General features: G+C 42.0%; 3 protein-coding genes and 1 pseudogene across 13 annotated transcripts in view; 2 read left to right on the forward strand and 2 right to left on the reverse strand.

The window, feature by feature from the left end:
* The window catches only part of sbm (L-type amino acid transporter sobremesa), a 207,370-nt gene extending 86,220 nt beyond the window's left edge, over nucleotides 1-121,150 (reverse strand). For 6 of the 10 annotated variants that reach the window (XM_071667115.1, XM_071667114.1, XM_071667117.1 and 3 more), the window contains exons 1-2: nucleotides 121,085-121,150; nucleotides 109,886-110,223 (exon numbers count right to left, since the gene is read on the reverse strand). In XM_071667115.1, the coding sequence (XP_071523216.1) occupies nucleotides 109,886-109,940 (55 nt within the window). In that variant the 5' untranslated portion in view covers nucleotides 109,941-110,223; nucleotides 121,085-121,150. Of the gene's footprint in view, nucleotides 1-37,282; nucleotides 37,450-109,885; nucleotides 110,224-120,820; nucleotides 121,063-121,084 lie in introns of those variants that run through there. The other 4 variants (XM_071667119.1, XM_071667118.1, XM_071667113.1 and 1 more) reach the window with 2 other exon arrangements.
* A 6,895-nt stretch (nucleotides 121,151-128,045) lies between these two features.
* On the forward strand, nucleotides 128,046-129,503 carry LOC139751152 (tRNA-dihydrouridine(20) synthase [NAD(P)+]-like pseudogene; annotated as a pseudogene).
* Nucleotides 129,504-171,393: 41,890 nt separating this feature from the next.
* Als2 (Amyotrophic lateral sclerosis 2) lies at nucleotides 171,394-402,886 on the reverse strand. Its single transcript, XM_071666251.1, has 24 exons — nucleotides 402,869-402,886; nucleotides 389,097-389,273; nucleotides 386,637-386,907; nucleotides 384,995-386,184; nucleotides 369,933-370,088; nucleotides 363,394-363,638; nucleotides 314,569-314,686; nucleotides 308,111-308,285; nucleotides 293,158-293,300; nucleotides 270,098-270,436; nucleotides 265,956-266,210; nucleotides 257,575-257,797; nucleotides 249,981-250,170; nucleotides 235,606-235,772; nucleotides 229,358-229,467; nucleotides 225,859-226,064; nucleotides 220,568-220,676; nucleotides 216,771-216,929; nucleotides 214,656-214,812; nucleotides 213,989-214,163; nucleotides 203,452-203,625; nucleotides 196,594-196,765; nucleotides 187,082-187,264; nucleotides 171,394-172,642 (listed from the first exon to the last, which is right to left on the reverse strand). Exons 2-24 carry the CDS (start codon nucleotides 389,265-389,267, stop codon nucleotides 172,595-172,597), a joined length of 5,136 nt encoding a protein of 1,711 aa, XP_071522352.1. The 5' UTR covers nucleotides 389,268-389,273; nucleotides 402,869-402,886; the 3' UTR covers nucleotides 171,394-172,594.
* A 26,178-nt stretch (nucleotides 402,887-429,064) lies between these two features.
* Mtl (Rac family small GTPase Mtl) overlaps nucleotides 429,065-435,000 on the forward strand; it is a 74,726-nt gene continuing 68,790 nt past the window's right edge. The window contains exon 1 of one of the 2 annotated variants that reach the window (XM_071667134.1): nucleotides 429,065-429,197. The gene's annotated coding sequence lies outside the window, so the exon portion shown is untranslated. The remainder of the gene's footprint in view (nucleotides 429,198-435,000) is intronic. The other variant, XM_071667135.1, reaches the window with a different exon arrangement.

Genomic DNA, 435,000 nt, shown 5'->3' on the forward strand with positions numbered 1-435,000 from the left:
CTCCTGCTATATATAGTGGCTCGTCTGAGGCAAGATTCACTTCTAGCCAGCCTACCTTCATGTACTCTCCATGTTACTCCCCTCTCTCTTATCCTCTTCCTTCCTCAACTGCAACTTTACATGTCTTAATATAAAAAAAACTCCTCCTTGACTACCTTGCCCCCTGCTCCACTAACCCACCCAAGCGCCTCCACCATCACTGGCAGTGCTCGCACATCCCACACGCAGGAGTAAATTTGTTTCTACACCTGACGTGATCTTGACGACGTGCGTCGCTTTCATGGACCATGTATCGTGTCTCGTTACTCCCGGGTCCCATGTGCCGTGCCTCGTTACTCTCCGGGTCCCATGCAACGTGCCTGGTTGTCCCCAGGTGCCAAGCACCACGTCTGGTTACCCCCGGGTCCCATGTACCACCATACCTAGCTACCCGCGCTGGCGTCCGGTCATGCTGAGTGTGTCTGGAGGATCCTAGTACACACAGCAGCCCTACATGTTTGGAAAGCTTCTGACTCGGTCAGGCTTCGGGGTCTGATCTCCAGACTGCTCTCGCTCAGCTCTTGCCGTGTCACTCTGGTTGGTTCGTTACCTTAATGATAACTAAACCGCTCCTCATTAACAGCAGCTTCCCCTGGTACCTCCTCCTGTTTAAAACCCTTACCCATTTACCATTACCCGACTTCCCTCAACATCTCAGCCCATGTCTCTTACCTTGACAACCAAGTCCTGTATTCCTTCATTATCTTCCAAAGCTGGTCATCTCTTATCTACTTATGTACATACGTCTCGTCTTGTTCATCTACTAAACATTTGGATTTGGATGAGGTTTTCCGGTGGGGGAGACGTTACCTCGGGTAACCTAACGCCTGGGAAGTTCCGTTCTTACTCTATTCCTCTCAAAAGCTCATCATGAATCCCCCACTTGCTCCGGTGCCTCTGCGCTCTCACCATTCCGTGTGCTAAAGGTTCTACGTAAAGTGTAACATATCTGTCTGGGAAACACAGGAATAGCTACGTCCACTTCTGGAACACTGGAAGTCTTGTTTGTGTAGATTCCTCTCTTCTGAGAAATACTTCCTGTTATTGTGGGAATGAAGAGCAGCTGTCATGGTACTGACTATACCACTCTCGCTATACCACTAACACACCAAAAGGACACGTCCCTCTGAGAACTGAGAGTTAGTTGTGATTACACATAGATGTAACTTGTTTGAAATAACAGAACATCTTGAAGCAGTGATGACGTGGACAGTATATGGCAAGAGTGTCTGTGGCAGAGGCAAGACGTTAGAGTAGTGCCCCATGGGCACGGGTCAATGCTTGAAACCACACGCTTGAGGCGTGGGAACTGTGCCTTCCCGCCAACCTGTCCACCACACAACCGTGCTTCCTGGGAGGGAGGAGGAGGGGGGGGTGCGTCATGTCACCCATGGGTCCCTCTTTCATAACCTATTACGAGGCTCTAAACACACTCGTCTTCCCAACTCTCTCCAACCATCACCTGAACCTCATCCAACAGTTCGTGAGGAACCTGCTGCATCATTCTCGCCACCGTTACTTCCTGCCATCAGATATCCCTGGCCAACAAGGTAGACGCTGGGCCGCCGCTACAAGAGAAGTGCAGATCAAAGTAGTGCTAACAACTCGAAGTAGCCCATAATATTTGTTAAAACTATGCTCACACCTAGCGCTTCCACCACACAACACTCTTTTTTGTGATGGCAGTTAGCAAGGAATGGATGGGTCGTTGCCATGTCTGTTTCTTTCCTCTCACCTCTAAGCTTTTGGAACTTTATATCTTCTCGCATATTTCTTAAGTACGAACCGACCTTCTGAACGTCCCGCCTCCCTCCTTGGTCTCAACTTGTCAGTCCACTAAACGTACTCCACACAACCGTAACGTGTACCGTCTTGGACATCCCACGTCACAAATGAAACAGTTGAAGTCTACCTCTAAAACACTGCATGGAAGCACTAGAACACTGCATGGAAGCACTAGAACTCTACATCGAAGCACTAAAACTCTACAGAACCTCGTATACGGATTTCCGTTCACTGCTTCGGCCGCCACAGGTTGCGTCAGGGTGTGGTAAGGGGCTGCCAGGTGGACACGGGTCGACCCAGCTTATCTCTTACACCATCAGCAGTTGAAGCCAAGCAAGTAGCACTGTAAGTAACACTGTCTCCCTCTCAGCCATCCCGTCATGTTCCACCCACACTCACGTCAACATTTACTGTGCTGGAGTAACCACACTTGAGCCTCGTCTGTCTCAGTAAGTCCCTCCCGCCGCCTCCACAACCAAAAGAAAAAATACAAAATATCTCGAGAATTTAGCTGTCGGTATACACTGATGAGCCAGACTGCTGGCAACATTCACTGACCAACTACACCAAAGGTTCACACTCCTGCGTGACCTCTACAATAACAGGTCAACACACACTAATACTGTTATACGAGTGGCTTCAGCTAAAATCATTTTACAACTGGTAGTTGACATAATTCTTATACAGGTGGTTGTTGGGTCAATTATTCTAGAGGTAGCTGGTTAACTCACACTACTGGCAACTGAATACTTCTTTATATTAGAAGTACCTGACTAATTTACTATACTAGTGGTAGCTGGTTAATTATACTACACCAGTGGTAGCTGGTTAATTATTATGCTAGTGGTAGCTGGTTGATTATTTTACTAGTGGCAGCTGGTAAATCATTATACTAATGGTAGCTGGTTAATCATCATGATAGTGGTAGCTGATTAACTATTATACTAGTGGTAGCTGGTAAATCATTATACTAATGGTAGCTGGTTAATTATCATACTAGAGGTAGCTGGCAAATCATTATACTAGTGGTAGCTGGTTAATCATCATGATAGTGGTAGCTGGTTAATTATCATACTAGAGGCAGCTGGTAAATCATTATACTAGTGGTAGCTGGTTAATCATTATACTAGTGGTAGCTGGTAAATCATTATACTAGTGGTAGCTGGTTAATCATCATGATAGTGGTAGCTGGTTAATTATCATACTAGAGGTAGCTGGTAAATCATTATACTAGTGGTAGCTGGTTAATTATCATACTAGAGGCAGCTGGTAAATCATTATACTAGTGGTAGCTGGTTAATTATCATACTAGAGGCAGCTGGTAAATCATTATACTAGTGGTAGCTGGTTAATTATCATACTAGAGGCAGCTGGTAAATCATTATACTAGTGGTAGCTGGTTAATTATCATACTAGAGGCAGCTGGTAAATCATTATACTAGTGGTAGCTGGTTAATTATCATACTAGAGGCAGCTGGTTAATCATTATACTAGTGGTAGCTGGTAAATCATTATACTAGAGGCAGCTGGTAAATCATTATACTAGTGGTAGCTGGTTAATTATCATACTAGAGGCAGCTGGTAAATCATTATACTAGTGGTAGCTGGTTAATCATTATACTAGTGGTAGCTGGTAAATCATTATACTAGTGGTAGCTGGTTAATTATCATACTAGAGGCAGCTGGTAAATCATTATACTAGTGGTAGCTGGTTAATTATTATACTAGTGGTAGCTGGTAAATCATTATACTAGTGGTAGCTGGTTAATCATCATGATAGTGGTAGCTGGTTAATTATCATACTAGAGGCAGCTGGTAAATCATTATACTAGTGGTAGCTGGTTAATCATTATACTAGTGGTAGCTGGTAAATCATTATACTAGTGGTAGCTGGTTAATCATCATGATAGTGGTAGCTGGTTAATTATCATACTAGAGGTAGCTGGTAAATCATTATACTAGTGGTAGCTGGTTAATTATCATACTAGAGGCAGCTGGTAAATCATTATACTAGTGGTAGCTGGTTAATTATCATACTAGAGGCAGCTGGTAAATCATTATACTAGTGGTAGCTGGTTATCATACTAGAGGCAGCTGGTAAATCATTATACTAGTGGTAGCTGGTTAATTATCATACTAGAGGCAGCTGGTAAATCATTATACTAGTGGTAGCTGGTTAATTATCATACTAGAGGCAGCTGGTTAATCATTATACTAGTGGTAGCTGGTAAATCATTATACTAGAGGCAGCTGGTAAATCATTATACTAGTGGTAGCTGGTTAATTATCATACTAGAGGCAGCTGGTAAATCATTATACTAGTGGTAGCTGGTTAATCATTATACTAGTGGTAGCTGGTAAATCATTATACTAGTGGTAGCTGGTTAATTATCATACTAGAGGCAGCTGGTAAATCATTATACTAGTGGTAGCTGGTTAATTATTATACTAGTGGTAGCTGGTAAATCATTATACTAGTGGTAGCTGGTTAATCATCATGATAGTGGTAGCTGGTTAATTATCATACTAGAGGCAGCTGGTAAATCATTATACTAGTGGTAGCTGGTTAATCATTATACTAGTGGTAGCTGGTAAATCATTATACTAGTGGTAGCTGGTTAATCATCATGATAGTGGTAGCTGATTAACTATTATACTAGTGGTAGCTGGTTAATCATTATACTAGTGGTAGCTGGTAAATCATTATACTAGTGGTAGCTGGTTAATCATCATGATAGTGGTAGCTGGTTAATTATTATACTAGTGGTAGCTGGTAAATCATTATACTAGTGGTAGCTGGTTAATCATCATGATAGTGGTAGCTGGTTAATTATCATACTAGAGGCAGCTGGTAAATCATTATACTAGTGGTAGCTGGTTAATCATTATACTAGTGGTAGCTGGTAAATCATTATACTAGTGGTAGCTGGTTAATCATCATACTAGAGGCAGATGGTTGATTAGCATGACAGTGGTAGCTGGTTAATTATCATACTAGTGCAAGTTGGTTATGATATTATGAATCATCTCTCACACCACACTCATCTGTCAGACATTCCATTTGACGTCATCAGTATAAATCCGTTCACACCTCACGTTCACCAGCCAGCATGGGTCCGTTCACACCTCACGTTTACCAGCCTGCATGGGACCGTTCACACCTCACGTTCACCAGCCAGCATGGGTCCGTTCACACCTCACGTTCACCAGCCAACATGGGACCGTTCACACCTCACGTTCACCAGCCAGCATGGGACCGTTCACACCTCACGTTCACCAGCCAACATGGGACCGTTCACACCTCACGTTCACCAGCCAGCATGGGACCGTTCACACCTCACGTTCACTAGCCAGCATGGGACCGTTCACACCTCACGTTCACCAGCCAACATGGGTCCGTTCACACCTCACGTTCACCAGCCAACATGGGACCGTTCACACCTCACGTTCGCCAGCCAACATGGGACCGTTCACACCTCACGTTCACTAGCCAGCATGGGACCGTTCACACCTCACGTTCACCAGCCAACATGGGACCGTTCACACCTCACGTTCACTAGCCAGCATGGGACCGTTCACACCTCACGTTCACCAGCCAGCATGGGTCCGTTCACACCTCACGTTCACCAGCCAGCATGGGACCGTTCACACCTCACGTTCACTAGCCAGCATGGGACCGTTCACACCTCACGTTCACCAGCCAACATGGGACCGTTCACACCTCACGTTCACCAGCCAACATGGGACCGTTCACACCTCACGTTCACTAGCCAGCATGGGACCGTTCACACCTCACGTTCACCAGCCAGCATGGGTCCGTTCACACCTCACGTTCACCAGCCAGCATGGGACCGTTCACACCTCACGTTCACTAGCCAGCATGGGACCGTTCACACCTCACGTTCACCAGCCAACATGGGACCGTTCACACCTCACGTTCACCAGCCAACATGGGACCGTTCACACCTCACGTTCACCAGCCAGCATGGGACCGTTCACACCTCACCGGCTAAGACGGTCGTCTTCCCGCTGTGCTGACGTCACTCACCTGAAATAAACACAAATTGTTAAACTCGGGCCAGGTCGACCAAGCTCACCTCCCACCACACATCACTGGTTACAATATCATATATGATCATTAATAATTAGGGTAACTGGCAAATACTCTGTACACTCTTAAATTACTTTATCAAACACGAGTTACTCTACTCGTTTAAATCTACAAGTGAATACTTAATAAGACTTATTTTTGTCTATTATATATATATATATATATATATATATATATATATATATATATATATATATATATATATATATATATATATATATATATATATATACATATATACTCTGCCTTCAGGTGGTTGCACCACAAGTAAAAGACGTCACCTTCAGCAAGGCTGCAGCATCAAGACACACACACACTACACCAGCCCTGGTCCCTTGACACACCTCTCATTACCCTAGTTCCTATCTATATAATCTTTGTTCGTACAGTCCACAATATATTTATCTCCCTCTGGACCAGCTAGGTGTACGGACCACATTACCCTTCGTATTTTGGCGGGATGTGCTTCCGAGCTTGTGCCTCTGCTTCTTCGTCTGTTCCGCTTCATAGAGGCAAGTTTTCCTTCATCTTGGAAGCAAGCACTGGGCAGCCTATCCCATCATGGCAAGCACTGGTCCAGCCTTCCCTCTACCTCCTGGTCATCAGCGATTCCCTCGCTCTATCAGACCACCAAGTGTACTGTCATACACTGACCGCTCGACACTGCATTCCTTCACTTCATTGAATTCTGCGTCATCTTCTGTTCGATGTCCCTCTCGTCTGGTCACAATCACCTTCAGTAAATCAAAATATGGACAGGATATACCACTAATGTGGCAGACGCAACCAAACACGTAAAATGTTGTGCTTCAGGCCAGTATCTTCCCATATGTCTTCCTAATACCGCAAAAGAAAAAATTTTCCCACCACTTGAGTCGGCTCTGTGATGCCACCTCACACCACAACAAACATGCTTGGTGTCATCATAATATGTGATCCATCTTGAAAACTCACATGACACAAACCTAGGAAAGTAGCACTCCTGTTCCTATGCCGAAAATCATTCTCTTCTGAAGAGTTGCTCCGACTGAACAGAAGACTGACATTCTTGCATGAAGTACAGCTCTCATATTTGCAGAGGTTCTGGCCCTCATACCTGCCTCATATATTCGAGTCCAAAGCAATCTAAAGTTATCATCTCTCATAATTTGACCCACTCCACAATGCTGGTTCTTATTCTTCTGTGGAGTCCCGCTCCCGAGAGACGTCATCTTTTGTGCCCACACTATTCGTTCGACTACGTATGACTCGACAAGCCATTGCGTCACATGATGACTGTGTGACACTTGGCATTTCGAGGGTTTGTTGTTGTCAGAGACGAGAGCAGCTTCTAAAAACAACGGGCAACTCACTGGAGCAAAAGCCAGTGATCTGAAGGCGATGATGCAGCATACTGCAATTCTATCTAAACAAAATAGGGGGGCTGAGCCCCACCAGCTTTTGAAAGCGGCTGGCTTCAGATGAAAAGTGGCCTCATTCGCTCACGTCCACATCTCAAGCTGTCGAAATTTAATGCACCGAAACCAAAGACCCCTTGTCCACAACCCCCGAGAGTTTCACTGACCCTGGTTCAGCCCCCTGACAGAACATCGCCCCTTGTACTCCTCCTAGCTCCAATTCCCTTTATCCCACGCACGCCTCACAACCTCCTGCATTTTCAGGCCCCGATGTCTCAAAGCATGTTTCACTCCATCCGTCTACCTCATGTTAAGTTTCCCCTTCTTGTTCCCCCTCACTTCGGACCTGTATACCCTCTACGTTAGCCTCACCTCAATCATTCTCTGACGTTGTCCACAACATTGCAACACGCCCTCTTCAGCTCTCCTCTACATACTTTTCTGATTTCCACCTCTCTCTCTCTCTCTCTCTCTCTCTCTCTCTCTCTCTCTCTCTCTCTCTCTCTCTCTCTCTCTCTCTCCTTCTGAACCTGATAACCTTTATTTAATTTGCGTTAACTTTCAACTTTCTCCTTTCACCCACTGTGACAAACTCAGAAACCAGCTTCTGCAGTTTCTCGCTCGAAACTGCCGCATGAACCGTATTATCAGCATACAGCCACTCAGCAACTGACTCATCTCCGAGGAGCCCAAACCCCAACAAACTGCAGGTCTGCCCTCGCTCTCATTGCCAAAGAACATTACATTCACCTTCCAAACCATACAATCCAAAGAAAAATAAAAATCAAACGGCCATGGCAACATTATATATCCCTGCCGCAGACCTACCTTCACCTGAAACCACTTACCCTCCTCTCATCTTACTCGAACACACACCTTGCTTTCTTGATAAAACCTTGTCACTGCTTCAAGTCACATTCCTCCTATACCATATGTGCGTAACATCTTCCATAAAGCATATCTATCAAACCTATCACACGTTTTCTCCAGATTCATATATGCCACACACAAAACCTACTGTATTTCTAAGTATTTCTCACACAGATTCTTCAGAGAAAACACCTAATCCACACATCTATACTACTCCTGAAGCCACACTTTTTCCCCGTCTGGTGCTCTGTATATCACCACCTTCCCAATTACCACTTCATTACACAACTTATCAGCTTGACTCAAAAAATCTTTACCTCTGTAATACGAACATTTGCTCTACAAAGGCATTCCTTCAGGCCTCAGGTAATTCACCATGAGCCATAAATACATTGAAAATCCTAAATAACTAATCAAAACACCAAAACATCATCTCCTTTCTTGAGAAATTTAAGTGCAAACCCATCCACTCCAGCCGCCGTGCCACACTTCATCTTATGCAAGGCTTTCACTCCCTCTTCTCTTCTCACCAAACCACTAGCCATGACACATTCACTTCGCCTACCTCCATGACTCAAACATCCAACATTTGCCATCATATTACTGTATCTAACACACTTAGCAGTCCCTCTCTATATATCCTCCACTTCTTGCCTGTTACCATTCCCCATTTCCTCCACTCACTAATGTTCCCATTTGTGCTTTTGTTCTCCTTACACTATTCATCTCCTTCCAAACCATTTTCTTATTCTCTCTGAAGGTTACCGATAATCTCTCGTTCCAACTCTCCTTTGCCCCTCCTTTTCAGCCCTACTACCTTTCTCTTTACCTCTTTTTCTTTCCTCCTGTATATCTCCCAGTCACTCTCCTTCTCTGGAAGTAACGCACATACAACTCTATTTTCTCTTTCACTAACAGCATTACTTCATCACACCACTCACTACCCTTTCTCATACGCCCACATCCCACTTCCCGTGTACCACATATTTCTCGAGCACATGCAAGCAATACTTTCCCAAACACCTCCAGTTCCTCACCCATACCTTAGTTTTGTTTACTTTCACCTTTTTCCATCTTCACCTAATCTCTCCTCTTTTCCATACTCAATCATTTACACTGCTCTCTTCCTGTCCATACAATTTCCTCTTCTAAAGCCTCAACAAACTTTGAACTTCACCTCAACCTCCCAACAGCTCCCCTCACAAGGCATTTAAACTCAAAGAGTTCCTTTCATAGATACAAAATTCAATACAGACCGACTATCATTAACCCCACTCACATATTTTCAAATCATGTATTCCCAAGCACCAGTCCTTTTTAAGCACACAACTCAACAAGCTGTTAACCATTTTCGTTCACAACCCTAGGTGCCTCATGCCCCCTTTACCTACCATATTACCCACTCATGCACTCACACCATCTCTAATACTCGGTCTTTCACATCAACATTGCTGATACACTCACTCAACTTCTATAAAACTCCCCTCTCTTCCTCACTTCTCTCGCTACCAGGTGCATAGGCACTGATAATCACTCATCTCTCGTAATCCATTTTCATTTCCACCCACATCAGTCTTAGGCTCACTACTTTTACACTCTCACACACTCCCACAACTCCCTCAGCAGATGTGCTATCCTTTCATTTGCCCTCGACCTTACATCAACCCCGACTTTACGACTGGTGCATTTCCAAACCATTCTTCCCCGCTCCCCTTGAGCTTTCTTTCACTCAGAGCCAGAACATCCAGGTTCCTCTCTCCACATATACTACCCATCTTGGTCACAGCCCCTCCTGTTCAGACACCCGAGCCTGAGCCTCCAAGGAGGATGAACACTTCTCGCTTGGCTCCACCTTCTGTTCCAAAACCATCAGACATTCAAAAGTGAGGAGGTGAGGTTGCAGCAGCTGCGGAACTCACGCCAGCGGTTGTCAACAATGATACCGATCACATTCCTTGAAGCTGAGCGAGTGGTGACGTCACACCAATATCTCATGCATGCCACTACTATTGATGGAGCGGGCAGGAGGCCGGCCTGGCTGCCCCGCCCCTCATGCTGCATCACGCACCGCTAATCATGGCACCTGTTGCCCTCACACCACAACACTTGGTTACCTGTGTGACGCCCGGCGTCAACAGACAACAATGCAGCCGGCCGGGATACAGGCCAGACGGTGTGACGTCACGGCACAGAGCCAACCACCAGAGGTCGCTGGTGCTGGGGCAAGACGTTGTGACGTCACGGTACGGAGCCAACCACCAGAGGTCGCTGGTGCTGGGGCAAGACGGTGTGACGTCACGGCACAGAGCCTACCACCAGAGGTCGCTGGTGCTGGGGCAAGACGGTGTGACGTCACGGCACAGAGCCAACCACCAGAGGTCGCTGGTGCTGGGGCAAAACGGTGTGACGTCACGGCACAAAGCCAACCACCAGAGGTCGCTGGTGCTGGGGCAAGAAGGTGTGACGTCACGGCACAGAGCCAATCACCAGAGGTCGCTGGAGCCGCCAGACAGTGTGACGTCACGAGATACAGTCTCCGCTGGTATAAGGTTACTACACAGTGAACTTTAGCAGTGTCTGCTTCCGTCATGGTAAAGTCCAGCGCTGAGTTCTAACATGCAAAACTCCAGCAGTGTCAGCATGTTTGGTTGTGATGTCAGCATACTACACTACAGGATCATTTCTTGTGGTGTCAGCTTACTTCAGTAAAGTATAATCTGTTACGGGGTCAGCTTACTACAAGACAGCATAATCTGTTGTGGCGTCAGCTTACTTCACCACAGCATAATCTGTAGGGAAGTCAGCTTGCCATACTACAGCATAAAGTGTACTGGTGTCAGTTTGTCAAAGTACAGCATAATCTGTAGTGGTGTCAGCTTGCCATACTACAGCATAATCTGTAGTGGTGTCAGCTTGCCATGCTACAGCATAATCTGTAGTGGTGTCAGCTTGCCATACTACAGCATAATCTGTAGTGGTGTCAGCTTGCCATGCTACAGCATAATCTGTAGTGGTGTCAGCTTGCCATACTACAGCATAATCTATAGTGGTGTCAGCTTGCCATGCTACAGCATAATCTGTAGTGGTGTCAGCTTGCCATGCTACAGCATAATCTGTAGTGGTGTCAGCTTGCCATGCTACAGCATAATCTGTAGTGGTGTCAGCTTGCCATGCTACAGCATAATCTGTAGTGGTGTCAGCTTGCCATACTACAGCATAATCTGTAGTGGTGTCAGCTTGCCATGCTACAGCATAATCTGTAGTGGTGTCAGCTTGCCATGCTACAGGATAATCTGTAGTGGTGTCAGCTTGCCATGCTACAGGATAATCTGTAGTGGTGTCAGCTTGCCATGCTACAGCATAATCTGTAGTGGTGTCAGCTACCCATATATCAAATCTCTGAAGTGTTGTAAGATTCCTGCAGAATAAACCCGTCGTCAGCATAAGCTTTCGACATAAGTCAACCACAGTAGTGGGTTAAGCTTACCAGTCATTAAGCTCCCCACGGTAAATCTTTCCTGTGGTGTGACCTTAAAACATAATAAACTTGTGGCGGTAACTAAAGTCATGGTCAAGTTCAGTGATGTGAGCTTACAACATGGCCAAGTTCAGTGATGTGAGCTTTAGCCATAGTCAGTTTCAGTGGTGTAAGCTTACTTGGTAAGCTTCCAATTGAATGAGCTTACAACATGGTATACTTCAGTGTTGTGAGCTTCAGCCATAGTCAGTTTCAGTGGTGTAAGCTTACTTGCTAAGCTTCTATTGAATAAGCTTACAACGTGGTATACTTCAGTGTTGTGAGCTTTAGACATACTTAACCTTAGCGGTGTGAGCTTACGATAACGTAAAAAAGTTCAGTGGTGTGATCTTATGACATGGTTAAACTTCAGTATGGAGAGCTTACGACATGAGAAACTTCCAATGTGTCAGCTTTAGACGTGAGAAACTTCCAATATGTCAGCTTTAGACATGATAAGCGTCACTCGTGTGAGCTATCAACATGGTAAACATGAATGAGCTGAGCTTACGACATGGTAAAACGTAAGAGGGGTGAGCTTACGACATGGTAAAACGTAAGAGGGGTGAGCTTGCGACATGGTAAAACGTAAGAGGGGTGAGCTTACGACATGGTAAAACGTAAGAGGGGTGAGCTTACGACATGGTAAAACGTAAGAGGGGTGAGCTTGCGACATGGTAAAACGTAAGAGGGGTGAGCTTACGACATGGTAAAACGTAAGAGGGGTGAGCTTACGACATGGTAAAACGTAAGAGGGGTGAGCTTGCGACATGGTAAAACGTAAGAGGGGTGAGCTTACGACATGGTAAAACGTAAGAGGGGTGAGCTTACTACATGGTAAAACGTAAGAGGGGTGAGCTTACGACATGGTAAAACGTAAGAGGGGTGAGCTTGCGACATGACAAACTTCATTAATCATACATGATTAACTTCAGTAGGCTAAACTTACGACCTTCTAAAAACTTCAGCTGAGTCAGGTTACCAGAGGGTAATGTAGGCATGTGAGATTTAAGACATGGACAACTTCATCAGTGGCGTGAACTTGATAAATCTCAGTGGTGTAAGCTTTACAAGGTAAGCTTCTGCAGTGGTGAGAGCTTAAGACACTTAAGTTTCTTGTGTTGTAAAGTCTCACGACAGGATTTTTCCCGTCGGGCCACCACCTGTACGATGCATGGCCCAGGAGGCTATGGCCCACCACCTGCACCATGCATGGCCCAAGAGGCTATGGCCCACTGTACCATGCATGACCCCAAGAGGCTATGGCCCACTGTACCATGCATGGCACGGGAGGCTATGGCCCACTGTACCATGCATCACCCACGAGGCTATGGCCCACCACCTGCACCATGCATGGCCCAAGAGGCTATGGCCCACTGTACCATGCATGACCCACGAGGCTATGGCCCACTGTACCATGCATGACCCCAAGAGGCTATGGCCCACTATACCATGCATGGCCCGGGAGGCTATGGCCCACTGTACCATGCATGACCCAAGAGGCTATGGCCCACTGTACCATGCATGGCCCGGGAGGCTGTGGCCCAGGCCAGGGGTGTCTGATGGCCATAATTTCACGTGAGCTGTGAGGGTTGCTGCGTCCTCAGGTCAGAACAGTGACGCCCGTGGCTCCTGCCTCAGCCTACACCACCAGGTTGCGAGGGAGGAGCACGGGCAGACATTCCACCTCCCACCCCACACCAGCTCGATATACAGGCTGGAGCAGCGCACGTGAGTCAGGACACGAGCCAAGCATGCCAAGAGAAAACGTTGGCCCACTTGACAGGTATTTCCTGGCTTAGATTAGCAGGTTTGAAACATACGGTGCCGTATGGCCGGGCGCAAGGCTCTCTCAAGTCACACCTAGGTACACAACCACCACCAAGTCACTTCTCAGCGCCAGTACCAACAGAGAGAGAGAGGAACAACACTGACTCAGGGAAGGTGGGGTAATTGGCGATAAATGACTTAGTCTAATGATATGCAATACATATAAAGAGAGGCTGATGGTGACAGACCTGTGTAGGGTTCAGTCTAGACCAGGAGACAGAGGCAGGGTTCAATATAGACCAGCATAGGAGCAGGGTTCAATACAGACCAGGAGAGGGGCAGGGGGTCAGTGAAGAGTACTAAGAAGCATGACCTCAGAGACGTACGACGTCGGCGATAACGTAGCCAGCCACCAGGAGAAAGATATCACAAGGTAAAAAAAACGAGTTGTGCAAGATAAGGAAGGTGGAGCAGCAGGGAAAGTGGAAAATAGTGTGGATAAGATAAGGGAGATAGAAAATACTGTGGACAAGATAAGGGAGATGGAAGAGATTGGGGATACGATAAGGAAAGTGGAGCGAGCACATTGAGGAGAAGGCAACAGATAATGCAAGACTCTTTCATGTGTACATAAGGAAGAACTTATCACTTAAGAACAGGTAATCACCATTGGGAGGGTTAGAATGACTGGCGAGGGCCAGGGAATGTGTACGGTGCTGACTAACAAGTACATAGATATATTTTTTTTTTGCTTTGTCGCTGTCTCCCGCGTTTGCGAGGTAGCGCAAGGAAACAGACGAAAGAAATGGCCCAACCCACCCCCATACACATGTATATACATACGTCCTCACACGCAAATACACATACCTACACAGCCTTCCATGGTTTACCCCAGACGCTTCACATGCCTTGATTCAATCCACCGACAGCACGTCAACCCCGGTATACCACATCGCTCCAATTCACTCTATTCCTTGCCCTCCTTTCACCCTCCTGCATGTTCAGGCCCCGATCACACAAAATCTTTTTCACTCCATCTTTCCACCTCCAATTTGGTCTCCCTCTTCTCCTCGTTCCCTCCAAATCCGACACAAATATTCTCTTGGTCAATCTTTCCTCACTCATTCTCTCCATGTGCCCGAACCATTTCATATATATATATATATATATATATATATATATATATATATATATATATATATATATATATATATATATATATATATATAGTGCATATGAACGCTCACTTCTATATAACATACAAACTTACAACAGCCAGGATCGAACCCGGGACCCCTGCGTGGCAGGTTAAAGCGCTACTGCTAGGCTATATCCCAGCCTAATGTAACCAATTTCTTGATCAATCCAGAAGAAAGGATGAACAGCTGGGTGTACTGTGGGCTGACTGCCCCAACCTAAGATTTGGCTCCCCTGCAGCCAGATCCCGGGTGGACCCACGCATGCGACTTAACCATAATAAAGCTATCATAATGACGTCCCATATATGGCTCATGGTCCTGATGACGTCTACTCATCCATACTGGCTGTATGTGTGGATCACCTGCTGGGCCACTCGTGTGGATCACCTGCTGGGACACTCGTGTGGATCACCTGCTGGGACACTCGTGTGGATCAACTGCTGGGCCACTCGTGTGGATCACCTGCTGGGCCACTCGTGTGGATCACCTGCTAGGCCACTCGTGTGGATCACCTGCTGGGCCACTCGTGTGGATCACCTGCTGGGCCACTCGTGTGGATCACCTGCTGGGCCACTCGTGTGGATCACCTGCTGGGCCACTCGTGTGGATCACCTGCTGGGCCACTCGTGTGGATTACCTGCTGGACCACTCGTGTGGATCACCTGCTGGGCCACTCGTGTGGATTACCTGCTGGGCCACTCGTGTGGATCACCTGCTGGGCCACTCGTGCCGATCACCTGCTGGGCCACTCGTGTGGATCACCTGCTGGGCCACTCGTGTGGATCACCTGCTGGGCCACTCGTGTGGATCACCTGCTGGGCCACTCGTGTGGATCACCTGCTGGGCCACTCGTGTGGATCACCTGCTGGGCCACTCGTGTGGATCACCTGCTGGGCCACTCGTGTGGATTACCTGCTGGACCACTCGTGTGGATCACCTGCTGGGCCACTCGTGTGGATTACCTGCTGGGCCACTCGTGTGGATCACCTGCTGGGCCACTCGTGTGGATCACCTGCTGGGCCACTCGTGTGGATTACCTGCTGGGCCACTCGTGTGGATCACCTGCTGGGCCACTCGTGTGGATCACCTGCTGGGCCACTCGTGTGGATTACCTGCTGGGCCACTCGTGTGGATCACCTGCTGGACCACTCGTGTGGATCACCTGCTGGGCCACTCGTGTGGATTACCTGCTGGGCCACTCGTGTGGATCACCTGCTGGGCCACTCGTGTGGATCACCTGCTGGGCCACTCGTGTGGATTACCTGCTGGGCCACTCGTGTGGATCACCTGCTGGGCCACTCGAAACATCAATTAACTGGTCACAGCTTTCGGTTTCCAAGATGTGCAGGAGGAAATGGTCATCCTCGCTGAGAAGTGTCGTAAAGAATAGATATGTAGACTGCAAAACTGGATGACCAGCTGCTAATGAGAAACAACCTAATTAAGAGACAATGACGTCGTGCGTTACAATGACACAGTGCGTTACAATGACGTGGTGCGTTACACTGACGCACTGCGTTACAATGACGTCGTGCGCTACAGTAACGAGGCGCCCTACAAAGACGTCGTGCGTGCGTTACAATGACAATGACGTCGTGCCTTACGATGACGCCGTGCGTTACAATGACGCCGTGCGTTACAATGACGCCGTGCGTAACAATGACGCCATGCGTTACAATGACGCCGTGCGTTACACCTCTCCTATGACGGGAGGAGCTCCAGCCTACACCAGAGGTGGCTGGGTAAGCTGGACAGGTGGAAAGGTTCTGACAGTGTCCCAGGGCGGGTTGATGATGACACCACAGACGAAAGCAGGAACAGGGGCTTCACGCCTTGGCTGACCACATCACCTTTGTGGAGAAGATCAGAGAACACACGGAAGCAGACCATGCACGAGGCAGGCCACCTGTGGTGTACCTCATGGCTCGCTCATGACAGGACGTCTAGTCCTTGTGTATGCAAATGACTGGACTGTGTGAATCCAAATATAGTTGTGCCTGATGCCACCAAAGGTCATGAGAAAAGAAAAAATATACATGAGGATGATAGGGTCAACTTCCATGGGGAAGCTGGGCGATCACCGGAGCTGGTGTGATGGAGGGTTGATGAAAAGAGTCAAGAGGAGGAGGAAGGGAGTCAAGAGGAGGAGGAAGGGAGTCAAGAGGAGGAGGAAGGGAGTCAAGAGGAGGAGGAAGGGAGTCAAGAGGAGGAAGAAGGTGACCGGTCAGACAAGACGATGATGAACGGGAGGACGAAGTACGATCATCACCTGGCGAAGAAAACGCTACAGAAATCCTGTACATATGAAGCACAGCCATGGGTCGAGGGTCTGCCTGCCTACCCTGTCTCCAGGGCCACGCATGGAGAGAACTGGGAGATCCCCTAAACTGTCTGTTGGTAAATAGGAACATCGCATTCAAAAGTGCTCGGGTGTTCCAGGAAGCTCTGGCTGAGCTGGTCACACGAATGTCTCCGACCAAGAGCGACTCACGCGCGTCAGGTGTGGTCAGCGCGCGTCAAGAAGCACACAGATCTGGGTGAAGGTCCACAATAGAGCAACTAAGATGATGCTTCAAGGAGGAGAGCCGAGCTACAGTGAGAGGCTGGGAGGACGTGAATTCGTCAGCCATGGAGGAGAGAAGAGAGAGACTGGTGATCTAATCTAGCTGGCTAAAAGTTTGTAGGTCAGGTGGCCATGCAGAACCCGAGCAACGAAAGGCCAAGAGAAGGAACCAGGGCAAGCATCATGTTACAGGCAAGATAATGACGTCCCGCTGTAACGTGAGGCTGGTACATGGCTGGTACAGATGGATACAGTCACGGGTCCTGATGTTTATATGGTACTACAGAAAGTGTCAGGGATGACCACACCGGTCGTCACTCCTACCACACTGTGTGAATACATAAAATGAAAAAGAGAAAAGGAGAAATTTACAATACACCATCACCACTACTCTCCCAGCGCCACTAACTGTACATTATACACCACCACTACTCTCCCAGCGCCACTAACTGTACACTATACACCACCACTACTCTCCCAGCGCCACTAACTGTACATTATACACCACCACTACTCTCCCAGTGCCACTAACTTTACACTATACACCACCACTACTCTCCCAGCGCCACTAACTGTACACTATACACCACCACTACTCTCCCAGCGCCACTAACTGTACATTATACACCACCACTACTCTCCCAGTGCCACTAACTGTACACTATACACCACCACTACTCTCCTAGCGCCACTAACTGTACATTATACACCACCACTACTCTCCCAGCACCACTAACTGTACACTATACACCACCACTACTCTCCCAGCGCCACTAACTGTACATTATACACCACAACTACTCTCCCAGCACCACTAACTGTACACTATACACCACCACTACTCTCCCAGCACCACTAACTGTACACTATACACCACCACTACTCTCCCAGCACCACTAACTGTACACTATACACCACCACTACTCTCCCAGCGCCACTAACTGTACATTATACACCACCACTACTCTCCCAGTGCCACTAACTGTACATTATACACCACAACTACTCTCCCAGCACCACTAACTGTACACTATACACCACCACTACTCTCCCAGCACCACTAACTGTACACTATACACCACCACTACTCTCCCAGCACCACTAACTGTACACTATACACCACCACTACTCTCCCAGCACCACTAACTGTACACTATACACCACCACTACTCTCCCAGCACCACTAACTGTACACTATACACCACCACTACTCTCCCAGCACCACTAACTGTACACTATACACCACCACTACTCTCCCAGCGCCACTAACTGTACATTATACACCACCACTACTCTCCCAGTGCCACTAACTGTATATTATACACCACAACTACTCTCCCAGCACCACTAACTGTACACTATACACCACCACTACTCTCCCAGCACCACTAACTGTACACTATACACCACCACTACTCTCCCAGCACCACTAACTGTACACTATACACCACCACTACTCTCCCAGCGCCACTAACTGTACACTATACACCACCACTACTCTCCCAGCACCACTAACTGTACATTATACACCACCACTACTCTCCCAGTGCCACTAACTGTACACTATACACCACCACTACTCTCCCAGCACCACTAACTGTACACTATACACCACCACTACTCTCCCAGCACCACTAACTGTACACTATACACCACCATCACCACAAAACACTCACTGGCGGTTTATCCTGTCATCAGTAACACCATAGTGACTGTTGACAACGATGATGTCACGATAACTAGTGACAACAGTATCATGGTGACTACTGACACCAGTAACACCATGTGACGACTGACAACGGGGATTGCTGACAACAGGAACACCATGTGACGACTGACAACGGGGACAACTGACAACAGGAACATCATGTGACTACGACTACTGACAACGGGGACTAACTGACAACAGGAACACCATGTGACTACTGACAACGGGGACTAACTGACAACAGGAACATCATGTGACTACTGACAACGGGGACTAACTGACAACAGGAACATCATGTGACTACTGACAACGGGGACTAACTGACAACAGGAACATCATGTGACTACTGACAACGGGGACTAACTGACAACAGGAACACCATGTGACTACTGACAACGGGGACTAACTGACAACAGGAACACCATGTGACTACTGACAACGGGGACTAACTGACAACAAACGCTCGTCATCTTCCGTAAACAATAACTTCATCACCATGACCAACATGCTAATGAGGGGAGAGGAGGGGGCGTGGGGGTGGGGGAAAAGTGGGGAGGGGAGGGAAGGCGGGGATGGAAGGGATTGGGGGGAGGGGGGATAACTGGGTACATGGGAGGGAGGCCTGGATGGAAAGGAGGGAGATGGGACGGGCTGGGCCACCACACAATGGCTGTGACCCCTACCCCTTTGTGGGGGCGGGGCGGGGGGTCCAGTAGGGGAAGATTGCAGGTCACGGCGAGAGAGAGAGAGAGAGAGAGAGAGAGAGAGAGAGAGAGAGAGAGAGAGAGAGAGAGAGAGAGAGAGAGAGAGAGAGAGGTTAATACATGACCTGGTGGAGGCAGGTCATGTGGGTAGGTGTGTGGGGCACGTCAAACGTCCGTGCCCCGGGGGGCCCCCTTAGGTCATGACCCACACCCAGGACGGAAGGTGACCCAGGCCACTGGCCCGCCCACCTGCGTGGTGGCCAGGCCAGCCACTGGGACAAGGTCAGGCAGGGGACACGTGGTAGGTGCGTCCCGGCAGCGGCGCTGGGTGGGCCACCATTGACTGGCGGGCTCACGGGCCGCTGATGGCCACACGGGGGAAGGTTATCACTGGCGAATACTGCCGTCTCATGTGCCTGGTTCACTGATCACCTCCTGTACTCCGGGCTGAGGCCTGGCCACCCCCTGCACTCCGGGCTGAGGCCTGGCCACCCTCTGCACTCCAGCCTGAGGCCTGGCCACCCCCTGCACTCAAGGATGAGGCATGGACACCCCCTGCACTCCAGGATGAGGCCTGGCCACCCTCTGCACTCCAGGCTGAGGCCTGGCCACCCCCTGCACTCCAGGCTGAGGCCTGGCCACCCCCTGCACTCCAGGCTGAGGCCTGGCCACCCCCTGCACTCCAGACTGATGCATGGACACCCCCTGCACTCTAGAATGAGACATGGCTACCCCTTGTATTCCAGGCTGAGGCATGGCCACCCCTTGCACTCCAGGATGAGGCCTGGCTACCCCCTGGAATCCAAGGTGAGACTTGGCTACCCCCTGAACTCCAGGTTGAGACATAACCACCCCCTGTACTCCAGCTTGAGGCATGGCCACCACCTACACTCTAGGCTGAGGCATGGCCATCCACCCGCCGTACCCCAGGCTGAGGCATGGCTACCCACTGCACTCCAGGCTGAGGCATGGCCTACCCCTGCACTCTAGAATGATGCATGGCCACCCCCTGCACTCTAGAATGAGGCATGGCCACCCCCTGTACTCCTGGCTGGGGCATGGCCATCCCCTGCACTCTAGAATGAGACATGGCCACCCCCTGCAATCCAGGCTGAGGCATGGCCACCCCCTGCACTCCAGGCTCTGCCCCCTCCCCCCGTACTCCAGGCTCTGCCCCCCTGTACTCCAGGCTCTGCCCCACTGCACTCCAGGCTCTGCCCCCCTGTACTCCAGGCTCTGCCCCCCTGACTCCAGGCTCTGCCCCCTCTGTGCTCCAGGCTCTGCCCCCTCTGTGCTCCAGGCTCTGCCCCCCTGTACTCCAGGCTCTGCCCCCCTGTACTCCAGGCTCTGCCCCCTCTGTGCTCCAGGCTCTGTCATTCCCCTGCTACGTTCCGCCGCTTCATTCACGTCAGCAGCTGGTGGCAGGCTGGGGGAGGCGGCGGCCAGGCTCACCACACTCACCATCGATCTGCTGCCCCGCCAGAGGATTGGGGCGGGGGGGATGATGGGGCAGGGGATGGGGGCGGGGGGCGGGCGAGCAGCTTAGGAATGAGAGTGCAGTCTGGGATGACGCAACACACCGCTCGGACATAGAATCAAACTTGTGTTCCTAGAGTGTTGGAAACACAGTACTGTAGTGAGCCTGGGTGTTAACGTTACTGGCTCTAGCCCGGCCTGGGGCCTGCTGGTCGGGTGAGGGGCCGCCCGCCCGCCCGCCCGCCCGCCCTACGCTCTCCTCACGCCATGTTTCAGTTAGGCTGCTCTCCTGCCAACCTCGCAGGCCACATTTGGCCACCACCAACTCCTAGTAACATACTAACGGAGGAATTTATAATTTTCCCGGATAATATTGTTGTTCTGGGTTGGGTGTGAGTGTGAGTGTGTGTGTGTGAGTGAGTGTGTGTGTGCGTCGGGTGGGGAGGTGGGTTGCTGCCCGAGCCAGCCTCATCACCTTACAACCAGCTATATATGGTCACACCCGCAACTCACTCACACTCACTCTCCTCATTGTCCCTCATGTGAGCACGTTTTCGTTGCACGAGCCTCTTGACCCCCTGGTGCACTTTGAGCCCACTTGGTGACCCCCCCCTGGTGTGTGTGTGTGTGACCCCCTTTTATATGTTCGCTGAGACGATTCGGGCAACTGAACGCCCGACTCAAGGTCACCTTATGAACGCTATACACACACACACACACACACACACACACATACATATATATATATATATATATATATATATATATATATATATATATATATATATATATATATAGCCTATACCAGACACCCATTATCTTGACCAAGGGGGTGGGGGGATGAACCGCAGAGTTGACCGCTCATGGACCGCCGCCACCAGGATTCGAACTCGGAGCGGCCCGCGCCTGCAACTCGGTCACCAACGTTAACCGTTATACAACGGAGGTCCTGTTGTGTGATCCCTGTTGGCGTTGCAGATTTCCCGCACCCAACACGTACCATGAGTGTGGCAGCTTCCCCCTCTCCAACACGTACCATGAGTGTGGCAGCCTCCCCCTCTCCAACACGTACCATGAGTGTGGCAGCCTCCCCCTCTCCAACACGTACCATGAGTGTGGCAGCCTCCCCCTCTCCAACATGTACCGTGAGCGTTGCAGCCTCCCCCTCTCCAAGACGTACCATGAGTGTGGCAGCCTCCCCCTCTCCAAGACGTACCGTGAGTGTTGCAGCCTCCCCCTCTCCAACACATACCGTGAGTGTTGCAGCCTCCCCGTCTCCAACACATACCGTGAGTGTTGCAGCCTCCCCGTCTCCAACACATACCGTGAGTGTTGCAGCCCCCTCTCCAACACATACCGTGAGTGTTGCAGCCTCCCCGTCTCCAACACATACCGTGAGTGTTGCAGCCTCCCCCTCTCCAACACATACCATGAGTGTTGCAGCCTCCCCGTCTCCAACACATACCGTGAGTGTTGCAGCCCCCTCTCCAACATGTACCATGAGTGTTGCAGCCTCCTTCTCCAACACGTACCATGAGTGTTGAGGAGGGGTAGGGCTGCGAAACACACACATAACACGTCCGATGCTTCTAAGGTCACACACGTAATTCTTTATACCCGACAAATTTCAAATGTTATAGTCATCGTACCACTGGTAACGTATAACAGGTAGTTCCATCCACCTGTAACAACGTATAACAGGTAGTTCCATCCACCTGTAACAACGTACAACAGGTAGTTTCATCCACCTGTGGGCAGGTAAGCCCCCTCACCTTACAGCATGTATCACCTGGCAGGAACAGTCAGCAGGATCACTTGACGTATGCTGATGACGCAGAGGCTGTGGCCACCTCACTGTTACTGCCCGCCCGCACGTTCTCGGTGCTTGGTACCACTGTCACCACACACTACAGGCTGGTGGTGCTAGTTGGTACCACTGTCACCACACACTACAGGCTGGTGGTGGTAGTTGGTACCACTGTCACCACACACTACAGGCTGGTGGTGCTAGTTGGTACCACTGTCACCACACACTACAGGCTGGTGGTGCTAGTTGGTACCACTGTCACCACACACTACAGGATGGTGGTGGTAGTTGGTACCACTGTCACCACACACTACAGGCTGGTGGTGGTTGGTACCAGTGTCACCACACACTACAGGCTGGTGGTGGTAGTTGGTACCAGTGTCACCACACACTACAGGCTGGTGGTGGTTGGTACCATCCTGGTCACACTATCATCACGACCAGTGTTTACGTCACCACAAATGAGCCTCACCACCACCACAGGGGCATGACGTACAGTGTTCACAACCTCACCACCACCACAGGGGCATGACGTACAGTGTTCACAACCTCACCACCACCACAGGGGCATGACGTACAGTGTTCACAACCTCACCACCACCACAGGGGCATGACGTACAGTGTTCACAACCTCACCACCACCACAGGGGCATGACGTACAGTGTTCACAACCTCACCACCACCACAGGGGCATGACGTACAGTGTTCACAACCTCACCACCACCACAGGGGCATGACGTACAGTGTTCACAACCTCACCACCACCACAGGGGCATGACGTACAGTGTTCACAACCTCACCACCACCACAGGGGCATGACGTACAGTGTTCACAACCTCACCACCACCACAGGGGCATGACGTACAGTGTTCACAACCTCAACACCACCACAGGGGCATGACGTATACTGCTCAGTTCCTCAGAACAGAGTTGGGGTAACCACCCACGGGACGCCAGCCTCCCTAGCTCTGCTGCGGGTCACATGATCAGGTGCAGTTTACCATGGACTTTACTGGGCCCGGTCCTGCCACCTCCGGCAACACACAGTGAACGTGGCAGGAACTTCCCTCACCAAGAATACCAGTGAGGCAGGACAACTATGAGAGTGGGAGCGACCTGCGGGATAGCACGCCTCATCTCGTCAGTGTTGGAGAATGTGTGAGGAACATCCAAACTTGGCAAAAAGACTTAAGTTGGAGCAATCACAGAACAGCTCCAAACCCACGAGCTAAGTGGTGAACCTTCACGTATTATACAACACAAGACGGGAGGAGACCATGATACTGCAGACGAGCCAGACCTGGTGACCGCTGGTGGCTCCATAAGACGTGGACAGGACGAGCAAATGTGTCAGAACGGAGAGATAACAGGATCAGAAGACACATACTACTGGATCTTAATAAGAAAAACAAAAGATAATCACGATGAGGGCCTTGTGCAGGTGTCGTAATCATCTTACTTGCGAGCAGTCATTTCATGTATTCTACCGGGGCTGTATTCGCACAACTAATGAATAATAATTATATATTTTAGGATGTTTCTGTCCCCACCTATTACAGAGAATGGAATCAAACTCGTTGCGATTCATGAACTCCCCATATATCACCTTCACTCAACCATCCCATATTTTTTTTTTCTTAGTCAGGGACGTTGCTTCTCTCTCACTGTACTACAGGCATCAGTTTGGCCATTGCTGTCTGTGTATGTCCTAACCACCAAGGATTGGACCAAAGGCTTCTGCAGTGTGTCTGTGTGTGGAGACCGGCCACTTGAGAACTGATCGTTATGATACCACTATCTATCTTCCCTCGAACATTTAAACTGTGGAATCTCGCACCTCCTCTCGTCTTCCCAACACCCTGTGACCTTCCTACTTGCACCCAGCTGGTCTACACACACCTGAGGAGCCGAGGTAATGTCTACAATCTTTCTTCTTTCAGTTTACCTCTGACACGCGACGGCCTTTGACTGAGGCATGTTTGCCCGTACTATGTCGGTCACTACATTCTAACTATAACTATCTATCAATACATTTATCTATCTATCTATCTCCCTATCTATCTACTTCTAGTATCATGAAAATATACTCCTTGAGAGTGAGATCTTTGACGTAACTGTACTCCTAATGATACAGCCTTGCCAAAAGCAACTTTTCACTTGCAGTGCAACCTCGAGCAGGAAGAGTCCGGCAACACCTATATAGTATATACTTAGTAGTCCCATACAAATGTTATATGGTTGCGAGGCATGGGTTGTAGATAGGGTTGTACGGAGGAGGGTCGATGTGTTGGAAATGAAATATATGAGGACGATATGTGGTGTAAGGTGGTTTGCTCGAGGTAGTAAAGAAAGGGTGAGAGAGATGTGTGGTTATAAGAATAGTGTGACTGAGAGAGCAAAAGAGGGTGTGCTGAAGAGGTTTGGACATATGGAGAGAATGAGTGAGGATATGTTGATAGATGTTATATGTGTCAGAAATGGAGAGGACAAGGAGAAAGGGGAGACCAAACTGGAGATAGAATGTTGGAGTGAAAAATATTCTGAGTGGTTGGGTCTTGAATATAAAGGAGGGTGAAAGGCGTGCACAGGATAAAAGTGAATTGGAGGGACGTGGTATCAAAGGGGCAAGCTGCTGTTAATGGACTGAACCAGGGCATGTAAAACGTCTGGGGTAAACCATGGAAAGGTCTGTGGGGCCTGGACGTGGATAGTGAGCTGTGGTTTCGGTGCATTACACATGACAGCAAGAGAATGGATGTAAGCAGATGCGTCCTTTCTTCGTCTGTTCGTGGCGCTCACTTGCTAATACGGGAAGCAGCGAACATGTAAAGAAAACACACACACACGCACACACACAAACACGCATATATATATATATATATATATATATATATATATATATATATATATATATATGTGTGTGTGTGTGTGTGTGTGTGTATACATGGAAGTAGTGCAGTCCAAGGCTGCACTGCACCCAGTAGCCGGAAATGTACACTGCTTTGGAGAGAAGTTCTTTGAAGGGGCTATGTTACCACTGTTAAACCTGGCAAAGGTGACTTCACGCACTGTGTAACCTCGATCAGGCGTAGTCCGGTAACACTTATATATATATATATATATATATATATATATATATATATATACAGGAAATAAATTGCAAAAGTAGTCAATGGGCAAGATAAAGGAACTTTTTAAGTCCAGGGAGAAAGGGACTTTACTGGGAAATGAAGCAGATAATGAACACGTTCATCATCATCATCATCATCATCGTATGGTGAGGAAAAGTGGATGAACAGTGAAGACAAGAGTGGCGGGAAGCGGGGCAGTGGAGAGCCCACCACTCTCACATGAACAAAGGTAAGACGCTACAGACAAATGGTCCTGCAGGATAGAACTGATGGAGATGTGGCCAACATTTCAAACAAGTCCATCACATCAGTTATTATTACGACGCAATTCTTGAAAAACTTCCTAATCTTAACCAGCTCTATAAAGTGGAATATATATATATACATACATACATATATATATATATATATATATATATATATATATATATATATATATATATATATATATATATATATACACATCAAAAGTCACAGGTATTTACCAGGAACGATGTCGGTATGCATAGTGATGCACTGAGCGTGTGGGCCGGACCCGATGAACCACTTGCAGGAATACTGAAGGAATGTACAGCTTCGTCACTCTCTTGGCAATGCTGTTCAATAAATAGCTCTGTCCGGCGCTGGAGCAGGACCATGCAGGACCGCTGGACCAGAGCCATGTATGACCGCTGGACCACAGCCATGTATGACCGCTGGACCAGAGCCATGCAGGACCGCTGCACCACAACAATGCGGGACCGCTGGATCAGAACCATGCAAGATTGCTGGACCAGAACCATGCAGGGCAGGTAATGTAGTACCGATTTCCGAAAAAATTGATAGATCTGAGGCCGTAAATTATTGTCGATTTAACTTCATATCTACCGAAGGTGAATCGTTTACATCAATACTAACTCAGAATATCAATCTAATTAGGCGTTAAAAACACGGTTGTACACGGACGGGTCCAGGTTATGCACACCTGCACTGTCACTTTCCTGGCACTTCCGAGTCAGCTGACACTGGACAAGACTGTGATGTTACTTTCCTCAGCTGTAGGAAAGCTTTGGCCTTCACCCCACACAGGCCGATTTTACGGAAGCGGGGGCGTGACTAGGCTGGAGGAGGAGGTGGAGGAGGCTTAGCCCCACACAGGGTAATATGTGAGGAGCCTCTAGTGATTAGCGGGGTACCTGGGGACCATCTACTGGCGCCACTCTTGTTTATGAACAGTCATGAGGCAGAGGTACACGTTAATGTAACTGTGCCGACAACACAGGTTAGGTTAGTGACGACCGATGACGCTACGAGACTCCAGGGTGATCATAACAAGGTATGGCTCTGGGTGGAGTGATGAATTAGTATATCGGAGTTCACGAGTGGAAAGGAAAAGTTTTGAGTCTCTGTCCACATAACATAAGTATGTGTCATAATATGAAGAAAGAGAATGATACAGAGCAACAACTTGGCTCCTTCCACTTTTCCCAAAATTCTTAAAAAATGTTTCCTTTTTCCTGCACATTTATCTCAAAATTCTTAAAATGTTTCCTTTTTTCCTGCACATTTATCTACCTTTAAGGTTTTTTTTCAACATTTCATTAAAGCCCTGGCCTCGAGATGTCCGTGACTAGAGCCCTGTCCAGGATTCGAATCCTGGCCGACCGGTGTAATTCAAATAGAGCGACGCTAACCACTACACCACGGAAGCTCATTATTACATACAGGGATCTACATACGAGACAACAATGTATTAAAGTCTCATATTAAACTAATAAGAGTTTTGAATTCACCTGTGGTCACATCAGCAGAGAGTGTTATACCTGACTTAGGTCATGTTGCAAGTTGTGGCCACTATTTACAGCATATACAAAGGAGACAGCAAAACCTATGCCATGCATTAGAAGCCTTTATATATGGACAGATTATGAAACCGCTTTGTGTTGTCTACTGAGCAGGAGTGAGGGGGGGGGGGGGTTGGAGACGGGAGGGAAGGTATACCAGTCGAAGGATCAGACAACTGGGAAATATAAAGCAATAACAACATACACTTACAACAAGAACAAGACAAAACCTGACGTTTAGTAAAAGCAGAGATAAGCAATATCTCGAACACATCACTTGGCGAATAAAGCAGGTCATCATGTGTGGTCACAAACACTAACACGCTGGGAAATTATTGTACGTGACAGAGAAAAGAATAATGCTGGTTGGGGGGGTCAGCACCTGGCATGGGCCGGCGGGCTCCACCTGACACACGTTTGTGGGGTAAAGGGGATCACTGTGGGGTGTTAGGGGGTGTGAAGTGGCCCCAGGGGGGTGCGGAAGGAGGGCCTGACACAAACTTTCCTTCAGCAACAACACGTCAAGCTGGTGTGCAGACAAGAGATAATACCGTAACACTATTAAATATACGAATAAGAAGAAGAAAACTAAGATTATTATTCTATCCAGATCCGGAAAGTATGAAATTTAATATTGATGATCTCATTAAAGATGCCGGCGGAGACGACCCGCATATGATTAGAATATTAGTCAAGGATCAATGCAGAAAAAGATATCGACACTGGCTGAAACACAGTACTGGAGATGAGAACAGACTGACCATGGCAGTTATGACGCGATCAAAGAAAAATTAATATGAACCAACCAAAGGTAGCACAGTAATGTCCCAGACTATTATAGAGAATTATATAGAAATACAATAAAAAAAAACGTTCCTGTTGGGCTTGTAAGAGGCTGGAAAGTAATGACCATAACAGTAGGTTTAAAGTGAACCACAAACTGTACATCACGGGATGTAACATAATGCTATTAACAATCTGTAAAAAAATATGCTGTTTGATGCGTGCGTCATTATCTTGGGGACATAAACAGATTACACGTCATGACTTTGGACACAGATGATAACATGTTTGAAACTCAAAGGGGAAATTCCAAGACGTGGGGACAGTAAATGTCTAAAGAAAAAAAGGAAGGCAACACTGAGGGGCAGCCATACTGACCGACAGCGGGAAATATAACAAAATACGAAACACTTTGAATATTAAGGAAAACCGTCAAAATTAATATAATCGTAGCTGCATAATGTAATTTGTAGCCTGGTGATCATAGCCGCATAATATGATTTACAGAATGGTGACTATAGCTGCACAATGTAGTTTGTAGCTTGATCATAGCTGCAAAATATGCTGCATAGCATGGTGACCATAGCTGCATAATATAATTTGTAGTCTGGTGATCATAGCTACATAATATAATTCATAGTATGGTGACCATAGCTGCATAATATAATTTGAAGCCTGGTGATCATAGCTGCATAATATAATTTATATCATGGTGACCATAGCTGCATGATACAATTTGTAGTCTGATGATCACAGCTACATAATATAATTCATAGCATGGTGACCATAGCTGCATAATATAATTTGTAGTCTGGTGATCATAGCTACATAATATAATTTATATCATGGTGACCATAGCTGCATGATACAATTTGTAGTCTGATGATCACAGCTACATAATATAATTCATAGCATGGTGACCATAGCTGCATAATATAATTTGAAGCCTGGTGATCATAGCTGCATAATATAATCTGCAGCCTGGTGACCATAGCTGCATAATATAATCTACAGCCTGGTGACCATAGCTGCATAATGTAATCTAGGATACGTCTCTCTTAATGTTGGGGAATATTGAAGATTGATTTTCTTGCACTTGTTTGGTCCTGTGTGATCGGGAGAACAGTGTTCTCTTGATTAACTGTTGGTCACTGTCATGTTCACTGTCATGTTCCACGGACGGAGGGACAATATCCGACACGGTCATTTTCTTATCATTATTATTTCTCTTCTTCGTAACAATCGAGGTTTTGCGCTAGTCTTTCATTCCGGGTCGACTGACCTGAGACTTGGCATACGCATCCTAGTTCGATACGCCCAGAGAGGTTTTCAAAGATCTTATAAAAATTCAATAGTCCAACCCTCGGAAAATATAGAGGCCCCGCACAATACACAGAATATATATATATATATATATATATATATATATATATATATATATATATATATATATATATATATATATATATATATATATATATATATATATTTTGGCTTTGTCGCTGTCTCCCGCGTTAGCAAGGTAGCGCAAGGAAACACACGAAAGAATGGCCCAACCCACCCACCCACATGCAAATGTATATACACACACGTCCACACACGCAAATATACATACCTATACATCTCAACGTATACATATATATACACAGAGACATATACATATATACACATGTACATAATTCATACTGTACGCCTTTATTCATTCCCATCGCCACCTCGCCACACATGAAATAACAATCCCTCCCCCCCCTCATGTGTCCGAGGTAGAGCTAGGAAAAGACAACAAAGGCCACATTCGTTCACACTCGTCTCTAGTTGTCATGTAATAATGCATAGAAACCACAGCTCCCTTTCCACATCCAGGCCCCACACAACTTTCCATGGTTTACCCCAGACGCTTCACATGCCCTGGTTCAATCCATTGACAGCACGTCGACCCCGGTATACCATATCGTTCTAATTCATTATTCCTTGCACGCCTTTCACCCTCCTGCATGTTCAGGCCCCGATCACACAAAATCTTTTTCACTCCATCTTTCCACCTCCAATTTAGTCTCCCACTTCTCGTTCCATCCACCTCTGACACATGTATCCTCTTGGTCAATCTTTCCTCACTCATTCCCTCCAAGTGACCAAACCATTTCAAAACACCCTCTTCTGCTCTCTCAACCACACTCTTTTTATTACCACACAACTCTCTTACCCAATTGTTACTTACTCGATCAAACCACCTCACACCACATATTGTCCTCAAACATCTCATTTCCAGCACATCCACCCTCCTGCGCACAACTCTATCCATAGCCCACGCCTCGCAACCATACAACATTGTTGGAACCACTATTCCTTCAAACATACCCATTTTTGCTTTCCTAGATAATATTCTCGACTTCCATACATTCTTCAAGGTTCTCAGAATTTTCGCCCCCTCCCCCACCCTATGATTCACTTCCGCTTCCATGGTTCCATCCGCTGCCAAAAACACTCCCAGATATCTAAAACACTTCACTTCCTCCAGTTTTTCTCCATTTAAACTTACCTCCCAATTGACTTGACCCTCAACCCTACTGTATCTAATAACCTTGCTCTATTCACATTTACTCTCAACTTTCTTCTTTCACACACTTAACCAAACTCAGTCATCAGCTTCTGCAGTTTCTCACATGAATCAGCCACCAGCGGTGTATCATCAGCGAACAACAACTGACTCACTTCCCAAGCTCTCTCATCCACGACAGACTGCATACTTGCCCCTCTTTCCAAAACTCTTGCATTCACCTCCCTAACAACCCCATCCACAAACATATCAAACAACCATGGAGACATCACACACCCCTGCCGCAAACCAACATTCACTGAGAACCAATCACTTTCCTCTCTTCCTACATGTACACATGCCTTACATCCTCGATAAAAACTTTTCACTGCTTCTAACAACTTGCCTCCCACACCATATATTCTTAATACCTTCCACAGAGCATCTATATCAACTCTATCATATGCCTTCTCCAGATCCATAAATGCTACATACAAATCCATTTGCTTTTCTAAGTATTTCTCATATATTCTTCAAAGCAAACACCTGATCCACACATCCTCTACCACTTTTGAAACCTCACTGCTCTTCCCCAATCTGATGCTCTGTACATGCCTTCACCCTCTCAATCAATACCCTCTCATATAATTTACCAGGAATACTCAACAAACTTATACCTCTGTAATTTGAGCACTCACCTTTGTCCCCTTTGCCTTTGTACAATGGCACTGTGCAAGCATTCCGCCAATCCTCAGGCACCTCACCATGAATCATACATACATTAAATAACCTTACCAACCAGTCAACGGTACAGTCACCCCTTTTTTAATAAATTCCACTGCAATACCACCCAAACCTGCTGCCTTGCCGGCTTTCATCTTCCGCAAAGCTTTTACCACCTCATCTCTGTTTACCAAATCATTTTCCCTAACCCTCTCACTTTGCATACCAACTCGACCAAAACACCCTATTTCTGCCACTCTATCATCAAACACATTCAACAAACCTTCAAAATACTCACTCCATCTCTTTCTCACATCACCACTACTCGTTGTCACCTCCCCATTAGCCCCTTCACTGAAGGTCCCATTTGTTCCCTTGTCTTACGCATTTTATTTACCTCCTTCCAAAACATCTTTTTATTCTCCCTAAAATTCAATGATACTCTCTCACCCCAACTCTCATTTGCCCTTTTCCACCTCTTGCACCTTTCTCTTGACCTCCTGCCTCTTTCTTTTATATATCTCCCACTCATTTGCATTATTTCCCTGCAAAAATCATCCAATTGCCCCTCTCTTCTCTTTTACTAATAACCTTACTTCTTCATCCCACCACTCACTACCCTTTCTAATCTGCCCACCTATATATATATAAATATATATATATATATATATATATATATATATATATATATATATATATATATATATATATATATATATATATTCCATACTCGAAGTTCAACAGATCTGTGAACTATACATCTTTGGCGACTCTTTTGACGTCCAGGTGACACCATAGAGGACCATTTTGTTATATTTGGCCACTGTTGGCCATATTTCCCCCAACGATGACGAGATCTGTGGCCAAGATGTGTCCATACATCCTTCATAATGATGACCAGGACATGTTTGTGACTCACTCATCTTAAACCTTCCACAGAGACGTCAAACTTTATATATCAGGAAATTTATTTCACATCTTCATCTAACTGGTCCACTTCATGATAATGAGACGAAACGTATAACACGCGCCGTACAATGAATATGACGGGAGGACGATAGTGACAATGATGGTGACCAGCGGTGGACATTACAAACACTGACATGATACCGAGGTAATGATGCTGATGGTGAACATGGTGAATGAGTGAACATGAACAAGATCATGAGTGAAGATAGTGGTTTGATAAAGAAGTAGGTAGCCAGTGACGGTGAACACGCTCGTAAAGGACAGTGAATACAATGTTGACACAATGAACATTATGGTTACTGATATGAACACGGAGGCACAGTGACTACAATGCGCAGGTATACAGCAAGTGATGATGATAAACATGACAGTGAGCGATAGTGAACAAGACGCTGAATAGTAAAATATAATGGTGACATGGTGAACATGCTGAGTAACAATGAACACTCGGTGAGTATAATGAACATGAGGGAAAGAGACACAGGATATGAAGGTGACTGATGGAGGTGAGCGAACATAACGGAGGGTCACAACGAACATGATGGAAAGTGACACAAAACATAACAGCAAGTCAAAGCTAACATGATAGTAAGTGATAGTGAAAGCACGATGGTGAGTTAACCCGATGGTTAGAGAGTTTAGATATGAAGTAATAGTGAATGTGATAATAAATGATAGTGAAGCCTCTGGCGGTGATAATGAGTGATGAAGAATACGCTGGTGGTTGATAATAAACACGGTGATAGTGATGGTGAACATGACTGGGTGTGGTGGTGAATGATAATAACACGGTGATAGTGATGGTAAACATGACTGGGTGTGGTGGTGTGATAATAAACACGGTGATAGTGATGGTGAACATGACTGGGTGTGGTGGTGGGTGATGAGGAAAGTGATGGTGATAGTGACCATGACAGAGAGCCAGGGTGTGTGTATCAAGTCAACGTGACCAGTGCTGGTCAGTCTCCAGGTCAGACCCAGCGTGTGGGGCGAGCGATTACTGCGTCGTACCTCAGCCGATGTTCATGTGTAACACAACGACGTATGTAATGAAGATATATGTAGCGTCCATATATATATGTGTGTGTGTGTGTGTGTGTGTGTGTGTGTGTGTGTGTGTGTGTGTGTGTAGCAGAGAGAGAGAGAGAGAGAGAGAGAGAGAGAGAGAGAGAGAGAGAGAGAGAGAGAGAGAGAGAGAGAGAATGTTATACATATCTGACATAATGTTCAATACATACTATGCCCATCATCTTTACCGCTCTTAAGATCTCAAATGTTACTTTTTTTCATTTCGCCACAAATGCATTTCCTCCAGTGTTAACGAACGGCTCTGAACGATACTTAACATGCCTGATACAGTGGTTGAACGATACTTTTTAACAAGCCTCATACAGTGGCTGAATGTTACTTTCTAAAAAGCCTCATACAGTGGCTGCAATATGGAGGCAAACATGTACAGCTCACTGGCAAATGTTGGCCTTTCTGGTATTATCAATTTCCTTTCGCTCCCCATCATACTTGAAGCCTCGGTACTCGACCTTCTCCTTCCAATCAAAACTGCATCTGACACTTTTTTTCTTCATTCTAGTCACGCATTTAAGTTCTCCTGCTTAGATTTTTAACGACCTTGTGAAGGCTGTAGGGGTTTCATCTCTGTGCTGTTTGGCAGACTTACCTCAGCTGTTGCTCGTTCCTATATCCAGGTCAGGAAGGGGAACTGCAAAATACCGCACCACCAAGGACTGGCCCTTGAGGAACGCCGACTGACACTCGGTCCTGCTCAGGCTTTACCCTACGACTGCTGACACTACTTGCCATCCGTCAGCCATATCTTTACCCTACGACTGCTGACACTGCCTGCCATCCGTCAGCCATATCTTTACCCTACGACTGCTGACACTGCCTGCCATCCGTCAGCCATATCTTATTCACTGAGACTTCCTCCTGCAGATCCACACGCCTCAACCTTACCCCATTACCTCTCAGAGGATGGCTGGCTACGGTAGCTACACACGCAGAATTCTGGAGCAAATGGTCACCTGTCCTATAGACTGTGTTTACCAGATACCTACGAACTGTGCTCCCTGGTTTTGCTTCCATCACTATCCACACAAATGACGTCATCACTTCATGATCATTAATGAATGACAAGTGACGTATCCCACAACAGGTAGGCTTTCTGAACGTAAGTAACAACATTAGCGATGTTACACGGCTCTGGCGCAACACCTGATCACATGTGAAGCAAGTTAAAAATGTTATCCAAACAAGAGTTGTTTGACAGACCTCCTGAGGCGGTTTTGGTAACAACCTCCCCATTTTTATTTTCTTCCACAAACCTTTGTGTGAATGATATCATGAAACCAAAGATTGAAGTACAGATTCTCTTACATCTAATCTAACGACATTTAGACTACCCACAATCCTCCTGCAGCAGTCGACTCACTCAACCCGTCCCTCACATAGTTAACTTGGTCTCATCATCTACAGACCATATCCCTCTGATCAATATTATATTCTAATATTGTATTTACCACTTATTATTATCTGGTTTGACTTGACTGCAGGAATTATCATGTTCCTGAGCCCCGTACACCAGGGGAGGAACATTATCTACATCTAGCATCAACCGTAGGGGTCACCTGACTAGGTCAGGTCACCTGAGGAGGTCGTGTCAGCCTCCCTGAGTGGTGTGGTCATGTGTTGTCTCAGTGGTTCTAATCACCAGAGCCAGTCTGGCACCAGCAACATACTTTACATCTAATGTCATCACCACTGCCATGTGTGTCACCACCGCCATGCGTGTCACCACTGCTATGAGTGTCACCACTGCCATACGTGTCATCACTACCATACGTGTCACCACTCATGCGTGTCACCACTACCAAACGTGTCACCACTACCATACGTGTCACCACTGCTATGAGTGTCACCACTGCCATACGTGTCATCACTACCATACGTGTCACCACTCATGCGTGTCACCACTACCAAACGTGTCACCACTACCATACGTGTCACCACTGCTATGAGTGTCACCACTGCCATACGTGTCATCACTACCATACGTGTCACCACTCATGCGTGTCACCACTACCAAACGTGTCACCACTACCATACGTGTCACCACTGCTATGAGTGTCACCACTGCCATACGTGTCATCACTACCATACGTGTCACCACTCATGCGCGTCACCACTACCAAACGTGTCACCATTACCATATGTGTCACCACTCATACGTGTCACCTCTACCATCCGTGTCACCATCGCCATACGTGTCACCACTACCATCCGTGTCACCATTATCCTCGCCAAGTGTCTTTGCTTTCCTCACCATCAAGCAGTCACCAGTATCCTCACCATGCGTCACTACTATCACCGCCACTATCCTCATCATCAGTCGTCATTACCCTTAATACCATCCTGAGTCACCATTATCCTCACCATGTGTTGCCACTACCCTCACCAACACGTGTCAACACTACCCTAACCATGTATTTTCACTATTCTCATCACCACGTGTCACCACTATCCTCACCACCATGGCACCACTTTCCTCCCCACCACGTGTCATCACTATCCTCACCACTACGTGTCACCACTATCCTCACCGCCATGTCACCACTTTCCTCACCACCACGTGTCATCACTATCCTCACCATGTGTTGCCACTATCCTCACCGCTATACTCACCATCAGGTGTCACCACTCACCACCACGTCATCACTATCCTCACCATCACGTTCCATCACCATCATCACCATGTCATCACTTTCCTCACCACCACGTGTCACCACTACCATGTGTCGTCATTATCCCCAACACTACTTCTTACCACTACGTGTTCAATATCCTCACCACGTCTCCGCTTTCCTCACCATCACGTTTCATTGCTGTCGTCACCACTATTCTCACTATACATAACCAGTATCCTCACCACAACTCTCCCCAAGTCACCACTATTCTCAACGCCTCTTGGGCCGCTTTAAGACAACCTCACCACAACGACCTCCGTAAGTTCACGAAATTCATAATTTTGGGCATTCAGATTTTTACCCCAAAACCCAAATACTTGGAAGATTTTATTTTTGGGGAAACACCATTATATATCAACAGGGTCTCTTACGTCACCATGTAGCTCCATTAGCAAGTGACATTGCGCATCGTCAGGAAGCACCACGATAATCTTAATAATCCGTGATATATACACCAGAGATAATTTTCCTGTGGTCAGAGAATATTATTATATAGTGCGGCTTTTGGTGTGGCGGCGGCGGCGGTGTGAGGTGCGCGCGGGCAGGGGTCGGCATGCCGTGCGTGAGGAGGACGGTGCTGCAGAGGAGCGGAAGGATAAAGAGGTACACTTACCTTGCAGTGTGCAGCCATTTTTATATTGCATTTCTTATGCAGGTCTCGCATGAAATAGGCGCTCACTCTCGGAGCCTGCTGGCCACTGCTCAAGACAGGGTTGGAGGCGGGCTTTATACTGGCGCCCCACCGGCTTCCCCAAGACTAGTGAGGCTCGTGAGCCGCCGCGCCCCCTCCCGCCCGCCCACCCCATCTTTCACGCAAGCGCACACCCCAGCCTCTCTCTCCCTCTCTCTCTTTCTCACGCTGGCACTTACTCTCTCACACCCACGCCTTCTAACCCCCCCCCCCCCGTGAATGCACCCAAACATTTACAAATACACCCAACAGATGAACCCCCCCTCCCTCCAGCCTCCACCTCCCTTCCTCCCCCGCAAGCCCGCCAGCAAGCCTCCTGGGTCACGTCCGCAAGGCTCCGGCACCAGGACGTGACCCGCAAGGTGTCCTGCCACACAGTTACGGTCATCACGGCTGAGGAAGATAAGGCTAGCGTGGGGGCGGGGGACTGTGACCGGCACACGCTTCACACTACCACTGTCAACAATATATCTAACAGGGATTTACTGATAACGTACGGGGGAAATTCTACTCACGTCTCATGATATCACATGAGAATACTCACACTTCGTCACTACACACGACAAATTCACCAAAGTCATCCATATTCACTCACATACCGTGACAATGTCTGTATAATCCTCCTCGAGTATTTACGTTATACAGTAATTTGTTAATCAGCTCCACAGCTGGACGTGTGGCCACAGCAATACCTTCCCGGATATTTATATCTACAGAACGTCTAGTGTGAACTCATTCTGTTCTGCCTTGAGCAGCGGTGTCCACTCCGGAGATCCCGCCATTCAGAGCCATGTCGGAATCACGTCACCCCTCATTCTCCGTCTTACGAGTGCGAGTTACATTCATTTGTCATAATTCAACAAATTTCTAATATTCGCTATCAATTTTGTCTGATATATTCCTATCGAGACCATGTCCCTCATACAACCAGACGACCAAAACTGGACGGCATGGTAGGCAGGTAGTGCGTCGTAGTGCAGACCTGCGTCTCACACTTGTACTACATAACTAACGCACTTGTAATGGCTCGACTGCTCTGTGGTGCACTCTCACACTGGTGACGTCACCGCTCCTACACTCGTCTCGGGGGTCAGTCAATCGAGTGACTGTCATCAACCTAGCCAGTAAAGTTAAGCAACGATGGCTCTTGGTTAGTCCTTGGATGTATGACCGCCTTGGAACCCCACTTGCTGCCGGTGTAGGCGGTGAGCGCTACGCTAACACCGCATAATGGCAAAATCCTCATCAAAAGCACTCCTCCCCAAATTCAGTATTGTAAACTTATCTGCGTTAAGCTACGTCTGCCAGTTCCCTGTCCACTCCCATGATATATTTAGTCCTCCTTCAGCGGTATCTGATCCTCCTGGGGTCATTACCAGCGAGGCTCTTTCATCCTCTACAGACTTAACTGTATTATAACTGTATTATTTTATTATTTTCATAAGTGATGCTCACGATAAATGATGATAATGATAACAATCAACCGAGACAGCAATCTATAAACCTCTGACATAGAGCGAATACTTGAATTGATTTCTAAGTGTCAATAATACTACAGCTGTATCCTTAGGTTCGACTACAGCTGTATCCTTAAGTTCTACATCAGCTGTATCTTTAGTTCTACTACAGCTATATCTTAAGTTCTACTACAGCTGTATCTTTAGTTCTACTACAGCTATATCTTTAGTTCTAGTACAGCTGTATCTTTAGTTCTACTACAGCTGTATCTTTAGTTCTACTACAGCTGTATCCTTAAGTTCTACTACAGCTATATCTTTTGTTCTACTACAGCTGTATCTTTAGTTCTACTACAGCTATATCTTTAGTTCTACTACAGCTGTATCTTCAGCTCTACTACAGCTATATCTTAAGTTCTACTACAGCTGTATCTTTAGTTCTACTACAGCTGTATCTTTACTTCTACTACAGCTATATTTTTAGTTCTACTACAGCTGTGTCTTTAGTTCTACTACAGCTATATCTTTACTTCTACTACAGCTATATCTTTAGATTCTACTTCAGATGTATCTCTCGAGCAAGGCCAGTTCTGACCATCGTATTACAGGACGGATGACAAAATTTATCACTGGCTTTAGAAACGTTTCTTATGAAATCCTGGAGAGGTTAAATCCGCATTTCTGATGACGTCGAGTCGGGCGTCCCTTGATGATGGCAGTGCACGTACATGTGGATGACAGGGCCACATAAGTACACACCTCAACACTTACACACACACAAAGACCTCGTAACAGAGGCTTTATCAACCTGGGTAAATATAGACTTACGATGGATACAGGAAAGCATAAGGTCGGGAATGCAGTTGTTGTGGGTGCAGTAACCTGCCAAACAGGACACCAAGTTTAACTATTGTGCAGAGTCCTGTGCACACTGCGTGGCAGTATGGGTGAGGATGGCTGGGTATATTGAGGAGCTGCTTCACATGCATGAGGATGGGTGGGAGTTATGAGGAGCTGCCTCACATGCACGAGGATGAGTGGGAGTTATGAGGAGCTGCCTCACATGCATGAGGATGAGTGGGTGTTATGAGGAGCTGCCTCACATGGGTCAACAGGCCGAGTGTTGTCTCCTTCCTTTCTCATGTTGTCTGTCAACAGACGTCCGTTGGCAGAGCCCCGCTCGTGGAACACCACTCAAGACGTTGCCCCAACAGGTTATGTCCCGTCTATGTTCACACTGCTCTCCACACAGTAACAAAACCTACGTACATCCACTTCACGATTCCTTCCTAACACCACAGTCCTCTATTTTCACCAGTCGTGCGTGCCATGCCTTATCAAATATCGTAATATGACAGAGACGAATATAATCCTTACTCCACGTTTGTTTTACTGCGTCCGAGAAAAACAATAGCAATTATGTGAGACCTGAATGTCCACTAGCGAAGTCATGTTATCAAACCTTTATGAAAAGTGCGTTTCTGAAGGTGACTCCCAACTGAATAAGCTATTCTTGCTTGTGGCAGCTGTCCCACTGCACACCAGCTTGTGCTACTGTGGGGCAAGAGGTCTCTCCTCCTGTGCCACACTGCCAGGACATGAGCGAGTCTCTGCCACCCAACCTCTACTAAGACATTCTACTGAACAGATCAGAAAACGGAGGACAAGTTGTTCCCCACAGTTTCATGTACCTCGGTCAGGAGCTGGGTATTCTGTTGCTCCGTCTCAATTTATCGAGTGGTCAAAGGTCGTCTCATGTGATGAGTGTTAATCTACATGACCTGCTTCCTGTACTGCCTCTATACACGTCTGCCTGACACGTATTTTCGCGTGTCTTCCCTCGTAAATACAGAAGAGGAATGATTACTCAGAATATCTATCACATCTACATGGCTCTCTGACGCTGTACCGACCTCAGCTGTTGGTACCGAAATCAGCTGACTGTACGAGCCACAGCTCAACGCACCGACCATAGCTCAAAGCACCGACCACAGCTCAAAGCACCGACCACAGCTCAAAGCACCGACCACAGCTCAAAGCACCGACCACAGCTTAAGGTACAGACCACAACAACTCAAGGTACAAAGCAGAGCTTAAAGTACTGATCACAGCTGACGGTAACGACCGCAGCTAAGACACCGACCACAGCTGACAGTGATGACCGTAGCCGACGGCACCGATCGAACTGACGGTCACGACCTGAGTAGACGGGACGGATCGCAGATGTCAGTACCATCTACTCAAGGTACCGACCACTGCTGACTGTATCAACCGCAGAACGCCACTCAGACAGCCAGGGGCGTGCAGAACGCCGGCCAGCCAGGGGCGTGCAGAACACCGGCCAGCCATGGGCGTGCAGAACGCCGGCCAGCCAGGGGCGTGCAGAACACCGGCCAGCCATGGGCGTGCAGAACACCGGCCAGCCAGGGGCGTGCAGAACGCCGGCCAGCCAGGGGCGTGCAGAACGCCGGCCAGCCAGGGGCGTGCAGAACACCGGCCAGCCATGGGCGTGCAGAACGCCGGCCAGCCAGGGGCGTGCAGAACACCGGCCAGCCATGGGCGTGCAGAACACCGGCCAGCCAGGGGCGTGCAGAACGCCGGCCAGCCAGGGGCGTGCAGAACACCGGCCAGCCATGGGCGTGCAGAACACCGGCCAGCCAGGGGCGTGCAGAACGCCGGCCAGCCAGGGGCGTGCAGAACGCCGGCCAGCCAGGGGCGTGCAGAACACCGGCCAGCCATGGGCGTGCAGAACACCGGCCAGCCAGGGGCGTGCAGAACGCCGGCCAGCCAGGGGCGTGCAGAACACCGGCCAGCCAGGGGCGTGCAGAACACCGGCCAGCCAGGGGCGTGCAGAACACCGGCCAGCCAGGGGCGTGCAGAACGCCGGCCAGCCATGGGCGTGCAGAACACCGGCCAGCCAGGGGCGTGCAGAACGCCGGCCAGCCAGGGGCGTGCAGAACGCCGGCCAGCCAGGGGCGTGCAGAACGCCGGCCAGCCAGGGGCGTGCAGAACGCCGGCCAGCCAGGGGCGTGCAGAACGCCGGCCAGCCAGGGGCGTGCAGAACACCAGCCAGCCAGCCAGGCAGCGGAGGCCAGAACACTATCAGCCAGGGGTAGAAACAAGAGCCTAAAGCTGCACTACTTCCAGTGGCAGGAAAACGTGGATTCTTTTACTGTGAGATGTTCTTTAACGATACTTTACATCCACTGGCTCAGCCTCACCAAGGGTGACTTTTCCCTCGCATTGAAATCTTGCCATTTCCCGCGTTAGCGAGGACGCGCTATAAACAAACGAGATTTGGCCACATCCCCTCACGTCCATTCTCTAGCAGTCATGTGTAATGTACAAAAACCACAGATCCCTATCCAAAACCATGCTCCACATACCTTTCCATGGTTTACCCCAGATGCTTCACATGCCTTGGTTCAGTCCACTGATAACACATCGACCCTTGTATACCACATCGCTCCAATTCACTCAATCCCGTGCCGGCCTTTCACCCTCCTGCATGTTCAGTCCCCGATCGCTCAAAATCTTTTTCAATCCATCTACAATTTGGTCTCCATGTTCTCTCCACCTCTGAAACATATATCCTCTTTGTCGACCTTTCTTCACTCATTCCCTCCATATGTCCAAACCATTTCACCACATCCTCTTCAGCTCTCTCAACCACACTCTTTTTATTACTACACATCTCTCTTACCCTTTTATTACTTGATCGAACAAATCACCTCACACCACATAATGTCTTTAAATATTTCATTTTCAGCACTTCCACCCTTGATCGCACATCATGTATACCACACGCCTCGCATCCATATGACATTGTCGGGACTACTATACCTTCAAACATACCCTTTTTTGCCTCCAAGAAAACGATCTCTCTTTCCATACATTCTTCAGCGCTCCCAGAACCTTCGCCCCTCACCCATTCTATGACTCGCTTCCGTTTCCATGGTCCACTCTCAAGTATCTAACATACTAAACTTCCTCCAGTTTTTCACCATTCAGACTCCTAACCCAGCTAACCTGACCCTCAACCTTGCTTAGTCGTATCCCGCGTTAGCGAGCTAGAGCCAGGAAGAGACGAAGAAAGGCCGCAATCACTCACATCCAAGGCTCAGTCATCTGTTTTGGACGCTACCTCGCTCACGCGGAAAATTGCGAACATGTATGATTATATATATATATATATATATATATATATATATATATATATATATATATATATATATATATATATATATATATAATCCCTGGGGATGGGGGAGAAAGAATACTTCCCACGTATTCCCTGCGTGTCGTAGATGGCGACTAAAAGGGAAGGGAGCGGGGGGCTGGAAATCCTCCCCTCTCATTTTTTTTTTTTAATTTTCCAAAAGAGGGAACAGAGAAGGGGGCCAGGTGAGGATATTCCCTCAAAGTCCCAGTCCTCTGTTCTTAACGCTACCTCGCTAATGCGGAAAATGGCGAATAGTATGAAAAAAGAAATATATATATATATATATATATATATATATATATATATATATATATATATATATATATATATATATATATATACATATGTGTGTGTGTGTGTGTGTGTGTGTATGTGTGTAGCCTGCGCCAGGAACTCATTTATCGAATAACCCCGAGGAAAGGATGATCAGCTGGGTTGGCTGTGAGCCGACCGTCCTATCTAAATTCGAAACCTGGCGGACCCGCCCGTGACTCATAGTCAGCAACACTGACCAATGCCGGCAGCAATACAGTGTAGGACGAGGCTACAGTGCACAACACTACGGTATATGGCAACACTACAGTATAGGACGAGGCTACAGTGCACAACACTACGGTATATGGCAACACTACAGTATAGGACGAGGCTACAGTGCACAACACTACGGTATATGGCAACACTAGAGTATAGGACGAGACTACAGTGCACAACACTACGGTATATGGCAACACTAGAGTATAGGACGAGGCTACAGTGCACAACACTACGGTATATGGCAACACTAGAGTATAGGACGAGGCTACAGTGCACAACACTACGGTATATGGCAACACTAGAGTATAGGACGAGGCTACAGTGCACAACACTACGGTATATGGCAACACTCTCCTCAGCAGTGTAGTATAGGACAAAAATCATGGTTCACACACTCTTATACGACGTTACTGTTCGCCTCAACATAATAAAACCTTCATTAAACAACAACACTAGAGCAACTTCGTCCATCGTACTAGGTGAAATTACTTAACATCCATCTTCTACACACACACACACAGACACACACACACACACACACATACATATATAATGTCCCGTTAGATCCAAAGCCAAACATCTTGGTGACGTCATAGAGCCAGAAATATTTTCTTGGCTCATCACAGCCGGAGATGTTCAGTTACATATAATATTTATGTGTAGTGGCCAGAAGTGTGTTTAATGCCCAAGACGCCACACGAAACAGGGAAACCAGGGTCACTTGAAGAACGAAACGATTAGGTGTTGGTCTCGTCTTATAATTACCTTTACTGTTTGGCAAAGGCAACTTCGTTGCACACTTGATTTCCTCTAGTGTGGACACGTACCTCTCAGGCAACCAGATCACCTGAATACTGTGTCACGTTTCCGCTTGTCTCGCACCTAAATACCCTGCACGCCAAGTGAATGAAAGCACTCAGGCTCCTGTACTCAACAGTACATACGTACATATGTATATATATATATATATATATATATATATATATATATATATATATATATATATATATATATATACATATATATATAAATATATATATATATATATATATATATATATATATATATATATATATATATATATATATATATATATATCGAGGATGTAAGGCATGTGTACGTGTAGGAAGAGAGGAAAGTGACTGGTTCTCAGTGAATGTAGGTTTGCGGCAGGGGTGTGTGATGTCTCCATGGTTGTTTAATTTGTTTATGGATGGGGTTGTTAGGGAGGTGAATGCAAGGGTTTTGGAAAGAGGGGCAAGAATGAAGTCTGTTGTGGATGAGAGAGCTTGGGAAGTGAGTCAGTTGTTGTTCGCTGATGATACAGCGCTGGTGGCGGATTCATGTGAGAAACTGCAGAAGCTGGTGACTGAGTTTGGTAAAGTGTGTGAAAGAAGAAAGTTAAGAGTAAATGTAAATAAGATCAAGGTTATTAGGTACAGTAGGGTTGAGGGTTAAGTCAATTGGGAGGTAAGTTTGAATGGAGAAAAACTGGAGGAAGTAAAGTGGTTTAGATATCTGGGAGTGGATCTGGCAGCGGATGGAACCATGGAAGCGGAAGTGAATCATAGGGTGGGGGAGGGGGCGAAAATCCTGGGGGCCTTGAAGAATGTGTGGAAGTCGAGAACATTATCTCGGAAAGCAAAAATGGGTATGTTTGAAGGAATAGTGGTTCCAACAATGTTGTATGGTTGCGAGGCGTGGGCTATGTATAGAGTTGTGCGCAGGAGGGTGGATGTGCTGGATATGAGATGTTTGAGGACAATGTATGGTGTGAGGTGGTTTGATCGAGTAAGTAATGTAAGGGTAAGAGAGATGTGTGGAAATAAAAAGAGCGTGGTTGAGAGAGCAGAAGAGGGTGTTTTGAAATGGTTTGGGCACATGGAGAGAATGAGTGAGGAAAGATTGACCAAGAGGATATATGTGTCGGAGGTGGAGGGAACGAGAAGTGGGAGACCAAATTGGAGGTGGAAAGATGGAGTGAAAAAGATTTTGTGTGATCGGGGCCTGAACATGCAGGAGGGTGAAACGAGGGCAAGGAATAGAGTGAATTGGATCGATGTGGTATACCGGGGTTGACGTGCTGTCAGTGGATTGAATCAGGGCATGTGAAGCGTCTGGGGTAAACCATGGAAATCTGTGTAGGTATGCATATTTGCGTGTGTGGACGTATGTATATACATGTGTATGGGGGTGGGTTGGGCCATTTCTTTCGTCTGTTTCCTTGCGATACCTCGCAAACGCGGGAGACAGCGACGACAAAAAAAAAAAAAAAAAAAAAAAAAAAAATTTATATATATATATATATATATATATATATATATATATATATATATATATATATATATATATATATATATTATCCCTGGGGATAGGGGAGAAAGAATACTTCCCACGTATTCCCTGCATGTCGTAGGAGACTAAAAGGGAAGGGAGCGGGGGGCTGGAAATCCTCCCCTCGGTTTTTTTTAATTTTCCAAAAGAAGGGACAGAGAGGGGGGCCAGGTGAGGATATTCCCTCAAAGGTCCAGTCCTCTGTTCTTAACGCAACCTCGCTAATGCGGAAGATGGTGAATAGTATGAAAGAAAAGAAAGATATATATATATATATATATATATATATATATATATATATATATATATATATATATATATATATATATATATATATGTTTATGGATGGGGTTGTTAAGGAGGTGAATGCAAGAGTTTTGGAAAGAGGGGCAAGTATGAAGTCTGCTGGGGATGAGAGAGCTTGGGAAGTGAGTCACTTGTTGTTCGCTGATGATACAGCGCTGGTGGCTGATTCATGTGAGAAACTGCAGAAGCTGGTGACTGAGTTTGGTAAAGTGTGTGAAAGAAGAAAGTTAAGAGTAAATGTGAATAAGGGCAAGGTTATTAGGTACAGTAGGGTTGAGGGTCAAGTCAATTGGGAGGTAAGTTTGAATGGAGAAAAACTGGAGGAAGTAAAGTGTTTTAGATATCTGGCAGTGGATCTGGCAGCGGATGGAACCATGGAAGCGGAAGTTAATCATAGGGTGGGGGAGGGGGCGAAAATCCTGGGAGCCTTGAAGAATGTGTGGAAGTCGAGAACATTATCTCGGAAAGCAAAAATGGCTATGTTTGAAGGAATAGTGGTTCCAACAATGTTGTATGGTTGCGAGGCGTGGGCTATGGATAGAGTTGTGCGCAGGAGGATGGGTGTGCTGGAAATGAGATGTTTGAGGACAATGTGTGGTGTGAGGTGGTTTGATCGAGTAAGTAACGTAAGGGTAAGAGAGATGTGTGGAAATAAAAAGAGCGTGGTTGGGAGAGCAGAAGAGGGTGTTTTGAAATGGTTTGGGCACATGGAGAGAATGAGTGAGGAAAGATTGATCAAGAGGATATATATGTCGGAGGTGGAGGGAACGAGGAGAAGAGGGAGACCAAATTGGAGGTGGAAAGATGGAGTGAAAAAGATTTTGTGTGATCGGGGCCTGAACATGCAGGAGGGTGAAAGGTGGGCAAGGAATAGAGTGAACTGGATCGATGTGGTATACCGGGGTTGACGTGCTGTCAGTGGATTGAATCAGGGCATGTGAAGCGTCTGGGGTAAATCATGGAAAGCTGTGTAGGTATGTATATTTGCGTGTGTGGACGTATGTATATGCATGTTGTATGGGGGTGGAATGGGCCATTTCTTTCGTCTGTTTCCTTGCGCTACCTCGCAAAGGCGGGAGACAGCAAAAAAAAAAAAATATATATATATATATATATATATATATATATATTAGGTACAGTAGGGTTGAGGGTTAAGTCAATTCGGAGGTAAGTTTGAATGGAGAAAAACTGGAGGAACTAAAGTGTTTTAGATATCTGGGAGTGGATCTGGCAGCGGATGGAACCATGGAAGCGGAAGTGAATCATAGGGTGGGGGAGGGGGCGAAAATCCTGGGAGCCTTGAAGAATGTGTGGAAGTCGAGAACATTATCTCGGAAAGCAAAAATGGCTATGTTTGAAGGAATAGTGGTTCCAACAATTTTGTATGGTTGCGAGGCGTGGGCTATGGATAGAGTTGTGCGCAGGAGGGTGGATGTGCAGGAAATGAGATGTTTGAGGACAATGTGTGGTGTGAGGTGGTTTGATCGAGTAAGTAATGTAAGGGTAAGAGAGATGTGTGGAAATAAAAAGAGCGTGGTTGAGAGAGCAGAAGAGGGTGTTTTGAAATGGTTTGGGCACATGGAGAGAATGAGTGAGGAAAGACTGACCAGGAGGATATATGTGTCGGAGGTGGAGGGAACGAGGAGAAGTGGGAAACCAAATTGGAGGTGGAAAGATGGAGTGAAAAAGATTTTGAGTGATCGGTGCCTGAACATGCAGGAGGGTGAAAGGCGGGCAAGGAATAGAGTGAATTGGATCGATGTGGTATACCGGGGTTGACGTGCTGTCAGTGGATTGAATCAGGGCATGTGAAGCGTCTGGGGTAAACCATGGAAAGTTGTGTGGGGCCTGGATGTGGAAAGGGAGCTGTGGTTTCGGGCATTATTGCATGACAGCTAGAGACTGAGTGTGAACGAATGGGGCCTTTGTTGTCTTTTCCTAGCGCTACCTCGCACACAGGAGGGGGGAGGGGGATGGTATTCCATGTGTGGCGAGGTGGCGATGAGAATAAATAAAGGCAGACAGTATGAATTGTGTGTATGGGTATATATGTGTGTCTGCGTGTGTATATATATGTGTACATTGAGATGAACAGGTATGTATATTTGCGTGTGTGGACGCGTATGTATATACATGTGTATGGGGGTGGGTTGGGCCATTTCTTTCGTCTGTTTCCTTGCGCAACCTCGCAAACGCGGGAGACAGCGACAAAGCAAAATAATAATAATAAAAAAAAAAAAAAATATATATATATATATATATATATATATATATATATATATATATATATATATATATATATATATATATATATCCCTGGGGATAGGGGAGAAAGAATACGTCCCACGTATTCCCTGCGTGTCGTAGAAGGCGACTAAAAGGGAAGGGAGCGGGGGGCTGGAAATCCTCCCCTCTCGTTTTTTTTTTTTAATTTTCCAAAAGAAGGAACAGAGAAGGGGGCCAGGTGAAGATATTCCCTCAAAGGCCTAGTCCTCTGTTCTTAACGCTACCTCGCTATTGCGGGAAATGGTGAATAGTATGAAAAAAAAAAAAAAAAAAAAAAAAAAAAATATATATATATATATATATATATATATATATATATATATATATATATATATATATATATATATTCACGATTTCCCACGTTAGCGAGACAGCGTTAAGAACAGAGGACTGAGCCTTAGAGAGAATATCCTCAATTAGCCCCCTTCTCTGTCTCTTCTTTTGGAAAATTAAAAAACGGGAGGGGAGGATTTCCAGCCCCCCGCTCCCTTCCCTTTTCAGTCGCCTTCTACGACACGCAGGGAATACGTGGGAAGTATTCTTTCTCCCCTATCCCCAGGGATATATATATATATATATATATATATATATATATATATATATATATATATATATATATATATTGTATTTTGTCGCTGCCTCTTTCTTTTATACATCTCCTAGTAATTTGCACTACTTCCCTGCAAAAATCGTCCAAACGCCTCTCTCTTTCACTAACAACCTTGCTTCATCCCACCACTCACTACCCTTTCTAATCTGCCCACCTCCCACGCTTCTCATGCCACAGGCATCTTTTGCGCAAGCCATCACTACTTTCCTAAATAAATCCCACTCCTTCCCCACTCCCCTTATGTCATTTGCTCTCACCTTTTCCCATTCTACACTCAATCTCTCCTGGTACTTCATCACAATTTTCCTTTTCAAACTCGATTACTCTCACCACTCTCTTCACCCCAATGTTCTCTCTTCTTTTCTGAAAACCTTTACAAATCTTCACCTTGGCCTCCACAAGATAATGATCAGACATCCCTCCAGTTGCACCTCTCAGCACATTAACATCCAAAAGTCTCTCTTTCGCGTGCCTGTCAATTAACACGTAATCCAATAACGCTCTCTAGCCATCTCTCCTACTTACATATGTATACTTATGTATATTTCTCTTTTTAAACCAGGTATTCCCAATCACCTGTCCTTTTTCTGCACACAAATCTACAAGCTCTTCAACATTTCCATATACAACACTAAACACCCCATGTACACCAATTTTACCCTCAACTGCCACATTACTCACCTTTGCATTCAAATCGCCCATCAGTATAACCCGGTCTCGTGCATCTAAGCTACTAACACACTCACTCAGCTATATATATATATATATATATATATATATATATATATATATATATATATATATATACAATCACCGAATGTCTTGCAGGGAGCGTCTATAGCTGTATCTACTCGCTTTTGGCTTACATCTGAGGCTGTCTGGCTTATTTTTCTATAGGTTATGTTTACGATTGTGTCGTGTATGGCTTATGGATGCAAGTCTTCTAAGAAATAATGGTCCTCTGACCTTACGTTCAGTACACGTCACAAAGGAAAAATTGCCTCTTCGAAATAGCAGACCACATCCTCTAGCCAGCAGGCTGGATCACCAAGATCTTCAAGACAAGAGAGATAACACTACTGATGACGCTGCTCGAGGCACTTATGTTTACCGGAAGAGATTACATCACCACCCACGACTGGCTGAACCACCAGGCTACAGAACGTGCATACCAATGAAGCTGTATTCTCTGGAGCACACAAGTGTGAGGTGTTATACAACTTACATTCAGAAAAACCTGGACGGCATGGTTCCCACTTCACACCCACAATATCCCCATAATGACACGTCAGGCGTGAAAGACTGTACAAAATCAACAAGAAGTTCAGTGGTAGAAAACGGTGTAATCCATCGAGGCGCTAATGTGTTTAGTACATTATCTGAGGCCATTACAGATACGACGGACTGTACAGTACAGTGGTCTATGAAGAGGCAGGACAAGCTTACCACACAACCCATGCTGTGGTGGTTACGTGAGCCTCAGGGTCGCGGCCTCAAACAGCCTGACGAAGCAGAGAAGCAAACGAGCGAGCGTACTGGGTACATATAGCTGTGGGTTAGAAGACCTGGAAATCTCCGGACGGTACACGCGAGGAAGATGGCTTTGTACGGACGTGTCTCTGGTTTATCAGCGAGGTCTAAGGAAGTGTGCCAAGATTATAACTTACATCCCCGGATGATGGGTTATGTCTACATGTGAGTGCCTGGCATATGGGTGATGTCTACATGTGCGTCTAGCTCGGGTCTAAACTCTGCAAATGATTAAGGTGTCCTAAAATATCGCGTCCAGATGGTGCAGTGACTGCAGACTGTCACATGATCAGTGATGCATGATCACCAGCCTCTCTGTGAAAGGCAACTGGAGTGAACACTGGCCTTCCTCTGTATGAGACCAGTCACATACAGCATCTTCTGCCAGGCAACAGCTAACGTTACGGTGATACATAACCCAGGGCTACACAAGGTCACCACATCACACAAGGAAGTAAATAGCCAGTTTGACCTCGTGGCTGTTGATCGACCTATCCCCATCCTTCAGCACCACTACCCATCAGCTCCAGGTTTCCTTCTGACACACGTCCTCCTGATGTACATAGGTCCTGGCTACGTTTTTGATGTACACAGGTCCTGGCCACGTTCTGATGTACAAAGGTCCTAACACACGTCCTCCATGTGTAAACAAGCCTTGATATATGTGCTCCATGTTGCACTTGACACTGACCATAGCTCCACTTATGCCCTAAACCTTCTGCACTGAGGTACTCATGCCACTCCCGTGGTGCATCAAATCGTTGGTTCGCCACAATGCGTCTTGGTGAAGCTCACCACGATGAAGGTAAACCGCTCCCATCATGGTAACCATCCCGTCCCTCGGAACTGCCAGGAACTTATCATAACTGTGAGAAATACTTCCCTTCCTGACCTGTGAATGAAGTCTTACATAAGACCTATGGCTGACGTCGAACATAACGTCCTATGGCTGACATCTTACATAAGACCTGTGACTAAATTCTTTTCATCCACTCTGTGACTGATGTCTTATATATGACCCATAATTGACGTCTTACATATGACCATTGACGTCGCACGATCGGTGACTGACCAACTTCTTACATAAAGCCTCTTATCACCATCTTACACAAGGCCTTCAGTTTAACATCACAATCATCCAGATTTAGAGAGCAAGGTCTTGCTGTGTGGGAGGAGGAGTGCCACGCTACTTTTGTCTCCACCAGTAACACTGACACTGTGGGAGGAGTGCCAAGCTACTGTGGCACTCCTCCCACAGTGTCAGTGTTACTGGTGGAGACAAAAGTAGCGTGGCACTCCTCCTACAGTGTCTCCACCAGTAACACTGACACTGTGGGAGGAGTGCCAAGCTACTCTCGTCTCCACCAGTAACACTGACACTGTGGGAGGAAGAGTGCCAAGCTACTCTTGCCTCCACCAGTAACACTGACACTGTGAAGGGAAGAGTGCCAAGCTACTCTTGCCTCCACCAGTAACACTGACACTGTGGGAGGAAGAGTGCCAAGCTACTCTTGCCTCCACCAGTAACACTGACACTGTGATCATGATCATTAATCATAATGATAACAACGTACTATCATCATCATTATTATGGAGTCGAGTTTCGTAGGTGTGTGAGCGAATCCCAGGCCTTTACGGGCGGGGAGCGGGGGCTAAATGTGTGTGTGTCATGTGGGCCGCGCGTGGCTCCTCCTCCCGCCTGCTAATAAAAGAATCTTGAGGCGATCTGAGCAATATATGTGTGACTACCCCACGAGCTACCCGGGGCCACACTGGCTCGCTGACACCACTACCTGGTCATTAACCTCCCGTGTCTGTGGCAGGACAGAACACTGTTGTGTCGACCACTCTGGCTACACCCGTCGCCACGTAACTGGCCTCCTCCCCCCGTCTGGGGTACATTGCTTACAGCACTTCCCATCCCTTGGGGTACAGCTAACTGCCGTCCCGGGGTACGGTACAACACACTGCCGCCGCTCCCTCACCGTCTAAGGCAACACCGTCTCCTCGCATTTCTAACTACTGCTGGAGACGCCACAATCCTAACACACTTTCGTGAGTGAGGCCAGACGTTTTGCCCGTTGTAGGGAGGACTCGTTGTATTGCTGCCACATGCAAGACAAGGGGAGGAAAGCGCGGGAACACTGGCGTTCAACTACCCACCCGAGAGATGTTACCAAGTCTTCTCCAGTTACCGCTGTTCCAGAAACCTTACAAAAAAATTTATCCAATTTTCTTATCGAGATGAATAACCATCATTGTGGGAGATGGTCTTCCCTGGTCTGCGGGGGAGGCCGCGGGCACCCTCACTCTGGCAATAACTGTTGGCTGAGGAAGGTGGGGTTGTGACCCTGGTGCAGGGAGGCCCGTCCCCCGTACTGAGGAAGGTGGGGTTGTGACATTGGTGCAGGGAGGCCCGTCCCCCGTGCTGAGGAAGGTGGGGTTGTGACATTGGTGCAGGCAGCCCCGTCCCCCGTGCTGAGGAAGGTGGAGTTGTGACATTGGTGCAGGCAGCCCCGTCCCCCGTGCTGAGGAAGGTGGGGTTGTGACATTGGTGCAGGCAGCCCCGTCCCCCGTGCTGAGGAAGGTGGGGTTGTGACCCTGGTGCAGGCAGCCCCGTCCCCCGTGCTGAGGAAGGTGGGGTTGTGACCCTGGTGCAGGGGCCCCGTCCCCCGTTCTGAGGAAGGTGGGGTTGTGACCCTGGTGCAGGCTCCTACCATACACCATACATGGTGAGGCAGGCTCCTACCATACACCATAAATACACCATAAATATTGGTTCTCGACGAAGCTGACGGAAATAATTTACAAAAATTCTTTTCTGACTTTCCATGGGTAAATTACTGTCTCTTATGTAGCGATGCTTCTGTCTCCACCAAATATCTAGCAGAGGTTATTGTTGCAGGGAATGAAAGCATTTATCCCCTCTTCCTCCAAGACGACCTTTTCCTCCAGTCCTTGGTTCAACCGTTCCTGTTCTGATGCCATTCAGGTATGGGATCAGGCTTGGAAAAACTCTCCTTCTTCTGACACCCATTACACATCGTTATCCGTCAGGCAAAGCGTTTCTTTATTCAAGGGAAGTGCGAGAACCTCTTCGTCATCCACTGATGGGTCTTTCTGGTCTTGAGCTAAGGGCATTACAAACAACTTTTGTCCCTCTACCTTTCCTTCATTTTTCCGTCCTGACGACGCTATAGCTGTCTCTCCCGAAGACAAAGCAACTCTAGCTCCCAGTTTTCCTCCAACTCTACTTTGTTTGACTTTAACATTCCTTCACCCCCTGATGCTCCTCTTACTAATCCTATGCCTCTTCTCGTATTCTCTATTCGATCTGTCCGAAAAGCGCTTCTCTCTCTGGACACAAGCAAGGATTTTGGACCTGATGGCATTTATGTCAGTGTACTTAAAGAGTGTTCCTCTAAACTTGCTCCTGTGCTTGCTCGTCTTCTCCATTTATGTTTAAAAACCAAAACTTTTCCATCTCCTTGGAAGCATGCGTTGGTACATCCCATCCTTAAGAAGGGTGACTGTTCTAACTCCTCTATCTATCGTCCTGTTGCTTTGACATCTACTATTTCCAAAGTCTTTTGAATCCCTCTCCTCTCCCATATCCTCGGACATCTTGAATCTCATAGTCTTATCTCTGATCACCGTAAGGCGATATCTACTGGTGATATTCTTTCCTATCCTACTAATGTCTGGTCATTAATTCTGCAAGATAATCCTATGTAGTTGCCTTTGATATATTCAAAGCTTTTCACAGGGTACAGCACCAAGATCTCATCTCTAAGCTCCCTTCTTTTGGCTTCCCTCCCTTACTCTGCTCCCTCATATCTAGCTTCCTCTCTGGCCGATCTAACTCCATGGTTGTTGATGGATCAGCCTCTTCTCCTTTGTCCATCAGTAGTGACCCTCAAGGTTTTGTCCTGTCTCCTGTACCTTTTCTTCTTTTTATCAACGATCTCTTTTCGTCTAAAAGTAACTAAATGCACTCATACGCTGACGACTCAACACTATTTCTCCACGCCCTTCAATACTGCTCCTTCTTCTCTCACTAAACTGGCATCTTGTCTCGACAGAACTTCCTTAGTAAAGTCAGACTTGGACAGGATATCTCATTTAGGAAGACGAAATCTAGTTAAGTTTAATGGCTCCAAAACCCAGATTCTACCAAATTTCTCTACCGATAATTCCTTATAACTCTTCTCTCTCCTTCGACGGTCCTGGAATTCCACCTCTCGACTCAATGCACATACCGTCCTTGTATGGTGTACTGCTCTCACATCTGGGGTGGTTCTAGCTCTACATCCTTACATGACACAGTTGAGAGGAAAGCTGTGACCCACCCTCGCTCGACGCCACAATATTAGTTCACTTTCCCTCTTCTTTAAGGGTCACTTTGATTTTTGCTCCCGAGAGGTGGCTGCTTGTGTGCCCCCACCACTAGCTAGACCACGCAGTACTCGGCAAGCTTGATAACTATTACTGGCTTTCTATGTCGCTGTTGGTAACTCAATGGCGGGCCTACACTTGGAAGCTTAGGAACTCTCTACCTTCTCATGTCATTCCCAAAAACTATGACCTGGCACATTTTAAAAGACAGGTTTTTCACTTCCTTCAAAATTCGTACTTTCCCCGTGTCTTCTTTTTTCCCTTTCATAAATATATTTCAATATAGGCCCGACCTTGATGTGGACTTTGTCCGCATCTGTACAAGAATGACATTCTTAAACATCTGCACAGGACTGGTATTCGTGTGAGACTGGGTAATTATCCCCACATTCACATCTCCCTCCACCTCCCACTGTATAATGATGTAGTTATCAATAATTATCACACAACCCATTTCTAAAAGCCTTCTGATGTTACCTAACTACATTGTTCCAGAAGTTTCTCCAGCCCAAGTCTGCGTTACACTCAGTAGCAGGGACAGGATGACTCCTCTGAGGCGAGAAGTTCGTTCATAAGACCGTTACATAAAGAGTTGATGATGATACAGCGTGGACGAAGGTGACATTTCATTCGCGGTGTAACCTCCAGCAGGCAGAGTCCGGTAACGCCAGTCCTGACTCACTGGTCCATCACCATCCTCGTGTCCTCTTCATGCAGTCCTCCTGCTTTATAAGACTCAGTCTTACATTGTGTTGGTCTTCGCTTTGTTCACAACGGAGACTAACATTTGTGGCTTCTCTTCCACTATTCTAATCATTTTTTTCAATCAATCTTCAATCTCTCTCCCTCTCTCTCTCTCTCTCTCTCTCTCTCTGTGTGTGTGTGTGTGTGTGTGTTTCTATCATTACTCCTGAAGGTGCACTATCCCCTTCTTCCTTATTGATGACATGTATGTATCTCCTGCTCAGCAGGTCGTCCACTGCCGCCCATCATAAGGTTTCCTTATCTCCGTCGACGATTATCATCACTGGTGGTATACAGATGGTGTTTCTCAGGTACATCTTCCAGTCCGCCAGGGATAGGTGATGAGATGGTAATTTCGCTCGATCATTTGACAACATTCCTCTTCATATCTATAATCAATTTATCATATCTTTCCACTTTATCAGAATGAAGGTTCCTTTGTCTGTCTACAGATATCATTTACACTCATCCTCGTCTGTTTTCATATCAAAATTTATAATTACTTCCATAGTGTAACAGTCTAAGATAATATGGCGTCATCTATCATGAAATGGGTACTGTTCCATTTCCCTTGTAACACAGCGTAACGTTGTTGTCCTGTGTGTTACCTGCGCTGCTTTGAACACCTCACTGGCGTTCACTACTGTCTGATTATATATATATATATATTGGAAAGGATCAAAATTTTGCGCGTAATCAAGATATTCCTATGAGTCCTATGTTTCATTTTCCCCGTGGACTCACAGGAATATATATATATATATATATATATATATATATATATATATATATATATATATATATATATATATATATTATCCCTGGGGATAGGGGAGAAAGAATACTTCCCACGTATTCCCGGCGTGTCGTAGAAGGCGACTAAAAGGGGAGGGAGCGGGGGGCTGGAAATCCTCCCCTCTCACTTTTTTTTTTAATTTTCCAAAAGAGGGAACAGAGAAGGGGCCCAGGTGAGGATATTCCCTCAAGGGCCCAGTCCTCTGTTCTCAACGCTACCTCGCTAATGCGGGAAATGGCGAATAGTATGAAAGAAAAGAAAGATATATATATATATATATATATATATATATATATATATATATATATATATATATATATATATATATATATATATATATATAATGGTAGCAGCTCTTATTTCAAACATTCCTAAAATGACCCCATGAAAAAAAAAAAATCTTTATCAGATTACTTTAATTTTTCCAAGTTCTTTAATATGTTTCTACATGGCTGAGGTTGTGTGAGATACCCCCAAGGTTTGTCTCGACGTTTTGATCAGAATTCGTCACAGCATCTTCATGAGCACGTAGAGAGGGGCACGTGAGCAGGAGGGAATGATTGTGGGTAGTAGGGTGAGGCTATGAAATACCGTGTAATGTGCATCCAGGGCCGCGTCCTCATTGGCTTTTACGTGGTGTTGGTGTACGACGTAGTTGTACCATTCTATCTTGAGTCATGTTCTATTTGAATGACTTTTGGTTTTGTCATCAAGGAACAACAACCAAAAATTTACAACCAAGAGTGACCTCTAAAGAATCTGCTATATATATATATATATATATATATATATATATATATATATATATAGGTGTCATCACTTGTGAGATGAGCAGCTGTATTTGCTGCTGCGATAACTTTGTTAACTTTACTCTTCAAATTTCCCGTCAGATTCCACGTAATCGCTTTGAATTCTACAACGTCCAGTTCAGATATTTCCTGTGAACCCACCTGTATATCCTCAAGAACATAGATGTTGGACTCGTCAGCATTTCCAGGAGTCGTCGTGAGTTGGTATGAAGCACTTGTGTGTGTTGTGGCGTGAGAAGATTACTGGTTGAGACACTACGATGTTTCGCAACAAGTTGTTCATGTAGATCTAGACTATATGTGACTCCTACGAGATAATGTGTCATAATATAAATCCAGTTCAGCTTTTTTTTCTCACTCAGTTGTCATGTAGACGGCAGTAAAGTCCCAAATGCAGTAGTTGTTGTTAGTCAAGTAGTGTGTGTCTAGACAAGACTATGTACAGCCTTCACTGTGTTCAAGATGGGGGGTCATCGTTTCTTTCTACAGACTGTAATGTTTCTCGATGGTGCTGGATCTCACTATGTCTCTTTGAGTGTCCCTTGTATCATCAAGGAACTGTCTGTATACCCGGGTGCAGATCGAAGTCAAGGTCCATAACATGACTTCTAGACAAATCATTAAGTTCAGGGTCCAGTTGTAACTGTGGCTCCTCTTTACTTTTATCTCTCGTTCAACTCTTTCCGATTATCAACTGTAAGTACTACATTTCTTGCAACACACACACACACACACACACACACACACACACACACACACAGGGAGCAGCGCGTGATTCGCCAGCAAGGCTGAACACTGCTGTCATTGCCCTGTACTTAAATACTCTTACTCCTCGTTCGTTCTCTGCTAAATTATCAAAGTCAAGGTCTCCAAACCACACTACCATCAGTCTGATTTACCTACATATTTCAGCATCTCTTACTTAAAATGTCATTGAATCCTTCAAGGTTAGTGTATGTTGTGAATAATACTACGATCATTAGGTTGAGGGCTGGGATATTCTAGGGAATTAGCTCACATTGGTTTGCAGGGCTTGAACTTTTACTAACATAGCTCTAGGTTATTCTGTGTTATGTAATATCTCTAATGATTGAGTGCAAACTATACAACCGTCTACCGGCGTTAATATAACATGGCAACAAATCTCGAAAACTGTTAATCACACTGTACGTGTCGGAGAAAAACAACCTCCATATTCGGTTGTCAGTTCAGGATACGAGGGAGGAGCTGGTGACGAGGGATCATTAGGGAGACGCACTAGTACCAGTACCTTGTCCTCGTTATGGGTGGTGACGACAGCCACAAGGTTAGCCAGGAGCCGTGGCTATTGCAACTCGCTCTCTAACCCACTCACACACCGTTCTCGCCATATTGTAACTGTCCATCTTCAGTACTGCCTCTCCCTGCCTGCGCGCGCGCGCGCGCGCGTGTGTGTGTGTGTGTGTGTGTGTGTGTGTGTGTGTGTGTGTGTGTGTGTGTGTGTGTGATTACCTCTCTGTGCAACACGGGGAGGGAGTTCTATACTCGTGGTGCCCCATGTCGTAAGCTTTCATCTGTATGATATAGTCTTTTACTACTGTCTGCTTTCACAATTACCTAACCTGGTTCGTTCCCTGTATTCACAACTCTATTGTCATAAGAGTGATTATCTCTTCATACCTACCTTAACTTAAAGTCATGTTATACCCCCTCACTGCCTCCTTGTTATCAAGATTTACCTCATCATATCTAATCAGAAACTTTTCCCTTCCTTCTACATTAGCCCTTCCTTCTCTTTTCCATCATGGGTAATTCCACAAGTGGTAGCCCCTCCCTGTAGCCTAGTTCCTATATATATATCAAGTGGTAGCCTCTCCCTGTAGCCTAGTTCCTATATATATCAAGTGGTAGCCCCTCCTCGTAGCCTATTAACAATATGTCTGTGGGTCAGTTCTTGTTCCTCGCCTCCAGACCTCCTGCTGATGTATGTTCCCTCCCTCAATGTGTTGACCTTAATGGTATTGTAGTCTGCCTGTAACAAATACATCAATATTCTCCTGGAGACCTTCGTATCCTGATACTTGATGACAATAATGATGTCATCCCCAAGTCCCTTCCACATGTTCTTTCCTGCAAATTGTCTCCAGCAAAGTCTTAGTTATCTTCATGTTTCCCTTAGCGTCGTCCTTTCCCTATCATCTCATATTCGTAGACCGTGAACGTCTTCAGTCATGTATATGACCACAGATGGAGTCTCTCGAGGTATATGTGGCCCTTTTCTCTGTGTGTTTTCTTACCCATCAGTGTATACGAAGACAGAGCTTTACACTCACGAAGCCCTAACTCTATCTTTCCGTTTCTATCTTGCTGGTTTTCTCACTTTCCAGCGCTTTTCGCGCGTTTACTTTTTTCTTTGATCAAGCTGACAACTTCCCCGTGTGTGTGTGTGTGTGTGTGTGTGTGTGTGTGTGTGTGTGTGTGTGTGTGTGTGTGTGTGTGTGTGCATCAGGAAGGAGTTTCGTTCTCCTCGAGTTACGCAGATACACACACCACAAAGACCCAAGGTCCAAGCGAGGTGGTCTGGCCTTAACACAACTAGGGAAGACACAGCCGCCGCAAGAACATAAAAGAAAAGGATACGAAAGCAAAAGCTTCACCCACCCACCCACCCTCACGCGCTCTGGCAACACTGTTGCCAGACGAAGACAGGTTAAAAAAAATCCTTCCAGGACTAATACTTGAAGGAATTTTTTTTTTTTTTTTTTTAGTTAAGTCAAAAGGTGGAATGAACTGGATTGTTATTCATCCCAGCACAAAAAAAGAAAAAAAATAGTCATTCCTTTTCCATCCCGTCCCTCCACACACTCTTCTTGCCTGTCCCCTGATCATGTCGTCTTGTTCTGGATTCTACTCTTATTTCAAGGAACTGTTCTCTTGGCGTCGTTATGGCCTCTTACGAGCTGGAATGCGGCTGCAGTTTCTTCCCTTCCCCTTCTTTGAGGTCTTCCCTCCTCTCTTCTTAACTCGCGCCACACAAGTCTTGTATCATTCTCATTGCGTTCATCAGGACCCTTTAGAACGGGTTCATGTGGTTCCTCAAGTGAAGAGACCAGACTGCTACGGCATATTCCAGCTCGTCTCCAATGTAGGAGGTCATGTGGAGCTTCCCAAGCATCTTTCCTGCTTAGCAGCAGTAGTGATAGTGACCACAATACACTTGGTTTCCCTCGCGATCCTTCTTACATTGATGTTCTGGTGACAGGTTCGTCGAGTTGTTAGCTCCTAAATATCTGTCACGCTGCGACACAATACGATTCTTCATCTTGATTCTCCCAATATGATATTTGCTGGCTGATCTGTTTAACCAGTATCTTATCATGTCTATATTTTCAAGGTTTAAGTTTCAATAGCTATTCGCCTGGTTACTGCTGCATTTAGCCTGAACTTGCAGTGTGTGACAGTCCCAGCTAGTCTGCACGACCTTCATGTCTTACAATCAGTGTTACTAGTTTCATCTTTGTCTTGGAGAGACTTGAGGAAGCTCCCGAACATGATTCTGCCTCGTGTAGCTACTAGTCATCTGCCAGCAATGAATTCCAAGGGACTCCCTTGGTCACTGTTGCCCAGCATGAAGAGGCTTCCCTGGCATCTGCTCTGTTCCTACCCGTTGTTAACCTGCTATCACTCCATCTACGCCGCTCTTCTCTGTCGCCAGCATGGACCTCCAGCTGCTGTCATCAGCCTGAATCTCCTGCTGTTTTATCCATTAACTGTTGGGATGGGAGAGAGAGAGAGAGAGAGAGAGAGAGAGAGAGAGAGAGAGAGAGAGAGAGAGAGAGAGAGAGATGAAGGGCTTCCAGCGGTCCAAAAATACACAGGTTATCTGTTCATCCCTAGTTCTTCTCAGAAGTTCCTCACTCTTTCATAGGATGAACACAAATTCGTTCAGCACGATCTTTTCTTCCTAATACGACGTTTTCTTCCACTGGAGTAGCTTGTGTCAGCCAAACACTCCTGTGTCTGCTTCCTGAGTATTTTTCCCCCAGTATCGTCCTGGCCGTATTCACCAGCAATACTGGTATGTTAGCTCAGGGCTGCAGTGCTTCTCTGTCACCTTCCTCATATACCGGCTCTAAACTGCCTCTCATCCATCCTGCCGGAACAGTGTTCTCGTTGCGGTAGATGTAACACAACATAACCAAGGATCTGCCACACGTGTCATATTGTCTCAACACAAATGGTGAGATGCCATCTGGTCCAGTGGCCTTATACATATTCATGAGCCGCTCCACTACTACCATTGGAGTTCCCTCAAAACCTTTCTTGGTATGGTCCTCCTCCCTGGCTGGTAATCTTCGAGAGTAAATGCACTATATATCCTCAGCTGTCAATACAATCCTTCACCTTTCCTTCGTCGCTCTTCAATCTCATCATTTGTTCCTCTGCTGTTCAACTGTCCCTTAACAATCTACACAAGTTTCGGGTCATTCTTTGACTTATTACTTCCGTCTCAGAAGCTTCGAACTGTCACAGACAAACTGACGGACTGGATTCAAAGATGGCAAATGAATTTTGATACTGTTATGTGCAAAGTTTGACATATTGGCAACAAAAAGGAAAAGGCAAAATATAATAGGATTTCTCATGAGCTATAAAAGGTAAATGGAGAAAAAGAACTTGGGTGTAAAAGTCTCTGGTGGCCTAAAGCCAAATAAGCAGTTCACAGAATTCTTGGATTCAAAGGAAGGAATTTCGAATACAAGTCTAAGGAAATTACCCTCACACTTTCCAGCTCACTGGTGCGTCACCAGCTGGAATACTGTGTTCAGTTTTGGTCACCCTACCTGAGGCAAGACAGACAGAGAATGGAGGACAGAGACGAGCTACCAGGATGGTTCCTAGCCTCAGAGACAAATCCTAAGTAAACCGACCATACGAATTCATTTAGCTTCGGAAGGTGGTTGAGGTAATCTAATACGAATATTTAGAATCATCAAAGACTTTGATAATCTCGATCTAACGAATTTCTTAACGACAGACTCGTCTGATTTCGCTCGTAGTAATGGATATATACTTGTGGTCAAACGTCTCGCACAGAATGAGGCGAAATACATTCGCTTCAACAGGATTGTTAACATATGGAATAATCTATAAATCAGAGTATTTGAAAGCGGCGCCATAGATGCGTTTAAAGTACAGAATTTACAAACATTTCGCATCAAATCCCCGGCTGACAATATATGCACCATAACCATACCACAAGTTTAAAGGTCGTCCTATTTTCTCTGTTTCTCCTTCCACTAACATTAACCCTCAAGTACCTGTTGTCTTCCACTATTACCAACAGCCTCGTTGAGAGCCCACTGGTCTCATGCTTTGTTTACATTCATCAGTAAGGTATTAACCTGTGAGAGGGTCATGGGTACAACCCTGGTCCCTGCAACCCCCTCTCTCTCTCTCTCCTGAAGTTGATATTCCTGGCGTAGCGTGACTCCTGGGGTGCCCTGTAAACCCCCCCCCCCCACGCGCGTCTCTGTCTTCCCTTACTTTTATGCGTCGGCTGAACCAGATCCCTTTCCCTGTACCCCAGTGCTGGTAGTATACACTTCTATGTACCCTACTGTTGGTAGTATACGCTTCTCTGTACCCTACTGCTGCTGGTATACCCCCACTGTCTCCTGCATGACCACTTCTGCTGCAACATGACTCAGAATCGCGCCTATTTTCCTCCATGGCATCACACATACCATTAATATTTCCTGGAACATTAAGTTATTTCCTGCATTGTGTGTGTGTGTGTGTGTGTGGGTGTGTGTGTGTGTGTGTGTGTGTGTGTGTGTGTGTGTGTGTGTGTGTGTTATTGCCTACCCGTGCACACAAAGGTACCCGCCTCTTATCTCCGTTTGTGTCATATAAAGTTTACACATTTCTCAATGGTTGTCGCATTAACTGGTCTTATCGTGTACCACGAGACCCCTCACAACTGCGTCACTGACGGTATACTAGTTCCTCACGTCCCTCTTGCCTAACTCCCACTCTCGCTACCTCTTACCTTCTCTCAGCATTCAAGAACTGTTATCGTCATCATGGACTCTAAGATAGATATAGGCAGTTAACATGTCTCTCCTTATTCTTATTTCTTCTAGTGTAGATAATCTGTCCTGAGGCGGCACATACATACATATATATATATATATATATATATATATATATATATATATATATATATATATATATATATATATATTCTTTTTTTTATACTATTCGCCATTTCCCGCGTTAGCGAGGTAGCGTTAAGAACAGAGGACTGGGCCTTTTTTGGAATATCCTCACCTGGCCCCCTCTGTTCCTTCTTTTGGAAAATTAAAAAAAAAAAAAAACGAGAGGGGAGGATTTCCAGCCCCCCGCTCCCTCCCCTTTTGGTCGCCTTCTACGACACGCAGGGAATACGTGGGAAGTATTCTTAATCCCCTATCCCCAGGGATAATATATATATATATATATATATATATATATATATATATATATATATATATATATATATATAAAGCAGTGGATTATTTTCTCTAATGATCTGATAATGATGTTACGAATGAACTATAAGTACCATTATGAGCTGGTTAACTAGGAACGATACTACAACTTCGTATATTTACAAGCGATATTTCATAAGTTTATGTTCAATATTTACGAAAGAAAATGTTCCAAGTAAAAGAAAACGAACTTCACTTCATGTGACACCTTAATATTTCGCAATACCAGTGAACTTAAACGAGTTTAGAGGGATCATATAACAAACCTCAGTTGGGGACTAAGGACCCACAATGCGCTCCTCATTATCCTCAATATATCATTTCCCTCCGAGATCAAATTTCAAGACACTGACCAATACATTACGACAAGCTTCTGGTATTTCTTTATCCTTCCTCATATTCGGACAGGGATTACTTCTTTTTGACCATCACTATGGCAAAGGTGGATTCACGGGGGCCCATGGTCCACTTGCGGAAGTGTTAACCTCCCCGTACCCCAACCCCCTCTTTGACCATGTCCTTGATTCACTAATGGTTAGGATTCATGCGATGTCTGTTGCCTGATTTACACCTCAGGTCTTTCCGGCCGACCTGCTGACACCCTTGTACCTTTCACAATAACCGGGTAAATGCTGGAGTTACATACGCCACCGATGAACTTACGCGTATCGGCGTATATATACTAAATGGCGTTACTATCGCTAACAAAATGCGATCACTACTGCGGAAAACGACTGCTACAAGCTTGACAATTATGATGCTAAGCTCCCCGAAAGTGTGGAGGACTATGAAGATCATGGGGGAAGGATAAGCTGCGTAACCCAAAACAATAGATACACAGCACAATCAACGGAACCATTGAAACCTGACCTAGCTCCTTCTAGGGACCGAGATTTACCTTACTCGTCAGTTGGTTAGTTGGTTGTTCGGGCTTTAGGCCAGCGTCATTAAGGTCGTCAACATACGTTACATCCACCAACCGAAATATCTCTTAACACCTTCTGCCGGTGTTATTGGAGAAGATATCACTGATATTGTTGTCTGCGTTGTCCATATGTGAAATGTGAAAATAGGTATGCGTTCAAAGGGAAGTATTTGAAAGCATTCTCATCAACAAATAGAATATATATATATATATATATATATATATATATATATATATATATTCGCATTTTCCGCCTTAGAGAGAAAATCTTCACTCGGCCCCCTTCTCTGTTCCATCTTTTGGAAAAGTAAAGTATATATATATATATATATATATATATATATATATATTCCTATGAAACACGATAATGAAACACTTGTTTACCAAATGGTGTCCTAGCTATGTCTCTTCGTTTTACATTAACTGTTATAATTTTTCTTGTATCTCCCCTGATGATGTGGTTATTACACGAAAGTGCACTTGGGAACTTATCGTGTTTCATCTCCCCATGGACTCATAGGAAAATACTTGGTCACACGCTCAATTGTGATCCTTTCCTATATATATATATATATATATATATATATATATATATATATATATATATATATATATATATATATATATATATATATATATAATTCTTAGACTTATAATGAAACAATGTAAAAGAATATGTTCATGAGCTGCAGTCGACTGTCAAGCAAATAACGAGATCCAACAGAAAGGAATCAAGTGTGTGGCCTCCTGACCTCCTGACCAGACCGTCGCCTGACACACACACACACACCCAAACTTTTGAACTCAAGACCCCCCCAAGGTCGCCCTCCCTACTCCAGCCACAGTCGAACATTTCCGACACATTGATTTGCAAAATGATCAAGTACTAACGTATATAATCTGACAACAGAGTTCGGTTGTGAAAAGGGAGAGATGGTAACAACATGAATGGCCCCTCCCAAGCTAAGGCATGGCGGACTCTTTCATAACAAACAACCCCAGGCGGCGAACGTCGTCAAAACAAGTCTATGATGAAACTGTACACTTGATCACCTTCCAGCATTACCCACCCAGGCAGAAGCAGATAAATGTCCACAACCAACACCTACACACAACCAACCAACTGGTAAAGAAAATGGGATTACAATCCAAACCGTTAACGTAGGTTCTTATCTGATCATAAACCACTAACTGAGATCCCATTAAAATCACCCTTGACAAAACCTCTTCTATCCTTATGAGGTTTTTGCAGCACTCAGGAAGCTGGCCACGTCCACGGTTGGGACTATAGGTCTTAAATAGTTGAAAGTTCTTTGTGGTTTTATGAGACGAGATGGCAGTACAATTTAGTTGTCAAGTGCTCGGTATCTTCTGTATGGTGGTTGCATCGTGGGCATGAATGGGCCTGGGATATGTTAAAACGGTGTTCATTGCGTTGTACTGATGGGTGATGTCAAGAGCGAAGACGTGAATGCGACTCGTGTTTGTCTAGGGACTGGTTTCTGGTGTGTTTAGGTCTGATGAGGTGGAGTTTATATATATATATATATATATATATATATATATATATATATATATATATATATATATATATATATATATATACTTGTTTTCCGTTCTGCATTTGCGAGGTAACGCCAAGAACAAAGACCAAACCTCATTCGCTCACATCCACTCTTTAGCTATCGTGTGTAATGCACTGAAACCACAGCTCACTATCCACATGTAGGCCCCTTTCCATGGTTTACCCCAAACGTTTCACATGCCCTAGTTCAGCCCAATGAGAGCACGTCCACCCCAGTATACCACATCGTTCCAATTCGCTCTGTTCCTTCCACTCTTATCACCCTCCTGTATGTTAAGGCCCCGATCCCTGAAAATCTTTTTCACTCCATCCTTCCACCTCCAATTTGGTCTTCCACTTCTTGTTCCCTCCACCTCTGACACATATATCCTGCCTTGTCAACCTTTCCTCACTCATACTCTCCATATGTCTAAACCATTATACACACCCTCTTCTGCTCTCTCAACCACACTCTTTTTATTTCCAAATATCTCTTTTACCCTTTCACTGCTCACTCGATCAAACCATCTCACGCCACATATTGTCCTCAAACATTTCATTTCCAAAACATCCACCCTCCTCCATACAACCCTATCTATAGCCCATGCCTCGCAACCATATAATATTGTTGGAATTACTATTCCTTCAAACATACCCCCTTTTGCTCTCCGAGATAACGCTCTCTCCTTCAAAGATTCTTCATCGCTCCCAGAACCTTCGCCCCCTCGCCCACCGTGTGACTCACTTCTGCTTCCATGGATCCATTCGCTGCTAAGTCCACTCCCACATATCTAAAACACTTCACTTCGTCCATTTCTTTCTCCATTCAAATTTACATCCCAATCAACTTGTTCCTCCATCCTACTGCCTTGCTCTTATTCACGTTCACTCTCAACTTTTTCCTTTCGCACACTTTTCCAACTTCTGCAGTTTCTCACCCGAATCAGCCACCAGTGCTATACCTTCGGCGAACAGCAACTGGCTTACTTCCTAGGCCCTCTCATCCCAAACAGACTGCATACTCGCCCCCTCTCTCCAAAACCCTTGCATTAACCTCCCTAACCACCCTATTCATAAACAAATCAAACAACTAAGGAGACATCACTCATCCCTGCCGCAGACCGAACTTCACTGGGAACCAATCACTCTCCTCTCCTCCTCCTCATACACATGCCTCACATCCTTGATAAAAACTTTTCACTGCTTCTAGCAACTTACCTTCCACAACGTATAATTTTAAAACCTTCCACAAAGCATCTCTATCAACCCTATCATATGCCATCTCTAGATCCATAAATGCAACATATAATTCCGTCTGTTTTTCTAAATATTTCTCACACACGTTCTTCAAAGCAAACACCTGATCCACACATCCCCTACCACTTCTGAAACCACACTGCTCTTCCCCAATCTGATGCTCTGTACATGCCTTCACCCTCTCAATCAATACCCTCCCATATAATTTCCCAGGAATACTCAACAAACTTATGCCTCTGTAGTTTGAACACTCACCTTTATCCCTTTTGCCTTTGTACAATGGCACTGTACATGCATTCCGCCAATCCTCAGGCGCTTCACCATGAGCTAGAGCAGCATAGGTGAGATGCGCACATTGAGAAGCAATGTTTCGTGGTGTGCGTGTGTTTGTGTGTGGTATCCAGATCTCTGCTGTACTGCTCATGGCTAAGATGGAATATCATTTACATATATAAAGTCAGAATCGGACTCTGAAATGGAGCATTTATTGCTACTCTGTGACAACATCAGCCAAGGGACAGAGTCGGTCTAGAGAAGTGATGACATGAAGACACGATTTACGTGCGCGTCATGGGGAACTTTGCCCTAACGGCCGAGTGGTCGGAATACAGAATTTGGGAATTACTTTCGATGAAACAGACAACAGTTTGATGACGTGTGTTGTATGACAGAGCGTGACATTAGTTCAGTAGGATTTAGTGCCATCGAATGGACCGATAGGTGGCGTGAGTGAAGCAGAAATCTGCGTTTCAACCACTGCGCGGCACAGAGCAACGCAGGCCTGCCTGCACAGCGCGTTTCTCTGATTCGATCGAACGACCTACAGATTTCTGCCCTGCCCTGTGCTACGTCGCAGTGTGCACCTGGCCTACATTACAAGTAGTAATGATAAACACCATCTTCCTCAATTCTGGCTGGCTTGTCACGTTCTTGCTCCACCTGGCCCCAGCCACTTGACGGAAATTACGCATCGCTCATAAATGAGAACACCCCGCCAGGTCACCTCCCTATATCTCTTATCACTTATCTTGCTGAGGAAATAGTATGCATAACACGGCCCAAATTAAACGCTTCCTGTTGCAAGGTTCACGAGACAACGGCAAATAAAGCTACGTAATTGACGCCACCCGACAGACCGCGGACATACTTGTGGTGCTAACCTCATTACATGCTTCCCATGGCATCCATGAATACCTCCCACTCATGAATGGAATAACCAAGTAGTAATCTTACACTTAGAGAATATGAACAAACTTGAGGAGGTGAAGAGCAATCCTTCTCACCCGGTGCCCTCTCATCTAGACATCCGTGAGGCGGTGATGTCTGATGACACATTGGTCAAGTGCACACCAACCAGCCAACAAGTCAGGTATACACCTACACAGATGTACAGAGAGCGCCCTAGCTGGCCAGCATCTGTACACCATCATCATACAAGGAGCTTTAGCCGAAATGGCCAGGTGTGTGGGCAGTGCTCACCCTGTGGCTTGAATTCCACTGCTTCTCTTCGCCGCAACTCCTCTTGTGGATCTGTCTACCCCAGGTTCACCAGGAATTAACTTCAACCATGTTTTCTTCTAAAAGCCTCAGCGGAAACATACTACGCTATGTATGTTTCTCATCCTCATACCATCACATAAAAGGATCTCCTAATGTGTCTTGCAGGTCCCTTGTGTATTCTCGTCTCATAACTTACTTAAGTTTGTTTCCAGAAATTACTGCTTACGTGATATGACTACACCTTGCTTGTTGTGATACATGTATGACATGTTATTCTTTATATCTTCTACCGTCATGCTATATATCATCATGTTTCATTCCTTTCTACAGTGAAGAGTTTATCTTAACCTCTAGTAGCGGTTCGTGCGCTGCAAAACATTAATCTAGCTTGTGAAGTGTGTCTGTATTCTTTCCATCTTGTTTACATGTAAGGCAGTCGTATTCTATCGCGTTCTTCGTACAGACGTTGAACATTTTCATCACTGGCTTTCTGTTTCTTGTTGCGAGACTTCTCATTGTCTTACCAGGGCTTACATAGCTTGACACTACTGCTTTACCAATGTGCTCCTTCGGTACAAGATGTTCGTTATGAATACTAAATATCTGATATTTTCTTTTAGATAATAAGGGACGATTACGGCAGGATGAGGCAAAGGAGGAATAAAGACATTCCGAAGCAAAATATTGTGTGAGAAGGCAGCAGACAAGCCCAATATTGTCCTATAATCGTCAGAAGTAAATTGTCAGCCATGTAAGGATATGCAAGGAAATGAATAAAAACAAGTTCAAAAGTGTTTTCACAGTGGAAGGCATTGTAGCCGCAACACCAAATTGATGAGACAGACCGGGAGGAAGTTTTGCAAAACACTGGAGAAAGAAAAAAAAAATATTAATCTCATGACCTAGACATGTGTGTTGAAGATGTGAACTGACTTAGTCAACCATGTGTAACCTTGTTCCAGATGTTACTGGCCGATGGTAATGTGTCAAGGTTGTGACACTAGAGGGCAAACGTCAGACATGTCTTCACGAGAGGAGACCGAGAGGATGTGCTGTGTACTGGAATAGATGATCATCTGAGCAAAAAAGATGAAGTACGTGAGAAACAACAACGGTTTTGAGGAAGAGGCGTTTCTGAAAGCGTTAGCTTCGCTATAGAAAAAGGAAAATAAAGGACCTGAGTGGACTCTGTATCTGGACATCCAGAAACATTAGTTGATGAAAAAAAAAAAAAAAAGATTGCCAGGCAGAAATCTTGGGGGAGACAACTGAGAGGAGGAGATTATTTTATTGGACGGGACTTGGAAGACGCACGTCAGAGGTGCCTACCTGAAATGAGGCGTCACCAGTGACGTGCCGCTGGGCTACGTCCTAAGACCATTGTTTCTCTTGATGTGAAGAACTTGCCAGCAAGGTTGGGTCTCTCTACCTGAGTATGTTTACAGATGATGCCAAAGTCATGAGGGAAGTAAAAAAAAAAAAAAAAAAAAAAAAATTAATCACTGTATAAATGCGACCTTGACAAACCCTTAGTTCGTTTAATACTTGGTTGATGAAATTCAATCCCAGTTGACGCAAGATAATGAGGATGAGACATTATGAAAGTCGACCCCAAAATGAATAATGCACAGCAGGAAACTGTGTGTGTGAGAGAAGGACGTGGGAGTCGAGAGATCATCCCCAACACGTCGCCAGACGAGACTAATGAAAGAGACAAACTGCTGGCAAATACTTAAACTGCATCTAGAGTCATGGGTGAGGAGAGAGATACTCAGCAATGTGTTAACATCCAAATTAAGGCCAAAACCACAATATGTTCCTCAGGTTTGCTCACTGCACTTACAAGAAGCACAGAGAGCTAAGAGAGAAGGTCCAGAAGAGGACAACAACGATCGTGATAGAATTAAGACAACCGAGTTGCAGGGAAAGGTTGGAGGCTTTCACAGTCTCCACCAAGGAAGGGAAAAGAGTAAGGGGTGACGCGATCACAGCCTTTTAAGTTTTTCCACCAGTTTGATAACGTCAACAGGGAACAGTCCTGCATGCAAAGACAGAGCCACCAGCAGATGCAACATGACATTAAACAAGAAACTTGTTAGAAAAGATACCATGATGTTACAGTATAGACTAGGACAGTCATGATGTAGTTGTAGTACAGACTAGGACAGTCATGATGTAGTTGTAGTACAGACTAGGACAGTCATGATGTAGTTGTAGTATAGACTAGGACAGTCATGATGTAGTTGTAGTACAGACTAGGACAGTTTTTAGGGGAAAAAAAAACAAGATAAATGCATGTCTCAGTAGAATTTGCATTGTATTTGATTTTGCATAACCTGAGGGTCATGTATCCAAATCTGGCGCGTAACATTTTCTATTTTCTGTTTTACCGATCAAAAGAGCAAAAATCAAAATGGCCGCCATAAGAGCTGAATTTCTCAATAACTTATTGGTTATAATTGGCTATAACTGGGAGAGAGAGAGATAATCTTGCTAACTCTTCTGTTTACATATATCATGAGGAAACCAATAATAGTAATCTCCATGAAACAGAAGCAATCATAGTGCAAATAACTTATGATTATTATTGTGACACATCAGAGCTTTATACACATATTTCCATACCATATTCATATATTTTTCTGGACAATGATAAACCTTTTCTTCATTCTTCCCAGCCGCCATTTGGATCTAGTTAATCTTTAATCACAGTCACTACAGACCGATCCATACATCTGTAAATCTTGTTTCATTTATAGATGTCTTCTTTCCAGGTGGAGGAGTGTAAACAAACGCGGAACGATTACAATTCTCGAAGTAAATGACAGTGACTCAGTGAGCAGGATTTTTACTGCTCCTTGCAGACCCAGACGGGTGCATGACTGACGCTGGGGTTGCATGATGTGGTGGTGGTGGTGTTGGGAAGGTGAAGCCTCCAGTCGTGTTGTTTTTACGCAGAGGATGGGACCGCTTGCCACACTGACAAGAAAATGTATAATACGTCAGACCAAGAAATGCGAGGAATCAAGAAAGTAGCTCACCAGCAGCAGCTGCCACAAAAGAATGAGCGCGAGAAAGACTGAAGTACACAGGCGACTCAAGCAGCGACCCCATTCAGAGGAACTGCAAGATATCAGTTCAAACTCCGATACGGTGGATAAAGACGACACACTGGAGGAAGTGTCTTTTCTTGTCAAGAGATAAGGGGAGATAAGGTGAGTACACATGGTCCATTCCGTGAACACAAGTGCAAAAATTATCGACGTTTATCAGACAGGCGTCAGCAATCGTCCTGCAGCCTAAGAGGGAAATAGACCCCTCAAATGTTATGCTAAACTTCGCCGGAAAGCTTCATATGTGACAGATACAGCATAGATGATTCGGCCATGGCTTTGTAATGTGCTGAACTGACACAAAGTAGTCCTAAGGCTCATGTCTGACAGTTGGTAGACGTTTGGGAGGCACTACCTACCACAGCCTTGAGGGTGGAGGAGAGACTAATGTAGAAATGTCTGCCTCACTGGTCAGACGACGGTCACGATTGAGGATGAAAAGTATTGTGGCTACGGGGTACGAGTTCCATGTCCTTCAGAAATCACACGACTTTGAAAAGGGCAACGTACGTACTGGTTTCCATAGAATTTCCCCGCACATTCTCATTCCGACCCCTCACATCTGACGAAGACAAGGGATGCATGATTCCCATCTAATGAAGACAAGGAATGCATGATTCCCATCTAACGAAGACAAGGAATGCATGATCTTTAAGGCAGGGGATCTTATCTCGCCGTCGTTGATACATGTTGCTCTGAGGCAGAGATCAGACAGGTTCTCACACCCACCGTGTGGAGAGAGTCAGCGTTATCATGCCTACCCGATAGCATTTCCATATTTTTATAACATACTTTACCGAGAGCGAAGTGTTCTCGACGCTAATCAATAATATCTCAATGAATAGGAAGCCTCTCAGGCTGCTGATAACTGCATAATGTGGTTCGAGATACTGAATATGGAACAACCAATGTAAAATGTGGACAACAAAACACGGGAAATGACAAAGATAGTGCATTTTGCCTGTGCTACAGATAATCTTGAGGTCAATGAACGTTCCCCATGACTGCACGAGTTTTGTGACACATACAATGTCCCTCGATTTACACAGATCAATGTCTTTCGAATATTTTTCTTTCTGGTATAAAGCAAATCCATTGTTTTTACGGTAAGATGAAATGTACATGAAATTAAATTTTGTCTTGGTTTAATGATGTGATTTACTCTGTTACACTGAGCCCGAAGGAATGCTTTCCGAGAAATGTATTGATGCCAGACATCCAATTCAACTTTGTAACCCCCCCTCCCCCCCATCCCACCCCAAGAGGAATTTTCATAATCTTGCTTAAGTACACAAGGCCATAACTCCGTCAAAATTTTTAAAAAAAACTCCATCAAACTTGATCATGATCTGTAACTCTACATAATTAACCTAAATACGAAATATGAGCTCAATCTCTTGTAGCACAGCAAAACAAAGGAAAACAAATTGGAAATATCTTCTAAGTTTAAACGGCCATAAATCACTCAAAAGGAAATAAAAAAACAAAAAAACATCAAACTCGAACCTGCTACGTAACTTTGCATGACAAAGGAATCTACCAAATTTCAGCTCAATATGTTGAAACACAGCAAAACAAAATGGAAAATTGTAAGACTAACAGAACGACGGAATCAACAAACACTTAAAGCCTTACCCACAACTTGGTAGTAATCAGTACTGTGCATACACAAGTGTAGACACCTGTACCGCCTCTTTGGACAAGTGTAGACACCTGTATCACCTCTTTGGACAAGTGTAGACATCTGTACCGCCTGTATGGACAAGTGTAGACCCCTGTACCCCTTCCGTGGATCTCAAGCTTTCACGGAATTTTGGTAATTAGGACATATAAAAAATTACATCCACACAGCAACAGACTAGTGGGTGCCTTCGAGGCTGTTTGCGAGAGTGGAAGATATCAGAAAGTCGCAGATTAGTGTGTAAAAGAAGGGAGGCGTACACATAGTTCAAAGAAAGCGTCTCCAAATTGTCACTGTGACGAAGGAGGCGCAAATAGCGGTAGTCTTGGACTTCACGCGAAATATCAGGTCTCTTCGTAAACGTAGCTATAATATTGTTTGGTAAATCATTCCGTATGTTAACAATGCTGTTAAAGAAAGTATTTCGTTTTATTGGAAGTAAAACGTTTGCCCACGAGTTTGTATCCGTGACTAGGTGTAAAATCGGATGAATCAAGTCTTAAATAGCATATATCAAGGTCATCAAAGCCTCTGATCATTGTAAATACTTGTATTACATTATCTCTTAACCTTCTCTTTTCTAAACTAAATAAATTCAAGTTGTTTAGCGGACTCTCAAAGGACTTGCTTTTCATTCTTGGTAACATATTGGTAGCTCAACGCTGCTTTACTTTCTCCATTATGTCTTTTTTTCTTCTTCTTCAAGTAAGGTGGCTAAAACTGAACACAGTATTTAAGACGTGGACAAACTTGTGAACTGTAACGAGTAAGGAAGATTTATTTCTCTGGGCTTTAATTACATTCGAATGCCCTGCCTATGAATCCAAGAATTTTGTTTGTTCTTTTCACAGCTTCTGCGCACTGCTTACTTGATGCTAGGTCACCAGAGATTATCATACACCCAAGTCTGTTTCCTCATTTACCTTTCGTAGTTCAACTTAATTCATACTGCTATGTTGGAGGCTCCATTCATGGAGAAAAGTCCACACCAAGGCCGGGCCTTAATTGAAATATAAAGAGGTTAGCGACGGGAAAAAAAAAGAGACAAGGAAAAGCATTTACGAATTTTCGAAGTAAAAAAAACCACTTAAAATGTGCCAGGTCACAGTTATCGGGAAAGAAATGAGAGGGTAGACTTCTAAAGCTTCCAGGTGTAGGGAAGGAAGCAGTTATTGAAACGGCCCATTTTTGAGTTGCCAACAAAAGCCACATAGTAATCATGTGCGCAGCAGCTAGCTGAGTATTGCGTGGTCTAGCTAGTGGTGGGGCACACGACAGCTAGTTCTCAGAAGCAAAGACCAAAATAATACCTACAGAAGAGGAAAAGTGGACCAACACTGCGGCGTAGGGCAAGGGGGTCGGAGTTTTAAAGTTATCTTGGGAAAGTTTTGCTCCAGACGTGTATAACTTTCCACTTGATATCAAAATTCATTTGCCACCTATGATGCCCAGTCCATCACTTTGTCTATGTCAGTTTGAAGCTGCAAACGTTCAGATTCATTTATAGATTTAGTAACCAGCTTATCATCATTTGCGAATTTTTGATATCTTGCAATGCAACCCATTATCAAAATCAGCATATATGAGAAACAGACACGGCCACAAGACTGATCAGTGTGGCACACCACTTATTACGTATAACCATTCTGAAACATGATCATTAAGCACTAATATGATTACGGTCAGTCACCCCGGATGTGAGAGCAGTGGTCTGTACAAGGACTGATCAAGCCTTTGTATAAACATAGTACATGTCCAGAAGAAAAGACATTTCGACATTTACACAGGACTCGCAGTTTCTTAGAGGCAGACTTAGCTATTTCTCTGATGTGGGGTTTCCAAGATAGAGTGGATGTTACAGTAATGCCAAGTTTGTTTACCGAGTCGAAGTAGAATAACAAAATCGTCAACGGAGAGAAGAAAGATATGAGGAGGTTTTTATAGATAGATGTGTAGAAACTGGGTCTTGAAGGCATCAAACTGAACCAGACTTCGTCTACCTCACCGAGATACCCCGTCCAAGTTCTGAGTCTACTGAGGAAGTGTCGAGATGAGATGCACATCGAGTGAGAGAAGGAGCAAAAATGAAGGCTGTAGTGGAATGCTGTGCTGAGTCGTCGGCGTATGAGTGCATTTGGTTATTTGTAAAAGAAGGGAAATCGTTGCTCAAAAGGAGATAAAATGTAGAAGACAGGATAAACGTTTGAGGGACACCGCTGCTGAGGAAGAGAGGTTATCATACTTCCATTGAATAAGAAACGCTCTGCCTGGGATAACATGCGTGTAATGATTACAGGCAGAGACAAGTGCTGAACGAAAGCCAGAGGAAGGAGAGTTTTAAAGCCTGATATGCCTGATCCCTTGCCTGAGTGACCTCAGAACAGGCAACGTTGAACCAAAGATATCATCTACATCAACGATATCTGTATTAGAACCAAGTCGCCACAACAGCTTCGAGACTTCCTCACTCAGTTTATAGAGTCCTCACTCTGGTGTGGGGTAGCAATGTTATCTGATAAGACTAAGGTGCCCATCCACTGAAGGGTGTCTGTAACACCTTCCATATACATAACAATACAACGGAACAATGTTACAGTTGGAACTTATGGTAATAACCTTAAGCCGAAGAGCATCTCAGACATCGTCTTAATCCTCTCAAAGACATTACAGGTAAAAAGGCTACGACTACAGCAGTATGAACTCAGCTTAAACCATATATATATATATATATATATATATATATATATATATATATATATATATATATATATATATATATATATATATTTTATTTATATATTATTCATTTATTTTGCTTTGTCGCTGTCTCCCGCGTTAGCGAGGTAGCGCAAGGAAACAGACGAAAGAATGGCCCAACACGCCCACATACACATGTATGTATATACACGTCCACACACGCAAATATACATACCTATACATCTCAATGTACACATATATATATACACACACAGACATATACATATATACACATGTACATTATTCATACTGTCTGCCTTTATTTGTTCCCATCGCCACCTCGCCACACATGGAATAACGTCCCCTTCCCCCCTCATGTGTGCGAGGTAGCGCTAGGAAAAGACAACAAAGGCCCCATTCGTTCACACTCAGTCTTTAGCTGTCATGTAATAATGCACCGAAACCACAGCTCCCTTTCCACATCCAGGCTCCACACAACTTTCCATGGTTTACCCCAGACGCTTCACATGCCCTGGTTCAATCCATTGACAGCACGTCGACCCCGATATACCACATCGTTCCAATTCACTCTATTCCTTGCACGCCTTTCACCCTCCTGCATGTTCAGGCCCCGATTCACTCCATCTTTCTACCTCCAATTTGGTCTCCCACTTCTCCTCGTTCCCTACACCTCTGACACATATATCCTCTTGGTCAATCTTTCCTCACTCATTCTCTGCATGTGACCAAACCATTTCAAAACACCCTCTTCTGCTCTCTCAACCACACTCTTTTTATTTCCACACATCTCTCTTACCCTTACATTACTTACTCGATCAAACCACCTCACACCACATATTGTCCTCAAACATCTCATTTCCAGCACATCCACCCTCCTGCGCACAACTCTATACATAGCCCACGCCTCGCAACCATACATTGTTGGAACCACTATTCCTTCAAACATACCCATTATTGCTTTCCGAGATAATGTTCTCGACTTCCAAACATTCTTCAAGCCTCCCAGAATTTTCGCCCCCTCCCCAACCCTATGATTCACTTCCGCTTCCATGGTTCCATCCGCTGCCAGATCCACTCCCACATATCTAAAACACTTTACTTCCTCCAGTTTTTCTCCATTCAAACTTACCTCACAATTGACTTGACCCTCAACTCTACTGTACCTAATGACCTTGCTCTTATTCACATTTACTCTTAACTTTCTTCTTTCACACACTTTACCAAACTCAGTCACCAGCTTCTGCAGTTTCTCACATGAATCAGCCACCAGCGCTGTATCATCAGCGAACAACAACTGACTCACTTCCCAAGCTCTCTCATCCACAACAGACTGCATACTTGCCCCTCTTTCCAAAACTCTTGCATTCACCTCCCTAACAACCCCATCCATAAACAAATCAAACAACAATGGAGACATCACACACCCCTGCCGCAAACCCACATTCACTGAGAACCAATCACTTTCCTCTCTTCCTACACCTACACATGCCTTACATCCTCGATAAAAACTTTTCACTGCTTCTAACAACCTGCCTCCCACACCATATATTCTTAAAACCTTCCACAGAGCATCTCTATCAACTCTATCATATGCCTTCTCCAGATCCATAAATGCTACATACAAATCCATTTGTTTTTCTAAGTATTTCTCACATACATTCTTCAAAGCAAACACCTGATCCACACATCCTCTACCACTTCTGAAACCAAACAGCTCTTCCCCAATCTGATGCTCTGTACATGCCTTCACCCTCTCAATCAATACCCTCCCATATAATTTACCAGGAATACTCAACAAACTTATACCTCTGTAATTTGAGCACTCACTCTTATCCCCTTTGCCTCTGTACAATGGCACTATGCAAGCATTCCGCCAATCCTTAGGCACCTCACCATGAATCATACATACATTAAATAACCTTAACAACCAGTCAACAATACAGCCACCCTCTTTTGTAATAAATTCCACTGCAATACCATCCAAACCTGCTGCCTTGCCGGCTTTCATCTTCCGTAAAGCTTTTACTACCTCTTCTCTATTTACCAAATCATTTTCCCTAACCCTCTCACTTTGCACACCACCACCTAGACCAAAACACCCTATATCTGCCACTCTATCATCAAACACATTCAACAAACCTTCAAAATACTCACTCCATCTCCTTCTCACATCACCACTACTTGTTATCACCTCCCCATTAGCCCCCTTCACTGAAGTTCCCATTTGCTCCCTTGTCTTACGCACTTTATTTACCTCCTTCCACTACATCTTTTTATTCTCCCTAAAATCTAATGATACTCTCTCACCCCAACTCTCATTTGCCCTCTTTTTCACCTCTTGCACCTTTCTCTTGACCTCCAGCCTCTTTCTTTTATACCTCTCCCACTCATTTGCATTTTTTCCCTGCAAAAATCGTCCAAATGCCTCTCTCTTCTCTTTCACTAATAATCTTACTTCTTCATCCCACCACTCACTACCTTTTCTAATCAACCCACCTCCACGCTTCTCATGCCACAAGCATCTTTTGCTCAAGCCATCACTGCTTCCCTAAACACATCCCATTCCTCCCCCACTACCCTTACCTCCTTTGTTCTCACCTTTTCCATTCTGTACTCAGTCTCTCCTGGTACTTCCTCACACAAGTCTCCTTCCCAAGCTCACTTACTCTCACCACTCTCTTCACCCCAACGTTCTCTCGTCTTTTCTGAAAACCCCCACAAATCTTCACCTTCGCCTCCACAAGATAATGATCAGACATCCCTCCAGTTGCACCTCTCAGCACATTAACATCCAAAAGTCTCTCTTTCGTTCGTCTATCAATTAACACGTAATCCAATAACGCTCTCTGGCCATCTCTCCTACTTACATACGTATACTTATGTATATCTCGCTTTTGAAACCAGGTATTCCCAATCACCAGTCCTTTTTCAGCACATAAATCTACAAGCTCTTCACCATTTCCATTTACAACACTGAACACTCCATGTATACCAATTATTCCCTCAACTGCCACATTACTCACCTTTGCATTCAAATCACCCATCACTTTAACCCGGTCTTGTGCATCAAAACCACTAACACACTCATTCAGTTGCTCCCAAAACACTTGCCTCTCATGATCTTTCTTCTCATGCCCAGGTGCATATGCACCAATAATCACCCATCTCTCTCCATCAACTTTCAGTTTTACCCATATCAATCTAGAATTTACTTTCTTACACTCTATCACATACTCCCACAACTCCTGATTCAGGAGTAGTGCTACTCCTTCCCTTGCTCTTGTCCTCTCACTAACCCCTGACTTTACTCCCAAGACATTCCCAAACCACTCTTCCCCTTTACCCTTGAGCTTCGTTTCACTCAGAGCCAAAACATCCAGGTTCCTTTCCTCAAACATACTACCTATCTCTCCTTTTTTCTCATCTTGGTTACATCCACACACATTTCGACACCCCAATCTGAGCCTTCGAGGAGGATGAGCACTCCTCGCGTGACTCCTTCTTCTGTTTCCCCTTTTAGAAAGTTAAAATACAAGGAGGGGAGGGTTTCTGCCCCCCCCCCCCACCCGCTCCCGTCCCCTTTAGTCGCCTTCTACGACACGTGAGGAGTGCGTGGGAAGTATTCTTTCTCCCCTATGGTCCCCTGCATCATCCCACACACACACACACACACACCTCCACGTCAGAGATTGTTTATGAACTCAGGATCAACATCAGTGACACGGACGTACCAGAAGACCTCTCACCCTGCAGCTGAGCTGTATGTGACCGGCATCCTCACTATGGTGTGACCAATGAATCACATCACCTCTAACCCTCACTATGTAACCACTGAATCACATCACCTCTTACCATCACTATGTAACCACTGAATCACATCACCTCTAACCCTCACTATGGTGTGACCACTGAATCACATCACCTCTAACCCTCACTATGTATCCACTGAATCACATCACCTCTTACCCTCACTATGTAACCACTGAATCACATCACCTCTTACCATCACTATGTAACCACTGAATCACATCACCTCTTACCATCACTATGTAACCACTGAATCACATCACCTCTAACCCTCACTATGGTGTGACCACTGAATCACATCACCTCTAACCCTCACTATGTAACCACTGAATCACATCACCTCTTACCCTCACTACGTGACCACTGAACCACATCACCTCTAACCCTCACTATGTGACCACTGAATCACATCACCTCTTGCCATCACTATGTAACCACTGAATCACATCACCTCTTACTATCACTATGTAGCCACTGAACCACATCACCTCTTACCCTCACTATGTAACCACTGAATCACATCACCTCTTACTATCACTATGTAGCCACTGTTGCCACATCACCTGCATCTTTATTAACACTACACACTCGTGTGTGGAATAATTATGATGCGTTGGCCAGGCCCAGAAAGTCGGGTGTTGGCGAGGCCCAGGGAGTGGGGAGTTGGCCAGGCCCAGGGAGTGGGGTGTTGGCCAGGCCCAGGAAGTCGGGTGTTGGCCAGGCCCAGGGAGTGGGGTGTTGGCCAGGCCCAGGGAGTGGGAAGTTGGCCAAGCCCAGGAAGTCGGATGTTGGCCAAGCCCAGGGAGTGGGGTGTTGGCCAGGCCCAGAAAGTCGGGTGTTGGCGAGGCCCTGGGAGTGGGGTGTTGGCCAAGCCCAGGGAGTGGGGTGTTGGCCAGGCCCAGGGAGTGGGGTGTTGGCCAAGCCCAGGAAGTCTGGTGCTGGCCAAGCCCAGGGAGTGGGGTGTTGGCCAAGCCCAGGGAGTGGGGTGTTGTTGGCCAAGCCCAGGGAGTGGGGTGTTGGCCAGGCCCAGAAAGTCGGGTGTTGGCCAAGCCCAGGGAGTGGGTGTAGGCCAAGCCCAGGGAGTGGGGTGTAGGCCAAGCCCAGGGAGTGGGGTGTTGTTGGCCAAGCCCAGGGAGTGGGGGGTGTAGGCCAAGCCCAGGGAGTGGGGGGTGTAGGCCAAGCCCAGGGAGTGGGGGGTGTTGGCCAAGCCCAGGGAGTGGGGTGGTAATCAGGGGAAAAAAAAAAAAATGGGTGTCATCTGGCTCAAGGTCTGTCTCCCGAATGCCGGGTTTTTTTTTCCCCCCCTCGCTTTCTCCCACCACAGCTCTTTGCTGATCTGCTAATTGTAGAAACTGCGTAACTTTCTTCGACTTATCCTGCCATGAGACCGTGGCCTCCTCCTCCTCCTCCTCCTCCACAAGCCGAGGCCCTCAACCTGGGCGGAGACACTTGTGCAACTCCTCCCATCCTAATGCACGTTCTCCATTCTCTATTAATTACAGGAAATCATCACCCACCCCCACCCATATTATCACCCACCCCCACCCATATTATCACCCACCCCCACCCATATTATCACCCACCCCTCACCCATATTATCACCCACCCCCACCCATATTATCACCCACCTCCACCCATATTATCACCCACCCCCACCCATATTATCACCCACCCCCACCCATATTATCACCCACCCCACCCATACTATCACCCACCCCCACCCATATTATCACCCACCCCCACCCATATTATCACCCACCCCCACCCATATTATCACCCACCCCCACCCATATTATCACCCACCCCCACCCATATTATCACCCACCCCCACCCATATCATCTCCCACCCCCACCCATATTATCACCCATCCCACCCATATTATCACCCACCCCCACCCATATCATCTCCCACCTCACCCATATCATTGATCGCTGTTCTCCTAATGTTCTGGATCTGTTCTGATCAGATGAGTTTGCAGAATGTTACGAAGATGACAGACGACAGCAAAGAAAAAATTAGATGAAGATATTGGAGGCAGGTTGAGTGGAAAGTTGAGGGAAAGAATACTAAATTATACCTGGATCAGGTGAGAAAAAGAGAGAAGTGGATGTAAGAGTGGAAATGCCAATGTGAGAAGTAAGGAAGGGGGAGTTGTTTGAACCTAAAGTACACTGGGAAAAGTATTTCTGAGGCTCACAAGGGGAGCAAGACTAACTTTGGTGCACGGACGTGTGTGTAACTCATCCGACAGAAAATGCAAATGAATAAGGAGGAGGCAATTACAGAAGGTCTCATCCCATCATCATGCGGGGGTATGAGCCCACTTATGTGTGTGTCAGGAACTTGGCAGCTGACTTCCTCCACAGCCTAACGCTGGCGTCCCAGCATCCTGGGAGAATAGTAGACGAACTGTCTTCTGGCAAATATTACAGTAGCATTCAACTGGTGTTGGTTGAATCAAGAAATATTCGGCAAGGTGTTCATATCCTGTATTAGGCTAAAACTATAAAAAGCTTCTGAGGTCTGGTCAAAGGAACTTGAAAGTTTCAGAGGAAAGCGACAAAGATGATACCAGAATTGAACAGAGTGACAAAGAAACGCTAAAGATCTGACATTTGTCAACCATGATGGAAGAGAGATGAGCATAGCGTGACCAGATCACAACCTTTAAGTTCTTAAACCAGTTTCTTGATGTCAACACTGCAGACAGGTGTAAACAATTCCGTAGTGACATGTAACGCTGTAAACGAAAACGTAAACATCCCGTGTAAACGAAGCAGCAGAAGATCTGTGTAAAAGAATATGAAAACAGCAGCAGATGGACTGAAAGCTGTAAATAACCCTAAACTAATAACTCACCTGTCTGGGCAATGTGGAGGACAGGATTCAGTCATTACAAGTCTTTGGAAACAATTAGACTCAGAGGAATCATTCGCAATAAGCCTTTGAAATCAGTCATGAGGGCAGTATGAATTCATATTACCACCCTACCCAATCATGGTGCAAGTGATCAAAGATGCACGACTTACACGAATGCAAATTAAGCTAGAGAGGTCGGCTCTGGACCTGTTTAACAAATTACTATCAGGATCAGAAGAAGGAGGGCAGCAGCAGCAGCAGCAGCAGCAGCAGATGTGAGACGGGCAACAGACGCATGACCCACTCACGACCATGTGTGCAGCAGCAGCAGCAGCAGCGTACCAGATACGACCCTCACACACATATGATGAGGCTATGACCCACACACACACACACACGAGACTGACGCCCTGATCTATGACGACCCTTCTACATCATCTGGGACACCAGACTCACCCTACCGCTATGGGACACCAGACTCACCCTACCACCCCTCTGGGACACCAGCCTCACCCTACTATCCCTTTGGCACACCAGCCTCACTCTACTGTCCCTTTGGGACACCAGACTCATCATACTACCTCTTTGGGACACCAGCCTCACCCTACCCTCTGGGACACCAGCCTCACTCTACTAACCCTCTGGGACACCAGCCACACCCTACCACTCTGGGACACCAGCCTCACCCTACTAACCCTCTGGGACACCAGCCACACCCTACCACTCTGGGACACCAGCCTCACCCTACTAACCCTCTGGGACACCAGCCACACCCTACCACTCTGGGACACCAGCCTCACCCTACCACTCTGGGACACCAGCCTCACCCTACTAACCCTCTGGGACACCAGCCTCACCCTACTAACCCTCTGGGACACCAGCCTCACCCTACCACTCTGGGACACCAGCCACACCCTACCACTCTGGGACACCAGCCTCACCCTACTAACCCTCTGGGACACCAGCCTCACCCTACTAACCCTCTGGGACACCAGCCACACCCTACCAATCTGGGACACCAGCCTCACCCTACCACTCTGGGACACCAGCCTCACCCTACTAACCCTCTGGGACACCAGCCTCACCCTACCACTCTGGGACACCAGCCTCACCCTACTAACCCTCTGGGACACCAGCCACACCCTACCAATCTGGGACACCAGCCTCACCCTACCACTCTGGGACACCAGCCTCACCCTAACCCCTTTTCGTCTCTTTCATTGTCCTGAGATATAACTTATCCGGACCTGCTTTTTTATTTATTTTCCTTTCATATCGTCCTGATACTGTGTCATCAACTCTTACATCCAAGTGTGGGAATATCCTTTCCTCTCTCATCACTGGATCTGGAGGAGGTGACGTGAGCTGCATCTTCAAAAGTATAAGCACACATAAGAAAACAGACTGTAAAACCTGTGCCATGTCTTCGTTGACGTGAACCACTTCACCATTTCCAGTTACCAGTGGATCACCAGGTACTGATTCCTTTCGTTTCTAACGCAAAACTCCTTTGTATCTTTTTCTTTTTCTTTTGTCATTTTCAGCAATATACGCTTCATACCAACAATGACGTATACTTTTCTAAGTTTCACGACGCAGACTTACATCATCTGTTCCATCCACTTTCACCTTCTTATACTAACATGTTGACCAGCATTACTGACGATGGTGACAGTTAACTCAAAAACAAAATTCCGTTGTGCCAAAAACTTTGCTCTGACGTTCGACATTACTCTCGAGATCTTCATTTGTATCTAGAACTAAATCTAATATTTCCCCGTAGCGCGTATGTTAACTGTAGTAGGCTACTATTAAGCAGATTTCGGTAAAGCTGACGACCCGAGCTATCAGAAAAGGATTCTCCTCAATAAATAATGGTATGTTCACATCTCCTGCTATGATCGAATTGCTAATTTCACTGTTCATTTCTGCTGTCTGATCACAAAGTCCTTCGTGTACCTCTGGTGTCTGCGCTGGGGAACAGAAACTAATCCTACTGTTATTTCTTTTCGAAACTTATCTTTGATTTCTGCAAAAATAAAGTCGATTTCATCCAGGGCAACATTCTCCAGGACAGGATTTAGATAAAACTTAAACAAAAAGCAAAACATGAACGTCTACATTATTTCCACAAGCAATGTTGAATACAGACTTTCCCAGAAATGATGTATTCGTCGAGGACATCTCTATTTCCAGTTTCTTGCCAAGATCAAGAAATAACAATTATATCATAACTTTCTTTCAAAAGAGTTGTCTCAAACTCCAAAAAACTTGTCACGAGAATAAAGTAGTCGATTTATAGTACAAGTTGCCAAGTACAGTAGTGGAAGCTACGTGGGGCTTCAGGTAGGTTTATACGACGATTGGATGATGTGTTTATGGGTTCAGTCGGTCGGTTGTAGAGTGGACAGACTCAGGACCTGCCTAGCATGGGCCAGTAGGCCTCTTGCAGTGTCCTCACTTCTTATGTTCTTACGACTTTTTTTTTTTTTGTAGATGTGAGTATGTGTAGCAGTGGCAGTGTGGAGCCCGCCCATGTGACTACAACTGTGCCATCCTGGTTGCTACCTGCCGTGTTCCCCTGCTCCCACCTGGGAACTGATCTCACGCTGCTGTATTCTACACCCTCACCCACCCACCAGCCTCGTGCCCAGATGACTGACACCTCCCGTCATACCCATATATCCACCCCTCCTCCTCCCTACATGTGAAATGACCTTGTACTGCCTGAGCACTGACTGAAGGCAGTGTTGCCTTCCATCCATCCATCCTTCGTTGTTCCTATCCTGCCTCAGGTGTCTGGCCTCTAAGGTTATCTATACTACCCATGTTCCATCTTATCCTGCATCCCTCTTTCTATTTCCCCATGGTCTCAGTACCGAACTAGTTTGTATCTATCAATAAAAAGCCAAATATTCTCATGTAACACTCGGCCAAGAAGGGCTTTCCTTATTCTCTTCATGTGAAGACTGTCCTTGGTAAATAGGCCAACCAAGCTCCCACCTGCTGCGACACCTCACCATAAAACGTTCCACAGTAAAGATAACGGACCATAATGCCGAGAACAAGATTACCTTCACCTTGTTATCATTTGTGACAACTTTTATGGATATGTGTAGAGCGGGAGGTAGGATCGAGCACCTCCGATATGCGACCTGCTACATTGTTATCCACCACAGGACAAGACACCGTTCAACAATACAGTGACATCACAATACTAAGTTGGAACATTGTTTCTATAAAAAAAAAAAAAAAATATTCTTCTGACCTCCATCACATGGTTGTTACCGGGGTAAAATAGAGCTTTTTTTAGGGATAGATCTAAACAAACCCTGCAAGAAATGTCACAACACCTTATTGTTAATAACAAGATACCTGAAACTTTAAGTTTGTCTCCACTATTTGCATCTAGTCGATAAAACTTACCATCTGAAACTATGTAATGTATTTACGTACTGGAATACGAACTGTAACATCTTCCGTAATATCGATTGTGACCCCTGTAATCCTTTTGCGCTACCGCTCACAGGATGCTCATGGGGTGCACGATAAATTTGCCGGGGACACCGGCACAAATCAATCCAATTAGGGTAGTGAGGGAGACGAGACGAAGCGACGGTGCGTCACCGAGTAATACCCTTTACACTCGAAACGTTGTCGAACAGCATGAACGAGTGAGAGATCAAACCAAGTCGGTTACCTACCTAAGAGAAGGAGACCAGAACGTGTGGCAGAGACAGAACAACGGTGATATAAACGCTAGGCAAATCCGTAGCCCCAGCCTGAGCCACACTGACCCACCAGCCCTACCCCACCGTCCACGACCAAACACTTGGGAAGGAGACTACAATGTACAGAGGCTCTCCAACCAGGACAAGACTCGGCCCCCTGGTGGTCGTCACCACAGGCCTCCACCGTCACTGGCCCTCACCACACCGTCACCACAGGCCTCCACCGTCACCGGCCCTCACCACACCGTCACCACAGGCCTCCACCGTCACCGGCCCTCACCACACCGTCACCCCAGGCCTCCACCAGTCACGGCCCTCACCACACCGTCACCACAGGCCTCCACCAGTCACGGCCCTCACCACACCGTCACCACAGGCCTCCACCAGTCACGGCCCTCACCACACCGTCACCACAGGCCTTCACCGTCACCGGCCCTCACCACACCGTCACCACAGGCCTCCACCGTCACCGGCCCTCACCACACCGTCACCACAGGCCTCCACCGTCACAACAATTACGCTCTGGGTATTATATCAAGTTCAACTTTAATGCTAGTTAACAGAGGACGAAAGGAGGGAGGGAGGGAGGGCCGCTGCACCACACCGTTCCAGTCTCCAGGTCTGTGGTAGGACAAGTAACAGACAGACAGTCAACAGTAAGCAGAGGGATGACCCAAGTCAAGATGCCACTGTCACGTGACCCAGCTCAACAGGTGAGCAACACCAGTCACGTCCAATCCTGGCCATTCATGGTGACAGCGTGATGAAGGAAATCCTCTCTAATTCTTAGTAGTGTTTGTAGCCATATGGCTTGTCTGTCCTGGTGAGACGTAACAGCTGACCTTAGCTGGCCACCCACTTGTTGTTGTTCAGGAGGTGTGAGTGGGGCCCTATGCCCAACAAACGAGCGAAGACTTCAAGTAAACAGGATGTTTACAGACAAGATCTTTTCATCATCAGAGATGGCGCTCTCAATATTCTAGGCCATGAACTCCCCCGGGTTGGGTAGGATTGTGGTGGCCGTCACTATGTGCGCCTGCCTTCCGTCCCAGTCATTTACGAACGTCGCGTCCCGTCACGCTCAGCTGAGCCATTGTCTTCATGACCTTGCTATTATGGCCGGCTCTGGTTGCCTGTCCCTCGCATACTGACCTCAGCCAGACCTGCCACCACTACCGTCAGTGCCACTACCGCCAGGTGGGTGTGTATACACATCGTGGCCCACGAGCCGTAGACAGGACAGGAAGTTTGGGTCTGGTAAACCCAGGACCCACTGGTTTCCCGGCCTCTTTGACGCCTGTCTGGGAGTGAGGCAATAACAGGGCACCTGGAGGAACGAGACGCCGCTCTTCACATGTAGGGAACGGCACATCACTCTGAACATAGAGAACGAAGGAAATCGTTCACATAGAGGGAAGGTGACGCCACTGAATACACATATAAGGAACGTGACGCCATTGCGAACAATTAAGGACCGAGAAGCCACTGTTCACAAATGGGGAAAGAGACACCACTTTTCATCTATGGGAACGAAAAACTACTATTCCTAAATAGGGAACGAAACGCCGCTGTTCCCAGATAGGGAACGAGGAGCCACTGTTCACAAATAGGGAACGAGAGGCCACTGTTCACATATAGGGAACGGGACACCACTGGACACATACAATGAATAAGGCACCACTGTGCACATACAGGAAATGTACAGGGAATGAGGTACCACTAGACACTTACAGGGAATGAGACACCACTGGACACATACAGGGAATGAGGCACCACTGGACAAATACAGGGAATGAGGCACCACTGGACAAATACAGGGAATGAGGTACCACCAGACACTTACAGGGAATGAGGTACCACTAGACACTTACAGGGAATGAGACACCACTGGACACATACAGGGGATAAGGCACCACTGGACACATACAGGGAATGAGGTACCACTGGACACATACAGGGAATGAGGCACCACTGGACACATACAGGGAATGAGACACCATTGGACACATACAGGGAATGAGGCACCACTGGACACATACAGGGAATAAGGCACCACTGGACACATACAGGGAATGAGGTACCACTGGACACATACAGGGAATGAGGCACCACTGGACACATACAAAGAATGCGGCACCACTGGACACATACAGGGAATGAGGCAACACTGGACACATACAGGGAATGAGGCACCACTGGACACATACAGGGAATGAGGCAACACTGGACACATACAGGGAATGAGGCAACACTGGACACATACAGGGAATGAGGCACCACTGGACACATACAGGAAATGAGGCAACACTGGACACATACAGGGAATGAGGCACCACTGGACACATACAGGGAATGAGGCACCACTGGACACATACAGGGAATAAGGCAACACTGGACACATACAGGGAATGAAGGCACCACTAGGACACATACAGGGAATGAGGCACCACTAGGACACATACAGGGAATGAGGCACCACTGGACACATACAGGGAATGAGGCACCACTGGACACATACAGGGAATGAGGCACCACTGGACACATACAGGGAATGAGGCACCACTGGACACATACAGGGAATGAGGCACCACTGGACACATACAGGGAATGAGGCACCACTGGACACATACAGGGAATGAGGCATCACTGGACACATACAAGGAATGAGGCACCACTGGACACATACAGGGAATAAGGCAACACTGGACACATACAGGGAATGAGACACCACTAGACACATACAGGGAATGAGGCACCACTGGACACATACGGTGAATGAGGCACCACTGGACACATACAGGGAATGAGGCACCACTGGACACATACAGGGAATAAGGCAACACTGGACACATACAGGGAATGAGACACCACTAGATACATACAAAGAATGCGGCGCCACTGGACACATACAGGGAATGAGGCACCACTGGACACATACAGGGAATGAGACACCACTGGACACATACAGGGAATGAGGCACCACTGGACACATACAGGGAATGAGGCACCACTGGACACAGAAGAAAGCCAGTGGACACTTGTAGGGAGGGCAGCATACACCTGAGGGAGAGCAGCTGGGAGCATGGGGTAGGCCCCGGATGTTGTCATATCCTGCTGCTAACATCACGCACTATAGGCCACAAGTGTTTCCTTCCGTCCCCTTGGGTGACACAACAGAGTTACTGGTTACGTCATCATCAGGTATATACAGAGTACTGGGGTTACGTCCTCACCATGTACTTGTGATCTGGGTCACGTCATCACCAGGTATATAGTACTGGGGGTTATGTCATCACCAGGGACTTGTGACCTGCGTTATGTCATCATCAAATAGTGTTGTCTCTAAGGAACTGTCAAACCATGTGTGTCATGGCACAAGTGAATCTAAATGGATCTAAACAACAGCCAAACACATGACAATGTCTGGTGCACATAATTTGTATAAATTTAAGAAGCAGCAGCATTTCCTGCCTCCCTGGCAGATAACTCCCTTTGACGTCACTACACCTTCTCATCCACCCAAGAATCTAATTACTTATAATCTTCACCTTCAACACGTAGCCAAGACACAGCGCTCTTGAACATATACACACAAACTCCAGACTGACAATAACATGGCCCAGTGTATCATCTATACTGACGGGTCTCGCGACTCTGCCACTGGGAGGGCTGGCGGTGCTACCATTGTGATCCAACCCATAATGGTAAGAGATTAGAATAAACAACTGAGCATCTACTTTACACACTGAAGTGTTCGCCATACTTATCTCCCTTGAGCAGGTAGAAATCACTGCTACAGAGTGTAATTATCTCTGATTCTTTATCTTCACTACTTGCCCATAACATCCTGAGATCAAAATGTAACATGCTGGTCTCTAAGGCCAGACACAAATACTCAAGTCATTGTTGTTCAAGGGAATCGGATCAAATTGTTATGGACTCCCTCTCATATAGGCCTCAGTGAGCATGATAAAGCTGATACTTTAACCAAACTTGCACTTAGCAAAGGTGATGTGGAAAACATTTTGTTGTCAATCAAAATCCTCATATATATATATATATATATATATATATATATATATATATATATATATATATATATATATATATATATATATATTTTTTTTTTTTTTTTTTTTTTTTTATACTTTGTCGCTGTCTCCCGCGTTTGCGAGGTAGCGCAAGGAAACAGACGAAAGAAATGGCCCAACCCCCCCCATATTGATTCAACCCACTGACAGCACGTCAACCCCTGTATACCACATCGCTCCAATTCACTCTATTCCTTGCCCTCCTTTCATATCTATTTATTATCATACTTTGTCGCTGTCTCCTGCGTTAGCGAGGTAGCGCAAGGAAACAGACGAAAGAATGGCCCAACCCACCCATATACACAGGTATATACATATACGTCCACACACGCACATATACATACCTATACATCTCAACGTATACATATATATACATACACAGACATATACATATATACACATGTTAATAATTCATACTGTCTGCCCTTATTCATTCCCGTCGCCACTCCGCCACACATGAAATGAAAACCCCCTCCCCCAATGTGCACGAAGTAGCGCTAGGAAAAGACAACAAAGGCCACATTCGCTCACACTCAGTCTCTAGCTGTCATGTACAATGCACCGAAACCAAAGCTCCCTTTCCACATCCAGGCCCCACAAAACTTTCCATGGTTTACCCCAGACGCTTCACATGCCCTGGTTCAATCCATTGACAGCACGTCGACTGCGGTATCCCACATCGTTCCAGTTCACTCTATTCCTTGCACGCCTCTCACCCTCCTGCATGATCAGGCCCCGATCACTAAGAATCATTTTCACTCCATCTTTCCACCTCCAATTTGGTCTCCCACTTCTCATTCCCTCCACCTCTGACACATATATCCTCTTTGTCAATCTTTCCTCACTCATTCTCTCCATGAGACCAAACCATTTCAAAACACCCTCTTCTGCTCTCTCAACCACACTCTTTTCATTACCACACATTGCTCTTACCCTTTCATTACTTACTCGATCAAGCCAAATCACACCACATATTGTCCTCAAACATCTCATTTCCAGCACATCCACCTTCCTCCGCACAACTCTATCTATGGCCCACGCCTCCCAAGCATATAACATTGTTCGAACCATTATTCCTTCAAACATACCCATTTTTGCTTTCCAAGATAATGTTCTCGACTTCCACACATTTTTCAACGCTCCCAGAACTTTCGCCCCACACCCCCATCCCATGATTCACTTCCGCTTCCATGATTCCATCCGCTGCCAAATCCACTCCCACATATCTAAAACACTTCACTTCCTCCAGTTTTTCTCCATTCAAACTTACCCCCCAATTGACTTGTCCCTCAACCCTACTGTACCTAATAACCTTGCTCTTATTCACATTTACTCTCAGCTTTCTTCTTTCACACACTTTACCAAACTCAGTCACCAGCTTCTGCAGTTTCTCACATGAATCAACCACCAGCGCTGTATCATTAGCGAACAACTGACTCACTTCCCAAGCTCTCTCATCTACGACAGACTGCATACTTGCCCCTCTTTCCAAAACTCTTGCATTCACCTCCCTAACAACCCCATCCATAAACAAATCAAACAATCATGGAGACATCAAGCACCCCTGCCGCAAACCAACATTCACTGAGAGCCAATCACTTTCCTCTCTTCCTACACGTACATATGCCTTACATCCTCGATAGGAACTTTTCACTGCTTCTAGGAACTTACCTCGCACACCATATATTCTTAATACCTTCCACAGAGCATCTCTATCAACTCTATCATATGCCTTCTCCAGATCCATAAATGCTACATACAAATCCATTTGCTTTTCTAAGTATTTCTCACATACATTCTTCAAAGCAAACACCTGATCCACACATCCTCTACCACTTCTGAAACCACACAGCTCTTCCCCAATCTGATGCTCTGTACATGCCTTCACCCTCTCAATCAACACCCTCCCATATAATTTCCCAGGAATACTCAACAAACTTATACCTCTGTAATTTGAGCACTCACCCTTATCCCCTTTGCCTTTGTATAATGGCACTATGCAAGCATTCCGCCAGTCCTCAGGCACCTCACCATGAGTCATACATACTTTAAATAACCTTACCAACCAGTCAACAATACAGTCACCCCCTTTTGTAATAAATTTCACTGCAATACCATCCAAACCCGCAGCCTTGCCGGCTTTCATCTTCAGCAAAGCTTTCACTACCTCTTCTCTGTTTACCAAATCATTCTCCCTAACCCTCTCACTTTGCACACCACCTCGACCAAAACACCCTATATCTGCCACTCTATCATCAAATACATTCAACAAACTTTCAAAATACTCACTCCATCTTCTCACATCACCACTACTTGTTATCACCTCCCCATTAGCCCCCTTCACTGATGTTCCCATTGTTCCCTTGTCTTACACACTTTATTTACCTCCTTCCAAAACATTTCTTTATTCTCCCTAAAATCTACTGATAATCTCTCACCCAAACTCTCATTTGCCCTCTTTTTCGCCTCTTGCACCTTTCTCTTGACCTCCTGCCTCTTTCTTTTATACATTTCCCACTCATTTGCATTATTTCCCTGCAAAAATCGTCCAAATGCCTCTCTCTTCTCTTTCACTAATAATCTTATTTCTCCATCCCACCACTCACTACCCTTTCTAATCTGCCCACCTCCCACGCTTCTCATGCCACAAGCATCTTTTGCACAAGCCATCACTGCTTCCCTAAATACATCCCATTCCTCCCCCACTCTCCTTACCTCCTTTGTTCTCACCTTTTTCTATTCTGTACTCAGTCTCTCCTGGTACTTCCTCACACAAGTCTCCTTCCCAAGCTCACTTACTCTCACCACTCTCTTCACTCCAACATTCTCTCTTCTTTTCTGAAAAACTCTACAAATCTTCACTTTCCTTCAACTCAACAAGATAATGATCAAACATCGTTCCAGTAGCACCTCTCTGCACATTAACATCCAAAAGTCTCTCTCGCGCACCTATCAATTAACACGTAATCCAATAACGCTCTCTGGCCATCTCTCCTACTTACATACGTATACTTATGTATATCTCTCTTTTTAAACCAGGTATTTCCAATCACCAGTCCTTTCTCAGCACATAAATCTACAAGCTCTTCACCATTACCATTTACAACACTGAAAACCCCATGTACACCAATTATTCCCTCAACCGCCACATTACTCACCTTTGCATTCAAATCACCCATCACTATAACCCGGTCTCGTGCATCAAAACTACTAACACACTCACTCAGCTGCTCCCAAAACACTTGCCTCTCATGATCTTTCTTCTCATGCCCAGGTGCATATGCACCAATAATCACCCATCTCTCTCCATCCATTTTCAGTTTTACCCATATCAATCTAAAGTTTACTTTCGTACACTCTATTTCTTACACTCTATTACATACTCCCACCACTCCTGTTTCAGGAGTAGTGCTGCTACTCCTTCCCTTGCTCTTGTCCTCTCACTAACCCCTGACTTTACTCCCAAGACATTTCCAAACCACTCTTCCCCTTTACCCTTGAGCTTCGTTTCACTCAGTGCCAAAACATCCAGGTTCCTTTCCTCAAACATACTACCTATCTCTCCTTTTTCTCATCTTGGTTATATCCACACACATTTCGACACCCCAATCTGAGCCTTCGAGGAGGATGAGCACTCCCCTCGTGACTCCTTCTTCTGTTTCCCCGTTTAGAAAGTTAAAATACAAGGAGGGGAGGATTTCTGGCCCCCCGCTCCCGTCCCCTTTAGTCGCCTTGTACGACACGTGAGGAATATATATCCCCTATGCCCAGGTATATATATATATATATATATATATATATATATATATATATATATATATATATATATATATTTATTTTTATTTATTATACTTTGTCGCTGTCTCCCGCGTTTGCGAGGTAGCGCAAGGAAACAGACGAAAGAATATATATATATATATATATATATATATATATATATATATATATATATATATATATATATATATTCCCTGGGGATAGAGGAGACAGAATACTTCCCACGTATTCCCTGCGTGTCGTAGAAGGCGACTGAAAGGGAAGGGGGCAGGGGGCTGGAAATCCTCCCCTCCCTTTTTTAATCTTCCGAAAGAAGGAACAGAGAAGGGGGCCAAGTGAGGATATTCCCTCAAAGGCTCAGTCCGCTCTTCTCGCTAACACGGGAAATGGCAATTAGTATGAAAAAAAAATATATATATATTAATTATATATATATATATATATATATATATATATATATATATATATATATATATATATATATATATATATATATATATGACTATTAGAGATAACAGGTTTATACTACCCTCATAGTGTAACATATTACGTTGTCAGCACTGTATTATGTCTATCGCTGTCATAATACGAAGCACAGTGGAAGCTGAAACTCCTCAGTTATCATAATGTAACAGGATTATGTTTATTTCTCTCAGTAAGATTCGTATTTTCTTTCATTTTGTTGTGCTACACTAATTGATAATTCTACATCATCCATCTTTAGTAAACATCAGGTGGTGGTAGTAGTAGTTTATCCAAGCATATATTGCCTGCTATTTCATCATATGTCATCCGACGTTTGTTCTCAGATGGAATACCGTTACCCACTGTTTTATAACTTTACATCATCAGATTCGAGACCCATCATATTGTGGGTGGTGGGAGGAGTGGACGTATGACTGACTGCCAGGGTGTGTGATCACGCGCGGCAGGTGTGAGGAGTGGCAGGTGTGGGGCCCGAGGTCGTTTCACGAAGGAAAAAGCGTCTAAAAGTGTTGGAGGAGATCATGCTACCCTCTTTCAGAGCAGCGCTTTAACCTAAAATCGGGGGCCCTTTTTATTTCCTCATGGCAAAAGCCCTGTTCGTTACCTGTCGCGCCCTTGAGGTGTGCTCTGAGCAACACAAGCGCGGGGGAGGGGATCACCTGAATCCTTCTGAACATATATGAGGCTGTCTGGAATTAAGACGTCTCACTCAATTGCCACCATCAGCATTGCCTTGCAGGCACGAGAAACCCTTTCGTAACCCTGAGGGACAACACCAGACCCCAGACCAGAGTTGGTGAGAAGCATCCGTGCCTGAAGGCTTGAACACCGTATGTTTGTTATACCAAATATGAACGTTAATAAACGCGAGGAGCCATAACTCTTTACCGAACACGATACGAATAACTTGAAATCTAATAACTGTACGAGGACTATCCTACCAAACTATGATGTGGCGTCAGGGAACACTTCAAGCACCGAGCAAATGTTGCTGACTGTGTGTGTCTTTCAAGGGTAATGTTCTTCACCAGGTCATGCGCAGTTCTGGGAACCATATATAAATTACAGTCACGTCGAAGATTTGAACAACAACACAACAGGATAAAGATATGTCGTCTATGCCACAAGGAAAACAGGGCTACAACCTTCACGCCATTTCTCGGTATCGTACGTCCGACATTTCTTACCGTCTTAAACTTAATTCTTCCGAGTGACGGTACACACGGTACCTGGGGTTTCATCACCACTAGTTATGTACGTACATGTGACCTGGGTGGTGTCATCACCAGGTACGTGGTATCTGGGCTATATCATCACCCACCACAACGTAACCTGGATTATGTCATCACCAGGTATAAACAATGGTACAGCAAGGCCACTGTAAACAACGGTACAGAGGAACCACACCACAAACAACGGTACAGAGGAACCCCACCACAAACAACGGTACAGAGGAACCCCACAACAAACAACGGTACAGAGGAACCCCACCACAAACAACAGTAGAGGAACCCCACCACAAACAACAGTAGAGGAACCCCACAACAAACAACGGTACAGAGGAACCCCACCACAAACAACGGTACAGAGGAACCCCACCATAAACAACGGTACAGAGGAACCCCACCACAAACAACGGTACAGAGGAACCCCACCACAAACAACGGTACAGAGGAACCCCACCACAAACAACGGTACAGAGGAACCCCACCACAAACAACGGTACAGAGGAATCCCACCACAAACAACGGTACAGAGGAACCCCACAACAAACAACAGTAGAGGAACCCCACAACAAACAACGGTACAGAGGAACCCACCACAAACAACGGTACAGAGGAACCCCACAACAAACAACAGTAGAGGAACCCCACAACAAACAACGGTACAGAGGAACCCCACCACAAACAACGGTACAGAGGAACCCCACCATAAACAACGGTACAGAGGAACCCCACCACAAACAACGGTACAGAGGAACCCCACAACAAACAACGGTACAGAGGAACCCCACCACAAACAACGGTACAGAGGAACCCCACCACAAACAACGGTACAGAGGAACCCCACCACAAACAACGGTACAGAGGAACTCCACCATAAACAACGGTACAGAGGAACCCCACCACAAACAACGGTACAGAGGAACTCCACCATAAACAACGGTACAGAGGAACCCCACCACAAACAACGGTACAGAGGAACTCCACCATAAACAACGGTACAGAGGAACCCCACCACAAACAACGGTACAGAGGAACTCCACCATAAACAACGGTACAGAGGAACCCCACTACAAACAACGGTACAGAGGAACCCCACTACAAACAACGGTACAGAGGAACCCCACCACAAACAACGGTACAGAGGGACCCCACTACAAACAACGGTACAGAGGCACCCCATCAAATACAACGGTACAAAGGAACTCAAAACATCCTATTCATTTACTGACTGGAAGTACTGGACCCGACATAGGCAATTGGTAGTGAGGCCAGAGAAACACCACTGCTAAACATACTAAGGAAAGCTAGAGTTGTTGAACTTGACAGTGGTAACAACAGCAGCAGCAGTGAGTGGTCACAACAACAACAGAGGTCACAACACATACAAAAGTAATAGCAACAGCGGCAGCAGTGGTCACATCAACATCTGTGGCAGCAGCAGCAGTGGTCACATCAACATCTGTGGCAGCAGCAGCAGTGGTCACATCAACATCAGTGGCAGCAGTGGTCACATCAACATCTGTGGCAGCAGCAGCAGTGGTCACATTAACATCTGTGGCAGCAGCAGCAGTGGTCACATCAACATCTGTGGCAGCAGCAGCAGTGGTAGCTAGGGCAGCAGAAATGATAACAGCAACAGCAGGAACATTGGTTGCAACAGCAGAGGTAACAGTAAATGCAGGAGCAGCAGTGGTAACAATGGTGGCAGAAGCAGAAACAGCAGCAGCAGCAGTGATGGAGAGGGTGGGGTATGAGTGCACATTTCCGCTGCCCACCGACAACATCACATCAACAGCTGTACATCCCAGGGTGATCCTCCCTACACCCAGCCAGGGTGATCCTCCCTACACCCAGCCAGGGTGATCCTCCCTACACCCAACCAGGGTGATCCTCCCTACACCCAGCCAGGGTGATCCTCCCTACACCCAGCCAGGGTGATCCTCCCTACACCCAGCCAGGGTGATCCTCCCTACACCCAGCCAGGGTGATCCTCCCTACACCCAGCCAGGGTGATCCTCCCTACACCCAGCCAGGGTGATCCTCCCTACACCCAGCCAGGGTGATCCTCCCTACACCCAGCCAGGGTGATCCTCCCTACACCCAACCAGGGTGATCCTCCCTACACCCAGCCAGGGTGATCCTCCCTACACCCAGCCAGGGTGATCCTCCCTACACCCAGCTAGGGTGATCCTCCCTACACCCAGCCAGGGTGATCCTCCCTACACCCAGCCAGGATGACACCCCTATCTCCCTGGCTACACCCCACAACACCAGTATGATACACAGGACGCAGCACACACTAACCTCCTTCCTCCGGTAACGTCTCCTCGTCAGTACTCGTAGTTCATCCACTAACCCCCCATAACCACAACCCCAACCCCCCCACCACCGCCACATACCCACAACTTCCACTTTCCCTCAAGTCCCACACCTAGATATCCCCCCACACCCCACAGCCTCACCCATACGTGAAGTGTCCTCAAGTGTCCCGGGCGGCCCAGTGGAGGCTGTTGTCTGTTGGGTTTTATGGCCACCGACCTATGAGGAAGGTCATTAGGAGCTATCAACACTAAATACCTATTCAAACTGTATATATATATATATATATATATATATATATATATATATATATATATATATATATATATATATATATATATATATATCCCTGGGGATAAGGGAGAAAGAATACTTCCCAAGCATTTCCCGCGTGTCGTGGAAGGCAACTAAAGGGGACGGGAGCGAGGGTCTAGAAACCCTCCCTTCCTTGTATTTTAACTTTCTAAAAGGGGAAACAGTAGTAGTCATGCAGGAAGTGCTCATCCTCCTCGAAGGCTCAGACTGGGGTGTCGAAATGTGTGTATGGATGTAACCAAAATGAGAAAAAAGAAGAGATAGGTAGCATGTTTGAGGAAACGAACCTGGATGTTTTGGCTCACAGTGAAACGAAGCTCAAGAGTAAAGGGAAAGAATTGTTTGGGAATGTTTTGGCAGTAAAGTCAGGGTATGGTGAGAGGACAAAAACAAAGGAAGGAGTAGCACTACTCTTGAAGCAGGAGTTCTGGGAATATGTGATAGAGTGTAAGAAAGTAAACTCTAGATTGATATGGGTAAAACTGAAAGTGGATGGAGAGAGATGGGTGATTATTGGTGCCAATGCACTTGGTCATAAGAAGAAAGATCATGAGAGGCAAGTGTTTTGGGAACAGCTGAGTGAGTGTGTTAGCAGCTTTGATGCACAAGACCGGGTTATAGTGATGGGTAATTTGAATGCAAAGGTGAGTAATGTGGTAGTTAAGGTTATAATTGGTGCACATGGGGTGTTCAGTGTTGTAAATGGAAATGGTGAAGAGCTTGTAGAATTGTGTGCTGAAAAAGGACTGGTGATTGTGAATGCCTGGTTTGAAAAGAGAGATATACATAAGTATACGTATGTGAGTAGAAGAGATGGACAGAGAGCGTTATTGGACTACATATCAATAGATAGGCGCGTGAAACAGACTTTTGGATGTTAATGTGCTGAGAGGGGCAACTGGAGGGATGTCTGATCATTATCTTGTGGAGGCGAAGGTGAAAATTTGTAGACGTTTTCAAAAAAGATGAGAGAATGTTGGGGTGAAGAGAGTGGTGAGAGTAAGTGAGGTTGGAAAGGAGACCTGTGTGAGGAAGTATCAGGAGAGATTGAGTCCAGAATGGAAAAAGGTGAAAGCAAATGATGTAAGGGGAAAGGGGAAGGTATCTAGGCTTGCGCAAAAGGTGGCAGGTGGGCAGATTAGTAAGGGTAGTGAGTGGTAGGATGATGAAGTAAGATTGTTAGAGAAAGAGAAAAGAGAGGCATTTGGACGGTTTTTGGAGAGAAATAAAGCGAATGACTGCGAGATGCATAAAAAAAGAGGCAGGAGGTCAAGAGAAAGGTGCAAGAGGTGAAAAAGAGGGCAAATGAGAGTTGGGGTGAGAGAGTATCATTAAATTTTATGGAGCATATAAAAATGTTTTGGAAGGAAGTAAATAAAGTTCGTAAGACAAGAGAACAAATGGGAACATCGGTGAGGGGGGCTAATGGGGAGGTAATAACAAATAGTGATGAAGTGAGAAGATGGAGTGAGTATTTTGAAGGTTTGCTGAATGTTTGATGATTGAGTGGCAGATATAGGGTGTTTTGGTCGAGGTGGTGTGCGAAGCGAGAGGGTCAGTGAGAACGGTTTGGTTAACAGAGAAGAGGTAGTGAAAGCTTTGCGGAAGATGAAAGCCGGCAAGGCGGCGGGTTTGGATGGCATTGCAGTGGATTTTATTTAAAAAAAAAAAAAAAAGGGGGTGACTGTGTTGCTGACTGGTTGGTAATGACATTCAATGTGTGTATGGTTCATGGTGAAGTGCCTGGGGATTAGCGGAATGCATGCTTAGTGCCATGTATAAAGGCAAAGGAGATAAAGGTGAGTGTTCAAATTACAGAGATATAAGTCTGTTGAATATTCCTGGGAAATTATATGAAAGGGTATTGATTGAGAGGGTAAAGGTATGTATAAAGCATCAGATTGAGGAAGAGCAGTGTGGTTTCAGAAGTGGTAGAGGATGTGTGGATCAGGTGTTTGCTTTGAAGAATGTATGCCAATAATACTAAGAAAAAAAATGGATTTGTATGTAGCATTTATGGATCTGGAGAAGGAATATGATAGAGTTGATAGAGATGCTCTGTGGAAGATATTACGAGTATATGGTGCGGGAGGCAAGTTGCTATAAGCAGTGAAAAGTTCTTATCAAGGATGTAAGGCATGTGGACGAGTAGGAAGAGAGGAAATTGATTGGTTCCCAGTGAATGTCGGTTTGAGGCAGGAGTGCGTGATTTCTCCATGGTTGTTTAATTTGTTTATGGATGGGGTTGTTAGGGAGGTGAATGCAAGAGTTTTGGAAAGAGGGGCAAGTATGCAGTCTGTTGTGGATGACAGGGGCAAGTATGCCGTCCGTTGTGGATGAGAGGGCTTGGAAAGTGAGTCAGTTGTTTGCTGATGATACAGCGCTGGTGGCTGATTCGGGTGAGAAACTGCAGAAGCTGGTGACTGAGTTTGGTAAAGTGTGTGAAAGAAGAAAGCTGAGAGTAAATGTGAGTAAGAGCAAGGTTATTCGGTTCAGAAAAGTTGACGGACAAGTAAATTGGGAGGTGAGTTTGAATGGACAAAAACTGGAGGAGGTGAAATGTCTTAGATATCTGGAAGTGGATTTAGTAGCGGATGGAACCAAAGAAGCGGAACTGAGTCACAGGGTGGGGGAGGGGGCGAAGGTTCTGGGAGCGTTGAAAAATGTGTGGAAGGCGAGAACGTTGTCCCGAAGACCAAAAATGGGTATGTTTGAAGGAATAGTGGTTCCAACAATGGTATATAGTTGCGAGGCATGAGCTATAAATAGGGTTGTGTGGAGGAAGGTGGATGTGTTGGAAATGATATGTTTGAGGTGGTTTGATCGAGTAAGTTGTGAAAGGGTAAGAGAGATGTGTGGTAATAAAGAGTGTGATTGTGAAAGCAGAAGAGTGTGTATTGAAATGGTTTGGTCACATGGAGAGAATGAGTGAGGAAAGAAAAGAGGATATATGTGGCAGAGGTGAAGGGAACGAGAAGTGGGGAGACCAAATTGGAGGTGGAAGGATGGAGTTAAAAAGATTTTGAGCGATCGGGGCTTGAACATACAGGAGGGTGAAAGGCGTGCAAGGAATAGAGTGAATTGGAACGATGTAGTTTACCGGGATCGAGGTGCTGTCAATGGATTGAACCAGGGCATGTGATGTGTCTGGGGTAAACCATGGAAAGTTTTGTGGGGTCTGGATGTGGAAAGGGAGCTGTGGTTTCGGTGCTTCACACATGACAGCAAGAGACTGAGTGTGAACGAATGTGGCCTTTGTTGTCTTTTCCCAGCGCTACCTCGCTCGCGCGGGGGGAGAGGGGGGGGGGGTGCTATTTCATGTGTGGCGGGGTGGCGACAAGAATGGATGAAGGCAGTAATTATGAACATGTACATGTGTATATATGTATATGTCTGTGTATGTATGCGTTGAAATTTATAGGTATGTATAAGCGCGTGTGGGCGTATGTACATGTGTATGTGGGTAGCTTGGGCAATTCTTTCGTCTGTTTCCTTGCGGTACCTCGCTAACGCGGGAGACAGCGACTAAGTACAATTGACCAAGAGAATATATGTGTCGGAGGTGGAGGGAACGAGGAGAAGAGGGAGACCAAATTGGAGGTGGAAAGATGGAGTGAAAAAGATTTTGTGTGATCGGGGCCTGAACATGCAGGAGGGTAAAAGGACGGCAAGGAATAGAGTAAATTGGAGCGATGTGGTATACCGGGGTTGACGTGCTGTCAGTGGATTGAATCAAGGCATGTGAAGCGTCTGGGGTAAACCATGGAAAGCTGTGTAGGTATGTATATTTGCGTGTGTGGACGTATGTATATACATGTGTATGGGGGTGGGTTGGGCCATTTCTTTCGTCTGTTTCCTTGCGCTACCTCGCAGACGCGGGAGACAGCGACAAAGCAAAAAAAAAAAAAAAAAAAATATATATATATATATATATATATATATATATATATATATATATATATATATATATATATATATATATATAATAAAGATAATGATAAGAAATAAATAGTGGAAAGAAAAGATTTCGTGGGTACTGAGCCAACGTGGCGGCAAACACCGCCCAGTCGGCACAGTAGCCACAGTTGCAATTTAGCCAAGAGTGCGAGAAGATGGGAGAGATCAGAGATAGTCTTCCACCACGTCATGCACATAGAATAACCAGTTCTATTACCGTGTCCGCAGGCTCAACTCCATGGCGCAGTTGCCCAGGAAAATAACCGCCTCCCCCCCAAGGCCAACCGCCTAATCAGTGAACAAGTCCACCTACCATGCAACCAGCCCATGGAGGAGGAGCCCCACACCATAGCCCATCCCGCCACACAGAACCCACGAACCACCTTACATCATCGTTTAATTCTGTTTCTCTGAGGCAGACCATCAATTTGTCAATGGTACTCGAGTTATCTCCAACTATACTAATGAAGTTATATGTTTTTGTTATGATAATCGATTAATATTTTTTTTTTCTGTTGGTGAAATCTATTCCATTGGAAGAGTAAACATTCTATATATAGCTTCGCATAGTTGTATTTTCGTAGAAAACCTTTGTTGATGTGTTGCTGCATGTTGATGATAAACGAACACTTAATTCTGAGGCGGGACAGCACGATCTCCTCTTTTTTTTTTGTGGTACGAGGTCGATCAGTCCGCCACTTCTTGCTTGAATTTTCCACTGAATGTCAGGGCTGACTTCCACAGAAGATGGACTCATCTTGTTCCCAAGGGAAGGCAGGATCCCAGCTCCCGAGGGATCGGAACGTCCTTCTCGAGTTCTGAGGTCGACTTGACCAGCTTTGTCTGCCTGTTCACTGCCGTATATGTTGCAATGATCAAGAAGCCGAATCAAGACGATGTCTCCATTACATGCACTGAGGTTTAATAACAAAACTGTCCTGAATTTCATTAGACTCTGTGTTTGGCCAGAATTTATTGCCTTTAGGGCCGAAAGTGAATCCGAAAAAAAAAAATATGACTGCTTTAACAAGATTGATTGTGTAATCTACGGCTCGATCAGGAGCAAAAATAATTCCGCGCAAAAAACAGATGTGTGGTGTCGAAGAAGGCGACTAAAAGGGAAGGGAGCAGGGGGCTGGAAATCCTCCCCTCTCTTTTTTTTTTTTTTTAATTTTCCAAAAGAGGGAACAGAGAATGGGGCCAGGTGAGGATATTCCCTCAAAGGCCCAGTCCTCTGTTCTTAACGCTACCTCGCTAACGCGGGAAATGGCGCATGGTATAAAACATGTATATATATATATATATATATATATATATATATATATATATATATTCATACTTGCTTGCCTTCATCCAATCACGGCGCTACCCCGCTCCACGGGAAACAGCATCGCTACTCCCTGCTTCAGCGAGGTAGCGCCAGGAAAACAGACAAAAAAGGCCACATTCGTTTACACTCAGTCTCTAGCTGTCATGTGTAATGCACCGAAACCACAGCTCCTTATCCTCATCCAGGCCCCACAGACCTTTCTATGGTTTACCCAAGACGTTTCACATGCCCTGGTTCAGTCCATTGACAGCATGTCGATCCCGGTATACTACATCGTTCTAATTCACTGTATGGTATGGATTGGAAATGTGTTACTATTAAAGTCAGGGGTTGATGAGAGGACAAGAGCTAAGGATGGAGTAGCACTACTCCTAAAGCAGGAGTTGCAGGAGTGTGTGAAAGAGTTAAAGGAAGTAAATTCTAGATTAATGAGTAAAACTGAAAGTGGATGGCGAGAGGTGGATGGTTATTGGTACTTATGCAGCTGGTCATGAGAATGAAGATCATGAGAGGCAAGTGTTTTGGGAGCAGTTGAGTGAGTGTTTCAATAGTTTTGGCGCACTAGTGATGGGTGATTTAAATGCGAAGTTAAGTAACATGCCAGTTGAGGATATAACTGGGACGCATGGGGTATTCGTTGCTACGGACGGAAATGGTGAACAACTTGTGAAATGTGTGCTGAAAAACGACTGATGATTGTGAATACGTGGTTCAAAAAGAGGGATGCACAAAACTATATGCGTGCGAGTAGATGGTCAGCAGGCATAATTGGATCACGTATCAATTGAAAGGCGTGTAAAAGACAGACTTTTAAATATAAATATGCTGAGAGAGGCAGTTGGTGGGATATCTCATCACTGTCTTGTGGAGGCGAGGGTGAGCATTTATAGAGGTTCTCGAAAAAATAAAATGGATACACCGCCAAGGGAAAAAGAGTGGCGAGAGAAAGTGAGCTTGGAAAAGAGACATGCGAAGAAATTCCAGCAAAGACTGAGTGAAAGGCAAAAGGTGAGAGTAAATGATGTGAGGGGAGTGGGTGAGGAATGGCAGGGATTTAGGGAAGCAGTCATGACATGTGCAAGAGATGTATGAGCCATGAGAAAGGTGGGAGGTGGGCAGAGTAATAGGGTGCTGAGTAGTGGGACATTTGTACCTCTGGGGACGTGGGACACTTGTACCTCTGGGGATGTGAGGCACTTGTACCTCTGGAGACGTGGGACATTTGTAACTCTGGGGACGTGGGACATTTGTACCTCTGGGGACGTGGGACACTTGTACCTCTGGGGATGTGAGGCACTTGTACCTCTGGAGACGTGGGACATTTGTAACTCTGGGGACGTGGGACATTTGTACCTCTGGGGACGTGGGACACTTGTACCTCTGGGGATGTGAGGCACTTGTACCTCTGGAGACGTGGGACACTTGTACCTCTGGGGACGTGGGACACTTGTACCTCTGGGGACGTGGGACACTTGCACCTCTGGGGACGTGGGACACTTGTACCTCTGGGGACGTGGGACACTTGTACCTCTGGGGACGTGGGACACTTGTACCTCTGGGGATGTGAGCCACTTGTACCTCTGGAGACGTGGGACACTTGTACCTCTGGGGACGTGGGACACTTGTACCTCTAGAGACGTGGGACACTTGTACCTCTAGAGACGTGGGACACTTGTACCTCTGGGGACGTGGGACACTTGCACCTCTGGGGACGTGGGACACTTGTACCTCTGGGGACGTGGGACACTTGTACCTCTGGGGATGTGAGCCACTTGTACCTCTGGAGACGTGGGACACTTGTACCTCTAGAGACGTGGGACACTTGTACCTCTAGAGACGTGGGACACTTGTACCTCTAGAGACGTGGGACACTTGTACCTCTGGGGACGTGGGACACTTGTACCTCTGGGGACGTGGGACACTTGTACCTCTAGGGACGTGGGACACTTGCACCTCTGGGGTCATGGGACACTTGCACCTGTAGGGACGTGGGACACTCGTCTAAGATATAAGGAGAAGACAAGTGATGTGGCGGGCGAGGTAGCACCAACCATCCAGTCAAGTGACAACAAAATACTTTTACCTAGTGATCGGTCTGCCCGGGGCCCCCATCCTCTTACCCAACGGTCTGCCACGACCCTTCCCCCACCACACAACTTTCTCCACTTGCCCTGTCATATGCTGCCCTATGCATGAGCCGCCCTAGTCCTTTGATGCCCTATACAAAAAAGATACCCTCGTCCCTAGCTGCCCTAGTCCCCAACCGCCCTATACAAATCGTATCCTCGTCCCTAGCCGCCCTAGTCCCCCAGCTGCCCTATATATCAGCTACCCCAACCCAGTCGGGGGGATATGGGGTGGGGCGGCCAACTGGAGGTGCCCTTTCACTGACTCGCAAGTTCAGGTAGCAGGATCGTTGGCGTCCAGTGGCGTGCAGTGCCGTTATGGTACGTGTTACAAGACTGATAACAATACTAACATGCACCACAACCTGCATTCTGCTCTCCCCTCTGGATTCTTGACAAGGTTTACCGTCAATTATGTGACATTTCGTTCATACAATTGAGGTCAACATTACGGCAAGGTGTCAAGAGACAAGGGATGTAGATCCCGTGTCACACAGCACCCACAAGGACATTCATGTGACCGAACACCAGTAACGAGGACGTTACAGTCACGGAAGGGTCACACATGCACCATCCTGAGCAGTGACGTTACAGTTACGGAAGCGTCACACATGCACCATCCTGAGCAGTGACGTTACAGTCACGGAAGCGTCACACATGCATCATCCTGAGCAGTGACGTTACAGTCACGGAAGCGTCACACATGCACCATCCTGAGCAGTGACGTTACAGTTACGGAAGCGTCACACATGCACCATCCTGAGCAGTGACGTTACAGTCACGGAAGCGTCACACATGCACCATCCTGAGCAGTGACGTTACAGTCACGGAAGCGTCACACATGCACCATCCTGAGCAGCGACGTTACAGCCACGGAAGCGTCACACTTGCACCATCCTGAGCAGTGACGTGCGACTGAACAAGAACGAGGACACAGTAGCGTGTTCAACGGCGACGTCCCAAGTGCACGGACAGGCAGGAGAGACCCGGCGGAGGTGGACAGCGCGTTACACGCTCTCACACTCGCAAGCCAGCGTGACGATCATACAGAGGAACATGAGGGACAGATAACATGAGGAACAGATAACATGAGGAAAAGATGACATGAGGAACAGATAACATGAGGAACAGATAACATGAGGAACAGATAACATGAGGAAAAGATAACATGAGGAACAGATAACACGAGAAAAAGATAATATGAGGAACAGATAACATGAGGGACAGATAACATGTGGAACAGATAACACGAGGAAAAGATGACATGAGGAACAGATAACATGAGGAACAGATAACATGAGGAACAGATAACATGAGGAACAGATAACACGAGGAAAAGAAGACATGCAGAACAGATAACATGAGGAAAAGTCACGAGGAAAAGATACTCTGTCCAGATGGAGATGGGGTACCGAATCAAAAGTTTCCTCCCCCCCCCCTCCAGCACTCCTTGCAGCTTATCAACACACAGGAGGACGTCACAAAACTCCACATACGTACAGCGGCCAGAGCAGTCAGCAGCTGTCTTGCAGAGACGGTGACCTGCGCACGCATCATGCTGTCATTCCTGGACGAGAGTGTTCATGGCGACAGGCGTGAGGCACGTCACTACCTGTGTTTCCCGCGCAATACCAGGTCTCAATCTCTACCAGTCTCTGACGAGGGTTTATTCCACGGTTCTGAAAGATGCACTTGTGCACATTGGCAGTGTAGCATCACACCCCTTCCTCTTACGTCCAACGTTACCTTTCGTCGCTTTCTATATAACGTGATATTATGGTGCGGTACACAGGGAAATCACGAAGCTTTGTGAAAAATCACACCTCGGAGTGCACACACACACACACACACACACACACACACACATCTCGGATCTGTGCGTCATTCTCACGACAACCGTTACTGACAAAAGTAGTTAAATTGCTCTTCTTTGTATCATTTCAAGTTTCTTTTTCTAAAACTTTCATAAAATTTGATGACCAGAAATGAACTGTATTCTGAATGTGACCTGACCCTGGGGTGGAGGGTGGGGGGTGGGGGGGGGCGCTCCTTCGTAATAAAAACCATTTCTCACGTGTTATGGTTTACATTTCTCACATGTTATGGTTTACATTTCTCACGTGTTATGGTTTACATTTCTCCCGTGTTATGGTTTACATTTCTCACGTGTTATGGTTTACATTTCCTTATGTTATGAAACCTTCAGTCATGTTCACCTTCTTGTATGCGACTGCACAAATCTTTGCAAATTATTCATCTAAGAACTTAACACTTCCTCTCCTGCCTCTAGTAAAGCTTTGATAAACTGCTGCCATATAACACATGGCGGCTTGGCCAACACCAACATCGACTGCTAGCATAAGACATGTCTATCTTAACCTTTCAGTTGGTGTGTTAGCTGACCCAGTAACTCCCATCCCATCCCTCAATAGACGTCCAACTGGCTGCTTTCACCTGCTGGCCACAATCATCACCCACACCATTATCATCACTACGTCGTCCATCATCACCCACACTATTATCATCACTACGTCGTCCATCATCACCCCACACCATTATCATCACTACGTCGTCCATCATCACCCACACCATTATCATCACTACGTCGTCCATCATCACCCACACCATTATCATCACTACGTCGTCCATCATCACCCACACCATTATCATCACTATGTCGTCCATCATCACCCACACCATTATCATCACTATGTCGTCCATCATCACCCACACCATTATCATCACTATGTCGTCCATCATCACCCCCACACCATTATCATCACTACGTCGTCCATCATCACCCACACCATTATCATCACTACGTCGTCCATCATCACCCACACCATTATCATCACTACGTCGTCCATCATCAACAGAAGTTGAGATTGAGGACCGCCAGAGTCAGGGGTCACCAGATAACCTGAACTGGAGACTGGTGTCTTGAGACCCACAACTAACAGAGCCAGGGTCATCAGGTAACCTGACCTGGGGGGCTGGTCTTTTATAACCCACAACACCTAGAGCCAGGGTCATGAGGGATTGGTGCAGGTGTAAGTCGGGGTCCAAACCTGTTCTCGCCTACTTTCCAAGGTTCCCCACACTGCACTCGCACTTGCCAAGGTTATTCAGGTGTACCTCACACCTTCCTCACTAAAATGCCATCCCTTACAACAACAACAACAACAACAACAAGGTAACAGTACTCACCTCCCCTTTGCGTCACCTGTGCGTCACCGTCACTGACGAAGGCTGGGTTCTCCATGAGAGCAGTGATGTTGCTAGCGTCACTTGCCTCTTCTCACAGTCACCAACTCAACACAGTTTAACAAGTCTTTTCCCTTCACTCCCTTCACCTTATCATTCTTGGAATTTATTACACATTTGTCCAGATTATATACTGATATATATATCTTCACTTTTCTATTATAATCTCACTTGTCCAGATTATATACTGATATATATCTTCACTTTTCTATTATAATCTCACTTCACTGTCTTTAAGTATATTTGAATTATCAATAGTTCTTCACGTTTTCACAAGGCATCTGAAAAAGAACAGTAAGAAAAATTAGTCATTAACTACATTCTGCATACTATGATAACACAGACAATAACAAGACGTTTAGTGGCATGAAACCTTCGGCCGTTGAGACAATCATGACTATACTTTTGTATGGGTTCTTGTGGCATTACTTTTTGTGTATTAGATGCAGGAAGATTCTAATAGTGTGTGTGTGTGTGTGTGTGTGTGTGTGTGTGTGTGTGTGTGTGTTGCAGGATGTACAGAAATACCTGACTGACGACCACCTGACAGAAGTATTTCCTGGCAAAGGCATCGGAACCAAGGTAGTGGAGAACGTATGCCTGAACGTTTACCAGAAAGGCAGTGGAAACAACATACCAACTCCCAGGGCCAGCACGACTCACCAAGACACCGGGTAACTGGTAACGTGACAGTGGTGAACTTGTGTGGCAGAGGGTAGATGTAACGGAGATAAAGATTAAAAAACATAACAAGATGGATGGATGGACGTCGTTTCATGGCCTCCCCAGTCGTACGTCACACTTTCAAGGAGGGGAGTGGGATCGACTAGGCATCGGTCTCCCGCAGCAAACCGTAAACAATCCACACGTAAGGACAGACACGTCAGAGGAGCCCATCCAATACACGGAAAAAAACTTATCTAAAAAAATGTCTGAAAATTCAAATGGTTGTTTTTACCAGATACTATTCAAAGAATGCAACCGAGTTCGCTTGGGACAAAGTGGAAAAGAGTTAAATATCAGAACACAGCGGCATCATTACGATCATCCTGTTGGAAAAAATAGTCATGTGGTCTGTTCTTGCATCTGTGAGACTTCATCTACAACCTAATGACTTGCACAACTACCCGCCACCATCACCAGCAGCCAACCTCGCCACACATCAGACTCTACCTCTGAGCTCTACACACAGGGACAAAACTGGAGCACGTTACCCGATCTATCCTCCGACCATTCGCCCATCCTGAAAACGCTCCATCTAGCCCACCCAATCAACATAGCTATCAAAAAGAGTTACATAAACTACAGGAAAGCTAACTGGTCAGCCTTCACACAGTACCTGGAAACAAAGCCCCAAAACTTCAGTTGAGAAGATTTCTCATCCCTGCATCATGCTACCTCCCACATACCACAGGGAAACAGAAAGAAATGTAAGCCAAACTTCTTCTACGAGTGGTACACTTCATAAAGCAAAGAAACCAGCTCAGGCACAACCACTAACAGATACCACAGAACATATTCAAACTGTAAATACCGCTATCACAAACCAGATTACTGAAGAACAAACTGAAAACGGCCACTCCTTCGTCAACACAGCGAGCAACAAGAGCCACAGCAACGAAATCTGACACACATTAAAGAAAATCCACTCTTACCGCACCAGTCCGGCCACTACGCATGAAGCAATCCTGACCCATTACAACTAAGTCCCTCCTCCCCCCAAAAAAACAAAAAAAAACACAAACGTTCTCATGAGAAAGAGACTCAAAAATCAGCAACAAACTGACCACATCCCAAGACGGAGAGGTGATGAAGAACCTGCACAAAATCCATCCAGGAACAACAGTTCAGCCACCCTTCACTCCCTCTGATACAAACTGCGTAATCAAAACCATAAGGAACTCTCCTGCTACAGGCCCTGACAACATACTGAATGCTCATATGAAGCACTATGGACCATATGCAATCCAAGCACTTACAGATATCTTCAACTACTCCTGACTACACAACAAAAGCCCTAATCACCTGTTAACTTGCCAACATAATATCAATCCTAAAAGCCTTCAAACCACACAATTGCCCCCTTCCTCCTACTCTCCTACATCATTTCTTTCCTCAGTATCCTAAACTGCTAAAATAACGATCCATATCAGAATCAAACAAAGCATCCAACATAGCATGGCTTCAGACCATATATATATATATATATATATATATATATATTCACACATAAAATGTCTTGTACACCTTCATACAATCCTGGAAGAATTGTTTAGTCCCTGGAATGATAACTGCAAGATGTTAGGAGAAATCCCTTCTGATTAATTTGATGTATGTTAACGTTAATAATATTTAGTACTACACAAATTTAGACAGAAACTATGGATGATAGGCATTTTTTATTTGTGACATTTGCAACTTTCAGAATCATTTGAAACTATGACGGTATGCGTTTACCGTGCATAAAAATATCATGTAACTAAGAGAGCCATAAACAAGATATGGTAGTGAGTCTAGTTGTGAGGAGAAGTAACAAGATTAAATGCATGTAAACAATGTACTGGCGTGCCACTTAGACTACAGGTATTCTCCAATTCCAAGAATATATTTTTTCATTAATGAAAAGGCTTTCAGTAAATTGTGTAATGTATTTTTACATATTGAATTTAATATTGTATACTGTGTGTGTGTATATATATATATATATATATATATATATATATATATATATATATATATATATATATATATATATATATTCTTTTTTCTTTCATACTATTCACCATTTCCCGCGTTAGCGAGGTAGCGTCAAGAACAGAGGACTGGACCTTTGAGGGAATATCCTCACCTGGCCCCCTTCTCTGTTCCTTCTTTTGAAAAATTAAAAAAAACTAAGAGTGGAGGATTTCCAGCCCCCCCGCTCCCTTTCCTTTTAGTCGCCTTCTACGACACGCAGGGAATACGTGGGAAGTATTCTTTCTACCCTATCCCCAGGGATAATATATATATATATATATATATATATATATATATATATATATATATATATATATATATATATATATATATATATATAGCGAGGTAACGCAAGGAAACAGACGAAAGATTGGCCTAACCCACCAACATACAAATGTATATACATACACGTCCACACACGAAAATATACATACCTATACACCCCCACCCCCTCCACCCAAATGTGCGCGAGGTAGCGCTAGGAAAAGACAACAAAGGACTCTTTCGTTCACATTCAGTCTCTAGCTGTCATGTAATAATGCACCTAAACCAAAGCTCCCTTTCCACATCCAGGCCCCACAGAACTTTCCATGGTTTACCCCAGACGCTTCACATGCCCTGGTTCAATCCATTGACAGCACGTCGACCCCAGTATACCACATCGTTCCAATTCATTCTCTTCCCTGGGGATAGGGGAGAAATAATACTTCCCACGCATTGCCCGCGTGTCGTACAAGGCTACTAAAGGGGATGGGAGAGGGGGCTAGAAACCCTCCCCTCCTTGTATTTCAACTTTCAAAAAGGGGAAACAGAAGAAGCGGGGAGTGCTCATCCCCCTTGAAGGCTGAGACTGGGGTGTATAAATGTGTGTGGATGTAACCAAGATCAGAAAAAAGGACAGATAGGTAGTATGTTTGAGGAAAGGAACCTGGATGTTTTGGCTCTGAGTGAAACGAAGCTCAAGGGTAAAGGGGAAGAGTGGTTTGGGAATGTCTTGGGAGTAAAGTCAGGGGTTAGTGAGAGGACAAGAGCAAGGGAAGGAGTAGCACTGCTCCTGAAACACGAGTGGTGAGAGTATGTGATAGAGTGTAAGAAAGTAAACTCTAGATTGATATGGGTAAAACTGAAAGTGGATGGAGAGAGATGGGTGATTATTGGTGCCTATGCACCTGGGAATGAGAAGAAAGATCATGAGAGGCAAGTGTTTTGGGAGCAGCTGAATGAGTGTGTTAGCAGATTTGACGCACGAGACCGGGTTATAATGATGGGTGATTTGAATGCAAAGGTGAGTAATGTGGCAGTTGAGGGTATTACTGGTGTACATGGGGTGTTCAGTGTTGTAAATGGAAATGATGAAGAGTTTGTAGATTTGCGTACTGAAAAAGGACTGGTGATAGGGAATACCTGGTTTAAAAAGAGATATACATAAGTATATGTATGAAAGTAGGAGAGATGGTCAGAGAACGTTATTGGAATACGTGTTGATTGATAGGCGCGTGAAAGAGACTTTTGGATGTTAATGTGCTGAGAGGGTCAACTGGAGGGATGTCTGATCATTATCTTGTGGAGGCGAAGGTAAAGATTTGTAGAGGTTTTTCACAAAAACGAGAATGTTGGGGTGAAGAGAATGGTGAGAGTAAGTGAGCTTTGAAATGAGAAGTGTATGAGGAAATACCAGGAGATTGATTGCAGAATGGAAAAAGGTGAGAGCATATGACGTAAGGGGAGTGGGGGAGGAATGGAATGTATTTAGGGAAGCAGCGATGGCTTTTGCAAAAAATACCTGTGGCATGAGGAAGGTGGGAGATGAGCAGATTAGAAAGGGTAGTGAATGGTGTGATGAAGTAAGATTGTTAGTGAAAGAGAAGAGAGAGGCATTTGGACGATTTTTGCAGGGAAATAATGCAAATGAATGGAAGTTGTATAAAAGAAAAAGGCAGGAAGCCAAGAGAAGGGCGCATGAGGTGAAAAAGAGGGCAAATGAGAGTTAGGGTGAGAAAGTTTCATTAGATTTTAGGGAGAATAGAAAGATGTTTTGGAAGGAGGTAAAGTGCTTAAGACAAGGGAACAAATGGGAACATCAGTGAAGAGGGATAATGGTGAGGTGATAACAAGTAAAGGTGACGTGAGAAGGAGATGGAGTGAGTATTTTGAAGGTTTGTTGAATGTGTTTGATGAAAGAGTGGCAGATATAGGGTGTTTTGGTCGAGGTGGTGTGCAAAGTCAGAGGGTTAGGGAGAATGATTTGGTAAACAGAGAAGAGGTAGTAAAAACTTTGCGGAAGATGAAAGCCGTTAAGGCAGCAGGTTTGGATGGTATTGCAGTGGAATTTATCAAAAAAGGGGGCGACTGTATTGTTGACTGGTTGGTAAGGTTATTCAATGTATGTATGACTCATGGTGAGGTGCCTGAGGATTGGCGGAATGCGTGCATAGTGCCATTGTACAGAGGCAAAGGGGATAAAAGTGAGTGCTCAAATTACAGAGGTATAAGTTTCTTGAGTATTCCTGGGAAATTATATGGGAGGGTATTGATTGAGAGGGTGAAGGCAGTGTGATTTCAGAATTGGTAGAGGATGTGTGGATCAGGCGTTTGCTTTGAAGAATGTATGTGAGAAATACTTAGAAAAGCAAATGGATTTGTATGTAGCATTTATGGATCTGGAGAAGGTATATGATAGAGTTGATAGAGATGCTCTGTGGAAGGTATTAAGAATATATGTTGTGGCAGGCAAGTTGTTAGAAGCAGTGAAAAGTTTTTATCGAGGATGTAAAGCATGAGTATGTGTAGGAAGAGAGGAAAGTGATTGTTTTTCAGTGAATGCTGGTTTGCGGCAGGGGTGCGTGGTGTCTCCATGGTTTTTGATTTGTTTATGGATGGGGTTGTTTGGGAGGTGAATGCAAGGGTTTCGGAGAGAGGGGCAAGCATGCAGTCTGTTTTGGATGAGAGAGCTTGGGAAGTGAGTCAGTTGTTGTTCGCTGATGATACAGCGCTGGTGGCTGAGTCATGTGAGAAACTGCAGAAGCTGGTGACTAAGTTTGGTAAAGTGTGTGAAAGAAAAAAGGTGAGAGTAAATGTGAATAAGAGCAAGGTTATTAGGTACAGTAGGGTTGAGGGTCAAGTCAATTGGGAGGTAAGTTTGAATGGAGAAAAACTGGAGGAAGTGAAGGGTTTTAGATATCTGGGAGTGGATCTGACAGCGGATGGAACCATGGAAGCGGAAGTGAATCATAGGGTGGGGGAGGGGGTGAAAATTCTGGGAGCCTTGAAGAATGTTTGGAAGTCGAGAACATTATCTCGGAAAGCAAAAATGGGTATGTTTGAAGGAATGGTGGTTCCAACAATGTTGTGTGGTTGCGAGGCGTGGGCTATGGATAGAGTCGTGCGCAGGAGGGGGGATGCGCTGGAAATGAGATGTTTGAGGACAATATGTGGTGTGAGGTGGTTTGATCGAGTAAGTAATGTAAGGGTAAGAGAGATGTGAGGAAATAAAAAGAGTGTTGTTGAGAGAGCAGAAGAGGGTGTTTTGAAATGGTTTGGTCACATGCAGAGAATGAGTGAGGAAAGATTGACCAAGAGGATATATGTGTCAGGGGTGGAGGGAACGAGAAGTGGGAGACCAATTGGAGGTGGAAAGATGGAGTGAAAAAGATTTTGAGTGATCGGGGCCTGAACATGCAGAAGGGTGAAAGGCGTGCAAGGAATAGAGTGAATTGGAACGATGTGGTATACCGGGGTCGACGTGCTGTCAATGGATTGAACCAGGGCATGTGAAGCGTCTGGGGTAAACCATGGAAAGTTCTGTGGGGCCTGGATGTGGAAAGGGAGCTGTGGTTTCGGTGCATTATTACATGACAGCTAGAGACTAAGTGTGAACGAATGTGGCCTTTGATGTCTTTTCCTAGCGCTACCTCGCACACATGAGGGGGGAGGGGGTTGTTATTCCATGTGTGGCGGGGTGGCGATGGGAATAAATAAAGGCAGACAGTATGAATTATGTACATGTGTATATATGCACATGTCTGTGTGTATGCATACATTGAGATGTATAGGTATGTATATTTGCGTGTGTGGACGTGTATGTAAATACATGTGTATGTGGGTGGGTTGAGCCATTCTTTCGTCTGTTTCCTTGCGCTACCTCGCTAACGCGGGAGACAGGGACAAAGCAAAATAATAATAATAATAATGATAATATATATATATATATATATATATATATATATATATATATATATATACATATATATATATATATATATATATATATATATATATATATATATATATATATATATATATATATATATATATAAGTGCCGTGGGTATTACCGGGCTTTGCCTGCTCGAGGTTCCACCGCGGGTGAAAGCTGGGGCCTAACACCGGGAGAACAGTCTCCCTAAAGAACTTCCACATCAGAGAAGTTCACATTTTCCTGCAGCTGGGCGTCTCAGGTCTGAGATCCTAGATAACGCCAGGCCCCTTTCCTTGAAGCTGGTCCTAGTGTGATCATCAATGAATATATAATCGCTTCCGGGTGCCACACGTTCGCTGTGGCACCCGGCGCTGGAGCACGAAGACAGGGGAGGTCGGAGGGGCGTGCTGGAGAAGGCTTGCAGCCTCGCTGCACCGGGAGCGACATCACACAAAGGAGTCATCCACGCATGGATCCCCTCCAAGCAGTCGTCTCTGCCTTTGGGAACCCTCTTTACCCCCCTCCCCCCCACCCCCCCCCACACACACACCTGCAGCGCGCGGACGTAGCCTGGGGCTGCCCTCGTATGCAGTAAAACAAACTACTAATCAAACCCAAACATTTCAGTGCACATCGACGTTAAACCTGCATGACCGTAAATCACTAATCCGTAGCATGCAACAACTGTTGTGAATGGCATCTCCCTCACGACACATCCCTATCTACAAAGGACTACTGAGAGCTCCTGGCGCAAAAAAAAAGCCACTCGGACACAAACATCCACCCACATACCCACACTCCTAGTACAAGCAGTCAAAAATACAAAACAAAAGCACAAACTCACAACCTCTCCACAGAAGCCCAGTCATACGATCCACATCGCACAATCTGGCACCAAATGGCACCGGAAACAAACTTACAGAACTACTCAAAGTATTCCAAAACAAAACATACACACAGCCCTCATTCAAGACACCAGAGGCACACCAAAATTCCATCGACACAATCATTCCAAAACTACATATCCTGAAGACAAGATAAACAACGAGGTCAAGAGGCATGATTGAAGACACGCACCACAATGCACCACTCACAGCCTATCACAAACCATGACATTTAAATATAAGACCACAAAAATTACGGTAAAGTTAGCAGCACCTATTCCCTCCCATCCCGGGGCCAGCTACCAAAAACACATCCCCAAGCTAAAGAACCATCATCCTGCATAGCTACACACACACTCAGGATCCTACATGTGAAATGCTTATAAACCTACGGCATCCTTCACGATCCTCAACTTCTGCAACCAACAACTCCAACAGTCAACTTCACTAGGCATTACTTCCAGCACTCCAACAGTCATCCTCACTAGGCATTACCTCCAGCACTCCAACAGTCATCCTCACAAGGCATTATTACCTCCTGCACTCCAACAGTCATCCTAATTAGGCATTACTAACAGTACTCCAAGTCATCCTCACCAGGTATTATTACCTCCTGCACTCCAACAGTTATCCTCACTAGGCATTACCTCCAGCATACCAATACCAACAGTCAACTTCATTAGGCATTACCTCCAGCACTCCAACAGTCATCCTCATTAGGCATTATTACCTCCTGCACTCCAACAGTCATCCTCACTAGGCATTACCTCCAGCACACCAACAGTCATCCTCACTAGGCATTAGCTCCAGCACTCCAAGTCATCCTCACTAGGCATTACCTCCAGCTCTCTAACAGTCATCCTCACTAGACATTACCTCCAGCACACCAACAGTCAACCTCATTAGGCATTACCTACAGCACTCCAATAGTCATCCTCACTAGGCATCACCTCCACCACTCCAACACTCAACCTCACTAGGCATTATCTATAGCACTCCAACAGTCATCTTCATTAGGCGTTACCACCAGCACTCCACCAGTCATCTTCACTAGGCATTATTACCTCCTGCACTCCAACAGTCATCCTCACTAGGCATTAACTCCAGCATTCCAACAGTCATCCTCACTAGGCATTACCTCCAGCACTCCAACAGTCATACTAACTAGGCAATAACTCCAGCACTCCAACAGTCATCCTCACTAGGCATTACTCCAACAGTCATTCTCACTAGGCATTCCCTCCAACACTCCAACAATCATCCTAAATAGGCATTACCACAGCACTCCAAGTCATCCTTACTTGGCATTACCTCTAACACTCCAAGTCATCCTCACTAGGCATTACCTTCAATAATGCATCAGTAAACCTCACTAGGCATTATTTCCTGCAATGCAACAATCAACCTCACTGGGAATTCCCTCCAACACTCCAACGCTCAACCTTATCAGTCATTACCTCCTGCACTGCAACAGTCAACCTCACTAGGCATTAGTTCCTGTACTGCAACAGTCAACCTTATCAGTCATTGCCTTCTGCACCCCAGTGAACTATATGAAGTCTTCCCCGACCCTACCCATCATGATACCACTTCTGCTGACCTACTCACCCACAGACCCATCTGAAATGCAAACTAATAGAAAGCGGATACATCAACACTTCACACAGTACATAATATGAATACAAGATGTAAAGCTTCATGTCTGATCTCTTCCCTTGCCACATTGTCATCACACGCCTCATATCAACACCACTAACTAAGCCAGTAACAAGCAAATACCACAGGGACGTACTCCACAAATGATAAGATTTATGTCGAAAAAAAGGAAAAAAGGATAATGTTCTTACAAAACCCCTCACCATCAAAAGAACCCATTTCAAGCGCATTCAACTCTTCTCCGCGTATGATCATCTACCACAACCCACAACCCCTTATCATCCACACAAGAGTAACAACTTTACCCCCAGACAAACCCATTCTGCCCATCCCTTGATAACGACGACCTCTCTCTTTCCACGTATTCCTCAACGTTCCCAGAACCTTCACCACCTCCTCTCCCATCATCTGAATGACTCACTTCCATCCTCTGCCACTTGGACCACGTGTACGATGATGAGTCAAGAATTTACGGGCACTAACTTCATTCTTGTAGCTTTCGTGCAGAAATCTCAACAGTTTCAAATGCGAATAGTGGGAACCGGGATTTTGGCTGAGGGTGGGGGTGGAAATCAGAAAAAGTAGAGATTGGCGATAGAAATAAAGGTTAGAATCGTGTGAAAGGCGCCAAAAGAAATACATCGGGTAAACAATTTTCAAACCATCCAAACCTCACCTAACCTGAAAAACATTAACTAAAGCATAACCGACCGTAAAATATATGCACAGGTGTGCCTGTGTTAAACTTATTTGACTCAAGAGTACTGCAGCCTGGCCACGAACACACACGAGCTCTGTCGACAGGATGCTACAAAATCACCGACGTAATTTCATCATCGTTATCATTTGCAGGAAAAATGGTATACAGGAAGAGGGTGTTAAAAGTGCCTAAAGTACCTTTTCCCATACTTAAAATCCCAAAATTCACTGAATAACCAAAACAGTAGCAACACCTAGAAATGAAAGTCAGAATCGTGCAAAACACATGAAAAAACCATCGAAAAAAAAGGAAAAACGTAATCTCAACTTTCAAGCATGTAGATGTCCAAATTGGTAACTTAACCCCACAACATACCTCACTTAATATAGAATACATGAATGATTAATCGTATAGCTAGCATCCTAGAGTGACAAGTTGTACAGTGAAATTTGTATACTCACTAGCTGAAATGCCACACGTCTTCACAAGATCCTGTTGTGCTATGTTCAGTCAAAATATGAGCAGAGGGAGGTGGGAATACAGACAAGAGGCAGTAATACACAGCGAACTGGTGACGACGTAAATAATGTCTACCGATGAGTAAATACACAAGACAGAAACCTACCTCAATACTTAAAAGAGAGTTCACATGCAACCAACCATTACTCGTCACAAGTCTACTCTGTTGCGTTTGATATATAATCACCTTTTCCACGCGGATAGATTAGTGCCAAGGGTACAAGCTGCTGTCATTACCCTTTCATTTCCAAAAAAACAAGTTAAAACCATAACTATGAAACAATTTTGTTTGCATCAACTACCAGTTCACTCCCCGTAAAGTACGAGACTCGCTGTGATTCGATTTAGTTCTAGGTTGAATGTCCCAAAATAATATTAGATATATCCTAGGTTAATAACCTGACGAAGGACAAGATGCCAAGGCCACACAGACACACCACTGGACACCCACCTACAGCGGGACTTGCCCCAGTACTGAATGACGATCGCTGAGTGAGGGATACTTCATGGTTCGTGGAACCCACCTGACTGCTGGGAGGCCGTCAAACCGATCACACTCAATTAAGTTGCCTTAATGTCGTCTAATTATATAATCTTAACACGCGTTTCGTGCATCTGACGATAATCTTGACAGAACTTAACCACTATCATAGTATCTCAACGTTGTTACTTTGTGAACAAGTTGTCATCATACGTCCGACAGCGAAGTGTCCCTGAATTTCCAGGAGGCTTTGCTGGAACTCCTTACATTACCTAATTACTCTGATAACACAGTGATCAAGCAAAAACATTACTTCAACGAACACTTGATCATTAGACTAACAACTGAGTATGGTATATCAGTCGGGATCATTTCTCAAGATGACAAGATGAGGGTAAAATAAAAATATGGTCTAAATTATTCTAGCCGCAAACCGTACGATAATCGTCTTGCGCGTATGTTCCCAACCCTCATTTGTATATTTCAGTCTGTCTGTCACAGTGTTTATCACAATTATTTAAATGGCTTTAGCCCTTGGTCTGTCTCAAGTATGCATATGAATACGTCGTGTGGGACGTGTGAACAGAATAGATATCATGATAATATTCCTTGTAAACATTTGATTCTGTCATTGTACGATATATCTGAAATCCATGTATATGCTTCTCTTGCACTACTTCCCTCCTCTCCATTCTACATGAAGACTTGTTATTGTTCTTCACCGCAACTCCCTCCCCACCCCCACCCCCACCCGATTTCGTCTCACTCCCCACCTCACTCACACCCGACCCTGTCTTACGCCCGACCCATATCACTCCCCACTCACACACAACCCCGTCTCACTCCCGACCTCACACCCAACCCCGTGTCACTCCCCACCTCACACAGGAGGGCCCCAGCTCGTGTAAGCACTTCTTTGTCTCCTCCATATTTCAACATATTTTTTAACGCGAGTTTTCTCCTTAGTATCTTACCTTACCCGCATCCTCTGGTCACACCTGGCCACTTTCCCAGCCCGTGGCCATCAGCTGGTCACACTTGGCCACTTCTCCCAGCCCTTGGCCATCAGCTCCCACCTACGCACCGTAGAACCTGCTCCCCCGTCCTCCCTCGCCCCAGGCAAGGCCAGGGGAGCACACCCTCCCTGCCCTGGATACTGCCCCCGCCCGAGGCCGCTGTGGCCACCTAACGCCTGGGATTCCCCGTGTAAAGGGATTCTTATCAGGAACTTTCGCCACGAACCTGCCACCCAGCTTTCGCCCCTGTGTCATCCGGTCTTTCCACGCAGGATGATTGTCAGTCGGTGTTTATCACGAGGGAGTCCTACACTCGCGCGGACCCACTTCATCACCTTACATCTTGATGATACACACGGGTGGATGTCGCTGTGTTATCCGCACTCACTTCATGTGTACTGTTGCAAACTCTGTGGCCTGTGGGAATGTCTCCAGCCGTCGCCCTTGACACATTTCTTTCCCCCGACATCTCGCTAGGTTCCCTGCTTTCCTCTTTCTTATGAATTTCATAAATTGGATTCATTAGTAACATGTTAGTAGCCACGATACTCCTGCACCACCCTAGTCAAGTACCCCGTGCACCTTCTCCAACAGTTTCATGTCTCATGAAATTTCGAAGCTAAGTCCCTGATGCATAACAGAGCCTCTAATGTACTATACTGGCCATAAGCAAGACCAATGTAGATTACCAGTTCCCAGTGACAGGTTCTCTCGCGTGATTCATCTGCTCTTATCTAACATGTTCATTACACTGGCTGCCCTGGGTCACGTCACATCACGTTACACTCCTGGGTCACATTACACTCTTAGGTCACGTCACACTCCTGGGTCACGTCACACTAGAGTGTCTTGTCCAACATTCATGAGTGTCGTGCCACGGGCAGTGCTCACAAGTCTTGCTACCATGTCACTGAAGAGAATCTTTACTGACCTCAACACAGCTATGAGGAACGGTATTCCTAATGCCTTCATTAGGGTTGCAGACGTAATGACCTCCTTCATAGGTCACTGGCCGTAAAACCCAACCAACTACCTGACAGTGGGTGGCGCAAGGTGTGGTCGCACACCTGACAGTGGGTGGCCCGAGCTGTAGTCAAAGAACTGAGTAGGTGGACCGAGGTGCAGTCAAAGACCTGAGTGGGTGGACAAAGGTGCGGTCAAAGACCTGATTGGGTGGCCTGTGTTGTAGTCACAGTGTTGACACTGGGTAAGGACAGATGGAGACATCCATGGCCCGCGACACCAGGAAATACGAAGGTAACCTTAGATGAGTTTTAGTGGACCAAAACTCCAACCTGTACTCTGTCTGCACATAAAAATTTGCCTACTTCTTCAACCATTCAGACATATGTTGTCTTGTGTGTCATCACCGCTTTGCACTGTAGATGGGAGTAGAGTTTTTCCCTCGTGGGGCCTCATACCTTGAACATTCTCTGTTGTAATAGAATCTTTGAATTTATGTATGGTGTCTGCATTAACCATGTCCTCAGTAATTCTACTGCATTCATCCACCCCTCCTATACGATAAAAGTTATTCTCTACATCTTTTAAAATATATTCTTACTTAATTTAATATTGTGTGTGTGTGTGTGTGTAGAGACAGAGAGAGAGAGAAAGAGAGAGAGAGAGAGAGAGAGAGAGAGAGAGAGAGAGAGAGAGAGAGAGAGAGAGAGAGAGAGAGAGAGAGAGAGAGAGAGAGAGAGAGAGAGAGAGAGAGAGAGAGAGAATTTGTCAAGATTATGTCAATGACCGACCATTCTGCTTCCCATTATTGGCACAGATCAGGGTGTGCGTATTCGGGATGCCATTACTGGCATTGGTCGGCTTCATAAAAAAAAAATATATGATCTATTGCGCTGTATGATAATAAGTGTGCGTACTCTCATACTGAACTGTAGAACGACTATTTACGTCGTCGATGGAGGAAACTGTACGCCAGCAATGAAATATATCTATCTTTTCACTATGACATTCGTAACAGGAAAATTGATTTCTAAATTCGTATATGAATAAGTACAGATTGGGAAATGTTGTATTGTCACACATCAGCAGTGACATTTCCATATCACCCATTACTGGCATACAGCTTCCTCCTACATGTAATGACAGGGAGAGGGTTTTAAGGGAAATTTCTTCGCACCAAAGTTCACCAAGAGACGTAGAAGTGAAGGTTATTATGGACCCTGGGATGATAGGTTCAACGAAGGATTCTCACAACATTGATCATGAGTTCACAACCATCAATTTTCAAACCACAAAGAGCTGCTTCGTATCAATGAACACTCTAGGGCCTGAGTACTCTGGTGATTCTTAAGACTCATAGGTTCAATCAGATGGATTCAAACATTTTGTTACACCTATTGAAAATCACATTCAATCATTGTAGGACATGACATCCAAGAGGAATTCCCTCATACAGGTGCATCAGTGTACCGGTGGCCCTGTGGGTGAGCGAAGACTCCGTCCACAAGGGTGTGACAGTTTACTGGAGGTACGAAGGAATTTTGAATGTGACGCCCTGACGGTGAGCGAGAGGAATCCCTCCATAATGGTACATCAGTTCATGGGGGTATGAACATATCATCACATGTTTATGGGGTGCAAGTGAACAAGGGGGGAATGTTATGAGATGAGGCTTTATGCCATAAGTTTACTGAGGAAGGTATTCCTATCATAAGTTTCTCTCTCTCTCAGCTCAGACTGTGTTCCTGCTGAAGTGGCAATCATGTATTCCAACGAAACAAAACATCCTCATAGTAATCCGGACCTTTAATCTCAATAACGTAGTTAAGGTATGTACAGACATGCCTTACTCAACAGGGAAATCACCGTATTTTTTTTTTTTTTTTTTGTAACTGTTACACTGGTAAGTACTAACACTGGTAGGTGCTATAACAGTTTCTTTCTTTTTTTTTTCAGCAAGTCATTATCTACAGTACTGTTTATGGCATTGCAACCACAAAGGCGCTTTCATTTGAACACTGACAGTTTGGTGTGCAGAATGCAGCTCTAGTTGTAACACTGATGACCAGAGGTACTCACCTAAAACAGACCAATCCACAAGTAGCCAAAAACATGGTGGAATACTTCTGTTCGACCGACTTAAGCGAGCAAAGATGTTGAGTCCCTCCAGACAGAGTGTCAGGCCCACAAAACAGGGATGTCAGGGCCAGCCAGACTGGGTGGGTGTCAGGGCCCGCCAGACTAGGTGTCAGGACCTGCCAGACCTACTTGTATTTTCTAAAGGAGACCAGTCAGTCGACACTTAATACTTCAGTTGAATACAAGAGTCACATATTCCTGGTTCATTTTGTCCAACGGATCTCTGTGTTTATGTGCTAAAGCAATGTTCTTCAACTGTGCTTGTCCCATCCTCAAATGTAGGCATGTCCTGAGGCATGGAGGGCATTAAACAGTTATATGTTCTGACGTCGCAGTCATCACCAGAATGATGTTAGATGACTTGATCAGGAATGGTACATACCTCGCTAAACATTCTTTACGTCAGCTAGAATTTCCAGCTGGTACTCTTAACCTCCACGGCCTGATATCAACCTCTTATAAATCATGAAGCTCGTCCAATACCTGTTTCTTTTCCATTGACTCACCCCTACAGAAATGATTCTGTGATTTACCTGAAAAACAAAAACAAAATTGGCACTAAAATATGTCCTGAGATAACACAGAAAGCAGTCTAACACCTCAAAACTGACGAGAGTGGCAGATAGTGAGCAACACACCAGTGGCTGATCTTAGGAGTGTAATCCAGTTTCTTTGGTGGTCTTCGGCGATGGGATAGCCATGGTTCACCGATAAAGTAATGTTCTGCATCAGCCAGAATATTGTTATATATGAAACGAGGTCTTACACTCTTATAAAAGAGCTTTTTACTTTTCCATTTTACACAGCAAGTCGACTCCTCAAGTGAAACCAACTTCAACATTCACACCAACCTGATGCACAAAATGTCTTCATTGCATCCAGTCCCTAATCACTCCTCTAGTATCTTTAACTAGAATATCCAAGGCCATAATTTATAATTTTGCTATTTACACATGTCCTTTGCAGTCAGTGTTTCATCCTTGTATCTTCTACTTTACTATTATAAATATCTTCTTTACCAGTCTGTCATCTGCCACATATTCTACATGACCATATTATCCAAAGACTTTCATACACCCATCTTTCTAATGGCTTTATCACACCATAAAACCTTATCACAGTTTCATTCTTTCCATCCTCTTAATTCCAAAGATACTACAGATTATCAATGTAAGTTGCTATTATTTCTGACTTATCCTGAGCCACATACATTTGCATTTTACATCAAACATCATCGCTCTACTCTAATATTATTCATATAGCTAAAAACAGTGGTAGACAAATGAAAAATAATTACCATCAGAGTACAATTAGATGTAGAAAACGTCTTTCTCAAAAGTGAGTTAGTATATCAATACATGTGCATAAATCAATATAAGCCCACAAACTTATTCCAATGAAAATTTGACACCACTTTACACAGAAAATGATGAAGCATTTGACAAGATGTGGCATCAGGCTTGGTTACCTCAACTCCTTTCCTTTGGTTTCATTGATTCTCAGTGTTCTCTAGGGCAAAGTTTCCTCTCTGGTCGTTCCACTGCAGTAGTCGTCGATCGAAGACTTCCCCCTCCTATCCTATCAAAAGTCGTGTTCCTCAGGGTTCTGTTCCATCATCTACTTTCTTTTTTCTCTCTGTAAATGATCTCTCCTTTACCTCTAAACCTATTCACTTATGCTGATGATTCCACTTTATATATTACAACTCACTTTTCCTTCCCTTTCACTCTCTTGTACCGATCATGTTTGCTCTCCCTATATCTCTCTATGAATCATTAGTTTCCCTCTGCTCATTCAAAACACCACAGTTCAACCCTGTAATAATATAAACATGTTGGTCATAACCATATCCTTCACTCTATCCTGGAAACCCAACATAATTAACATTACAAAGTCTGCTTCCCAAAAGCTAGGAGTGTTGTATAGGTGCCACAATCATTGTTCTTGTGAGCAGCTGTTTCATATCTACAGGGGTTTTATTTGTCCAAGTATGAAGTACTGTTCACACATCTGGAGTCGCTCATCCTCCACATCTCTATCAACTAGGGTGGAATCGAAAGCTTTCTGTCTCAGTAATTCTTCCGGCATCAACTCTCTTCACCCTTGCTTTTCTGTACGCTGCAATGTTGCTGGTCTCTGTTTCTTTATTCTATAGGTATTACTTTGGTCATTGTTCTTGAGAACTGTCTGCATGTGTCCCTACCCCCAAGTTTTGACCCTTGGCATGCATTTGCCTACTGCTTCCTTCAACTGTGTGAAGATTGGTCACTCAAGGAATGGCTGTTATGTTACCTCCTCCCTCCCTGGAACGTTAAGCTGTGGATACCTCTTCCTTCTTTTGTCTCTCCCTCCTCATATAACTTTTCTTCCGTTAAGAGTTAGGTCCACAAATACTTGCGGAACCCAGCTCAATTACTTTCTTCCTCTTTGACTCTTTTCTTTCTCCCAAGATGTCCTTGATTAGGGGCATAAAGTTTGCCCATACCATGGAGGTCACCATGAATTTAATATATACGGGAACAGGGCGTGTTAATGTTTTGCTAAGATGTGTAAATACGTAAGTTATTGCTGAGAAAAGATATAGCAAAAAAGAAAAAAACGTGTTTAAGGAACTGAGCTTCAAAGATATGAACAGGATTCTAGCACTGTGACTGTAGCAGGTATTTGGAGAATGTGACATTGCTGGTCCTGATCTGCATATGGAAAGGAATACCATTTGCTACTGACTCAGCAGCTGAATAACACAGCCTTTATTTTGAACAGTTCTAAAATGCTCGAGGTCTTCTAGAGTACGATTCAGCATAAACGATAAAATGGCAAGAATGAGTAATCAATACCCTGGTAAGATTATAGTGGCACCAATGGTGAGGGTTTGTACCCTGCCATTCAGGATATTAGCAGTTGATTATGGCACAGGCCTAGTATACACAGAGGAGACTATTGACTTTAAGATGATACGATCTATCAAAAGGAATAATGAAATATTAGGAACAACGGATTTCATTGAAAAGTCAGATGGAACAGTGTTCTTTCATACATGTGAAAAAGAGCGAACAAAAGAGATATTCCAAGTTGGAGCCAGTGATGCACAGAGAGCTCTCAAAGTTGGAAAGATGGTAGAATGACATGTAGCTGGCCTGGATATTAACATGGGATGCCACAGAGTTCAGCATCAAGGGAGCTGCTCTTCTGACTCAGCCAGAAAAGGTTGAGTCAATACTGAACACTATTTCAAGGCCTTAGCATCCCAGTGACATGCAAGATCGGACTTCTAAACTCTTTAGAAGATACAATGGAATTTTGTAAGATGGTTGAGAAATGTGGAGTTGCAGCCAATGCATGGTCGCACCAAGGAGGAAAAACCTAACCATCCCAACCATAATGACATGATTAATGCCATATCTAGTGTTCTTACCATCCCAGTTATTGCAAATGGTGGTTCACAGGAAATAATGTGCTATGAAGACACTGAGAAGTTTCGACAAGGGACTGGAGCATCAAATGTGATAATTGCACGAACTACAATGTGGATTTGTTCAATCGTAAGACCTGAAGGTGTACTCCCTCTTGATACTGTGACAGAGGCATACTTGTAGTACAGCATAGCTTATGATAATCCTTTCACATACACTAAATACGCAGTTCAGAACATGCTTCGAGACCTTCAGGATACTCCCAGAGGCAAGGCATTCGTAGAAACAGACTCTACAGGAAATAAGTACTATTTGGGGTTTGGACGAGTACTTCAAAACACAATTATAAAAGCAGATTGAAGCTCGTGGATGTCTGAAATTTGAGGAAAAGAATGGGAAAACAGCAATGCCACCAAGTGCTAACCACGTAAAGACCTTCAAGCTAGAAGAAAATGGCCAGAAAATCGTTTAGATGCCTATACAATTTATACGTGGAAATTTCAATAACGCGGATCTTCCCCAAATGCTTTTAAATACATACATATTCCGCAACCAAGTGTCAGGTCCTCACTATAGTCATGTTGTTCTGGACAAGTTCATCTCAGCTTCAGCAGTTGTGGATGGTGTAAAATATGCTTCAACACTTAGGGAAAAAAGCAAAGGATACTCAGAGCAGGGAGCAGCATCTGTCTTCATGCTTTTTAGTAGTTGTCCATAAAACTTATGGCTTTGTACCTGCTGATGGTGCAAGAAAATACCTACAAGTAATAAATAAGATTAATAATGAAAGTGAAAAGTCTTCCAAGAGAGAGAGTTTAGAGAATGAAGAATCCTGAACCAAAGTGTGAGAAGGTTAAACACAGCAAGAAGAGAAAATTAAAATCCAGCATCTTTCAGCGAACGCATGGAGTAAAGCATAAAGAAATTGAAAAAGGTATTGATTCTTCAAAAGCAATAGGAAATGGTCTTGACAGCGGATTATCTTGATGAAAGTTTGAATTGATTTATAAGTATTAAGTAAGGAAATATCATATGGTTGACATTATTCAGGGAATATCTTATACGTATATATACATGTGTATGTGGGTGGGTTGAACTATTCTTTCGTCTGTTTCCTTGCGACAAAGTATAATAAAAACATACAATATATATATATATATATATATATATATATATATATATATATATATATATATATTTTTTTTTTTTTTTTTTTTTTTTTTCTTATACTTTATGCTGTCTCCCGCGTTAGCGAGGCAGAGCAAGGAAACATAAGAAAGAATGGCCCAACCCACCCACATACACATACATACACATATACATACACGTCCACACACGCACATATACATACCTATACATTTCATCGTATACATATATATACATACACAGACACATACATATATACACATGTACATAATACACGCGCACGAGATAGCGCTAGGAAAAGAGAACAAAGGACACGTTCGTTCACACTCGTCTCTAGCTGTCATGTATAATGCAACGAAACCGCAGCTCCCTTTTCACATCCAGGCCCCACACAACTTTCCATGGTTTACCCCAAACGCTTCACATGCTCTGGTTCAAACCATTGACAATACATCGACCCCGGTATACCACATCGTTCCAATTCACTCTATTCCTTGCAATCCTTTCACCCTCCTGCATGTTCAGGCCTCGATTGCTCAAAATCTTTTTCACTCCATCTTCCCACCTCCAATTTGGTCTCCCACTTCTCGTTCCCTCCACCTCTGGCACATATTACCTCTTTGTCAATCTTTCCTCACTCATCCTCTCCATGTGACCAAACCTTTTCAACACACACTCTTCTCTCTCAACCACACTTTTTTTTTTACCACACATCTCTCTTACCCTTTCATTATTTACTCGATCAAACCACATCACACAACATATTGTCCTAAAACATCTCATTTCCAACACATCCATACTCTTCCACACAACCCTATCTATAGCCCACGCCTCGCATCCATATAACATTGTTGGAACCACTGTTCCTTCAAACATACCCATTTTTGCTTTCTGAGATAATGTTCTCGCCTTCCACACATTCTTCAACGCTCCTAGAACTTTCACCCCCTCCCCAGCCCTGTGACTCACTTCCGCTTCCATGGTTCCACCAACTGCCAAATCCACTCCCAGATATCTAAAACACTTCACTTCCTCCAGTTTTTCTTTATTCAAACTTAACTCCCAATTGACTTGTCCCTCAACCCTACTGTACCTAATAACCTTGCTCTTATTCACATTTACGCATGTGTATGAGTAGGAAGAGAGGAAAGTGACTGGTTCCCAGTGAATGTAGGTTTGCGGCAGGGATGCTTGATGTCTCCATGGTTGTTTGATTTATTTATGGATGGAGTAATTAGGAAAGGAATGCAAGAGTTTTAGAGATAGGGGCAAGTATGCAGTCTGTTGGAGATGAGAGGACTTGGGAAGTGAGTCAATTATTGTTCACTGATGATACAGCACTGGTGGCTGATTCGGTTAAGAAACTGTAGAGGTTGGTGGCTGAGTTTGGTAGTGTGGAGGGAGAAAGTTGAGAGTAAATGTGAATAATAGCAGGGTTATTAGGTTCAGTAGGGTTGAGGGGCAAGTAAATTGGGAGGTAAGTTTGAATGGAGAAAAACTGGAGGAAGTAAAGACTTTTAGATATCTGGGAGTGGACTTAGTAGCAGATGGAACCATGGAAGCAGAAGTGAGTCACAGGGTGGAGGAGGGGATGAAGGTTCTGGGAGCATAGAAGAATGTGTGGAAGGCGAGAACATTATCTGAGAGAGCAAAAATGGGCATGTTTGAAGATAGAATAATGGTTCGAACAATGTTATATGGTTGCGAGGCATGGGATATAGATAGGGTTGCGCAGAAGAGGGTGGATGTGCTGGAAATTAAATGTTTGAGGACAACATGTTGTGTGAGGTGGTTTGATCGAATAAGTAATAAAAAGGTAATAAAAAGAGTGTGGTTGAGAGGGCAGAAGAGGGTGTGTTGAAATAGTTTGGAGACATGGAAAGAATGAATGAGGAAAGATTGACAAAGAGGACATATGTGTCAGAGGTTGAGGGAACAAGAAGCGGGAGACCAAATTGGAGTTGGAAGGATGGAGTGAAAAAGATTTTGAGCGATTGGAGCCTGAACATACAAGTATATATATATATATATATATATATATATATATATATATATATATATATATATATATATATATATTTTCTTTCTTTCTTTCAAACTATTCGCCATTTCCCGCATTAGCGAGGTAGCGTTAAGAACAGAGGACTGGGCCTTGAGGGAATATATATATATATATATATATATATATATATATATATATATATATATATATATATATATATGTGTGTGTGTGGAAATAAAATGAGTATGGTTGAGAGAGCAGAAGAGGGTGTTTTGAAATGGTTTGGTCACATGGAGAGAGTGAATGAGGAAAGATTGACCAAGAGGATATATGTGTCAGGGGTGGAGGGAACGAGAAGTGGGAGACCAAATTGGAGGTGGAAAGGTGGAGTGAAAAAGATTTTGAGTGATCGGGGCCTGAACATGCAGGAGAGTGAAAGGCGTGCAAGGAATAGAGTGAATTGGAACAATGTGGTATATCGGGGTAGGCATGCTGTCAATGGATTGAACCAGGGCATGTGAAGCGTCTGGGGTAAACCATGGAAAGTTGTGTGGGGCCTGGATGTGGAAAGGGAGCTGTGGTTTCGGTGTATTATTACATGACAGCTAGAGACTGAGTGTGAACGAATGGGGCATTTGTTGTCTTTTCCTAGCACTACCCTGCACACATGAGGGGGAGGGGGTTGTTATTCCATGTGTGGCGAGGTGGCAATGGGAACAAATAAAGGCAAACAGTATGAATCATGTACATGTGTATATATGCATATGTCTGTGTGTGTATATATATGTGTACATTGAGATGTATAGGTATGTATATTTGCGTGTGTGGATGTGTATGTATATACATGTGTATGTGGGCGGGTTGGGCCATTCTTTCTTCTGTTTCCTTGCGCTACCTCACTAATGCGGGAGACAGCAACAAAGCAAAATAAATAAAAATAAATATATATATATTTATATATATACTTCCCACGTATTCCCTGCGTGTCGTAGAAGGCGACTAAAAGGGGAGGGAGCGGGTGGCTGGAAATCCTCCCCCTCTCTTTTTTTTTTTTTTCCCCAAAAGAAGGAACAGAGAAGGGGGCCAGGTGAGGATATTCCCTCTAAGGCCCGGTCCTCTGTTCTTAACGCTACCTCGCTAATGCGGGAAATGGCGAATAGTATGAAAGAAAGGAAAGAAAGATATATGTATATATATAATTGGAGGTGGAAAGATGAAGTGAAAAAGATTTTGAGTGATCGGGGCCTGAACATGCAGGAGGGTGAAAGGCGTGCAAGGAATAGAGTGAATTGGAACGATGTGGTATACTGGGGTCGACGTGCTGTCAATGGATTGAACCAGGCATGTGAAGCGTTTGGGGTAAACCAAAGAAAGTTTTGTGGGGCCTGGATGTAGAAAGGGAGCTGTGGTTTCAGTCCATTATACATGACAGCTAGAGACTGAGTGTGAACAAATGTGGCCTTTGTTGTCTTTTCTTAGTGCTACCTAGCGCACATGCGGGGGGAGAGCGGTTGTCATTTCATGTGTGGCGAGGTGGTGACGGGAATGAATAAGGGCAGACAGTATGAATTATGTAAATGTGTATATATGTATATGATTGTGTGTGTATATATATGTATACGTTGAGATGTATAGGTAAGTATGTGTGCGTGTGTGGTCGTATATCTATATACATGTGTATGTGGGTGGGTTGAGCCATGTTTCCTTGCGCTACCTAACTAATGCGGGAGACAGCGACAATGTATAATAAAAAAAAATATATATATATATATATATATTTATATTTATTTATTTTGCTTTGTCGCTGTCTCCCGCGTTTGCGAGGTAGCGCAAGGAAACAGACGAAAGAAATGGCCCAACCCACCCCCATACACATGTATATACATACATGTCCACACACACAAATATACATACCTACACATCTCAATGTACACATATATATACACACACAGACACATACATATATACCCATGCACACAATTCACACTGTCTGCCTTTATTCATTCCCATCGCCACCTCGCCACACATGGGATACCATCCCCCTCCCCCCCTCATGTGTGCGAGGTAGCGCTAGGAAAAGACAACAAAGGCCCCATTCGTTCACACTCAGTCTCTAGCTGTCATGCAATAATGCCCAAAACCACAGCTCACTTTCCACATCCAGGCCCCACACAACTTTCCATGGTTTACCCCAGATGCTTCACATGCCCTGATTCAATCCACTGACAGCACGTCGACCCCAGTATACCACATCGATCCAATTCACTCTATTCCTTGCCCGCCTTTCACCCTCCTGCATGTTCAGGCCCCGATCACTCAAAATCTTTTTCACTCCATCTTTCCACCTCCAATTTGGTCTCCCACTTCTCCTTGTTCCCTCCACCTCTGACACATATATCCTCTTGGTCAATCTTTCCTCACTCATTCTCTCCATGTGCCCAAACCATTTCAAAACAACCTCTTCTGCTCTCTCAACCATGCTCTTCTTATTTCCACACATCTCTCTTACCCTTACATTACTTACTCGATCAAACCACCTCACACCACACATTGTCCTCAAACATCTCATTTCCAGCACATCCACCCTCCTGCGCACAACTCTATCCATAGCCCACACCTCGCAACCATACAACATTGTTGGAACCACTATTCCTTCAAACATACCCATTTTTGCTTTCTGAGATAATGTTCTCGACTTCCACACATTCTTCAAGGCTCCCAGGATTTTTGCCCCCTCCCCCACCCTATGATTCACTTCCGCTTCCATGGTTCCATCTGCTGCCAGATCCACTCCCAGATATCTAAAACACTTTCCTTCCTCCAGTTTTTCTCCATTCAAACTTACCTCCCAATTGACTTGACCCTCAACCCTACTGTACCTAATAACCTTGCTCTTATTCACATTTACTCTTAACTTTCTTCTTTCACACACTTTACAAAACTCAGTGACCAGCTTCTGCAGTTTCTCACATGAATCAGCCACCAGCGCTGTATCATCAGCGAACAACAACTGACTCACTTCCAAAGCTCTCTCATCCACAACAGACTTCATACTTGCCTCTCTTTCCAAAACTCTTGCATTCACCTCCCTAACAATCCCATCCATAAACAAATTAAACAACCATGGAGACATCACACACCCCTGCCACAAACCTACATATATATATATATATATATATATATATATATATATATATATATATATATATATATATATATATATATATATATATATATTTTTTTTTTTGCTTTGTCGCTGTCTCCCGCGTTTGCGAGGTAGCGCAAGGAAACAGACGAAAGAAATGGCCCAACCCACCCCCATACACATGTATATACATACGTCCACACACGCAAATATACATACCTACACAGCTTTCCATGGTTTACCCCAGACGCTTCACATGCCTTGATTCAATCCACTGACAGCACGTCAACCCCGGTATACCACATCGCTCCAATTCACTCTATTCCTTGCCCTCCTTTCACCCTCCTGCATGTTCAGGCCCCGATCACACAAAATCTTTTTCACTCCATCTTTCCACCTCCAATTTGGTCTCCCTCTTCTCCTCGTTCCCTCCACCTCCAACACATATATCCTCTTGGTCATTCTTTCCTCACTCATTCTCTCCATGTGACCAAAACATTTCAAAACACCCTCTTCTGCTCTCTCAACCACGCTCTTTTTATTTCCACACATCTCTCTTACCCTTACGTTACTTACTCGATCAAACCACCTCACACCACACATTGTCCTCAAACATCTCATTTCCAGCACATCCATCCTCCTGCGCACAACTCTATCCATAGTCCACGCCTCGCAACCATACAACATTGTTGGAACCACTATTCCTTCAAACATACCCTTTTGCTTTCCGAGATAATGATCTCGACTTCCACACATTCTTCAAGGCTCCCAGAATTTTCGCCCCCTCCCCCACCCTATGATCCACTTCCGCTTCCATGTTTCCATCCGCTGCCAGATCCACTCCCAGACATCTAAAACACTTCACTTCCTCCAGTTTTTCTCCATTCAAACTCACCTCCCAATTGACTTGACCCTCAACCCTACTGTACCTAATAACCTTGCTCTTATTCACATTTACTCTTAACTTTCTTCTTTCACACACTTTACCAAACTCAGTCACCAGCTTCTGCAGTTTCTCACATGAATCAGCCACCAGCGCTGTATCATCAGCGAACAACAACTGATTCACTTCCCAAGCTCTCTCATCCCCAACAGACTTTGCTTTGAAGAATGTATGTGAGAAATACTTAGAAAAGCAAATGGATTTGTATGTAGCATTTATGGATCTGGAGAAAGCATATGATAGAGTTGATATTGATGCTCTGTGGAAGGTATTAAGAATATATGGTGAGGGAGGCAAGTTGTTAGAAGCAGTGAAAAGTTTTTATCGAGGATGTAAGGCATGTGTACGTGTAGGAAGAGAGGAAAGTGATTGGTTCTCAGTGAATGTAGGTTTGCGGCAGGGGTGTGTGATGTCTCCATGGTTGTTTAATTTGTTTATGGATGGGGTTGTTAGGGAGGTGAATGCAAGAGTTTTGGATATATATATATATATATATATATATATATATATATATATATATGGATAGAGTTGTGCGCAGGAGGGTGGATGTGCTGGAAATGAGATGTTTGAGGACAATGTGTGGTGTGAGGTGGTCTGATCGAGTAAGTAATGTAAGGGTAAGAGGGATGTGTGGAAATAAAAAGAGCGTGGTTGAGAGAGCAGAAGAGGGTGTTTTGAAATGGTTTGGGCACATGGAGAGAATGAGTGAGGAAAGATTGACAAAGAGGATATATGTGTCAGAGGTGGAGGGAACGAGGAGAAGTGGGAGACCAAATTGGAGGTGGAAAGATGGAGTGAAAAAGATTTTGAGTGATCAGGGCCTGAACATGCAGGAGGGTGAAAGGCGTGCAAGGAATAGAGTGAATTGGATCAATGTGGTATACCGGGGTTGACGTGTTGTCAGTGGATTGAATCAGGGCATGTGAAGCGTCTGGGGTAAACCATGGAAAGTTGTGTGGGGCCTGGATGTGGAAAGGGAGCTGTGGTTTCGGGCATTATTGCATGACAGCTAGAGACTGAGTGTGAACGAATGGGGCCTTTGTTGTCTTTTCCTTGCGCTACCTCGCACACATGAAGGGGGACGGGGATGGTATTCCATGTGTGGCGAGGTGGCGATGGGAATGAATAAAGGCAGACAGTGTGAATTGTGTGCATGGGTATATATGTATGTGTCTGTGTGTGTATATATATGTGTACATTGAGATGTATAGGTATGTATATTTGCGTGTGTGGATGTGTATGTATATACATGTGTATGGGGGTGGGTTGGGCCATTCTTTCGTCTGTTTCCTTGCGCTACCTCGCAAACGCGGGAGACAGCGACAAAGCAAAATAAATAAATATAAATAAATAAATATATATATATATCCCCAGGGTAGGAAAGAAAGAATTCTACCTCTGTGTTCCCTTCATATCACAGAAGGAGACTAAAGGGGAATAGAGAAGGGGGCTGGAAACCCTCCCCTTCTTGTATTTAAGTTCTTAAAAGATGGAACAGAAGAGTGCTCATCCTCCTCAAAGGCTCAGGCAAGGGTTTCCAAATGTGTAAGGATGAAACAAAGATGAGAAGAGAAGAGAGAAAGGTAGTATGTTTGAGGAAAGAAACCTGGATGTTCTTGCTCTTAATGATATAAAGCTAAATGGTAAATGGGGAGATTAGTTTGGATATGTCTTTGGTGTAAAGACAGGGGTTGGTGAGAGGACAAGAGCTAAAGAAGCAATAGCATTACTTCTGAAGCAGGAGTTGTTGGAATGCATAAAAGAGTGTAAGGAAGTGAATTCTAGACTGATATGGGTAAAAATGAAAGTAAATGATGAGGTGAGTGATCATTGGTGCTTATGCACCAGGCCATCCACATACATAAAGATATATAAAGTATCTTCCACATACAGAAAGATTGCTGAGTAAATATGGTCAGGTAAGTCACTGATATAAATTACAAAGGAAAAACAAGCATGAACCCTAGGATATTCTACCAATTACACCTTTTCAGGATGATTCTGCACTATTTAGTCACAATCTGTCCTCTACTTTCCAAAAATGAAGCTATCCATTGAAGAATTGGGTCACAAATATGATAATCCCATTGTGGCTGTTACAACAAGGTCATGTTGGGTCTTCAAATGTGTTGAATAGATGTTTGCAGTTTTGTCAGATTGGTTTATATCCAGAGCATACACAGAAAAGTTTTGATGATGTCTTAAGACTGTGGTTTCAGATGTGTGTAGGTCTAGGGAGACAGTGTTTCAGAGTGAGTTGGGAAAGCAGATGCTTATTGTCTGTCAGGTCATTTCAGTATGAATGTGTTTTGTAAGTGAAAAATTTGCTGGGAGTTGGGGATTTGTGAATATGGGTTGCAAAAGTGTGAAGCAGGGGTAAGCTTTTTTTTATTTCAGATGGTGGTTAGTCATGAAGAGGGGTTTGCATGTGAGGGGTCTAGTGGTGTCATAAAGAACTGAGTGATAAACATGTCGAACTGGGATTATATCAAGAGACTCTTAATGTCATTGTGTAAGTGTTAAGTGATTGTAGTTGCTAGGCAGTCAGTGATTGTTCTGAGTGTTGTTTTGGGTGGTTTTTAGCTTGTAATATCTGCTTTAGAGAGGGTAGATGACTACAAAGGTCAGGTTTCATTCAGGGTGAGCAAATGAATTCTGTGTAGAGAATGCTATGGGCTTCCTTTTCTTATCCAAATCTGGTACACGCTAAAGATCTGAGGGCATCGAGTTTTCTGTTGTTTTTGTGTTCACATTTGTGACATGGGAAGTGAATGTCATGTGGATGTCCACTGTCATACCTGGAATAGTTGGTATTTAGTTCAATGGTAGTTCTTATATATTCAGGGTGATTGGAGGGTGTAGGTTATATTCATGTATACCTGAGGCTAAAAACTTTTGTGGAGATAATGACATTCTGTACTGGATGAGTCATCATTTTAGTTGTGTAATGTAGTACTTTGTTATTGATACTGTTGTGTCAGGGTGTTGTAATGTGATTGGAAGTTGTTTGCATATGAAAGAGCCTCTGTACTTCATGCTGAAGGTAACAGGATATCATGCAGGAAAAGACCGAAGAGGGTTGGAGAAAAAACTACACTTTGGGGAACTCTATTGTGTAGTTTAGGGCTTTTAGAGGTGAAGCTGTTGTGAGCGAGTGGCATGGCAGCTTACCATGAAGCTGGGCTTTGAAGATGTTCATCCACTTCATGTCATTATTGTTGCCAACTACCTTTTGTGTGAGGATACATTGGAGACAATGTTATATGCAGTATTGATGTCTGTTGCCAATAATATTATGCAAGAGTGAATTTGTGGTACATTGAATCCATCTAGGTTTGTGAGTAATGTTTGATGGATTGATTGGGTCTACAGCCATGATGTGTGGGTGTGGGATATCTTCTTTGACTCTGTTCTGGATCAGTTTTTCAAAGACTTTGGATAATGAAGACAGAAGTGATGCAGGGCAGTAAGAAGATGGGGAGTTTGGAGGGTTTGTGATTGGCATTATCTAAGTAAGTTTCCAGATGCTGGGACTGCAACTGGGCCAAAGTGTTTTTTGTGAAGGTTTGATATGTTGTCAGGGATTGTCTTGTAAATGATGTCATACCTAAAAGTCATGCTCATGAGGGAAGAACACACCTGAGTTTCTAGCAGGCATATTATTCAACCTCTTTATTTCATTCCAGATTTGAACCTCAGAATTAAATCAGGGTACTCTTCCCATTAACACTTTTCTGTAAAATTTCCATGGCAGCATACTTTCTAGGAGCTGTAAGTTGTTTCTTCTCTGCTATTTTCCTACTGGCTGTTGTGTCAGAGAAGGTGGTAGGTAGGGAGGCACTTTTTGCTGTACTATCCTGTCTCTTTAGATTGGGAACTTTGTATACTTCTACTGTTCTCCAGTTGATAATCTCATCATGGTCCATCAGATCCTATGTTATCTTTCCCTCTCACATACAATGCACATTTACAGTTGCAATAACATTATCTTTATCTTAAACATTGTGCCTGACTCTCTACAATTCAGTGGTTTGAATTACTACTGAAAATATACTCAGAAATAAACACCTACAAGGTTAAACAAAGACAAGATCATTTATTTCTTTATACAAAACAAACAAATACAATGTACACAAAATATACAGCTAATATCTCCTCTACCATATGATCTATAAATTAGATCAGTAAGCCAAAATCTGATAACAGGCCATGATGGACAGAATTGTTAATATGCATCAGGCATAATTCCTGATAAATATTCTGTAAACAATTCCTTCTCATTTAAGCTACACTCATAAAGACTGAATGGTTTATGAAACTAATCTTGAGCAGTGACATAATGTTCTGTGAAATATCATGGTTTATCATTTCAGTTTGGAAGGCATTCTGTGCAGCAACTAATTTCTTTTTTTCTGGAGGGGGTAGGGAGCGAGGGTCATGGCTGCAACATAGGTCAATGAGGGGCAGACAGTTACCATTACCAATATGAGTACATACATACTTAGAAGTAAGCAATCCATAAATTTACTCAAACTAAATTCTATAATTCATATATATCAGTAGTGCAACTTATTTCAATAATAATCAAAACAAAGTAGTGTATCATTAACCAAGAGAAAATATTTGTGAGTGGTGGTGCCATGACCTCCCTGTCACCCATCCCCTGATCATGCCAAATGGTGGTGCCATGACCTCCCTGTCACCCATCCCCTGATCATGCCAATGGTAACAGATAGAGATGAGGAATAATTCTTTTTATAAGTTTCTTGAGCAAGACTAAAGGATACTTCATCTCCAATAGCTTTACACTTGAGCCCACATATCAAGCCCACATTCCTAATATATTAACCAAGGCCACATGCCAAAGTCCTTCACCACTTCATAATTCTAACATTCAAAATGTTGCAAATACAATACTCTGCTTAAATTTATGGACATGATTTACAGAAATAATGACTCATCAGTCTACACAACAACTCTGAACGACCATACTTTTGAAACAATCAAATCAATAATCAAAGTCTAATAGATGCTGCTGCACATACAACTAACTGTTATGCTTTGGATAACTAAAATTATGACACGTTTATGAGGCATAGTGTATCTTGCCAAATAAATCAAAATGAAGAGACTTGTTTGATCCATTTCTTGGATGGCTGTGTGGACATCATGCGTGGAAAATGAACTAGTTCACGAGAAACAACAAAAAACTAAAATACCTTTTTTTAACCCCAAACACGATAAACAATTCATTCAAAAAACATCTCCACATAATAAGGTATTTCACCTCTCAAGGACTATAACACATATGAGAAATAAATGTAACAATGCTTGCATGCCCAGTTATTGCAACATAAATTCCCTATTTAAGAATGACAAGCTTAAAATGATAATTCAAAATATGAACAACTGAATTTAATAGATTCCATTCTCTATACTGTGCAATCATATTTCCCATAAAATAGAGAATCTTACATCGATGATAAATGCTGCACAAATTGTTATCTTGAGACATAACTGTCCTCAGTTCTGATGTCTAATACCAAAATTTAGTTTAATATATTCTTATAATTTTCAACGTCAAATTTACTTCATACAAAAAAAATTTGGGATGACTTATCTAATCTGATCCAGTAACATAACTTCAGTTTATATCTAAGTTATTGTAAAGTTACATTTTAGTCTACTTTAAAATTCAGGTATTTTAAAGAAAAAACATTATAAGGTAATAAACTATACAAAATACTTTGCTAGAATGATTCTCCAATTAAATGCCAATCATTTACTGCTTCAGAACATTGCAAGTTATAGGGTTGCAGTGACCAAAACCTGCAGTAGTCATATTCATAAATGAATGATAAGACATTACAGTGAAAAGTACCTGTCATTATAATTACTGAGTGAAACTATTTATCTTTTTCAAAAACTATATTCAGTTAATACTAACTATATGCAAAGGAAGCTAAGATTTCAACTTTAGTGTATCCTATTGATAATGCATGACAATTAATATTATAGAGGTGCCATTTCTAAATCAATTCCTGCAAAATGGAACTAGCTATTATATGCAGCTTTTCTGTCAAAAACAAAAGTTTCAGACGTAATTTTCTCCACAACAAAGTAAAATGGTAACCCTAATCACGATTTTACCCTAATTCCCCTAATAATTTTACCTTGCTACTGTTCTTTATCTACACACAACTAATTAGTGTACATACATGAATATGAAAAATAAACAACAGATGCACTATGAAAACTTTTCTGAGTATGGTTCAACACAAACAGAAGTCTCTTACAATATTGTCTCACTCAAACTGATAATAATTTCAAAAGTTTTAGTTCCTGTTTCTCTTTATAAAGGTTTGGTTTTCATTTCCATTCATAACATTACTACTGACAAAATATTTCATTGCAAAATTACAGCAATAAACTAATCTTACTTAACTCACTGATAAAGCATTACAGAGAACTTCAAAAGAATCTACTTAAAGTTGTAATTCATAATTTCACCTCCCTTATATTTTTGCTCACTCACACAGAACCAACTCCCTACTCAAGTCATTAACGCATCCAGTAACATGCATTTCATTCAAATGAGAAAAAATCCACTTTTGACCTTATACGCTGGTATAGCCGATAGAATGAAGATGAAAATCACATCAGTTTCAAGCAATGTACTCAAATACATGAGACTATGTGCATTACAAGTGTCTCTTGAAAGGTTATTAATGTGTTAACCTGGCATACTCACAGTCTCATTTAAATCAAGTGTTTAGCTTGAATACTTTACACAGAAGGTAAAAAAGGGCAATAATAGTCTGTATCCACGTTCCTCAACTGGTTTTACATATATTACTGCCACCAATACCATCAACATGGTACATAGTTTTAGAAGCTCCAATCATACGTAAAAAAAATATGAATACATCTTATGTATGACCAATATATCATTCAAATATTTCTCTAAGTTCAGTAATTCCATAAATATAAGGATTATTCAGGTTCAGTATATATTACTCTGTTAAAGTGAGATTTTACTCGTAAGGCAGTATAGTACATGAAACAGAAGAAAGACATTAGCTGGACATGGCTCTATAAGGTTGGGAAGCATTGTTCCATTTAACAGCCAATAATTCAGAACTTCCTGTAAGAACCATGCATTCAGAAATTTTTAGATAAAAACTATGTAGCAAAATAAGCCACTTGTTTGTGTATTTAAGAGAAAATTAAACACATGAACTTATAAAATGTGTTCAAAATATCTACCGAAGGTAAGCAATGCAAATTGTTCTGGAAAAAATCTTTTTCCATGTAGTTTGTGGTTGAAGCAATTACTTACTTCAGAAAGTAAAAAAAATCTCTGGTTAAGATGGTTTATTCTGGTTTACTCAGAAAAAAACTATGGGAAGTATATAAAACAGCTGAATGATTTCAGCAAGTTTATTCACCTTTCAAACATCATCAGTTTACCTAACATGACAGTAGTCCAGTGTCTTGCATGTGTAACAGGAATAACTGCTGCTCAAAGTTGGAACCTGAATCATGTCAAAATTTCATATATGGTGTATTATGTAGAACTACAGTTAAAATTTACCCACATGACTGGAATATAATTCTTCCTTGTACACTGATAAACCATACATGCAACTTTTCCCTTCTTAATTGCTGTGGATAATTTTAGCCATCCAATGATTTGCCCATCCAGTTTCAAAACTGGCTCTCCTCAATAATACCTGAAAACTCATTGGATAACACTATGCATAGGCAGAAACTCCTCTGAACAATGTCTTCACAAATACCTACACATATCTTGAGCATAAAAACCCTTTAACATACTTTCTCCAACTCTGTTCTTCTTTTTCTTTCACTTTTCCCTGAAAACCATTTCCATTCATCACACTTTTCAAATGCACCACACATTCTGCATGTGGGAACACAGGAGAATCCCATCCTTTATGTTGCTTGGTTTTTTGCTTTGTCGCTGTCTCCCACATTAGCGAGGTAGCTTGGTAATTCCCTTAATCTTCCAGCTGTGAATTACAACTTAAGTCATAATACACAGTTTTCCTTCTTACTGCAAAATAAAACTAGAATCCACAGCAATGAAAAAAAAATCATATGTAATTCAACCCTTCCCCAAGTAGGAAATGGCAACAGGTCCCATAAGGTACTGTCCCTACATGGTGGCTGACTTAAACTTCATGCTAAAACAACAACTCAGCTGACCACTGTCAACCGCAGAGTGATTCCTTCATCTCCCTTCTCTGTCTTTGTTATGATATACTGTGTGTCTGTCATGCATTATAAATAAAAATATGTAACGATAATATACATCATTTTGATAAGTGCTCATGAGGTGACAATATGGGGCTGTTCAGCATTCTTTTAAATCTGGCACTTAAATTCTTTTGTACCCTTTACAATTTGTTCATCATTATGAGCAAGATATCTAATAAAGAAGAATATGCAATCCTGCAGATGTCACCCCATCAATACTTCATTTTCATTTTTCTTCATTTAATTTTTCTTTGTTATCAGATATTGTTTTAGAGAAATATTAATGCCAGATGCAGGAACTTTTTGGTTTGACAAAAAAAAAAGGACCAATACCGTTTTCATATTCTTTGAAGAAATCATTCCATGGGATTTCAGCTAGAAATCAATTCCGAGACAAAAGGGTTTATAGTATGACATTTTGAGTTCCTTCCTTTCTTCTGTATATACATCTACATACTTCTATCAGTTATCATTAACCCTGTTCCCATTTGCATAAGGCAGTTCAAGCACATATAAGCATGTATTTTTTTATGGGAATAGCAAGTTGGTAAAGAGCATGGGTGCCGCATTCCCCAAAGTAGACCTGCTACCCTTAATATCAATTCTCTTGAACTCCATATCCATTCCTGAAAAACTCACTGGAGGTACATACTCTCTACAAATCAATCTACTCTTTTATACTCACATCTCATAATCATACAGACGCTAAGTTTTGCCAATTCTACCAGCAACCCTTAACATGGTTGGTGATACTTTTGATCCATTCATATCACTCCTTAGAGCTCTGTACAGCTGCCAGCCTTTCAGGGCCTTCTCTCCTTGATGAGCTTCTATTTCATCATCATTTCTAAATGCAACCCATATATATCCATTTACCTTCTATAAAAACTATTTACTCAAACATATTTCATTATTAGATGCTTATTACCAAAATTCACTAATTTACTTATATTCTATTCATTCTAGTTTTATTTTCCATTAAAATCTCATCAAAATTCCTTCAAAAATTATCAATACTTTATCAAAGACTTATCTATCATTACTGTACAATAAGCAAACAAAAATATCCATCATTTCATGTTTAACCCACATCATCTTATTCTACATGATACACCGGTAACAGTGTGACTTTTCTCACCTCTCCATTAATGATTAAATAGCAATGACAGTTTAATATCCTAATATCATAACAACTTGGCCTAAAAACAGTCATTTAGTTTAATGCAAATCTCAATACACTTTGCTCTCTCACATAACTTTCCTTTTTTACTATTAACTCATAGCTCTTTCCACAATCTTTTACTTTATGCTCTACATCAAGAAAATTATGATGTAATTACCACAAAACAAAGAACAATGAAAAATATATCATGTTGAAAGTGATTCGTCACCTATTAAGCCAGAAAACTATAAACCACATTAGCTAATAAATATGCTGGTGTTAGTACATAAAAACAATTGCCCATGAAATTCAATGCATTTTCAAGAAAGAACTATAAAATATAGAACTACTAGAGTAACACTAAAAGAAGAAAATAGACAATATTTTGAAGACCATTTCTTCAAGGACATATACTTTTATTTGCAGCATATCCACATCAGGCACTCTTCCTTCAGATGCCTGTTTAATGCACGGATCAATCCTCAAAGGTCACATATACATGTGAAAATTCATGCAAAGGAAGCTCTCATCTCTGAGAATTAAAAAAATTGCATACAGAATTCTGCAGAGGCTGCCTAAATATTTTCTAGCCTAACTATTTTTCATGATTCACTGATATCCCTTACTAATGGTATCAGTTATTTCCTTTATTCTTACAAACACAGTCTATTTTGCAAACTTCTACATAACATCATTGCAAATGTGCCAAAAAAAGTATAGGGATTACTGCACAAAATTCAAATAATGATACCTGCAATTGACAAATTATCTAAAATGCATCTGTTTAAGTTGATATGTATTACACCACTTCCTATAGGACATACTGACAATCTCCTGTGTTAAGAAAGTGCTAGGAAAGCTGAAGCCATTAGTCTCCAGATTGAACGACTATCAGCACATCAAAGAAATTATATACATGACTGCTTAGCCTTAGGAGTATAAACACCTCCTATAGCCAAGTAAGTTAGCTTTACTCCTCCAACATGATATTTCTTATTCTTTTAAAACACAAATCACTTTTCAGCATTTCTGGGAACAGTTCCTTTGGACTCTGTTCAAACTTAGAGTGTCACTGTCACAAAGACATGCACATTAGCATCTGACAACAAATATAAATATCAAATAAGCTCTTCTCGTATGCATTTTTGTCAGACATCTATATAAAAGATTTTCTAAGCTCTTATGCACTGCAGAGCTGTTTCTATTATGAGAGTTTACATCATCTACCAAGTGATTATGCAAATGGAAAGAACTGTTCTTTAAAGATTCCTTGATATGTGAATACCCGAGCATTTTATCTATAAGGGCTATGCAGAAATGTCATATGAAGCATTAAGTTACATAAAAAGGCACTGCAACACTTGTAAAGTCTGTCTTGTTCACAGCATAATAACAAGTTACTTGCATCATCATAACCATCATGAATTTCACCATTACAAAAAAAATCTGCTCTCAGTCTTCAACTTTCATTGTTGATTTTCCCCACAACATGAATAACAGCAACACATATAAGCATAAACAAATGATATAAAATCCCCATATCATATTCATAAATTTCAATTTTTTTTTAGATCTATCAATACACAATACAAATATACTTTAACATTCAAATGCTCTTAAGAGTATATCATTCTTGTTTCATGGTTAACAATATGTAAGAACAATGTAAATTAAAAGGAAGGATTTCATAAATATTAGTTTACATAAAAACTGGGTAAAGGTTTCAGCAGATATGAGAGTTTGAAAAAAGGAAAAAAAAAGGCTACTTTACTGTCAGAATTGTGGGATGTACATCTTACACCTTTTCGTAACCCATCCACTGTTTTTGCTAGCTGAATGTCATAATAAGTTTTTCTTCCCCCACATTCGTGTTGGCTATGCATGGCACTGGATTCCTTTTTTTTTTTAATCTACCACACAAGGCTGTTACTTATTGTCCTCCCTAGAGGTGCTGCCATCACTGGTGGAAAATTTGCATGACTCCCAGGTTGGGTATGTCATCAGAATACCTCAGCTTATAACACTGCACCATGGAGTGAGGAGGCATGGTTTGATAAAGATGAAGATATTCACAAAATATTGAAAGAATATATCTCTGATGATTATAAAAACAACTTTGATATCATACACACAAGTAGTGACGATGATTCAGATGTCTACCTACCCTCATCATCAAGCGATAGACAATTATGGTGAATGATGATGAAAAAGTGTTTGGATTCTTGTACTGGTTGCAACGTCATCTATTTTTTTTGGACTCTCTAGGCTCACAATCTGATAAGAGCTGAAAAGTGAAAGAAAACAATGCTGAAGATGGTAATAAGCAAAACAAAAGTTGTGACTGTCAAACTACAAAGAAATTATTGAACAGAGTGAATTATTACACCAGGCAGACCCTAGGGTAATTCTACACTTCACAGTTTCGTCAGTGATCACTTGGGACATAAACAGCTCTAGCACCATGGTTAGTCAGTTGTATAATGTTGTCCATCTACATCTCCTTCTTCAAGAATCGTGCTCACTAAGCAGCACAGTTATAAAGCAGAAAGGCATGACACAACTACAATATTGTGCTAAGGGGCAAAAAATTTCATTATTGTATAATGATGTTATTACACATGACAGCTAGAGACTGTGTGAATGAATGTGGCCTTTTTTGTCCTTTCCCGATGCTACCTCACTGAAGGGGGAGGGATGCTGTGTTATGTGTGGCGGGGTGGCGACGAGAATGGATGAAGGCGGCAAGTGTGGGTGTGTACATGTGTATATATGTATATGTCTGTGTATCTATATGTTAAATGTGTATGTATACATTGAAATGTGTATGTATATATATATGCATGTGTGGGCATTTATGTATATACATGTGTATGTGGGTGGGTTGGGCCATTCCTCGTCTGTTTCCTTGTGCTACCTTGCTGACATAGAAGACGGCTATTAAGTATAATAAATAAATGAATAATAATGCTATTTCATAAGTATAATAAATAAATGAATAATAATGCTATTTCATTTACTTTATTGTATATCACAAAATTTACTGTTTCATAGAGGTGATATTGGTGATGTTAGTGATACTGGTGGTATTAGTGTACATAATACTATAAAGTAATCATTTACAGATACATGCATGTAGTAAAAAACAAAGCAATATCAGAAATAGGGAACCAAACTGAAAATCAATGTAAATATTCATGTGCTAGCAGTAACATGCACCTCAGGAAATAATGCAAATAATGGCAATGTTGTTATAATATTTACCATTTGATGAATATAATCAATATTAAATTCATTAAATTTTAGGGAGAATAAAAAGATGTTCTGGAAGGAGGTAAATAAAGTGCGTAAGACAAGGGAGCAAATGGGAACTTCAGTGAAGGGCGCAAATGGGGAGGTGATAACAAGTAGTGGTGATGTGAGAAGGAGATGGAGTGAGTATTTTGAAGGTTTGTTGAATGTGTTTGATGATAGAGTGGCAGATATAGGGTGTTTTGGTCGAGGTGGTGTGCAAAGTGCGAGGGTTAGGGAAAATGATTTGGTAAACAGAGAAGAGGTAGTAAAAGCTTTGCGGAAGATGAAAGCCGGCAAGGCAGCAGGTTTGGATGGTATTGCAGTGGAATTTATTAAAAAAGGGGGTGACTGTATTGTTGACTGGTTGGTAAGGTTATTTAATGTATGTATGACTCATGGTGAGGTGCCTGAGGATTGGCGGAATGCGTGCATAGTGCCATTGTACAAAGGCAAAGGGGATAAGAGTGAGTGCTCAAATTACAGAGGTATAAGTTTGTTGAGTATTCCTGGCAAATTGTATGGGAGGGTATTGATTGAGAGGGTGAAGGCATGTACAGAGCATCAGATTGGGGAAGAGCAGTGTGGTTTCAGAAGTGGTAGAGGATGTGTGGATCAGGTGTTTGCTTTGAAGAATGTATGTGAGAAATACTTAGAAAAGCAAATGGATTTGTACGTAGCATTTATGGATCTGGAGAAGGCATATGATAGAGTTGATAGAGATGCTCTGTGGAAGGTATTAAGAATATATGGTGTGGGAGGCAAGTTGTTAGAAGCAGTGAAAAGTTTTTATCAAGGATGTAAGGCATGTGTACGTGTAGGAAGAGAGGAAAGTGATTGGTTCTCAGTGAATGTAGGTTTGCGGCAGGGGTGTGTGATGTCTCCATGGTTGTTTAATTTGTTTATGGATGGGGTTGTTAGGGAGGTGAATGCAAGAGTTTTGGAAAGAGGGGCAAGGATGAAGTCTGTTGGGGATGAGAGAGCTTGGGAAGTGAGTCAGTTGTTGTTCGCTGATGATACAGCGCTGGTGGCTGATTCATGTGAGAAACTGCAGAAGCTGGTGACTGAGTTTGGTAAAGTGTGTGGAAGAAGAAAGTTAAGAGTAAATGTGAATAAGAGCAAGGTTATTAGGTACAGTAGGGTTGAGGGTCAAGTCAATTGGGAGGTGAGTTTGAATGGAGAAAAACTGGAGGAAGTGAAGTGTTTTAGATATCTGGGGGTGGATCTGGCAGCGGATGGAACCATGGAAGCGGAAGTGGATCATAGGGTGGGGGAGGGGGCGAAAATTCTGGGAGCCTTGAAGAATGTGTGGAAGTCGAGAACATTATCTCGGAAAGCAAAAATGGGTATGTTTGAAGGAATAGTGGTTCCAACAATGTTGTATGGTTGCGAGGCGTGGACTATGGATAGAGTTGTGCGCAGGAGGATGGATGTGCTAGAAATGAGATGTTTGAGGACAATGTGTGGTGTGAGGTGGTTTGATCAAGTAAGTAACGTAAGGGTAAGAGAGATGTGTGGAAATAAAAAGAGTGTGGTTGAGAGAGCAGAAGAGGGTGTTTTGAAATGGTTTGGTCACATGGAGAGAATGAGTGAGGAAAGATTGACCAAGAGGATATATGTGTCGGAGGTGGAGGGAACGAGGAGAAGAGGGAGACCAAATTGGAGGTGGAAAGATGGAGTGAAAAAGATTTTGTGTGATCGGGGCCTGAACATGCAGGAGGGTGAAAGGAGGGCAAGGAATAGAGTGAATTGGAGCGATGTGGTATACCGGGGTTGACGTGCTGTCAGTGGATTGAATCAAGGCATGTGAAGCATCTGGGGTAAACCATGGAAAGCTGTGTAGGTATGTATATTTGCGTGTGTGGACGTATGTATATACATGTGTATGGGGGTGGGTTGGGCCATTTCTTTCGTCTGTTTCCTTGCGCTACCTCGCAAACGCGGGAGACAGCAACAAAGCAAAAAAAAAAAAAAAAAAAAAAAAAATCAATATTGAGCAGTACTATTTCATTTACTTTATGATATATCAAAAATTTATTGCTTTATAGAGGTGATGTTGGTGTACATAATACTATAGTAATAGCACAGAGCAATCATTTATGGGTAGGTGCATGTTAAAAAGATACAAGACCAGAAATGGCATCACAGATTGATAATTATTGCAAATATTTTTTATGCAAGCAGCATCACACATTTCAACAAATTCACTTAACAATGGTGATGTTATTATGATATCAAAATACAGATCAATAAAAAATGCACGTAAAGATAATTAGACCAAAATAAGCATCACAAATTGAAAATCACAGTATGAATTTATGCACCAACATGACATGCATCTCAACAAACTTGCTGTGTAATGGTGAGTTAATCATAATAATTATAATTTTCTTTATACATTATTATAGATTGAATCATCTATGAAAATACATGTATAAAAAGACAACGTAAGACCAAAAAAGGGCAAAAAAAAAATCATAAATTGATAATCATTGTAAACATTTATGTGCTAGCAGTTGCATGCATCTCAAAAAATAATGGCAATATTGTTATAATATTTGATGTATATAACATTATGGAAAAATTATTTATGTATAGGAAACCTTGCTAATCCTCTGTTCAAAATTTTTAAAATTTCAGTATTTCTCTATTTTTGCTTGAGTCAAAACACCAACCAAAATTTTCTCGAGTGAACTGTTGAATATGGTGGTGAGTCAGTGAACTAAAACTCTCTGAGACTAAGGAAAACTTCTCCACTGTGATCTGAATTTTCCTATGCAGTACACCATTTGGTGACACACTCCTGTGGTAAGATGTCAAGCATATAAATTCCCCTACTCGACTGACCCCAAGGTGTACTGGCACCTACAGCATTAGTTGTTGCCTGCACTTTTCTGTGTATGCATCCCTTGTTTCTTGAGTCTTTCACACACCTTTGTCAAGGTACATTTTGTTTCTATGAATCCTCATGGGCCCCAAAAGCAAGAGGCCTGCAGTGAAGCCTTGCTGAAAATATAAAAGCCTAACACTGCAAAAAAGTTAAAAGTGTTGGATTGCCTTAATGCTAATACGAAGCTCCACAAGATCATGGTGGAAGTTGATATCAATCCAGCATTGTTTATGATGTGGGGAGAGACAGGGAGAAGCTAGAAGCCCACCAGAAGAAGCAAATGAACTCAGAGAAAGCAGGTTACTGGTGAACCAAGAATATTCAATGTGAGGAAGCAGTGAAGAGATGGTATCAACAGGAGAGGTCTGTGGTTGTCTCAGTTAGAGGCATCAAGATCCAAAATACAACAGGCTGCCTTGCCAAGAGCCTGGATATTAGTTGAATCTACACCATGGTATTCATAGAGTACTGTATTTTGTTTTTATCATGGATTGTGTAGCCACTTTGTGAGGTTTGTAATGATAACAAATTTCTCATGAATTAATTAAAATAAAATACAAAAAAAATTGAAATACACTCACAATATTCAATGATTCAGAAATTTCAGCAATTCAACTAGGGTAGAGCCCCTAAAAATAGTAATTTGTTGAGGCTGTCCCAGACAAATGCATATAAAACTAAAGACCTAAAACAGCATCACAAACTAATAATCAGTGTATATATATTTACATACCAGCAATGGCAAGCTTCTCAAAAACCTCATTTTGTGATGCTGATATTGTTATAGTATTTACTATATGATGTATAAACTGTCATAAAACAATCATTTTTGAACATATGCACTCAGAAAAAGATAATGTACGAACAAAAACATCATCATAAGCAGATAATTATCATACACATTTATACTCTAGCTAAGGGACTGGGTGTGAGGGTGTCTTCCTGTACAGGGGCTCACATCACCTTGAATGACATGATTCAAGTGTCACACACACTGCTGACTTTATCTCACCCATACTCATTTACTGCTTGTCATAAATTTTCTAATAATTCCTTCAAACTAAATCATTCATATTCACCATGTATCCAATATATCTGAAATGCATCTTTTATCCCGACAGTGAATGGGTTAACTCCTGTCACTCAGTGCAATTATCAATTCCTCCCTGTTGTAATTTGTGACCAAAGATTGAAGTCTGAGTACTGTATTTTCATTTTTTTTTATCATACTTAGTCACTGTCTCCCGGGTTAGCAAGGTAGCACAAGGAAACAAACAAAAGAATGGCCCAGCCCACCCACATACACATGTATATACATAAACGCCCGCACATGCACATATACATACCTATACATTTCAAGGTACACATACATGTACATACACAGACATATACATATATACACATGTACACATTCATACTTGCTGCCTTCATCCATTCCACATCACTACCCCGCCACACATGAAATGGCAACCCCCCCAATGCTTGGGGAGGGGGTGCCATATATATATATATATATATATATATATATATTTTTTTTTTTTTTTTTTTTTTTGCTTTGTCGCTGTCTCCCGGGTTTGCGAGGTAGCGCAAGGAAACAGACGAAAGGAATGGCCCAACCCACCCCCATACACATGTATATACATACGTCCACACACGCAAATATACATACCTACACAGCTTTCCATGGTTTACCCCAGACGCTTCACATGCTTTGATTCAATCCACTGACAGCACGTCAACCCCGGTATACCACATCGCTCCAATTCACTCTATTCCTTGCCCTCCTTTCACCCTCCTGCATGTTCAGGCCCCGATCACACAAAATCTTTTTCACTCCATCTTTCCACCTCCAATTTGGTCTCCCTCTTCTCCTCGTTCCCTCCACCTCCGACACATATATCCTCTTGGTCAACCTTTCCTCACTCATTCTCTCCATGTGACCAAACCATTTCAAAACACCCTCTTCTGCTCTCTCAACCACGCTCTTTTTATTTCCACACATCTCTCTTACCCTTACGTTACTTACTCGATCAAACCACCTCACACCACACATTGTCCTCAAACATCTCATTTCTAGCACATCCATCCTCCTGCGCACAACTCTATCCATAGTCCACGCCTCGCAACCATACAACATTGTTGGAACCACTATTCCTTCAAACATACCCATTTTTGCTTTCCGAGATAATGTTCTCGACTTCCACACATTCTTCAAGGCTCCCAGAATTTTTGCCCCCTCCCCCACCCTATGATCCACTTCCGCTTCCATGTTTCCATCCGCTGCCAGATCCACTCCCAGATATCTAAAACACTTCACTTCCTCCAGTTTTTCTCCATTCAAACTCACCTCCCAATTGACTTGACCCTCAACCCTACAGTACCTAATAACCTTGCTCTTATTCACATTTACTCTTAACTTTCTTCTTTCACACACTTTACCAAACTCAGTCACCAGCTTCTGCAGTTTCTCACATGAATAAGCCACCAGCACTGTATCATCAGCGAACAACAACTGACTCACTTCCAAAGCTCTCTCATCCACAACAGACTTCATCCTTGCCCCTCTTTCCAAAACTCTTGCATTCACCTCCCTAACAATCCCATCCCATCCATAAACAAACCCCATCCATAAACAAATTAAACAAATATATGTATATATATATATATATATATATATATATATATATATATATATATATATATATATATATATATATATATATATATATATATTCCATCTCCTTCTCACATCACCGCTACTTGTTATCACCTCCCCATTTACGCCCTTCACTGAAGTTCCCATTTGCTCCCTTGTCTTACGCACCCTATTTACCTCCTTCCAGAACATCTTTTTATTCTCCCTAAAATTTACTGATAGTCTCTCACCCCAACTCTCATTTGCCCTTTTTTTCACCTCTTGCACCTTTCTCTTGACCTCCTGTCTCTTTCTTTTATACTTCTCCCACTCAATTGCATTTTTTCCCTGCAAAAATCGTCCAAATGCCTCTCTCTTCTCTTTCACTAATACTCTTACTTCTTCATCCCACCACTCACTACCCTTTCTAAACAGCCCACCTCCCACTCTTCTCATGCCACAAGCATCTTTTGCGCAATCCATCACTGATTCCCTAAATACATCCCATTCCTCCCCCACTCCCCTTACTTCCATTGTTCTCACCTTTTTCCATTCTGTACACAGTCTCTCCTGGTACTTCCCCACACAGGTCTCCTTCCCAAGCTCACTTACTCTCACTACCTTCTTCACCCCAACATTCACTCCTCTTTTCTGAAAACCCATACTAATCTTCACCTTAGCCTCCACAAGATAATGATCAGACATCCCTCCAGTTGCACCTCTCAGCACATTAACATCCAAAAGTCTCTCTTTCGCACGCCTGTCAATTAACACGTAATCCAATAACGCTCTCTGGCCATCTCTCCTACTTACATAAGTATACTTATGTATATCTCGCTTTTTAAACCAGGTATTCCCAATCATCAGTCCTTTTCAGCACATAAATCTACAAGCTCTTCACCATTTCCATTTGAACAACACTAACAACCCATGCATCCAATTATGTCCTCGACTGCCACATTACTCCATTGCATCAAATTCACCCATCACTATAACCACTCCGTCTCTGTCATCAACGCTCCATCACTCCATATACTCTCAAAACACTTCCTCTCCATGATCTTTCTCATTCAACCAGTGCATGCACCAATAATGCACCCACCCTACTTCCAATCAACTTCATTTATTCACATTTATCTGAATTTCTTTCTTTCACCATTCTATCACAAACTCCACAACCTGTTTCAGAGTATTGCTACTCTTCCCCTGCACTGTACCTCATCACTAACACACTGACTTCACTCCCAAACATTTCCAAACCACTCTCTTGCCCCTTTAACCTTGAGCTTCTTACACATCATACCATAAACAATCCATACTTCCTTTCTCAAACATACTACTTATTTTAAGGTTTGTTGAATGTTCTGATACAGATAGATATATTTTTTTTTGCATGTGTGCTAGTTGGTGGAGGTAGGAAAGTGAAACAGACGAAAGAAGGGCAAAAACATATATCGATACGTCCAAAGCCGTACAAGCACACAGTTTCGATGGTTTCAGAGCTACATTGTATTAAGTCACTGACGACGTAACCGGTGATAAATCGATCATTTCAATTATTCTGCCTCCTTGTCACTCCTGATGTTGGCGATACTGCAAATCTTTACCATTTCAAGCTAAAGGGTTACATTATGTTCCTCAATCCGACAATATCTCTTGTCATCTTTTCATATTCCATGTGAAACCATTTCAAAACACCTCTTTGAGCTAAAGTCATTTATCACACATCATTTACCATTGCGTATTACATCAAACTGACACAAGACTGTCTCAATCATTTCTTTCAAGAATCATTGCGAAATACCTTTAGGCAACATACAAATTGTGAATTCTTCAACATACCCATTTTTGCATTCGAGAAATGTCGATCCACAATTCTAAGGCTCCAGAGATTGCCCTCCCAACCCTATGATCATTCGCATATCATGGTTGGGAGCTGCCAAGTACTCAGAATCATGAAAAGTTTTTTTAACTCCAGGATGTAAGGCATGTGTACGTGTAGGAAGAGAGGAAAGTGATTGGTTCTCAGTGAATGTAGGTTTGCGGCAGGGGTGTGTGATGTCTCCATGGTTGTTTAATTGTTTATGGATGGGGTCGTTAGGGAGGTAAATGCAAGAGTCTTTGGAAAGAGGGGCAAGTATGAAGTCTGTTGGGGATGAGAGAGCTTGGGAAGTGAGTCAGTTGTTGTTCGCTGATGATACAGCGCTGGTGGCTGATTCATGTGAGAAACTGCAGAAGCTGGTGACTGAGTTTGGTAAAGTGTGTGAAAGAAGAAAGTTAAGAGTAAATGTGAATAAGAGCAAGGTTATTAGGTACAGTAGGGGTGAGGGTCAAGTCAATTGGGAGGTGAGTTTGAATGGAGAAAAACTGGAGGAAGTGAAGTGTTTTAGATATCTGGGAGTGGATCTGTCAGCGGATGGAACCATGGAAGCGGAAGTGGATCATAGGGTGGGGGAGGGGGCGAAAATTTTGGGAGCCTTGAAAAATGTGTGGAAGTCGAGAACATTATCTCGGAAAGCAAAAATGGGTATGTTTGAGGGAATAGTGGTTCCAACAATGTTGTATGGTTGCGAGGCGTGGGCTATGGATAGAGATGTGCGCAGGAGGATGGATGTGCTGGAAATGAGATGTTTGAGGACAATGTGTGGTGTAAGGTGGTTTGATCGAGTAAGTAACGTAAGGGTGAGAGAGATGTGTGGAAATAAAAAGAGCGTGGTTGAGAGAGCAGAAGAGGGTGTTTTGAAATGGTTTGGGCACATGGAGAGAATGAGTGAGGAGAGATTGACCAAGAGGATATATGTGTCGGAGGTGGAGGGAACGAGGAGAAGAGGGAGACCAAATTGGAGGTGGAAAGATGGAGTGAAAAAGATTTTGTGTGATCGGGGCCTGAACATGCAGGAGGGTGAAAGGAGGGCAAGAAATAGAGTGAATTGGAGTCATGTGGTATACAGGGGTTGACGTGCTGTCAGTGGATTGAAGCAAGGCATGTGAAGCGTCTGGGGTAAACCATGGAAAGCTGTGTAGGTATGTATATTTGCGTGTGTGGACGTGTATATGTACATGTGTATGGGAGGGGGGGGGTTGGGCCATTTCTTTCGTCTGTTTCCTTGCGCTACCTCGCAAACGTGGGAGACAGCGACAAAGTATAAAAAAAAAAAAAAAAAAAAAAATATATATATTTTTTTTTTTGCTTTGTTGCTGTCTCCCGCGTTTGCGAGGTAGCGCAAGGAAACAGACGAAAGAAATGGCCCAACCCACCCCCATACACATGTATATACATACACGTCCACACACGCAAATATACATACCTACACAGCTTTCCATGGTTTACCCCAGACGCTTCACATGCCCTGATTCAATCCACTGACAGCACGTCAACCCCGGTATACCACATCGATCCAATTCACTCTATTCCTTGCCCTCCTTTCACCCTCCTGCATGTTCAGGCCCCGATCACTCAAAATCTTTTTCACTCCATCTTTCCACCTAAAATTTGGTCTCCCACTTCTCCTCGTTCCCTCCACCTCCGACACATATATCCTCTTGGTCAATCTTTCCTCACTCATTCTCTCCATGTGCCCAAACCATTTCAAAACACCCTCTTCTGCTCTCTCAACCACGCTCTTTTTATTTCCACACATCTCTCTTACCCTTACGTTACTTACTCGATCAAACCACCTCACACCACACACTGTCCTCAATCATCTCATTTCCAGCACATCCACCCTCCTGCGCACAACTCTATCCATAGCCCACACCTCGCAACCATACAACATTGTTGGAACCACCATTCCTTCAAACATACCCATTTTTGCTTTCCGAGATAATGTTCTCGACCTCCACACATTCTTCAAGGCTCCCAGGATTTTCGCCCCCTCCCCCACCCTATGATCCACTTCCGCTTCCATGGTTCCATCCGCTGCCAGATCCACTCCCAGATATCTAGAACACTTTACTTCCTCCAGTTTTTCTCCGTTCAAACTTACCTCCCAAGGATGTAAGGCATGTGTACGTGTAGGAAGAGAGGAAAGTGATTGGTTCTCAGTGAATGTAGGTTTGCGGCAGGGGTGTGTGATGTCTCCATGGTTGTTTAACTTGTTTATGGATGGGGTCGTTAGGGAGGTAAATGCAAGAGTTTTGGAAAGAGGGGCAAGGATGCAGTCTGTTGTGGATGAGAGAGCTTGGGAAGTGAGTCAGTTGTTGTTCGCTGATGATACAGCGCTGGTGGCTGATTCATGTGAGAAACTGCAGAAGCTGGTGACTGAGTTTGGTAAAGTGTGTGAAAGAAGAAAGTTAAGAGTAAACGTGAATAAGAGCAAGGTTATTAGGTACAGTAGGGTTGAGTGTCAAGTCAATTGGGAGGTAAGTTTGAATGGAGAAAAACTGGAGGAAGTAAAGTGTTTTAGATATCTGGGAGTGGATCTGGCAGTGGATGGAACCATGGAAACGGAAGTGAATCATAGGGTGGGGGAGGGGGCGAAAATTCTGGGAGCCTTGAAGACTGTTTGGAAGTCGAGAACATTATCTCGGAAAGTAAAAATGGGTATGTTTGAAGGAATAGTGGTTCCAACAATGAGGTATGGTTGAAAGGCGTGGGCTATGGATAGAGTTGTGAACAGGAGGGTGGATGTGCTGGAAATGAGATGTTTGAGGACAATATGTGGTGTGAGGTGGTTTGATCGAGTAAGTAATGTAAGGGTAAGAGAGATGTGTGGAAGTAAAAAGAGTATGGTTGAGAGAGCAGAAGAGGGTGTTTTGAAATGGTTTGGTCACATGGAGAGAATGAGTGAGGAAAGGTTGACCAAGAGGATATATGTGTCAGGGGTGGAGGGAACGAGGAGAAGTGGGAGACCAAAGTGGAGGTGGAAAGATGAAGTGAAAAAGATTTTGAGTGATCGGGGCCTGAACATGCAGGAGGGTGAAAGGCATGCAAGGAATAGAGTAAATTGGAACGATGTGGTATACCAGGGTCGACGTGCTGTCAATGGATTAAACCAGGGCATGTGAAGCGTCTGGGGTAAACCATGAAAAGTTCTGTGGGGCCTGGATGTGGAAAGGGAGCTGTGGATTTTTTTTTATATAGGAATGACATCTGCCAGTCTCTAGTGCTGTTTGACTATTCCATTCCAGAGAGATTTATTGAAAATAGGGATTAATGATCCAGCAATTTCCTTTAACTTTTATATTACTCGAGGATAGAAACAATCAGGTTCTGGGCTTTATTAGTCTTCAACTTATCTATCTGTTTCTTCTCGGACTGTGATGATAAATTTGTGTCTTTGCTTTCTAGTGTAAAAACAGAGCTGAAAAAACTTGTTCAAGATTGTTCCTATGCTTTCATCATCCACAATGAGTTCCCCATCCTCATTTACTAAGGGTCCTATTCCACTCATATGTTTTTTATTATTGATGTATCTATAAGATCTTTTAGGATCTCTATCACTATCTCTTGCAATACTCACTTCATATTCTCTCTTGGTTTCTTTGGTAAGACCTTTCGCTTGCCTTCTGACTATGTTATGTTGCATTGCAATATTTGAGTCATTGTCTGATTTCTTAAGCTTATTAGTTTATTTCTTTGCCATATAGCTCTTTCATTATCTTGGAAGTATCATTAAGGCTTGTTGTTGGTTTTATTGTTTTTGTTGTGAATGGGAATGAGTGTGATTTAGTGCAAAAACAGACACTTAAAACTGGCCTATGCTTCCTCTGCGCATGAACCAACAAGGGTAAGACTCTTTAATGTATTGCACAGCCCATTAAAATCTGCCCTTTTAAAGTTAGGGGTAATAACACTGGTTTTAGGGGAGTCGGTTTTGACATTTATGTTGAACCTGATCATGTTATGGTCACAAGTACCTAGATGTTCTCCTGAGATGCATGAACTAACTCAAGTATATTGGCTTCCCTTGTTGGTTCAGAAACAGTTTGGTAGAAAAAAATTGTCTTCAACAAAGTTGATAAGACAAGCAGGTTCACTTTTACATCTGAAATAGTTTGCCAGTTGACTTCTTGATGATCAAAATTCCCAGGAATCCCCAAGAATGATCATGTCTTTATCCTGCATTGTTTGATGTAAACTGTTGTATATGACAGTGTCAATATCTGCTGGCTGACTAGAGTGTCTATAGATGGCACTTATGTAAAGTTTGGAAGGTTCTGTGCTAATCTGAAAACACAAGTGTTCAATGACAGCAGATGTTGTAGTCTGAATTTTGATGGGTTTACATAAGATTTTACGTACAGTGAGTTCCTCCTCCTTGACTGTCTCTGTCCCTTACAAATATTATACAATAATTCATTCTTGTTCTCTTAAAGCAAGTTGCAACATGACCAAGGCGAGATCATCGGCTGAGAACATAGTGTAGCTACATTATGATAATAGGTTAGAAAAATTATTCAATACCAGAGAGTGACAGGTGATGATCATGCCTAATTTTGAACATACTAATTGCGTTGTGCTGAACAATATGACCTGGGAGTTCTTTCTATGCATTAATAATGTTGCAAAAGAAATATTCTGTGCAATCCAGATTAACTGTGACTTCTGAGTTTCAGTTCATTTCCATTTGTTTGTAGCACTGGTGCAACAATAAAGAGGTTTTCAACATCAACATTAATTTATCCTTTAATTAAAGTGACTCAAAATATTCTGTCAGCTTGCCTCAAAGCTGCCTCTTCTTAGGTAGAACAAATCCAATTTTTGCAGTCTCTCCTCATGTGATTTGTTATAAAAGGAAGGAATCAATTCAACTGCTCTTCATTGCACTGATTCCAATCTAAGAATATCCTTACTTATGTGGGAGGCCCAAAATTGCACTGTATATCCAAGGTGGGGTCTAACTAGACATAAGCACAGTGGCAATATTATATTGTTGCTTTTGTATGTGTAATGAGGTGAAGCTGCCCTCAAATAAAGATAATACCAACAGCAGAGTACACATAGCTCACCTCATCTCACTTACAGAGAAAATCTAAAACACAAATGAATTCCTACATAGGTCACTGAAACTCAACAAAAAGATTTAATTAGCTATCTACAAAAAAAAAATCCTCTGCAAAATACAAAATGGTAAACACACAGGTAAATTTCCTTTTAAACTAAACTTATTCACAAAATCTAATAAAAGATTTTCAAAAGTTTACATATAGTTCACGTCCAGGTTGTTCACTGTTAACACAATGCCTGGTAACTTTCATAATTCGTTACAATACACTTAGATCAATGTGGCCAAACATATATTATGCCAGTCAATTTAATAGTTCACACATTTTTACTCTATTTGCATCTGTCCATAAACTTCTTTATGCATTAACCCTTAACACCAGCACCACTTTGTCATCTTCTTAGTCATACTCAAATACTAGCTCCACACACTGATCTGTCTCACATCCCTAATGTAATTCACTTCTGGGACCCCACCTGAGTACTTAGGTCAAACCAACCGTTCCTTGTACTTGTGTGATTCTCCTAGCTTAGCACCAAATTTTGTGAAGTGTAGCTACAGCTTAGAAGATTCTATGCCAATGCACAGAACCAGGTAAATTTAACCTGGCACATTTCTTCTTCCTTCCTTGGCCACTGGTGACACAACATAGCATGCAAGAACCTGCTGTAAAATTCTGGGCATTGTACCGTCCTCTTACAACCAGCATCCCTCATATGAAACTGAGTCACCAACACTCTGATTCCTTTTATGAGGCAAAATATGCAGTGATGGTTCATCACTTTACTAAGGAGTGTTGTAAGCCCCAGCATGGCACTACATTGTTTTTATTACTAAGGAGAAGGGTGTTGTAGGCTTCAGCATCAAAATGTTGTTACTACGAAGTGTTATAGGATCAGCACCAAATGTTGTTGCTACTATGGAGGAGAGTGCTTGTGCCTTAGCATGGCACCACACAGTTAATGCTACAGCTGATGAAGAAGAAAGTCAGCTGTAATGAGGTATGACGAGCCCTGTGTACTCTACTATTTGGTTATTTTTGTCTGAGGGCAGCTTAGCCTCATTACAGAACTGGTAGCAAGGCATGGGAAAACATGTCATTTTCGGTTAATTAACACTCTGACTCCTGCTTAGATAATAGCAAAATTTTCAAATGTAATGGACATGTTGATTTTACAAATGCCATGTACATGCCCCAGGCTACCAACCCACTGGACAGGCTCCCCTCCACCGTGAAGTAGGCCTCAACCTCAACCAGCTAACTTCTCTTATTGCATATGTAAAGTGTCTGTTAATAGATCCTAACATCCTATTTGCTTTCCTGGCAGGTTCATTACTATGCTGAGAGAATTTGAAAATGTTAGTGACAGTGACCCATAGACGTCTTACGCAATGGGTGTCCTTTACCATGTGGCCCATCAGGTCATAATCTGATCTCTTGTTGAGGTCTTCATGCAACAATGACATTATCTATTTTCTAGATCATTCAGCTAATTCAGCTAGACCCTATTGTAACCTTAACCTACCTTTATCAGTTAATATAGCAATGCCAATCACTGTGTCATCTACAAATTTAGACTCAAGTTATTCAGCCCTTAATCAGTGTCATAAAAATAAATGATGAAAAGTATGGGTCCCAGGATAGACCCTACTAGTATCAGGTGACTTTGATATGGATTCAACATTCATTACATAACTAAGCTTGTAACCTGTTTCCTATGCAACCAAGACCCTGGATTTAAGCATCAATTTATAATGGGGAACTTTGTTGAATGCCTTTTGGAAGTCTAAAATATAACGTTCATTTCTTTAGTCTTCTTATGATTTTTGAATAATTTATGATAAAATTCAAGGTTTGTAAGGCATGATCTGTGCCTTCTTAATCCATGTTGTGCATCATTTATCAGATTGCGTTGTTCAAGCAGTAACTGAAGCTAGGTTAATATGACAGTAATTGCCAGGCATTCCACAGGCTTCCCTTTTTGAATATGTAATAACGCCTGTCAGTCTCCAGTCTTGCAGGATTAATCTATCCTAAAGAATTTTATTGGAAATATTGGTAAATGGTCAGGCCATTTCATGTCAAATGTTCTTAATTACTCATGGATGAAAACAATCAGGACCTGGAGTTTTATTAGTCTTCAACTTATCACTATGTGCTAGTAACTATGACATTACATTGTGGTATTGCATATGTGCTATTTGTTGCTCTCTCAAAATTCGTCACTGATTGCTGTGATAAATACAGAGCTGGAAATATATTTCAAATTAGTTGCTATTCTTTTTATCATCCATAGTGAGATCCCCATTTTTGTTTACTATCCCATTCCTTATATGTTCCTCGTTATACCTATAAAATCTTTTCAGATCTCTCATGCTATCTCTAGCAATACCAATTTCATACTCTCTCTTGGCTTGCTTACTTCTCTTATAACAGTGTTATTGCACTGAAAGTGTTGGTTCATCACCTGATTTCTCAATCTCACAGAGTTTATTTTCATACTTGATAGCTCATGATATGCGAAGAATGCTACTCTAGCCTACTGTCGATTTTATGGTTTCTGTTGTGTGTAGGAACAAATTTGGAACAAACGTATCTTCTTGGAGCATGAATTATTGCTCATAACATTCATAATTCCATTGGGCATGAAACAACAATTGTGAAACCCTTTAATGCTTCATATGACCTATTAAAATCCATCATTTCAAATTTAGGGGAAATAATTGTTTTTAGGGGAATGAATTTTGAGATTTACACCAAACCTAACCACATATACCTGGATGTTTGCCAACATGGGTATCAGTTACTAAAAACTCCTGAGATTCAATAGCTAGATCAAGTATTTCAGCTTCCTTCTTCAATTCTGTGATGGTTGGTAGAGAAATTCATCTATGACAAGGTTGATAAGTCTAGCAGTTTACTTTCTACACCTGAAATAGTTTGCCAGTTGACTTCTGGAAGAGTGAAGTCCCAAGGAATGATCAAAGTTCTATCCTTTATTGCTTGTTGTAAACTGTCATACATAACAGTCTCAAGGTGCTGACTGACTAGGGCATCTATATACGACAATGTAAAGTATGGTAAATTGGATGCAAATTTGAACACACAAGAATTCAACAGTAGCAGATGTTATAAACTGAATTTTAATGGGTTTTAGGCACACCTTTACACATAATGCAATTCTGTCTTCTCGACCATCTCTATCCCTTACAAATAATTTAATATCAGGCAAGTTGTACTCTGATCAAATCATTGTTTTTCATGTATAGAAATGATCATGTTCATCTAATGATATCAGTGCATTCAGTGTTGACAAAGCAATTCAACTCAGCTCTTTTGCTTTGGATTGATCCTATATTCATATAGTCCATTTAATTTCAAGTAATTTTTGTATGAAATTGGAGTTGATGATTTCTTGACTGGCTATTCCTAGACCATGCTCTGATGAACCCATCACACCCACTCCCCAAGTTATCAGTGACTGGTGCTGTTGGGAACGAACTCAATGTGACCTCACCCACACGACACTAATATGGCAACCTGATCCCACTTGCCTCTACCATGTGGTCGACTAACTGACTTCTATCTGGTCTCAACAAAACATTCTTCCCCGAGAAATGTAAGGTAAGTTGATGTTCGATTCATGCAGGTAAGAGATCAGACCCTTTATTGCTAAGGTTAATGCCATCTCTGTTGCACAATTAACTCCCATAAAGACAAGCCATGGGTCTACAGAACTTATGTTAGCATCTCTGCACAGTCTCTCACTAGTCTCTCATTTACTCCTAATGTTCTGCTTAGGGTGTAATTACCTACCTCTTGCAGGTAAGTACATTATTGTGCTGACAATTACAATATTATCTGATCAGTCTTTCAAAGTGCAAATTAGCTCTTTATATTCTTCTTCAATTCCCTTCAAATGAGTATGCTTTTGGTAAATATTACTGCTCCCATCATTCACGATTAAACACATCTTTTTTTGTTCATACTTTAACCTCCTTTACTTTTTGCCGAATGTGGAAAATTTAGCATGAGAACTATTCTCTTAGCTCTTGAGTTTCCTGCTTTATGTTTCCCCAAGATTCTGACCAATGAATCTCCTAGAATCATGAAATTGTCATCATAACTCTCTTCTAATAAGTTGCAGAGTACAACAAATTGTTTTTTTATGAATGAGGCCAATGGGGCAGGAGGTGGGAAAAGTGTTCCCAAGAGGAAGGGGAAGTGGAACAGCAGGACAGGTGTCATTGAAATGTGACATGAACCTGGAGGAGGTTAGGGGATTGAGGGAAGGAAGGCCTTCGCTACTGGAACCTTGTTGGAGGTTAAGGGACTATGGGTTTAGGTGGGCGTGAGAGGAGGTAGCAGGATGGGGGGCTGAGAGGGAGGGTGAACATGATGAGGTTTAGCGGGGCTGAGGGGCAGGCAGAGGGTGCTCTATGGGTGTGGGACCACAGAATGGGGGCAAAGCTACGAGTGGGGGAGGGGTAGACCAGGATGTCAAGGGAGTGGGTGACAGATACAAGTGCTGAGGGGAGGTAGTGAGGATGAGGTTATGATGCCACATTTTTAATCTGTATTTCATCCTTAAGTAATAAACTTTCTGCAGTTAAGCCTTAATTTCACTCATATCACAATCTTTGTTATCTCCTTCTGGTTCCATTATCATGAAGTCCTTTACATAACTGTGACCACAGGTAGAGGCTGGTGGCATTGTAATGATACATTATGTGGCTGGTGGCACTGTAATGATATATTACTAGATATGAACTGAGTTAGTAAGTAAAAGTGAAGGAACACTCACCCGTAAGACAAACTCTTATCTAAAACTTTTGACAGGGTGTGGCATTGGGGTCTTACCTCTAAGCTCCCCTCCCTCACTTTGCTCTCTCATTATCTAGCTTTCTCTCAGGCATATCTGTTTCTGCAGTTGTTGATGGATCAGCCTCTACCCCTTACTCTACCAATAGTGATGTCCCACAAGGTTCTGTCCAAGCTCCTACACCTGGGAATTTCTCCTTTTTATCAAAAAATTTTTCTTCTACAAATAACCAAATGCACTCATATGCTGATGACTGAACACACTGCATTCCCCAGTGTCCCCCTCAAATCTGCTCCTTCTTTTCTCACTTGATATGCATACTATCTTGACACAACTTCCTGTCTATGGAAGATACAGCTATAGTACCATCAGAACAGAAAGGTAGAGAAAAACCAGTTGTTATCGATGTCCTCAGCTAAAGACCAGAAATACCTATCAGTGGATGAAGAGACGTTATTGCACTTCCTTTGAACAAAGAAATGCTTTGCCTCACTGATCACATACTTGCAATGATTATGGGCAGTGATAAATGCTGAATGGGAGTTGAAGTAAAGAATTTTATCAATCCCAATAAGCCTGATCACTTGCTAAGATGGCCTTAGAACAGGAATGGTTGAACCTTGGACCAAAAAAGGAGGTCATTTTGGAGAAGGAGGGGATGAATGCTTCCATTCCCACAAAAAATAACCTCTGCTATGTGCTTGATGGAGACAGAAGCATCACCACATAAGAGACAGTAATTTACCCAAGGAAAGTCAAAGAATTTTCAAGTCTTATTACAGTCATCTTTGTTGAGGAACCAATATCAATGTTTAGAAAGGATTGCTAGAAGGTGAGTTGCCATTAGAATAAATATATTTGTGAGAATGTGGTAAGATGAACCAATTGGGGAACGATTAGAGGTGAAAAACAGTCCCACAATGTTAGGAAAGTGGTTACAGCAGTCATGAACATAAGATGGGTGGGAGATAATTTGCTTAATCATTGAGAATGAAGAACATGAGGGCATCAGTCCCCTAACAATCTGTATGAGAGGAAGTTAATAATTCCCTATGGTGAATGTTGAAATCCCCTTAGTTGAGGATCTCAGCTTGCCGATGACAGGATGGCAGGCCTTATGGAAGGAGTTTAGGGTGTTGAAAAAAGATGTAAAATTTTATCTTGAAAGGCTTTTCTATAAATTCTTTATAATTCTATATCATTCTGTGTATATATTCTATATATTTAAATAATGCCTGCTTACCATCTTTCCTACTCACCCATGTATACTTGTGAATGTACCTCTTTCTAAACCAGGTATTCCCATTCACCAATTCTTTTTCAGCACACATCATCACAAGCTGTTTAACATTTCCATTCACTTTACTGAATACCCCATGCCCCCCAATCATACCCCCAACTGCCACATTACTCATCTTCACATTTACATCATCTATCACTCATACCCAGTATCTTGCATGAAAACTGCTGATAAACTCACTCAGCTACTCCCAAAACCCTTGCGTTTCATGATCTTTCTTCTCAAGGCCAGGTGCATAAGTACTAATAACCACCTATCTCTCACAGTGCACTTTTATTTTTACCCACATCAGTCTGGAACTCACTTCCTTACACTTTCAAAAACTCCCACATCAACCCCTAAATTTAGTCCTAATGCCCTCACACCAACCCCTAACTTTACTCCTAAGACATTCTGAAAACATTCTTCCCCTTTATCCATGAGCTTTGCTTCACTCAGGGCCAAAACATTCAAATACAAATAAAAGTCACACTTTTTCTTCCATGCTCTGGACATCACACATCCCTTCAACACAACAAACACCATTTCAACATATCCCAAGACTCTTCATGCATGATGCAACTACCATAATGAAGTCCAAGCTCCTACAGCTCAGTTGCCCTGCACAGAAAATTCTACTTAACTGAAATCAATCAATTAGGTTAACAAGCATTTTTTTAGAGGTTAACCCTGATGCAGAATGTAGTCTGGAGTTCACTGACAACCTTAGATGGAGAGAAAAAGCTGTATTATCTGGCATCTGCCAGATATAGTTGTGGATATGAAAATATGCTACTAACACGAAGGATATGCCTAGATAAGGCCCTACGAAGGCATAAAACAAGCCAACCAACCATCAGAGAATGTGCATTTATCTGTCATTAAAAAATCTTCAGCTCTTTTACTTGACATTAAACCCAAAGTGGTACACATACAAATCATCTCAGTATGACCCTTTCATACAGTGTGGTGCTCAGCTGCTCTAACTCATGTTTTGCTAGAGTACTTCACTTTGCAACTACTTTTGCTGATTCTAATTCAGTAAAACCTTTGAACAGCTGTTTCTTTTGTGCCTCAATATCATACAGTTGATGAACTAAAACTATCTGCTTATCAAGTCAGTCTGCTTCTCATAATTCTCCAGCATTTTTTTTTATTATCATATTTGATTGCAATTTTCTGCATCAGCAAGGTAACACCAGGAAACAGACAAAGAATGGCCCATCCACTCATATACACATATATGTACATAAACGTCCATACACGCACATATACATACATATACATATCAATATATATACATATATATACATATATATATATGCATACAGAGACATACACATATATATAACATGCATACATACATACTTGCTTGCCTTCATCCATTCCTGGTGCTATCCCACCCCACAGAAAACTGCATTGTTACCCCCTGCTTCAGCGAGGAAGTGCCAGGAAAAGACAAAAAAGGCCACGTTTGTTCACACTCAGTCTCTACCTATCATGTGTAATGCACCGAAACACAGCTCCCTTTCCACATCCAGGCCCCACAGACCTTTCCATGGTTTACCCAAGACGTTTCACATGCCCTAGTTCAGTCCATTGACAGCAGGTCGACCAGGGTATACCACATCGTTCCAATTCACTCTATTCCTTGCATGCCTCTCACCCTCCTGTACGTTAAGGCCCTGATCCCTCAAAATCTTTTTCACTCCATCCTTCCACCTCTAATTTGGTCTCCTGTTTTTCCATGTTCCCTCCACCTCTGACATATATTATATATCCTCTTTGTCAATCTTTCCTTATTCATTCTCTCCATATATCTAAACCATTTCAACACATTCTCTTCTGCTCTCTCAACCACATTCTTCATATTTCCACACATCTCTCTTACCCTTTCATTGCTTACTCCTCAAACCACCTCATACCAAATATGGTCCAAAAACACTTCACTTCCAACAAATCCACCCTCCTTCATACAACTCAATCTATAGCCTATGCCTTGCAACCATATAATATTGTTGGAACTACTTTTCCTTCAAACATACCCATTTTTGCTCTCCAAGATAATGTTCTTTCCTTCCACACATTCTTCATTGCTCCCAGAACCTTCGCACCATCCCCCACGCTGTGACTTACTTCCACTTCTATAGTTCCATTTGCTGCTGAGTCCACTCGCAGGTATCTAATATACTTCACTTCCTCAAATTTTTCCCCATTCAAACTTACATCCAAATTAACCATTCTTCCCCTTTACCCTTGAGCTTCATTTCACTCAAAGCCTAAGGAGCTGACAAGAGTTCTTTTTAGTAACCATGCTCTGTTCAATGAAACCACAATGAAATCATATTTCTATTAAAATGTATGACTAAAAATTATAAAAGAATATTCATTTAAAGACTTTAAAATGTAGGTAATGATTCCACAGACTAGTTAATGTCTTCTGGATTATCACTTTTCCCTTGAAATACCTCCAAGTGGAATAACCTAAATAAACATACTACCTATCTCTCTAACTGTCTAACCTTCGTAGTTATATCCACACATATTCAGACACCCCAATCTGAGCCTTCGAGGAGGGTGAGCACTCCCCGCTTGACTCTGTCTTCTGTTTCCCATTTTAGAAACTGAAATACATGGAGGGGAGAGTTTCCAGCCTCCTGCTCCTGTCCCCTTTAGTCATCTTCTATGACATGCAGGAAATACAAGGAAAGATTTTCTATTTTCTAATGCGGTGCTAATCCAAATCCCTTATGCTTCACTCCTTTGCTAGAGGGACTGTTCATTGTTTTCTGGGTATAATTAGATGCAATAACTGTAGGTTACAGAAAAAATTTAAACACAAAGTGAGCACACATGATGAGTCTTGATGGGAAAACTACAAACCACCACTAAGTGACTGTGTTAGGAAATACTATAATGGCATCAACCTTTTAGAAGCTTTGAGAACTTGCAAAAATATACCAGATAAGACTGCATGGATATCAGTTATCAAAATATGCATTTGTATAAACAGACACTGGAAATTCTGGATACATGAGCTTCCTGTTGAGTTAAATGTCAGATCATAAGCTTCTTCCTGTATGAGAAACTGCACCATATATTCAATCAAAGGAGGCACAGCAAATAAATGGCAAAGTCAGCCAAGGGTATAATCACCACCATCTTTGCCTTATCAACAACTTCCATAATTGTTGCTGCCACTGTCACGACTTTGCTCAACCATTGCTCCCACCTTCACCACTGCCTCAACTACTAATCCTGCCTAAATTAAAACCACTACCATCACCACTGATGCTGCCTCAATTCAAACCACCACCATCAATGCCATTCATACAGTGAAGACAAACTGCATGTGGATGAGACACAATCTGCAGTATGCACATCTTGTACTTGTCAAAACTCTCCAATGTCATCATCTGAGGATGATGGAACACCATCTTAGCACATGTTGATGTTCAACCTTACAAACAACCACACGCAATACCAATACTGACCCCAGCACTATCATCAACTCATACTACAAGGGATCTGTGAGACATGTCAGTAAAATGCCTTTTTCTTTTATACTTTTATTTCTTTCTTATCAAACATTATTTTCTTTTTCAGAAATATTCAGTTAACATATAAGGTCATCAATTTTTTTCAGGGGGGGGGATTCAAGAAAATATTTGGTGATCTTTTGGACCCTGGTATGTAACCACATTTTTTACATTAAACAATGTTACAGTTTTCAAATCTGTGGTACCACTAGTACATAACCCTGTAGATTTTACAATATATGATATGGTGGCTGGCTTAACCACATATGTTAGATCCCTGAGATTTAGAAACAGTTCCCAAGATGTAAAAATATATTCATAACAAAATGTTACACAATTTGCACAGATTCATGCTGGTCTCAGGCAGAGTGAATCTTATAATAGGTCAAAATAATGCAAAAAGCATTTTGATGCATTGCCTATAAGGTGGAATGGGGCCTAGTACTTCGGCACACAGGCTAGCATGTTTTTCAGGTAATAGGCAAGTAACATCCCCCCAAAAGAAAATGAAAGCTGGGGAGGAAGTCAAAAATGATGTTCAGTTTTGATCCTCAAGGGCATTCCTGAGAATAAGTTTTCTCCAACTACAGAGATAAAATTCTGTTTACCTGAAGTTGCTAATACGAAAACAAATATAGAAAAATCCATACAGAATATACTAGGTCATCTGTGAAAAAACATATGAGGTACCTGTCATGCTCATCAACACAATATCTATAAGGGTGTTCCAGGGAACACCTGTGTTGTCTGCTTTTAGGATAGTTATTGGGAGTGAAATGAAAACATATGAAATATTGTTTGGAAAATACCAAAACCATCTGTATCAAGTTTTGTGGCCAATGGCAAAATTTTAATCAAGTTGCGAGCCAGATTAAATTCCTATTAATATTTTCAAAAGTAGCATAAGTCAGGCAACATCTGAATTACAGTTATGAGTCTTATGGCAATCGATTCTTTGGATGGTGGGGAAAGAATTTGTAAAGTTATGAGTCTTATGGCATTCGATTCTTTAGATGGTGGGGAAAGAATTTATAAAGTAAGGAGTGTCACTATACCAGAGTGTGCCTCCCAATAATGAAAGATGAGGGATGAAAATGAAAATGGAAAAGTAATCCTTAATTGTCTGTCATTCTGTGCAGGCAACACAAAATGGGCTGACCCTGTGTTCTAATTCCCAAACAAAGCACATCATATTATGTTGAATCTGGTATAAAGACCAAGTTGTGGAACAAAGAAGATAGTTCAATCATAAGTTTGATAAAAAAAAAAAGTTATACATCAGTAGGTTTGTAACAAGATGGGTGTGCTATGACAGAAAATGGTTAGGTGTGTGTGTTATACCAGAAAATAGGTTTGTACTGAGGTGTAGGTGTTATGACAAAAAATTTAATCAATGTTGAAGCATTTTCAGTTTTTGCACAGTTTTGATTTCATGCTAAGTACACTGTACACACCCAAATATGTAACTCTATAAGATAGTTTAGGTATTCCAAAAATCATAGACACATACACAAAGAAAATATCAATAAAATCATAATCAGTAAACATATGGATGTTATTCTATGACTATCAATGAATACTAAAACTGTTTAACTTAATACTAACCAAAGAAATACCTTTGACAGTCTTCATATAGCAAATATGGCAGACCCACACAAGAGATGGAGATCAACTTTATCCTGAGTAAAAAAGTCAACCTTCTTGCACTCTTCTTTATTCAAGGACTGGAGCAGTATGTAAGAACACAAAATACTGGAGGGCACTGTGTGGTGAAGATACTTTGTAACTGTTTTCAACATCTTGTACAAATACACTCTTTTCATATAAAATGTCTTTTTATTATATATTCTGGCTACGAAGAACGGCTGCTTCATCAAACCATGTGATTCAGTTTCTCATTCTGTATCTGGTAGTAGCATGCCTAAAAGAGAGAAAAGACAAATTTTTATATATATTTTTTTTTTTTTTGCTTTGTCGCTGTCTCCCGCGTTTGCGAGGTAGCGCAAGGAAACAGACGAAAGAAATGGCCCAACCCACCCCCATACACATGTATATACATACGTCCACACACGCAAATATACATACCTACACAGCTTTCCATGGTTTACCCCAGACGCTTCACATGCCCTGATTCAATCCATTGACAGCACGTCAACCCCAGTATACCACATCGATCCAATTCACTCTATTCCTTGCCCTCCTTTCACCCTCCTGCATGTTCAGGCCCCGATCACACAAAATCTTTTTCACTCCATCTTTCCACCTAAAATTTGGTCTCCCACTTCTCCTCGTTCCCTCCACATCCGACACATATATCCTCTTGGTCAATCTTTCCTCACTCATTCTCTCCATGTGCCCAAACCATTTCAAAACACCCTCTTCTGCTCTCTCAACCACGCTCTTTTTATTTCCACACATCTCTCCTACCCTTACGTTACTTACTCGATCAAACCAACTCACACCACACACTGTCCTCAAACATCTCATTTCCAGCACATCCATCCTCCTGCACACAACTCTATCCATAGCCCACGCCTTGCAACCATACAACATTGTTGGAACCACTATTCCTTCAAACATACCCATTTTTGCTTTCCGAGATAATGTTCTTGACTTCCACACATTGAAGAATGTGTGGAATTTTATATATATATATATATATATATATATATATATATATATATATATATATATATATATATATATATATATATATTTTTTTTTTTTTCATACTATTCGCCATTTCCCGCATTAGCGAGGTAGCGTTAAGAACAGAGGACTGGGCCTTAGAGGGAATATCCTCACCTGGCCCCCTTCTCTGTTCCTTCTTTTGGAAAATTAAAAAAAAAAAACGAGAGGGGAGGATTTCCAGCCACCCGCTCCCTCCCCTTTTAGTCGCCTTCTACGACACGCAGGGAATACGTGGGAAGTATTCTTTCTCCCCTATATATATATATATATATATATATATATATATATATATATATATATATATATATATATGGTGAGTGTAAGTGAGCTTGGGAAGGAGACTTGTGTGAGGAAGTACCAGGAGAGACTGTGTACAGAATGAAAAAGGTGAGAACAAAGGAGGTTAGGGGAGTGGAGGAGGAATGGAATGTATTTAGGGAAGCAGTGATGGCTTGCGCAAAAGATGGTTGTGGCATGAGAAGCGTGGGAGGTGGGTTGATTAGAAAGGGTAGTGAGTGGTGGGATGAAGAAGTAAGATTATTACTGAAACAGAAGAGAGAGGCATTTGGACGATTTTTGCAGGGAAAAAATGCAAATAAGTGGGAGATGTATAAAAGAAAGAGGCAGGAGGTCAAGAGAAAGGTGCAAGAGGTGAAAAAGAGGGCAAATGAGAGTTTGGGTGAGAGAGTATCATTAAATTTTAGGGAGAATAAAAAGATGTTTTGAAAGAAGGTAAATAAAGTGCATAAGACAAGGGAGCAAATGGGAACTTCAGTGAAGGGGCTAATGGGGAGGTGATAACAAGTAGTGGTGATGTGAGAAGGAGATGGAGTGAGTATTTTGAAGGTTTGTTGAATGTGTTTGATGATAGAGTGGCAGATATAGGGTGTTTTGGTTGAGGTGGTGTGCAAATTGAGAGGGTTAGGGAAAATGATTTGGTAAACAGAGAAGAGGTAGTGGGAGCTTTGCGGAAGATGAAAGCCGGCAAGGCAGCAGGTTTGGACGGTATTGCAGTGAAATTTATTAAAAAAGGGTGACTGTATTGTTGACTGGTTGGTAAGGTTATTTAATGTATGTATAATTGAGTATTCCTGGTAAATTATATGGGAGGGTATTTATTGAGAGGGTGAAGGCATGTACAGAGCATCAGATTGGGGAGGAGCAGTGTGGTTTCAGAAGTGGTAGAGGATGTGTGGATCAGGTGTTTGGTTTGAAGAATGTATGTGAGAAATACTTAGAAAAGCAAATGGATTTGTATGTAGCATTTATGGATCTGGAGAAGGCATATGATAGAGTTGAAAGAGATGCTCTGTGGAAGGTATTAAGAATATATTGTGTGGGAGGCAAGTTGTTAGAAGTAGTGAAAAGATTTTTATCGAGGATGTAAGGCATGTGTACGTGTAGGAGGAGGGGAGGGTGATTGTTTCTCGGTGGGTGTATGTTTGTGGCGGGGGTGTGTGATGTCTCCGTGGTTGTTAGGTTTGTTTGTGGATGGGGTTGTTGGGGAGGTGAATGCAAGAGTTTTGGAGGGGGGGGCGGGTATGCAGTCTGTTGTGGATGAGAGAGCTTGGGAGGTGGGTCGGTTGTTGTTCGCTGATGATGCAGTGCTGGTGGCTGGTCCGTGTGGGGGGCTGCGGGGGCTGGTGGCTGGGTTTGGTGGGGTGTGTGGGGGAGGAAAGTTGGGAGTGGGTGTGAATAGGAGCGGGGTTGTTGGGTACAGTGGGGTTAGGGGTCGGGTCTGTTGGGAGGTGGGTTTGAGTGGAGAGGGGCTGGAGGAGGTGGAGTGTTTTGGATGTCTGGGGGTGGATCTGGCAGCGGGTGGAACCGTGGAGGCAGGGGTGGATCGGGGGGTGGGGGGAGTGAAGATTCTGGGAGCATTGAGGAGTGTTTGTGGGTCGAGAGCATTATCTCGGAGAGCGGGGATGGGTGTGTTTGGGGGGGTGGTGGTTCCAACAATGTTGTGTGGTTGCGGGGCATGGGCTGTGGATGGAGTTGTGCGCGGGAGGGTGGATGTGCTGGGGATGGGATGTTTGGGGACGGTGTGTGGTGTGGGGTGGTTTGATCGAGTGGGTGATGTGAGGGTGGGAGAGATGTGTGGAAGTGGAAAGAGCCTGGTTGGGGGAGCAGGGGAGGGTGTTTTGAAGTGGTTTGGGCGCATGGAGAGGGTGAGTGGGGGGGGGGGGGGGGGGGGGGGGGGGGGGTTGGCCGGGGATGTGTCAGAGGGGGGGGGGGGGGTTGGCCGGGGATGTGTCAGAGGGGGGGGGGGGGCCGGGTTGGGGGTGGAGGGATGGAGTGGGGGGGTTTTGTGTGGTCGGGGCCTGGGCATGCGGGGGGAGTGAATTGGATCGATGTGGTGTGCCGGGGTTGGCGTGCTGTCGTTGGATTGAGTCGGGGCATGTGAAGCGTCTGGGGTGGGCCGTGGGGGGCTGTGTGGGTGTGTATGTTTGCGTGTGTGGGCGTGTGTGTGTGCATGTGTGTGGGGGTTGGTAGGGCCGTTTCTTTCGTCTGTTTCCTTGCGCTGCCTCGCAAACGCGGGAGACGGCGGCAAAAGGGAAAGGAAACAATATATATATATATATATATATATATATATATATATATATATATATATATATATATATATATATATATATATATATTTTTTTTTTTTTTTTTTTTTTTTTTTTATACTTTGTCGCTGTCTCCCGCGTTTGCGAGGTAGCGCAAGGAAACAGACGAAAGAAATGGCCCAACCCCCCCCCATACACATGTACATACACACGTCCACACACGCAAATATACATACCTACACAGCTTTCCATGGTTTACCCCAGACGCTTCACATGCCTTGCTTCAATCCACTGACAGCACGTCAACCCCTGTATACCACATGACTCCAATTCACTCTATTTCTTGCCCTCCTTTCACCCTCCTGCATGTTCAGGCCCCGATCACACAAAATCTTTTTCACTCCATCTTTCCACCTCCAATTTGGTCTCCCTCTTCTCCTCGTTCCCTCCACCTCCGACACATATATCCTCTTGGTCAATCTCTCCTCACTCATTCTCTCCATGTGCCCAAACCATTTCAAAACACCCTCTTCTGCTCTCTCAACCACGCTCATTTTATTTCCACACATCTCTCTTACCCTTACGTTACTTACTCGATCAAACCACCTCACACCACACATTGTCCTCAAACATCTCATTTCCAGCACATCCATCCTCCTGCGCACATCTCTATCCATAGCCCACGCCTCGCAACCATACAACATTGTTGGAACCACTATTCCCTCAAACATACCCATTTTTGCTTTCCGAGATAATGTTCTCGACTTCCACACATTTTTCAAGGCTCCCAAAATTTTCGCCCCCTCCCCCACCCTATGATCCACTTCCGCTTCCATGGTTCCATCCGCTGACAGATCCACTCCCAGATATCTAAAACACTTCACTTCCTCCAGTTTTTCTCCATTCAAACTCACCTCCCAATTGACTTGACCCTCACCCCTACTGTACCTAATAACCTTGCTCTTATTCACATTTACTCTCAACTTTCTTCTTCCACACACTTTACCAAACTCAGTCACCAGCTTCTGCAGTTTCTCACATGAATCAGCCACCAGCGCTGTATCATCAGCGAACAACAACTGACTCACTTCCCAAGCTCTCTCATCCCCAACAGACTTCATACTTGCCCCTCTTTCCAGGACTCTTGCATTTACCTCCCTTACAACCCCATCCATAAACAAATTAAACAACCATGGAGACATCACACACCCCTGCCGCAAACCTATATATATATATATATATATATATATATATATTTTTTTTTTTTTTCAAATTATTCGCCATTTCCTGCAATAGCGAGGTAGCGTTAAGAACAGAGGACTGGGCCTTTGAGGGAATATCCTCACCTGGCCCTCTTCTCTGTTCCCTCTTTTGGAAAAAAAAAAAAAAAAAAAAAAAAAAAAAAAAAAGAATACTTCCCACGTATTCCTTGCATGTCGTAGAAGGCGACTAAAAGGGGAGGGAGCGGGTGGCTGGAAATCCTCCCCTCTCATATTTTTTTAATTTTCCAAAAGAAGGAACAGAGAAGGGGGCCAGGTGAGGATATTCCCTTAAAGGTCCAGTCCTCTGTTCTTAATGCTACCTTGCTAATGCGGGAAATGGCGAATAGTTTGAAAGAAAGAAAGATATATATATATAATATATATATATATATATATATATATATATATATATATATATATATATATATATATAATTGATATATTCATGTAATTTATATAACTGATATATTTATATAATTGATAGGCACATGAATGAGAGACTTTTGGATGTTAATGTGCTGAGAGGTGCAACTGGAGGGATGTCTGATTATTAGCTCATGGAGGTGAAGGTGAAGATTTGTAGAGGTTTTCAGAAAAGAAGAGAGAATGTTGGGGTGAAGAGAGTGGTGAGAGAAAGTGAGCTTGGGAAGGAGACTTGTGTGAGGAAGTACCAGGAGACACTGAGTACAAAATGGAAAAAGGTGAGAACTAAGGACGTAAGGGGAGTGGGGGAGGAATGGAATGCATTTAGGGAAGCAGTGATGGCTTGCCCAAAAGATGCTTGTGGCATGAGAAGCGCGGGAGGTGGGCAGATTAGAAAGGGTTGTGAGTGGTGGGATGTAGAAGTAAGATTATTAGTGAAAGAGAAGAGAGAGGCATTTGGATGATTTTTGCAGAGAAATAATGCAAATGACTGGGGATGTATAAAAGAAAGAGGCAGGAGGTCAAGACAAAGGTGCAAGAGGTGAAAAAGAAGGCAAATGAGAGTTGGGGTGAGACAGTATCATTAAATTTTAGGGAAAATAAAAAGATGTTTTTATCCCTGGGAATAGGGGAGAAAGAATACTTCCCACGTATTCCCTGCGTGTCATAGAAGGCGACTAAAAGGGGAGGGAGCAGGGGGCTGGAAATTCTCCCTTCTCGTTTTCTTTTTTTTTTATTTTCCAAAAGAAGGAACAGAGAAGGAGGCCAAGTGAGGATATTCCCTCAAAGGCCCAGTCCTCTGTTCTTAACACTACCTCGCTAATGCGGGAAATGGCGAATAATTTGAAAGAAGAAAGAGAAAGAAAAAAGATGTTTTGGAGGGAGGTAAATAAAGTGCGTAAGATAAGGGAACAAATGGGAACATCGGTGAAGGGGGCTAATGGGGAGGTGATAACAAGTAGTGGTGATGTGAGGAGATGGAGTGAGTATTTTGAAGGTTTGTTGAATGTGTTTGATGATAGAATGGCAGATATAGGGTGTTTCAGTCGAGGTGGTGTGCAAAGTGAGAGGGTTAGGGAGAATGATTTAGTAAACAGAGAAGAGGTAGTAAAAGCTTTGCGGAAGATGAAAGCCGGCAAGGCAGCGGGTTTGGATGGTATTGCACTGAAATTTATCAAAAAAGGGGGTGACTGTGTTGTTGACTGGTTGGTAAGGTTATCTAATGTATGTATAACTCATGGTGAGGTGCCTGAGGATTGGAGGAATGCTTTCATAGTGCCATTATACAAAGGCAAAGGGGATAAGAGTGAATGCTCAAATTACAGAGCTATAAGTTTGTTGAGTATTCCTGGGAGATTATATGGGAGGCTATTGATTGAGAGGGTGAAGGAATGTACAGAGCAGCAGATTGGGGAAGAGCAGTGTGGTTTCAGAAGTGGTAGAGGATGTGTGGATCAGGTGTTTGCTTTGAAGAATGTATGTGAGAAATACTTAGAAAAGTAAATGGATTTGTATGTAGCATTTATGGATCTGGAGAAGGCATATGATAGAGTTGATAGAGATGCTCTGTGGAAGGTATTAAGAATATATGGTGTGGGAGGCAAGTTGTTAGAAGCAGTGAAAAGTTTTTATCAAGGATGTAAGGCATGTGAACGTGTAGGAAGAGAGGAAAGTGATCGGTTCTCAGTGAATGTTGGTTTGCGGCAGGGATGCGTGATGTCTCTATTGTTGTTAATTTGTTTATGGATGGGGTTGTTAGGGAGGTGAATGCAAGAGTCTTGGAAAGATGGGCAAGTATGCAGTCTGTTGTGGATGAGAGAGCTTGGGAAGTGAGTCAATTGTTGTTCACTGATGATATGGCGCTGGTGGCTGATTCAGGTGAGAAACTGCTGAAGCCGGTGACTAAGTTTGGTATAGTGTGTGAAAAAAGAAAGCTGAGAGTCAATGTGAATAAAAGCAAGGTTATTAAATACAGTAGGGTTGAGAGACAAGTCAGTTGGGAGGTAAGTCTGAATGAAGAAAAACTTGAGGAAGTGAAGTGTTTTAGATATCTGGGAGTGGATTTGGCAGTGGATGGAACCATGGAAGTGGAAGTGAATCATAGGGTGGGGGAGGGGGCGAAAGTTCTGGGAGCGTTGAAGAATGTGTGGAAGTCGAGAACGTTATCTTGGAAAGCAAAAATGGGTATGTTTGAAGGATTAGTGGTTCCAACAATGTTATATGGTTGCAATATGTGGGCTATAGATAGGGTTGTGCGGAGGAGGGTGAATGTGTTGGAAATGAGATGTTTGAGGACAATGTGTGGTGTGAGGTAAGTAATGAAAGGGTAAGAGAGACCTGTGGTAATAAAAAGAGTGTAGTTGAGAGAGCAGAAGAGGGTGTTTTGAAATCGTTTGGTCACATGGAGAGAATGAGTGAGGAAAGATTGACAAAGAGGATATATATGTCAGAGGTGGAGGAACAAGAAGTGGGAGGCCAAATTGGAGGTGGAAAGATGGAGTGAAAAAGATTTTGAGTGATCGGGGCCTGAACATGCAGGAGGGTGAAAGGTGTGCAAGGAATAGAGTGAATTGGAACGATGTGGTATACTGGGGTCTAAGTGCTGTCAATGGATTGAACCAGGGCATGTGAAGCGTCTGGGGTAGACCATGGAAAGTTTTGTGGGGCCTGGATGTGGAAAGGGAGCTGTGGTTTCAGTGCATTATACATGACAGCTAGAGACTGAGTGTGAACGAATGTGGCCTTTGTTGTGTTTTCCTAGCGCTACCTCGCGCACGTGCAGGGGGAGGGGGTTGTCATTTCATGTGTGGCGGGGTGTTGACGGGAATGAATAAGGGCAGACAGTATGGATTATGTACAAGTGTATATATGTATATGTCTGTGTGTGTGTATATATATGTATACGTTGAGATGTATAGGTATGTATATGTGCGTGTGTGGACGTGTATGTATATATATGTGTATGTGGGTGGATTGGGCCATTCTTTTGTCTGTTTCCTTGCGCTACCTCGCTAACGTGGGAGACAGTGACAAAGTATAATAAATAAAATAAAGATATTCACTCATATCATTTATCATTTTCCCTGGGGATAGGGGAGAAAGAATACTTCCCACGTATTCCCTGCGTGTCGTAGAAGGCGACTAAAAGGGAAGGGAGCGGGGGGCTGGAAATCCTCCCCTCTCGTTTTTTTTTTTTTTTTAATTTTTCCAAAAGAAGGAACAGAGAAGAGGGCCAGGTGAGGATATTCCCTCAAAGGCCCAGTCCTCTGTTCTTAACGCTACCTGGCTATCGCGGGAAATGGCGAATAGTATGAAAAAAAAAAAAAATTATTTATCATACTTTGTTGTTGTCTCCTGCATCAGGGAGGTCGTACAAGGAAACAAATGAAAGATTGGCCCAACCCACCCACATACACATGCATATACATACACGTCCACACACGCACATATACATACCTATACATTTCAACATATACATATATATATACATACACAGACATATACACATATACACATGTACATAATTCATACTTGCTGCCTTTATTCATTCCCATTGCCACCCCGCCACACATGAAATGACAACACCCTTCCCCCGCACACACGCGAGGTAGCACTAGGTAAAAGAAAACAAAAGCCACATTTGTTCACACTCAGTCTCTAGCTGTTATATATAGTGCACCGAAACCACAGCTCCCTTTCCACATCCACGCACCACACAAATTTCCATGGTTTACTCCAGACGCTTCACATACCCTGGTTCAATCTATTGACAGCATGTTGACCCTGGTATACCAAATCGTTCCAATTCACTCTATTCCTTGCCCTCCTTTCACCCCCCCTGCATGTTCAGGTCCCAATCACTCAAAATCTTTTTCACTCCATCCTCCCACCTCCAATTTGGTCTCCCACTTCGCCTCATTCCCTCCACCTCAGACACATACATCCTCTTTGTCAATCTTTCCACACTCATTCTCTCCATGTGACCCAAGCATTTCAATACACCCTCTTGTACTCTCTCAACCACACTCTTTTTATTACCACACATCTCTCTTACCCTTTCATTACTTACTTGATCAAACCACCTCACACCATATACTGTCCTCAAACATCTCATTTCCAACACATCCATCCTCCTCCACACAACTCTATCTATAGCACACGCCTCGCAACCATATAACATTGTTGGAACCCCTATTCCTTCAAACATACCCATTTTTGCTCTCCGAGATAATGTTCTCACCTTCCACACATTCTTCAATGCTCCCAGAACTTTTGCTCCCTCCCCCACCCTGTGACTCACCTCTGCTTCCATATGCTGCTAAATCCACTCCCAGATAACTAAAACACTTCACTTCTCCAGTATTTCTCCATTCAAACTTACCTCCCAATTAACTTGTCCTTCAACCCTACTGAACCTAATAACTTTGCTCTTATTCACATTTACTCTCAGCTTTCTTCTTTCACACACTTTAACAAACCCAGTCACCAGCTTCTGCAGTTTCTCACCTGAATCAGCCACCAGCACTATATCAGTGAACAACAACTGACTCACTTCCCAAGCCCTCTCATCCACAACAGACTGCATACTGGCCCCTCTCTCCAAAACTATTGGATTCACCTCTAACCACCCCATCCATAAACAAATTAAACAACCATGGAGACATCTCCCATCCCTACCGCAAACCGACATTCACTGGGAACCAATCACTCTCCTCTCTTCCAACTTGTACACATGCCTTACATCCTTGGTAAAAACTTTTCACTGCTTCTAACAACTTGTCTCCCACACCATACACTCTTACAACCTTCCACAAAGCATCTCTCTCCACCCTATCATATGCCCTCTCCAGATACATAAATGCTACATCCATCTGTTTTTTCTACATACAAATCCATCTGTTTTTCTAAGTACTTCTCACATACATTCTTTAAAGCAAACACCTGATCCGCACATCCTCTACCACTTCTGAAACCACACTGCTCTATCCCAATCTAATGCTCTGTACATGCCTTTACCCTTTCAATCAATACCCTCTCATTTAATTTCCCTGGGATACTCAACAAACTTATGCCTCTGTAATTTGAATAGTTACCTTTATCCCCTTTGCCTTTGTACGATGGCACTATGCATGCATTCCGCCAATCCTCAGGCACTTCATCATGATCTATACATACACTGAATATCCTTACCAACAAATCAACTAAACCATTACCTCCTTTTTTGATAAATTCCACTGAAATACCATCCAGGCCTGTTGCCTTGCAAGCTTTCATCTTCCACAAAGCTTTCACTACCTCTTCTCTGTTCACCAAACCATTCTCCCTGACCCTCTGACTTTGCACACCACCCTGACCAAAACACCCTATATCTGCCACTCTATCATCAAACACATTCAACAAACCTTCAAAATATTCACTCCATCTCCTTCTCACTTCATCACTACTTGTTATTACCTCCCCATTTGCCCCTTCACCGATGTTCCCATTTGTTCTCTTGTCTTACACACTATATTTACCTCCTTCCAAAACATCTTTTTATTCTCCCTAAAATCTAATAACACTCTCATTTGCCCTCTTTTTCACCTCTTGCACCTTTCTCTTGACCTCCTGCCACTTTCTTTTATACATCTACCAATTATCTGCACTACTTCCCTGCAAAAAATTGTCCATATGCCTCTCTCTTCTCTTTCACTAACAATCTTACTTCATCTCACCATTCACTACCCTTTTTAATCTGCCCACCTCCCACCTTTCTCTTGCTACATGCATCTTTTGCGCAAGCCACCACTGCTTCCCTAAATACATCCCATTCCTCCCCCACTCCCTTTACGTCATTTGTTTTCACCTTTTGCCATTCTGCACTCAATCTCTCCAGGTACTTCCTCACACAAGTCTCCTTTCCAAGCTCACTTATTCTCACCACTCTCTTCTCCCCAACATTCTCTCTTCTTTACTGAAAACCTTTACAAATCTTCACCTTCGCCTCCACAAGACAGCAATCAGACATCCCTCCAGCCCCACTCAACACATTAACATCTAAAAGTCTCTCCTTTACATGCTTATCAATTAACATGTAATCCAATAATGCCCTCTGGCCATCTCCTACTCACATACATATACATATGTATATCTCTCTTTTTAAACCAGATATTCCCAATCACCAGTCCTTTTTCAGCACACAAATCCACAAGCTCTTCACCATTTCCATTTACAACAATGAAAACCCCATGTACACCAATTATACCCTCAACTGCCACATTACTCACATTGCATTCAAATCATCCAACACTATAACCCGGTCTTGTGCATCAAAGCTGTTAACACACTCACTCAGCTGCTCCTAAAACACTTGCCTCTCATGATCTTTCTTCTCATGAGCAGGTGCATAGGCACCAATAATCATCCATCTCTCTCCAACCACTTTCAGTTCTTACACTCTATCACATATTCCCACAACTCCTGCTTCAGGAGTGCTACTCCTTTTTTTGCTCTCGTCCTCTCACTAACCCCTGACTTTACTACCAAGACATTCCCAAACTACTCTTCCTCTTTATCCTTGAGCTTCATTTTACTCAGAGCCAAAACATCCAGGTTCCTTTCCTCAAACATACTATATATCTCTCCTTTTTTCTCATCTTGGTTACATCCACACACATTTAAACACCCCAAACTGAGCCTTCAAAGAGGATGAGCGCTCCTCGCATGACTCCTTCTTCTGTTTCCCCTTTCAGAAATTCAAATACAAGGAGGGGGTTTCCAGCCCACCCGCTCCCGCCCCCTTTAGTCACCTTCTATGACATGTGGGGAATAAGTGGGAAGTATTCTTTTTCCCCTATCCCCAGGATATTCTATATATATGAATATGTACATGTGTATATATGTATTTGTCTGTGTATGTATATGTATATATACGTTGAAATGTTTATATTCATTTATTATACTTTGTCGCTGTCTCCCGTGTTAGTGAGGTAGCGCAAAGAAACAGATGAAAAAATGGCCCAACCCACCAACATACACATGTATATACATAAACACCCACACACGCACATATACATACCTATACATTCCGATGTATACATAAATATACATACACAGACATACATATATACACATGTACATATTCATACATGTTGCCTTTATCAATTCCTGCTACCAACCCGCCACACATGAAATGGCACCCCCCTTCCCCGTGTGCACACAAGGTAGCGCTAGGAAAAGACAACAAAACCCACTTTCATTCACACTCAGTCTCTAGCTGTCATGTGCAATGCACCAAAACCACAGCTCCCTTTCTACATACAGATCCCACAAAACTTTCCATGGTTTACCCCAGATGCTTCACATGCCCAGGGTCAATCTATCAACAGCATGTCAACCCCAGTATACCACATCGTTCCAATTCACTCTATTCCTTGCACGCCTTTCACCCTCCTGTATGTTCGGGCCTCAATCACTCAAAATCTTTTTCACTCCATTCTTCCAATTTGGTCTCCCACTTCTCGTTCCCTCCACCTCTGACACATATATCCTCTTTGTCAATCTTTCCTCACTCATTCTCTAAATGTGACCAAACCATTTCAATACACACCCTTCTGCTCTCTCAACCACACTTTTTATTACCTCCTATCTCTCTTACCCTTTCATTACTTACTCGATCAAACCACCTCACAACACATATTGTCCTCAAACATCTCATCTCCAACACATCCACCCTCCTCCACACAACCCTATCTATAGCCCATGCTTCACAACCACATAACATTGTTGGAACCCCTATTCCTTCAAACATACCCACTTTTGTTCTCCGAGACAATGTTCTTGCCTTCCTCACATTCTTCAAGGCTCCCACAATCTTCACATCCTCCCCCACCCTGTGACTCACTGCTGCTTCCATGGTTCCATCTGCTGCCAAACCCACTCCCAGATATCTAAAACACTTCACTTCCTCCATTATGTATATATGCGTGTATGGGCGTTTATGTATATACATGTGTATGTGGGTGGGTTGGGCCATTCCTCATCTGTTTCCTTGTGCTACCTTGTTGACATGGGAAATGGCAATTAAGTATAATAAATAGATGAATAAAATAATTCTATATTTCTTTTTATGACATCTACTGCACAACTGAATGGTTCATACAGTTTATCCTCTACATACTATAACATCAGCACACTTCCACAGATTCCTTTACTGAAACACCCCTTCTCGTATACAGATTTCCTCTTGCATCTAGCATTAAGTCTTCCTTTAAATCTACATCCTGTCTCATAAATCAAACTTATAAGTTTAGTTAGTCTCTTGGCATCCACTCTCTCCATATGTATACAAGAATCCAACATTCCAACTTTTACTCAACAAGCAACTTCTAAAATATATCAAATGTCTTGCTCTCCTTATTTGCCAGTTTATTTTCTGCTCTAACTTTGTATGAATGTTTTATAAAATCCACTTCTAGTTCTTGCACTCTACAATTATAGAACAGGATGCAACATACCTACCAAATCTCATCATTAATTTAATGATGAGTCACAATTTTTCATTTTACTGACCTCCATGAAGTTCTGACATTGTTTGCAAGAATCTACTTTCCATTCCACAATCATTGCTGAATGTACTACCCAACTATTCAAGCTTGTAACCTCACCACATGTCCATCAAAGCATTCTTCAGTCTCTCACCCCTCATTCATATTCAAGTTCAATTTACATTAATCATAAATTCTCCCAGATGGTTTCATTTATGCTTGTACCTCAAGCTAACTTCACTGTTTTTTAGGATATCATCATCAAACATGCAGCATTACACCACACAGTTGGAACAATTACTCACCTAGAACAGCATGTCTGTATCTCAACAGAAGTCTTCAATCACTCTTTTATCCCCAGACAGACATGAATTCATCTCCAAATCACCAGTTACCTTTAATGGACAGTGTTTCCTATTGAACAAAGCACCAAACCATTCTGGGATCACATACAACACACATAAAATCCATTCCCCGTACTAATAACATAAAATACAAAAGCAACACACTAAATGCCCTCAAAAGTCTAACTGGAAAAAGATTTAGACGAGAAAAAGAACCCCTGAACATTTAGGAGTGCAAGAGGGATGTGAAGGACAGAAAGAATTGGAGCAATGTGGTACATGCAAAGAGATAGAAAGAACTGGAGTTTGTGATATGTGTGGGTTGACTTGCTGATAATGAGATGAATCAGAGCATGTGGGGCAATCAAGGCAAACCATGTAGTCTGTGGAGCATGACCCTATGGTATACTCCACTTCAGTGCATTATATATGCTGCTACAAGACAGATGTGTGCAAATGAGACTGCTGTTCATCATTTCTTGATGCTGCCTCACAAAAGTAGTTAACGTATTAAGTGTACAAGAAAAGAAGAAAAAATAAATACATATATATCACAAATGACTTACTCTTAAAGTAGTAAACATGATACCCAACTCTCCATGCTGCATATGGGGGTCCAACAGGTCATCCACTAATTGAATTTCAGCCCCTAAATGTTGTATGCGTGACCGCACAACCACATATTGGAAGACTGGGAAGAGGTCATCCATACTCCACAGATAGTTACTACCCAGTTTAGTCATTACAGCCTGAAAAAACAAAAGCCTAAAGTCAGCAAGAATAATGCAGACTTTCCCTACAGCAAATGGCAGCTGTAAATGTTAAAAATAAATGTTTTTAAACAATCATTAGGTGAGTTCATATCAAATTATATTAGATTATATCATATATTAGATCATATCATTTTCCACTTTGGCTAAAACTAGCAATCAACTAGTCTGGCATGGCCAATGTATTCTTTTTAAAACATAAATATTTCCAACGAAAATTAAATGGTTGATTTCCAATAACAGGCATATAATAAACCAATATTTTCCAGGGGTAAGCAGGATAATTTTGAAGCTACAACACACCAAGCTTCACCCACTTATACCCAGCACTATAAACGAAGAATGGATTTCATTCTTATTTTTTGTGTTGAAGGCTCCAGTCACGGACAAAAGTCTACATCAAGGCTGGGCCTTAATTGAAATACAGAGAGAATTATAAAATGAAAAAAGAAAAGACAAGGAAAAGTATTTACAAATTTTGGAGGAAGTGAAAACCTGTTTTTTGAAATGTGTCAGGTTATAGTTATTAGGAAAAACATGAGAAGGTAGAGAGTTCCAAAGCTTCAACATGGAGGGAAAGAAGCAGGCATCAAAACAGCCCACCCTTGAAGGCTCTAGTCATGGACAAAAGTCTACATCAAGGCTGGGCCTTAATTGAAATACAGAGAAAATTATGAAATGAAAAAAGAAAAGACAAGGAAAAGTATTTACAAATTTTGGGGGAATTGAAGACCTATTTTTTGAAATGTGTCAGGTAATAGTTATTAGGAAAACATGAGAAGGTAGAGAGTTCCAAAGCTTCAACATGGAGGGAAAGAAGCAGGTATCAAAACAGCCCAATCTTGAGTTGCCGAAGGCCACACAATAATCATGTGACACAGCAACTTGCTGAGTATTACGTAGTCTAGCTACTGGTGGGGACACACAAGCAGCCAGCTCTCAGGTGCAAAAATCAAAGTAATACCTATAGAAGAGGGAAAGTGAACCAACATTGTGGTGTAGCACAAGTGGGTAAAGTTTGGAGGTTAGCCTGGGACAACTTACAAGTCATATTGCTTTTGACTCAACTCTGTCAAGTAAGCATACAAAGCTAGAACCACCCCAAATGTGAGAGCAGTACTTCATACAAGGTTGAGTCAGTCCTTTGTATAAACTGAGCAACTGCTCAGATGAGAAGTTTTGGCATTTAAACAGGACACCCAGTTCCTTAGAGGCAGACTTAACTATTCCTGCAATGTGAGGTTTCCCAGGAAGTGGACATTACAATAATACCAAGTATGTTCATATGATAGAGTTGATAGAGATGCTCTGTGGAAGGTCTTAAGAATATATGGTGTGGGAGGAAAGTTGTTAGAAGCAGTGAAAAGTTTTTATCGAGGATGTAAGGCATGTGTACGTGTAGGAAGAGAGGAAAGTGATTGGTTCTCAGTGAATGTAGGTTTGCGGCAGGGGTGTGTGATGTCTCCATGGTTGTTTAATTTGTTTATGGATGGGGTTGTTAGGGAGGTAAATGCAAGAGTTTTGGAAAGAGGGGCAAGTATGAAGTCTGTTGGGGATGAGAGAGCTTGGGAAGTGAGTCAGTTGTTGTTCGCTGATGATACAGCGCTGGTGGCTGATTCATGTGAGAAACTGCAGAAGCTGGTGACTGAGTTTGGTAAAGTGTGTGGAAGAAGAAAGTTAAGAGTAAATGTGAATAAGAGCAAGGTTATTAGGTACAGTAGGGTTGAGGGTCAAGTCAATTGGGAGGTGAGTTTGAATGGAGAAAAACTGGAGGAAGTGAAGTGTTTTAGATATCTGGGAGTGGATCTGGCAGCGGATGGAACCATGGAAGCGGAAGTGGATCATAGGGTGGGGGAGGGGGCGAAAATTCTGGGGGCCTTGAAGAATGTGTGGAAGTCGAGAACATTATCTCGGAAAGCAAAAATGGGTATGTTTGAAGGAATAGTGGTTCCAACAATGTTGTATGGTTGCGAGGCGTGGGCTATGGATAGAGTTGTGCGCAGGAGGATGGATGTGCTGGAAATGAGATGTTTGAGGACAATGTGTGGTGTGAGGTGGTTTGATCGAGTGAGTAACATAAGGGTAAGAGAGATGTGTGGAAATAAAAAGAGCGTGGTTGAGAGAGCAGAAGAGGGTGTTTTGAAGTGGTTTGGGCACATGGAGAGAATGAGTGAGGAAAGATTGACCAAGAGGATATATGTGTCGGAGGTGGAGGGAACGAGGAGAAGAGGGAGACCAAATTGGAGGTGGAAAGATGGAGTGAAAAAGATTTTGTGTGATCCGGGCCTGAACATGCAGGAGGGTGAAAGGAGGGCAAGGAATAGAGTGAATTGGAGCGATGTGGTATACCGGGGTTGACGTGCTGTCAGTGGATTGAATCAAGGCATGTGAAGCGTCTGGGGTAAACCATGGAAAGCTGTGTAGGTATGTATATTTGCGTGTGTGGACGTATGTATATACATGTGTATGGGGGGGGTTGGGCCATTTCTTTCGTCTGTTTCCTTGCGCTACCTCGCAAACGCGGGAGACAGCGACAAAGTATAAAAAAAAAAAAAAAAAAAAAAATGTTCATTGAGTCAAGAGGTTGAATTTCAGAACTGTCAAAGAAGAGATGAGAGTTGTAAGGAGTCTTCAACAGAGAGATGGGTAGAAATAGAGTCTTGGAGGCATTAAACTTAACAAGATTTTATCTACCCCACTGAGATATCCTGTCCGTCTCAGTTAATTGAGGAAGCTGTGTCAGGACGTGATGCAGATCGAGTGAGAGAAGAGGGAGCAAAACTGAAAGATGTGGATGAATGCAGTGTTATCAGCATGTGAGTGCACTGGATTATTTTCATCCTCATCATATAATGCAGAACATGCTTTCTTTGCATTGTATCTAAATTTCTTTAAGTGCAAATATCACCATTAGTACTATATTAATAACACAGAATGTCAACGAGGCTTGTCTGATTCAGTTCATTCTTTTTGGTAACATTTAGAGTAAACAGCGCAAAACACAAGGCACACTGACAAATCATTCCTTCAATGACTCAATTACCTCATCTAATATCACAGGGGTACAATCCTACCTAATCTGACAAACCATTACCCAAAACTGTGCTCTTTCCAGTAACAGGGATATGTTGACTACTTTGGAGGGGAAAGTTCTTTGACAAGGCTGTACTTCCAATGATACAGCCTTGCCAAATATAACTTTTCACACATGGGATACCCTCTTTCAGTCACAGCCTGATAAAACCAATATATATGTTAATGTGCTTAGAGGGGCAACTGGAGTGATGTCTGATCATTATCTTGTGGAGGCAAAGGTGAAGATCTCTAGAGGGTTTCAGAGAAGAAGAGAGAATGTTGGGGTGAAGAGAGTGGTGAGAGTAAGTGAGCTTGGAAAGGAGACTTGTGTGAGGAAGTACCAGGAGAGACTGAGGGCAGAATGGAAGAAGGTGAGAGCAAATAACATAAGGGGAGTGGGGGAGGAATGGGATGTATTTAGGGAAGCAGTGATGGCTTGCACAAAAGATGCTTGTGGCATGAGAAAGGTTGGAGATGGGCAGATTAGAAAGGGTTGTGAATGGTGGGATGAAGAAGTAAGAGTGTTGGTGAAAGAAAAGAGAGAGGCGTTTGGACGAATTTTGCAGGGAGGTCAATAGAAAGGGGCAAGATGTGAAAAAGAGGGCAATCTGATGCTCTGTACATGCCTTTGCCCTCTCAATCAATACCCTTCCATATAACTTCCCAGGAATACTCAACAAACTTATATCTCTGTAATTTAAACACTCACCTTTGCCTTATCACAATGGCACTATGCATCCATTCTGCCAATCCTCAGGCACTTCACCATGAATCATACATATATTGAATATCCTTTCCAACCAGTCAACAACAAAGTCACATCCTTTTTTTATAAATTCCAGTGCAATACCATTCAAACCTGCTGCCTTGCTGGCTTTCATCTTCCACAAAGCTTTCACTACTTTTTCTCTGTTTACCAAACCATTCTCCCTGACCCTCTAACTTCGCACACCACCTCAACCAAAACACCCTATACCTGCCACTCTATCATCAAACACATTCAACAAACCTTCAAAATAAAAAATATATATATATATATATATATATATATATATATATATATATATTTTTTTTTATTATACTTTGTCGCTGTCTCCCACGTTTGCGAGGTAGCGCAAGGAAACAGACGAAAGAAATGGCCCAACCCCCCCCCCATACACATGTATATACATACGTCCACACACGCAAATATACATACCTACACAGCTTTCCATGGTTTACCCCAGACACTTCACATGCCTTGATTTAATCCACTGACAGCACGTCAACCCCGGTATACCACATCGCTCCAATTCACTCTATTCCTTGCCCTCCTTTCACCCTCCTGCATGTTCAGGCCCGGATCACACAAAATCTTTTTCACTCCATCTTTCCACCTCCAATTTGGTCTCCCTCTTCTCCTCGTTCCCTCCACCTCCGACACATATATCCTCTTGGTCAATCTTTCCTCACTCATTCTCTCCATGTGCCCAAACCACTTCAAAACACCCTCTTCTGCTCTCTCAACCACGCTCTTTTTATTTCCACACATCTCTCTTACCCTTACGTTACTCACTCGATCAAACCACCTCACACCACACATTGTCCTCAAACATCTCATTTCCAGCACATCCATCCTCCTGCGCACAACTCTATCCATAGCCCACGCCTCGCAACCATACAACATTGTTGGAACCACTATTCCTTCAAACATACCCATTTTTGCTTTCCGAGATAATGTTCTCGACTTCCACACATTCTTCAAGGCCCCCAGAATTTTCGCCCCCTCCCCCACCCTATGATCCACTTCCGCTTCCATGGTTCCATCCGCTGCCAGATCCACTCCAAGATATCTAAAACACTTCACTTCCTCCAGTTTTTCTCCATTCAAACTCACCTCCCAATTGAGTTGACCCTATATATATATATATATATATATATATATATATATATATATATATATATATATATATATATATATATATATGTGTGTGTGTCTAAATGTGCGTGGATGTAGCCAAGATGAGAAAAAAGGAGAGATGGGTAGTATGTTTGAGGAAAGGAACCTGGATGTTTTGCCTCTGAGTGAAACGAAGCTCAAGGGTAAAGGGGAAGAGTGGTTTCGGAATGTTTTGGGAGTAAAGTCAGGGGTTGGTGAGAAGATAAGAGCAAGGGGAGGAGTAGCACTACTCCTGAAACAGGAGTGGTGGGAGTATGTGATAGAGTGTAAGAAAGTAAACTCTAGATTGATATGGGTGAAACTGAAAGTGGATGGAGAGAGATGGGTGATTATTGGTGCATATGCACCTGGACATGAGAAGAAAGATCATGAGAGGCAAGTGTTTTGAGAGCAGCTGAGTGAGTGTGTTAGTAGTTTTGATGCATGAGACTGGGTTATGGTGATGGGTGCTTTGAATGCAAAGGTGAGTAATGTGGCACTTGAGGGAATAATTGGTGTACATGGGGTGTTCAGTGCTGTAAATGGAAATGGTGAAGAGCTTGTAGATTTATGTGCTGAAAAAGGACTGGTGACTGGGAATACACGGTTTAAAAAAAGAGATATACATAAGTATACATATGTAAGTAGGAGAGATGGCCAGAGAGCGTTACTGAATTACGTGTTAATTCATAGGCGCGTGAAAGAGAGAATTTAGGATGTTGATGTGCTGAGAGGTGTAACTGGAGGGATGTCTGATCATTATCTTGTGGAGGCGAAGGTGAAGATTTGTAGAGATTTTCAGAAAAGAAGAGAGAATGTTGGGGTGAAGAGAGTGGTGAGAGTGATTGAGTTTGGGAAGAAGACTTGAGTAAGGAAGTACCAGGAGAGACTGAGTACAGAATGGAAAAAGGTGAGAACAAAGGATGCAAAGGGAGTGTGGGAGGAATGGGATGTGTTTAGGGAAGCAATGATGGCTTGTGCAAAAGATGGTTGTGGCATGAGAAGCGTGGGAGGTGGGCAGATTAGAAAGGGTAGTGAGTGGTGGGACGAAGAAGAAAGATTATTGGTGAAAGAGAAATGAGAAGCATTTGGACGATTTTTGCAGCGAAATAATGCAAATGAGTGGGAGACGTATAAAAGAAAGAGGCAGGAGGTCAAGAGAAAGGTGCAAGAGGCGAAAAAGAGGGCAAATGAGAGTTGGGATGAGAGAGTATCATTAAATTTTGGGGAGAATAAAAAGATGGAGAGAATGAGTGAGGAAAGATTGACCAAGAGGATATATGTGTCGGAGGTGGAGGGAACGAGGAGAAGAGGGAGACCAAATTGGAGGTGGAAAGATGGAGTGAAAAGGATTTTGTGTGATCGGGGCCTGAACATGCAGGAGGGTGAAAGGAGGGCAAGGAATAGAGTGAATTGGAGCGATGTGGTATACAGGGGTTGACGTGCTGTCAGTGGATTGAATCAAGGCATGTGAAGCGTCCGGGGTAAACCATGGAAAGCTGTGTAGGTATGTATATTTGCGTGTGTGGACGTGTGTATGTACATGTGTATGGGGGGGGTTGGGCCATTTCTTTCGTCTGTTTCCTTGCGCTACCTCGCAAACGCGGGAGACAGCGACGAGGTAAAAAAAAAAAAAAAAAAAAAAAAAAAGATGTTTTGGAAGGAGGCAAATAAAGTGCATAAGACTAGGGAACAAATGGAAACTTCAGTGAAGGGGGCTAATGGGGAGGTGATAACAAGTAGTGGTGATGTGAGAAGGAGATGAAGTGAGTATTTTGAAGGTTTGTTGAATGCGTTTGATGATAGAGTGGCAGATATAGGGTGTCTTGGTCGAGATAGTGTGCAAAGTGAGAGGGTTATGGAAGAATGATTTGGCAAACAGAGAAGAAGTAGTAAAAGCTTTGTGGAAGATGAAAGCCAGCAAGGCAGCAGGTTTGGATGGTATTGCACAGAAATTTATTACAATAGGGGGTGACTGTATTGTTGACTGGTTGGTAAGGTTATCTAATGTATGTATGACTCATGGTGAGGTGCCTGAGGACTGGAGGAATGCTTGCATAGTGCCATTGTACAAAGGCAAAGGGGATAAGAGTGAGTGCTCAAATTACCGAGGTATAAGTAAGGGTAACTGGAGGAAGTGAAGTGTTTTAGATATCTGGGAGTGGATCTGGCAGCGGATGGAACCATGGAAGCGGAAGTGGATCATAGGGTGGGGGAGGGGGCAAAAATCCTGGGGGCCTTGAAGAATGTGTGGAAGTCGAGAACATTATCTCGGAAAGCAAAAATGGGTATGTTTGAAGGAATAGTGCTTCCAACAATGTTGTATGGTTGTGAGGCGTGGGCTATGGATAGAGTTGTGCGCAGGAGGATGGATGTGCTGGAAATGAGATGTTTGAGGACAATGTGTGGTGTGAGGTGGTTTGATCGAGTGAGTAACGTAAGGGTAAGAGAGATGTGTGGAAATAAAAAGAGCGTGGTTGAGAGAGCAGAAGAGGGTGTTTTGAAGTGGTTTGGGCACATGGAGAGGATGAGTGAGGAAAGATTGACCAAGAGGATATATGTGTCGGAGGTGGAGGGAACAAGGAGAAGAGGGAGACCAAATTGGAGGTGGAAAGATGGAGTGAAAAAGATTTTGTGTGATCGGGGCCTGAACATGCAGGAGGGTGAAAGGAGGGCAAGGAATAGAGTGAATTGGAGCGATGTGGTATACCGGGGTTGACGTGCTGTCAGTGGATTGAATCAAGGCATGTGAAGCGTCTGGGGTAAACCATGGAAAGCTGTGTAGGTATGTATATTTGCGTGTGTGGACGTATGTATATACATGTGTATGGGGGGGGGTTGGGCCATTTCTTTCATCTGTTTCCTTGCGCTACCTCGCAAACGCGGGAGACAGCGACAAAGTATAATAATAATAAAAAAAAAAGTTTGTTGAGTATTCCTGGGAGATTATGTGGGAGGGTATTGATTGAGAGGGTGAAGGCATGTACAGAGCAGCAGATTGAGGAAGAGCAGTGTGGTTTCAAAAGAGTGTGGTTGAGGGAGCAGAAGAGGGTGTTTTGAAATGGTTTGGTCACATGGAGAGAATGAGTGAGGAAAAATTGACAAAGAACACATATGTGTCAGAGGTGGAGTGAACGAGGAGAAGCGGGAGACCTAATTGGAGGTAGAAAGATGGAGTGAAAAAGATTTTGAGTGATCGGGGCCTCAACATGCAGGAGGGTGAAAGGTGTGCAAGGAATAGAGTGAATTGGAACAATGTGGTATACCAGGGTCTACGTGCTGTCAATGGATTGAACCAGGGCATGTGAAGCATCTGGGGTAACCATGGAAAGTTTTGTGGGGCCTGGATGTGGAAAGGGAGCTGTGGTTTCGGTGCATTATACATGACAGCTAAAGACTGAGTGTGAACGAATGTGGCCTTTGTTGTCTTTTCCTAAGGCTACCTCGCGCAAATGCAGGGGGAGGGGGTTTCATTTCATGTGTGGCGGGATGGCAATGGGAATGAACAAGGGCAGACAGTATGAATTATGTACATGTGTATATATGTATATGTATATATGTTTGGCATGACCTTCACTCCTGACTCTGAATTCATATGTAACTGATAAGCAATCATTTTCATACACTTATTCACATATAAGTACTTAACAGTATAAAATATATGTTTAGGGTAACTAAGCAGCACAGTGGCATCAGCAGAATACCTATATGAGCTGTGAAACAATAACAACAAACAACAGCAGGTTTTCACTTCCCACCTATGATGCTGTGGTATAGAAATTTCCACTCATAACGTTAGGTCACCGCTCAAAATGTTTCGGATTTTGGAGCATTTTGAATTCTAAATTTTCAGATTAGGGATGCTCAACCTGTAATTACCTTTGACTATGACAAAAACACCTATAAAAAATCAAACAAATCACTACATATAAGTGAAAATACTCATGGAATAACTCATATTCTTGGCAGCAATGTGCCATATTATTATAGTACACCAGAATGCACACACAATGACTCATCAGGTTAAGCTGTATATAGCTTTAATCAGATAATCACACTTTAGTGTGCAAGAAAAACCACTGCAGTTATGTCATTGAAGGGTTAAAGAACAAGCCAAATAATATATAATGTTTCATCATGAGTTATGCATCAATCTATTTCCAAATTACAGTTCACTTAATTGTTAAAATAAATGTAAAGGAATACTCTTTTCCAATATTTGAGAATATATTGCGCACAAATTGTCACTGAATATTACAAGTACCACATTGAAAGGGTTAAGAAATCTGCTTTTACACTGTTCCATGCTTCCTACCTTGCTCACTTGCTGGAAGGTACGATGAATGAGGGCTAATTTATCTCTTGGGCTAAATGATGTTGACAGCATCTGAAGTGTCTCAATAGCTTCTGTAAAATGCTGATCTTTCAGTATACCCAAGGTACGACTGCACTCCACAAGACTGGCTCCTTCAGGCAACCAGAACTTACTGAAACAAACCAAGTCAATGTCAAATACCTTATAAGTCAAGATGTATATTTATCTTATTCATTATATTTGATCACTACTACATGAAGACCCTCCTTCACATATCAACCATCATATCACCATAAGCAGGATGAGACTTAAAATTCTGTAACTAAGCAATGTTCCAACTTTGAAGCTTTATGAATCTTAAAAGCTACTCTGTGAGTGGTTCTGTGGAGAGTGGTGTCAAGTACTCTTTGTGTGAGAATGTGTTGGGGACAGTGTCAAATGCTTTGTTAATGTCTATGCCACTAGCATTGTGCAGGAGGGCATTGTGGGAGACTGAATCTATCTTGGATGTGTTGTAGGAGGTCAGTGTGTAGTGTGTTGATAGAATGTTTGGATATGAAGCCATGCTGTGTAGGTGAGAGTGGGATGCTTCATTTCATTCTGTTGTTGATAATAATTTTTCAGAAAGTCTGGGTATTGAGCAAAGAGGTGGTATATGTCAACTGGTGAAAGGGGAGTTAGGTGGTTTGGAGGGTTTTAGGAATGATATTATTTTGCTAAGTTTCTAAATGTTACAAATCTTGTTTAGCCAGGAGTAGTTGATGATATCAGTAAGTGATTGGTTTGCAAGTGAGCAACTGTGTTTCATGCAAAAGTTTGAAATGTAGTCAGGGTCTGTAGCAGGAGAGTTTTTTAAAGTTTTACTTACATGCTGGTATCAGTGAGAATGAAAGGCGAGTGAGCAATTAACTCTAAACCAATTTTCTGTACGTTTTTCATTAATTTCCTATTTAGGGGTGAGGTTGGTTTGAGGATGATTTTGAGGAGTGTCTTACAAGTATCCTTGTGTGTTCTTTGGAAGGGATTTCATAGGAATGGGTTGGGAATGCTTCATAAGTGGGGGCTGGACTGGTGCAATAAGAGTGGATTTTCTTCAGTGTGTGTCAGACTTGGTTGCCATGGGTCTTGTAATTCACTTTGTTGAGGACAGAATGCCAACTTTCAGTTTGTCTTTTGGTGGGTTAGTTTCATCTAAAGTTTGGATTTATTCTGATTTCTAGAGACTGCTAGTGTCTGAATTGATTTCTGTGCTTTATGACGTGTGTATCCTGTGGAGAGAAATTTAGTAGGTATTTCATTCTGTACCCTTGTGGTAAGTGCTCTTTTGCTGGATTGATTGCAGATGTTGATAAAGTGTGAGCCTACGTGATCTAGCGATGAAAAATCTTCTACATTAAAGTTTAATAGCTTTGTTTTTATGTACTTAGTGAAGACTAGCCAGTTTCAATTCCTGTAGTTTGTGTAAGTTTCTTGGTGGTTGTGTAGATTTTGCAAACTATTTACCTCATTCCAAAATATCTTTTTATTCTCCCGAAAGTTTAATGATAGTCTCTCACCTCAACTCTTATTGGCCCTCTTTTTCAACTCCTGCACCTTCCTCTTGACTTCCTGTCACCTTTTCTTATACATCTCCCCATCATTTGCACTCCTTTGTAAGTACCAACAAAATGCCTCTCTTTTCTCTTTCACAAGCAACTTTACTTCTTCACTCCACCACTCACTACCCTTTTCAATCTGCACATCTCCCACCTTTTGCATGCCACATGCATCTCTTGCACAAGCCAACACTATTTCTCTTTATACCTCCCATTCCTCACCCACTCGAATCACTTCATCTGCTCTCACCTTTTGCAATTCTACACTCAATCTCGTCTGGTATTTCTTCGCACCAGTCTCCTTTCCAGGCTCACTTACTTTCACCACTCTCTTCTCACCGACACTGTCTCCTCTTTTTTGAAAACCTTTAAAATCTTCACTATAGTCTCTACAAGATAGTGATCAGACATTCCACCAGCTGATGCTCTCACCATATTTACATCTAAAAGTCTCTCTTTTACATACCTACCAATGAATATGTAATCTAATAATGCCTAATGACCATCTCTCCTACTCACATATGTATACTTGTGCATATCTCTCCTTTTAAAAAAGGTATTCCTAATGACCAACTCACATATGTATACCTGTGCATATCTCTCCTTTTAAAAAAGGTATTCCTAATGACCAATCATAATTTAGCACACAACTCCACAAGTTCTTCATCATTTCCATTCATAACACTGAATACCCCATGTGCACCAATTAATATCCTCAACTGCCACATTATTTACCTTAGCATGTAAATCACCCACCACTAACACCCGGTCTCATGCATCAAAACTGCTAAAACACTCACACAACTTCTCCCAAACCACATGCCTCCCTACCTAAGGGACAAATATATGTATAGGTATGTGTTATATGTATATATGTGTATGAGAGTGGATGGGTCTCTCTTCTTCTGTTTCCTTGTGTTACCTGACTAATGCAGGAAATGGCAATCAAATACAATACATATATAAATGACAGCTAGAGACTGAGGGTGAACAAATGAGGCTTTTTTTTTTGCCTATTCCTACCACTACCTTGCTGGAGAGAGAGAGAGAGAGAGAGAGAGAGAGAGAGAGAGAGAGAGAGAGAGAGAGAGAGAGAGAGAGAGAGACAGACAGACAGACAGAAAGAGAGAGAGAGAGACAGACAGACAGAAAGAGAGAGAGAGAGACAGAAAGAGAGAAAGAGAGACAGAAGAGAGAGAGAGAGAGAGAGAGAGAGAGAGAGAGAGAGAGAGAGAGAGAGAGAGAGAGAGAGAGAGAGAGAGAGAGAGAGAGAGAGAGAGAGAGTGGCGGGATGCTATTTCATGTGTGGCGGGGTGGTGATGGGAATGGATGAAAGCAGCAAGTATGGATATGTACATGTGCATATATGTGTATGTCTGTGTATGTATATGTATGTATACGTTGAAATGTATATGTATGTATATGTGCATGTGTGGGCATTTATGTATACACATGTGTATGTGGGTGGGTTGGGCCATTCCTCGTCTGTTTCCTAGCACTACCTCGCTAACGCGGGAGAAGGTGATTAAGTATAATAATAAATAAATAATATAAATATATTACCACTACACCACCAATTTTCCGGCACTCTTGGTTCCCAAGCATTGTCAGATTAACAATTTTGCTGGACCAACCGTGGTCACGTAATAATAATTCATCAGCACACTTTTAACCCAATAATTATTCATCTCCCATGTATCTAAAGTACACCATGGACTGCCAGAAATTTAAATCAAACAAATATTAAATCTTTGAGCACCCTAAGATGGTAAGTCTGTCCTTAGATTGTTTGAATCCTGTGGGGTCTTCTGTTGTTAGCATTTTCCTAAGTGTGCATCGCCAGAATAATGCAGTTTCATCTGTATCATACACCTGCTCAGGACTAAGGTACTCATCGGCTATGAGTTTCGCAAATTCATCCACATACTCGGTAGCTCCTTCATGGTTTGCAGACAGCTTTTCTCTGCACACTTTATTCATGGAAAATCCATGACATTTTTTGAATCTTTGAAGCCATCCTTCACTATAGTCATGCTCATGTTGTAATCTAAGTTCTTTATGGAACAACTTAGCCTGGTCCATTATCATGCTACCTGATAAGTCCACTCCATCACTCCGACGCTGTTGAAACCATTCCATTATCACTCGATCGTCCTCAGTACTCTTACCATCTTTCATAGTTTTTCTAATCATCATTTCTTTCTTGAATCGCTGTCTGCATAGAATTTCAATATTTTCTCCCTCTGCTTCTTTATATCATAAACAGTTGATGAACCAATACTGTAGATGTCACACAGCTTACACACCGAAACACCACAGTCCATTTTTTTCAACAGTTCTACTTTATCTTGTATCGATATGGACTGGTATTAACGTTTGACACCATGACTGACACTCTCATATGTCTTAGAAGCCATAGTTAGGGTTAAATTTAAACAAAATAAGCTAAGAATATCACAGAATTGCGGTATCACCATCAACAAGTACAGTGTAAAGAATGTAACTAAGCGCACCCTACACACAACGCCATCTGTCACCATCTAGTAAACTAGTCTGGTGGCCGCAGTAATTTCAAGTCCCCTCACATAATTTTGTCTGGACTAAAGGAGGTGTCAAACCATCAAATTGCCTGAAATTCAGTGGTGTACATGTATGCATTTTCATTCTATTATATCTTATCACTGTTTCCCATGTCAGTGAGGAAGTACCAGGAAACTGACAAAGAGTTGGCCAATCCACTCATACACACACACACACACACACACACACACACACACACATATTCTTTTTTCTTTCAAACTATTCGCCATTTCCCGCGTTAGCGAGGTAGCGTTAAGAACAGAGAACTGGGCCTTTGAGGGAATATCCTCACCTGGCCCTCTTCTCTGTTCCTTCTTTTGGAAAAAAAAAAATAATGAGAGGGGAGGATTTCCAGCCCCCCGCTCCCTCCCCTTTTAGTCGCCTTCTACGACACGCAGGGAATACGTGGGAAGTATTCTTTCTCCCCTATCCCCAGGGATAAAATATATATATATATATATATATATATATATATATATATATATATATATATATATATATAATAAATAAAAATAAATAAATATATATATTTTTTTTTTTTTGCTTTGTCGCTGTCTCCCGCGTTTGCGAGGTAGCGCAAGGAAACAGACGAAAGAAATGGCCCAACCCACCCCCATACACATGTATATACATACGTCCACACACGCAAATATACATACCTACACAGCTTTCCATGGTTTACCCCAGACGCTTCACATGCCTTGATTCAATCCACTGACAGCCCGTCAGCCCCGGTATACCACATCGCTCCAATTCACTCTATTCCTTGCCCTCCTTTCACCCTCCTGTATGTTCAGGCCCCGATCACACAAAATCTTTTTCACTCCATCTTTCCACCTCCAATTTGGTCTCCCTCTTCTCCTTATTCCCTCCACCTCCGACACATATATCCTCTTGGTCAATCTTTCCTCACTCATTCTCTCCATGTGCCCAAACCATTTCAAAACACCCTCTTCTGCTCTCTCAACCACGCTCTTTTTATTTCCACACATCTCTCTTACCCTTACGTTACTTACTCGATCAAACCACCTCACACCACACATTGTCCTCAAACATCTCAATTCCAGCACATCCATCCTCCTGCGCACAACTCTATCCATAGTCCACGCCTCGCAACCATACAACATTGTTGGAACCACTATTCCTTCAAACATACCCATTTTTGCTTTCCAAGATAATGTTCTCGACTTCCACACATTCTTCAAGGCTCCCAGAATTTTCGCCCCCTCCCCCACCCTATGATCCACTTCCGCTTCCATGGTTCCATCCGCTGCCAGATCCACTCCCAGATATCTAAAACACTTCACTTCCTCCAGTTTTTCTCCATTCAAACTCACCTTCCAATTGACTTGACCCTCAACCCTACTGTACCTAATAACCTTGCTCTTATTCACATTTACTCTTAACTTTCTTCTTTCACACACTTTACCAAACTCAGTCACCAGCTTCTGCAGTTTCTCACATGAATCAGCCACCAGCGCTGTATCATCAGCGAACAACAACTGACTCACTTCCCAAGCTCTCTCATCCCCAACAGACTTCATATATATATATATATATATATATATATATATATATATATATATATATATATAAGGCATGTGTACGTGTAGGAAGAGAGGAAAGTGATTGGTTCTCAGTGAATGTAGGTTTGCGGCAGGGGTGTGTGATGTCTCCATGGTTGTTTAATTTGTTTATGGATGGGGTTGTTAGGGAGGTGAATGCAAGAGTTTTGGAAAGAGGGGCAAGTATGAAGTCTGTTGGGGATGAGAGAGCTTGGGAAGTGAGTCAGTTGTTGTTCGCTGATGATACAGCACTGGTGGCTGATTCATGTGAGAAACTGCAGAAGCTGGTGACTGAATTTGGATCGATGTGGTATACCGAGGTTGACGTGCTGTCATTGGATTGAATCAGGGCATGTGAAGCGTCTGGGGTAAACCATGGAAAGCTGTGTAGGTATGTATATTTGCGTGTGTGGACGTATGTATATACATGTGTATGGGGGTGGGTTGGGCCATTTCTTTCATCTGTTTCCTTTCGCTACCTCGCAAACGCGGGAGACAGCGACAAAGCAAAAAAAAAAAAAAAAAAAAAAAAAAATGATCTTTTGAAATAAAAGAAAAACTCTGTTGGTGTAAGCAAGCTGGCTGACTTCAATAGAAAAACATATATGGGTCCATGATGCAATCCAAGAAATTGTGCTCTTTGAGTAAATTTGAGCATGTGGATCGATGATGTCAACCTCATAGCAGTCACTGAAGAGCCGAGTGAACAATATAAGTGTGCAAAAGGCTTCAGTGATAGGGGGACAGATCAAAAAGAGTGAACAAACAAGAGCTTCCCAACCAATCCCCAAGTAATATGTAATTTCTCATAGGACAGGACACATAACAAAGATAACATTTTCATCTGACATAGGTCTGTCTGCTACTACTTTGAGTCTCATATTTAGTAGAAATTCTAATCCATCTTCCTATTTTACCTTTTATCTTTTGATTGAGTAACTCTCTTTACAGATAAAGAAAATGTTTTCACTACAACTTATATGCTAAAGAGCCACAGAAAAAATCATCATAGGCATAATGACTCATTTCTGCTTTCAAAACTTTTGCTGTGACAAAGATAAGACTATTAATATCAAACAAGATGCTGAATATCTAGTCTACAAGCACATGTTACTTACATATCTACTCCTAAGAAAGTCATCAGAGCAGTGTCTGGCTGTTTGTTCCACTTGAGCAATCTTCTCCAGTACTCCTCATCTTTTGCCTGATTGTGTAATACGTACAGTGTGGATAATGGAGAATAAACATGTGGTAAAAGCCATGGATGAATCACAAAAGCTGGGGTCACCACTCTGAAAGGTGTAGAAGACAAAATAATATATTTCATTTTCCCTTCACAATATGTTTCTACATTTGCATAACAATGATTATCATTCTTCTCACATACTTCTCCAAAGTGAGAGTCATGGAGAGTGGTTTGGTGAAGACAGAAGAGGTGGAGAAAGCCTTGTGGAAGATAAAAAGTGGCAAGACAGCTGGATTGGATGGTACTGCAGTTGGATTCATCCAGAAAGGGGGTGGGGGTGACTGTGTTGGTTGATAAGGATTTACAATGCATGTTTGAATCATGGTGAAGTGCTTGAGGATTGGTGGAATGTATGCATAGTGCCACTGTATAAAGGCACAGGGGATAAATGTGAGTGTTCAAACTATAAAGGTATAAGTTTGTACAGTATACCAATTAAGTTGTATGGAAGGGTATTGATTGAGAGGGTGAAGGCATGTACAGAGCATCAGATTAGGGAGTAACAGTGTGGTTCAACAAGTGGTATAGGATGTGAAAATCAGGTATTTGCTTAAAGAATGAGAGTGAGAAATACTTACAAAAACAGATGGATTTGTATGTGACATTTATGGATCTGGAGAAGTTAAATGATATGGTTGATAGAGAAGCTTTGCTGAAGGTCTTAAGAATATACTGTGGGAGAGGAAAGCTGCTAGAAGCAGAGAAGTTTTTATCAAGGGTGTAAGGCTTGTGTATGAATATGGAGAGAGAAGAGTGAATGGTGGCAAGTGAAGGTTGGTCTGCTGCAGGGGTGTGTGATGTCACCATGCTTGTCCAATATGTTTATGGATGGGGTGGTGAAGGAGGTAAATGCAAGAGTCTCAGAGAGAGAAGAAAGTATGCAGTCTGAGGGAGATGAGAGACCCTGGGAAATGAGTTAGTTGTTCTTTACTGATGATATAGCACTAGTGACAGATTCGAGGGAGAAACAGCAGAAGCTGGTGACTGAGTTTGGAAGAGTGTGTGAAAGGAAAAAGTTGAATGTGAATAAAAGCAAGGTTATTAGGTTCAGCATGTTAAGGGTCAGGTTAGTTGGGGTGAGAGTATGAATGGAGAAAAATTGTAGGAAGTAAAGTGTTTTACATATCTGGGAGTGGACATGACAGTGGAAGTGAGTCATAGGATGGGAGAGAGGGTGAAGGTTCTAGAAGCACTGTAGAATGTGTGGAAAGAGACAACATTATCTGGAAGGGCAAAAAATGGGTATGCTTGAAGGAATAGTAATCCCAACAATAAGGTTGTGTAGAGGAGGGTTGATGTGTTGGATATTAAATGTTTGAGTACAATACATGGTGTGAGGTAGTTTGATCGAGTAAGTAATGATAGAGTATGAGATATGCATGGTAAGAGAAACAATGCAGTGGAGAGAGCAGAAGAGGGTGTACTGAAATGGTTTGAACATATGGAGAGAATGTGTGAGGAAAGGTTGGCAAAGAGGATATATGTGTAAGAATTACAGGGAACAAGAATAGTGAGGAGACCACACTGGAAATGGAACGATGAAGTGAAAAAGATTTTGAGCTATCATGGTCAGAACATGCAGGAGGGTGAAAGGCGCACACAGGATAGAGTGAATTGGAACGATGTGGTATACTGGGGTCACCATACTGTCAGTGGACTGAACCAGGGCTTGCAAATCATCCAAGGTAAGCCATAGAAAGGTCTGTGGGGCCTGGTTATGGATAAGGAGCTACAGAATTAATGTAAACAGATGTGTCCTTTCTTCGTCTGTTCCTGGTGCTATGTCACTAACGTGGAAAATGGAGACCAAGAATGAAAAAGAAAATATGGATGGAGTGATAAGAAAGAGGATGGCAAAACTCAGGAAAGGGATATGAAGATGGAGTGTGGCAGTGAGGTGTAGTGGCTAATGATAAGCCTGTTTGCAGATAATACTGTGTATTTGCTGAGAGTGAAGAGAAGTTGTAGAACGTTGTAAATGTCTTTTATGTTATGTGAAAGCATACGAGATTGAAGGTAAATGCAAGTAAAAGTAAAGTAATGGTGTATGACAAGAAACAGAGTGAAAGTATGGATTTTGCAAAACACTATAGAATAAAAGAAGAAAGTGTACTAAACCATGTTATATATATGGGGGAGAAAGACTAGAAGAAGTAGGGGAATTTAAGAATTTAGGAGTCATGTTGGTGATAGGGAAGGAGAGATAAGGGAGAGAGCAGATCAGAGTAGAAGAGTTACTGGGTCCCTTAATGAATGAAGGGTACAGGTGCACCATGTAATCATGGAAGTGAAGAAAGGATTAAGAAACAGCATAGCCATCCCAACCCCAACATATGAAGCCAAAACATGGAAATGGAACAAGTCATAGAGGTAAAGAATCCAGGCTGTGGAAATAAGCTATATGAAAGGAGCAAGTGGTAAGACTAGATGGAATGAAGAAAGAAATTAGGAGTGTATGAGAGATGTGGGATAGCAGAGAATGCAAAGGGAAAGAATTGTGGAGTGGTTTGGGCATTTGGAAAGCATGCAAAACATGGAGTTTACAAGGAGAGTATATGATAGTACAATTAAAGAGGCTGGTGTGAGGACAACCACACGTGACATGGGAAAACAGTGGAAAAGTAATGGAAGGAGAGAAAAGGTGGAAGAATGCATGGAATGGTAAATGCAAGGGAGGCATTCAAAGACCCCCTTGATAGGAGTTCTAAAGGGAATGGACATTAGAGATATAGAGACTAGGAGTCTAGTTTAGATGTCAAAATTTCTTTTCTTCAACTGAAAAGATAATCCATCTATACAAAAGACTGACTGGTGCTCTCACATCTGGAGTGGTTTTAGATTTCTATCTTTACTTAACAGAGTTGAGTTAAAAGCAGTCCAACTTATAAATTCTCACAGGCTAACTTCAAAACTTGACCCTGTTGTTCTAAGCAATAATATTGCTTCATTTTCCCTCTTCTATAGGTAATGCTTGGGTTTTGCTCCCGAGAGCTGGCTGCTAATGTGCCCCTAATACTAGCTAAACCACACAATACTTGGGAAGCTGCTGCATCCTATGATTACTGTGTGATTGTTGACAAATTCATACTTTTTTTTTTTTTTTTTTTTTTTTGCTTTGTCGCTGTCTCCGCGTTTGCGAGGTAGCGCAAGGAAACAGACGAATGAAATGGCCCAACCCACCCACATACACATGTATATACATACACGTCCACACACGCAAAATATACATACCTATACATCTCAATGGTATACATATATATACACACACAGACATTATACATTATTCACATTGTACATAATTCATACTTTTTTTTTTTTTTTGCTTTGTCGCTGTCTCCCGCGTTTGCGAGGTAGCGCAAGGAAACAGACGAATGAAATGGCCCAACCCACCCACATACACATGTATATACATACACGTCCACACACGCAAAATATACATACCTATACATCTCAATGGTATACATATATATACACACACAGACATTATACATTATTCACATTGTACATAATTCATACTTTTTTTTTTTTTTTTTTTTTTTTTTTTTGCTTTGTCGCTGTCTCCGCGTTTGCGAGGTAGCGCAAGGAAACAGACGAATGAAATGGCCCAACCCACCCACATACACATGTATATACATACACGTCCACACACGCAAAATATACATACCTATACATCTCAATGGTATACATATATATACACACACAGACATTATACATTATTCACATTGTACATAATTCATACTTTTTTTTTTTTTTTTTTTTTTGCTTTGTCGCTGTCTCCCGCGTTTGCGAGGTAGCGCAAGGAAACAGACGAATGAAATGGCCCAACCCACCCACATACACATGTATATACATACACGTCCACACACGCAAAATATACATACCTATACATCTCATGTATACATATATATACACACACAGACATTATACATTATTCACATTGTACATAATTCATACTTTTTTTTTTTTTTTTTTTTGCTTTGTCGCTGTCTCCCGCGTTTGCGAGGTAGCGCAAGGAAACAGACGAATGAAATGGCCCAACCCACCCACATACACATGTATATACATACACGTCCACACACGCAAAATATACATACCTATACATCTCAATGGTATACATATATATACACACACAGACATTATACATTATTCACATTGTACATAATTCATACTTTTTTTTTTTTTTTTTGCTTTGTCGCTGTCTCCGCGTTTGCGAGGTAGCGCAAGGAAACAGACGAATGAAATGGCCCAACCCACCCACATACACATGTATATACATACACGTCCACACACGCAAAATATACATACCTATACATCTCAATGGTATACATATATATACACACACAGACATTATACATTATTCACATTGTACATAATTCATACTTTTTTTTTTTTTTTTTTTTTTTTTTTTTTTTTTTTTTTTGCTTTGTCGCTGTCTCCGCGTTTGCGAGGTAGCGCAAGGAAACAGACGAATGAAATGGCCCAACCCACCCACATACACATGTATATACATACACGTCCACACACGCAAAATATACATACCTATACATCTCATGTATACATATATATACACACACAGACATTATACATTATTCACATTGTACATAATTCATACTTTTTTTTTTTTTTTTTTGCTTTGTCGCTGTCTCCGCGTTTGCGAGGTAGCGCAAGGAAACAGACGAATGAAATGGCCCAACCCACCCACATACACATGTATATACATACACGTCCACACACGCAAAATATACATACCTATACATCTCATGTATACATATATATACACACACAGACATATACATATATACACATGATACATAAATTCATACTTTTTTTTTTTTTTTGCTTTGTCGCTGTCTCCGCGTTTGCGAGGTAGCGCAAGGAAACAGACGAATGAAATGGCCCAACCCACCCACATACACATGTATATACATACACGTCCACACACGCAAAATATACATACCTATACATCTCAATGGTATACATATATATACACACACAGACATTATACATTATTCACATTGTACATAATTCATACTTTTTTTTTTTTTTTGCTTTGTCGCTGTCTCCCGCGTTTGCGAGGTAGCGCAAGGAAACAGACGAATGAAATGGCCCAACCCACCCACATACACATGTATATACATACACGTCCACACACGCAAAATATACATACCTATACATCTCAATGGTATACATATATATACACACACAGACATTATACATTATTCACATTGTACATAATTCATACTTTTTTTTTTTTTTTTTTTTTTTTTTTTTTTTTTTTTTTTTTTTTTTGCTTTGTCGCTGTCTCCGCGTTTGCGAGGTAGCGCAAGGAAACAGACGAATGAAATGGCCCAACCCACCCACATACACATGTATATACATACACGTCCACACACGCAAAATATACATACCTATACATCTCAATGTATACATATTATATACTTACACAGACATTTACATATATACAAATTGTACATAATTCATACTTTTTTTTTTTTTTTTTGCTTTGTCGCTGTCTCCCGCGTTTGCGAGGTAGCGCAAGGAAACAGACGAATGAAATGGCCCAACCCACCCACATACACATGTATATACATACACGTCCACACACGCAAAATATACATACCTATACATCTCAATGGTATACATATATATACACACACAGACATTATACATTATTCACATTGTACATAATTCATACTTTTTTTTTTTTTTTTTTGCTTTGTCGCTGTCTCCCGCGTTTGCGAGGTAGCGCAAGGAAACAGACGAAAGAATGGCCCAACCCACCCACATACACATGTATATACATACACGTCCACACACGCAAATATACATACCTATACATCTCAATGTATACATATATATACATACACAGACATATACATATATACACATGTACATAATTCATACTTTTTTTTTTTTTTTTTGCTTTGTCGCTGTCTCCCGCGTTTGCGAGGTAGCGCAAGGAAACAGACGAATGAAATGGCCCAACCCACCCCCATACACATGTATATACATACGTCCACACACGCAAAATATACATACCTACACAGCTTTCCATGGTTTACCCCAGACGCTTCACATGCCCCGATTCAATCCACTGACAGCACGTCAACCCCGGTATACCACATCGCTCCAATTCACTCTATTCCTTGCACGCCTTTCACCCTCCTGCATGTTCAGGCCCCGATCACACAAAATCTTTTTCACTCCATCTTTCCACCTCCAATTTGGTCTCCCTCTTCTCCTCGTTCCCTCCACCTCCGACACATATATCCTCTTGGTCAATCTTTCCTCACTCATTCTCTCCATGTGCCCAAACCATTTCAAAACACCCTCTTCTGCTCTCTCAACCACGCTCTTTTTATTTCCACACATCTCTCTTACCCTTACGTTACTTACTCGATCAAACCACCTCACACCACACATTGTCCTCAAACATCTCATTTCCAGCACATCCATCCTCCTACACACAACTCTATCCATAGCCCACGCCTCGCAACCATACAACACTGTTGGAACCACTATTCCTTCAAACATACTCATTTTTGCTTTCCGAGATAATGTTCTCGACTTCCACACATTCTTCAAGGCTCCCAGAATTTTCGCCCCCTCCCCCACCCTATGATCCACTTCCGCTTCCATGGTTCCATCCGCTGCCAGATCCACTCCCAGATATCTAAAACACTTCACTTCCTCCAGTTTTTCTCCATTCAAACTCACCTCCCAATTGACTTGACCCTCAACCCTACTGTACCTAATAACCTTGCTCTTATTCACATTTACTCTTAACTTTCTTCTTTCACACACTTTACCAAATTCAGTCACCAGCTTCTGCAGTTTCTCACATGAATCAGCCTTTATTCATTCCCATCACCACCTCGCCACACATGAAATAACAACCCCCTCCCCCCTCATGTGTGCGAGATAGCGCTAGGAAAAGACAACAAAGGCCACATTCGTTCACACTCAGTCTCTAGCTGTCATGTGATAATGCACCGAAACCACAGCTCCCTTTCCACATCCAGGCCCCACACAACTTTCCATGGTTTACATCAGACGCTTCACATGCCCTGGTTCAATCCATTGACACCATGTCAACCCCAGTATATCACATCGTTCCAATTCACTTTATTCCTTGCACACCTTTCACCCTCCTGCATGTTCAAGCCCCAATCACTCAAAATCTTTTTCACGCCATCTTTCCACCTCCAATTAGGTCTCCTACTTCTCCTCGTTCCCTCCACCTCCGACACATATACCCTCTTGGTCAAGCTTTCCTCACTCATTCTCTCCATGCGACCAAACCATTTCAAAACACACTCTTCTGCTCTCTCAACCACACTCTTTCTATTACCATACATCTCTCTTACCCTATTATTACTTACTTGATCAAACCACCTCACACCACATATTGTCCTAAAACATCTTATTTCCAGCACATCCACCCTCCTCTGCACAACTCTATCTATCGCCCACGCCTCGCAACCATATAACATTGTTTGAACCACTATTCCTTCAAACATACCCATTTTCGTTTTCCAAGATAATGTTCTCGACTTCCACACATTTTTCAACACTCCCAGAAGTTTCGCCCCCTCCCCCACCCTATGATTCACTTCTGCTTCCATGGTTCCATCCGCTGCCAAATCCACTCCCAGATATCTAAAACACTTCACTTCCTCCAGTTTTTCTCCATTCAAACTTACCTCCCGATTGACTTGTCCCTCAACCCTACTGTACCTAATAACATTGCTCTTATTCACATTTACTCTCAGCTTTCTTCTTTCACACACTTTACCAAACTCAGTCACCAACTTCTGCAGTTTCTCACAAAAATCAGCCACCAGCGCTGTTTCATCAGCGAACAACAACTGACTCACTTCCCAAGCTCTCTCATCCACAACAGACTCCATACTTGCCCCTCTTTCCAAAACTCTTGCATTTACCTCCCTAACAACCCCATCCATAAACAAATTAAACAACCATGGAGACATCACACACCCCTGCCGCAAACCTACATTCACCGAGAACCAATCACTTTCCTCTCTTCCTACATGTACACATGCCTTACATCCTTGATAAAAACTTATCACTGCTTCTAACAACTTGCCTCCCACACCATATACTCTTAATACCTTCCACAGAGCATCTCTATCAACTCTATCATATGCCTTCTCCAGATCCATAAATGCTACATACAAATCCATTTGCTTTTCTAAGTATTTCTCACATACATTCTTCAAAGCAAACACCTGATCCACACATCCTCTACCACTTCTGAAACCACACTGCTCTTCCCCAATCTGATGCTCTGTACATGCCTTCACCCTCTCAATCAATACCCTCCCATATAATTTACCAGGAATACTCAACAAACTTATACCTCTGTAATTTGAGCACTCACTTTTATCCCCTTTGCCTTTGTACAATGGCACTATGCAAGCATTCTGCCAATCCTCAGGCACCTCACCATGAGCCATACATACATTAAATAACCTTACCAACCAGTCAACAATACAGTCACCCCCTTTTTTAACAAATTCCATTGCAATACCGTCCAAACCCGCCGCCTTGCCGGCTTTCATCTTCCACAAAGCTTTTACTACCTCTTCTCTGTTTACCAAATCATTCTCCCTAGCCCTCTCACTTTGCACACCACCTCGACCAAAATACCCTATATCTGCCACTCTATCATCAAACACATTCAACCAACGAACCTTCAAAATACTCATTCCATCTCCTTCTCACATCACCACTACTTTTTATCACCTCCCCATTAGCCCCCTTCACTGACATTCCCATTTGTTCCCTTGTCTTACGCACTTTATCTACTTCCTTCCTAAACATCTTTTTATTCTCCCTAAAATTTAATGACACTCTCTCACCCCAACTCTCATTTGCCCTCTTTTTCACCTCTTGCTCCTTTCTCTTGACCTCCTGCCTCTTTCTTTTATACATCTCCCACTCATTTTGCATTGCACTGTTTTCTTAAATTCATATATTATTTACATTATACTTAATTGCCTTCTCCCGCATCAGCAAGGTAGCACAATGAAAAGCGACGAGGAATGACCCAACCCATCCACATACACATTTATATACAAAAATGCCCATACACGCACATACACATACATATACATTTCAACGTATACATACATATACACAGATATACAAATATATACACATGTACATATTCATACTTGCTGCCTCTATCCATTCCTGTCACACACACACACACACACACCCAGTGAGGTAGCACCAAGTAAAGATAAAAAAGGCCACATTTGTTCACACAGTCTCTAGCTGTCATGTGTAATGCACCGAAACCACAGCTCCCTTTCCACATCCAGACCCCACACACCTTTCCATGGTTTACCCCAGATGCTTCACATGTCCTAGTTCAATCCATTGACAGTACGTTGAACCCCATATACCACATTGTTCCAATTCATTCTATTCCTTGCACACCTTTCACCCTCCTGTATGTTCAGGTCCCGATCACTCAAAATCTATTTCACTCCATCCTTCCACCTCCAATTTGGGCTCCCATTTCTTCTTCTTCCCTCCACCTCTGACACATATATCCTCTTTGTTAATCTTTCCTCACTCATTCTTTCCATGTGTCCAAACCATTTCAACACATCCTCTTCTGCTCTCTTAATCACACTCTTATTATTACCACACATCTCTCTTACCCTTTCATTACTCACACAATCAAACCACCTCACATCACATATTGTTCTCAAACATTTCATTTCCAACATATCCACCTTCCTCCACACAACCCTATCTATTGCCCATGCCTCGCAATCATACAACATTGTTGGAACCACTATTTCTTCAAACATACCCATTTTTGCTCTCCAAGATAATATTCTCACCTTCCACACATCATTCAATGCTCCCAGAACCTTTGCCTCCTCCCCACCCTTTGACTCACTTCCGCTTCCATGGTTCCATCTACTGATAAGTCTACTCCCAGATATCTAAAACACTTCACTTCCTCCAGTTTTCTCCATTCAAACTTATCTCCCAAACCTACCAACCTCAGTCACCAGCTTCTGCAGTTTCTCACCCAAATCAGCCACCAGCCCTGTATCATCAGCAAATGACAACTGACTCACTTCCAAGCCCTCTCATCCACAACAGACTGCTTATTTGCCCCTCTCTCCAAAACTCTTGCATTCACCTCCGTAAAAACCCCATCCATAAACAAATCAAACAACCATGGAGACATCACACACCCCTGCCACAAACCAGTATTCACAGGGAACCAATCACTCTCCTCTCTTCCTACTCGTACACATGCCTTACATCCTTTGTAAAAACTTTTCCTTCTTCGAGCAATTTACCTCCCACACCATATACTCTTAAAACCTTCCACAAAGCATCTCTATCAACCCACCATATGCCTTCTCCAGATCCATAAATTCCTACAGGCACCAGTAATGTGTTCGAAAACTGGACTCTGACTGTTCAAAGAATCCAAAGATGCCATGCTATCTGCGCAGAAATATGCATCATTAAACATCTTCACAACCTTCTTCAATCCTGTTAATACTACATTGATAACATAGGGCTGCTCTGCTGAAGTCCAATTTTGGTGTCTTTAGAACCTTGATCTAAGTACTATTTTATAAGGATCCCACACCCTACCCACATAACAACCATGGCCTCCAAGTCATCCTTGGATGGTATAAAAAAGACTAAATGATGTCAAAGGAATGCTTTGCAGCTTATGAAATCCGCCACAGTTGCTGTGGATCTAGCCTTAAAGGAGTTTCCCCTTCCAATAAAAACTGGCCAAGATGACCGCAACTCTACCTTACTCACTTATCTGGGATAAAAGATTGCAATTTGCAAGAGCACTGACAAAACAAATAATCAAAATAAATGAAAGATAAAATAACAAATGATGGGTATGAAGAGTAAACATTTTGGAAGAGGGTAGGTAATTCCTAAGATGGATCACTTTATATTAAATGATGTTTAAGAGGTTTAACAAAGATATGGCATTCATACTTTTATAATGAAGCTTTCTATTTAAGTTATAGTTCTAATATGTGATCAAATGTAATCAAATCTGCAGGAAGTCAATAAACATAAACAAACTAACCTCCTGCACAGCATATGGCAGAAGGCGTGAGTGGGCCACAACACCCCCATAGGTAGCCCTAAAGGCATCTACCAAAGACTGCAGCAGCTGACCTAAAGGGTGCAGTCGACTTCCAAATGCCTAGAACAGAAATTGTTGACAAACATCTAAGTTCTATACATTCATCTATTCTGTTCACAGATTTAGAGTTCAGTACTACTGCATGATGCTACAAACTCATACACAATGAGGCACAGCAAACAAAAAAGTATCTATTGTTCATAAAAAGTTACTGGGATATTTAAAAGAATAAAGACAGTAAGACAGATTGGGGAAGAGCAGTGCGGTTTCAGAAGTGGTAGAGGATGTGTGGATCAGGTGTTTGCTTTGAAGAATGTATGTGAGAAATACTTAGAAAAGCAAATGGATTTGTATGTAGCATTTATGGATCTGGAGAAGGCATATGATAGAGTTGATAGAGATGCTCTGTGGAAGGTATTAAGAATATATGGTGTGGGAGGCAAGTTGTTAGAAGCAGTGAAAAGTTTTTATCGAGGATGTAAGGCATGTGTACGTGTAGGAAGAGAGGAAAGTGATTGGTTCTCAGTGAATGTAGGTTTGCGGCAGGGGTGTGTGATGTCTCCATGGTTGTTTAATTTGTTTATGGATGGGGTTGTAAGGGAGGTAAATGCAAGAGTCCTGGAAAGAGGGGCAAGTATGAAGTCTGTTGGGGATGAGAGAGCTTGGGAAGTGAGTCAGTTGTTGTTCGCTGATGATACAGCGCTGGTGGCTGATTCATGTGAGAAACTGCAGAAGCTGGTGACTGAGTTTGGTAAAGTGTGTGGAAGAAGAAAGTTGAGAGTAAATGTGAATAAGAGCAAGGTTATTAGGTACAGTAGGGGTGAGGGTCAAGTCAATTGGGAGGTGAGTTTGAATGGAGAAAAACTGGAGGAAGTGAAGTGTTTTAGATATCTGGGAGTGGATCTGTCAGCGGATGGAACCATGGAAGCGGAAGTGGATCATAGGGTGGGGGAGGGGGCGAAAATTTTGGGAGCCTTGAAAAATGTGTGGAAGTCGAGAACATTATCTCGGAAAGCAAAAATGGGTATGTTTGAGGGAATAGTGGTTCCAACAATGTTGTATGGTTGCGAGGCGTGGGCTATGGATAGAGATGTGCGCAGGAGGATGGATGTGCTGGAAATGAGATGTTTGAGGACAATGTGTGGTGTGAGGTGGTTTGATCGAGTAAGTAACGTAAGGGTAAGAGAGATGTGTGGAAATAAAAAGAGCGTGGTTGAGAGAGCAGAAGAGGGTGTTTTGAAATGGTTTGGGCACATGGAGAGAATGAGTGAGGAGAGATTGACCAAGAGGATATATGTGTCGGAGGTGGAGGGAACGAGGAGAAGAGGGAGACCAAATTGGAGGTGGAAAGATGGAGTGAAAAAGATTTTGTGTGATCAGGGCCTGAACATGCAGGAGGGTGAAAGGAGGGCAAGAAATAGAGTGAATTGGAGTCATGTGGTATACAGGGGTTGACGTGCTGTCAGTGGATTGAAGCAAGGCATGTGAAGCGTCTGGGGTAAACCATGGAAAGCTGTGTAGGTATGTATATTTGCGTGTGTGGACGTGTGTATGTACATGTGTATGGGGGGGGGGGGTTGGGCCATTTCTTTCGTCTGTTTCCTTGCGCTACCTCGCAAACGCGGGAGACAGCGACAAAGTATAAAAAAAAAAAAAAAAAAAAAAAAAAAAAAAAAAAAAAAGACAGTAAATAAAAGTATCAATAAGCACAATATTCATAGCTACATATGAAAAAAATTTTGATCAATAATGATGACATGCCCATACTGAGTTTCTAAGGATGAGCTGGGAGAGGCTTGGAGATATCTTTGCATAGATATTTCATCTACTTTACATAGCCATTATGTGCAGTAATTTCTAAAACAATTTTCTTCAAAGTTAAAGCAGTGTTAATGACAAGTATGTTACACGGATGACTCATCAATCATTCCTACTCAGTTACAATACATTGCACACTTAGATTTCAATAACAAAAACAATCATACCATTATATATTCCAAAATTACTCCAAACCTCACCTTGCCTAGGTAAGAGTGAATCTCCATAAAATATTGATAGGTTAGCTCTCCTCTCATCTCAGGTATACGATCAATGCCGTCCAAGACATCCACTGGCCCACCATGACGAAGAGATGCCTGTTTCTCTGCTTCTAACTTAGTAGCTAGGGTCTCCCAAACCTGTAAAAATAAAGGACTGAATCTACACAACATCAAAACTATACATAAAATGTCTTCTTTTACTGTCATAAAAAGGATTACCATATCAGTAAGATCTTACATTGTACTTTCTTTAAGTACACCAGTACAGTTACTGAACCAGCCAGGAACAGCATCATTTGTGGCCAAGATTTAAGGGAACTACAACTCCTCAAGAAAGAGTATAAAAGTAAATGAAGGAAGTAGTGCATGGAGGGACCCCAAAATAAAATCTCTCAAATTTAACAGTTCATTCTGGAGAAAAAGCAGTATAAACAGTAGTGAGGGTGGAAAGAATTGGGATTTCAAAATGGATTTGAAGGATATCGTTAAAAAAATTAAGAAACTAAAATTCTGTTTAATGTTTAATCTAAGTATATCTACCCAGAAGACACTAGGAGTAGCTGACATAATGTAAGTAAAGAAATTTATGAAATGAATCCTACAGAGGAGTAACAATAAACAAGAAAATGAAAAGTAATCAAGTGGTAACTCTGTCAGGTGATGTGACCAACCATTTTCTGATAATGTTTTTGTCTGGACAGATTCTGATTCAAGCCAAGAAGAAAACAAAATATGTTTTTCAGAAATATCTCTAAAATATAACATTTCACTGGAAACAGTTTAGCAGTAAAATAGCACTTAGAATGTCAAGCCCAAAAAGTTTAAAGTAAATGTGAAGAATATTTTCAAGTTCATTTAACTATAAAATGTCAAATAATTGTTCTTGGGCTACTAGACAAACAACTGTTATTCTTAGATTACTAGAATAAAAATCTAGGACCTTTAGCATCATACAAACCTAGCAAACAGCAGACCACATACCAATGCCAATCAGTCCATACTAGATGCTAGACTATGCTTATCACACATATGAAAAATGCAAGTATTTTCTTTTTTATTTATTCATTTGATTTCTTAATCAGAAATAGATCCAGAAAGGGTAAGGTAACAAGAAAAAAATTTTGTGACTAAATGCAAAGAATGAAGGATAAAAGAAGAAATAAATGATGAGTCAACAAAGACCATAAGGCTGGAAAAATCTATCTGTAATATCTATCTATATCACCGATGTCCTTTCCCTCCATGAACCCATATAACAGGAATGACCAAAGCAAAAGTTGCAGGAAGAGCTATAGAGTTTGAGAATCAAATCAAAGAACATGAGAAGTATTATCAAATAAGTATGAAATAGGGATTTTACAAATTCAATCAAATTGCCTTACAATTGCAGGGCTGATCCAAGTGTTTGACAAGGTAGAATCTTTTGTTATAAGATTATAATTTCATTATTTAACATAAAAGAGGACAGGATAATGTAGCTGATGCCTTAACTCATATTCCAGTTAGTCATGAGTCAACCTGCAGTCATGCCTCTTTTGGAAGAGGGATGTTACATTTATCTTCCCTCATTCCCAATGACTGTGTCAGTTATCCATTATATGTTCAGTTTCCTAAGGTACATTATATTCTTTTAAAATGTCTTATTGTCATATGTTACAACATGAAACTGTATAACTAAGATTGTAAGTAGATGTTTTTACTATCGTTACAATTCATGTAAGTCCAAGGAATATGTAAGAGATAAAATAAGATAACAGGAAGATCTTGTATACAAAAACAGAAAAAATATTGGAATGTTTATGTTCTGTTCCTTCTCTCCCTCTGAAGAGGTTTTGGAAGGATGTTGTACAATACTGTCGAGTAAATGTAACATATCATCTAAACACATCTAAGATTTGCCTAAGATTTGCTAAATAAAATAAGTAGAAGGAGATCATTGTATTACGAGCAAATTGTTATATTTCATGTTCAGAGAGAATATGTTTATCTTAAAGTAAATATATTTTTATAGTTTTTATACCCCTGTGTTTGGTATTTAACTACTGTTGGATGCAAAAAGAATTGTATACATATTGCCATGCTGCCAGGTGCCCACCACCCAACTATCATACCATACACTAAATCCTACAGTGATAGAGTTAAAAGAAAGTGTGAACTTAAATATAGCACAGAAATAGGTTATACTCAATTTAACGGACTTTTGGCATTAATGGACACCCCTTTCCCCCTATCAGTCCATTAAGTTGAGGGTTTACTGTATATCACTTTGCTTAAACTTCTCTTCCAAGTTAATACAGGTTAAGCAGAGCTTCTCTTCCAGGTAACTATAGGTTACACAGGACAATCTGTGTTGACTCTGTCTGGTCCTGCTGTCATTAAATCCTAAATAAAACCTCAACCACAGGATGTATATGGGTAGCAAGTAGCTAGTGTCATTGTAATATAAAAATATTAATATCAAAGTGAATGAATACTTAATAAGGGAGAAACACTCATCGATGGTAATGCACTATGATTATGACTGCTCGTTAGCTAGTGGTGACCTCAAACTGACAACTTGGCACAGAGCAACACATCTTGCCAATACAGAGAGAGAGAGAGAGAGAGAGAGAGAGAGAGAGAGAGAGAGAGAGAGAGAGAGAGAGAGAGAGAGAGAGAGAGAGAGAGAGAGAGAGAGAGAGAGAGAGAGAGAGAGAGAGAGAGAGAGAGAGAGAGAGAGAGAGAGAGAGAGAGAGAGAGAGAGAGAGAGAGAGAGAGAGAGAGAGAGAGAGAGAGAGAGAGAGAGAGAGGGGGGGGGGGGGGGGTCAACTTACAAAGCATTCTTTTCTTCTCCACTCTTGTCACTACCTGGAGTATAAACACTAACATCACCCAACAGTCATACTCTGTCCTCATTCTGACCCATACTGATCTTAAAGGCACTTCCTTGTACCATTTAACATAATCCCACAACACAATCCTCATCAGAACTGCCTTCCTTTCTTTTGTTTTTGTTCTTTCACTTGCACTAGACTTTACCTGAACTTAACTTACTCCATCCCATTATCCTTGAACTCTTTTTGCTCAGAGTCACTTACTCCATCCCATTATCCTTGAACTCTTTTTGCTCAGAGTCAGAACATCCAGGTTTCTTTCATCAAACTTAGGACATACCTCTCCCTTCTTTTTTATTCTGATTACAATTACACTCATTCGAACACCCACAGCTTGAGCCTTGGGGACAATATCCCCATTTTGCTTCTTCCACCATTCCTGAATTTATAAAAGATAACATATGAGGAAAGGGTTTTAACCTCCCTTCTCCCATCCCTTTCAATCACCAAATGTAACATGCAGGAGAGACATGGGTTGTACGCTTTCTTCCCTCTCATCAAGGATACATAAGCATATACTAAACCTAGATTACAGTATCCATTTCATCTTCATTCATCTGATTTGCAGGTACAACGAAGAGCAACAAAGATGGAGTATGAAACAAGGTAATTGATGAGCTGATTTAAATATGAAAAGCTAAAAAGGTGAGAAATGCCTGTGATAAAACAGTGGATGAATGGAATAAGCTGTAAATGCATACAAAATATAGAAATTCAAGAGATAGTGTGAAAGTAAAGAAAGTTTAAGCAATGGGCACTCTAATAGAATCACCTCCCTGCTCTGTACAATACAGAAAATGGACACTTTAAGTGGAAAAATTATCTTTCAGTACTGAACAATCAGCAATTTCAATAATCATACATACCAACAAATTGAAAAAACCATAAGATACTTTGACTTACTTTTGCTGTTGCTATCTCTGAGCCAACAGTAATACCCAGCTGTTCCTTGCACTGATGCATGATTGCTGTCCATTTCTGATCAGCACTTACACTTAGCTTTCCAAATAACCTGGGAATGAAATCATATGATAAAAATGGCATATATGAGAATATATTACCTATTCTGCACATCAAAAAACAGTATACAAAAGAAAACAGACAGTCACATGCAACTGGGTGAATGCAGGTTAAGCAATGAAGTATATACACACAAGACAACAGACCACATGAAGCAAAGTATATGCAGGCTTACATGGACTTTTCCAAGGAAAACTTTACATATTTCATTTTGCTTTAAAAGTTAGGTACACAGCACATCAAAATCCCTGTATAACCACATTGTTCCAATTCACTCTGCCTCATGAATACCTTTCACCCACCTGCATGTTCAAGCCCCAATCACTCAAAATTTATTTCACTCCATGCTTCCATCTCTAATTTGGTATCCCCGTTCTCTTTGATCCTTCACTTCTGACACACATCCTCTTCATCAACCTTTCCTCACTTGTTCTTTCCATATGTCTAAGCCATTTCAGCACATCCCCCTTTAGCTCTCAACCACACTCTTTCTCTTACCAAATCTCTCTCTTACCCTTTCATTACTCATTCAAGTAAACCACCTCACACTACACATTGTCATCGAACATTTCATTTCCATCGCATCCACCCTCCCCTGCACAGCCTTATCTAAAGGCCTTGCCTTGTATCTGGGAATACTACATCTTCAAAAATACACATCTTTGCCTTCCCAGATAATGTTTTCTCCTTCCACACATTCTTCAGCACTACCAGAACATTCACCCTCACACTCACCTTATAACTCACTTCTGCTTTCAAAGGTTCCGTATGCTGCCCTGTCCACTCCCAGGTACCTAAAACAGTTTGCTTCCTCCATGTTTTCTCCATTCAAACTCACACCTCAACTAACCTGTCCCTAAACTCTGCTAAAACTTTCTTTTCTTCACATCTATTCTCAACTTACTCCTTTCACACACTCTTCCAAACTCAGTCACTAACTTCTACATTTCATCACTTGAATCCACCAACACTGCTGTACATTAGCAGACAACAACAGATTCACTTCCCATGCCCTTTCATCCCCCTTGTACTGCATATTCACCCCTCCACAAGTCTTGCATTTACCTTCCTCACCATCCCAACCATAAACAAACTGAACCACAGTGATATCAAACACCCCTGCCACAGACCAATGTTCACTTACAACTAATCGCTCTCCTCTCTTCCTACTCATACACATACCTCACTCCCTTGATAAAAACTTCTTATTGTTACTAGTGGCTTTCCTCTCATACTGTTGATATACAATGAAGAAATTTAGCTAGGACACCATTTGGTAAACAAGTGACTACCCGAATTGAGGCCAGGTTCATTCGAGTCTGGCAACAAGTGTATCATAAACTTATTATGTGGACATATAATAAGTTTATATATTTCATTTCATTATATTACTCTTAATTGCTGTTTCCTGCATCAGCAAGGTAGTGCCAGGAATGGCCTATCCACTCATATACACATTTATCTATTTATTATACTTTGTCATTGTCTCTCATGTTAGCAAGGAAGCACAAGGAAACAGATGAAAGGATGGCTCAACCCACCCACACACACATGTATATACATACACGTCCACACACACACATATACATACCTATACATTTCAATGTATACATACATATACATACACAGACATATATATATATAAACATGTACATATTCATACTTACTGCCCTCAGCCATTCCCATCGCCACCCTGCCACACATGAAATGGCATCCCCTCTCCCAGCACACGTGCGAGGTAATGCCAGGAAAAGACAACAAAGGCCACATTTGTTCACAGTAGTGCCAGAAAAAGACAACAAAGGCCACATTCGTTCACACTCAGTCTCTAGCTGTCATGTGTAATGCACTGAAACCACAGCTCCCTTTCCACATCTAGGCCCCACAAAACTTTCCATGGTTCAATCCAGTGACAGTACATCGACCCCAGTACACCATATCATTCGAATTCACTCTATTCCTTGCACGCCTTTCAACCCCTGCGTGTTCAGGCCCCGATCACTCAAAATCTTTTTCACTCCATCTTTCCACCTCCAATTTGGTCTCCCACTTCTCCTCGTTCCCTCCACCTCTAACACATATATCCTCATTGTCATTCTTTCCTCACTCATTCTCTCCATGCGACCAAACCATTTCAATACACCCTCTTCTGCTCTCTCAACCACACTTTTTTTATTACTACACATCTCTCTTACCCTTTCATTACTTACTTGATCAAACCACCTCACACCACATACCATCCTCAAACATCTCATTTCCAACACATCCACCCTCCTTCGCACAACCCTATCTATAGCCCACGCCTCACAACCATATAACATTGTTGGAATCACTATTCCTTCAAACAAACCCATTTTTGCTTTCCGAGATAATGTTCTCGCCTTCCACACATTCTTCAACGCTCCTAGACCCTTTGCCCCCTCCCCCACCCTGTGACTCACTTACGCTTCCATAGTTCTATCCACTGTTAAATCCACTCCAAGATATCTAAAACACTTCACTTCCTCCAGTTTTTCTCCATTCAAACTTACCTCCCAATTGACTTGTCCCTCAACCCTACTGTACCTAATAACCTTGCACTTATTCACATCCACTCTCAGCTCTCTTCTCTCACACACTTTACCAAACTCAGTCACCAGTTTCTGCAGTTTCTCACCAAATCAGCAACCAGCGCTGTATCATCAGTGAACTGACTCACTTCACAAGTCCTCTCATCCACAACAGACAACATACTTGCCCCTCTCTCCAAAACACTTGCATTCACCTCCCTAAAAACCCCATCCATAAACCGACATTCACTGGGAACCAATCACTCTCTTCTCTTCCTACTCATACACATTCCTTACATCCTTGATAAAAACCTTTCACTGCTTCTAGCAACTTGTCTCCCACACCATATACTCTTAATACCCTCCACTTAGCATCTCTATCAACTCTATCATATGCCTTCTCCAGATCCATAAATGCTACATACAAATCCATTTGTTTTTCTAAGTATTTCTCACATACATTCTTCAAAGCAAACAACTGATCCACATATCTTCTACCACTTCTGAAACCACACTGCTCTTCCCCAATCTGATGCTCTGTACATGCCTTCACCCTCTCAATCAATACCCTCCCACATAATTTCCCAGGAATGCTCAAGAAACTTATACCTCTGTAATTTGAACACTCACCTTTATCCCCTTTGCCTTTGTATAATGGCACTATGCATGCATTCTGCCAATCCTCAGGTACTTCTGAGCCATATATACATTGAATATCCTCAACAACCAGTCAACAACACAGTCACCCCCCTTTTTAATAAATTCCACTGCAATGCCATCCAAACCCGCTGCCTTGCTGGCTTTCATCTTCCTGCAAAGCTTTCATTACCTCTTCTCTGTTTACCAAACTATTCTCCCTGGCCCCTCTCACTTCGCACACCACCTCAACCAAAACACCCTATATCTGCCACTCATATACACAGATATATACATAAACACCCATACATGCTCATATACATACATATATATACATATACATATTAATATCAACATATACACATATACATACATACACATACACAGACAAATACATATATACACATGTACATATTCAAACTTGCTGGCCTTCATCCATTCCTGTCGCTACCCCGCCCCACTGGAAACAGCATTACTATCCCCTGCTTCAGTGATATAGTGCCAGGAAAACAGACAAAAAAAAAGGCCACATTTGTTCACACTGTCTCTACCTGTTATGTGTAATGCACCAAAACCACAGCTCCCTATCCACATCCAGGCCTCACAGACCTTTCCAGGGTTTACCCCAGATGTTTCACACACCCCGGTTCAGTGCATTGACAGAACATCAACCCTGGTGTACTACATCGTTCCAATTCACTCTATTCCTTGCATGTCTCACTCTCCTGTATGTTCAGGCCCAGATCACTCAAAATCTTTTTCACTCCATCCTCCACCTCCAATTCGGTCTCTTAATTCTCCTTGTTCCCTCCACCTCTGACACATATATCTTCTTTGTCAATCTTTCCTCACTCATTCTCTCCATATGTCCAAACCATTTCAACACACCCCCTTCTGCTCCCTCAACCGCACTCTTTTCATTTCCACACATCTCTCTTACCCTTTCATTACATACTTGATTAAACCACCTCACATCACATATTGTCCCCAAATATTTCATTTCCAACACATCCATCCTCCTCTGTACAACCCTGTCTATTGCCCATACCTCACAACCACATAATATTGTTGGAACTACTATTCCTTCAAACATACCAATTTTTGCTCTCCGAGATAACGTTCTCTCATTCCACACATTCTTCATCGCTCCCAAAACTTTTGCCCCCTCCACCATCCTGTGACTCACTTCCGCTTCTATGGTTCCATTCGCTGCTAAGTCCACTCCCAATATCTAAAACACTGTCTATAAGTCATATAGTGTAGTGATGTTCTGTGAGGGTCTATCACTGTATTATCTTTATTACTTATAATTCACTCATAATCAATACATTCATAACACTAATTCTGAATTTTGGTGCTGGTGTTTTCAGAGCATGTACTACATCATTATTATTCACTAAACTTTGCATTTCACTGCTGGTAAGCCACAAGGAATACAATTCCACTGGTAGTTTACAGTGTTGCACATTACACTACAGGCAAGTCAGGAGGAATACAATTCCACAGGTAATCTGCAAAGTTGTATATCATCATTATTATTCTATATTGCGTTACTTTCATAACTATTTACACAAGTGGATGTGGTGAAGAGTGACTAGTTTTATAGGAATTAGCTGTTGTCAAAAAAATCTAATACAAAGGGAAGAAACAGAGCACCAACACAATTGTGGTGAAGAGCATCACCCCATGAAAGGATTATTTGAGGGGTACGGAGGAAGGGCTTTATAGCTGAGAAGCTCAAGCAAAGAAACCTTAACTAGTACAGCAATATCTGAAATTTTCAAATTCAAAATGACTTTACATTACTAATATCATGACATGAAGAACTGTGTATCATGCCATCAATAATTTGTACGGATCTTGCTCATGTCAATGAGTCGACAGTAAACTATGCTTATTCTTCCTAATCTGTTGCACTCTTCTGTACTAAAATATTTACACTGACATAACAAAATATCTATTTACAATAAAATCATTTCAAGGACTTACTTAGGTATGTTCTCATCATCAGTTGAGCCAACACCTTTTTGCAGCATTCCATTTATCTTAATGCCATCTTCCCAATTCCCTGTGAAGTTTCCATCAATAGTGTCTCCACTTGGATAATGAAGACTTCCCTTACCAGCAAAAGTTCCACCAACACCAAGTTCTCCCTCATAGTAAGTTTTATCTTCAAACATCATTAGGCCATAACCCTATAAAAAGTAATTATATACTGTCATAAACCTTTCAGTTTCAAAGTTATAAAATCAATGTCACAACATATCACTCCAAATCTTGTTAATATTGTCATCATAATACATCCAGGGCAGAGTACATATAATCAGCATTACTAATTTTTGTCATCAGGAAACAAATTAACAAATGTTGTGCTACATCAACAACTTACATTACATGGCAAATATCTTTCAGTTAACTTACTTAACAGCCTGGAAAAACAAAGGCAAACCTCTATGCATTTCATGGCATATATCAACCTGCAAAACCTCCTCTGCCTTGTTCATGGCCCAGACCCTAATCTCATGAGTTCCAAATGCAGAATATCCTCATATTACGATGTCCCTTAAAACAAAACAAAAATAATGTAACAACTTTCTTTTCACTGTTGAGAGTGACGCAAATTATGAAGAATGATAAACCTTTCTCTCAGGGGTGGAGTCTTATTAGCCTTTGAGAGAATCTCAGGATCCTTGAGGATTAAAATCCATTAACATCCTGCTTTCTGGTGGTGGTGAATATCTCTCATCCCTTTATGACCATGTATTTGGTGCTTTACACCTGCTGGCTTGGCCCATGTCCACTCAATGAACAATCAATCACCAACCCCCACATGGTAACACAATCATTGTCCCACTGGCCATAAGGTTGGTACAACTCTATCAGAAAATTCTTAGCGCACAGGCAATAACCCAATGGTGGTCCCTATCAATTAAGAGAAAGTTTTTGAATGATAGAAAGGCAGGGTAGGAAACAATTGCCCTAAAAAACTGCTCTAACACCACCCAACAGAGAAGCTTTTCTTTCTTCTAAACTTACGTTTCTCTCCTGAGTCAGATCATCCTAAAGGCCTTTTAAAGCATGACACTATGTAAAAGGAAAGCTACTTAAAAATCTTCTTAACTTTCTCAAAAAGAAAAAAAGGAAGGCAAAAACAGTTACATTAGAAGTAATCTTGAAGAATTCTATGATCTTTCTGCCTGAAGGTGGCAACTTGAGTAGGCTACATAAGGTCAATTCTTGACATATAAAGTAAGATCTAGTCTAAAAAAATGTTAGATAGTTACAGAAATGACAGAAGCCTCTTTTGTTTATCTCCTACAGAGAAAGGTTCCTCAGAAAGGCCATGCTGAAGGTTATCTTGCAAACAGAATAGGTTCTACAATACGTTCTGAGTTGGGATAACCAAATAAAGAGATGTTCCCTGCTAACAGGTTTCAAGCTTCCCAAATAAACAAATAGACATTCCCCTTGATAGTCCCTGATGGTCTCTACAAAGGATCTCACAGATTCAACAGGACAAGAGCAACAATATTCTCAAGCTATATAATTCCAAGAATAAATCATGATGGGTATTTCTAAATTCTTACTTTAGAAAAACACAATAGGTTTGGATTTACCTTAACCCAAGTCAAGTCACCATTAAAATCAAAAGATTCTTACATCTGGACACTGAACTTAACTTAGTACTGAAGGTTATCAAGAAGAGTTTTCATAAAGAAGAACCAAGATACCATATTACCAGAAAAATCCTTTGGTTATAACAGTCTAGAACTTTCAATATTTAACACCTAGGCTGAACCAGGGAGATAATCTATCCTTAAACTGAGAGATTGGAGAAATTCGTCCCATGTATGCCTAAAAAGGTTTATATAAAATCCCACTAACAGTGGTTCCTGAATAATGTGCAAAAAAGAGAGGACTTCAAACAGCTAATTAGATGAATGCCACCACTTTCCATCCACTTAAGCCCGCTCTGGAGGAAGTCATTGTACTGTGGTTTAAATAAGGGAAAGTCTATCATTTCTTTCTCTACCCCATTCTGAAGAAAGTCCAAAACAGATTGAGCATTCTCTCTACGCATAACACTCAGAACTTGTGACAGAATGGTCTAATCTTTTGATCAGAGAGGACTCACAAATTTTTGGGACATCAAGGTTATCATGGAAACCAACCTTGATAAAGCATAGGCCCATACACTGCATGCTCCCTGAAGGTAGGAAGCCTGAATAATGTGTCTTACTCAATGAAAAGGCCAGAACTTTTTCTTTGCATTAGTTCTGACAAAGGAAGAGTTCTGAAAGAGCCTGTGTTCATAAAGGAACAAACTACTACTGTGTTGCCCATAAAAAAACAAAATCCTTTATCATGGCTTTAGGATACTCAAGGATATGAAGTAATATGAAGGACCAAGGAATGGAAAATTCCTTTATGATGGCTTGTAGGAACTCTTGTTAGCCTTTTGAAGAGCCTACACTTACATGAACCTCTGTAGAATGGGCTCTAACCTTGGCTTGATGTGTCCATCCACATCATCAAAGAAGTCAGTGATATTCTCCAAGGAACTGGCCTTTGGAGGTAACTTAATCTGTTCACCAAATGAATGAGTTAATATGGTCTTGAGGTAAAACATTTTCCAATCCCTGCTTAAGGATGGAAAGTCTCAGTTTCCCCAGGTTTACCTTCTTGGCCTCTCACCTCATCATGTAGTTGAACTTAGCAGCAAAACTGAAATTACCCAAGAAGTGCTCCAGGTGAAGTAAAGACACTAACTTGATTTTGGACTGCTCAAGCAACTTTTGCACTGTACAAAACCTTTCAGTTTAGGAGACACAAAGAACCCAACTGAGTGCATCACTCTTTCTTGAGCCATGTAAACTTCAGACTGGGAATCACACAAGGCTTTCTTTGACTGATGATAAAATCTGCTTTTACCTATGAATAACTACAATTAGATTTTAGCCATGAAGGAAATAGTATAACTGTTTCACCATATCTCTTGCCTGATGAATAAGACTATCCTTCTCAGGTGGCTTCTACATTCATTTCCCTTGTCTGGCACATTCTGTTTCTGAATCTGCAATTATTAGGAAACTATTCCTCAGGTCCCTAGGCTGCTCATAAGTCAGCCAATGCTATGATGACATCACTGCTGAGGAGTGGTGTTTGACTGGCAGAGGGTGGACCCACTAGTGAGCTAAGCTGCAAGCAACAAATGGGTGGGTAGCGAAGGGTGAAAGGCCATAACCTCATCAGGAGGAAGGGGGATAGAAGAATCTAATTCCTGGGGATCAGATTCTCTCAAGCTCACAGAACAGACTGACCTGAAGAAAAATGGGCAGTCCTATACAGTATATATCACATCCTATGCACTTACTTTAAAGCTAAAGCCTGCAGGACATCAAATAGGAAGAGAGTACACAGGTAAAATTAATTCATTTCACTAAGTGGAAAGCTGCTATCTATCATACAAAGGAAATAATATAGTTACCGTTAATTTGTTCTGATGAAAGTTTCCCTCGTAATACACTCCATTCATGGTAACAACCATGCCTGGTCCATGACGACTGTTATTCTGCCACATTCCCAAGTATTTCTCACCTAGAATAATCATTAGCACAATGAAATATAATGAATGTTAAACCTTAAACATTGTGAAAGTTGCCAAAATCAACAAAACTAATCTTAAACTAATAACAAATAATTTTCTAAGCAAGAAGTCCAGTGAGCTAAAGAAATAAGAGTCCTGCTCTCCCTCATAATACACTCCACTCATGGTAATAACCATGCCTAGTCCATGACAACTGTTATTCTGCTGTATTCCCAAGTATTTCTCACCTAGAATAATCATTAGCACAATAAGATATGATGAACGGTAAGGATTAAACATCGTGAAAATTGCTATAATCAACAAAATTAATCTTACACTCACAAATTTTCCAAGAAATAAGAATCCTGTTCTTATTGGATAAAATATACCACATCCCAATAAAAACCTTCAGGTAATCCCATAATCTATTTCTGTCACAAATTCAAATACAGATCTGGCAAACATACCCAATCTCCTCTTTCCTACAAAACCTGAACCTATACTGGGTAAAGACAGAAAGGTAGGAGAAAAAAGAAAAAACTACTACCAAGTGGCCTCGTCTGCAAGAATAAATAGCTTTTCACCTATTCAAAACTCATTTTCTTGCAATCAGAAATCAGCCATTAAATATGAGATATGAAAGCAGAATGAAAGGAGGTCAGTGGAAGACTCAAACTTAATGTGAAAAAATGTAGTAAGCACTGGGTTAGCATGAAGTTCTAAACAGACCTCCAGGTACCACAAAAGGGAGTATCATACAGAACTAGACTCAAGTGAATAAATGAAGGTGCTTGGAAAAGCTGCACAGTCCCCTACGAACAATGTTTTCCAATGAAAGATTCCTCTGATAGCCTAAAGTAGTTCATTTCTGACATCAATGATCTAAGCACCTGAGACAGGCTGAGATTTCAGAGTGAGGTGTTTGTTAAATGTGGCAATGTTTCTTGCTGACACGATAAGTCTGGAGGTAGCAGAGATAAAAATGTGGGTTTCACAGATTAAAAAACTTTTCTCTCTTAAGCAAGCATGAGATATACATCAAAAATTGATTAGGAAGCACTGTTTCATTCACCCTTTCCAGTCAATCCACTGACCACAGGAGTCTATGCTAAACTGTTTTGGTTTATTTTAATCAATTAAAGACTGTCTCCCAGTTGATGTCACCTCCCTACCAGCTCACAGAAAGTAGGGCCCTAACAGTTTCACAGATGGCACCAAAAGCCATAGTGAAAAGGTTTATCATAGAAAATAAGGGTGGATAAGGTGAGAAAAACCAAACAACTGCTCACAAGGAACTGCCTCAGACAGAAAAGATTTTTCTTTCTTCAAAACCCACATTTCTGTTCTCATGCTTTGTGCCTAACGGGCAGAGACCATACACTAAAAATGGCAAATGAAACTCAGGAAAGAGAACGAAATGTCATTAATGGAGTAAGAAAGAACCCAAAATACTTTTCTCACATGCAAAATACAAATTCAAGATCATAAACTCCATCAGAGATTCTAAAAAGGCAGTAAGAACTGGAATTCAGTGAGCCAAAAATTACATTAAAGATATCCATATTTATTATTATACTTTGTTGCTGTCTCCCACGTTAGCGAGGTAGCACAAGGAAACAGACAAAAGAATGGCCCAACCCACCCACATACACATGTATATACACACATGTATATACATACACATCCACAAACGCACATATACATACCTATACATCTCAACATATACATATATATACACAATGAGACACATAAATATATACACATGTACATAATTCACACTGTCTGCCCTCATTCATTCCCATCGCCACCCCGCCACACATGAAATGACAGCCCCCCCCCATGTGTGCAAAGTAGTGCTAGGAAAAGACAACAAAGGCCACATTCATTCACACTCAGTCTCTAGCTGTCGTGTACAATGCACCAAAACCAAAGCTCCCTTTCCACATCTAGGCCCAACAAAACTTTCCATGGTTTACCCCAGACGTTTCACATGCCCTGGTTCAATCCAGTGACAGCACGTCGACCCCGGTATACCACATCGTTCCAATTCACTCTATTCCTTGCACGCCTTTCACCCTCCTGCATGCTCATGCTCCGATCACTCAAAATCTTTTTCACTCCATCTTTCCACCTCCAATTTGGTCTCCCACTTCTCCTTGTTCCCTCCACCTCTGACACATATATCCTCTTGGTCAATCTTTCCTCACTCATTCTCTCCATGTGACCAAACCATTTCAACACACCCTCTTCTGCTCTCTCAACCACACTCATTTTATTACCACACATCTCTCTTACCCTTTCATTACTTATTCGATCAAACCACCTCACACCACATATTGCCCTCAAACATCTCATTTCCAGCACATCCACCCTCCTCCGCACAACTCTATCTATAGCCCACGCCTCGCAACCATATATCATTGTTGGAACCAGTATTCCTTCAAACATACCCATTTTTGCTTTCCGAGATAATGTTCTCGACTTCCACACATTTTTCAATGCTCCCAGAACTTTCGCCCCCTTCCCCACCCTATGATTCACTTCTGCTTCCATGGTTCCATCCGCTGCCAAATCCACTCCCAGATATCTAAAACACTTCACTTCCTCCAGTTTTTCTCCATTCAAACTTACCTCCCAATTAACTTGTCCCTCAACACTACTGTACCTAATAACCTTGCTCTTATTCACATTTACTCTAAGCTTTCTTCTTTCACACACTTTACCAAACTCAGTCACCAGCTTCTGCAATTTCTCACACGAATCAGCCACCAGCACTGTATCATCAGCGAACAACAACTGACTCACTTCCCAAGGACTCTCATCCACAACAGATTGCATACTTGCCCCTCTTTCCAAAACAACCATGGAGACATCACACACCCCTGCCGCAAACCAACATTCACTGGGAACCAATCACTTTCCTTTCATCCTACACATACACATGCCTTACATCCTCGATAAAAACTTTTCACTGCCTCTAACAACTTCCCTCCCACACCATATATTCTTAATACCTTCCACAGAGCATCTCTATCAACTCTTATCATATGCCTTCTCCAGATCCATAAATGCTACATACATATCAATTTGCTTTTCTAAGTATTTCTCACATACATTCTTCAAAGCAAACACCTGATCCACACATCCTCTACCACTTCTGAAACCACACTGCTCTTCCCCAATCTGATGCTCTGTACATGCCTTCACCCTCTCAAACAATAACCTTCCATATAATTTACCAGGAATACTCAACAGACTTATACCTCTGTAATTTGAGCACTCACTTTTATCCCCTTTGCCTCTGTACAATGGCACTATGCAAGCATTCCTCCAATCCTCAGGCACCTCACCATGAGTCATACATACATTAAATAACCTTACCAACCGGTCAACAATACAGTCACCCCTTTTTTAATGAATTCCACTGCAATGCCATCCAAACCCGCTGCCTTGCCAGCTTTCATCTTCCGCAAAGCTTTTACTACTTCTTCTCTGTTTGCCAAATCATTTTCCCTAACCCTCTCACCTCGCACACCACCTCGACCAAAACACCCTATATCTGCCACTCTATCATCAAACACATTCAACAATCCTTCAGAATAATCACTCCATCTCCTTCTCACATCACCACTACTCGTTATCACCTTCCCATTAGCCCCCTTCACTGATGTTCCCATTTGTTCCCTTGTCTTATGCACTTTATTTACCTCCTTCCAAAACATCTTTTTATTCTCCCTAAAATTCAATGATACTCTCTCACCCGAACTCTCATTTGCCCTCTTTTTCACCTCTTGCACCTTTCTCTTGACCTCCTGCCTCTTTCTTTTATACATCTCCCACTCATTTGCATTATTTGCCTGTAAAAATCATCCAAATCCCTCTCTTCTCTTTCACTAATAATCATACTTCATCCCACAACTCACTACCCTTTCTAATCTGCCCACCTCCAACACTTCTCATGCCTCAAGCATCTTTTGTGCAAGCCATCACTGCTTCCCTAAATACATCCCATTCCTCCCCTACACCCCCTTACATCCTTTGTTCTCACCTTTTTCCATTTTGTACTCAAGTCTCTCCTGGCACTTCCTCACACAAGTCTCCTTCCCTAGCTCACTTACTCTCACCACTCTCTTCACTCCAACATTCTCTCTTCTTTTCTGAAAACCTCTACAAATCTTCACCTTCGCCTCTACAAGATAGTGATAAGACATCCCTCCAGTTGCACCTCTTAGCACATTAACATCCAAAAGTCTCTCTTTCCTGCACCTATCAATTAGCATGTAATCCAATAATGCTCTCTGGCCACCTCTCCTACTTACATATGTATACTTATGTATATCTCTCTTTTTAAACCAGGTATTCCAAATCACAAGTCCTTTTTCAGCACAAAAATCTACAAGCTCTTCACCATTTCCATTCACAACACTGAACACCCCATGTACACCAATTATTCCCTTAACTGCCACACCCAGGGCAAAAGATGGGAATAACTGGAAAAATAAGGAGATGGATATACAACTTTTTAACTATCCGATCATAACATGTAGTTGTAAACCATGTCATCCCCACTACCCCAACAGTAAAAAGCTCAGTCTGGGGTTCTGTACTGGCACCCCCATTCCTCATTCTTTTATCCGACACTGATGCAAACATGAGCCACAATTTCATATCACCTTTCGCATTTGATGCAAGTGCAAATATCACAACAAAACAAGATGTTGAAAGGCTACAATGAGACAAAACACAGTATTTAGCTGAGCACTCAAGAGCCACATGATTTTCCACGGAAATAAGTTTCAACTCCTCCAGTATGAGAAAAATGAAGATATCAAAAACAACACAGAATATCAGAAAGATAAAGGCACTATCATAAACCAGATGAATAAAGTGAAAGACCTCACACTAATGTCTAAAACCTTACCTACGGTAAACATAACAAAACAATGGTTGCCTCATGCAGAAGGAGGGCAGGCTGGATTCTGCTGACCTTCAAGACAAGAGAAGAAAGACATGAGGACTATCATAAACCAGATGAATAACCTGAAAAACCTTAAAGGAATAATGTCGAATAACCTAACCTTCAGTAAACATAACAAAACAATGAGTGTCTCATGCAGAAGGATGGCAGGCTGGATCCTGCTGAACTTCAAGACAAGTGAAGAAACACCAATGATGATATCATTCAAAGTGCTAATTCTTTCACTAATCGAATATTGTTGCATCCTAGCAACATCCTTCAAGGCAGGCAAAACTGCAGAATTCGAAAATGTTCAGAGATCTTTCACAGTTTAAAAAAGTGTGTGAAAGGAAAAAGTTGAGAGTAAATGGGAATAAGAGCAAGGTAGTTAGGTTCAGTAGGGTTGAGGGACAAGTTAATTGGGAAACAGCGATCAAGTATAATAAATAAATAAAAAAATCTTTCACAGCCCAAATTAATGTGGTAAAGTACCTCAATTACAAGAAACGGCTGAAATCTCTACGGCTATACTCTGCAGATGAACATGGGAGAGCATTATCATCATCTATACCTAGAAAATACTAGAAGGTATGGTTCCTAACTTACATTTGGAAATAATATCCTAACAGCAGAAGTCATGGAAACTGTAATATACTACCTCTAAAATCCAAAAGTGCTATATGCACAAAAAGAGAGAACACCTTAAACATCTAGGACCTAAGACTCTCCAAGAAGTTCCCTATTACCATCAAAAACAGGATGTGATGTAATGTGAGTAAAAGTGCTATGGACAAGTACCTACAAAGTGTAACAGACTAGCCAGACTGTGGGGGTTATGCAGACCTGAGGGCTTGTGCTTCCAACAGCCTGGTCGACCAATGACCAAATCCAACAACTTGGGCACACCCTGGGCTTTGGTGGTGAAGAACCCCAAAGACTTCACCAGGTACGGGATGGCTTGATAGCCAACAGAATAATGTTCACATCACCAAATAATGGAAGCCAATTGGAGGACAGTTCAAAGACAAGTTAATGACAAAACAGCTCTTTGAGTAGTTTTTAAGATGGGAAGCATAAATCTCATCAGAAAAAGGAGGGTTTGAAGCACGTAACTCCTAAAGACATCTGGAGAATCTCTCATAGCTCATGGGATGAACCGACTATGGAGAGAATCAATGAAGAAAAAACTAACCTTTTGCAATTTCATCCAGCACTCCATAGCCATGTTTAACGCCATTACTCCACTCCCCAGTGTATATAGAAGCTGCTTGAGAACTGATGTGTCCTTTTTTGAGTTCTCCATGTCCATGTGGTTGACTTTCATGAAGATATCCAATATAAACATCCTTGTTGGCATATCTGAGCAAATACAAAGTTATATCTTAATACAATCTTTTTAACTTCTTATTTATGCACAGGATAATTCCATGGAATTTTGAATAATCAAATGTTAAATCTGACTATCTTCCTTGAAGACCTTGATAGCTGTTGCACTGAGAATGAATTAGAAAAAATTCCAATTCTGCAATTTCAGAAAAAATACTTTTCATGAAAAGTATTTTTTTTTTTTTTTTTTTTCCCAAAAGAAGGAACAGAGAAGGGGGCCAGGTGAGGATATTCCCTCAGAGGCCCAGTCCTCTGTTCTTGGTGCTACCTTGCTAATGCGGGAAATGGCGAATAGTTTGAAAGAAAGAAAAGAAGGTTCTTTCTGTGTTATGATAGCTGCTAGCCAAGAATACTACTGTCTCGAATGGTCATGGTGAAGCCTGACTGATGTTAATATCAAATGAAGTTTTGAAAATATCAGAAAAAATGAACTACTAAACAGTCTGTGATAAGTTCAAACATATGCAACAGCAACCATCTGATCATGTGGTGCGGTGGTTAGGTGGTTAAAGACCTGTAACATTAAAATTCAATTCTTGCATACTACTACTACTCTAGAAGGCATGCCCCCCATGCATCAATACTCTGGATGGCATGCCCCCATTGCGCTAAGCTGTAAATAAGTTCTAGGACCATATTCATTACATATTCATACTGTATAGGTGGAGAGTCTTACACATGTGGAATATCAATGCAATCTAACATAACAGTAAACTTTCCCAGTAAAATGGCAAGTTTTAACATGGTGAACCCTAACCACAAGAGCCCAACATGAAACTAGTGGAATATAGACAATATAATAATAATATCCCTGGGGTTAGGGGAGAAAGAATACTTCCCACGTATTCCCTGCATGTCGTAGAAGGTGTCTAAAAGGGGAGGGAGAAGGGGGCTGGAAATCCTCCCCTGAAATTTTACTTTTTCCAAAAAAGGAACAGAGAATATTGGTATGTATATGTGCGTGTGTGGAAGTGTATGTATATACATGTGTACGTGGGTGGGCTGGGCCATTCTTTCATCTGTTTTCTTGCGCCACCTCGCTAAAGCAGGAGACAGCAACAAAGTATAATAAGATAATATAAAAATCATTATTATTACTATCATTATTATCACCATTATTAGCATTATCAATCAATCTATTATACTTCATTGCCATTTGCCGCGTCAGAGAGGTAGCACCTGGAAACAGATGAAAAATGGGCTATACACTCATATACACACACACACACACACACATATATATATATAGGCACATGAAAGAGAGACTTTTGGATGTTAATATGTTGAAAGGGGCAACTGGACAGATGTCTGATCATTATCTTGTGGAGGCGAAGGTGAAGTTTTGTAGAGGTTTTCAGAAAAGAAGAGAGAATGTTGGAGTGAAGAGAGTGGTGAGAGTAAGTGAGCCTGGAAAGCAGACTTCTGTGAGGATGTGCCACGAAAGATTGAGTGCAGAATGGGAAAAGGTGAGAGCAAATGATGTAAGGGGAATGGGGGAGGAATGGGATGTATCTAGGGAAGCAGTGATGGCTTGCGCAAAAGATGCTTGTGGCATGAGAAAAGTGGGAGGTGGGCTGATTAGAAAGGGTAGTGAGTGGTGGGATGAAGTAAGGATTGTTAGTGAAAGAGAAGAGATTGGCGTTCAGATGATTTCTGCAGGGAAGTAGTGTGAATGACTGGAAGAAGTATAAAAGAAAGAGGCATTAGGTCAAGAGAAAGGTGCAAGAGGTGAAAAAGAGGGCAATTGAGAGTTGGGGCGAGAGAGTATCATTCAATTCTAGGGAGAATAAAAAGATGTTTTGGAAGAAAGTAAATAAAGTGCATAAGACAAGAGAACAAATGGGAACATCAGTGAAGGGGGCAAATGGGAGGTAATAATAAGTAGTGGTGAAGTGAGGAGATCGAGAGAGTATTCTGAAAGTTTGTTGAACGTGTTTGATGATAAGAGTGGTAGATATAGGTTGTTTTGGTTGGGGTAGTGTGCAAAATGAGGGGGTCAGAGAGAATGGTTTGGTGAACAGAGAAGAGGTAGTGAAAGTTTTGCAGAAGATGAAAGCCGGCAAGGCGGCGGGTTTGGATGGTATTGCAGTGGAATTTATTAAAACAAAAATTGGGTGACGATGTTGTTGACTGTTTGGTAGGGATATTCAATGTATGTATGGTTCATGGTGAAATGCATGAGGATTGGCGGAATGCATGCATAGTGCTACTGTACAAAGGCAAAGGGGATAAAGGTGAGTGTTCAAATTACAAAGGTATAAATTGGCATGAAGGTGAATGGCGTGCAAGGAATAGAGTGCATTGGAACAATGTGGTATACTGGGGTGGACGTGCTGTCAATGGATTGAACCAGGGCATGTGAAGCGTCTGGGGTAAACCATGGAAAGTTTTATGGGGCCTGGATGTGGAAAGGGAGCAGTGGTTTTGGTGCATTATACATGACAGCTAGAGACTGAGTGTGAACGAATGTGGCCTTTGTTGTCTTTTTCCTGGCGCTACCTCGCACACGTGTGGGGGGAGGGGGTTGTCATTTCACGTGTGGCGGGGTGGCGATGGGAATGAATAAAGGCAGCAAGTATGAATTATGTACAAGTGTATATATGTATATGTCTATGTATGTATATATGTAGGGTAAGAGAGATGTGTGGTAACAAAAAGAGTGTGGTTGAGAGAGCAGAAGAGGGTGTTTTGAAATGGTTTGGTCACATGGAGAGAATGAGTGAGGAAAGATTGACCAAGAGGATATATGTGTCAGAGGTGGAGAGAACGTGGAGAAGTGGGAGACCAAATTGGAGGTGGAAAGATGGAGTGAAAAAGATTTTGAGTGATCGGGGCCTGAACATGCAGGAGGGTGAAAGGCATGCAAGGAATAAAGTGAATTGGAACAATGTGGTATACTGGGGTCGACGTGCTGTCAATGGATTGAACCAGGGCATGTGAAGCGTCTGGGGTAAACCATGGAAAGTTTTGTGGGGCCTGGATGTGGAAAGGGAGCTGTGGTTTCGGTGCATTTTTACATGACAGCTAGAGACTGAGTGTGAATGAATGTGGCCTTTGTTGTCTTTCCTAGCGCTACCTCGCACTCATGAGGGGGGAAGGGGGTTGCTATTCTATGTGTGGCAAGGTGGCGATGGGAATGAATAAAGGCAGACAGTATGAATTATGTACATGTGTATATATGCATATGTCTGTGTGTGGATATATATGTATACACTGAGATGTATAGGTATGTATATTTGCGTGTGTGGACGTGTATGTATATACGTGTGTATGTGGGTGGGTTGGGCCATTCTTTCATCTGTTTCCTTGTGCTACCTCACTAATGTGGGAGACAGCGACAAAGCAAAGCAAATAAATAAAATAATGTATATATGTATACGTTGAAATATTTAGGTATGTATATGTGCGTGTGTGGACATGTATGTATATACATGTGTATGTGGGTGGGTTTGGCCATTCTTTCATCTATTTCCTTGCGCTACCTCGTTAACGCGGGAGACAGCGACAAAGTATAATAATAAGAAAAAAAGTTTGTTGAGTATTCCTGGGAAATTATATGGGAGGTTATTGATTGGGAGGGTAAAGGCAGGTACAAAGCATCAGATTGGGGAAAAGCAGTGTGGTTTCAGAAGTGGTAGAAGATGTGTGGATCAGGTGTTTGCCTTGAAGAATGTATGTGAGAAATACTTAAAAAGACAGATGGATTTGTATGTAGCATTTATGGATCTGGAGAAGGCATATGATATGGTTGATTGAGATGCTTTGTGTAGGGTATTAAGAGTACATGGTGTGGGAGGTGAGTTGCTAGAAGCAGTGAAAAGTTTTTTCGAGGATGTAAGGCATGTTTATGAGTAGGAAGAGAGGAAAGTGGTTGGTTCTCAGTGATTGTAGGTTTGTGGCAAGGGTGCATGTTGTCTCCATTGTTGTTTAATTTGTTTATGGATGGGGTGGTTAGGGAAGTGAATGCAAGAGTTTTGGAGAGAGGGGCAAGTATGCAGTCTGTTGTGGATGAGAGGGTTTGGAAAGTGAGTCAGTTGTTGTTCGCTGATGATACAGCGCGGAAGCTGATGTGGGTGAGAAACTGCAGAAGTTGGTGACTGAGTTTGGAAAAGTGTACAAAAGAAGAAAGATGAGAGTAAAAGTGAATAAGAGCAAGGTTATTAGGTTCAGTAGGGTTGAGGGACAAGTTAACTGGGAGGGAAGTTTGAATGGAGAAAAACTGGAGGAAGAGAAGTGTTTTAGATATCTGGGAGTGGATTTAGCGGTGGATGGAACCACGGAAGCTGTGAGTCACAGGGTGAGGGAATGGGCAAAGGTTCTGAGAGCGTTGAAGAATGTGTGGAAGGCAAGAACATTATTTCAGAGAGTAAAAATGGGTATGTCTAAAGTAACAGTAGTTCCAACAATGTTATATGGTTGCGACTGCACGGGCTATAGAGAAAGGTTGTGTGGAGGAGGGAGGATGTGTTGGAAATGAAATGTTTGAGGACAATATGTGGTGTGAGGTGGTTTGATCGAGTAAGTATTGCAAGGGTAAGAGAGATGTGTGATAATAAAAAGAGTGTGGTTGAGAGAGCAGAAGAGGGTGTGTTGAAATGGTTTGGTCACATGGAGAGGATGAGTCAGGAAAGATTGACAAAGAGGATATATGTATCAGAGGTATAGGGAACGAGAGAAGTGGGACACCAAACTGGAGGTGGAAGGATGGAGTGAAAAAGATTTTGAGTGATCAGGGCCTGAACCACCCTGGCAGCAAGTGTGAATATGTACATGTGTATATATGGATATGTCTGTGTATGTATATTTATGTATACATTGAAATGTATAGGTATGTATATGTGCGTGTGTGGGTGTTTATGTATATAAATGTGTATTTTGAGTGGGTTGGGCCATTCTTTCCTCTGTTTCCTTGCACTACCTTGCTAACGTGGAAGACAGTGACTAAGTATAATAACTAAAAAAATAAATATATATATATATATATATATATATATATATATATATATTTATTTCTATTTATTATACTTTGTCGCTGTCTCCCACGTTTGCGAGGTAGCGCAAGGAAACAGACGAAAGAAATGGCCCAACCCCCCCCCATACACATGTATATACATACGTCCACACACGCAAATATACATACCTACACAGCTTTCCATGGTTCACCCCAGACGCCTCACATGCCTTGATTCAATCCACTGACAGCACGTCAACCCCGGTATACCACATCGCTCCAATTCACTCTATTCCTTGCCCTCGTTTCACCCTCCTGCATGTTCAGGCCCCGATCACACAAAATCTTTTTCACTCCATCTTTCCACCTCCAATTTGGTCTCCCTCTTCTCCTCGTTCCCTCCACCTCCGACACATATATCCTCTTGGTCAATCTTTCCTCACTCATCCTCTCCATGTGCCCAAACCACTTCAAAACACCCTCTTCTGCTCTCTCAACCACGCTCTTTTTATTTCCACACATCTCTCTTACCCTCACGTTACTCACTCGATCAAACCACCTCACACCACACACTGTCCTCAAACATCTCATTTCCAGCACATCCATCCTCCTGCGCACAACTCTATCCATAGCCCACGCCTCGCAACCATACAACATTGTTGGAACCACTATTCCTTCAAACATACCCATTTTTGCTTTCCGAGATAATGTTCTCGACTTCCACACATTCTTCAAGGCCCCCAGAATTTTCGCCCCCTCCCCCACCCTATGATCCACTTCCGCTTCCATGGTTCCATCCGCTGCCAGAGCCACTCCCAGATATCTAAAACACTTCACTTCCTCCAGTTTTTCTCCATTCAAACTCACCTCCCAATTGACTTGACCCTCAACCCTACTGTACCTGATAACCTTGCTCTTATTCACATTTACTCTTAACTTTCTTCTTCCACACACTTTACCAAACTCAGTCACCAGCTTCTGCAGTTTCTCACATGAATCAGCCACCAGCGCTGTATCATCAGCGAACAACAACTGACTCACTTCCCAAGCTCTCTCATCCCCAACAGACTTCATACTTGCCCCTCTTTCCAAAACTCTTGCATTTACCTCCCTAACAACCCCATCCATAAACAAATTAAACAACCATGGAGACATCACACACCCCTGCCGCAAACCTGGTAAATTATATGGGAGGGTATTGATTGAGAGGGTGAAGGCATGTACAGAGCATCAGATTGGGGAAGAGCAGTGTGGTTTCAGAAGTGGTAGAGGATGTGTGGATCAGGTGTTTGCTTTGAAGAATGTATATGAGAAATACTTAGAAAAGCAAATGGATTTGTATGTAGCATTTATGGATCTGGAGAAGGCATATGATATAGAGATGCTCTGTGGAAGGTATTAAGAATATATGGTGTGGGAGGAAAGTTGTTAGAAGCAGTGAAAAGTTTTTATCGAGGATGTAAGGCATGTGTACGTTTAGGAAGAGAGGAAAGTGAGTGGTTCTCAGTGAATATATATATATATATATATATATATATATATATATATATATATATATATATATATATATATATATATATAAAATAAACATAATATATATATATATATATATATATATATATATATATATATATATATATATATAGATTTATGTGCTGAAAAAGGACTGATGATTGGGAATACCTGGTTTAAAAAGCGAGATATACATAAGTATACTTATGTAAGTAGGAGAGATGGCCAGAGAGCGTTATTGGATTACGTGTTAATTGACAGGCGTGCGAAAGAGAGACTTTTGGATGTCAATGTGCTGAGAGGTGCAACTGGAGGGATGTCTGATCATTATCTTGTGGAGGCTAAGGTGAAGATTAGTATGGGTTTTCAGAAAAGAAGAGTGAATGTTGGGGTGAAGAAGGTGGTGAGAGTAAGTGAGCTTGGGAAGGAGACCTGTGTGAGGAAGTATCAGGAGAGACTGTGTACAGAATGGAAAAAGGTGAGAACAATGGAAGTAAGGGGAGTGGGGGAGGAATGGGATGTATTTAGGGAATCAGTGATGGATTGCGCAAAAGATGCTTGTGGCATGAGAAGAGTGGGAGGTGGGCTGTTTAGAAAGGGTAGTGAGTGGTGGGATGAAGAAGTAAGAGTATTAGTGAAAGAGAAGAGGGAGGCATTTGGACGATTTTTGCAGGGAAAAAATGCAATTGAGTGGGAGAAGTATAAAAGAAAGAGACAAGAGGTCAAGAGAAAGGTGCAAGAGGTGAAAAAAAGGGCAAATGAGAGTTGGGGTGAGAGACTATCAGTAAATTTTAGGGAGAATAAAAAGATGTTCTGGAAGGAGGTAAATAGGGTGCGTAAGACAAGGGAGCAAATGGGAACTTCAGTGAAGGGCGTAAATGGGGAGGTGATAACAAGTAGTGGTGATGTGAGAAGGAGATGGAATGAGTATTTTGAAGGTTTGTTGAATGTGTCTGATGACAGAGTGGCAGATATAGGGTGTTTGGGTCGAGGTGGTGTGCAAAGTGAGAGGGTTAGGGAAAATGATTTGGTAAACAGAGAAGAGGTAGTAAAAGCTTTGCGGAAGATGAAAGCCGGCAAGGCAGCAGGTTTGGATGGTATTGCAGTGGAATTTATAAAAAAAAGGGGGTGACTGTATTGTTGACTGGTTGGTAAGGTTATTTAATGTATGTATGACTCATGGTGAGGTGCCTGAGGATTGGCGGAATGCGTGCATAGTGCCATTGTACAAAGGCAAAGGGGATAAGAGTGAGTGCTCAAATTACAGAGGTATAAGTTTGTTGAGTATTCCTGGTAAATTATATGGGAGGATATTGATTGAGAGGGTGAAGGCATGTACAGAGCATCAGATTGGGGAAGAGCAGTGTGGTTTCAGAAGTGGTAGAGGATGTGTGGATCAGGTGTTTGCTTTGAAGAATGTATGTGAGAAATACTTAGAAAAGCAAATGGATTTGTATGTAGCATTTATGGATCTGGAGAAGGCATATGATAGAGTTGATAGAGATGCTCTGTGGAAGGTATTAAGAATATATGGTGTGGGAGGCAAGTTGTCAGAAGCAGTGAAAAGTTTTTATCGAGGATGTAAGGCATGTGTACGTGTAGGAAGAGAGGAAAGTGATTGGTTCTCAGTGAATGTAGGTTTGTGGCAGGGGTGTGTGATGTCTCCATGGTTGTTTAATTTGTTTATGGATGGGGTTGTTAGGGAGGTAAATGCAAGAGTCTTGGAAAGAGGGGCAAGTATGAAGTCTGTTGGGGATGAGAGAGCTTGGGAAGTGAGTCAGTTGTTGTTCGCTGATGATACAGCGCTGGTGGCGGATTCATGTGAGAAACTGCAGAAGCTGGTGACGGAGTTTGGTAAAGTGTGTGGAAGAAGAAAGTTAAGAGTAAATGTGAATAAGAGCAAGGTTATTAGGTACAGTAGGGTTGAGGGTCAAGTCAATTGGGAGGTGAGTTTGAATGGAGAAAAACTGGAGGAAGTGAAGTGTTTTAGATATCTGGGAGTGGATCTGTCAGCGGATGGAACCATGGAAGCGGAAGTGGATCATAGGGTGGGGGAGGGGGCGAAAATCCTGGGAGCCTTGAAAAATGTGTGGAAGTCGAGAACATTATCCCGGAAAGCAAAAATGGGTATGTTTGAAGGAATAGTGGTTCCAACAATGTTGTATGGTTGCGAGGCGTGGGCTATGGATAGTGTTGTGCGCAGGAGGATGGATGTGCTGGAAATGAGATGTTTGAGGACAATGTGTGGTGTGAGGTGGTTTGATCGAGTAAGTAACGTAAGGGTAAGAGAGATGTGTGGAAATAAAAAGAGCGTGGTTGAGAGAGCAGAAGAGGGTGTTTTGAAGTGGTTTGGGCACATGGAGAGAATGAGTGAGGAAAGATTGACCAAGAGGATATATGTGTCGGAGGTGGAGGGAACGAGGAGAAGAGGGAGACCAAATTGGAGGTGGAAAGATGGAGTGAAAAGGATTTTGTGTGATCGGGGCCTGAACATGCAGGAGGGTGAAAGGAGGGCAAGGAATAGAGTGAATTGGAGCGATGTGGTATACAGGGGTTGACGTGCTGTCAGCGGATTGAATCAAGGCATGTGAAGCGTCCGGGGTAAACCATGGAAAGCTGTGTAGGTATGTATATTTGCGTGTGTGGACGTGTGTATGTACATGTGTATGGGGGGGTTGGGCCATTTCTTTCGTCTGTTTCCTTGCGCTACCTCGCAAACGCGGGAGACAGCGACGAGGTATAAAAAAAAAAAAAATATATATTTTTGGTTTGTCACTGTCTCCCGCGTTTGCGAGGTAGCGCAAGGAAACAGACGTAAGAAATGGCCCAACCCACCCCCAATACACATGTATATACATACACGTCCACACACGCAAATATACATACCCATACATCTCAATGTACACATATATATACACACACAGACACATACGTATATACACATGCACACAATTCACACTATCTGCTTTTATTCATTCCCATCGCCACCTTGCCACACATGGAATAACATCCCCCTCCCCCTTCATGTGTGCGAGATAGCGCTAGGAAAAGATAACAAAGGCCCCATTCATTCACACTCAGTCTCTAGCTGTCATGCAATAATGCCCGAAACCACAGCTCCCTTTCCACATCCAGGCCCCACAAAACTTTCCATGGTTTACCTCAGACGCTTCACATGCCCTGGTTCAATCCATTGACAGCACGTAGACACCAGTATACCACACTGTTCCAATTCACTCTATTCCTTGCAGGCCTTTCACCCTCCTGTATGTTCAGGCTCCAATCACTCAAAATTATTTTCACTCCATCTTTCCATCTCCAATTTGGTCTCTCACTTCTCCTCATTTCCTCCACCTCTGACACATATATCCTCTTTGTCAATCTTTCCTCACTCATTCTCTCCATGTGACCAAACCATTTCAAAACACCCTCTTCTGCTCTCTCAACCACACTCTTTTTATTACCACAAATCACTCTTACCCTTTAATTATATACTTGATCAAGCCACCTCACACCACATATTATCCTCAAACATCTCATTTCCAGCACATCCACCCTCCTGCGCACAACTCTATCTATAGCCCACACCTCGCAACCATATAACATTGTTGGCACCACTATTCCTTCAAACATTCCCATTTTTGCTTTCCAAGATAACGTTCTTGACTTTCACACATTTTTCAATGCTCCCAGAACTTTCGCCCCCTCCCCCACCCTATGATTTACTTCCGCTTCCATGGTTCCATCCGCTGCCAAATCCACTCCCAGATATCTAAAACACTTCACTTCCTCCAGTTTTTCTCCTTTCAAACTTACCTCCCAATTGACTTGTCCCTCAACCCTACTGTACCTAATAACCTTGCTCATATTCACATTTACTCTCAACTTTCTTCTTTCACACACTACCAAACTCAGTTACCAGCTTCTGTAGTTTCTCACATGAATCAGCTACCAGCGCTGTATCATCAGCGAACAACAACTAACTCACTTCCCAAGCTCTCTCATCCACAACAGACTGTATACTTGACCCTCTTTCCAAAACTCTTGCATTCACCTCCCTAACAACCACATCCATAAACAAATCAAACAACCATGGAGACATCACACACCCCTGCCACAAACCTACATTCACTGAGAACCAACCACTTTCCTCTCTTCCTACTCGTACACATGCCTTACATCCTCGATAAAAACTTTTCACTGCTTCTAACAACTTGCCTCCCACACCATATATTCTTAATACCTTCCACAGAGCATTTCTATCAACTCTATCATATGCCTTCTCTAGATCCATAAATGCTACATACAAATCCATTTGCTTTTCTAAGTATTTCTCACATACATTCTTCAAAGCAAACACCTGATCCACACATCCTCTACCACTTCTGAAACCACACTGCTCTTCCCCAATCTGATGCTCTGTACATGCCTTCACCCTCTCAATCAATATCCTCCCATATAATTTACCAGGAATACTCAAAAAACTTTATTTTTTTTTTATTTTGCTTTGTCACTGTCTCCCGCGTTTGCGAGGTAGCGCAAGGAAACAGAAGAAAGAAATGGCCAAACCCACCCCCATACACATGTATATACACACACATCCACACATGCAAATATACATACCTATACATCTCAATGTACACATATATATACACACACAGACACATACATATATACCATGCACACAATTTACACTGTCTGCCTTTATTCATTCCCATCGCCACCTCGCCACACATGGAATACCATCCCCCTCCCCCCTCATGTGTGCGGGGTAGCGCTAGGAAAAGACAACAAAGGCCTCATTCATTTACACTCAGACTCTAGCTGTCATGCAATAATGCCCAAAACCACAGCTCCCTTTCCACATCCAGGCCCCACACAGCTTTCCATGGTTTACCCCAGACGCTTCACATGCCCTGATTCAATCCACAGCACGTCAACCCCGGTATACCACATCGATCCAATTCACTCTATTCCTTGCCCGCCTTTCACCCTCCTGCATGTTCAGGCCCCAATCACACAAAATCTTTTTCACTCCATCTTTCCACCTCCAATTTGGTCTCCCACTTCTCCTCGTTCCCTCCACCTCCGACACATATATCCTCTTGGTCAATCTTTCCTCACTCATTCTCTCCATGTGACCAAACCATTTCAAAACATCCTCTTCTGCTCTCTCAACCACGCTCTTTTTATTTCCACACATCTCTCTTACCCTTACATTACTTACTCGATCAAACCACCTCACACCACACATTGTCCTCAAACATCTCATTTCCAGCACATCCACCCTCCTGCGCACAACTCTATCCATAGCCCACGCCTCGCAACCATACAACATTGTTGGAACCACTATTCCTTCAAACATACCCATTTTTGCTTTCCGAGATAATGTTCTCGACTTCCACACATTCTTCAAGGCTCCCAGGATTTTCGCCCCCTCCCCCACCCTATGATTCACTTCCGCTTCCATGGTTCCATCCACTGCCAGATCCACTCCCAGATATCTAAAACACTTTACTTCCTCCAGTTTTTCTCCATTCAAACTTACCTCCCAATTGACTTGACCCTCAACCCTACTGTACCTAATAACCTTGCTCTTATTCACATTTACTCTTAACTTTCTCAACAAACTTATACCTCTGTAATTTGAGCACTCACTTTTATCCCCTTTGTCTCTGTACACTGGCACTATACAAGCATTCTTCCAATCCTCAGGCACCTCAACATGAGTCATACATAGATAACTTCACCAACCAGTCAACAATACAGTCACCCCTTTTTTGATAAATTCCACTGCAATACCGTCCAAACCCACTGCCTTGACGGCTTTCATCTTCCGCAAAGCTTTTACTACCTCTTCTCTGTTTACCAAATCATTTTCCCTAACCCTCTCACTTTGCACACCACCTCGACCAAAACACCCTATATCTGCCACTCTATCATCAAACACATTCTACAAACCTTCAAAATACTCACTCCATCTCCTTCTCACATCACCACTACTTGTTATCACCTCCCCATTAGCCCCCTTCACTGATGTTCTCCTTTGTTCCCTTGTCATATGCACTTTATTTACCTCCTTCCAAAACATCTTTTTATTCTCCCTAAAATTTAATGATACTTTCTCACCCCAACTCTCATTTACCCTCTTTTTCACCTCTTGCACCTTTCTCTTGGCCTCCTGCCTCTTTCTTTTATACATCTCCCACTCATTTGCATTATTTCCCTGCAAAAATCATCCAAATGCCTCTCTCTTATCTTTCACTAATAATCTTACTTCTTCATCCCATCACTCACTACCCTTTTTAATCTGCCCACCTCCCACGCTTCTCATGCCACAAGCATCTTTTGCGCAATCCATCACTGCTTCCCTGAATACATCCCATTCCTCCCCCACTCCCCCTACCTCCTTTGTTCTCACCTTTTTCCATTCTGTACTCAAGTCTCTCTTGTTACTTCCTCACACAAGCCTCCTTCCCAAGATCACTTACTCTCACCACTCTTTTCACCCCAACATTCTCTCTTCTTTTCTGAAAACCTCTACATATCTTCACCTTCGCCTCCACAAGATAACGATCAGACATCCCTCCAGTTGCACCTCTCAGCACATTAACATCCAAAAAGTCTCTCTTTCGTGTGCCTATCAGTTAACACGTAATGCAATAACGCTCTCTGGCCATCTCTCCTACTTACATAGTATACTTATGTATATCTCTCTTTTTAAACCAGGTATTCCCAATCACCAGTCCTTTTTCAGCACAGAAATCTACAAGCTCTTCACCATTTCCATTTACAACACTGAACACCCCATGTACACAAATTATTCCCTCAACTGCCACATTACCCACCTTTGCATTCAAATCACCCATCACTATAACCCAGTCTCATGCATCAAAACTACTAACACACTCACTCAGCTGCTCCCAAAACACTTGCCTCTCATGATCTTTCTTCTCATGCCCAGGTGCACATGCACCAATAATCACCCATCTCTCTCCATCAACTTTCAGTTTTACCCATATCAATCTAGAGTGTATTTTCTTACACTCTATCACATACTCCCACCACTCCTGTTCCAGAAGTAGTGCCACTCATTCCCTTGCTCTTGTCCTCTCACTTACCCCTGACTTTACTCCCAAGACATTCGAAAACCACTCTTCCCCTTTACCCTTGAGCTTTGTTTCACTCAGAGCCAGAACATCCAGGTTCCTTTCCTCAAACATACAACCTATCTCTCCTTTTTTCTCATCTTGGTTACATCCACACACATTTAGACACCCTAATCTGAGCCTTCGAGGAGGATGAGCACTCCCCGCATAACTCCTTCTTCTGTTTCCCCTTTTAGAAAGTTAAAATACAACGAGGGGAGGGTTTCCAGCCCCCCGCTCCGGTCCCCTTTAGTCGTGTTCTACGACACGTGAGGAATGCGTGGGAAGTATTCTTTCTCCCCTATGCCAAGGGATAATATATAATATATAATATATGAATAACAATTAAAAACTACAGTTAAAGTTATAAAATGATTAGATCTACATGTGGGCCCATTAAAAAGTTCTGTATCCATAATCTGCATAAGTCCAAAACTCATGGTTAAAACCTGACCATTTCAGACTTAAGAAATTCTATTTTGATATAGCAAAAACCACCAGCAAGAGAACAAAGGAGCTGCAGTCTCAATCTATCTTTTCTTTCAAATTACTTAACAACAGATATCTTACCTGATAATACCTTTTCCTTCAAGTTTCCCATTCTTCCAAGTTCCCTCATAAATAGTCACCCCAGCAGATGAGGGAACCTCTAATCTCCCAGGTCCATGATACACACTCTGGCGGAACTGTCCTTCATACCGCCTACCGTCAGGCCATGTCATGATACCTTCACCATGAAGTTTACCACAAAACCATTGACCTGGAAAGACCACAATAAAAAAGGACATTATCAAATGTATTCTTTATGATAATGAGTTCCATCTGTAACCATCTAACTAACTCCTCACAATCAAACAGACAGGCTCATGTAAGAATTCCTTTAATCCTTGAAGTGCTCCACAGTACATATGGAAGTCACAACAAAATTGGCATTCACAACACACTGCACATCAAGTTTCAATTCAGAATTGGCTGCTTCTGCCTTGAGGTGAAATTTACAGTCATTAACCTACTGACTTCTGATGTGTCCAACACAGCACAGGACTCCTCAGGCAGTTGATATCGAGCGTGACATAAACTGGGTCAATTCAAATTCCATGCACAGTAAATAGTATAGCTATGATTCTTGCAACAATCAAAAGCAATATTATTTCCTCTGAGCTTGTTAAAATCAATCAAACCAGTGTGGAGGATAGTGTATCATTTTTGCATTGTCCAGACGGCAAGGAAAATGTATATAAGTACAGTAAACCCTCATTCCCTGGGGATATGGGAGAAAGAATATTTCCCACGTATTCCCTGTGTGTCGTAGAAGGCGACTAAAAGGGGAGGGAGTGGGGGGGTTGGAAATCCTCCCCTCCTGCTTTTAATTTTCTAAAAGAAGGAAAAGAGAACGGGGCCAAACAAGGATATTCCCTCTAAGGCTCAGTCCTATGTTCTTAACGCTACCTCACTAATGCGGAAAATGGCGAATATTTATGAAAAAAGGGGGAGGGGGTGCCATTTCATGTGTGGCGGGGTGGCAATGGAAATGGATGAAGGCAGCAAGTATGAATATGTACATGTGCATATTATGTCTGTGTACGTATATATATGCATACATTGAAATGTATAGGTATGTATATGTGTGTGTGTGTGGGCATTTATGTATATATATGTGGGATAGGGGAGAAAGAATACTTCCCACGTATTCCCTGCGTGTCGTAGAAGGCGACTAAAAGGGAAGGGAGCGGGGGGCTGGAAATCCTCCCCTCTCATTTTTTTTTAATTTTCCAAAAGAAGGAACAGAGAAGGGGGCCAGGTGAGGATATTCCCTCAAAGGCCCAGTCCTCTGTTCTTAACGCTACCTCGCTAATGCGGGAAATGGCGAATAGTATGAAAGAAAGAAAGATGTGTATATGGGTGGGTTGGGCCATTCTTTCACCTGTTTCCTTGCACTACCTCGCTAATGTGGGAGACAGCAACTAAGTATAGTAAACAATATAGAATATATACATATATTCATTCACCATACATAATCGCTGTTTCCCGCGTCAGTGAGGTAGTGCCAGGAAACAGACAAAGAATGGCCCATCCACTCATGTACATAAATATATATATATATATATATATATATATATATATATATATATATATATATATATATATATATATATATATATGTAGGAAGAGAGGAAAGTGATTGGTTCTCAGTGAATGTAGGTTTGCGGCAGGGGTGTGTGATGTCTCCATGGTTGTTTAATTTGTTTATGGATGGGGTTGTTAGGGAGGTAAATGCAAGAGTTTTGGAAAGAGGGGCAAGTATGAAGTCTGTTGGGGATGAGAGAGCTTGGGAAGTGAGTCAGTTGTTGTTCGCTGATGATACAGCGCTGGTGGCTGATTCATGTGAGAAACTGCAGAAGCTGGTGACTGAGTTTGGTAAAGTGTGTGGAAGAAGAAAGTTAAGAGTAAATGTGAATAAGAGCAAGGTTATTAGGTACAGTAGGGTTGAGGGTCAAGTCAATTGGGAGGTGAGTTTGAATGGAGAAAAACTGGAGGAAGTGAAGTGTTTTAGATATCTGGGAGTGGATCTGGCAGCGGATGGAACCATGGAAGCGGAAGTGGATCATAGGGTGGGGGAGGGGGCGAAAATTCTGGGGGCCTTGAAGAATGTGTGGAAGTCGAGAACATTATCTCGGAAAGCAAAAATGGGTATGTTTGAAGGAATAGTGGTTCCAACAATGTTGTATGGTTGCGAGGCGTGGGCTATGGATAGAGTTGTGCGCAGGACGACAGATGTGCTGGAAATGAGATGTTTGAGGACAATGTGTGGTGTGAGGTGGTTTGATTGAGTGAGTAACGTAAGGGTAAGAGAGATGTGTGGAAATAAAAAGAGCGTGGTTGAGAGAGCAGAAGAGGGTGTTTTGAAGTGGTTTGGGCACATGGAGAGAATGAGTGAGGAAAGACTGACCAAGAGGATATATGTGTCGGAGGTGGAGGGAACGAGGAGAAGAGGGAGACCAAATTGGAGGTGGAAAGATGGAGTGAAAAAGATTTTGTGTGATCGGGGCCTGAACATGCAGGAGGGTGAAAGGAGGGCAAGGAATAGAGTGAATTGGAGCGATGTGGTATACTGGGGTTGACGTGCTGTCAGTGGATTGAATCAAGGCATGTGAAGCGTCTGGGGTAAACCATGGAAGCTGTGTAGGTATGTATATTTGCGTGTGTGGACGTATGTATATATATGTGTATGGGGGGGTTGGGCCATTTCTTTCGTCTGTTTCCTTGCGCTACCTCGCAAACGCGGGAGACAGCGACAAAGCAAAAAAAAAAAAAAAAAAAAATCACTGCATCATGAATGAGTTTGTGTAATGTTTTCTATATGATATGGAATCATCAGTACCTAAATTTTATAGAAATGATAATCTATTTTACCAGCCATTATTAGATAAGCTTTCAAGTATATGGATAAGAAAATATTCAGCAAGCATTTTATATCTCAAATAAGGCAAAACTGAGAATATACCAATCAAGCTTGAGGAAGGTAACAAAGATGGTAAAAAATCAAAAATCAAAAGATGAGTTACCTTTAAGTTTACCAGAAAAATCAATGATGTACACAGAGAACATTTCCACAAGAGATGTAGGGACAAAGCACCCTAAGAACATAACATGAAATTAAGCAAGAAACTTCTTATAAAAGACATAAAGAAGTACTTTCATTGCATGAGAGTGGTGGATAAATGGAAAAGAATGACTATGGACACTGTTAGTGCTGACAGCATACATATATGTACATTGTATGATAGCTGGGGATGTTTGAGAGATGGTGTCAACCCCATGAATGAGATTCAAAGGAAAAACCTTATGTGGTGATAGCAGAGGAGAAGGGCAATGAGGAAATAAGATCTATAATTGGGCCATTTTCCCTCTTATGGTGAAGTTCTTTACATTAATATAAAGTACAAACTAAGACTTGTTTTAGTACAAACATGTGAGAAAAGAAATATTTTTTTCTGGAAAAATCCACATTTTGTCATAAATGAACTTCTGCATGATGTTTCTTACTGATTATGAATTCCACTACAAAAGTAGTTACAAAAAATAATAATCTATTTTACCGGAGGTTATCACCCAACCCCATGAGTGAGGTTATAAAAGAACCTTTAGATGGCACTGAGCTGGTGGTAGGGAAGCAGATGAAGGACTACACATCACAACTCATTCCCCTCCATTTATCTTCCTCCATCACAACAGATCCTCTCAGCAGGCTACTTTGGTTACCATTGAGTAAACCTTTTCCCTTCTTTAATACACATCATATGGACCTCTGTACTGTAGAGACCAGCACTACCAATCATGATGCATACATAGGCTACTAAGGGTCAAAATCTGCATAGGTTCAAATCCTGGCTACAAGTTGGTCTCTAGTAAACCAAGCTGTTCATCCTCACCTAAAGGCTGGTCTATGAAATGGGTACCTGGCTTTAGCTAATGTGTTTACATATACATTCTTTTTTTCATTCTTTTTTTCATACTTGATCCCCATTTCCCTCATTAGCAAGATACAACCAGGAGCAGATGAAGAAAGGCTGCATCTGCTCACATCTATTCTCTTGGTATCATGTGTAATTCATCAAACCCAAAGCTCCCCATCCACAAACCAGGCCCCCACAGACCATTCCATGCCTTACCCCACCACTTCCAATGACCTGGCTCAGTCCACTGATAGTGTCAACGCCAGTGTACCACATCATTCCAGTTCACTCTATCCCGTGCACACCTTTCACCCTTCTGCATATTCAGGCCCCGATTGCTCAATCATTTTTACTCCATCCTTTCATCTCCTATTTGATCACCCCATTCTCCTTGTTCCCTTCACTTCTGACATGTATATCCTCTTTGTCAACCTTTCCTCATTTATTCTCTCCAAATGTCCAACCCATTTCAGCATAACCTCCAGCTCTTTTAACCACACTCTTTTCATTATCACATCTCAGTCTTACCCTTTCATTAATTACTCAATAAAACCACCTCATACCACATATTTTCCTCAACTATACCTTTAAGCATACCCATTTCTGCCCTCATTCCATACATTCTTTAGTGCTCCCAGAACCTTTACTTCTGCTTCCATGGTTCCAACCTCTGCCATGTTCACTCCAAGGTATCTAAAACACTTATCTTGCTCCAAGTTTTCTCCATTCACATTTACATCCCAACAAATCGGTCCCTCAACCCTGCTAAACTTAATAACCTTGCTTTTATTCATATTCATTCTCAACCCCTCCTTTCATACACTCTTCCAAACTTCTGCAGTTGATTATTCTCATCTGCCACCATTGCTGTACCACCAGCAAACAACTAATTTTCCAAGCCCTTGCATCCCTCACAGACTGCATACTCACCCCTTTCTCCAAGATTCTCACATTTACCTTCCACACCACCCCATCCATGAATAAAGCGAACAATCATAATGACATCACACACCCCTGCTTCAGATCAACCTTCCATTGGAACAATTCACTCTCCTCTCTTTTCACTTGTACACAAGCCTTACATCCTTGAAAAAACTTTACATCTAGCAGCTTACTTCCCACACCATATATTTCTACGACTTTCCACAAAGCATCTCTACCAACTCTATCATATGATTTCTACAGATCTGTAAATGCCAAATACAAATCTATCTGTTTCTCTAAGTATTTCTCACACATTTTTCAAAGCAAACACCTGACCCACACATCCTCTACCACTTCTGAAACCACACTGCTCCTCCCTTTTCTGATGCTCTGTACATGCCTGCATTCTCTCAGCAAACACCCTCACATACAACTTATCAGGTACACTAAACAAACTTACAACTCTGTAGTTTGTACACAAACCTTTATGCCTCTTGCCTTAAACAATGGCACTATACAGGTATTACACCTATCCTCAAGCACCTCATCATGATCCAAACACACAATGAAAATCCTTATCAACCAATTAACAACAGTCCTTTCTTAATAAATTCAATGGCAATACCACCCACTCAAGCTGCCTTGCTACATTCTATCTTACATATTGCTTTCACCAACTCTTCTCTCTTGACCAAACCACACTCCATGACTCTCTCACTTTGCATACCATCCCGACCCAAACACCCTAAACGTGCTTCCCTATTACTAAACACAATCAAATCCTTCAAAATACTCACTCTATCTCTTCTTCACTTTATCACTACCTGTTACCACTTTCCCTTTTGCCTCTTCACCAATGATCCTATTTGTTCTATTGTTTTTTGCACATTATGAACTTCCTTCCAAAACATCTTATTCTCCCTAAAGTTTACGGATATTCACTCAACCCAACTCTCATTTGCCCTTTTTTTTTTTTTTCAACCCCTGCACCTTCCTCTTGACCCCTTACCACTTTCACTTATACATCCCTCAATCATCTCCACTCCTTCCCAGTAAGTACTGCACAAATGCCTCTCTTTTTTCATTCATAAGCAACTTTACTTCATCCCACAACTCACTACCCTTTTTAACCTGCCCACCCCCACCTTTCGCATGCTACATGCATCTCTCACACATTCCAGCACCGCTTCCCTAAATACCTACCATTCCTCACCCACTTCCCTTGCTTCATTTACTTTCACCTTTTGCCATCCTACACTTTATTTCTCGTGGTATATATTCACATAAATCTTCTAAGCTCACTTACTCTCACAATTCTCTTCTCACTGACACTGTTTCCACTTTACTGAAAAACCTCTTCATCCTTGCCTCCACAAGGTGGTGATCAGACATCCCACTAGCTGCCCCCTCTCAGCCATTTACATCCAAAGGTTTAACTTTTACAAACCAATCAATAAATATATAATCCAGTATTGCCTGTTGACCATCTTTCCTCTTCTCATATGTATACTTGTGGATGTCCTTTTTAAGTGCACAACTCCACAAGCTGGTGTCTCTTCCATTCACAATTCTAATTACCCAATGTTGCCCAATCACACCCTCAACTACCACAATACTCACCTTTACATTTAAATCACCTATTACTAATACTTGGTCTCTTACATGAAAACTGCAGACACACTCACTGAGCTGCTCCCAAAATACTTGCCACTCATGATCGTTCTTCTCATGACCAGGTGCATAAGCACTAATAATTACCCATTTCTTGCCTTTCACTTTCATTTTTATCTACTTCAGTCTACAACTTACTTACACTCTTTCACATACTCCTGCAACTCTTGCTCAGGAGTAGTGCTACTCCTTCCCTAGCAACTGTCCTCTCACCAACCCTTGACTTTACTCCTTTTGTATTTCCAAACCATTCTTCCTCTTCAGCCATGGCATGGGGAAGATATCAGAGGAGACTACTGAGCATTGATGACACTGAGTAACATTGCTCTATGGCAATGACAAGTCTAGTGACTCTTATGATAATCTATATAGAGATGAAAATCTATTGATTACAATAAAAAGAACTAAGTACATCAAATAAATACATAAAAAAGCAAGTGACAGCTGAGATGTAACAACACCAGGACATGAAGGTTTAGTGCAACTTCAGCAATAAGCTCCTCACAGATTTTATTTCCTCCAGGGAAAGTTAGGGCTTAGTTTACTTGTTTCCCTATTGTTTTCTCATTTTATATGATGTTCTTTAATTTCATTAGAGACTCTGTTTTACCTTTTACTGGAAAACCATCCATTTTTCAGAGGTATCAGGAATTTATGTGCCTGCTTAAGGAGTTGAAGACTGCCTACTGGAACATTTCAAAATATCACAAGTGTGGCAAACAAAAAAGAAAGGAACCTAGGCTAAGGAGGGGAATATGATAACCACAGTAATGTGTACCATCTGCACTACCTATACTATTACTTTTTTAATGTTAGAAAAAAGTCCACATCAAGGCTGAGCATCATTTAGCACTTTCATCCATTTACATTCATCACCTAGTCTTCAACATTCCATTTTGAATGGAAAATCTGCACAGATTTTCAAAAGATGTTACAGGAAAGTTGCTTACATTAATCTCAAAGAATCAGAGCCACTAGCCCCAACCCAGCTGGATGGTACAGGGAAAGGATGCCCAATTCCTTGAGGATGACTGGCTATCGTGCACTTACTGGGACTTGGGTAAAAAATAATAGATTTATAGAAAAAAGGGAAGATAAAAAGGTTAACTTACCACAGTATGTGGCATCCTTATATTGAGCATTTTTAGTGAAAGTGTGTGAGGCATTTCTCACAAGAGGGGGTGCCCTTGGAACACCCATCAACTCAGCCTCTCCAGTGTTATGAACAGATCTCTTGATGCCTTCCTGGAGGGCATACATCCACTGACTCTTGTCTGAAGTAGTAGGACATGCAAGGGTCAGCATGTCCTCAGGTAAGATGATATGAATGCCATTCTGAAATCAATGTATAACTGTTATATATAACATCAGCGCATGGTACTCTGACTTGTCAACTAATTAACTCTACACTGTCTATATTTTGCATTTCAAGGCAGAACCTTTCTCAAACATTTATGCAACTAACCACATCTAAACCAATATCAAAGACCCAAAATTTACTTGAATCATTTATTGAAGAGTTTTTGATTATGAACTGACACAAATAAGTAAAGCAGCTGGTATCTGCTGGACGTAACCAAAAGAGAAGTATGAAAGAATTACGAGTTGCTTCAATAAAGCACATTCTAGAAAAAATGGAAAAACAGGGATGTGATAAGACAGAAAAAGGCTGAAAGCAAAATGAATATCACATATTGTTATAAGAATAACCTCTGAAAGACAATGAAGTGTCCACTAACGAAAGTCAAACCACTTTATGTCATGTTGACAGAGCCATAAGAAAGATCAATACAAAATTATTCTCTCTAAGTAATGATACCAAAGTCTACAGAGGCCAGCTTAAAATATCATTCAACAAATGTATTTTCAGTATTTAAACTGGTTGATGTATCATTTAATAATCATAAACTGTGTAGGCTTTGAAGAATGAAAAACCATTTCTTTTAGTGAGGGGTTAAGAGATCATTTCAAACTCCAAGAGAATTCATAAACATATGAAGCTGGATTTGTATGTAGCATTTATGGATCTGGAGAAGGCATATGATAGAGTTGATAGAGATGCTCTGTGGAAGGTATTAAGAATATATGGTGTGGGAGGAAAGTTGTTAGAAGCAGTGAAAAGTTTTTATCGAGGATGTAAGGCATGTGTACGTGTAGGAAGAGAGGAAAGTGATTGGTTCTCAGTGAATGTAGGTTTGCGGCAGGGGTGTGTGATGTCTCCATGGTTGTTTAATTTGTTTATGGATGGGGTTGTTAGGGAGGTAAATGCAAGAGTTTTGGAAAGAGGGGCAAGTATGAAGTCTGTTGGGGATGAGAGAGCTTGGGAAGTGAGTCAGTTGTTGTTCGCTGATGATACAGCGCTGGTGGCTGATTCATGTGAGAAACTGCAGAAGCTGGTGACTGAGTTTGGTAAAGTGTGTGGAAGAAGAAAGTTAAGAGTAAATGTGAATAAGAGCAAGGTTATTAGGTACAGTAGGGTTGAGGGTCAAGTCAATTGAGAGGTGAGTTTGAATGGAGAAAAACTGGAGGAAGTGAAGTGTTTTAGATATCTGGGAGTGGATCTGGCAGCGGATGGAACCATGGAAGCGGAAGTGGATCATAGGGTGGGGGAGGGGGCGAAAATTCTGGGGGCCTTGAAGAATGTGTGGAAGTCGAGAACATTATCTCGGAAAGCAAAAATGGGTATGTTTGAAGGAATAGTGGTTCCAACAATGTTGTATGGTTGCGAGGCGTGGGCTATGGATAGAGTTGTGCGCAGGAGGATGGATGTGCTGGAAATGAGATGTTTGAGGACAATGTGTGGTGTGAGGTGGTTTGATCGAGTGAGTAACGTAAGGGTAAGAGAGATGTGTGGAAATAAAAAGAGCGTGGTTGAGAGAGCAGAAGAGGGTGTTTTGAAGTGGTTTGGGCACATGGAGAGAATGAGTGAGGAAAGATTGACCAAGAGGATATATGTGTCGGAGGTGGAGGGAACGAGGAGAAGAGGGAGACCAAATTGGAGGTGGAAAGATGGAGTGAAAAAGATTTTGTGTGATCGGGGCCTGAACATACAGGAGGGTGAAAGGAGGGCAAGGAATAGAGTGAATTGGAGCGATGTGGTATACCGGGGTTGACGTGCTGTCAGTGGATTGAATCAAGGCATGTGAAGCGTCTGGGGTAAACCATGGAAAGCTGTGTAGGTATGTATATTTGCGTGTGTGGACGTATGTATATACATGTGTATGGGGGAGGGGTTGGGCCATTTCTTTCGTCTGTTTCCTTGCGCTACCTCGCAAACGCGGGAGACAGCGACAAAGTATAATAAAAAATAATAAAAAAAAAAATGAAGCTGGTAGAAGTCAGTCACAGGACTCAAAGGCCACATGGCAACTCATCTAAGATGATAACATTACAACATTAAGGTGAAGGAGAACCAACTGACTATCTACTTCCATTTACAGGTAACTCTCGATTCATGTATCTGAATTACACCATTTCATAATAGTAAGCACAGTCCACTTAAAACATTCTTTTTTTTCTAACTTACAAGGGCTTAAGTTTGGAATAACACAATTGTCATTGGGTTGGCAGCACTGTACTGTGGCATTGCCAGAACTGTGCAAGGAGAAAGTACAAGCATGGCGTGGATAGTCTATAGTCAAGAGTGCTACAGTATGTTGTGCTGCAGCATACTGTATTTTACATGTGTTTTAAACCCTGCACCACGTCATCAAAGAATCTTTTAGCTTCTCCTGGTACCAGTGGTTCTGAGAAGCATAAAGCCATCACCAGTGAGGTTAAGATGGCAGTGTTCAAAAATTATGAGAGGTGAATGAACAGCTGATATTAAGCATGATTTTGGACTAAGTAAGTCTATCTTACAGACTGTTTGTGACAGTGCAGAGTAGATCTGAGAGAATGCCAAAAGTGTAACACTGATCCATGCATCTGAAAAATTGTATTCCTAAGTTTGAACATGGAGAGAATCGAATGAATGCTGAGCACATGAATCGAACACCAAAACTCACAAAAATGTTCCCACAGCATGCTAGTGATACAAGTAAAGGCTCAGAGTATATATGATGACTTGGCTGTGGAAGAAGGAACTGCAAAGACATTTCAAGCAAGTCCTGGTTGGTTCAAAAAATTTTGGGAAATGCTCCAAGCATCAAATCAAGATCACTGGTTAGGCTGCTTCTGGTAATGTTGTTGCTACCAAATATTTCCCAGGAACCCTTAAGACCATTATCAAGGAAGGTGGTTATTATACTAAACAGATCTTTCACGTAGATGAGACCAGATTATTCTGGAAGAAAATGCCTTCGATAAGATACACTTCCTGTGAAGATAAGGTTATACCAGGATTCAAAGTTTACTATTTTCTGTTATATCTAATAGACATCATTGTACAGAATGTATACTGTAGTATTTTATATTTCCTGGCACAAGAATATTAGTTTTTCACTAGTATAATAGTAAGTAAGGTCTTACTAATAACAAAATCCCCTAATCTCCAGTAATTACATTATTTGATAAACTTGTTTCTAATGTACATGACCGTTTTCAAGAACATAACTAACACTTAAATTGAAAGGTCCTTATACTCAATAACTGAAATGATGGTGTCTGTACCCTAGGTTCATTAATGCCAGGAATCAAAAAATGTATATGTTGAAAACTGAAAATCTTTTGTTTCCCATAGTGCTGTGCCACAGCCATGAGAGATTGTCTACGATATTTCCTACAAAAATCAGTATTAGGACCTTTCAACCCTCAGTGTTTCAGGTGATGAAGTGCTGGCCTTCCCCATCTTTCACTATCCATTAAACCATGATAGCAGCAGCTCGGTCATTTTGAAGCCACATCCAGCCAACCAAGGTTGCCAAAGATGACATTAATGACTTTCTTGCCACTAAACAGCTTTGCTCGGAATTTTCAGATTGAAAACATCAACCTAAAAACAGAACCAGTTGGCAAAGAGAAATTTTTTTCAAAAATGAAGGGAGGAGGCAAGGCAGGATAAGAAAATAAAGAATAAATGCTTACAAAACTGCTTTGAAAATGGAATGTTTTACACATTTCAAAACCTACATTTTTCATCTATGTGGTCTGTCCCACAAGCATGAAAGCAGACTCATATGAAGGAAGAAGGTTAAGAGGAAAACTTTCTGAAAGAAGACTAAACTCAAAAGTGATAATAAATTCCTTCACTGGTGATTCGGAGGCACACTGAAATTTGTCTCTCCTGAAGAAGGAATCTCTGAACCAAAGAGGGTAGATCTACAGAGTTTAAACTATGATAGCAGTTGACATTGATGCTAGGTGAGTGCTAAAGACCTCTTTTCTTGATTTCCTCTCAATAAAGGTTTCTAAGGAAGGCTAAGGTAAAGACCTCTTTCCTCTAATGCAAATTCCAGAATAAGCTGAAAAACAAGTTTTTAATCCACAGAGAAATTCCTCACTCAAAGGGGTTTTAAATGAGCATGGGGCATGATGTTCTCCAGATGAAAACTTCATGAGTGATAACAACAGGGCTATTTCTAAATTTGAAATTTTTATTCCCATCTAAAAACTTGGAGTTGGGGGTTACCTTAACCAAACAAGACTGCCCCAAAAAAGAAGATTCTTGTGTCTATACACTGCATGCTATTTACTAACTCTCCTCTCAGAGGCCATGGCTATAAAGTAAAGAGTTTTCATAAGTTGTTGAGAAGTTAAACTTAAATTTTTCATTATCATACTTAATCATCATTTCCTGTGTCAGTGAGGTAGCACCAGGAACCAGATGAAGAAAGACCCATCAAATCGTAGACATACATGTATACATACACGTCCATACAAGCACATATATATTGTTAGTGAAAGAGAAGAGAGAGGCATTTGGATGATTTTCGCAGGGAAATAATGCAAATGACTGGGAGATGCATTAAAGAAAGAGACAGGAGGTCAAGAGAAAGGTGCAAGAGGTGAAAAAGAGGGCAAATGAGAGTTCGGGTGAGAGAGTATCATTAAATTTTAGGGAGAATAAAAAGATGTTTTGGAAAGAGGTAAATAATATACGTAAGATAAGGGACTCAATGGGAACTTCAGTGAAGGGGGCTAATGGGGAAGTGTTAACAAGTAGTGGTGATGTGAGAAGGAGATGGAGTGAGTATTTTGAAGGTTTGTTGAATATGTTTGATGATAGAGTGGCAGATATAGGGTGTCTTGGTCGAGGTGGTGCGCAAAGTGAGAGGGTTAGGGAGAATGATTTAGTAAACAGAAAAGAGGTAGTAAAAGCTTTGCGGAAGATGAAAGCCGGCAAGGCAGCGGGATGGTATTAGGATGGTATTTGGATGGTATTGCAGTGGAATTTATTAAAAAAGGGGGTGACTGTATTGTTGACTGGTTGGTAAGGTTATTTAACGTATGTATGACTCATGGTGAGGTGCCTGAGGATTGGCAGAATGCTTGTATAGTGCCATTGTACAAAGGCAAAGAGGATAAAAGTGAGTGCTCAAATTACAGAGGTATAAGTTTGTTGAGTATTCCTGGTAAATTATATGGGAGGGTATTGATTGAGAGGGTGAAGGCATGTACAGAGCATCAGATTGGGGAAGAGCAGTGTGGTTTCAGAAGTGGTAGAGGATGTGTGGATCAGGTGTTTGCTTTGAAGAATGTATGTGAGAAATACTTAGAAAAGCAAATGGATTTGTATGTAGCATTTATGGATCTGGAGAAGGCATATGATAGAGTTGATAGAGATGCTCTGTGGAAGGTATTAAGAATATATGGTGTGGGAGGCAAGTTGTTAGAAACAGTGAAAAGTTTTTATCGAGGATGTAAGGCATGTGTACGTGTAAGAAGAGAGGAAAGTGATTGGTTCTCAGTGAATGTAGGTTTGTGGCAGGGGTGTGTGATGTCTCTATGGTTGTTTAATTTGTCTATGGATGGGGTTGTTAGGGAGGTGAATGCAAGAGTTTTGGAAAGAGGGGCAAGTATGCAGTCTGTTGTAGATGAGAGAGCTTGGGAAGTGAGTCAGTTGTTGTTCGCTGATGATACAGCGCTGGTGGCTGATTCATGTGAGAAACTGCAGAAGCTGGTGACTGAGTTTGGTAAAGTGTGTGAAAGAAGAAAGTTAAGAGTAAATGTGAATAAGAGCAAGGTTATTAGGTACAGTAGGGTTGAGGGTCAAGTCAATTGGGAGGTAAGTTTGAATGGAGAAAAACTGGAGGAAGAAACGTGTTTTAGATATCTGGGAGTGGATCTGGCAGTGGATGATACCATGGAAGCGGAAGTGAATCATAGGGTGGGGAAGGGGTCGAAAATTCTGGGAGCCTTGAAGAATGTTTGGAAGTCGAGAACATTATCTCGGAAAGCAAAAATGGGTATGTTTGAAGGAATAGTGGTTCCAACAATGTTGTATGGCTGCGAAGCGTGGGCTATGGATAGAGTTGTGCGCAGGAGGGTGGATGTGCTGGAAATGAGATGCTTGAGGACAATGTGTGGTGTGAGGTGGATTGATCGAGTAAGTAATGTAAGGGTAAGAGAGATGTGTGGAAATAAAAAGAGTGTGGTTGAGAGAGCAGAAGAGGGTGTTTTGAAATGGTTTGGTCACATGGAGAGAATGAGTGAGGAAAGACTGACCAGGAGGATACATGTGTCGGAGGTGGAGGGAATGAGGAGAAGTGGGAGACCAAATTGGAGGTGGAAAGATGGAGTGAAAAAGATTTTGAGTGATCGGGGCCTGAACATGCAGGAAGGTGAAAGGCGTGCAAGGAACAGAGTGAATTGGAACGATGTGGTATACCGGGGTCGATGTGCTGTCAATGGATTGAACCAGGGCATGTGAAGCGTCTGGGGTACACCATGGAAAGTTCTGTGGGGCCTGGCTGTGGAAAGGGAGCTGTGGTTTCAGTGCATTATTACATGACAGCTAGAGACTGAGTGTGAACGAATGGGGCCTTTGTTGTCTTTTCCTAGCGCTACCTCACGCACTTGAGGGGGAAGGGTGTTGTTATTCCATATGTGGCGAAGTGGCGATAGGAATAAATAAAGGCAGACAGTGTGAATTATGTACATGTGTATATATGTATATGTCTGTGTGTGTATATATATGTGTACGTTAAGATGTATAGAAATGTATATTTGCGTGTGTGGACGTGTATGTATATACATGTGTGTGTGGGTGGGTTTGGCCATTCTTTCATCTGTTTCCTTGCGCTACCTCGCTAACGCGGGAGACAGCAACAAAGCAAAATAAATAAATATGAATAAAAATAAATATACTTTATGGATTTCAGAGTATCATAGCACCCACAAAGATACCAAAGGTAATGTTGACATTCAAGATGTATCTGAATCACAAAATGGCCTTGTGGTGAGCTGCTGCCTCCCTAAATCTAGCAAATAAGAATGCAGAGAAAATAAAAAATGCTGTAACTCAAGTCACACTTACCAAATGTTAGAAAACAGGACAAAAGGGAGGACATCCCTTGATTAATAAAATGGAGCAAATGTTCGCAATCTGGGTAGATCTAAATATAAAAACAACCAACTATAAGCTTAAGCATGAATACTGCAAAGGCTCCTTACATAAACTGTTTCTACAAAAATTAGTGAATACACTTTATTTTTGATGGCAGGAGTACTTTGGGATGTGAATCATATTTTTCCTATATACAACACCTTTTGGTTCACTATGCATAAACCCATTGTACCTGAACATGCATTTTTCCAGGAATGCACCCCTGCATATAGGGGGAAAAGTACTGAAAATATGGCATATGTCATACCCAGGGGAAAGTTGGGTTAGCTTTTTTTAAATTCTGATCATTATGTACTGATGGTTTTCTCTATCATATAACCACTGTTTCTCGTATCTCCAAAGCTCTGCCCACTTTCCTAATACCTACGGTTACAGGATAAGAGAGGCACTCCATATTACAACCAAACTGTATTGTAAGCTATCACTTCACTTTGAGAAAGAAGCATGGATGAAAGTCTTTTAGGATAGTATGGTTAAACAGATTAAATGGCAGGAGATAATTAGGTCAAGATATCTGTTAATACAGTTGAAGGCATAAGGAGAGGTAGATCATAGAAGAGATGGATGAATACATACACAGAAATTGTTAGAGCTAGGGACATTTTCAAATAAGAGTCAACTGGAATCAGATGAAATGAAAGTGTTTCATGTGGAGAGGCAGTGTGAATGGAGACATTGGTTCCACTTGATAAATCAACACAGTGTGCAAACTGAAAAAGTAAGAAGCATGTATTTAGCACCGAAAGTTTATGTTTCACTTTAACAGTCATTATGCAATGAGGATGTGTATGAGTGATTTGCCACAGAAGATGAAACTAATCCATCCCAAGGAACTGTAAGAGGAGTTAAAGACGATATACCTAATTCATCCCAAGGAACTGTAAGAGGAGTTAAAGATGATATACAAGTATGTAGAAATGAAAAATAAAAGTCTGAACTAAAAAAGGCAGAAGCTCTTAAAACTAAATATATATCAATACTACATACCTGAATACTTGAGCTGTTGGGCACTGCCTCAACCCACATGGTGCTGAGATTGTATGTAGTAAAATTTGAATATTGTAAGTGCACTAAAACATCAGTCAGTAGTACAAATGAATGAGATGAAAAGCGTCCAGCATTGTGTACATTAATTGGGTCAGATCGAGAGTCTCTGAGGAGACGTCTAGAAGGATTTGCTAGAGCTTCAACCATTTTGGGACTGCAGGTTTCCCAATAAGCTTTGGTTGTTTCAGCATCAGACTGAAAAAACAAACATAATATGGTCACAAAAAGGTGTATAACACATTAATTCGACAAGCTGCTCTCCAAAACATTTTGAAGAATGGAAAAAGTTTGTCACTAAGGCAGTGTACCACAAACTAAGAGAGAATCTCCATGATCTACAGCAGTTACAAGTCCCTAGCTCCCTATCTACTAGCAATCCTTTTTATAAAGCTTGGATGACACAGGCAAGGAATGCCCTAATCATGGCCATCTCATTATTTTTCATACTTGATCACCATTTCCTGTGTAAGTGAGGTAGTGTCAGGAACAGATGATAAAAGGCTGCATTTGTTCAAATCCGTTCTCTAGCTGTCATATGTACAGCACCAAAATCATAGCTCCCTATCCACAACCTGACCCCACAGACCTTTCCATGGTTTAAGCAGGAAATTTCACATGTCCCTCCCTGTTCAGTCCACACACAGCACATTGACCCCAGTATACCACATTGTTCCAATTCACTCTATCCTGTGAATGCCTTTCACACTCTTACATGTTCAGGCCCCAATCGTTCAAAATCATTTTCACTCCTTCCTTACATCTCCAATTTGATCTCCCCGTTATCCTTGTTCCCCCACTTCTGACAAGTGGATCTTCTCTGTCAACCTTTCCCCACTCATTCTCTCCAAATGCTGAAATAATTTCAGCACATCCTCTTCAGCTCTCTAAACCACACTATTTCTAATAACACAGCTCTTCAATATTTAGGCAATCAAACCACCTTATGCCATATACTGTCCTCAAACATTTAATTTCCAACTCATCCACCCTTCACCACACAACCTTATCTATTGTCAATGCCTTACACCCATTTAATAGTATTGGGACTACTATACCATCAAACATACACGTTTTACCTTCCCAGATGATGTTCTCTTTCTACAAATTCCTCAGTGCTCCCAGGACCTTCATCCCCACCCACACTTCGGCTCACTTCCACTTCCATGGTTCCACTTGCTACCATGTCCACTCCCAGATATCTAAAACACATCACTTCCTCTAATTTTTCTCCATTCAAACTCACATCCTGACTAACTTGTCCTTCAACTCTGCTGAACCTAAAAACCTTGCTTTATTCACATTCCCTCTCAACTTTCTTGTTTCACACACTCTTTCAGACTCAGTCACCAACTTCTGCAGTTTCTCACATAAATCTGCCACCAGTGCAGTATCATGAGCACACAACAACTGACTCACTTCCCAGGCCCTCTCATCCCTCACCAACTGCATACTTACCCCTTTCCAGGACTCTCGCATTTACCTCCTTCAACACCCGATCCATTAACAAACTGAACATCCATGGTGACATCAAACACCCCTGCTTTAGACTAACCTTCACATGGAACCATTCACTCTCCTCTCTTCCCACTCATGCATACGGCTTACACCCTTGATAAAAACTTCTCACTACATCTAGCATCTTTCCTCCCACAGTGCATATTCTTAAGACCTTCCACAAAGCATCTCTATCAATCATGTCACATGCCATCTCCAGATCCATAAATATATACAAATCCATCTGATCTAAGTATTTCTCACACATGTTCCTTGAAGCAAACACCTGATCCACACATCCTCTACCACTTCTAAAACCACACTCCTCTTACCCAGTCTGAAGTTCTATACATGTCTTTGCACTCTCAATCAATTTCCTTCCATACAACTTACTGGAAAAACTCAACAAACTTATACCTTGCAGTTTGAATATTCACCTCTCTCCCCATTGCCTTTATACAATGGCACTGTACATACATTCTGCCAATCTTTAGGTACCTTTCCATGATCCATACATACACTGAAAATCCTTGCCAACCAAACAGCAACATAGTCAACCCCTTTCTTAATAAATTCAACTACAGTACCATCCACTCCAGTTGCCTTGATACATTTTATTTCCTACAAGGCTTTCATCACCTTTTCTCTCTTCACAAAACCACTCTCTATGATGCCCTTACTTTGCAAACCACCCTAACCCAAATACTTACATCTGCTACTCTATCATCAAACACATCTACCAGCCCTTAAAATACTCACTCCATCTTACTTCATCACAACCTACAATCACTTCCCCTTTTGCCCTCTTTCCTGATGTTTCTATTTGTTCTCGTCTTTTGCACTTCTTTACCTCCTTCCAAAACAACTTATTCTTTCTAAAATCTACTGATACATGCTCATCCCAACTTTCATTTGCTCTTTTTTTAATCCCTGCACGTTCCCCTTGACCTAAAGCTGCTTTCTCTTATACATCCCCCAATCATTTGCACTCCTTCCTAATAAGCATCATCCAAACACCTCTCTTTTCTCTTTCTCAAGCAGCTTTACTTTCCCATTCCACCACTCACCATCCTTTCTAATCTGACCACCTCCCACCTTTTGCATGCCAAACACATCTCTAGCACATGACAGCTCTCCTTCCTTTAATACCTTCCATTCCTCCCCCACTCCCCTTGCTCCATTTACCCTCACCTGTTGCCATTCCACACTCAATCTCTCCTGCATTTCTTCACACAATTCTCTTTTCCAAACTCACTCACTCTCACCACTCTCTTCTTCCTGACATTGTTTCCTCTTTTTCATAAACCTCTTCAAATTGAATATCCCCCTCTCAGCACATTTACATCCAAAAGTCTTTCAATTAATATGTAATCCAGTAATCACCAATGACCATCAAACCTACTCACACATGTATACTTGCAAAGATCCTTCTTTTTATACCAAGCACTCCTATTCATCAGTCCTTTTTAAGTTGTTCACCATTTTAATTCATAACCCCGAGCACCCAATGCACCCCAATTATACCCTCCACTGCCACATTACTTAGCTTTGCATTTAAATCACCCCTCACTAATACCTGGTCTTCTACATCAAAACTTCTGACACACTCACTCAGTTCCTCCCAAAACACTTGCCATTTGTGATCTTTCTTCTCATGGCCAGATGCATAAGCACAAATCTCTATCACACTCTCTGACAACTTCAGCTTTAGGAGTAATGCTATCCCTTCCTCGGCTCTTGTCCTCTCACCAACCCCTGACTTTACTCCTAAGACATTTCCAAAACATTCGTCCCCTTTACCCTTGAGCTTTGTTCCCTTCACAGCCAGATCATCCAGGTTTCTTTCCTCAATCATACTACCAATCTCTCCTCTCTTTTCATATTGCTTACATCCACACACATTCAGACACCCCAGGCTGAGCCTTTGAATCGGGTGAGCACTCCCTGCTTGGCTCCTTCTCTTCCCTATTTAAGAAATTGGAATACAAGGGGGGTTTAAGCTCCCTGCTCCCCCTCACTTTAGTCGCCTTCTACAACTTGTAGGAAATACGGAGGTAGAATTCTTTCTTTCTTCCCCCTACAAGTATCATTTTGGATACTATGCTCTTGAACTGTCTGCATTTCCCACCCAGAAAGCTTAGATGCGAGGCACGTGTGCCTGTTGTTTCCCATAGTTTCTGTGCATAGATTGGCCACCCCAGACTTAACTATTAAGATATCACCTTCTTTCCTTGAACATCTAAGCTCTGGAACTTTCATCCTCCTTTTGTCTTTCCTTCTTCATATGACCTTTCTTCCTTTAAAAGTCAAATCTACAAATGGCTGCAGAGCCCTGACCAACTTCTACTTTCTTTTTCCCTTATTTTACCTCTTTTACCCAAGCTGGTCTTTGACTACAGCATGTTTTCCCTGAATCATGTCAGTCACTGTAAAAGAAATGTAATACCTTAATCAGATCATTACACTTGAGCATAATTGGAATGATATTTCTATACACATTTTAGTCTAATCAAAGTTTTCAGGATATCATATATCTCTAAGGTTATTAATAATGGGAGTAAGCTTAACAATATATACCACATTCTTACCTGATTTTTTTGTGCTGCATTAGACAACTGCCTCCAGTGAGCATGAGCGATCTTGATCTTGTCTAACATGAAAGGAGAGTAATAAGTCTCACAGTCATTTTTCATGGCTATGAGAAACTCAACATATTCCTGTATGTGGTGTAATGGTCGCAGGATAAGGTGAGCAAAGAGATCGCTATTGGTTTTCCTCTTATCTTCAGGAACAAGTGGGGATAAAATGGACTGGCACTTATCCATGACTACATTGGCCTCTCTACTGGACAATGTGAGTCCACTAATGGCCACTGCATCACACACTAAGTTTGCATATTTTTGAAAAATTGACTTGTGTTCTTCTACCTGTCAAAGTAATTATCAAAGAAGCAAAATTCATTAGTTTCTTTTAATTATGCTATACAATTAATAAGGCTAAAGTACCAAAACATTTGAGATATGTAGTGATTCTTCAATATTACTAAGAGTCTTACAAATGATACAGAAAACAACCATTTGGATTTCTAATATCATTTTCAAATATAGATATATGAAAAAATCCAAAAAATAACTCTGCATTTGGAAAGAAGGAAAAAAAACATTTCACAACAGTATAAATTCTTAGAGTGTAATCACTGTGAAAATTGAGAGTATTTGAAATTCAAATATCTTTGAAACTGAAGAAAGTAAGAGCATGAAACTCTTGATTATGCTAGAAACTGTATCATAAAAATTTGGTCTAGTGCAGACATATGAGGGAGGAGTTATACAAAGGATGTAACTATCTGAGGAAAAGGAGTGGTTGCATTTTCTGGAAAAAGATGAAATAATTAATTCTGCACTGTTATGATTGGTATGGTAAATCTGATTTCTTTTTATTTGTGGAATACACATTCATAATGCTGATTATACTAGGATATAGTGGTAAGAGCACACACAAAAAAGGTATCATTTCTGTCCCAGTCAATAAAAATCCATGAAAATTTTACATTCTCTGCATGTAAGGTAAATAGTGGTAGGAATAACAAGAAACAGTATGGTGCTGGGTAGAATGGTGCTGAGAGAAACAGAAACTGTCTGAACCCATCTAAAGAGTGAACTAAATATTATTCATTTATCTATTTATTTTGCTTTGTCGCTGTCTCCCGCGTTAGCGAGGTAGCGCAAGGAAACAGACGAAAGATTGGCCCAACCCACCCACATACACATGTATATACATACACGTCCACACATGCAAATATACATACCTATACATCTCAATGTACACATATATATACACACACAGACATATACATATATACACATGTACATAATTCATATTGTCTGCCTTTATTTATTCCCATCGCCACCTCGCCACACATGGATAACAACCCCCTTCCCCCTCATATGTGCGAGGTAGCGCTAGGAAAAGACAACAAAGGCCCCATTCGTTCACACTCAGTCTCTAGCTGTCATGTAATAATGCAATTATCATTAAATATCATAATCATCTTTTGCTGATATAAATCTACTCACAAGTACATATGATAAAATGAATGTACAAATTTCATAATGTAGCTATAGTCAAGATACTTTCAGAAATATGTACTGACATCAATGCATCCAAAGGTGCAAATGAAGGAATGTCTGATTATCATGTGGTACACAGTAGAATTAGACTACCTTTAACATCTTTAATATGCTATGGGGTTGTACATCACGACAGAACGGTAAAAATAAGAAACCGCAAGCTAAGAAACATTGAAAATAACACACACAAGGAAATGGTATGGGTGAAGTTTTGACTTCTTAAATCTCAGTCTTCTTTTAATCATAATTATTGTGTCCGTGCTACTAATGTCTGGTCATCATCCTTGAAAGATTTTAGGGAATCTATTTAGTTGCCCTTGAAATATCCAAAATTTTGACATTGTGTGGTATTGGTGTCTCACCTCTAAGCTACCCTCTTTTAGCTTCCCTTCCTAATACCTAGCTTCATCTTTGGCTGATAATTTTCCATGGCAGCTGATGGATAAGTCTCTCTCTCTTTTTCCATCAACAGCAGTGTCCCTCAAGGTTCCTTCCTATTTCCTTCACTTTCTCTCATTTGTATCAATGATCAGCTTTCTTCTACAAATGACTAAATGCATTCATATGCTGACAACTCAACACTGCATTCCTCTATATACTTCAAATATGTTTCCTCCCTCCCTTGATGTGCATCTCGACACAACTCCCTCAATAAACTCAAACCTACCTATAATGCACAAGGTTACTTAAAGTGAAATATGAATAGGAGAATAATGTTTGGAAAGTAAAAAAAAAAGAGAAAAAAAAATCAAATTGCAGTAAAATCTCTGGTATCTGTAATTCGAGACAACAAAATATTCAAAATAAAGTATGTTTTTCAATTTTGGTTTGCAAGGATCAATCAACAAGAAAAAAATTGAAAATAAAGAAGATTAAGAATATGAACCTACGCAAAAAAAATTTATTATATTATCAAAGAAGAGACCACTTCACAACAAGGTCAGCCATGGTTGGCCATTGTAACACTGAGTTCATTCCCCTAACTTTATGCTTATGGTTCAAGTAATTTCCTGCTAATTGTAACAGAACATTATATAAAACAATTATCAAGACTAGGAATCTAAGAAAAATAGAGAATATTATTGTGCAAACTGAAGCAGCAATTGTTTACTCACGAAATTTTGTTCAACCGTGGTTAGCAGTTGCAATAGTGTGGGCACTCAGCTAATATAATGACTCACTTTTATATATTCATTTATGTACACCTTACAGTTATGGTTCATGTAATTTACAGCAAAGCCTAATAAAGAAATATTTTAGATGAAGAAACTAGGCAATAAAAGGACTCTTACTGAATGATTGACTTTAGTTCTGTATCTTTCAGCTAGCCATGGAGTCTCTATCAGGCACATTATATTTGCAGGGTCAACATCCTTGTTCAGTTGAACACACTAATTATGCCTGCGATCTTCCTTATTTTGACAATTTATGACATTCTGAGCCCTCATTATGGATTCCAAGAGATCTCTCCCTCATAACAAGTCCTAGCAAATGCAAGCATGATCCACTAACCATCCTCTAGAAAGTATCAATTATAGAGAAGCTTGATAAAGGGGCTTCAGTGACAAAAATGTCCTGAATATGGTGATGGTAAATACACCATCTATGACTTAAAGAAGAATCTGAAGAAACTGTTAAAATTCTAAGCTGAAAGTGATTCCAATCTAGCAATTAAGTTATTGTACCACATCAGTATCTCAACAGAAAATTGATACTGTACTATACTGTAGTAGAGAGGAAAACTGTCCTAAACTCACCATATGCAGATACCATACTATGCTTCTCAGTGTCTCAGGATCACTAACTATAAAGCTCTCATTCCTGCATCTACCATCTGCCTATCAATGCACTCCACCTAGCTAAATTATCAGTGTATGGATTAACAATCTAATGGTTAATGTTTTATTTTATGGTTGTATATTATCTCTAATGTTATATGGTTGTGAGGCATGGGCTATAGATAGGGTTGTACAAAGGAGGGTGGATGTGTTGGAAATGAGATGTTTGGGGACAATATGTGGTGTGAGGTGGTTTCATCAAGTAAGTAATGAAAGGGTAAGAGAGATGTGTGGAAATAAAAAGAGTGTGGTTGAAAGAGCGGAAGGAGGTGTGTCGAAATGGTTTGGATATATGGAGAGAATGAGGAAAGATTGACAAGCAGATATATGTGTCAGAGGTGGAGGAAACAAAGCGAAGCATAAGACCAAACTGGCAGTGGAAGGATGGAGTGAAAAAGATTTTGAGCAATCGGGGCCTGAACATACAGGAGGGTGAGAGGCATGCAAGGGATAGAGTGAACTGGAACAATGTGGTATACCAGGATCAACGTGCTGTCAATGGACTGAGCTAGGGCATGTGAAGCATCTGGGGTAAACCTTGGAAAGGTCTGTGGGGCCTGGATGTGGATAGGGAGCTGTGATTTTGGTGCATTACACATGACAGCTAAAGACTAAATGTGAACGAATGTGGCCTTTTTTCTGTTTTCCTGGTGCTGCCTCAATGAAGCTGGGGGCAGCGATGCTGTTTCCTGTGGGGCGGGGTAGCGACAAGAATGGATGAAGGCAAGCAAGTATGAATATGTACATGTCTATATATTGGAAAGGATCACAATTTTGCACGTGATCAAGATATTCCTATGAGTCCACGGGGAAAATGAAACACGAAAAGTTTCTAAGTGCACTTTCGTGTAATAATCACATCATCAGGGGAGACACAAGAGAGAAATATAACAGTCAGTTGATATACATCAAAGAGACGAAGCTAGGATGCCATTTACCAACTGACTGTTATATTTCTCTCTTGTGTTTCCCCTGATGATGTGATTATTACACAAAAGTGCACTTGGGAAAAATTCGAGTTTCATTTTCCCCGTGGACTCATAGGAATGTCTATATATGTATATGTCTGTGTATGTGTATGTATATGTATGTTTATGTTGATGTGTATATGTGCATATATGGGCATTTATGTATGTGTATATATATATATATATATATATATATATATATATATATATATATATATATATATATATATATATATATATATATATATATATTTTTTTTTTACCTGTCATACTTGCTTTAGCATGTCATATCAGGAACAAAGGAATATGGCCTCATACACCCAGTCTACATTTGTCCTGAAATTAGTAACTAAAACCAGAGACTCCTATCCAAAGACAAACTCCACAGACTAAGCTATGGTTTATCTTAGCCGCTTCATATGCCCCAGTTCAGCTCATTGTTAATATGTTGACCCATGTATACCAAATGGCTCCAACTTATTCTGTTTGATGCATGCTTCTTATCCTTCTGAAAGTGTGGGACCCTGTTTCCCCAAAACCTCTTTCACTCCAATCTTGCATCTTATATGCAGTGTTCCCCTACATCTAGCACCTTCTACTTCTGACATAAAGATTAAGTACTCTTTTTCAGTCTTTCCATGCGGCTGAACCATTCTAGCATGCCCTTTTCAACTCTCTTGATCATAGTACATTTACTGCCACACCTTTCTCTGACAGTTTCATTTTGAATATGATCAACCCAGCTTGTCACATATTGTCCTGAAGCATTTCATTACCAGCATCCCAACTCTTTTCCTTTCTTTTATATTCAAGGCCCAAGACTCACGTCCATACAACACCGTCGGGACTTTGGACTTTACTATCATGCATAACCATCTTTTCCCCAACTGATGTGGATCTTCCATACACTCCTTAACTCACCCAAGACCATAGCTCCTCTCTTATTTTGTGACTAAATTCAGTCACTATGTTTCTGTTCACTACCATATCCACTGTAAGGTATCAAGAGCACCCTTACTCCTCTCCATTTAAACTTACGCTTGATTCATCCTCGTATCTCTCTCTCTCTGCTGGAAATCATGACCATACTTTTATTTACATTAACTTAAAATTTTTCATTTCTAAACTCCCCCAAACTTAGTCATGAGCTTCTTAAGTTTCTCTTTAGAGTTTGCCATCAGAGACCTTGTTGTCTGCAAACAGAAAATGATTCACCTATGTCCCATCCCTACTACCCCATCCATGAACAGATTACACAGCATTGGTGATTTCACAAATCCATGACAAAGACTCCACCAGGAACTACCCACCATCCCATTTGATGCACATGCATGTCCTACTCTCATGGTAAAATCCCTCTGCATTTTGTAAATTTACATTTACTCTGTGTATCTGAAGCAGCTTCCATAATGTATCGCGATCATCCCTATCGTGTTTTTCCAGATCCGTAATGCCATGTGCAAGTCACTCTTTCTTCAAGTATTTGTCACATACACACACCTACCTCTCCTTAAACCATATTGCTCCTCCTTAATCAGCTGCACTGTTCAGAACATCACCCCTTCCACTACCACTCTCCTGTATGCTTTGCCAGGTATATTCAACAAACTTGTGCTTCTGTAATTTGGACTTTCATTGTTTTCTCCCATGACTTTGTACAAGGCATTGTACATGCACTCTGTCAGTTCTTAAAGCACCTCACCTTTTGCCATATATATATATATATATATATATATATATATATATATATATATATATATATATATATATATATTTTTTTTTTTTTTTTTTATACTTTGTCGCTGTCTCCCGCGTTTGCGAGGTAGCGCAAGGAAACAGACGAAAGAAATGGCCCAACCCCCCCCCCCATACACATGTACATACACACGTCCACACACGCAAATATACATACCTACACAGCTTTCCATGGTTTACCCCAGACGCTTCACATGCCTTGATTCAATCCACTGACAGCACGTCAACCCCTGTACACCACATCGCTCCAATTCACTCTACTCCTTGCCCTCCTTTCACCCTCCTGCATGTTCAGGCCCCGATCACACAAAATCTTTTTCACTCCATCTTTCCACCTCCAATTTGGTCTCCCTCTTCTCCTCGTTCCCTCCACCTCCGACACATATATCCTCTTGGTCAATCTTTCCTCACTCATTCTCTCCATGTGCCCAAACCATTTCAAAACACCCTCTTCTGCTCTCTCAACCAAGCTCTTTTTATTTCCACACATCTCTCTTACCCTTACGTTACTTACTCGATCAAACCACCTCACACCACACATTGTCCTCAAACATCTCATTTCCAGCACATCCATCCTCCTGCGCACAACTCTATCCATAGCCCACGCCTCGCAACCATACAACATTGTTGGAACCACTATTCCTTCAAACATACCCATTTTTGCTTTCCGAGATAATGTTCTCGACTTCCACACATTTTTCAAGGCTCCCAAAATTTTCGCCCCCTCCCCCACCCTATGATCCACTTCCGCTTCCATGGTTCCATCCGCTGACAGATCCACTCCCAGATATCTAAAACACTTCACTTCCTCCAGTTTTTCTCCATTCAAACTCACCTCCCAATTGACTTGACCCTCAACCCTACTGTACCTAATAACCTTGCTCTTATTCACATTTACTCTTAACTTTCTTCTTCCACACACTTTACCAAACTCAGTCACCAGCTTCTGCAGTTTCTCACATGAATCAGCCACCAGCGCTGTATCATCAGCGAACAACAACTGACTCACTTCCCAAGCTCTCTCATCTCTCTTTGTCGCTGTCTCCCGCGTTTGCGAGGTAGCACAAGGAAACAGACGAAAGAAATGGCCCAACCCCCCCCATGCACATGTATATACACACGTCCACACACGCAAATATACATACCTACACAGCTTTCCATGGTTTACCCCAGACGCTTCACATGCCTTGATTCAATCCACTGACAGCACGTCAACCCCGGTATACCACATCGCTCCAATTCACTCTATTCCTTGCCCTCCTTTCACCCTCCTGCATGTTCAGGCCCCGATCACACAAAATCTTTTTCACTCCATCTTTCCACCTCCAATTTGGTCTCCCTCTTCTCCTCGTTCCCTCCACCTCCGACACATATATCCTCTTGGTCAATCTTTCCTCACTCATTCTCTCCATGTGACCAAACCATTTCAAAACACCATCTTCTGCTCTCTCAACCACGCTCTTTTTATTTCCACACATCTCTCTTACCCTTACGTTACTTACTCGATCAAACCACCTCACACCACACATTGTCCTCAAACATCTCATTTCCAGCACATCCATCCTCCTGCGCACAACTCTATCCATAGCCCACGCCTCGCAACCATACAACATTGTTGGAACCACTATTCCTTCAAACATACCCATTTTTGCTTTCCGAGATAATGTTCTCGACTTCCACACATTCTTCAAGGCTCCCAGGATTTTCGCCCCCTCCCCCACCCTATGATCCAATTCCACTTCCATGGTTCCATCCGCTGCCAGATCCACTCCCAGATATCTAAAACACTTCACTTCCTCCAGTTTTTCTCCATTCAAACTCACCTCCCAATTGAATTGACCCTCAACCCTACTGTACCTAATAACCTTGCTCCTATTCACATTTACTCTTAACTTTCTTCTTTCACACACTTTACCAAACTCAGTCACCAGCTTCTGCAGTTTCTCACATGAATCAGCCACCAGCGCTGTATCATCAGCGAACAACAACTGACTCACTTCCCAAGCTCTCTCATCCCCAACAGACTTCATGCTTGCCCCTCTTTCCAAAACTCTTGCATTCACCTCCCTAACAACCCCATCCATAAACAAATTAAACAACCATGGAGACATCACACACCCCTGCTGCAAACCTACATTCCCTGAGAACCAATCACTTTCCACTCTTCCTACACGTACACATGCCTTACATCCTCGATAAAAACTTTTCACTGCTTCTAACAACTTGTCTCCCACACCATATATTCTTAATACCTTCCACAGAGCATCTCTATCAACTCCATCATATGCCTTCTCCAGATCCATAAATGCTACATACAAATCCATTTGCTTTTCTAAGGGTTAGGGAAAGATTTGGTAAACAGAGAAGAGGTACTAAAAGCTTTGCGGAAGATGAAAGCCGGCAAGGCAGCAGGTTTGCATGGTATTGCAGTGGAATCTATTAAAAAATGGGGTGACTGTATTATTGACTGGTTGGTAAGGTTATTTAATGTATGTATGACTCATCGTGAGGTGCCTGAGGATTGGCGGAATGCGTGCATAGTGCCACTGTACAAAGGCAAAGGGGATAAGAGTGAGTGCTCAAATTACAGAGGTATAAGTTTGTTGAGTATTCCTGGTAAATTATATGGGAGGGTATTGATTGAGAGGGTGAAGGCATGTACAGAGTATCAGATTGGGGAAGAGCAGTGTGGTTTCAGAAGTGGTAGAGGATGTGTGGATCAGGTGTTTGCTTTGAAGAATGTTTGTGAGAAATACTTAGAAAAGCAAATGGATTTGTATGTAGCATTTATGGATCTGGAGAAGGCATATGATAGAGTTGATAGAGATGCTCTGTGGAAGGTATTAAGAATATATGGTTTGGGAGGAAAGTTGTTAGAAGCAGTGAAAAGTTTTTATCGAGGATGTAAGGCATGTGTACGTGTAGGAAGAGAGGAAAGTGATTGGTTCTCAGTGAATGTAGGTTTGCGGCAGGGGTGTGTGATGTCTCCATGGTTGTTTAATTTGTTTATGGATGGGGTTGTTAGGGAGGTAAATGCAAGAGTTTTGGAAAGAGGGGCAAGTATGAAGTCTGTTGGGGATGAGAGAGCTTGGGAAGTGAGTCAGTTGTTGTTTGCTGATGATACAGCGCTGGTGGCTGATTCATGTGAGAAACTGTAGAAGCTGGTGACTGAGTTTGGTAAAGTGTGTGAAAGAAGAAAGTTAAGAGTAAATGTGAATAGGAGCAAGGTTATTAGGTACAGTAGGGTTGAGGGTCAAGTCAATTGGGAGGTGAGTTTGAATGGAGAAAAACTGGAGGAAGTAAAGTGTTTTAGATATCTGGGAGTGGATCTGGCAGCGGATGGAACCATGGAAGCGGAAGTGGATCATAGGGTGGGGGAGGGGGCGAAAATCCTGGGAGCCTTGAAGAATGTGTGGAAGTCGAGAATATTATCTCAGAAAGCAAAAATGGGTATGTTTGAAGGAATAGTGGTTCCAACAATGTTGTATGGTTGCGAGGCGTGGACTATGGATAGAGTTGTGCGCAGGAGGATGGATGTGCTGGAAATGAGATGTTTGAGGACAATGTGTGGTGTGAGGTGGTTTGATCGAGTAAGTAACGTAAGGGTAAGAGAGATGTGTGGAAATAAAAAGAGCGTGGTTGAGAGAGCAGAAGAGGGTGTTTTGAAATGGTTTGGTCACATGGAGAGAATGAGTGAGGAAAGATTGACCAAGAGGATATATGTGTCGGAGGTGGAGGGAACGAAGAGAAGAGGGAGACCAAATTGGAGGTGGAAAGATGGAGTGAAAAAGATTTTGTGTGATCGGGGCCTGAACATGCAGGAGGGTGAAAGGAGGGCAAAGAATAGAGTGATGTGGTATACCCGGGTTGACGTGCTGTCAGTGGGTTGAATCAAGGCATGTGTATGGGGGTGGGTTGGGCCATTTCTTTCGTCTGTTTCCTTGCGCTACCTCGCAAACGCGGGAGACAGCGACAAAGCAAAAAAAAAAAAAAATATATATATATATATATATATATATATTTTTTTTTTTCTTTTTTTTTTAATACTTTGTCGCTGTCTCCCGCGTCTGCGAGGTAGCGCAAGGAAACAGACGAAAGAAATGGCCCAACCCCCCCCATACACATGTATATACATACGTCCACACACGCAAACATACATACCCACACAGCTTTCCATTCCTTGACTCAATCCACCGACAGCACGTCAACCCCGGCACACCACATCGCTCCAATTCACTCTATTCCCCGCCCTCCCCCCACCCTCCTGCATGGTCAGGCCCCGATCACACAAAATCCCCCTCACTCCATCTTTCCACCTCCAATTTGGTCTCCCCCCTCTCCTTGTTCCCTCCACCTCCGACACACACATCCTCTTGGTCAATCTTTCCCCACTCATCCTCTCCATGTGCCCAAACCACTTCAAAACACCCTCCTCTGCTCTCTCAACCACGCTCTTTCCACTTCCACACATCTCTCCCACCCTCACGCCACTCACTCGATCAAACCACCTCACACCACACATTGTCCTCAAACATCTCACCTCCAGCACATCCATCCTCCTGCGCACAACTCTATCCACAGCCCACGCCTCGCAACCACACAACATTGCTGGAACCACCATTCCCCCAAACACACCCATTCCTGCTCTCCGAGATAATGTTCTCGACCTCCACACACTCCCCAAGGCCCCCAGAACTTTCGCCCCCTCCCCCACCACACGACCCACCCCCGCTTCCATGGTTCCATCCGCCGCCAGATCCACTCCCAGACATCCAAAACACTTCACCTCCTCCAGCCTTTCTCCACTCAAACTCACCTCCCAATTGACTTGACCCTCAACCCTACTGCACCTAATAACCTTGCTCTTATTCACACCCACTCTCAACCCTCTTCTTCCACACACCCCACCAAACTCAGTCACCAGCCTCTGCAGCCTCACACATGAATCAGCCACCAGCGCTGTATCATCAGCGAACAACAACTGACCCACCTCCCAAGCTCTCTCATCCCCAACAGACTTCATACTTGCCCCTCTTTCCAAAACTCTTGCATTTACCTCCCTAACAACCCCATCCATAAACAAATCAAACAACCATGGAGACATCACACACCCCTGCCGCAAACCTACATTCACCGAGAACCAATCACTCACCCCTCCCCCCACACGCACACATGCCCCACATCCTCGATAAAAACTTCTCACTGCTCCCAACAACTTGCCTCCCACACCATATATTCTTAATACCTTCCACAGAGCACCTCTATCAACTCCATCACATGCCCTCTCCAGATCCATAAATGCTACATACAAATCCATTTGCTTTTCTAAGTATTTCTCACATACATTCTTCAAAGCAAACACCTGATCCACACATCCTCTACCACTTCTGAAACCACACTGCTCTTCCCCAATCTGATGCTCTGTACATGCCTTCACCCTCTCAATCAATACCCTCCCATATAATTTACCAGGAATACTCAACAAACTTATACCTCTGTAATTTGAGCACTCACTCTTATCCCCTTTGCCTTTGTACAATGGCACTATGCACGCATTCCGCCAATCCTCAGGCACCTCACCATGAGTCATACATACATTAAATAACCTTACCAACCAGTCAACAATACAGTCACCCCCTTTTTTAATAAATTCCACTGCAATACCATGCAAACCTGCTGCCTTGCCGGCTTTCATCTTCCACAAAGCTTTCACTACCTCTTCTCTGTTTACCAAATCATTTTCCCTAACCCTCTCACTTTGCACACCACCTCGACCAAAACACCCTATATCTGCCACTCTATCATCAAACACATTAAACAAACCTTCAAAATACTCACTCCATCTCCTTCTCACATCACCACTACTTGTTATCACCTCCCCATTTGCGCCCCTCACCGAAGTTCCCATATATATATATACGTATGTAAGTAGGAGAGATGGCCAGAGAGCGTTATTGGATTACGTGTTAATTGACAGGCGCGCGAAAGAGAGATTTTTGGATGTTAATGTGCTGAGAGGTGCAACTGGAGGGATGTCTGATCATTATCTTGTGGAGGCTAAGGTGAGGATTTGTATGGGTTTTCAGAAAAGAAGAGTGAATGTTGGGGTGAAGAGGGTGGTGAGAGTAAGTGAGCTTGGGAAGGAGACTTGTGTGAGGAAGTACCAGGAGAGACTGAGTACAGAATGGAAAAAGGTGAGAACAATGGAAGTAAGGGGAGTGGGGGAGTAATGGGATGTATTTAGGGAATCAGTGATGGATTGCGCAAAAGATGCTTGTGGCATGAGAAGAGTGGGAGGTGGGTTGATTAGAAAGGGTAGTGAGTGGTGGGATGAAGAAGTAAGAGCATTAGTGAAAGAGAAGAGAGAGGCATTTGGACAATTTTTGCAGGGAAAAAATGAAATTGAGTGGGAGATGTATAAAAGAAAGAAACAGGAGGTCAAGAGAAAGGTGCTAGAGGTGAAAAAAAGGGCAAATGAGAGTTGGGGTGAGAGAGTATCATTAAATTTTAGGGAGAATAAAAAGATGTTCTGGAAGGAGGTAAATAAAGTGCGTAAGACAAGGGAGCAAATGGGAACTTCAGTGAAGGGCGCAAATGGGGAGGTGATAACAAGTAGTGGTGATGTGAGAAGGAGATGGAGTGAGTATTTTGAAGGTTTGTTGAATGTGTTTGATGATAGAGTGGCAGATATAGGGTGTTTTGGTCGAGGTGGTGTGCAAAGTGAGAGGGTTAGGGAAAATGATTTGGTAAACAGAGAAGAGGTAGTAAAAGCTTTGCGGAAGATGAAAGCCAGCAAGGCAGCAGGTTTGGATGGTATTGCAGTGGAATTTATCAAAAAAGGGGGTGACTGTATTGTTGACTGGTTGGTAAGGTTATTTAATGTATGTATGACTCATGGTGAGGTGCCTGAGGATTGGCGGAATGCGTGCATAGTGCCATTGTACAAAGGCAAAGGGGATAAGAGTGAGTGCTCCAATTACAGAGGTATAAGTCTGTTGAGTATTCCTGGTAAATTATATGGGAGGATATTGATTGAGAGGGTGAAGGCATGTACAGAGCATCAGATTGGGGAAGAGCAGTGTGGTTTCAGAAGTGGTAGAGGATGTGTGGATCATGTGTTTGCTTTGAAGAATGTATGTGAGAAATACTTAGAAAAGCAAATGGATTTGTATGTAGCATTTATGGATCTGGAGAAGGCATATGATAGAGTTGATAGAGATGCTCTGTGGAAGGTATTAAGAATATATGGTGTGGGAGGAAAGTTGTTAGAAGCAGTGAAAAGTTTTTATCGAGGATGTAAGGCATGTGTACGTGTAGGAAGAGAGGAAAGTGATTGGTTCTCAGTGAATGTAGGTTTGCGGCAGGGGTGTGTGATGTCTCCATGGCTGTTTAATTTGTTTATGGATGGGGTTGTTAGGGAGGTGAATGCAAGAGTTTTGGAAAGAGGGGCAAGTATGAAGTCTGTTGGGGATGAGAGAGCTTGGGAAGTGAGTCAGTTGTTGTTCGCTGATGATACAGCGCTGGTGGCTGATTCATGTGAGAAACTGCAGAAGCTGGTGACTGAGTTTGGTAAAGTGTGTGAAGAAGAAAGTTAAGAGTAAATGTGAATAAGAGCAAGGTTATTAGGTACAGTAGGGTTGAGGGTCAAGTCAATTGGGAGGTGAGTTTGAATGGAGAAAAACTGGAGGAAGTGAAGTGTTTTAGATATCTGGGAGTGGATCTGGCAGCGGATGGAACCATGGAAGCGAAGTGGATCATAGGGTGGGGGAGGGGGAGAAAATTCTGGGAGCCTTGAAGAATGTGTGGAAGTCGAGAACATTATCTCGGAAAGCAAAAATGGGTATGTTTGAAGGAATAGTGGTTCCAACAATGTTGTATGGTTGCGAGGCGTGGGCTATGGATAGAGTTGTGCGCAGGAGGATGGATGTGCTGGAAATGAGATGTTTGAGGACAATGTGTGGTGTGAGGTGGTTTGATCGAGTAAGTAACGTAAGGGTAAGAGAGATGTGTGGAAATAAAAAGAGCGTGGTTGAGAGAGCAGAAGAGGGTGTTTTGAAGTGGTTCGGGCACATGGAGAGAATGAGTGAGGAAAGATTGACCAAGAGAATATATGTGTCAGAGGTGGAGGGAACGAGGAGAAGAGGGAGACCAAATTGGAGGTGGAGAGATGGAGTGAAAAAGATTTTGTGTGATCGGGGCCTGAACATGCAGGAGGGTGAAAGGAGGGCAAGGAATAGAGTGAATTGGAGCGATGTGGTATACCGGGGTTGACGTGCTGTCAGTGGATTGAAGCAAGGCATGTGAAGCGTCTGGGGTAAACCATGGAAAGCTGTGTAGGTATGTATATTTGCGTGTGTGGACGTATGTATATACATGTGTATGGGGGGGGGTTGGGCCATTTCTTTCGTCTGTTTCCTTGCGCTACCTCGCAAACGCGGGAGACAGCGACAAAGTATAATAAAAAAAAAAAAAAAAATGACTCATGGTGAGGTGCCTGAGGATTGGCGGAATGCGTGCATAGTGCCATTGTACAAAGGCAAAGGGGATAAGAGTGAGTGCTCAAATTACAGAGGTATAAGTTTGTTGAGTATTCCTGGTAAATTATATGGGAGGGTATTGATTGAGAGGGTGAAGGCATGTACACAGCATCAGATTGGGGAAGAGCAGTGTGGTTTCAGAAGTGGTAGAGGATGTGTGGATCAGGTGTTTGCTTTGAAGAATGTATGTGAGAAATACTTAGAAAAGCAAATGGATTTGTATGTAGCATTTATGGATCTGGAGAAGGCATATGATAAAGTTGATAGAGATGCTCTGTGGAAGGTATTAAGAATATATGGTGTGGGAGGAAAGTTGTTAGAAGCAGTGAAAAGTTTTTATCGAGGATGTAAGGCATGTGTACGTGTAGGAAGAGAGGAAAGTGATTGGTTCTCAGTGAATGTAGGTTTGCAGCAGGGGTGTGTGATGTCTCCATGGTTGTTTAATTTGTTTATGGATGGGGTTGTTAGGGAGGTAAATGCAAGAGTTTTGGAAAGAGGGGCAAGTATGAAGTCTGTTGGGGATGAGAGAGCTTGGGAAGTGAGTCAGTTGTTGTTCGCTGATGATACAGCAGTGGTGGCTGATTCATGTGAGAAACTGCAGAAGCTGGTGACTGAGTTTGGTAAAGTGTGTGGAAGAAGAAAGTTAAGAGTAAATGTGAATAGGAGCAAGGTTATTAGGTACAGTAGGGTTGAGGGTCAAGTCAATTGGGAGGTGAGTTTGAATGGAGAAAAACTGGAGGAAGTGAAGTGTTTTAGATATCTGGGAGTGGATCTGGCAGCGGTAGTGGATCATAGGGTGGGGGAGGGGGCGAAAATTCTGGGGGCCTTGAAGAATGTGTGGAAGTCGAGAACATTATCTCGGAAAGCAAAAATGGGTATGTTTGAAGGAATAGTGGTTCCAACAATGTTGTATGGTTGCGAGGCGTGGGCTATGGATAGAGTTGTGCGCAGGAGGATGGATGTGCTGGAAATGAGATGTTTGAGGACAATGTGTGGTGTGAGGTGGTTTGATCGAGTGAGTAACGTAAGGGTAAGAGAGATGTGTGGAAATAAAAAGAGCGTGGTTGAGAGAGCAGAAGAGGGTGTTTTGAAGTGGTTTGGGCACATGGAGAGAATGAGTGAGGAAAGATTGACCAAGAGGATATATGTGTCGGAGGTGGAGGGAACGAGGAGAAGAGGGAGACCAAATTGGAGGTGGAAAGATGGAGTGAAAAAGATTTTGTGTGATCGGGGCCTGAACATGCAGGAGGGTGAAAGGAGGGCAAGGAATAGAGTGAATTGGAGCGATGTGGTATACCGGGGTTGACGTGCTGTCAGTGGATTGAATCAAGGCATGTGAAGCGTCTGGGGTAAACCATGGAAAGCTGTGTAGGTATGTATATTTGCGTGTGTGGACGTATGTATATACATGTGTATGGGGGGGGTTGGGCCATTTCTTTCGTCTGTTTCCTTGCGCTACCTCGCAAACGCGGGAGACAGCGACAAAGTATAAAAAAAAAAAATATATATATTATATATTATATTATCATATATTATATTATTATATTATCATATATTATATATTATATATATATATATATATATATATATATATATATATATATATATATATATATATATATATATATTTGGAATATCCTCTCCTGCCCCCTTCTCTGTTCCTTCTTTTTGGAAAATTAGAAAAAAAGAAAAGAAGGGGAGGATTTCCAGCCTCCCGCTCCCTCCCCTTTTAGTCGCCTTCCATATATATATATATATATATATATATATATATATATATATATATATTATCCATGGGGATAGGGGAGAAAGAATACTTCCCACGTATTCCCTGCGTGTCGTAGAAGGCGACTAAAAGGGAGGGGAGCGGGGGGCTGGAAATCCTCCCCTCTCATTTTTTTATTTTAATTTTCCAAAAGAAGGAACAGAGAAGGGGGCCAGGTGAGGGTATTCCCTCAAAGGCCCAGTCCTCTGTTCTTAACGCTACCTCGTTATCGCGGGAAATGGCGAATAGTATGAAAAAAAAAAAAATATATATATATATATATATATATATATATATATATATATATATATATATATATATATATATATATATATACCTCTGTATAAAGAACCATTGCAACACAAACCTCGCCAGGTGGTAGAGTGTCCCGCAGTGTATCGAGACAGACTTCCCCAGAACGTTTTTAAAGGGGAAGTAAATGTTTATAGTTGTGTTACTGGAGTGATAGTTTTCATACATGGTGCTTTGACAAGAAAATAGTGAAATTGGAAAAAATGTAGCTTAGACATTGAAGCTTATTGATACAGTGGTCAAATTGATGAGAACTACTACTGACGTTTGTGTAAATAAATTATACATTTCCTTTTTCCATAGCCAGAGGTTGAACCATTATGTGACATCCATTTTTTCATTTCATTTCAAGCTAGAAGTTTCAGTTTTCTAAATTGTTTCTTACATTTTTCATATGTATATATATGTATGTGTGTGTGTGTGTGTATATGTGCGTATGTATGTGTGTGTGTATGTGTATATATATATATATATATATATATTTTTTTTTTTTTTTTTTATACTTTGTCGCTGTCTCCCGCGTTTGCGAGGTAGCGCAAGGAAACAGACGAAAGAAATGGCCCAACCCCCCCCATACACATGTACATACACACGTCCACACACGGAAATATACATACCTACACAGCTTTCCATGGTTTACCCCAGACGCTTCACATGCCTTGATTCAATCCACTGACAGCACGTCAACCCCTGTATACCACATCGCTCCAATTCACTCTATTCCTTGCCCTCCTTTCACCCTCCTGCATGTTCAGGCCCCGATCACACAAAATCTTTTTCACTCCATCTTTCCACCTCCAATTTGGTCTCCCTCTTCTCCTCGTTCCCTCCACCTCCGACACATATATCCTCTTGGTCAATCTTTCCTCACTCATTCTCTCCATGTGCCCAAACCATTTCAAAACACCCTCTTCTGCTCTCTCAACCACGCTCTTTTTATTTCCACACATCTCTCTTACCCTTACGTTACTTACTCGATCAAACCACCTCACACCACACATTGTCCTCAAACATCTCATTTCCAGCACATCCATCCTCCTGCGCACAACTCTATCCATAGCCCACGCCTCGCAACCATACAACATTGTTGGAACTACTATTCCTTCAAACATACCCATTTTTGCTTTCCGGGATAATGTTCTCGACTTCCACACATTTTTCAAGGCTCCCAAAATTTTCGCCCCCTCCCCCACCCTATGATCCACTTCCGCTTCCATGGTTCCATCCGCTGACAGATCCACTCCCAGATATCTAAAACACTTCACTTCCTCCAGTTTTTCACCATTCAAACTCACCTCCCAATTGACTTGACCCTCAACCCTACTGTACCTAATAACCTTGCTCTTATATATATATATATATATATATATATATATATATATATATATATATATATATATATATATATATATATATATATATATTATCCCTGGGGATAGGGATGAAAGAATACTTCCCACGCATTCCTCGCGTGTCGTAGAAAGCGACTAGAGGGGACGGGAGCGGGGGGCCAGAAATCCTCCCCTCCTTGTATTTTTAACTTTCTAAAATGGGAAACAGAAGAAGGAGTCACGCGGGGAGCGCTCATCCTCCTCGAAGGCTCAGATTGGGGTGCCTAAATGTGTGTGGATGTAACCAAGATGTGAAAAAAGGAGAGATAGGTAGTATGTTTGAGGAAAGGAACCTGGATGTTTTGGCTCTGAGTGAAACGAAGCTCAAGGGTAAAGGGGAAGAGTGGTTTGGGAATGTCTTGGGAGTAAAGTCAGGGGTTAGTGAGAAGACAAGAGCAAGGGAAGGAGTAGCAATACTCCTGAAACAGGAGTTGTGGGAGTATGTGATAGAATGTAAGAAAGTAAATTCTCGATTAATATGGGTAAAACTGAAAGTTGATGGAGAGAGATGGGTGATTATTGGTGCATATGCACCTGGGCATGAGAAGAAAGATCATGAGAGGACAAGTGTTTTGGGAGCAGCTGAATGAGTGTGTTAGTGGTTTTGATGCACGAGACCGGGTTATAGTGATGGGTGATTTGAATGCAAAGGTGAGTAATGTGGCAGTTGAGGGAATAATTGGTATACATGGGGTGTTCAGTGTTGTAAATGAAATGGTGAAGAGCTTGTAGATTTATGTGCTGAAAAAGGACTGATGATTGGGAATACCTGGTTTAAAAAGCGAGATATACATAAGTATCCTTATGTAAGTAGGAGAGATGGCCAGAGAGCGTTATTGGATTACGTGTTAATTGACAGGCGTGCGAAAGAGAGACTTTTGGATGTTAATGTGCTGAGAGGTGCAACTGGAGGGTTGTCTGATCATTATCTTGTGGAGGCTAAGGTGAAGATTAGTATGGGTTTTCAGAAAAGAGGAGTGAATGTTGGGGTGAAGAAGGTGGTGAGAGTAAGTGAGCTTGGGAAGGAGACCTGTGTGGGGAAGTACCAGGAGAGACTGTGTACAGAATGGAAAAAGGTGAGAACAATGGAAGTAAGGGGAGTGGGGGAGGAATGGGATGTATTTAGGGAATCAGTGATGGATTGCGCAAAAGATGCTTGTGGCATGAGAAGAGTGGGAGGTGGGCTGTTTAGAAAGGGTAGTGAGTGGTGGGATGAAGAAGTAAGAGTATTAGTGAAAGAGAAGAGAGAGGCATTTGGACGATTTTTGCAGGGAAAAAATGCAATTGAGTGGGAGAAGTATAAAAGAAAGAGACAGGAGGTCAAGAGAAAGGTGCAAGAGGTGAAAAAAAGGGCAAATGAGAGTTGGGGTGAGAGAGTATCAGTAAATTTTAGGGAGAATAAAAAGATGTTCTGGAAGGAGGTAAATAAGGTGCGTAAGACAAGGGAGCAAATGGGAACTTCAGTGAAGGGCGCAAATGGGGAGGTGATAACAAGTAGTGGTGATGTGAGAAGGAGATGGAGTGAGTATTTTGAAGGTTTGCTGAATGTGTCTGATGACAGAGTGGCAGATATAGGGTGTTTTGGTCGAGGTGGTGTGCAAAGTGAGAGGGTTAGGGAAAATGATTTGGTAAACAGAGAAGAGGTAGTAAAAGCTTTGCGGAAGATGAAAGCCAGCAAGGCAGCAGGTTTGGATGGTATTGCAGTGGAATTTATTAAAAAAGGGGGTGACTGTATTGTTGACTGGTTGGTAAGGTTATTTAATGTATGTATGACTCATGGTGAGGTGCCTGAGGATTGGCGGAATGCGTGCATAGTGCCATTGTACAAAGGCAAAGGGGATAAGAGTGAGTGCTCCAATTACAGAGGTATAAGTTTGTTGAGTATTCCTGGTAAATTATATGGGAGGGTATTGATTGAGAGGGTGAAGGCATGTACAGAGCATCAGATTGGGGAAGAGCAGTGCGGTTTCAGAAGTGGTAGAGGATGTGTGGATCAGGTGTTTGCTTTGAAGAATGTATGTGAGAAATACTTAGAAAAGCAAATGGATTTGTATGTAGCATTTATGGATCTGGAGAAGGCATATGATAGAGTTGATAGAGATGCTCTGTGGAAGGTATTAAGAATATATGGTGTGGGAGGCAAGTTGTTAGAAGCAGTGAAAAGTTTTTATCGAGGATGTAAGGCATGTGTACGTGTAGGAAGAGAGGAAAGTGATTGGTTCTCAGTGAATGTAGGTTTGCGGCAGGGGTGTGTGATGTCTCCATGGTTGTTTAATTTGTTTATGGATGGGGTTGTTAGGGAGGTGAATGCAAGAGTCCTGGAAAGAGGGGCAAGTATGAAGTCTGTTGGGGATGAGAGAGCTTGGGAAGTGAGTCAGTTGTTGTTCGCTGATGATACAGCGCTGGTGGCTGATTCATGTGGGAAACTGCAGAAGCTGGTGACTGAGTTTGGTAAAGTGTGTGAAAGAAGAGAGTTAAGAGTAAATGTGAATAAGAGCAAGGTTATTAGGTACAGTAGGGTTGAGGGTCAAGTCAATTGGGAGGTGAGTTTGAATGGAGAAAAACTGGAGGAAGTGAAGTGTTTTAGATATCTGGGAGTGGATCTGGCAGCGGATGGAACCATGGAAGCGGAAGTGGATCATAGGGTGGGGGAGGGGGCGAAAATCTGGGAGCCTTGAAGAATGTGTGGAAGTCGAGAACATTATCTCGGAAAGCAAAAATGGGTATGTTTGAAGGAATAGTGGTTCCAACAATGTTGTATGGTTGCGAGGCGTGGGCTATGGATAGAGTTGTGCGCAGGAGGATGGATGTGCTGGAAATGAGATGTTTGAGGACAATGTGTGGTGTGAGGTGGTTTGATCGAGTAAGTAACGTAAGGGTAAGAGAGATGTGTGGAAATAAAAAGAGCGTGGTTGAGAGAGCAGAAGAGGGTGTTTTGAAATGGTTTGGGCACATGGAGAGAATGAGTGAGGAAAGATTGACCAAGAGGATATATGTGTCGGAGGTGGAGGGAACGAGGAGAAGAGGGAGACCAAATTGGAGGTGGAAAGATGGAGTGAAAAAGATTTTGTGTGATCGGGGCCTGAACATGCAGGAGGGTGTAAGGAGGGCAAGGAATAGAGTGAATTGGAGCGATGTGGTATACAGGGGTTGACGTGCTGTCAGTGGAGTGAATCAAGGCATGTGAGGCGTCTGGGGTGGACCATGGAAAGCTGTGTAGGTATGTATACACGTGTGTGGACATGTGTATGTACATGTGTATGGGGGGGGGGGGGGTTGGGCCATTTCTTTCGTCTGTTTCCTTGCGCTACCTCGCAGACGCGGGAGACAGCGACAAAGTATAAAAAAAAAAAAAAAAAAAAAAAAATATATATATATATATATATATATATATATATATATATATATGTATATATATATATATATATACATATATATATATATATATATATATATATATATATATATATATATATATATATATATATATATGTGTGTTTGTTTGTGTGTATATGAGTAGATGGGCCATTCTTCATCTGTTTCCTGGTGCTACCTCTCTGATGCGGGTAACAGCAATTATGCACAATATAAAAGATGGAAAGATGGAGTAAAAAAGATTCTTAGTGATCAGGGCCTGAACATGCAGGAGGGTGAAAGGTGTGCAAGGGATACAATGAATTGGAACGATGTGGTATACCATGGTCGACGTGCTGTCAATGGATTGAACCAGGGCATGTGAAGTGTCTGGGGTAAACCATGGAAAGTTTTGTGGGGCCTGGATGTGGAAAGGGAGCTGTGGTTTCGGTGCATTATACATGACAGCTAGAGACTGAGTGTGAACGAATGTGGCCTTTGTTGTCTTTTCCTAGCGCCACCTCGCGCACATGCTGGGGGAGGGGGTTGTTATTACATGTGTGGCGGGGTGGTGACAGGAATGAATAAGGGTAGACAGTATGAATTATGTGCATGTGTATATATGTATACGTCTGTGTGTGTGTATATATGTATTCGTTGAGATGTATGGGTGTGTATATGTGCGTGTGTGGACGTGTATGTATAAACATGTGTATGTGGGTGGGTTGGGCCATTCTTTTGTCTGTTTCCTTGCGCTACCTTGCTGACGTGGGAGACAGCGACAAAGTATAATATATATAAATAAATATTTTGGTATGGTAAATACTGACTCCTTTCCTTAAGTACTTTTTACTGAAGTGCTTCAAAAGGCCTATCAATTCATTTTAATATCTTTAGATATACATACAGGGAAATCAAAATATATTTTGTTACAAATTTAATAATTTTTGAAAATACAGTACTGTTAAACAAACAATAAGAAAGAATATATTCAGTATCATAAAGGAAGGAGTCAGATGATTCAATCTATTTAGCATTTTCACTTAAAAATGGATAAGATAGTATAAAGTGCTGCGATTCAGATGACTATGATTGAATTCATTTAGCATTTTCTCTTCAAAATGAGTTAGATAGTATAAAGTGCTGTGATTTTAATGTCTATATTTCATTAATAAATAAGTTTACATCTCCTGGCTTTACTGTTTGCTAAGCCTTCAAAATCTTTTTGAAATGCTCACTATCTACACTACAAAATCTTTTTTTAGTCCAGCAACTGCTTCGTCCCAACCATTCTGAACTAAAGGAACTTCACTGTATTCCACTGTTTGAGCAAAGCAATTTCTTATTAGGGTGCTGTCCCAAAAAAAAATAATAATGAAGTAATACATATCACATTAATGCCTTGTGACCAGGGACTGTTCTCTAATAATTCAGCTATATATGCTAGTATGTTGCCTTACTGCCTACAGTGCACACTGAAGTTTATTAAAGAATGATCTGCTATGCAACATGAAAGAAATCTCTATTATGCACATGACAGATGGACTGCAATGTTAGACATGTTACTTTAATAGTTTATTATCATATGTCTTTCTCACCTGCCGTATTATAGGAATGACAGCAGTGACATCAGCAGCTTGGTCATCCAACATATCACTTAAGCTACTGGCCACTGCATGAGTCATGTCTAAGTATGCTTGTAAGAGCTCCTGCTTTGTCTGCTGCACCTGGCTGTTGTCCACTGTTGGTACACACATTTACATGCAAAAGTTCTAATATCAAATTTCTAGAAGAATCATATGATTATAAACAAATATAACAAAAAAATACAGTATTGTCTAAGGCAACTCCAAATATGTCTAAACTACCTCCTCAGAATGCCTTCACATTAACTTTAAAAGTAAACAGATACATCATAAACAACATTACACAATTTCCCTTTATACATTCTATTCAGTTACTAAAAGCATCCTAACACTCGCCAATTATTTTCTAATATGCATATTATTTTCTTTTATTCTACAGTAGCTGGCATGGTATAGAAAACACAATTCCAATCATGGCCATCTCTAATGAAGGGAAAAATAAAAAGTAGAAGAAAAATACGTAAAGTCATTCATCTTACATCTTAGGTTCTCAAAAAGTTTTTGGGAGAAAAAAAGAAAAAGAAAGAAGAGTATTCCACAGCATCAGGTTTTAAGGAAACAAGGTACAACAATATAAATGTCAGCCTGTGCGTGACTAGTCTACACACAGAAACTATATGAAGCAGTAGCTAGTCACATGTCATTGGTCGCGGAACTCAGTGGCTGGAACATATACAAACAGCCCATGAATGAAAGCAAGGAACAAAATATCAACAGTATTCCAAAGAGCGCAACAACTTCAAGATGGCCAAAAAGGGGACAGTTGAAGACTGGTAATGACTGGGACTTGATTAGTCAAAACACTTTTGATTCCACTTTAAGACAGAGGTGGAAAAGAAGCTATTACAGATATGTAATCAGTACTTCATACTGGGGTTAATGAGATCCATACAGATATGGATTATCTGCTTAAAAGAAAAATAATTTTGGCACCTATAAAGAAATATTATCCCTGGGGATAGGGGAGAAAGAATACTTCCCACATATTCCCTGCGTGTCGTAGAAGGCGACTTAAAAGGGAGGGAGCGGGGGGCTGGAAATCCTCCCCTCTCCTTTTTTTTTAATTTTCCAAAAGGGACAGAGAAGGGGGCCGGGAGAAGACATTCCCTCAAAGGTCCAGTCCTCTGTTCTTAACGCTACCTTGCTAATGCGGGAAATGGCGAATAGTTTGAAGAAAAAAAAAAATAGATATATTTATTTATTTTGCTCTGTTGCTGTCTCCCGCGTTTTCGAGGTAGCGCAAGGAAACAGACGAAAGAAATGGCCCAACCCACCCCCATACACATTTATATACATACACGTCCACACACGCAAATATACATACCCATACATCTCAATGTACACATATACACACACACACACACACACACACACAAACATATATACACATGCACACAATTCACACTTTTTTCTTTTCTTTTAAACTATTCGCCATTTCCCGCGTTAGCGAGGTAGCGTTAAGAACAGAGGACTGGCCCTTTGTGGAATATCCTCACCTGGCCCCCACTCTGTTCCTTCTTTTGGAAAATTAAAAAAAAAAACGAGAGGGGAGGATTTCCAGCCCCCCACTTCCTCCCCTTTTAGTCGCCTTCTACGACACGCAGGGAATACGTGGGAAGTATTCTTAATCCTCTATCCCCAGGGATAACAATTCACACTGTCTGCCTTTATTCATTCCCATCGCCACCTCGCCACACGTGGAGTAACATCCCCCTCCCCCCTCAAGTGTGCGAGGTAGCGCTAGGAAAAGACAACAAAGGCCCCATTCGTTCACACTCAGTCTCTAGCTGTCATGCAATAATGCCTGAAACCACAGCTCCCTTTCCACATCCAGGCCTCACACAACTTTCCATGGTTTACCCCAGATGCTTCACATGCCCTGATTCAATCCAATGACAGCACGTCGACTCCAGTATACCACATCATTCCAATTCACTCTATTCGTTGCCCGCCTTTCACCCTCCTGAATGTTCAGGCCCCGATCACTCAAAATCTTTTTCACTCCATCTTTCCACCTCCAATTTGGTCTCCCACTTCTCCTCGTTCCCTCCACCTCTGACACATATATCCTCTTGGTCAATCTTTCCTCACTCATTCTCTCCATGTGCCCGAACCATTTCAAAACACCCTCTTCTGCTCTCTCAACCAAGCTCTTTTTATTTCCACACATCTCTCTTACCCTTACATTACTTACTCGATCAAACCACCTCACACCACATATTGTCCTCAAACATCTCATTTCCAGCACATCCACCCTCCTCCGCACAACTCTATCCATAGCCCACACCTCGCAACCATACAACATTGTTGGAACCACTATTCCTTCAAACATACCCATTTTTGCTTTCCGAGATAATGTTCTCGACTTACACACATTCTCCAAGGATCCCAGGATTTTCGCCCCCTCCCCCACCTGATGATTCACTTCCGCTTCCATGGTTCCATCTGCTGCCAGATCCACTCCCAGATATCTAAAATACTTTACTTCCTCCAGTTTTTCTCCATTCAAACTTACCTCCCAATTGACTTGACCCTCAACCCTACTGTACCTAATAACCTTGCTCTTATTCACATTTACTCTTAACTTTCTTCTTTCACACACTTTACCAAATTCAGTCACCAGCTTCTGCAGTTTCTCACATGAATCAGCCACCAGCGCTGTATCATCAGCGAACAACAACTGACTCACTTCCCAAGCTCTCTCATCCACAACAGACTTCATGCTTGCCCCTCTTTCCAAAACTCTTGCATTCACCTCCCTAACAACCCCATCCATAAACAAATTAAACAACCATGGAGACATCACACACCCCTGCCGCAAACCTACATTCACTGAGAACCAATCACTTTCCTCTCTTCCTACACGTACACATGCCTTACATCCTCGATAAAAACTTTTCAATGCTTCTAACAACTTGCCTCCCACACCATATATTCTTAATACCTTCCACAGAGCATCTCTATCAACTCTATCATATGCCTTCTCCAGATCCATAAATGCTACATACAAATCCATTTGCTTTTCTAAGTATTTCTCACATACATTCTTCAAAGCAAACACCTGATCCACACATCCTCTACCACTTCTGAAACCACACTGCTCTTCCCCAATCTGATGCTCTGTACATGCCTTCACCCTCTCAATCAATACCCTCCCATATAATTTACCAAGAATACTCAACAAACTTATACCTCTGTAATTGGAGCACTCACTCTTATCCCCTTTGCCTTTGTACAATGGCACTATGCACGCATTCCGCCAATCCTCAGGCACCTCACCATGAATCATACATACATTAAATAACCTTATCAACCAGTCAACAATACAGTCACCCCCTTTTATTAAAAAATTCCACTGCAATACCATCCAAACCTGCTGCCTTGCCGGCTTTCATCTTCCGTAAAGCTTTTACTACCTCTTCTCTGTTTACCAAATCATTTTCCCTAACCCTCTCACTTTGCACACCACCTTGACCAAAACACCCTAAATCTGCCACTCTATCATCAAACACATTCAACAAACCTTCAAAATACTCACTCCATCTCCTTCTCACATCACCACTACTTGTTATCACCTCCCCATTAGCCCCCTTCACCGAAGTTCCCATTTGCTCCCTTGTCTTACGCACTTTATTTACCTCCTTCCAGAACATCTTTTTATTCTCCCTAAAATTTAATGATACTCTCTCACCCCAACCCTCATATAAAAACATATATATTTCATGTTAATGCTTGGATTATATGAAACAAATTTCAGTTACAGGTGACAGCATAATAGAGAAATTACGATGAGATTGCTATTCATAATTCTTGGTTTCACATCATAAATACATATTTCCTCACCATACATTTAATTCCAGTGACAAAATAATTAAAGTAGGCAGTGGTGTCTTTCTCTTTTCTAAAGTTCATCTTAATCCTGTGATGAAAAATGTTGAAGCCATTGATAATGTTGACTTCATTTTTGTAGAAGTCAAAGATAAGCTTCATAGGAAAATGAGTAGGACTAGCTTATAGGCCACTTGCACAGACATCAGAGGAAGTTAGTCAGCTTTTTTTATGTTTTCATGTGAAACAAAGCTCAAGGAAAAATTGGAAGAGTGGTTTGGGAAAGTCTTGGGAGTAAATTCAGGGGCTGGTAGAAAGACAAAGTTGTTCATGACACACCCAGCTACCAAAGTCAACCCCCACCACCTGACCCTCCTTAATCACAATCCCTTACAAGGTTACGACCAGACACAACTGACAGTGCTAGGCCTAGATAGAATGGTGTTGTACAGCAGGAACCAAGTGTGATATTGGGATTTAAATAACTTTGTTAAGTCCTGGCACCCGAAGAGGTGGATTGTCTCCATGAAACATGTCGTGCCACATGCATAGAAAAATTACATGTTAAGTAAAATTGTATGAACCTACTGAAGTGTAATTTCACCCTCAAACTATCATCAAAGACAAGTGTGACCATCATTTCTTATTCATTTATATATCATACTTAATTGCCGCCTCCTGTGTCAGCGAGATAGCACAAGGAAACAAATGAGGAATGGCCCAACCAACCCACATCCATATGTATACACATAAACGCTAATACACGCGCATACACATTTCAACATATACATACATATACATACACACAACATATACATATATATATTTTTTTTTTTATACTTTGTCGCTGTCTCCCACGTTTGCGAGGTAGCGCAAGGAAACAGACGAAAGAAATGGCCCAACCCCCCCCCCATACACATGTATATACATACGTCCACACACGCAAATATACATACCTACACAGCTTTCCATGGTTTACCCCAGACGCTTCACATGCCTTGATTCAATCCACTGACAGCACGTCAACCCCGGTATACCACATCGCTCCAATTCACTCTATTCCTTGCCCTCCTTTCACCCACCTGCATGTTCAGGCCCCGATCACACAAAATCTTTTTCACTCCATCTTTCCACCTCCAATTTGGTCTCCCTCTTCTCCTTGCTCCCTCCACCTCCGACACATATATCCTCTTGGTCAATCTTTCCTCACTCATCCTCTCCATGTGCCCAAACCACTTCAAAACACCCTCTTCTGCTCTCTCAACCACGCTCTTTTTATTTCCACACATCTCTCTTACCCTTACGTTACTCACTCAATCAAACCACCTCACACCACACATTGTCCTCAAACATCTCATTTCCAGCACATCCATCCTCCTGCGCACAACTCTATCCATAGCCGACGCCTCGCAACCATACAACATTGTTGGAACCACTATTCCTTCAAACATACCCATTTTGCTTTCCGAGATAATGTTCTCGACTTCCACACATTCTTCAAGGCCCCCAGAATTTTCGCCCCCTCCCCCACCCTATGATCCACTTCCGCTTCCATGGTTCCATCCGCTGCCAGATCCACTCCCAGATATCTAAAACACTTCACTTCCTCCAGTTTTTCTCCATTCAAACTCACCTCCCAATTGACTTGACCCTCAACCCTACTGTACCTAATAACCTTGCTCTTATTCACATTTACTCTTAACTTTCTTCTTCCACACACTTTACCAAACTCAGTCACCAGCTTCTGCAGTTTCTCACATGAATCAGCCACCAGCGCTGTATCATCAGCGAACAACAACTGACTCACTTCCCAAGCTCTCTCATCCCCAACAGACTTCATACTTGCCCCTCTTTCCAAAACTCTTGCATTTACCTCCCTAACAACCCCATCCATAAACAAATTAAACAACCATGGAGACATCACACACCCCTGCCGCAAACCTACATTCACTGAGAACCAATCACTTTCCTCTCTTCCTACACGTACACATGCCTTACATCCTCGATAAAAACTTTTCACTGCTTCTAACAACTTTCCTTTACATGTACATATTCATACTTGCTGCCTTCATCCATTTCTATCGCCATTGTGTCACACATGAAATAGCATCCCCCTTTCCAGTGAGGTAGCGCCAGGAAGACAAAAAGGGCCACATTCGTTCACACTCAGTCTCTGGCTGTCATGTGTAATTTACCGAAACCACAGCTCCCTTTCCACATCCAGGCCCTACAAAGCTTTCCATGATTTACCCCAGACGCTTCTCATGCCCTGGTTCAATCCATTGACAGCATATCCACCCCAGTACACCACGTTGTTCTAATTCACTCTATTTCTTGCACGTCTTTCACACTCCTGTTTGTTCAGGCCCCGATCACTCAAAATCCTTTCACTCCAACCTTCCACCTCCAATTTGGTCTCCCACATCTCCTTGTTCCCTCCACCTCTGACACATATATCCTCTTTGTCAATCTTTCCCTCACTCATCCTCTCAGTGTGTCAAAACCATTTCAACACACCCTCTTCTGCTCTCTCAACCACACTCTTTTTATTACTACACATCTCTCTTACCCTTTCATTACTTACTCTATCAAACCACCTCACACCACATACTGTCCTCAAACATTTCATTTCTGACACATCCACCCTCCTGTGCACAACCCTATCTATAGCCCATACCTCTCAACCATATAATATCATTGTTGGAACCATTATTCCTTCAAACATACCCATTTTTGCTTTCCAAGATAATGTTCTTGCCTTCCACACATTCTTCATCTCTCCCAGAACCTTCGCCCCCTCCCCCACCCTGTGACTCACTTCCACTTCCATGGTTCCATCTGCTGCTAAGTCCACTCCCAGATATCTAAAACACTTCACTTCATCCAGTTTTTCTCTATTCAAACTTACCTTCCAATCAACTTGCCCCTCAACCCTACTGAACCTAATAACCTTCCTCTTATTCACATCTACTCTCAACTTTCACACATTTTACCATGCTCAGTCACCAACTTCTTCAGTTTCTCACCCGAATCAGCCATCAGCGCTGTATCATCAGCGAACAACTGACTCAGAGCCCAAGCCGTCTCATCCACAACAGACTGCATACTTGTCCCTCTCTCCAAAACTCTTGCATTTACTTCCCTAAGCATCCCATCCATAAACAACTTAAACAAACATGGAGACATCACACACCACTGCCACAAACCGACATTCACTGGGAACCAATCACTTTCCTTCCTTCCTACCATGAACTTTAGCCTGCAGGGTACACCAACTATTGATATGAACTTAAGTTCCTGAAATATACCTTTATTGTCAGTTAAACATTATATACTATAGGGTGAAATTAGACTGAGGTAATGTGCAGCACATATAAGGTTTAATCGTAAACATGCTTTATATTCTTGGTAGAAACTTCTCACTGCTTCTAGCAACTTACCTCTTACACCATATACTCTTAAAACCTTCCACAAAGCATCCCTATCAACCCTGTCACATGCCTTCTCTAGATCCATAAATGCTACATACAAATCTATACAAATCTATCTGTTTTTCTAAGTATTTCTTACATACACTCTTCAAAGCAAACACCTGATCCACACATCATCTACCACTTCCGAAACCACACTGCTCTTCCCCAAGCTGATGCTCTGTACATGCCTTTACCTTCTCAGTCAACAACCTCCCATATAATTTCCCAGGAATACTCAACAAACTTATGCCTCTGTAATTTGAACACTCACCAAAATCCCCTTGCCTTTGTACAATGGCACTATGCAGGCATTCCGCCAATCTTCAGGCATTTCACCATGATCCATACATACATCAAATATGCCCACCAACCAATCAAAAACATAGTCACCCCCTTTCCTAATAAATTCCACTGCAATACCATCCAAACCTGCCACCCTACCAGAAATCATCTTTTGCAAAGCTTTCACCACCTCTTCTTTGTTTACCAAACCATTCTTCCTGACCCTCTCACTTGCTACATCACCCCGACCGAAACACCCCATATCTGTCACTCTATCATCAAACACATTCAACAACCCTTCAAAATACTCACTCCATCTTCTTCTCACTTCACCACTACATCTCCCAGTCATTTGCACTACTTCCCTGCAAAAATCGTCCAAATGCCTCTCTCTCTTCTCTTTCACTAACAACCTTACTTCTTCATCCCACCACTCACTATCCTTTCTAATCTGCCCACCTCCCAGCTATCTCGTGCCACATATATCTTTTGTGCAAGCCATCACCGTTTCCCTAAATACATCCCATTCCTCCCCCACTCCCCTCACGTCATTTGCTCTCACCTTTTGCCATTCTACACTCAATCTCTCCTGGTACTTCCACACACAAGTCTCCCTTCCAAGTTCACTTACTCTCACCACTTTCTTCTCCCCAACATTCTCTCCTCTTCTCTGACAACCTCTACAAATCTTCACCTTTGCCTCCAAAAGATAGTGATCAGACATCCCTCCAGCTGCCCCTCTCAGAACATTTACATCCAAATGTCTCCCTTTTACATGCCTATCAATTAAAACATAATCCAATAACACCCTTTGACCATCTCTCCTCCTCACATATGTATACTTAAGCATATCTCTCTTTTTAAACCAGTTATTCCCAATCACCAGTCCTTTTTCAGCACACAAATCCACAAGCTCTTCATCATTTCTATATACAACAATGAACACTCCATGTACACCAATTATGCCCTAAACTGCCCTGCCACATAACTCACAGTTGCATTCAAATCACCCATCACTATAACCCAGTCTAGTGCATCAAAGCTGCTAACTCACTCACTCAGTTGCTTCCAAAGCACTTGCCTCTTATGATCTTCCTTCTCATAACCAGATGCATAGGCACCAATCATCACCCATCTCTATCCATCCACTTTCAGTTTTACCCATATCAATCAAGAATTTACTTTCTTACACTCTATCATATACTCGCACAACTCCTGCTTCAGAAGTGCTACTCCTTCCTTTGCTCTTGTTCTCTCACCAACCCTTGCCTTTACCCAGGGCATGTGAAACATCTGGGGTAAACCATGGAAAGGTCTATGGGGCCTGGATGTGGAAAGGGAGCTGTGGTTTTGGTGCATTACACATGACAGACAGAGACTAAGTGTGAATGAATGTGGCTTTTTTTGTCTTTTCCTGTTGCAACCTTGCTAGGGGGGCGGTGCTATTTCATGTGTGGTGAGGTGGCAACAGGAATGGATGAAGGCAGCAAGTATGAATATGTACATGTGTATATATGTACATGTCTGTGTATGTATATGTAAGTATATGTGTGTGTGTGTGGGCATTTATGTACATACATGTGTATATACATAAAGAGAGATATACATAAGTATATGTATGTAAGTAGGAGAGATGGCTGGAGAGCGTTATGGGGATTAAGTGTTAATTGACAGACGTGTGAAAGAAAGACTTTTGGATGTTAATGTGCTGATCATTATCTTGAGGAGGCGAAGGTGAAGAATTGTAGAGGTTTTCAGAAAAGAAGAGAGAATGTTGGGGTGAAGAGAGTGGTGAGAGTAAGTGAGCTTGGAAAGGAGACTTGTGTGAAGAAATACCAGGAGAGATTGAGTGCAGAATGGAAAAAGGTGAGAGCAAAGGACATAAGGGGAGAAGGGGAGGAATGGGATGTATTTAGGGAAGCAGTGATGGCTTGCACAAGAGATGTATGTGGCATGAGAAAGGTGGGAGGTGCGCAGATTAGAGAGGGTAGAGAGTGGTAGGATGAAGAAGTAAGATTATTAGTGAAAGAGAAGAGAGAGGCATTTGGATGATTTTTGCAGGGAAGTAGAGCAAATGATTGGTATAAAAGAAAGGGGCAGGAGGTCAAGAGAAAGGTGCAGGAGGCGAAAAAGAGGGCAAATGATAGTTGGGGTGAGAGAGTATCATTAAATTTTAGGGAGAATAAAAAGATACTTTGGAAGGAGATAAATAAAGTGTGTAAGACAAGAGAACAAATGGGAACATCGGTGAAGGGGCTAATAAGGAGGTAATAACAAGTAGTGGTGAAGTGAGAAGGAGATGGAGTGAGTATTTTGAAGGTTTTTGAATGTCTTTGATGATAGAGTAGCATATATAGGGTGCTTTGGTCGAGGTGGTGTGCAAAGTGAGAGCGTTAGGGAGAATGGTATGGTAAACAGAGAAGAGGTAGTGAAAGCTCTGTGGAAGATGAAAGCCCGCAAGGCGGTGGGTTTGGATGGTATTGCAGTGAAATTCATCAAAAAAGTGGGTGAGTGTTGTTGACTGGTTAGTAAGGATATTCAATGTATGTATGGTTCATCGTGAAGAGCCTGAGGATTGGTGGAATGCATGCATAGTGCCTTTGTATAAAGGCAAAGGGGATAAAGGTGAGTGTTCAAGTTACAGAGGTATAAGTTTGTTGAGAATTCCTGGCAAATTATATGGGAGGGTATTGATTGAGAGGGTGAAGGCATGTACAGAGCATCAGATTGGGGAAGAGCAGTGTGGTTTCAGAAGTGACAGAGGATGTGTGGATCAGGTGTTTGCTTTGAAAAATGTATGTAAGAAATACTTTGATAGATTTGTATGTAGCATTTATGGATCTGGAGAAGGCATTGATAGGGCTGACAGAGATGCTTTGTGGAAGGTATCAAGAGTATATGATGTGGGAGGTATATGGTGTGGGAAGTAGGTTGCTAGAAGCAATGAAAAGTTTGTATCATGGATGTAAGGCATGTATACAAGTAGGAAGAGAGGAAAACGATTGGTTCCCAATGAACATCGGTTTGCAGCAGGGGTGCATGATGTCTCCATGGTTGTTTAATCTGTTTATGGATGGGGTGGTTAGGAAGGTGAATACAGGAGTTTTGGAGAGAGGGGTAACTATGTAGTCTGTTGTGGATGACAGGGCTCGGGAAGTGAGTCAGTTGTTGTTCACTGATGATACAGCACTGGTGGCTGATTCGGGTGAGAAACTGCAAAAGTTGGTGACTGAGCTTGGTAAAGTGTGTGAAAGAAGAGAGCTGATAGTAAATGTGAATAAGAGCAAGTTTATTAGGTTCATTAGGGTTGAGGGACAAGTTAATTGGGAGGTAAGTTTGAATGGAGAAAAACTGGAGGAAGTAAAGTGTTTTAGATATCTGGGAGTGGATTTAGCAGTGGATGGAACCATGGAAGTGGAAGTGAGTCACAGGGCGGGGAAGGGGGTGAAGGTTCTGGGAGTGTTGAAGAATGTGTGGAAGGCTAGAACATTATCTTGGAGAGCAAAAATGGGTATGTTTGAAGGAACAGTTGCGAGGCATGGGCTATAGATAGGGTTGTGCGGAGGATGCTGAATGTGTTGGAAATGAAATGTCTGATGACAATATGTGGTGTGAGGTGGTTTGATTAAATAATGAAAGGGTAAAAGAGATGTGTGGTAATAAAAAGAGTGTGTTTGAGAAAGCAGATGAGGGTGTATTGAAATGGTTTGGTCACATGGAGAGAATGAGTGAGGAAAGATTGATAAAGAAGATATACATGTCAGAGGTAGAGGGAATGAGAAGTGGAAAACAAATTGGAGGTGGAAGGATGGAGTGAAAAAGATTTTGAATGATCTAGGCCTGAACATACAGGAGGATGAAAGGCATGCAAGGAATAGAGTGAATTGGAACGATGTGGTATACTGGGGTGGACGTCCTGCGAATGGACTGAACCAGGGGATGTGAGGCTTCTGGGGTAAACCATGGAAAGCTTTGTGGGGCCTGGATGTGGAAAGGGAGCTGTGGTTTCGGTGCATTACTCATGACAGCTAGAGACTGAGTGCTAATGAATGTGGTCTTTGTTATCTTTTCCTGGCACTACCTTGTGCGTGCGTAGGGGGAGGGGGGTGCTATTTCAATTGTGGCAGGGTGGAGACGGGAATGGATGAAGGCAGCAAGTATGAATATGTAAATGTGTAAACATGTTTATGTCTGTGTATGTTTATTCATTCATTATTCTTTGTCACTGTCCCCCACATCAGCGAGGTAGCACAAGGAAACAGAAGGAGGAATGGCCCAACCCACCCACATACACATGAATATACATACACGTCCATACACGCACATATACTTACCTATATATTTCAACATATATATACATTAACAGACATATACATATATACACACGTACATAATTAATACTTGCTGCCTTTATTCACTCCCGTCGCCACCCCACCACACATGAAATGACACCCCCCTCCCCCCGCATGCTTGCGAGGTAGCGCTAGGAAAAGACAACAAAGGCCACATTCATTCATTTGTCCGTGTATATATATGTTGAAATGTATAGGTATGTATATGTGAGTGTGTAGGCGTTTATGTTTATACATGTATATGTGGGTGGGTTGGGCCATTTTTTTATCTGTTTCCTTGCGCTACTTCGCTAACGTGGGAGATAGCAACTAAGTGTAACAAACAAATAAATAAATGTGTATGTGGGTGGGTTGGGCCATTCCTCGTCTGTTTCCTTGCGCTACCTCACTAACACATGCGACGGCAATTAAATATAATAAATATAAAATAAATATACACATATTGTACCTTCACTTATACCTTCCCATCCCAGAATCTCCTGTGGTGCTCCATCAGTGGTGAGAAAGCCAGCCACATCCACCAGGTGGTACCACACAGAAAGCGAGGTGATGTTTTGTGTTTGCTGGATGTTCATGGGACAAAAGAGGAGTAAGGTCCTCAATGTCATCAGCACAGTAGATGCATCTTAATCATGAAGCATCTTGCAATATGTAGAAATGGTGTTTCTGATGCCATACAGGTGAATAGTATCAAATAAAGATGAGAATGAAAGAGGATAAACCAAACAAGTCTGGGGAGTGTTGGCATGGTAACATCTCCACACCAACCACTCTAAGGCTCATGTTGTGGTGAGCATACAACCCTGCTCTTATTTTGTGTTCATCATGCAACACACAATAAATAAAGTACACTATAAGCACCTAAGTGAGCATTGTGCTCAATTTACGTACTATATCAATGACAATAATTTGTGAGCAGGCAGAAAAAGTAGAGCAACATGATTCCAATGTACCACCTTTACATGCAACAAAAATCACCCACATTAGAGGTGACCTTATGAAAACATGAAGCAAATGTTGAGTGTCTAAATGAAAGATCAAAATCACTGTAAAATCCCTGTAAGTAAGCTGTTATTCAGTAGACAATCAAAAATTTGTATGATGATAAGAGGAACAGGTAAGGTTAGAACTCTGAAGCCAACACTTTTGTTGCTAGCTGTGACTGGTTTCACAGATTCAAAAAGCACAGCAGTTTGCATAATATCAAAATAACTAGTGAAGCTGCTCATGCAGACAAGGAGGCAGCAAGGGCATACCCCCCTTATTAAAGGCTATTGCTGAAGAAGGTAGCAACACACCTCAAAGGTGTTTAATGATGATGAGACATGGCTCTATTAGAGGCACATACCAGCTAATACATTCATCAAAAGAGATGACTGTGCCCAAGTTCAAAGCTGATTAGTGGGAATGCTGCAGGAGATTTCAAAATTAAACCCTTGCAGGTGTATCACTGTGAGAACCCCAAGGGATATAAAAGTTATTCATAGCTACAATTCTCTGCTGTTTGGTGTTCAATCCAAAAGGCCAGAATAACAATGGGAATTTTCCAAGAATGGTTCACTTACTACTTCTATCTTGCTGTGAAGAATCATAGTGCCAATAATAACCTGCCAAACAAAGCTTTGCTTATCCTTGACAGTGCCCCAGGTCATTCTCCCAACTTGCAAGATTTATCTGAGCATGTTAATGTCATCTTTATGTCACCTGACACCACACGAATGCTGCAGTCAGTTGAACAAAGGATTACCATCATCAAGACTTATTATCTGCACTGCACCTTCAGCCAGTTCATCAGTGACCCAGACAGAGAGCAGATGCTTACAATGAGGACTTATGAAATGAAGATCTGATGCACCTGGAACAACAAAGGACCAAGGAAGAGGCTATGAGTAAAGAACAGACTGCTCTAAGACATTAAGTGCAAAGCAATTGTCAGAGTTTTTTGGTTATCTGAACTCCTGTGAAATCATCCAAACACAGAGTTGTACTACCAAAAGAAAGAATGTCCAGCTACCTCTAAACTAGTTCTTCAAATGTTGCACCTCTGATGAAGAGCTTGGCCAACCTGGCCCCTCTTTTGCATAACTCCACCACATCTTACCACACCTAAGACAGTTTCCACATAACACATTCACAACTACTTCATGTGTTATTTTCACAGGACTATTTCACCTCTATAAATCTGGGTTTTCATTCACATACTTAGAATAATAATGTACCTGCTTTATACTGTATGTTTTTCACATTAATAACTTTCTTATGTGCAAATTAGGGAAATAAATCTCTCCCAGGGATGTAACTCCCCTTTATCCTATTCTAAATTCTATGACAAAATGTTTCAATATCCAATGTTTCTGTTTACTTATGATCTCCATGAACACATCCCTAATGTCAAATGGAGATGAAGTGTTCAAGTTTTGATATTTTGTCACTGTCATGTTTGTTGAGGGAGGGGGATCTGTACATATAGGCTGTTGAAGTGTGAATAAGCTTTTTATTTCTACCTGGGGTTGGTGGCTGGTTATGCCATGGGTTGTATGGGAAACAGGTGAGTATAAATGAGAAAAAAATAAAAGATATATAGTATCATATTAACAAGACAAAGTGATCAACTGAGCACATAACCCTCTAGATGATAATCTTATAACTCTGCTAGACCTTTGGTTCAGGCCCAGGTCCTGTAAGCTGTGAATTCAAAGTCATTAATACTATATCATGGAGTGACAGCAAGATTCTGGTTATCGTATTTCTAAATGAGTAGTATGAAAACATAAGTATCAAGCAGATGGTGTAGGGTAGATAGAAATGAAACTAAAACAAAAAAAGAAGGGTACATGTGTAAGATATGAAGTGGAGCAAATACATTTCTTGTTATGTATATAGTAGGTTATTCTTCAATACTAACCAACTTCTGGCAGCAATATCCAACAATAAAAGATAAACTAACACAGTAACTTGAATATGTCTTACCTGAAGAGCCACTACCTCCTCCACTGCTAGAGATGTTACTGTCTTTATGAGAAGTCATCAAGTTCTTGCTGCTGCTGGTAGTTGCACACACTGAGAGGAAAGGCTTCACAACATGCTGTATCACACACTTGAGCAAGGTTAGGTACTCAGTCTCAATTTTCAAAAATTTTATAACCTGTGGAAAGATTCAAAATCCAAATCAGTTAGAAATCAATCTAAGGGTAGAAACAGATGTCAACATCATACTTTTACCTTTGAATGTAAAGGACATAATGAAAATGGGACAAGTAGTATAAATCTTCTTTGGGTGAAGCATATTCATCAAGAATGTCTAATGAACAACACTTGTCTTAAAGATCTTTACTTTTTAGCTTTCTAATCCTCAGTATTTTTAGTAAACTTACAAACTCAAAGAAACTTATGGACAGAATGAGGGCCCAAATTCAGGCTTCAGTGTGACCCACTGAATGTAAGTAGTTTAAAACACCTCATTATACCAAAACTGACAGCATTCAAGCTATCTAAAAAGGGTTTTAGAGTATCCTTCATATCTAATATCTCTTTCATGCTTTTATCTACATCACCAAGGATATGACAAATCCACTCGATATTTCAAGGGCTACCCATGTGTGAAAGTGGTAAGAAGCAATTTATGGATAATGGTGAAAAAAGTCTGGAGTGACAGAGGTATCTTGAAAAGATTCTATATGATCTTGTAGCCTCTATATTGATATACAGATACCTGACAGTATTGGTTTGTGGAAGTAAATGGCCCAAAAATTTACATTAAACTTAATCTTTGGTAATGTGGAAAATTCCCAACATATAACCATGAATGATGGAAGTCTACATGCAGCCATATTGATAACGTCTTCCACGTCTATAACCAGCTTTGGATCATGTGGTTCCTAAATCTACTCTTGGCTTTGGTTTTGCTTGCAACCATTAAAGGCAAATACTATGGGGTTGTGTGGAATATACAAGCAGTAAGTAAAGGATAAAAATGTATGGAGGTAGTAAATATTTCTGAAAGGGGGTTTGACACTTGCATATGATGAAAGAATGAGAGGAAATGAAATATTCATCAATAATGGAGAGGAAGGTTTGTTGATCAGTGGTATTGGGCTCTTAATGAAAAACAAGTACCTGGTTGGTAAGGTTGGTAAGGTTATTCAATGTATGTATGACTCATGGTGAGGTGCCTGAGGATTGGCGGAATGCGTGCATAGTGCCATTGTACAAAGGCAAAGGGGATAAGAGTGAGTGCTCCAATTACAGAGGTATAAGTTTGTTGAGTATTCCTGGCAAATTATATGGGAGGGTATTGATTGAGAGGGTGAAGGCATGTACAGAGCATCAGATTGGGGAAGAGCAGTGTGGTTTCAGAAGTGGTAGAGGATGTGTGGATCAGGTGTTTGCTTTGAAGAATGTATGTGAGAAATACTTAGAAAAGCAAATGGATTTGTATGTAGCATTTATGGATCTGGAGAAGGCATATGATAGAGTTGATAGAGATGCTCTGTGGAAGGTATTAAGAATATATGGTGTGGGAGGCAAGTTGTTAGAAGCAGTGAAAAGTTTTTATCGAGGATGTAAGGCATGTGTACGTGTAGGAAGAGAGGAAAGTGATTGGTTCTCAGTGAATGTAGGTTTGCGGCAGGGGTGTGTGATGTCTCCATGGTTGTTTAATTTGTTTATGGATGGGGTTGTTAGGGAGGTGAATGCAAGAGTTTTGGAAAGAGGGGCAAGTATGAAGTCTGTTGGGGATGAGAGAGCTTGGGAAGTGAGTCAGTTGTTGTTCGCTGATGATACAGCGCTGGTGGCTGATTCATGTGAGAAACTACAGAAGCTGGTGACTGAGTTTGGTAAAGTGTGTGAAAGAAGAAAGTTAAGAGTAAATGTGAAAAAGAGCAAGGTTATTAGGTACAGTAGGGTTGAGGGTCAAGTCAACTGGGAGGTGAGTTTGAATGGAGAAAAACTGGAGGAAGTGAAGTGTTTTAGATATCTGGGAGTGGATCTGGCAGCGGATGGAACCATGGGAGCGGAAGTGGATCATAGGGTGGGGGAGGGGGCGAAAATTCTGGGAGCCTTGAAGAATGTGTGGAAGTCGAGAACATTATCTCAGAGAGCAAAAATGGGTATGTTTGAAGGAATAGTGGTTCCAACAATGTTGTATGGTTGCGAGGCGTGGACTATGGATAGAGTTGTGCACAAGAGGATGGATTGAGGACAATGTGTGGTGTGAGGTGGTTTGATTGAGTAAGTAACGTAAGGGTAAGAGAGATGTGTGGAAATAAAAAGAGCGTGGTTGAGAGAGCAGAGGAGGGTGTTTTGAAATGGTTTGGTCACATGGAGAGAATGAGTGAGGAAAGATTGACCAAGAGGATATATGTGTCGGAGGTGGAGGGAACGAGGAGAAGAGGGAGACCAAATTGGAGGTGGAAAGATGGAGTGAAAAAGATTTTGTGATCGGGGCCTGAACATGCAGAAGGGTGAAAGGAGGGCAAGGAATAGAGTGAATTGGAGCGATGTGGTATACCGGGGTTGACGTGCTGTCAGTGGATTGAATCAGGGCATGTGAAGCGTCTGGGGTAAACCATGGAAAGCTGTGTAGGTATGTATATTTGCGTGTGTGGATGTATGTATATACATGTGTATGGGGGTGGGTTGGGCCATTTCTTTCGTCTGTTTCCTTGCGCTAACTCGCAAACGCGGGAGACAGCGACAAAGCAAAAAGAAAAAAAAAAAAATTACAAAACTAAAGCTGGATAGGGCTACTATGAAAAGAACATAAGGAAGGAAAAAGAGGAGGGATTACAAGTAATGATCGGCAAAAAGTTTTATGAAATAATGATAGGAGGTGACCTGAGGTAGAAAGACATGAATCATTAGCTGTGGAAATTTTGGATAAGAAATAGACAGGAATGAGGTTCCAGGGAAAATGGTAATAATGAAAGAATACAATATGGATTGCTATAGTTTCAGACAGAACATTATCTGGGATGGCAAAAATGGGTATGTTTGAAGGTATAGTAGTCCCAGTAATATCATATGGATGTGAGGCATGTGCTGTTGATAAAGCTGTGTGGTGGAGGGCAGATGTGTTGGATATTAAATGTTTGAAGACATTATGGGGTGTGAGGTAGTTTTACTAAGTAAGTAATGAAAGGGTAGGAGAGATGTGTGGTAATACAAAGAACAAGATTAAGACAGTTGAGGAAGGTGTGGTGAAATAGTTTGGACATACAGAGAGAATGATAGAGGAAAGACTGACAAAGAGGATATATGTGTCAGAAGCGAAGGAAATACAGAGAATAGTGAAAACAAATTGGAGATGGAAGGAAAGACTGACAAAGAGGATATATGTACCAGAAGCAAAGGAAATATGGAGAATAGTGAATACAAATTGGAGATGAGGGATGGAGCGAGACAGATTTTGAGTGACAGGGGCCTGAACATTCAGGAGGATGAAAGGCATGCTTCGGATAGAGTAAATTGGAAGAAGGTGGTAAACCGTGGTTGACAGGCTGTCAATGGGATGAACCAGGATATGTAAGGCATCCAGGGTAACCCATGGAAAGGTCTGTGTGGGACTGCGTTGTGGATAGGAAGAGGTGGTTCAATGCATCACACATGACAGATAGAGAATGGATGTGAGCAGAGGTTGTTAACTTTCTTCATCTGTTCCTGGCACTAACTTGCTTCCACTTTCTTATGAAGCTGTTTATAGAGATTGTTTTTACAAATTTTGAATGTACTATTTCTCTGCTGCATAATTCATTTAGTGCAGTGGATGATCCACAGAGAATAGGCTGGGCACAGTGTTACTGTTCTAACATGGGAAACGGTGATCAAGTACAAAAAAACTATGGGAACATCGGTAAAGGGGACAATGGGGGAAGTGATAACAGGTGATGAAGTCAGGAGATGGAGTGAGTATTTTGAAGGTTTGCTGAATGTGTTTGATGATAGAGTGGCAGATGTAGGATGTTTTGGTCAGGGTGGTTTGTGAAGTGAGAGGGTCAGGGAGAATGGTTTGGTTAAGAGAGAAGAGGTAATGAGAGCTTTGCAGAATATGATATCCAGCAAGGCGGCTGGTTTGGATGGTACTGCAGTTGAATTTATTAAGAAAGGGGGTGACTGTGTTGCTGATTGGTTGATAAGGATATTCAATGTATGTTGCATAATGAAGAAGTGCCTAAGGATTGGCTGAATGCATGTATAATGCCACTGTACAAAAGGCAAAAGGGATAAAGGAGAGTGTTCAAACTACAGAGACAAGTTTGTTGAGTATTCCTGGGAAATTGTATGGGTGGGTATTGATTGAGGAGGTAAAGGCATGTACTGAACATCAGACTGGAGAGGAGCAGTCTGGTTTCAGAAGTGGTAGAGAATGTGTGGATCAAGTGTTTGCTTTGAAGAATGTATGTGAGAAATACTTAGAAAAACAGGTGGATTTGTATGTAGCATTTATGGAGCTGGAGAAAGCATATGATAGAGTTGATAGAGATGCTCTGTGGAAGGTATTAAGAATATATGGCATGGGAGGTAAGTTGTTAAAAGCAGTGGAAAGTTTTTATCCAGGATGTAAGGCATGTGTATGAGTAGGAAGAGAGGAAAGTGATTGGTTCCCAGTGAATATCGATTTGTGGCAGGGGTGCATGATGTCTCCATGGTTGTTTAATTTGTTTAAGGATGGGGTTGTTAGGGAGGTGAATGCAAGAGTTCTGGAGAGAGGGGAAAGTATGCAGTCTGTTGTGGATGAGAGGGCTAGGGAAGTGAGTCAGTTGTTGTTCACTGATGAGACAGTGCTGGTGGCTGATTCGGGTGAGAAACTGCAAAAGCTGGTGACTGAGTTTGGTAAAGTGTGTGAAAGAAGAAAGCTGAGAGTAAATGTGAATAAGGTTCAGTAGGGTTGAATCAACTGGGAGGTAAGTTTAAATGGAGAAAAATTGGAGAAAGTGAAGTGTTTTAGATATCTGGGAGTGGATTTAGCAGCAGATGGTACCATGGAAGCCGAAGTGAATCACAGGGTGGGGGAGGGAGCAAAGGTTCTGGGAGCATTGAGGAATGTGTGGAAGGCGAGAACGTTATCTCAGAGAGCAAAAATAGGTATGTTTGAAGAAATAGTGGTTCCAACAATGTTATATGGTTGCAAGGCATGGGTTAAAGATAGGGTTGTGCGGAGGATGTTGGATGTGCTGGAAATGAGATGTTTGAGGACAATATGTGGTGTGAGGTGGTTTGACTAAGTAATGAAAGGGTAAGAGAGATGCATGGTAATAAAAAGAGTGTGGGTGAGAGAGCAGAAGAGGGTGTATTGAAATGGTTTGGTCACATGGAGAGAATGAGTGAGGAAAGATTGACCAAGAGGATATATGTGTCAGAGGTTGAGGGAATGAGAAGTGGGAGACCAAATTGGAGGTGGAAGGATCGAGTGAAAAAGATTTTGAGTGATAGGGGCCTGAACATACAGGGGTGTGAAAGGCGTGCAAGGAATAGAGTGAATTGGAACGATGTGGTATACTGGGGTTGACATGCTGTCAATGGATTGAACCAGGGCATGTGAAGCATCTGGGGTAAACCATGGAAAGCCTTGTGGGGCCTGGATGTGGAAAGGGAGCTGTGGTTTTGATGCATTACACATGACAGCCAGAGACTGAGTGTGAATGAATGTGGCCTTTGTTGTCTTTTCCTAGCACTACCTCACGCCTGTGTGGGGGAAAGGGGGGTGCCATTTCATGCGTGGCGGGATGGTGACAAGAATGGATGAAGGCAGCAAGTATGAATATACATGTGTAAATATGTATATGTCTGTGTATGTATATGTATGTATATATTGAAATGTATACATATGCATGTGTGGGCATTTATGTATATACATGTGTATGTGGGTGGGAGGGGCCATTCTTTTATCTGCTTCCTTGCGCTACCTCGCTAACACAGGAGACAGCAACAAAGTATATATGAAAAAAATTAACAAATAAATATACATACATATCAATATATACATACATATACATACACATACACAAACATATACATACATAAACATACACATATTCATATTTGCTTAACTTAATCCATCACTGGTGCTACCCCACCCCACACGAAACAGCATCACTAACCCCTGCTTCACCGAGGAAGTGCCAGGAAAACAGACAAAAAAGGTCTTATTTGTTCACATTCAGTCTCTAGCTGTCAAATGTAATGCACTGAAACCACAGCTCCTGCCCTGGTTCAGTCCACTGACAGCATGTTGAGCCCGGTACACCACATCGTTCCAATTCACTCTATTCCTTGCACTTCTTCCCCATGTTTAATGTATGGGACAGCTTTTGGGATAGAAAGTGATGAAAAGAAATCTGAGGTAACTCGATTAATGATTCTACTGAATGGGTTTGAATACTTCTACATCCCCTGGTAATACTTCCAAAAGGAAAACATCTTATATGTACCTGTGGATGCATCTCATCAGATGTACAAACCACGCTGTCACACTGGCACAAGACTGATCTGCATCGTGTTGTAGCATCACCAACTGGCATTAGCTGTACTACTGCCTTCTCTCCCTCTCTAATAAATGAATAATTTATATACATTTAACATATGTGTTATACAACTAAATTCTCACAAACTCAATATACACACAGTGTTATACTCCAAAGTTCTAAAACAAAAACAAAAATCAACATCTATTTTAAAGCAAAATTATCATTGTGAAAGAAGAAGGTCAAGTGGGATCAATTCTGAGGTGATGAACTGACAGGAAAGTAAGGAGAAAAACAAAAATAAAAACGAGAAATAAGTGACTATGTTAAAAGAGAATATCAAATGAAAAATAAGATCTTCACAAAAGTATGTGTAAAACAGAGGAAAGGAATATTTCAAGAAAAACAACATAAAAACAATGATTACTATAAACCTAAATTATACAGATGTCAGTATAAAATTCCATAGTGAGAGTGACAGAAATATGGATATGAAAGAATTCTCTCTGTATTTGAACACTGTATTAAGATAAACCACACACACAATCATGAAAAGAAAGTCAAAGTACCTGTTCCAGCAGTCACTTTTTTAAATGAAGAGCTTCAAGCACACCATCATAATTAATCAGCCAAGTTGATTCAAAACCACCAGTCCAAAGACTCACTGCCTTGTCCAACCACCAGGTAGTGCTACTCATCAGCAGAAGGATCATCACACTGAGTCTGTATACTTTGTTGTGTTCAAATACAGACAGTAGTTGCTCACACTTCATAAGTTAATATCAATTCTTGTTAACATTCTTCAGACATATAAATACAGGGCAAGCCAAATCTATATAATGAAAGCTGGTAATTTCTTAATTCTGTAGTCTAAACAGTGAAATTCTTGATGTTATACAGAGTGATGTAACCTCCTAACTTGATAAATAACCCTCTAACTCACATCAGGTTTTCTTTCCAGTCCTGCAAATTTCAATTTTTACATACACATGTACATACATACACATCCACACACACACATATACACACCTATACAATTCAAAGTATACATATATATATATACATACACAGACATATACATATATACACATGTACATAATTCATACTTGCTGCCTTTATTCATTCCCGTCGCCACCCCGCCACACATGAAATGACAACCCCCCTCCCCTCCGCATGTGTGCGAGGTAGCGCAAGGAAAAGACAACAAAGGCCACATTTCTTATGTCTCCCCTTTTAGAAAGTTAAAATACAAGGAGGGGAGGGTTTCCAGCCCCCCACTCCCGTCCCCTTTAGTCGCCTTCTACGACACGTGAGGAATGTGTGGGAAGTATTCTTTCTCCCCTATCCCCAGGGATATAACATGATCATAAAACCATGAAAAAAAATCATTTTAGAAACATATTTTGTCCAATACCATCATGATAATGTGCAACATTTTTGAAGGTGTTTCAGCACAATGCACTAAAAAATGCCTGTGTCAAGTGAGTTACCAATGCATGTCACAGATGAAAAATAAAAGGGGTGGGAGCAGGGATTGGTAACCCTTCCCTCTTAGTACTTTTAATTTTGGCAGCTGAAGCAGAAGAAGGAGCCACATGAGAAGTCTCATCCTCCTTGAAGGATCAGGCTGGGGTATCTGAATGTGTGTGGCTGTAAACGAGATGAAGAGAAGGGAAAGACAGAAAAAGCAGTTGATGAAAGAAAGTTGGATGGTCTAACTCAGAAAAAAAGAATCAAGGAAAGGGGGGAAGAAATGTTTGGAAATGTAATAAGGGTGAAGTCAGAGGTTAGTGTGAGGGCATGAGCTAATGAAGGCTGATGTGGGTAAAAATGAAAGTGGATTACAAGTGGATGATTATTAGTACTCTTGCACCTAGGAATGAGAGGACAAAGGAAGAGATGTGAATTTTTTGGAAGCTGCCGAATGAGTGTCTTGGTAGTTTTGATGCATGGGAGCAAGAATTAGTCAGGGGTGATCTGAAGGAGTGTGTGGGTAATATGGCAGTTGAGGGTAAAACTGTGGGAATTGGGTATCTGTTGTGAATGATAATAGTAAACAGCTTGTGGAGTTGTATACTGAAAAAGGACAGGTGTTTGGGATACCTGATTCAAAACAAGGGACATTATAAGTTTCCATGGGTGAGTATGAAAGATGGTAAAGGGTCATTACAAGATCATGTACTACATGATAGTTGTGGAAAGAAGAGATTCTTGGATGTGATTGTGCTGAGAGGGGCAGCTAGTGGGATGTCTGATAATAATCAAATGGTGGAGACTAGAAAAAGAGGAAATGATATGGGTGGGATGAGGGTAACATAAGTGAGTAGGGTTGGAGTAGAGACTCGTACGAGGATATCTCAGGAGAGACTGAGTGTATAAAAGGGCAAAGGGTGAGAGCATAAGAAACCAGATTGAGTCAGCAAGGAATATGAGGTATTCTGAGAAGCACTGCAATTTAGTTACCTGGTAAAGGTAAGTTAAATGGGAGGGTGAGTGGCAATTTTACTCCAGGTAATTGGATTCTAGTGACCTAATGCCCGGTATTTTCACTCCCAATGTATTTCACTCCTGGTAAATTCACTCCCTGCATCAATTTCATAAACGTCAAAAAAGTAAGATTTAGCATTCCATAACCAAAGCTGACTCTAATAACTAAGTGACTGAACAGGTTGCAGAACACACTCTGATAGTGACAGGTCTTACTACCTACAACCATCACATACAGTAATCATTCAATAAATCTATACATATCAAGATTTAAGGAGCTGAAAATTTAAGATTTCATTTGCTTTAAAATTAAGCTACAAAAAGAAATCAAATTCAGATAGGGCAAAAAAAAATACTTCCCATGTATTTTGCACGTCTTGTAGAAGGCAACTAAAGGGGTGGGAGCAGGGGGTTGGAAATCCTCCCCTCCTTGTATTTCAATTTCTAAAAAAGGAAACAGAAGAAGGAGTCAAGCAGGGAGTGCTCATCCTCCTCGAAGGCTCAGATTGGGGTGTCTGAATGTGTGTGGATGTAACCAAGATGAGAAGAAAAGAGAAATAGGTAGTATGTTTGAGGAAAGAAACCTGCATGCTCTGGCTCTGAGTGAAACGATGCTCAAGGGTAAAGGGAAGAGCGGTTCCGGAAAGTCTTGGGAGTAAAGTCAGGGGTTGGTGAGAGGACAGGAGCTAAGGAAGGAGTAGCACTGCTCCTGAAGCAGGAGTTGTGGGAGTATGTGATAGAGCGTAAGAAAGTAAATTCCAGATTGATGTGGGTAAAACTGAAAGTGGATGGAGAGAGATGGGTGACTACTGGTGCTTATGCACCTGGCATGAGAAGAAAGAGCATGAAAGGCAAGTGCTTTGGAGCAGCTGAGTGAGTGTGTCAGCAGCTTTGGTGCATGAGACGTGGGTTTTAATGATGGGTGATTTAAATAGGCAGGTGAGTAATGTTGCAGTTGAGGGTATAACTGGTGTACATGAAGTATTCAGTGTTGTGAATGGAAATAGTGTAGGCCTTATGGAATTGTGTGCTGAAAAAAGACTGGTGATTGGGAATACCTAGTTTAAAAAAAGGATACACATAAGTATGAGTAGGAGAGATGGTTAAAGGGCATTATTGGATTACCTGTTAATTGATAGGCATGTAAAAGAGAGACTTTTGGATGCCAATGTGCTGAGAGGAGCAGCTATAGGGATGTCTGATCACTATCTTGTGGAGATGAAGGTGAAGGTTTGTAGAGGTTTCCAGAAGTGCAAACAGTGGGGAGAAGAGAGTGATGAGAGTAAGTGAACTCAGAAAAGGGACTTGTGTGAAGAAGTACCAGGAGAGATTGAGTGTAGAATGGCAAAAGTGAGAGCAAATAATGTCAAGGGAGTGGGTGAGAAATGGTATGTATTTCGGGAAGCAGCGATGGCTTGTGCAAAAGATGCATGTGGCATGAGAAAGGTGGGAGGTAGGCAGGTTAGAAAAGGTAGTGACTGGTGAGGTGAAGAAGTAAATTTGTTAGTGAAAGAGAAAAGAGAGGCCTTTAGACGATACTTGCAAGAAAGGGGTGTAAATGACTGGGAGATGTACTAGATGTATTAAAGAAAGTGACAGGAGGTCAAGAGAAAGGTGCAAGGGTTGAAAAAGAGGAAAAGTGAGAGTTGGGGAGAGAGAGCATTGTTAAATTTTAGGGAGATAAAGAGATGTTTTGGAAGGAGGTAAATAACATCCGTAAGACAAGAGAACAAATGGGAACATTGGTGAAGGGGGCAAGTGGGAAAGTAATGACAGGTAGAAGAAGTGAGGAGATGGAGTGAGTATTTTGAAGGTTTGTTCATTGTGTTAAATGACAGAGTGGCAGATATAGGGTGTTGTGGTCAGGGTAGTGTGCTAAGTGAGAGGATCAGGGAGAATGGTTTGGTTAAGAGTGAAGAGATAGTGAAAGTTTTGCGGAAGATGAAATCCGGCAAGGCGGTGGATTAGGATGGCAGTGGATTAGGATGGTATTGCAGTAGAACTTGTCAAGAAAGGGGGTGACTGTGTTGTTGATTGGTTGGTAAGGATATTCAAAATATGTATGGATCATGGTGAAAGGCCTGAGGATTGGCAGAATGTATGAATAGTGCCATTGTACAATGGAAAAGGGGGTAAAGATGAGTGTTCAACCTACAGAGGTATAAGTTTGTTGAGAATTCCTGGGAAATCGTATGGGTGGGTACTGATTGAGATGAAGGCATGTATAGAGCATCACATTGGGGAGGAGCACTGTGGTTTCACAAGTGGTAGAGGATGTATGGATCAGGTATTTGGTATGGAGAATGTGTGTGAAAAATACTTAGAAAACAGATGGATTTGTATAGAGCATTAAAGGATCTGGGAAAGGCATATGATAGGGTTGATAGAGACACTTTGTCAAAGGTCTTAAGAATTATGGTGTGGGAGGTATGTTGCTAGAAGAAGTGAAAAGTTTTTACCAAGGATGTAAGGCATGTGTACGTGTAGGAAGAGAGGAAAGTGATTGGTTCTCAGTGAATGTAGGTTTGCGGCAGGGGTGTGTGATGTCTCCATGGTTGTTTAATTTGTTTATGGATGGGGTTGTTAGGGAGGTAAATGCAAGAGTTTTGGAAAGAGGGGCAAGTATGAAGTCTGTTGGGGATGAGAGAGCTTGGGAAGTGAGTCAGTTGTTGTTCGCTGATGATACAGCGCTGGTGGCTGATTCATGTGAGAAACTGCAGAAGCTGGTGACTGAGTTTGGTAAAGTGTGTGGAAGAAGAAAGTTAAGAGTAAATGTGAATAAGAGCAAGGTTATTAGGTACAGTAGGGTTGAGGGTCAAGTCAATTGGGAGGTGAGTTTGAATGGAGAAAAACTGGAGGAAGTGAAATGTTTTAGATATCTTGGAGTGGATCTGGCAGCGGATGGAACCATGGAAGCGGAAGTGGATCATACGGTGGGGGAGGGGGCGAAAATTCTGGGGGCCTTGAAGAATGTGTGGAAGTCGAGAACATTATCTCGGAAAGCAAAAATGGGTATGTTTGAAGGAATAGTGGTTCCAACAATGTTGTATGGTTGCGAGGCGTGGGATATGGATAGAGTTGTGCGCAGGAGGATGGATGTGCTGGAAATGAGATGTTTGAGGACAATGTGTGGTGTGAGGTGGTTTGATCGAGTGAGTAACGTAAGGGTAAGAGAGATGTGTGGAAATAAAAAGAGCGTGGTTGAGAGAGCAGAAGAGGGTGTTTTGAAGTGGTTTGGGCACATGGAGAGGATGAGTGAGGAAAGATTGAGCAAGAGGATATATGTGTCGGAGGTGGAGGGAGCAAGGAGAAGAGGGAGACCAAATTGGAGGTGGAAGATGGAGTGAAAAAGATTTTGTGTGATCGGGGCCTGAACATGCAGGAGGGTGAAAGGAGGGCAAGGAATAGAGTGAATTGGAGCGATGTGGTATACCGGGGTTGACGTGCTGTCAGTGGATTGAATCAAGGCATGTGAAGTGTCTGGGGTAAACCATGGAAAGCTGTGTAGGTATGTATATTTGCGTGTGTGGACGTATGTATATACATGTGTATGGGGGGGGTTGGGCCATTTCTTTCGTCTGTTTCCTTGCGCTACCTCGCAAACGCGGGAGACAGCGACAAAGTATAAAAAAAAAAAAAAAAATATTCAATGATGATTCTTTTTACATTGGACATGAAATGCATGAGACTGAAATGCATGTGGAGTGAAAATACCAGGTGTTAAATTCCCAAAAGCAAATTACTAGGAGTCAAATCACCAGGAATAAATTCATCTAGAACCATATGGGAAATTGGTGACTGACAGGGTGGTGGTTTGCACAGAGTTTCAGACTAGGGAGGAGCAATGATGCTTCAGGAGTGGTAGAAGATGTGTAGATTGAGTGGTTGCTTTGAAGAATGTGTGCGACAAATACTTAGAGAAAGAGGACTTGTATGTGGTGCTTATGGATCTTGAGAAAGCATATGATAGGGTTGATAAAGATACTCTGCAGAGAGTGTCGTGGGTACTTGGAGTAAGAGATAAGCTGGTAAAAGCAGTGAAGAGTCTTATCAAGAGAATAAGGTATGTGTGTGAGTCGGAGGAGAGGAGGGTGAGTGATTCCATGTGAAGGTGGGTCCATGGCAGGGGAGTGTGATGTCACCATTTCTTTATGAATAAGGGAGTGAGGGAGGTGAATGCAAGGGTCTTGGAGAGAGAAACAGGTATGCAGTCAATCAGGGGATCTGGGAGGTGAGTCAGTTGTTGCTAGTGACACACCACTGGTGGTAAATTCAAGTAAGAAACTGCAGAAACTGGAGTCTGAGTTTGGGACAGTGCGTAAAAGGAGAAACTTGAGAAGAAATTTGAAGAAAAGCACAATATATTTGGAATGTAACTTATTTTTTTTGTCAGACAAAAATAAGTTACCACAGAAGCCAAAACTTGAAGATTGTCAACATCTATGGTCTTTTCAGGATTTAGTTATCGTTTCTGGGAAGGTCATTTGTCAAACAAAGACGTAGCTTGGAATGGAATACAGTGTCAATAAATGATTAACCATTTCAAGAGAGAAATAGATTCACCCAGATTTCTCCCAGGGGATAGGGGAGAAAGAATACTTCCCACGTATTCCCTACGTGTCGTAGAAGGCGACTAAAAGGGGAGGGAGCGGGGGGCTGGAAATCCTTCCCTCGTTTTTTTTTGTTTTCTATTTTTTATCTTTTATTTTTTTCCAAAAGAAGGAACAGAGAAGGGGGCCAGGTGAGGATATTCCCTCAGAGGCCCAGTCCTCTGTTCTTAACGCTACTTTGCTAACGCGGGAAATGGCGAATAGTTTGAAAAAAAAAAAAAAATTGGAATGCGAGTTTGAAAGGAGAGCGCTAGCAGAGATTGCAGTATTTTAGATACCTGGAAGCAGATATGGTAATATAAGGAACTATGGGAGCTGTAGTGAGCTAAAAAGTGGGTTTGGGGGCAAAGGTCCAGGGTACTCTGAGGAGAGTGTAGAAAGAAGGGTTGTCATCTTTAAGGGCAAAAATAGGTATTTTGATGGTATAATAGTCCTGATGGTGCTGTATGGATATAAGGCATGGGCCTCAAGCAAAAATTTTAAAAATATTGTGGATGTATTGGAAAGGAAATCCTTGAAGACAAAACATGTTGTGAGGAGGGTTGATCGGATAACAAGCAATAGGGTAAGAGAGATGTGTGGCAGTACAAGGAGTATGTATGAGAGAGGTGAAGACTGTGCACAGAAACTGCCTTGACTTATAAAGAGGATGAGTGAGAAAAGGATAACTGAAGGTATATGTGTCAGAAGTGAAAGGAACAAGGAAAAGGGGGAAACAAAGGAGGAGATGGAAGGGTGCAGTGAAAGAAGCTTTAGAGGTTCAGGCCTGAAAATGCAGGAGGGTGCACAGCATGCATGAGACAGGGTAAACTGGACCAATATGGCATACCAGGATGACATGCAGTCAACAGAATGCACCAAGGAACATGAAGCAGCTGAAGAAACTACAGAAAGGTTTATGGTGCCTAGTTGTGGATAGGGAGCTCTAGTTTCTGTGCATTATACAGTGTTCCAGGCACTACCTCGCCAACATGGGAAATGGTGAACAAGCATAAAAAAATACACATTATTTACTGTTTATTCGAATAATTATCATTCATTGCTTTTATCAATTCATCCTCATGTTTTATATTTCATAAATATTTTCTTGTAATCAACATAATTCACAGATAATTTTTTCATAAATTACAAATGCTTGTAACCAGTCAGATAGTATTATCAAGGCTAGGCAGACACTGACATAACTGTTTCCACTTGCAATGAAACACCTTCTTCTGCCTCCTTTTGGTCAACTTTCAAAGCCTGAGGAGTTCTTGTCCATAAAATCACTCTCCAAACAATCCTAAGACAGATCATCATCAAGTAATTAAGAATCAATTGCATGATCTTTTAAATCTAATTAAAAGACATTCAATTTCCCTCCTGGAAAACGCAAGAGAATGTACTGACATTGGCATGGCTCCAACTTTTTACCCCTTTTAACCATAAGCTGATGATGCCACTTTACATGGTTCAACTCCCCTTCCCTCTCCTTTACTTTTTAATACTTATTCTCTTTCCTGTACTGAACATATTTCTCCCTTAATTTCAACTTATGCAACATCTCAGAATGGGGAAGAAGTACCACTAAGTTAAATTGAGTGCTAAAATGCAATTTGTCTCTATATCTCTATCAAAGAGTCATTCACTTCCTGCTGTTAAATTTCAAAACACTATAATTCAACCTTGCTATAACATAAACATATTAGACATAACCATATTCTCTACTCTATCCTAGAAACCCACATAATCAACACCACAAAGTCTGCTTCCCAGGAGCTGGGAGTGTTGTAATGGACTTTCTTTAGAGTTATCATTTCATATCTACTGGACTAATATGGGGTACTGCTCACACATATATAAGGTGGCTCATCTTTCACCTCTGTATCAGTGACAGCGGAATCAAAAACCTTTTATCACATTAATTCTCCTTGCAACACCATCACCCTTCAACAATTCCTTTCTGTATGCTTCAATGTTCCAACTCCCTCTCTTTTATGGATATTATTTTGGCCACTGCGCTTGTGAGGTGTTTAATTGTGTCCCTGCCACCGAGGTTTAGACCCAAAGCATGAATCTGGCTGCTTCTTCCTACAGTATTTGTATGGTGACTGGCCATTCCAGAGCTGTCCATTATGAGACCTTCTTCCCTCTAACTACGAAGCAATAGAAGAATTTTCCTCCTTTGTCTTTCCCTATCATGATTAATGTTTACTCTTTTCTGCTTCCTGTTTTTTCCTTTCACCCAGGATGGCCTTTGACCAGGGGAGGCTTTGCCTATGCCATGTCAGTCACTATAAAGAAAAAGTAGATAAAAGTAGGTATCAACACTGACAGATTCTTAGAAAGTGAAGTGAATCTCTGTACTAGAACAGTACTAAGCTGGGTTTTCATATCATAAAGTTTGTTAATTCCATTGTTTTCTTTATCTTTTTGTTAGTCAACCACACATTTTCCCTCTTCTTCAGTGTTCTATCCACTTCTGAGAAACTTATCATAGACTAATTAAACTTATTTACAGGTAAACACTGATTGTCCAGAAGTTTTTTTACAAAGTCAAACAAACCACTTCACATGATTTTTAACAGGATACATAAATCAAACCTTCAACAATACCTCAAGTATATCTAAGCTACCTTATAAAGGAGACTAAATCTCTGATTTTTGCTTTCAAGAAAACTACTGAATTTGAGCTGATCTATGATGGTTGTGCAAGAAACCTCAGGCCCCTTTATACAACAATTACATGAGTTATTTGGTTACTCTTCATCCAATGCTTGGAATTTATGTCACAGAAGACTGCTAAGAGTAGAAGTGCACATGATATCAAGCTGTATTTTCTCCACAGTGATGATGAATTTGGTGATCCAGATGATAAATCTTTTTAATAATAATAAAAAGAGCCAAATGCATCAAAACACTATACAAATAAGGTGGTGACACTAGAGACATGTTGACACCAGGTTGTAGTACTTAGCAGTATTTCAACTATATAACTTCATCCTAAGTTTTTACTTTCACGAGAGAAAGTTGAGGTCTCTTCTACTTGTTTCTCTGTTCTTTTCTTATTTTTACAAGATGTTCTTTCATTTCATAGAAAAGTGTTTTTCTCTTCACTTGAAAAACACCCATTTTTCTGTAGCTTCAGTAAATATATGTGCATCATTTAGGGATTAATGCTGCACTGCTGAAAAATAGTTTTACCAAATCATTATCATTATCATATTACTGTAATTATCATTACTATTGATATTATTGTTGTTGTTGTTATCATTTCTATTATTATTTTCTTTTTAATATACTTTGTTGCTGTCTCCTGCGTTAGCAAGGTAGCACAAGGAAACAGACGAAAGAATGGCCCAACCAACCCATATACACATGTATATACTTCCACGCCTACACATGTACATATACATACCTATACATTTCAACATATACATACATATACATACACAGACATATACATATATACACATGTATAAATTCATACTAGCTGCCTTTATCCATTCCCGTCACCACCCTGCCACACATGAAATGGTAACCCCCTCCCCCCGCGCGCACATGAGGTAGCGCTAGGAAAGGACAACAAAAGCCACATTCGTTCACACTCAGTCTCTAGCTGTTATGTGTAATGCACCGAAACCACAGCTCCCTTTCCACAAACAGGCACCACAAAAATTTCCATGGTTTACCTCAGACGCTTTACATGCCCTGGTTCAATCCACTAACAACACGTCAACCCCGGTATACCACATCGTTCCAATTCACTCTATTCCTTGCATACCTTTCACCCTCCTGTATGTTCAGGCCCTGATCATTCAAAATCTTTTTCACTCCATCCTTCTACCTCCAATTTGGTCTCCCAGTTCTCTTTGTTTCCTCCACCTCTGACACATATATCCTCTTTGTCAATCTTTCCTCACTCATTCTCTCCATGTGACCAAACCATTTCAATGCACCCACTTCTGCTCTCTCAACCACACTCTTTTTATTACCACACATCTCTCTTATCCTTTCATTACTTACTCGACCAAACCACCTCACACCACATATTATCCTCAAACATCTCATTTCCAGCACATCCACCCTCCTCCGCACAACCCTATCTATAGCCCATGCCTTGCAACTATATGATATTGTTGGAACCAATATTCCTTCAAACATACCCATTTTTGCTCTCCAATATAACGTTCTTGCCTTCCACAAATTCTTCATCGCTCCTAGAACTTTCGTCCCCTCCTCCATCCTGTGACTCACTTCTGCTTCCATGGTTCCATCCGCTGCTAAATCCACTCCCAGATATCTAAAACACTTCACTTCCTCCAGGTTTTCTCCATTCAGAATGAATACCCAATTCACTTGTCCCTCAACCCTACTGAATCTAACAAACTTGCTCTTATTCACATTTACCCTCAGCTTTCTTCTTTCACACACTTTACCAAACTCAATTACGAGCATCTGCAGTTTCTCACCCAAATCAGCCACCAGCGCTGTATTATCAGCAAACAACAACCGACTCACTTTCCAAGCCCTCTCATCCAAAACAGACTGCATACTTGCCCCTCTCTCCAAAAACTCTTGCATTTACCTCCCTAACAACCCCATCCATAAACAAATTAAACAACTATGGAGACATCATGCACCAATGCCACAAACCGACATTCACTGGGAACCAATCACTCTCTTCTCTTCCTACTTGTACTCATGTCTCAGGGATACTCATGTCTCACATCCCTGATAAAAACTTTTCACCGCTTCTCACAACTTACCTCCCACACCATATACTCTTAATACCTTCCACAGACCATCTCTATCAACTCTATCATATGCCGTCTCCAGATCCATAAATGCTACATACATATTCATTTGCTTATCACAGTATTTCTCACATACATTCTTCAAAGCAAACACCTGATCCACACATCCTCTACCACTTCTGAAAACATACTGCTCTTCCCCAGTCTGATGCTTTGTACATGCCATCACCCTCTCAATCAATACCCTCCCATATAATTTCCCAGGAATACTCAATAAACTTATACCTCTGTAATTTGAACACTCATCTTTATCTCCTTTGTCTTTGTACATGGCACTATGCATGCATTCCGCCAATCCTCAGGCACTTCATCATGAACTATACATACACTGAATATCCTTACCAACCAGTCAACAACACAGTCACCCCGCTTTTTTAACAAATTCCACTGCAATACCATCCAAACCCACTGCCTTGCCGGCTTTCATCTTCCGCAAAGCTTTTACTATCTCTTCTCTCTTTACCAAACCATTCTCCCTGACCCTCTCACTTTGCACACCACCTCAACCAAAACACCCTATATCTGCCACTCTATCATCAAACACATTAAATAACCTTCAAAATACTCACTCCATCTCCTCACTTCACCACTACTTTTTATTACCTCCCCATTAGCCCCCTTCACCGATGTTCCCATTTGTTCTCGTCTTACACACTTTATTTACCCCCTTCCAAAACATCTTTTATTCTCCCTAAAGTTTAATGACACTCTCACCCCAACTCTTATTTGCCCTCTTTTTCAACCCTTGCATCTTCCTCTTGACCTCCTACCACTTTCGCTTATACATCTCCCAGTCATTCGTACGCCTTCCTTGTAAGTACTGTCCAAACGCCTCTCATTTCTCTTCCACAAATAACTTTACTTCTTCATTCCATCACTCACTACCCTTTCTAAACTGCCCATCTGTCACCTTTCTCATGTCACATGCATTTTTTACGCATGCCATTACTTCTTTGCTAAATACATCCAATTTCTCATCCGCTCCCCTCATTTCATTTGCTCTCACCTTTTGCCATTCTACACTCAATCTTTCAAGGTATTTCTTCACACAAGTCTCCTTTCCAAGCTCACTTACTCTCACCACTCTCTTCTCTATATCATTATTAGCATTATTATTAGCATTATCATTATTATCATCATATGTTTATTATCACCATTATCATTATTATCATCATTATCATTTGTGGCAGCAGAACAGTGAGCTGGCACCACAGTAACTGTTATGCCTCCCCTTTCTGCTCCAACAGCTGTATTTCCTTTCTGCCTCATATACACACGAGTTACTGGAACTTAATCCATAAACATAAACTTTCCATTCATCTCTCACAAAACATTTGACAAGAAATTCACACAATTCTTTATCCTAAATCACAAATTTCCTTTATCTGGGGATAGAGGAGTAAGGAAACTACCCAATTATCTCTTACTCAACATAAGGGGAGATGAGCACAGGTGGGAGCAGAGGGCTGGAAACCCTCCCATTCTTTTATTTGCACTTTCCAAAACAGAAGCAAAAGAAAGCCATGAAAGGAATTCTCCTTGAAGGTTAAGGCTGGGGTGTTTGAATGTGCATAGATGCCATCATGATACTGGTGATATGTCTAATGAGAATGGTTTGTGAACGTTAGAGAGAATAATATGTGGGACTAGTGTGGGGGTAAATGCAAAGAATGGAGTGGTACCTCTGATGGAGCTGTGGGACTGTGTTAAACAGCTTAGAGAAGTTCAAGATTAATGTGGGTAAGAATCAAAAGAGATTACTAAAAGCCAGTGACTGTCAGTGCTTATACACACCATATGGAGAGGAGCGAAGAGCAAATGGTTGCAAAGTTTTTTTGGGGAGCCGAGTGAGTGCTTTGGCAATTTTCATGCAAGGAATCAAACCCTTGTGTTGGGTGATCTGAATATAGAGGTGTGATGTGATAGTTCAGGGTATAATTGGGAACATGCAGTACCTGATGTATGAGAAAACAGGGAACAGCTTGTTGAGCTCCATGCCAGAAAAGGACTGGTAATTAAGAATACTTGGTTTAATAAGAGATGAATAAGTAAATCTTGGGGAAGTGGGGTTGGGGGTCACCAGGTTTTATTGTTTTATACAGCAAAGTAATATTGAAAGGCATGCAAATGAGAGGCTTTTGGATATGAACTTGCTGAGAAGGGTAGCAGGTAAGAATGTCTGTGAAAGTCTGTAGTGGTTTCACAGAAAGAGGAAATGACATGTGTGGGGAAGAAGTGGTGAAAGTGACCAAGCTTGGAAAAAAATGAAAGTGTGTGGTGAGACCAAAAGACACTGAATGAAAAGGAGCACAGGGTGAGTTAATGAAGTAAAATGGGTGGGCAAGGAGGGAAAATTATTTTGAGTAATAATGCCTACATGTAGGGGTGAAGTGTGTAGTAAGCAGAATATGGGATGCGAGTGAATGACAAAAGGTAGGATATGGAAGTCAGATTTCTAGTAAAAGAGAAAAGAAAATGTATAGGTGAAATCTGCAGGGTAGAAGTGCAAAGAATTGGAAGATGTAAGAGAGAAAATGGCTGGAGGTCAAAAGCAAAGTAGGGAAGCTGAAAAAGGAGAAAAATGCCAGCAGGGATCAATGAAGAAGTACTAAGGAACTTCAAAAAAAATTACAAAAAAATTTGAAAAGTAAATATCGTGAAGAGTACTAAATAAATAAGTGGGAGTAATAGTGAAGGAAGAGGATCATGAAATATTGTCAGGCAATGAGGCAAAATAAATAGAGTGAGTATTTTGAAATTGGGAGGTAAGTTTGAATGGAGAAAAACTGGAGGAAGTAAAGTGTTTTAGATATCTGGGAGTGGATCTGGCAGCGGATGGAACCATGGAAGCGAAAGTGAATCATAGGGTGGGGGAGGGGGCGAAAATCCTGGGAGCACTGAAGAATGTGTGGAAGTCGAGAACATTATCTCGGAAAGCAAAAATGGGTATGTTTGAAGGAATAGTGGTTCCGACAATGTTGTATGGCTGCGAGGCGTGGGCTATGGATAGAGTTGTGCGCAGGAGGGTGGATGTGCTGGAGGTGAGATGTTTGAGGACAATGTGTGGTGTGAGGTGGTTTGATCGAGTAAGTAACGTAAGGGTAAGAGAGATGTGTGGAAATAAAAAGAGTGTGGTTGAGAGAGCAGAAGAGGGTGTTTTGAAATGGTTTGGGCACATGCAGAGAATGAGTGAGGAAAGATTGACCAAGAGGATATATGTGTCGGAGGTGGAGGGAATGAGGAGAAGTGGGAGACCAAATTGGAGGTGGAAAGATGGAGTGAAAAAGATTTTTGTGTGATCAGGGCCTGAACATGCAGGAGGGTGAAAGGAGGGCAAGGAATAGAGTGAATTGGATCGATGTGGTATACCAGGGTTGACGTGCTGTCACTGGATTGAATCAGGGCATGTGAAGCGTCTGGGGTAAACCATGGAAAGCTGTGTAGGTATGTATATTTGCATGTGTGGACGTGGGTATGGGGGTGGGTTAGGCCATTTCTTTCGTCTGTTTCCTAGCGCTACCTCGCAAACGCGGGAGACAGCAACAAAGGAAAAAAAAAAAAAATATATATATATATATATATATATATATATATATATATATATATATATATATATATATATATATATATATTTTTTTTTTTGCTTTGTCGCTGTCTCCCGCGCTTGCGAGGTAGCGCAAGGAAACAGACGAAAGAAATGGCCCAACCCACCCCCATACACATGTATATACATACACGTCCACACACGCAAATAAACATACCTACACAGCTTTCCATGGTTTACCCCAGACGCTTCACATGCCCTAATTCAATCCACTGACAGCACGACAACCCTGGTATACCACATCGATCCAATTCACTCTATTCCTTGCCCTCCTTTCACCCTCCTGCATGTTCAGGCCCCGATCACACAAAATCTTTTTCACTCCAACTTTCCACCTCCAATTTGGTCTCCCATTTCTCCTCGTTCCCTCCACCTCCGACACATATATCCTCTTGGTCAATCTTTCCTCACTCATTCTCTCCATGTGCTCAAACCATTTCAAAACACCCTCTTCTGCTCTCTCAACCACGCTCTTTTTATTTCCACACATCTCTCTTACCCTTACGTTACTTACTCGATCAAACCACCTCACACCAGCACATTGTCCTCAAACATCTCACTTCCAGCACATCCATCCTCCTGCGCACAACTCTATCCATAGCCCACGCCTCGCAACCATACAACATTGTTGGAACCACTATTCCTTCAAACATACCCATTTTTGCTTTCCGAGATAATGTTCTCGACTTCCGCACATTCTTCAAGGCCCCCAGAATTTTCGCCCCCTCCCCCACCCTATGATCCACTTCCGCTTCCATGGTTCCATCCGCTGCCAGATCCACTCCCAGATATCTAAAACACTTCACTTCCTCCAGTTTTTCTCCATTCAAACTTACCTCCCAATTGACTTGACCCTCAACCCTACTGTACCTAATAACCTTGCTCTTATTCACATTTACTCTTAACTTTCTTCTTTCACACACTTTACCAAACTCAGTCACCAGCTTCTGCAGTTTCTCACATGAATCAGCCACCAGCGCTGTATCATCAGCGAACAACAACTGACTCCTTTCCCAAGCTCTCTCATCCACAACAGACTTCATACTTGCCCCTCTTTCCAAAACTCTTGCATTTACCTCCCTAACAACCCCATCCATTTTTTTTTTTTTTTTATACCTCGTCGCTGTCTCCCGCGTTTGCGAGGTAGCGCAAGGAAACAGACGAAAGAAATGGCCCAACCCACCCCATACACATGTACATACACACGTCCACACACGCAAATATACATACCTACACAGCTTTCCATGGTTTACCCCGGACGCTTCACATGCCTTGATTCAATCCACTGACAGCACGTCAACCCCTGTATACCACATCGCTCCAATTCACTCTATTCCTTGCCCTCCTTTCACCCTCCTGCATGTTCAGGCCCCGATCACACAAAATCCTTTTCACTCCATCTTTCCACCTCCAATTTGGTCTCCCTCTTCTCCTCGTTCCCTCCACCTCTGACACATATATCCTCTTGGTCAATCTTTCCTCACTCATTCTCTCCATGTGCCCAAACCATTTCAAAACACCCTCTTCTGCTCTCTCAACCACGCTCTTTTTATTTCCACACATCTCTCTTACCCTTACGTTACTTACTCGATCAAACCACCTCACACCACACATTGTCCTCAAACATCTCATTTCCAGCACATCCATCCTCCTGCGCACAACTCTATCCATAGCCCACGCCTCGCAACCATACAACACTGTTGGAACCACTATTCCTTCAAACATACCCATTTTTGCTTTCCGGGATAATGTTCTCGACTTCCACACATCCATAAACAAATTAAACAACCATGGAGACATCACACACCCTTGCCGCAAACCTACATTCACTGAGAACCAATCACTTTCCTCTCTTCCTACACGTACACATGCCTTACATCCTCGATAAAAACATTTCACTGCTTCTAACAACTTGCCTCCCACACCATATATTCTTAATACCTTCCACAGAGCATCTCTATCAACTCTATCATATGCCTTCTCCAGATCCATAAATGCTACATACAAATCCATTTGCTTTTCTAAGTATTTCTCACATACATACATGATTTGGTAAACAGAGAAGAGGTAGTGAAAGCTTTGCGGAAGATGAAAGCCGGCAAGGCAGCAGGTTTGGATGGTATTGCAGTGGAATTTATTAAAAAAGGGGGTGACTGTATTGTTGACTGGTTGGTAAGGTTATTTAATGTATGTATGACTCATGGTGAGGTGCCTGAGGATTGGCGGAATGCGTGCATAGTGCCATTGTACAAAGGCAAAGGGGATAAGAGTGAGTGCTCAAATTACAGAGGAATACGTTTGTTGAGTATTCCTGGTAAATTATATGGGAGGGTGTTGATTGAGAGGGTGAAGGCATGTACAGAGCATCAGATTGGGGAAGAGCAGTGTGGTTTCAGAAGTGGTAGAGGATGTGTGGATCAGGTGTTTGCTTTGAGGAATGTATGTGAGAAATACTTAGAAAAGCAAATGGATTTGTATGTAGCATTTATGGATCTGGAGAAGGCATATGATAGAGTTGATAGAGATGCTCTGTGGAAGGTATTAAGAATATATGGTGTGGGAGGAAAGTTGTTAGAAGCAGTGAAAAGTTTTTATCGAGGATGTAAGGCATGTATACGTGTAGGAAGAGAGGAAAGTGATTGGTTCTCAGTGAATGTAGGTTTGCGGCAGGGGTGTGTGATGTCTCCATGGTTGTTTAATTTGTTTATGGATGGGGTTGTTAGGGAGGTAAATGCAAGAGTTTTGGAAAGAGGGGCAAGTATGAAGTCTGTTGGGGATGAGAGAGCTTGGGAAGTGAGTCAGTTGTTGTTCGCTGATGATACAGCGCTGGTGGCTGATTCATGTGAGAAACTGCAGAAGCTGGTGACTGAGTTTGGTAAAGTGTGTGGAAGAAGAAAGTTAAGAGTAAATGTGAATAAGAGCAAGGTTATTAGGTACAGTAGGGTTGAGGGTCAAGTCAATTGGGAGGTGAGTTTGAATGGAGAAAAACTGGAGGAAGTGAAGTGTTTCAGATATCTGGGAGTGGATCTGGCAGCGGATGGAACCATGGAAGCGGAAGTGGATCATAGGGTGGGGGAGGGGGCGAAAAATTCTGGGGGCCTTGAAGAATGTGTGGAAGTCGAGAACATTATCTCGGAAAGCAAAAATGGGTATGTTTGAAGGAATAGTGGTTCCAACAATGTTGTATGGTTGCGAGGCGTGGGCTATGGATAGAGTTGTGCGCAGGAGCATGGATGTGCTGGAAATGAGATGTTTGAGGACAATGTGTGGTGTGAGGTGGTTTGATCGAGTGAGTAACGTAAGGGTAAGAGAGATGTGTGGAAATAAAAAGAGCGTGGTTGAGAGAGCAGAAGAGGGTGTTTTGAAGTGGTTTGGGCACATGGAGAGAATGAGTGAGGAAAGATTGAGCAAGAGGATATATGTGTCGGAGGTGGAGGGAATGAGGAGAAGAGGGAGACCAAATTGGAGGTGGAAAGATGGAGTGAAAAAGATTTTGTGTGATCGGGGCCTGAACATGCAGGAGGGTGAAAGGAGGGCAAGGAATAGAGTGAATTGGAGCGATGTGGTATACAGGGGTTGACGTGCTGTCAGTGGATTGAATCAAGGCATGTGAAGCGTCTGGGGTAAACCATGGAAAGCTGTGTAGGTATGTAATTTGCGTGTGTGGACGTATGTATATACATGTGTATGGGGGGGGGTTGGGCCATTTCTTTCATCTGTTTCCTTGCGCTACCTCGCAAATGCGGGAGACAGCGCAAAGTATAATAAAATAAAAAAAAATATTATATATATATATATATATATATATATATATATATATATATATGATACAGCGCTGGTGGCTGATTCATATGAGAAACTGCAGAAGCTGGTGACTGAGTTTGGTAAAGTGTGTGAAAGAAGAAAGTTAAGAGTAAATGTGAATAAGAGCAAGGTTATTAGGTACAGTAGGGTTGAGGGTCAAGTCAATTGGGAGGTGAGTTTGAATGGAGAAAAACTGGAGGAAGTGAAGTGTTTTAGATATCTGGGAGTGGATCTGGCAGCGGATGGAACCATGGAAGCGGAAGTGGATCATAGGGTGGGGGAGGGGGCGAAAATTCTGGGAGCCTTGAAGAATGTGTGGAAGTCGAGAACATTATCTCGGAAAGCAAAAATGGGTATGTTTGAAGGAATAGTGGTTCCAACAATGTTGTATGGTTGCGAGGCGTGGACTATGGATAGAGTTGTGCGCAGGAGGATGGATGTGCTGGAAATGAGATGTTTGAGGACAATGTGTGGTGTGAGGTGGTTTGATCGAGTAAGTAACGTAAGGGTAAGAGAGATGTGTGGAAATAAAAAGAGAGTGGTTGAGAGAGCAGAAGAGGGTGTTTTGAAATGGTTTGGTCACATGGAGAGAATGAGTGAGGAAAGATTGACCAAGAGGATATATGTGTCGGAGGTGGAGGGAACGAGGAGAAGAGGGGGACCAAATTGGAGGTGGAAAGATGGAGTGAAAAAGATTTTGTGTGATCGGGGCCTGAATATGCAGGAGGGTGAAAGGAGGGCAAAGAATAGAGTGAATTGGAGCGATGTGGTATACCGGGGTTGACGTGCTGTCAGTGGATTGAATCAAGGCATGTGTATGGGGGTGGGTTGGGCCATTTCTTTCGTCTGTTTCCTTGCGCTACCTCGCAAACGCGGGAGACAGCGACAAAGAAAAAAAAAAAAATATATTATTATATATATATTATATTATCCCTGAGGATAGGGGAGAAAGAATACTTCCCACGTATTCCCTGCGTGTCGTAGAAGGCGACTAAAAGGGGAGGGAGCGGGGGGCTGGAAATCCTCCCCTCTCAATTTTTTTAATTTTCCAAAAGAAGGAACAGAGAAGGGGGCCAGGTGAGGATATTCCCTCAGTGGCCCAGTTCTCTGTTCTTAACGCTACCTCGCTAACGCGGGAAGTGGCGAATAGTTTGAAAAAAAATATATATATATTATATACATATATATTATATATACATTTATTCCCAGGGGATAGGGGAGAAAGAATACTTCCCACATATTCCCTGCGTGTCGTAGCAGGTGACTAAAAGGGAAGGGAGCAGGGGGCTGGAAATCCTCCCCTCTCTTTTTTTTTTTTCATGCTCGCCTTCATCCATTTCTAGCGCTACCCTGCCCCATAGAAGACAGCATCACTACCACCTGCTTCAGTGACGTAGCGGAAGGAAAACAGGCAAAAAAGACCACATTTGTTCACACTCAGTCTCTAGCTGTCATGTGTAATGCACTGAAACCACAGCTCCCTATCCACATCCAGGCCCCACACACCTTTCCATGGTTTACACCAGACATTTTACGTGCCCTGGTTCAGTCCACTGACAGCAAGTCGACCCGGGTATACAACATCGTTCCAATTCCCTCTATTCCTTGCACACCTCTAACCCTCCTGTATGTTCAGGCCCTGATCACTCAAAATCTTTTTCACTCCATCCTTCCACTTCCAATTTGGTCTTCTGCTTCTTGATACCTCCACCTTTGACACAAATATCCTCTTTGTCAATCTTTCCTCATTCATTCTTTACATATGTCCAAACCATTTCAATACACCCTCTTCTACTCTCTCAACCACACTCTTTTTATTTCCACACATATCTTTTACCCTTTCATTACTTACTCGATCAAACCACCTCACACCACAAATTGTCCTCAAGCATCTCATTTCCAACACATCCACCCTCCTCCATATAACACCATCTATAGTTCATGCCTCGCAACCATATAATATTGTTGGAACTTTCAAACATGCACACTTTTGCTCTCCAAGATAACGTTCTCTCCTTCCACACATTCTTCATCGCTCCCAGAACCTTTGCCCCCTCCCCCACCCTGTGACTCACTTCTGTTTCCATGGTTCCATTCACTGGTAAGTCCACTTCCAGATATCTAAAACATTTCACTTCCTCCAATTTTTCTCCATTCAAACTTACATCCCAATTAGCTTGTCCCTCAACTCTACTGAACCTAATAACCTTGTTCTTATTTAAATTTACTCTAAACTTTCTCCTCTCACACACCTTTTCAAACCCAGTCACCAATAATAATCAATAAAAATAAATAACAACAATAATAATAATAGTAATAGGGGAGAAAGAATACTTCCCACGCATTCCTCACGTGTTGTAGAAGGCGACTAAAGGGGACTGGAGCAGGGGGCTGGAAACCCTCCCCTCCTTGTATTTTAACTTTCTAAAGGGGAAACAGAAGAAGGAGTCACACGGGGAGTACTCATCCTCCTCGAAGGCTCAGATTGGGGTGTCTAAATGTATGTGGATGTAGCCAAGATGAGAAAAAAGGAGAGATAGGTAGTATGTTTGAAGAAAGGAACCTGGATGTTTTGGCTCTGAAAGAAATGAAGCTCAAGGGTAAAGGGGAAGAGTGGTTTGGGAATGTCTTGGGAGTAAAGTCAGGGGTTAGTGAGAGGACAAGAGCAAGGGAAGGAGTAGCACTGCTCCTGAAACAGGAGTGGTGGGAGTATGTGATAGAGGGTAAGAAAGTAAACTCTAGATTGATATGGGTAAAACTGAAAGTGGATGGAGAGAGATGGAAGATTATTGGTGCATATGCACCTGGGGATGAAAAGAAAGATCATGAGAGGCAAGTGTTTTGGGAGCAGCTGAGTGAGTGTGTTAGTAGTTTTGATGCACGAGATCGGGTTATAGTGAAGGGTGATTTGAATGCAAAGGTGAGTAATGTGGAAGTTGAGGGAATAACTGGTGTACATGGGGTGTTCAGTGTTGTAAATGGATATGGTGAAGAGCTTGTACATTTATGTGCTGAAAAAGGACTGGTAATTGGGAATACCTGGTTTAAAAAGAGAGATATACATAATTATACATATGTAAGTAGGAGAGATGGCCAGAGAGCGTTATTAGATTACGTGTTAATTGACAGGCACTCGAAAGAGAGACTTTTGGATGTTAATGTGCTGAGAGGTGCAATTGGAGGGATGTCTGATCATTATCTTGTGGAGGCAAAGGTGAAGATTTGTAGAGGTTTTCAGAAAAGAAGAGAGAATGTTGGGGGTGAAAAGAGTGGTGAGATTGGGAAGGAGACTTGTGTGAGGAAGTATCAGGAGAGAATAAGTACAGAATGGAAAAAGGTGAGAACAAAGGACATAAGGGGAGTGGGGGAGGAACGGAATGTATTTAGGGAAGCAGTGATGGCTTGTGCAAAAGATGCTTGTGGCATGAGAAGCGTGGGAGGTAGGCAGATTAGAAAGGGTAGTGAGTGGTGGGATGAAAAAGTAAGATTGTTAGTGAAAGAGAAGAGAGAGGCATTTGGACGATTTTTGCAGGGAAATAATGCAAATGACTGGGAGATGTATAAAAGAAAGAAAGAGGCAGGAGGTCAAGAGAAAGGTACAAGAGGTGAAAAAGAGGGCAAATGAGAGTTGAGGTGAGAGAGTATCATTAAATTTTAGGGAGCATAAAAAGATGTTTTGGAAGGAGGTAAATAATGTGCGTAAGACAAAGGAATCAATGGGAACTTCAGTGAATGGGGCTAATGGGGAGATGATAACAAGTAGTGGTAATGTGAGAAGGAGATGGAGAGAGTATTCTGAAGGTTTGTTGAATACATTTGATGATAGAGTGGCAGATACAGGGTATTTTGGTCGAGGTGGTGTGCAAAGTGAGAGGGTCAGGAACAATGATTTGGTAAACAGAGAAGAGGTAGTAAAAGCTTTGCGGAAGATGAAAGCCGGCAAGGCAGCGGGTTTGGATGGTATTCCAGTGGAATTTATTAAAAAAAAGGGGGGTGACTGTATTGTTGACTGGTTGGTAAGGTTATTTAATGTATGTATGACTTGTGGTGAGTTGCCTGAGGATTGGCGGAATGCATGCATAGTGCCACTGTACAAAGGCAAAGGGGATAAAAGTGAGTGCTCAAATTACAGAGGAATACGTTTGTTGAGTATTCCTGGTAAATTATACAGGAGGGTATTGATTGAGAGGGTGAAGACATGTACAGAGCATCAGATTGGGTTAGAGCAGTGTGGTTTCAGAAGTGGTAGAGGATGTGTGGATCAGGTGTTTGCTTTGAAGAATGTATGTGAGAAATACTTAGAAAAGCAAATGGATTTGTATGTAGCATTTATGGATCTGGAGAAGGCAAATGATAGAGTTGATAGAGATGCTCTGTGGAAGGTATTAAGAATATATGGTGTGGGAGGCAAGTTGTTAGAAGCAGTGAAAAGTTTTTATCAAGGATGTAAGGCATGTATACGTGTAGGAAGAGAGATAAGTGATTGGTTCTCAGTGAATGTAGGTTTGTGGCAGGGGTGTGTGATGTCTCCATGGATGTTTAATTTGTTTATGGATGGGGTTGTTAGGGAGGTGAATGCAAGAGTTTTGGAAAGAGGGGCAAGTATGCAGTCTGTTGTGGATGAGAGAGCTTGGGAAGTGAGTCAGTTGTTGTTCGCTGATGATACAGCGCTGGTGGTTGATTCATGTGAGAAACTGCAGAAGCTGGTGACTGAGTTTGGTAAAGTGTGTGAAAGAAGAAAGCTGAGAGTAAATGTGAATAAGAGCAAGGTTATTAGGTACAGTAGGGTTGAGGGACAAGTCAATTGGGAGGTAAGTTTGAATGGAGAAAAACTGGAGGAAGTAAAGTGTTTTAGATATCTGGGAGTGGATTTGGCAGCGGATGGAACCATGCAAGCGGAAGTGAATCATAGGGTAGGGGAGGGGGTGAAAATTCTGGGAGCATTGAAGAATGTGTGGAAGTCGAGAACATTATCTCGGAAAGTAAAAATGGGTATGTTTGAAGGAATAGTGCTTCCAACAATGTTATATGGTTGCAAGGCATGGGCCATAGATAGAGCTGTGCGGAGGAGGATAGATGTGCTGGAAATGAGATGTTTGAGGACAACATGTGGTGTGAGGTGGTTTGATTAAGTAATGAAAGGGTAAGAGAGATGTGTGGTAATAAAAAGAGTGTGTTGAGAGAGCAGAAGAGGGTGTTTTGAAATGGTTTGGTCACATGGAGAGAATGAGTGAGGAAAGATTGACAAAGAGCATATATGTGTCAGAGGTGGAGGGAATGAGAAGTGGGAGACCAAATTGGAAGTGAAAAGATGGGATGAAAAAGATTTTGAGTGATCGGGGCCTGAACATGCAGGAGGGTGAAAGGTATGCAAAGAATAGAGTGAATTGGAACGATGTGTTATACTGGAGTCGACGTGCTGTCAATGGACTGAACCAGGGCATGTGAAGCCTCTGAGGTAAGCCATGGAAAGTTCTGTGGGGCCTGGATGTGGAAAGGGAGCTGTGGTTTTGGTGAATTATACATGACAGCTGAAGACTGAGTGTGAACGAATGTGGCCCTTTGTTGTCTATTCCTAGCACTACGTCGCGCACATGCGGGGGATGGGGTTGTTATATCATGTGTGGCAGGGTGGCGACAGGAATGAATAAAGGCAGACAGTATGAATTATGTACATGTGTATATATGTATATGTCTGTGTGTGTATATATAAATGTATACATTGAGATGTATACGTATGTATATGTGCGTGTGTGGACGTGTATGTATATACATGTATATGCAGGTGGGCTGGGCCATTCTTTCGTCTGTTTCCTTGTGCTACCTCACTAATGCGGGAGACAGCGACAAAGTATAATGATGAATAACAATAATAAGAAGAATAATAACAATAATAATAATTAAGAGAATATCATTTCGGAAAGCAAAAATGGGTATGTTTGAAGGAATAGTAGTTCTAACAACATTATATGGTTGTGAGGCATGGGATATAGATAGGGTTGTACAGAGGAGGATAGGATGTGTTGGAAATGAAATGTTTGAGGACAATATGTGGTGTGAGGTGGCTTGATCAAGTAAGTAATGAAAGGGTAAGAGAGATGTAATAAAAAGAGTGTGGTTGAAAGAGCAGAGGAGGGTATGTTGAAATGGTTTGGACATATGGAGAGAATAAGTGGGGAAAGGTTGACAAAGAAGATATATGTGTCAGAGGTAATGGGAACAAGGAGAAGCAGGAGACCAAATTGGAGGTGAAAGGTTGGAGTGAAAATGATTTTGAGCAATTGGGGCCTGAACATACAGGAGGGTGGGAGGCATGCAAGGAACAGAGTGAATTAGAAAGATGTGGTGTATACTGGGGTTGACATGCTGTCAATGGACTGAACCATGGGAAGTGAAACATCCGGGGTAAACCCTGGAAAGGTCTGTGGGGCCTGGAAGTGAATAGGGAGTAGTGGGTTCAGTGCATTACACATGACTGCTAGAGACATACTGTGTGAGACAGAAAGTAGTGTTTTTTGTCTGTTTTCCTGGCACTACCTCGCTGACACAGGGTGTGCAATGCTACTTCCTGTGGGGCAGCATGACACCAGGAATGGATGAAGGCAAGTGAGTATGAATATGTACATGTGTATATATGTGCATGTCTGTGTATATGTGTGTATATGTGTATATATTGATATGCATATGTACATGTATGTATATGTGAGTGTATGTACATATGTTATCCCTGGGTATGGTGGAGAAAGAATACTTCCCACGTATTCCCTGCGTGTCATAAAAGGTGACTAAATGGGAAGAGAGCAGGGGGTTGTAAATCCTCCCATCCAGTTTTTTTCACTTTTCCAAAAGAGGGAACAGAGAAGGGGGCCAAGTGACGATTTTTCCTCTTAGGCTCAGTCCTCTGTTCATAACGCTACCTTGCTAACACAGGAAATGGCACATATGCATGCAAAAAAATGTATATATGTGTGTATATGAGAGGATGAGTCTTTCTTTATCTGTTTCCTGGCGCTACATTGCTGATGCAGGAAACAGTGATCAAGCATTATAAAAAAATAAAAACATATGATAATAATAATAAAAATAATAATAATAAGCTTTGCAGAAGATGAAAGCCGGCAAGGCAGCAGGTTTGGATGGTATTGCAGTGGAATTTATTAAAAAAGGGGGTGACTGTATTGTTGACTGGTTGGTAAGGTTATTTAATGTATGTATGACTCATGGTGAGGTGCCTGAGGATTGGCGGAATGCGTGCATAGTGCCATTGTACAAAGGCAAAGGGGATAAGAGTGAGTGCTCAAATTACAGAGGTATAAGTTTGTTGAGTATTCCTGGTAAATTATATGGGAGGGTATTGATTGAGAGGGTGAAGGCATGTACAGAGCATCAGATTGGGAAGAGCAGTGTGGTTTCAGAAGTGGTAGAGGATGTGTGGATCAGGTGTTTGCTTTGAAGAATGTATGTGAGAAATACTTAGCAAAGCAAATGGATTTGTATGTAGCATTTATGGATCTGGAGAAGGCATATGATAGAGTTGATAGAGATGCTCTGTGGAAGGTATTAAGAATATATGGTGTGGGAGGCAAGTTGTTAGAAGCAGTGAAAAATTTTTATTGAGGATGTAAGGCATGTGTACGTGTAGGAAGAGAGGAAAGTGATTGGTTCTCAGTGAATGTAGGTTTGTGGCAGGGGTGTGTGATGTCTCCATGGTTGTTTAATTTGTTTATGGATGGGGTTGTTAGGGAGGTGAATGCAAGAGTTTTGGAAAGAGGGGCAAGTATGAAGTCTGTTGGGGATGAGAGAGCTTGGGAAGTGAGTCAGTTGTTGTTCGCTGATGATACAGCGCTGGTGGCTGATTCATGTGAGAAACTGCAGAAGCTGGTGACTGAGTTTGGTAAAGTGTGTGAAAGAAGAAAGTTAAGAGTAAATGTGAATAAGAGCAAGGTTATTAGGTACAGTAGGGTTGAGGGTCAAGTCAATTGGGAGGTAAGTTTGAATGGAGAAAAAGTGGAGGAAGTAAAGTGTTTTAGATATCTGGGAGTGGATCTGGCAGCGGATGGAACCATGGAAGCGGAAGTGAATCATAGGGTGGGGAAGGGGGCGAAAATCCTGGGAGCCTTGAAGAATGTGTGGAAGTCGAGAACATTATCTCGGAAAGCAAAAATGGGTATGTTTGAAGGAATAGTGGTTCCAACAATTTTGTATGGTTGCGAGGCGTGGGCTATAGATAGAGTTGTGCACAGGAGGGTGGATGTGCTGGAAATGAGATGTTTGAGGACAATGTGTGGTGTGAGGTGGTTTGATCGAGTAAGTAATGTAAGGGTAAGAGAGATGTGTGGAAATAAAAAGAGCTTGGTTGAGAGAGCAGAAGAGGGTGTTTTGAAATGGTTTGGGCACATGGAGAGAATGAGTGAGGAAAGATTGACCAAGAGGATATATGTGTCGGAGGTGGAGGGAACGAGGAGAAGTGGGAGACCAAATTGGAGGTGTAAAGATGGAGTGAAAAAGATTTTGTGTGATCGGGGCCTGAACATGCAGGAGGGTGAAAGGAGGGCAAGGAATAGAGTGAATTGGATTGATGTGGTATACCGGGGTTGACGTGCTGTCAGTGGATTGAATCAGGGCATGTGAAGCGTCTGGGGTAAACCATGGAAAGTTGTGTGGGGCCTGGATGTGGAAAGGGAGCTGTGGTTTTGGGCATTATTGCATGGCAGTTAGAGACTGAGTGTGAACGAATGGGGCCTTTGTTGTCTTTTCCTAGTGCTACCTCGCACACATGAGGGGGGAGGGGGATGGTATTCCATGTGTGGCGAGGTGGCGATGGGAGTGAATGGGGGCAGCCAGTGTGAATTGTGTGCATGGGTATATATGTATTGTGTCTGTGTATGCATATATATGTGTACACTGTGATGTATAGGTATGTATATTTGCGTGTGTGGACGTGTGTGTGTATACATTGTGTATGGGGGTGGGTTGGGCCATTTCTTTCGTCTGTTTCTTTGCGCTACCTCGCAAACGCGGGAGACAGCGACAAAGCAAAATAAAAAAAAAATAATAATAATAATAATAATAATAATAATAAGAATAATAATAATAATAACAACAACAACTAGAGAATGGATGTGAGTGGATATAGCCTCTCTTTGTCTCTTCTTGGCGCTATTTCACTAACGCAGGAAAAAGCGATGAAGTACGAAAAAGAAAGAGGCAGGTGGTCAAGAGAAAGGTGCAAGAGGTCAAAAAGAGGGCAAATGAGAGTTGGGGTTAGAGAGTATCATTAAATTTTAGGGAGGATAAAAAGATGTTTTGGAAGGAGGTAAATAAAGTGTGTAAGACAAGAGAACAAATGGGAACATCGGTGAAGGGGGCTAATGGGGAGGTAATAACAAGTAGTGGTGATGTGAGAAGGAGGTGGAGCAGGTATTTTGGAGGTTTGCTGAATGTGTTAGATGATAGAATCGCAGATATAGGGTGTTTTGGTCGAGGTGGAGTGCGAAGCAAGAGGGTTAGGGAGAATAATTTGGTAAACAGAGAAGAGGTAGTGAAAGCTTTGTGGAAGATGAAAGCTGGCAAGGCAGTGGGTTTGGATGGTAATGCAGTGGAATTTATCAAAAAAGGGGGTGACTGTGTTGTTGACTGGTTGGTAAGGATATTTAATGTTAAATTTATGTATGACTCACAGTGAGGTGCCTGAGGATTGGCGGAATGCATGTATAGTGCCATTGTACAAAGGCAAATGGGATAAAGGTGAGTGCTCAAATTACAGAGGTATAAGTTTCTTGACTATTCCTGGGAAATTATATGGGAGGGTATTGATGGAGAGGGTGAAAGCATTTACAGAGCATCAGATTGGGGAAGAGCAGTGTGGTTTCAGAAGTGGTAGAAGATGTGTGGATCAGGTGTTTGCTATGAAAAATGTATGTGAGAAATATTTAGAAAAGCACATAGATTTGTATGTAGCATTTATGGATCTGAAGAAGGCATATGATAGAGTTATATAGATGCTCTGTGGAAGGTATTAAGAATATATGGTGTGGGAGGCAAGTTGCTAGAAGCAGTGAAAAGTTTTTATCAAGGATGTAAGGCATGTGTACGAGTAGGAAGAGAGGAAAGTGATTGGTTCTCAGTGAATGTCGGTTTGCAGCAAGGATATGTGATGTCTCCATGGTTGTTGAATCTGTTTATGGATGGGGTTGTTAGGGAGGTGAATGCAAGAGTTTTGGAGAGAGGGGCAAGTATGCAGACTGCTGTGGATGATAGGGCTTGGGAAGTGAGTCAGTTGTTCGCTGATGATACAGCGCTGGTGGCTGATTCAGGTGAGAAACTGCAGAAGTTGGTGACTGAGTTTGGTAAAGTGTGTGAAAGAAGAAAGCTGAGAGAAAATGTGAATAAGAGCAATGTTATTAGGTATAGTAGGGTTGAGGGACAAGTCAACTGGGAGGAAAGTTTGAAGGGAAAAAAAACTAGAGGAAGTGAAGTGTTTTAGATATCTGGGAGTGGATTTGGCAGCGGATGGAACCATGGATGCGGAAGTGAGTCACAGGGTGGGGGAGGGGGCAAAAAGTTCTGGGAGCGTTGAGAATGTGTGGAGGGCGAGAACATTGTCTTGGAAAGCAAAAATGGGTATGTCTGAAGGAATAGTGGTTTCAACAATGTTATATAGATGCAAGGTGTGGGCTATAGATACAGTTGTGTGGAGGAGGGTGGATGTGTTGGAAATGAGATGTTTGAGGACAATATGTGGTGTGAGGTGGTTTGATCGAGTAAGTAATGAAAGGGCAAGAGAGATGTGTGGTAATAAACAGAGAGTGGCTGAGAGAGCAGAGGAGGGTGTTTTGCAATGGTTTGGTTACATGGAGAGAATGAGTGAGGAAAGATTGAGAAAGAGGATATATTGGAGGTGGAAGGATGGAGTGAAAAAGATTTTGAGTGATCGGGGCCTGAACATGCAGAAGGGTGAAAGGCATGCAAGGAATAGAGTGAATTGGATTGATGTGGTATACCAGGATTGACATGCTGTCCATGGATTGAACCAGGGCATGTGAAGCATCTGGGGTAAACCATGGAAAGTTTTGTGGGGCCTGGATGTGGAAAGGGAGCCGTGGTTTCAGTGCATTAAACATGACAGCTAGAGACTGAGTGTGAATAAAAATGTGGCCTTTGTTGTCTTTTCCTAGCGCTACCTCGCGCGCATGCGGGAAAGGGGTTGTCATTTCATGTGTGGCAGGGTGGCGACAGGAATGAATGAAGGCAGCAAGTAAGAATTATGTACATGTGTAAATATGTATATGTCTGTGTATGTATATATATGTAAACGTTGAAATGTATAGGTATGTATATGTGCATGTGTGGATGTGTATGTATATGCATGTGTATGTGGGTGGGTTGGGCCATTCTTTCGTTTGTTTCCTTGCGCTACCTCGCTAACATGAGACAGCGCAAAGTATAATAAATAAATATAAATAATATACTTTTTATGCTTGTTCACCATTTTGTACATCAGTAAGGAGGGACCAGAAATAGATGACGAATGGTCTCATTTGTTCACATCCACTCTGTAGCTGGAATTTCTAATGCACTGAAATCAAAGCCTTCTTTCTATAACCAGGCCCCATAGACCTTTCTGTGGTTTACCCCTGACTGTTTCACATGCCCTTATTCATCCCACTGACAGAAAACCACCTCTCTACATACCACAGTGCTCCAATTCACTCCATCCAATGTACACCTCACACCCTCTTGCATGTTTAGGCCCTGGTAACTCAAAGCATCTTTCACTCCATTCTTCTACATCCTTCTGTTTCCCCCTATCCCCCAATCCTGGTGATCACATGCATATCTATTTTGCCGTACTCTTCTTACTGCTCCCCTCCTTATTTCCAAACCATTTCAGCACACTCTTTTCAGCTCTCTCATACCAGCTTGTCTTACAACCACACCTCTTTCTTTCCCAATCATCTACTGTCTATAAAACAGTTAATTTCCAACACATCCACCCTTTTCCATGCTTATTTACTATCTCAGGCCAATGCCTCATATACACGTGATTCCTTCAGCATTTCTATACCACTAACCATACCCATCATGGCATCACAGACAGTGACTTGTATTTCCACTCTCTCCTCAATGTGCTCAAGACCTTAGTCTCCTCACCCATCCTATGTCTCATTTCAGCTCATATGGTTCAATCTGCTGCTATTCCCACTCCCAGGCATCTAAAACACTCCACTTCCTCCATGTTCTCTCTATTGAAACACGTTCTAAAAGTCCTGTGTCTCTCCGTTGCTAAACCTCAAAAATTTGCTTTTATTCATATCTACTCTAAACTCTCTCCTTAAACACATTCTCGCAAACTCTGAAGTTTCAAATTCAAATCTGCCACCGACACATATTACCATCAAACAAAAACTGCCACACCTCCTAGTCCCCCTCACCCCTAACAGACTGGAAACCTGCCCCTCTCCAAGACCCTTGCATTTACCACCCTCAACACCCCATCTATAAACAAATTAAACTGCTATGGTGACAACACACAATCCCGCCACAGGCCCACCTTCACCTAAAAGTACTCATCCTCCTCTCTACCTACTCACACACACGCCTTACTCTCTCGATAGAAATTTTTCGCTGCTTCTAATTACTTTTCTCCCACACCAAATATTTCTAACATCTTCCACAGAGCATCTCTGTCAACCTTGTCATATATCTTCTCCAGAGTCATAAATGCTACATACAAACCATTCTGTTTTTCTAAGTATTTCTCGTATACATTCTTAAAAGCAAACACCTCATCCATACATCCTCTACCACCCATGAAAACACATTGGTCTTCACCAATCTGATGCTCTTTGCTTTCAATTACCCTCTCAATCACCACTCTTCTATACAACTTTCAGGTACTCTTAACAAACTTATACCTCTGTAACTTTAACACTCTCCCCTCTACACCACCACCACCTTTATACAATGGCATTATACAAGCATTTTGCCAATCCTCTAGCATCTCCCCATATTCCAAACATCCAATGAAAATCCTGAACAACCAATCAAGAACATTGCCACCACATTATTTAAGAAATTCAACTGCAATATCATTCACTCTAACCACCTCCCCACAATCACCTTTTGCAAGGCTTTCACCGCCTAGTCTCTTTTCACCAAACTACCTTTGTAAGATGATGGGTTCAAAAAAAATTTCTTATAAAATTACAATAATAAAAATTTTAACTTTGATTAATTCATAGAAAATATCGTACATGATCTATAGTTTGATTCTTGCTATTACCTTTGCTAACTGGCTTGAAAAATACATGCAAATTTTGGTTTATAATTTGCAGCATTGTTCGTTAAATCTGAAAATGTATAGTATGGTAGTAAGAACTATAATTTTTAAAAGTGCAGTATCAAAAATTTAATAAATCAAATAAATGTGGATTAAGCAAAGCTTATTTAGGTCAGGTTAAAACTTGTGCAAGCAGCCACAGTTAAACTCAATGTCCCAGTAAAGGTGATTAAATGTAAAGGTTAAATGAGTTTTGTCTTATAAAATTATGTGTTCAATATAATAATAAGTGAAATTTGTTTATTAGTTAAAAAAAAATTGAATGCAAATTTTGTTGGACTTAAATTGACTCCTAGAAAATTTAGGTAAGGACCAGGATTATATACCCTGTTACTCTAATAGGAGCAAATGCTATAAAACTTGAGTATTAGTTTATAAATCAATTCTAAATTCAAAGAACCTGGCAGTACTTTAGTCTGGATGGAGGAACCTGTTCTATAAACAATAAACTGCATAAGATCTTTCTTATTCTCGTATAGTTAGTATACCTTCATCACAGATAATTTTGATTGATTAATCATTGCAACTGGTGATTAGGCCAAGTAAATTAGATCAATTCACATACCTACCCAACGCAAACACCCTACATTTGCCACCCTACCATCAAACAAAGTTGACAATCCTTGTAAGCAGTCATTCCATCTCCTCTTCACCTTATCTTTGCCTGTTACCACTTCCCTATTTGTCTCCTTCACCAAAGTTTACATTTGTTCTTATTTTTCTCTCAATATTAACCAACTTCCCAAACATTCTCTTATTCTCCCTGAAGTTTGCAGATACTTGTTCACCCTAACTTTCACTTGTTCTCTTTTTCACCCCCTGCACCTTCCTCTTGACCTGTCATTTACTATTGTGCATCAACCAATCACTCATGCCCTCTCCCTGTAAGTACTGTTCGTACATCTTTCTTTTCTCTTTCGTTGGCAACTTCATCATCCTACCACTCACTATCCTTTCTCACCTGCTCACTCTCCACCTCCATGCCAGCACTGCTTCCCTAAATATCTCTCAATTCTCATCCACTCCCACTCTCACCTTCTGCCATTATACATTCAATCTCTCCTCGTATTTCTTCACACATGTCACTTTTCCATGCTCACTTACTTTCACCACCCTCTTCTAAAGCTCATCATTTTCTCTTTCCCAAACAAGATCATTTTCTCTATTCCAAAAACCTCATCTAAGCCTCACCATATTCTCTTTTCCAAAAACATCTTCTACACCTCATTATTTTCTCTTTTCCCAAAGCTCTTCTAAACCTCATCATTTTCTCTTCTCTAAAAACCATCACCTTCACTAGGTCACGATCATACATCCCACAGTGAGGGAGGCAAATTCAGGTATCTTTGCTTTGAAGAATGTATGTGAGAAATACTTAAAAAAAACAAAAGGCTTTGTGGCATTTTTGTATCTGAAAAAAGCATATAGCAGGGTTGATAGAGATGTCTTGTGGAAGGTCAAAAGAAAATGTGGTGTGAGAGGAAAGCTATCAGAAGCAGAGATGTTTTTATCAAGAGCATAAGGCATATGCATGAGTAGGATGATAGAAGAGCAAGTGGTTCCAGGTGAGTTGTTCTGCAGCAGGGGTGTGTAATGTCACCATGGCTGTTTAATCAGTTTATGGATGCATGTGGGGTGATGAGGGAGGTTTACAGGGTAAGTCTGCAGTAAGTATGGGTGAGGAGCCTAGGAAGTGAGTCAGTTAATGTTTGCTGATGACACAGCACTGGAGGCAGATTCATGTGAGAAACTGCAGAAGTTGGTGATTAAGTTTGTCTATCTATCTACATATCTATATCTCTGATGCCTGTGCTCACCTGGAACTCCCTCAAGGGTGTGGCCACAGCAAAAGAGTCCCCATACCTAGTGAACTCCATTGCCACTTCTTTGCCTTTAGTGCCTCACCCTTAACAGGCCACTGACAGAGGACAACTCTAGTAATATGTCTGTAAAGACCCCTACCTAATATTCCTACTAACTACATCAACTTAATACTCCAGCATAGTATTCCTACCTGCTGCATCTGCTTCTACCTAATGCTCGTGCCTAAATGTCCCTACCTACTACTTCTATCTATTGCTATCACTATCTTGCCAAAAAGCATGGCTAGCACATAGTGCCCACCACAGAAAATCTAGTTATGAAGAATGAGCTGATTTAAGTGTTGTCAAGTGTTAAGTATGACTAGGAGAGATAGCATAATTGTGGATTTTGGACACAATGCTAGTAGTCCACATGTGGGTAAGGCAGAAAGAAAAGACAGCTACCTGGGTCAGAGGAGGGCAACTTGGCAACCACTGAAGTGCTGGCTCACTACGCAGCCATCACTAACCCTCCCGCTACCCAGGCAGGTAGTACTGGTAATATACCTCACTGGTCGTTGGCTGCCTACCAGAATCCCTGACGGAGAAGGACGAGAGGTAAGTCACATAGGAGAGATCATCAGTTTACCTAGCACTGCTAAATTTGTATTGTTGATCAGAGAGAAGACAATGGGATTCTAAGTGTCTGACAAAAAGAGTTAAAGGAAGCTTCAAAGACTTTTGAGATATGTACAATGAAAGCAATACAGCAACAGTTGGAAGGGTCAGAATGGTCTCCTTTCTTAGCAATGTGCTGTACCAAGATATGCTTCTAAGAAGGAAGAAAAATCCAAATTTTTAGAAAGCATAATAGGCATGCAAGGATCAGGATTAGCTTAGGGCAAACTCCCTTAAGACTTAAGGAGGAGGTATGCCATCTGGGCAATACACCTTGTCCACCTGAACTGGGAAAGTACTTGGAAGACCCTACATGAGGAAAATATACGTGAAGGTATACGTTCAGTTGGAGGAGATGAGTGTAGAGGATTAGAATAGGAACAATCCAAAGATAAACAAGAGGAAAATAAGGGACCAGGATGAGTGGCTTTATCAGCTTGAAAGTTGGCTGTAGACTGATCAGATAGGGTGTATGGGGTTGAGGCTGAATTACACAAGTTTTTGGAAAAGTTGTTGGTTAAGGAACAGAAAGATTTATCATAAGATGAAGTCAAATAACCCAACTTTCTATTTCAAAGGGAGTGTTTGAGTTTTCAAAGAAAAGGTTTGCAGTGATTCTGAGCAGAAATGAAAGCAGAATAAAAATCAAGGGAAGGGAAGAGTTTGATGGTCCAATATACTGTGACCCTGATGCAACTGGCATCAAAGCAGAAGTGATGCAACCATCATTAAGGGGAGAAAGATTTGGTCAAAGATGGGATGCAGGACTCGCAGCCAAGTTCCACAATATACATTCTCTCTATCTAACTATATCTCTGATGCCCATTCCCTATGGGAACTCCCACTAAGAGGAGGTCATGGCAAAGGAAACTCCACTTATCCCTGTCCTTACGTGCCTCCCTCGCAAACACCATTCCACACATTCTTCCATTTCTCTCCCTCCAGTATTCCTGCACCCTAGTTGCACATGTCACAGGTGGTCTTCCTCTCACACCAACCCCTTTAACTGTACTCTCAGTCTTGCATTCTTTTTAATGGCCAAGCCACCTCAAAGTATTACGTTTCACCAACTCTATCACTCCACAATTCATTCCCTAAGCATTCCCTGCCACACCACATCTCTCATACATCCCTCTATTTATTTCTTCATTCCATCATGTCACACTACATGCTCTTCTCAAACAGATAATCTACCCAACCTGGATTCTTGACCTCTATGAATCATTTCATGCCCACATTTCAGCTGCAGAGGTCAGGATTAGGAGGACTAAGTTGTCTTTTAATCCACTCTTCTTTTCCAAACTTACACCTCTACCCTTTAATATTATATCAAGGAACCCAATGATTCTCCTACCCTGTGCTGCTCTCTCCCTTATCTCTCCTTCCATATCACTAACCTTACCCAAGATAGCTCCTAAATACTTAAATTCTCATATCTTTCAATCTTTCTCCCCCCCTCCTATCCAAAACACAATTTATTACATTTCTTTTCTTTCACTCTATATGGTTTTATAAAATCTATACTTTCACTCTGTTTCCTTTCAAACACCATTACTTTTTTTCTATCTGCATTTACCATCAATCACCCATACCTACACACATGATAAAACACAACCTTCTGCAACTCCTCTCCACTCTCAGCAAACGACACAGTATCATCCACAAACAGGATTGCCACTAGCCACCATATCTGACCACCACCCTCCATCTCTACAAACCTTTTTCCTAGATTTGCTTTCATCTCTCTTATCACTCCATACACATATATATCAGAAAGCCATGGTGAGATCACACAGCCCTGCCTCACACCTACACTATAAAGAAACTTTCACTCAACTCACCATTCACTCTTACATATGCATTTGCTTCTTTGCTTCTCTATAGAAGAGTTTCATACAATCCAACGGTTGTCCCCCTACCTCATATACCCTTAACACATCTTAAAAAGCATTCCACTCAACTCTGTCAAACGCTTTTGCTAAATACTTTTCCATGGTCATCTTTACCACAAAATCTGATCCACACATCTCCTACCTTTCCTAAAACACCTTTGCTCTTCACTTATTTTGCATTCAGTCACTTCCATAACTCTATCCATCAACATTGTTGCATACTATTTTCCTGGCACATTTAACAAACTTATTCCCCTATAATTGCTACATACATCCTGAGCACATTTTCAATACAGGAACAATAATAGCTTTCATCCAATCCTCAGGCATAACCTTCTGCTTCAATGCTAAATTACATGTCAAATGCATCCACTCCATCACACTTTCTCCTCCATACTTCAGCATTTCAGCTGTAATCACATCCACTCCAGGTGCCTTCCTGCCTTCAGCCTTATTATTGCCGTTCTTACCTACCTTTTTGCCATAGACCCGTGCATCCTCCTTCTTCCATCTTCTATACCCATGTATGTAACAACTACTGCCTCCCGTGCATAACTGCTTAACAAGAGGCATCCAGCCTATGAAAGAGTAACTGTCCCAGGAAAAGTCAGTAAAGAAGCCACAAAGGGATAACCACTGAGATCTCTGAAAGAACCAAAGTTGGCATTTGAGAGAGAAAGAGAAGGGGGGCCCTGTGGCAAAGGATAGGTGTGTCCAATTCAAAGGACCCTAGGGGGCAGAAATACTGTATGTATAGTGAGAGGGTTCAAAAATGAAAAAAAAAAATTGCGTTGAATGACTGGTCATAATGGTCAGAAATTCATGTTAGGTGTTTGATTATATGTTCCAGATTGTTAAGGAGGGCAAAAGAAAGGGCCTCAGCACCTCCAAGATTTTCCCAGGTAGAGTGTAACCAATCCTTGTGGTGTACATTGAGTTCACTTGCATAAAATATTTCAGCACATGGATATGAAAAAAGCAATACCTTTCGGCAGGAAATCAGTAACTGAAAAATTCAAGAAAGCTGGAGGAATTGTGGGAAACTATATTGAACATAAAAGTAAGGCTACAGAAAGTTAAGAAATTCTACGTGAGCAGGCATCAAAGCTAGGAGACTCAAGATCTAACAAAGTTAATGATACAAATTTTTGTATCACATTATGCACAAACATCACTCTTTGAGCAGAAATGATGGAAGAGCTTTTAATTAAAGATGTGTCATAACAATGGTACATTCAAAGGAACTTGTTATGACCACTTTCATCTAAATGTTCAAAAATCATTCACTCTGTAAATCCAACAATGTATGTTCTTCCTTAAATATCTAACTCATGAGCAACGAAGTACTTACACAAAAAAAATACATGAAAAGAATAATTTTACGAAGTTTGATGAGAATACTTACGAAACGGTATTTCAAACAGACCCTTGTACAACTGCCTTATCAGTCAAGCAAAAACTGAAGAAAATAATACTATATATTTGTAATGTTACAATGAAAACAAGGCAAGTCTCAGCTCCATAGAAAAGCTAGATTTCTTTGGTTCAGTTGGCTTTTAATTGTGTTTCTTTGTTGTACTTTATCTAACTCTACATCTACAAATAAGACTATGCAGAGGAGGGTGGAAGTGTTGGAAAAGAAATGTTTGAGGACAATATGTTGTATGAGGTGGTTTGATCAAGTAAGAAATGAAAGGGTATGAGAATGTGGTAATAAAAAGATTGTGGCTGAAATAGCCACAGAGAGTGTGCTAAAATGGCTTGGGCATACGGTTAGAATGAGCGAGGAAAGGTCGACAAAGAGATTATATGCATCAGAAGTGGGGGGGGAACAAGGAGAACAGGGTAATTAAATTGGAAATGGCACATGCAGAAGAGTGAAAGGCATGCACAGGATAGAGTAAAGTGGAACAATCTGGTATATTGGGTTAAATGTGCTATCTATACACTGAACCAGGGCTTGTGAAGCATCTGGGGCAAACCCTGGAAACACTTGTGGGGCTTGGTTGTGGATGAGGAACTATGGTTTCAGCGCATTTCACTTGACAGCTAGAGAGTGGATATAGGTGGATGCAGCCTTTCTTTGTTTGTTCCTGGCACTACATCACTAAAGTGAGAAACAGCAACCAAGATGAAAAAGAAATTCCCCTGATCTTTAGATTCACTGCCATTTTCATAATATTTACTACTGAACCAAAAGGATAAGAAGAGGTAATCTACATTATAACTCAACTTTGCCTATTGTGCTAAGAATAAAGTAACAATTTATAGCATCATCAATAAACATGCATTAATATTGCTCCACTGCTAAAATGCACAAACCAGTAAAACATACAAATGTGCAATTCACATAAGTGTAATTTGAATTCTGGGTGTTAGTCAAATAACACAGAAGATCCAACAATGAAAACTGAACACACAGAATGAGGTTGGAGTGTGTAAGTTTAACTTAAAAAAATGTACATGCACAAAAACCTTTGCATTTTTCAAATGCCTTTCCCCAGCTGCATTAAGAAATAGCATTCAGTCTACATATAAGATTTCTCATAATGTCTCTTACAAAAGGAGAAAATAATTATTTCTTTTAAGATAAAGATCTTGAAAGAAGCACCTCTAACTGAAGCAAATATCCATTGATTTTCAAAAAAAGACAAGAAACCCTCACCTAGAAAGTACTTTCTCATATGCTCATAAGGCTCTGTCTACAGGTGATAAAGTTGGCCTCATGAGTGTAAACGTCCTCATACAACTTGGTAATTAAAACTACATAAGTAGATAATCAATCAGGCACACATACATCTACTACTATCCTTTCATTTAGGATTGTTCTTCCATATTGTATCTATCATTATTCTCCTCAAGCTTCCTGAAATAAACTTCCCTACAAATGCCCATTCTGATGTATAACCTTCCATTCTAGCTGTCATGTGTAATGCACTGAAACTACAGCCCCTTATCCACATTCGAGCACCACAGACCTTTCCATGGTTTACTGTAGATGCTTAAAATCTTATACTATTACAAAATAATGTATGTATTACACTAAACTCCAAAACTCCTTATAGAGACATATGCAATACTGGCAACAATTTTTTCTACCATTATTTTCATCAAGCTTCCTGTAATAAACTTCCCTAAAAATGCCCATTCTGATGTATAACCTTCCATTCTACCTGTCATGTGTAATGCACTGAAACCACAGCCCCTAATCCACATCCTGGCACCACAGACCTTTCCATGGTTTACCCTTGATGCTTCAAATACCCTGGTTCAGTCCATTGACAGCACATCGACCTCAGTATACCACATCATTCCAATTCACTCTATTCCTTACAAGCCTTTCACCCTCCATGACGTTCAGGACCCGAATGCTCAAAATCTTTCTCTATCCATCCTTCCACCTCCAATTTGGTTGTCTGCTTCTCCCTGTTCCCTCCACCTCTGACACATATATCCTCTTTATCAATCTTTCCTCACTCATTCTCTCCATATGTCCAAACCATTTCAAAACACCCTCTTCTGCTCTCTCAACCACACTCTTTTTAGTTCCAGACATCCCTCTTACCTTTCATTACTTACTTGATCAAACAACCTCACACAACATATTATCCTCAAACATTATGTTTCCATCACATCCAACCTCCTCCATACAACCCTATCTATAGCCTATAATTCGCAACCATGTAACACTGTTGGAATTGCTATTCCTTCAAACATATCCATTTTTGCTCTCCAAGATAACATTCTCTCCTTCCACACATTCTTCATCGCTCCCAGAACCTTCGCCATTTCTCATGTTAGTGAGGTAGTGTTAATAACAGAGGACTGAGCCTAAAAGGGAAAATCCTCTCTTGGCCCCCTTCTCTGTTCCTATTTTTGGAAAAGTAAAAACTGGAAGGGAGGATTTCCAGCCCCCAACTCCTCCCCTTTTAATCGCCTTTTATGACACACAGGGAATATGTGGGAAGTATTCTTTCACCTCTATCCCCAGGGACAATACATATCTATTTCATTTTATTTTTTTATTTACTTTGTCGCTGTCTCCCGCGTTAGCGAGGTAGCGCAAGGAAACAGACGAAAGAATGGCCCAACCCACTCACATACACATATATATACATACACGTCCACACATGCAAATATACATACCTATACATCTCAATGTATACATATATATACACACAGACATATACATATATACACATGTTACATAATTCATAGTCTGCCTTTATTCATTCCCATCGCCACCTCGCCACACATGGAATGACAACCCCCTCCCCCCTCATGTGTGCGAGGTAGCGCTAGGAATAGACAACAAAGGCCTCATTCGTTCACACTCAGTCTCTAGCTGTCATGTAATAATGCACTGAAACCACACCTCCCTTTCCACATCCAGGCCCCACAGAACTTTCCATGGTTTACCCCAGACGCTTCATATGCCCTGGTTCAATCCATTGACAGCACGTCGACCCCGGTATACCACATCTTTCCAATGCATTCTATTCCTTGCACGCCTTTCGCCTTCCTGCATGTTCAGGCCACGATCACTCAAAATCTTTTTCACTTCATCTTTCCACCTCCAATTTGGTCTCCCACTTCTCCTCGTTCCCTCCACCTCTGACATATATATCCTCTTCGTCAATCTTTCCTCACTCATTCTCTCCATGTGACCAAACCATTTCAAAACACCCTCTTCTCCTCTCTCAACCACACTCTTTTTATTACCACACATCTCTCTTACCCTTTCATTACTTACTCGATCAAACCACCTCACACCACATATTGTCCTCAAACATCTCATTTCCAGCACATCCATCCTCCTCCACACAACTCTATCTATAGCCCACGCCTCGCAACCATATAACATTGTTGGAACCACTATTCCTTCAAACATACCCATTTTTGCTTTCCAAGATAACGTTCTCGACTTCCACACATTCTTCAACGCTCCCAGAACTTTCGCCCCCTACCCCACCCTATGATTCACTTCCACTTCCATGGTTCCATCCGCTGCCAAATCCACTTCACTTCCTCCAGTTTTTCTCCATTCATACTGACCTCCCAATTGACTTGTCCCTCAACCCTACTGTACCTAATAACCTTGCTCTTATTCACATTTACTCTCACATTTCTTCTTTCACACACTTTACCAAACTCAGTCACCAGCTTCTGCAGTTTCTCACCCGAATCAGCCACCAGCGCTGTATCATCAGCGAACAACAACTGACTCACTTCCCAAGCTCTCACATCCACAACAGACTGCATACTTGGCCCTCTTTCCAAAGCTCTTGCATTCACCTCCCAAACAACTTTCCTCTCTTCCTACTCATACACATGCCTTACATCCTCGATAAAAACTTTTCACTGCTTCTAACAACTTGCCTCCCACACCATATATTCTTAATACCTTCCACAGAGCATCTCTGTCAACTCTATCATATGCCTTCTCCAGATCCATAAATGCTACATACAAATCCATTTGCTTTTCTAAGTATTTCTCACATACATTCTTCAAAGCAAACACCTGATCCACACATCCTCTACCACTTCTGAAACCACACTGCTCTAACCCAATCTGATGCTCTGTACATGCCTTCACCCTGTCAATCAATACCCTCCCATATAATTTCCCATGAATACTCAACAAACTTGTACCTCTGTAATTTGAGCACTCACTCTAATCCCCTTTGCCTTTGTACAATGGCACTATGCAAGCATTTCGCCAATCCTCAGGCACCTCATCATGAGTCATATCTACATTAAATAACCTTACCAACCAGTCGGCAATACAGTCACACCCATTTTTTAATAAATTCCACTGCAATATGATCCAAGCCTGCTGCTTTGCCAGCTTTCATCTTCTGCAAAGCTTTTACTACCTCATCTCTGTTTACCAAATCATTCTCCCTAACCCTCTCAATTTGCACACCACCTCAACCCAAACACCTTATATCTGCCACTCTATCATCAAACACATTCAACAAACCTTCAAAATACTCACTCCATCTCCTTCTCACGTTACCACTACTTGTTATCACCTCCCCATTAGCCCTCTTCACTGATGTTCCTGTTCCCTTGCCTTATGCACTTTATTTTCCTCCTTCCAAAACATCTTTTTTTCTCCCTAAAATTTAATGATACTCTCTCACCCCTAACTCTCAGTTGCCCTCTTTTTTCACCTCTGACACCTCTCTCTTGACCTCCTGCCTCTTTCTTTTATACTTTTCCCAGTCATTTGCATTATTTCCCAGCAAAAATTGTCCAAATACCTCTCTCTTCTCTTTCTCTAGTAGTCTTACTTCTTCATCCCACCACTCACACTTGAAGGAACAGTGGTTCCAACAATGTTATATGGTTGTAAGGCATGGGCTAAAGATAGGGTTGTGCGAAGGAGGATAGATGTATTGTAATGAGATGTTTGAGGACAATATGTGGTGTGAGGTGGCTTGATCGAGAAAGTAATGAAAGGGTAAGAGAGATGTACGGTAATAAAATGAGTGTGGTTGAGAGAGCAGAAAAGGATGTATTGAAATGATTTGGTCACACGGAGAGAATGAGTGAGGAAAGATTGACAAAGAGAATATATATATTTCAGAGGTGGAGGGAATGAGAAGTGGGAGACCAAATTGGAGGTGGAAGGATGGAGTGAAAAAGATTTTGTATGATCGGGGCCTGAACATGCAGGAGGGTGAAAGGAGGGCAAAGAATATATACAGGAGGGTGAAAGGCAGGCAAGAATAGAGTGAATTGGAATGATGTGGTATACCGTGGTTGACGTGCTGTCAATGGATTGAACCAGGGCATGTGAAGCGTCTGGGGTATACCATGGAACGTTTTGTAGGGCCTGGATGTGGAAAGGGAGCTGTGGTTTCGGTGCATTAAACATGACAGCTAGATACTGATAGTGAACGAATGTGGCCTTTGTTGTCTTTTCCTAGCGCTATTTCATGTGTGGTGGGGTGGCAACGGGAATGGATGAAGGCAGCAAGTATGAATATGTACACGTGTATATATGTATGCCTGTGTATGTATATGTAAGCATTTGTTGAAATGTATAGGTATGTATATGTGCGTGTGTGGGTGTTTATGTATATACATGTGTATGTGGGTGGGTTGGGCCATTCTTTCGTCTGTTTCCTTCCGCCAGCTCACTAATACAGGAGAACTAATATATATATAAATATGCTACCTCGCAAACGCGGGAGACAGCGACAAAGCAAAATAAATAAATAAATAAATAAATATTTATTTATTCATATATATATATATATATATATATATATATATATATATATATATATGTCTTTTCTTTCATACTATTCGTCATTTCCCGCATCAGCGAGGTAGCGTTAAGAACAGAGGACTGGGCCTCTGAGGAAACATCCTCATCCAGCCCCCTTCTCTGTTCCTTCCTTTGGAAAAAAAAAAAAAGTCTGTTGGGGATGAGAGAGCTTGGGAAGTGAGTCAGTTGTTGTTCGCTGATGATACAGCGCTGGTGGCTGATTCATGTGAGAAACTACAGAAGCTGGTGACTGAGTTTGGTAAAGTGTGTGAAAGAAGAAAGTTAAGAGTAAATGTGAATAAGAGCAAGGTTATTAGGTACAGTAGGGTTGAGGGTCAAGTCAATTGGGAGGTGAGTTTGAATGGAGAAAAACTGGAGGAAGTGAAGTGTTTTAGATATCTGGGAGTGGATCTGGCAGCGGATGGAACCATGGAAGCGGAGGTGGATCATAGGGTGGGGGAGGGGGCGAAAATTCTGGGAGCCTTGAAGAATGTGTGGAAGTCGAGAACATTATCTCGGAAAGCAAAAATGGGTATGTTTGGAGGAATAGTGGTTCCAACAATGTTGTATGGTTGCAAGGCGTGGACTCTGGATAGAGTTGTGCGCAGGAGGATGGATGTGCTGGAAATGAGATGTTTGAGGACAATGTGTGGTGTGAGGTGGTTTGATCGAGTAAGTAACGTAAGGGTAAGAGAGATGTGTGGAAATAAAAAGAGCGTGGTTGAGAGAGCAGAAGAGGGTGTTTTGAAATGGTTTGGGCACATGGAGAGAATGAGTGAGGAAAGATTGACCAAGAGGATATATGTGTCGGAGGTGGAGGGAACGAGGAGAAGAGGGAGACCAAATTGGAGGTGGAAAGATGGAGTGAAAAAGATTTTGTGTGATCGGGGCCTGAACATGCAGGAGGGTGAAAGGAGGGCAAAGAATAGAGTGAATTGGATCGATGTGGTATACCGGGGTTGACGTGCTGTCAGTGGGTTGAATCAAGGCATGTATATGGGGGTGGGTTGGGCCATTTCTTTCGTCTGTTTCCTTGCGCTACCTCGCAAACGCGGGAGACAGGAAAAAAAAAAAAAAAAAAAAAAAAAAAAAATATATATATATATATATATATATATATATATATATATATATATATATATATATATATATATATATATATAATAGAGAAGGGGGCCAGGTGAGGATATTCCCTTAAAGGCCCAGTTCTCTGTTCTTAACGCTACCTTCGCTAACGCGGGAAATGGCGAATAGTTTGAAAGAAAAAGAAAGGGTGTGTGATGTCTCCATGGTTGTGTAATTTGTTTATGGATGGGGTTGTTAGGGAGGTGAATGCAAGAGTTTTGGAAAGAGGGGCAAGGATGAAGTCTGTTGGGGATGAGAGAGCTTGGGAAGTGAGTCAGTTGTTGTTCGCTGATGATACAGCGCTGGTGGCTGATTCATGTGAGAAACTGCAGAAGCTGGTGACTGAGTTTGGTAAAGTGTGTGAAAGAAGAAAGTTAAGAGTAAGTGTGAATAAGAGCAAGGTTATTAGGTACAGTAGGGTTGAGGGTCAAGTCAATTGGGAGGTGAGTTTGAATGGAGAAAAACTGGAGGAAGTGAAGTGTTTTAGATATCTGGGAGTGGATCTGGCAGCGGATGGAAACATGGAAGCGGAAGTGGATCATAGGGTGGGGGAGGGAGCGAAAATTCTGGGAGCCTTGAAGAATGTGTGGAAGTCGAGAACATTATCTCGGAAAGCAAAAATGGGTATGTTTGAAGGAATAGTGGTTCCAACAATGTTGTATGGTTGCGAGGCGTGGACTATGGATAGAGTTGTGCGCAGGAGGATGGATGTGCTGGAAATGAGATGTTTGAGGACAATGTGTGGAGTGAGGTGGTTTGATCGAGTAAGTAACGTAAGGGTAAGAGAGATGTGTGGAAATAAAAAGAGCGTGGTTGAGAGAGCAGAAGAGGGTGTTTTAAAATGGTTTGGTCACATGGAGAGAATGAGTGAGGAGAGATTGACCAAGAGGATATATGTGTCGGAGGTGGAGGGAACGAGGAGAAGAGGGAGACCAAATTGGAGGTGGAAAGATGGAGTGAAAAAGATTTTGTGTGATCGGGGCCTGAACATGCAGGAGGGTGAAAGGAGGGCAAGGAATAGAGTGAATTGGAGCGATGTGGTATACCGGGGTTGACGTGCTGTCAGTGGATTGAATCAAGGCATGTGAAGCGTCTGGGGTAAACCATGGAAAGCTGTGTAGGTATGTACATTTGCGAGTGTGGACGTATGTATATACATGTGTATGGGGGTGGGTTGGGCCATTTCTTTCATCTGTTTCCTTGCGCTACCTCGCAAACGCGGGAGACAGCGACAAAGCAAAAAAAAAAGAAAAAAAAAAAAATATATATATATATATATATATATATATATATATATATATATATATATATATATATACCACATCGCTCCAATTCACTCTATTCCTTGCCCTCCTTTCACCCTCCTGCATGTTCAGGCCCCGATCACACAAAATCTTTTTCACTCCATCTTTCCACCTCCAATTTGGTCTCCCTCTTCTCCTCGTTCCCTCCACCTCTGACACATATATCCTCTTGGTCAATCTCTCCTCACTCATTCTCTCCATGTGCCCAAACCACTTCAAAACACCCTCTTCTGCTCTCTCAACCACGCTCTTTTTATTTCCACACATCTCTCTTACCCTTACGTTACTCACTCGATCAAACCACCTCACACCACACATTGTCCTCAAACATCTCATTTCCAGCACATCCATCCTCCTGCGCACAACTCTATCCATAGCCCACGCCTCGCAACCATACAACATTGTTGGAACCACTATTCCTTCAAACATACCCATTTTTGCTTTCCGAGATGATGTTCTCGACTTCCACACATTCTTCAAGGCCCCAAGAATTTTCGCCCCCTCCCCCACCCTATGATCCACTTCCGCTTCCATGGTTCCATCCGCTGCCAGATCCACTCCCAGATATCTAAAACACTTCACTTCCTCCAGTTTTTCTCCATTCAAACTCACCTCCCAATTGACTTGACCCTCAACCCTACTGTACCTAATAACCTTGCTCTTATTCACATTTACTCTTAACTTTCTTCTTCCACACACTTTACCAAACTCAGTCACCAGCTTCTGCAGTTTCTCACATGAATCAGCCACCAGCGCTGTATCATCAGCGAACAACAACTGACTCACTTCCCAAGCTCTCTCATCCCCAACAGACTTCATACTTGCCCCTCTTTCCAAAACTCATTTTTCTGTGACATGGATCATTGTTAATCATATATATATACATATATATATATATGTATACATTTTGTATATATATGTGTATGTGTATATATATATATTCATATATATGTATTTATATATATAGAAGTTTCAGTTTTCTAAATTGTTTCTTACATTTTTCATATGTATATATATGTATGTGTGTGTGTGTGTGTATGTGCGTGTGTATGTGTATGTGTGTGTATGTGTATATGTATATATATATGTATATTATCCCTGGGGATAGGGGTGAAAGAATACTTCCCACGTATTCCTTGCGTGTCGTAGAAAGCGACTAGAGGGGACGGGAGCGGGGGGCCAGAAATCCTCCCCTCCTTGTATTAACTTTCTAAAATGGGATATATATATATATATATATATATATATATATATATATATATATATATATATATATATATATATATATATATGGTTCGGGCACATGGAGAGAATGAGTGAGGAAAGATTGACCAAGAGAATATATGTGTCGGAGGTGGAGGGAAAGAGGAGAAGAGGGAGACCAAATTGGAGGTGGAAAGATGGAGTGAAAAAGATTTTGTGTGATCGGGGCCTGAACATGCAGGAGGGTGAAAGGAGGGCAAGGAATAGAGTGAATTGGAGCGATGTGGTATACCGGGGTTGACGTGCTGTCAGTGGATTGAATCAAGGCATGTGAAGCGTCTGGGGTAAACCATGGAAAGCTGTGTAGGTATGTATATTTGCGTGTGTGGACGTGTGTGTGTATACATTGTGTATGGGGGTGGGTTGGGCCATTTCTTTCGTCTGTTTCCTTGCGCTACCTCGCAAACGCGGGAGACAGCGACAAAGTATAATAAATAAAAATAAATATATATATATATATATATATATATATATATATATATATATATATATATATAACCTACATATTTCAAACCTTGTATGGTACATTATCCACATTTTATACATCAAGTAAAATTTCATATTTTGAAAGAGCTTCCTCAAATACAACCATTCCAAATCTAATTACAAAGCACTCTTTCTTTTCCTCAATCCTTTCCTCCTTGTATGCAACTCAGCTGTTAACTATGTCATAATCACATTAAATTTTGATAATTTCAAAACTGCATTTATCAATCACATCCATATCATGAAGAATCACTAAAAATAATGGAAGAGTATATGGTAGTGTTTTCAAGGATATACATATTTCAAAATCAAAAACTTACCTTAATTTGCCAATGTAGTATACTAGGCCATCAATGGATATGACAATGAGGTAGTTATCCCCTGAGGCCAAATCCCGCACCAGACATCTATCAGGGAGTTCCAACCGTCTAGGGGACACAAAGGATGGTGAAGCATTTCCAAGTTTATGAGGAGATTTGTTTGGAGATTTACTAGGTGATGGACCAATTCCAGCAGCTGCTGAAGGCCCACCTTGGCCGCCAGAGTTATCCCCCCATACAAACACCTGAAGAAGACCTCTCATTCATATGCTGCTTGGGAATATAATAATACAGGTAGTTCAGAAATGGGAAAGAAAAATTTTGTTGAAGCTGTAACTACACCTACTATAGATATTCAGTGTTTTCTCATTAAACAGTTTTCATAAATCTGACAATAAAAAAGAGAATTCAATCAATCGTTTTCTGTCTTATCATTCAAAAGAGATTTTATCTGAAAAAATGGCAAAAGATGAGAGCAAATGACGTGAGGGGAGTAGGTGAGGAATGGGATGAATTCAGGGAAGTAGCAATGGCATGTGCAAAGGATGCATGTGGCATGAGAAAGGTGAGAGGTGGGCAGATTAGAAAGGGTTGTGAGTGATGGGATAAAAAAGTAAAGTTGTTAGGAAAAGAGAAATGCGAGGTGTTTGGATGATACCAGAAAGGAAAAAGTGCAAATGACTGGGAGATGTATAAGAGAAAGTAGAAGGAGGTCAAGAGGAAGGTACAAGGTTTGAAAAAGAGGGCAAATGAGACCTGGGGTGAGAGAGTATCACTGAACTTTAGGGAGAATAAAAAGATGTTTTGGAAGAAGGTAAATAACATCATAAGATAAAAGAACAAATGGATACATTGGTGAAGGGGGGAAAGGGGAAGTGATACCAGGCAGTGATGAAGTGAGATGGAGCGAATATTTTGAAGGTTTGTTGAATGTGTTTGATGAAAGAGTGGCAGATGTAGGGTGTTTTGGTCAGGGTGGTGTGTGAAGTGAGAGAGTCATGGAGATTTGTTTAGTGAAGAGAAAAGGTGTTGAAAGTTTTGCAGAAGATGAAATCCGACCAGGCAGTGGGTTTGGATGGTATTACAGTTGAATATATCAGAAAAGGTGGTGGCTGCTTTTGACTGGCTGATAAGGGTATTCAATCCATGCATGGATCATGGTGAAGTGCCTGAGGATTGGCAGAATGCATGTATAGTGCCATTGTGCAAAGGCAAAGTGGATAAAGGTCAGTGTTCAAACTACTGAGGCATAAGTTTGTTGAGTATTCCTGGAAAATTGTATGGGAGGGTAGTGAGAGGGTGAAGGCATGTGCTGAGCATCAGATTGGGGAGGAGCAGTGTGGCTTCAAAAGTGGTAGATGATGCGTGGATCAGGTGTGTATTTGGAAGAATGTATGTGAGAAATACTTAGAAAAACAGATGGATTTGTATGTAGCATTTATGAATCTGGAGAAGGCATATAATAGGGTTGACAGAAAAGTTTTGTGGAATGTTTTAAGAGTAAATGGTGTGGAATGTAAGCTGCTAGAAGAAGTTAGAAGTATCTATCAAGGGTGTAAGGCATGTGTACAAGTAGGAAGAGAGGAAAATGAAGGTCAGTTTGCCGCAGGGACGTGTGATGTCCCCATGGTTGTTTAATTTTTTATGGATGGGGTGATTAGGGAAGTAAATGCAAGAGTTTTGGAGAGAGGGGAAAATACGCAATCTGTTGGGGATGAGAAGGCCTGGGAAGTGAGTCAGTTGTTGTTCTACAATGATACAGTACTGGTGGCTGATTCAAGTGAGAAACTGAAGAAGTTTATGATTGAGTTTGGAAAAGTGTGTGAAAGGAGAAAGTTGGGAGTAAATGTGAATAAAAGCAAGGTTATTAAGTTCAGCATGATTGAAAGACAAGTCAGTTGGCATGTGAATTCAATAGAGAAAAATTGGAGGACATGAAGTGTTTTAGATATCTGGGAGTGGACTTAGGAACGAATGGAACAATGGACATGGAAGTGAGTCATAGGTTGGGGGAGGGAGTGAAGGTTCTGGGAGTGATGAAGAATGTGTGGAAACAGAGAATGTTATCTCGGAGAGCAAAAATGGTTAAGTTTGAAGGAACAGTAGTTCCAACAATATTATAAGGTTGCGAGGCATGGGCTATAGATAGGGTTGATGTGTTGGAACTGAAATGTTTGAGGCTTGAACATACAGGAGTGTGAATTGGAACGATGTGGTATACCAGGGTAGACATGCTGTCAATGGATGTGAAGCATCTGGGGTAAACCATGGAAAGTTTTGTGGGGCCTGGATGCGGAAAGGGAGCTGAGGTTTTGGAAGGAGGTAAATAAAGTGCGTCAGACAAGGGAGCAAATGAGAACTTCAGTGAAGGGGGTTAATGGGGAGGTGATAACAAGTAGTGGTGATGTGAGGAGATGGAGTGAGTATTTTGAAGGTTTGTTGAATGTGTTTGATGACAGAGTGGCAGATATAGGGTGTTTTGGTCGAGGTGGTGTGCAAAGTGAGAGGGTTATGGAAAATGATTTGGTAAACAGAGAAGAGGTAGTAAAAGCTTTGCGGAAGATGAAAGCCGGCAAGGCAGCAGGTTTGGATGGTACTGCAGTGGAACTTAGTAAAAAAAAAAAGGGGGCAACTGCATTGTTGACTGGTTGGTGAGGTTATTTAATGTATGTATGATTCATTGTGAGGTGCCTGAGGATTGGTGGAATGCTTGCATAGTGCCATTGTACAAAGGAAAAGGGGATAAGAATGAGTGCTCAAATTACAGAGGTATAAGTTTGTTGAGTATTCCTGGGAAATTATATGGGAGGGTATTGATTGAGAGGGTGAAGGCATGTACAGAGCATCAGATTGGGGAAGAGCAGTGTGGTTTCAGAAGTGGTAGATGACGTGTGGATCAGGTGTTTGCTTTGAAGAATGTATGTGAGAAATACTTAGAAAAGCAAATGGATTTGTATGTAGCATTTATGGATCTGGAGATGGCATATAATAGAGTTGATAGAGATGCTCTGTGGAGGGTATTAAGAATATATGGTGTGGGAGGAAAGTTGTTAGAAGCAGTAAAAAGTTTTTATCAAGGATGTGTAAGGCATGTGTACGTGTAGGAAGAGAGGAAAGTGATTGGTTTTCAGTCAATGTAGGTTTGCGGCAGGGGTGCGTGATGTCTCCATGGTTGTTTAATTTGTTTACGGATGGGGTTGTTAGGTAGGTGAATGCAAGAGTTTTGGAAAGAGGGGCAAGTATGCAATCTGTTGTGGATGAGAGAGCTTGGGAAGTGAGTCAGATGTTGTTCGCTGATGATACAGCGCTAGTGGCTGATTCATGTGAGAAACTGCAGAAGCTGGTGACTGAGTTTGGTAAAGTGTGTGAAAGAAGAAAGTTAAGAGTAAATGTGAATAAGAGCAAGGTTATTAGGTACAGTAGGGTTGAGGGTCAAGTCAATTGGGAGGTGAGTTTGAATGGAGAAAAACTGGAGGAAGTAAAGTGCTTTAGATATCTGGGAGTGGATCTGACAGTGGATGGAACCATGGAAGAGGAAGTGAATCATAGGGTGGGGGAGGGGGCAAAAATTCTGGGAGCCTTGAAGAATGTTTGGAAGTCGAGAACATTATCTCGGAAAGCAAAAATGGGTATGTTTGAAGGAATAGTCGTTCCAACAATGTTGTATGGCTGCGAGGCATGGGCTATGGATAGAGTTGTGTGCAGGAGGGTGGATGTGTTGGAAATGAGATGTTTAAGGACAATATGTGGTGTGAGGTGGTTTGATCGAGTAAGTAATGTAAGGGTAAGAGAGATGTGTGGAAATAAAAAGACTGTGGTTGAAAGAGCAGAAGAGGGTGTTTTGAAATGGTTTGGTCACATGGAGAGAATGAGTGAGGAAAGATTGACCAAAAGGATATATGTGTCAGAGGTGGAGGGAACGAGGAGAAGTGGGAGACCAAATTGGAGGTGGAAAGATGGAGTGAAAAAGATTTTGAGTGATCGGGGCCTGAACATGCAGGAGGGTGAAAGGCGTGCAAGGAATAGAGTGAACTGGAACGATGTGGTATACCAGGGTCGACATGCTGTCAATGGATTGAACCAGGGCATGTGAAGTGTCTGGGGTAAACCATGGAAAGTTCTGTGGGGCCTGGATGTGGAGAGGGAGGTGTGGTTTCGGTGCATTATTACATGTAAGAAACTGCAGAAGCTGGTGACTGAGTTTGGTAAAGTGTGTGAAAGAAGAAAGTTAAGAGTAAATGTGAATAAGAGCAAGGTTATTAGGTACAGTAGGGTTGAGGGTCAAGTCATTTGGGAGGTAAGTTTGAATGGAGAAAAACTGGAGGAAGTAAAGTGTTTTAGATATCTGGGAGTGGATCTGGCAGCGGATGGAACCATGGAAGTGGAAGTGGATCATAGGGTGGGGGAGGGGGCGAAAATCCTAGGAGCCTTGAAGAATGTATGGAAGTCGAGAACATTATCTCGGAAAGCAAAAATGGGTATGTTTGAAGGAATAGTGGTTCCAACAATGTTGTATGGTTGCGAGGCGTGGACTATGGATAGAGTTGTGCGCAGGAGGATGGATGTGCTGGAAATGAGATGTTTGAGACAATGTGTGGTGTGAGGTGGTTTGATCGAGTGAGTAACGTAAGGGTAAGAGAGATGTGTGGAAATAAAAAGAGCGTGGTTGAGAGAGCAGAAGAGGGTGTTTTGAAGTGGTTTGGGCACATGGAGAGGATGAGTGAGGAAAGATTGACCAAGAGGATATATGTGTCGGAGGTGGAGGGAGCAAGGAGAAGAGGGAGACCAAATTGGAGGTGGAAAGATGGAGTGAAAAAGATTTTGTGTGATCGGGGCCTGAACATGCAGGAGGGTGAAAGGAGGGCAAGGAATAGAGTGAATTGGAGCGATGTGGTATACCGGGGTTGACGTGCTGTCAGTGGATTGAATCAAGGCATGTGAAGCGTCTGGGGTAAACCATGGAAAGCTGTGTAGGTATGTATATTTGCGTGTGTGGACGTATGTAGATACATGTGTATGGGGGTGGGTTGGGCCATTTCTTTCATCTGTTTCCTTGCGCTACCTCGCAAACGCGGGAGACAGCGACAAAGTATAAAAAAAAAAAAAAAAAAAAAAAAAATATATAAATGTGAATAAGAGCAAGGTTATTAGGTACAGTAGGGTTGAGGGTCAAGTCAATTGGGAGGTGAGTTTGAATGGAGAAAAACTGGAGGAAGTGAAGTGTTTTAGATATCTGGGAGTGGATCTGTCAGCGGATGGAACCATGGAAGCAGAAGTGGATCATAGGGTGGGGGAGGGGGCGAAAATTTTGGGAGCCTTGAAAAATGTGTGGAAGTCGAGAACATTATCTCGGAAAGCAAAAATGGGTATGTTTGAAGGAATAGTGGTTCCAACAATGTTGTATGGTTGCGAGGCGTGGGCTATGGATAGAGTTGTGCGCAGGAGGATGGATGTGCTGGAAATGAGATGTTTGAGGACAATGTGTGGTGTGAGGTGGTTTGATCGAGTAAGTAACGTAAGGGTAAGAGAGATGTGTGGAAATAAAAAGAGCGTGGTTGAGAGAGCAGAAGAGGGTGTTTTGAAATGGTTTGGGCACATGGAGAGAATGAGTGAGGAAAGATTGACCAAGAGGATATATGTGTCGGAGGTGGAGGGAACGAGGAGAAGAGGGAGACCAAATTGGAGGTGGAAAGATGGAGTGAAAAGGATTTTGTGTGATCGGGGCCTGAACATGCAGGAGGGTGAAAGGAGGGCAAGGAATAGAGTGAATTGGAGCGATGTGGTATACAGGGGTTGACGTGCTGTCGGTGGATTGAATCAAGGCATGTGAAGCGTCCGGGGTAAACCATGGAAAGCTGTGTAGGTATGTATATTTGCGTGTGTGGACGTGTGTATGTACATGTGTAAGGGGGGGGGTTGGGCCATTTCTTTCGTCTGTTTCCTTGCGCTACCTCGCAACCGCGGGAGACAGCGACGATGTATAAAAAAAAAAAAAAAAATATATATATATATGTATGTGTAGTGTTCCTAACTATTACAATGACTCTGCAGTAAACATCCATTTGATAGGTTAAAAGAACTTTTTAAAATTCTATCAATCTGATAATAAAATCATCCTCTCTGATTCAGGCAAAATTTGTGCACTCTCCTTCATTCTTTAAAAACACAGAAGCTACCATACATTTCATGTACTTGATGACAGCAGAAGCAGTTATGATTGTTCAAGGAAAAGAGGCATTAAACTGAAGGGCTGGACATATCATTTCTAGCTTTGTAACCCATCACCTGTGGGAATGAGTTTAATCTATGCTTATAACCAAAGTGTTTGGTAGGCATATCTAAATAACCTAATCCATGATTAGTGAAGAAAATAGTATTGGATAAAACCACTCTTTTCTGTTTTCACATCATATCTAAATTCACCAGCAGTATCTACATCATATGCATAAGCCTTTAACATTAACATACTATCAAAAACCATCAGTGAAAGCATGATCTTTAAAAAAAAAAAATTCCAAGAACAATCAGATCTCACTAACCTGTCCATCAATGGTAAGAGCAGCTGCATGATGAGTACCACACACCACTTTGGTAACCCCCATGTGATTAAGGGTTATCACATTGGTGGGTGTTGACCTGTGATTGAGGTCACCCAAACCAAGCTGACCCTTACTTGCAGATCCCCATGCCCAAACCTGTCATAAGTAAAAGGTAAATTTTATCACAAAAGGACCTGAAAAGTAAATCATTTTACCCTTCCACATCTTTTTCATGAGAAAATTCTTTAATGAGCGAAATGTGTGCAATCACCTATTTGTACTGTAAGGGGAGGGAGTTTTACACTCAAGGAACCCCATCTCTTGAAAATTTTCTTCTATCATACAACTTCTTAAATTTATGTAAGCTGTCTACATCAATCATGTCCTCAGTCATTCTATTCCACTCTTCTATCACTTATATAATATAAATGTACTTCTTTACTCTTTTTTCACAAGCTTCTTGATTGATTTTATGTTAAGTCCTCTGGCAGCTCTACCCTTACATCTCTTGAAGAACTGCTCACTGTCCTCATCACTGATCTGTTCAAAAACCTTAGAGGTTGTAATAAGGTCACCCCTTACTCTTCTCTCTTCCAAGGTGGGCAAATTTAAATCCTTTTGCCTTTCCCGTAAATCTGCTCTCTTAAATTTGGTGCCCTTCTCTGGACCTTCTCCATTAGCTCCCTAAACTTCTTTAGATTACATGAACATACTTGGAAAGTATGTTCTAGTTTTGGTTTTATGTAGGATAAGAACAGCTTGCTAAATATCCATATATGTACTTGAAAGCTATTATGATATTTGCAAAAAGACAGCCTGTCTCCTTCACTATTCTGCTATCATGGGACTTTGGGGCTAAGTTATGGAAGATGCTAACTCCTAGGCTCTTATCACACACAGAATCTTCAAGCTTATTTCCTACCACATAATAATCATATTGAGGCCTTCTCTCACTTTGTACAATCCTTGTTACTTTACATTTGCTTGGAATGAATTTCATCAGCCATGTGTCAAACCAACTTTGGAGTCTGTCTAGGTCCCCTTGTAAGCTGATGCAATTCTCCTTGCTTTTCATTTCCCTCATGACTTTTGCATCATCTGCAAACATCTGGGTAGGAGTTCATACCTTCTGGCAAGTCATTCACACACATCAAGAAGAATGTTGGTCTCGAACCAGATTCATGAGACACTCCATGGGTGACTTCCACCCATCTAGAGAAGGCTCCTCTGACAAGTTTCCTTTGTTTCCTTTCACTAACATAATTTTCTATCCATTGGAGGAGGCTAATGGCCATTGGAGGAGTCTTCCCCTTATTCCTACATACTATTCCAGCTTCTTAATCAGCCTCCCACATGGTAGTGTCAAATGCTTTCTGACAGTCAAGATATATGAACAATCCCTTCATCTTTCCCTTTTGTCTACAACAGGGTTGACTCTCTCAATGAAATCTAAGATGTTCTTTACACAAGACTCCCTTTCCCTAAAACTGTGTTGTCTCTCACTTAGGTAATTTTGCCTTTATGTGAGTGTGTAATTAGCTATTTGTGCATTAGGAAGAAATAGTTTTACATATTTGGGGCCCCTTTTCTAGTACTTTCTATATCTTCAGAAAGACTTTGAAATCTAGAGTAAGCTGCTCACATCTACAGTCCCTTTGCTTGGACTCTTCCAGCCACTCACTACCCTCAACCTGAAACGGTATATCTTAACACTCCTTCTAGACCAACCTCTTTCTCAGCTTCTGATCATGGTCTCTGGTAACTGGTACTGTACCTTGAGAAGAAATTTATTGTCAATGTCATCCAGATGATTTAGGAACTTACAGGCTGTTATATGGTCACCCCACCTCTCTTCCACAGAAGACAACCAAACAGCATCTAATCTCCGTGCCCACTACTGTCAGGAGATTCTGTATTTTTTTCTAGTTTTCTCCTCTAAATGATCAGTTGCTGATACTGTTCCCTCTGCACCTCCCTGTCTGCTATCAACAACAGATTTTGTATGTGTTTTAAGTCCTCTCCTCTAAATAAGCAACCTCAAGGGCATCTAAAGCAGACTTGCCAGACCTTATCTACTTTTTACTGAATTCAGTTTCTTCTGATTATGCACCTCCTGAATCCTAACCATTAAAATGAATTATTGTTTATACTCAGTGACAATATTTCCAAGATCCCTAAAGTACTCTTTCATCATATGACACCCTTAAGATCCTTGAATTCATTTTGCACTTTCTTTAACTCTTGCTCAAGCTGTGTAACCTACATGTTTTGGTTTTAACAATATCCCTTAACTTTATTAAACATTTGCTCTCTTATGGTTCCTCTTTCATTTCTATCCCTTGTCTCTTCTGAGTGGTTCTTGTTAACTGACTGGTCTTGGTACATTTCGTTATTGGAGTCCATTCGAGATGGTTATGCAATGTGAAACAAAATTTTTAGAACGGTATTTGGCTTTATTGCAGTATGCTGACAAGCCAGTTGCAAGCTTTCCAGTCTAATTTCTCTGCCTTCTTTAAAAGCTCTATTCTATTCTCATTCTTGGTTCAGGCAGTGATAACAGTCTCAAGCTGATATAATGTAATTCTAATAACAGTAATGAAGCTTATTAGCACAAAAAGGCCTCAATCATGAGAAGATTTTAAATCTTTAACTGACTCTGATAATGGTGACTTTTGGTTAAACTAAAATCTACTCTCTTTTATCACATAAGAGCAACAATTTCAACCAATTAAATTCAGCAACACTTGTTCATTTTCCTAACATAAAACTGGTTCTCCTTATATAATGCATCATAATCAAAATATGTAGATTCAATGAGGTTGGCATAATTCATAGGCTCTGAGAAGATTTTAAATCTTTAACTGACTCTGATAATGGTGACTTTTGGTTAAACTAAAATCTACTCTCTTTTATCACATGAGCAGCAATTTCAACCAATTAAATTCAGCAACACTTGTTCATTTTCCTAACATAAGCCACTCTCTCTTTCAAAACTGGTTCTCCTTATATAATGCATCATAATGAAAATATGTAGATTCAATGAGGTTGGCATAATTCATAGGCACTTGATTTTCATCTGGGAAACTTTCATTCCCAAACCCCATTAAACTCTGAAAATTTGCGAACTCAAACCCACCATCAAGAGCATATACCAATGAAGGGCCCTTCCTCACATTCGACTTCCTCACCTTACTAAAAACAACAGGTTTCAGGAGCTGTAGTCTCTTAAAAATCTTAAAAATACAAGCAGCAACACCTTAGCTTCCTTTGCCTTATGTAATTATTTGTTCTATATGGGGAGGTGATTTTACACTTGTGGGGCCCCATCCTTTGAATGTTTTCTACAGTCACACAACTTCTTACATTTAAGTATGCCCTCTTCATTAACCATGTCCTCAATCTATTCCATTCATCCACTACTCTTATACTATAAAAGTACTTGTTTACATCTTGTTCAAAAAGTTTCTTGTTTAAATTCATGCTATGTCCTTTGGTTGCTCTAATCCTACATCTCTCACAGAACTGTTCACGGTCCATGTCATATATCCGTTTTAAAATCTTAAAGGTTGTGATCCAGTCAACCATTACTCTTCTGTCTTCCAAGGTAGGCAAACCTACAGCCTTTAGGCTTTCCCTGTAACTCTGCTCTCTTAATTTTGGTACCATCTTTCTTGCCCTCATCTGGACCTCCAGCAGGTAGCTCTTAAAAACCTTTGTAGATGAAGTAACCAACCTTGCAAAGCTTATTCCTGGTTTGGCCTTAAGTAAGGATATGAACAGCTTGCTGAATACTTCCTTATCCATGCACTTGAAAGCTATTCCAATATTTGCCAGAAGACAGCTTGTCTTCTTTGCTGTTCTCCTATTGCAGGACTGTGGTGATAGGGATGATGCTGACTCCCAAGTCCTTCTCACTCACAGAATCTTGAAGCTAATTTTCTGCCACATGATATCCATATTAAGGCCTTCTTTTACTCTGTCTCATCCTCATTTAAAATACATTTGCCTAGGGTGAATTTCATCAGCCATGCATCAGACCAATTTTGAAATCTGTTGAGGTCCCCTTGTAAGCTACTGCAATTCCCCTTGCTTTTCACTTCCTCATGACTTTTACATCATTTGGTAACATATTTGGACAGGAGTCCATACCCTTTGGCAAGTCATTCACAGAGATCAAGAAGACTAAGTCACAAAACAGAACCCTGGAATGCTCCACTGCTGACCTCTACCAAATGGAGAAGGCTCCTCTGACATGCTTCCTTTGTTCTCTTCCATAAGAGGAGTCTTTCCCTTATTCCTGCCTTCTATTCTAGGTTCTTAATCAGCCTCCCATGTAGCACAGTGTCAACTACTTTCTGCAAGTCAAGATATAAACAATCTACCAGTTTTTCATTTTGTCTACAATAGTGTTCATTTTCTCACAGAAATCTAAGAGGTTCATTACTCAGGACCTCCATTACCTAAAACTGTTGCCTCTCAATTAGGTAATTTCCACTTTGTATGAGTAACTCGCTGTTTGTACATTGGGAAGAGGCGGTTTTACATTTGTGGGAACCCACCTGTAGTACTTACTATATCATCAAATAGATTTTGAAATCTTGTGTAAGCTGCTAACATTCACAGTACCCTTGCTTAGACCATTCCAGCCATCCACTACACTTAGACTGAAACAGTATATCTTCATATCCTTCTAGACAAACCTCTTTCCCAGCTTCTAATCATGGCCACTGTTAACTCTAGTACTGTACCTCGTGAAAAAGTTTACAGTCAACATCAACCAAGTGATTTACAAATTAAGAGGCTGTTATCAAGTCACTCCTTTTCTCCACAATGGATGACAGTGTAGCACCCAATCCCCCTGCCTGCTACTGTCAAAAGACTGTGTGTATATTTCAGTGCTTTCATCTAAATGAACAGCACTCCCTCTTTAAATACTGGTCCTCCTCATATAATGCATAATAATTAAAATATGTAGATTCACTGAAGCTGGATACACTAATGGGCATTCAGTTTTAATCTGGGAAACTTCCACTCCCAATCCCCGAACAAACTCAGGAAATTTACAAACTCAGACCTACCATCCAGCACATATACCACCAAAGGGTTCCCTCTCACATTCCACTCTCTCCCCTTACTTGTGCACACCAGGCTTCAACAGCTGAAGACCCTCAAAAATCTTGGAAATACACACAATCCTACCTGAGCTCCCTTTGCCTTGTGTAATTCTTTGAATTATATGGAAAGGGAGTTTTACGCTCATAGCTCCCCATTTCCTGAACATTCTCTGCAGTCACATAGTTACTTAAATCTATATATTCTCACTTCATTAACCATGTCCTCAGTCATTACACTCCATTCATCCACCACTCTTATACCAAAAAAATTTACTTACAAACTTTAAAATAGTTCCTGTCAAATTTCATGTTATGTTCTATGGTTGCTATATTCCTATATCACTTGAAGAATTGTTCACTGACCACATCATAGATCTTTTAAAAACCTGAATGTTGTGATCAGGTCACCCCTAACTCTTCTCCCTTCAGAGATGGGCAAATCTAAAGACTTAATCCTTTCCCTGAGACTCTGCTCTCTTAAGTCTGGTACCATCTTTCTTGCCTTCCTCTGGACCTTTTCTGTTAACTCTATTTTCTCTCTGCTGCTTCAGATAAGATGACCAAGCCTGAGAAGTATAGTTTACTTTTGGCCTTAATTATGAACAGCTTGTTGAACATTTTGTTACCAATATATGTGAATGCTATTTTGATATTTGCCAGAAAACAGCTGGTTTCCTCAACTATTCTAATGTAGAACTAAGTATAGTTTAGTTTTGGCCTTAATTAAGATATAAACAGCTTGTTGAACATTTTGTTATCAATATATGTGAATGCTATTTTGATATTTGCCAGAAAACAGCTTGTCTCCTCAACTATTCTAATGTAGAACTCTGGTGACAGGTTAGGAACGATGTTGACTCCCAAGTCTTTCTCACACACAGCATCTTGAAGCTTATTTCTAGTTAGATAATTAAACCCATAGTGAAGCCTTCTTACACTCTGTCCCATCCTCAGTAATCATAAGTGGGTATGATGCTTGCCCTTTTCCTCTCCCTTATCACAGCATTTCTCTAGTGACATCTAGTGATCAGGTCACCCCTCACTCTTCTCCCTTCCAAGATGAGCAAATCTAGACTTTCTCCTTTCCCTGAAACTCTGCTCTCTTAAGTCTGGGACTATCTTTCTTGCCTTCCTCTGAACCTTTTCTGTTAGCTATCTCCTCTATTTTCTCTCTCTGCTGCTTTAGACAAGGTGACTAAACTTGAGAAGTATAGTTTAGTTTTGGCCTTAATTAAGATATGAACAGCTTGCTGAACATTTTGTTATCAATATATGTGAATGCTATTTTGATATTTGCCAGAAAACAGCTTGTCTCCTCAACTATCCTAATATAGAACTCTGGTGACAGGTTAGGAATGATGTTGACTCCCAAGTCTTTCTCACACATGGCATCTTGAAGCTTATTTATAGCTGGATAATTAATACCCATAGTGAGGCCTTCTTACACTCTGTCCCATCCTCAGTAATTATAAGTGGATATGATGTTTGCCCTTTCCCTCTCCCTTATCACTGCATTTCTCTAGTGACATCCAGAACAGTATTTCAAGAGGGCTGCCTAGTGTATATGCATACATTTTCAGCACATATGGTGAAATTTCATAAAGACCATGAGTCAGTACCTTTTAGTATCTGTTAATGTCTTTTCTAGATACCTCAATGTTTCTAAAGCCTCCTCCCCATCCCATCTTACAGGTGATGGGGCTATAATTTCTTCCACTATGAAAACACTTTTGAACTTGTGTTTCAGTTCCTCACATATCTTTCCATCAATCCTTAACTATTTTTTCCTCTCAATCCTTCACTCTGATTAGCTGCTCTTTGACTGACAATCTATTTCTGACAAATTTACGGAAAAGTTTTTGTTTTGATTTTCACCTGCCTAATCTACAATACCCTTTGCAGATTTTCTCTCTCTCTCTTTTCTTATTCTGCTACACTCATTCCTTACTCTCTTATACCTTGCAGGTGCTGGCTGGCTGGGGTGTCATCTGTATCTTCCCCAATTCACATCTTGAAACCCCTTCGCTTATTAAGATTTATGGTTCAACCTCTTTCTTAACCTCCCCTCTGAATTTGAGGCTACAGGTATACATGTTCCCACCCCTTCACTGTAAATTTCACAGATTCTTTCATCACAATACTTAACTCCATTTACCAGTGCTTAACTCCATTTCCCAATCTCTGTTACCATAGAAATTAAGTTCTGTGTAGTTTACATGACCATATCTCCTCAAATCTTGTCTCATCTCTGTTCTTTTAACTCCCTTATTTACCACATAATCAGACTTAAACATTAAAAGATCTCTTCTCCAATTGGCGTGAAGAGTGAAGAAGGTTAACAAGTCCCTCTCATCCTTGTGTTTTCACTGACATGCTGGCATAGGATATTTTCCTGTACACATTAAAGCTTGTGTGTCCATGATTCCCTGCCATCATGAGAATCCAAATCCTACCATTCTATCTCTTTATAGCTGAAATCCTCATTATCAATACTTTACCTTCTTTGAGAAGTGCATGTTTTATTGCTTCATGTACCATACCAAAAGGTCAGGAATTAGGTAATGAAAACAGCACACTGAAAGTATTGTATACAAATGCAGATGGATTCCAAGTACATGGTAAACAGATGGAATCTAAGGATTGTGTACGGGACATCAAACCTCATATTGTTGGAGCTGTGGTAACAAAGCTTACAAATGAAATTAGATCACATCTTTCTGTTCAGCAGGTAACAGGATAGTAAGAAGGAAAAGAAAAGACAAAGAAGGAGGAGGTTTGGTCCTTTATTATAGATCTATCTATCTATATCTTTGATGTCTCTTCAAACCTAGAATCCTCTCAAGATGGTGGCCATGGCAACAGAGTCTCCATAATTACTGAACTCCAGTGCCACTTCTTAGCCTTTAGTGACTCACTCTTAACAGGCCACTGGCAGAGGGCAACTCTAGCTCAGACTTCGCTGAGGCTTCTACCCAGTGGTCCGGCTTATTACTTCTACCTAATGCTCCTGCCTAATATTTCAACCTACCACTTCTACCTAAAGCTCCTGCCTAAATCTTCCTACCTACCAATTCTATCTATTGCACCAATCATTTTGCCAAAAGGCAGGGCTAGTGCATAGTGCTCACCACAGGAAAATCTGGTTAAGAAGATTGAGCAGAGTAAGTTAAGTGTTGTCCAGTGTTATGTATGACAAGGAGAGATTGTATATAAGTGGACAGAATGCCAGTAGTCTATAAGTGGGTGAGGCAGAAAGAAAAGACATCTACCTGGGTCAGAGTATTGCAACCTGACAACCAATAAAGTGCTGGCTCACTACACATCTATTACTAACCCTCCTGATACCCAGGTGGGTAGTGATGGTAATATACCTCCCCTGTCATTGGCTGCCTACTAACTACTACTTACCTGTTTCAGGAAACAGTAGTAGATGGCCCATTTAGACAATACATAATGAGAAGGGAAATTGTAGGAAAGAGGTACATAGTATTGTTGATGATACATAATCTTCCACAGAAATGTAATGATACATAACAAAAATATAATGACAATAATGAAACAATCAGGACAATACATGAAGCAGTAAAAAAGCACTACTCAGAGAAGGTAAAGTACTGACAATAGGAGACACAAGCTTCTAGAAGGTGTGCAGGAAAAATTTCTAGCTCTTTCTCCTTTTTCTTGGGTCTCACAGGACTTTCTGAGTTTACTATCTATGTCCATAAGTTTGTTTGACAGGTTTTCTTCTTGCAGGGTCAACTGTGACTCTTTTAAAAGGTCTGCAATTCGTTTCTGCCTCAAAAACAGGGAGCAACTTTCTCATCCTTGTCTAGACCTCTTGTATTTTTCTCACAAATATATGTCTATTGCGTGTTTGGAGTACTTTAAGTGGTCATATATTTAAGAGTATGTGGGAGTATGTGATAGATGTGATAGAATGTAAGAAAGTAAATTCTCGATTAATATGGGTAAAACTGAAAGTTGATGGAGAGAGATGGGTGATTACTGGTGCATATGCATGAGGGCATGAGAAGAAAGATCATGAGAGGCAAGCATTTTGGGAGCAGCTGAATTAGTGTGCTAGTGGTTTTGATGCACAAGACCGGGTTATAGTGATGGGTGATTTGAATGCAAAGGTGAGTAATGTGGCAGTTGAGGGAATAATTGGTATACATGGGGTGTTCAGTGTTGTAAATGGAAATGGTGAAGAGCTTGTAGATTTATGTGCTGAAAATGGACTGGTGATTGGGAATACCTGTTTTAAAAAGCGAGATATACATAAGTATACGTATGTAAGTAGGAGAGATGGCCAGAGAGCATTATTGGATTACGTGTTAACTGACAGGCACGCAAAAGAGAGACTTTTGGATGTTAATGTGCTGAGAGGTGCAACTGGAGGGATGTCTGATCATTATCTTGTGGAGGATAAGGTGAAGATTTGTATATGGGTTTTCAGAAAAGAAGAGTGAATGTTGGGGTGAAGAGGGTGGTGAGAGTAAGTGAGCTTGGGAAGGAGACTTGTGTGAGGAAGTACCAGGAGAGACTGAGTACAGAATGGAAAAAGGTGAGAACAATGGAAGTAAGGGGAGTGGGGGAGGAATGGGACGTATTTAGGGAATCAGTGATGGCTTGCGCAAAAGATGCTTGTGGCATGAGAAGCGTGGGAGGAGGGTTGATTAGAAAAGGTAGTTAGTGGTGGGATGAAGAAGTAAGATTATTAGTGAAAGAGAAGAGAGAGGCATTTGGACGATTTTTGCAGGGAAAAAATGTAAACGAGTGGGAGATGTATAAAAGAAAGAGACAGGAGGTCAAGAGAAAGGTGCAAGAGGTGAAAAAGAGGGCAAATGAGAGTTGGGGTGAGAGAGTATCATTAAATTTTAGGGAGAATAAAAAGATGTTCTGGAAGGAGGTAAATAAAGTGCGTAAGACAAGGGAATCAATGGGAACTTCAGTGAAGGGCGCTAATGGGGAGGTGATAACAAGTAGCGGTGATGTGAGAAAGAGATGGCGTGAGTATTTTGAAGGTTTGTTGAATGTGTTTGATGATAGAGTGGCAGATATAGGGTGTTTTGGTCGAGGTGGTGTGCAAAGTGAGAGGGTTAGGGAAAATGATTTGGTAAACAGAGAAGAGGTAGTAAAAGCTTTGCGGAAGATGAAAGCCGGCAAGGCAGCAGGTTTGGATGGTATTGCAGTGGAATCTATTAAAAAAGGGGGTGACTGTATTGTTGACTGGTTGGTAAGGTTATTTAATGTAAGTATGACTCATGGTGAGGTGCCTGAGGATTGGCGGAATGCGTGCATAGTGCCATTGTACAAAGGCAAAGGGGATAAGAGTGAGTGCTCAAATTACAGAGGTATAAATTTGTTGAGTATTCCTGGTAAATCATATGGGAGGGTATTGATTGAGAGGGTGAAGGCATGTACAGAGCATCAGATTGGGGAAGAGCAGTGTGGTTTCAGAAGTGGTAGAGGATGTATGGATCAGGTGTTTGCTTTGAAGAATGTATGTGAGAAATACGTAGAAAAGCAAATGGATATGTATGTAGCATTTATGGATCTGGAGAAGGCATATGATAGAGTTGATAGAGATGCTCTGTGGAAGGTATTAAGAATATATGGTGTGGGAGGCAAGTTGTTAGAAGCAGTGAAAAGTTTTTATCGAGGATGTAAGGCATGTGTACGTGTAGGAAGAGAGGAAAGTGATTGGTTCTCAGTGAATGTAGGTTTGCGGCAGGGGTGTGTGATGTCTCCATGGTTGTTTAATTTGTTTATGGATGGGGTTGTTAGGGAGGTAAATGCAAGAGTTTTGGAAAGAGGGGCAAGTATGAAGTCTGTTGTGGATGAGAGAGCTTGGGAAAGGAGTCAGTTGTTGTTCGCTGATGATACAGCGCTGGTGGCTGATTCATGTGAGAAACTGCAGAAGCTGGTGACTGAGTTTGGTAAAGTGTGTGAAAGAAGAAAGTTAAGAGTAAATGTGAATAAGAGCAAGTTTATTAGGTACAGTAGGGTTGAGGGTCAAGTCAATTGGGAGGTAAGTTTGAATGGAGAAAAACTGGAGGAAGTAAAGTGTTTTAGATATCTGGGAGTGGATCTGGCAGCAGATGGAACCATGAAAGCAGAAGTGAATCATAGGGTGGGGGAGGGGGCAAAAATCCTGGGAGCCTTGAAGAATGTTTGGAAGTTGAGAACATTATCTCGGAAAGCAAAAATGGGTATGTTTGAAGGAATAGTGGTTCCAACAATTTTGTATGGTTGCGAGGCATGGACTATGGATAGAGTTGTGCGCAGGAGGGTGGATGCACTGGAAATGAGATGTTTGAGGACAATGTGTGGTGTGAGGTGGTTTGATCGAGTAAGTAATGTAAGGGTAAGAGAGATATGTGGAAATAAAAAGATCGTGGTTGAGAGAGCAGAAGAGGGTGTTTTGAAATGGTTTGGGCACATGGAGAGAATGAATGAGGAAAGATTGACCAAGAGGATATATGTGTCGGAGGTGGAGGGAACGAGGAGAAGTGGGAGACCAAATTGGAGGTGGAAAGATGGAGTGAAAAAGATTTTGAGTGATCGGGGCCTGAACATGCAGGAGGGTGAAAGGCGGGCAAGGAATAGAGTGAATTGGATCGATGTGGTATACCGGGGTTGACATGCTGTCAGTGGATTGAATCAGGCATGTGAAGCATCTGGGGTAAACCATGGAAAGTTCTGTGGGGCCTGGATGTGGAAAGGGAGCTGTGGTTTCGGGCACTATTGCATGACAGCTAGAGACTGAGTGTGAACGAATGGGGCCTTTGTTGTCTTTTCCTAGCTCTACCTCGCACACATGAGGGGGGAGGGGGATGGCTATTCCATGTGTGGCGAGGTGGCGATGGGAATGAATAAAGGCAGACAGTGTGAATTGTATGCATGGGTATATATGTATGTGTCTGTGTGTGTATATATATGTGTACACTGAGATGTATAGGTATGTATATTTGCGTGTGTGGACGTGTATGTATATACATGTGTATGGGGGTGGGTTGGGCCATTTCTTTCGTCCGTTTCCTTGCGCTACCTCGCAAACGCGGGAGACAGCGACAAAGCAAAATAAATAAATATATAAATGAAAATATTTAAGAGACTCCTTTGGCATTCTCGCATTCAGAAAGGTTTTCTATTGTGCTGCAGATATCTCATGGATTGCATCTTCCTATTTCATTCGTTTTCTACTAAGACTGAAATTGCTGAATTCACCTCTGGTGGTCTGTTTTCTGTCCCAACAGTTTAATGTCTCCACATGCTTTTACTTTACTAGGTTGTGATCAGAGTATAAGGTATTCAAGATGGTGACATCACAAATATCATCTTCATCAATAATGTATTGAAGAAGATGACTTCAAAAATTTCATCTACATCATTTGCAAAGCACATGGAAGTATACTGGAAAGAAAGATAACAGGAGACCTATTTTTCCATACTGAGGTATTCTGAGTTGGTGTCCTAGAAATATTGGTAGAAAAAAGATAGCAAAGCAGAAGGCATCTACCCACCCAACTCTCTCTCTGACACATTTGCCAGAAGAATAAGTACTTTAAGTGGTCATATATTTAAGAGACTCCTTTGGCATTCTTGCATTCAGAAAGGTTTTCTATTGTGCTGCAGATATCTCATTGATTGCATCCTCCTATTTCATTCGTTTTCTACTAAGACTGAAATTGCTGAATTCACCTCTGGTGGTCTGTTTTTTGTCCCAACAGTTTAGTATCTCCACATGTTTTTACTTTACTAGGTTGTGATCAGAGTATAAGGTATTCAAGATGGTGACATCACAAATATCATCTTCATCAATAATGTATTGAAGAAGATGACTTCAAAAATTTCATCTACATCATTTGCAAAGCACATGGAAGTATATTGGAAAGAAAGATAACAGGAGACCTATTTTTCCATTCTGAGGTATTCTGAGTTGGTGTCCTAGAAATATTGGTAGAAAAAAGATAGCAAAGCAGAAGGCATCTACCTACCCAACTCTCTCTCTGACACATTTGCCAGAAGAATAAGATGAGAAAATTAGTACCAAACTGTGTGTGTGTGTGTGTGTGTGTGTGTGTGTGTGTGTGTGTGTGCCTACCAACTCATGAGCAGCTATGATGAGATTTAACCAAATTAGCAGGGTTAGCATGAACTGTCCACTACACATCTTACTTGATGAATAAGAAATGCTATTTTTCTCAGCTGCCACCTGCAACATTTTTTTTTTTTTTTATTTTGCTTTGTCGCTGTCTCCCGCGTTTGCAAGGTAGCGCAAGGAAACAGACGAAAGAAATGGCCCAACCCACCCATATAAACATGTATATACATGCACGTCCACACACGCAAATATACATACCTATACATCTCAATGTACACATATATATACACACACAGACACATACATATATACCCATGCACACAATTCACACTGTCTGCCTTTATTCATTCCCATCGCCACCTTCGCCACACATGGAATACCATCCCCCTCCCCCCTCATGTGTGCAAGGTAGCGCTAGGAAAAGACAACAAAGGCCCCATTCGTTCACACTCAGTCTCTAGCTGTCATGCAATAATGCCTGAAACCACAGCTCCCTTTCCACATCCAGGCCTCACAGAACTTTCCATGGTTTACCCCAGACGCTTCACATGCCCTGATTCAATCCACTGACAGCACATCCACCCCGATATACCACATCGATCCAATTCTCTCTATTCCTTGCCCGCCTTTCACCCTCCTGCATGTTCAGGCCCCGATCACTCAAAATCTTTTTCACTCCAACATATATTCACTTATTCTCAATTCATCTGAGACCGGCTTTAACCACATGTTCAGTATTCTCTTAAATGTTTCTGTAGTTTCTCAATGCATGTTTCTTGTTTCTCTTGGCATTACCTCACAAATGTGGATAATGAAGAGCAAGTAAGAAAAAAGTTTGCTGAGAGTACTTGGAAAGTTGTCTGGACAAGCAGGGACTAAGAGGGTGGTAGCAAGCACAGAAAATCAGACTGGGGAAGAACAATGTGGTTTTAGGATAGATCAAGGATGTGTTAATCATATGTTTGCTTTGAAGGATGTGGATGAGAAATAATTACAGAAACAGAAGGATTTGCACATCACATTAATAAATCTGTGTCTTGGGCCATGAATGCAAAGAATAGGAAAGGGTAGATATGCTGAAAATGAAATGCATGAGGACCATAAGTAGTATGAGGAGGTTAATCATGTAAAAAATTATCTTTCATTGGTACAAAGCCTAGTCTGATTGAGAAAGCCAATCAAGGTGTGTTGAAACAATTTGGGCATATGGAGATATGTGTGTGAAGACAGCCTGACAATGATGATACATGCATCAGAAGCAGATGAGAAATAAGGGATGGGGTAGGAAATAGAAGGATGAAGTATATCAGGTTTTGAGTTATCAATGCATGATCATCTTCAAGGGTGAGAGGCTTATGCTTGATAAGAGAGAATTGGAGCAAAGTGGAATATGCGGGAAAACGTACTGTTACTGGGTTGAACCATGGAAAATAAAGCAGTCACATTATGCTATGGAGTAGTCTGTAGGATCTGGCTATAAATGGTAGACTCTGGTCTTGGTACATTATACATGTAACCAAGGACTGGATGTGTAGAAATGAAAATTATAGATTAACTGGTCTTGACATTATCTCATAAAGGCACATATTGCAATTAGGTATAAAAGAAAAGACCTGCTGTACTAATACAATTAAAGAAACTCGGAAATTTAGCAATGTGTGCAATATAGTGCACATAAAACCTGAGGACACTGATATGAAATCACGACATATCTCTACATGGCAATGTAAACAGCCCTGGCATACAAAATTCTTTCTTTTTCATTGAAATATCTAAAGAATTATCTAAATTTCTAAACATTTCTATGAAGTATAGTTAACTGTAAGTACTACAAAACTTACCTCAGTATTAAGGGCATGTCGTCCACCATCAATGATAAGATTAGTGTTTTTTACCACTTGTTCTGGCCCTTTCTCAAGAGACAGTATACCATCTTTGCCAACTTTGGGATAGCTGAGTCCCCCAGATGCAGTTCTCATATGAGTTTTTTTCCAAGAATATTCATCTGAAAGTCGACGTGGAAGACTGTTACACTCATAGGAATCACTTTTACTCATTTTGAGTTTTGGAACTTTGGCATACAATGTATCTAAACTGAAGGGGTCAGAATCTGGGGAGAGATCATGCAGCTCACCATCTGCACATTCACTGCTACTGAAGTGCCGTGATAATTGACCCACTTTGTCACTTACAGTTCGAACACCAGTTGCTACAAGACTTGCTGCACTATTTGCTGCACTTGCTACATTTTCTTTAATAAGCTCAGTAGCACTGTCGATGTGATATTTGTTGTTCATTCTCTCATAATCTGCAACACATTCACCCTGTTCAACACTTGTTGCTGTCATCCATGAAAGTTGTCGAGAAATAAACTGTCGAGCAGCATCTGCATTTATAAATAAACTACTGCTACCTCCTGTGCTAAATTTCCTACCACAAGGCTCCTCTCCAATCTCTGTTTCATCATCATTGCAATCAACAACTTCAAAGTCACTGCCATCACTCTGTTTATGTACTCGAGTCATGTCTTTCAATTCGATTCCTGTCCGTAAGTCTACTGGGGTATTCAATGCTGTGCCATCACAAGAAACTTCTCCTGATGTTCGATCTAAATCATCTGGCACATAATCAGATGATTCCCCATCCTCATGGACCACACTATTTCTAGAAGATCGACCATCCATGTTCACACTACTGGGAGCAGGTGATAAAAGATCAGATCTCCTATCTGGAGTAAAATAATCTTTCCTCACTGCCAATCCTAAAGGGCACTTGTCAAATTCACCGGCATCTTCAAAGAGCACACGGTCTCCAGTTTCTTTACGACACAGTTCACATGATCTCACATATGAGTCGAAGTCTGGAAGACTGTCTGACTCTGCAGTGGGATCATGATGGACAGGAGGCAGAGCCTCTACCAGAGCTACAGTAAAGTATGCTCCAGCTTCTATTTGCATTATCCGTCTTCCCTTAAAGAAGTCAACACGTGCTGGGTTGGTGATCTCATTCTCAGTCTTGTTTGTGAAGAGTCCTGTTAAAGAAATAGTAGTAATGGAAGGCATATGTTCACTAAAACTCAAATAATCAATGTAAACCACATTGTGATTTCATTTACTATTCCTCAAGATGAAATACATGAGGTGAGGAAAATAAGAGAACAGTGATCATATACAGTGTTTACATACTTAAAATATGAAAGAAACCAGGATCAGAGTAGATAAGGTGACAAAAGAAAATCTGTTAAAGTATTTCAATCCATAAAGTGCAACTTACTTTAAGCTGGTCTATACCTATCCAGAATAATGTTAATTCAATATGTCTTTGTATAATCAAAGTTAAATCAATAAGCCAATCTACATCTCTGAATCTTGACCCAGGAGTTCTTTCTAAGCATAAAAATACTATCACAGCTGTTATGTTACTTCCTTATAATCTAAACCCTTTTTGTGACCCTATCACTGACTCTCAAACGACTACACAAACCTAGGGCTGGTCCTCTTCCTTGAACCCAAATCTCATCTTGAGCACTCAGAAACAATATGTGATCATATCCAGCAGCTACCGAGCGCACCCGAACCTTACGCCCCTTCTCTTCCTGACCATGAGTACAAGTCTTCTTTGGTTCAAGCACAGGCAAGGAATGAACTTCACTTCCTTCTAAGTCCCGAGTGAAAACTTCTCCAGCATCTGTGACAAACACTACCTGACCTCTATAAACCGTTGCATCGCAAACACATCTGCTACCAAGCTCAACCTAAAATAAGAAATTTTAGCAACATTCAGTTACTTTATAAAACATAATCTGAATATGTCTTTCTTGAGACTAGTGATTTCTTTTGCAAAAGACATACGTACAGGTTGAGTATCCCTTATCCAAAATGCCTGGGACCAGAAGTGTTTTGGATTCTGGGTTTTTCCTGATTTGGGAATATTTGCATATATATATATGGGTATGTTTGAAGGAATAGTGGTTCCAACAATGTTGTATGGTTGCGAGGCGTGGGCTATGGATAGAGTTGTGCGCAGGAGGATGGATGTGCTGGAAATGAGATGTTTGAGGACAATGTGTGGTGTGAGGTGGTTTGATCGAGTGAGTAACGTAAGGGTAAGAGAGATGTGTGGAAATAAAAAGAGCGTGGTTGAGAGAGCAGAAGAGGGTGTTTTGAAGTGGTTTGGGCACATGGAGAGAATGAGTGAGGAAAGATTGACCAAGAGGATATATGTGTCGGAGGTGGAGGGAACGAGGAGAAGAGGGAGACCAAATTGGAGGTGGAAAGATGGAGTGAAAAAGATTTTGTGTGATCGGGGCCTGAACATGCAGGAGGGTGAAAGGAGGGCAAGGAATAGAGTAAATTGGAGCGATGTGGTATACCGTGGTTGACGTGCTGTCAGTGGATTGAATCAGGGCATGTGAAGCGTCTGGGGTAAACCATGGAAAGCTGTGTAGGTGTGTATATTTGCGTGTGTGGACGTATGTATATACATGTGTATGGGGGGGGGGTTGGGCCATTTCTTTCGTCTGTTTCCTTGCGCTACCTCGCAAACGCGGGAGACAGCGACAAAGTATAATAAAAAATAATAAATATATATAAATAATGAGATATGTGGAAAACAGGATGGTATGGAAAGAAACAGGTTAGAGCAGAAACATACCTCAATGTTTCAACCATTTAACGGTCTTCCTCAGGAGATACTGATTCCAGCATTCGGCAGGACTGTGTTCCCCAGCAAGTGATGGTCATCTGGTCAGACATCTTGGCATGTCACTCTCTGATTTGATCACTTGCCCTGCAGCCTCCACCCATTCACAGCGATCTCCACTGCCTGACGTGACCAGCAGACCTTGTGTTAACATTGTTTATAATCTCTTCCTCTAAGGTAAGCTCTCACACTATCACTAAACAGTCAACTCCAAGGCAACTACAGGCAAGTGACAAACTGTTTAATGATAGTGTAAGAGCTTTCCTAGAGAAAGGAATTAAGAACAATGTTAACACAAGGTCTAGTTCATCTGCTGGTCACCTCAGGCAGTGATCACTGTGAATGGGTGGAAGCAGTAGGAAAAGCAATCCAATCAGAGAGTGACACGCCAAGGCAACCAACCGGGTGACCATCACTAGTTGGGAATACAATCCAGCTGAATGCTGGAATCAGTATCTCCTGAGGCAGATCCCTGAATAGTTGAAACCTTGAGGTATATCTCAGCTTTAACCCGTTTGTTTCCATACCATCCCGTTTTCCACATTTGACATGATGGATGATAATAAATGAGATATCTTGGAGATGGGACCCAAGTCTAAACACAATCCATTTATGTTTCATATTCAACTTATACACATAGCCTGAAGGTAATGTATACAATATTTCTAATAATTTTGCACATGAAACAGTTTTATAACACTGAACCATCAGAAAGCTATGGTGTCACAATGTCAGCTGCCCATGTGGACAACCTGTGGTTGTCTGGCATCACCTTCATTCCTAACTGTGAATTTATGTTACTAATAAACAATCATTTTCATGTACTTATTCACACAGGGCAGAGAGTAAGCAAAAAACACAATGAGTAATGCACGTAGGTCTGGCAGTAATGATGGTTTGAAACAAACTGGCACCAACAGAGCATCATAACCCAACAGGGGCAAGCAAGGTGAGGTGTGGAATTTTCCACTTCTAATGTCATGTTGCAGCTCAACAAGTTTTGGATTTTGGAACATTTCGATTCCAAATTTTCTGATTAGAGATACTCAACCTGCACAATCATTCATAAAAAAAAGCATCAAGATTTACTTGAACATAAAATCTCTAAAATATAAACATAGACTCAACTAATATAAACTGGTTCATTGCAACTGATATCTTTAAAAAAATATGAATTTAATATAGTTTATGCTTATCCCCCAAAATGTCTTAATTGTATAAGCAAAAAATGAAAATATGTACCTGTTTTAAATTTCCCCTTTCCAGGCCATTATAATGGCCGATATATAACCTGCCACCAGCTGTAACAAAGACTGTTGTTTCTTCAGAGGCTGCAACCCTAATGACTGTCTCAGTAGGCACGATGAGCATGTTCCTGGGGTCCCCTCCCCTCCACCCATACGTTGCTACCATCGTATACTGCAAAACAACACTGATTTAGTTTTAAATACAATTTGGACCATACTAATAGCACTTGGATAAAACTCTGAAATTACAACTCATAAAATGTGGCTTTGCAACCAACCAGGTTGTGACTGTGTATCATATCATGTGATGAGTCTGACATTAAGTCATGGCCAGGCCCTGGACTAAACTAAATTTAGTAATATGAAGGTATAAACAGCATAAAAACTATTAGCTTTTTTAAAGGCTAAAAATATCTGTCAATGGAAAGATCATTCTAATCATTTCTTTTTAAGTCTAGAAATTATGTATGTTCACTGAAAATATTAAACAAGATATATAAACTGGGCACAAAGTTTGAAAAAATGAGTCCTTATCCTAATGTAAAGATGTATAGATTTGAAATCTCTTTTCTATGTCAAGAAAGATAAAAATAAATATGAAAAGAAAATGGTGAACCTTTGCAATGCTGTCAAAACTAAGAAATTAAAGTAAGAATGAAGCTTGAGAAAGATATGTGGTGAAAAAATCAATACAGAAGCACTTCATAAAAAGTTTAAGATGGTGTAGCTATGTAAAAAAAAAAATTAATGGCATATGACAAATTTAAGAAGACCTATGGTGCTGAGACTGAAGGCATCAAGAAAAGTACTGTAGGTAGTGCAGATGCAAAAATGCAATTAGTCAACATTAAAAGGTTAGAGGCATTTCAGATGAGGTTTTCAGGGGTGGGTGTGCACTTTGTGTGTGTGGAAGGAAGTTTGAAAGGAGATGCAGTTGCACTTGATGAATCAAGTTAATGTGTAAAGTGAATAATTAAGAAACATTAATGCACTATAGCAAACATAGTTCACTTTAAGACCCTGAAAATAAGCTGAGGATAAGTGTGAGTAAGCTGGAAGGCTGAACCTCATGAAAATGGAAAGTAAAAAAGATGAAAATAAGAAGACTGATTGGTTTTAGTTTATCATGTCATGGAGTTGGTAGTTTCTTAGGTTGGCAATACTTTTTTCAAATTGTTTTTTATGTGGTAATAATTGTTTACTTGCTTGTTCAAATATTCTGGGTATCCCTACCACCAGCTTAGAAATAGGATAAACAGAAAGCCTTAATTTGCTAGATATATGCCATGAAAATGAAAATCAGACATGGTCTGATTAGGCCCTGCAAGAAACCACTATTACATCAAGCTTCTTTTAATTCTTGGTTAAGGTATTCTCTTATTGAGAATAAGAAACAAACATATGATAAATCAGGTCATAGACAAGAAGTAACGGGTTTATCATTTGATAAAAAATTCTCATAAAACAAAAAAACAAACCTTCTCCATTCAAATAAATGCTTAAAAGTGCCATAAACAAGACAAGAAAGGAATCTTTACAAACATGACTTCTTCAATGAGAACTAAGAGAAGTAAAAAGACTACAGTCTCAAGATGGTCAGAAATTCTAGTCTATGATACAAGAAAATTGGTTACGAAGTAAATATCAAAAAATTGTACCGGTGAAAATACATACAATCAGATCCCTGAATCAAGACCATTTATGCATGTTTTGTCACAAACTTTATATTATACTACAAATACAATGAGAGTACTGGATTTGCTCTCAATTCAATAGTTTCATTCACAAAAAAAATTTCCAAAGGATATTTATGTACTCTAGCTGTCTACAGACGGGGTCAGCTACATCTCCCTTCAATGAGCAAATGCGCCTTTGGATAAATCTTCAATTCAGGTCTCTTTTTTTTTTTCTAAGGCTTGACCACTTTCACTTTCTTTATTAACTACTACTTCTTCAAAACAACTGAAACTATCCATCGTGTGAATTTACTGGTAGTCATCAACTAGTTCCTGGGATGATAACTGTATGTCATTCTGTGCTTTATGAGGACACTGATAAGATTCATGATTTGTTAAAGTGCTGGTTTACAATGCATTGACCATAATGGTTACAATAGAAAGACTTCTTACCTGTAACATTCAAAACAACTTCAAGGTATGACTCTTAAAGGAGTCTTTTCTGTGGTGAATAACAAACTGGTGTCTCCTGTACATACTGTTATTCTTTGGCAACATTCAAATTAAATATCTTATGATAGTATTCATTGAAATCCAAAAATCTAAAAAGGTTCTTAGAAGAGTGATCCTTCATATGTTCTTCAAGTGTACTTCTATGGGTATAAGCTTTATAACTCTGTGAACAAGGAAATGGTTTTTCACCACAAAGCCCATTCATATGATGTGCAAGTTGACTTTATTGTGTGAAATTCTTAAGGCACTCTCAACACTGAAATGGTTTTTCACCAGTGGGAACTCTCATATGATGTATCAATTGATTTTTTGGGGGTAATATTTCTATGGCGTTCTGTACACTGAAGTGCTTTCCCTTAATGTGAATTTTCATATGCATTTTTAGGCCACATCTATGCACATAGTTTTAGTGGCATTCTGAAAACTGAAGCAATATTTCTCCTGTATGAACTCTCATATGATCATTCAGATACTGATTTTGTATAAATAATTTTTGGCATTTCAAACACTCAAACTGTTTCTCTCCACTGTGATTTCTCACATGATCCACTAGACTATTTTCATATTCAAGATTTTTATGACATTCTTTACTCTGGAATGGTTTAATACCTATATGAACCTTCGTGTGGTTCAACAAAGTTTCATTACATGAAAAAGTTTTAAACAATGAAACTTTCACATGTATGGGTTTTCATATGTACTACTAAATTACATGAGGTCCTTCAGATTTTTCTTTCATGGGTAGTTTTCGAAGCATTCTGTACACTTAAATGGTTCCTTACCAGTGTGGATCCATTTATGCTCATTCAGATTCTTTTAAGACCAAAGTTACGGTAGCAAACAGCACTATTAAGGCAGTTCCCCAGTATTAATCTGCATGTGATTTTCTTTTGGAAAACTTTGCTTGCAACGGTTTGCTGCACAGAAAGCATAGTACTATCATCTATGCTAGAAATCTTTGAATAAATACTAAAGGAAACATGGAGACTCATGCACTCTTTCACAATTTTCAAACCTCAAAATGGCATTATATAAACAGATGCAGGATATATAATTCAAAAGCAGCAATGGGTTAAACACACACACACACACACATGACAACTAGACACTTAGTGTGAATGAATATGGCTGAAGCAGGGGGGTAGCGATGCTATGTGGCAGGGTAGTGACAGAAATGGATGAAGGCAAGCATGAATATGTTCAAGTGTATATATATGCGTATGTATTCCTATGAGTCCACGGTAAAATTGAAACACGATGAGTAATAATATCTATTTTATTTATTATACATCTCCTGCATCAGTGAGGTAGTGCAAGGAAACAGACGAGGAATGGCCTAACCCACCCATATACACATGTATTGACATAAACACCCATACACGCACATATACATACACATGCATTTCAACGTATATGTACATATATATACACAGACATATACATATATACACACGTACATATTCAACACAACAGGTATTTTGGACTCTGGATTAGATATCAAAAATAGAAATTTCATCACCAAATACACAATCCCTGATTACATTCAGATTAACAGTGATACGGGATACAAATTAGATAATGTGTCTAGCTCTCTGTTACAGCTAATTTTATTTCTAACCTGAAAAGTATTGAAGCTGTTGATAAAATCAGCTCCATTTTTGTAGATATCAGAGGTAACTTTCATGACAAAATAACAGTAAAAATAAGCTATAAGCACCTAGCAGAGTTATCAAAGGCAGACAAAAGATCTTATGATGTCAGTAATTTCTAACAACCATGAATCAATCACTGTGGAAAATTTTTAACATACTGTTATCTTAGTGGTGAGAATCCCTTTCCAGTAGCTCAGGGCATGGGCTGTAACTATGTTTGCCTAATAAAGCTCTAATTCAAAAAGATGAGAAGCCTACTGAAGAGAACATATCAGATTTAATTCTGACTACAAATGAAGATCTCATTAACAATGTTTTGTGTAACAATTTATTTATTCATTCTGCTTTGTCGCTGTCTCCCGCGTTAGCAAGGTAGCACAAGGAAACAGACGAAAGAATGGCCCAACCCACCCACATACACATGTATATACATACACGTCCACACACGCAAATGTACATATCTATACATCTCAACATATACATATATATACACACACAGACATATACATATATACACATGTACATAATTCATACTGTCTGCCTTTATTCATTCCCACTGCCACCCTGCCACACATGAAAAAACAACCCCCTCCCCCCACATGTGCTTGAGGTAGCGCTATGAAAAGACAACAAACGCCCCATTCATTCACACTCAGTCTCTAGCTGTCATGTATAATGCACCAAAACCACAGTTCCCTTTCCACATCCAGGCCCCACAGAACTTTCCACGGTTTACCCCAGACGCTTCACATGCCCTGGTTCAATCCATTGACAGCACATCGACCCCGGTATACTACATCTTTCCAATTCATTCTATTCCTTGCACGCCTTTCACCCTCCTGCATGTTCAGGCTCCAATCACTCAAAATCCTTTTCACTCCATCTTTCCACCTCCAATTTGGTCTCCCACTTCTCCTTGTTCCCTCCACCTCTGACACATATATCCTCTTAGTCAATCTTTCCTCACTCATTCTCTCCATGTGACCAAACCATTTCAAAACACCCTCTTCTGCTCTCTCAACCACACTCATTTTATTTCCACACATCTCTCTTACCCTTACATTACTTACTCAATCAAACCACCTCACACCACATATTGTCCTCGAACATCTCATTTCCAGCACATCCACCCTCCTCCGCACAACTCTATCTATAGCCCATGCCTCGCAACCATATAACATTGTTGGAACCACTATTCCTTCAAACATACCCATTTTTGCTTTCCGAGATAATGTTCTCGACTTCCACACATTCTTCAACACTCCCAGAACTTTCGCCCCCTCCCCGACCCTATGATTCACTTCCACTTCCATGGTTCCATCCGCTTCCAACTCCACTCCCAGATATCTAAAACACTTCACTTCCTCCAGTTTTTCTCCATTCAAACTTACCTCCCAATTGACTTGTCCCTCAACCCTACTGTACCTAATAACCTTGCTCTTATTCACATTTACTCTCACATTTCTTCTTTCACACACTTTACCAAACTCAGTCACCAGCTTCTGCAGTTTCTCATGCGAATCAGCTACCAGCGCTGTATCATCAGCGAACTACAACTGACTCACTTCCCAAGCTCTCTCATCCACAACAGACTTCATACTTGCCCCTCTTTCCAAAACTCTTGCATTCACCTCCCTAACAACCCCATCCATAAACAAATTAAACAACCATGGAGGCATCACACACCCCTGCCGTAAACCTACATTCACTGAGAACCAATCACTTTCCTTTCTTCTTACATGTACACATGCCTTACATCCTCGATAAAAACTTTTCACTGCTTCCAACAACTTGCCTCCCACACCATATATTATTAATACCTTCCACAGAGCATCTCTATCAACTCTGTCGTATGCCTTCTCCAGATCCATAAATGCTACATACAAATCCATTTGCTTTTCTAAGTATTTCTCACATACATTCTTCAAAGCAAACACCTGATCCACACATCCTCTACCACTTCTGAGACCACACTGCTCTTCCCCAATCTGATGCTCTATACATGCCTTCACCCTCTCAATCAATACCCTCCTATATAATTTCCTAAGAATACTCAACAAACTTATACCTCTGTAATTTGAGCACTCACTTTTATCCCCTTTGCCTTTGTACAATGGCACTATGTAAGCATTCCACCAAACCCCAGGCACCTCACCATGAGTCATACATAACTAAATAACCTTACCAACCAGTCAACAATACAGTCACCCCCTTTTTTAATAAATTCCACTGCAATACCATCAAAACCCGCTGCCTTGCCAGCTTTCATCTTCCGCAAAGCTTTTACTACCTCTTCTCTGTTTACCAAATCATTCTCTCTAACCCTCTCACTTTGCATACCACCTCGACCAAAACACCCTATATCTGCCACTCTATCATCAAACACATTCAACAAACCTTCAAAATACTCACTCCATCTCCTCACATCACCACTACTTGTTATCACCTCCCCATTAGCCCCCTTCACTGAAGTTCCCATTGATTCCCTTGTCTTACGCACTTTATTTACCTCCATCCAAAACATCTTTTTATTCTCCCTAAAATTCAATGATACTCTCTCACCCCAAGTCTCATTTGCCCTCTTTTTCACCTCTTGCACCTTTCTCTTGACCTCCTGTCTCTTTCTTTTATACATCTCCCACTCATTTGCATTATTTCCCTGCAAAAATTGTCCATATGCCTCTCTCTTCTCTTTCACTAATAATCTTACTTCTTCATCCCACCACTCACTACCTTTTCTAATCTGCCCACCTCCCATGCTTCTCATGCCACAAGCATCTTTTGCTCAAGCCATCACTGCTTCCCTAAATACATCCCATTCCTTCCCCACTCCCCTTACATCCTTTGTTCTCACCTTTTTCCATTCTGTACTCAGTCTCTCCTAGTACTTCCTCACGCAAGTCTCCTTCACAAGCTCACTTACTCTCACCACTCTCTTCACTCCAACATTCTCTCTTCTTTTCTGAAAACCTCTACAAATCTATTCCCAATCAACAGTCCTTTTTCAGCACATAAATCTACAAGCTCTTCACCATTTCCATTTACAATACTGAACACCCCATACACACCAATTATTCCCTCAACTGCCACTTTACTAACCTTTGCATTCAAATCACCCATCACTATAACCCGGTCTCGTGCATCAAAACTACTAACGCACTCACTCAGCTGCTCCCAAAACACTTGCCTCTCATGGTCTTTCTTCTCATGCCCAGGTGGATATGCACCAATAATCACCCATCTCTCTCCATCCACTTTCAGTTTTACCCATATCAATCTAGAGTTTACTTTCTTACACTCTATCACATACTCCCACCACTCCTGTTTCAGGAGTAGTACTACTCCTTCTCTTACTCTTGTCCTCTCACTAACCCCTAGCTTTACTCCCAAGACATTCCCAAACCACTCTTCCCCTTTACCCTTGAGCTTCATTTCACTCAGAGGCAAAACATCCAGGTTCCTTTCCTCAAACACACTACCTATCTCTCCTTTTTTCTCATCTTGGTTACATCGATACACATTTAGACACCCTAATCTGAGCCTTCAATGAGGTTGAGCACTCCCCGCATGACTCCTTCTTCTGTTTCCCCTGTTAGAAAGTTAAGGAGGGGAGGGTTTCCAGCCCCCCGCTCCCGTCCCCTTTAGTCGCCTTCTACAACACATGAGGAATGCGTGAGAAGTATTCTTTCTCCCCTATCCCCACAAATCACCACTAAATCACTTTTGAGCTAACCTTCAACATTGGCTGTTATGCTGGCCAACGTAAGAATTGAGAATATAATACAAGATCTTAGACTTGCAAATTTTAATGATCTTCATACTTCTCATGTCATGAAAATCTGGGATGATGTATCTAATAAAATATTACAAAAATAGCTTTGGAAAGTGTTGGAAATTTTTCAAAATAGTGGAGGAGCAAATGTACCAACGCATAGTAGAGAGTCTTTTTCCAAAAGGGTGAAATGGTGGAACAATAACATAAAGAATGCTTGTTGTCTAAGAAACAGCACATAAGAAACTCAAAAATATCAATAACCAACATTCTTTTTTTTTCATTTTGCTTTGTCGCTGTCTCCCGCATTTGCGAGGTAGCGCAAGGAAACAGAAGAAAGAAATGGCCCAACCCACCCCCATACACATGTATATACACACACGTCCCCACACACAAATATACATACCTATACATCTCAATGTAAACATATATATACACACACAGACACATACATATATACCCATGCACACAATTCACACTGTCTGCCTTTATTCATTCCCATCGCCACCTCGCCACACATGGAATACCATCCCCCTCCCCCCTCATGTGTACGAGGTAGCGCTAGGAAAAGATAACAAAGGCCCCATTCGTTCACACTCAGTCTCCAGCTGTCATGCAATAATGCCCAAAACCACAGCTCCCTTTCCACATCCAGGCCCCACACAACTTTCCATGGTTTACCCCAGACGCTTCACATGCCCTGATTCAATCCACTGACAGCACATCAACCCCGGTATACCACATCGATCCAATTCACTCTATTCCTTGCCCTCCTTTCACCCTCCTGCATGTTCAGGCCCCAATCACACAAAATCTTTTTCACTCCATCTTTCCACCTCCAATTTGGTCTCCCACTTCTCCTCGTTCCCTCCACCTCCGACACATATATCCTCTTGGTCAATCTTTCCTCACTCATTCTCTCCATGTGCCCAAACCATTTCAAAACACCCTCTTCTGCTCTCTCAACCACGCTCTTTTTATTTCCACACATCTCTCTTACCCTTACATTACTTACTTGATCAAACCACCTCACACCACACATTGTCCTCAAACATCTCATTTCCAGCACATCCACCCTCCTGCGCACAACTCTATCCATAGCCCACGCCTCGCAACTATACAACACTGTTGGAACCACTATTCCTTCAAACATACCCATTTTTGCTTTCCGAGATAATGTTCTCGACTTCCACACATTCTTCAATGCTCCCAGGATTTTCGCCCCCTCCCCCACCCTATGATTCACTTCCGCTTCCATGGTTCCATCAGCTGCCAGATCCACTCCCAGATATCTAAAACACTTTACTTCCTCCAGTTTTTCTCCATTCAAACTTACCTCCCAATTGACTTGTCCCTCAACCCTACTGTACCTAATAACCTTGCTCTTATTCACATTTACTCTCACATTTCTTCTTTCACACACTTTACCAAACTCAGTCACCAGCTTCTGCAGTTTCTCACATGAATCAGTCACCAGCGCTGTATCATCAGCGAACTACAACTGACTCACTTCCCAAGCTCTCTCATCCACAACAGACTTCATACTTGCCCCTCTTTTCAAAACTCTTGCATTCACCTCCCTAACAACCCCATCCATAAACAAATTAAACAACCATGGAGACATCACACACCCCTGCCGTAAACCTACATTCACTGAGAACCAATCACTTTCCTCTCTTCCTACACGTACACATGCCTTACATCCTCGATAAAAACTTTTCGCTGCTTCTAACAACTTGCCTCCCACACCATATATTCTTAATACCTTCCACAGAGCATCTCTATCAACGCTATCATATGCCTTCTCCAGATCCATAAATGCTACATACAAATCCATTTGCTTTTCTAAGTATTTCTCACATACATTCTTCAAAGCAAACACCTGATCCACACATCCTCTACCACTTCTGAAACCACACTGCTCTTCCCCAATCTGATGCTCTGTACATGCCTTCACCCTCTCAATCAATACCCTCCTATATAATTTACCAGGAATACTCAACAAACTTAAACCTCTGTAATATGAGCACTCACTCTTATCCCCTTTGCCTTTGTACAATGGCACTATGCACGCATTCCGCCAATCCTCAGGCACCTCACCATGAGTCATACATACATTAAATAACCTTACCAACCAGTCAACAATACAGTCACCCCCTTTTTTAATAAATTCCACTGCAATACCATCCAAACCTGCTGCCTTGCCAGCTTTCATCTTCCGCAAAGCTTTTACTACCTCTTCTCTGTTTACCAAATCATTTTCCCTAACCCTCTCACTTTGCACACCACCTCGACCAAGACACCCTATATCTGCCACTCTATCATCAAACACAACATAATACAGCAAATTATGCAAATATGCAATGAGAAACTAAGAGACTTATACATCAAAGTTATTTTCAGCAAGGAGTGATTATTGCTGAAAATAGCAAAGAAAACCTAAGGAGCTTTACAGTTATGTTGGAAGCAAATCATTACCCAAGCAACTGGTCTATTAATTACAGAAAATGCTGACTAGGTTTAATGCAACATAGCCACAAAATTGAACTAAAATCATATCTTTGTATCTGTATTTACAAATAAAGACACATCTCATATCCTGAATCCAGTTCCACTGTGGAGAGAAAAATGTTTTGCAACAAACAGACATAAACGATGACGATATACTATCAGCACTAAATGGAATAAAAGTAAGTAAAATGGCAGATCCAGGTAAGTTTTATCAGAGGAGAATGAAAGATGAGAAAAATGAGACACAGGTAGTCCCTAACTTATGAAAACCCATACTTATGAATGAGGTCAAAAAAAAATATTGAGTTCTTAGTCTGACAAACAATGAAATACTCATATTCATGAACTGTGGAACGGCATCTTTCTTCATTAAGTGTTGCTTTATATGACGTTCTGTTAACTATATATACTTCAGAATACAATATCAAATACATTATTACAGTCAGGTAAAAGTGTTTAATCTAATCTCATGCATCTATTCATATTTTCTGACTTATGAATAGATCAACTTAGAAACAGGGTCCGGGAACCTAATCTATTCGTAACCCAGGGACCCCAATACTTAAACCCCTGACTACACTTTTCAGAGTTACTTGCTATGGGGAAAGTTCCAGAGGAATTGTAATTTGCTAATGCTACACTGATTTTCATAAAAGATAATACAAAGTGACCTCTCATAATAGCCAAGATGCTGTCCTGAGATTGTTCATTAAGCAAAAAATCTGTGGTCAATCTCTAAACTAGTAACTGCAATAGGATGGCACACTCTGCCTGCATGAGACTTCACCACAAGTGGAAAGTTAACTTTGGTGTGTTTTTATCATCTATGAAAGAAAAAAATTCAATTTCACTGATGAATTTCTCCCTACAAAGGAGTTCATCATTTGATGATGATAGCAGTAGTGCAACCTTGCAGGTGCAGGGGCCCAATAGAAGGGGCATTAGAATATATGATCAACAAATCATGATACATGAAAGATGCAGACAGTACATATTTACATATAGACATATAGAAGTATCTCAAAACACTGACCGATTCACATCTACAGTACAGCATTCTCCAAAAAAGCTAATACTAAATAAGAATGTATACATAAAAAGAAAAAGGATAGTAATCCACGGGATGAAAAAATCGTCTGGTAGAACAACTTAGAGCAATTTTAAGCTACTGAGCAGCTGTGAATGTATGAGGTAATCATGTCCTCTGTGCAGTAGTCTCTAATGGGCTGAAGGCAGACCCAAAATGAGCAAGATCTCTAGTTGAGACGATAGCATTAAGTGGGGAAAGCCAGTTCTTCCCCATCAAAAAGTGTTAGAAGGCCCTAACCCTGATATTTGTAGAGAATATTCTTGGGGTACTATCATGCTCACAGGACAGACATTAGAGAAAAGAAAATTACTTAGAATATCATACAACAAGCCATTATGGATGAATGCCTGTCATCACATTTTTAGACAGACCTTTCAGGTTTCTATTAAGAAACAGGCATTTCCTGCAGCCAAGAATCTTAACATTAGCATTAACCAATCACGAGGAAAAATACTGTCACTACTGGAGAGAGGCCTCAAGGCATGGAATGCTAACCTTAGTTTAAAAAATGTATACAAACATGCACATGTTCTGAATAATTCTAAATCAAAATCATAATATATTTCGATATAAAACATCTAATTAATGCTATCTTCACATTTATATCATCAGAAAAAAGGACTCAGAGTATTGAAACAGATTTCTACTTACATATTATTTACCTTACAGGAATAACAAATGTAGTGTACTTAGTTAACCATAAAAAACTGCATCAATAATCAGATGACCACCTTATCTTATCACAACTGTCACTGAGTACACAACCAGATGTTATCTATGAAAATATGATTTCAAAGGCTCAATAGATGAAGGGTACTACATAAAAAAACAACCTGGTTCACTTAAAACCTACATAAAAAAAAACAACCTGGTTCACTTAAAACCAAAAAGTACAAAAGGGACCTTATGAAACTCAGGAACTTTCACTAAATCATATCACGCATGCATTACTATCTATCTATTATCTCTGACTCCACTCCCATCCACACAGGATTGATCAAATGCATACACACAGATTCCTTTGAAGACATTTAATTGTGCACAACTGGGATCCCCAACAGGGTTCACTTATTTCATGGTTGTTCCCACTCCCAGCACAATGGAATTCAAACTCAAGCAATCCCAGGATCCTATGAATTTCTTGGAATTCAGCATAAATCTTAAATAGCAAAGGATCAAATACTTAAAAAATGAAACATTTATCTAAAAAATCTTATTCAATTAGAAAAAATTTCTAAAAAAAATGTATGAAATACAAATGCAACTAAAATTTGCAAAATTAATGTAAAACATTAATTTTCTTATTGAAATCATGAATAGTGGTAAAATAATTACTTTGACCTTTCCAATCACTAATTTTGCTATTATAATAAAAAATATAATATCCATCAGGTATTAGTGATGGGTGATTTGAATGTGAAATCGGTAGTTTAGGGTATATGGTAAGTGGAAATGTAAACAACAATCTATCAAGAACAAGTGTACACATTGTGAAAATTATGAAGAGAAATGAAGAATAAAAGCAAGGAGGAGGTGGCAGTAGAAGGGGAGGTCAAGCAAGTGCATTCTCTCACTAAAAAGAGGTTGGCTGATGCATTTCACTACACTGACCTTGCTCTCCCTATATTTGATGAGGATGACCCAAACATAGAATGAAGTTCAAAGATTGCCCAAGATATCTCAGCTATCATCAGGCGCTATAAAGAAATCCATCATGAGAAGATGAAGAAGGTTAAACAGGCAACACTACATTTCTTTGTGAAGAAAAATGACACTCAAGGAGAGGATCAGCCACCATCATCCAGCAATGTAAAAACTAAACTTAACTGACCATCACCACCACCTTCACCAACTATATCATGTGACCCTGATGACTCCCTTCTTCAGTAACTTACCCCTCACCTCCTCCTGCTCCATTAGCACCAGCAAGCAGTTCAGAAATGGAAGTTAATATAGGTGTTGGGATTAAATTTGCTATTTTCTGCTTATATGCACTAAATGAGTTGATAGATAGGAAAAGGGATTAAGGCACGGGTAACCCTCAATGTCTCACCTCTCTCAAGTTACTAAATCACATTCACTGGTCTTGTAATTCAAAAGAGGTAAGGTTACAGAGGATGAACTGTGCCTTAATACATTTTAATGTTTCTTAACTCATATACCTGTCCTGACCAGTGGCAGTTGTTATATCATACTCTGGTTCTCCTTGCTATACTCAGTCTTAAAAGTATTAAAAATGGTATACCAGGGCTGACGTGCTATCAATGGACTGAACCAGGGAATGTGAAACATCAGGGGTCTGTGCGGCTAGGATGTGGACAGGGAGCTGTGGGTTCGATGAATTACACATGACAGCTAGAAACTGAGTATGAACGAATGTGGCCTTTTTTGTCTGTTTTTCTGGTGCTATCTTGCTGAAGCAGAGGGTAGTGATGCTGTTTCCTGGGGGGACGGGGTAGGGCCAGGAGTGGAAGAAGGCAAGCAAGTATGAATATGTACATGTGTATATATGTATATGTCTGTGTATATGTATGTATATGGAGGTTTACATACCTATATGTGTATACGAGTGGATGGGCCATTCTTCGTCTGTTTCCTGGGACTCCCTTGCTGATGGAGGAAACAGCGACTATGTAAATAAAAAATATAAACTTATAGGTTCAGTAGGGTTTAGGGACAAGTTGATTGGGATGTAAGTTTGAATGGAGAAAAACTGTAGGAAGTGAAGTGTTTTAGATATCTGGGAAAGGACTTAGCAGCAGATGGAACCATGGAAGTGGAAGAGAGTCACAGGGTGGGAGAAGGGGCAAAGCTTCTGGGAGTGATGAAAATTGTGTAGAAGGAGAGAACGTTATCTTGGAGAGCAAAAATGGGTATGTTTGATGGAATAGTAGTTCCAACAATGTTATATGGTTGCAAGGCATGAGCTATAGATAGGGTTGTATAGAAGAGTGTGGATGTGTTGGAAATAAAATGTCTGAGGACAATAGGACGTGTGAGGTGGTTTGATCAAGTAAATAATGTAAGGGTAAGAGAGAAGTGTGGAAATAAAAAGAGTATGGTTGAGAGAGCAGAAGAGGGTGTTCTGAAATGGTTTGGACATATGGAGAGAATGAGTGAGGAAAGGTTGACAAAGAAGATAAATGTGTCATAGGTGGAGGGAACAAGAAGTGGGAGACCGAATTGGAGGTGGAAGAATGGAGTGAAAAAGATTTTGTGTGATCGGGGCCTGAACATACAGGAGGGTGAAAGGCGTGCAAGGAATAGAGTGAACTGGAATGATTTGGTATACTGGGGTCGACATGCTGTTAAAGGACTGAACCAGGGCATGTGAAGCATCTGGGGTAAACCATGGAAAGGTGTGTGGGGCGTGGATGTGGACACTCACTGGAAATCCTCCCCTCTCGTTTTTTTTTTAATTTTCCAAAAGAAGGAACAGAGAAGGGGGCCAGGTGAGGATATTCCCTCAAAGGCCCAGTCCTCTGTTCTTAACGCTACCTCGCTAATGCGGGAAATGGCGAATAGAATGAAATATATATATATATATATTTTTTTTTTTTTGCTTTGTCGCTGTCTCCCGCGTTTACGAGGTAGCGCAAGGAAACAGACGAAAGAAATGGCCCAACCCACCCCCATACACATGCCTTGATTCAATCCACTGACAGCACGTCAACCCCGGTATACCACATCGCTCCAATTCACTCTATTCTTTGCCCTCCTTTCACCCTCCTGCATGTTCAGGCCCCGATCACAAAAAATCTTTTTCACACCATCTTTCCACCTCCAATTTGGTCTCCCTCTTCTCCTCGTTCCCTCCACCTCCGACACATATATCCTCTTGGTCAATCTTTCCTCACTCATTCTCTCCATGTGACCAAAACATTTCAAAACACCCTCTTCTGCTCTCTCAACCACGCTCTTTTTATTTCCACACATCTCTCTTACCCTTACGTTACTTACTCGATCAAACCACCTCACACCACACATTGTCCTCAAACATCTCATTTCCAGCACATCCATCCTCCTGCGCACAACTCTATCCATAGTCCACGCCTCGCAACCATACAACATTGTTGGAACCACTATTCCTTCAAACATACCCATTTTTGCTTTCCGAGATAATGTTCTCGACTTCCACACATTCTTCAAGGCTCCCAGAATTTTCGCCCCCTCCCCCACCCTATGATCCACTTCCGCTTCAATGGTTCCATCCGCTGCCAGATCCACTCCCAGATATCTAAAACACTTCACTTCCTCCAGTTTTTCTCCATTCAAACTCACCTCCCAATTGAATTGACCCTCAACCTTACTGTACCTAATAACCTTGCTCTTATTCACATTTACTCTTAACTTTCTTCTTTCACACACTTTACCAAACTCAGTCACCAGCTTCTGCAGTTTCTCACATGAATCAGCCACCAGCGCTGTATCATCAGCGAACAACAACTGACTCACTTCCCAAGCTCTCTCATCCCCAACAGACTTCATACTTGCCCCTCTTTCCAAAACTCTTGCATTCACCTCCCTAACAACCCCATCCATAAACAAATTAAACAACCATGGAGACATCACACACCCCTGCCGCAAACCTACATTCACTGAGAACCAATCACTTTCCTCTCTTCCTACACGTACACATGCCTTACATCCTCGATAAAAACTTTTCACTGCTTCTAACAAAGGCAAAGGGGATAAGAGTGAGTGCTCAGATTACAGAGGTATAAGTCTGTTGAGTATTCCTGGCAAATTATATGGGAGGGTATTGGTTGAGAGGGTGAAGGCATGTACAGAGCATCAGATTGGGGAAGAGCACTGTGGTTTCAGAAGTGGTAGAGGATGTGTGGATCAGGTGTTTACTTTGAAGAATGTATATGAGAAATACTTAGAAAAGCAAATGGATTTGTATGTAGCATTTATGGATCTGGAGAAGGCATATGATAGAGTTGATATATATATGAGGGGGGGAGGGGGATGGTATTCCATGTGTGGCGAGGTGGCGATGGGAATGAATAAAGGCAGACAGTGTGAATTGTGTGCATGGGTATATATGTATGTGTCTGTGTGTATATATATGTGTACATTGAGATGTATAGGTATGTACATTTGCGTGTGTGGACGTGTATGTATATATATGTGTTTGGGGGTGGGTTGGGCCATTTCTTTCGTCTGTTTCCTTGCGCTACCTCGCAAACACGGGAGACAGCGACAAAGCAAAATAAAAAAATAAATAATATATATATTATCATAGGGTGGGGGAGGGGGCGAAAATTCTGGGGGCCTTGAAGAATGTGTGGAAGTCGAGAACATTATCTCGGAAAGCAAAAATGGGTATGTTTGAAGGAATAGTGGTTCCAACAATGTTGTATGGTTGCGAGGCGTGGGCTATGGATAGAGTTGTGCGCAGGAGGATGGATGTGCTGGAAATGAGATGTTTGAGGACAATGTGTGGTGTGAGGTGGTTTGATCGAGTGAGTAACGTAAGGGTGAGAGAGATGTGTGGAAATAAAAAGAGCGTGGTTGAGAGAGCAGAAGAGGGTGTTTTGAAGTGGTTTGGGCACATGGAGAGAATGAGTGAGGAAAGATTGACCAAGAGGATATATGTGTCGGAGGTGGAGGGAACGAGGAGAAGAGGGAGACCAAATTGGAGGTGGAAGGATGGAGTGAAAAAGATTTTGTGTGATCGGGGTCTGAACATGCAGGAGGGTGAAAGGAGGGCAAGGAATAGAGTAAATTGGAGCGATGTGGTATACCGTGGTTGACGTGCTGTCAGTGGATTGAATCAGGGCATGTGAAGCGTCTGGGGTAAACCATGGAAAGCTGTGTAGGTGTGTATATTTGCGTGTGTGGACGTATGTATATACATGTGTATGGGGGGGGGGTTGGGCCATTTCTTTCGTCTGTTTCCTTGCGCTACCTCGCAAACGCGGGAGACAGCGACAAAGTATAATAATAATATAATATATATATATATATATATATTATCCCTGGGGATAGGGGAGAAAGAATACTTCCCACGTATTCCCTGCATGTCGTAGAAGGCGACTAAAAGGGATGGGAGCGGGGGGCTGTATATCCTCCCCTCTCGTTTTTAGTTTTCCTAACGAAGGAACAGAGGAGGGGGCCAAGTGAGGATATTACCTCAAAGACTCACTGTTTTCTTGCACTAACTTGCTAACGTAGGAGAAAGTATGATAATTAAATAAATGAATAAAGTTTAAGTACTCCTTGGAAATTATATGGGAGGGTATTGATTGACAGGGTGAAGGCATGGACAGAGCATCAGATTGGGGAAAAGCAGTGAGGTTTCAAAAGTGGAAGAGGATGTGTGGATCAGGTGTTTGTTTTGAACAATGTATGTGAGAAATACTTAGAGAAAGAGATGGATTTGTATGTAGCATTTATGGATCTGGAGGAGGCATATGACAGAGTTGATAGAGATGCTCTGTGGAAGGTATTAAGAGTATATGGTGTGGAAAGTAAGTTGCTAGAAGCAGTGAAAAGTTTTTAATCGAGGATGTAAGGCATATGTACGAATGGGAAGAGAGGAACGTGGTTGGTTGCTAGTGAATGTCGGTTTGTGGCAGGGGTGTGTGATATCTCCATGGATGTTTAATTTGCTCATGGATGGTGTTGTTAGGGAGGTGAATGCAAGAGTTTTGGAGAGAGGGGCAAGTATGCTGTCTGTTGTGGATGAGAGGGCTTGGGAAGTGAGTCAGTTGTTGTTCGCTGATGATACAGCGCTGGTGGCTGATTCGGGTTAGAAACTGCAGAAGCTGGTGACTGAGTTTGGTAAAGTGTGTGAAAGAAGAATGTTGTGAGTAAATGTGATTAAGAGCAAGGTTATTAGGTTCAGTAGGGTTGAGGGACAAGTCAATTGGGAGGTAAGTTTGAATGGAGAAAAACTGGAGGAAGTTAAGTGCTTTAGATATCTGGGAATGGATTTAGCAGGGATGGAACCATGGATGTGGAAGTGAATCACAGGGTTGGGTAGGCGGCGAAGGTTCTGGGTGTGTTGAAGAATGTGTGGAAGGTGTGATTGTTATCTCGGAGAGCAAAAATGGGTATGTTTGAAGGAATAGTCGTTCCAACAATGTTATATGGTTATGAGGCATAGGTTGTGTGGAGGAGGGTGGATTTGTTGGAAATGAAATGTTTGTGGACAATATGTGTTGTGAGGTGGTTTGATCGAGTAAGTAATGAAAGGGTAAGAGAGATGTGTGGTAATAAAAAGAGTGTGGTTGAAAGAGCAGAAGAGGGTATATTGAAATGGTTTGGTTACACGGAGAGAATGAGTGAGGGAAAGATTGACAAAGAGGATATATGTGTCAGATGTGGAGGGAATGAGGAGAATTGGGAGACCAAATTGGAGGTGGAAGGATAGAATGAAAAAGATTTTGAGTGATCGGGGCCTGAATTTACAGAAGGGTGAAAGGCATGGAAGGAATAGAGTGAATTGGAACGATGTGGTATATCATGGTTGATGTGCTGTCAATTGATTGAACCAGGGCATGTCAAGCATATGGGGTAAACCAAGGTAGGTTCTGTGGGGCCTGGATGTGGAAAGGGAGCTGTGATTTCGATGCATTACACATGATGGCTGGAGACTGAGTGTGAACGAATGTGGCCTTTGTTGTTTTTCCTAGTGCTACCTTGCGTGTGCATGGGGAGAGGTGGGGTGCCATTCCATATGTGGTGGGGTTGCGACGGGAATGGATAAATAAAGCAAGTATGAGTATGTACTTATGTATAATTGTATATATTTTTTTTTTTTTCATACCATTCGCCATTTCCCGTGGCAGCGAGGTAGCTTTAGGAACAGAGGACTGAGCCTTTGAGGGAAATCCCCACTTGGCCCCCATCTCTGTTCCTTCCTTTGGAAAATCAAAAATGAGAGGGGAGGATTTCCAGCCCCCCGCTCCCTTCCCTTATTGTCGCCTTTTACGACACGCAGGGAATACATGGGAAGTATTCTTTCTCCCCTATCCCCAGGGATAACACCTATATATATATTGTCCTGAAACATAATTGTATATGTCTGTGTATGTATATGTTGAAATGTATAGGTATGTATATGTGCGTGTGTGGGCGTGTATGTATAAACATGTATGTGGGTGGGTTGTGCCATTATACATAATATAGTGCATATGAACGTGCACTTCCATATAACATATAATCCTCCAACAGCCAGGATTGAACCTGGGACCCTTGCTTGGCAAGTGGGAGTGCTACTGCTAGGGGCAATCATAGCCAAGCTGTAGTTCTCTCACCTGCCACGTGGGGGTTCCCAATTCGATCCTGGCCGTTAGAGGTTTGTATGTCTTATATATATATATATATATATATATATATATATATATATATATATATATATATATATATATATATTTTTTTTTTTTCATACTATTCGCTATTTCCCGCGATAGCGAGGTAGCGTTAAGAACAGAGGACTGGGCCTTTGAGGGAATATCCTCACCTGGCCCTCTTCTCTGTTCCTTCTTTTGGAAAAAAAAAAAAGTGGTAGAGGATGTGTGGATCAGGTGTTTGCTTTGAAGAATGTATGTGAGAAATACTTAGAAAAGCAAATGGATTTGTATGTAGCATTTATGGATCTGGAGAAGGCATATGATAGAGTTGATAGAGATGCTCTGTGGAAGGTATTAAGAATATATGGTGTGGGAGGCAAGTTGTTAGAAGCAGCGAAAAGTTTTTTTCGAGGATGTAAGGCATGTGTACGTGTAGGAAGAGAGGAAAGTGATTGGTTCTCAGTGAATGTAGGTTTGCGGCAGGGGTGTGTGATGTCTCCATGGTTGTTTAATTTGTTTATGGATGGGGTTGTTAGGGAGGTGAATGCAAGAGTTTTGGAAAGAGGGGCAAGTATGAAGTCTGTTGTGGATGAGAGAGCTTGGGAAGTGAGTCAGTTGTTGTTTGTTGATGATACAGCACTGGTGGCTGATTCATGTGAGAAACTGCAGAAGCTGGTGACTGAGTTTGGTAAAGTGTGTGAAAGAAGAAAGTTAAGAGTAAATGTGAATAAGAGCAAGGTTATTAGGTACAGTAGGGTTGAGGGTCAAGTCAATTGGGAGGTGAGTTTGAATGGAGAAAAACTGGAGGAAGTGAAGTGTTTTAGATATCTGGGAGTGGATCTGGCAGCGGATGGAACCATGGAAGCAGAAGTGGATCATAGGGTGGGGGAGGGGGCGAAAATTCTGGGAGCCTTGAAGAATGTGTGGAAGTCGAGAACATTATCTCGGAAAGCAAAAATGGGTATGTTTGAAGGAATAGTGGTTCCAACAATGTTGTATGGTTGCGAGGCGTGGGCTATGGATAGAGTTGTGCGCAGGAGGATGGATGTGCTGGAAATGAGATGTTTGAGGACAATGTGTGGTGTGAGGTGGTTTGATCGAGTAAGTAACGTAAGGGTAAGAGAGATGTGAGGCCTGGATTTGGAAAGGGATCTGTGGTTTCGGTGCATTATTACAAGACAGCTAGAGACTGAGTGTGAACGAATGTGGTCTTTGCTGTCATTTCCTAGCCCTACCTCGCGCACATGCGTGGGGAGGTGGTTATTTCATGTGTGGCGGGGTGGCAATGGGAATGAATAAAGGCAGACAGTATGAATTATGTACATATATATATATATATATATATATATATATATATATATATATATATATATATATATATATATATTTTTTTGCCGCTGTCTCCCGCGTTTGCGAGGTAGCGCAAGGAAACAGATGAAAGAAATGGCCCAATCCACCCCCATACACATGTATATACATACGTCCACACACGCAAAATATACATACCTACACAGCTTTCCATGGTTTACCCCAGACGCTTCACATGCCTGGTTCAATCCATTGACAGCACATTAACCCCGGTATACCACATCGTTCCAATTCACTCTTTTCCTTGCACGCCTTTCACCCTCCTGCATGTTCAGGCTCCAATCACTCAAAATCTTTTTCACTCTATCCTCCCACCTCCAATTTGATCTCCCACTTCTCCTCGTTCCCTCCACCTCTGACACACATATCCTCTTTGTCAATCTTTCCTCACTCATTCTCTCCATGTGACCAAACCATTTCAAAACACCCTCTTCTGCTCTCTCAACCACACTCCTTTTATTACCACACATCTCTCTCATCCTATTATCACTTACTCGATCAAACCACCTCACACCCCATATTGTCCTCAAACATCTCATTTCCAGCAGATCCACTCCCAATATCTTAAAAACACTTCACTCCCTCCAGTTTTTTCTCCATTCAACTCAACCTCCCCAATTGAATTGACCCTCACCCTACTGTACCTAATAACCTTGCTCGTTAATCCACATTTACTCTTAACTTTCCTTCATTCCACAGACACTTTTACCAACCAGTCACCAGCTTCTGCAGTTTCTCACATGAATCAGCCACCACGCAGTATCATCAGCGAACAACACTACTCACTTCCCAAGCTTCTCTCATCCCCACAGACTTCAATACTGCCCCTCTTGTCCAAACCTCTTGGCTTCACCTCCCTAACAACCCCATCCATAAACAAATTAAACAACACATGAGACAACACACCACCCCTGCCAGCAAACCCTACATTCACCTGAGAACAATCACTTTCCTCTCTTTCCTACACGTACACATGCTTACATCCTAGATAAAACTTTTGCACTGCTTCTAACATAGGCAAAGGGAATAAGAGTGAGTGCTCAGATTACAAAGGTATACGTCTGTTAGTATTCCGGCAAATATATGGGAGGGTCTTGGTTGATAGGGTGAGGCATGTACAGAGCATCAGATTGGGGAAGAGCAGAGTGGTTTTTCAGAAGTGGTAGAGGATGTTGATCAAGTGTTTACTTTGAAGAATGTATGTGAGAAATACTTAGAAAATCAAATGATTTGTATGTAGCCTTTATGATCTGGAGAAGTCATAAGATAGAGTTGATAGAGATGCTCTGTGGAAGGTATTAAGATATATGGTGTGGGAGGCAAGTTTTGGTTTTTAGAAATAAATATATATATATATATATATATAATATATATATAATAAATATATATAATATATAATATATATATATATATGAGGGGGGAGGGGATTGGGATTCATGGTGGCGAGGTGGCGATGGAATGAATAAAGGCAGACAGTGTGAATTGTGTGCATGGGTATATATGTATGTGTCCCTGTGTGGTATATATATGTTGTACATTGAGATGTATAGGTATGTAACCTTTGCGTGTGTGGACGTGTATGTATATAAATGTTTTGGGGTGGGTTGGGTCATTTCTTTCATCTGTTTTCCCTTGCCCGCTACCTCGCAAAACCGGGAGACAGCGACAATAGCAAAATAAAAAAATAAATAATATAATATTATCATAGGTGGGGGAGGGGGGGCTAAAATTCTGGGGCCTTGAAAATGTGTGGAAGTCGAGAACGATTATCTCGGAAAGCAAAAAAAAAATGGGGGGTATGTTTGGAAGGAACAGTGTTCCAACAATGTTTTATGGGTTTGCGGAGGCGTGGGCTATGGATAGAGTTGTGCGCAGGAGGATGGATGTGCTGGAAATGATATGTTGAGGACCAATGTGTGGTGTGAGGTGGTTTATCGAGTGAGTAACCGTAAGGTAAGAGAGAGTGTGGAAATAAAAAGAGCGTGATGATAGAGCAGAAGAGGGTTTTTGAAGTGGTTTTGGGCACATGAGAGAAATAGTGAGAAAGATTGACCAAGAGGATATATGGTGTCGGAGGTGGGGAAAGAGAGAAGTAGGGAGACCAATTGGAGGTGGAAGGATGGAGTGAAAAAGATTTTGTTGTGATCGGGGCCTGAACATGCCGTAGGGTGAAGGTGGGCAATGATACGAGTAACATGAGCGATGTGGTATAACACAGTGGGTTGACGTTCTGTCATGGATTAATCAGGGCATTGAATCGTCTGGGGTAAACCATGGAAAGCTGTGGTCGGTGTGTATATTTTGCGTGTGTGGACTATGTATAATACATGTGTATGTGGGGGTGGTGGGCCATTTCATTCGTCTGTTTCCTTGCGCTAACCTCGCAAACCCGCGGGAGACAGCGAACAAAGTATAAAAATAATATACTATAATTATATATATATTATAAATAAATATATATATATCTATATATATATATATATATATCATCCCTGGGATAGGGGAGAAAGAATACTTCCACTATTTCCTGCGTGTCCAGTAGAAGGGCGACTAAAAGGGATGGGAGGCGGGGGGCTGTAAATCCTCCCCTCTCGTTTTTATTTTCCTAATGAAGGAACAGAGGAGGGGGCCAAGTGAGGTATATAACCTCAAAGACTCACTGTTTTCTTGCACATAACTTGCTAACGAGAGAAAGTAAGATAAATAAATAAATGAATAAAGATTAAGTATTCCTTGGAAATAATATGGGTAGGGTAATTTGCTGGACAGGGTGAGGCATGGTCAGAGCATCAGATTGGGAAAAGCAGTGAGGTTTCAAAAGTGGAAGAGGATGCGTGGATCAGGTGTTTGTTTTGAACAATGTATGTGAGAAATACTTAGAGAAAGAAGAGGATTGTATGTTGCATTTATGGATCTGGAGAGGCATATGACAAAGTTGATAGAGATGCGTCTGTGGAAGTATTAAGAGTATATGGTGTGGAAAGTAAGTTGCTAGAAGCAGTGAAAAGTTTTTAATCGAGGATGTAAGCAGATTACGAATGGGAAAGAGAGGAACGTGGTTGGTTCTAGTGCATGTCGGTTTGTGGCAGGGTGTGTGATATCTCCATGGATGTTTAATTTAACTCATGGATGGTGTTGTTAGGGAGGTGAATGCAAAGTTTTTGGAGAGAGGTGGCAAGTATGCTGGTCCGTTGTGGATGAGAGGCTTGGAAGATGAGTCAGTTGTTGTTCGCTGAGATTACAGCCTGGTGGCTGATTCGGGTTAGAAACTGCAGAAAGCTGGCGACTGAGTTTGGTAAAGTGTGGTGAAAGAAAATGTTAGTGAGTAAATGTGATTAAGACAAGGTTTATTAAGTTCAGTAGGTTGTAGGGACAAGTCAATTGGGAGGTAAGTCTTGAATGGAGAAAAAAACTGGAGAAGTTAAGTGCGTTTTAGATATCTGGGAATGGATTTAGCAGGAGATGGAACCATGGATGTGGAAGTGAATCACAGGTTGGGGAGGCGGCGAAATGTTCTGGTGTGTTGAAGAATGTGTGGAAGTGTAATTTATCACGAGAGCAAAAATGTGGGGGGGGGGGGTATGTTTGAAGGAATAGTCGTTCCAACAATGTTATAATTGTTCTAGGCATAGTTTGTGTAGGAGGGTGGATTTGTTGGAAATTAAATGTTTGTGGACATTATGTTGTTGGAGGTGGTTTGATCGAGTAAGTAATGAAGGGTAAAAGAGATGTGGTGGTAATAAAAAGAGTGTGGTTGAAAGAGCATAAGAGGGTAATATTGAAAGGTTTGTTACAACGTAGAGATGAGTGAGGGAAAGATTGACAAGAGTTATATGTTCAGATGTGGAGGGAATGAGGAGAATTGGAGACCAAATTGGAGGTGGAAGGATAGAATAAAAAGATTTTGAGTGATCGGCCTGAAATTACAGAAGGTAAAGGCATGAAGAAAAGGAGTGAATTGGACCGGTGTGGATATCATGGTTTAGATGTGCTATCTCAATCGGATTGAACCAGGCATGTCAAGCATATGGGGTAAACCAAGGCAGGTCTGTGGGGCCTGGATGTGAAAGGGAAGCGTGCATTCGATCATTATACATGATGGCTGGAGACAGAGTGTGAACGAATGTGGCCTTTGTTGTTTTTTCCCTAGTGCTAACCTGCTGTGCAAGGGGAGAGGTGGGGGCCATTCCATATGTGGTGGGTTGCGACGGGAATGGGATAAATCAAGCAAGTATGAATATTAACTTATTATAAATTGTATATATTTTTTTTTTTTTCACACCATTCGCCTTTTCCCGTGACAGCGAGGTAGCCTTATAGGAACAGAGGACGTGAGCCTTTAGGAAATCCCCCTACTTTGCCCCCATACTCTGTTGCCTGCCTTTGGAAAATCAAAAATGAGAGGGGAAGGATTTCCAGCCCCCCGCTCCTTCCCCTTAAAAAAAAAAAAAATTTGTTTGCGCCTTTTTACGACACCAGGAATACAGGGAAGTAATTCTTTCCCCCTACACCCCAGGGATAACACCTATATATATTATTGTCCTGAAACATATTGTATATCATCTGTTTATGTAAATGTTGAAATGTATAGGAATGTATATGTGCGGGTGTGGGCGTGTATGTATAAACATGTAATGTGTTGGGTTGTGCAATTATACATAATAGTGCATATGAACGTCACTTCCATATAACATATAATCCTCCAATCAGCCAGCTTTGAACCTGGAACCCTTCTTGGCAAGTTGGAGTGCTAACCGCTAGGGGCAATCATAAGCCAAGCTGTAGTTCACTCACCTGCCACGTGGGGGTCCCAATTCGTCCTGGCCGTTAGAGGTTTGTATGTCTTATATATTATATATATAATATATATATATATATCTATATATATATAAGATATAAAATATATATAGGTTTCACAAGTGGTAGAGGATGGTGGATCAGTGTTTTTGCTTTGGAAGAATGTATGTAGAGAAATACTTAAAAAGCAAATTGGATTTGTATGTAGCACTTATGGATCTGGAGAAGGCATATGATAGAGTTGATAGAGATGCTCTGTGGAAGGTATTAAGAATATATGGTGTGGGAGGCAAGTTGTTAGAAGCAGCGAATTTTTTTCGAGGATGTAAGGCCATGTGTACGTGTAGGAGAGAAGAAAGTGATTGCTTCTCATGTGAATGTAGTTTGCGCAGGGTGTGTGATTTCTCCATGGTTTTTTAATTTGTTTATGGATGAGGGTTGTTAGGGAGGAGAAATGCAAGAGTTTTGGAAAGAGGGCCCAATAATGAAGTCTGTGTGGATGAAGACAGCTTGGGAAGTGAGTCCAGTTGTTTTTGTTGATGATACAGCGCTGGTGGGCTGATTCATGTGAGAAACTGGCAGAGGCTGTGACGAGTTTGGTAAAGTGTGTGAAAGAAGAAAGTTAAGAGTAAATGTGAATAAGACAAGGTTATTAGGTAAAGTAGGGGTGAGGTCAAGTCAATTGGGAGGTGAGTTAGAATGGAGAAAAACTGGAGGAATGGAAGAGTTTTTAGATATCTGGGCAGTGGATCTGGCAGCGGATTGAACCATGGAAGCAGAATGGATCATAGGGTGGGGGAGGGGGCGAAAATTCTGGGAGCCTTGAAGAATGTTGAAGTCGAGAACATTATCTTCGGAAAGCAAAAATGGGTATGTTGAAAGGAATATGGTTCCACAATGTTGTAATGTTCGAAGCATGGGCATATGGAAAAGAGTTGTGCGCATGAGATGGATGTGGCTGGAAATGAGATTTTTTGAGGACAATGTGTGGTGTGAGGTGGTTTGATCCGAGTAAGTAACGTAAGGGTAAGAGAGATGTGAGGCCTGGATTTGGACAGGGATCTGATGGTTTCTGGTGCATTATTTACAAGACAGCTAGAGACTGAGTGTAACGAATGAGGTCTTTGCTTGTCAATTTCCTAGCCCTACCTCGCGCACATGCGTGGGGAGGTGGTTGTTATTCATGTGTGGGCGGGGTGGCAATGGAATGAATAAAGGCAACCGTATACTTATTGTACATATTATATATATATATAATATATATATATATATATTAATATATATATATACATATTTTTTTTTTTTGCCGCTGTCTCCCGCGTCTGCGCGGTAGCGCAAGGAAACAGATGTAAGAAATGGCCCAATCCACCCATACACATGTATATACATACGTCCACACACACAAAATATACATACCTACACACACTTTCCATGGTTTACCCCAGACGCTTCACATGCCTGGTTCAATCCATTGACAGCAACATTATACCCCAGTTATCCACAGCGTTCCAATTCACTCTTTTCTTGCACGCCTTTCACCCTCCTGCAAGGTTCAGGCTCAATCACTCAAAATTCCTTTTTCACTCTTTCCGCCCACCACCAGTTGATCGCCACTTCGCCTCGTTCCCTCCACTCTGACACACATAATCCTCATTTTGTCAATCTTTCCTCACTCATTCTCTCCTTGTGGACCAAACCATTTCAAACACCGTCTTCTGCTCTCTCAACCACACCTCCTTATTAACCACACATCTCTCTCATCCTATTATCACTGTTACTCGAATCAAAAACCACCTCACTCCAATCACAAAAAAGACAAACACCAACAAAATACAGCTCACAAACCAAAAACGACACACAAAGCAAATAAGATACAACAACCAACACTCACACGCCCATATTGTCCTCAAACATCTCATTTCCAGCACATCCAAGCACTTCCCAAGCTCTCATCATCCCCAACAGACTTCATACTTGCCCCTCTTTCCAAAACTCTTGCATTCACCTCCCTAACAACCCCATCCATAAACAAATTAAACAACCATGGAGACATCACAACACACCCCTGCCGCAAACCTACATTCACTGAGAACCAATCACTTTCCTCTCTTCCTACACGTACACATGCCTTACATCCTCGATAAAAACTGTTTCACTGCTTCCTAACAAAGGCAAAGGGGAATAAGAGTGAGTGCTCAGATTACAGAGGTATAAGTCTGTTGAGTATTCCTGGCAAATTATATGGGAGGGTATTGGTTTAGAGGTGAAGGCATGTAACAGAGCATCAGATTGGGGAAGAGCAGTGTGGTTTCAGAAGTGGTAGAGGATGTGTGGATCAGGTGTTTACTTTGAAGAATGTATGTGAGAAATACTTAGAAAAGCAAATGGATTTGTATGTAGCATTTATGGATCTGGAGAAGGCATAATGATAGAGTTTGATAGAGATGCTCTGTGGAAGGTATTAAGATATATGGTGTGGGAGCAAGTTTTTAGAATATATATATATATATAATATATATATATATATATAATAAATATATATATATATATAATATATATAATATATGAGGGGGGAGGGGATGGTATTCCATGTGGCGAGGTGGCGATGGGAATGAATAAAAAGGCAGACAGTGTGAATTGTGTGCATGGGTATATATGTATGTGTCTGTGTGTATATATATGTTGTACATTGAGATGTATAGTATGTACATTTGCGTGTGTGGACGTGTATGTATATATATGTGTTTTGGGGGTGGGTTGGCCATTTCTTTCATCTGTTTCCTTGCGCTACCTCGCAAAAACGGGAGACAAGCGACAAAGTCAAAATAAAAAAATAAATAATATAAATATATATCATAGGGTGGGGGAGGGGGCGAAAATTCTGGGGGCCTTGAAGAATGTGTGGAAGTCGAGAACATTATCTCGGAAAGCAAAAATGGGTATGTTTGAAGGAACAGTGGTTCCAACAATGTTGTATGGTTGCGAGGCGTGGGCTATGGATAGAGTTGTGCGCAGGAGGATGGATGTGCTGGAAATGAGATGTTTGAGGACAATGTGTGGTGTGAGGTGGTTTGATCGAGTGAGTAACGTAAGGGTAAGAGAGATGTGTGGAAATAAAAAGAGCGTGTTGAGAGAGCAGAAGAGGGGTTTTTGAAGTGGTTTGGGCACATGAGAGAAATGAGTGAGGAAAGATTGACCAAGAGGATATATGGTGTCGGAGGTGGGGAACGAGGAGAAGAGGGAGACCAAATTGGAGGTGGAAGGATGGAGTGAAAAAGATTTTGTGTGTGATCGGGGTCTGAACATGCAGGAGGGTGAAGGAGGGCAATGAAATAGAGTAAATTGGAGCGATGTGGTATACCGTGGTTGACGTGCTGTCAGTGGATTGAATCAGGCCATGTGAAGCGTCTGGGGTAAACCATGGAAAGCTGTGTAGGTGTGTATATTTGCGTGTGTGGACTATGATAATACATGTGTATGGGGGGGGGTTGGGCCATTTTCTTTCGTCTGTTTCCTTGCGCTACCTCGCAAACGCGGGAGACAGCGACAAAGTATAATAATAATAAAATATATATATATATATATATATATATATATAATATATATATATATATATATATATATATATATATCATCCCTGGGATAGGGGAGAAAGAATACTTCCCCACGTATTCCCTGCGTGTCGTAGAAGGCGACTAAAAGGGATGGGAGCGGGGGCTGTAAATCCTCCCCTCTCGTTTTTATTTTCCTAATGAAGAACAGAGGAGGGGGGCCCAAGTGAGGATATTACCTCAAAGACTCACTGTTTTCTTGCACATAACTTGCTAACGTAAGAGAAAGTATGATAATTAAATAATGAATAAAGTTAAGTATTCCTTGGAAATATATGGGAGGGTATTGATGGACAGGGTGAAGGCATGGACAGAGCATCAGATTGGGGAAAAGCAGTGAGGTTTCAAAAGTGGAAGAGGATGCGTGGATCAGTGTTTGTTTTGAACAATGTATGTGAGAAATACTTAGAGAAAGAGATGGATTTGTATGTAGCATTTATGGATCTGGAGGAGGCATATGACAGAGTTGATAGAGATGCTCTGTGGAAGGTATTAAGAGTATATGGTGTGGAAAGTAAGTTGCTAGAAGCAGTGAAAAGTTTTTAATCGAGGATGTAAGGCATATGTACGAATGGGAAGAGAGGAACGTGGTTGGTTCTAGTGAATGTTCGGTTTGTGGCAGGGTGTGTGATATCTCCATGGATGTTTAATTTGACTCTTTGGAATGGTGTTGTTAGGGAGGTGAATGCAAGAGTTTTGGAGAGAGGTGGCAAGTATGCTGTCGTTGTGGATGAGAGGCTTGGGAAGATGAGTCATTGTTGTTCGCATGTGATTACCAGCCTGGTGGCTGATTCGGGTTAAAACTGCCAGAAGCTGGTCGACTGAGTTTGTAAAGTGTGTGAAGAAGAAAATGTTAGTGAGTAAATGTATTAAGACAAGGTTTATTAAGTTCAGTAGGATTGTAGGGACAAGTCAATTCCCCCAGTAAGTCTTTATGAGAATAAACTGGAGAAGTTAAGTCCGTTAGATATCTGGGAATGGATTTAGCAGAATAACCATGGATGTGGAAGTGAATCACAGGTTGGGAGGCGGCGAAGTTCTGGTGTGTTGAAGAATGTGTGGAAGGGTAATTGTTATCACGGAGAGCAAAAAATGGGTATGTATGAGGAATAGTCGTATCCAACAATGTTATAATGGTATATAGGCATAGGTTGTGTGGAGGAGGGTGGATTTGTTGGAAATTAAATGTTTGTGGACAATATGTGTTGTGAGGTGGTTTGATCGAGTAAGTAATGAAAGGGTAAGAGAGATGTGTGGTAATAAAAAGAGTGTGGTTGAAAGAGCAGAAGAGGGTATATTGAAATGGTTTGGTTACACGGAGAGAATGAGTGAGGGAAAGATTGACAAAGAGGATATATGTGTCAGATGTGGAGGGAATGAGGAGAATTGGGAGACCAAATTGGAGGTGGAAGGATAGAATGAAAAAGATTTTGAGTGATCGGGGCCTGAATTTACAGAAGGGTGAAAGGCATGGAAGGAATAGAGTGAATTGGAACGATGTGGTATATCATGGTTGATGTGCTCTCAATTGATTGAACCAGGGCATGTCAAGCATATGGGGTAAACCAAGGCAGGTTCTGTGGGGCCTGGATGTGGAAAGGGAGCTGTGATTTCGATGCATTACACATGATGGCTGGAGACTGAGTGTGAACGAATGTGGCCTTTGTTGTTTTTCCTAGTGCTACCTTGCGTGTGCATGGGGAGAGGTGGGGTGCCATTCCATATGTGGTGGGGTTGCGACGGGAATGGATAAATAAAGCAAGTATGAGTATGTACTTATGTATAATTGTATATATTTTTTTTTTTTTCACACCATTCGCCATTTCCCGTGGCAGCGAGGTAGCTTTAGGAACAGAGGACTGAGCCTTTGAGGGAAATCCCCACTTGGCCCCCATCTCTGTTCCTTCCTTTGGAAAATCAAAAATGAGAGGGGAGGATTTCCAGCCCCCCGCTCCCTTCCCTTATTGTCGCCTTTTACGACACGCAGGGAATACATGGGAAGTATTCTTTCTCCCCTATCCCCAGGGATAACACCTATATATATATTGTCCTGAAACATAATTGTATATGTCTGTGTATGTATATGTTGAAATGTATAGGTATGTATATGTGCGTGTGTGGGCGTGTATGTATAAACATGTATGTGGGTGGGTTGTGCAATTATACATAATATAGTGCATATGAACGTGCACTTCCATATAACATATAATCCTCCAACAGCCAGGATTGAACCTGGGACCCTTGCTTGGCAAGTGGGAGTGCTACCGCTAGGGGCAATCATAGCCAAGCTGTAGTTCTCTCACCTGCCACGTGGGGGTTCCCAATTCGATCCTGGCCGTTAGAGGTTTGTATGTCTTATATATATATATATATATATATATATATATATATATATATATATATATATATATATATATATATGGTTTCACAAGTGGTAGAGGATGTGTGGATCAGGTGTTTGCTTTGAAGAATGTATGTGAGAAATACTTAGAAAAGCAAATGGATTTGTATGTAGCATTTATGGATCTGGAGAAGGCATATGATAGAGTTGATAGAGATGCTCTGTGGAAGGTATTAAGAATATATGGTGTGGGAGGCAAGTTGTTAGAAGCAGCGAAGTTTTTTTCGAGGATGTAAGGCATGTGTACGTGTAGGAAGAGAGGAAAGTGATTGCTTCTCAGTGAATGTAGGTTTGCGGCAGGGGTGTGTGATGTCTCCATGGTTGTTTAATTTGTTTATGGATGGGGTTGTTAGGGAGGTGAATGCAAGAGTTTTGGAAAGAGGGGCAAGTATGAAGTCTGTTGTGGATGAGACAGCTTGGGAAGTGAGTCAGTTGTTGTTTGTTGATGATACAGCGCTGGTGGCTGATTCATGTGAGAAACTGCAGAGGCTGGTGACTGAGTTTGGTAAAGTGTGTGAAAGAAGAAAGTTAAGAGTAAATGTGAATAAGAGCAAGGTTATTAGGTACAGTAGGGGTGAGGGTCAAGTCAATTGGGAGGTGAGTTTGAATGGAGAAAAACTGGAGGAAGTGAAGTGTTTTAGATATCTGGGAGTGGATCTGGCAGCGGATGGAACCATGGAAGCAGAAGTGGATCATAGGGTGGGGGAGGGGGCGAAAATTCTGGGAGCCTTGAAGAATGTGTGGAAGTCGAGAACATTATCTCGGAAAGCAAAAATGGGTATGTTTGAAGGAATAGTGGTTCCAACAATGTTGTATGGTTGCGAGGCATGGGCTATGGATAGAGTTGTGCGCAGGAGGATGGATGTGCTGGAAATGAGATGTTTGAGGACAATGTGTGGTGTGAGGTGGTTTGATCGAGTAAGTAACGTAAGGGTAAGAGAGATGTGAGGCCTGGATTTGGAAAGGGATCTGTGGTTTCGGTGCATTATTACAAGACAGCTAGAGACTGAGTGTGAACGAATGTGGTCTTTGCTGTCATTTCCTAGCCCTACCTCGCGCACATGCGTGGGGAGGTGGTTGTTATTTCATGTGTGGCGGGGTGGCAATGGGAATGAATAAAGGCAGACAGTATGACTTATGTACATATATATATATATATATATATATATATATATATATATATATATATATATATATATTTTTTTTTTTGCCGCTGTCTCCCGCGTCTGCGAGGTAGCGCAAGGAAACAGATGAAAGAAATGGCCCAATCCACCCCCATACACATGTATATACATACGTCCACACACACAAAATATACATACCTACACAGCTTTCCATGGTTTACCCCAGACGCTTCACATGCCTGGTTCAATCCATTGACAGCACATTAACCCCGGTATACCACATCGTTCCAATTCACTCTTTTCCTTGCACGCCTTTCACCCTCCTGCATGTTCAGGCTCCAATCACTCAAAATCTTTTTCACTCTATCCTCCCACCTCCAATTTGATCTCCCACTTCTCCTCGTTCCCTCCACCTCTGACACACATATCCTCTTTGTCAATCTTTCCTCACTCATTCTCTCCATGTGACCAAACCATTTCAAAACACCCTCTTCTGCTCTCTCAACCACACTCCTTTTATTACCACACATCTCTCTCATCCTATTATCACTTACTCGATCAAACCACCTCACACCCCATATTGTCCTCAAACATCTCATTTCCAGCACATCCCAAGCACTTCCCAAGCTCTCTCCTCCCCAACAGACTTCATACTTGCCCCTCTTTCCAAAACTCTTGCATTCACCTCCCTAACAACCCCATCCATAAACAAATTAAACAACCATGGAGACATCACACACCCCTGCCGCAAACCTACATTCACTGAGAACCAATCACTTTCCTCTCTTCCTACACGTACACATGCCTTACATCCTCGATAAAAACTTTTCACATATATATATATATTTTTTTTTTTATACTTTGTCGCTGTCTCCCGCGTTTGCGAGGTAGCGCAAGGAAACAGACAAAAGAAATGGCCCAACCCCCCCCATACACATGTATATACATACGTCCACACACGCAAATATACATACCTACACAGCTTTCCATGGTTTACCCCAGACGCTTCACATGCCTTGATTCAATCCACTGACAGCACGTCAACCCCGGTATACCACATCGCTCCAATTCACTCTATTCCTTGCCCTCCTTTCACCCTCCTGCATGTTCAGGCCCAGATCACACAAAATCTTTTTCACTCCATCTTTCCACCTCCAATTTGGTCTCCCTCTTCTCCTCGTTCCCTCCACCTCCGACACATATATCCTCTTGGTCAATCTTTCCTCACTCATTCTCTTCATGTGCCCAAACCACTTCAAAACACCCTTTTCTGCTCTATCAACCACGCTCTTTTTATTTCCACACATCTCTCTTACCCTTACGTTACTCACTCGATCAAACCACCTCACACCACACATTGTCCCCAAACATCTCATTTCCAGCAAATCCATCCTCCCGCGCACAACTCTATCCATAGCCCACGCCCAAGTATATATATATATATATATGGATTGATGGATTGCGCAAAAGATGCTTGTGACATGAGAAGAGTGGCAGGTGGGTCGATTAGAAAGGGTAGTGAGTGGTGGGATGAAGAAGTAAGAGTATTAGTGAAAGAGAAGAGAGAGGCATTTGGACGATTTTTGCAGGGAAAAAATGCAGTTGAGTGGGAGACGTATAAAAGAAAGAGACAGGAGGTCAAGAGAAAGGTGCAAGAGGTGAAAAAAAGGGCAAACGAGAGTTGGGGTGAGAGAGTATCATTAAATTTTAGGGAGAATAAAAAGATGTTCAGGAGGGAGGTAAATAAAGTGCGTAAGACAAGGGAGCAAATGGGAACTTCAGTGAAGGGCGCAAATGGGGAGGTGATAACAAGTAGTGGTGATGTGAGAAGGAGATGGAGTGAGTATTTTGAAGGTTTGTTGAATGTGTTTGATGATAGAGTGGCAGATATAGGGAGTTTTGGTCGAGGTGGTGTGCAAAGTGAGAGGGTTAGGGAAAATGATTTGGTAAACAGAGAAGAGGTAGTAAAAGCTTTGCGGAAGATGAAAGCCGGCAAGGCAGCAGGTTTGGATGGTACTGCAGTGGAATTTATTAAAAAAGGGGGTGACTGTATTGTTGCCTGGTTGGTAAGGTTATTCAATGTATGTATGACTCACGGTGAGGTGCCTGAGGATTGGCGGAATGCGTGCATAGTGCCATTGTACAAAGGCAAAGGGGATAAGAGTGAGTGCTCAAATTACAGAGGTATAAGTTTGTTGAGTATTCCTGGTAAATTATATGGGAGGGTATTGATTGAGAGGGTGAAAGCATGTACAGAGCATCAGATTGGGGAAGAGCAGTGTGGTTTCAGAAGTGGTAGAGGATGTGTGGATCAGGTGTTTGCTTTGAAGAATGTATGTGAGAAATACTTAGAAAAGCAAATGGATTTGTATGTAGCATTTATGGATCTGGAGAAGGCATATGATAGAGTTGATAGAGATGCTCTGTGGAAGGTATTAAGAATATATGGTGTGGGAGGCAAGTTGTTAGAAGCAGTGAAAAGTTTTTATCGAGGATGTAAGGCATGTGTACGTGTAGGAAGAGAGGAAAGTGATTGGTTCTCAGTGAATGTAGGTTTGCGGCAGGGGTGTGTGATGTCTCCATGGTTGTTTAATTTGTTTATGGATGGGGTTGTTAGGGAGGTGAATGCAAGAGTTTTGGAAAGAGGGGCAAGTATGAAGTCTGTTGGGGATGAGAGAGCTTGGGAAGTGAGTCAGTTGTTGTTCGCTGATGATACAGCGCTGGTGGCTGATTCATGTGAGAAACTGCAGAAGCTGGTGACTGAGTTTGGTAAAGTGTGTGAAGAAGAAAGTTAAGAGTAAATGTGAATAAGAGCAAGGTTATTAGGTACAGTAGGGTTGAGGGTCAAGTCAATTGGGAGGTGAGTTTGAATGGAGAAAAACTGGAGGAAGTGAAGTGATTTAGATATCTGGGAGTGGATCTGGCAGCGGATGGAACCATGGAAGCGGAAGTGGATCATAGGGTGGGGGAGGGGGCGAAAATTCTGGGAGCCTTGAAGAATGTGTGGAAGTCGAGAACATTATCTCGGAAAGCAAAAATGGGTATGTTTGAAGGAATAGTGGTTCCAACAATGTTGTATGGTTGCGAGGCGTGGGCTATGGATAGAGTTGTGCGCAGGAGGATGGATGTGCTGGAAATGAGATGTTTGAGGACAATGTGTGGTGTGAGGTGGTTTGATCGAGTAAGTAACGTAAGGGTAAGAGAGATGTGTGGAAATAAAAAGAGCGTGGTTGAGAGAGCAGAAGAGGGTGTTTTGAAATGGTTTGGGCACATGGAGAGAATGAGTGAGGAAAGATTGACCAAGAGGATATATGTGTCGGAGGTGGAGGGAACGAGGAGAAGAGGGAGACCAAATTGGAGGTGGAAAGATGGAGTGAAAAAGATTTTGTGTGATCGGGGCCTGAACATGCAGGAGGGTGAAAGGAGGGCAAGGAATAGAGTGAATTGGAGCGATGTGGTATACAGGGGTTGACGTGCTGTCAGTGGATTGAATCAGGGCATGTGAAGCGTCTGGGGTAAACCATGGAAAGCTGTGTAGGTATGTATATTTTGCGTGTGTGGACGTATGTATATACATGTGTATGGGGGTGGGTTGGGCCATTTCTTTCGTCTGTTTCCTTGCGCTACCTCGCAAACGCGGGAGACAGCTGCAAAAAAAAAAAAAAAAAATAAATATATATATGTCTGTGTGTGTATCTATATATGAATACGTTGAGATGTATAGGCATATATATTTGCGTGTGTGGACGTATATGTATATACATGTGTATGTGGGTGGGTTGGGCCATTCTTTCATCTGTTTCCTTGCGCTACCTCGCTAACACGGGAGACAGCGACAAAAGTAAAATGTATTTTTTTTTTTGCCGGTCTCCCGCGTTTGCGAGGTAGCGCAAAGGAAACAGACGAAAGAAATGGCCCAACCCATCCCCATACACATGTATATACATACGCCCACGCACGCAAATATACATACCTACACAGCTTTCCATGGTTTACCCCAGACACTTCACATGCCCTGATTCAATCCACTGAAAGCACATCAACCCCGGTATACCACATCGATCCAATTCACTCTATTTCTTGCCCTCCTTTCACCCTCCTGCATGTTCAGGCCCCGATCACACAAGATCTTTTTCACTCCATCTTTCCACCTCCAATTTGGTCTCCCACTTCTCCTCGTTCCCTCCACCTCTTTCACATATATCCTCTTGGTCAATCTTTCCTCACTCATTCTCTCCATGTGCCCAAACCATTTCAAAACACCCTCTTCTACTCTCTCAACCACGCTCTTTTTATTTCCACACCTCTCTCTTACCCTTACGTTACTTACTCGATCCAACCACCTCACACCACACATTGTCCTCAAACATCTCATTTCCAGCACATCCATCCTCCTGCGCACAACTCTATCCATAGCCCACGCCTCGCAACCATACAACATTGTTGGAACCACTATTCCTTCAAACATACCCATTTTTGCTTTCCGAGATAATGTTCTCCACTTCCACACATTCTTCAAGGCTCCCAGGATTTTCGCCCCCTCCCCCACCCTATGATCCACTTCCACTTCCATGGTTCCATCCGCTGCCAGATCCACTCCCAGATATCTAAAACACTTTACTTCCTCTAGTTTTTCTCCATTCAAACTTACCTATAAATATACATATACATATATATAGAAGAGAGAGAGAGAGAGAGAGAGAGAGAGAGAGAGAGAGAGAGAGAGAGAGAGAGAGTTGATATGATGATCATACCTGTCCATGATGATAATTGTGCAAGTGAAATTGCAATTTGGTTAGAATTCAGATAATCTTTTACACATTTTTCAATACATGCTGTAGTACACGTTTCATGGAGTCCGTCCACCTCAACAGGTGCAATTCATAAACTTTCTAAATCCCAACACCAACAACCAGACTGCCCTGTTACTGCCATGCCAATATATACACTGGCCTGACCATCAAAATGGAAAGTGGGAGGGGCACCCCTTGGTAAAGAGGGCATGGTCAGTCCAGGCAACAATTTGCGAGTTTAACTACTTTTCTAAAGTTATTGTTTCTGTTAACTTTTCATAATGATTTGGATGATAACAGAATGTACTTTAAAGTTATGAGGAAAAATTATTGAATTTCTTAGTATTAGCAAATGAGATAGATTCTATGACATTTCAGTAACTGTCTTATCTGTCTAGCCAATGTATGCATCTTTACATGCTTTACATTGGATGGCATAAACACTCCCAATTTTCTAATAATTTTGCCAACTGAAATAAGGTGAAGTGACTGAAACATGATACGTAAAGAGAGACAGACTAGTCGTAGTGGTAAAGGGTTATTTGTATAAACGGTCTTATTGATAGTGTTATTATATGGAGAGCAACATTTAAAACATTGGTTTTTAGTACCTGTCTTACATTTGCTAAGTTTGGAAAGTAGTGGAACAGTAAACATTTGTACCTATCATAATTTTCCACATTTCAGTTACTAGATGCACTTGGGATAACAGAACTGCCTTAAGGTATGTCTTATATGACTAAATTCATTTCTCAAACTTGTGGGATCACATACCAATAGTGCTCTCAAAAAACTAAGACAAAACTACAAACATTTCTACAGAAGGATCATATCCTGAAAAATATTGAATAAAGCTCTCAGCATTGGTGGGTTTCCTGTGGATCTTAAAAGGGTAAGTGATCAGATTCCTTAGTTATCAACACATTAAGAAATGGCAATTTCCCTTCTTTTTCCCATTCCATCTTGAATTTGATGGTGGAGTGAATGTTATTTATTTCACTAAAAAAAAACAACACAATCTTGAGAAGATGGCCATGAAGACCACACATCATCAATGCATCTCAGTCAGATTTTTAGATGGTTACTGACTGAAGTTAGAACATGTCTCAAAACATTCCATGAATAAGTTGATGAGAATGGGACCAAGAGGATTTCCCATGGCTAGGGCAAATTTCTGTCTATAACAATTACCTTCATCATTTTGGAAATCATTATTGGAAACACAAAGCTATTAAGTCAATGGGAGTTTTTATGGGCAGAGGTAAGGCAAGACTGAGATCAGGTAATTTGTTTCTTAGGTATGTGATGACTTCTTTAAAAGGAACTTTAGTGAATAGGGAATTCACATGAAAACTAACGAGTGTATGTTCAGGCAAGAAAATCCCAATTCAAGAGCTAACATAACCCTGCTAGAAGCAAATACATGTTATTTCTGGAATCAAAATATCTAATGATCGCAGCTTCCTGCATGAATGACATTACATGATTTTGAAGCATCTCCCTAAGAAAACCATGGATATCTTTACCAATATCCTGCAGAAGGAACTATTCTCAAGGACCAGGAAAATATCTGTTTATTATATGATTCCGTATGTTATCATTCATGACGATATGAAAATTGAAAAATGGTGAACTGCCAAAGTATTCTTTGTCAAGGTTGTTCAAGAGATGTAACTCCCGCCTCATATGTAAAGCCCTTACCCTCAAAACTTCACGTTCACCCACTTATTTTATCACACACACAGTATTAATACTTGTTTGACGCGAAGACAAGAAATTGATCAAGGAATAGTCCAACCTAAATATGTTAGTCATGGAGAGCTGAGCCTTGACTACTCTACGTCGTCTGTCCAGGTCACTGAAGTTGTTGTTGTCTTCCTCTACACTGTTGCCCCTAATCATAATCAGGAGAAATATGGTAAAAATAATGTCTCTCACAATGAAGCATACATATTTCACTCAACATTTTGGATATCTAAAATCTAGATGTGATACTCTTCAATAGATGTATTTCTATTTCATCAACGAGGTTTGAAAATAATATATCTTATAGTTATCTAATCATAAGTACGACGTAAATATTTGGTTATGTAATTCCAATTAACCTTCCTTTTATCAAGTCATTTCAAAATATCTTGAGTACTTTCAAATGTGAGATGTCTGGCTTATTGGCAAAGGACTTCATTATTACATTTTTTTTTATCCCGATAACTAGACGGAGCACAGTCTTTCTATGGTGTGGCTCACCTGACTTCAAAAAATCAAACTACTGAAATTATTGAAATAAGATGTTTTATGTCTTTCCAGTATACATTAAAATAGAATTTATTAATTGCATAGAATTTTTTTCTGTAGGCTTACTACAAATTACTTTTAACAAAATTCGCACTGTTGTGAGGAACCAAGTTAAAGGTTATTGTTAGGAGTAGTTGCACCTGGGACGACGATGGAGAGCTGTTGACTATTTCACTTTTTTGGGTGAATGGTATTATCTTTCATATTTTTTTTCGTTTAACGATATGAAGTTGTAGCAAAACTGACTAGTGACTAATGTAAAGTAATATTTGGTATGGAACAGTGGTTAAACATGGAGACTAAGAGCTTTGGTCTCCTGCCGAATTGTTTGTTTACAGTTGTGGTGGCCCAACCCTTTTGTTAAATATGGGAGTAAAAGGGGGCTATTTATGGAGTTACATTTTCGTGTTTTGTTTATATCATTTACATCAAGGAATGTACATCTTGCTTTCACTGAAAACGTAAACATACCAGATAATACTTGAAACGGGATGATGTCAACCAAACTTAAAATCCAAACCTGGAAAGCATGTTGCTTCACGTGATATAGTTTATCTCTAGCTTCATAATTCACATGCAGTAGTTACCTCATACTTCTTGAGGCACTAGTTAACGATCAAAAAAGATGCTGGTTGTTAAACTGGGTAAGACCTTCTTTTGAAGTGCATATCATTTGATTATAAATATTCTTGGAGGGTATTTCAACAGGAGCTAAAGTCCCACCGTCGCCACAGAGGACAATTTCTTAAGATTGCAACCTAATTCAGCCATAGGCAAGGGTGAACATTGGCCTGGATTGCTCCTATCACACATTGTCCAGGAGGGCCACTGTAATGCAGAGAGGAAATGGAAAGACATCTCCAAAATGTGTATAAATGAAATATGCATAGTAATTAAATTACTTGACCTTGAAGATTTAGTGAAAGAAGGTGCTAGCATTTAGTTGTATTGATAGAGGCATGGACTAGAAAGCATAAGAGCTATGTAGAAACTAGTCTAAGAGGATACAACTTGTTTAGGAAGTTCTGAGAAATCATAAGAATTAGTGGATTTATTTTATATTTATAGAGCTTTATTTTAAAATGAGATGTCTGAGGAGAATACAGACAACCCAATAACAATCACTGTGGTGTGAAATGAAATTTCAAGGCATTACTTGTCACGTAGGAGTTTGCTGTTTGAATTCCCCAGCTGATAGGGTGTGAGGAAGTACTTTATTAATGTGTGTGACCAATACAGGCAAGTGACAATTTATGGAGACTGCGATCTTTGGACAATGAACTGGGAAACTTTTCATGCTTGAGATGAGGAAGTTAGATTCGTAAATCTGGTTTTATGCAATTTCTGACCCAACATGTTACTGAACCCAAGAATAGAGACAATATTTTGGACTTGATAATAATTTCCGATCCCATTTTGATACACATTGTATATGTCAATGTACCCCTGAGTGTAAGTGATCTCCGTGTGGATCAGCTGGAATACGTTGAACTCTGGAATGCAAATTTCATTGGATATAGAGAGACTTCCAAGAAATGAACTGGTAGAGAATTTCACATAAGCTCAAACACCCAGCATAATGTGGACTGTGCTTTTAAATGAACATTATGGGATCATAGAGAAATGTATAATAAAAATGATGAGGAGATTATAAACAAAAACTACTTTGTTGGGATAGAATTAATATACTCAGGGAGGAAGAACAAGCTTCAGTAGTGATAATTCTTCTTGGAAAGTAAGAATCAACAAGATTTCTAAAGATACAAGAGAGCAACAAATATAGGAAAAAAAGAAGTTCAAAAAGTTCTAAGGAAATATGAGAGAAAATTAGCTAGCAATATTAAAGAAGACACTAAAGCATATGTGCTACGAATATGCAAGAATTGAGATAGAGGTGAAGGTGAGTATTGGTACTTTGACTTAAGCAAACAAAGACATTGTGACATGATAAAGAAGTAGCATCTCCTTTAGATAATTACTTTGCTACAGCATTTTATGGATGAGACTTTCAGTAATGTACCTAATACCAGACAGTTATTTGAAGACAATGAAATTGTGAATGATAATGACAACCAAAAAAAACAGTAGTTGAAGTTGAGAACCTGAATCTTGAAAAATTACTGGGAATGATGATATGTATCCTGTATCCTCAAGAACACGGGAGGAGCAATTATGGAACCCCTGAGTCTGATCTCTATTAAAATCCTGGAATGTAGGGGATGCTATGGAAGACTGGCATACACTGGTAGCAAATGTCATGCTGATGGTCAAGAAAGGCTCCAAGAAACTAGCAAAACTACAGATTAATGTGTTTGAATCTCCTTGTTGATAAAGTTATGGAATCTCAAGTAAAGGGTTCTTTATTGAAACTTTAGAAACTCAAGCAAGGGGTTCCATATTGAAACAATTAGAAACTCAAGCTGATTAGAGATAATCCCAGTGAATTCTCTTGGGGAAGATCTTACCATAACAAGCCTACTGATCTTCCTAGAGACTGTGACAACTTATGTTGTTGAATGCTTTCCAATACTTGCTTTGTACCTAGACTTGCAAAGCTTTTGATAAAGTTCCACATGTTTGCCTGGTTAAGAAAACTGAGGCCCACAGAATGGGTCCAAGCCTCAAGTTAAACAGAGGAATGGCTAACAGACAGAAAGGAGATGGTAGGAATAAGGATGAATGGGTCAAAATGGGTGAATAAGAATGGTGCCTTACCTTAAGATCTGGTTCTAGGACAAACCTTGTTTACATTGTACATTGGTACCAAAGTATTGATGTTGTGGCACATGCCCTTGAGTTTGCAAATGACCTTAAAGTGTTTGGCTAGCAGTACAACACAACCCAGAATATGCCAATATTAGCCAAAGTTTGCCAGAATAGCACTGTATCTATAGATCTGTTTATATCTCTGACACCTGTTCTCTCCTGGAACTCCCATCAAGGGTGTACACAGCAAAAGTCCTCATTTGTCCTTGTCGTAACATGCCTCCTTGACATGCACCATTCTGCTAATCTTTTCACCATATTTCCACATGTCATAAATGGCTTCCTTCTCACACTAGCCCCTGTAATTGTACTATCATACACTCTCAAAACTCTCTGTTGTTCATTCTTTCCACCTGCCTAAACAACCTAGAGTATTATGTCAGACACTCTACCTATCCATAATTTATTCCCTTTGCATTCTCTGCCATACTGAGTCTCTCATACACCCCTTATTTCTTTCATTTCACCTAGTCACATTGCATAATCCTCTAAAATAGCTTCTGACTATTTTAACTAAGATAACTTTTTTTTTTTTTTTCAAAGAAGGAACAGAGAAGGGGGCCAGGTGAGGGTATTCCCTCAAAGGCCCAGGCCTCTGTTCTTAATGCTACCAATCGCTATCGCGGGAAATGGCGAATAGTATGAAAAAAAAAAAAAAAAAAAAAAAAAAAAAAAAAAAAAAAAAAAAAAAAAAAAAAAAAAAAAAAAAAATATATATATATATATAATATATATATATATATATATATATAATATATATATATATATAATATATATATATATAATTTATTATATTATACTTTGTCGCTGTCTCCCGCGTTTGCGAGGTAGCGCAAGGAAACAGATGAAAGAAATGGCCCAACCCACCCCCATACACATGTATATACATACACTTCCACACACGGAAATATACATACCTGTACATCTCAATGTATACATATATATACACACATAGACATATACATATATACACATGTATATACATACACGTCCACACACGCAAATATACATACCTACACAGCTTTCCATGGTTTACCCCAGACGCTTCACATGCCCTGGTTCAATCCATTGACAGCACATCGACCCCCCGGTATACCACATTGTTCCAATTCACTCTATTCCTTGCACACCTTTCACCCTCCTGCATGTTCAGGCCCCGATCACTCAAAATCTTTTTCACTCCATCTTTCCACCTCCAATTTGGTCTCCCTCTTCTCATCGTTCCCTCCACCTCTGATACATATATCCTCTTGGTCAATCTTTCCTCACTCATTCTCTCCATGTGACCAAACTATTTCAATACACCCATATATATATATATATTTTTTTTTTTTTTTGCCGCTGTCTCCCACGTTTACGAGGTAGCGCAAGGAAACAGACGAAAGAAATGGCCCAACCCACCCCCATACACATGCCTTGATTCAATCCACTGACAGCACGTCAACCCCGGTATACCACATCGATCCAATTCACTCTATTCCTTGCACACCTTTCACCCTCCTGCATGTTCAGGCCCCGATCACACAAAATCTTTTTCACTCCATCTTTCCACCTCCAATTTGGTCTCCCTCTTCTCATCGTTCCCTCCACCTCTGATACATATATCCTCTTGGTCAATCTTTCCTCACTCATTCTCTCCATGTGACCAAACTATTTCAATACACCCATATATATATATATAATTTATTATATTATACTTTGTCGCTGTCTCCCGCGTTTGCGAGGTAGCGCAAGGAAACAGATGAAAGAAATGGCCCAACCCCCCCCCATACACATGTATATACATACACGTCCACACACGCAAATATACATACCTACACAGCTTTCCATGGTTTACCCCAGACGCTTCACATGCCCTGATTCAATCCACTGACAGCACGTCAACCCCGGTATACCACATCGCTCCAATTCACTCTATTCCTTGCACACCTTTCACCCTCCTGCATGTTCAGGCCCCGATCACACAAAATCTTTTTCACTCCATCTTTCCACCTCCAATTTGGTCTCCCACTTCTCCTCGTTCCCTCCACCTCCGACACATATATCCTCTTGGTCAATCTTTCCTCACTCATTCTCTCCATGTGACCAAACCATTTCAAAACACCTCTTCTGCTCTCTCAACCATGCTCTTTTTATTTCCACACATCTCTCTTACCCCTTTCATTACTTAATCAAACCACCTCACACCACATATTTTCCTCAAACATCTCATTTCCAGCACATCCATCCTCCTGCGCACAACTCTATCCATAGCCCACGCCTCGCAACCATACAACATTGTTGGAACCACTATTCCTTCAAACATACCCATTTTTGCTTTCCGAGATAATGTTCTCGACTTCCACACATTCTTCAAGGCTCCCAGAATTTTCGCCCCCTCCCCCACCCTATGATTCACTTCCGCTTCCATGGTTCCATCCGCTGCCAGATCCACTCCCAGATATCTAAAACACTTCACTTCCTCCAGTTTTTCTCCATTCAAACTCACCTCCCAATTGACTTGACCCTCAACCCTACTGTACCTAATAACCTTGCTCTTATTCACATTTACTCTTAACTTTCTTCTTCCACACACTTTTTTTTTTTTTTGCCGCTGTCTCCCACGTTTACGAGGTAGCGCAAGGAAACAGATGAAAGAAATGGCCCAACCCCCCCCCATACACATGTATATACATACACTTCCACACACGGAAATATACATACCTGTACATCTCAATGTATACATATATATACACACATAGACATATACATATATACACATGTATATACATACACGTCCACACACGCAAATATACATACCTACACAGCTTTCCATGGTTTACCCCAGACGCTTCACATGCCCTGATTCAATCCACTGACAGCACGTCAACCCCGGTATACCACATTGTTCCAATTCACTCTATTCCTTGCACGCCTTTCACCCTCCTGCATGTTCAGGCCCCGATCACTCAAAATCTTTTTCACTCCATCTTTCCACCTCCAATTTGGTCTCCCTCTTCTCCTCGTTCCCTCCACCTCCGACACATATATCCTCTTGGTCAATCTTTCCTCACTCATTCTCTCCATGTGACCAAACTATTTCAATACACCCATATATATATATATATTTTTTTTTTTTTTTGCCGCTGTCTCCCACGTTTACGAGGTAGCGCAAGGAAACAGACGAAAGAATGGCCCAACCCACCCCCATACACATGCCTTGATTCAATCCACTGACAGCACGTCAA

This window comes from Panulirus ornatus, chromosome 11 (assembly GCF_036320965.1).
Source record: "Panulirus ornatus isolate Po-2019 chromosome 11, ASM3632096v1, whole genome shotgun sequence".
NCBI lineage: Eukaryota > Metazoa > Arthropoda > Malacostraca > Decapoda > Palinuridae > Panulirus > Panulirus ornatus.

What these genes read in the sequence shown, in the direction of transcription:
- Als2 (XM_071666251.1), bottom strand. Translation starts at nt 389,267, where the DNA reads ATGGTAGCAACGTATGGGTGGAGGGGAGGGGACCCCAGGAACATGCTC. An exon ending in AGGAAGAGGACCAGCCCTAG is followed by an intron (nt 386,185 to 386,636) that starts GTTTGTGTAGTC and finishes TTTCTTTAACAG; the next exon opens with GACTCTTCACAAACAAGACT. An exon ending in GATGATGAGAACATACCTAA is followed by an intron (nt 220,677 to 225,858) that starts GTAAGTCCTTGA and finishes TTTCATTCCCAG; the next exon opens with GTTATTTGGAAAGCTAAGTG.